We start from the raw sequence: 576,716 nt of genomic DNA, 5'->3' as shown, positions 1-576,716 counted from the left end.
TGCAGAGCACAGACTCATTCCTGTACCACGTGCATCATCATCATCATCATCATCATCATCATCATCATCATCAGCGCTGGTGTTTGCTTCTGCTCTGTCCAACAGAAGCCCACAGAGGCTGGGCTGTGAAAAGATCAAGCCGCACCGATCAAGCAGCCCCTTGTCAAAACAGCTCACAACACCGGACCTTATGCTGTTTCTATGACCGCTGGTTACCACGAAGGGACGTAGAAGCCCTGTGTGTGGATGTAAATGCCTATCAACAGATAATACGTGAACAAGTTCTGGTATATCCACGTACAAAAGAGTATTATTCAACCATAAATAGAAACAAGGATCTGGAACATACTACAATATGACAGAGTCTTGAATATGTTAAATGAGAAAAAGTTGCAAGGCTTTATATAGTATGCTTCTATTTATGGGAAATATAGACATAAACACATCCATAGGTGCAGAGAACAGAATTGTGGGTACAGGACACAGGACAGGAGTGTAGGGAGGAGGGATGGAAGGGTATCTCCTCACAAAGTGGATCTTCCGTTTGGAGGGATGAGGAACTCTGGAGTTGGACGGCAAAGGTGGTGCGGTATTTTAGATGTACTCAATGCCGCCGTAAAGCGGTAAATGGGTGATGAATGTGTTTACTCTGTTTATTTAGTCAAACTAACCCCAAAAAAGCTCTGAAAATCACAGAGATGCTTAAAAGACGTAGTAAGTAGGGGTGGTGAGATGGCTCCGCAGATAAAGGCACTTGCCTGCAAGCCTGCATACCTGAGCTCTCTTCCTGGGACCCACAAAGTCAAAACAGACAATCAGCTTCCACAAGTTGCCCTCTGACCTTCCTATGCAAGTCATGGCAAGTACACTCACATACAGATAAGCACATAATTACGTGTACGATTTATCTAAATTTTAAAAAAAGAAGAATGAGTTGGTTTATTGCCGCAGCCAGCCCAATATTATTCTTTATTTTCTTCTGTTCCTCATCTCCGAATCTCCAGGGGATAAATGAGCCCCCACATCTCTACAGGGAGACCCAAGGTGGAGCACCCAAGCTGAAGTTTGCCAGGAGTTATTGTCTTGTTTAGACATGGTTGGGACAGGCTGCAGCAACATGCCGTGTTGTGTCTTAGAAGACCAACGCCTTGCTGTGTCGTATGCGACGTCCTGGGAACCTGGGTCTTCAGGATGCACAGAGCCTACGCAACACCAGATAAGGGATGGGGTGGTGTCACCCCTTCCATTCTCATCTTACAACTGAGGTGGCTGTCAATTTTGTCTCCTAGAAATGATGCGTGGACGATAAGAGTCATTAACAAGCTTTCTGAAGTCCCAACTATAAGTTTGCATTAGTGACAAAGCCACCAGCAGAGGCCAGTATGAGATTTGGGGCCCAAAATGTTCTGGATTCCTGTGTTATCAAGAAGGCTTCTTTTTGCCTTCCATGGGGCGGGGAGGGGGGTGAGGGGGCATTGTGAGGCTGCGAAACAACCTTTAATCCTTGCAAAGCCCAATAATATTATGTATATTGACTGAAACCCGTGGAGTGGGCCTGACGGGTTTTTTCATTACCAGGGTACATTGTAACCTAGCTACCTTTGAAAAGTAACCAACCTCGAGAGGCACTTGACATTTGCAAAGAATTATGGGTGTCCTCTCTGTGCCTTCTCGAGTTCCCAAATTTACAATGGTCTTAATTTAAAAGTTAAGCCGGGGGGATCAATTGCTTAGTGTAGGGCCAGGCTGCCCTTTTTAAAACAAAACAAAACAAAACAAAAAATACCAAGCCCCCGTGGGCCAGTGTGACCTGACTTCCTCCCTGGGCTCAGGTTTTGGTGAGTCGCACACACTGTCCTGTGTTTAATTTTGAAGGAAGATGTTTGTACTCCAATCCAACCGGCACGTTCCACTCCTCCAGGTGTGGCTGAGATGCACGGAGGCCGCAGCAGCTGGTAATGAGCTGGTGAAAATGAAAAAGGGACCTAAGGCGCTCCTTTAGCAAATCCCCTGGAAATGACACGGAGCCCTGAGGATCGATGCCATCGATCCATCCGAGGCCTCCAGCCCAGCTTGGCTCCCAGCAACAGTCACAGCCCAGGAAAAACAGCAAAATCAGACTGGGCCTAACTTTGCCCAGATCAACTAGGCATTGGGGGGGAGGGGCTATTCAAGTCCAGCCTGCAAAAGCCTGCTCTGTTTGGGCAATGGCTGAAGGTCAACATTAGAGAAAGGATCAGGGTAAAATCCCAAGGGGACTTCAAGTGGGCCTTGGCCTTGCTCTCCCACTTAGCTTTCCGACCTTCGTTGATACTGACACCTCTGCGTCTCCTGCTGAAACCGTTTGTGAATCACACGTGTGAGTCAAGGCTTGGGTATGGAAGAGGAAGGGAAGGTGGGTGACTCACTTGAACACCAGAAGGTGGGTGAGGTACAGCGCTTGGAAGGCAGAGGCAGGGAGATCTCTGTGAGTTTGAGGTCAGCCTGAGGGGAGGGAGAGAGAGAATACTCACATAATATCAGAACCTGTGGTGGTCACATGGTCTATCTTTGTTTCCTGTCAAAATCAGGCTGCATTAATCATTCCTAAGTGAATTCAGACTGTTTTACCACAGACTCCAATGATGACTGGGAGACACTCATCAGTAGAGTTTCCTGTCTGGGGCTGGATAGAGTACTAACTGTTTCCACTATAACTAGTGCTGTAAAATCCCAAAAGAGGGGAATTGATACAGAGAGAGAAGGTTGTGTGTAGATGATGACCCTCGGTAAGCTACACCCATATTCATGGGAGCCTTGAAAGACACAGTAGAGATTGCATTTTCTGTGGGCGCAGCACAAAACACAAAATAAAGGACTGGTATAATTATGTGACAGTTTAAGAAAGATAATCTAAGGAAGAAGTGTATCAGTCAGCAGCTGCCACAGTGATGCTGTGTAACAAATCGTCCTCAACAGTCTTAAAACAGCAGACACTTCATTTCTTCTTGACTAGCTATAGGTGTTCTTTAGTTCTGTTGAGTAAGATCAGCTGGGCTTTACTTTAGATTGCAAGATGAGTTCAAGCCAACTTCATTACCCAGGCTCCTCAAACCGGTCACTATCCAAGGCATATTTATCTGTAACAGATCAATAAGAGCATAAGTGTATGAACAAAGGAGGCAGTGCCTCCTGAGGCTCATTCTAGAACCAACACACACACACACACACATACACACACACACACACACACACATACACACACACACACACAAGCACACAGGCATGCACATGCACATATAGGCACATGCACAGAGGCACAAGCACATACAAGAACAATCATATATCACACTGCACACACCCAGAAACACGTGTGCACATGCACACACATGCATGAGCGTACACACTGAGAGACAAATGAAGTCATACAGTTAAGCCACACATCGCCAAATGAGGGAGCACTCCCTACATCTCGAGTGGGAAGACCCATAAAAATCACAAGACAAAGGCTGTTGACGTATGATCCTCAGATGCAGGAGGCACGAGGATCTGTGAACAGCGATCCATCCTCCCGTGTCAGGCAGAGGAACAAGCTGGGGGTGGAGAAACCGCAGGCATCTCATGATATGTTGAGTACAGTCCCATGTAAAACAGGAGGAAACAATCCATTGAGGAACACACAGAACTCTTCTGAAACCGAGGGATCCAACCGAGCTGGCCTTGCTCATCTGTTTAGAACAGGGAGAGAACTCTAGCTGGAGCGTTATTAAATGGCTGGTTGGAACAGTTAGGAATTCCTCATTGAGTTATAGCTTTGGCAGCGGCTGTCTTGCGGGCCCATCTGGTTTGAATTGGCAAAAGTGCAGCTGGACTCGTTGGGTGGGTGCAGCCTCCCTCTTGAGTAATGGGTCGGCGTGGAAGGGGTGGAGAAAGGATGAGACTGTTGTCATGAAAAATGGGCAGAGAGAACACAGAGCTACCAGTGGTTCTGCTCCGCCACGAGGAAGTGGGCCTGGGGTTCTGGGCTGGAAGATGGATTCCTGAAAGATGACTGGGTCCCCTCTGTCTCCTGAGCTGACATACGTACTGGGCTCATACTGCCACATCTCAGACTTGGGTTATGAATTGATTGTTCTGCTTTTATGGGGACTTGGATAATTAGTTTCACGTTTTTTAATTTATAGCGTCAGCTAAGCTTCTTAATCCGTTATTTACGGCAAAGAATGGAGAACTAAATTGCCTCCCGCCCCCTCCACTGAAAGCATTTCGGAGCCCATGATTGGCAATGGGTTGTTCGGTCGAGCCCGTGGCCCTGTTAAAGGAAAACTCTTTTCTCAAAGATGAGTTGGGACAGGACCCTTCAGTCTCTCCTCCCTGGATCTTGGGAACATAACATGTGACTGGAGTTGTGTTTCTCTGAACCTGTTTTAGGGGGACGGTGAAGCTGCTGGGCTGGGAAAAGGTGAGAAAGACCTTCAAGTGTGGTTCTTTTTCCTTTCTTGGCCCGTCCTCTCAGTATTGACTAGGTGTTCTTATTTGCTTCAGAAAATCACAGGATCCTTAGGGATGTCTGGGAGGAAGGTTCATGTCATAAGCCAAAGGCCAAGCCCCATGGATGAGTTACAGAGAAAGAGAGAGAGAGAGAGAGAGAGAGAGAGAGAGAGAGAGAGAGAGGGATTTTGATTTTATGCTGGTCCTCATTCATTCATTCATGGCTGTCTTCTGCCGTACTGCCACAGGCAGCCCAGACTCCACAGTCTGGACACACCTATATGTGACTGAACACATTCAAGCCCAAGACTATAAGTGATAGATTCTAAGTGTCTTCCTTTACATCTTGGTTAGTTAAAGGGACTCTCGGGCATCCTGTCTAGTCCGAGAGAATGGCTGGCAGATTCCCAGGGCCCTCCTCCTTTGCACTGATTCGTGTTCATAGCCTCATCTTAAGCCACAACGACAAACCCCTGTCCCAGTGGTAGGGTCTGGGAAGCCAGGCCTCAGGCCTTCCCCTTATCCCTACTGCTGAGGTGGCAGGAGACGAGGGTGGATTGCATCCAGACTGGTAGCTCCAGCCGTGAGCTACAGTTGCGGCTTCCGCCCCAGCTTTGATCCTTTGCCCGAGCCCTCTAAGCTGGAGTGTTGAAGGGTTAAATACAAAACACCAGACTTCACTGGAGCAATAACTGAGGACAAAGAGGATACTGATGGGGAGCTGGGGTCCTGCCCCTCCCTCCCCACATCTAGGCCAAGGGGTCTCAGTGTTTACTGAATATTAAATAAATACCAATTGAATCGTCTGTTTAATGGGGTGTATCAAACATGTAATAAGATACATATCTATTAAACAGTTGTGAAATCTCAGTAAATATGTTCTTAATAATCAAGGGTGCAGATGGCTTACAGATTGGACCAAAGAACAAAAGACGAAGGAGCCCGTGGAAGGACCAGAAGAGCCGTCTCCTGAAAGCCGAGAAGACAGATGATTCGTAGCCAGAATTTGATACATGTATCTGGGCTGAGCTAGAGGGAAAATGGGAGCCAGGCCCATAAAGGGGAGTCTGTAAACTTCAAAACTTCAAGACGAAGGGAGGCAGCCCCTGAAATGAAAGACAGAGGAATGGGTGCTCACAAAAATGCTCCCCCTCCGTGTTTTAAACACACCTTCAAGTTCCAGGAATACACAGGAATCTCCCTCTCTGCAATCACTCCTTGAGCATCCCCAGACTGCTGAGACGGGCCAAGAATGAGAAAACAAAAGAGTCACATGATATGTAGGGAAGGATTATTAACTTGTTTTTCTGTCTCTTAAAAAGTGGTAATTATCATATTATATTGCAATGTGCTATTGAAGTTACCTCAGAAAACTACTGAAAACTGATCTCTTTCTCCTCCTTGTGCATCTAGGCCAAACCCAGAATCTGGTTAGGTGTGATTGTTTGCCAAATAAGTGGTGCTTAGAACTGAGGAAAAGAGAGGGAGCAAAATGTGTGGGGGAGGCAGAGTCTCTTAAAGGGAACTATGGATGAGCACGATGCTCAGATCATGCTACCCAGCATTCCCCGGGTCGGTGGGCACAGTGAGAAAGACTGCCTCGGTCCACCACCCGGGAGTGACCCAAGGCTCGTGCTCTCAACTTAACCCTCATCACAGTCCCACCTGAAGGGAAAAGAAGCCTCCTCTCACACTGTCCCACACAGACAGTCAGAGCTACGAGACTCCAGTGTCTATTCTGTCTTTCGGATGTGAAATCGTCTCAAATAGTCAGAAAGTACTGTGATGGTAATAATTGGCATTGTTATTCCTTCCTGGAGACCTGGCATTGTCCTCAGTGTTTACACAGACGAGTGTGTCTAGACAACACATTCTCTGTGGACAGGTTTTCCCTTTCCCTCCAATCAAGATGTGGGGCAGGGGGGCTAGAGAGAAGACTCAGAGCGCTCGCTGCTGTTGCAGAGGGCAAGACTTTGGTTCCCAGCACCCATCTGGCGGCTCACAGCTGTCTCCAACTCTAGTTCCAAAGGATCCAATGCCTTCTGGCCTCTGACGGCAACAGGCATGCCCGTGGTACACAAACATACAAGAAAACACTCATACAGATCAAAAGTAAATGTTTTTTTTTTTTTAAAAGACGTGAAGAAAAGATGGCTGGAGGGGTAGTTCAGTGGGTCGGAATACCTGCTGTGTGAACATGAAGACCAAGGTTCTGAGTGCAGCTCTCACATATAAAGCCAGGTGTAGCCATGTGTGTGCCTGTGACCACAGCACTGCTGTGGGTAGCAAACACGGGAGGATTTCCGGCGGCTCTGGTTTTCTCGCTCCAGGTTTGGGGCGGGATCCTGTCTCAAAGGAATAATGTAGAGAGTGATTGAGCAGGTCACAAATGTCCTTTGAGAGACAGAGAGAGAGAGAGAGAGAGAGAGACAGACAGACAGACAGACAGACAGACAGACAGACATATGGAAACTGAGGGATGCAGAAACAAAGCCACTCACCCAAGATCTCCCAGCAGGGAGATGACATCACTGAGATCCAAAGTTGCCCAGTCTGGTTGCCAAGGGCACACGTGTAACTCCTATGTCCGAATTTTGCAGGAATCTGAAAATCACGGCTCCCGTGTGCAAGCGTGTTTTTAGAGTGCATGAGATAAACACTGGATTAAGTGCCCTGTTTTGTGTTCACAACTTCTGTTTGATTTCTGCTCATTGCAGTGTTGTCCTGTGTTTCATGTATGTGGATTTTTCTTGGATGATAACTGGGATACTTAAACGCTTAACCATTCTATGGTGTCACTGGGACTTGACCTCAAGAAAAATACAGAAGGAATCCCAATATTCAGAAACCCTGATCACTCGTAGTTTGCCCAAGATTGCTTTCAAGGCAACTTCCTACCCTATAAAGTGGCAAGTTGAGAGCTGAGACAGTGCTTCAGCGGGTAAGTGCTTGCCAGCCAGGCCTGATGTCCTGAGTAGGTTGAATCCCCAGGAATTATATAAGAGCTGATAGGAATGGCAGTACAGGTGTCTGTAATCGCAGCACACGGCTGCTGGGCGAAGGGAGGTGGAGACGTGAGAACAGTCTGAAGCTCATGGGCAAGCTAATCTGGCATATGCAGCAAGTGGAGAGCTGGAGAGCAATTGGGAAGACATGATGGGAACAAGAAGGGAAGCAAGTCCTAAATCCCAAGGTGGTCCTCTGACCTACACACACACACACACACACACACACACACACACACGAAAAGAATTATTCAAAAAAAAAAGTAAAAGAATAAACTTTGGGGTTTTAATTTGTCCTTAAGCCAGATGGTTGTGGCACACACCTTTAATTCCAGCAGTGGGGAAGCAGAGGCAGGAGGATCTCTGATAGTTTGAAGCCAGTCTGGTCTATAGAGTGAATTCCAGGCTAACCAGGTAAGACCCTGTCTCAAAATAGGAGGAGGAAGAGGAGGAGGAGAGGAGAAAAGAAGAAGAAGAAGAAGAAGAAGAAGAAGAAGAAGAAGAAGAAGAAGAAGAGGAGGAGGAGGAGGAGGAGGAGGAGGAGGAGGAGGAGGAGGAGGAGGAGGAGGAGGAAGAAGAAGAGGAGGAGGAGGAGGAGGAGGAGGAGGAGGAAGAGGAAAAAGACAAGAAAGGAAGAACAGTATCCTATGAGTCATCCTCCCTTGTTATCTGTTACTTCCGAGTGCTTAGGAGACTGGGGTGATGTTTTGCAAGATCTTTTAGTGGACACCAAAATGAAGATGTTCTTCCCTTCATCCGTCGTGTTCTTGTGCTACCTCAGTTGTCCCCCCACATAAGAGTGGCCCTGGTGGCTCTGAAAGGGGATTAACTGTGGAGTTGTGGATGTGGCTCTTCTGAGCTGAACTTGCCTTGCTCTGTATGCTGCAGATTCTTGGGGTTAGCAGAGAGAATGCACGTTTATTTACTGAAGGTACTTTATAAATCAATACCTTGTTTGTGAATTCAGGTCAATAGGAATAACTCTGAAACACAACCAACAACTACAGCAACCCTAAAACAGCACTTTCAACTTATTGATTTCTTTGAAAAGTATCTTTTCCTGGCCTCATTCACACACCCTTGATAAGCAACTCAATGCAATCAAAAAATGTAATGGATTTTTTTAACCCCCAAATATGTATTTATATCTTCTTTTTTCCAGCATGTCTTTGAAGGGGAGCCAGGTGGCTTCATTGGACTAAGTACAGTTGTAGGAAAGAAGAGGAAATGAAGGCTGCATTTATCCCCCTGCCCTTTCGCTGTCTGTGTAGAGAACAAGCAACCAGACCAACAGCTATTTCCATTTAATCGCATCCCATCTTTTGGTGATTTTAGATACTTATCTAATTTCGCTGGAATGTGTGTTTCTTTCCATGCAGCATCTACTGAACACCTTAACTGGCCACAGCCTCCACCTATGCACTTCTCCATGCATGCAGTCAGGTGGAACATTCTCAATCTGAGATGTCCATAGACTCTGGTATTAGTGAACACCCAAAGCTATTTACACATGGGTGTGTGCTTATTTCTTGCAGAGAGGAGAGCATGCATGATTTCAGGGGGAAGCCATGACCCTGAAAAGCCATACCTTATTTCTTTAAACTGTACTCGGAGGGACCCCGGGTTTTCCTGTGGCTGGCTTCTGGGTCAAAGAAATTTGCATATTCATATAAAGAGATTTTTTTGCCCCATGTTACTTTAAATTCTCTCTCAGAAGTAGTTTTCTGAAGGTTATGTGATACTGTACACATACACATTATACACGTATGTATGCGCACATATATATACACTTGTCTGTGTATGGTAAAAAGACAGGCTGAATAAGCGACTCTCCTCTGTTAAGTTTGATGTTTAAAGGTTTCTACAACAGTGTTTTCAACTTGTCCCCAGCAAAACTCATGTTGGAATATATTCCCAGTGCAAACGTGCTGCATGGTGAAGCCCAATGGGAATGTTTACCGTGAAGGCCCCAGAAAGGGATTGTCTAAGCAGCAGCCACCGTCCCGCAGGCGCGCGCTTCCCTGGCACTGGGAGGCCCTGTTCAGTCACAAGCCCCACCAAAGTGGAAGTGGGTTCAGGGGAATGGATTAACAGCTCTCTTCTGTGTTTCTCCCTCCCCTGCAGAAGATGCAATATTAGCAAAGGCATTTCCTTAGAGACAGAGACTAGACCCTCTGCCATCTTGATCTCAGACTCACAGTCTTCAGAATAGAGCAAACTTTCTCTTGCCTTTAACTGTGCAGTACATATCCACAGTACAGATGAACTAAGGCCATGCTCCCTCATCCCGCTAAATTACTTTGTGTTGGTAAATATTATTTTCATTGAAATTTGTTACTTTTATTGATGTGATTATTTTTATTTTTATGTTTTATTGACATACATTAATTATAGATAGCAATGGGTTTCATTATGTAATGAAAGCCTTAGGGGTCCAGCCCCAAGACTCTCTTCAGGGTTCAGATTGACTGCTACAGCAAGCAAAAGGCACTTTTTGTGTCCAAGGGCAAATGAATTCTCTCACACTGCGCTGTCCCAAACAAGTCTTTTTATTCTTTTGCTTCTGTTCTAATTCTCCTGTACTACTTCTAATTCCTCCCAGCTTTTTCTTCTCCAGCCTAAAAACTCTTCTCTTTACAGGAGCCTTGAAGCAATAAAAAAAAAAAGCAAGCATTACCTCTCATTGGTCAAAAACACATTCCCAGGCTTAGTGATGGGGAGCTGAGTCATTGACAAGGCCACACAGGTTCCAAGGTTACAGGAGTAAGACTGTGACCAGATCAGGAGTGGGAGAGCGGCAACAATGCCCAATGAGAAACTTTAAGATACAGGTCTATTGTGGGTAGACATGACAAGCGAAGAATTGGCATGCTTTTCTTACGGTGCTTTGTGTTGCAGCCTTGGTTGTACATCTGTGATTCTGACCTTGTGTGTAGCTGTAAAGTTTGAAACTTATGATCTCTTTACAAAAAGCCTTTAGCCTAGTTTGAACTTGCTCTGAGGTAAAAATGGACTAATTGTGTGCAGTAGTCTTATCAAAAGGAATAAAGCAGGCTTGGAAGTATCTATAGTCCACATGGGACAAATAGATCTGGTTATGAAGCATGTTCTAATGCATATTCTAGATGTCAAAATTATGTAGCTAGATGAAAAGCTATCTTCCTAACTATCCACAGATATATGTGTGCATAAGACTGAGATGTAATCATGAGATTGCATATACATATCATATGAGATTACACACTACAATGCAGATATTGGGGAGACACCAAGATGCTTTCACAAAAGTAAGCAGCAGCTTCCAGGGTTGATGGTCCTGCAGGCCTTGTCTGGACAGGGTTAACCTCCATCAGAGCGTCCTCTGGATCTCTCCTCACTGACATCTGAATTATCAATACCCATATGCTGTATATTTCCATGACCTCTGGCAATTATAACTTTTTCATATGGGTGCATAACATATCTCAATCATATTTATCCCCATTCCCCTCTTTTGCCGCCACTCCCCACACACACACCTATTAACCTCCTTCCTCTTCCCAACTCATCCCTCTTGTCTTTGTATGTCTTTTTTTTTTTTCCTATGGACCAATAAATTTTGTTAGGGTCTTTTACAGGAGCAGGTGTGGAACTTTTTTAATAGGACAATGTGCCGATACCAATGAAGAAAATTTCTCTCCTGAACATCTGTGGGAACAGGCCTGAGCCAGCTACCTCAGCTGGAGCAGGCCTGAGGCAGCGGCCTCCATAGGAGCAGGTATGAGGGAGCCACCAATGAGGGAGCAGTTCTGGGCCAGAGACCTCTGCAGGTCTGGGCATGAGTCAGGGACCTCCATAGGAGCAGGCCCAAGTCAGAGACATCTATGGAAACAGACCTGAGTCAGCAACCTCTGCCAGAGCAGGCCTAAGACAGTGAACTCAGCAGGAGCACTCCCAAGCAAGTAACCTCAGTAGGAGCAAGCCCAAGCAACCCCCGGTATTGCAGAGCAACCGCCAGGAGCACCAAGTAATCTCTGGGGTGACTGGAATCATGGCCCTGATTACAACACAGGGAGCAGCCATCTGAGTCTTGGATCCACTGGTACCTAGAAGATTGATCACCAGAGACACAGCCCCAACTACACCAATTAGAGGAAAATATGGGTAGACAAGGTAAGAACATACTCAACACCACAAAGAGCAACAGAGCACCAATAAAAACTAGTGGCCTACAATGGCAAGACTTGACTTGAACAAACAAATACAAAAGATGCAGAAGAAAAGTAACTTAAAAAATAACTTTAGGAGAATGTTTGAGGCCCTTAAAGAGGAAATGAAAATTTTCCTCAAAGAAATGGAGGAAAAGACAAACAAAAAAAAAGGAAGAAATCAACAAATCCCTTAAAGAAAACCAAGAAAAAACAATTAAACAGATGGAAAAAAATGATTCAAGACTTGAAAACCAAAATAGAGACAATAAAGAAAATACAAACTGAGGGAATTATAGAAACAGAAATTATGAGAAAACAATCAGGAACCACAAATGCAAGCATAAACAGCAGAATATAAGAGATAAAAGAGAAAATCTAAAGCACTGAATATACAATAGAGAAAATAAACTCATCAGTCAAAGAAAACATTAAATCTAACAAAAACTTAACACAAAATATCCAGGAAATATGGGACACCATTAAAAGACCAAACCTAGGAATAATAGGGATAGAAGAAGGAAGAGAAGTCGAACTCAAAAGCGCAGAAAATATGTTCAACAAAATCACAGAAGAAAATTTTCTCAACCTAAAGAAAGATATGCATATGAAGATACAAGAAGCTTACACAACACCAAATAGACTGGATTTAAAAAAAAAAAGAAGAAAAGAAAAGAAAGTTCCCTTGTCACATAATAATCAAAACACTAAACATACATAATAAAGAAAGAATATTAAGAGCTACAAAAGAAAAAGGCCAACTAATATATAAAGGCAGACCTATCAAAATTACACCTGACTTCTCAATGGAATCAAGGAAAGCCAGAAGGTCCTGGTCAAGTGTTATACAGACATTAAGAGACAATGGATGCCAGCCCAGACGGCTATACCCAGCAAAACTTTCAATCACCATAGATGGACAAAACAAGATATTCCATTAAAAAAAAAAGCCAGATTTAACCAATACCTAACCACAAATCCAGCCCTACACAAAGTACTAGAAGGAAAACTCCAACCCAAGGAAGTTGGCTACATCTACAAAAACTCAGATAATAAATAATCTCACAGCAGCAAATCCCAAAGAAGGGGAAAATATACACAATCACATCACCAACAACAAAAACTAAAATAGCAGGAGCTAGCAATCACTGGTCATTAATATTCCTAATGCAAGTGAACTCAAATCACCTATTTAAAAAAAAAACCCACAGGCTAACAGACTGGATACGAAAACAGAATCCATCCTTCTGCTGAATACAAGAAACACCCCTCAGCCTTAAACACAGACATTGCCTCAGAGTAAAGGGTTAGAAAAGAATTTCTCAATCAAATGGACCTAAGAAACTAGCTGGTGTAGCTATCCTAATATCTAACAAAATAGATTTCAAACTAGAGTATAAATAGGGACTGATTTGAGAAATCAAATAATTTTATAAATAGGGAAGTGATTTGAGACTTGTTCCTCTTTCAGGGTCTTTCTGAGCAATACTAGCAATAAGAAACAGAAAATAAAAATGGACAGGATGGCAATTCTTTGAAAAGAATGAAATCGCCAGTGTTTGGCTGTCACTTGCCTACAACTGAACTGGTCATTTCATTGTTCGAATCCGACAGAACTACAGCCTTAGTCCTCCATGTGGGTTACTGTTTGGGAATGTCACAGGTGACTGGGTAAAAGAATTTCACCATGTTTCTAACCCGGATTCTTTTTGTAAAATAACATTTTCTTCTTAAATGTTTGTTCATTATTTCTGCTTATAAAAATAATACATCATTTAAAAAAATACAGAAAAGCACTGGTAATCTGACCATATAGAAACAGTCACTTATTTTTCCCACTGAGAATAAATAATAAAATTTATTTTGAGACAAAACTTTTATATATATATAAACTTTATATATATATATAATATATATATAATTTTCCCTTATTAAAGACAAAGCATATTTGCATGCTAATGAGATAGGTATGCTTATATTAACATAGAGAATTATATTGTGACTAAATATTTGACGTTACAGGACATAGAGAATATCATTTTCAGAATTGACTGATACTTGATTTTATGCTTGTCAGTGCTGAGAACACCACTTCAAGTAAATCCATAGTACAAAATAGTGGAAATGTGTTTCGGGCCCTTTCAAAAATTGTTGTAAATTTGTCTTAATTCTAGATAAAAATCTAGCTAATTGTTTCTTTTCTATCATTTGAGAATTTCACACATGCCTGTAATGTGTTTGTATCAAACCCCCCCACTTCCTCCCTCCAGTTTCTTCCCTATCACTGACTTTTGACTGCTTCTCCTTCCCACACCGCATATTCCACTTTTAAAACACCTAGTGAGTCTATTCAGTTCTGCCCCTTGTACAAGATTTTGCATGTGTATTTTAAATGTGTATGTGGGGCACGGGGTACGGGTGTTTTACCTGCGTGGATGCTTGTGTGCCGCTGAAGTGTCTGGTGTCCTCAGAGACCAAAGGCCCTGGGAGTGAAGTCACAATCCATGTGAGCTGCTATGTGGGTGCTCAGTATCAAACCTGGGTCCCCTAGGAGAATGAGAAACGCCCTTAAATGCTCCCTCCACACTGTATATGATTCTTCAGAATATATTCCTTTAGCTCAGCTTTCTGGGTACATTTACCTGGCTAAGGCTTTTATTTTTTTAATCTTGAATCCGACTTCTGTCACTAGGCGCTGTTTTGTAAATGTTTTTTCACTTTATTTAAATCGCCTTGTTAAACTCGTGAAAATATTTATTTAGATTATAAAACCAGCATGTTTGTTTTCTTAAGCCCTTCAATGTAGGTGACAATGGAGAGTTAAATCGCTGTTGACGTCACCCAGCTAAAACAAAGCCCTGGTGATCACAGTGTAAAGTTCTCGTCAACACAGACTGTTTGGCATGCTCGGTAAATGGTTAGAAACATCACTGGGCAAACACATCTCTTTTCTCCTCGGGAGGCTTTTCACTTTATTCCTCAAAAGTAGAATCGCCAGGTTAGCCTTCACAGGCTGCTAGTAGGCATATATAATGGTGATGATGATAAAACCAGGAAATAGTGGAGCGAATGTTCTGGAGAGTTCCATTGTTCTGTAGGATTTGTTCCTCCAGCTTGAATTACTAAGACAAAAGGAGTAGACATACATTTATATCTTTTATTCCCAAATTGGTTTCCAAAATATCCCAATGTGCATCCCCACCTACCTTGTTGGGGCTATTTCACAGTTTCATGTTGGGATTAGGATTCCCCATCCTTACCTCTTTTCTCGGTTTCCAGATGAACTTAATAGACAAAATGTTACCCTGTGCCAATTTGCATGACTTATCTTCCTGATGTAGACATTGTTTTCCCAATTATTTCTTACTACTCTCTAGTTTTGCCCCTCTGGTGAGTCATTTTTGTTTTAAAGATGGCTGACTTCAAGATGGCTGACTCACATTGGCCTCAGACCTCAATTCCTAGTTTGTAACTATGAAACAAGTTAGCCAACTGGCTCACAAGATCCTGAACTAATGTCTTTGGCTTCCTTATTACTTATTGCTGACAAATGAATCAGCAAGCCACTCTGAGAAATTTCTGACCAGAAACACAAAATGTTGAAACCACAAGAAGGGTTCTCATTATAGCCTATGCTAGTAAATACCCTTCTGCAGTCTAATGTTGTGCCCTGTAATTTAAAAGGAACATGAATAACTAATACTTAAAAAAAATAGCAACAGAAGAATAAAGTTAAAATTTGATTTATTTTCTTAGTTAAGGAAGCCTTAAGCCTGTGAATCATGATGGCTGAGCTGTTAGCCTGTGAGTCTTTCTGACTTTTCCCCTGTGTCTGAGTTTCTCTGTACAGAAACCTTCAAATAATTGGGGTGCTAAACTTTGCAACAAAAAAAAAAACCTGTATCTAGTCCTTTTTAAAGTTATATGCAAATAGGTTGTGCTTGATTGTCACTGTACTTCCTAAGTGGTCCAGTAGGCTCTAGGTGTCTGTCCTTAGTATCCATGGGGATCATTTCCTTAGGAACACCAAAACCCAAGACGCTCAAGTCTCTTCCACAAAGTGGTATCACATTTGCATAGAACATACCCACATCCTGGTGCACACTTTAAATCATCTCTATGTTACTCACAGTACCTAATACCATCAAAGGGTATGTGAGAAGCTGGTGTGCTGTGTGTTTTAAGGAACAATGATAAGAACAGAATCTGTGCATGTTTGTCATACAGACACAATGTGGTATGTGTGAGTATGAGTGTGAGTGTGAGTGTGTGTGTGTGTGTGTGTGTGTGTGTGTGTGTGTGCGTGCGTGCTTTCCTGAGGCAACAGATGTGACACTGGTGAACACAGAGGGTTAACTAGCCACATGGAGATAGCAAACATGGTCAGGACAAGGGAGAGCAGAAAGAACAACTATGGTATATTAAGAGAAAGCAATGCTAATGACAAAGGAGAGGTCTACGGTTGTCAATAAGAGAGCCCTCAAGATGTCACAGATGATGTAACCATGCCCTGGCCTAGAAGTGAAAGGAAGAGTGAACTCTGGGCTTCCCTGGGGAAAGAAAGAGATCAAAATTGAAAGGGAAACACCCTGACATAAACGTCTAAAAAACAGCAGACTCCCTGTTTTCCTGTGTTCTGCTGACCAGATCGCTTCATTAACCATCTCCCAAGCTCTCCAATGTCAATAGTGGTTCATAATGATGACCCGGGGGCACAGCAAGATCTTGAAGTGCCCTCTGACTCATCAAAGAAATATTAAATTAAATGTATTTTGCAGAGGTCTAATTCTTTTAAAATTGGTGATCCATGTGTGGTGTATATGATAATTCCCTATTAATTCAATATTTGATTCAACCAGAACAATATTTGAGTAATCCATTTTCCAACAAGAGTGAAGAGTTGATGCGCGCTTTAAAAATGTTGAATGCGCCCCCGTCGCACATCTGTTCTGAGATACATACAGCACTGAAGAATTTGCATACATGCGGCCCAATGCCTGCTATTTTCTTGCTCTGTGATGAAAGTTCATTTTTGAAGCCTTACGTTGCCACTGGGCCGAGTCCATTTGCCAGCTCTTTAAGAACTTCAACCGAATTGTAAATTGCAGAACTGCCGGTGTCATTTGCATACATAATCACGTTAGAGTGATGGAACAATGAGACACATCATTTATGGGAAGGAGGAACAATAGCAGACAGCTTCCAATCCTTGGGACACTCAGAGTCATTTATTACATGGCTGATGTTTTCTTTCTAATCTCTACAAAATGATCTCTTCTCGAATGATACACAGGCAGGGCTGCCCTCCCTTGTGTATTTTCTTTACTGCTTTCAAATCTTGAATTCAGAGCCAATGTGATCACGTGTGTGTGTGTGTGTGTGTGTGTGTGTGTGTGTGTGTGTGTCTTTCTCTCTCTCTCTCTCTCTCACACACACACACACACACACACACCCTCTCTCTCACACACACTCTCATATACACACTCTCTCAAACACACACACATACACACAGTCTCACATACTCTCATTCACATTCACACACTCTCTCACACACACATACTCTCTCACACACACATACACACTCTCACACATACACACTCACAGAATTATACACACACACACACACACACATACACACACACGGTAATTTCAGTCCAAATAACAACCCAAGAGTTCAACGAAACATCCTCTCAGCACAGCGGCCCTGTATCAAATTAATTTAATCTCTGCATCTAGTTATTGAGTATTGTTCTCTGGACATTGACAATTTGCCGATCGCTCGCTTCCTATTTCTAATCAATCTCGCAGATAATTTGCCAGCCAACTAAATCGTTTTACTAGCCTATCACCCTCCTCTACCTGACAGGGAGCAAAGTAAATACAATCAGCCCTGCTTTACACCCTCAGAAATTTATGATGACCCCAGGCAAGGAGCTTTCTGCAAGACTAATTTATGTATAGTGGCATCTGTCACTGTGGCACTTGGACACGTCCTGGGCTGTTTTATTAGTTATTCCTGGTAACAGCCCTGCGAGATCACAAAGTAGGGTCAGCTAGACCCTTCTCCCAAGGCTTCTTAAATTACATTATACGTGTGCATCAGGGGTTCATCCCTCAAGTCAAGAATATGTTCTAGTAGACCATAGATCAAAGTCACCTTGCATATAAGGACTGGAATCTATGCCAGGCACAAATGCATTATTACACGTCTTTATTTCTCCCTCCGTGATAAACAGCAGTTCGGGGAGGAAATCACTCCACTGAGGTCATAAAACAATTAAGTATAGTAACATTGTCACCCTTGGAGTTAATGGTTAAGCCCAACTCACAGAAACCTGGATTCCAGTCTTGACACAGCTGCTTGCTAATCCTTGGGCTTTGCTCAGTTACTTTAGTTGCCTAATTTTGGCCAATACGGTCAATATCTTTCCTCTTTCATTCTTTCTTTTTTTACTGTGTTTCTCAGGCTGGCCTTGAGCTCATGCTGATCCGGGTCTCAGCCCCTAGGGTGCTGGGATTACAAGCACATGGCACCCTACCAGCCTATCAACGCCTTTAAAAGAAGACAGCAAGGGGCTGGGAAGATGACTTAGGCCTGAGGACCTGCGTTTGAACCCCAAGCAAGCACGGGTACGAAAGGCCAGGCATGGTGGCACATACCTGTAATTCCGGCCCTGCTGGGGACTGAGAGGCATGGACCCCTGTGGTCTAAATATCTTTGGCCCTTACCAGCCGGTTGCCCTAGCAGAATCAGTGAACTCCATGATGTTAAGAGACCCTGAAGAGGAATGGGGGGATAAGGGAAAATACCTGGAGTTGATGTCTGACCTCTATATAAACACAAATGTGTGTTTACTTACGTGTCTATGGAGAGAGAGAGAGAGAGAGAGAGAGAGAGAGAGAGAGAGAGAGAGAGAGAGAATGTGCCTTAAACTCCCAGGGTTATTGTGGAGAACGAAAGAGTAATAGTTCCTCGTGGAACTGTTTCACAGCCCAGGCTGTCTGCCTTTCCCTGAGAGTAGCCTGTGCTGGTGGATTAACCGCTGTTAGACTACAGAGAAACCTAGCCCAGCCGTCCATCTTCCCCGTCTAAACACCTGACATTCTTACTAAAGCACCTTCCAGTTCAGACAGGAAGCTTTGTGTTACAAAATCACAGATTAATGGAATTTTAAACCTTATTTTATTTATTTATTTTTTTTACTTCAAATTCTCCAGTGTGGGCAGAGAGCAATTGAAAAAGTTCTCTGCCGATGGTCAGAACAACTTCGTAGAAATTCCGCTTCCGTGCAGCTTTCTCTCCTGAGTTATAGGTGCATGATTGTCCCCACCGGAGAAACCACCTCAGGCTTCCCGCACATTAGGAAATGGCATTTTGATATACATAAGTGGCCTTTTTAGAACAGCCTGCCCCCTGTGGTAGGTGTTCCGAGCGTGTCAACAGTGTTACTGTTATGAGCATCCCCTGTGGTCATCGCTCCTGGCTAAGTTAGGGTTCTGTTGCTGTGAAGAGACATCGTGACCACAGCAGCTCATAAAGGAAAGCATTTCATCTTTAGGCTTATAATTCTGAGGTTTAGTCCATTATTGTCATCGCAGGAAGCATGGTGGCTTGCAGGCAGACATGGTGCTGGTGAGGTAGCCAATAGTACTGCTTCTGGATCCACAGGCAGCAGGAGACTGGGATGCGTAGGCCTGGTGAGCTCCTGAGACCTCAAAGCCCGCCCCCAGCGACCCACTTCCGCCAACAATGCCACACCTACTGCATTCAGGCCACACCCCCCAATAGCGCCACTCCCTATGAGCTGATGGAGTCATTTTCATTCAAACCACCACGGCACCCCAAACAGTTAGTCTTGATGACTCAGATGAGTTTTTGCTTCGTTTTAAATTTTGTGTTATATTTGTTTATTATGGGATTTCTGCCCACACTCTACGGTATGCCTGTGAAGGGCAGAGGAAGTTGCTTCTCACCTACCATGCAGGGCCCAGGTAGTGAAGTCAGATTATCAAACCTGGCAGCAAGTGCCTCTCTCTACCCACTGAGCCATCTTGCCAGGCCAGATCAGTTGGGTTTTAGCCAAAACTAACAAAGTTCTCTTATAAGTTCGAGATGATTTAACTGCTGTGGTCGTTTGAAAGAAAATGGCCCTCAAAGGAAGTGGCATTATTAAGAGGTGTGACCTTGTTGAAGGAGATGTGACCTTGTTGGAGAGAGTGTGTCACTGTGAGGGTGGGCTTTGAGGTCTCTTTTGTTCAAGCGTTGCTTGATGCGAGTCTCAGTCCACTTCTTGCTGCGCCCATATCAACATGTAGCATCTCCCTCTCCAGCACCGTGTTTGCCTGCCTACAACCATGTCTCACCACGATGGTAATGGACTAAACCTCTGAACTCTGAACAAGCTGCCACGATTAAATGGTGTCTTTGTAAGAGTTGCCATGGTCATGGTGTCTCCTCGCAGCCATAGAAACTCTAAAACCAACTGGCTTTCCCATTTTTCTGGTTTCATAGCACCATATAAATTCCATCAGTGTTTATGACACAGAAACCAGCAGACCGTGTGCACAAGACAGATTTAAAGCCTGAAGATTTAAAAACATAAAACTTGAATCTTGACCTCATGGAGCTTACATCCTGCTGAAAGGGAGAGGGAGGCTATGCTATCGTGCAAATCTAGCGGTGAGATTTTATTTAGATCATGTTTATATGCAGAATTCCAAAGGACTGACTGAATGGGTCGCGGAACATCCTAGAGGACTCAACATGAACACAGAGTCGCCCTTCCTCATAGCAATCTGTATCTCCACCTGCCCAGTGAGCCCCAGGTACCATGCAGTAAGAATGCAAAGCTAGCTTTTGCTCGGTCTCAGTCTGCAAGGGCGGGTGTCCCAGGCACGTGGAAGGGCAATCTGTGGAGATCTGCGGTGCTGGACAGTGTGTTGGGAGTCGAGGACTCCAAGAGGATCTTCTCACAGTGGAAGCAGAGGCCAGGGGAAGCTTGCAGAAGGAGACAATGGGGAAAATAGGAAAGACTGAGAGCTATGTATGTCATGGCGGCAAAACTGAAGTGGGTAACTTGAACTTGGTGGCACCCCAGATTCTTCAGAGCGTGCTGGAGGGCTGGCGATGAAAGCACAGGAGGGGTGGTTGGGGTGCACAGGACTTTGATGAGGCTAACACAGGTGGTCGTTCCAGACGGAAGAAACAGCGTCATCAAAGACACAGAGAGGTACAAAGCGCACAGCACGAAAGTGGACCAACAGCCTGATGTGACGCGGGTAGAGGGGAGCCAAGTGAGACCTGCAAAGGTAGAGGGGGGCAAAGTCCACCTTCCTGCTGTGGAATTCCTGTCTGGGTCCCTCCGTGCCATCTGGCTGGCCCAGTTCTCGGAGTGACAATGCAGTCATTCTAACTCCAGCTGCCCACACATCTTCCCCAACATAGTGATGGTTTTACAACTTTGATTTTGACTCTGGGCCAAACTGGCCATATGGCTGGGCTGTCTCAGGAAGAAAACGTCTTGGAGCCTTTTGCACTGGGCCATGTACAAATTCTCCTCTGTGTCAGATCTCTCTGCCATGCGGCTTTTGGCTTCATGATTTGAGCAGCAGCTAACATCAGGAAAAGATGGTTGAGAAATAAACACCTAAGAGATAGTTGCTTCTAAAAGGAATGCCTTCTTTTAGTAGTTCTTATTCTAGAAGATTCTAAAGGCTAAGAACTCCCAGGTCCAGCCCAGGTTTGGAATGCATCAATGAATCTTAACAAGGTACATATTCTTCTTACTCAACTTCTAAGGGGAGAAATGTTGTTTGGCTTCAGGAGCTGTAGAGTGATTAAAATCAGCTTAGATCTTTGCACTTAAATGCCTTTTTTTTTTTTTTGGTAGAGGGTGCTTCTGTGAGTCATTGAAAATAAAGATCTTCCTGTTGATTTATGTTCTTGGTGTTTTCTGGGAATTTTGTCAGTCTTCAGAAAGAACAGTCATCATTTTCAGATTGTATTAAGCGCCTTAGAAATATTAGCATGCCGTAAATGCCATTCATTTTTTAATATATAGTAGCCATTAATAATAGATGACCATAGTTCATTCTTGTAAGTTTAATCAAATAAGTTCATACTGGCCACCCAGCTGTCTGTTTGGTCCTGTAGATGCCTGTCCTTAAGCAGATTTTTGTATCTTTCAATGTTACCTGAAATAAAGCAAAGATGGGAGATTTTTTTGCTTTTATTTATTTTTCAAGAATCTTATACTATATATTGGTCATATTTTTTACTTTACTCCTCCCTTACCTCCCTACCCACTTAATTTCTTATTCTTTCTTTCTCTCTTGGAAAACAAAAATAAAGCAAAACCAAAATAAGGCAGACACACACACACACACACACACACACACACACACACACCAATTCATATTGGTCAGCTACTTCTGAGCATAAGGCCTACCACAGAGTGTGGTGATATAGCCACTCCATTGAAGAAAACTGATTTTCCCTCTCCCTAAAGCTATTATTTTCGAATAACTTCTTAGCCAGGAGTGGTAGGGGTGGAACTTTGTTTCCCCTCCCCTTCCCATGCTGGGATTCCACCTGGCTTGGCCTTGTACAGGTCTCGTATGGGTTGCCCCAGTTTCTGTGAGTTCATGTGTGTATCAGCCCTGATATATCTGGAAAATGTTTTTTTCCTTGAAATCATCCTCCGACAGTTACAATCTTTCCACCCACTCTTCCACACAGAAAGATCCCTGAGCCCTGACGGGAGGGATATGATAAAGACATCCCATTCAAAACTGTGCAGTGGTGGTGCACGCCTTTAATCCCAGCCCTCGGGAGGCAGAGGCAGGTGGATCTCTGTGAGGTCCAGGTCAGCCTCATCTGCAAAGCAAGATTCGAGACAGCCAGAGCTACACAGGGAAACCCTGTGATAATGAAAAAAAAAATGCTGAGTGCTCCAAAGTCTCTCGCTATCTGCCCTTTAGCTACTTTTGAGTCTCTATGTTGATTACCATAGATTCTCCCTCCAGCAAACAAAATAGGCTATTGTCAGTGCTGTTTGGTTACCTTTCACAACCTTGTACAACAAGATCTTATTGCTGAAGATATTAGATACTTACATCACAGAACATGGAAAAAATTGGACTGTATTCAAATGGAAGCTAGCTATGACTAGCATTCACAGGGCTAGAAGATGCTGTGCACATTACCAAAGGAGAAAGGTTATCATCAATCTCACCCAGCTATACATCTGAGATCTACAATAGAGACCTGCTTGCAAGTTATACTGGCATAATAGTGGCACAAATGTTATGGGAGTAACCAACCACTTTTTAAAAAAAATGTATTTAGGGCTCACTCTATGAGATGGAACCCATACTTGACACTGTTAATAAGGCCAAGAACCTGAGACGAGATAGGACATGGGTCTAGGAGAAAACCTACTACAATTATTCCACTAAATGAGCATAGCAATAAAGCAACTCCTAAAGACATATTGCTATACCCATAGATCAGTACCTCAGTCCGCCCTCATCGGAGAAAGGTCTTTCAGCAGATATTGAGGATTTTTTAAAGTATCTCTTCCTTGCTTTTGCAGAATTTGTTCCCATGCCATGAAATCTGCAAGGTCAAGTCTAAGATGTTTTAGTTGCATTTTCTCCTCCATAACAAAATCATTAATTTCCTCTTAATTTCATGAACCTGCCTAAATGTTCTGGACTTATCTCAGAGCAAAAGGAAATTAATTTGAAGCATGCAGATTGCTCCTGAACACAGTTCTCCTCATTTCTCAGTGCCCTTTGATTGAGACTAACTAGAAGAGAAACCATATCAGCTTGAGTAAAATTGAGATTGTATTCAGTCATAGGCTAAAATACCTGTGGCAGGAAGAGTCAACAGCTCTAACAGTATCACCTGACTCGTCATATTCTCCCACACCCTCTTTATATGTTTTCCTCATATATTTGCCTCACTCTAGGTGGTGATTTGCGTGAAATGGCCCCCTGTCAAATATAAGATCACATTAAATCAACACACCCTCCCCAAACAAGAAAGCTCCTTCATTGCCAAGAGTCCCAGTGAGATCCGTGGTGTGAGGTTCTTCATCTCTTAGTTTGGGATCATCATGGTGGAAAGATTGGGGTTGTGCCCCTGTGATCGAGCTTGAGTCAACCTAGCACCCTGGGCATGGTCTGTCCCCTGGCAAACAAGTGATGCAAGAGGTGCCTCCCCAGCTAAGACACTTGGAGGATGTACCCCCAAATTGAGAAGAGGCTACCCAAGCAGCAAGCCCTGACCATTCTCGTTTCCCCATAAATACTCTGATGGGAAAAGTCAAGGAGTGGGCGCTAGGGAGCCGACTCAACGAGGGAAGTGCCTGTAGCATCAACAGGAAGACCTAAGTCTGGAACCCAGCACCCATGTAAAAGCTGAGCACAGTGGCTGCTCTGTAATCCCAGTGCTGGAGTGGGAGAGGTGGGAGGGCCCTGGAGCTATCGGTCAGTCAGCACAGCTGATCACTGAGCTTTGAGCTTAGGGAGAGCTCCTGCCTCAAAATTAATGGTGGAGAGCAACACAGGAAGGTAGCTAATTTCAATCTCTAGCCTCTGTGTTCATGTGTGTGTGTGCATGCATGAAGAAAGAGAAAAGAAGGGAGGTAAGGATGGAGGGAGGGAGAGAGAGAAAGTACATATACTGAACACTCAAATTTTTTTATTAGAAAGAAAAGAAAATCAGGTGGTAGAAGTCAGTTGGGGACATATTACAAGTAATAGCCGTAAATAGAGCAGATAACAGAAAATAAGTGCTTATTAATTTTAATCTTTAGTTGCTGAATGGCTCCTTTGATTGAGTCATTGGCGCTGATTTCAGAAAGTGAAACAAAAAACATCTTTTCACCTGAAGACACCCTCGGCCATTCTGGGAACGTTCATTGTTTTTGAACTACCTTGAATGGTTTTCAGGTCAAAGAGTTTGGTAAGCGACACGATCCTTTATAAACAACCCAACGTTGAATAGCTTGATTTTTTTTTCAGACTCCAGATTCCCCAGAGGCCACTGTGATAGCGCTCCTTCAGTCCTTCGCTTAAAACTGTTTTGTGGAAGAAGCAAAGGATTCAACCCTATCTTTGGAGGGAAATACGCCTTGCCATTTTTCTCTGGTTATTTCATAATCAAGTTGTTATTTCAGCTTTATCAAACCCGTCCTCACCATGGCTCTACATTAAGTGAGAATTCATGCAATGATTTTTATACATGAAATAAAGAGCATTGCATAGAAATATACAGCAGAATTGGTGAACACCTTTTTAATTTTGAAATTAATTGTCAACTTACATATGTAAAATCGTACATATTGATGGAGAGCCTTGTAAAGTTTCAACATTGTGTCAACAAGCTAAACGTCGCTATCTCTCAAACTGTTGTAGCTTCTTTATGGGGAGAGCATTCAGACTCCTTTCACCAAGCTTTCTGTAACATACAGGATGCATGGCTATCGATAACCTCCTGCTGTATGGTAGCGCAATAGAGCTCCTATCCCCAGCCATGTACGAATACATGAATGAATATGAGTACAAGGTGGGCTTAATGATACATATTTGCAATCTAAATGCTTGGAAGGCTGAGTGAGGCAGGGGGATCATAAGTTCGAGTCCAGTCCTAGTTACAAAGAGAGCCTCTATTTCCACAATATACTTTTAAATCATAAACTTTTCAAATTTTTTAAGTACATTTATTTATTCGCTGGGGACAACACACATGCCACAGTACCTGTGTGGGACTCAGAGGACAACTTTGAGCAGCTGGATCACTTCTCACGCCATGTAAGGCCCAGGAATTGAACGTAGGCCGTCAGGCTTGTCAGGCTGTCCCTTTTTCTGCTGAACCATCTCATCTGACCCCATGAAAGTAAAGCTTTCCCAAGGAAAAGGGACAGAAACTAGAGATGAGACTTTAGGAATCTACCAACTTAAGTTGATTGCTTTTATGATGGATCCAAATGATGCCCTTGTTTGAAAATAGTTACTTTTCAATTTGTTTCCCTCCTTCAAACATTGGCATATTTTTACCTAAATAAGAACTTCCAGAAGATGCGTTCTGTTATTTTATTTTCTCTATCACAATAGCATGCTCATTCCTTTATTTCCATGTGAACCCTTGATTACAACAAAAGCAAACACACAGTTCATACGTTGACAAGGAATGATAATGAATTTTTTCTAGATCATAATAAATCCATCTTTACCAGCATTAAGCTGATCTCATGGGCTACCCCTCCCTTCCCCCTTCCCCCTCCCCTTTCCCTCCACTCTCCATTCCTTCTTCTGTCCTTAGACTGGTACCCTATGAAACACCCTTGACTCTACAGCCAAAATGAAAGTTGCCCTGCATCCTATAACACCAAGAGTGTGGCAACACTGTCCTAGAGTTAGGCCCATTCGTCTCCCTGGCTTAGCGTCTACACTATTTTGATGTTCCCCATCCACCATGGCCTCCCAAGGTACTTGTTGGAGCGATGCGATTCACCAATTTTTCATCATTTGAGAACAGAGAGTAGCTGGCGTTCTCTCTCTAGTGGGCTCGCGATCTAAGCTGGAGGTGTTAAGAATTGCTAAGGGCTGTAGGACCTGTGTAAATTACAGCCATGCAGAGAGGCGTTGGAAAATCAATAAGTAATGAAATAGTACGGGAGTGAAGTAGCCAAGAGAGCAATGGGTGGGAAACTCCCAAGGATGCAGTTTCATTTTGTCAAAAGGTAAAAGAAGATGTTCCAGCATGTTTCTATAAAGCCAGCTTCCTAGGAAATACGAAGCGTTGGGCATACATGGCAGTAGAGTTATCTTTGTGCTGCAAGAGCACCATGGGCTGTGTACTTTTTAGTACTCGGTTTGAGTCTCAACAATCATGTATTTTATTCCAATAAAGCAGTATCATTGGTATACTTCAAGACTATAAAAAGCCCCTGGGGGGGTACTCTCGACCACACCCCATTTCCTCCATCTAGATTGCCTACATGAAGCATTTCCATCCTTTCTGCTCATACAGCAACAATGGTCCCCCGTGGATCTTGGCTCCTGAGGACTTATGATTGACTCCACATATGTGCAGCCTAGTGGCTGAAACTCCCTCACCAAGGCCGCTATCCAAATAAAGGGCTTCATTTTGAATGAAGAGTTCATAAAGCCTAGCATCTCCAAGATGAAACTTCATCTGATGATTTTACGTCTTTGTAGTTATTACTTGAAAGCACAACCAACCCATCCTTCTTAGTAGATGACTTCTACTCCTCTCATGGCCATCTGGAGCATTAAGGAAGCTCTTCTAGGGAAGGCGAGCTATCAACTGAACCTGCAGGTCTCAACCAAATAAAGAAAGCTACAAGAGATCAGCTCAGAACTCACAAAAAATGATGGGACTGCACCTGCTTTCTGCATATCTTTATATATACAACCTTCAATCATCATTATCTACATAGACATATATTTTATGCACATTTGTTATATACCTATGTCATATCCAGATGTAGCTTCTGGTCTTTATTTCTTAATAGAGAAATGAAGCTGGGAACGTGTTCTCAAGTTCTGTTTGGGGTCAGTTGATATCTATCTACTGAGATTGAAACTTTAGGGAAAAAAAGATACTATCGTGGAATGAAGAAAATAATCACTTGTTTGTGCAATTAAATGGTTCGTAGTCTTTGTGATATTATGACTTGAGTCTTGAGGCACCACTATAATAGCCTGACTTATCTCCTTCCCCTGTCTTGGCCCCCAAGCACATGTACAACAGAGACAATAAGAGTCCTTTATACCTGATAAAACAGGGCAATAACCACAACCAGAAAAACAGTGAGATTGAAACCAACTGGCTGCCCATTCATGCTGTGTCACATATGTTTCCCAATCACTAATGAGCCAGCTTTCGTTATGGTTCCAACTCAAGTCCATGTCTGCTGTCTTGCGCAACACTGGGAATGGAGGCGTGTTACACTAAATGGAAAGATATGTGACTCAACTCCCCAGTCCCCCACCTCCCCCCCCAAAAAAAGCAATACTTTTCCTTGAACTTTGTGAACAGAATGGCCCCAGTCAGATGGTTCGTCTCCCTCCATATACATGTGTAATCCAGTTACTTTCATCCTGTATCGAGATGAAAGATCCAGCAAATGACAGACAGGGAGCTTGCGCTACTCCACATGCCTATATGGCTCCCTTGTCCTCTGCCTGATAGTCCCTAGACAGAGCAATACCCACCTCCTCCAGTGACGCATCCATAGATGCCATTAAGCATCGTTCATGACATTGCAGCCACAATGATGAATTGGTATGTCTTGATCTTTGAAGTACTGAGGCAGGAGGCCACACGTTATGGGAAAAAACAATGAGAAGACTCGGTTGTGCTCAGCATGGGCTGGGAATGAACACTGGGCAGGAAACTGATTGAAGTTGTAGATAATTTTGTTGAACACAATGGTTTAAAAGATGTAAACAGTTATGATGGGCAGTAACTCCTTCAGTCAGAGGACCGCGAGGCCCTACTTAGACCAGTGTGCTGGTGTGATTCCAAGTCACACTACCACCACAAAACACTAGGGGGCACCATATTAATACCAGTGTCCCAGCTCAATTGCCCTCCAGAAAGTCCTCCACCATCCAGACCTTGGCTCTCGGCTTATTCAAAGAATGTTGCTTAAGGTTCATGACGTGTGACCATTTGAGGAATGTAAGCTGAATTACCGGGATGGCTTCCTCTCCAGAACTCATTCTAGACAGTGACATCTTAAGGACTACCTACATGTGTTCATTCCTCATGTTAGGCTAAATGTAATTTCTTCATGCCTGGTCCAGCATGGACTGTATTCATTCCAAAGCTCCTTGGCATTCCAGACCCACCGTGATCTACTGGTACCTGCTTCTCTCAGAGCAAAATAACCCTTGTTTTCCCGGGCTGATGTTCCTATGGGGCATTGATTGCAAAATGGGTGCTTCATTCTTTCTTTCTTATCTCCGTACCTTCCATCCCCAATTCAAGACTTATTCTCCAGAGAAGAAATGTTAGCATCTCCTAATAAGCGATCATCAGGCTTAGTCCCAATCCCCAGTGTCATGCTGGAAGACTGTGGCTCTGGTTCCACTCACTCACGGTGCAAATCCATCCAGTCCACCACCACAAGCTGGAAGCTCTGGTTGCCTCATTTGGGGTAGGGCTTCTGCAGCTTAAAGTCATTTAAAATACAAAATTTTACTGTATGTGGAGGTGGGAAGGGAATCCCAGGGAAGAGAAATGATCGTGGATGATGGCAAGATCATGGCCAATATGGAATCTCTGTGTCGTACAGTAATTTCAAAGCCTGTGGTATCGTATGTATTCTCCTTGTTGATGTTCCATTAATTTATTGAGTACCTAGTATATATGAAACAATAAGAGAGATCTAAAGACATATAAGTACAAAGAATAAATAGGAAATGCACATTCTCTTCTCTCTCCTTGCCATTTGTATAACTGCCTTACCCAGAATGCTCCTTTGTCAACGATCACTTTCCTCCCTGTGATGTCATGGTCTTCATCCTCATCTTCTTCCTCCTCTAACCCTTTTAACTGAGCACAAGTGTAAAGGAACCAAACCAGGGTAAGTTATGGCTCCAATGATAGAGTGCTTCCCACCCAAGCATGAAGACCTGAGCTCAATACCCAGAATCCACATCTACAAGGATCTGGCATGGTGGTGCATGCTTAGAATCCCAACACTGGAAAGAGGTAGAGAAAGGCACATCCCTGGAGCTCTCCGGCAAGCTAGCCTAGCATAACAGGCCAAAGAAAAGCCCTGTCTCCCTGTCTCAGTAAACGAAAAAAATGGCCTCGGAGGAATGGCAGTGGAGATTGTCCTTTAGCCTTCATACACACAAGCACCTATGGAGAAATTAGACTAGACTGTGTAGCATTTATAGTCTCAGTACTTAGTTTCTGGGGGGGGAAAGACTTGATGGTTGTCTGCTGGGTTCACCAGGTTGTGTTTGTTTCTTCCTGAGAGTCATCAGTCTCTGAAAGAAAACTCAGGAGCCAGGCACCCTTCTTCATCTTTACAAGGTTTTTGTAGAAAGGTGATGGAAGGGATTTCTACGGAGCAGATGAAATGGTCAAAGCCAGTGGTGCAGAAGTTGAGAAATAAGTCAGGAACTTGCAAAAGGTGGTATTTGCCAAGGAGGTCTACCAGGAAGCTGAAATGCCTGAGACTCCCACTCCTCCAGCTCAGTCGTTAACTCTTGTCAAGCTGATTTGAAGCCATCGGGCGGCTAGTCACACAGAAGAGTCTCTGGATTCATTGTTTTTATTTAGGATCTCACAGAACCTGCCTGACCTGTAGATACCATACCCAAGAGAAGTCTTCATGGCAGGAAATAAGAAAGTATCTGCTCGCTGCTAACTGGGATTCGTGACTCTGACTTTCAGAATTGGGAATTCTTCACCAAGTCATGCTTGACAGTTGGTAGTTGCCGTAGAATTAAAGGAAATTTCTTCCAGGAGGAGCAGTGAGGGCTGGGGACTGGTGAGAGGGATCTGCTGTAGAGGTGCTTCCTCTCACCCCCGACAGCCTGGGATTCAAGCACCAGGACCTACACAGAGGAAGGAGACAGCCAACTCCCAAAAGTTGTCCTCTACTCAAGAATTGTTGCATACACACACAAATCAGTAAGTGAAAACGTGATGGGTTTTTCATTAGCTACGATGGCATACATCATGGTGCATTGCTTTAGAAGCAGAGGATAGAATGGTCTAGCTCAGGGTTGGTGAGACGGCTCAGCAAGCGAAGGCACTTACCGTCAAGCCTGAAGGCTTGAGTTCCGTCCCTAGGAGCCATACTGGCATAAGAGAACCAACTCCTGGAAGTTGTGGAGCATACATGAACATGCACAGCATGACACATGATGTGTGCACATATACACATGACATACCCAGGATTAAAAGTCAACGTTTAGCCTAGCTTATCTTCAGCTACATGACTGTCTTTCCTTCGGGAACCTCCAGTGGGTAGGAGCTACTAATACGATTTTCTGATCAATTACTTATCTTTACGGTCTCCAGAACCATATGTGGCTGGTCCTGATGATCTCATAAATAAGAAAACAAAGTAGAGGCTCCTTATTAATGACAATTCCATGACGAAGTGGAAAGCATATGTGCAACTTGGGAGTCTGTGTTAACCTTTCTAAAGAAAGTCTATAACGTTTTACCATTTCTTCCAACAAATCCCTAGAAACGAAGGGGCTCACTGGGCAAGGGGATCTTGACATAGTTCAGAAAGAACTGAACTAAAATCATGTGTCTCTTCACCAGACTTTCTTGTTGCATGGGCCAGGAAAAGATTATTTAATACTATTTATACTCAATATATATTGAATATTTGTCATGTACCATGGCACTATTCTTTATTTTATTTTTAATATATATGTGTGTGTGTGTGTGTGTATGTGTGTATGTATGTATTTGCATGTATCTGGGGGTATATGTGCCATAATATATATCTAGAAATCAGAGAACAACTTGCAGAAATCTGTTCTCCCTTTCTACCACCAAGTGGGTCCTTGGGACTGAACACAGGCTTGAACTCAATCTCTCATTTATTTAAAGAACCAAGTGAAGGTTATAGAACTGACTTCCAGCAGCCATGTCTAGCACCCAGGTCTCTCTGGGCTCCTAGGGTAGCCTATTTCCACTGCTCTTTGAATACATATATATCACCTGGCACTAATGGGTGACTGGTCTGAGAATGAGCTCAGTTGATAGAGTACTCACCTAGCATGTACAACCCCCCTGGTTAGGTCCCCACATAACCTAAGCATAGTGGTGTGTGGCTATAATCCTACCTCTTAGGAGGTGGAGGCAGAAGGACCAGAAGTTCAAGGTCATCCTCAGCTAAATCATAAGTTCAAGGCCTATCTTGGCTACCTGAGACCCAAAGAAGGAGAGAGAGAGAGAGAGAGAGAGAGAGAGAGAGAGAGAGAGAGAGAGAGAAACTGATCCACATTCATTGAGCTCCTTTACAGAGAGGGTGTCTTTTGATTTCTAGGTCACAGAAGCAGAGAAACACAAACTTAATACTATAGTTGGTAAATTGTAGACTCCAGCCCTGGAGATGTCTGGATCCCCTTTGGTCACTGGGCCCCACTATAAGCCCAGCAGACAGAGAAAAGAGGAGGAAGGAGAGAATGAGGATGAATAGCCTGGTTGGTGAGCAAAGCCTTTTACCTTCTCTGAGGAGGGCGTGAACGGAAATCTGCCGTTGAAAGCCCCGGTGCATGAGGATAAAATTAAAGAGGACAATTACAAGTGATTAGTCACTGGAGTGGGGCTCCATGGGTGTCTTCAGAAACAGGATTGGCTCTCACTCTTTGGACTGGATACAGAGAAGGTAGCCATCAAAGACATCTTTTCTACGCCTGCAGTTCTGTGATTAACTCCTTTCAAGGAGCCAGACCGCTTGTGCTCATTAGGAACAATGACCCCATTTCTCAAGAGGTACCAAGTCGAGTGGTCCCAAGGGCCTGTCTCTGGCACCCAGTGATGGTGAAACTAACACCCAAGAGGCTGCTAGTAGGTCAGTCTCCTCTACGGGGTCCTTGAGAATAGAGCTGTCACTCAATCTCTTGGTCCTGAAGTCCCAGGAAGTCCAGGTCCGCTGCTGGTTTAGATTTCAGCCCCTCTGAATACCTTGTTACGCAGTCACTTTTGCTCATTTTAATTCATTCCAAGGTCCAACGACAAGCAGCCCGGGTGGATGAAGAGGTGTTGCAGTGGAAGCGGAAGGGAGGTGGATATGGTGTTTGGGAACTGATCAAGGAGCTCTGGGAGGGAGAGGCCTGGAGCTGCGGAGAGAGGAGTGGGCCGGTGCCAGCAAGGAAGCCCCTGCCCCAACTCTAACTCCATTGAGGATAAGAAAGAAAGCAGCCGGGGCTGGAGAGATGGCTCAGTGGTTAAGAGCATTGCCTGCTCTTCCAAAGGTCCCGAGTTCAATTCCCAGCAACCACATGGTGGCTCACAACCATCTGTAATGAGGTCTGGTACCCTCTTCTGGTCTGTAGGCATACACACAGACAGAATATTGTATACTAAATAAATAAATATTAAAAAAAAAAGAAAGAAAGAAAGAAAGCAGCCTGAATGGTGGCCTCTAGGGGGTTTGCTTGGACCACTTGTCACTGACAGCTGGACAGTGAGACTGAGCCCTTTCCAGGAATAGTTCCAGAGAAGGGAGACATGGTCCTAGAATACCGCAGTTTTGATGTGATGGGTGGGTAAGAAGTCTCTTTCCCAAACCTTTCCCTTGCTTCCAGAGTTATCTGGCCACACTGCAGATGAAAGCCAGACCAGTCAGCTGCCTGCTCCCTTTCCTGCCTTTTGAACCTTCTGAGGTCCTCAGGGTAGCCCCACGCTGTTACCTGACCCTAGATTTCAGAGAATACGGGGGGGGGGGGGGGGGCGGAGATTGCGAACAGTCCTGCAGCAAAAATATATAGCTCCAGGCTTCTCTCTGAAAGCCATGGGCAGGAGGGAGTCCAAGAAAGATCAGACTAATGATCACTGAGAGGAAAAAAAGAAGCGAAGCCAGAGGAAAAAATATCAAGTAGGATGGGAAAGACTAAAAGGAGACAGTTTTCTTAATTTTTTTTTTCTACAGTGGTTTCTCTTTTGGAGATCTAAGGCCCGCAAGTGTTACGTCAAAGCTTTCTCCAAACCACTAGATGAGGGGGTTTTGTTGTGGTGCTGGTACACTCCCGGGACTCATTGGGATGGCAGGATAAAAATTAATTAGACGCTGTTTGGAGGGGGCTTTGCGAGACAGCCCGAGGCTATGCTTCAGTCAGGTTGTTAGAAGCAATATCATCACCGCCGCCCCTGCCCAGTGAACAGACCTACACAGGGGCGGCCGAGGGGGAGCCACGGAGCATTCAACACAGACATCAGAGCCGAGAGCTCCTCCCAGAGAGAGTACTTACCACAAGCCAGTGGATCTACCTGCTGACAACCTAAGAAATATGTCTTGTTTCATTTTCAGATTTTTAAGAGGAGTTACATAGGAAGCTTGTGAAATCCTGATGAAACTGCTTTAGCAGGAGAGGGGGGAGGAGGTGGCCCTGCCTCACTCACACCTCCGACTATGACATGCAGGCTGGGAAGAGGCATCTGCCAGCCGGGAGGAAGGCGAGATCTTTCCCAGTCATGAGCGTGGCTCTCGTTTTAGAGGATGGCGGACTAGAAGCCGAGCTCCAAGAAGCTGGCCCGCTTCTGCTGGCCAGTGATTCTTCCAGATTAGACAAGGCACAACAAAAGCCTATGGCCATTGGCCTAGGGTGCTTCCTATCACTGTCACAAACATCGTGATCAAATGCTACTTGGGGAGGAAAGGGTTTATATCATCTTACAGCTTATAGTCCACCATAAAGGTCGTCAGGGCAGGGCAGAAACTCAAAGAAGAACCTGGAGTTAGGAACTGAAGCAGAGGCCATGGAGGAGTGCTGCCTCCTGGCTTGCTCCCCGTGGCTTGCTCAGCTTGCATTTTTATACAATGCAGGACCACTTTCCCACGAGTGTCACTGCCCAGAGTGAATTGGGCGCTCCCACATCAACCGTTAATCAAGTAAACTGCCCACAGGCCTATCTGACTGAGACATTTTCTCAGTTGAGTTCCCCCCCCTTTCCAGATGACCCCAGCTTATGTCACGTTAACTAAACAAGCAAACTATTACACAGAGCCTTCCTCGGTACTTTCTGTGTCCATGTCTTCCTCGGCTCTCTGTTCTGCTCTTCATGAAGAACCCTGCTCTACCTGAAGTCATAGTGCTGTGAATGTCCTTGAGATTTGAGTCTCAAGGGGGAACAAACTCCTTCCATATAGGTAAAGTGGCTGAAAAGGTGATGTCAGGCCTGGGGAGCTGGCTCATTGATAAAGTGCCTGCCTTGCAAGCATCAGGACCTGAGTTTGGATCCAGCAGCCCCTGCATAACAGTAAAGTGCTATAACCCCCATGCCAGGGAGGAAGGGTGGACAAACGCTCCCAGGAGTTCATTAGGTAGCCAGCCTAGGCAAATGGATGAGCTCCAGATTCAGTGAGTGACTCGGTCCCAAAGAACAAACTGGAAAGTGACTGGAGAAGATGCCTGGTGAAGATCTCTGACCTCCACATGCATGCACCTACCCACATGAACAGTCCACACACCACAGACATGCATGCACACACATGCACTCTCTCTCTGTCTCTCTCTCTCTGTCTCTCTCTCTCTCTCTCTCTCTCTCACACACACACACACTCCATTGTATCGGTCTTTGAATGTCATGGCTCACAATATCTTTTCTGGCTGTATCAGATGCTCGAGTCACCTTCTTGGGTACCTGTTACTATCCTGAGAGATTCTTCACAGTTACAACATAGAGTTCATCTCCAGATTGCTATAAAAAAAAAAAACCTCAGCTAATTCATATTCTAGCATTTTCTGTGAAACAAACAGTAATTAAGATCCCTGTTTTACGGATGGAAAAAGTAGAGTTGTTCACGTTTCCCACACCCAGGGTCGGGGGAAAACATTCTATGTATGAGTGTAAAGAAAACTTAGAAACCCCCAGGACCCTTCCCCTCTCCCCAAACTTAGTGTTGTCTCTTTCTATTGTCAGTAATTGTTTCCTCGTGTCTTGGTGGGAGCGGGGCATGAGGGAAACCAACGGGAACAATTACCACCAGAAAACCAGCCAGCTTTCCCTCAAAGCAGTCATTTCTCGAATGAACTTGCCAGCTGTGGCATATGAAATCACACCATCACAAGCATGTCAGCTGCTTCCTCTGGAGTTCCAGGAAGCATTACGTAGGGTGAGTCTGATTCCCTTGACCTTAGATTCTTGTCTGGCCATGACCTTGACACTCATCTTATCCTCTGAGGAGACAAGGGACTCTTCCAAGGGAAATGTATTTCAAAGTAGACATAAGACAGTGTGAGCCACTCAACATCCTTCCGCCCCTCCTTTGCTAGTCCTTATACATTACTAGGTAGGCAGTAAGCGTCCCAGGACATGGAGCCCACAGTACTTGGTTGCTGCACTCTAAAAGACAGGCCGAGGCAGCCCTTTATGGCTCCTCCGCTCTCTGCCATAGGAGGTAAAAGGCAATATGGAACGGTCACTCCCAGAAACCAGGTAGTTTCTCAAGTGTGGGTCAAGGAGCTATGGCTACAGAAAGCCAGATCCCTTCATTGAAGACGCTCAAACCCAGCAAATCTGCCTGAAAAATTAACCTTTTGTTCTATACATAGTCGGCATATTTAGAGCCATAGAATTTAAAAATGGAAAGGACTGATTACGTCTTGTAGACAGTCTCCAGGACCCAGTGCAAACTGGCTCCCTGCAGTCCTCAGTGTCAACTGTCCCAGTCAGTGAACAATGATCACATGACTCCAGTTCCCCAGGCTGCTCACTAGCCTTTGGTATGATGAGAAAAGTTTGAACTTCCCAAGGCCTAGACCAGAAGGAAACAGAACTTTCTAGAAGGCAGAGACAGCTGAGAACACGTTCACCCCTTTCTGTTACACACTGTAGCATACTGCCTTCCGGAAGTGTCCAGGCAGTGAACTCTCTGTAAGTAAATAGCCGTAAGGGAGAAAGAGAGAATACAGGTGATTCAGAATTCATTTTGAAGCTAAGTAAATCTTACCTCCCAGGTCAAGTATTCCCTCCCCCCGCCCCGCGCCTTGTGTTTCCTTATAGCTCAGTTAGCAGCTAACTAGACAAGGATTCTAAGCAGCATTGAAATGAAGGAAACATACTCAGAGATGTCAGGGTTTATTTCAGAACACACAGCACCAAGTGATATGAAGTAAAACACGGGTCTCTTTCCAACAGCATGATTCAGGTTTTCCTTAGGAACCTCTGTCCTTTCTCTCTGGGCCAGCTAGAGGGGAATCAAGTTACTTCCTGGTGTCAGGTAGGAGGGTCTACCTGAGGCTAAACAGAAGTGAGAGCTAACTGCAACCCAGGGCAAGGAGGGACCATGACTGACAGTTATCTTTTTCATTTTCCATTTTTACGTGATGGGAAGAGTTGCTTTAGATAGTCCAGTTTAAGATCTCCGAATCTGGATAGCTAATTTAGTAAAGTGCTTTCAACACAAGTATGAGGATCTGAGTTTGGTCCGCAGATCCCATGAGTTTTGTTGTTTTGCTTTGTTTTATTTTAAGCCATGAATGGTGATGCATGCTTGTCGTCTCAGAGCTGGGCAGGCAGAGATCCATGGGTCTCTGGGACTCAGTGGCCAGCCAGCGTAGTCTACTTGGAGAGTTCCAGGTCAGTGAGAACCCTGTATTACAAAAGAAAGAGAGACGGGGAGAGAGAGAGAGAGAGAGAGAGAGAGAGAGAGAGAGAGAGAGAGAGAGATGGACAGCCCCTGAAAACTGAACGGTTAATCACTAGCCTCCAACTGCATGGTAGGTGTGCATGCACACACACACACACACACACACACACACACACCTCTGTCACATCACATAGACAAGGTGACACCCTGCATCATAAAAACATCACAACTTGACATTCACAATCAAAAAGGACAAAACAGCTGTCCTCTAAATAGGTCCACCTACCCATTTCTGGCCTAAAAGATGAGATCTGTTTCGATGCCGTTGTTGTCATTGTTTTGAGACAGAGTCTCACTAAGCATCCCAGGCCGGCCTCAAAATCAAGATCCTCCTGCCTCAGCTTTCTGAGCGCTGGAATGACAGGCATAAGCCGCCACACCCAGCTGAGACCTTTTGTCTTTGCTAGATCATATAAGCAAAGCTGAACTTTTAACAGTCTGAAATTGGACACTTGGGCCAGCATCACTGGCTGCCTTGAAGCCTCCCAGCCCCCACGCTCCGACCTCAGCCCTTCCCAGCCCCCACGCTCCCTTCCTCCGTCCTTTTCTCTTGCCTTCTAAAATATTATCTTATCCTAGCATGGCAAGCCTTTTTTAAGTTCAATGTCAATAGCTAGTTAGGAGAGGGCAGAGGGTCAGGGATTAGGACTCCAAACTGTCCCTGACGCTTCTCTGTAGGCTGACCGGCTATTTGTATCAAGCCACTGGGGGAAAAAATCCCTCTTTACTATCTGAGGAAAGATCAGAACAGGAAAATGTCAGTTTGAGAGCTGACAGGAGTCAGATAAGAATAAAGTAGAAATGAAGGCAAGAAAGGAAGAAATGCTGTCACTCGGAGAAGTTTCTAATCTAATGTTTTGAGACAAATATGCTTCCTGCTGAGTGTGTAATTTTCACACACAATTGTCCATCCCTCTACATCTTTCCCAAACGTGCTGCTTGAGGCCCGATTTGATTTGATTTGTTTCTCGGATCTTTCCAAACCATGAAAAGATCTGGAGGGGGTCAGCCTTGCAGGCCTGAAAGCTGAGAGCGCGTTCACCCCTACGGAACTTCTGAAACCCGAAATAGTGTCTGCTTTCCAGTGTGTGTATCCGTGTCTATTAGAGAGATGGCTGGGAATGGAGGGCGGAGAGCTGCAGAGAGAGACTATGTGGCCGTCTCTGCGTTTCCATCTCACACCTACTTAGTAACGGCCTGAAAACAAAATAGTGGGCATTGCGTCTCTGGCTTTTAAATGTGGGCAGAAATGGTGGGGGTGTGTGTATGCACGTGCACGTGTGTGCATGTGTGTGTTCACACACCCAGAAACTAGAAGATGCCCGGTGTCCTGCTCTATTGTTCTACCCCTTATTCCCTTGAGACCAGGTCTCTCACTGAGCCTAGAGCTTGGCTGACAGCCAGGCAGTTCTGGTAATCCCCCTGCCTCGACCACAACAACTGAGTTACGGCACATATGGCCCAGCTTCGCATGTCAGTGTTGGGGATTTGAACTCAGGTCTTGATGCTTGTGCAAAATGCACTCTTACCTACAGAGCCGCCTTCCCAGCCCCTACGTTTTTTGTTTTTTTTAAATGCAGCGGCTTATCAGGAGAGGAAATGGCCAGTGTTCTAAAATACAGTCTGCGAGAAACATCAAAGAGAGGCCTGCGTTAAGAGCTTTCTCCTTGGCGAGGACAAGGGCAAGTCCTCTGATGAGTAAAATGTCCAATAGTTGAGTGATTTTTCTAAACTGAAAAAGGAAAGCAAATTTAATCTGGAGCCTAGAGAATTGCTTGTTTGCCCACAAAGTATGTATTGAGCACCTGTTGTATGCCTAGTACTCTGCTGAGCATTTATATTATTCCAGAAAATCCTACCGTAAGTCTCTAAGCAGATAGTGCTGTCCGCATTCTGTAGTCTCGGAGGTTGTCCCAATGAAGGATGAGGAAAGAGCAAGAGGAAGAAGAAAAGGAAGAGGGGAGGAGATCACTTATCATTGATGTTCTCAACATTGCTCATTGATGTCCCTTCTGAAGCCCAACTCGGCTTCTTATTCATGGTGAGGGCCAGCACCAGCGCCTTAGTAGTATTGTCTACAATGCTTTGTGTAAATTCTCCAAGCTTGCCACCTCTGTTCCCTGCTACCACAGGTAGGAGATGATCAATCACTGCTTGTCAACATAACTTGTTGAATAGTGCTCTGAATTTGATTAAGGAATGAGATACGGTACTTTATTTTTTTAGATTTAAGTTTAAAGTCCTCTTCTCCCAAGAATGATTTCACAGATATTAAATCCTCCTGCTTCTTCATGCTCACAAGTGGATTTCACATTTTAATTAAAGATACTAGATAGTTTAGGGTGTTCCAGAAGGACAAGAAGAAATCCCACCCTCGAACGCTAGAGAAAGTGTCTGTAGGAAGACTTTTCTTAGAAAATCCATCCCTACTGTAGGTTTAGCCCCAAGCCACCCCCACTCCACCTCACCCCATAGGCTTAGCTCCTGCTCTACCCTCTGACCAAGCCCATCTGATGAAAGTCCCACCTTGGGGAGTAGCAGGGTACCCCTTGGTTGCAAAGAAAGCAGGCCATCAACAAAACGGAATTTTGCTGGCTCATCCTCAGCTCTTTATTTTTACTGTTGGTGTTTCTATTTCTACGGCTTGTAGTTGATGACAGGAGGCAGGGGGCATCTTCTGTTAAAGCTGCACTAGGCCTTCCAAGCCCTCTCATCTGTGGTACCCTCACCTTCTTGGTACCTACACGACTGATGCTTCTCACTGCCAAGGTGTTGAGCCTTGGTCACTCTGAAAGTGGACATTTGGACCTCGACTTCAATGCCTGGCCTTACGAGGACTATGAGAAACATCACTCGGTGCACGGAAAACGTTCCAACCTCAGATGGAGCAAGGCACAGTTCAAGGCTGCAGGAAGACTTGGCCACATCTTAAAGAACCTACATTCCACTGTGGAAGACAAGAAGCAAAGGCCTGAGGACTGGCGTGGTCAAAACCGAGGACACAAACCAGACCCCTTTCCAGACATATGGCCTCATCCCCAAGGCCCAGCTCCCCACGGGCTCGTGCACAGGCAAAAGTTCGAAACTGCTGCCAATTCTGCAACTGCTTTCTATTTAAAGGGCTCCGGGTCACGGTATTGCAGAACAACAGTGTAAGGCTGAAGTGCGAACTCAGCCTCCTGGGCTGGAGAAAGCTAACCAATGCCACCCAGGCACTCCTCTGTGCTTCCCGGGGAAGAGGAGCATGCCCTGGAAGCCAGTCAGAAGAAGTTCTGAGGGACAGAGGAGCCAAGCTCAGCAACTCTGAACACAACTTCCTTTTAAAAAAAAAAAAAGTCAAAGGACAGATCAAAATTTTTCAGAACTGAAAACATGTGATGTCTGTCTTCTCAGCTCCAGCACCTCCAGACAAACGGAAAGAGATGGAAGGGGCTCCGGGACACTCTCACACAGGGAACTCAACCAGAAACACGAAAGAACAATACTTCGTAGTAACTCAATGTCAAGATCTCTAACAATGGAGAAGCAAGCCAGAATGAGGAGACCAGCACCAAGCAGCCACCACCACCTCTTCAAAGGCAGAGTCAGAGCATTGTAACAGTGGTTCTCAATCTTCCAAAGGCCACAGCCCTGTACCACAGTTCCCCATGTCGTGGTGAGCCCCAGCCATCAAATTCTTTTCATTGCTACTTCATGACTGTAATTGTGCTGCTGTTACGAGTCATGATGTAAATGCCGGTGTTTTCTGATGGTCTTAGGTGAGCCCTGTGAAAGGGTCGTTTGACCCCCCAGAGGTTGAGAACCCCTGGTCTACATGCTCTCATTGATGCCTCTTGTGCCCCTTCTTTTTCCCAGTTCCAAGGTCAAGGTCACCATTGCTTGAAACCTTTCCAGATCACATCATATCTCAGTGCCACCGATAAATAGGCATCCGGCTCCAGAGGGCCAGGAAATGTGTCCTCATTCTAGCTTGGCAAACCCACATGGCCTGTATGTGAAACTATACCCTATGTGCCTCGGGTGGGCCCTAGGCTGTGTCTGCACACATGTAGCATTTGGATGTTGGTGGCTTTCAGCCCGTAGTTACCCTCTAAGCAGTTTTAGACAGCCTACAAAATGCCCCCATCACACATGGCAGCCTCACAGGAACCACATCCCCAACATCCACCTCTTAGGACAGACATCCCATAAATGATCCTCCCGGCCCCTATTTGTCATAAAACTCATTTGTCACGCAGCGTTTTTGCCTGGTGCTCTCTAGGTGGGTGCTTCATATCCACAGTCGACGGCATGAAAGGAAAGGAAGGCACCTAGGTTGGAAGGGCAAAACTTGACCCCAAGACCATTCTGAGTTAATGGAGCCAGAGACGATGTTTCCCAGCCCCTGCTGGGCTTCCACTGTCCATCACACAGAATCTCATGCTGCCCCTTAACAAAGCAGAGCAATTTGAGGTGATGGTCCTACTTGCTCAGCCAATGATGGCAAAAGGAAATTCATGGGACCTTGCAAAATGGGACACCCTTGCTTCCCCAGCCCCAATGGGACCTTCTTCCCAGACGCTGCAAACGCCATTTGTGTTTCATCTGTTTTCTTGTTCGTGTATATTAATTATACGAATTAATAACTTTCATTCTGACGCTCTCATGCAGATAAATATATATTGTGCTCTAGTTATATACACCTACTAAAATGTGAAATGTCCCTTACACACTCTTGGTTTTGAACTCTTAGTCCCCAGCTAATGGCACTATTTTGGCAGATTGTAAAACCAACCTCTAAGACCATGAACTAGCTAACAGAGGAAGGTCACTAGTAATGAATCTTGAAGATATCTGCTTTCTGGTGCTGCCTGGAACACTGTTTCCTGACCCTCTGAGATGTGAGCAAGCCGCGCCACAGGCTCCTGCAGCCTCCACCGACAGACCTCCCCTGCCATAGTGGACTGCACCTTCTGAACTGGGAGCCCAAATAAATTCTCCCCACCTCGAGTGGCTTCCTTCCATCGGATCACAGAAGATCCCAGCAATGAGAAAAGTCACTGATATGATCACCCATTTCTTTTAATCAAGAATGCTACAAAGAAGTAAAAGGAGACCTGCCGGGTGGCGCAGCGGGTAAAGGTACTCACTCCCAAGCCCAGCAACTGCATTCAACTGCCGGGATGCACATGGTGGAAGGAGAGACCTGACTGCTGCAAGCTGCCCTCTAACGTCTCATTCCAGCTGTGGCCTGTGGACACACGCACAAATAAACATGAAACACTGAAGAAACAAAATGATAGTAACCATGCAGTGAACTTGGAGAAGCAGGGGTAGAAGAGCAAAGCTAGGGAGCGCCAACGTGAGCATGCCAGACTGGCAATCATTACAAGTAGCCAGCCTCGTATGGGGTGAACCTGACAGCCACTGATGATTCATTCACTGCTCTTCAGAATCTACAAGCCCAGGACCTCTGCTGGCAGATACCATCACAGAGCGGGTAGTCTAGCCCCGCCTGGTGACTCTAGGCCAGACTTGAGAGTAAAACGGGGGATGAGTTAAAAAAATAAGTCACTCGTAATGGAGCTGAGTCCCGAGTCTCTTCCCAATTCTTTAACTGCTTCAAGAACTTGGAACCTCATGTAGTAGCAAGTCTGAACTTTCTGGAACAAGTCGCTCCTTGGTGACCCCTGAATCCAAGAGTTGGCTGGAAACAGAAATAACTGGTCAAAGTCGGGACGGATTTGCCTAGACTCAGTCCCTGTGGGCTTTGTTCTTCAATCTGTTTATACAATTTCCCGTAGGAGTCTGTAATTTTAATCAGTAAATATCTCCCTTGATTTATCGCCTTCTATTGACATAGTGGTAATTTAAACTTCAGTCCTAATGCTGGGCCTGCCGTGCATGTCCACCCCCCCACCCCGTCTCGAGTCCCACCTCTGTTTGACTTTTTTCCAGTCCTCTTAGGTAATTGGGCTACCTCTAACACCCTTTGCATGGCAAGGCTCTGGTCAGAGGTCAGTGGGTTTCCCCTTCCAAAGCCCAGAATGCTCTAGACAATCACAGCGCAATCCCATCTGAAGTTTGCGGAGCTGGAGCAGAAAACCAAGATTGATGGGACCCAGTGGCTTTTAAAGCCTAGACAGCCATGGAGTTTTTAAAGGACACTGCTATCCTCCCTAGCCCCAAAGACGACTTGAAGACTCCACCCACAGTTTTAGCTTATCTGAATTGAGCAGAGAGACCTCCCTCTTCAAACCACCTGGAAGTGCCAATTGCCACGTTCACAGGTTGAAACCTCTGTAAGCGTGGGTTTGCACAAGGCCTGTCACTCAGGTCTACTTTGTTTGTTTGTTTGTTTGTTTGAGACAGGGTCTCCCTCTGTGGCCCTAACTGGCTCAGAACTTTCTATGTAGACCAAACTGGTCTCAGACTCACAGAGATCCTCCTACCTCTGCCTCCAGAGTGCTGGGATTAAAGGGATATACCACCATGCCTGGCTTAGTTCTGCTTTCATTAACGTACATACTTAGCTTTCTCCCTATTGATACTAGTAAACTGTTACCATACTTTGGGCTTTCGAAGTCTCATGATTATAATATCTCATTTGACCATAAATGTTCATGATCTATTTGATGGTCAAGATAAAGGAATGAAGACTTCTTAGGCGGTGTCAAGATAAAGGAATGAAGAGCTAGGCGGTGTCAAGATTGGCTTGGTCTTTCCCAAAGTGGTCCACTAAGCAACAGTGTCACTTGTTGTTGATCCACTACAAAAAGGAATGGCTAGATACTGGAGGAGAGTTTTCAGGTTCTTAAAAAGTACATCAAAAATGCTACTGTGAGTTGAAATGATAGACTGAACCCCCAGTGGATAAAATTAATATAAAGCAAATGACCTTTGGTTTCAGAACTCAAATACCAAGCCACCAGTAAGGGAAATGTCTCCAAACTTAAGTTTCATGAGAATATGTCACAAGTTCAGATATTTACAAGCTCTAGACAGATGGCTAGAAAATATTAAGGAAATTTTAGGTTGTGTTCACAAGTATGGTTCTCTATAGCATTATCTCATAAAACTTGTCTTTTGTTGATGTTTTTCATGGTTGTATCCCTGAAGTCATTACAAAAGGACTTGAGATCACAGAAGCTCAATTAAGTACAGAAAGGGAGGGGCAGAGGGGAAACGTGTGGCTGAATGGGCAATAATAGAGTGTGGTGGTTTGAATGCAATTGGCCCCCAGAATCTCGTAGGGGGTGGCACTGTTAGAAGGTGTGGCTTTGCTGGAGTGAGCATAGCTTGGTTGGAAGAAGAGTGTCATTGTGGAGTTGGACTTGGAGATTTCTTTTGCTCAGGATACTGCCCAATGTCAACTTCCTGTTGCCTACAAGATGTAGGATTCTCAGCTACTACATCAGTTCCATGCCTGCCTGCCACCATGCTCCTCATCATGATGATAATGCACCGAACCTCTGAAACTGTTAGCAAGCTACCACAATTAAATGTTTTCCTTGTAACAGTTGCTGTGGTCATGGTGTCTCTTCGCAGCAACAGAAACCCTAAGACAGGGGAAATCAACTCAGTGGTCAACATACATAGACAATATTATATTAAACTTTCAATATTACATTTGAGGATGAACATGACAAGTTTGGAAACATATCAAGAGGCCAGTGCTTCAGAAGAGAAGGATTTGGGGATCATGCCATGGGCAAATAAATTTTTAAAATTGGTTGTCACACTTGATCTGAAATAGAAACTGGCCAATGAGTGTTTGAGAAGAGGGCACTGGGAAGGAGAAGATAAATTCTATTCAGACTAGGAATGGTAGAGTTTCATGCCAGAAGCATTTGGCAGAAGCTACCAGTCCGCAGATTCCACTTGACATTCTATTCATTTGGAAGAGTATTCCGGTGCATATGAGGAAGTAAGCTGATGAGGCTCTCTCTTACGGCTACTCCAGGCATCCCTTATCCAGAGTCAGACTTCTTCATTTGTGCCTCCGCCACTTCCAGTCAACATGGCCTCCGTGTTGTTCTCGTTAGCACTGCTTTGCTGTGGGAGTTCCTTCCGCTCCTTCAGCCAATCGCCGCTGAGAGACCACGCTGGTAACTCAGCGGCGATTGGCTGAAGGAGCGGAAGGAACTCCCACAGCATTGCTGGCCCCTTCATGCTACACTGCTTCACGTGGAAGCTGCCGTCTATGTCTCCTCCATCCAGTCGGAGATTCCATGAAAACAACTTGGGGAGGTGGCTCTGTGGTTACGTGCTTGTCAGTCAAACGAGGGGACCCGAGTCTGGATCTCAGAACTCGTGTGGCGTGGTGCCTGTAATTCCAGCCTGAGAAGGCAGAGATAGGGGATCCCCTAAGCAAGCTGACTAGCCAGAGTAGTCATATCAGCGAGCTCTGGGTTTGCTTGAAAGATCAAGCAATCCTGCCTCAATGTAGGTAAGGTGGAAGGGCAGTGGACAATAATTGCTGACATCATCCATAGGTCTTCATGTGCATGGGCACATATGTAAAAGCACATCGACACACATACATTCCCCCCCCCATACACACACACACACGTACTTCATACAGACAAAGAATAGTGGTAAGAGGAGCAAAATCCTTGCAAACAAGGCCCATGCCTTTCTCACTTTCTGTGCCTGGTAGCCATTCAGCATTCTCTTTACTTCCTGAGTTAACTGGAGCTTGGCAACCTCACTGATTAAAGGCTAACACCAGAAGCTTGGTTGGTCTGGATTGAAGGGCACTGCTGATGAAAACATCTCCTGAAGGAAACACCAGCATCATCTTTGCTTCCCTCAAGACCCCACCGTGAAGTTCTAGAAAGTTCACTTCGGTAAAACCCATTGAGATAGTACCCACTCAGACAAGCATCTACAAACGAGTGAAAATGTCTTTTCTGGGTAATGTCAGAGGTCTTGATTGTCTCCTTCACAGAGAAAGTAATCAACATGTGGGCCACTCCTAATAACTCAAATCATTGAACATTTTCATCTTCTGATCATGAAATGGGATCTGAGAGCCTTGAATGTGCAAATGAGAGAGACCGAGTCACTTGACAGTATTAGTCCTAGTAAGGCCCAAAATGAATGACAAAGACGCTTGCCTATATGCTGTGTCTTTGAGAGGAAAGTGTTGCTCAGATGGGGGACCAGTGCCATTTCTCATTATTGCATCATTGCCTTCATGGTGCATTAGATGAATGGGTAGGGTGGGACCATCCCTTCGGCGAGAAGACATTTCTTGATGCCTAGCTGATGTCTAGCCTACAGTCCATCGCACGACCCTGTTCCTTCCCATGCTGCGGCGTGGGAAGTGAGATGGCTTCCAGAGAAGTAATTAGCAAAGTGCGCGGAGGCTTGAGAAGAGAGAAAGAAAGAACTACAGGCTAAATCAATAAATAATAAAAAATTCAGTTGAAGGCATTTTCCATCTTGGTGTTCTTGGCTATGAGCAAGAAAGAAAGAAAGGAAGAAAGCAGGCATGAAGGAGGAATCCACGGGCTAGGGTCATGCAGATTCAGGGGGATGCTCTGTGCCCACAAGATGGGCACGATGAAGGCCAAGTCTAGGAAGTAGAATTTTTCTTACCCCTGACTCCCTCCATCATTTGAGTCTTCCAGGGAGGTGTGTGAGATACCTGTGCTTAGCTATTCCTGGACTAATTGCCCAGGCATTGATCTCTTAATGGTAGAGGATGAGTTAATTTATTCCCAAACTCTTCTAACTTGGCAGAAGAGGAGTTATTAGTCCTTGGACTCGCTCAGTATATTGCATATTCTATTATTTATCATTTACATATAAAGGAAAGTGTGAGGCTCTCAAAGGAGAGGCTGGCCCAGGAGCAAGAGAGAAGAAGCCCAGAAGTGAGAGAGTGGTGGAGCAGGAGTGGGTGATTTAGAGATTTTTCATTTCCCAGCTCGCTGCCGTTAGCAGGTCAGTCATGGCAAAGGATGGGAAAATACCGGACTTGGAGAGAAGAATGTGATGCGGGAGATAAGGAAGGGGGCTTTGATGTTTCAAGATGAAAGGTATAAAGCTCTCTCATTCATGCGTTCATTCCACAAATATTCCTGTCCTGGATACGGATATTAAACGTAGGCCTGCTCCCAGGTAAACAAACAACATGTAGTCACAAGTTAGAAAAAGTGCTAGGATGGAAATAAATCGGGTGCTATGGGAGGAAAGACTAGGAATGGGAATTAAATACGTGTGAGTAGACGAGTCGGGGAAGACTTCGGAAAGGTTAACATTTAAACTTGAACTTAAAAGATAAGGAAAAGTCAGCTGCACAAAGAGAAAAAGAGACTTGACAGAGGACTTTATGAAGGCCTTGAATCAGGCAAGTCCTTGGCAAATTCAGATTGACAAATGTTAATGGCGCGTGTACTTATGCAGCAACTGCTGGCACGCGGACGTCGTGTGTGAGAGTGTGTGTGTGTGTGTGTGTGTGTGTGTGTGTGTGTGCATGTATGTGTTTATCCCTCCTAGCCTTGTGGAAGGCAACATTATTCTCCCACTTTGCTAGTGAGAGAAATGAAGCTAGAATGGCGTCAAGATCAAACAGAAGCAGACGGGTCCAGCACGAGTTTCATCAGGGAGCATCAGGGAGCTAGGCTTAACCTAATGTGGACTTTGTAAGGATCCCTATGGCTGTCATTGATGATTGGCTTGCAGAGGTGCCCCAGGGAAAGTGGAGGGGCATTGAGAAGGAAGGCATGATGCGTTTCCAGCAAGGACCTTGTGGCTGTGCCGAGAAGCTTCCAGTAGAGGTGGTGGAGGGAACAAAAGGTTTGTAGGCCTATTTTGGCTGTGTTGAGAGACAAGAGGTAGCCAAACAGTGGGGACACAGAAAGAAAACACATAGATTCTAACCTAATCCCGAGTAATTGCTACCCTTCAAGAAAGGGAAGTGGGGTTGAGGAACAAAGTCCCTGGAATGAGAGAGTTTGAAGCTATGCCACCAGCATCCTGCCTCATCCAGTCTAACTTAGGTACCTGCTGCGTATGGCTAGATTTGATTTCCCTGTACTCCTCCATATTTTTAAGCAGTGACACATGCACACATACACACACACACACACACACACACACACACACACACACACTACCTGATCCAGCAGCCAATGAGATCACCAAGCCATCTTCCCCCTATGACCAAGGAAGAGAGAACTACCATCAAGAAACTGCAAGTAGGGAAAAGAAATTCAGGGTTGAGTGTGTTGTCTACCAGCACCGAGGAAGCAGAGGCAGGAAGGTCAGAAGTATAAGGTGAGACCAACGTGGGCTACATAGCAAGTTCTAGAGCAGCTTGGGCTACATAGCAAGTTCTAGAACAGCTTGGGCTATGTGGCAAGTTCTAGAACAGCTCATGCTACATAGCAAATTCTAGAACAGCTTGGGCTGCGTGGCAAGTTCTAGAACAGCTCAGGCTACATGGCAAGTTCTAGAACAAACAGCTCAGGCTACATAGCAAGCTCTAGAATAGCTCAGGCTACATAGCAAGTTCTGGAGCAGCTTTGGCTACATAGGAAGATCCTGTGTTGAAATAAAGAAAAATACCTTCATACACATGAACATAACAAATATGTAAGCCCAGCTCCCCTGGGGGAGCAAGATCCCCTCGCCTGAAGCCTTTCTCAACTCTCCAACTCCGTCGAAAGCCTGGAAGACGCTCACCCGCTTGAGAAGTTTGTATCCCAGACACTCAGGGCATTAGTTTGTTTTCAGAACAAGACCCAATGAAGGAAGCAAAATAAATAAGCAAGGGATGGGTGTTTCAAGATTCCCAAATCTTACAGAAATGAGGGACATGCAGAACTGACAGACAGGCCTTTCCGTTTCCCTCTCCTTGCAGATGTACCGCAGCCATGTGCCGCCACTCCCCAGACAGCACCTTTCTGGGCACAGGTGGATACATATGCAGCCACAGTGTGGCTTTGGCCAAATCTGAGTATATGTGCCTGGTGAGCCGTCTGGGCCTCGGTGGTTGGCTTCAGAACAGTAGCCACAGCGTGTTCCCCGGGGACCGTCTCTGCGTTTCATGTGATATAGTTGTTCGTCTGGGTTTTATAGAGAACCAGAGGTCTTGACCCTAGAATACACTAGAGCACAGCCTTGTTAACAAAGTGTCCAGAGGGGGGAAAACCATTAAGGGAAGCTGGGAAGGGCCTGTGGAATACAGCCCCTTCATCCCAAGGAGGCCCCAAACACACACCCTGGGTGTGGCCTTTCAAACCAGCAAAATCAACTCCAGATATCTGAGGGAGAGCGAACAGAGAGTACAGATGTGTCAAGGGGAAGGAAAAAAAAACAACAGCTAATATGATCAAATGCGACGAGAATACGGCGAGCTGTGGCTCGTCGAAGATCTCTGGAGACACAGCGCAGAAAGCACACAAGTCCTTCAGTGGAGGTAATGAGGCGCATCTAATTATATTTAAGAAAGAAACACCGAGGACGACCCTAAAAGCCTCCCCCCCCCCCGCCTTTTCCCCAAAAAGAATCAATCGAGTCTAAATGCTAAGCAGACAGGGACAGGACGATTTCAGAGCAAGTGAGGAACTCGAGACGACATCACGGGAAACGAGACTGTCACTTTCCCAGAACGGAGAAAAATATCACACACATCCTTCTCTGTCTATTGTCTTTTAACCACCACCACCACCACCACCCAAAAAAAGTGCCAGGAAGAAGCAGCAGGAAAAGGAAAGGGGGGAGGAAGAAAAGAAAAAGAAGAAAGGGAAGAAGCACACGGCAGCCCCCCCTCCCCGCCATGAGAAATCAAGGCAGGCCAAATGACATCTGACACCACCAGGCCACAGCTGAAGAACAAGGAAAAAGTTTTAGGGCGACTGTCATTGACCCATAGTCCTTCACTCCTAACCTTTCCCTCCAACATATGTTTCTCATTTCCTTGCTTATAGCTGGCCCAAGCTAATGATATGTGTTTTGGCCAGGGTCCCGAGCTCGGCATACAGCCGGTCTTGTTCTCATTGTCCGGGCTACTTACAGAAACCTCTTTCTCTGTGTCTTTCTCTCTCTTGCTCGCTCGCTCTCTTGCTCTCGCTCACTTGAAAAAAAAAAATACAGCTTTAAAGAACAGTAAATATGCAAAGCAGCCCCCAAGCTCTATACAGCTACCATCTTGAACATGGCCCTCGCCACCCTAACACACCCCATCAATAAAGGCCTGAAGAGACTGCCCACGGGTGAGGGGTAAGTTCAACACAAAAGCAGTGGAAATTCAAACAAATTGGCCCATTAGAGTCTCACACAGCTATAAATACAGCTCGCACGGGCTATTTTGAGGGACGGTGGCATGGGAAAGTTCGGTCTGGAATCTTGAGTCTGTCAAAGGAGACAGATCTCTTCCAAGACATGGGAAGAGGACAGACCGAGCACTCACTCAAGGAGGACGGGGAGGAGGAGGAGGAGGACAGGGAACCGGTCCTCACAGACTTGGGCAAAAAGCAAGGAGGTAAGGCTGTTTGATCAGGCCTTACCCTGCACGCTAAGATGCAAGACTCCAATGTTTAAAAGTCGTTCCCTGCCAGCGTCACTCAGAGAGTCCCCAACCTCTGAGAAAGCTAGACCTGCCCTTTTGCTCCTCCGGGGTCAATGGACCAGTTCGCTCTTCCTGAAGGACCCAGCAGGCCAGAGGAGGAGGGGTGGGAACCAGTGTGTCCTGGAGACAGCCCAGTCTGAAGGAGAAATTTCTGACTGACCCTGAAGGGAATTTTGAGGAGTCTGCTTATTCTGCCCAGCAGACCCTACGGAGTGGCATCCGTTGTGGATATACTGTGAAATGTGGGGTGCTATAACGCGGATTCGAGGAAACTGGAGCCCATAAAGGAGAGTTCGTAAAATGTACAGGCAAACAATTCGTATGCAAATGTCAAGAGCTGTTTAACACGCCCCTTGGGGTCTGTCAACAGATGGCAATGAACTGCTAGCCGTTAGAAATGAGTAAACACAGACTACACATCTCCTTAGGCATCAGGTACCTGCCTATCCCGTCAGTGTGGCTTCCCCTTCCTAGTCCTCCCGCAGCCTGGGATGCTTCCCGATGACCTGACTTCGGATATAGACTCAAGAGCAAGCACGGGTTTACGCAATCACTTTGAACACTGATTGTATACCAAGCCCTGAGACATAAGGGTGGTCCAGACGCTGTCCAGGTATTTTCGAACTGGAAGCCCAACTGGTCTGTCCCCGACCCTACAACAGCCTGGTTTGTATCTGTTGTCTCTGTGTACTTGTCCATAGCCCTACTTTTCACCCTCTGAAGTGTCCCAGTTTGGATGCTAAGTTATATGGACCCTGTAGCTGGAGACCTTTCTTTAAAAGTCCCATCTGGACATATGCGTATATGCCGATACCCAGAAATAAAAGTGCAAGAATATAGCATCCTCTATTTTAGAGGCTCTTTGCAGAAGCCAAAAGAGGGTTCCCAAATTATCAAGAAAATGGCTTCAGCAGATTAAATTTTAATTAGTTCGGGAAAAGGCTTCGCTATATTCTGGGCTGGAGTCCTTGCTGTGTGCTGTAATGGAGCCCATGGTTGCAGATGGTTTTGGCTCTGGATTTTCCAGGTTGTGTCTGAAACTTCAAACTGGCTACTGTCCTCCCCTACCAGCGGGGGCACACGAGGGCACTTGTCCCAGTACGGCCTGGAAGGGAAGAGTCTGCACAGATTACCATGACAACACCCTTTCCTGAAAGTCTCTGACTGACACTTCCTGGGGAGACAGGAAGTGAGGACAGGAAGACACCGAGGTCATTCTCTTCCCGTGTCCGGCTTTTCCCACTTGCCAGACTCCTCTGAGAGCTGACGTCTCCTAGCTGTGTTCTGTGCTTTCGACGTTCCCGTTCCCATCTGTAACGCTGTTCCGGAGTTGGGGCAGCAATCAGCGACTTTTGTCCCCTTCTTCCCAGCAGGCCACAGGGAGCTCAATCATACCCCAGTAGTAAACTACATGCAAGTGACTAGTGAGAAGAAGCGACGTCAAGAAGTTGTGTAATTGATTCCAAAGTGAAAAAAAAAAATCAATGACTAATAGACTGACTTCCCCTTCGTCATCAATATTCTGACGTTCACAGTTAGCAATCACTGTAGAGTGCTGACCGCAGCCAGGCACGCTGCTAGGAATGTGCATAGAGTATTAAACAAAACAGACATAGTCCCTGTTTTCTAAAACTGACAGTTTCAAGAAGTGACGTCAAGGGGGAGACTGACCTTAAGGGAGTCACCTCCCAGTAAATACGTTACATATCAGTTGTCATAAGGGCGACCAAGGAAAGACACAAAGGCTAAGAGATGGCATCAGAAGGGGCCTAACTTAAATTTTGCTGTTATTGTACTAAATACTCAGAATTGAACATTGAACAAACAAATAAATCTCTGGACCTTGTTTTGTGCAGGGTTCACTCACGGGCATCTTGCCATTAAGACACCATGGTTTTACCACACCTTTCTTAAGGCTAGGAGGACCCAGTGTGCAGAACCGAGCAACAGCTCTGAAAATAATTACAAAATATAAGCTAATGAAGATGGGAGCAGCAGTGAGGGAGAACGGGGCTTTTTCGGGAACATTTCAAAATAGCAAGAGGGGATGGGGTGCCAATGAGCACAACGCGGGTTTACAAACACCCTGGACGTGAGCTAAGGAGGAAGTCGTAGAGGAAGAAGTCCAGATGTGGTGGTGCACAGCTGTAATCCCAACACTGGGGAGGCAGAGGCAGGAGGATCACAAATTCAGGGATAGCCTGGGCTATGTGGAAAGATCCTATATAAAAAACATTTGTTTAGGGACTAGAAAGATGGCTTAGTGGTTAAGAGCACTGGCTGCTTTCTCAGAGGCCCCGGATTTAATTCCCAGTGCCCACATAACCCTCACGCCTTTCCGTAATTCTAGTTCTAGAGGATCTGATGCCTTCACCTGGCCTCCACAGGCAATATGTGTGCACGGCGTACACACATATGTACAGGCTAAGCACCCATATACATACAATAAATAAATAATTTCTAAACCACATCTTAAAAAAGAAAATGAAGACCAAGGTGAATGGGGTGAGATGGGTGGAAAGGTTGCGACAGCATCCTGGACGTCCTGCAGAAGGAAGGATCCATGTGACTGCATCCAGCCATTCCCAGCACCAGCGCCGGAGACACCCCCAAAGTCTAGGGGATTGAGGCCGAAGAAAACGGACAGACAGGGGCTCAGTTAGACATTAGAGTGCAGTTATGTTTCCAAAAGGGTGACGTGAAATCCTTACAGGGCCAACGGGAGTGCAGAGCTTTCTGAAGTAAAAATAATAAACCCGTGGGAGCTCCGTCCCCCTGCCGCCACCTGGCCGAAACTCAGATGGGAAGATGCTTGTCTGGCAGCATGAAGCCCTGGTGAAGCCCTGGTTTCAACCTGCAGTACCGCACAGACCGGGTGTGGTGGCATAACCTTCAATCCCAGGCTAGGGAGATTGATGGATCTGTCTATTCTACATAGTGAGTTCCAGGCCAGTCAAGGTCACCTAGTGAGACCCAATCGCCAAGATTTTTTTTCATGGTGTGTCTGAGTATGTTGTGTGAGCATGTGAGCACGTATGATCCCAGAGACCAGAGGCAAAGGACTCCCCGGTTACAGATGGCTACATGACACCTCACCCAAGTGTCAACCCAAGTCAAGTCTTCAGCAAGTGCGATGCATGCTCTTGATCACTGAGCCATCTCTCAAGTCCCAGAAGCAAATCTTCATAACAGCAGTTTAGAGGGGATGGGGATGTTTAAACAGACGCTTCTTTTATTAAAGACGATGGTGGGAAGTGAGGTGTCTTGTTAGAGCGGGGAATCGCCCAGTTTAAAGACTTTCCATTGGACTGGAGATGAATGGGAAGCAGAAATGTCTGGAAAGGTTGTGGGGGTGGCAAAGCAAGAGTTATGGTCCTTGGTAGAGAACGCTGGAAGAATTTTCCTCAGAACAGACGTAGTTTGAAGTCACTGCAGCTTGGTCAGATCCCTGTGGTTCCTTGAGACAGTGACAAGTTCTGTAATTGTTCTGACTTTGTTGGTTTTTTTTTCCTCCACAAACCTATTTGTGAAAGTCCTATAGAATGGCCTTAACCAGCCAGCCCTTTCTGTCACCAGAAATATGATACACGGTGGATCGAGAAAAATTATTTTTTTCCCTGACTTCACAGCCTCTTGGCACAAGTTCAGTCCTGAAATGGTTAAAATATCGGCGCATTTCACTGGTCTTGAGTTACTCATAAACATTGGGCCAAGCAATTTCACTCAATCGCACATATTAACTTCTTAAGTTCTTCTCTCTGAGGATGTGGACTGTTATTTTATGCCAAAAGTCCTGTAATTAAGTTTGACATAAGCGCATGGATTAAATATGTGGTTGGGGGGAGGGGTGCAGAATGGAAGGGTTTCCTTTTTCCCAGACTCTTTTTTGGCCATATGGAAACTGTAACCGAATAACGTGCAAAAATTTTTAAGACAATTTCCCGTCTTATTACTCAGAGTTGTTTATCAGGTGAGCCTCTGCGTGAATGTAGTTAACAAAGCCCATTTTTGTTGTTGTTGCTTTGTTTTGTTTTCTCTAATTTAATCCTTAAAAAGCAGCAACAAGGTCTGAGAGCCCTGTGCTCCTTTAATCCCAGCACTGGAGGCTGAGGCAGGTGGATCTCTGTGAGCTCATGGCCAGCCTGGGCTACAGAGCAAGACTTTGACTGCCAAGGAGAACAAGAATTAGCCATGTCATAGTCTAGGGCACTGGTAATTTAATCTGTACAAAGCAGAGGAGATTAGCATTTGAGGGTCTCCTGAAGATAAGGGACTACGGGTCCTGGCTAGAGCCAATATAGTCAAATGATCTAATTCAGGAATAAGCATAGTGGTGGGGAGCTGGACATTGTAGTGTCTTTGTCCTGTGTGTCGAGACATGTGCAGCATCGTGGCTTCCTGTGTTCTGAGGCCACCGAGATGCCACTAAAATCCGCTCCGTCTGAAGGTCCCTCTGAAAGGGTGGCTCTGAAAGCCCCTGCTCTCGCTTAAGCAGTGTGACCATAATTTTACTTGCAATTTCTAGCCACATTCATGAAGGTTTCTTGTGGTTTGAGAGAGGAATGTTGGTGCTCCTCCCTCCCCGAAGCCAGCTGAAAATAGCTTTTCCTTACTCTCACTGAGAGAAAGCACCCTCCTTGACTTTCCCCTATCTGAGGAACATTCCGGAAATTAACCCTGAAAGGAAAGTCAGGCAGTGTGGCACCCGTAGCCCGCCTCCTGCAATCGGCTCAGTCCGGTGCCCTTTCCAGTTCAGGCCCCGGCTGCTCTTCCCCTCTCTGCTTTGGTGGGCTTTTGTTCTGACACAACTCACTTAACCCACCCAAAGGGGTTCTCCGTTGCCGACAGCCTCAGAGTCAACATAGTCCAGCATCGTTCTCCAAATCCTCCGAATAGGACTGAGGAGTCAGGGCTTGCTGGGTGGACTGAGTTCCATCCCAGCCAAAGGAAGAGTCAGGCCTAGCACTGAGGAGAAGGGGACAAGTGGCTCCCTGGGGCACGCTGGCCTGGGTCAACCTTGCCTACTTGTTGAGTTCCAGGTCCCAGAGAGAAACTCTATCTAGAAAAAAACAAAACAAAAACAACAACAACAATAAACCCAAGGCAGATGATCCCTAAGGAGTGGCACCTGAGGCTGGCCACTAGCCCTCACAATCACACTCACATTCATGCACACGTAATTCCCATACACTGGCACTTGCACACATATGAACACACACACACAGAGTCTAGACCTAACCCCCACTCTAGCCTTCTCATCTGTCCTTTCAGACACTACACTCTGTGCCTTTTCCTCTTCAAGAGACTGGACCAGGAGCCTCCTACCACTGGCCTAGGAAGCCCTGTCTATCACCGTGTACCAGCAGCTCCTGGCCCCCACTCCTCTAACACATTGGTTTTCATTTCCACAATAGGAGGCCCAGACAGAGTGCATCACCACGAAGGCGTGAGAATAATTTGTTTAGGCTCAGTGTAACCCACAACACTCTCTCCTTGGTGTGGGGGGTGGTTCTCTGCCACACCATTTAAATGCCCATCCCAAGCCCTCCAAGAACATTCTTGTTTCTTCATCTTCCTGATTTCAAGACTCATTAGGTTACATTAGCTTGTTATTAGGTGCACGTTTATTAGGTCCATAGTCCCAGGAATGCTGAGCTGTATTACACTTCTTCTGTATTGTTCCCTCTCTTAGCCACAAGCTAGGTACCAGGCACAGTGTGACCCAATGGCCTATCACCAACCTAAACGGGACACAGTGCAGTATGTTAAGAATCCAGGTACTGAAGCAAGGTTATACAGACGTTCTTGGGGGGTGGGGGGACTGTTGAAACCTTTCTGCACTTACGGCCCTGTTAAGTCCCCAAATGATAACGTGGACCCCCTTTTTTTTTTTCTTCTCAGATCTTGTCAGGTTTTTGTCTCTCCGCTGGGACTAATTCCAGCTTTCATCTTGCACGCTTCCTGTCTCTCTGGCTTCCCTCTGAGATACCTGCAGGGCTGAGACCCTGTTGGGATCTTTAGAGTTTGGACTCAACATCTTTTAAACCTAATGGTAGCGGTGCTGTGTGACGGAAACACGGCCTTTCTTCCCTGGTTTCGGCATGCCGTTCTTCTTCGACTTCTCAACTGTGATTCAAAGCTCTGCAGCCCCATGCTTGTGAGCAAGTGGTGGTATGCAGCAGACAGGGAGGAAGAACGCAAGCTCAGAAGCCCTGCCACTGGCATTCCCTTCCAAACTCAGGCAGCTTTCATCTTTTTCCTCCAGCATCTTAACTGCTTGCGACTTACTGGTCTCGTCTGTCTAACAGAGATATAATGGTACCTACCTCTTGAGGGTCATTGAAGGGATTAACCACATACTGGTTAATGGCGGTGTTTGGTCCGTGGCTCGGTAAATATTGTTAGAGCTAGGAACATAGCTCAAGCAGATGGAGTACTTGCCTGGCATGCACAGGGCTAGGGAGTTTGACATCTACCACCATAAAAACTAGTTGTGATTCCGTGTGCCTTTAATCCTACTACAGGTGGAGGCGGGAGGGTGAGAAGTTCCAAGTTACCCTTGATTCCATAGAGAATTAAAGACCGCATGAAATATATAAGACTAAGACCCATCTCCAAAACAAATAAGGCCAGTGTGGTGGCACATGCCTTTAATCCTAGCATTTAAGAGGCAGAGGCAGGTGTATCTAAATAAATAAAATAAATAAATATTAGTTGTAACAAAAAAAAAACATGATTTAGACACCCAATTTTCTAAGGAGTAACAGTCTCATTGTTTTGGGGTTCAGATGAACTGGTACCTCAAAGACAAGATGCTCAGGCTAGGGAGATGGCTTCGTGAGTAAAGTGCTCGCTGTCAAGCATGAGGTCATGAGTTCAGTTCTCTAGCACCTGTGAAAAGCCAGGTGTAATCATTCGCACTTAGACCCCCAGCTCTGGGAGGTGGAGACAGATGTATCCTTGGGGTGGCAATCTAGCCAGTGGCAATCAAGGAGAAGCTTGATCTCAATGGAAGACACCTGATATCAACCTGGTATTTTTACACACACACACACACACACACACACACACACACACACACACACACAAAGATCTAAGGTCCTCAGGTTCTTCAGCAGATAAGTGATAAACCCATCAGTGTGTTCAAGTTCTACTTGGCAGGATTTCGACAGACCCTTACATCAAAAACTAGCCTGTACGTCTCAACGTTTCACAGCCCTGGATTATAGAAGGACACAGAGATCAAGAAACACATACATTGGTTTAAAAATTAGTCAAAAGATTTAGATTTAGAATGTCCCTTGCCTCTGCTGCACCCAGACTTTCTGGAGAAGCCAAACTTTTCTGGGTTCACAGGATGGGTTCAGTAGCTCTGCCATCTTCAGTAAGACTTTCAGCCATCTTCTCGGACCTTCATCTGCTAGCCTGAGAACACACACCACCTCACAAGGATGTAGTCGGCAAAAATCAGCATCCTTATTATGTCACCTCTGCCACACACCCCACCTCGAAATAGCAGTGTTTTATATTTTATATTTTATATTTACTGAGGACCCTACTGAACACCCCCAGAGGACTCTATCCCCACCTTCTTGCCCACATTCTACCCTTCTCTGGGGTACACACTAAAATCATGCCCAATGATGTAACCATATAACACTGTCCTATAATCACAGCATTTGGGCTGAAGCAGGATAGCAACTTTGAGACCAGACTGAGCTATACTGTGGTATCTCATCTCAAAACAAAACAAAGTAAAACAAAATCAAAAACAAACCTAAAGAGATCGCTTTGAGATTAGAGCACATATTGCTCTTTCAGAGAACCTAACTTTGGTTCCTGGAACCCAACAGCCTGTAACTCCGGCTCCAGGGAACCTGATGCCTTTAGCTTCTGCAGGACCTTGCATGCAGGTACACACACACACACACACACACACACACACACACACTACCGCCACCACCACCACCACCACCATCACCACCACCAATTGTGACTCTCTTTCCTTTTTTTGTTTTTGTTTTTGTTTTTTGAGACAGGGTTTCTCTGTGTAAGTCCTGGCTGTCCTGGAACTTACTTTTAGACCAGGCTGGCCTCGAACTCACAGAGTTTCGCCTGCCTCTGCTCTCCGAGTGCTGGGATTAAAGGCGTACACCACCACTGCCGGGCAGGCCTCTCTTTGCTTAAGGAACCACTCCCGTATACACAAGTACAAACACTAACAAACATTTGCTCCTCTGAACAGCTGGTCCACTTGACCCTACTGTATCCTTTGGTTTCTGTGTTGAATCATCTTTTTTCAGGAGCCAGGATGCCATGTCTCTAAAGGCCCAGAGATAAAACAGCTTAGGTTTTGCAAGTCATACTATTTCTGTCACAAATCCTCAACTCAGCTATGGTAGCACAGAAACAGCGAAAGCAGTTGTGTCAGTGAGTGGGCGTGGCCCTGTCACAATAAAACCTTGCTTATTAAAATAGGTGGCAGGCCAGTTTGAGCCTTCAAACCATAGTTTGCAACACCTACTCTATCTCCTGGTTTAATATTAAGACACTTTTTTGTTATATAGTTTTTTACTAAGCAATTAGTTTGTCAGGACCCCAAGAACATGAACAATCGTTAGGTACTTAGGATGTCCTGGCCCACGTTCTTTTAAAGCCAGCACCTATCTCTACGCATGCTTGCTGGAATAAAATGCCCCACAGGAAGAGAGCAAATTTGGGGTGGCTAGATGAACTTGGGTGTCAGCTGTGCCCGGTGAAAGGACGACGGCCGTCTGTTGTCAAACACGTGCATCCAGAAGCACTCTTTCTGCCCGTCACCGCTGGTCCTGAGGGAGATGCTGAAGAGCACGTGTTCCCGGACTCTGAACTCTGTCCATGAATTGTATCATCCAAGACCAGGAACTTGGGTGCCCCCATGCTTTTTTCAGGACCCAGTTCTGACTGGGAACTCACAGAGGACTATGGTCCTTTACCGTCAACACATCCATCATTATCCATCAACTCAAAATCACTTATTCTTTTTCACATTTAGATTCATATGAAAACAAATAGTTTTCTTTGTGAAAATATACTTCTAACTCAAATAGAGCACTGGCGGCTGGGGCGGGGGGAGCATCAGGGCCTGGAGTCAGACCTGAGTTCCAATTAGTGAGTCTTCTGCTAAGTTTTTTGTGTGACTTCACCTCAGCCTTCCTTCCTGTGAAGTGGGATATTTTTGTGAAGGTTAAATGAGACTGTATATATGAAGAACTTACTATAGGGCTCAGAGCAGAGTAAACATTCCATAGTGCCTATCTGTAGGAGAAGAGAGCCGCTTGTTGATTCCCGAGCGCTTAGTCCTGAAATGATCACACAGAAACTGTGTTAATTAAATCACTGCTTGGCCCATTAGCTCTAGCTTCTTATTGGCTAACTCTTACATGTTAATTGAACCCATTTCTATTAATCTGTGTATGGCCACGTGGCTGTGGTTTACCAGCTTAAGTTCTAGCGTCTGTCTCCAGTGGGGTTACATGGCATCTCTCTGACTCCACCCTTCTTTCTCCCAGCATTCAGTTTAGTTTCCCCTAACTAGCTAAGTTCTGCCCTGTTATAGGTCCAAAGCAGTTTCTTTATTCATTAATGGTAATCACAGCATACAGAGGGAAACCCACATTACCTAGCTTCTAGTCACAACAGGAGTAGTGAGGAACAGAGACAGATGAAAGGTAGTTCCTTAACCATGGATCTACCATCTCATCCAAAATTAAACTCCTAAGAATATACTCAAGAGAAATACTGTTATTCATAATGGCCAGAGTAACACAAACCACATATACAACAAATGACAAAGGGCTAATATGTGGCATGGTGGTAAAATAGAGTGTTAGTCAACTATAAAGGGTAATGAAGTACTGACATCTATTGCAGTGTGGATGAACCTTGAAAACACTGTGCTAAGTGAAAGAAGCCAGGCACACCGAAGACAGTCTGGCGTGTATCCATTGTTACAGACTTCCTTTTCAACAAACACAGCGTCAGAAAGCTGATTCGTGGTTGCCAGAAGCTAAAAGAATGAACAAGGAGTGACTGCTAATAAGTGTAGGGTTTTTTTAGGGGATTATGAAAATGCTCTAAGAGTCAGTAATGGCAGCATAGTCTATAAAATATTAAAACCCTCTGAGTTCTATACTTTAAAGGGGTTAATTTTAGGGCCATAAAACTGTTACTCTTAAAAACGTTGTCTTTAAGAAAACAAATTAACACAGCCATCCCCATGGATACCGTATCTGTAATGTGTGAGTTTGGAGGCCAGAGAGATAGTGCAGTGGTAAAGAGCACTTGCTGCTCTTGCGGAGGACTGAGTTTGGTTCACAGCACCCAAGTCACTGTGTATATAACTCCAGCTTCAAAGGATCCAGTACTTCTTTGGACTTCTATGTGTACACACATACAGACACTCACACACACTCAGAGAAACACACAGTCGAGGAGATAGAACATGTGAAACTATTTCTTTTACTACAGACCTTCAAGTGGATGGAACCAGTTCTCTTCTGGTCAGGTGAAGTTCCACCATCTTTCTGTAGGTTCTCACTCACCATGGTGTGCCTGTGGAGGCCAGAGTCCTGTCCCCATTGTTGGTCTTCACTCCACCTTGTTTGAGACACAATTCCTGCTGTCCACCAGGGTGTAGGGAGAGGCTATGAGTTTTCGGGGATCCTCCTTATCCCCATCATTTATCTCACCGCAGGAGTGCTGAGATTACACACAGAAGTCATGGCATCTGGCTTTACATGAACATGGAGGCCTGGGACAAGGTCTTCATGCTTGGTAAGACGAGTCCTTTACCCACTGAGCCCTGTCACCAGCCCTGATTCCCAAATTTCTATGACCTTAAGAGTTACATTAAAGGGCTGGAGAGATGGCTCAGCGGTTAAGAGCACTGGCTGCTCTTCCAGAGGTCCTGAGTTCAATTCCGAGCAACCACATGGTGGCTCACAACCATCTATAATCAGATCTGATAACTTCTTCTGGCCTGCAGTGATATATGCAGGCAGAACACTGTGTACAGTAAAAAAAAAAAAAAGAGTTACCTTAAAAATCTGTCTATGGTGTAGATTCCTGCCCTTTCCAAAAGAAAAGCAAGTCTAGTTATTGGAATAGCCCGAGAGACAGCGTTTACTGACCAGCCCGAGTCATGCTGGCACTGGAATGCCCACATCACACTTGAAAAAATAGTGCTCAAGGCTAGAGAGCAACATGGTGCCCGGCATTTGCAGAGCACTTTTCCTTACACCCAGCATTCTGCTAGGTGCTTTAGGTGCTGGGGAAACTTAGTCCCTCTGATAAAAAGCACCAGGTTAGGTTCAATCTGGAAGACTTAAAAACCATGAGACTAATAACTGATCATACACACAGAATATTATCAGTAAGAGTGAACAACTGGGACCCTGAAGACCACGGAAAATTCAGAAGAACGAAGAGCCCCTCGGGAGATGCCTGCTGGAGAGACATCCTTTCAGCCAAACTCTTGTGAAGAGGAAAATGCAAAGGCCCGGAGCAGAAAGTGGCCGAGACTATATCAGAGCCTTCGGCTGGGGTTGTGTTTACGCGGGAATTAAGATGACAACCGTTGGTAAGTCAGAGTCAGACCAAATTGGCCTGTGAGACCCTCAGAGGCTGGCAAAGAGATTAGGGCTTTGTAGTTTGTGAAGGCCTCTGGGAACTTCTGAACAGGGATGCAGCAGGCTGGAGCCAGGGATGCCAAAGAATCCAGTAGGAAGGCATGGGAATGAGGTCCTACGGAGCAGGGTAAGAGCCTGGAGAAGTAGAATGCTTTGGAAGATAAAGATAAGGAAACCAATTGGTGGATCTAGGATCACTCCACCCTCCCATGACAACCTTTGCCCCCAAAGAATAAGAATACCATGACAAAATTCCTATTTTACTTAAAAGGCCAAAGCACTCCTGGTGTTCTTTCTTCCTTACATTCGTGATAAGAGAGATACTGACTTGAAAGGAGCCATTAAGAGGTGAGATTATGATAGCAGCCATAAGGGACGTGGAGCTAGAAGACTGGGATCAGCCAGGCTCAGAGATGGAGAACAGTGACTGTGGGCTAGGGGAGGGAGGACAATGGAGAAGTCACATTGGCCCTGCTGTTTGGATTCCTACCTTTGGGGCTTTGTTCCTGATTGCTCAAAGGAGGAATGCCGCTCCTGCAAAACTGCAAAAGGCAGACACTCATTGGGAGGGCCTTTTTTTTTTTTTAATTCCCAAATACCTGGTTAGAGCCCCAACCAGACAGGGACATTGTCATTCTGTAACACTGACAATCAGAATTCCAAACGGGGTTTTCTATCTAAGGAAGATGGCCCTAATCAAGGAGTGAAGGCAGTACATGCAACGTTTGCCGTCTAACGAGCCACCCCAAAGTGTAGTCACCTCAAACAATAAATCATTTCTCACTGAGAGGAGAATTGGATGGTTCTCCTATTGAGTCAATTTGACTGAGATGGGTGGACAAGAACAGTCCGGACCTCATGGCTGGCAGAGACGTGATGCCATCCCATAAGGTTCTCTAGTCTCTCCACGGGGAAACGCCAAGCTTCATCCTATGGTGAGTCCAAACGCAGGACAAAAGAATAAGCCATACACACTGCCTAGGCCTTCCAACTGGGGCTGGTAGCCCATCTGCTATGATCCCAAAGGCTAAGGAAACCCCATAGCTGGATCAGAATCAACGGAAGACTGTACCCAAGCAAAGAGGGGAAAATGTGTGTGACCATTTCTCTTCCCACAATGTGGTCCCTGTAACACAGTGTGTCCCTCCAAAGAGGTGGCGGTTATCTTTGGCTCTGCTTCAGGAGGATGACCGAGAACTCGCAACTGCCACGCTCTGCTTGCGTTCCTGTCCTCTAGGAGAGGGGAGCCCGTGTTGAAATGTTGCTACACCTCTCCAAATGTGAATTTTCCAAGTTTTGTGAAATAATTGCATGAATGTATATTACTTATAACATTCTTATTGATTTATTTTGCGTGTGTACGTGTGTGTGGCGTGCATACATTCGGTTTACGAGGGTTCACATGTTATGGGCACACATGCACGTGGGTGTGGAGGCCAGAGGTTGATATCAGGTGACCTCCTATATTGCGCTCCCCTTTTTCTTTAAGGCAGAGTCCCTCCCTGATTCAGGGAGTCTAGGTAGCCAGCTTACTGGGGGACACACAGTCTCTGCCTTCCAAGCACTGCGGTTACAGACAGGCTGCCACACCTGTCCTGCCATTTACATCACTTTTGGGGACCTAAAGTCCTCACACTTGCACAAGAAGCAACTTATCACTGAGCCATCCTCTAATTTATCCTGCAATTTACTCATCCTTGATAAATTCTTTTTTTAAGGCACAAGAGACAAGAGGAAGTGGGGGGGAGATGTTTTTCTTGGCATATTTCGTTTCATTACTCGGCAGGGGCTGAACCCTTCCTGTCTTGTAAGGGGTCCCAAACAATTAGGTCGCGTCTCATAAAATGTCGACCTACCTCCTGCTTCGGGCGGATTTCAACACTGTGGGAATGTTCACAACATACGCCTAGGCGCTCAAGTCTCCAGCCCACTGGGTAGAAAACGCTTCAACGACAGACCCAGCCTAGGAAATGCAGACTAGCAATGTTCCATTCTCAGGACATAATTAATGTGCTGGTCATTTTTTTTTTCATCAACAAAGGATTTACCAAAATACTGCATGGTTTCCTTCAAAACTGTGGCCCTCCCTTTCCTGTCTCACTTTTTTTTTTTCCTGGATCAGGACAGCGTTTCCATTGGCTTCATAGCTGGTTATTTCGACTACTCTGCTCAACTCTGTCTCCCGGATCTGAAGAGTTCAGAGAGGCCAATGCTGTGAATGGCGGGGCTGGGGTGAAGGCGCTGCTGCTTCTGATCTTCTCTGGAACTCTCCTCATCCCTCTGAGCCCCAGCGACTTCCTTCACAGCTCACAGCAAACCTCACAGTGTTATAAAAAGCCAGCTAACTAAATAATGCCATAGGAATCTTAATCACTAGGGTCATTTGGCCAACAACATGACATAGCTTTTTCCTCTCAGAATTCAAACATTCAAAATTACAAATATCCCATCCAATTCAGACTTAATTATCACTGTTCAAACTTCAAGAACTTTCTCTGTTTCAGTTGTGTAAGATGAGAAACAGTGAGGTATGGCTAAGGACTAGTGAATTAGCTTGTTTTTGTTTTTTGGTTTTTTTTTTTTTTTTTTTTTTAAGGGCCAGCAGGAAAAGTTCTACAACTGTAGTGTCTCCTTGAAGCCTTGTTATCTCTGGGGCAGGCTGGCTCTTTGTCAAAGATACCTAGGTCACCTGCAACAGATTCTGTCCAAAAAAGAATGGAACTAACCCTGATGTCTGTCTCAGCAGGCCAGAGAACACAGTCCCACAGAGGAGGTCCTTGGCTGTGTAGACAACTGTCCCAACTCCAGGACATACCAGTCACCATCCACCCAAACCACTGTGGGCTAATCTGCACTGGCAGCCACATGGGGAAAGGGCCCAGGAGGGACAGCACCCTTGGAATGTGACTTTGCCCATGGCATTTTCTTCTTATGAGTGACCCAACTGCAGAACTGGTTGCATTTCAGTCCTTGAAAATCTATTTCAGATGGCCTTTACCACCCAGATCATTGTCTTTTGGTTTTGTTTGTTACTTTGTCTTTTAATGTCTCCAAGTCTTGCTCTCCCAATTCTCCTCCTACATCTCAAGTCCTGGGGTGGTGGCTGTGCCACCATGCTTGGCTTACGCAGTGCTGGGGCTCAAACTTGGGATCTCGTGCATATAAGGCAAACTGTCTCTCCACTGAGCTACATCCTCGATTCTACATGTTTTTTATACAGGGTTTTTTAATTATACAATTTTCCTTCTGTACCAAAAATCATTCAGATAAATAGAAATTACCATCTAACTACCAGCTCTTCTAATGAGCCTGACTTTTGTATTACCAGGAAAAAGTTTTTTAACACATTCTCTCTCTCTCTCTCTCTCTCTCTCTCTCTCTCTCTCTCTCTCTCACACACACACACACACACACACATACAGACACACACACACACACACACACACTTAATATTCCTTATCCAAAATATGTAGTGCCAGTATTTGATAATCCAGATCCCCTCCCATTTTGGAATATCTGCTCATACATAAGTTATACACGAGTTATCATGGGAATGTGATCCATTTATTTACCGTTCACATTGCACGTCATACACATAACCTGAAGGTATCTTACACGGCATTTTTAGTATATCTGTACTGTGGTGACAGTCTGTCTTCTGAGGTCAGGGGAGGAGTTTTTCACACAGAGTGTCAAACTGGCTCTCAAAAAGTTTGAGATTCAGGAGCATTTCAGATTTCAATTTTTTTTTTAAAAGCCAGGGGAGAGCACGAACTCAGTCAAGGCGCTCAAACCTCCCAACCCTACTCCCGTGTGTGTTTGCATGTGTGCGTGTGTATGTACATGCGTGCATGCATGTGTGTGTTTGTGTATGTGTGTGTGTATATATATACATGTATATCAACAGTCATCCTCAGGGGACTGACTCTAAAGCCCTCTTCAGATACCAAACTCTGTGAATGCTGAAGCCCTTCATATAAAGTAGCAAAGCATTTGCATGTAACCTACGTTCACCCTCCTACACTCTAAGTCACTTCTAGATCACTTGTCTCTAATGCCATATAGGTTCTGTGAAAATCATGCTACTGTACTTGTTCAGGGAACACAGACGAAAAGGGAGTCCGGGCCTGTTCTATTAAATAAAACTTTCCCATATATTTTAAATCTGTATTTGGCAGAATCAGCAAGTGAAGATTGGCATTTAGAGAAGGCTGACTGCATGTTTCTGTGTGTATATCTATGTATAAAATGGCATATGTGTAGGGAGTGGGGGGAGTGGGAGGGTGTTGGGAAGAGGGGCGGAAATGGAAACTTTTATAATTTAATAAAATTTACTTAAAAAAATAAAAAAAATAAAATGGCATATGTGCTCTGAAATGCATGTGTAGATAATTTTGTCTTATGGTATCAGCACCTTCCGCTTGCCTTGTTACATGAGTGGGTTTAGGTGCAGGCCTTAGCAACAGGTCTGGGGTCAGTGACTCAGCTTCTTCTTCGCAACAAAATCCCTGGTGTCTGGGAGATGCTTGTTATCTGTAAAACAATGTCCTTTATGCTGAACTCTGAGGCCTGAAACCCTAAAGATCACTTACCCTTAATGGTGCATTGTTTTGCTTTGGCTAGTGCTTGAGATTGTAAGGGTATATGTTCCAACTGGGAAAAAAAAAAAAAGAACATTTATTTTTAGGTTGGAATGGAGCTCATGCTACCACATGGCCATGATTTTAGCATTCTCCCTCATTTTTCACCCATCATTAGTATAATGAGGTTTTCTGAAGGTTAAACCTCTGACTTATTCTTATTCCCCAGAATATATTTTTATTTATCAAAATCTCAAATTACCATGGTAACTGTCAAGAGTCCTTTAAAATGCATGCTGTTGTTTTGGTACCAATCTACTGCACAGTTACAGCAAGCCACAATGGCCACAGACATTGCAAAACAAAAAAGTCACCCAGCCCCCCCCTCACTCCCCCCACCCGATCTCTCATTTCTTTCCATTCTGGTGCATTGCTGCAACACGGGGACAACAAACCTACAAAGATAATAGACCTCTGTGCAGACAGGGAGAGGGAGTGGATGCCCCGTGATGGGCACGCCCCTCTCTGTGCTGCAGGAGAGAAAAAGAAGACCCGCTGAAAAGCGGAACAGGAAACAGATGGGGGACATGATCTCTCAAAACCTCAGACCAGCCTGGTTGCTAGAAGGTTAGGCCAAATCAGAAGTCTGTGCATTCACCAAAGAGAAGCCGTCTGAGGCAGGCATCAGGGCGGGTCGTGTGGCTGCCGGTTCAACAGTTCCATGTGGGAAGGAGAAAGCCACACCATGTCTGGATCAGCTGAGGCCAACGTGGTGGAGAAGGCAAGCACGCTGGCAGAGCTTGCCTCCGGCCCTGGCTCCACATTAGCAGCTTTGCGCTCTCTACAGCCCTGTGATTGCATCTGGAGAAGGCTACTCCCTTTGGCTAAATTTAGGGGCTTCCACAGAAGCCTTTATTTACTGAAAGTTAAGTTTGAAAAGGTGACCGAAAGAAAGTGTGCTCAGTCTGCCTCATCTTCTGTCTTAAGGGCTCCTGTGAAGGGGAGAGACAGTCTGATTCCACGTGCTGGGGCCGCTTCCAATGACTTAAACTCAAAGACATGGAAGAATCTAAACAACTTCGTCAAAATTCGCTCCATCATGCAATTATTTATCCACAGAAAGAAAAGTATGCTTAACTCCTGAGATCGGTGCTCCGGGAGGAACTTTCCAGGAGGGAACAAACATGCTGGTGTGGAACTTTGTCATCTCTTCACAGGCTGTGCAAGTTGGGGACGGAATTCTTCCCTCCCAAACTAGAGAGTTGGACCAGTTTCCTGAGATGCTGCATGCTGACCGTCTAGCAGGCTTGCCCTCACTAAGTGAGAAGACAGGGCTCTCTACCCAAATCCCAGGCACCCCTCCCCCTCCCCAGCAACTGCATTTCACTTGTGACCTCGCCCAGCCAGTGGCCAGGAAGGAGCCTTTGAACTCGGCTCCAAAGCAGCTGTGATTGGGAGGACTTTGATTACCCTGCTCGGCTGGTCCTTCCATCTTGCTGTTTCTCTTCTCCTCCACAACCCCATCTTACCATGACTCCTTTCCCCATCCCATAGTCCAGGCAATTCGGGTTTGGGGTTTTGGTTTGGATTTTCGCAACCTTCTTTTTTGTTTTTGTTTTGTTTTTATGATTTTTTTTCCTCTCTCCCTTTTCATTTTCCTATTGCATCCTAAACCTCAAGACATAGTTAGCACTAATCCCGATTTGTTTAGGGTTTATCTCCATTATTAATTCCAGTCATGCGAAGAAGAAGAAGCGTGCTAGAAGAAAGAGAGTGCTAGGGTCTGGTCTGTATACAAAGTTCGGGTGTCTGTGAAGGGAGCCAGCAATCCCTGGGAAACATATTTTCTTTAGATATCTTTTTAATCCAAACAACTTTCTTTCCTAGTCTGAAAATATTCCTTGTGATGGGACCCGTCCTGAACCATTTCATTTATTATTATTATTCTCTCCTCCCACCCCCGTTGATATCCTTTGAAGCTGCTGCCTGCATTAATCTGGACTTAATATGGATTTAAACATTTACAATGGAAAATAATTTTGGTTATAAAATAATCTCTCTTGATAATGCTAGAGGACACCCCCCACCCCCAGCGCAACTGTCACCATCTCTGACAGCTAGGGATGGGATGAGATTCTTGAATATGCATGTTGAGGGGAATGCAAACCAAGACTCACGGGATACATGTAATATTTTATATTTGGCAGCTGTTATGACTGGCTGGAGCTGAGTGATACCCAGGGCCCTGACTTGTTGTTTGAATGAATTCATCATCTTTCAGGACATAGGAGTATCTGGTACCCAGGATATACTAAAAATACTTTCTGTTGGGGTTGAGGGGAGCTGTCTTTCAAGGAGAGCAGGCTGCATCCAGCTGTCACAGAGGGTATTTTCAGTAACTCAGGGCTGGAGGAGGCCTCTCAGCTCTCCATCCCACCCCTCTTCCCTGTTAGCATTGTTCATTCTCTCGACTGGCACAATAGAAATTTCCCATGTCATTGGGTTACCTCAGGCAAGGCCAGCGTTATCAAGTGGAGTGGAGTTTGTGTGAGTTGGAGTATGTTCATGGGGATTTGGAAAAATTAGATGAGATTTCAAAGTCTACTTTGTCAGCTCAGTTTATAGAAATCAGCACGTGATTTCTCAAAGACTGTAGAAGAAAACTGTGTCTACATGATGCCCTTTAGTGATAGAAAGTCTGTGGTTTGATTGTCATTATCCCTCCATTCTGATGCCCATGCAGACATCACTAATCAATTGCAAACACTGTCACAGAGTAGGCAGCAGCTTCTATTTCCTAATATCAGATTCCGAGGCACTCAGAATTCCTCAAAGCATTGTTCTGACTTGACTCTGTTTCTTCTTGGACATCCTTCCTTGGGCCACTGGACAATCTTTGTATCTGGCACTTCCATTCAAGAAGATTCTTCTAGGGCTGGAGAGGTGGCTCAGCAGTTTAGAGCATTGCCTGCTCTTCCAAAGGTCCTGAGTTCAACTCCCAGCACCCACATGGTGGCTCACAACCATCTGTAATGAGGCGTGGTACCCTCTTCAGGCATGCATGTAGACAGACCATTGTATACATAATAAATAAATAAAATATTTTTAAAAAAGAAGATTCTTCTAGTGTTAACCCCCTTCATTTCCCCTTTAAAATACCTGCCCTGCTTAGCGTGGCTTGTCAATCACTTCTTGTTGCCACTGTATATTTTTTCTAATTTTTTAAGGTTTATTTGTTTTTATGTGTTAAGAGTGTTCTGCCTGTATGTGCGACGTCCACAGATGCCAGCACAAGGCATTGGATGCCTGGAACTGGAGTTATAAGCCGTTATGAACTGCCTTGTGGGTGCTGGGAAGTGAACCCAGGTTCTTTAGAAAAGTACCCTTTTAACTGCTGGATCATCTCTCTAGCCCATGATGTAATAGATTTATCTTTATACTACTTAACTCTTTCCACAGTAACATAATTCATTGTAGAAATTTTACGGACTATAGTATGCAGGGAAGTATGAAATTAAATCATTAATAATACATATTGATATGTAGGCATCTAAACAAAATATATAAATATATTTCTTGGTTTTATTGTAAAAGTTTTAAATACAGGCACTTGGGATATAGCTCAGAAATAGAGCACTTTAGCTGGCTATATCAAACTCTAGATTCAAAAAAATGTGAATAAAGTCACTTGTGATTAAAATATATGGATGAGTGAGTGAGTGGCTTTTGTAATATATGCTATGCAAGATACACATTAGTACAATGGTTGCTAGTCACCAGCATGCTGACACATACCTTTAATCCCAGCACTAAAAGGACGGAGCCAGGCAGATCTCTGCGACTTCAAGGTCAGCCTGACAGACCTGAAGAGTACAGGTACAGGGAAACACTACCTCAAAAGGAAAACAAATCAGTCTACAGATTACACTCGGGAGAGTATACAGAATATGCAATCCCGTTTCATATGTATTGGTCAACAAAAGTGCTGGTTTCATATTTTCTTCCCTATAAAGTAAGAACTGAGCAGTCCTGAAGCAAAGTTATATTTCCAATTGTGTGAGAGTATTTATGTGTGTGTCTTTATGTGTGTGTGAACTTACAAGCAGTTGTGAGACACCCGGTACAGTTGCTGGGAATCGAACTCGGTCCTCTTCAAGAGCTGCAAACACATTTAGTCACAGAACCATCTTTCCAGTATTCCGAGGATACCTCAGAATGCCCCCCCCGCGCCGAATTATTAATCATAACTGGAATATAATTCCTGTACTAAGCAATTTGTCCCATTAAAGGACACTTCTCAATGAGTGTAAGCGTGTTCCCAGGACTGTACGATCATCCTAAAGGGAGCTCTCATCCTTGTTTCCATCCAAATTCCTCAGACCTAGGCAGCTACTTTCTGTCTCTATAAACTTTCATGTGGCAAGCACAGCCTATAAAGAGAGACATTTAGTATGGCCGTCTTTGACTGGCTGCTTTCACTTAGCCTGGCGTTGTCAAAGGTCATCAGTGTCACAGGATTCTGTCATTCATTTTTATTGCAAGGTAGTATGCCAGTGTAGTCGCCCATTCCATTAAGAATTTCTGTTCCCTTTTTGCACTCCCGATGTTGACTTCAAGACATCCCCAACTGGAATGGTGTTCATGGTCCACATCTGTGCATATATCAGCTGTACCCGTGATTACTTTTGCTAGAATCATCCTGAATTTAGGAAGAAATCCAGCTGCGTTCATTAGGTGTATATTGAATGTTGAAATAAGGTTTTTGCTAGAAAATGTTGAGGTTAGGAAGGCCAATGGGTCCAGACTTCTTTACTGTCTATGAACAACAAAACCACTCAGACCCATGAGTCAACCTTATACCCTGTAGTGAGGAGCTCGGAGCTGCGGGCAGGCCTGCTTTTCATCCTGCCTGGCTCCTGCATGGCTAGCTTAGCCCCGGAAATAACAACCCACAAATTGTATTCATTTAAGCACTGCCTGGCCCATTATCTCTAGAGAGTTAGTTACTGACTAACTTTCATATCTTGATATTAACCCATTTCTAATAATCTGTGTAGCACCACGAGGTGGTGGCTTACCGGAAAAGGTTCAGCATGTCTGACCTGGTGGCTGGCTCCATGGCGTCTGCCTCACAGCCCTCTTCCCAGCATTCTGTTCTGTTTACTCCGCCTACCTAATTTTCTGTCCTATCAAAGGGCCAAGGCAGTTTCTTTACTGACCAATGAAAATAACACAATAGACCGATAACCCTCCTCCATCAATACCCTCAACCTTTGACTGACTTACATTATCCAAGAGAAAATGAGCTGATGTCTTTTGTCTTTACCTTATGAATTTCTGATTATACCACGTTGCTTAAGTCCCCCAAAACAGGAACTGTGCATTCTATTTCTGTTCTAGTGTAGCAATAGAAGGAAAATGAGAGCCGTGACCATTTACTGTGCCTTTTTCAGATGAATATTCAAGACAGTGTATGAGGTAGGCATGGCTTTTCACTGATGATAAAGAAACCAAGGGTCAGAGTGATCCAAGGCAAGTTTCTGGTAAGGAACATGGGCAAGACTTGAACCCAGGGCTGATTTACTCAAAGCTTACATAGTTGACCACTGGGTGAAAATAGTCCCCCCACCCCCACGTAGAAGGCATTCTTCAGTGTCTGGAGATCTTCAGAATCAGGAGGAGCCGATTCTCCGGGGCAGCGACTCTGGATCTTGGTCTGGGTGACCTGAGCAAATCTTTGAACATGGAAAGGTATAGACAAAAGGGCCTAAAGTCTTCACTCGGGGACATTTGTAGTTGTGTGAATTCTGTTATTCTGTTCATGGTTTTGGAAAACATGGCTTCTTAAAGGGTTTCCTCTGCTTGGGACAAGGAGTTATGGGTAACATCTTTGGAAATGACCATTTAGTAATCCCGATATAGAAAATGCACTTAGGAAGAAGTTGTTAGGAACCATTTGACATAAGAGGGCCAGGGCTAGAGCAGTCTGCCATATCACCATGTCTGAGAACTTGGGCTCCCATGAGTGTCCAAGTGCTTTTCTAAGCTGTGCTTGACTGAAGTATTCTGTCACCTCAGCAGTGAGGTAGGTTATGCCTGTGCTTATAGTGCTTTTCAATATATATTATTAAATAATAACTGTTGTTTCTTTTCTATTTGCTGACCGGATAAAATCCTGGCAAAGAGCATTGAACATCTAATTAATTCATTGGCACTGAAACCAAATTGCCAACTCAAGAGTTAATTGTGAAACAGGCAGAGATGGAGAGGTCGGGAATTGTTTGGAGCAGTGCTGTCATTCCGAACGCCAGGGGAGACAGAGCAGTAAACACCAGGCGGGCTGCATGGCATGCACCTGAAATCCCTGCACTGGGGAGGTAGATGTGAAAGGATCAGAATCTTAGGGTCATCCTCAGCTACACATCGAATTTGAGGTAGCTTGGCCTGCATAAGACCGTCTAAAAGCAAAGCAAGACAAAAAGCAAATGAATTCCTTGAATACACGGTTATATGAGCTGCCTAAAATGGTGGAGCAAGCAAGAGGAGGCTGGTTGTGCAGCTGGCGCTGAGCGGACTTCACTCAATCTTGGGTTACTTCATCACATAACGCTTGTCCAGTGTGACCGCCTATATTAATTAGCCAGTAAGTGGTGTGTTACTAGGGATAATTATTTTGTTTTTGGTTTTTTTCAGTACTTGGTACTAAGCCGAGGGTATTGGACAGGTTAAGTAAGCACTCTTCCACTAAGCTACATCCCCAACCCTTGTTTGGTGGATGTTTAGGACAATATGCAAATACAGGCACAGCATGAACAAAGTCCCAAGTACTAGTAATAATTACAGGATAATTGATATACCTAGTCATATTATTATGTTAACCTATTCAAATGAAATAAAAGGAGTACTGTCAATATAACTGGCAAATGTTATAATAATTGATGGTATTAACATCTGTGCTGATTATAATATATTAACATAATGTAGTTAAAATAACTGCGAGGCAAGCCTTATATTAAGTCAATATGTATATAGATGCAAAACACACAAACACGTGCATATAAAAATCTCCTTTAATCCTTAGATTATGAGATGAGAAAACATACCCTTATTGTTTTCAAGAAGTATTTATTTTTATTTCCTATGAATGAGTGTTTTGCCTACGTGTTTGTATGTGCGCTTAGTGTGTGCCTGGTGCCCCAGGAGGCCAGAAGAGGGCATTGGCTGCCTGGAACTAGAGTTTCAGACAGCTGTGAGCTTCCATGCGGGGGGGGGGGGGCGGGGGGGGCTGAAAACCAAATCCAGGTACTCTTCTCTTAACTGCCGGACCATCTCTCTAACTCCACTATACCCATTTTTTTCAGTACTGAGTTAACATGCCAAATACTCAGTTCCATCTCAGCCTCTTCATAAGTATCATTTTACTTTGTCCTCAGTTATTCCCTTCCCTTCTGCCCTCTCCCATCCCCTTCTAGTAATCCCCTCTTTCCCTAATCAGAGTATCAAAAAGTCCAGGCTTCCTGGCACAAACAGACTCACATCATCTCTTAGTAGACCACCGAGCATTTAGGAGCACAAGAAGCATCCAGCGCTGACCCAACCAGTGAAGAACACTCAGACTGTTCCATGGAACCGGGGACATTTTACCAATAATGTACCTGTTGTGCCAAACAGGGAAGAGTTCGACTCCCTGGGGAAATGTCTGATACTTGTCCCTGTTTTGCATATTAAAAATTCTCATACGGTTGTAAACAAGTACCTGGGAGATGACTCAGTGGATAAAGGTGTTTGCCACCAAGCCTCAAGACCTGAGTTCGATCTCCAGGTCCCATATGGTGGCGGGACCAAACAGACTCCCTCAAGTTGTTCTCAGTCCTCCACATGTGGGATGTGGTCCTCACACCTCGAGCCTCAGATATAAATGAATATAATTTTTTAATTATTACATTTTTAAACAAAAATAAAAACAAAAAATATCCGCCAGTATAGATCAAAGCCTGAAAAACATTTTCTATGAAGGTATTTTTAGTAACGGGGGATGATGGTACATGCCTTTAATCCCAGCACTTGGAAGGCAGAGGCAGATGGATCTCTGTGAGTTCGAGGCCATTCTGGTCTAGCTAGAGCTGTTACACAGTCTTGAAGAAAAACAAAACCGAAAAGGTTTCTAATAAAGCGATTAGGCCTTATGGACTGTATACTATCTTTGTTGCAGCAACTCTATTATTTTTTACGTGTTGTGTACAAAGTTAGTATGAAAATAAATGAACATGGCAATGTTTCAATAAAATTTTATTTACAAAATTAAGAAGTGGGCCAGATTTATCCTCTAGGGTATAGTTTACTGATGTCTAGACTAAAATCATCTCTTGGTCAAGTTGGATGTATCTATATTTCTTTTTTGTTTGTACCTATATTTATAAATGTAGTAATAGGTTTGTGCACAAAGAGAAGATTTATAATCTAAAACCCAGTATTTACTAATTCCCATTGTTGGAATAAAATCTCATGTCCCAGCTTAAGGGAGAAAGGAAACAAGGACTGGAGAAGTAATTCAGTGGTAAAGTGCTGTGCCTTTCAGGCCCTGAGTTCTGTCCTCAGGGAGGAAGGAGAGAGAGGAGAAATGGAAGGAAACAACCAAATGTGTGGATATGTGGTTTTAAGATGAACTTTAAGCCAGGTTGTCAACCGGCTTCTATCTGAATCCATCTTTGTTGGACTGTGTTCAGTGGTCAGCGTGATACTCTATCAAAGAACACCTGGGATTAAAGAAGCAAAAATGGTATCCACGGACAAACCAAAATCTCACCATACTGCCATGACCGCAGCCATGCTTCCTGACCCATCATGTGATATCCTAGAAGGTCGTTCTTCAGAATCTAGGGTGGCTCCCCTGTTTGCTTCCTTATTAAGTTATGGAATAAGAGCTAGCACCACTTCCTGAGACATAATACAAAGGCAGAGCAAGCACTCTCCCATCTGTGCCTTCTGGTCCTTCACTGTCCGTCTTAGCAGGCTGTGTGTTTGCTGGCAATCCTCTGCCATTTGCATGACTTTCACGAATGTCACTTTTTACATCTGTGCTTTGCTTGACCTCTCCCGCTTTCACCTTTCTTAAATGTGCTGTGTGCCAGGAAACTAGGGAATTTAAGTCTTCAGTAACCTCTTCTCCTTGAACTGTCTAACCAAATCACCAGCCTGGTTAGATTTCCCCAACCAGGAGATTTAAAAAAATAATAAAATAAAATAGGTTAAGGAAAAAAGAATATACAGGAAGAAAGAATAATAAAGATAAATCCATCTCTTCATCCTGCATGAGATGGATTGAAAGTCTGAGGTTAGGATATTGATAGACTACTGTGTCTCTTCCAGAATATTTTTGTTTCCTTTTTTGTGTTTACGCAAATGCCCTGGTCTTTAAGTCTATTTTATACCCAATTTCTGTTCATGATGGGTTGATTTTTTTTTTTTTAGCCCCACTGAACTGACATCAGAGGGTTGATGTCATCCTAAACCATGCCAAGACTCAGTGACAATATCGCCTCTAGTGGTTCTCAGTTCCTGAAAAATCTATGACCAACCATCACAGTGGTCTACCTCCACAGCAGAGTGGTGTCCCAGCTGCATGGGCGAGGGAAGAGAAATCCATCATATGTGGAAAACTCAGACATCAATAAGCAACTGTGTAGACCTTTCAGTTGGGGACCAACCACAGAACTGCCTCTCCATCAACAATCAAACAGTCTTTAGCTGTGATCAGCCAATTCCATCACCTCTGAGACTGGCAGGTTTCCAATAAAGCCAGTCACTCCTTCCCCCAGGGTAAAATCATCGGCAGGAGGCAGCCATTGTCTTGGAGCCCAGCAATTTGACGACAGGTTAGCTTGCACTCTATTAGCCAACAGCTACACCCTGACCCCTGACCCTGACATTGACCTCTCATGGCCCTCTCAGAAGTACACTCTGATCTTTTGAGGTGGCCTGCCCTGCTGGTTAGCATAAGAGAGGGCTTGTCAGGGGTCTCCGGTCACTTTTGCTCCCAACAGGATGCTTAAGACTCCAAGTACAGAAACAAGCCAGAGTTGAACCCAAGATGCCAAAGGGGAAAGTTCACGAGCGTATCCATCAGCAGCCTGTCACCGAAGGACAACGTAAGAGCTATGGAAGCTTTCAGCACAGGGATGGCCACTGTCTCCAGACAGTCCTGTAACTTAATGGAAAAGACATATCAAAATATGGCTTACAAAATACAAAATAATGGACTGAGATGCACATTATAGGAGGGTGTGAGATTGCTGTGTACTTACAGTAGGGGAATTAGATTGAAGTGTTCTGCCAGGGTAGTTAGGTTGAAATATGGATTATCCCAGGAACGTTAGCTTCGGATGTGCTTTATAACAATTGTTAAATTAAGATGTGCCCGGCAGAGCGGACATTAGCCAGCCAGAGATGTGCATTAGACAAAGTTCCTAGTGGAAGATGTGGATTCCATGTTGACAGGGGTAGGACAAAGGGCTGGATATTTTTCAGGTTACGAGACACTCCCTGCATCAGATGGATTTCAGGGGGTTGAGTACATGGACGAGGAAAGACCAGGCAGAATAAAGTCCTTTCCCGGCTTTCTCCCCAGTCAAACAATCTGCCATTTTCCCCACTTTTCCTGTTAGGGCCTTAAAGGCCTCCCCGTCAATAAAAACATTAACTCACTAAACAGCCTGATGGCTTTTCCTTCCCTAGCTTAACCCTTCGGGAGCTGGGGTTTCCTTTGGATTTGTAAAGATATTGATTCCAGATAATGTTTGCCTTTCTAACTCTCTCTTCCGTAGACTTGATGGATAGGTTCAGGGCTATATCTCGGCAGCCAACTCACCACAGCTATCCAGGGAAAGGGGAGTAGAGAGTCAGGCAAGCGTTCAGAGTTAACACCATTCGGATCTCTTCCCTGGGATGGGAAGGCAGAAATGTCGGGGCTGGGGAGAGAAAGAGGCAGGCAGGCTGTCCAGTTGCTTCTGATCAGTGTGGGGCTCATTTGCAGCTTTCTGTATTCCTTTGACGTCTCTGCCGGAATTCCTTTTAGTTCCCCTTAGACTGGTTGATGGTTTCTAGTTAATATCCATCGCCATCTGGAGACTGGCTGTTGTGAGTCGCATTTTTTTGTTGGTTTGTTTGATTGTTTGTTTGTTTTGTACCATAGCCCAGGTTAGTCTCATACTGGACACAATTTTCCTGCTTCAGCTTCCAAGTGCCGAGATCCAAATGTGCACCACCATGCCCAGCTTGAATTATCTTCCTTTATAACTTTTTATAAGACAATGTCTCATGTCACCCAAGCTAACTTCAAACTTGCTGTGTGGAGCCAAGGGGAGCTTTGAACTTTCGATCACCCTCCCTCTACCTCTCAAATCAGATACAACCATGTCGAGTTTCTGCAGGGGCAGGGCTTTGTGTATGTTACACAAGCGCTCTACCAGATAAACCACATCCTCATTCCCCTGAGTTGTATTTTTTTTAACTTTAAGAAATACTTTAAGTTTAATATTTTCTGTGTATGAATGTTTTGATTGCGTGTATGTGCACCATGTGTGTGCCTTGTGCTCTGATGGTCAGAAGAAAGAGTCAGATCCCTTGGAACTACAGTTATGGATATTGTAAGCCACCATGTTGGTTCTGGGTACCGAACCCAAGTCCTCTGCAAGAGCAACAAATGCTCTCAACCACTGAGCATGTCTCCAGCCCTGTGTTGACATCTTGGAAACCTTTTTTCCAGGCAGACAAAATGCTTTTCTCCAACATTATGAACATGAGCAAGTATGGGTAACTATGTCTGCTTGTGACATGGGCCAACTTCAGGAAAACCTCGTGGTAGATGCAACCCTTATCCAAGAAAAACAAAGGAAGAAATGGGGAGGTCATCTCCCTCATTAGCCATTCAGCCTAAAAGGTTCGCTAAAAGTCTCCCCAACAATGCTGCCGTCTTCTCTTTCTTCGCCCGGAAGATACAATTCCTGACCTGCAGAGGTGTAGCACCATGCAATTGGATGGTGTCCAGCCTTGCTGAATGAGAGAGCCGAGCCCCACCTCTCGTGTGTCTCCATGAAAGAAAACGTTATGCCAAGTGAGTTAACACAGTCCAAAAGACTAACCCTCCAGACAAGCACACCGAACAAAGCCGTACCGGTCAAAGGAAATTACGGTGTCACCAGACACCTCCACGTTGTGCCTGACATTCTCAGGAAGAGGCCAGCGGGCATTCCTGCCTATTTGTTGGGCTGTGTTTCTTCAGAGAGAAAAGTGGCTTTGCTGGAGGCTGATGGTATTTGCCTTCTGTAGCCGGAGTTCTCTTTGAGCCGACCACAATGAATGGGGCGGGAATACGCTGTCCAGGTTCTAAAGTGTCCCCGCCTCCTCTCACCCATCTTTGCCCACGTTATCACATCATCTTTTAGTATGTATTTATTTACTTATGTATATATGTAGACAGGCTCTCTCTAGGAAGACCTGGCTACCCTGGGACTGAGTTGACCAGGCCCGCTTCTCACCTGTGGTGATCCCCCTAGTCTCCCAAATGTTGGAATCTCAGGTGTGGGCCACCATGCCCAAATTTCCCAAGCTCCGTCTGTTTCCCTCCTCAGCACATCACCTCCCTTCCTGGTCTGCAGGCTCTTCCCTTCTGGGTGCCCATTCCTGCCTCGTTTTCTGACATCATATTTTCCTTAAAAATAGCCCATGAGAGCTATTTCTAATCTCCATCAGGGATCTGTCCAACCAGACTCCCAGGGGATACAGGAATGAACTTGAACTTAAAGTTTGTCCTGGAGAAGACGGGGGAAGCGTGTGGGGGGGGGGGGCAAACTTATTCCCAGACTTAATTTTTAAACAAATCTCCTGTTGTGTTGATAAAGTTACTTGGGGAGACAAGCTACAATCTGGTTCTCCTTAAACAGCACATAAAAGACCATCCCTCAAAAGAGAGCAAGTAGTACCACTTCAGAATCGTAGCGGTGTAAGGATCAGAAACAACCAGGCGAATTCCAACCCCTACATAATTATTACTCTGGTAGCTAGAGGCAGTCACTGAACCTTTCTGAATCTCCATGTCTCTGTTCACCAACTGGGGGGTAACAATGGCATCTACCCTAGAGGGATATTGTGAATATCTAACAGAGTAATGTATATGAGAAGCTTTATCTGTCCCTACCACAGAAGTGGTAACTTTGCCATTTTATCAGCATCCTAGCAGGAAGAGCGTACCAAGTCACCACGGGCTCTGGCTGCACTGACTTCTGATATACAAAACCGGCCATCGTTCCTATGTCTGGACTCAGAGATGTACTATACCACTTAACCTCACTGATTTACTCAATGACTGTATATAAAGATTTGCTCTGGACAGGGAGAATAGGAGGTCCTGACAGTGAGGGAAGACACAGATTGCAACAGCTTCCCCGATAGAGCATGGATGACCCCACTCGGAGCTCCTAAGGTTTTATTTCAAAAGTACCAGTTCATCTCTATTGTGGACATTGGTGTGCAGTGCATAACTAGGCCCTAAAATGAACCAACAGACTTGATTTCTCTAGCTGTCTATTAAAAAACAACAACAACATGCCTGCTACTGGTGACTCTAAGGTCCTGACCTTTAATGAGGATTTGTAAAGCAGCTTGCCCACGAGAACAAGTAGGCAGAAGGCCAGAGGGACAAGGTCATTGGCTAATGAAGTGGTCAGCATTGAGTTCCTGTCCCTCAGCTAGTTAAGAGGAAGCTGAAAGGGAAGTTTTTTAAAAAACGGAACATTTAAGAAGCAAAGCAAAGGACTACACACACACACACACACACACACACACACACACACTGGTACTTGTGCTCCAAAGATGCATTAATGCTGTCAGAAAGAAGGCATGGTAACAACATATAGCCCATGGACACCTTCACTGTGGCCCTAATCAAGCTGGCTTGCTGAGCACCAGCCGGTACAAAGAGCATCTTCAAGAGGCGAGCTGAAAACAATCCTCCAGCTCAAACAAAATAAGCGGGCACTGAGCAGTCCTGCCTTTTGGTTCCAAACTGTTCCAGAGAGACAGCTAGAACAGCCAAGAGTGTACCGGAGAAGGAGATCAGGACCCATTCCCTGTGCTCGAGCTGACTTCCTCCCGAGCCACAGTTGCATAAGAACAGTACCCAACTCTGGGGGAGGCAGGGGCACAAAAAGAGAAGCCTTACGTGAAGGGACAAGAACAGACTTTGGCATGGACGATGGCTCTGATGTCAGCAATGGCATTGCTTTTTCTGCACACTCTTAAGGATCTTAGAAAGTGTGCACTGTTTTTAAAAAATGGCTACTTAAGTGTAGAGTACTAACACAGGTTCACTTTACGTGTAGATTCACAGTGGCGTGGTTTACTATTGCTGAAGCATTTTAAGCTTTTGAACCAGTCACCCAGTCCGCAAATGTGTATGTGCGTGCGTGCGTGCGTGCGTGCGTAAGGGGGAGCACATATACAACACATGAATGGGTTCATGTAAGATGACTTACAGGAGTCTTTTCTTCCCTTCCACGGTGTGGGTTCTGAGGATTGACCTCGGATCATCAGACTTGGCCATCTCACTGACACAAAGGGTATGCTGTTGAAAACTGCTTTGTTCTGTCTATACACGGCACTGCGTTGAATCGGAAATCTTTTTTTTTTTTTTTTAAGGCAGCGTCTTGCTATAGAGCCCAGGCTGGCCTTCAACTTAAACACCACCTGCTTGCATCTCCCAAGTGTTGAGATTATGGATGTGCACCACCAAACCTGGCTCTAGAGTTGTTCTTGACACATCATGTGGAATACAAATGACAGAATATTACAAGAATGGCTGTGGGTAGATCAACCACGTCTTCTTGAGAAAGTGGGGAGAAGACGAGAAAGAGAGGACTTTTCTATCTATCCCATCATTTGGTTCCCCAAATAATGCCTTTAGTTAGAGAAGACTGAGGATTCTCTCACTGAGCATCCTACCTTAGAGAGACCAAAGCTCAGACAGATTAGCCCCTGCCTTTGCAGTAGCTAGAAATAAGACTAACATGGTGATTGGGGTCTCTAGACTTCTCCTGGGCACCATCCCAGCAGTAACCACTGACAGCCAAGAAATCTCCAAAATATCCCTCTTACTGAGCTCTTTCGAACATCCCAAGATACAAGACACCAAAGGTTTCATGTCCATTTGGGGAGGGAGTCATCAAAGATTATTTTAGCCCCTGCCCACCTCACTTCTAAAAGTAAAGCACTATGGGTGAATGGGTGGAGCAGTGAGCAGAGGTGGTACACACTTGGTGTCAGGGGCACCCTGGTCTCTGTCAAGCCCCACAGCCTCTGATGTCCCAGGTCTCCAGAGACTAGGAAGCTGATTTGTCTGCCTGCCCTCCTCTGCGTTACAGACATGACAGGAGGGTGAATTGAGAGCATTGAATCAAGAAATCCCTTCTGGTGTTCCAATGGAAACTGCTATCAGAGTAGAGCGCCGTAGCCTGGAAACCATGCTGGGACATCACCAAGGGGACATTTTGCCCTCATGATCCAACCAAGCCTCTTGCCAGGATCCAGTGCTCTGAGACATTTGGGGGTTTGGAAACTACAGGAAAGCACAGAGACTCCTATATTATTACCAAAGGCTTTCTTTTCTCAACTACGGACCTAACTTTAAAAGTTTTTCCTAGTTATAAAAATATTATATAAACCTTAGAAATTATGAGCATTTATAAAAACAAAGAAAATTGAAATCAGCCCAAATATCAGTACCTAGAAGTAAATCCCCCACATACACACACTTTTGGAAACAGGGTCTCACTATGTAACCCTGACTGGCCTAGAGCTAACTATGTAGACCAAGCTGGCCTTGAACTCAGAGATCTGCCTGACTCTGTCTCCATAGTTCTGGGATTAAAGCCATAAGCTACCATACCCAGTAGACACCTTAACATGTATTTTATTTGATCAGATGTCTTTTAGGCATACATATGTACGTAAGTATCCTATTTTATGGCCAAATTCTGTTTTACATGCTACCCACAACAACATGCAGTATCAGTTCGTTATGAACATACATATTATTCCCTTCCAGTGGCCATCTTGCAATCTGGTACTGGATGTAACCTCATTTTGTTCATTCCCTCTCTGGGGTCAGTATTATAAATAATGTCCCAGTGACCATCTTTGTGTTTGGTGAATCTTACCAGTTGTCTCATTAGGGTAGACCCCTGCTGTGGGACAATGCTCTTGTACCCTGTAAAGATTTGTCACTTGTATTGATTTAATAAAACACTGATTGGTCAGTAGCCAGGCAGGAAGTATAGGTGGGGTGACCAGACTAGAAGAATTCTGGGAAGAGGAAAGACTCGGTCTGCAGTAGCCACCCAGACCATAAGAATAAGAATAAGAATGCCTCACTGATAAAAGGTACCAAGCCGCGTGGCTAACACGGACAAGAATTATGGATTAATTTAAGATGTGAGAATTAGTTAATAAAAAGTCTAAGCTAACAGGTCAACCAGTTAATGTAGGCCTCTGTGTGTTTCTTTGGGACTTGAACAACTGTGGGACCAGGCAGGATAGAAACCCCTGTCAACAGATTCCTATAAGACAAAATTGTTGAAAGCGCTGTCTCTTTCAAGCAGTGGTACAGGGAAGAAACAACAGAGGAGTGAGCAACAAAGGTGGAGTCCCACAAACCCCAGTGGCTCCTGACAATTGCAGGAGCCTTATCCATTTTTCTATGGGGAGCGGAAAGTGACTGAGAAAAAGCCCCTGCTCTGGCTGACATCAGGTGGCTCCCATCCTCTCTTCTGTGAATTTTCTTCCTGGTTGCTTTCTTCCACAAACGTTGATGAACTCCCTTCGGCACTAACAGGCACCCAGGGGCGAGCAGAGGAGGGAGTTGAGATGGGTGATTACTTTGCAATGTTTTAATTTGTCTTTGGATGAATTCTCCTAAGCTTTCATGAGAAAATCTCTCATCATTACGTGTAGTCATTTAATTTAAGAACGGTTGGAAGAGGGAGATGAGCTAGGATGACAGATGGAGGGATGCAGATCTATGTCTTGGACCCGAAAGCACTGTGAGGATTGGTATCAGGGAGAAAGCATAGTCGGCTCCCACTGCTTTGTGACCGTGAATATGGGAAGTTGTCAAGAAATTATTAAAATATAGGGAAATACACAGGTGACAAACAGATTTCATTATTTTCTTCTGCCTATAAAGCCATGTTAAAGTCAACTGATGGGTCCCAAGACCAAAAAACACAGACTGAATGAAACAGAAGACAAAGCAAAGCAAAAAAAGAAAAGAAAAGAAAAATAAGACTATGGTTATAGGGCTTCATCCTTTTCCACTGGCACAAAGATCACTTTTTAAACTTTAGGCTTCCTCTGGCTTCCTTCAGACAGATTTTCGGGACATCCTAATTTGGCGTTTCTGTAATTCAACATCTATTATTATTTTAGGACCACAGTTATTATTTTAATTATAATTTAAAGCTGCCTAATACACCCGGAGGTCACTGGGCACCTAAAAGGAATAAATAAAAACAACGTTCCGTTTTTAAAAGCACCGTGTTTATTTGGAAGTCCCAAGAGCCATTCAACCAAGACATCATAAAACCTTCAAATAAACTGAAACGGAAACAAAATAAAATGTCCGTTCTTAATCTCCTTAGAAGGCAAGCAGAGGGGAGGCCAGCAAACCGAATGCTGGCATGGGAACTCCAGCATGGGCTCCTTAGTGAGTCAGGAGCAGGAACAGGAGCATACAGCTGCATGTCCACACTCTGCACTGTGACCTACACAGACCTTTCCTAAATTTAAAATCCCTGAGCCCTGGTAGGAAGTTTTAGTCACCAAAAGGTGAGTATAGTAACAAATTGGATGCCGGAGAAAGGAGAAGGTGAGCTGGGCATGGCAACATGTGCTTGCAAAAGCTAGCATTCAGGAGGCTAAGGCGAAGGGTTACCAGCTCAAGCCTAACCTGGTGGGCTACCTGGTAAGCTCAAGGCCAGCTTATGCTACATACAAAATCTTATCTCACCAAGAGAAATGGAAAAAGAAGAGTACATGGTTAGGGAGACAGCTCAGCTGGTAAACGTTTGCCTTGCAAGTGACCTGAGTTAAATCCCAGAACCCATATAAGAAAAGCTAGGGGGCTGGAAAGATGGCTCAGTGGTTAAGAGCATTGACTGCTCTACCAGAGGTCCTGAGTTCAATTCCCAGCAACCACATGGTGGCTCACAACCATCTATAATGAGATCGGGCATACATGCAGCAGAATACTATATACATAATAAATAAACAAATAAATCTCTTTTAAAAAAAAAAGAAAGAAAAGAAAAGCTAGGCATGGCAGAGGGAGGACTGAGGAGGTGGAGGCAGGTTACTTCCAACAGTTCACTGGCCAGTCAGCCTACCCTACTTGGGAAGTTCCAGAGCAGTGAGAGACACTGTCTTAGAAAATAAATAAATAAAAAGGAGAAAGAGAGGGATGGAGAGGAGGAGGGGGAGAAGGGAAAAGAAAGAATCAGACAGACAGAGAATGAAAGAAGAGAAGGAGTTGGAAGGGGAAGGGAAGAGATAATGGATCCCCAAGCTGACAAATTAATTGGCTACACAGGATAAACAAAGAATCTAAACAAGTGTTGTGGACCTAATGTAAAGTGATCAAGAGAACTAGACGCTGTGGGGAATTTCTAGCCCAATCAGCAACAGTTGCTCAACTTCAGCTGATGCATTCTAACCCAGAATTCCAGAGGGTTTTCTTGAAGAAAATATAGAAATACTGGTATTTTCTCTGTGTGCACTTCCTTACGTGTGGAGTGTTAGCAATCAATACAGTACAAATGCCTGTGCTTAGACCGGTGTTTTACTGGGAATGGACCGAGTAAAAGCCTACACTCCACATTGAGTTGGCAGGCCGGACGTCTGCGGTCTGAGACAGAGTAAGAAACTGGGACTAAAAGTAGCAAGTCAAGGCAGGGACTGGACACTGACTTGGACAAGTTCTGTCATCTTCATTCCAATCGATAAAGGAAGACCTAGCCTTCTTCTCTCCCGTTCTTTCCATGTCCAGAATATAAAGTAACATCGAGTCAGCTTCAGCATATCCATCTGAATAGCTGGGTAAGGATTCTATGAAGCCATGGTATACTGAGCCAGACGGATGGTTATGGTCTCTGAGCCTTGGGAGTTAGGATCAGACAGATGCGTCGAAAATATTCAGAGAAGGTAGGCTGAAATGTCTTAGCAGATTACTTCAATAAACTGTAATAGCATTTATTGATTACTCTAAGATGTTATCTCTACATAATGCCTGGCATTTCACATTAACTGTATTGCTATTTGGAGAATGTATCAGTCAGTTTTTACTGTGTGGCGATGCAATAACAAACAGCCCTTAAGTCTCAGTGGCTGTCCACAGAGATGCAGTTTTCATGGCCGGGTTGCTTGCCTCGCTATTCCATTTTATCTTTATACTACAACCCGAGCTGAGGGAACAGTCTAGCCCTGGCTGAACTCCTGCTACAAGAGAGTAGCACTTCGTAGCTTTTAAAAGGACTTGCTCATGTTATCACTTTGTCTTACATTGTATTGGAAAGGAAAGCAAGCCATGTGCCACAGCTGATGTTGATGAGGCTGAAGTATCCCCTCGTGTAGAGAGGTGACACAGCCAGGCTGTATATCCTAGGCTTCCACATTCACAGGTTTAATTAAGCACAGCTCGAAATATTCAGGGGGGGAAAAAAAACAAAATTGTTTCTGTACTAAATATGCGCAGACATTTTTCTTGGCATTGCTCCTTAAACAATATACCCTGACAACCAACTACTTAGAGACATTCGTAGTGCATTAGGTATAAATAATATACAAGTGATTTAAGGTGCACAAGGCACCATGTGTATCTAAGAGACGTAAGCATAGCAGGGGCTGACTATTGATGAGCAGTTTGATTTCCCACCGAGAGCGGTACCTAGAGGGCTCTGGAAGGGTAACTTTACAAGAGGATCCCCATTCTCTATCCCTTGGAAAGCAAAGCTGACTCCCTAGCTCTCCTTTGAACTCGATACCTTCCACTGGGATGATGTGAGTGTTCGGCAGTTAAAAGCGTGGTGTCTAGAACCAGACTTCATAGGTTCAAATCCTGCGCTTACCGTTTCTGTCTGTAAGAGCTTAGATATGGTGGTCAATCCCTTTGTTCCCTTTCATAAATACATACAAATGGCAGTGACAGAAGGGTCCCATGAATGAAAGTGGAGAAATAGCAGACAACAACACTGTCAGAGGGAGACAGACAGACCGACTCTGGGTACAGTAGCTGTTACCTGCTACTCACTGTTACTGTGGTAATAATAACTGGAGAGTAACTGGTCCAAACGGAGCTCAGCTCCCAACTTAGTGAGATCAAATAACTCTGCCGTTGCCTAGAGAAATTTGCCCTTAAGAATCCCACATTAACTGGGTATACACCTTTAATCCCAGCACTTGGGAGACAGAGGCAGGAAAAGCTCTTGTGATTAAAAGGCCAGCCTGGTCTTCAAAGTGAGTTCAAGGACAGCCAGAGCTGTTCCACAGAGAAACTCTGTCTCAAAAAACAAAATGAAGCAAAAACAAGCCCCACATTAAGGACATATTTGGTGGTACTCACCTGCAACCCAGTTCTAGGACAGTGGAGGCAGGAGAATGGCAAATGCAAGGCCAGCCTAGACAACTTAGAAAGATCACGTCTAAAAAAAACAAACAAAAAACAGCAACAACAAATACCCCACATCAGAGACGGCTCAACACGGAAAACGTTTGCTGCCTAAATCTAAGTCATGAGTTCTGACTCCAAGTGTTTTTTGACCTCTCTACCCCTATGTATGTATTGTATGTATATACACCCCTTTTGTATGTATGTGGTACATACACACAATAATAATACATTCTTTAAATTCCACATTAAGGTCTGGAGATATCATGTATTCAAGGCCCTGGGTTCTATCTGTAGTAAAAAAAAAAAAAAAAAGAGTAGAGTCCCACATTAAAAGGCAGGTGCTTCCTATAAGGCTAAATACAACCTGAAACCCCTACCATGTAATGGGCATTTGTGAGGGTTCCAGGAGGATCAAGAAGACAGAGAAAATGGGCTGAGGGAAATGAGCCGCCTCTCCTGCCCCTGCCTCCAGATTTCTCACACCAAAAGCTGTTGCCCGCAGCACCTCCCATAAAGCCAGTGACTCCCATCATTAGTGTTGTCATTTGCTCAGGCTGCCAGAGTCACATATAAGAGACTGGGAAGGTTTCACAACGGAATTTACTTCCTCACAGTTCTGAGGTTACACGTCCAAGGTCCTGTTGTTGGTGAGGCTGGCTTCTTCTAAGGCCTCTCCCCCTAGTTTGTAGATGGCTGACTTTCTCCATTGACTTCACAGGATCTAATGTGGGAAAAGTTCCTCCTCTTACAAGGAAACCAGTCATCTTGGACTAGGACCCACCCAGGTGACCTCAGTTCATGTGAATTAACTCTTGAGGCATATATCCGCCTGCAGTCTAGGGATTCTGGGGATTAAGATATCAACACACAAATGTGGAGTAGAGATGATACATCCCAAGACACTTGACTCCACATTAGAATCTTCAAGGGATGCCTAGACCTTGCCTTAGACCACAACATCAACATCCCCGTGGGGTGCAGAACTGCTCGGATCTCCTGGCCTTCCCATATAGACATTGAGCACCAATGTGGCCGCTTGCCACTTAGAGAAGCCCCCTCTGTGGGTCAAAAGTGTGTTCCACTCTAACCTGTCATTAGACCTGGTCTCTCTGACATGCAGGCTGAACAAACCAGAAGCGCAAGAGAAGGAGGGGAAATGCAGCCAACGTGGGGCTGTGGTCTTCCCGCTCCTGCTGGCTGAACACTTTCTACAATGATAAAACTTTTAAAAGGTTGACCCTGAACCGAGGCAGCCACTGTGACATAATGAATCAAACTCTTGAAGAATCACAGTAGATTGTGTGATTCGGGCATTGACCCATTGCACTACAACTTAGCCTGAAATACCACCTAGACACAGGATATTGAATCTATAAGAAATGACTGAGATGCTATCGATTACTTGGTGTCCCTGTGTGATAGGTGATCCCCAAAGCAGAGTAGACCATAAAACAAGACAGATACCAGCCCACCAGAGAAGATGTCATCACAGCCCCCAACTTGCCCCAAATTGCTAGGGGTGAAGGTACAGAGACCAGAGGGCTTATTATACTGTCTTTGTCAACCCTGCTATCATGCAACTAGATAGTAATAATACTGTCCACCCGTGAGGCCCCTGGGCCCCTTACCTGCTCCTTGAATTGGTCACAGACAATACCAGGATCTGTAGCATCATAGTCTGTTTCCCAGGGAAGTACATGTTCCGGGTTATCTCTAAATGGAAACTCTACAGGGTCCTGTGCAACCCTCCTCTTAACTCATAGTTCTCCTCAGGCCAAGCACAGTATCTCAAAGCCCTGTGCTATGCTTTCCAATCACCAACCAAGCCCTTAAGCAGCTCCAGACTGACCCCTTTGAGCCAGCATGTACAATCCCCACTTTACAGAAGTGGGAACTTGCCCGGGAAGTAATGCGAGTTGCCAGGGCCTTAGAATTCACAGCAGAACTGGAATACCAGGTTTCGGGGTTGCAGCCTGTGGCTTCTAGCAACTCCCTGCCCCAGGCAACTAGCAACCCACAAAGGAAATCCGATCTTGTGCTGGCCCTAGGCAAGATCACAGTATGGGCAGAGTGTCTTTGATGCCTTCCCTCCTCCCCCTCAGCCAGCCCTCCCCTCCCCTGCAGGCGTCCCTCCCAGCCTGTGCCCTCCCATTGTGCCCGCCCACACTCCAACTGAAGTTCTGGTGCCCGAAGTCTCCATGCTCTGCTCTCAAAGCTGCCCTGTCTTAGACAGCCTCGAAAGAAATCAAGAGTCAGGCAGATGTGCTCTTTAGACCTGGTCGGCCCGTGGGACTTAGTCATGTGACCTTGAGCAATTTACATTTTGCTTTTGAGTCTTCTCTTCTAAAGAGTGAGTTTGGGCTGTTCCTTAGGACTGTATGGCAGACGGCGTGCGTCACATAAAGTACATGGACTGTACTTGGCATGTGTTAGACTCTCGGAACAGTTGTTTCCGAATTGTTGATGTTCAGACATTAACCATATATCTGAGTCTACTCTCCCGCCACCCCCAAGTGAGGACCAAACCCCAGGCCTTGTGCTTGCTGGGCAAGCCATCCACCACTTGAGCTAAATCCCCAAGCCCTGTATCTGTGTCTACTGTGTACCTGGTGTGTGACTTCATCCTCCTTCCACTCAAGGTGTTCTTTCACTGACGTCTCTTGGCAACCCTAGGAAGCAGGGGCTGCCCTTGTTCCACTTTTAGGGCAGAGAGAGACGGAGATGGAAAAGTATTAGAGACAACACAATTGAGAACCTGGACAGGAGGTGAACTGCTGTGCTTTCACCCGGAACATGGATACTCATTCCTTATCATCGTTTATTTTTAAAATTTACCTTACATAATGAACGAAATTTTTTAAAATGATACTGTAGTCCGGAAACTGTTGACACATGCCTATAGTCCCAGCCCTGGGGAGGCTGAAGCAGGAAAATAGCAAGTTCAAGACCTATTATAAAGGGGGACCCTGTCTTTAAAATGAAACAAGACAAAACGCTATGAAAACCAACCAGTGGCTTCCACTTCAGCATCATGATCCCCAGCCTCTGGTTGTTCATCTGGCAGTGGCCATCACTGTGAAGTTGGAAGCTTACTCGGTGACTCAGCGCCAAGTGCTGGAGATGACAGAGCCCAGGAGTTTGGCTTTGTTCCCAAACAAAAAGGCTTTCTCTGTAGCTTAGGAGCCTGCCCTGGAACTCGTTCTTGTAGACCAGGCTGGCCTCAAACTCACAGAGAACCGCCTGCCTCTGCCTCCCAAGTGCTGGGGTTAAAAGCCTGCACCACCATCGCCCGGCTGGAATTTTCTGCTTTAATTTTGATGGTTAGCTTGGAGCTCACCTTTGGCTCTTTAAACGCACTGACGACGACGGCTAATCCCTTCCATAAGACACATTTCTGGGAAAGCCTGGAGATAAATGTTTACAGGCTGAGCTGGGATAAGAGAAGCCAGTAGTATTTAGCATGATTTAAGCGCTACGTGTCCAAGTCTAAGAAACTAGTATGGGAGAGTCACAACATCCATGTGCTGGGATGCTGGCCCTCATCCTCAGAATCACTGTCAACACTTGTAAATTGGCTGCTTTCTCCTTTTTCCTGGATTCTCTTAGACAAGAAGAGGATAGTAATTAAAACCATCCATAGCATATTAAACCAACTATCTAAAGGAATGAAGTTGTTCGACACTGTCAAATATTAAATACAGAAACTCAAAATAATCTGAGCATGATTCTCTCGGTACACACATACAGAATAAAGCCTGAGTATAGAAATAGGCAGTGTGAATAAATATGTGCCTGTATACACATGCGCACACACGCACACGCACACATGCTCACACATCATTATTTTTCAATCAATGGAATAAATACATTTCTTCAGCATGTAAAATAGATGAGCAGAAACCATGGGTGGCATCCTTAGTAAAACAGTGGCGCAGGCCTTTAATCCCAGCACTCCAGAGGCAGAAGCAGATAGATCTCTTTGAGGTCAGCCTGGTCTACAGAGCGAGTTCCAGGACAGCCAGGGCTATACAGATAAACTCTGTTTTTAAAAAGAAAAATAAATAAATAATGAGGCGTTACCAAAGAATAAGGGCATTGTTGTGATAAACCTAATCATGTGGTTCTCTGGCCTTGGGAACTAGTTTGTGGGGAGAAGTTGGGAGAATTTGAAGCTACAGGCTAGGAAATTCCTCCAGTGCTATGCACAGAGTGCAAGGGGTCTTGCTGGTGGGAGCCGGAAGACCAGACTGCTGAGAGAAATGCGGAGCACAGAGATCTGGCTCCCAGTGCTTCAGAGGAGACGAGGAGTCTGTGGGGAACCGAACTAGAGACAATTCACGATACATTCTGGCAAGACGCCACTTGCCTTCTACCCACGTCCTGAGATTTTGGGTGAGGCTGGATCCAAAAGCAACAGGCTAGTTTGCTTGGCGGAGGAAACGTCAAGCCAGGGTGGCATTTGGACTGCCATGCTTTGGATGCACTTATCTACGGGCCAACAGTAGGAGAGAAGAGAACAGCTCGGAGCAGAGAGAGAGGGCAAGCGCCCGGTTCAGTGGGGAAGGGTACATGGGTGGATTTAACATTCCAGATGAGCTGGTTGTGAAAGCAGTTGGGGTCATGGCAGAGCTTGGTACCAGCCCTGGTCCTGGGCACAGTGTCTTCCTCTGGGCCCTAGTCCTTCTCTGACTTTCTAGTCTGAGGTAGACCCTCACCAAGTTGCCTAGGCTGGGCTTGAACTTGCCATCTTCCTGCCTCCTGGGTAGCTGGGAGGAGTAAGTAACCTGTGCCGCCAAATCCAGCAGGAAAAGCGTTTTGTTGTTGTTGTTGTTTTGTTTTGTTTTGTTTTTCAATGTTACTATTAAAAAAGAAGACAGTTAGGTGGACGATGTCAGCCCACTTGGTGTCTCAGGGGCCCCTCAGATAGTTGCTAACCATCTCTCTCGCTGGATAAGAAATTCCCCCGTTTCTATCACAAATGAATCGGCAGTCGCCGTGGAACTAGAGAGACAGTTCACAATGGAGGACCAAATGCAGAAGAATGTTCCAGACAGGCTCACTCCCCACAGAGGTTTGTGCAGGAAGAAGGGCTATGAAATAGTAAGAGTTCAAAATGAATCCTAGCTGTGTTTTTCTTTGCTTCCCACAGAGAGTGCGTGGATGTGGTTCAGACAGAAAATTTGTTCTCAAGCCTATACTTAGAGGTCTGTTGTTTGTGAAGGATCTGAGCTGGAAGCCAGTGTAAGACAATGATCGAGAAAGCTCGCTCTGGGCCTGGTCTACCTGAGTTTTAATCCCTGTGTGTCCTTTATAAACTGTGTGACCATAGGAATTCTCTCAACCTCTCTGAGCTTCAAAGTCTGCACTTATACAATGAGCACAATAGAGTCTTCACAGGGACACGTAGAGGATTAACATGGGAAGAGATTTTGCATCGCTCATAACTATTAGGCATTCCTCATTCCAGCTCACCTCATGATAGGAGGGGGGGGGGGACAGAAAAGAGAAAGCAAGCACTTCTAATGTTTTCTTTTTTAAAAAACATTCTTCTTTTATTGAAAATCAATTTTTTTCTATTTTTATTGCTGTTGCTGCTTTTATGTCCATTATATAAATTACCCTTGCATGACCTGGGTGGGTTAAGCAATGGTCCAAGCCACAAACGACAAGCAACTAGTGGACCTGAGATTTTTAAAACTCACTCAGCCAAGATTCAGTTATGCTGAGTAACAAGCAAGCCCCCAAATGTAGAAGTGTAACACAATAAAACCCAGTGCCATTCTGGGCATCTACCTTTGTATTTTTTTTTTCCTATCTTTGTATTTTAATCCAAGTTGATTTCCTCATTCTCCTCAGCATGAGGGACTGGATCCGAGTGCTAAGCCCAGCTCAGGACCCTGCTTCTGCCCAGAAGAGACACACGTCGTCGCTTCTCAAGTTTCATTGCCTACCACATGGCTCATAGTCCCAGCTAATCCAAGAAAAAGGACGGTCAGTTCTGCCAAACAGACAGAACTTCAGGAAGATAAGTTGTCAGTCAATGTCAGGCCTTGCAAAGTCCCCCTCTAATGACCCCTAGGGCACTGGTCAGCTTCTCCCTGTTACAGAACCCACTGGAGGAGTCTTCTGAGCGTGACTGTAACGAATACGGAGAGAAAGCCACTTTAAAAAGGGAGGGAGATTTTGGGTTGAGTTTCTCAGTTTGCTGTTGCCACTGCTCCTCCTCCCTCCCCCACCCTTCCTCCTCCTCCTCCTCTCCCTCCTACTCCCCATCCTCCCTCTTCTCCTTCTCCCCTTTTCTTCCTCCTCCTCCTCCATAAGTTTGGAGTACTCAGATCATAGTTGGTGATCTAAGTGCATTTGTGCAGGTAGCAAAGTAGATCCTAACAGGAACACAGGAGGGAGAAAGCAGCTCACCTCATGATAGCAGGGGGAGGGAGAACTCACCTCGTGGTGGTGGTGGGGTAACTCCCTTCAGGGTAGTGGGGTCGGGGGCAAGAACGGCAAGAGGAAAAGCAAGCATTTCTAATATTCTCTTTAAAAAAAACCATTTTTTTCTTTTATTGGAAACAAATTTATTTTTCATACAGTATATCCTGATTATGGTTTCCCCTCCCTCTCCTCCTCCCAGCTCCTCCCTACCTCCCCTCCCATCTGGCCCATGCTCTGTCTGTCTCCCACTAGAAAACAAACAGACTTCTAAGGGCTAATACTATAATTAGATAAACACATCAGAATAGCACAAACAAACAGAAGGAGAGGAGCCCAAGAAAAGGAGCAAGAAACAGATAGAGACATTTGCACGCTCAGGAATTCCATAAAAACAGGAAAAAAAAACAGAAGCCATAATATATGTATACAAGGACCTATAGGGTGTGTGTGTGAGAGAGAGAGAGATGAAATAAAAAAATTAAAAGATAAACAAAAAAGCCACAACAAGACATTATGAGATGAGGAATCTCCAAAGGTGACGCTGAGTTCATCCAGTGCAGGGCATGCAGCCTACCCTTAAGAGTTGGGGCAGGCGGTGGTGGCGCACACCTTGAATCCCAGCACTCGGGAGGCAGAGGCAGGCGGATCTCTGTGAGTTCGAGGCCAGCCTGGTCTACAAGAACTAGTTCCAGGACAGGCTCCAAAGCTACAGAGAAACCCCGGTCTCGAAAAATAAACAAAACAAGACAAACAAACAAAAAAGAGTAGTTTGTCCAGGTTGGAGAGATGGCTCGGCAGTCAAGAGGTCCAACTCCCAGCACCCATATGACAGCTCACAACTATCTGTAAATCTAGTTCTGGGGGTTATCTGACACCTTCACGCCAATGCACATAAAATAAATAAAAATAAATAAAAAGACTAGTTTGTTTCCCTGGTGAGACTCTCTTGCAGAAAACTAATTTTTCATTTGCAGGTGGTTATCAGCTGGAGATGGATTCTGGGTTATATGGGGGTCGTGTCCACTTCTCCTTTCAGCTCTAGGACCCCATCTGGTGCAGACCCGTGCAGACCCCCATCTGGTGCAGACCCGTGCAGGCCCAGAGGATGCTGCATGGAGCATCTGTGGGTTCCTATCCGTATCAGTCCTGTTGGGTTTAGAAAGTCTTGTTTCTTTGGTGTCCTCCCTCCATTCTGGCTCTTACACTCTTTCTGCCTCCTCTTCCCCAGTGTTCTCTGAACCCTGAGGGGCGGGATTTAATGGAGATTGCCGTTCTCTTGAAGAGCACACTCCTAGTGACCCCTTTCCACCAGAACCCGCTCATTACAAGTTCTACCACTTCCCCATAGCAACCACAAGCTGGGAACCAAGCTTCCAACACACGAATGGTCTCCATTCACGATCCAAACTACAGCACTGGCCTCCCTTGCTCAACTTCCTGAGAAGCAGGTCATCCTCTCTCAGTGCCCTGGACCAGCCATCCGAGCCGAGGCCAGAACCTCTCGGGCCTCCGTCTAAGGCTCTCTCTTCTTCCCCTTATCGATCCCGAGAGCCAAGACCTCACCTGTCGACTCCCTGAGCTTGCTTGATGTCTCAGTTTGGAAGCCGAGCTCCTCCAGCAGCTCCCCAGGAAGGCTCTGGCCCCCCAAATATTTAGTTAGCAGTGATTCCACTAAGTGGAATTGACTTTTTATCGGCTCCGCTCTGCACAGCTGCCACCGGCGGAGGCTGTTTCCTTCTTCCCCTTCGCCTGTCAGTTTGCTTTGCTCCACATTCCTATGGGCAGCCTTTGGCTCTGATCAATACTAACTGCTGTGTAACAGCTCACGCACGGCTGCTCCGGTTGGCATCGATCAGACCTTTCTACCAACAGGTAGTTGACTGTTTGAGGCAATGACTTGAGATAAACACCCTACTTTTTACTTCAGGGCTAATTCACGTTGGGTGGATTCCGAGAAGGCTCTGAAACCCGAGCGACAAGATCGACTCCTCTTGGTGCTTGAGATCCTATGTGACCTTTCTTACGCTCCTACTTCTAGTTCACTCTTGTATTTTGTTGGTGCCACTTGTAAAAAGATAGCGAGACTTGAGGCATTGAAAATGCCGCTTGGGAAAATGTGCCAGCCAGCCATCGCTCTCTTTTTAATGACAGGCATCCTGCAGAATACACAGGGATGCTAGACAGGTAGCAGCCCCTCGGGGCAACAAAGCCTACTTCCAAATATCCCAGGACGAACCTCCAGAATACTAAAACCCTGATCTTCCATATCAGTGTAGGGGTGAGGGGGTCTTTGAATCCATGCCTATGCACTGCAGGCTCCTAAGTGAGTTTGCCAGGAGCAAATACAGTGAAATGGGCCACCATTTTGCAGCCACTGAGGTCTGTGTCGGGGAAATTCCACAGTGTTTTGTAACTGGAAAACACGCACCTCCTCCCCCACACCAATGCACACAGTAAATGTGGCTGAATGTCACAGCCGATACCTTCACCGACTTGTCACATAGGTCCTAAGCCACCTGCTCTTTTTCTCTTTCTTCAGCCACCCAGGACACACCTTCCTCTTCAGTTCCAAGTCCGCTGCCGCTTTTGCACTGAAATCCCAATGCCCTGCCCCTCCATCTCATTCAAGTCCTTATGGCCCCCGCGTTGTGTGGGCCACCGCAGCGTCCTCCGGCTACTTGCCGGGCTCGCAGACTCTCTCTGCTTTCTTGTCTTCACTCTGCACACAGATTCATTTCCTAGAACTCTGCTGGGCGTGCTTTTCCTCTGAACTTCCCAGTGACTCTCCTCAGCTTGTCAGCAAGGAGGCCAAATTTCTCAGCCTCTCATCTGGCCTCCAGGTCCCTCTGTGTGGCCTCCCACCACCCCCCAGCATGAACCCTGTGCTTTAGCCCATCCCCCTGATTAGCTGTGCCCCTTACTTTCGTTCCAGCTCTTTATCTGAAAACAAGGAGGGGGAAAAACGATGCCATGTCACCTCAGAGCCTGGCTAGGTGACCTATCGGCTGTGCAACTTCTGTCAAGTTAGCCCACTTCTCTCTGCCTCCTTTCTTCACCTCTACTAAACAGAGATAAGAATAGTACCCAGCTGGGAGCGGTGGCTCACGTATCTAATTCCAGCACACAGGAGGTAGAGCGGTGGAACTCTGTGAGTTCAAGGCCAGCCTGGTCTATACATTAAGTACCAGGCCAGTTGGCGCTGCATGGTAAGACCCTGTCTCCAAAGAAGAAAAGTAAGAGAAGGAATAAGAGGAGGAGGAGGAAGAGTACCTACCTCACGAAGTGGACTTGAGAAGTAAAGAACCAAATGTGCACCCGCACAGTACGCTCCGTGTGTTTGGGCTTCCACCTGTTGCATTATTGTCCTCCCTCCAAGTCACAACTGAAAACATAACTTCTCTAAGGATGTTCAGTAGCTTTCCCCTTTGATATCCATAACCATAGATTGTTTTACTACTGTTAATAGCATAATTTTAGCAAGTGAGTATTGAGTACATGCATAGTGCTTTGATATGCACTATAGTTTCTGTTTGTAGTTGGTGTGTGTGTGTGCGTGTCTGTGTGCGTGTGCGTGTGCGTGTGTGTGTGTGTGTGTGTGTGCGCATGTGCATGTGTATATGTACGTCTGGGTGTGTGCACATGCACAACCACAGAGGCCAGAGGAGGATGTCAGGTGTCCTTCTCTATCGCTCTTTAAGCTCAACCTTCTTCCCTTGGGCCAGGGTCTCTTACTGAGCCTGGAGCTTGGCAGTCAATAAGCCCTGGTGATCTTTCTGTCTCCATTCCCAGTGCTGGGCTGCAGGTGTGCACACAGCCATGCCCAGTTTTTCAATGGGCATTGGGGATCCAAGGTCAGATCATTAGGCTCACTCATGCAGCAAGCACTCTTACCCACTGAGCCAACCCCTCCCCCACCCAGCACCCTCCCTCCGCATTATTGGATTTGAATGCTGGGACTGAATACCTTCCATTGTCCCAGGTCTACTCTCCCTCACCCTCTGCCTTGCCTTTTGTCACAAGAGGCTGACCTCTCTGTCCAGTGGTCTCCACTTTGATTTGACCAGTGAGGCACAAATAGGAGGAATAAATTAGATCAGAAGTCGATCTCAGTAGAAGGTCAGGGCTCCTGCCAAACAGGCTCTTGGCCGTCCTACTCGGTCGACAGCTTCTGGCCATAGTGTGGCCTCGGCTTACTTTTGCGTCCTTGGGTAGGAACATGGCCCAAAGCATTGCACTTGTTCCGTGGTTCCCTGCACCCTGACAACACCTTCGTAGGGTCCTTTGTCCCTAGATGATCTCTGCTCAAAGCACTAAAATCCGGTACGCTACATGGACTGACACAGTTCTTATTAGAGCCCTACAAACTAGGCACCGTGTTACCAAAGATGCCCCACGCCTTCCCATCCTAGTGCTGGGGCCATGTCTACCAGGTTCCAACAGCCACGTTTGGGGTCACTGCATGCCACTCTCTGAATGCTGAGCTAAATTCTCCTTGTGGTGATGCTAGGAGATGAAGACTTTGTGGCAAATTAGGTGACAAGGGTGGGGCCCTCATGAGTGCAATTAGTGCCCTTGTTAAAGAAGCACCAGAGGCCAGTTTGGTCCTTCTGCCACACGAGAACGCAGTAAGTAGACCCTGTCTTCGGGTGTGGTGGCACTTAACCTTTAATCCCAGTACTCGGGAGGCAGAAGCAGGTAGATCTCGGTGAGTTCAAGGCCAGCCTGGGCTACATACTGAGTTCCAGACTGGCCAGGGATATAGAGTGGGTGTATGTCTTGAAGAAGAAGAGGACGAGGAACGCAGTGCCCACGAAATAGGCAGCAGGCCCTCACCAGATGCCAAATCTGCCAACGCTCAAACAGAATAAACACTTAATTAAAGAATTCCAAGTCAACAAGATGACCCAGCTGGTACGGTGGTTTGACTAAAGATGGGCTCGGAGGTTCCAAGAGCCCAAGCCAGGCCCACTGTCTGTCTCTTCCTGCTGCCTGAGGATCCAGATGTAGAACTCTCAGCGACTTCTGCCTGTGTGCCACCAGGCTCCCTGCTGTGACAATAATCAAACTGTAAGCAAGCCCCAATTAAATGTTTTCCTGTATAAGAACTGTATGGTCACAGTGTCTCCTCACAGCCGTAGAACTAAGACAGTTGGTAAAGGTATTTGTCCCCGAAGTCTAAATTTACTCCCTGAACCCACATGATAGAAGAGAACCATCTCCCAAAAGTTTTTCCCTAACCCTCATACATGTACTATGGTACACACTCATGTACGCATCCAAATTAAATTAATTTTTTAAAAAAAGTTAGAAATTATTTGTGTGTGCACATATATACATACACACTACACACACAAAGACAGAGAGAGAGAGAGAATTCTTCTATGGAAGGTTTTCAGGTTCTCTGTGAACACCCGCACCTGTTAGTTAGAATGTAACTTTTGAGGGGTTGTTGCTGTTTCACTGAGCCAATCCATCCCAGTCAACAGTAACAAAAATACTATAAACTGCACTTGCCAAGGAAAAGTAACAAAATTAGCATGAACTGCCCATGTGACCCTGGATTCAATCCCAAGCCCGCAAATAACAATCAAGCATAGACAAGGTAACTAATAAGCCAGGAATTTATTTCTCAAAATTCTGGAATCAGGACTTTCAAGACCAAAGAACTCGCAGGTCTGGTGTCTGCTGAGGGTCATCCCTCACACTTACAGCTGTCTTCTGCCCCCTCCCATGGAGGCCGCAATGAACAAGCTGGCCGGGTCTTTTTCCATAAGAGCAACTCCTCCTGTACCTCCCAATGCCTCTCATGCCTCCCACGCAAGGAGTTCAGAGCCCTCGTGATCTCCCTACCTCCCCAAGGCCCCAGACTGCAGATGGATGAATTTGGGGAGAAAATAAACATTCCATTGGACATAGTACTACAATCAAAATTAGAACCATGCCTACATTTTGGGCCTTAAAACAATGATCACTTATTAGCCTATCATTGTGTGGCCTGGTGATTGGGGCTGGGCTCCGCCAGTGTGCTTTGGCAGCCAATGTGCGTACAGGAACCTACTGCGGCCGCTCAGACATCTAGCAGCTGATAGGGCCTGACGGGGTGACCCAGCCACGTGTCTCTGGTTATCTAGCAAGCTAGCATAGACTTCTTCATGGTGGCTAGACTCCAGAGTCGGTGGAAGAGAACCAGCCCCAGGCTCCAGTGCTTTTCTAGCCTTAGCTTGTGTGAGGTTTCTCCACAGTGATGGAATCCAGAATCAAGCACTACCGAAACTGGCCCACCTCTTGACGGAAGGAGCTGCAGAAGACTGGCTTTTGTCTGTTTGTTTCTTAATTCTACTACATAGCTCACACTTTTCTGGGAGGATCTATGGCCTCACAACTTCACATTCTCTATCTTCATAATTTAGAGGAGCAATCAAGGCAAACTTTCTTTTTGAGGCGGGGGTGGGGTAGGGAGTGTCTTTTTGGTAGTTCGGTGAACATCTGACTGAAAATGATTCTTAAAATGTAGCATGAAGGAAGTGGAATTTTTTTTTAATTAGGCTTCAGCAGAATTTTTAAAAGGATCTTTCTTTTCTTGAGCTGCCTCTCCCTTGTTATAAATTATAACTCCACCCAGTGGCACACCACAGCCAGCCCGCCTCTCCCTCCCGCCCTTCCACTGCGCTGCTGGCTTGGCAGCCCATACTCAGCTCACATTGCTGAGGAGAAAAGAAGTCCCCCTTCCTGCTCTCCTCACCCCCTCCCTCCTTTCTCCACCCCTGGAGCTCACCCTTTGCTCACCCCTGCTCCTCATGGCTCTGGCGGCCCTCCAAGGGGCAGGAGTTAGAAAAACCCATTTGCTGTAGGGTTGTCTGTTCAACCCCGCAGGTTGCACACTGCACACGATGACTCCGAGGCCTAGCCAGAACATTTTAAAATGGGCGACAGGAAATTTATCTTAAAGACAGTGTGTACGAAATCACATTTAAAGACACCTATGAACTTGACATGGCTAGCTCAGTGCATGAACCCACTTCACGTTTATGGAATATTCCCTAGGCTCCAGGTCCCTTATAACCTTGTGGGAGAGACAGGCACTTGAAAAGAATTTCAATTAATGAATGTCAGCTCGTTGTGCAAGTGGGTTTCTCAAGAAGCTAGCTGGTGCCCAGCCTAGGAGACTGAGACTTTTCATGGCAATGTCCTCCCATGTGGGCTAGGCCAGTGCTACGCAGTAGGAATAGAGTAGGAACATAGCGTCAGCTTTCTCAGCCTATTACAAAGATAAAAATCAAACAGGTAAAAACCATCCTATAGTTCATTTCATTCAATTCGACATGTCCAAGAGATTGCCGTTTCACTGTGCAATTAATATAACGTTATTAACGAGATGACTTACATTCTTTTTATTGTGCCATCTTTGAAATCCGGCTTTTATTTTACACTCATAGCCCATCTCCATTTTAACACCAGGTTCTCCACAGTTAAAGTAAAATGTAGTCCCTACCGAAGCAATTAGGTTGTGTTTAGCGGAAACATATTCGACGTTGGTTTGGTTTAAAATTTGTAATTGAAATGAAATAAGGTAGAAAGATTCAATTCCTTACCAGTGTGACTCGCCGATCAAGTGCCTCAGCATCTGTGTGTGGCCACTGGGTACCAAACTGGAGAGCAGTTCTTTGGAGTCCCAAAGAATAAGCAGATACAAGCCAAAGGGAGGAGACTAGAAGAGAAGACAAGAATCGGTGTGGATAAAAGCCCGTGGCACCATGTTGATTTAGAAACACTAGTGTGTCTTGAGAATGAGATACCAGGGCCCTGGAAACCCAATGGCTCCAAAGCCATCCTGAACTGGTGGCTTTCTGATTCTTGTCTTAGGGATTCAAATAATCTAGTTCACTCAACACAGAGGGTAAATTTTAGCAAGAAGATTATTATAAATCCGCAGGCGGGAGCAAGAGAGAGGAATACAGAGTTGGGGTGGGGGGTGGCTGACGGAGTTTCCATATAGCAGTAAGGGTCCCAGGAAATAGGGCATCACTGGGGCTCTGCAGAGTTTTAAAGAATTTATGGCAGAAGCTGAGGTGAAGCGCCGAGAGGGGAAAAGCTGGTCAGTCCAGTTGGCCCAACCACAAGGTGCCCAGTCATGTACTTGTGTGTAACCTCTTGGCAAGGGTCCTGCCTGGAGATAACAAGCAGGAACAGGACTCTCTTCTGGCCTCCAGGACATTCTGGGAGCTATTGCTTTGAGGTCCCTGCCCTACTATTTCCTGTCATCATCGGCATGGAGTTTGGAATTCTGAGCAGTTTAATATCTTGACGACACAGCAGAGAAGAAACCAGGGATGGCAGATTAATAGCATTCTCATTGTTATGACCAAACGCCTGACAAGGGACAATGTTGGGATGGAAGGGTCTGTTCTGGCGCATGGTTTAAGAGGATGCAATTCACCATGGTAGGAAGGCATGGGAGGATTCGTGGCAGTGAGAGGCCTGTGACTGCCTGCTCACCTGTGCATAGACTGGGAAGCAGATACTGTTTGGGACCAGCAGTAGGAGTGGACTAGGACTCTCAAAATTCACCCTTCATTGACTCATCTTCCCCAGCCAGGCCCCAGGTTCCAGATGACTCCCCAATCTCCCAAAATAGCTATAAGCTAGGGACCAAGTGTTCAAAGACATGAACCTGGAAGGGATATTTTATATCTGAACTATATCAGGCAGGACAAACAAACAAACAAAAAAAAACCACAAAAGTCTTTGAGTCTCCAAAAGAACTAAAAGCCACATATTTTGTAAGCATATATATACTCAATATGGGGCCAATGAGACACAAAAAAGAATTTTCTAGACTAGTCCCTACTACAGCTCCTGAAACCCATAGCAGCACATCCACCCTCTTGATAGTCTAGGATGAAGGTTCTGTAAGCCAACATCTGAGATAAGGAAGCTTTCTTTAAGCTAAACAAAGTCTAAAGCAGACGAATATGAGTTTTCAACGTATTACTGTCAGAAACAAACTCCACGAACTTCAGAAGGATGTTGAGTAGCTCACAGGGAACATCTCATCCTTAAAACAGACTGGAGAGATGGCCCAGTGGTTAAAAGCACCGACTGCTCTTCCAGAAGAGCAGGGTTCAGTGTCCAACATCCACATGACAGGTTACAACTGTCTGTAACTCCCGTTCCAGGGTTTCTCACACCCTCACACAGACATACATGCAGGTAAAACACCAATGAACATAAAGTAAAGATACAGAAGAAAAAATCAGGCAAAACAGTCCAAATTGTTACTCATGGCAAGTGCTCAAGTATGATGAGTGCCCATCTTTCTTCCTCCCACCAACCCCGTCATCTGTCATGTGTCTCATCCTAAGCCTTGATACCCTGGGAATCGCTGAGCATCTCAAGCTGATGTCTGAGCCCTGTGCTTCCACGTTTATGTTAAATGTTTAAGACTGCGTCTGTACTGTCCCTCTAGGCCAGATTCCTGAAAATTAGACAACACGACCATCCCAAGACACAACACCCATCCCTGAGGGAATGAGTGGAACTGATGATTACACAGAATATGCTGCCCAGCTCAAATCATCTGGGGCTCACAGTTGGAATAAACCACAGAGCGCATGGGCCGGAAAGGGGTTGTCATCCCTTGAAAAACCTGGATCTGCTAAAGATGGGGTTAGGGGACCTGTGTGCTGGGCAGCAATCAACACATCACCTACAGCCCACCCCTTTGGCACCTCGGCATCCATTCATACTTACCTGCAATAGGAACTTTCACAAATGCCTGTGACCACATAAAAATTCATGCCACCTGAACAAAAAGAGCCAAGAAGCTTCAGGATGCTGCAGCCTCCTGTGAGCCCTCTTCTTGGAGTTCAGACATAATTCCTTATGGTCCGGCGACCTGCAGTTAAATTGGGCTGTCTAGCACTGATATAGCCAGGATAAGAAAGAAAAACAGACTGCAGATAGTAACAACAATGATAAACTATGGGGGTTGGGATAGGAAATAGCATGTACCACATCCTAAACAACAGGAGTCATTGAAACTCCTTGCAGTAGATAGAATTCTTGGCACACAATAAAGACCAGGAAATGCCATCTCTGTTGATTTGTCCTCCCTGAACATATCTGAGAGAGCTGTAGTGCCAGGGAATAATGCCCCCTGGAGCTGCTCCATACGCTCTGGTGCACGTTTGAGGATGCCTCCATCAGTTTAAGAACGTCAGGTGGTTTATGAGAGACTGGGTGTTCTGACAACTAGGAGCTTATTTCATGGTCCCGGAAGCTGGAAAGCGCAAGACCAAAATGATAAGAAATTCTGTACCTGCCAAGGGCCTGCTTCCTGATTCATAAATGGCCATCATTTTGCTCTGTTCTCACTTAGTAGTGGGGACAAACTACCGTTTTGGTGATAGAGTTTGTGAAAATCTCTCAGGCCCCTGATATGAGGGTTTGTATTCCAATCAAGAAGGTCCTTCCTCACCTGGGCGCCCCAAAGCCCTACTCCCCAGTGCCACTATCAGCCTAGTGGTGAGGATTTTAACCTATGAATTGCACACACCCAATCTAGAAAGAGGAACCAGACACGTCCTAATGGTGGCCCCGAGAGGTCAGGAACTTCAGAATCTTCAGGGCCTTTCTTGGAGTTTCTCTGGCAATGCACTTTTCGCAAAAACTTAATAGGGTTTTGGATTGGTTTCGTTGATGTTGTTGTTGATCTTTTTGCTCCTAGACAACACTATCGAGCTGTAATCAAAACCAGAGATTTGGTTTGGCCATACGCTTTAAAGCTAAGAACGTCTGTTTTCTAGGAAAAACTCTTATGCTTTGTCCATTTTCCAAGACTATTAGTTTTCAGGCTTTAAGGACTCAACTAATAATGTGAAATGAATTTTACTTCATGATCCAATGTACAATTAAGCATGCATTGTGTATACTGTAACCAAATCACAAGTTTCATGCTACAGAATTTATCATCATTGTTTGTGGCCCATGCTGTTTTGTTCATTTTGTTTTTAAGTAGTTATCTAATTTATTTTTTCATAATTTTGAGATATAATGTAATCACAGCATTCACCCTTCCTTTCCTTCCCTCCAGTCCCTTCTTTGTGCACCTCCTCACCAAACTCATGGCTGCTTTTTCTTTAATTGCTGTTCCATATACATTCCTTTACTAAACCAGTGTAATCCCTAGCTACATTCTAAATACTTATCCATATGCCCACAGCTCCATTTGTAAAATAAGGAGAGAAAGTGAAGGCGAAGCTGGTCAGTGGTCATGGCCCAGCAGATTGAGCTGCAGCCCTCTAATGGGCCACACCCAGGGTGTGAAAGAGCTATTTAGCTTAGGTCCCTCCCTGCATTTTAGCATCTGCTTCAAAGGAAATGAAAACAATGGTCTTGGGAAGAGAGTTTTGCTTTTTATTTTTTTAATAGAAAGGTTTTTGTCATTCACCTTTACACTACTTCTAGTCAGAACTTTGTGAAACTTATGGATGGATTTTTTTCTTTCTCTGCCAGCGAGTATTCACAGAGCAGATGACCGAGGAGAAGGCCGGTCAATCCTTTGCTGCATTCTGATCTCATGAAGAGCATTGTTGCCATGTAATCCCCATACAAGGGAGACACAGCATGGTTTGTTCAAGGCCGTCTTGAAATACACAGTGAGATGAGATGAAGAGACGGGGAGAGAGAGAGAGAGAGAGAGAGAAAGAGAGAGAGAGAGAGAGAGAGAGAGAGATTAGCAATTTGTGGATATTAACCTGTATTTAAGATAAAAATGCAGCTTTCAAGCCCTGAATGACCCCTGAGTGAGAACTGTCAGCCATCCTGTGTGGTAGACACTGGCCGAAAGGCCCTCTCTTGGCAAAACCCTGATCCCCTCCCTTTCTGCTGGGAAAACAGGTCATGCTCAGACCATCACAGTACTTTATTGAAACCTATCAGCAATATTCCAACATTCTGGGTGCTTCCCTCCAAATTAAGATGTGATAGGTACCCAGGCTGCTTTCCTAAATACAAAAAAAAAAAAGACAAAAACAAAAAGCAACAAAAACAAAACAAAAAAAAAAAAAACCCCACACTTTCCCTCTCTTTGTAACTAATGACAGAACCTTTCTGCCTGAGTCAAACACCTTCACTGGCCATGGCTGGCCTCCTCTGCTTGCTGTTCCTCACAATACTTCCTGATTGACACTTCCTTCCTCATTCTGAGGATGAGCCTCACTGCTGCAAGCCACCTTCATTCTCAGGAGAATACCTTGAGGAGAGTAACTTCCAGACAACCCCTGCTAATGAGCTCGTGGGAATTCTCAAGGAACCCCTTTTCTCTGGATTGTCTGGGTTTCACAAGGTACAAGCAATCCCCAAGACCCTAAAGGTATAGGGACTGAAGCTAATGAGGAAGGGATGGGGTGGGGACAAACCTTTAAGAGGGAGATGACCCTGGGTTTCAGTTCTGGCTCCATCACACATGACGGGAACTTAAATTAGCCCTTCGCCTTTCTTCTTACCGAGGCAGAGGCAGCCTAAGGGAGAAAGGTTTGGTAGTGACTCACAGCTAGAGGTGAGAGAGATCGTGGTGGAGAGTCGGGAGCTTGAGGCAGGTGCTCACTTGGAATCCACAGTCAGGGAGAGCAGGAAATCCACGCTGCTGCTCACTTTCAGTTCTCCCATTTATACCGACCAGGATGCTGTCCCCGTGAATGGCGCCACTCCCAATGGAAACTGGACCCTGGCCCTGGTTGCCGGCCATCTTTCGACCTTAATTACCATAATCATGACATTGCCTCACTGGTGTGCCTGGAGATTTGTCTCATGGGTAATTCTAGACCCTATCCAGCTGACGTTAACACCGACCTGAACATGCTCAAACCTTATTTCCCCTTCTATAATGGTGGAACAATGCTTTCTGAGATTGTAAGTGGAAGATGCGAAGTATCCAGCACTGGGCATTCCCCAGAACAGGTACCCCAAAGTGTTTGTATCATCATACCAGATGCTAAGAGAAGGTAGGAAGTGTGGAACACTGAATGAAGCTTTTTATGGTTTGAATATGAGAGGTTCCCCCACAAACTCGTGTTTTTAATACTTGGGGCACAGGTGGGATTACCAGTTGGGGAACTTATGAAGAGTTTGGGAGGCAAGGAGTTGGAGAACATAAATCACTGGTGTGTCCTTGGAGGTTACATATAAGGACCCCCCCCCCAGGTCTGCTCCTCTCTCTCTACTTCCTGTGTACCTCAGAGTAAAGACTTCTTCTGTAACCCACTCTGCTTTGGGATAATGCTCTTATACACTGTAAAGATTTTATGCTCGTATTGGTTTTAATAAAACACTAATTGGCCAGTAACCGGCAGGAAGTATAGGTGGGGTGACCAGACTAAGAGAATTCTGAAAAGAGGAAAGGCAGAGATGCAGTCACAAGCAAACAAGATGAGAATGCCTCACTGAGAAAAGGTACCAAGCCACGTGGCAAAACATGAACAAGAATTATGGGTGAATTTAAGTTGTAAGAGCTAGTTAGTAATGAGCCTGAGCAATAGACCAAACAGTTAATAATTAATATAAGCCTCTGTGTGTTTATTTGGGACTGGATGGCTGCAGGACTGGGCAGGACAGAAACCTCTGTCTTCACCACTCCCACACTCATGATGCTCTGCCTGATCACAGGGGCCAAGTAACTGGACCAAATCCTCTGAAACCACAAACCAAAATAACTCTTCCCAGAAGTTGTCTCTCAAGTATTCAGTCTAAGCTATAGAAAGTTACAGAACACAGAGATCAAGCATGGATAACAGCCTTACCATGTAACCTTGAGGAAGAGTGGACCTTGGGCCGGTGGGTCAGACTCAGTCAGCTCTGTTCAAGGCACAGATTCAGCAAGGTCTGCTAATGAAGATGATGGGTAGCCCGTATCAAGTTTCTACGGCAATTGGTGCTGGTGGTTCTGTTGGCTTCTGAATTGATGCGCAACAGAGATGGCCTGGAGAGAGAGGCTGAACACAGATCCTCTGTGCATCTGGACTCTTCTGGAACAGTCACAGTAGGTGCCAGAATGTCAGAGTGGAGACAGTGGTCACCTTTGGTCTATGAACTGCTCCATAACCAAAATAGGCCAGTTATCTACTGTGGGAGGTGGGGCTGGCTCCTTCCAGAAAAGCCCCAAAATGAGACTACCCATTTTTTTATAACTTAAGGGATGATTAATGAAGAATATTAAAAATTCAACTTTCAGTTAATAAAATTCCAACTTTTCATCAACGGCAGGGTGAAACCATTACCAAACGTACTCAGAAAATGAGTCACATGAAAAGAAGAAAAGACAGGGTCAGTAAGATGGCTCAGTGGGAAAAGGTGCTTGCCACCAAGCCTGAAGACCTAAGTTCAAACTCTGGAACCCTGAAGTAGAAGAACAAACTCCTGCAAACTCCTGCATGCTATACTTTGGCCCTTACTTGCATGCTATGGCTTGACCATCCACACCCATGCATACATACATACATACATACATACATATGTGTGTGTACATATATATATATATATATATATATATATATAGAGAGAGAGAGAGAGAGAGAGAGAGAGAGAGAGAGAGAGAGAGGGAGAGGGAGAGAGAGAGAAAATAAATAAATTTAAAAATGCTTTTAAATAAATAAATGGGATACCTATAACCTAGCCCTGGAGAGGAGGAGGCAGGAATCAGGAGCTTAAGGTCTTCCTTGACTACGTAGTAGGTTCAGAGCTATCCTATGCTATTTGAGGCACTATTTCTCCCTCCCCCAAAACACACAAAAAGTAACCTGTATACAGAATCTATTTCCCTGAATGTATTTTCAAAAGCAACTCAATCATAGAGAAAACCACTTGATTTATGCCTGGTACTTTTGAAATATCAAAATGGATGTATGTTTTATTGCAGCAATGGAAACTAAGCTTTCCATGTTTGGTTTTTCATCCTGTTATCTCTTCTAGAACATTCCTTCCTGTGCATTTGCGGCAGTGCTTGCCTCTTCCCAGTGGTTCACAGAGTGGGTGTATGTGATTATAGCCTATGATGTTCTTGCTTAATTATAATTACTCACATTAAAGCAATGCTTTAGAAGATACCTCATTCCCCAGGCTCTAACATGGACATGGGTGTGGAGAGATGAGGCTCATATATCTTACGGGTTGGGATTTTTAATTTCTGGGAGGTAGCTAGATGGAAGCTAGCAGAAGCTTTTGCACTTCCTCAGGCTTTTTGCTAACCCTCAATTAGAACTCATTCTTAATTTCCCAGCCCAATTTACTAACCTTCAGGATATGGTGAAAGAGCTCATCCAGTTCCTCCCTAGGAATGAAAGACGCCTTTCTTCTGCCCTTCCCATCTCCCTGCCAGCCTCCCTGCCTTCTGGCCTCCCTTCTCCTGCCGTTTTACTGTGACCACTCCTGTCTCTCTTGCTATCTTTCTCCTGTCACTCTTCTCTCTTTATTCCTTCCTTCTTCTCGCTCCTTCTTTCCTTTCTCTTTCCTTCTACCGCCCCTGCTTCCCTGCCTTACCTGCTTTGCTGCTGTTGTACAGGTTTCTCTATCATATGTAACCCGTGTGCAGGGCAAAGGGCAAAGTTTGAAGACCTGTAAGACAGTGACAGACAAGGTTGCAGCTTCTGCACCCCATGAAAGACATGCATGAAGCCCGTTGCAGAACCACAAAGGTGACTTGCGATATGAAAAATGAGGCTTTGACAATTTTTTAAAATAACTCAGTTACATCATTCTGGACCATGTGCTTTGTAGATGACATCATGTCGTGATTTCAAAAGAATGGACAAACTTGGGTCTTGGTTCTGCTGTTTGTAGCATGACTCCAGGGTGTTCCTAGCTCAAGACTTGCAACAAACCACCTGCTCAGTCAGGCCCTTGCGGCACTAGCTGGGGATCCATCACTGGCATTGCCAGAGTAGGGCAAAGATGGTGGTGGCTGAGCTCACATTTCCTCTACACTCTTCTCCAACTTCCCCATTCTTTTCCACCAGCAGGTAAAAAACATGTTGCTATTATTTTTTCCCTTTTTAATTCAGAAACCAAGCTTGGTGGCGCTCACTTATAAGCCCTACTCCCAGTAGGTGAAAGTGGTAGGATCAGATGCCCAAGGTTACCCTCAGCTCCATAGTGACTTTCAACCCGGGGCATGAGACCTGCCTTTAAAAAAATACATTCTGGTGAGTGGTCCTGGTACAACCCAACACTCAGAAGGCAGAGGCAGACTGATCTCACGAGTTCGAAACCAGCCTGGTCTATAGAGCAAATTCCAGGACAGCCAGGACCACACACAGAGAAACCCTATCTTGAAAAAAAAAAAAACAGATAAAATTAATACATTCTGAGTCAAGTGTGGTAGGTCACATTTTTAACCCAGTACTCAGGAGACAGAGGCAGGTGGTCTCTATGAATGCAAGGTCAGCCTGATCTACATAGACCCTGTCTCAAAAAAAAAAAAAAAAAAAAAAAAAAGAGAATTCAAGGCAGGAGACTGCTCAGTGGTAGAGCGTTAAGTATGCATGAAGACCCAGCTTCCAGGGCCACAAACCTAATAACAATAAGAACAATCACAGCTGGGCAGAGGGTGATACATGCTTTTAATTCCAGCACTTGGGAGGCAGAGGCAGGTGGATCTAATGAGTTTAAGGCCAGCCTGGTTTACAGAGCAAGTTCCAGGACAGCCAGGATTGTGACACAGGGAAACCCTGTCCCAAAAAACTAAACCAAACAAACAAAAACAAAAACCAACAACAATCACTAAGCCATCTGCTGTAGCCGCTTGTCACCTTTTTAGTTAATGAAACCGGGAACCCACAGCCCCCTCCTGCCCAGACCCCTTCTTTCCCTACTGCCTAGTTTCCTTTCTTATTTGATTGACTTCTCTGTGCCCACTTTTGTTTCCTCCCAGCCTGCCCCACCCTTCCCCTCCCACTGACTTCCTGGCTTTCCTCCCTCTGCTCTTCCTTGAGGTGGGCTGCTGCGGATGCCAGAAGCGGAGAAAGGCTGCACATTCTGAGGAAGTTTGTGTGTGTGCGTGTATGTGTGTGTGCGTGCGTGCGTGTGCATATGGAGAGTGCATTCTCCTGTCGTGGCATGTGTTAGAAACCAGAGGACAGCCTGTCAGGGTTCAGTCGGTCACTGTGTGGGTTCTGGGAAGAGAACTGAAGGCATCAGCCCCATTGTCCAGAGCAATCTTCCCAAATCAGTTTCCCTGGATTCTAAACAAGGTACCCCTAAAACTAATACACAGGGCTGGAGAGATGGTTGGGCAGTGAAGAGCACTTGCTGCTCTTCCAGAGGACCCGAGTTCGGTTCCCACCACCCACACTGGGTAGCTCCCAACCACCTGTGACTCCACCTCCAGGAGATCTGACACACCCTCCTGTGGGTACCTCTGCACACGTGTCACGCAAGCATGTATGCACTCTCTCTCTCTCTCTCACACACACACACACACACACACACACACGCACGCACACAGAATGAATAAATAAAATTTACTTTTTAAAATCTGCTAGGCCTCAGTTTTCCTACCCTCAGAATGGAGGCTGGTAAGTGCTATAATTCAGGTCTGCTTTGAGCTTCTTTCTATGACCGAGTCCCCAGAGCTTAGGAAGAGGGAAGTTTTTGTTTTAGATTTGTTTTGTTTGTCGAGATCGGGTCTCCTGTAGCCCAGGCTGGCTTCAAACTTCTTCTGTAGTGGAGGATGGCCTTGGCCATCCTGTCTCTGCCTCCCAAGTCCAGGGACTGCAGATGTGGGCTACCTTGCCTAGTCAAGGTTGGGTGGAAGATAGGGTGTTTATAGCTCAGTGTCTCAACAGTTGCAGCTAGATCCATTACTTTGAGCCTCGGATGAGGCTGAAGGCCACGACAGTAAGAATGTGAGCAGGAGGGACAAGGACCAGGTATGACATTCAGAGCACATCCCCAGTGTGGTTCCTTCAGCTGGGACCTGTTGTTTAAAGTTTCTATGACCGCCTAGCTTCCAAGAATTCAACACTTGAGCCTGTGGGGCACATTTCTTAGGAAAGCCATAGCATGTCCCACCTGAAGTTCCACGCGCTAAGGGGTTGGTATCCATTGTAGCTGCCCCACCTGAAGTTTCATGTGTTAAAGGACTGGTAGCCACTGTAGCTGTGTTGAGGTGATGGCATCTAAAAGAGGCGGGGCCTAGTGGGAGGCAGTTAGACCACAAGAACGCCATCCTTGGAAGGGGTTAATACTGGACTGGTTCTCTTGAGAACTGGTTCTTATAAAACAAACCTTCCTCCTCATCCCAACACCTCTGTCATAAATGTCCCTGCCATAATGATGTCACCCTTGAGAAGACCTTCACCAGAGCCGAGCAAATGCCAGCACCTTGCCCTTAAACCTTCAAGATTCCAAACTAAGCCTTTTATTCTATGTAAGTTCCCCCGCCTCTGATACATTGGCCCAGCAATACCAACAGACTCAAACACTAATGCTTCTTGGAGATTCTATCACTGAATGAAATCGCAAACGCAACAAATGCTTTGGATATATTAGCCTTATGGCAAATATTAGTTTCCTTTTTCTGCCACCCATGCAATTTGTGAAGTCTTAGGAAGATAAATAAACAAGCTTGGCAGGTGACGCCTATGAGAACACAGTATTTTGTGTATTGGATTATATATAGGTTGGCGTCGCGGATGGTAAGAGCCTCCAGGTCAGTTTTCATTCTGAGAGTGCTGCAGCCACTGCCTTTGGTTCTTTAATGTTTAAATAGTGCCTGCTTTCTTGTAGCTGGCACGCTTGTTAGCCCTCCCATTACTGTGCTTATTTATTTATTTTTAATTCCACTGCCCATGCATAGAGCATTCTCATGGGGGGAGGGGGAGGCTGGGAGAAACAAAATGGGATAAAATGAAAGTGCCCCTGAGCATGTGCGGAAACGCTGGCCTTGTCCCCAAGGGGACAACAGTTTGGTACACGTCCCTCGCATCTGAGTTCACGTGCATATGATTGTAGATGAAGTCTGTGATGATAAGCATCGCGCTCCCTGCTGTGTTGTGTTGTCCTGTTGCTGGCTTTCTTGGTGGCTCAAAGTGCTCGGAAGGGTTCCTCTTTGCCGGGATCTACAGCTCCAGCCTGTCTTTTCCAGATGCCTTGGGCTATTCTGTAACCCTCCCTTTATGACTTAAACCTCTAGTATTCCGGATCGTGTGGCGGGTGCTTCCTTCCTAAGTTAATGACTAGAGTGGGGCCAGTGACACAGACCTGTCATCCCGGATACCCGGAAAGCTGAGGCAGGAGGACCGAAGGAACCTCCGGCTTACAGAATAAGTTCATGCCCAGCCCGAAAGACTTAATGAGATGAGACCCTGTCTTGAAATAAGAAATAACAAAGGAATGAAAGTATAGCTCAGTTAGAGAGGTCTTACCTAGCAGGCTCAAGCCCGGGTGCAGTCCCTGGTCCTGAAAACCTATGGCAAACAGTAAAGGTTGAGCATGTGGGTGTTCCATATGTGTCTCTAACCATTCCCCTACGGACACACATGTGTCCCTACCCCCGCTGCACACTGCAGCCAGTATCCTTGCCAGCATCCTTCCACCTGCCTGTCGTGTGTGCACTCTTCTCCAGGGGAAATCCTATGAGGCAGAATTGCTGGGACAAGGAAGGCTGCCTTTTCTAAATAATCAACATTGCCAAAAAGTCTTCCAAAGGCTGTGGCGCCAGTCTGCAATCCTATTAATAATACCTTTTCCTGAGTAGCTTTCGACAACATGTTTCCAAAATAATTGTATGTGGCTTCTTTCTGTTTTGCCTTTGGAGAAAGAAGGGGAAAGGTAATAATTAAAAAGGGGTAAAAGGGGCGACAGAAATTCATTCATTCATCCGTCCATTCATCCATTTGTTCAGTCAGTTACTTTTCTAGGCATGGATTTCCTTCTAAGCCTGGTTCTAAATATTAAACACACAAGACAAACGATTCGCCCTGGAGGGGTTCATAGACTAGATACACATCTCAAATTCTTAATTCTTAAGGTACAGCAGCAAAAAAGGCAATGAAAGATACAATCCTAACTTAATCAGGACAGGAAAAATGAGCTATAAAGATTTTTTTTTAAAGTTTTTAATGAAAAAAATGATTTTAATTCACTCACTCATTCCATACACACACGTGGAGGTTGAAGGTCAGCTTGTCGACTCAGCCTTCTCTTTCATCTTGTGAGACCTGGGGTGGGACTCAGGGGTTTGTGTACGCTAGGTAAGCTCTCTGCCAACTGAGCTATAGCCCCAGCCTCCACTTTAGGGTGCTTGATGAGATCCAAAGGTGGTGAGCATCCTAGCTAATATACTGGCATTACCCATTCTGACTTACAGTGGCATAATGTTCTTGTTCTTAGGAAGTACATATTGAAGTGTGTAGGGTCAAATACACACACTTTCTCCACCTACATCTTAAAAGGTTCAAAGAGTATGGATTTCTCTAACTTGGAGCTGGTCAGTGGCTCTTTCTGTCCTGAGAATGGTCTGATGTTGGAGCTAGTTACCATGTTTGACCCCCAATCACCTGGACTACATCATGACAGAGGTGACCACAGGATCGAATTCATTTTTTTTTTCTATTTCAGTGTAACCCAGCTAGCAGCTGCAATGTTGGACAGCATAGACGGAAACATGAAGAAAAAAAGGAAAAAATAATAAACAAATAGCACAAAATATAACTGGTAAATTTATTTGAAGGGTGTGCAAAAAATCTGGATTACTCTTGTATTTTCTCTCAGTCTTTGCATATTATTTTTAAATTACATAATAAATGTGATGGCAAAAGAAGAAAATTGAAGTTAAAGTATTATTGAACGATCTTTTATTACAATTAAATTATCCCAACTGAGAGGTGCTCAGTTAAAGGCGCAGCACAGTGACCGAGTGCCTGCCATGCACTAGGCCTTGGGTTTCATCACCAGCATCGTAGTTAATTAACTAGCTAAAAATGTACACTAGGGAACTCGAGAGATGGCTCGGCGATAAAGAGCACTTACTGCTCTTACAGTGGACCCGAGTTTGGTTTCCACCACCCTCATCATGGCTTACAACTGCCTGTAACTCCAGTTCCCAGAAATCCAACACCTTCTCTTGGCTCCGATGGGACCCGCACACATATGATGCATGTGAACTCATGCAGGCTCACACAGTACATTTTTTTTTAATTTATACTATCCATGGACCAAGGAGAGGGAATACTCAGGTGCTACTCCAGGTTGCAAAAGTCATAGCCTTTTAAAATGTAACTTAACTACAACGCTACTTGTACAAGCACACAGAAGGAAAAACACACACACACGCGGATATTCTCTGCAGCTTTTATTTGCAGTAGCAAGAAATTGGCAGTGTTCAAGACGTTCAACAAGAAGACAATGGTTCAATGTATTTTGCTTTGTTCTTATTCTGGATTACTCTAAATCTCCCCAACAGATTGAGGCAAACACATAAGGGCATGGAAAGATGCCTAAGATAGATTGGCAGGGAACGAAAAAGAGCAGTTTGCCTAACAAAATGTTTGCCCATGTTCCCAGACTTCAGTATGATTGAGCATGAGGCATTTTTTTTTTTCTTCTTTTCAGTCACTGGTGGTATAAACATGTACCCATATGGCCATTCCAGGCTTCCTTCTTACGTCCAGTACAGTATGTGGCACTTTGTCTGAGAGAGGCAACACTGTACTAGCAAGTAGGCATTGTGCTAGAAGTTCTGAACATATTTAGGTAGGCAAAGAAGCCAGGCATAGTAGTGCACGTATGTGATCCTAGCCCCCAGGAAGCCAAGGCAAGAGGCTCATGAGTGTGAGTCCAGATTCGGGTTTGGAATGAGAGGAGGGAAAGAAGGAAGCCAGGGAGGGAGGAAACCAGGGAAGCCAGCATCCACGAACAGATACTGTTTGTAGATTCCGTTCATTCTTGACCGACAGAATTTTCAGCTTACAACGGATTTATTAGGATGTGGCCCTATTGTAATTGAGGAATGGCAAAGCCCTGACTTTTCAGTAGAAACACTGAAACCACACCCCCACCCACCCACACACACATTCACACGTACACTCACGTGTCCCTTCACACATTCATCCACGCACATTTATATATAAAGAAGGAACCTCCTGGAAAAACACACATGAAGCAGTTACCAGGCCATTCTCTGAAATTTCTAGATGCCTGTGGAAAGACCACACAGCTCTGTCTCTTGAGTCACCCAGTTGGCTGTGGAGGGTCCTCCCTAAGGTGCCGCATGCTGTAGGCACAGGAAAATGGCTGGGCAGCCAAAAATATCTCCAGACCAGCACTTGCCAGCTAGTTAGCTGCTCCTCTGAGCCAACACTAGCGCTAAGAACCATTCCTTTCCATGGCCTGCAGTTCTAGTCTGCGTAATAGCCAGACCCCCTCCCCATGGCCACCAGGCCTGCAGGGCAGGCAGGGTCATTACTAAATTCCAATGAAGGGAGTGTTTATTATTGTTGTCGGGTTTGATGCTGATCCCAAAAGGACCTAATCAACAGGTAGCAAGACCTCCTGGGAGCAATTAGAAACCTCAGCTTTAACCCCCTTCTAACCGCAGCAAAGACGGCAGTCATTGCTGTACCGTGGCCACACTCTGCAGAATTGCTGTGACCAGAACAGTAGGGAGGCCCTAAAGGATGTGCTCACGGGTAGTCTGAGAAGGGAGGCTAGAGGAAGGAGGGTTTTGTGTGTGTGTGTGTGTGTGTGTGTGTGTGTGTGTGTGTGTGTCTAAACCTTGGTTTCTCCAGTAATATACACCTCCTCCTCCCCCTCCTCCTGTCCCTTCCTTATCCTCATGTTTAAGTGTACCCTGTACCAGGCACACGAGATTCAAACATAAAGAAAGCATAGTCCAAGCCAGGCAAGGTAGTACATTCCTATAATTCCAGTAGCAAGAGGCTGAGGCAGGAGAGTAGCAAATTCAAAACCAGCCTGGGCTACATAATTAGTTCCACGCCAGCCTGGGTTACACTGTTAAGTGTTAGCTATTTTCAGCTATCTAAGGAGACCTTGTCTCAAATAAACAAATAAGTACACAGGGCATGATCCTGCCTTCAGGATGTTCTCTGAATGGAAATAAAGACATCAATACTACAGGAGGTAAAGACAAACAGATTTGACAGGCACACACCTCTGTACAGAGATGCGGACAAGCAACATTTCAGGATGAATTAGGAAGGTGTGCTTCTGATGTGTATCTGTGACAGCCTCCGCTGTCTGGGGTTATGGCTTACATTTCAATGTCTACTTCTGCTATGGGTCACCTCTGAAGCTCCTCTCCCCTTGTCAATCAAGTTGGGTGTAAATGTATAAAAGTAATGAGTCATTTTTTTAAATATTTCAGTATCTGGTTTTTTTTGCTATTATCAGCAACTCACTCACCTGCCAACAGTTAGTTGGAAAGTTAGGCCCACCATTAACAAAACTTAGTAATGACTGAGAACCTAAGAGTGTCACGGGCCACTTCTCAGCACCCTTGTAGTGACATTGCTATTTAATTGTCAATTGACAATGGCCTTGGACCCAGACCCAGCTCATGTGCAGAAGCATACTGGCATTCTTGTCAAAGAACAGTTGATTAGGGTTTTGATCGCTGAAACTTTCCAAGGAAGAGCCCCTGTGTCAAGTGACAAGCGCCAGAAGACACTGTCGCTACTACAGAGGCCAAGTGGCCCCACGGTTTCCAAGCTGTACCGAATTGCAACAGGCACTCTTCTTACTGTTGTGCAAGATTTCACATTTTGCGAAAACTAACTGCAAATGTCATTTTAGCTGGGTCAACTGATTCAACCAGACCCAAGAGTACAATAAAGGGAGTGACATTGGATGGGGACATGGCAGCCGTCTCACGCCTCAACCTTTTAAGTCCTTTGAAGATCATTCGCCCAAAGAGGAGGAGAATTTGTATGATGCCAACTTGCTTAACCCTAGTATCATATCCTTCTGGAGCAAAAGTCCTGGAGACCAAAACTTGAGGCCCTACAAGAGCCAGTGCACATCTGAAGTCTTCTGAGAGTTGGTGAAGACTTTAAATGTCATTAGATTTGTTTTTCTGTTTTGTTTTTTTTTTTTTTAAAGGAACGTTCGATTCTACAGGTCGTCATTTCACAATTTAACTAGCCCTGTAACCCTTGGTACCAAGGTGGAAAAACAGAACCAGACAAGATCCTTGCCCCTACTGAGTTTGGGCTATGACGGAAAAGAGGCAGAGACCACAGGAACATCGTCGAGAGAGTCAGGTGGTTGCTGAGGTTTGGAGAGCTAAGCGTGGAGAAGGTCTTAACATGCCATGGAGACAAGGATTCTGGGAAGGCTTCAGAGCACTGTGAAAAGGGATTGTCTGAGATGGGAAAACTATGGCTCAGACTACTATTCCAAGAAGAGGAGAAAAGCACAGGGGTGGGGGATGGTAAATCAGTAAACAGAAGGGCAAGGGGAGGGAGGAGGAAGCAGAGAAAAGTCTAGATCCAGGGAAGTCAGCTCCATAAAGATCTTAGCGTGGCAGTGGTGGTGCACGCCTTTAATCCCAGCACTTGGGGGGCAGAGGCAGGTAGATCTCTGGGTTTGAGGCCAGCCTTGTCTACATAGTGAGTTTCAAGATAGCCAGGAATGCACAGAGAAATTCTATCTTTAAAATAAAAAAGAGGAGGGGGGACAATAAAGAATGTATAGGTATAAGCAATGAGGTATAAGCCATGAAAAAGGTGGCTTATGCTAATGTTTATGTGTTTGGATGGTTTTCCTACATACATGTGTTTATGTGTACTATGTGGGTGCCTGGTGCCCTCAGAGGCCAGGAGACAGTGTAGGATCCCCTGGAACTGGATTTACAGACCAGTTGTAAGCTGCCATTTGGGGACCAGAATTTTAACCTGGGTCCTCTAGAAGAACAGCCGAAGCTCTTAACTACTGAGCCATCTCTCCAGCTCCAATGTGTAATATTTTTAGTTAACAAAAAATAAAAAAGGAAAGAGAGAAAGAAAGAAAGAAAGAAAGAAAGGAAGGAAGGAAGGAAGGAAGGAAGGAAGGAAGGAAGGAAGGAAGGAAGAAAGAAAGAAAGAAAGAAAGAAAGAAAGAAAGGAAGGAAGGAAGAAAGAAATTTATGTATTGGAGTAAGAGTTCATGTCCCAGAGTACAGCGAATGGTTGGGAATGGTTGGACAGTTCTTAGCTCTCTTCACTCTGAGGACCCCTGCACTCTAGCGAAGCTCCTTCAGTGACACTCTGGTAGCGCCTGCCTTCAGGGAGTTCACTGTCAAGTAAAGAAACATTTGTACTTGATCACTCAACCCAGACCGTGGTGGAACAAAACAGAGCTCCAGCAGGCTGTGTGTAAGTCCAGAAGCGGGGTGAAGGAAAAGTGGCCAAGGAAAGCTTCCTAAAGCAAGCGACGTTTGAGGTGTAGGTTAGCAGCTCATGAAGAGAAGGCAGAGTCGAGTCTATCCCTAACGTCAACAGAAGCCCACAAGTATTGTCTCTAAAGATCCTTTCTGTCTTTATGCTTTTGCTTATTTTCAATGTTTTAGATTTATTTAGACAGAGATAGAGATAGATAGATAGACAGACAGACAGACAGATAGATAGATGATATAGACATAGATTTAGATACAGTGGTTTTCCTGTATATATGTATGTACAGTACCTACATAGGTCAGAAATAGGCATCAGTCGCCCAGAACTGGAGTTACAGACTGTCATGAATTGCTATATGGTGCTGAGAACTGAACCCAGATCCTTTGCGAGAACAGTAAGCACTCCTAACCACTGAGCCATCTCTCTAGCCCCTGTCTCCATGCTATTACATCACTGAGTCTATAAGCCATGAGCTAGCCTGCCTTCATCAGCAAATATTCCTATAGATAGCTTAAAAAAAACCTCAACATATTCTTTTCCTGACTGATTGGGTCAAATGACCATATTTTAAACTATAGGTGGCATCTAATTGTAAGTGTGGAGACTTCCAGTGCCCTTCCTTCTGAAGACCCCTTAACTCTCCAGGTGGAGACAGGTTCACTTAACAACCTGACATAAAAATTTACTTTGTCTCGGTGGGGGTGCCATTTCTTCTTCCATGGCTTCCAACACCCATAGTCCCTGAGAAGCAGTAAGTCATGAGACAAGGAGATGGAGGAGGCAGGACTTTCTGCTAACTTGATATTTGGATTAAATCATTAAACTCCTAGCCTTGCCGTTTACATATTTCTCTCAGTAACTTTCAGAGCAACCCTAGGTGAAGCTCCAAAAAGACCATCGCTGTAAAAGGCTTTGTAGAGTGGGGCACACATAGAAGGTACTGCTACTTTTAAAAAAAAAAATAAAAACTGAAAACAATCATTGAGCCCTTGGAATTTTGTAGACCTTGTGAGTGGAACAGAAAAAGGCCTGAGACACAGTCTCCACCCTGAGAGTTCATGGACTCACAGAGGAGTTCAGATACAAAAATAAGCGGGCTGTAATACAATATGAAAAGTACATAACAGAGGAAGGCTCAAAGAGCTGTGGAAACATGAATGAGGAGGCATTTAATTCTCCACAAGTATCATAGTGTGGGCTGCCAATGGGAGGAGAGACTTCAGGGTAGGGGGGGTTAGGACGGTCCTGGACGCTGAGGTCACAGGTCTTGCTGATGGAGAGAAGTGAGGCAAGTCTAGTTTGGAATGCTCAGCTGTGGACAGTGATGGGAGACACAGAAGGGTCCTGGGGTATTCTTGATTTAGGACTAGGACCCTCCACCCAATACAACAGGGATCCAGTGAGGACCTCTACAAAGATATAGATGTAGGAACACCAGGACCAAGGGGCTACTATTTCTGGATCGTATACCATGTGCTATGAAGTACCTCAAGTACTTTATAGGCATTTAAGTACTTCTGGGTTATTTTTCCCTTGACCTTGACAGCAGTCTCTGAGGAAGGGGCTTTTCATGCTCCCCTTACAGAAGATGGAAGTAAGGCTTAGTTACACACTTCCCAATAACTAATAAGGCTAGGTTGTTACCTCAGGCTAGCCTAGGGTGTTTTTTCATTGTTTTGTTTTGTGGATTTCAGCCTTGGCAAATGAGATAAATTAAAAGACATAAATGCCAAGGAGAGAATTCATAACTGAGCCTGGGAATGTAAAAAAGCGTGTCAAAGGTGGAAAAGTGTACACAAACGTCATTCCTTGTCTGCAGCTAGGCCCGGAGTCAAGAAACTCACCTGTTCCAGTCAGCGGACGTTTTCTTAAAGCACCGATGTTGGGCCAGGCCTGCGAATGGAAAGCAAACGTGACTTGAAGCAAAGAAGCTCCTTCTAATTCCAAGTCCAAGAGACGAAACAGGTAGCTGTGCAAAGGTATGACCCGAAGACTAGACAGAAAGGACACGTCAGGAAGGAGCTAGAAAAAGCCTGAGGTGACTCAAGCCCTTAATCTAGAGATACGGAAGTAACGATGGAAGATACACCATGCAGGATGGGGGTAAGGACAACTTGAGATTTGATGATTAAAATCCAGAGGATACCAGGAAGCCGTGTCACTCACTAAAATAAAGAAATTCTGAAATTGAAATTGGAAGAAATGCTGATCATCTACACGACACAGACATAGATTTTTTTTTTTTTTCTCACGCAGGAGTGGTTCTCAGCTAGGGAAGATTTCTATCTAGCCCCCAGAGGCTGCGGGGAAATGTCTAAAGATGTTATGTTGTTGTCAAAATTGGTTCAGGGGTTCTAGAGGCCTCTGGCATTTAGTGGGTAATGGCCATCAATGTTATGGCGTGGGAGCCCTCCAGAACAAAGAAACGTTTGGTTAGCATGTCACTAACGGTGCCTCCACTTAAGAGACCCTGTTAAAATTCCTTTCCAAGCCCTACGGTGGTGGCGCACACCTTTAATCCCAAGCAGGGAGGCAGAGGCAGGTGACTCACTGAGTTGAAGGCCAGCCTGGTATACACAGAGAAACCCTGTCTCCAAAAAACAAAATCAGAAACAAAAACAAAATAGAAACAAAAAACCACTACTCTCTAAGTGTGACCTAAACGTCACATAGGAAAAATAGAGTGGGCTGGCTCAATGGCTCAACAGGTAAATGTACCTACAGGAGTCTGACAGCCTGAGTTCACTTCCCAAAGCCCAAAGAAAAGCCCGATGTGGTAACATGTACTTGTCATTGTCATCTTAGGGGTGATGAGATAAGGGGCAGAGACAGGTGGCTTGCTAGAGCTCTCTGGCCACCTCGCATGGTCTACTTGTTGACGTTCCAGGCCAATGAGAGACACTGGCTCAAACAAAAGGTGGTCTGAAGACCAACATTCCAAGCTGTCTTTGCCCTCTATATATGAGATATTCATGCATGCATGTACACACGTTCACACACATACACGTGTGTGCACACACAAATATGCACCCATACACTAGCATATTCACATACACACACAGGAATGTGAACTCACATTCACACACACACACATTGCATACACATGCATGTAAATATGCACACATACATACACACAAAAAGAAAGGGGAGAAATGAGAGCCTTCAGACTATTAGCAAATGCATTACTTTCCAGTATACACAGTTCTGGTGATGTTAAAAAAAATCCTTAGAAAAGGTATTAGAGCTTGGTTAGAATATTCTAGAGTGCCCACCTACCGTGCTTATATTCTAGACTTCCAAAGCATTAATCCATTTTTCCTGGATTTTTTCTTCCTCCTGTCAACACATGGTGGAAAGAATTCCCTCTTTGCCATATTATCCATTCTTTGTTCCAGGTACCCACAGGAAAGAAAAAGCTCATAGAAGGCTGCTTATCAGAGTCATATAAGGTCTTATTAGCAAGACCATCATTGCCCATGATAGAGGGCAATGCTGTCAGTTTGGAGTGGGGAGGAGATTCTACGAGTCCGAAGCCCCCTGAGAAGTTCTGATATAGTGAATTTTTGAATGATCCCATTCACTTATGGTATATTTAGATAATATCATGAGAATGTCTGGTGAGAGACTTGCTTGGACTGTATGCATGGATAGAAGGAGAGGAAAGAAAGCGCTGAGGGTATGCCACATTGGCCAAGGTTGGGGGAAGCAGTGCACAAAGTTGATAGGATCCAGCATAGATGGCCGTGGTGGGCGGGACGTGAACACGGAAATGAGAACCGTTACAAGTACCAAAAAATGACATAATGCTTTCAGAGAATGGATGCAGAGCAATAGGCAAGTGCCAAGGGCCAGCTGTTTCCAGATGCTTTCTGTGCAGAATTCTTTGTTCTTTTGGATTCTGGGCATTGAGTTCCAATCTGTAATTGGGGAAAGTGAGAGATACCCTGATTTCTGTGGATTAATAGTATTATTTTGCACTCTGCCACTTCCTGCTGTTTTTGCGAGCCAAATACTGTAAGTCTCCTACACAGTTAATAGAGACCAAAGTGTGTGGGGGGGTGTCGCAACCATTGGTCAATTCATGTCAACTCTGGAATACTTTTCCAGTAGCTACCTTGGGTTATAGATTGTTCTAAAATGTGATACTATGTTGGGGTCATCTATCTGCTGTCCCCCTGTCTCTACTTCATCCATCCATTCTCTTCCCAATTCTCAGAAATGAGGAAAAACGACAGACAAAAGTCCGATCCATCTGGCTGCATGGCCTTAGCAGGCAGTTGGATAGTGGCACCCTAGAAATTGTCCACAGTGAATCCTTTGGCTTCTGTGTGGGCATCCTTCAACTGAGCTCTTCTCGCCCCATCCTCATGTGTAGTGGATTGATAGCTGGGGTGACATGGTGAATGTATCATGCATCTCCAGTCACCAAGGCAGGGTTCCCGGAGAAGGGAATTCTACCAAGAGGGGGCCGTGGTCATGAGAAGTTCCTCCGGGAAAATACCAAGGCCTGCCAGAGGTTAGTGGCAGGCTGTGCAGTCCAAGATAAGTTGAACATGTAATTTGCCCTTATTCCCTTCCTACCCTGCTGCACGTCCAAGTTCAACTCATTTCAAAGACTGCAATGTTGAGAACCCAGCAGGCCAGTGTGTGTCAAGCATAAAATAAAATAAAACTCTGACAACAAAAATTACTATTCAAAGAAAAGTGTTATTTTAGGGTGACATTATTTTTTGAGATTCACAGTTTTCATTTGTTATTACATGTAGGAGTTCTGTGAACACACAGATAAGAGGGCACAATAGATATTTGACAGTGTAGTTCTCGGAACATTTGCATATCCAAGAGATTATTTCAACAAGTATACTTAGACTGACCCCATTAACCACTCACAATATTTTGTCTTGAATCCAATTCACACTCTATAGACATGTCCAATTCATATTTCATCTCTTACACTGTTTTCCCTTTCAGACTTCGTATTAGGAAATAAATCCATAACATCAAATTTCATGACAACATCTGCGCTGGCTGACATGATCTGAAAGGGAATTTCACTCATCCCAGGTTGTGCTGTCTCTTAATTTGCTCTCTGGCTTTACCTGAGAAGCAGCCTGTTTTATCAAGCCTTGTGTTGAAAGAGCCAGTGCCTGATGCAGAATTCACAACCAGCACTGGCCTCAGCAATGCTCGGGGGTGGCTGTAAAGGGGTCCCCTGAAGCCACTGTACAACAGGACAGCTGGAGAGGAATCCCAGGCAAGCATGACCTTGTAACTTATGTCCAGGCCAGATCTGCCAAGCAAGCTGACAAAGCATTCGAGATCAAGGGGACTCAGAGTCCATAATATACAGCGAGTGGCCTTTAAACGGGAAAAAAAAAAAAAAGTGATGGTCAAAATGTATTAAGAGACTAGGTTTTATAGTGCATGCCTTCCATCCTAGTATTCAGGAGGCAGAGGCTGGAGTATCTCTATGAGTTTGAAGCCAGCCTGGTCTGCCAAAAAGTTCCAAGCCAGGACTATGTAGTGAGGCCGTGTTTATCATATCTATCTATCTATCTATCTATCTATCTATCTATCTATCTATCTATCTCCTATCTACCTATCTCCAAATATGTGGCTGAGGAAATGGTTCAGTTCAACTGGAGTTCAGATACTAAGAACCCATGCAGAAGTCAGGAGGTCACAGCAGCCTGACTGTAATCTCTGTATACAGGAGCTGGAGACCCTCAGAGCGCCAGGCTCAGCAGGTGACCCTGACACCATATGTAAAGTGAAGAGCCATCAAGAAAGGCATCCAAGGCCAGGCAGTAGTGATGCTCACCTTTTATCCCAGCACTTGGGAGGCAGAAGCAGACGGATCTCTGTGAATCTGCGGCCAGCTTGGTCTACGGAGCCAGTTCCAGGACAGTTCCAAAGCTACACAGAGAAACCCTATCTGGAGAAACAAAAACAAAACAAAACAAGCAAAAAAACCGAAAAAACAAAAAACAAACAAACAAAAAAACCTCCAACAGCAAACAGACATCCAGCATCAAGTGCAGGCCTCCACACATGTGTACATTGACTCCTCATTCAAGCACCAGCACACACGAACTCACATATACACACATGCATACCACAGACATATGCATAGATAAATAGCAACTGAGATACTTGCACATCTATGTTCATAGCAGCACCATTGCATTAGCCCAAAGGTAGAAACAGCCCAAGCGCCTATCAATTAATGAGTGAATGAACAAAATGTATCTATACAATGGAATATTAGCGGGCATAAAAAAGAATTAGGTTCACTTACATGCTCTAACAAGAATAAACCCTTGAAAACATTACACTCAATGGAATATGCCAGGCACAATAGAAAAGCATATTGTACAGTATTGTTTATATGAGCTGTTGAGAAGGAAAAAAATCTGTAGCAAGAGAAAGTGGACTAGAGGTTGCCAGAGCCAGGGGCTGAGATGGACAAGGAAGCGGGAAGGACATACTGCTCAGTGAAGACAGTGTTTCTGTTTACGGTGCTGGAAAAGAAATTGAGAAATTAATAGAATATAGTGATAGTTGCCTAACATCATGAATGTGATTAATAGAATATAGTGATAATTGCCTAACATCATGAATGTGATTAGTAGAATATAGTGATAGTTGCCTAACATCATGAATGTGGTTAACGACCTTGAAGTACACACTTCAAAGTCATTAAAATGAGAGGCCAAGGAGATGACTCCGCAGGTAAAAGTTCTAGAACCAGCCTGGTGACCTGAGTTTGATCCCTGGAGCCCAGGTGAAAAGCCCAGATGCAGTGGTGCGCACCTATAGTCCTGGCACGCCTGTGACAAGGTGCAGCTGGGCAGAGACAGGCCAGCTAGCCTGTGGCGTAGAGGAAGAACCAAGAGAGACCCTACTTCCCACAAAGTCAAAGGAGAAAGCCAGTTCCCGAAAGCTGTCTAGACACAGCCGAAAGCCAGAATACAGTTGCAAAGGTTCGTGAAAGCTGTAAAGGGGGGGGTGGGGGGTGTGTTAAGATAAACAGAAGTTAGAAGAAAACAAAACAACAACAACAACAACAAAAAAAAAACAACAACAAAGTAGCTAGAGTCCATCTGTCAATGGACTTCTCTTTCCCAAGCATTCCAGAAAGCACTATAATCCATTCTCTTCCTGCTCCGGCTTCTCTATGGAAGGAAGGAGTTTGCTTCTAACATGCTGGTGGCTGTGTTTCAAGATCTCACCATCTGTGTTCGGGGCAAAGGTTTCAGCCTTGTTTGGCTGAGGCCCCTCGGGGCCAACATGCCTGACAGGGCATGAGCTCCTAGAAGCAAGTTCACTTGCAGATAGCACCCCAGCCTAGAGGAAGAGATTTAACATGAGGTCACCTTTTCTGCCTCTTCCAGGCTGACTCCTCCCACCAGGTTACCTTTGGCTTCTGCTACTTACTGCCTAGGAGCTCTGGAGGGACGCGAGTCTTCTAAGACCCAACCCCACCACCGGCAGCCCCCAGCTCCTGCTTACTGTCATGGGGAGGGGGCGGGGAGTCTACTTTTCTGGAACCGTTTTGGGGAGCCCAAAGCTGACAGAGGCAGCAGAAGCAGGCAGGAGGGCAATAAAGAAGTTTCCAGATCCGCAGGGGACTGTAATCACATTCCCCAACCAGGTGCTGGGAGTAGGGCTAGAGTCAAGCCAACCTTCTTGGCTGAAGGCCAACACTTCCAGGCCTCCTTCCACTCTGCCGCTGCTGCTTGCCGGCGTCTTCCCAACCAGAAGCTTGTTAACTGTTTGCCTGGGCTCTTTTTCCAATTTCAAGGCCCCCTCCGTGTGTTAAACTTCAAAGAAACTTTGTCGCCCCAAGTGCAGTGTTATATAACAAGTTGGACACTCCGCACGCCTCTGTTGAAAGTGGTTTGTTCAAATGAAGGGGCCTGGACACTTAGTTATTCCCCGCCCCCCTTCAGTCCAATAAAATTGCCTTGGTGTCTGGATTAAGTTGCTGGATATCCATCCTGAAAGTTTTAAAGATGAAAAGTAGAACCGCCTCACTAATAGTTAAAATGTAAAATGATTACAGACTGGCACCTGGCCAATATTTATGAATCGTTGAATATGATCATAAAATCATAAAAAATAATCACCAAAAGGTAAATAAATTACCCGGCTTACTGCTTATTTTCACGTAGGGCCTGACACAGAAGCTGTAGCCATGAATGATTTATACCTGTTTTAACAATAATACTCATTTTACTGAAAGATGGTCAGCACTTGGGCTGCCATGGGCACCATGCCAGTTGTCAAAAGGCTGATGTTTCAGCAACAATACATTAAATTATGAATAATACTGGTCCCAAAATGGAAGGTTATTAGCTCAGTATGCTTAATTAGCCCAGCTAGAACTTGGCTATCAAGTAGCCATGCCCATTTCCAGGGCTGGAGCTATGATGGGGGATGGGGGTGATGCTAATGGCTCCGAGAGAGGGAGGCGGCGTGTGGGCGTGTCTTTTACTTTCGCTTCATCCCTGAACACTAGAAGAGGCAACTCAGAAGGCTGCCTTTTGGAATTTTGAACCTTCCTGTCGGGTCTCTTGCAAACACTTCTTAGAGGGAAAGAGAAAACGTGGTTGGGGAGGAGCTTGGTGCTCAGTCTGGTGGCCCCAGCTGTGGTCTCATTCCCCAGTTCTTGGTCGCCACTTAGCCCGGGTCCTGCCAAAGTCACGTGCAGGTGGGGCCATGGGGCGATCACCAACCCTCCTTTCAGAGAGGTATTTACTGAACAGTCACAATGGTAAAAATGAGGTAGCAGACTGAGCAGCCACCAAGCTAACCAATTATGCAGTTTTGCATTAGTTACAGTCTCATGGCTCCAAGGAAGAATGAGTTTAGAATGTTCGTACCTGGCCTGGAGTTGGGATTTGAATTCCTAGAGCAGGCTGCTATCTGTTCTGTCTTCCGTTTTTTGAGACGGAGCCTTATGTATCCCAAGCTAGCGCCAACCTTGCTATCGCTATGTAAGCCAAAGAGCACCTGGAACTTCTGATCCTCCTGTCTCTGCCTCCCTAGTGCTGGGATCACAGGCACCTGTCACTGCACCTGTTTATGCCATGCTTGGGATTGAACCTGGGGCTTTGTGTATCCTAGGCGAGGACTCTAACACACGAGGTACATCCCAAACCCCTTGTTTTGCCTTAAATAGAGGAGGTGATGTAGAAATCATTCCATGTAGCCAGAAAGAACGGTCCAAGAGAAAGGTTAGATTTCGTAAGAGGAGTCGACAGGCACTTACCTGTAAGGGTCACAAGGAAGGTACTGAGTGCCTCGCATGTGTCATGGGTACCCGTGTTTGTGTGTCCTCACATGTGTCTACATTGAACCCCACACCTAGCTCTGTCCTCCACCCTGCTTTGGCGTTCTTCTGCCATGTGCTCCGGTAACCCTCCTCCACGTCTGCAGCCAGGATGTGCCCATGCAGTGCCTGCTCGATCTGCCAGGGCAACACTGTCTGCACCACTGGCCGGCTATACTTAGTACTGTTAGTAGCTTGTTTGTCCAAGCTCTGAAATTCATTTTCTTTTCCCGCCTTGCTTCCAGAAAAATAAATAAAAGTGAACACATCACTCATTTAAGACGAGGAATGGAATTTAGGTTGCGTTTTTCTTTCTATTTTTATGATTAGTTAGAATTTTCCCGGGAACGCCGCCAGGAGGGCATTACTATGAGACAATGTCCCGTATTTAATCAGAACTGCAATGGCGAACAGTGTTCGATGGAGAGAGGCTGAACTAACGCATCCTTTTTGTCTTGTCTGCTTTCAAGAGATCACCAACTACTTGGCCCAAGATGAAGATGAAGATGAGGCTGAGTGATGAGAGAAACGACCGGGCTCCAGGCTGGCGCGGTGGCCTGCAGGTTGACAGGGCACAACTGTGACTCTGTCTGCCCACCCAGGACCTGTCAACCCCACGAGCCCCAAGAATCCCCGGAAGAAACTGAGTGCAAAGGGCCCCCAAACTGACCACGGAGATCAGCTGTAGCTCTGCAGCCACTGGGCACTTCCAGCATCTTCTGCTGCAACTTTCTGACATCTGCGGGCCTGGGTACACTTCTGGTTTCCAAGTGCACATCTGGCCCTCCTGGTAAACCAGTCACAATGGGCAAGGCGAAGCACAAGGTCGCTAAGGGAACTTGGAAGTGAGTACCAGGTAGGCCAGATCATCTCTTCCACTCTCTGTGCTTGTGTGCCATCATCTGAGAGCCCCTGGGGTAGGAGCGGCTGGCTGGCTGCGAGCTGCCCTGGTCGTGCTGTCAGAGTTTTTTGTTCCACTGCTGCCTCCTGAAAGGAGATGCCTGGAAGTGGTAAAATAGTAAGGGATATCTTAGAGAGATGTCCTAGAGAGATGTCTGAAAAGAAGGAAGACGACAAGGGCCCAAGAACAAAGGAGAAGGGCTTTAACCTGCAGGAAGGTAGCCGGAGACTAAGTGGATGGCTGTGGTTCAGCCTTTCCCTGCAAAGAGCAGGGTGGTCAGGGAAGCAAGAGCGAGAGGGTCCACAAAGCCTCACAGATTTACTGTTGTCCCCATTAAACTCCCAGTCTGCAGGAGCCGTCTGTTCAGGTAAAGGCAGTGGAGAGAACAGGATGCCCCAAGCAACCCATAAATAGCAGGGTGAAGACAAAGTGTTTATTACTTAGCCTTATGAAGCCCATATAAGTGCTCTCCCAGGGTGCGCGAGTGCAGGAGCGTGTGCACGCCATTGGCCCACATGTGTGTCCCTGGAGCGGGAGACCCAGACACAGTGTTCGCGCTTGGCTTGACTCTATGAAGGCATCCATTTGATGGAATGTACCGGAACAGTTCACAGTCAGCCCAGCAAAACCTTGTCGGGAGACAGCTTGCTTTTTTCTCTTTCCTTTTCCTGTTTGCTGTGAGAACAGGGCCTTTCTCTTCTGGGCTCTTTGGGCTCCCCAAAGTTGTCTCACGAGGTCATTGCCAGATGAGAAGCTTCCTTTCAGTGCAAGATTGGATGGAAACAATACTCTGCTTTCGGGGCGGGTGGGGTGGGGGAGGGGGGCTGGGACGATTCTGGGCCAGACTAACCTGCTCTAAATTTAAATGGGCTATTGTTTTAATAAGACTGATGGTTTCTTTAGACAGTTGGGGCTATGTGATACAAGACTTCATCCTCTGTGTGTGTGTGTGTGTGTGTGTGTGTGTGTGCGCGCGCGTGCATACATGTGTGATGCTTTTTCAATACAGAATATCAGAAAGATGGGTCTAAAAAATTGTTTGGTTTTTTTTGCTTGGTTGTGTGTGTGTGTGTGTGTGTGTGTGTGTGTGTGTGTGTGTGTGTGTTGTTTTTCAAGACAGGGTTTTTTGGTATAACATCCCTGGATGTCCTGGAACTCATTCTGTAGACCAGGCTGGCCGTGAACTAACAGAGATCTGCCTGCCTCTGCTTCCTGAGTGCTAGGATTAAAGGCATGCGACACTGACTGGCTCATTGTTGGGTTTTAAGCTAGGTTGCATCATTCACTTAGCCTGTGTTTTCTGACACATTGCTAAGTGACTTACCCCTCTCATCTGGACATTAATATCCTTAATTCAGACTTACCTATCTGTATGATACTTTCTTGGTCATGAGGATATAGCTCAGCTGGTATAGTGCCTACCTAGCATGCCAGAAAGGCTGGGTTCAATCCTCACCACCACCACCTAAACCAGACATGGTAAACCAAGCCTGTAACCTTGTACCCAGGAAGTGCAAGCAGGAATCAGATGATCAAAGTCGTCCTTAGCTAAACAATGAGCTTAAGACAAGTCTAGATCACATGAAATGTATACAAAAGATACTTTCTGAGGTCACATTTAAAAAAATAACCTCCTGGGACTGGAGAAATGGCTCAGCGGTTAAAGCACTGGGTGCTCTTCCAGAGGATCCAGGTTCAATTCCCAGCACCCACATGGCAGCTCATTGCTGCCTGTGACTCCAGTTTCAGGGGATCTGATATCTTCATATAGACATACATGCAGGCAATACATGCATGCACATGAAATTAAAATAAATTAATTTTAAAAATATACCTTCTTCATCATATAGTCCTTTGAATCTGATTAAAATACACTGCATGCACATGTTCACGAACAAACTTCAACACGCTTGGCTTGAATAGCTTTCATATGGACGAGATCAGTTCTGTGAGAGAGTAAGGGTTAAGGATGTGTTCTGAGCATCCTACTGAATGTCTTGAAAGACTGGATTTATTGGTTTGCTATAGAGAGTAGAAAGTAGAAAAGACCCACGCAGTAGAAAGAGAAAAGAACAATGTCGTTCTAGCACCTTTGAGAAGTCCTCATAGACATGCATAGACAGCCATGATCATCTCTGTGGTCATTGGACAACATTTTTAAAACTAAACCACTCTAGGGCTGGAGAGATGGCTCAGTGGTTAAGAGCATTGCCTGCTCTTCAACAGGTCCTGAGTTCAATTCCCAGCAACCACATGGTAGCTCACAACCATCTGTAACGAGGTCTGGTGCTCTTTTCTGGCCTGCAGGCATACATGCAGACAGAATTATGTATACATGATAAATAAATAAATATTTTTTTAAAAAAATTAAACCACTCTATCCAAAGCTACTCACCATCATTTCGGAATGAGAACCCAGGTCTGCAAACTCCTGAGAGCAATGAGGATCACCAAACAGATGGAAGCAAGTTACCAAACTGAGGCTCACTATTCTGGATCCTAATTTTCAAAAACTGTAAGGTCATGTTTCAGGCCTCCAGTTGGGGTGACTAGTAAGATGATGGCGCTCAGCAAGGCCCAGCGTCTGGAATTCCGAGAGCCCTCTGGAATAGCTGGCTGGCCCTGCAAAACCGTGGCCCATGTGGCACTGTGTGCTGGCCTGCCAGGAAGGTATGCCTCTAACTGATCCAAGAAAGAGGGATTCCCTGGAGTTCTGTCAATAAGAGCATCAGGAGTCAGCCTCGGGCCACTGAAGACCTTCGCCAGCTCCTTTGTAGTTCTCCATGAGGTGGGCTGTCCGCAAAGACGGAATGGCCAGGATCTTTGTCTTTTTCTTGAAGCAGAATTTTAATGGTCCCGGCTGCCTCCAACTTGTGATCCTCCCCCATGAGTCTTGGGGTGGCAGGCATGTGCCAACAAAACCCTACTCCCAGAGTCCTTTTCAAAGGGCTTGGCACTGCTCTCCGCCTGGTGGGTGGTCTTCACTGCTTCTTTATCCTCCCCTGTACCCTTCCTCCCTTCTTCCCTGAATTCATTTCTCCTATACACACTTATTGAATGCAGTGCTTCATGAGAGCACTGTGCCAGACACACAGCACAGTACATGCATGTGTGTTCATATGTGCATATGTATAAACACATGCATAAACACACATCCATGCACCTGTGTATATGTGTTTTCATATATACAGGTGCATACACCTAAAAAAATTTCCTGAGTCCATAGTACTTTCTGCTTCATAAGAAAAATGATCAAATAGGCAAAGAGCCATAAATACTATTATTTTATTTTAATTTTTTACTGTATATGTATGTGTGTACCCATGAAGGGATAGACACTTAAGAGGGCAGAGGAGGACATTAGGTGTCTCCATCATTAGGTGAACTCCATCAACCCTACTATCCCGGCCTGTCCTCCACTGTGAGGACAGGCACACATGGCCACATTTAGCTTTTAGCATGGGTTGTGGGGGATCCCAACCCAGGTTCTCACACTTGCACGAAAAGTGCACTTACTCTCTGAGCCACCCCCCCTTGACCAGATGCAAATGTCACTTAGCCTTATCACAAAGCACTCGGAGGGGGCAGAGGAGGAAGAAAGAAAGCAGCCTGAGAAGGTGGGTTTTGGAGACGGTCCAGGGTCCTGAAGGATTCCTGGCAGAAAGGGTACAGCACCTCTTTGTGCACTGCGTGTCAGCTGTGGGAAGGAATGAAGGATGGCGATGAGGTTAGGATCTCCAGGCTCAAAGCGAGTAGAGCTACCTGTGTATCCTGGAGACACTTCCCTAGACTTGGACACTGATGAGGCTCTCCACATCTTGCAGCCATTAAGAAAATACTCAGTATTGCTGCGTGTCCATCTCCCAGGGCGACATGGTGCTTTCGGCTCTGAAAATGAGAGCCCCTCTGGTGTGCTCACCCTATCTAGAGATGAATCTTGGATATGGGACTTCTGTTGTCAAATGTCAGCTGATTCATGGCGAGGCGCTGGATGTTCAGGGCTTAGTGCAGCTCCTGAACCCACAATTTGACTAGAAGGTGGTCCCTGATGTGGTTTTCAGTAGATGGCTTTTATTTGATTTCTCCTTGGCAAAATAGAAGCGTGGGGGGCTTGGGATGTAGAGTAGAGTACTTACCTGGCCTACACAAAGCCCTGGGTTTGAACCCTGGCACCATATAAGCTAGGTGTGGTAGTGTATGCCTTGAATTCTAGCACTCAGGAGGTGGAGGTAGGAAGGTCAGGGATTTAAAGTTGCCCTTGAAGCCAGGCTTGTTGGTGCGTGCCTTTAATCCCTGCACTCAGAAGGCAGAGGCAGAACCATCTCTGTGAATTCTAGGCCAGCTTGATTTGCAGAGTGAGTTCCAGGACAGTCAGGGCTATGTAGAGAGACCCTTTCTCAAAAAACAAACAAACAAACAAACAAAACAAAACAAAAAAACCAAAAAAAACCCACAAAAAAACAAAAACCAAACAAACAAACAAAATTGTTCTTGGCTATATAGCAAGTATGAGGTCAGCCCGGAATACATGAGACCTTGTCTCAAAAAACAAACAAGCAAACAAGCAAAAACAGACAAAAAGTCCTGCAAGGATTAGGAGGTGAAGTCCGTCATCTAAGGCATGACACAATTCCTGACTTTGACACCCAATGTATGTCTGTGCAGCCTGTTTAAAGTCTATGCCCAGGGCTATGGTGTCCAAATACAGAGGGCCTGTCCAACCTTCAGCCCTTTTAAAGGGTGATGTTTTTCTGCTTCTGGCTCTTTCTGGCTGGACTCTAATCCTGCACCCTGATCATGGATTCAGAGGACTGGAACCTCCCTTTCAGTAGCTTAGTTGGGTCAAGGCTCTCCAGTGACTGTTTGCCTGTATATTACCATAGAAGGAAGGAGGCTAGCCTTCATTTGCGACAAGGAACTCCTATTAATAATTCTGCCCCATCTCAACCTCCCTGAACTTCTGGGTTTATGCATTTGATTGCCTTGAACTTCTGAGACCTACCTGATAATGGTTTGAACCTCATTGGTTATATGAGTTCATGCCCCAATAATATTTTAACCTGCCATGCCTACCTACCTGGTCCCAAAGTTTTGTTTGAGTTTGGCTCCCTAACCCTCATTTTGTCCGAGTAACTCTTCAATTGTTCTCCTCCATATCTTGATTTGACATATAGTTAATCTTTCTTCTATTCCAGGCTATAATGGTGAAGATGGGAATATAGGTTACGAAATGAAGTGGAACTCTGACTTGGTTTTCAAAGGCTGTTAATCCCTTATAATTTATTATATTTGCTTAGGCTATGGAGATGAAGCAGAGGGTAAGAACATTTCCTGCACAAGCATGAGGACCTGAGTTCAAATCCCAGGCACCTGTGTAAAACGTGGGGCATGGCTATATGCACACCGGTGACCCCAGTGCTCTGGGGAGTAGGGACAAGAGGATCACTGGGCTCCAGGTCCTGTTTGAGACCTTGTCCCAAGACAATGAAACAGAAAGTGACCGAGCAGGACACTCAACTTTCTAGTCTCCACACACATGCACGGACATATCACCCCCGCCACACACAAGTATTTCCTGATCTTTGAACCATATGAAAACTCAGACTGAAGCTGGGCGGTAGTGGCGCACACCTTTAATCCCAGCACTCAGGAGGCAGAGGCAGGCGGATCTTTGTGAGTTCGAGGCCAGTCTGGTCTATAAGAGCTAGTTCCAGGACAGGCTACAAAGCTACAGAGAAACCCTGTCTCGAAAAAAACAAAACAAAACAAAACAAAAAAACAAACAAAAAAACAACTCAGACTGTGTTAAAATTTGGAGATCCCATTCTTTATTACTGAAAAGAGCTCAAAGTGGCATGAACAAAGTCATCTCCATGAAAGAGGACGTAGGAATGCCACTTCTTCATAGAGTCCTATGACAATCTCGTCCGTTGCCCTCCATGGACCCCTGGGAGGTCTTCATCTTATAGGAAGCCCCTGGACTGCACACACATAGTTCCCTTCCAACAGTTATCATTTTGATGTGGTCAGGATTTTAAACAACACAAGTTTTAAATGTTACGTGGAAGCTGGAGTCCTTTCTTAAAATAGGCCAAACTGAAGCTTCCTAGGTCACTGTGAGAGAGAAGCTCCCTGCCTAACACCTTACAAGCAGCTCCCAGACAGGGTTAGGTTAGTAAATGCAGGGTGGGGAGCACAGCTGCATTGAGCAGGGTATAAAGAAGCAGCAGAAGATGTGAGGATTCTACTCTCCCAAGATAGTCATGGAGAACCTCAAGATTCATACTTATTCTTTGCTTGATTGTTTGTTTGTTTTTAAATATTTATTTATTTATTATGTATACAATATTCTGCAGGTCAGAAGAAGGCACCTCATTACAGATGGTTGTGAGCCACCATGTGGTTGCCGGGAATTGAACTCGGGACCTTTGGAAGAGCAGGCAATGCTCTTAACCACTGAGCCATCTCTCCAGCCTGTTTGTTTGTTTTTTGAGACAGATTTTTCTCCGTGTAGCTGTGGCTGTCCTGGAACTCACTCTGTAGACCAGGCTGGCCTCGAACTCAGGCATCTGCCTGTCTCTGCCACCTGAGTGCTGGGATTAAAGGCGTGCGCCATCACACCCTGCTCAGGACTTAGACTTTCTCTTGAACAGCAACTCTCTGAGAGTCAAAGAGGAAACAAGAAGGCAAAGGACCCCAGAACCCAGTCATGTGACCACCAGTTGAAGGAAGTAACAGTTACTCAGAAATATCAGAGAAACGAAGGCAAGATAGGAGAAAAGTCATCCGAGTCAGGAAATTAAACTTGTTCTGGGTGGCCTCAAAAGATGACTGAGAGAATCCATTTAGGCTCAAAATAGTCACCATCATTCTTGATGGCCAGAGCCGTCACCCACGCCGGAGGGGTTCAAGATGGCTGGAGAACATGTTCAAATGAGTCATCAGACTGGAGATGTGGCTGAGCTGGAGAACATATAACTCAACATGCACAAGAGTCTGACAGCACCAAAAATTAAACAATAATTTAAAAATGTCTTTCAGAGTTTGGGTAATGAGAGAAAGGATAGCACACTGAGTGGGTAGTAGAATCAAGGCAAGTGTCGTTTATGCTGTTGAGGGTCAAACTTGGAGCTTAGTGCAAGCAAGGCAGGTGCGGTGCTCTACCACTGAACAACACCCTGGATCTTTCGTTCAGTAAGAAAGAATAGAGCACATGTTCTGTGCTGGCTTAGCTTTATGTCACCTTCACGCAAGCTATGGTCATCTGAGAGGAGGGTACCTCAATAGAGAAAATACTTCTAGAGATCAGGCTGTAGGCAAGCCTGTAGAGCATTTTCTTAATTACTGATGAACTTAGGAATGTCCAGCCTATTGTGGGTGGTACTACCTGGGGCTAGTGGTCCTGGGTTCTATAAGAAAGCAGGCCGAGTAAACCATGTAAGTCAGTAAGCGTTGCTCCTCCCCAACCCATGCATCATCTCCTGGCTCCAGGTTCCTGCCTTGTTGGCGTCCCTGTCCTGACTGCTTTTAGTGATGAACTGTGAGGGAAACAAACCCTTTCCTCCCCAAGTTCCTTTCGGTCGTGGGTTTCATCACAACCAAAGTAACCTTAACTAAGACACACTCCAAAGCAGAAATAGAGAGAAGACAGACAGGAGGGGGTCAGGTGTGTAGCTCAGTTGGTAGAATGTTTACCTGGTACTGTGTAAACCAAGCCTTGGTAACATGCTTGGTGAAATCCCAGCATGAGAGAGGTGCAAGCAGGAGCATCAGAAGTTCAAAGAGGAGTGTGACAGTCTCCCACTGCCCTGGAGCCTGCCAAGTAGACAAGGCTAGCTGACATCCCCAGGGATCCACCTACCTGAAGCCCCGTGCTGGGATTTCAAATCATGCTACCAAGCACACACTATATAGACTAATATCTCCCACCTCTTTATTTTTTCTCCCTTTCCTTCTATTTTTTTTTTTTTTAGTGCATTGATGGGTTGGGTATCATATTTTATTTTATTTTATTTCTTTTTTATTAATATTTATTGAGCTCTACATTTTTCTCTTCTACCCTCCCTGCCTCTCCCCTCTCCCCTTCAACCTTCCCCCTAGGTACCCATGCTCCCAATTTACTCAGGAGATCTTGTCTTTTTCTACTTTCTACTTCCCATGTAGATTAGATCTATGTAAGTCTCTCTTAGGGTCCTTGTTGTTGTCTAAATTCTCTGGGATTGTGGTTTGTAGGCTGGCTTTCTTTGCTTTATGTTTAAAAACCACCTATGAGTGAGTACATGTGATAATTGTCTTTCTGGGTCTGGGTTACCTCACTTAAAATAATGTTTTCTAGCTCCATTCATTTTTCCTGCAAAATTCAAGCTGTTGTTTTTTGTTTTGTTTTGTTTTGTTTTTCCTCTGCTGTGAAGTACTCCATTGTGTAAATGTACCACATTTTTCTTATCTATTCTTTGGTCGAGGGGCATTTAGGTTGTTTCCAGGTTCTGGCTATGACAAACAATGCTGCTATGAACATAGTTAAGCACATGTCCTTGTGGCATGATTGAGCATCCTTTGGGTATATACCTAAAAAGTGGTATTACTGGGTTTTGAGGAAGGTTGTTTCCTAATTTTCTGAGAAATTGCCACACTGACATCCAAAGGGGTTGTATCAGCTTGCATTCCCAGCAGCAATGCAGAAGTGTTCCCTTTTCCCCACCCTTTTATTTTTAAATACAGGGGTTCACCACATAGGCCAGTCTAGCTTGAAACTTAACTATGTAGCCCAGGCTGGCCTCAAACTCTTGCTCATCCCATTTGAGTCTCTGAAGCAGAAAGGAGATAACAGGCATATAATACCATGCTTAGCTTAGTCCAGAACTCTTAAATAAGTGTCTGGCTTCTTTAAAGTCAAAGTCCCCAAACCCTAATGATAGCCAGAAAAACCCAAGACACTAGAAAATTAATTTTGATGGTACCACCTTTGGGCTCCCATTGCAATCTTCACAGAGTTTTGGCTTTTATGATTTTGAAACTGTGTCCATGCGGTATGTATCCTGGAAATGTTGAATTTTTATGAAGCCCAGAGACTTCAGGAAGTTCATCACCCCTGGGGGTTTTATGGCAAGAGCTGGAAACACTGAGGTCGTTCATGTCTTTTTCTCATTTGCTTCCTAGTAGGTTTGCAATGTTTCTGGAAAATCATGGTTTTGGCCATGACATTTACAAAAATGCCACAGTCTGAAAATTCACCACACCTGTCTCTGGCCTTGAACCCACTTATTTCCGAAAGCTCTTCAAAGATGGACAATATCTGGAAATGGGCTTGTCAAGGTGAAGGCCATGTGCTTCAGCCATTTGCTTCCTCAGAGTTCTTGCAGGATCAACTCAACACTAAAAGCACCTTTTTTTAAAAATTGTTTGTTTTTGTTTGTTTGTTTGTTTTTAAATATAATTAATGGGCAACATTTATTTTATTTTATTTTATTTTTTGGTTTTTCAAGACAGGGTTTCTCTGTGTAACTTTAGAGCCTGTCCTGGAACTAGCTCTTGTAGACCAGGCTGGCCTCGAACTCACAGAGATCCGCCTGCTCTGCCTCCCAAGTGCTGGGATTAAAGGCATGCGCCACCACTGCCCGACTAATGGGCAACATTTTTTAAGATTTATTTTATTTTTTAAATTTATTTGTTTTTATTTTATGTGCATGTACGTCTGTGTTAGATCTTGGAGTTATAGACAGTTGCTAGCTGCCATGTGGTTGCTAGGAATTGAACCCAGATCCTCTGGAAGCGCAGTCAGTGTTGTTGTTAACCACTGAACTATCTCTCCAGCCCCTGTTTGTTTTAAAGTAGGTGTTTTTTGTTTTTTGTTTTTTTGTTTGTTTGTTTTGCAGGGCAACATTGATTATGAGAGGATCTGTTGAAGTCACAGGAAAGGCACTTTATTGTTTAAAAATTTGGAAAGACAAAGAGCAGGATTCATGCCTCTATTTTTAAAAGAAAAGGGAGGGTTGTAATGTTCTAAACCTGCAATGCTATGTGGGGAAAAAAGATATTGCTAAATCATCATTTCTAGAATAATCTGCAGTGAATACAGTGTTGGGAACTTAGATTGCTTGACAGACAGAGCAAGTCCTGTCAAACTGATTCATTTCCTTCCATGAAAGAGTAACAAGATTTTAGTAGATTGAGGGGGAATGATAAATGTATTCTGTAGTTTATTTAGCAAGGTGCTCTTACCCGTTCCATCCATCCAACATCCTTTCAGTGAATTCTGAAAACTTGGAGATGGGCATTAGATGTCCAGGGGGTGTTTGCTCTCCCATGCGGGGATCCGGACTCAATAACATACTATTGTTTTTTTCTTTTGTTGAGAGTCCTAGCAGCCGAGAGAAGACACTGGTCTTGTGTTTCAAGGGAAAGACAGATTGGATGTTCCCCTAAAAGGAGCCTCTGGGTCCCGACAAATGATCTGACACGTTTGTTCACTCGTAGGTTTGATCATTATTACTCAGATGTGCTCAGAAATAATGATTATGGGTGTATGTTTTCTTTTTTTTATAAAAGTTTATTAATTTATAAAAGTTTCCATTTCCGCCCCTCCTCCCAACACCCTCCCACTCCCCCCACTCCCTCTCCTCCTCCCTCTCCATCCCTAAGAGCAGTCAAGGTTTCCTGCCCTGTGAAGTTCAAGTTCCTCCCCCCTCCCTCCAGGTCCAGAAAGGTGAGCATCCAAACAGACTGGATCCCAAAAATCCAGTATATGCAGAGGAAACAAGTCCCAGTGTCATTGTCAATGGCTTTTCAGAAAGACCCCAAGCCAGCCACATTCAGAGAATCCGGCCACATTCCGAGAATCTGGTTGGATCACGTGCTCGTTCAGTCCCAGTCCAATTGGCCTTGGTGAACTCTCATTAGATCAGTCCCCTTGTATCAGTGGGTGGGGTGTATGTTTCAATATGAAATCAGGTGACTATTGACGGTCATTCATGCTTCTGCATCCTGTTGAAAATGCCCCACTAGAACTTCCCAAAGGATTGGTTTCCAGGTTTCTCTATCACCCAAAAACAGAAAAAGAAAAAGAGCAAAGAACACAAGCAAGCTGTGTTTAAAATAAAAAAAAAAAATCTGTCATCCTGTGTCATTCCAAAAAGGAAAGGCATTGCTAGAAATTCTATCATGGCTTAGGATGGAAGAGAGGGGGATTTGGTGCAATGAATAAACCTCTTGCCTAGCATGCAGGAAGCCCTGGGTACCATCCCCAGGAATAAACCAGGTGTGATGGTGCACATCTACATATCTGTAATCTCAGTGTTTCAGAGGCAGACAGGAGATTCGGAGTTCAAGGCCATTACTGGTTGTGTAACAAATTCAAGTCCAGTCTGGGCTACATGAAAGCCTTTATTAAACTTAAATTTTAAAACTAAGATAAAATAAAATGTTCTATGTCGGGAAGGTGTCTGTTGCTAGCGACAATAGCAATACAATTTTTATGTTTATCCCTTGGATTTTCATGTCCTTTCGTTTTGCAAATGCAAATATTTTACGTACGATCACATCGTTTTCAGCTATTTAATCTTTTCACTGTCTTTCTTGAGCATGTCTGCTAGACAGATACTGGTTGTGCATCTCATGTTTCAGAAACTCTGCAGCAACAATGAGCCCTACCAGGTGAGAAGGTTTGTCCTTGATAATATATCTTTATCTCATTGCCACATTTCCCAAAAAGTATCAGATTTAGCCCAAAGCCAAATAATACCTCACAAAGCATCTTATATTGCTTTGGTCCCTCTGTGTAATCAGCCCCATCACCGTCATTTGACCTTCACGCTCCAACCCTGTGGTGTCAACAGGTTAGGATGACCAGGGTATTATTAATCACGATCAGACACCCGCCATGTGCCTGCCATTGTGTTAGACACTTTATATTTATCTTCCCGTTTAATCCTAAAACAACCCAGTGGGGTATGGTGCATGGTTATCTCCATTTTACAAGGAGAAAACACTCCAAAGATTAAGGCACTGAGCGCTGGTGGGCACCCATGTCTCAGCCAAGCATGGGGACTAAATGCCAAGTTTGGATGATTTTCCCATTCTCAGTATTGTTTCATTTTATTTTTCATTTTTATATTGCTTTAAAAAAATAATGGTAATGAGGACTTCGAAATGTCTCAGTGGGTAAAGATGCTTGTTACCAATCCTGATGATCTGAGATAGAGCTAGGATCTGTGTACAAGCCCCCCCCCCCCCCACACACACACACAAGGAAGGAAGGAAGAAGGAACAAAGGATTCAGGATGTTCTTTGGGTAGTTCTTATTGCAATGATCTCCTACTTTCCTGCATGTTTTCCGCCATGTAGGTGGCGTATTTGATTGCATTTTGTGTACCAGTGATGACACACCCATCTCTGGCTTGCAGACCTTTTAAGGGCTTTTAACTGGAACCTGTACTTGGCCTGAGTTGCCAAGATTGCCTCTCTATCCTGGCCACTTACCTTGAGAGAGAGAGATTAAAAAAAAAAATAGAGGCGAAAGGAAAGACGGGAGGAAGAGAAAGGAGGTCATGCGGTAGGGAAAGGGATCATAGTCGTAACTTTATACTGAGGAAGGAAAGGAATTACCAGTCGGCTTGGTCACTATCAAGCTGTTCCCATTCAGGCCATATTCCTAAAAATTGAGATTATGTTTTTGTTTTTATTTTAACACGAGAGTTGTTTCTCTTTCATTTTTAAGTGTGTCTGTGTGTCTGTGTGTGGTGTATGCATGCATGCGCTCAGGTATGTGCAGGTATGCTTGCCCATGCATGTACATGTGAGGCCAGGGGACTACCTCTATAGAGTTCCACCTTATTTATCGAGACAGGTACTCTCTCTGACGCTGGAGAACACCATTGTGCTTAGATGGACCGACTTGATCTCTCGTCTCTCCCCAGGGACGGCATATCCACCGTGTACGGCTTTTAACGTAGGTATTGGGGATCTAACTCATGTCCTCCTACCTACACAGCAAGCCCTTTGCCCACTGAGCCCTCTGTTCACCTCCAAGAGCATGTGTTCTTATTTTCATTTATCTTTTTAAGTAAATCACACTCGTGAAGTCGTAAAGAAGCAGATCTGAGTGAAGCAGCCCAAGGAATTCCCAACTATATTCATCCACCCATTCTTCCCGCCTGTGCTGAGCGTCTCTTTATGCTCAGAGCTGGAATCATTATTTGTAATCAGTGTGGTCATCATCATTGTCATCATTGTCATTATCATTATCATTATCCTCCTCCCTCACCATGGCCACATCCCTGAGCCCCAATTAGCAGCGTGGGCATTTGCAGAGACGTGTACAATGTATACTCCATATGGCGCCTGTCTTTGAGGAAGCAGGTGGAGCAGCGCGGCGCATGAATGACAGTCTACTCACGAATGCAATTGCATTTCCACAGTCTCATAGTGCAGAGTAGTGAAATCGAGGGTTGCGTCTGGCTGTATAAATGAATCCATCCCCTACCTCATGAGCTGAATATGAGAAGCAGGGTGAGCCTGAGATCATTCCAGAGTTGAGAGGTGCCATAGTAAAAAAAAAAATCTACCCCCACTCTCCTGCTCCTGCTCTTCATCCTTTCCCTCCCCATCCTCACCACCACCATGGGTAGCTATGGCTGTTTCCCACCGTTAGCTTGAGAAGATGAGTGTGGATTAGGTATTGTGGGGTCCACACATGTCTTAGCCCCACGACTGAGGGTCCACAGAGCAGGAAATTGAAAAAATGAGGATGACAGGGAGGTCTTCAAACACCATTTTTATTTGTGCTCAGAACCTCTCCAATCATTCCTTCAGCCAACAACCCAGCTGTCTAGTAGACAATGCACAAAGACAAGTATGTGGCCTATAACATTCACAAGTTTAAGATTAAACCTTGTACACATATGTAACACCTGTAGGAAGTTCTCGATTCCTGGCAGAGAAGGTTTGGGTCCTTATGAGCCTGTAGGAGGTATATCTATGATATTACTCACCCTCTTCCACCAAACCTCACTCACTGCTCTGTGCCTGAGGAAACGGGTTTCTCAAAGGTGACCTCCCAGTGTCTAAACTCTCTCCTGATTGGCTCCCAGGACCTTTAACATGGCATAGGACTGCAAATCTCTCCTAGGACTTAGAGATGCAGCTAAATATTGAGGTCCACTATTCCACCACTCAGGGGCTCATCTGGGATCATCCTACAGGATGCTGGATGGGAGATTTTCTATAAAACCCAGTGGTAAAATACCCATCCACGCACTAGGGTTCTCCCAGTAGAGTCTCACCTTTCCAAGTGTTAGGGATGATGATTTCACACCTAACTAACAATCTCTAATAGTCCCTCTCTTGGGTGACCTTTCCCTGCCTCTTTCAACCTCTCTCCCCTGCCTGCCCCACAGTAAAAGGTAGACAAGCCCAGAGGACCATCTGGGGAAGGGGGTGCTGTCTCCTTTCAAAAACAGCAAGGGACACCCTATGTCCACCTTTTTGTGAGAACAAATAAACAGACCCAGGTTCCCACGTCTTTATTAAACATTTCCTTCACACTGCATGCTTTGGCACTGCCCCCACGTGCACCAAGAAGGCTCCGCAGAACAGCCGGACCCCACAGCCCTGCCACACAGTCCCTCTTCTAAATAGCCCTTGGAACAGGCAAGAGGCACCTGCACTGACCACTACAGGCCTCTCTTCTATGCCACCAAGGTCTTCCAGCTCCTGGCGTTCCTGGCTGGAAAGCTGCTAAGAAGCCTCTTTGCACCCCCACTGATCAAGGACTGGCAAAAGGATTCTTCGGGGGGGTCCAGCCGCCTGTGCTGCTTCCATGCAAGGCCAGGAACCCCTGGGGTGCACAGCCTGGCCGTGGGGAAGGAAGGGCACCGGTGGCCAGCAGCTATGATGAAAACGTAGGACTGCAGCCAGGAAGAGAAAGGCCAATCATAAATAAACAAAAAGGGCATGTTTGACCAAACCCCCAACCCCTAAATCTTGAAGGTCACTGGAGCAGGAAATAGAGTGGCTGCTCGGAGCAGCTTTGCTCTCCCCATTCCACCTCCACACCCTGCTCTGGCCTCAAAAGCTTTTCTGGGCTATCCACGGGGGTTTGTTTGCCTCCCCCCACCTCTTTAATTTAGAAATTTCAAAGACACAGAAAAAGCAGAAGTGCATGTTTAAAGCACACTGAACGGTCAATGACCAGAGATCTGCGTGATATCGAAAGAGGAAGAAAGGTTGGATGGAGAAGGAAAAGGAAAAAGCGTGTGTGTGTGTGTGTGTGTGTGTGTGTGTGTGCATGCGTGCAGGATATTCTCTGAGACGGCCTAGGAAAAGGGAAAACAAAGGCAAGCGTGGCATGAGAAAGGCAGAAATAAGTGGGAGAGATATATGAGCGTTGGGGGAGGGGCGATCAGGCTGGGAGGATGGAGACGGGAACGCTGGCTGAGAGGCAGGCCGCACACGCACACGTGTGAGGGAGAGAGACAATGATGTCAGCATTTCCTTCTGGGGTGGTCACGTGGTCCTTGCCAGGTAAACAGACTGGAAATAGACTCCATAAAGGCAGCCTGCTGAGGGAGGCAGAGGCAGCGGCTTCACCCTTTCCTCTCTGCTCCGTCCTCAACAAGCAGGTTCTCCTCTCTGAGCAGAGATCGTAGAATTGTGTTCTTAGAGCCCAAGGAATGTGACCGAAGCACTGAAAGTGATTTGCTTCTTTGTGATCAGCCCAAGGAGTTCAGAGACATTTCGATGCTTGGCGGGGAGCGGGGGAGAAAGAAAATAAGAAAGAAAAGAGAAACAATAGAGGTGGGATGAACAGCAAGCTGAGCTTGATGCCGTGTCTTGTGCCAGGGATTGCTTAGACAGGTCGGAGAGGTCTAGATTAAGGCTGGCTTGGGAGGGGCCGTTCAGAAGGAAAGTCATTACAGACACAGGACTCAAAATGTTCAGGAATCTAATGCAGCTCAGTGTGTGACTTCACTGTCACAGGGAAGGATGGAAACCATGCAAATAGATGGGGTAAAATGGCAAGTTCCAGCTGGGTGTGGCGGCACACACCTGTAATTCCAGCACACAGGAGACCGAGACAGGAAGACTGGGCGTTCTAAACCAACCTGAGCTGCTCAGTTAAAAGGGCTTTCTTAAGACAAGACGTGGCTTGCCAAGTCCAGCTCTTTAATACATATAAAAAAGACTCCCCAGCAAAGCACGATAAGAATTTAGGGCCGGGCAGTGGTGGTGTACACCTTTAATCCCAACACTCGGGAGGCAGGGGCAGGTGGATCTCTGTGAGTTCGAGGCCAGCCTGGTCTGCAAGAGCTAATTCCAGGACAGGACCCAAAGCTACAGAGAAAGACAAACATTGTCTAAAAAAAAAAAAAAAAAAAAAAAAAAAAAAAAAAAAAAAACCCAAGCAAACAAACTTAGGACACGTTCAGATTCTAAGGACACATCTGAAAACTTGACCAGAGTGGTAGTGTATGTCTTTGATCCCAGCACCTGGGAGGCAGAGGCAGGTGAATCTCTGTGAGTTCGGGGCGCCTGGTCTATATATGAAGTTCCAGGACAGCCAGGGCTATGTAGAGAGACCTTGTCTCAAAAAAAGGAAATAAAAAAAGCAAGGAAGGAAGGAAGGAAGGAAAGAAGGAAGAGCAAGCCAAGGGAGGAGAGCAGGTAGTTTTTCTCTCTAGAAAGCTTTAGGACTCAACATGGTGGCTGTGGGTTCAAGTTCCTGAAAGTCAGGCCTCTGCATGCTTGGTAAAATTATCTCCTTTAGGTCACCCCAATTTGCATAGTTTTGGATCAGACCCAGTTACACCTTGTTTTCTCTCCCTGTGGAACTTTGGCCCAGGCCTGTTCGAAGTAAGCCCATCACGTCTGTCTTGTGGGACAGAGAAGGCTCCGGGGACGCACCTGTAGGCCTTGTGAGCGCTAGACAAATGGGGATGACCAGCAGGGCCTCTCCAGATAGAAACAAGAAGAGAATATGCCCCTCCCTCCTCCCAAGGCCGCTCCTCCACCATCTCTGGTTTAAAGCAGGAAACACCGGATTTCAGGATGAACTGGGACATCCAGTGTGTCTGTTGCTAGACTTAGGAAGTGAATCAAAAGTGGACTTTAGCTGCACCGGGGGAGCGGGGTATAAGATGTCTGTGGATACTGCTTTTCTACCCCCCACCCCATTAGCCCCTCTTATGAGTGAGGGGCGGTGAACTAATGTACACACATGTACTTTTAGCCCTGGGGTTAAAAGATAGATATTTGATCCCTTCCTCTGGTAACAACATATGTCAGTCTGACACAACTAGCCCTGAGTTATTTTTGCAGCATTATGTAATTGGATTGCCTAGTCAGAAGCGCTCCCTTAACAAGCCTTTCGGCAGCTCTCCATGTGGGCCAGGCCAGTCCTGCCCAGTGGCATACACCCACACTTGTGCAGTCCTAGTCAGAGTCAACCAGCTAATCCCAGTGAAGGGAGACTAGCCTGTGGTCAAACACTATAGAACCATCCAGAAGGGTGGGGAAGACCTGGATGGTATCTAGGAGGCAAGAGCTGGCAGCTACCACACACTGTGCCCTTGGGGTGTAAAACTCAAGCCCCCAGTGCCTAAGAAGCCCGCCTGCCCTGTGAGCGCTGCTGTCATCCTAATTCCCAGCTTACTGGATTTCCTAATATTTTTTTCATGAGTGATTGGTCATCTGATTATCCCTTCCTGTTAGCCCTGATGACTCACAGAAGTAAGGAACTTATCCCAGCTCCAGACAGACTAAGACAGTTTGCAAAGGAAAACAAAAAGGCCCCCGTAGGAACTTTCCCCTCCCCTTCCCCTGCTCCTGGCAGAAGCAGCTCAAGCTGGCCAGTCTGGAGCACACTGGGGCATCACTTCAGGGGGCCTACACCCTTGCTGACACCCCAGGTTGCTTCTTGCCTCTGTTGCGGGGAGCATCCTTCTTACTGCCCAGCGACTGTCTCCTATTCTTGAGTGTCAGCCCTGAGACCAGACAAAATGAAGACTGGCTTGTGTTTCCTCCGTTCACCCCATCCACACCACACCTCTTCCTATACTCTGCTTCTCTTCCTTTGACAAGAGGCAGATGGTACAAAGCCCTGGCAGAACCTGGTCTGCAGTTCAAGCCAAGCAACCATAAAGCTGTGTGGCCTTGAAGTGAGCCTCTCTGGGTGTGATGATGCTCATGTATAAAAATGAAATCCAGAGCATTTTTCCCAGGACCTCTAGGAGAGAGGAATGCAACTACACGCATACAGTAGATGAAAGGGAACCTCACATAGTAGGTGCCCAGCTTACCCAGTAGGTGCCCAGCAAATGTAGGGGACTTGGGGAGTGAGGGAAAAAGACACTTGCTTGGCTCCTGAGAACAAGCTGCCATCCCTATTAATCGCCACTCATAATGTCATTTTGAATTTCAGCATCATTGGGTGGGGACGGAAAAAGAGATCCCTGATCTCTGGGATAACCCTCCATGACTAATAAGTTTCCCACCTAAAAACTGCCCCACCCGGCGCCCTCTTACAGGCCCCATCTTCCCGTAGACCCCTGTAAGGCTAAGCAATAAATCTAATTTAGCTTACGTTTCTTTCACCTGTGCCAAGCTGTAGGGTTCACCAACTACCCAGAGGGGGGGAAAAAGGACTAGAGCTGAGCAAGTGAGCAAGGTCTCTCCCAAAGGTGAGCCCTGGTGTGAATCTAGGCCTTCTGGTTGGAACCCACAGGGCAGGGGATACCGAGAGCAAAAGGAGGCAGGCACAAACAGCTACACGCAAATAACTGCGGAGGCCGGGTGGTGGTGGGGTGGTGGAGGGTGGTGGAAGCCGCTCTCCGGAGCTGGGGGCAGGGAAGAGCCAGCACCTCCCGGGCTGGTCGCTGAAGTAAACAAACACCCGGAGCCTATCACATTGACCGCACCTGGAGGGGGCCGGGATGAGGGGGCCGACGGCCTGTGGCAGCAGCGAGCACCGCTATCTTAGTTGGCAGAAAGCCCTTCCCTGAAGACTGTAAGTCTAACCTTTAGCATTCAAGTGTCGGGGGCTAAAGTGTCGTTATGAGCAGTTCTTCCTGCTGCTGCGTTCCCAGACTTCGGGAGGAGGGTCGGCGCAAATCTTCCCGCTTTCCTTTTTTTTTTTTTTCTCCCAGACAAAACGCGCGAGGGAGGGAGATGCTCAGAACCAGGCATGCAAGACACAGGCACCCCTGAAGTTGGCCTTCTGCTAAACCAAACGCCCACTCCCACCTCCTTGGCTCTGCGGTCGGCCCCAGTGGGTCCTCCACTCTCCGCTCGGCCCTGAGGCCGAAGGCTACAGAAACAAGCTTCTTTTCCCCCCAACACCTAGGCTGGGAGGGGCAGCCTGGAACGACTCTCCCGCCCAGTGTCTTGCAGCCGCGTTCAGGGACCTCTTCCTGAGCAGCCCCACCTCTGCTCCCAGCGTGGCGGGGGTGGGACGTCTGGTGGCCCAGCAGAGTCTGGGAAGCTCGACAGGTTGCGAAGGAGGCGAAAATCTACAGGACAGGCAGCCCCAGCTAGGGAGTCGCAGCGATAGGGAGGAAGGGCTGGGCTTGGTCGGTGCGGATCCAGGCCAGGGTGTGCACCCAAGCCCTGGCCCGGGCTGTGCGTAATGGTTTTCCTAGGTTCTCGCAGGAGAACGGTGACAGGGTTGCTCCGCCTGGGCTAACCCATTCCCTCTCCCAGCCAAGGGGCCCCAGGGACTTGCCAGGCACGCACCTGCAAGTGGCGCCTGGGTTCCAGGGCTGCGGCTCTTCCCTGGCCTAAGCGCTCCAATTGGTGTCTTCGGGGGCCAGAGCTTCCTGGCACCCCGAGCCAGAGAGAAGGAATGGGTCCGGAAATACCGGGCTAGGCGTGCCAAGAAGTTAGGGATGCGCGCGCTGGCTCGGAGAACCAGGATCTGCAGCTTGGGGAAAATGTCGGGATTCTAGCCGTTATGGTTTGGGGGACCAGGTGGAGAGATCTGGGGTGGTGACTGGTCCTTACAATGTCCACTCCCGGTAGGGGATGGAGACGCAGATATAAAAAGGGTGCCTCCTATCCGGGCCACGGGAAACTGGCGTCGAATGTTCTAGCTACCCACTGAGCTCTGGAATGGAATTGACAGCCTGCTGTGGTTGCAAGGGCACGCCTGAAACACATAGGGGCCAGTGCCCTGCCCTATGCCCCGGGGAAAATGTGGCTAGCTGGAGCCATCCCCCAGGTGCCCCAAGCCTGTTGCGTCTTGAACCTCTCAACGCGACCTCGCAACGCGACTTGCCGCTACCCATTATCTCCATCCAAACGCGGGTCCCAGATTTCGTGCCTTACGCACACTCCAAGATCAGATTCACCTTTTTCTTTATTCTTAAGAACGGGAAATAAACGAATCGAATTTTTTTTTCCTTTGGAAAAAATATCTGTTCAATATCCTTTGTTGCTTGAATTGTTCTTAGAATTTTTTTTCAACTTCATTTAAAAAAAAAAAAGTTGATGTGTTCCCTAAACCTTGTTTCTCTTTAAACCATCCCCTAAGCCGTGCAGCCGGTTACTCAGAGGTTTTCTGGGGGCGAAAACAGCGAAATGGGATGGGAGGGAGAACGCAGACTGGGAATCTCTCATTTTAAATCCCATTATGGCTTTGAGGAGAAGCACGCGCACACACGCACACACACACACACACACACACACACACACACACAAAAAGCAGGAAAATCTAGTTCGTCCCCCACTGATTTCCCTCACTTCAAAGATTTCTCTCGCCCCTTAAATCAGAAACATTATGGCACTAGGTATTTCTCAAGGAAAAAAATGCACATTTTTTTCCTGAACATGTATACGATATAGGTTCCTTTTTACGTTTCTCAGCAAAAGAAAAAAAGGGGTGTGTTTGAGGTACTCAATTCCCTCGCCATTAAACAAGCCATGCCTGCAAGAAATGCAAGCATGCGGGGTGGGGGGGGGACGGGGACTGCTCAGCCACGCATCCCTCCATTAGCGCATGCCTGCCTGTCAACAATGCACGTGCCACCATGGGCATCCTCTCCCCAGGCCAACCCTGGTAGAGCACACTCCCAGCGCTGCTCTTCAGACCCCCCTCCCCCCTCCAGCTCTTCTCAGGACTTCCTTTTCTTCTGCCTGTGGCAGGCAAACAAGAAGCGTCCATCATCCCCCAAGTTATATGCTCTTGGGAATCCCTAAAGCGAGTGTTGCCCGATCAAGGGTCTCTGCCCTGCGGTTGTTCACTTTGTTGAGTTGTGATGAGTTAGTTCTGTCTCCTTCTCACCCGCCTCCGGGTTTAGATGTGGTGAAGACTTCTGGTACCAGGGCACCAAAAGGGAAGCCAGTGGGTGGTGGTGGTGCAGAACCCAGGAGAGCCACACAACCCGTTCCTCCTGCCCCCCTACCACCAAGATTGGACTTCGGATTTCCATTGCAAAGGGATGGAGGAAACTAGAGAATCCAACTCTATCCCTGCAAGCCGACCAATTGCCCTGCATTTTCACAAGCCCGAGGTACTGAAAATGAACTCAGGATTTATCTCTAGGAACCCTTTCAAGGATCCGGCGCTCTAAGTTTGGAGCTAATTCTTTAAAGGTTTTACTTGTGAGAAATAGGGAGAAAGAAAAGAATTAATGGAATATATGAAACCAAAACAAGAACAACCAAAAATACCAGGGCTGGTCCCCTCCTCCTTGCCTCAGGGATGAAGCCTTTTTAGATTCCAGCGGCCAATTTGGCTTGATTTCTGAGGTTTGGAGGTTCTGGCGGGATTAGGGGTTGGCAGGTTGGAAAAGACAGACCTCAGCTGCCTTTGAACCAGCTGGGCTGCCCTTGGCCCTGGAAGCACAGGTTGGATCAGGGTGATTTGCCTTCACCTCCGAGGCAGACCCAGAGGAGGGCAAGGCATGGTTGAGCACCCCATCCTGGGCTTGCATTCATCTCCTTATCGGCTCTATCTCCCACCTGTCTCCTCTTTTCCAGGGACCCGGGTCTTTCTGTGAGTCTGAGCCAGAGCTTTTCTTACCCATAGCTGTCTTTCTTATTGTAACTTTTCAAGCAAGCAAACAAACTATCCACTTGTTCTCCCGAATGCCCAGCCTCCTTGGGGGGGGGGGGCGTGCTTTGGGAAGCACATTTTTAGCTAAAGCCCCCCCATGTACACACTTGCTGCACACCCCATTACTCCCAGGACCTGGGTGCTAAGACTCCACAGCACAGTGCTACCATTATGCCAGGACTGAAGACTTTCACAATTTGTTCTTTTCTAGTGAAATACCTTAGGAACAAATAAGAATTAGGCTTTTGGCCATTTTTCAGGTGTGAAAAAATATTTTTGATGAAAAGTGTTCTGGGGGCTGTGTGAGATGGGAGAAAGAAAATATTTGACTAAAAATGTAGACAAAGCAAGATGCTGCATGTAACAAACCCCACTGTGTACACCCACTCAGGACTGTAGGAATACATGACTTGAGTCCGAGGCAGGGAGGGCCACATTCAAACTTCTTCCTGCTAGGAGCATCCCAGCCTTTTGCAAGGGAGAAGGAAGTTTTGACCTACGTTGGCTTCGTATTCCCTGGCACACTGAGGACAAACTTTCAGATCTGGTGTTTAAGACTCCAGAACACGGGGTTCACAATAGGGGCAGGGCTATTGAGGGAGTAACTAGGGGTAGTCAGAACTACACCCGGCAACCCTAGGAGTCAAAGAGATCTGTCCAGTTTGACTGGGGGTCAAGGGGTGGACTGGGACCAGGGGAGGGAATGGATGGAGCGCCACACCACGTGCAGTGCATGCTGTTCTCTCCTGTGTTTCCAGCCCCCCCTCCTCATCTTCTGCCATTTCCAGAGGCAGGAGAAAGGTGATCTCGGACTTGACCCCTAAATCACAGCTGCCGGTGGCTGCACCTCGCTCAGGGATGAGCACAGCCCCTTCCCTGGGCTCTGGCAACTTAACTCTTTCCTCCCCGCTAGCTCAGAGGCCCGAGACGAGTGGCTGCGACTCTGGCTGCTGCTTTGCTAGCAATCTGCCTCCACAGCTTTACACCTTGAATCCGGTGCAGAGACCACAAAAGGAAGTCCCACAAAAGGGTGAGGGTAAAAGGGACGCTGGGATCTTGGGCACAAGCGCTGCCAGGGAGCCTAAGGAAGATCGGAGTTAGCGGAATGAAGAGGGATGTTTGGATCGTGTTAACTACTCAGACAGATGCACTTCGGCATGTCTGTATTTATGGAATCCATATGTTGTCGTGGCAAATGAAAAGACGGCAACATGTACATACAATAGACGTAGAATAACAATACACATTTAAAAAGAGACCAAACATTCTTCACTCTTCAACCCTTCACTTACATCTTGAGCTGGAGATGTTCAGAGATGCATCCTTTCAACCTCCCCTGACTCCACACTGGGTTTCAATACCCTCTCCTTTTTTGTTTCTGTGTCTCCAGTCACCCTGATGGGGGGGATTCTTGGGACCCAAAGCTAGGTTCTTTTTAAAGGAAATATTCTAGCAAGCCCCCCCCACACACACACATTCTCTTTCCTCCTGACATTGGCCCATTGCATATTTAGCCCTTAGACCAAATAATCGCTACTACAACCTCCTACTCTGAAAACTGTAGGGGAACAGATTCAGACTCAAAGTCAGCATCTACATCCTCTTCATTAAAGCAACATTGCTATGTTATATTTGCAAAGAAATGGCTTCAAACAGACCTGGAAACATAAATCTCCCAGCAAGGGAAAGCCCTTGAATAGCTCTGTATAACACCTGCATTTGTGCACACCTTGTATATTTGTGTGCACACATACATTCACACACAGATGAAAAGGCATCTGAAGTCATTCAAATGTATATTTATGTACCCTTTTATGCATATACCTTTGTTATAGCCATTCATTTGAGAGAGAGAGAGAGAGAGAGAGAGAGAGAGAGAGAGAGAGAGAGAGAGGAAAAAAAAACTGTAGCTAGCAATGCAGTGTTTAGACTACATTCCATTTTCCCTCCCCACTGTAAAATGCCTTAAAAAACCATGTTGGTCTGAAATTTTCTGCCTTCTTGCCAGTAAATAAAGGATTTAGATTCTGGATTTTCTGCTCCCTCTCCCCATTTTGTATGTAAAACAATCCATATAGATGCTGGATTATCATCTAAAGCATTATTGAACCACACAAGGTTGTTACTTTTCTTTAGAACGAATTCTCCCAGTAAAATTAGCATAAGTATTTACAAGATTAAGCTGACATTTCCCTATAACAGCAACATGAAATAGATTAATATCCAAAATTTTTCCCCAAGTAGGGACTTTCGTCACACGTTTTTTTTAAAATATAAGAAACAACAACAGGCTACAAGTTCACTTCTTCTATTTACATTTTCAAAGAAAATAAACATATGATATTTAAGTGGTTTTTCAACATCTAGAAGGAGAAATTTAATTCTGCTGCATCTCTAAAAAACAAACCAACAGATTTATGAAGATTCATGAAGACAGAGAAATAGGAGGCAAACATATTCCTCAAGGCTGATCAGTTTTCCTTACCTGACGTATTATGGAAAAATTCAGAATTTACCAGTCTTCCCTCAGTCAGCTACATTTTACTCTGACCTGTATTTTGAACTGAAAGAAAAAAAAAAGATTAACTGTTGCCAATGAAAATTTTAAAATAATAATCAGAAACCAGACAAACTGAAGGTAAAAATATACAATGGCTACAATAAAGATAAATATTTATTTAATCAAAGCAGAGGTTGTATTTGGACTGCAGGAATGTTTCATCCTTCCCCTAAAAAAAAGGGGGGGGGGAGGCCAGAAAGAAAAAAGCCAGGGTCTTCACACGCTCCTGGAGAGTCCCCATTGTCCGGGGCTATCGAGAGCCCAGAATGGTATTAACCTCACAAAAGACACATTGTGCAGGGGACAAAAAAAAGCCCCTTCTTCTACAATAACTTTTAGCTTTTTTATTTTTAGAAAATGACAAAGGTTTTGCAAGCACTGACTGGTGAAACCTGTAGCAAGCCAGGCTGGACTTGGCTTTATTGATCAGCTGTCCCGCATGGAAAGGCAGCCAGGAAAACTTTGAATGGCAACCCAGATTTGGCTCAGAGAGAGGAAACCCCTGATTTTTCTAAATGTATTTTCTTTTTCTCTCCCCCCCCTCCCGTGCCCCGCCTAAATAAAACAGCATTATTCCCAGAGTGAATTCAGAAGGATTAGATGAGGTAACTGCAAAATCCTAAACCGGTTTTCTCCCTCTCGTCTTGGCTAAGAAGCTGCATGGTCTTAAGAGCATTGGAAAATCTCTCAAAATGAAGAATTACTTTCTAATCAAACAGATTTCCCGATTAATTCCCAAATTCCTTCTTAGATGAATAATCTTGGTAGACTAGGGCAAAAAAAAATTACCCCCAAGAAAAATAAGTTTTAGCGAGCTCTCTCCCTACCTGGCTTGTTTGCAAGTCAGTTAAAGTGTAGATTGCATTTTATTTTATCACAGACAGTGTAATTTCAATGGCACTAGTTCTCCTGTGGAACTTACATAAATACATGCTTGTCATTAAAAAATATATGCAGTATTCAGTAGCAGTGGTGTGCTGAAACGATGAGAGACAGAGAGAGAGAGAGAGAGAGAGAGAGAGAGAGAGAGAGAGAGAGAGAGAGAGAGAGAGTCTTGTTCTTCCTGCATTTATTTGCTTGCTTTTTGGAGGTACCATACCCCAGCCTAAGTGGTGGCTTTGATGTACTGGGAATCTGTAGAGTAGCAGGGTCCCTGGCTGCTGTCTTTGATTCCAGGGATCTCCTTTGGGCTCTGGTGGGATGCGCTGTGCCTAGTCTTTATCTGAAATCCATCCTCTCATTTCAAGCCCTTTGGCTTCAAGACTGCTCCAAACTCTTGGAGGTGGCTGTAAGATTTTTTTTCCCCATTAGGGATGGGGTGTGTAATTTCCCCTCTTTCTACACTCTAGACCTTTCCTCACTACTTAAACATATAGGCTTTCTTTCTTTTTTATGAATTTCGTCTGAAATTATTTTTCGCTGCCTTTATTACATCCCTGCTTTTGATGGCAAAACAGCTTCCTGTGTTTTAAAAACATCTGCTTCCCAGGCTTTACACGGGAAAATTGACTTTACTTTTTCTCCATAAACCCAGAAAGGTGGAAGTTGGACTTCTTTTCGAAGGCAACTTTTCCTTTCCTTAAACTCGACCCTCTTCCAGTTCTGACTCACTTTTCTTCTTTCATTTCTTCTAATCCTACCCACCCCCATCCTCTGTCCTGAGGATGCAGGCGATGCTGACTGCATCTATGGCGGGATATAAATTGAACGTACAGATTTTTGTCTAACCTAGGGTACATGTTAAAGTTTTTCCCTTGTTTTCTTCCTTCATCCTCTGATTTAAGGAGAGTTAATTTTTCTCCGTGTTTTTTTTTTTTTTTTTAAATCTCTGATTTGCAGTTTAAAGCGGCCTCCATTCCAAGCCCCTGGTCTTTCTCTTAAACCTCTGATTTATGTTGTCCCATGTCACTACTGCCCTCCCCCACTTGAAGATGATCTTTTCCTACTTAATTTAAGCATTGTTGCATTTTCTAGAAAAAGAAAAGAAAAAAAAGAGAAAAAGAAATTAAAAGAAAGAAAAAAAATCTTTAAAAAAATCTTAGCCAGGTCTCTATTGTTGCTTCGCATTTCACTTCACGGTAGTGTGTGTGTGTGTGTGTGTGTGTGTGTGGTGTGTGCCGGTGTGTGTGTCGGTGTGTGTGTATGTGTTTTTAATACATGCATAAACTTTTGGTGCCTCTCTCCTCTGCCTAGGCTTTTCTCCTATCCTCTCTTCCTGCTCTCCTTGCCCTGCTCATCACTTTCCCCTGGTTTTTTTTTCCTCCCTTCCTCCCCTCTGCCTCCCTCCACCTCCCCCTTTTCTTTTTTGCTGAATCTTATTGATCCAGAAGGTGGCTAATTAGCCCTTCCCGTCGTGCCTGGGTAATGAAGCACATGCGCACTGAATTAATCACAGCCATTTTTTGCAGGAAACTAATTAGCAGAATAAAGATCCAAAGACTTTTTTTTCTTTTCACTCATCAGCTCCCACTTCCAGCGCGTCCCCTCCGACCGCTGCAGCCGCCGCCGCCGCCGCCTCCTCCTCCTCCTCCTCCCGGCCGCAGCCGCCGCCGCCGCCTGCTTTGCATCCCAATTACAGCCTAGAGCCGCTGCCGCCGCCGCCGCCGCTTCTCCTCCGTGGCCCCTGCCCGCTCCGGGGGCTGTAAACTCCCCGCCAACCATGCTGCTCGGCGGCAGCGGCGGCGGCGGCTCCGGCTCCCCGGCTGCGGCCGCCTCCCGCCCCGGGCTCCGCCGAGCGCGCTCCAGCTCCGCCGCCGCCGCCGCCAGCAGCGCGTCCTCCGCCGCCGCCCCCCCGCCAGCCGCCGCTGCTGCCTTGATGGGCTCCGCGGCCCGAGCGCCTCTTTTCGGGATTAAAAGCGCCGCCAGCTCCCGCCGCCGCCGCCGCCGCCAGCAGCACCGCTGCAGCCGCCGCCGCCGGAGGAGCAACCGCGTAAGTGGCAACTTTTCCCTCTTTTTTTTTCCTCCTCTTCCCGCCGCCGCCGCCGCCGCCTGCTCCTCCTCCTCCCGCCGCCGCCCGGACGCGGGGCTCCTCGGGGCGCCCGGGCTGCTTTGCATGGGGCTCGTCCTGCCCCCTCCCGGCTCCCGCGCCCGGCCGCCGCCGCCCGCGCTCCCCGCGCCCGTGCCCTGCTCGCTCGCCGCGTCCCGCTCGCCTGCCCCCTGCGCCAAACTTTCTCTTTCTCTTTTCTTCCTCCTCCTCCTCCCGCTGCCGCCAAACCCGGGCCGCCCCCTCCTCCGCGGCCCCCGCGCAGCCGCCGGCGACCCCCGGGAGGGTGGAGGCGCCCGGGGCGAGGCCCGCGCGGGGACTTTGGAGGCGCCGCCGGGCAGGGCAGGGCCGGCCGGGGTGCGGGGCCCGGGTGGAGGAGGCGCGCGGCCCCGGGTCCCCGCGGCCAGACAAAGGCGGCGACTAGCGGGGGTGGGGGTCCCGGTGCAGCGTGCCCCCCCCCTCCTATTGCGCCCCACCCCGATCGGTGTCGGGGCCCTGGGCGGAGCGCGCGCCCGGCACGGAGCTGCCCCGCCGGCCGGGCGCCTGCCTTCCTCGCGGGGCCGCTCCGGGGGCCGCGGAGCTCGGTAGTAGTCCGGGGTTCGGGAGGGGGCGAGGCGGCCGAGCCGAGCTCTACCTTGGCGCTCTCTGCCCGGCCGGGTGAGCAGCGCCAGGAACGCGCAAAGGGGCTGCGCTCTGGACACTAGGGGCTCCCGGGGGTCGGGGCCGCGCTGCCGGCCAGGGCCGGAGACAGCCTTGCCGGCCTCCTCGGCCAGCTGAGTTGGGAGGCAAACATCGGATCGGAGGACTTTTTTTTTTTCTTCCTCTCCTCTCTCTCTCTCTCTCTCTCTCTCTCTCTCTCTCTCTCTCTCTCTCTTCCTCTCTCTCTCTCTCTCTCTCTCTCCTCTCTCTCTCTCATGCGAAACTGGGATTGTTTACGTTCGGTTCCCCATGCTCACCCCCTCACCCCTTGCCCCACTCCACTAGATGCAAAAAAGCACGTTCCTAATTTTACGATATACATTTTAATGTATAGAATCTTTTGCATGTCAGTTGGAGGGTAGGTCTAAGAGTGTTCTATGCAGTGCACTTGAATTGTGTTTGGGGCTATTAAAATACTGTTTTGTTTTTTTGCTTTTTTTTTCTTTTTTACTTTGTGAGTCAATCTGTTGCTCAGAACCTGACTTTTGTGAAATGTACAATTCCTTCAACGGTGGCAAATTCGACTGTGGTTATGAGTGCTTCAAAAATCACCCATTCTTAACTTTTCCTCCTCATTCCTTTGTAGTAGGGGAAATATGCCAATTTTTATTGGTTTCAATTACTAAAAATTGTTCTAAGGACTATATGGAAGGAGGATACTGATTGCCATTTTCTGGCCTTCTGTTGGTGACTTTTGAAAGGGGGGCTTGTTAAATACCTTTAAGAATATGTCATTGTGGCTCTAATGCAAATTACAGAACATAAATTCACTTTGGAGTTTTAAGAAAGGCTCAAGCCCTTTGGGGTCATTGAGTATTTATTATGTCTTTCTATTTTTAATATATATATCTTTTCTACCTGTTTTGGGTGTGTGGCTAGTTCCTGGCCAACTTTTTCAGAGGTCCTGGGAAAGAAGCTTGGGAAATGGTAGAGGAGAGACTGATCAATGTGAATAATCAATAGTGCAATGTGCTGCAATGTTGTACCTACATTTACTGTAAATTTTTACAATACCTGCAGTGTGGGTGCTCCAGTGTCTTGGGTGGTTTCTTCCAACAGATTTAGGGCAGAATAACCAGAATTTACTGCTCAGGTTTCCGGAACAATATAAGGGAAATTCACTCCATAGTGGCTCATGTTATAACCCCTTTATTTTACTGAATGTGTGTAGGTGTGTGCGTGTGTGTATTTGTTTACATGTGAGGATTTCAAATGCTGAATCCCCAAAGTGTATCCTCCTGAGTTGGAGGGAGGTAGGCACCAGCCCAGGACTTCCCGGGTGGGTATTGGGTTATTGAATCACTGCTTTCAGCCTTCCTCTTCTTGTGATGTTCTCTTCGATTTTTTAAACTAGTACAAGTAGAGGTAGGAATATAAAAGAGTAACGCATTGGAGATTGAAGCAATATCAAAAGCCAGAGTGGCACGCTCACGCGTGTGTGTGGCGTGTGTGTGTGTGTGTGTGTGTATGAGAGAGAGAGAGAGAGAGAGAGAGAGAGAGAGAGAGAGAGAGAGAGAGAACAGAAGACAGCTATCTTACAGTCAGTCCTGAATGGTGGTAGGTGAATCCATATTTGGAGATTATTTTGAAATAGTCTTGAAAATGGTTCGGAACAGAATTTCGCAAAGAGTGTGCATGAAGTCATTTTTGAAAGGATTGTGGTTTGGGGAGATGAGGTGTGGGCAGGAAAGCAGTGGAGGCCAGCAGCCTTCCTCTTGTCTGTGTGTCTCCTCCCTTCCCCCCTCCCTGGGTTTTAGTTTTTAATTACTTAATGCTGAAACACACTGGGCTTATATAAATATTTGCAAATGCTCTTTCCTATTGATTTCTCTGAATAAACGGCCCTGCTCTGGTCCAGAGAGGAGGCGATTCAGATCTGTGGACTTTTTAAACATAAAGTCTCCAAAGGAGTGTTTGTGTATGTGTATGTTGGTGGTTAGAGCTGTAGGCATGAAGATGTGGTGGTGGGACACAGGGAGAGTTTAGGGTCTTAGTGGTATGGATCGAGAAAGCTGGGCAGGAACTGGTCTTATGGCCTGGTCGTCCTGACAGATTTTGTGTGTGTGTGTGTGTGTGTGTGTGTGTGTGTGTTTCTGAACGTATTTGTACTCTCCCCCCCCCCCCCCCCCATTAAATATGGAACAGTTTTTCAGGACTTGGTGACTGCCTTCCTCCTCAGGGTCACATTGAGTGCTAATCTGACCCAAGGTGCAGGAATCCTGCAATGGGGAAATAAAAGAATATACAGAATGGGGTCAGGTCAGCTGCTCAGAGGCCAAAACCCCTACAGCTGCTTTGATTTTAGTGTGTGCTTGCGTGCTGTGTGTGTGTGTGTGTGTGTGTGTGTGTGTGTGTGTGTCGTAGGCTCCTCCTGCCACGTTACAAATTGTGCTTCCCTCTCAGGTGTTAGCTCAGTAGCTTAAAGGCATCAGGGCCTTCAACTGCATAGATGGGCTCCCTGTGACACCAGAAAACCTACAATACCGAATCCAAAACAAAACCCAAGGAGGAGGGGGAGGGAAAAAAAAAAACCAACCCATTGAGTGCAGGCAAATAAGGTGGGGTCTCCAGATGCTGTTACAAAAGAGGCTTTGAATATGCAAGACAGTGCAGAAGACCAGTCATTCCAGTTACAGCAAACCATTAAAACAGAGAAGGAGGAGAGAAAGGAAAAGGCATGTTTAGGTTGTAATTTGTTAGTACAAGAGAAAGAATCCCACATAAAGCTAGCCCTCCTCCCGCCCCCCCCCCCCTTTTACCCTCTCTTTTCTGGCTTCATACAGAATCCCTCACTTGTCTACTGTATGGGTCCTTTCATTGAAATCTTCTGAGTTTAGGAAGATCCCTGCAAGCAACGCATTTTCTGTATTTCCCCCCCTTTATCTTGGAGGAGAGTTGGCAAGGGTTCTGTGGTCTGCAGTTACACAATATGTTATCATGTTTTTAATCTCTAAATCATTGCAGTGGTTATAGATTTACAGTCTTGGGGTATTACAGGGAGAAGCAGCGCGGCTGTATGTATGCTTTTAAATTACACCAGTGTAAGCCGAGAACAGCAGCTATGAATATGGGCGGCCAGCTCCACCTTCCCACCCCCGCTAGTTCTTTCTTCTTCTGCGATTTTATTTTTATTTTTATTTTTTTAAATGCCCTGATTTGCTTAAACATAAGCCGTCCTCTTCTCTCTCTTCTTTGTCTCTTCAGCTTCTGCCCCCACCTTCAAGAAGAAATCATTTTCATTTTAGACCTCTCACCCCAGATAAACTAGAATTCAAACTCTTGACATAGAACTTGGGATATGAGACTACAAAATAACGCAAAGTGTGAATTTCCCCAGAAAACCTCTTGGTTTCCATACCGACCTCCTGTGTGAGGCTGGAGAGTTGATTTCAAATCAGAAAGTGGTAGTGGGCGGAGGCGAGGGGAGCCAGGCTAGTGGCACTAGGGAGGTCCTGTCACTGTGACCCCACTCTCAGCTTCTGTTTTTCATATTATTATGTAACAGAATCCTTGGCAACATTAAAAATCCAGCATTACAAGCTGATTGTAATGCTGCCTCATTAGACAACGCTGTCTGGCCTTGTATTAAGTGAAACATAGAGCATGGCTTTCAGATTATAAACACCAATAAATATTAAGGCTCGGCAGAGGGGGTAACTAGCAACTGGCTTGGCCCTAGCTGAGGTTGCTCTACCCCCCCCCCCCCCCCCCGCTTCTTTCCCTCCCCCTCCCCACCCCGTAACAGTCATGTGTTTTCTTATTGGGATGCCGATGTGTAGACCCTAGTGACATTTAGCAAGGCTTTTTATAGAGTTCTCTTGTGTACACAAAAGGTTTGGAAGTTTGTTTTGTTTTGATCTGCAGTAAACAGGTCCTTCACTTGGCTGATGTCATTTCCGTTCATATTTGAGTGTTTATTGTGCGTCTTTGCAAGGCCTTCTCATCCCTCCCTCTGACCTTGCTGTTTGGTCAGAGCCCTGGGCCTGCTTTGGGAAGGGGGGCGGGTGGTGTTCTCTGAGCAGTCAGGTCTGGCTTGGGGGTCGAATGTCTTTGCTTTGGCGTAGGTTTTTTGCCTGCCTGGGAAGACACTTTCAGCGTGTTAATCTGGTTAAACACTCCTCCATCTACTTGCCCCAGTATTTCCACGGCCTGCAGTGATTCATCCCAGCTTCCTTTCCTGGTGGCACCACCTCCCCTGGCCCCTGCCACACCTTGTCTGGGTTAATACATCCTTACTGTCCAGTTCTCTAGGACAGCCCCTAAAAAAAGAACAAAATAAAACAATATACACACACACTTACACACACACACACACACACACTCACTCATACAAAAACCTAAACCCCTAAACCCCCAAGTAAACAAACAAAAAAACCACTAGCAACGTTCAGTGATGATTTTGAGATTTAGATTCAGTTGTGAATGTGAAATTGGCATTATTAACTGACTTCATGCTGTGCGAAAAGAAATTGTTTTCAGGCCTGGCCCCCAGCACCTCCTATCCCTGTTCCTTGCTGCCCTCACCCCATAATGCCCCTATCTTTTTGGAATGATAAAGGCCAGCCTGATGTTACTAAACATGTCACTGTCTCTCTTTTCCTCTGATCTACAACTGGATCCCCCTTCCAAAAAGAAAAGAAAGTAAGACGGGGAGAGGGAAGGTGAGAAGTAGGCTCATGTAGGCCCCAGAGGCCTTTCTTTACTGGGATGGTGGGTTTTAGTTTAGTTTTTTTTTTTTTTTAAAGTACGTATGTGTGTATGCACACACACACACACACACACACATATATGTATATGTTATTGTTTTATCCTCTTAGATTTAGCAATAATAGAGAAGGGAAAGGAGTCATCACCAGGAAGTTCCCTGAGCTGCTTCCTAACTAAGAAGGGTGAAAAATGAACCAGCTTTGACACTTGGCTCCCTGTGAAAGCCCAGTAACCTCTCCCCCCCTTCCATGGCCCCGGCCTTTTGTTCCTGGAGAACGGAGCTAAGGTACTTTTTCTCCCAGACCAAAGGGAGCAGGCAAGGAGTCCCCTTGTGAGCGCACCGCCTTTAGATGGCCTGCTCATGGTGATTGTCAATGCAGGCTTCCCCAAACAATTGCTGCAGGGAGACACAAAAGCAAAAACATTTGTCCTATTTTTTTAACCTCTTTGTTTTAGATTTTTTTTTTAATCCATTCTTTAAATTTCACAGTTTCTATTTGTCCGCAGAGAGACAAACGGAACAGCATGAAGCACATTTCACCGTAGGCCTCACTGATGATTGGAGCAGCCTCAATAGAAACTCACATTCTAAAACACTGGCTGACTCGGAGAATATGTGAGATTTCAGCTGGGGATTGGGGTGGGGGGGGGACGACTGTGAAGTCAGATTAGCACAGACTTCCAACAAAATGAACTGCCCTGAAAAGATGAAAAACATGGGATTCTAGCATTCCTCGGGGTAAAGCGTGAAAAGGGTCATCTTTTGTTTATCTTCTGGTATCCTGTCCACTACTTAAAAGTGACCATTGACTAAGGGAGAATAGAAATGACGTGAAATTACTCATTAAAAAGAAACACCATCTGAGACGGACGGTGGAGAGTCTCACAGGACGCAGTGTTTAAACTCGGGTGGAAGCTGCTTGCTGTGTATGGTGGAATTACTACTGGGTTGAGGTTTGTCTTTTTTTTTTTTTTTTGTAGGATTTATATAAACAGACAATATCCCCTGTCCTTTTCTTTTCCTCTCCTGTTTCCTGTTTCCTTTCTTCTACCCCGACCTCCGTCCCCTCCAAGAATTCAGGGGTTTGCTGGCCTCTGTGAAGGGATGTGTCAGACGGCTGGGGGATGGCTCAGAGACAAAATGGGAAGTCCACCTCTTCCCCCCCCCTTGGCCCAAACAAAGCGCCCCTCTCTTCTTAGCATGTAGACCCTGGACTGGGATGTTGCCTGTAAGCATCTGTCTGCCTCGTCATTAAAATTCTCATTTTCAAGGTTTAGAAAAGCAAATGTAAAAATTCCCCTGGGTATAAAAGTCTTGCATGGCAAATTCTCTTTGCCCTTTCAGAAAAAAAATATTTTTGTTTCCAAAAAAGAAAGAAAGAAAGAGACCGTGGTGACCTATTTGCCTAACATTTAGGACGGTTTTAAGGCAACTTCTGTAATTTTGCTTCCTTGAGACTTGGGCTTTTCCACTTAAAATTATTTTGGGAAAACTCTTTTTGAATCACAGATTTAAAGGCAGATGACTCATTTGTATCTTTCTTGCGTATATGATTGAAAGGTTTAGGAGGTGGGTTGGGAAGGGTAGGTAAATAAACCAGATAACATTACATCTATGATGGGGTAAAAATTAATCTATGGAATTAGCACTGCAGTGATACTTGAAGGCCTTGAGGTTCCTGTCAGAGAAATGTGAAACAAAACATCTGAGCAGGCCCTCCTGGCATGCCACCCTTTCTGAGCTGTGCTGTCTGGAGGTTGGTCTGTATTCTGTATCATCCCCAGTAGGCGTGGGGACCCCAGCAGGTACCTGGCCCCTAAATAAAACTACCTCCTCTTATTGGTGGGGTGAGCTCAGACCATGGAGCAAAATTCAGTTCCAATTGCATTTGTATGTAATTGGGGGAACATGTCTGTGTGTGTCTCTGTCCTCCATCCCAGGTTAAAGCCTCAAGATCATTTAAGCACAAGTTTTAAAATCAATGTGGGTATATCATTTATTAAACATAGAATGATCTGGAAGAATTACACACATCTACGTAAACCCAGCTGTGCTCTGAAAGGGGGCTGGAATGCTGACCTCTCCTGCATCTTCAGTCAGGGATCATATTTAGCTTTGCCGAAGTGAAAGGATAGAGCATTAGCATTAGTGAGTCTGGGGGTGGCAGGGAGCAGGTTTGGCTGGGTTGGAGAATTGCAATTTATCAGCCAGCTAAGCAGTAGTGGGCAGACCCCTGGCTTGGAGATTGGGTAAGGGGAGGAGAAGAGAAGCGTTAGCGGTTCCCTGGTTTATTTTGAAATATTTATCCTTTGACTGTGGCCAACTGGGGTCTCTAGATGGGACAGGCCTGGGGACAGAGAGCTGTGAGGACAGGTGGAGGACGACAGCCTTGTCTGAGGGTGGCTCCACTTGGGATTGTGTTCAGGATGCAGCCCGAGAGCATCAGGCTGTCAGTGCAGGGCATCAGGCAGCTGCCCTGTCCTGAGCTTGGGTACAGAATCTGCAACATGGATTTCTGAGAAACCGGTGGTTCCATATGCCAGGGTGTGCTTGGCAAATTCCCCCTGAAGAGGTCTTATTTTGCTTAGGGATGACAATGAGTTGTCCCCGCGGTAGCACCCCAGCTTTTCTGCCGCCCACCTTCTGCAGCCCACCGTATTTACCATGGTCTACAGGCTGAAGGCTACCTGCCCATGGCTTTACCTGCAAAGTGTTTGTTTGGAACAAAGACAGGCTTGAGTAGGCCTCACGTGCGTGTAGCTACTGCAGGATTAAGATAAAGGAAAGGGACCAGGGCCACTCCTTGTTGCTTCTCAGGCTCCTTCGGTGTAGAAGGCCTGTCACCAGGGTCTGGGACCCTGGCAGAATCAAGGCAGAGCCCTTCTGCCCGCCCCTCTTCAGCGGCTCAGATGGCTTTAGAGCTTGTCTTGTGGTTTCTCTAGATTCATTTATGTGTCTCCTACGCGCCCCCCCCCCCATACTCACCAAATTAGGAGATCCTGAGGTGGTCCCATGAATAAAAGTCAAGAGAAAGCTGCCGAATTCCCTTTTCCAGGAGTAGCACCATTTTTCTGTTTGTCTGTACTTCATCAGCTAGGCCCATGGGGTTGCTTCCAGGTGAGGAGGGTCTGGAACCTCTTGTTTTCCCAAAGAGATTTCCGGGGGGGCATCTCCGAGTGGAGGGGCCACCTTGCTTGCCTTGCTGCTAGCATCGTCATCTTCATGTATTATTCATACTCACTTTTTCAATTAAATTATTAATTGGTTTTCTTTAAGGTGTTCCTGACTCATGTGGCTAATATAAATAACCGTGTGTTTTGAAAACACCACCTGTTCTTGAGCCCGAGGTCAGGCAGTCTGGAACAGCCCCACAATGGCCATACTCTAGTTCACAGAACCATCTATCTTCCACCCTCTTTTCCTTTCTGTTCTCTGCAGGCACCCCCCTATCCCCCACTCCAAGTTTGACTAAATTTGGCCTCTGCCCTTCTTTGTCCCTAATCGACTTGATTCCCTAGAGGCAGTTCCTTTCTTCCAAGGCCCTAGCTTAGGGGGGAAAATTGCAATCTTTTTTTTTTTTGTACTAAAATATAGACGGGGTGGGGGGGGGAGGGGGAGGGCGTTAGTCTGCACCCAACAGGTTAGGTATTACATCGATTTGAACCCGAATTCTATTGTACCAAAAAATGCTCTCTACACAGAGACACGGTAGTTTTCACCAACCAAGCATCCCCCTTTCCTCCCTGTTAACGCGTGCTTAATGCAAATACGATTCCATACATTCTGCTCTTCGCCTGGTGAGCTTATTATATTTCTAACACTTGCATGGTTCATTATTGTGCAGTAGGAAAAGACTCGCGGCTGCAGGGGCAGCCTGGGTGGCTGGTTTTCAGAAAGAGAAAAAGCAGGTGTCTTTCTTTCTGTGTTGAGAATGAAGACTAGATTTAGGAGGAGGGTGGAATGCTGTCTGAGAGGACTGGAGACTTCCGGTGAGATTTCAAGGGGCCCGCCTTTACATAATAGAATGTAAAAGGTGAACCTAGGGGAAACCTCGAAGAGCCCAGCAGTTGCTTTGACCAGCTGAGGTGGCCCTGTTCGGTTTGATCCTGGTGGTAGAACCTCCCTGAGACGGGCACCGGGCACTTTCTTGCCCTCTCTGAAAAGCCGTGAGGCTTTTTAAGGGAGGTCTCCTTCCTTAAATCGGGTGGCTGCAAACTGCTTGTCCTTTTCTAGACATTTCTTCTTCTCTTCTCCCTTTCTCCCCTCTCCTCAAAAACTGTCCTTAAACTCTCAATGGAGAGTGGGGGATGTTTTCGCAAGTTTCTGCAGCTGAAAAACAGAAGTTCTCTGTGAAGCAGTTAATAGGATGGGTGTGTGTTTCAAATAAATTCCTGTCCACATTGGCTAATGTCCCCTGTTAGAGTGGCCTGGCTCTGACGTGGACAGGGCCCAGAGACTGATGGATCAGGGTTCGGAGGCCCCAACTGCTTCTCTTCTCCTTTTTTTTTTTTTTTTTTTTTTTTTTTTTTTTTTTTTTGGTGGCTGAGGCGCATCGGTTCCTTCCAGGCCGGCCTTTGACTTTTGATGAGCGGTGCGGTCAGTGCCTCGCGGGGACGCGGCTTTGTTCCTGCCGGGCCGGTTCCCGGGTTGGTGTAGGCCAGGGCAGCCAAGACTCCTGTCCCCAGGCGAGTGCGGCCCAGCCTGCCTCCAAGGCCGGTGTTGGGAGCCAAGGCCCAGTAGACCCGGCCCTGCTCCGTGTTATGTCCCTAGGTCCCCGCAGGCGCGCGGGCGCGGCCACTGTGAGCAGTCCGGCCTGCGCCCAGCGCGACTGTAGATGTCAGGCTTTGCCCGGGGAGCCGAGAGGCTGCGGGGCTGTGAGTTTCAAATTAACCTTCCGCTTTGTTGCTGTGTAATGTGGATCCCCGAAGGCCCCCCGCCCCGCCCGCCCCCCTTCCTCGGGCGGTGCGCGCTGCAAACTGCGAGTTGAGCTTCATTTACATAAAGCGATTCCGGGCGGGCGGGCGGCGCAGGAGGAGGAGAGAGGCGGGCAGGCCGGGACGGGGACCGGGACGCAGCGCCGCGCCCCGTGGGTGAATCCCCGCCGCGCCTGGGGGACCTCCCTCCCCGGGCAGCCCGAAGATCGCCAGCCCGGGCCGCCACCATGCGCGCCCCGCCCCTGCCGCCAGGCCCCTCGCTCCTAGCCTGCGCCACCGCCGAGCCCGGGGGGCAGCGGGAGGTGGGGAGAATGCCGCCTGGGGTGGGTAAGTTCGGGGCTCCGCTGCCGCTGGAATCTCCCGTTGTTGTCGCGCAGGCCGGAGTGGTGGCCCCCGGACCTCCGAGTGCCTCCTTCCTCCCGAGGTGTACGGAGGCTTTGTGTGCCAGGTGAGTGCAGCTTCCCTCCCCCGCCGCGCGGCTCGCAGCCGGCCTAGCGCTGGAGGCAGGTGCTGCGAGTCTTGGCTGAACTTCCCATTCTCTTGGGGCATGTGGGGGAAGGGCAGGCTGGATGCACTTGAACTCCTAGACTCCAGTGAGAACCTACCTGGGGAGAGAGTGACTAGAGTCCGCTGGGCACGGGAGTATATTCCTTCTTGTATCCTCTCTCGCTTTCCTTTCTGACCTCCTCCTCCTGCTGCTTTTGGGTTTGTTCATGCCTTCCTAATACTTGGGGTACTGGTGCTACTGAGAACTTTGGGTTCTTTCGTCTAAAACACACCCCTTCAGCCAGAGAGAGGGAGAGAGAGGGAGAGGGAGAGAGTTAGAAATCGCTGGTCAGTTTGCAGCAATGTGAAGAATGCGCCTGTTTGGGGAGTAATTAAAGAGAGAATCAGTATAGAGCTGGAGGGGTCCTATGGAGATCATCTTGGCCGCCCTCTAATTTCGGTTTGTTCTTCTGCCAGAGTCCATGCAGCATTTTTTTGGGGGGGGGTAACGAAGGAAGAGGTAAGATTTTTTTTACCCAGTTAAAGAGGAGAGATGTCCAAGTTAGGCTAGCAATAAGAAAAAAAAATGCCTACCCAAAAATCATTTTGTAGGTTTAGAGAGTAACATGCCCCCCTGGAAAACCGCTCTTTCTGTCTGGTACATATCTATGTAATGATGGTGGGACTCCTGCCCTCAGGGGAAAGCCCACGGCCCATACGTGGCACACTCAGAGGAAGTTTGAACAGCCTGATACAGGGGTACGCAGAATGCTGAACTGCTTTAAAGGCAACCCATAACCAGGTGGATCCAGGAGGGCACCTCCACCCTCTGCATTTATGTCATGTAGCAGCCTTTGACAACTCCCTTGAAGCCATTGACATTTAACCACAGAGAGTATAGACTTCCCATCTGGAACCCAGGGAAGGCCTCTTCTTCAGGCTGTGGCCAAGTAGGGCCTGCCTGGCGGAAGGCATCAAGGCACAGCAAGGCAAACAGACTTAAGCCTCCGAAGAGAGATAGTGAGAAAGTTACACGTCATCTTCATCTTACTTCATTTAATGCCTTGAGATCCTCGGAGACGAGTCACTAAATAAATAGAGTCTAATTTGAAGCTCACCCTAGCTGGGGGTAACTGTTTCTTTGCCATCAAGCAGCAGGTGCAAGTTTGTAGAGTTGGCCCCTGGAGTCCCCTCATTCCTAAATTCAGGAGGTGTCAAACCTTCATGTTCTTTTAATGACTGTGGTTTCTGGATAGGTTTCAAGGGAAACCCTAAAAATCACGAGTTCCACTGGGCTGGGCTGGAGCGCCGTGGCCCAGACTGCATTACATAGGAAAGCAGAGACCCTCCGAGGTAACAGGCTGCAGCAGGGAACTGGGAGCCTGTTTCTTGTTATCACAGCGTCCACTGGCAGCCTGAGATTCTAAATTGCAGACATAGGAAACGGGGAACAGAGGTGGGCTCCGAGGGGTCTAGAGACCAAGAATCTTCATCATTTAAGGATTTCAAGAATGAGGTCTTTGGAGAGAGGCGAATGCCTGGGTGTTTGCACACCTGTAATTATCTTCATCTAGTTTTGAGGGGTTTTGGAAGGCCCCCCCTTATAGAGAGTGTGCAGCCATGAAGGCCAGGAGCACACAGTCCCGCCCCCCCCCCCCCCCCCCCGCTTTCTTTCCTAAGTCACAGGACAAAAGAGATTGTCTGCATTTGATTTCCAGTATGGCTTTCAGAAGACATGTAAAGTGGCTCTCAGAATGGGCTGGGGGTCACACTCGGCCTTTTATTTAATTACATGAGTGTTATTTAACAACACGGGGTCGGTGGCAGAAGCAAGCACTTGTACACGTTGAAAGCAGTCCTTTTGGAATGGCCAGGAAATCAAGTGCCTTGCAGACCTTCTGTCTCTATGGCATGGGTCAGTCGTCTCCCTCCTCACCCCCACTCAGTAGTGTACTTTCTCTGGGATGGAATCCTGTTCTCTGCATCTGAAAGCTGTTTTGATTGACAAGGAGTCTGAAAACAGCCAAAACAATGAGCTGCACCCGCCAACCACCTGAAACATTAATTTTGGTTTCTTTGCACGAGAGAATGCTGAGGAAGGATGGAAAGGCAGGGCCCAAGTCAACCGGCGCTGCCAGGCGGCCTCCTGTTTGGCTCGTCCTGGCTGGACAGCAAAGTGCTTTCTTGCTGTTTTGGGACTGGATTTAACTGCCATGTACACTTAGTGCCAGTCGGGACTTCCTAGTGTCAAGGAGCTAAAATAAGCGAGATTTCAGCCTTCACCGTTAGGACTTAAAGTGATGACTCTTCCTCTTATCCAGGACGGGCTTGGCCCACTTTGGGCAACCAGAAGGGGGCGGGTTCATTAGAGTAAGTCTGTGAATGCAGAGTGACGGAAATGAGCAATCTGCTCCTGCTGATGGAGGTCTGACTGGTTCTTAAAGGAACTAAAGGTAAAGGTTTGGTTACTTGTGTCCAGGGACTGTGTCCTTACTGCTGGTGTGTGTGTGTACATACACGTGTACGTGTACGTGTATGTAGGAACTGTTTCTTTTAGTGTCTCTTGAGGCTTTGGGAGTGATAGTGTGAGGACTTGGGAAAAGCTTGAGCCCACAGCAGACTCTTTCCTAGGAAACTTAGTTTTCCTGGGGACTTGCAAAAGTTTCATCTTTAAAAGTAAATATTTAAGTGACTAAGCAGTGTTTTCTCAAAATGTGTGGAATTCCTGTTCCTGCTTGCTGTCTGTCTTGGTGCCTGGCAGAGCTCCTAGCCTGCTTCCCAACCTAAGGCCATGAGTCTTTCCTGCAAGGAGGCCATAGGGAGTCTGGTCTCAGGAAGCTTGTCTAAGCCCCGCCTCCCGGCTGGCCAGCCCTGCAAGAATAATGCACCTGATGCTCGCTGTAGCAACCTCAAGCAGTGCAGTATGTGCTGTGGTTTATGCTTTCATTTGTGATTAAAATGGTTGCTTGCTGTTAGGCTGGCCTATTTCTGTACTGTTTGGGCCTGTTGGCCTACTCGGGTTCCCAAGGCTGTTGTAATTAACCAGTATGGGGGCGGTGCCATCCAAACACAACAGGAAGGCAGATTCCATTATCTCGAACTTGGTCGGGTTGTCCACATGCTCTGGTCTGAGAATTTGGTTGTAATGGTTATTGTTAGAAATCACAGCATAGCTGTGACTCCCCAGTACTCTCTCCCTGAGTTAAAGGACTGTGGTCAGGAAACGAAGCAGCCTGATTTAATGGAATCCAAGTCAGGGAATTCCTCTGCAAGAGCGAGGCACGGTAAGGTCCTAAAGGTACTGGTTCTGTCCTGAGCACAGTGGCCTGCTTTATGAAGCTACTGAAACTGAGAAACAGACACACGGAAGCTAAGATTTCCTCAAACTGCCTGGAGGGAGAAGCACAGGCAGAAATCTTGGGTCCTTGGCAAGCTGCTTTCAAATCCAGATTAAGGAGCAAAACTATCAAGTCAACAACTGTCAGGTTTATTTTCTGTATGATTTAAAGTTGATTGCCAGACAGTTCTCAGGAATTGACAATCAGATGTTAGAGGACTGTTTTGGTTTTTATTTTTATGTTTTTGTGTGTGGCAAATGACTGTTACAGACACTGGAACCAGGGACTCTGGGAAGGCAAGGCCTAGCTTCAGTTGACGTACAGCAACATTGTGTTACTGCTTCAGAAGCAGTGACGTAGAGGTCCCCTCCTTCTTTCTATCCTGTTTTTCATCCTTCAGGTCAGGGAGCGGGGTAGTGAGGACTGAGGACAAAGCCACCAAGGTAGTGGTGTCAGGAGTGTTTCTAAAAAGTTCTGTGCCTTCTAAAGTTGCCCTGGCTGCCGAGTTGTTAAAGTCCTTGTTTTTATAAATTTCCTCCCTTAGGTGTTTTCTGCCTTTCTTTCACTCCTGATTCCTAGAGCTTCTTGCTTTCGCAAGGATAAAGATGCAAATCAAAAGGGAAGCAGACAGAGTGCATGAACTGGCAGATTGGCTCTGCCGCCCATCAAGAATTGTATTGTGTTGTTTTAACCCAACGCAGGACCCTTAGTGAAATACCTGAAGCTTTATCTGCCTTTTGGGTGAGCCATTCTCCCTTCCCACCATATAGGCCTGTCAACAAGTCAACAAGAGGATTAATGTGGTGTGTGTGTGTGTGTGTGTGTGTGTATTTTACATGCTTCTCCAGAGGAATCCTACCTTGCCTGCCTCCCGAGAAGAGCTACTGTGGTTTTTAACTGCACTCCATCTCTCCCCCACCCCCCAGTCAGTTCTGAGGCTTCCAGAGGAAGGAGGCTTGAGACAGGCCAGACAGTTGACTACCTTCCTACCGCCCACCCCTTCTGATTCCCACTGGTTTGGGACTGAGGCCTGTGCAAGGCCGCTCCACTTGGAGATGGGAAAGGCTAGGGCTCCTTTTCTGGGAGGAAGGGAATCCCATCAGGGTTTTAAAAGCCGTCTGCCCTCTGAAGTGAATTTCTTGAATCTGATCTTAGATGGGTCTTTTGGGGCAAGAGTTAGGAATTTCTGGGGTATGTGAAGTTAGTGCTGGGAAATCTTCAAGTGAAAGTGAGAAAATTGGCTCAGTTGAGCTAAATGCAAAGGAGCTGGGTTTTTGTTGTTGTTGTTGTTATTTGTGTTTTTGTGTGTGTGTTTTCTGTCCATGACAGAGTTTCTTTCAGTAACAGCCCTGGCTGTCCTGAACCAGGCTGGTCTCAAACTCAAAGATGCTCCTGCCTCTGCCTCACAAACCAGGTGCTGAGGTTAGAGGCCTGTACCGCCTCTCCCAGCTAGGAGGTGGGTTTTCCCATCTGCAGCTGATGTTATGCATTGTCCTGCAAGTGACTTGAGCCACAGACCTCTGTCTGGGTGCTTCTGCAGGCAGGGGCTGGTATGAATTGGGAGGGGGTGGAATGTGTGGGGTGACCTTGAGGTTGATCATGGTCGGTTTGGACAGATTGGGAGTGGGCCTTGTCAGTGATTCTTATTATCTGAGGAGCTTTACTGTTCGTGAGCAGTAGGGGTAACTTGGCTGATTTCTTGGTTGCACTTGACTCCAGCCAGCGGGATTGGAGACTCATTCTTCTGAGAGCATTGACCAAGCTGTATTTTTGGATAAACTGGTGTCTGCCTACACTTCAGTCACCGGCTTGCTGTGCGTTTCACTGTTGAAATTCCAGTTCAAAGGCAACTGCCTGACTCTCATTGGACCCTCCTGATCAGGGGGGCTGAAGTCAGGTTAGCCCAGCACAGAGAAGATCCAGGTCTTAATTTGATAGCTGGTGTCAGCCCCAGGCCCCTTCCTGAGTCCTATAAGTGCCCGTTCAGATGCAAGTCTCCCTTTTGGTGTCTAAAAAAACGCCCTTTCAGGAGTTCACGCTGCCCATGTGGACACGAGCTCACTTGTTCCCCTTACTTCTAGTCTCTATCTAAGTGGCCTACTTTAGATGACTTCTCCTACGCCTTGTCCAGAGGAAATAGGGTAAAGGACACCTAGACTTTCTTTTTTTTAAATTAATTTTTTTTAAAATGCCCCTCAGCAACTTTTTTTTTTGTTCTTGTTTTTAAACAGTTTTTCTTAACTGCTCAAGAGACAATGTAAGAAGCTGCTTGCGCTGTTTCGAGACCTGCTTCCTAAAATGCTCTTTGGCTCAGGGCCTCGGTTCTTAATGCACATTTGGCTGGTTTGGGGAAGTGGATTTGGCTTTCCTTGTAACAGCCCTACCATCTCTGTGGAATATTTGCATCCTCGTGATAGTGTCAGCTTCTGGACACGTAAGGAAGAGAGCCTTGCGTGGTGGTGGTGGTGGGGGGGTGGGCATCACTCCCAGAGCACTGACTTTTCCAGGCCGCCTCTGCTCTTTCAGGCTCCCGTGTGCTGCCCATTTAATCTGATCACAGTGATTGCTGGGGGCTCGAGGTACGTGATCGGAACCCGGCTTGCTTACTTTTTTTGTAAGATAGTGTTTTGCCCACGCTGAGGGTATATACAGTTACAGATAAGCTGGATGTGCTGTAATCCCAGCGTTTCGGGAGGGCTGAGGTAGGAGGATCAGGAGTTCAAGACTGGTAGTTAGACCTTGACTCCAGAATTAAAATGAGGTAAATAAACAGGATGACCCCACCTCCCTACCGTTGCCTTTTTCAAAGAGAAAGTGGAGACTGGCTTTCCTTCGAGAGTTAGTAAACCTACAAATATCTTTGGGGGGGGGTATAGAGAACTTGTAGGCCTTTAAAGAAAGATCTGTATGGATCAGGTTCTCCAAAGGAACAGAGTGCATAGAATGAGTATCTATATTCAAAGGGGATTTATTAGACTGGCTTATTGGATGTGGACTGGATAGTCCAACAATGGCTGTCTCCTGCCGGGGAGGCCAAGAACCTGGTTGTTCAATTGTTCAGTCCACAGGCTGGATGTCTCAGCACTTCTAATGTGGCACCTAAGGCCTGGAGAATTCCTGGAGAGGTGCATGGCTTTGTATTGGAACCCCAAAGAAGTTTCTTCTAATACTGGTGGAGTCCAGATCCATGGGATCCATAATTTGGCCTGTGGGAGTTGAGTGCAAGCAGACAGAAAACAAGCTGCTTTCTCCCAGAAGGTGCCATCCAGGCGTAGGGTGGGTCTTCCCGTTTCGAATAATCAAGAAAACCCCTTATCGGAGTGACCAGCGCTCCTGCAAGTTGATTCCAGGTATAGTAGTCAAATTGACAACCAGGATCAGGAAGGAGGCGTGTCCTTTTTTCATTTTATTTATGATTTACAAAATAATGACTCAGGAAAACGGAGACATCTATGATCTGAGCCCCTCCCATATGGACCCGGTTCCTCAGCTTGGTTCCGTGGGTCAGAGGGCCTAGATTTCTGGAAGCCTGTTCACTTCACGCCACCGCTGGTCTTCCTGATTCCACTGTGGAGGCCATTGATGCTAGGCCCAGCGCTGGGGCCTTTTCCGGTGTAATTTCTGAACCGACCCCTCAGCGTCTTTGAGCCTCCCTTATTTAATGTGTCAGAGGGTGTGAGCTCACACCTGCACCTCGAATTCAGTCACATCGAAGACGAACGCTTGAGATGCTTAGCAAATGGAGGCAACCCCGTCCAGATGTTAGCCTCCGTCCATCTGTTTCATCCCTGCGGATGGCCCCAGCCACTTTCCCGTTCCCCAGCCCCTGTTAGAGGGGTAACCAAGGTCCCCAATTTCTTTCACTCTCGGCTTATTGGCCGTGAATAAGCCACCTCTTTTTGACATCCTGAAAGTGTTCTGGGGCCCCTGAAGGTCTCTGCCTTAGAACCAGTACCCTCCCCCTCCCATCTTCCCCACGTGCCTTCCACCCCCCCACAGCAAGCCTGGCAGGAGGCCCCCTAAGTGAGCAGCCCACTCCATGACCCACCTAGAGAGGCCCTTCCTGTGCTGGCTTATATATGCTAATAGGCCTGACTTGTCCTGGCTTGTTTGTAGTGATTTGTAGAGACATTTATATGCAAATACTATCAACTTGCTGAGTTAATTATCATGTGCCCTCCCCCCCCCCCAGCCCCTCTCTTGCTAGGCCTCCCAGCCTGACTGGCCTGATCTCTTTCAGCCTTGAGCTCTTCCTGTCTTCTAGTCTTCCTGTCTTCCCCTTCTCATACCAGCTGACCCGATCACAGCATCTTCACTGCAGGGCTGTCTGTCATGGGGACCATGTGGTCCAGTGTAGCAAACTGGGCGTTTCAGTGGTGGCCCAATCCCAGCCTGCTGTGGGAGGCAGCCTGTTGCCTGAAGAAGGGTCCCACTCCCAGAGTGCTGAGCTCTCGGCCACTTTACCAGCTACCTTGAAATACAGGTGCTTGGTTGTGTCAGGCGTTGCTACTCGGTCTTGAGTGATGGTTAAAGCTTTTATGATTATTTCCATTTTGCCATATTTAAACCACGGCAACTTACTAATTCAGAGTCCTGGTTAGTCCCCTCTTGTTCCCATCCCTGGGACATAGGACTGTACCTCAGGCCACGTTTCCTACTGATATTTGTGGGAGGGTAATTCCTGGTAGGGGGCACTTACGGTGAACATTTTTGTCTTGGCTCTATTTACATATAAATACCTAAGCATGTGTAGCATCCTTAACTCAAGTGGCTTCTTTGTGGCCACTTGATGTCAGTAGCTCTCTCTCCTGCTGACATGACCGACCACCAGATTTGTCTCTAGGAATGGCCTGGGGAGGTAAACCTTCCCCTAGTTGAGGGCTACAAGGTAGAGTTTGTTTCTCCAGGATGAAGAGGTGGCAGTCTTTGGCCTCTCGCCGCTGCCATGTCTGCAAGCTGAGCGGGCCCCAGAGCTTGTGATTTGACCCATCTGATAATCAGATGGTTCTGTGGGCTTAATTTCATGGTAGTCTTTTTAGCATCCGAAGCTCTGTAGCTTTTCCTTTTAGGGCATGCTGGTGAGCTAGAGATTGAGGGGGTATCATTCTGGCCTGTGGCAGGCTACTCAGTGGATGCAGACAACATCAGTCTCCGGATGGAAGCTTCCACAGGTGAGACTTGGTTAAAATACACGTTTGCTACAACCTGTGATGACAGCAGGACATTCCCCTCTCCACACTTCCTGGGACTGGCTGCATTTCCAGCCTTGGCCCGTAGCATGTTGGACATTTCTGTTGACTCCAGTCCTTCCAGAGTCGGCAAGTCATTTTCTACAGTTAGAGTCAGAGTCTCCTCCTCCCCTCCTCTCTCCCTCTCCCTCTCCCCTCTCTTCCTCCTGCCTTCTTGTCTTTACCTCCCTCCACCTTCTCCCACATGGTGGGGCCTTGGCTGCCCTAATGCATGCTCCTCCCAGGGAGCACTGTGGCCAGGCCCTGCAGGAGGGAAAACCCACTAAGGGTTCTTCTGACACCGCACAGACTAATGGTTTGGGCTCATTTTGTTAGTCAGGGGGGCGAAAGTCCACAGCTGTGCCTGGAAATTGGGGAAGGGCCTACTGGGATGGTCTTGTTTTGGAAAGTTTAAATGCAGTGCTAATGGCTGAGATCTAAGCGGGTGATGTATGTGCCTTTGACTGGGCCTCCAGATAAGGTGAAGAGTATTCTAAAAGTTACTTTAGTGCAACCTCCCAGATAACTGTGTGCCTGGGGCCAGGCACGATTTATGGCCAGCTGGTAGTTCTGGCTGTGTGCTGGCTACCCTTTATCTTTTGAGTTCAGGCTCTGTAGCTTAACTGGTAATGCTGTTTATCTTTTTGGGGGGAGGGGGTACAGATGGGGGTTTTGATGAGGTTTTGTTGCTGGAGGCCTTCATGCTTCTGCTGATGGGGGTCCCTGATGATGATCTGCACTAGGGTGCTGCATTTTAGGATATCCAGGGATCTGGAGTGCAGGCCCCTCATCTCACGGAGTGTCAGGTCCTACTAAAGTTGTGAGCCTGCGGGAGGGGGCGGGAGGCCTTCATACAGCTCCAGCCCAGGTTCCTTTCATCTTTGTCTTTCTACATCACTGCTGCAGGCCTGGCCAGCACACCCAGCCTGCTTTCCCAGTAAACAGCTCAGCTGTGGGTCATGGACTCCTAAGCTTTTTGGACAACAGTTGAGCCAGAGAGTCTGATGATACCCAGGGAGGTCATTCTAGGAAGAAAGTTATTTTTCTGATACAGCTAGGGGAGATTCAGCATTGACTAGCTGAAGGAGTTCCCTTCTACCATTCCCCAGCATCTTCAGGAGGAACCCTGTGCTGAGAACTGCCCCTAGACTTTGGTTTTTGGGAAAAGTAGAGTTTTACTCAGTTTATGTGGATTTTTGTCTTTATTATTATGTTGTTGTTTGTTTTTGAGGCAGGGTAACTCCTGCTGACCTGGAACTCACCATGTAGATAGACCTGACTGGTCTTGAACTCACATAGATGAGGTTTTGCTCACTCTTGAGCTTGCTGAGTTCTGAGATTAAAGCTGTATGGTACCATGCCTGGCCTGTTTTGCCTTTAACAATCAGGTTGTGATATGTGTCACTTAACTTTTTTTTTTTTAAAGATTTATTTTAAATTCTGTGCAGGTCTCACCTCTCTCCACGTGTGTGAGAGTGCAGGTGTGCCCTCAGAGGCCAGAAGAAGTGTGGGATCTCCCTGGAGCTGGAGCAGTTGTCAGCCAGCCACATGTGGGTGCTGGGGACTGAACTTGGGTCCCCTGCTAGAGCACTGTGCACTCTTAACGCCTGAGCCCCCTCTCCGGCCTCCTTGCATTTTTTTATTTGTATTTAAGAACTTATAATGTTAGGTCTTTTAGTTGGGGCCTTAAGGATAAATGGAAATTTTCTCTGACCTTTGGAATTAATCTACAGAAATAATGTCATTATAGAAAGAACAAACTTCAGCAGGAAGTTTGTGGGTGTCTTTCTGAGGACAGAAGATGAAGCAGATTCCTTCCTCAGACCCCTCACTCTACCTATTGAGTAAACTGCTGCCATCTGCTTTACAATTCTTCTTCTTTAATTTTTTTTTTTCATTTTTAAATCCTCAAAGACAAAGGGACCTGGAAGCTCAGACCTGTCCTGCCACATTCCTGAGTAATTTGGTTTTGATTAACCCAAGGAGAGAAGTTGGTTTCTCCTAGCGACCGACTCTGGGACGGAGGGGATCAAAGCGCCAGGAGGGCCAGTGCCCCTAATGCAAGCTTTCCCTCCGCTCTCCCGCCCGTTGCTGGCCCCTGTTCTCCCCCCACTCCTCCTCCCACCCCTTTAGAGTCCTGAGCCGTAGCAACTTGGAATTTCTGACTCTCCTAGCCGTGGAAGAGTCTCAGGGCTTTGGGTGGACCAACCGGGGAGAACCCCATCTTCCTAGCCCCCCTCCAAAGTTGCAGAGCGCATTCCTGTGTTAATCCTGCTGCCGGATTGCAAATGGCTGTAATTGTGTGTGCTACAGGATGGGCCCAACGTGCTGCTTTTCTTCTTGGAGGAGGTGACTAAAACGTTCATTTACATAAAGAAATGAGACTGGCCTTGTGATCCCTTGTGGTAGAATAGGCTCGGCCTAATAAGAAAGGGGCCTCTTCTGTGCGGTCCCCGGGAGGGAGGGAGGGTGTGTGTGTGTGTGTGTGTGTGTGTGAGAGAGAGAGAGAGAGAGAGAGAGAGAGAGAGAGAGAGAGAGAGAGAGAGCGCAAGTGCTCACATTTCTCAGTTTTCTGTGTCCTACAGGGCATTTTAGGGGGAGGGCAGTTCAGGCAGAACATTCTGCTCTTGATAGTAAGAAATCAGGGTAGAGTCCAAGACTGACTTTATTGTGGGTAATCGTCTCTTTAAGCCCACATCAACAACTTTCCAGTATGTTTTAGAACCTGGCCATATGGCTTAAACCCAATGGATAGCATCTTGGAGAAAGGACATGCCACCTTCCTGAGCTGGTTTGATCCCCCCCCCCCATTTTTTTTTTTTTATTTTGGTGAGGGTGTTTTGGGATATTGACATGACCTAGGCCAGTTAAAAGTGGATGCTTGGGAGTCGGTGATGCTTTAGACAAACAAGGAGAATACTCTCTGCTGCTCCCATCTGAAGGGTTCTAGAACAAGGTTGTTCAATAGATACATACAATTTTATAAAGTTTTAAATGAAGTTTGATAAAGTTTTCTACTGACCATGTTCAAAAGTACAACAGAATTAGCCTTACTATGACCTTTTATTTAGTACAGCTTATTAAAGATGTGGCCATTTAAGCATGGAATCAGCATTTAAAAATTATGAATGAAGCCTCAAAACCCTGTAGTTTTTATTTAGGGCACCTCTGAGTTCTCATCAGCCGAATTCTGTGGCCTCAGTGGCTGCCTGCTGTGGACAGGCAGATCTTGCAGTAAAAGTCCTGGCTCCGGAGGTTTTAGTCGGTGGAGCTGAGTTACCCTTGGACCCTTCCTGAGATTCAAAAGGTTGGGCTTAATCTGCACTCAGCTCCTCAACTCCCTTGGGGATTGCCAGGAGGGTCAAATACGACACTGGGGTTAGTTTCATAAGTAACCCTGTGGTGTGGGATTTGGGGGTGTTCACAAAGCGTCACCATCCTGTCCCAAGGTAGAGCACCATGATGTCTTCCAGGAGAGCTTTCTGCATGCGTTCTGGAGGAAGGAGACACCGCAGAATCCAACAGGGTCTTTTACTCCTGGATCCTACAACTTTGAAGGTTGAGCCAGGGGGATCACCATAAACTTAAGGTCAATTTGTGTAGCTACATGAGTGAGTTCCTGGCCGATGGGGCTACAGAGGGAGACCTTATTTTAAAAAGCAAGTGGCGCATGTTTGCGTAGGGAGTCCTCAGTGTGTGTGTGTGTGTGTGTGTGTGTGTGTGTGTGTGTGTGTGTGTGTGTGTGTGTCGTCTGAGCCCTCAGGCATGCCAAACAATTTAAGTCCTTTGAATAGTAGAATCTTTTAAAAGACAGGATCTCACTATACAGCCTTGGTCTGGAACTCTGGAACTCACTATAGACAAGGCTGACCCAGAACTTCCCAGAGAATCATCTGGCTCCATCTCCTGAGTGCTGGGATTAGCTGCAAGCACCATCCCAGTGCTGACTTCTCCCTCCTTTTAATACATTTTAATTTTATGTGTCTGGGTATTTTGCCTGCGTGCCTGTCTGTCTGCACTGTTTGTGCGCCTGCTGCTTGCAGAAGCTAGAAAAGGGTGTAGCCAGTTCCCCGGAGCGGAGCTGATGTAACAGTCTGCTGTGAGCTGCCCTGTTGGTACTAGGAATTGAACCCAGGTCCTCTGCAAGAGCAGCAAGTGCTCTTAACCACTGAGCCCCACGTTACAGCTCTTTTTAAGGTAAGGTAGCGAGAAGTGTCTGTCCGAAAGAGCTGCTGTGAGGACCGTGTGTCTGAGGAGCATACTTCCTGCCGAGTGGAGTTAGGCGCTTCTGTGTTCACACTATTGACACCCCCGCCCCATCCCTTAGTGCCGGCGATAAGAACAATTGTATTTGGTATTACCAGTCTCGGGTCGCTCAGCCAGTTTCACCTCCTAGCCCATCCAAGGGCCCCCTTTCAGAGGCTAGGGGAATCTGTGCCCTTGGTAAACCAAGAAGTGGGTGTGGATTGGGGTTTTGAAGCAGGGAGGTATCTAATTCCTTTAACAGACTGGCCTCCTGGACAGGCAGAAAACAAAACAAACCCAGAAGTGTGAGGTAGAAGGGGCCTGGCGCTGGCCTCTGCTGGGGACAGCACCGCAGCTGTCTGACCCTGGGGTGAAAAGTTCAAATCTGCATTTAAAAAGAGTGTCGTGACCCCCCACTCCTTCCCCCAGTCAAGTTGAAACTGTTCAAGTTTTCTAGGATATAACTTGGCTTTGTATTAGGACTTCAGATAGCTTTGGTTCCCTTGGCCAAGACCTGATCGTGCTTTGGGGAGGGTCTTTTGGGAAGGAGGGTGTCTCTGAGATGGAATTCTTGAACAGCTGTGGCCTTTGAGGACCAGCTCTTAGAGGTGCCTGAAAGGAGGGGAAATTTCTTTCTAGGTCAGACCCTAAAGTCCTTAGCAAGGTTTTGCAGGGCCCTTATGGGCCTTGTGGGACACTGGGAGGTGGGGAGAGGGTGGCATCTGATGCCCAAAGCACCCTCTCCGTGGAGGTGATGACATTCATAGTGGGAGGGTTTGCTCCAGGTAGCCTCTGATGACGTAGACTGCGCAGTTGAAGAAGTTGCATTTGGGCTTTCTTAGGAAGCATCTATGACCCTGTTGGACAGGATTCAGATGGGCCCAGTGAGAAGCTGGGATGGGGTAGGAAGAGAGCCATGCTACACTGGGGGTCTGAAAAATTGACTGGCCACTCCGCATAGAGGGGGCCTATACAGCTCAGATTTGTTTACTTGGCCATTAGGTGAATGTAAACAGTTCAGCCTCTCCGATTTTACATCCCTAAAGGGTCTGAGTGTGAATACAAATGGGTATTAGGCCCCTGTGGTTTCAATGACTTCCCTCCACTCCCTTCCTGGTGCTAACTAGTGGGTCTTTGACCTGCTTTTGGGGGAGGAAGGGAAAGCCATTTGCTAGCATGGAGATTCTGGCCAGTCTTTCTCTTTGCTTTGCTGAGGTCTCACTCACCGCTGAGGACTTTGCCTGTTTTGATTTCTTGGAGGAAGAAGAGTTTGCTAGAGTTCAGGACTTTGTCAGGCACCCTGGGAAAGCTGGGAACTGGGTTAAGGCGACCCTTAATGGTAGCAGGCACCGTTTCCTCCTTTCCCAGTCTGTCTTTGTAGGAAAGGGATTTGAACTTCGGAGCCTTCAGAGCAGATTATGGTGTCCGCAAGACTTTCCAGAAAGGGCAGCTATTTGGCTTGTTTAACACATTTGTCTCTTTAGAAAATGCACAAAATCCTGAGGACCCTGTCGGACCATCCACTGGCCCAGAAGCTTCTGGAATGTGCCATCTGTTAGCATGCTTGCAACCTTCTGAAGCCTGCACCCCTTGCGTCCTGCTGAACCCCACACCCTAGCCACAGTTCCTGGAAGGGGTTTCCTTCCTCAGCAATCACACCACAGGGCCGTTCTGACCCACAGAGGAAGGAGCAGGTCATTTCCTTCCCCGTACGGTCGGGTTCTGGTTCACGTGTTCGAGGCCTGTGCAGTTCTGTTTGTGGCGGTGGCTCTGAGTCCAGTCACGCCATCACAGGGGCATTTTAATTAGCAGTGCCTTAGTCATTAGTGAGTTATTGTTTTTGTCTGGAAACACTTAAGTACTGTTTACTCGATGTCTCAACGAGATGCAAAACAGCAATTAAGTAGAAATTTGTTGTATGAGGCAGGGACCAAAATGGACCGTCACAAGCCGGTTGTGGTTCCTTCAAACCAAGGAAAATCGCTTTCCCCTTTGACCTCCTGATCATTGGAATGCTCCAGATTCCGTTTCTTCCTGACCTGCCCCCTAGAGTTACTGGGCAGAAATAACTTGGGAGTCTTCAGGTTTCTCTGGTGTGGACCTTTGGGTTTGAAGTGTTAATGTTTACATTTCTTCCCTTGACATTTTTTTTTTCTTAGTGACCTGGGATATTTCGAAACCTTTCCCAGTGACGATTAACTGTTTGTGATAACTTTTCCATAACTTTTCCATGCCCCGCGTGAGGATTTTTGGGACCCGAGTCTGCTTCGTCATGCCTCTTGAGACCACATGTCCTTGTTAGAGTCGCAGAGCCTTTGCGACCCTTTGTCGGTGTGAGAGGGTAGGATAAATGCCTCCTCTACATTTAGATTTATTTTTTTTTTGGGAAAAAGTAGACTAGAGAAGAAGAAGTTAAGAGGATTTCTGGCTGAGGTAGAGCTTGAGAGGCAGTTGAAAGCAAGACAAACAAAATAAAACAAACCCCAAGTTGAGCAGGAGGGGCATTCCCATGACTGCCTGCTCCTTAGGCAAGCGGTACTGAACCCAGAGGAAACAGTCTGCTGCTAAACCAACTAGAAAAGAAACACACAAGGACCCCCCCCCCCCTCCACACACACCCAGGCCTCCAGAGGTTTATGGGAAATGGAATCCTATGATCAAGCTCGGTTATCCTTCAAGGAAGGCTCGCTAGTTAACTCTGAGGTCGCGCTTCTGCGTCTCTGGGCAGGAGTAAAATTCTTAGATACTTTTGCATTGGAGCCTGGTTTCCAGCTGCTCTGCACCTCTTCCTGCCTCCTCTTCTTTTTTCCCCACCCTCTTTTTCTTTTCCTTTCAAACAATATCTTCTGACTTCCAGATTTCTGATAAATTGATAAGAGGCATCGCGTGAGTCAATAGAGCTGTAGACACTTTGCCAATATAACCCCGGCTCTATTGATCTGCCAGTAAATTAAAGTCTTACTTAGAGGCTGCCAATATTTCTAATCTCCTGCCTCACCAATTACATCCTCCCAGCTACCTGGAAGGAGGACTTGGGCCTTTGAACATTTATGGCGGTGTTTTAAGGGGGCTGTTCCGTTTCTGTGGGGTCCTGGGAGGTGCTTGCTCTGCCTGCCTGCAGGAGTGGGGGCATAGAGGAAAGGGAATGTTTATCCCCTATGGGATCTGTTTTCATGCTATGAGGTTCGTTGGTCAAAACTGTTGGAAAGCAGATTTCTTTATGGTGGGTATTTACATATTATGGTCCAACTCTGGGTGCTCTGACTCCTCCCATGGGCTCTTGATTTGGAGGTAGGGGCTAGTATTAAGGGATACCCTGCGTATATTTTGTGGCTGCCTTCCACTTAAAAAATTGAATAAAAATTGTATTATAGTGGTTTTTTATTTTAATTTTTAAATTTTTATTTATTTATTTTTGGTTTTTATTTTTCAAGCAGGTTTCTCTGTAGCGTTGAAGCCTGTCCTGGAACTAGCTCTTGAAGACCAGGCTGGCCTCTAATTCACAGAGATCCGCCTGCCTCTGCCTCTTGAGTGCTGGGATTAAAGGTGCGTGCTGCTACCACCTGGCCTCAATTTTAATCTTGACACTGGGAGAGCGAAGAAGTTTGTATTAAAAGCCGGGTGGTTAGTGTTTGTCATTAAAAAATCCCTGACAAGCCCAAGAGTACGCGGAAGAGGGCAGGACAGACAGGAAGAGTGAGGGTGGACTAGATGTGAGCTTGTGTGGGCACTGAGCACCTCCCCCCCCCCCCCAGTGGTTTGCATGGGTACTTTGCCTTTGCATCGTTGGAGCGGAAGAATGAAGGAAAGAGATTTTCTTTTTCTTGGTGCCCATTTTGCTGTGGTCCTGTCTGGCTTCCCTCTCCCTTGTCTGAAATGAAGGAACAAGAGCTGCCTGAGATTGTCCACTCAGGGGCAATGGGGCTCATACACTTCCCTGCTGGGATTCCCACTTCCGGCAATGGCTGTGTGAGCAAATCGTTCGTCCGATAAGCTCTTTTCAAGTCCTTTTTATGTGGTTGGCTTTGGGAAGAAATCTCCAGATAAATACTGTGTTCTCTTTAGTACACCAGAGCAAAAGGAAAAAGAAAAAGAGAGAGAGAGAGAAATCAATGGGATGGATAGTCCCTTCTCTTGCCCAACACATAGGCCTCGGTTTCTATTCTGGTGTCACACACAAAATATATATTTTTTTTTAATGGACAATTGAATCTTCGGAGGCCTGTCTTTCCTTAGGTATCCTGAGGAAGGAAGTGTATCTGTGGACCTTTAGAATAAAGACCAGCTTGGACTCTGACATGTTTTCCAAGAGGAAGATTCTAGTCTTTCCCTTTCTCTCTTGGCTTTCTTTCCTCCCCTCCCTGCCCTCAAGAGCAAGACGTTGCAGATGACTACGGGTCAGGTAGGAAAGCTTGCTCTTGAGGTTCCTCAGCTGGTGGAAATAGGGATCCCTAAGGTGGTAGAAGAGCCGGCAGAAGGTGAGGAGGGGCCTCCCCTTCCTACCTAGTGCTTTGCAGCACAGTGAAGATGGAGGGGGTCACAGTGGGAAGCTGAAGCATCCAAGATGGCACCATGCTGAGGTCAGGAAGGAAGCATGCTCCTTGCATTGGGGAGTTCTCACCAGTGCGGACCTGAAGAGCCTCGCTACCTTTCCTTTGGCTCCCTCAGGTTGAGTGAGTGAAGAAGATGTTGGACAAGGAGAAACCCCAGGAGGTTAGGATTGACTTTCCCCTTTGTTTGGACTGCATTGTCTTGGAGGAGGGGTTTAAATCTTGTTCACACCTGTTGGGGCTGAAGGCTGACTTTGAGAGCAGTTTGTAACAAGACTTCTGTTGTTGTTGCCCAAAAAGTTTCCAGCTCACAACAGAGGAACTTTATTGTAGCAACTTGTTAATGTTCAATTAGGCAAATTCTGAGTGCCCCAGGGGCCGTGGAAGGGCGTGCTAGCTTTCTCTGGGAGGCCTACTGCCCTTATTCCCAGGGATGGGATGAGACAGGCAAAGCCTTCTCCCCTGGCTTCTGGTGTAGGGTTTGAGGGGGCAATAGCTGGGATCTTGGCTCAGCCTGAGAGGCCAGTTGAGGTTGGTAAAGATGAAGGTAGCCATCTTTCGAGGCCGGAAGTGGGTCTTGTGTTTGTTGGCACTCGGTGCTCCTCACCTTGGGTGTGGCATAGGTTGTGCCTGATGCACTGTTTGCCTGTGGGTTGGGAGCCTGTGGGGACACCTAACCTGGTGTGTGGCAGCCACACAGCCCCAGGCTATGGAACCCAGTTGTCTTAAGGAATCCGGACTTGCCTGGCCACCTCTAAGCTTGTTCTCTGCCTTCTTCCCAGTTGCTTCTTGAGTGACTGACTGTCCTGCACTTTGACGGGTGGGCAGTGTTCTCCACCCGCCCTGGCCTGAGGTCTTGAGCCCACTGACAGGCAAAGCCAGGAAGCTCTTTGCTCTGAATGGCAGTTCTGACTGGGAGGTGCTTATGAATGCCAGCATGAATGTGGTTGCCTGACAGTTGCCTTTTCATGCTAGGAGGGAATAAAAAATAAGGCGGTGGGGGAGGCTGGGGACTTGCAACTGTCTTAGGGAGTCTCAGGGTCCTTGTCCCTTCTTGTCCCTTCTTGTCAGGCCCCCTGTCAACCTACCTTTGCAGAAGGCAGTGGTGAGAGGTGTTTCCTTCTCCTGTCTCTGGGAAGCCTCGGTGCTGGCAAGCCCTGGCAATAAAATATTGCCCCCCACGGCAGCCATGCTCCACAGTGTTGAGCGATGCGGAGGGCGAGGCACTAGCAGTGTATTAAACACTAGTTGAGCGCAGGAGGGCCACTATATCACAGGAGAGAGATAAGCAAAGTTCCCTGATAGTGGATCAATAAAGGTTAGTGACATCATATCTCAAAGTGAGGGGACCTGCTTTCCGCACAGCCATTTATCAGATCCCAGCCTGGAAGGGCATTAACCCCTTCCTAGCCAGACTTCTGCTTGCTGAACACAGACTTAAGTTCCTTGTTTGGGGGTGGGGAAGGTATCGTTTCCCTCCCACTAACCCTGTGTCTAAGGGGTCTTCACTTGCTGGTTATGCAAATGCCTTCTGCAGTTAACATATTAAACCAGATGCCACTGGCTGGGGCATGCATGGAGTGTTTATGGAAGATTTCCTTACTTTGAAATTCGTGTCGAAATTCTCATAAGAAGAGTTTTCTACTGGAGCCTTAGCGCTGTGCTTGCCTGCTAACCAGGTGTGCCGCCGTGTTGCTGTCAGGGATGGGAGGGAGGCCTGCGTTTTTATGTTTGAAAATCAAATGGCTTTAATTCCCCCACTCAAAAAGTTTAGTTGAAAAAGTTGATACAGGTTAACATTGAGCCCCATCCCCCCATTTTCCTGCAATCAAGTAGTTTTGATTGGAACAGAAAGTTACAATTGTGTAAGCCTGAGAGTGATCATTGTTTACTGTTACAGGCTGGTAGTTTCAGTATTTCAAAGTCTCCCAGTGGCCTAGAGTTGGCAAACTATTGCTGTTAGGACAGATCTACTCCCCAGTTCCTGTTTTTTTTTTTTTTTAATTGCCTTTGGACTAAGAATGATTTTTTTTTTACATTTTTAGATGATGATGATGATGATGTGTGTGTGTGTTCATAAAAGAGTACTGTCTCATGATACATGAAAATCTGTAGCGAGCCTATTTGTACCTCTCAGTATTTCTTGGCTGTGCTTGGCCATTTCTGTGTCTAGGGCTGCTTTCATGTGCATCGTGGCAAAGCTAAGACTCAAGAGAGTATACGGCCCACAAGGCCTAAAATAGGTCCCGGGCTCTTTACGGAAATAACCTGCTGACCCGTAGTCTGACTCTAATATCAGATCTACTGCCAGTTTGCTTTGTGACCTTGAGCAAATCATTTCTTGTTTATCCGTTTGTTCATTAATGTGTTTATTTATTTATGTCTTTTTGTGTGTATTTATTTGAGGCCGAGTCTCTCTATAGTAGTCCTGGCTAGCCTGGAACTTGCTCTGTAGGCTACACTGGCCTCAGACTCACAGAATGCAGAGATCCATCTACCTGCCTCTTTCTCCCGTGTGTGTGTGTGTGTGTGTGTGTGTGTGTCTCTGTGTGTGTGTGTGTGTGCGTGCGTGTGTTTGTGTGTATTTGTTTGAAGTAGCGTCTCCCTTTGTAGCCTTGGGTAGCATGGAACTAGCTATGTAGACTGGGCTAGCCTCAAAGAGATGCACCTGCCTCTGCCTCCCTAGTGTATTGTATGTACACATGTATGTATGATGTATATACATATGTAGGTGTTTATTTGGAATAGTCTCTATGTATTCCGGGCTGATTTCAAATGGTTGACCTTCCTGCTTCAGCCTCCTAAGTGCTGGGGTTTCTGGCCTCTGCTATCACACCCAGCCTTAATTTTTCATTCACCTTCAGTTTCCTTGATCTCCTTAATAAAATTTTGCCTCCTGCCTATATGAGGGGGTTTTGAAAGTCATGAAAAATAGCTTTGAAAAACAGCTTACATTTGCCAAGTCCCTCATGCTGAATTAGTCTGCTCGCTTTGCTTTGCTCCCCGAGTGCGAGGACCCAAAAGGACGTGAAGACGATCCTTTTGGAAACGGTGTGTTCCCGCACAAGAGTATGCATCTTACAGAGGTCTCAGAACTGACCTATGTTGGGTAAAGTTTGAGTTCCTCTGTCTGCCTGAAAACTTGGAGGCGTGCATCTCCCCAGAGCGGACATCCCTTGCTTTGCAGGGGGACATCAATTTTCCTCTGTGACTGCTGAGATTTTTATCCTTAAGGAGTTGAATCACTTTTCTTTCCTTCCCACTGGTGATTTATGGATGGGAGAACAGGCCTTTTCCTGTGGGTCTCCGACTGTTTATCCTTTTGGTTGGACCCTGACAATCCGTTGGCTGGGATGCTCCCTTTGGCTGGGGCATTTGGGGGCCAGCTGCCAGTTTCACAGGCTGGGGCAGTTGGGGGAAGGGCGAGGCCAGAGATTTCCAGCCCAAAGCTAATGGGAGGATGTCCAAGTGGGAAGTGTATTTTCATTGAGGAAGTGTAGGTATTAGAGGAGGCTGGATTACTGTGTGATTGTGCTGTCAATACTGCCGTATTGAGTCCGTGAGAGCCTGCACAATACAGGGAAACACTTAACTCACTACTGCTGCTTATTGAGAAGCCAATAGCAATTTACTTGCTGACACTTGACATCAAATCCATTCCCAGAGGTGGAGCTCCTGCAAACCACCATGGTGTTCCCTCTCTTGCCCAAGCCCCTCACCTTGGGGTCCACCTGTGTGTGCATGTGTGTGTGCAATTCCTCTATGTGTGTGTGTCCTGTGTCCTCCCATCCTAGGGCGGTGGCTGCTGCTGGCCGGGGAAAATTCAGGGTGGGGTGTGGCCATGGGCAAGACGCCTCTGTTTCATGTTCACAGCTGACATCCTCTACTGATCGTTCTGTGCTTGTGTTCTTCCAACAAGTGCTGAGTGACCCTCTGTTGGATCCTCCCCGGGGAGTGTCTTTTCTGCATGTGGGAACTTTCTCCTCTCCATAAAAACAGTTGGTTCCTTAAAATGGATGGTGTGTGTGTGTGTGTGTGTGTGTGTGTGTGTGTGTGTGTGTGTCCGCACGCGCGCGCACACAGTGAGCCTCCCATAGGCTCTGCGTTCAAGGCATGGGGCATGTGTGACCCTAGCAAGTGGGGATTGGACAGAGTTGCACTCTCTGGTCCTCCTGTGACCGCTCATTGGACAGCTCTGCAAAGTGGCTGTTTGAGGACTACATGACCAAAGGTTTAGGTGCTTTCAGACTCTGGATCCTTGGAATCGTCAGCTCAGAAGTCAGCAGACCCCATTTCTGGAAGAGAAATTGGCTAAAGCACCATGGTTGAGGGGTGACCAGTTGGAAGCTGTCACAACCTCCTCTGGTATTGGTTTTGGCTTTGTGTTCTTGTATGCTTTGGGGCTATTCTTCCAGCTCTTCCAGTGTATGTATGTGCCTGGGTGGGTTTGTGAGCAGTAGTCGGAGAAGGGCGAAGGAACAGGTAGGCCTCAGTCGTCGGGACCGGACGGCCTCTAACCCAGCCACCATGGTTGGTAGGAGTAATGAAGACTCGGCCTGTGAGGTGAGGGGAGCTCTAGAGAGACCCCCATTCATTCAGTAGACTGCGCTCCCATCTGGAAGCTTCACCCCGCTTGAGAGATTGGTGTCCACTGTCCTTCATGGGCTCTGCCCTTTGCCAGCTGCATTCGCCTGCATCACTTCCTCTGCCAAAAAACCCTGCACTTATCTTCCTTCTAGCAAGGCCGGCAAAGCCGTGTGAAAGCTTAGGAAGCAGCGTACATCTTCCGTTTTCTCCGTGACCCAGGGTATAGACCAGACCTGTTTATTTCGTGTCATCCTCAGGCCAGGTGCACCAGGGCTGTGTGTCACCTAATTATGCCACTGTATACACTTTGCTCATGGGACATCCTTCTTGGAGGAAATGAGAGCACCTGGGGACGTGTTTGACATGGTTCACAGATGGGCCAGCAGAAGCGTGGACGTGTGACCCAGTGCACTCTTGCTTTTTGCCGTGGTGTCTTGTAGATGGGACCAGCAAAGCCCAGCATCGTGGTATGTGGTGTCATAGTATCCTCTCTCTCGATCACTTGGTGTGACTCAATAATTGATATGTGTGGTAGCATGTAGACATTAGCATGTAGACGTGAAGTCTGCCTGGTTGGTCGTTATCTGAATTCTGACTTCAGCAAGTTTCCCAGTGCTCACATTAATCCTTTCCTAAGATCCAATTTTTCTGTAAAACAGAGGGGCCAACTTAAAGGATGCCTCAAGGGTCCTCCCGGTTCTCATTACTTCCTTTCTCCTTTCTTTTCTTTTTCAAAGATTTAGGTATGTATGTACTTGATGTGTACGTGTGTTTTGCGAGCATGTGCGTCCATGTACTACATGAGTGCTTGGTGACTGAACAGCAAGACTAGGGTGTCAGAACCACTGGAACTAGAGATGAGGGTGGTTGTGAACCTCTGAGTGGCTGCTAGGAACTGAATCCTAGATCCTCTGCAAGATCAGCCAGGGCTCTTAAACTCTGAGCACCTCTCCAGCCCTGACTTCTGTTTCTGGGATCTGTGCAGCCGCTGCCCTCCAGGCCACTGGGAGGAAGTTCAGGATCCTGTTAGAACTGTCTGTCAGGGGCAGCAGGGATTCCTGCACACAGAGCAGGGAGGCAGCCTCAGATCCTGAGAGAGGTTGGTAATGACCACAGTCATTCTAGGCTGGTGGTGTGGGTGGCGTGGATGGCGGGGAAGGCTGTTGTGTCCAGGCTGGTTTCTGAAAAGGTGAAGATGTGGTGGCCTTGATGTTGTCTGGGACCAGCTTATTGTTCTCAGACCACATAGACAGAACCTCAAGCATGGTCCAGAATCGAATATGGGCTGCCCCTCATTTGTTCTGACTAAAAGACCCTCTCTAGGGCTTGGAGTCGCTCCTTTGTCACTGCAGCTAACAGCCTTCTGTGTTAGCAAAATTTGAGGAGGCATGCTTATATTACCTTCCCTTCACCAGAGTGTCTGGGCCCAGTCTTTTACACCTGCCCCCCATCATTGTTCTTGTAGGCGTCCTGCATGCTCAGGTGCCTTGTGTCTAAAAGTCAGTAAAACCCTGAACCTGTTGTGTCTGTCTGCCAGCATCCTTCTCTATCCTCCAGACAGACAGACATTGCGAACTGTGGCTTGTAGGCAGAATCGGCCTGTGCATATGTTTTGTTCAGCGTGTACTAAGTTTTATTCTTAATATAAAATCTACTTATTTTATTTCATGTGCATTGATGTCTGCATGAGGGTGTCAGGTTGTGAGCTACCATGTGGGTGCTGGGAATTGAACCCCGGTCTTTGGGAAGAACAGTCAGTGCTCTTAACCACTGAGCCATCTCTCCAGCCCCCTCATGTACCAAGTTTTTAAGATTATCTTAATGTCAAAGTCTAGATTGAATCCTTTTTTTTGAACAAAACAAAACAGATTTGTCCTTTTTTTTTTATGTTCAGGGCAAAGGTTGACTAGATCAGAGCAGTGATTGCCTCTCTTGTCAGGAGCATTTGTGGCAATAATAATAATAATAGTAATAACAGCAACAACAATAATCTGGGAAAGGAAGGTTCTTGCTGTATGATTCAGCTGGCATGAACATGTGTCTTCCACCCGCCTCAGTTTTCTGAGTACCAGGAGTACAGGTGTGTACCAGCGTACCTTGCTGGCACATTTAAAGTCTTCAGGGCGCACTGCCTTCTTTGTAGCTTACCTGCCTTGCTCTCTGTTGTCAGTTCCAGGGACTGCAGGGGGGTCAAACGCAGAAACCCTTTTTATCCCACTCATACATGTCATCCTCCTCCATACACCGCTCGTTAAGTAAAACGTGCGATTCTGATGGGGCTGAAAGGTTGCAAAGGAATAGAATTATGAGGACAGCAACTTGCAGATCTATGGGCGGTAAGTGTTGAGAGGCCTTCTGGGAAGAGTGGCATTTGAGAGACTGGTAGGTGGAAGTGAAATAGAGCATTCTAGACAGCTGGGAGATTCCTTCTGGAGAGGCCTGAGGCAGAGCCACCTGGTGGGGTGGGGGGAAGCATGCCTGGTGAGGGGTGTGACTGGTATGCAGAGGAGCAGCAGAGAGGCCCAGGGCCAGTGGCCAGGGGTGGTGGTGCACATGTTTAATCCCAGCGGTGGGAGGCAGAGGCAGGTGGATCTCTGAGTTCCAGGCCAGCCTGGTCTACAGAGCAAGATCCAGGAGAGGCTCCAAAGCTACACAGAGGAGCCTTGTCTTGAAAAACAGAAAACAAAACAAAAGAATACTCAAAAGTATTCTTTGAGGGTTGATCTGCTTCCTCCCTTCTCTTCTTCCTCTTCCTCCTCCTTTAAGACAGGATCTAACTCTGGAGTTCATGATGCTTTTTTTGTTGTTTTTAAAAGACTCTTAGTTTTATGTGTATGGATGTTTGCCTGAATACATGTGTGTGCACTGCTTGTGTACTTGATGCCCACAGAGGCCAAAAGAGAGCTTCAGATCCTATTGGACTGGAGGTACAGATGGCTGTGAACCTTCGTGTAGGTGCAGGGAACCAAACCTGACTCCTCTGCAAGAACTATTAATGCTTTTAATGGCAGAGCCATCTCTTCAATCCCTATAAGCTGGTTTTGAACTTGAGAGTCTCCTACCTCAGCCTCCTGAATAGCTTGGATTACAGGTGTGTGCCAGCCACCGCTTGTGACTGGCTTCTTCCCTCATAGGGTACCAGTCATTGATTTAAGGCTCCCCCTAATCCTGTATGAGCATGGTTAATTAATACCCTCAAAAACTAGCTCCCAATATAGCCTCATTCTGAGACTGAGGCGGACAAATTTGGGAGAGTGTGTTCAACCTGCCACACTTCTCACCTTCCTGACATCTTTTGAAAGAGACGTGGGATGAAAGTAAGAAAAATCAAGGCTGACTTTCGGCTTGAGTGCCTGGAAGAACTAGGTCCCTGGGCTGGCCCTGGCTCTTGACCCTCAGGCCCCATTTTTCTGTCCTCACTGTACCAGCCCCAGCTCTGTTTTCCCTTACTGAGAAGCTACATGTTCCTCATCATGGCTGCCTAGACATCTGAGTTAGCTACTCAAATATTTAACTGTTTAGTTACGAGTAGCAGGGAGAGATGCCAGTGTGTCTGAGGAAAACGGGAAAGTAATCACAGAGGCTTCATTTTTCAAAGCTCTCAAGCCTGTTTCCTTTCTGTTAATTCTTGCAGTTGTTCCGTGGGGTGTGCAGGCCTGGGAACCTGGTGCTGTAAGATGCTCCAGGAGCTAAGTGTCTCGGGATCACCTGCCTTTAGTTCACATCTAAGTGGACTGAGCGGGCACCGATGTACAAAGGGACTTGGGGGTGGGATGGAGGTGCATTGGATGGAGACATTCTGCCCTGTTACATTCCGTCTTAGTTAAGAGTTAAATAGACAGAAAAGGGCCAACAGCCATACCTGGAGCTCCCTGACATCACCCTTGAACAAGCAGAGCCTTGAATGGGAATTGTGAGGAAGACTTAGGACATTGAGGAATTGTTGGAGAAGACTTCCCATTGGAGGACTGACCTTGTCAGTCCTACTTGAGTCCAGTTCTGGTCATTTACTTGCTGAGTTAAGGTCGACAAGCTCTACCCATATCGATGCTGTGGTTCTGAAGGGACAGCCAGGTGGCACAGTGATTTGTCCCATGGGTCCTGCATTTCATATTTCCGGGTATTTCAGAAGCTGGGCTGAGCCATTCTTGATTCTCGACTCTTATAATTCTCTGCTCCATAGGGGGACAGCTTTCCTTCCAATTCAAGGTGGAACTCTTCTCTTTTGAAATTTCTTGTAAGGACTCAGGATTATCTCTTTACTCTTGGATGGAACGAAAGCCACGTTGGCCTGTTCATGGTGTCCTTGGGCAGTTCTCCTTGATGTGGTTTGAAATTTGGTTGTGGTTGCTCAGGGAAGTGCTCTTCCAGTGAAACATTTCTGTATGTGGCTCAGTACATGGCTGAAACAAGGCATTTCAGTCTAGCATCATGTTATAGGGAACACTTCGTACCTGTAGTTCTAGTGACGGTGGCCTTCCCACATCCTTTTCCTCTTCCTCTAAGAATGTGAAAGATTCATGTGAGAATTCAACGGGTGGAGTGGATTTTGTCTTTCAGCAGTGATAAGGAATGATGATAGCTCCCATGGAATGCCTCTTTATTCCCTTTGAGAGGTTAAAGGACTCAGTACTAGGCTCAAGTGGAGTTGGACATACATTTTTTTTTAAAGTTTTAATGCTAGGAATGTCCTATAATTCTCTTATTATGAGGAAGCTATCTTCTCAAAGCTGTAGAAAACAGGGATGGGTGCTTTAATAGAAGGACTAGGGAGAGAGACCAGCGGAATCTCTCTAGGAACTGTTCAAGATTTGGATGAAGAAGTTGCTTCCTGTGTGCAGGGATGACTCACTGTATTCAGGAGTCATCACGTTCATGCCCTTTAGAACAGGAAGGCCTGTGCAAGCCAGAGGCTCATTTGCGGGTGCACATGCCGTTGGTGTGAAGCCGGGGCCTCCAGCAGTCTGGACAGTTTTGCCAGGCACAGTGCTGTTCTCTGGAGGTAGCAGGGTAGGGGGAGTCCATCTCCAGTGCCTGTCATCTTATTGGTGATGGGGAAGAGTTTGTTTGTTCAAAGCAGGGTGTGTGTGTGTGTGTGTGTGTGTGTGTGTGTGCACGTGCATGTGTGTGTGCGCGCGTGCGTGATAGTCTGTAAACTTTAGTCACAGAGGCACTGATATATATGCACATGTGTATAGACATACAGACATGGTGATGCCATTTGGAAGGCTTCCAGGCCCCTTTGGGGCTTAATGGCCTCAGGACCATTTTTTCTGAGTATGTGACATGGGGGCAAAACACATGTCACTGACTGTTAGCAGCTTCAGCAGCACGAGGCCACTGTTTCCTTTTGTTTTTTGAGACTGAGTCTCACTCAGTAGCCCCTACTGTCTTAGAACTTGCTGTGTAGACCAGGATGACCCCATACAGAGATTCACCTGCCTCTGCCTCCTGAGTCCTGGCATTGATGGTGTGTGCTGTTGACCTGTTCTTGCCTTACCATGATAGTCCTTTCTCTTTTCTGTCTAATGTTTTGCATGCATGTATCCAAGTGCAAACTTGTATGTACTTGGTGCCCTCTGAGGTCAGAAGACAATGACAGTTCTCTGGGGATTGGAGTTGTAGGTGGCTATTGAGACCTTTGAGGCACGTGTTCCCAGAGCTAGGTCAAGATCTCAGTGGATCTGACCAGTTTTACACCATTGCTAGGGTACAAGCAAAGCTAGAGAGTGGGTTCTTTTTGGCCCTGACAGGAAGGACGCTAGCCTTTGAAAGAGAACTGTAGGATTCAGCCATAGCAGGTGAACACTAAGGACATTGTTCACCAGCCCATTCTAATAATTAGACGCGATGGAGGCCGGCTTTAGGCTTTAGAGGAGAGAGCTGAGTTTCCTAAGGAAGAGACTCCCGCTCCAGCGTGGGGGGCGGGGCATTGAGCGCTGAATCCTTCCCAAAGGTCAGCTGAAGCTCGGTTGCTGGAGTGATTACCTAGCATGAGTGAAGCTCTGGGTTCGTTCCCATCACTTAAATAAGCAGGGTGTGCTGGAGCCCTCCTTTAGCCCCAGCATTTAGGAGGTGGAGGCAAAAGGATCAAAAATTCAAGGTCATCCTCGGCTAATAAAGAGTTTTCGACCAGCCTGCACGAGGTGAGAATCTGTCTCGAGAAACAGAAAAATAATCAAAAAAATCAAACTAAATCTCAAATGGTCAACTCTGAGGAGAGAGGAGAGGGCGCAGGAGGGTAAGGGCTGGCAGTCGGCATGGCTTTAAAGGCAAACCAGACTCTTGTAGCCTTTGATTTTCTGCTCATCTCTCCCATGTCCCAAAGGCAGAGTGTGGCGCTCTGTTGTCCTTTTTTATTAGAATGTGAAGGTTTGGAAGAGAGTGTTGTCGGAATAGTGACTAGCTGGCCAGAGTTGGAGCAGTCTGTGTAGGTCGGACTTGGACCCATGAAGGCACGTTCGGGGATAAGAGAGGTGTCATTTAGCCACATAGCCAGCCAAGGTGTCGATGGGAAAAACCCAGGAAAGTATAGTAGAGAACCGTGTTGGCAAGGCCTCGCTGGCTTGGCTGGGGCCACCACTGGGATGGGGGACAGGAATGAACTTGGAGAATTATCAGATAGTCCTTTAAGCATTTTTTTTTCCTCCTTTGGCCAGGAGAGGATATTCTCTGGGGCATCTTCCAACACCTGTTTCTCTGAGCATCAACAAAAACAAGACACTTCCCTGCCCCACTCCCATGCGCCTGTTGCCCAAGTGTCCAGGAAACCCCAAATCTGGCTTGGGACACCTTACTAACTGCTTTCCTGCCTGCTAGTGTTCATATGTCTTAGCGGAGTTGTATTTAAGCATGAAGAGTGGATTTAAGCAACACGGTGGATGCACGCCTGGACATGGGTGCAGAGTGCCAGGTACATTGTTAACACGCTGGGAGAGGATGGTTTTAGCTCCTGCAGAAGTTAAAGATGGGTTGTCAGTGGTTGTGCTTTGGGGGAGTTGGCTCAGGTGTAAGGACTTTCAAAGAAGGCCATGAGTTAGTTTGGCATCTAAAGAAGGTGAGGGGGCTGGGGCTGGTTTATGGGGAGCTATCGGAAGAAAGAAGGGGTGACAGGAAACTGGTGAGGTAGCATAGTCTTTGTACCTGGACCAACTAGCAGCCCCGTTTGCTAAGCGTGCCTTCTCTTTCCGGGATGTATAGACATTCTCTCTCACAAACAGGAGGCTAAGCAAGAACCTTCTGTGGGAAGTGGTTAATTTTTGAAAACTATGTCACCTTGCCTAAGGTAGTGCCGACTACAGGTCACTGAGCTTGAATGCTTAAATCCTATTGAGTAATCACACTGATCCCAACCCTGAAGGCCATACGGTGATAGATCTTGTTATTTGTTAATGTAATGGTTTTTGCCCATTGTTAACATGGAGCCTGGGAAAATGTCAACTGGGAGAATTAGGAGCATGGGTTTGGGGTGTTTCCAGTGGGTGGATGGTCTGGCCTGTGATGGAAAGAACTGAGCAGGTTAGGAAGAAGGTCCTGGAGAGGATTCTCTGTGGAGTGTGAGGCTAGTCTCTGCATGGGAGCCGTTAGGCAGTGGCTGTCCAACAGTCTATTTTCTGGCTGTCTGGCATTTGGTGGGCTGTTCTGCACAGTGTTGTACCTCCATTTGACCCTCAGTGGCATGTACCTGTGTGGTGTATAAAATCCAGTCCTGGAAAGCTGGTTCCTCTGGAGGTGTTGGGCAATTGGGGCCGGCGGGCAGCCAGCTTCTGATGTGGTTGGCTGCCTGGCTCACACCTCTCAGGTGCTGGAGAATTGGTGAGATCCAATGGCCCCAGGCTACCACTGAGGCGGGCAGGATGCCACTACCTCCCTGAGCCGCCTCCTCTCTTTGTCTCCAGGAGCCCAGTGGGCACGGGCCTGGCTTTCCAGTTCTTCAGACAGGCTGCCTGGCATCATGGCCAGGCTATAGGCCAGCCCACCTGTGGGATGCATTTATTGGGCAAGGATGGTTGGCCTAGCATCTGCCTGCTTGGAAAGAGAAATTATCCTGATACATTTTTTTTTTTTTTTCAGCTCAGGGTCTTCTATTGGATTAAGTGAAGGCGTTCAGTAATTGTTTCTTTGGCTTGCTTGGGATATTTGTACATTTCAAATGCAGCAGACTGTTGTGGGGGTTTTTCCTATCTCATGTCCTTGATCTTTTCTTAGGCCTGTGGGTATAGGTTTTGGTGATGGGGAAAGAGAAGATTCATTTGACCTTTAGACACCAGAGACAGGAGGTGTGGTCTCCTGAGGTTGTCAGGGACATCATTGGTTATTGTCACAGGTCTCTTATATCAGCAAGGATTGTGTTAGATATTTTTAATTGATGGTGTAATGAACTACTACAAATTTGGTATTCTAAAACAACACACATTGTCTTACTGCTGATCTCCAGAAATCCATGCAATCGGTTTGAGTAGGTTAGAGTCGCGATATTGATGATGCTGAATCCTTCTGGGGTTGTGTGAAGCATGTTCTTACCTTTCTAAGTTCTGGGGTAACATACATCCCTTGGCTGGTGATCTTTCCCCCACCTCTCTCTCTGCTTCATTCTGTTTTCGTGTCTCCTGGGGACTCCGCCTTCTCCTTTGTCCCCGATTTTAGGACGCCTGTGATTACAGCAGGCTCGTCTTGATAATCCAAGATAATGTGTCCTATCTCAAGATCCTTAACTCTATCCCATCTTCAAAGTCTCTTCTGCCTTGTGTGGCAGAACACCCAGAGATTCCAGATAGTTCAGATGCGGGCATGCTGGAAGGCTGGTTCTCAGTCCACAGTAGGGGTTCTGTGGAGGAGCCGATGGCAAGGGAAAGCTCTGGATCTGGAGTTGGATTGTCGGCAAGGGAAAGCCACGGCCAGTGCCACGCTGAGATCTCATGTGTCTCTCTACCTGTTCTACTAAAGAATAGGTCTTAGAAATAGGGAAGGAGGCTTGGGTATGGCATTGTCTGGCTGTAGTGCGGTAAGACCCTAAGGGTGGATATAGAGAGAGAAAGGGGAGGAAGTGTTTATATACCAAGGGTCTTCACGCGAGTCTCTGTCGGGGGTGAGTCTAGGCGGTGCAGGAAGAGGAAAGGATCAGGTGAGATGGGCGCGCAGACTGGCAGGTTTGTGTGGTGGCGGCTTTCTCTCTACCTTCCTTGTACTGGAGACCAGCTGGGATTTGTGAATGGCCGGTCTGTGGCATATTGTCAAAAAACGGAGTCAGATGACAGGTCTCTCATTGCTTCACTGTGACTTTTTTGGCACTTTCTAGGGGATGCGTTTTCTGTTAAACAGGATCATGCAGATGGCTGCTCATTTCCAGGCCAGACTCTAATGGTGTCCTTATGAACTTAGCGGAATTGAAATTTCTTTGGATTAGAGTTACTAATAATATCATGGAGCAGTGTATTAAGTTCTAGGTGGCGCTCCCTCCACCACCGGGTGCTGGGAATTGAACCCGGGGCCTTACACACGGCAGCAGGAATACTCTCGCTGACCTAAACACCCACCCTCTGGGTAAGACTCTCAAAGGCAGAAGTTTGGGTAATAAGTTCCTGAATTAGAACATCCTTTCAAAACTGGATTTAGCTGGGTGGTGGTGGTGTATGCCTTTAATCCCAGCACTCGGGAGGCAGCGGCAGGCGGATCTCTTTGAGTTCGAGGCCAGCCTGGTCTACGAGAGCTAGTTCCAGGACAGGCTCCAAAGCTACAGAGAAACCCTGGCTCAAACAAACACAACAACAACAACAAAAAAAAACTGGACATAAAATTTATTCCTAACATTTTCTTTTTAGACTCAGTTACCAAAATTAAGACGTGGCTTCCGGTGGAGCTGCAGCAATGGGCCCTCTTCCAGAGCTTTGATTCCCAGCACCTACACAGTTGTTCGCATCCATCCGCAACTCCATTTCTGATGCTGTTTTCTGAACTTGGTACACAAAAGGCTCTCACATAGTACACCATAGACAAACAAACAGTCTCTCTCTCTCTCTCTCTGTCTCTCTCTCTGTCTCTCTCTCTCAACAAAAATCTTAAAAAAAAAAAAGTAGTGGTTTCAGCCACATTCCAAGAAGAACTTAGCAGAAGTTTAGTTGTAGCCATAGGGCCCCTGGTAGTAGCTTGGGACAGAGGTTGAGCTGAGATGCAAGGCAGACACATTCTGGAGATGAATGGGGTGAGGGGTTCTGTCGCTGTTGGATGTACCCAGTCACACTTTGGTGTTGGAGAACTGAGACAAAGTCCCCTGTCAAGCAGGGCTGGCGATGCCCAGGAGGACTGGCCTCCAAACATGGCAGAGACAACCCGGTTCAGCTGCCTGTGCTTTTCTGTGTTTCTGACATTTGACTGCAACATTTAGCCTGAATGTATCTTTTTGTTTGGTGAGCTAATAGTGTCCTTCCTGTAAAGATACTGTTTTGGTAGCTGTGGAAGGCGCTTCCTCTTTGGGCTTAGGAAGCAGCCGCATCAGTTTCTAGGCCTAGCTAGGAACTTATCTGGCAGCCCCAGAATGTCTATGAAGACCTCACTTAACACCAAAAACAGGGTGTTCCCACCAAATTGCATTTAGGAAAGACATCTTAATTCAGCATGCACCACTCCCTCCCCCAGTCACAGCATTACCTTTTGGAAAAGATTTATTTTAAATCTTAAAAAAAAAAAATCCACCCATAGATTCACACTATGAACACATGCAGTGCTAGCTAGAGTAGGGCCTGATTCAGGGGCTTCTCGGGTGAGCTGGTCCAGTGGGTCAGACTGTCTGGGCACTGCTACACTGAGGGTGTAGCTTCCAAAGACAGACCCAGCATATCGGGCAGGTTGGAGATTTCCGACTGCCAGCTCTGTTCTTTTATGAGGTGTCTAGAGTCAGCTCTCCAGAGAGGAGGAGGCTAAGATGAGGTCACCTGGTCCTGCCGGTCAGCAAGGGAGGTTCTGCCCTGGGGCTGTGTGCCTGCCCGGTGCTCCGATAATGCTGTGGCGTTTTCTGCGGCGTTTTCGCTTTAATGCATCTGAAATGTGGGTTATACTATTAATTACGGCAGGACAAAACAGGATTAGTGCAGCTGCTCTACCCCCCCCCCCCCCCCCCCCGCATTGCCACACTTCCCCTTTGCTAGGGACCAGCCAAAAGGGCAGTTGGTTTTCCTGTGGTCTGTCTTTTGTTTTAGCCACAGGGGGCGCAGAACCTCTGGGGCTCCTAGGACTGAGAATGAGGCACTGGGTTTGTGTGTGTGTGTGTGTGTGTGTGTGTGTGTGTGTAGGGTTTCCTTCCCTGTGGTTGGCTTCTTTGCTAGGGTCTGAGGGCGTCTGCACTGTGGCCTGGCCTCAGTGGGAGAGTCTCTGAGCTGTCAGAGTGCTTTGCTGTGTTGGGAACTGCCGGTGTCCTCAGCAGTGGTCACGGTGCCATGGAATGTTCTGCTGTGCAGGGAAGCCCACAGGCATCGGGTGGGTTTGAGGCTTTCTTATATAGTCAAAAAAAAAAAAAAACCTGCCAAAGGGAATGTTGAAATGGCTGGGGGGAGGCGTAAAAGGCATTTGCTGTACAAGTCTGGTGATCCGAATTCCATTCCCAGAAGCCAAGTAAAGATGGAAGAAGAGTATCACCCCACAGAATTGTTCTCTGAGCTCCGCATGCATGCCCCAGTGCAGGAGTCCTCCCCATCTTACTCTGCACACACAGGCCTCTTGGGTAAAAAAATGCAAAAGGAGGGCCTTGACTTTGGCTGCCTGTCTCTAGCCCCTGTGAGGGTGGAGACCGGTAGCCTGCAATGAGGTGATGCCCTTGTGCTTTGAGAAGTTCTAAATGCCCAAGCTTGGCTACTGCTTCCTTATCGTTGCATAAAATGTTATAGATTTTAAGTAATATATGATTACATTTTCTATTTTTCCCATATTCAAGCTAGTGTGCTCATTTTTCATCCATATGGAATGAATTTTTTTTAGTGGATGAGGCATTGAATAACCACATCTCACTAACAATGCTCCCAAGAGCACACAACTTGGTAGCATTTGCAGTTCCGTACAATGTAATAATCTGTCGCGTGCAGGCGTGTGGATTTCTGTTTACTGGCATCCTTCATTATAAGGTAACATAAGATACAGAATTTCCCAGTGGCAGAAATTAGAAAGTAGGAAGCAGATTTCTTCAACTTAAACTGAAAAGCTGATTTATGGAGTTCATTTTTCTTTGTTCTCTCTCTCAACTTGAAATGACGAAGTCCGTGGGAAGAAAAGGAGTTGACGAGGCAGAATACTTTTTATCACAGGTTAATTCAATTAATTTGGGATTGCCGTTCACGTGACGCAGTCATGGGACATGTGCCGCCCCAGAGATGTGCAGCAACATTAGGGGCGGTGGCAAGGCTAAGGGAGGAAGTGCGGGGAAGCCTGGGACTTTTGTCCTCTCGGCTTCACCCTGTGAATTGGGAGCTTTCAAAATGGCAGCCTGGCTGACACCCAGTGAACGCATAAGGTTTGTTTTCCCCCCAATTCCTCCCAAGATCTTAATTCTTCCAGAGTTGGAAATTAGAGAATTTACAGAATCAGAGGTCATTTTTTTGAATCTGTTTTTTTCCCCCTCTCTCCCTTAAGCCATGGCTGTGATATCGTAGGGCTAAGCCTTGCTCAGTGAAACTGATCTCTAAGTTTCATCCCAGAAAGTGTGGGCACTGACTGGATAATATATTGAGGATATCTGTGGCTTTATTTCCATCTACTGGGAGACAGCTTATTAATTAACTGAAAGGGGCTGGGGTGAGTTGGGTGGGTAAGGGTGCTTGCTTAGCGTGCATGGAGCCCTGAGTTTGATCCGTAGCATTCCATAGCTGGGAATGGTAGCACACACACACCTGTGATCTCAGCACTTGGATTGCGGCCAGAGAATCAGGGGTTCAAGGTCATCCTCAGCTAAAAAAGCTTTCAGGGTCAGCCTGGCCTGTATGAGACCCTGTCTTAAAAAAAAAAAAAAATTGGATTAGCAAGCTCTCCTGGTCACACTTGGGTGGAAGTATGGAAGGGAAAACTGTTGCTGTAGAATCCTGAGCAAAACCCCAAAGGTCAAAGGTCACAGATCCAAGGTGGAGGGGCCCTGGCTAAGCTCGTCTCTAGGGGCACACTTGTCGCTTTCAGTCCTTTCGTTATTAAACAGGGAAAACTAGAATAAATTAGAATAAATGAACTTAGTGTTCAATTTAGCATTGAGAAGGATAAGTAAAAAAGTTATGCTGAGAAAGAGTTATAAGAAACAAGTGAAATTAGTGAGTTGGAAAAAAATAGAAGCCTTTGAACTGGTAAGTCTGTGAGCTACTTGTTTGGGAGAAAAAGAAAAAAATAGGCTAAATCATCATGGTGTCTAAATAAGAGACGAGAAAACCCAAATATGCAAAACTGAAAACAAGTTGGAATCATGGAGAAAGAGTAACATTCTAAGTTGCATTTGAAATGGAATAATTGTTTTGTAAGGTAAAATACAGTAATTTAAAATACAAATGTGAAAATCCCAGTGAGGAAGCTATTTTAGTGAAATGACTCAGACATCTAATAATTTAAACCAGGAAGAGAGAGAGAGAGAGAGAGAATGAATGAGAATAACAAAACAACCAAACGCCTTCCTAAAAAGGGTCTGGACTACAGTACTTTTAATGGGTGAGTTAAGTCCTTTAAACTTGAGGAGACAAAATAATTGCCTACTCAGTCCGTTTTCCCAGAGTCAGGAGAGCAGACGCAGCATCGCAGTTAACTTTACAACTTATCACAGCTCTGGGGACCAGCGTCGTGGTCACAAAGGCTGCCCAGAGTTGACAAGAATGCAGGGTGTAGTAGCGGCCTGGAGAGAATAAGACAGGAAGCTGATACTCAGATCCTGACTCCAGGGAAAGGCAGGAGTGAGTGTAGGCGCAGAAATGTCAGATAACAGTCACACAGAGATTTTTTTGCAGTCTTTAGGAGGAGTCGTTACCAGCGGGTTCATCCCAGGAAAGTAAGACTCGTGTTTGAATGTCTTCCCTTGACGTGACTGTAGCAGAGGAGCAGAGAGAACCATTAAAAAGACGTTTGTGATTTTTTGTTCTTATCTCCAGTTTGCTGCAGAGGGATTGCTCCCACTCAGCAACTTCAGACTTACTAGTGAAGCGGCAGTGGTAGCGTGTTGCAATGGGGGAAGGAAACAAAGACAGCTCATTTCTTTTTCCTGCTTTATTGAATTGGCCAGCAAGCCAGAGTCGAATAACGGTTAAAAAAGAAGCAATGGAAATCATTTGTAGATGTTATTGTCTTCCTAGGACACTCAGATATGTTGAAATTCGATTAAGGAGTTGAGTTACAAAGTGAAATTAAAAAACAATAAATAAGCTTCCTGTCAGCTAGGAAAACTGGTTAGAAAATGCTGAGACCACACAATGGAGTGGAATCAAATGGAACTGTACCTGACAAAAGGCTGCGTTTTGAGTAAGCAGAAGGAATTAGATTGATAGCCTATGCTCTTCAGTACGTTTAAGTACTGAGTGCTGTATTAACGTTTTCCATGGATTTAGCTCATTCGTTCCTCTTAAGAAGGAGGTGCTTCTCTCTTTAGAGATGAGGAGACTAAAGTTCAGAGAGCTAGAAGCTCGCCCAGGCCAGGAGACTTGCATGCTGATCTAGAGGATGTTTCAAGCACGGCCTCTGGCATGCTGTGTGCATCAACCTCTGGCCGATCGCACTGTAGCGTGTTCTGTGATTCTCTGACTGTGATCTTAGAAGCTGCAGCTATTCCTCCTTGCACACAGTGCCTGCTCCGCTTGAGTTGGTGGGGTTAATCATGAAGGTACAGAAGGTGTACATCCATGTTCATCTAACTATGCACCAGAGCGGGACTCTCAGGCCTAGCAGCTCTAGAGTTTGAACAGGTGATAATTGATTTGCTAGACCTCAAAAAAAAAAAATACCAAGAGGCTGAGGATTGTGAGTTTAAGGCCAGATTGAGATATGTAGGTAGTTTGAACCTAGCCTGGGCTGTATGGTAAAACGAAACAGGACCTAGGAGGCTATCTTGCAAGGCAAGCATCTGCCTTCGTTCCCCGGAACCTGTGTGAGGTCGGCATCCATAGGTGGTATATGCTCATAATGGAAGTACTGGGTCAATGGAGGCAGGAGGATCCCCAGTGCTCACTGGTCTCCCAGTCTAACAAAATAGATGAGCTCCAGGTCCAATGAGAGACTGTCTCAGAGGAGGTGTGTGTGTGGGGGGGGCAGATTTTAAAATACATAGTAAGGTATAGCATGGTAGAGCATACCTTTAATCCCAGTACCCAGGAGACAGCACCCAAGCTGTGAGTTAGAGGTGTGTGGTGCTCTTCAGGATGGAACCCAGAGCCATCCTTAAGAGTGTTTGCGTGCCTGTGTGCACACTACTCCACCTCCCCCAACCAAAAAGTCTACGTGGCGGGCATTAATAGCAGAATTTAAAGGTATCTACCAAACTGGGTGAAGACGTTGACGGCTCATGTAATTGACAAGCTGTCATCAGTGCAGGGAGCGTTCTAAACATCGGGGATGGCTCCAGCGAAAGGGTGACCCAGAATTAGCTCAGGGCGTTCACAAAGCCCACCACCATTACTTTAAGGTGCTGGATTTCCGGTGAGGTGGGACCTTTTTGTGGTTTTCAACCAAGATTTCTGTAGTTGGTTTTATCTGGCATGTGTTCTTCTGTGCTGGTGAATAGGTAGGCAATCAGTATATGATTCATAGGAGGTAGCTTGGCCGTGAAGTTTGAACCCTTGACTGTAGCGTTTACTAAAGTGTGTAGTTGGTCTTACTCCAGACTCCTGTTTCTTCTTGCTCTGCTTTTTCTCCTTTGACCCCACTTCCATATGTCATTTAGGAAGTGTGTGTGTGTGTGTGTGTGTGTGTGTATTTGATATGTTGAGACAGGGTCTTACTGTGTAACTGTGGCTGGCCTTGAGCTCATGTAGACCTCGCTGACCTCTAACCCAGAGCTTGGGTATTGTCTCCTGGGTACTGGGATTAAAGGTATGCTCTACCATGCTATACCTTACTATGTATTTTAAAATCCACCCTCCAACCACCCTCACTCCCGTCTTTTGAGACCAGGTTCCTCTGTATTGCTCTGGCTGCCCTGCAGCTCACTTTGTAGACCAGGCTGGCTTCTATTTCAGAGATCCACCTGTCTCCACCTCCCAAGTGCTGGGATTAAAGGTTCTAAAATTTATTTTTCTAAATCATTTTCTTGGTAGAGTGTCAACTTCGTAAGGGTGGCATCAGGACGTCCATTCATGTGTGTTTTTGTGTTGGCCTCAGTTAAGCAGGAGGCTGCGTGCTATAGAGCTTCAGTCTAATTAAAACTACATGTAAAGGAGAAGCTAAGGATTACAGTGTACATAAAAATAATTAATGAGAGGTGGTTTTCAGGTACTGGAATGTTAGCTACTTATTTATTTATTTATTTTTTTGTATGGGTGTTTTGCCTACATGTCTGTCTGTGGACCACATGTGCACCCTTAGAGTCTGAAAGAAGGCGTCAGATTCCCTGGGACCGTAGTTACAGGTGGCTGTAAACTGCTGTGTGGGTGCTGCAAATCGAACCCCAATCTTCTGGAAGAGCAGCCAGTTCCATAACCGCTGAGCTGTCTCTCCAGCTCCCCATTAGGTACTTTTAATGTTCTTTTAGAACTCCAAATAAGTTTTAATACCTATTGCTTTTCATTTTATTTTAATTGTGTGCGCGCAAGTGCGGACCCGCCACTGCACACGTGAGGGGGTCAGAGGGCAGCGTTGTGGGGTCTATTGTCTTTCCACCTGTGCGTCCCAGGGATCCAACTCAGGCTGGCAGGCCTTCGCAGCAAGTGTTTTCAGCCTAGGCGCCATCTTGCCTGCCCTACTTTTGGTGTCTTGAGAGATGACCTCTTAATCTATAGCCCAGGAGGACCTAGAACTCACAAATCAGACTGGCTGTATTCAGCCGCCCTCCCAGTACTGGGTGACAGGCATGAGCCACGTTGCCCAACTTCTGTTGCTTTTAAAACGTAGAAATAAAAATGCTTGCAAGTGTGTGCGAATGTCGAATCATTTAAGAAGCCCCGGTCTGTGGTTGTGTCTGCTGGAGGTGGCTCAGTTTTGTGAATTAGCGAAAACCTGAACAGCAAGAACACTGCACAGAGCGCCCATAGGCTACTTAACTTTAATTATTTATGATATTTACTGTAAGCATCTATGGTATGTATGTGTTTGTAAAAACAACGGAAGTCTTAGTGGTACACAGGTCTGGAGAGCCCTCCTAGAGATCTCTGCTGAGGGTAGTTCTCTAAATAGAAGTGGTGGCATTGTTCTCCTGGATTTTAAGGTAAAGATGAGCAGGCAGTCGGGGTGGGGGGCTGTGCCTTTGTGCATACGGGACCTTGCCCACTCATACAGTGACCAGCCTGTGTGCGAACAGTGGGGGATCGGGTATTGGGGGCACCAGAGGGTGGAGGAAGGTCGCGAGTGACATCTTCATGGTTGTGGTCGGCATGCTTTGCCTGGAGACTCCTAGGTTTCTGAGTGGCCTCGGGACATCAGGGGGTCAAATTCTGTGTCTGACTTCGGGTGTCAGTTTCTGGACCAGTGAATGGGCGCGACTCTAGCCCGTCTCTCCTTTTCCCAGCCTTCACATTTTGAAGCAATCTGGCATTTTTTTCATTCGCAGGCGTGAGGGCGAGATGTTCTGGTGTCTCCTGTGAGGACGGGAGGCCCGGCAAATTCTGTAATCTCCTAACTGCTTGAAGTAAAACAGGAGCAGAAAGCAGCCATCAGGTGTGGCCCGTGTGACAGTCCCCTGCTGCTACTACTTGTCGTCACAAAGTTTACCCTTGCTTTGTAAAACGGGGTCACGGTCTGGGCACCACGTCTAATCCCAGCAGGTGGGTGGCTGAAGCAGGAGGATTGCAGTGAGGTGGGCCACAGAACAAGACCACGTGCCCGTAAAAACGAAGGTGTATCAGTTATTCGTGGGCCCTGCCAGTCAGCCTCGTTCTCCGCTTTAGACAGTCACCGCTTTTCTGAACGACCTCTGGCTCAGGAATCGGTTTAGGACTTGCTGGATGCTTCAGATTAGACTTTCCCTGAGCGTTGTCTAGGGCTGTGGTCCCATCTGGAGGCTTGACTGGGGAAGGACCCACTTCTGAGCTCACTCAAGGTGTTGATGGGCCACGGTTTCTCGGGCTTTCAGGCAAAGGCCTCTGGTGACTGTTCACGGAGGACACACTGCCTTGTCCGCAGTGGCTTATGACCTGGCCCTTGGCTTCTGGAATCTGATTTCAGAAGGGACAGCCTGTAGCATCTGCCCTAGTCTGTTGGCACTGTTTTGGTGGGGAGAAGGTGGTCACCATACCTATGGCTCGCTCATGCCCAGGGGACGTCAATGCCAGGAGGTGGGATGTTGGGTTGGTTTCCTGTAGCAAGCGGTATTTGCCTGGGAGTTAAGGGAGGTCATGGTTTGTTAAATTGTCAGGAGCATCTTAGATGGCCATTGTTGATTCTTCCTCCTATCCCCACCCTGAATTTAAAAAAAAAATGGCTTCCTTTGGAGGAGTCTACTATTTATTAGAGACTCTGAGAATAGAGCAGAATGTAGAAGGCTCACCTCAGGGTCGGACATCTGTCTGCACTCCTTTCACCAGTTAGGCCTGCCTTCAGTGTCTGTTGGTTGGACAGTTAGACCCAGGATTCCACGCCCCGTGTCTGCTGGGTGTGGTAAATGCAGTGTAATTTGAGAAGGACATGGGTGTTGGGCCTCTGCAGATGCCCAGTGCGGTTCTATGGATGAGGCAGCTGCGGAGGGAAACACCCAGGAGCCTTGGAAGGCATGGGCTGGGGTGGACAAGCTTCCTGCAGTTGTCCCTGCTGGTGTCTGCATGTGGCCATTAGACAGTCAAGGAGGAGGCTGGTCTGGCACGTCTTCTGGTTAAAGGATACTCCAGTGGGTTGAGCTGGGTGCCAGACATTGCCACAACCCTAGGAAATGAGTAAGGAAAAAAAAAAAGAAAGCAGAGGAGAGTCCTCCCTTAGAACAAGCTGAGCTTTGTGCAGAGCGGCCTCCAAGTATGAAAAGCCCATTGTTCCCAGATGGCTTTTAATTAATACTCAGTACTCACACCCATCTCTCGCCAGCAAGAGCCACCTCCTCCCTCCCATCTCCACATGCTCTTTGTCCCTCACTTTGGTGCCCTGGGGACAGGTTTAGGGACCCTTGTGGACGGGAGAGTTGAGGAGGCCATTGAGTGTTGAGGAGAGAGGGTGGGCGCGCAGTGGTCCGCTCTCTTTGTTCCCGTTCAGGATTCTAAGCTGGCCGAGTCCCTCCACCTGTTCCAAAGCAGCCCTTTGAATCTGTAGGTTGGGAGCCAGCTCTGTCCCCTGTGGGGTTCTGGGAAGAAAGCCCAGCCTTGGCCCGCTCCAGAGCTCTGCGCACACCTTTTCTTGCCTACAGCCAGGACAGGGAGCCAGAGTGAACGGTGTTCTGCATTTCCGTTTCTCCCCGATTGCCCTGCTCTTAGAGCCCAGTTTGGACCGAGGAGGCTTCAGCTTGCCAGTGATGCTTTCTAGATCAAATCATGAACTCTGGGGGTTGGGGTCAGTCCAGATTCAGGAAAGAGATGCCTGACTTGTTGATGGCGTAAAAAAAACAGGCCCTCTCCAGAGTTGCAGGGACTGCGTGCATGAAGGCTCATGAGGAACCTCTCCAGCCTAGCCCTTGAAGTCTGGTCCACGTCTGCTCTGTGTGGTTCTCAGTAGCACGAATCCATTCTGTTCAGGATTAGATGGAGTAGTCAGACCTGAGCCAGTCTTACCCAGCCCTGGATTGAGTTTACAAAGCCCGTGGAGTTCTCCTGTGCCCCTCTGTACCCAAAGATCACTTGGGAACCCCCTCGGTCAGTCTTTGAGTAGGTTTCCTCATTTTGTATGTGCCGTGTCAAAGTTGCATGACTGGGGCAGAAGCGATTTGGTGTGACCATGGATTAGGTTGTGTGGCCAGCCTAGGGTTAGTTCCATGTGCTTCAGGACATTCAAGGTTATGGGGTTTTAAATCATGCAACCCTGGCTAGGGCCTCGAGAGAAGAACTGCTGGACCATCTGCTCCCAGAGGTAATCAGTAAGTTAGACAGGAGTCCTTAAAAATATGGACACTCGAGTACCAGCAAGCTAAACTTGGCATGCCATACAAACACAGCTACAAATGCTGCGGCGAAGAATCTCGGGTAGTGGGGTCCTGCAGCGTCAGTGGGTTAGTGTGGACTGTTCCAGAGAGACCAGATGGAGTCGGGGGTCTCTGATCTCTCATCTGCAGAGGGATCGAGCCACCAGTCCCATGGTGTTGCAGCCACTGGTCAGATGTGGCCCCTGAGTACGAAGAAGGTTGTTCTGGGATCATAAAACACTTTTCATATTTTACCCCCAAAGAAGGGCACACCTTAATAAAGCCTGGCCTGAATATATTTGAGATCAGATGCTTGGTAACGGGGTATTGGCATCCACCTTACGTGCCCCTCTCCCTCCTTTAAAAAGAATGTGGCTATTGGGAAATTTACAGTCTTATAGATAGCTCCCATGTTTGTTTATTTTTTGAGACAGGATCTGGATAGGTAGCCCAGGCTGGCATGTGAACTCATGGCAATCCTCCTGCCTCTGCCTCCATGGCTATTGGAATTACAGGCATCAGTCCTCATGCCTGCCGCTGCGGCTTCTATTTTAGGTGAAGGATTTATGTCGGTGATTCTCAACTTTCCTTATGTTGCGACCCTTTAACACAGGTCCTCATGTCATGGTGACCCCCCTCACCATGAAATGATTTTTATTACTACTCATAACTGTAATTTTGCTGTGTTATGACTTGTAATGTAAATATCTGTGTTTTCTGACGGGCTTAGGCAACCCCTATGAAAGGGTTCTTTGACCTCCAAGGGGGTCGTGAAGCACAGGTTGAGAACTGCTGATTGGTTAGTGCACTTGGTGGGAAGACAGGTTTTTCTGTAGTGGGGAGTCCTGTCAATAATCTCATGGTGAACGGCCTGTATTTGCTTCTTAGATTAAGGTACTGTAGACAGACTTTCCTCAGATTGCATCCTTTCCAGCTGCGGCCACACTGTGACCAGGAGGCTAGCTTTCCCCATTCTTGTGAGGTGTGTGTCATTTGGTGGGCAGGGACTGTGTGGGGTTGGACTGCGGAAAGTCCTGGAGGGGAATATTGCTCAAGAATTTCAGCAGCCCTCCAGGGTAAAGGACAACTGTTGCTCAACCTGCAAGACCTTCAAGAGAAGACAACAATTGCTCAAACATGCCCCTGGACCCTTTGAATGCAATCATGCAGGTTATACAGGCCCCAAACGAGATAGCACCTTGAATTCTTCCGTGGTCTTAAGAATACCATGATACGGTGCTTAGCATACATGAGGCCCTGCCTCTAATCCCCAGCATCAAAAACCAAAAGCCAAACCAAAACAAACGCAAAAGGAAAACAGATCACCCCCACCCCACCCCACCCCAAATATCACCTCTGTCAGCAATACAAACATCAAACTACAACTGCCCTGGTGTGGAACACAGAGGTTGAACGCCTGCCGAAACAGCTGGGGCGATAGAGTGACTTCACCGGGAGTCTGTCTGTGAAGGTCAGGAGTGTCCTGCAGGGTCCTGGCTTCAGCTACCAGTAGCAGGAAGAAGAAAACAGTTAGACAAGACCCGCCATGCCAGCCAGGGCCTTTCAAGAAAGCAAAGCCCGGTTTCTGTTGGTGATTTCCTTTCTCAAAGGGGCTTGGTCGGGTCTCTCTTTCAGCAAGAACCATGGTTCTCTTTCAAGAGTACCAGCATCTTGCCTCTCTGCACAGACTGTGGCAACTGTTTTGTCCATGAAGAAAGTCCTGCCTCGTTCTTGGCCTTTCCTGCAGAGGAGTTAAGGCTTCACAGACTGACTGTGACAATAGCTGCAGGACCAGAGGAACAAAGGGATCTTAAGCTTCTTTTAAGTTGTCTTTGTAGCGCTCCTGTGTCCACAGTACTGGTCAGACTAGTTCATACCTGGTTGATTGTTATCAGTAAAGCAAACGTAACTCTATGGCCAGAAACAGCCCCTAGCATCTGGCAGCTCAGATTCACCAGGTGGAACTGCCATGGCCACAGCAGTGTGTGCCTTTCAAGGGATGCAGGTGGGAAATCGGGGCTGTTGGTGCGGAGAGAGGTCCTGAGCCCCCAGTCTAGCCCCCTCCCTGTAGATTCACAGCGGGTTACGGGTCCCAGCCGTGTTAAGAGATTGGTTTTGTGGACAGTCGAAGGCTTGTTGGTAGCATGTTGGTATTTGGCGAATGTCTGGGTCGCCACACGGATGGTGGGGTCCAGCCCTTTATCTCGGATCTGCTTGGTGCTCTGGTCACACTGGTTTCTAGAAGATAAAAGGCCACTCTCTGCCTGTAGAAAAACAATGTCCAGTAGGACTCACCACTATCCGGGCAAATAACTACCTGCATTTAAGGGCTCAGAAGAAACTGAGAATAAACATTCTTGCTAAGGAGGAAAGCCACACTAGGATGGGGATTCTTGAGCAGAAGGTTGAGAAATTCCGGGGCCTGAGGGCCCTGGGTGGTTCAAACGCTACCAGTATTTATTTGCCTTTCAGTTTGCTCTGTTCTCCTCTGACCCTCTTACAATTTTAGAGGTCCTTCGGCCAGATCCAGGTCCTTCTCTGGGTCCTGCTGCTGTGTGGCGGCCCCTTGCATCATTGAGATTTGCCGGCAGTCCTACAGTGGGGAGTACCAGACTTCCCCGTGTGGGGTTCACGGGCTGATTCCTGTGTGCTTGCTGCCTGCTACGCCACATCCCTGGCTCAGGGTCTCTGCAGAGGCTGGGAGAGCTCCGAGGACTGACAGCCATTGTGTGTTTCATAGGAGAGGAATTTGGGGGCTGGCCTTGGGAAGAGGCCTATGACAGCTGTGACTGTGGATGTGATCCGAGGGACAAAGAAGTTGTCCATCAGACAGGTTTGTGCCAGCGGTTTAATTTCCTTTATTTCAGGACTGGAAGTTATTTAAATTACTTTATAGACTTCCTGCTTCCTTACAAGAGCTCATTAAGTGCAGGCTGAACTGCTTCATTGCCATAATGGGTCGCCTGGACTTGCAGTTCCCATGCTGACCTCTAGGGCGTCAGGAGCAGAGAGGAGCATGGTGAAAACAGAATTTGGGCAGTTCCCTTTAGATGACTCTTTGTAAAATAGCTTATGCTTCATCTGTCTGTCTGTCTATCTATCTAATTTATTTAATATGTGCGAGCGTACGTGTGGCATGTCAAATGTATGGAGGTCAGAGGACAGCTTAGGAGAGTTGGTGCTCTCCTTTCCCCAGGTGCCGTATGATGGATTGACATAGATGCTCTAACTCAGGTATAAACAACGACCGATTCCTCTGGAGGTCATAGACGATTTCCTGGAACTTGTTAATTTCACTGTCATTCATGTTCTGGACAAGTGGCAGGCATCTCTCATCTGGCCTTATAATTCGGGACCCTAGTTACAGTTTCAGTGATTGAAGCAAGGCTAAGTATAGTTCTAGAAGCAGAGACATGGATCAAGAAGGCTCTGCAGTCCCCCTGGTGATGGGGACACCGTGCTAGGCTGAGTCTGAGTGATTTAAGCTTTCAAATGAGTTCCAAAACAGCTCTTGAGCCCAGGTCTTAACAAGTTGTGTACTTAACTCAATGTTTTACCTTTAGACAGTCTAAGAAAGTAAGTTTTAGATGATCAAGAAACACCCTGGCCCCCTGTGCATCTTTAATTGTCCCATCAGGGGAAACTTGCCCCACAGTGTAGAACTGAGCTGGTTGCAAAATGCTGAGTAGAAACTGTAGCCATGCTGAGTAGAAACTTGTCTGCATGTTTAAGAGGGACAGAGATTGTGCCAGTGTCAAGCTATGAACGGCCCCCTGCAGATGTGCTGGCCAGATGTTTACTTATCACCGTCCTGGCAAAAGCTAGAAAAGGGTGAAGTCAGACAGGCTGCTGCATCTCGGCCTTCCTGAACCCAGTGACTTTTGACCTATTTATTACAGTTTAAAAGTCACCGGAATGTGTATGTGCCACTGGTGTTTAGTATGTGCTAAGTTTGTTTTTTTTGTTTTGTTTTGTTTTGTTTTGTTTTTTCTTAAACTGACCCAGAAGGTTCTGGGCACTCACAATATGGAGGAATTGCCATATTTTAGGGTCCGGTGGTGGTGGGGGGAGAGTCTCTGTTTCCTTGTAGACAGACAAGAATATTTCTAAAGATGGAGATAATACAGCGACTTAAATATAACCCGACTCAGACCTGCATGTCTAAGCGAATGCCGAGTTTTAAATATTCATTTACAACATTAAGCTCTGTAATTTCTTCATAAAGAATTCTAAAATAATAAAGATGACCTGGTAGGCAAAATTCCCTTGTATTTTCTAAAAGCTTTTCATAAGGTCCCTCATAAAAGATTAAGAGAGAACAAAACCACAGTGTGGCGCAAAGTCCTTGTTGTGGATTAAAAACTGATTAAGTGATAGGGAGCAGAAGAATGCTGGTGGGGACCCACTGCTCATAGCGGGGAGAGGTTAATCGAGGGGCGTCTGAGGACTCCGTCGCAGGGGCCAGCGTTATTAAGTATATTAATTGTTTGGAGAAGTAAATGGAGGATGAATTTGTGCCATCTACTGCTGCTACCCTGGATTTTGTAAGTGGATTCAACCCAGAGGTGTCCTGCATGCATTTGGAAACCGGACAGTCCTGTGGCGGGGAAAGGAAGTTTGACGTCTGTGGAGTGCTGAGATGAGAAATCTTGTCTGCATGGGAAGCTGCTGTGACTTCTGAGCCTGTTGCCTCTTCCAACAGGGAAAGACTTCCAGGAGTTCTCCTTGGCCCCAGCAGGTCTGGGAAATGTAAAACAAGAAGCAGGTCGAGGCCGTTGGGGTGGAGATGTGCACTTCGCAAGGCTGGCGCTGGTGCTGGCGGACAGGGAGGTGCTGCTCACTGTCCTCCTAGAGTGAGACGATGTTTAGGTTTGAATCCCAAGGACTTGCACATGTGTGTGGAGGTTTGCCCCTTTGATTTACAGAGAGGACTTCGTGTGTGACCCTGAACCATGTTACGTAAGGGTAGAACAGGTGGCCTGTTGGAGTCTGGCAGAATACCCAAGGCATAAACAGTACTCAGGTCCTCGAAGGCTGGTTCTGAAGCATCTTCTAAGGTGAACAGCGCTGCATGGTTGCATAGAAACGGTGGTGGATGCTAGACATGAGTGAAGGGTTAAGGTGGGCCCAGCAATACTATGCTGGGTGTCCTGCCTCTCATCTCCTCCTGATGCTTCCTTCCCTAAGCTAATTCCCACATTCCTTCTGAGGCTGAGATGAAACTTCACTGTGCATGTCTGTCTAGTTTGAGGGCTTGTGTGAGGAGGCTTCTCCAGGCGAGCCCTAGACGTCTTTCTTGGCCACTTGCCTTTGTTTACCAGTTTTCTTTTGTAGCTCCCTAAGTCCTTACCCAAGTCCCACTTTAATTAATCCCTGAAAAGCGCTGGCCTCCTTCAGCAGTGTTGCTGATCCCTTCATTTTTGCTGGGAGCAGATAGTTGCATCTGTGTACGTTGGGGTCTTTGAGAGGGCTCCTCCAGGGGATTTTTGCATCCTTGGTCCAGTACTGTTAGAAGCTGCAATTACTACGTGGTGGCTAATTACTGCCTGACATTAGATCAGTGGACAGAGGGGGCTCTGAGCCTGTCAGCAGAGGTCAACCAGAGGTCCTCTTGCCCAACAGCCCTCCTGTGATAGCCGGACACAGAGAAAAGCATTAATGGGGCGAGTTGAGGGCTGGCTCTGCTGCGGGTGTTTGAGGGGGATGGGGAAGGCAGAAGGCTATTGATGACTGAGGTCACAGAGGCTGATAACCCTTCACACGACCCCTTCTCAAGAAGCCTGAAGGAAGCAGAGAGAGAAGGCTTTGCATTAGAGATGATGCTCAGAGCAGAGCCAGAGAGATACAGAGCGGAAACCGGGGCAAGATGCTTGGATGGTTGATGGCTGCGACTGACCATTAGGAAAGGCGGTTTTGCCCAGCCTGAGAGAATGAGACAACTTGGAGCTTTGTTTTTGCTAAATCTTGGAGTCTGTCTGTTCTTTGCCATTTGTCTTACATTTCCATTTGAGTGGGCTCTCTTGGTGAAACTGTACATACTATTTTTACCTTACTCCAAGCAGTAATCTCTAAGGAAGTACAGTGGATGCTAGTTACATTGTTCAAGCACAGGGCACGTTATATTCACCCGAGTGTCACTAAGAACGTGCTCGACCCTGGCCATGGGTGTGTGGATGATAATCTAGAGACTAAATATGAAAGAGACACTGGACCAAAATCTGAGAACACCTTTATCTGCCACTTCACCCTCCACAATTTCTCTTACCCCATCTCACCCACGACCTGAAAAATACTAAATGGAAAATTCCAGAAAGGAAGAGTTCATAAGTTTTAAGTAATGTTTATTATAGCATAGTATGCAGTTATTTCCTTGGCTGTTATTGTTGTTAGCCCGCTGTGCCTGAACTGAGTGTCGTCATAGGGATGCATATGTGAAGTGAGGAATAGCATATTTAGAATTTAGTCCTACCTAGAGTTTCAGATATCCAAGGAATATCTAAAGGTGTGTCCATTGTGGAGGGTGGGGGGCTCATATAAATATTTGTTTTCAAACCGAGAACTTCTGTCACCTGAAATGTGTGACTATAGGCAGGACTCCATTTCTCTGAGCTTTGAAAATGAGGATAGGGTCTTTGTCGGGTTATCCACGGGATGAAACAAGGCCGCTTCTTTCTCTGTGCGTTGGTATGTGTGAATATTAACAACGAATAGCCACTAACCGTCTACTGTGCTAAATACCACCAGCCTCAGAAAGCTTCACAACCAGGTGTGGCAGCTAGGAGCCCCTACTCATATCTGATGAAGTTGAGGCCAAAAGCAGGCTAGGAATTCATAGCATTTATTTATTTATCTACTTATTGTTTACTTACTTACAGTGCAAGGGATGGAAGCCAGGGGTTCATGCATGACGTTTGGCAAGCAGTCTCTCACTGAGCTGCATCCCCCAGCCACTTGTAGCTTTCAGATGCTCTGTCTGCTAGGATGTCAGCCAAGTGCAGATGTGACTTTAACACTTGTACCATTACTGTGTGTGTACTAGAGTAATACCACCTACTATGCCTTCCTATTGCTATCTTATACTAATACTGCACCGCACTAGAGGCCATTGTGTACTACGTACTGTGTTACACTAGATACTGTACCAATACTCCAAAGTATATACTAAACTAATACTATGCAAACTTTGCCGCATGCAGGATTTTTTTGATATTGTTCCACATCAAGGTGTTCAGTGTCCTTCTTACATCTGCCTACCGCGTGCATTACTAGGGCAGAAAAAGGTTTAAAAAAGAGAAAGGCCGGAGGCAAAAAGGGTGTAGTTTCTCCTGGTGGGTTGCTTCTGAGACCCCTGCATAGCTGTATCAAGGCTCTGTGTTCTATGTCTCTACTCTGGCTGGGACAGGCCTGGACTTTTCCCATTCACATCAGGACAAGAGCAGGCCCTGGGAGGCACAGCGTTCTACTGCAAATGGTCTTGCATTTTCTGAACTCTCTTGTTGTTTCTCTACATAGGTCTGATGGATTTGGTTTCTCTGGCTTTTGAAGGCAGGACACAGTAGGATATGGTGCGATCCTGAACCCTAGGCATTGCCAGACCTGGGAGGGGTAACCAGTCCCCTTGATCACTTCAGGGGAAGCTGTTCCTTTCCTCGCTTGGGACTGGCTGAGCCTAAGCAGGCTTGGGGTGTAGCACTGTTTACCCTGTGTGCCAAACGCACAGACAGGAAGAGGACCTGGGTCCTAGGTTGGGGAAGTTCAGCTACAGCGGCACAGAGGCCTGGCTGTGGAGCCCCAAGAGGTGGGGAGATAGCTTGGGGTCTGCTGTTCTGAGTTCCTTGTCTGGAGCCAGGAACGCCCCAGGCCTGTGCCTCACAAAACTCAAGTTTTCCTGAACTTCCGCCCTTGGGTGCTGACTAATACCTCTTCCCCTCATATAACTTCACATTGGTGTAATTAACATATAATTTGATACCTGGAAATTTGTGTTGGGCGGAGCTGGCAAGGATTACTCAGCTTGTAGCAATTCCAGACTCGGGTTATAGAACTTCGTGTGCTACGCCCTGGTTCTCCGGTTACTAACTTGTTTTCCCTTCACTCTGGCTACTTAGTCCTTCTGTCCTGAAGTGGTTGCACAGTGTGTTTTTGTCATTTATGCACACGTAGGGTTGTGGGCTTAGTGCACAACCGCCTGCTTGTCCAGTGTGGTCGGCCTTCCCTTTCTTCTCTCATCTGCCCATGGAAATTGATGGCCCCGTGGTTCGCTTTCACTTCCTGTGTCTTTATCCAGGAAGTCCCTTTGGCATTAAAAAAAATGTAGTAAGGAATTATCAGAGACCAAAGATGAAGAGCGACGATGATTTTACACTGTTAATTTATAGAGTATGCTGATGTTATGTTATGTTGGAGAAATTATTTATTGTGTTGATTCATGCACTCGCTTAATTTCCCGACCACCTCTGCATGCAGGGATACAAAGGCTCACTGAATGAGCTAGCACCCATTGCTGAGAATGAGTTAACACCATTGGAAGCCAACAGGATATCTTGAAAAATAGATCCCGATATTCATATGTTTGAAAAGTAGGTATTCAGAGGTGTCGGGGTGACAGATATATGTGGGGTCAGTGCCGAAAGGAGCAGAGTGAATTCTGTAACTGCCTGTGGCCAGTGGCTTCTACCAGGGCGCTTTGTCTTCCAGAGCGTGTGCCCACTTGTGTTGACTACGGGAAAGGTGAGGGCAGAGGAAGCTCCAGATCTCTTTGTCCCTGCCCTGCAATGTGCTTGTAAGCCGTTCAGGGTTTCAGAACTTGACTTCGGAAAGCTTCTAAATTTGTTCCTAGCAGGTTGATTTATTTTGTTGAGGTCAGATTAGAGCTAATGGCCCTAATGGTTTACAATGCTCCTAAATGGTTCTTAGCACTTAGGCAGGCTAGGATGGCCGTTGTGGGCGGGTTTCCAAGTGTGGACCATATGATTCTTAGGGTGGATATGTGTGTGTGTGTGGTGTGTGTGTGTGCGTGTGTTGTGTATAACACACACACATATTTGTTGTTAAAGTTATTATTAAGATTTCAACTAATACATGTAAATGAGGTTAAAAGGTAATAATAAAATTAGTTACTCTTAATATTAATCTCGTTTTGCTATCAAATCTAGGGAGGCATTTGTCAGTATAGATCTCATATGTGAATGAGTGAGAATCCTGTTTGGAGTTTGGTGGCTGGGAGCTGCACTTTGCCCTTTCCCTGGTAGTGTGCTGTGTGTGAAATGTAGTCCTAGAGAAGCCTCCCATTTCCCACAGCCATTCTTGGGTGCCAAACCGTTCCTGTAAGAGCAGGTATCTGGGTTAGGATGATCCTGGTGCATCCCTTCCAGCCATGCTGTGGTACCTGTGAGTTCATGACCAGGTCTTTGGCAAAGAGATTACACTCTGCATAAAACTGGCTCCGTGTTTCTGATTTCTCTATGATTGGGAGTAGGTGAGGCAGGGCCAGGTGTCTACAAAGGAGTGCGTGTCTCTGCTTGTCTCCAAAATTAAACGGTGCATGTGTATGCACAGGCTCAGTTTGTGGGCTGTGGCCTTCCGGGGCTGCTGGGAGCAGCTCGGAGGCAGCGGCTGCTCTGACTGAGCAGAGGCAGTTGGAGCCCAGGCAGGAGTCTTAATGCGACTCTTTCTACACTTTAACCAGGGAGAGGATGCTGCCTTCCTATCCGCCTGCTTAGGCCAAGAGTCATTTTCCTCAATTGTAAAAGTGGTGTTGCAGGCCACACCCAAGCAGATTGTCTTGTGGGCTAAGCCTTTGACTGCTGGAGACCAAGCCAAGAGCTATTGAGTGCTGAGTGAGAGCAGACCCGTGCCTTCCAAATGCCACTGGGCTCTTCCAAAACATGCAGACTCCCTTTTCTTTTCTTTTGTGCTTTGAAAACACTTTGTTTTTGCCTAGGTTTGTGGGGCTGAGGCTATCATACTTCATCATTCATGGTTCTGTAAAACACCCGTAACACCTGCTATTAAGAAACATGTTCACATTGCAGTTCATCATGACAGTGTGGGTCCTGCTTTTTATCTCAAAGCAGAGGGGTGTGTCTGTGGCTAGGAAGGAATCTGTTCCCATCCCACTCTGTGGATGCCCTGGGTGTGGTAGAACTCCAGATCTGGGCCTTGCTCAGCAGCCCGGGCCACTCCTGGCGTGTGTTCTTAGCGATGCATCCTGGAGTCTCAGCTGGAGGGTATTCAGTGAGTTCCACAGCCACCAAGTTCTCCAGAGAAGTTTTAATTACCAACCAATGTGATGTGGTTTCTTCAATGTGTTCGAACAAATGGATGTCAGGCCGAGGAGCCTAGACAAGCCTCTTTCCATCAAAGACAGCAGTTATCACACGGTGGGCTCTGAGGAGGGATTGTGCACACCCTGCTGTCTGATGGCTGCACTTCTCTTCCGTAGGGCAAGGGATTAGGGTAGTTCCTTAGGCTTCTGAGTAGGGTCCTTCACCCCGGACCTACTGCATAGCCTCAGGAGTGAGACCTGAATTTGGGCAGGGAGCAGGAATTTGAGGGATTGGCTCAAATGAGAGACCTTGAAATGGCAAATCTTTATTAGTTTTGTAAACAGCTTTAGGAAGCGCTAGGAGCATCTTGCAGGGACCCTGCAATTATCATAATAAACAGTTCTATCATCTTCTTGGCAATCAATATTGTGGCTTATGCTGCTTTAGTATCTCAGTGGTATTGATTACCTTAACAACTGTGCTGCGGTCAGCTTCCATTAACCCTTGCTCTGCTGGCACTGCCAGTGCCTTCCACTGTGGGAAAGACTGCTTTAGTTGTAGCCCAGGCAAGTGCTGGAATTTGACAGCTGGCCATATAGCTTTTATCTCAAAGTCCCTGGGAGAAGGCAGGGCCTTAAACAGCAGATCTGGAAGCTAATACAACTTCGTAAAGGGCATTGTGTGTGTGTGTGTGTGTGTGTGTGTGTACCCCAGAAATAGTTTGTAAGTCACAGCTTCGGGGTTCTAATTTGTGAGTCAGGAGTGTGAATGTTGAGAGAGGAAATCCTGGCCGTCCCTACCGTTCATTCCAGCACGGCTTTCACCTTTCCTGGGGGACAGATTACTGCGTGTGGAATTCAGTCGAGGCCTGAGGCAGTGTTGCAACAGGCATCCCCGCCTCGTTTTCTGATCCACCTTTTACTTTTAGAGGAAAAAAAGCACTTAGCTGAGAACGTTGCTTGTAGCGCTCAGGTTCCCCTGGACCAGTGAGCATCTGAGGTGACACAGTCCGTCATCAGATGACAGAACGCTGGAGGTGGATGCTGGTGCCACTGGAGATTGTATCACCTTCCCTGGCTGTCCTGTCTCTGGTCGGGTTAATGTTTACAGTCTCTTTCCCTCCAGCTGGAAGGAAGGTGACCAGGGCCGTTTTCCCTAGCAGAGCAGCTAGAGTTCCCTCCCTCTACTAAGCCAGGGGCAGGGCGTCCCATGTAGAGCTCAAGACTATTAAATGACAGTTGTATGGACCAAGATCTTGCTAGTGGGGTCGTGCTGTTAGTGCTGTGCTTGTGTGTGTTTGTGTGTGTGTATGTGTGTATGTGTCTGTATAGAACTGGGACTTAGCTCTACTATAACAGCAGAAGGTCCCCTGAGAAAACCACCCATAATATGTTTGTATGGGTATATATCATGTATATTTATGTTCATAGATACTAATGTACATATTAGCACATATACATTCACTGATATACATATATATATATATATGCTAAAATAGTGTATATAAATATTAAAAGATCGTTCCATTGAGCCCTGGGGATGAGCCTCCATACCATAGCAAGCCTTAATCCCTTTGGCCCACTTGAGGCTCTGACAGGGGTCCTCAACATTGTGTACCCCATAACGCAGGTGTTTAACTTGAATGACACTGATCTACCATATCTTGGAAGTGAGTTTTTAAAATTTTGGGTGCTCAAGCTGCATGGAGGATCCAGGGCAGCAAGGCAGGATTGGATTAGGGGAAAGGTGAAGTGAGTGACCTGTCCAACTTATTACTGCTGTCTCTGGCTTTCTTTTCCTCGTGGCTTCCCAGGCAGGAGCCCAGAGAGGGGGCCAGCTGGTGTTTGATTAAGGCGAGGGTCAAGGATTGAGCTTGGAGAGGCACAAGCAAGTGTAGGTCAAGGTGTTGCCATGGGAAGGGATTTCTGGCTCATGCCCCAGCCAGTCAGGAAGTCAAGCCTCAGTCTGAACAGCAGGACAGAAAACTGTAGGCTTTGACTGACATGGGTGGGGTCCTAGCCATAGGAATCCGCTGTGACATCAGGGCATTGGCTTGCTGGGACCAGGCCTGTATGGCAGCAGGGCTGCAGTCCGGAGACAGGTCTGTGCAGGCGAAAGGTCTCCAGGAACGAGGAAAGGAATGACCTTCTGTCCGGGGATGGAGACTTTGCCTGAGCCACGGAATAAGCAGGCCTTCTCTTTGGATCTCCCCTTAGGGGGGTCATCCTCCTGTAAGTGGGGCTATCTCGGGGTCTTGGTCACTATTTTGGACCCACTTACTGTTGCCTTTCCTTCTTCTGCCCAGAATGCCTTGGTCCCACAAATGAGAAAGTTTTGTTTTGACGATCAGCGCTCTTCCTGCAACTGTCACACAGGCTCAGATGGGGATCGTTGGTTATTGGGTTACCGGTCGGTGCGACCCAGGGCTCACTGGGCTCCACCCCAGCAGTAGACAAGTCAGTTGGAGAAGCCACACACGCACTTAAAATGGGTCATATTCCTGAAGGGAACGAGCCAGGTTTTGTTTGGGTTCATGTAGATACGCTGTACTTTTGGATTGTGGTACAGTTAGTCACACCATGATCCTTTATAGTTACCCCTTGGCTCTCACCTTAGCCCTTCATCCGAAGCAGATCCTGTAGGATCCGTCTCGTTCATGAGGAGCTTTGAGCTGCCGGTAGCTTATTACTTTACTCTGCAGACTGAGCGAGCAGAGTGGCCTGATTGCTCCTGGCATTGGAGCTGCCTATTGAGGGTGCCCAGAAATGGTGTTTTCCTGAACTGACCTTCAGGTTCTGTTCCTGCCTGCCTGCCTTTCTTTGGAGACATGGTCTCACTAAGTACCTCTAACTGGCCTTGAACTCAAAGAGATTCACTTACCTCTACCTCAGCAGTACAGTACTGGGATTCAAGTTGTGCAGCAGTATGGAAATGCATGAGTGTAACATGAAGGGGCCTGCTTGTTGAGGTTTCTGTCCCGTCCCGTACCCCACAGCCAGCAAGCCCCCCAAAAAATTACACAGAGGACTCCATAAGATTATAAAACTGATTGGCCCATTAGCTCAGGCTTCTTGTTAACTCTTATAGTTTATATTAACCCATTATTCTGATCTGTGTTAGCCATATGACTTGGTACCTTTTTCAGCTGTCAGCTCACATGTTGCTTCTTTGGTGGTCTGGGCAGGAATGCAGAGGGAGCTTGCTGCTTCCTAGAATACTCCCGTTCTCTTTGCTCCACCTCTATTTCCTGTCTGGTTTTCCCACCTATACTTCCTGCCTGGTCAATCAGCGTTTATTAAAATATAATTGACAGAATACAGACAATTCTCCCGCACCACATGAGAATTTTGCAGGCACGTGTTCATGTTTATATAGCCTGCATTACTTGGGCCTCCAAGATTCTCTCCAAGAGGGCATCAGGTTCTCTGGAACTGGAGTTACAGACAGTTGTGGGCTGCCATGTGTGTGCTGGAACTGAACCGGGCTCTCTGCAAAGCCAACAAGTGCTCTTAACCACCGAGCCATCTTTCTAGTTCTGACCCTCTTCTCTTCTTCTCTTCTCTTCTCTTCTCTTCTCTTCTCTTCTCTTCTCTTCTCTTCTCTTCTCTTCTCTTCTCTTCTCTTCTCTTCCTTTCTCTTTCTCTTTCTCTTTCTCTTTCTCTTTCTCTTTCTCTTTCTCTTTCTCTTCTTCTTCCTCTTCCTCCTCCTCCTCCTCCTCTTCCTCCTTCTCTTTCTCTTTCTCTCTTTTTTTCTTTTTGTTTGTTTTTTTGAGACAGGTTTTTTTCAGTTTAGCTCTGGCTGTCCTGTAATTCACTTTGTAGACCAGGCTGACCTCAAACTCAAAGATCCATCCGCCTCTGTCTCCCAGGTGCTGGGGTTAAAGTCGTCACTACCATGTCTGACTTTCCTTTTCTTTTTTGGAATAGAATCTCATGTGTTTCTGACTGGCCTCGAACTCACTGTAACACTGAGAATGGCCTAGAACAGCTGATCCTTTTGCCTCTACTTCACAGTCCTGAGATTGTAGGCAGGTACCATCATACCTGGCTTATGTGGTGCTGGGGATCAAATCCAGTCAGGACCCCTGAGCTACAGTCTCAGTCTGTCTTTCAGAGCCCTTAGTATCCTCATCTATGTATAAATCTACAACTTAGTGTCTTCCTGTCAGAGTTTTTGTATTCATGTTTGGTGTTAGAGGTTAAGTTTCCTCTATCCAAAATGCCAGAGACTGGAATTGTTTTGGATTTTGAGACATTTATATAAACATCATGATATTGCCTTGAAAATGGAACCCAAACAAAAAAATCAAAAAAAATTTTGTTTTCCATGTACCCCTTATATATCTTAAAGGTAATTTTATATAGTTTAATACTTTTGAATCATGGTGTAGAATTTTCCATGCCACAGTTATGCTCAAGGAGTTTCCGGTTTTGGAGTTTTGATTAGGCTTACTCTGTTTACAGCTGTGCCTGTTGTAACTTGTGGAATATGCTTTGAGTCTCGGATGCACTCATGCTTTTGTAAGCTGCGAATGTGACGGTGCAGCATCCTTTGTTCTTGGGGAGGCTGGTGCTACCCGTGGCTGTGCAGTTGTTCAGCGTGTTGTCAAAGCCCATTGCAAAGGTATTTCCTGGAGCCCCATGGCATGATGGGAGCTACACTGAAGTTGCTGCTGGTGTGTGTGTGCGCACGCACATGTGTGTGTTAAAAAAGCACACCATTGCGCCATTTAACTGCAGACCAGTATGACAGAAACTGCCCAATGGGAAGCAGCTCAGTACAGTGTGCAGAGCAATCAGGTGACTGAGGAAATATTAGTGCAGAAATGAAAAGAGCACTGAACCAGTGGTGATGACCGTCACCTTTTTTCATGTACCGGGGAGTTGTATGCATACACACACACACACTAACATTATACATGCATACACACATGCACATACTCTATCTCTGTGTTCCCCCAGCCCCTCCCATACTCATAGTTTTGAGCATTGAACCCGGGGCCCTGTGAGTGCTAGACAGGCACTCTGATAGCGAACTACTGTCCTGGTTTGCTTTCCATTGCGGTTATAAACACCATGACCAGAAGCAGCTTGGGGAGGAAAGGGCTTGCTTGGCTTACAAGTTACAGTCCGTCAGGGGAGTATTGCTGACTGGATGCCCTCTATAGCATTCTCAGTTCGCTTTGTTATAGAGCTCAGCACCACCTGCCCAGGGGTGGTACCACTGACAGGAGACTGAGCCCTCCTACAGCTGTTATCAGTCATGGACATGCCCCTCAGACTTGCTGGCAGGGCAGGTCAGTACAATGGAGGCAATTCCATAGCGGACAGTTCCTTCCCAGGTGATGATGCTAGCTGGTGACACGCTGGCAGAAACTAGCTAGTGTAATCACATTCTCAGTCAGATGCATACTTAATTTTAAAATTAGATTTACTTACATTATTGTATGTGTGAATATTTTTCCTGTGTCTCTGTGTGTGTGTGTGTGTGTGTGTGTGTGTACCACAAGTGTGCTTGGTAGAAGCTGGTAAAGGGCTTCTGATGGTTATGACCATCAGGTGGGTGCTGGGAATCAAACCTGGGTCCTAAGCAAGAGCAATAAGTGCTGAATCACCACTCTAGCCCCTCCCTCTATTTTTAGCCCTTTAAACCAAGAATAGATACCTCTTTCTACCTTAGCCATAAATACTTTCCCTCCATCCCTCCCTTTCTCCCCCTTTTCTTCTTCTTCTTCTTCTTCTTCTTCTTCTTCTTCTTCTTCTTCTTCTTCTTCTTCTCTTCCTCTCCTCTTCCTCCTCCTCCTCCTCCTCCTCCTCCTCCTCCTCCTCCTCCTCCTCCTCCTCCTCCTCCTCCTTCTTTTTGGTCTTTTCAGCCTTGAACTTTAAACTAAATCAAACTTGTGTGGCTAACATTTTGTGCAAGGCTCATTTTTGCTCACTAGGATAGTGACAGGTACAGAGCCTGGGTGTGAGGACAGTCATCCTTTTCCTTCTTCTGATGTCAGCGGTATGAATGGTGTTCAGGTAACTTCTAAAGGGAGCAGTCGGGCGATGCAGTTTTTGGAAATAAGCATCAGAGGTAGCTGGGGCTGGCGGGAGTTTCTTAGACAAAGCTTTTGAAGGAAGGAGAACCTTCATTGCTTTGGAAAAGACTTTGGCTTGTCTTGAACCTGCCAACTCAAGACTGTAGCTTGGTTCTGGTGGTGTTGCTATTTCAGGAATGTGTGTGATAGTATATAGTGTATCTAAGGGAAAATATATTATATAAATATAGAATAAAAGAGTCAACCTTTCTGTAACTCTGTTACCTGGACTCAGCAATGAACTTTTCTCTGGGTTCATCTACTCTTCTTTTTTTTTCCCCTTGGAATGGTTTGAAACCAATCCAATAGTGTCATAGTGCTTTATCGTTTTTAATATAAACGTTATTAATCATGAATACACATGACCCACCTTCCTGCCTGCCTCTCTGTTCTAGGGACTGAATCTGAGGCCTTTTTGCCTTCTAGGCTTTTACACCCCTGCCCTGAGACATTCTTAACCCCTACCTCTTCTCCCTCTCAGTTCTGAGGATTGAACATAGGGCCTCAAACATGCTAGGTAAATGCTTACCCCTTAGTTACAGCCCAGCTCCCTTAACCTCATCTAATACCAAATTGTAACATAGACTTGTCTGATCGTCTTTAACATGGCTTTTTATAAAGAGTCTGCATTTAGTTTTTTCTTAGGTCTCTCCTGGTCTGGACCAGCTTTCTCTACCTTTTATGCCCATTCTCCATTTAAGTACCCTCCTACCCCTCCAGCTGTGGATTTTGAAGAGTAATGAATAGGAGTAGGTAGGTGTGTGTGTGTGTGTGTGTGTGTGTGTGTGTGTGTGTGTGTGAGAGAGAGAGAGAGAGAGAGAGAGAGAGAGAGAGAGAGAGAGCGTACTCTTAGCCTGGTATAAGTAACCCAGTCCCTCATCCTCTCTTTCTGCCATTGACCAGCTGTCTGACCTCTGGCAAACCACCAACACCCTTTGGGGTCATTATTCTTGTCTGTCAGAGGCAGTTGTGAGAGTGGATAGCCTCACACTCAAGCACTCTCATTATTACCTCCCTAAAGAGATCTGAGAGGCATTTCTGACACTTCTTGCTCACACGTCCATCCTACTTTTGGCAATTGAGAGCTCACTCATCCAGACCTTGTTCCTTCTCTCATAGATACAGTGAGTGGTTCACTTCCCGCATGCGCATTTCTTTCTGCGTTGACTTATAGATACGCTAGGCAGCCAGATTCGTGGCTTGATGTGTAGATCACTAATGAATGCATTTTAACCTTCAGTTTTACCTAAATTTCTCTACTTACTTTTGCTTTTTCTTCTTTTTCTTTGGCTTTGATTTATGTTATGCTGACCTGTTGCTTATTCTTGTAAGAAATACCATTAAATATCTGTGTACTGAATATTCTGTAAGCTCATTGAGGTCTGGTCTATAACTTACAGCTTCTCAGCTCTCTTGAGTCATTGATGGGCTGAGGATATATACTCAGTCTTAGGGTGCTTGTCTAGTAGATACAGGGCCCTGGGTTTGAAACCCAGTGAAGCAAGGAAAACCAACAAAACCTTAAGCTGTGGACTGGAGTCAGCTCATCAGATCACCTTCAGTTAGCCACCTAAAATTTTCCATTTGATAGGGGTTTAGATGCAGTATTCCTTTTGCAACTGTGGCCCAGCTCTTTTCTGGTTCATCTTTTATGAGACACAGTGGCCCCTGATGGTGAGTGGAGTCACTTGGGGAGGGGGGGGCGTGTCTTTTGTGGAACTTGGCTTTTCTGATAACTCTCACTGTCTTGTCTCTTGGCCTTTGGTGAGTGAAATAATATTTGCTGGACAAACAGTTGGAGGGGATTTTAACTGCTAAAACAGTAGCCATTCCATACATTCCGTAGAGAAGGCTGCCTGTGGTTCCGGTCGGGGCACGGGAGTGCCGGTGTTGAGGATGGTGAAGGTGGAGGAATCAGAATCTATTACCTTTCACCTCTGGACAAAAAGAGGGCGGTCCGTCAGATGTGCCCCATCCTCCGGGTCTCCACTGTGAGCTCTTGTGCACACTCAGCCCTCAGTTGCTGCTTGGGAGAGCGGGCTTGGTGCTCTGGAAGGCCCTGGCATCAGCTGACCTTCTTCCATCCCTTCCTGGACCTCTGCTGTCTCCGTTCTCCGGAGACAGAGACAACATCGACCCCGGAGAGCTGGGGGAGGACCTGGAGCTCGTGCGTGTGGAGGATCTAGAACAGTGCCTGGCACTCAGTAGGCACTCAATAAATGGTAGGTGCCCAGGGGATCATCTCTGAGTGGTTGAGGCTGTATTACAGCTCTTCTTGTGATGGCTTCCCTTCTTGTCTGTTGACATCTGGGAAGGGATCCCTAAATCTTGAGGTTTGTGAAGCTGTGGGATTGGCGTGAAGGATCCCATTCTGAGTCACCGGAAGTGCTCTGTGTAACCCGTAGAAGTTGTCAGAGCCTGTGAATTCAGGAAGTGCTGTTGCTGTGGCCCCGCCCCCTCTACCCCAACTGGCATCAGCTGTCATTTGTCCTTTCAGGATCAATCTGAGGAGAGTGTTTCCGATCTTCTACTCTGGGTAGACTTGGCCCAGTGGTAGGCAAGACAGGAGGGGGGTGAGGAGGTGGGTGTGGGGCACAGGGTAGGGTGGGGGGGGGGTGTCCTGGGTGTGGCTAGAAACTCAAGGCTCATGGCTTGTGAGTTTTCTTCTAATGGAATTTCCCATCACTTACTGCCCTGCTGATTTCTGATCAATGAAAATGAAATTGCATCACCTCCTCAGAGGCTCCACGTATGCCTGCCGCTTCCAGCTGTGTCAGTTCCGGTAAAATAATCTCATCAGGCGTGCAAGAGGGTAATAGGAAATAAAAATAAAAACCCACAATTAGCAAGAGGCCTTGCAGCTGAGTAACAGTTACCATCCCAGAGGCAGAGAAGATGGGAAGTGGACGGCTTAGGAAAGGGTCCCGGGGGTGTGTGTGTCGGGGAGGGGGGGGAGAAAATTCCTGGTGTTTTTCTCTCCCCCATATCCCCCAACACGTGGATAGTTTGGTGTTCAGAGCTTCCTTCGGCTGCTCTGCCTCTGGGGTCTATAAAGTTCCCGTGTGGTGAGTCTTTCTCTTCTCTTGAGTCTCCTTCAAACAGACACCAAGTCAATTCCAGGACCCCAGAACCCTATAGCTTCTCCTGTTTACCAGTGTGGGGGACCCCAGCCTTCCAGATTGTGACAGGGAACCCAGTGGACCAGGGTGGGACAACTTGAAACTATGGCTGGTGGAGAATCCTGTGTGGATCATGCCTGTTCTTTCTCTGTTACCCCTGTAACTCTCAGTGCATATGTGTTACAAGCATGAGGGGCTGTGAACGATCACTTGGTTACATGAAAGCTGGGCCAGTGACCGTGTGTACAGTCATTCTAGGTGATCAGACTTGGAGAGGTTGTCCATTACATCTAGCATATTCCACCGCTTATGTCTGTGGAGGCTGTAAAGTCATAAGGCCCAGCCTGAGGAGGCGCCAAGGCCAGAGGAACCAGGATGGGAATACAAAGGGCGAATGAGGATGTAGAAAACCTGTTGGATCACCTTGGGGATCCAGCAGAAATGCAACCGCGTCCTTCTGTCAACGTGGCTGGAAGAAATGCTTGTCTGTGGCAGTGCCCCTGGTTCTGGCAGTTCCTTGTAGGTGATTGTAGGACAGCACGTTCTTTCTCTGGGTGCGGGGCATCCGTCTGTGAATGGTCTCAAGCATTTTTATGGTTCCTTTCTTGGGTGGCCCACATGCAGATCGAGGGTCAGAACTTCTTAAGATCTGACTGGGGGAGACGAGCTCAATTCGTAAGCCTTGGAATTTCCAGTGTCGCTGGGCCGAGGGCAGCTGCCCGACCTGCTGTATCATATTAAATAACTCGGGTTTTTAGGCCCAGTATACCTCAGGTCACGGGTAAGCCCATCTGGGTTCATATGTGGGACAGTTCTGACATCAGGAGCGGGAGGCTCTGGAGGGATGAGTGGTAAGTGTGCTGCAGCGAATCCCCGCAGCTGCAGCTGGTGATGACCACACCCACTCCTACCAGCACATGTTCACACTCTAGTGAGAGCCAGCCGGCAGGAGCCGGCATCAATAGGAAGGGTGCTGCGGACGTTGTAGGCACTCAATAAATATTTCTTACACGAATGGATGAAGATCGTTAGGGCGGCCAGGGTTGCTTGGGATCAGCGCTATGAAGGGTAGCGGCAAACCAAAGGCCTATAGGGCCAGAACCCTGGTATTCTCTGTGTGCTTGAAGCTCAAGAAATGAGACCTGTTAAACAGCCAGGTTTAATTTCATCCAGCCTTATGATGGTTCAGTGTGGAAATCTCTCTTGGAACTATAGGGTTTCTGAAATTTTTACTTCCTGGCTCCATCCAAGAGTGGAGCAGCCGGTAGTAGCACATTCTGCAGTGTTAGCGCTCCCCGGGTAAAAGGACTATGTACGGTACATACGGCCAGAGCTGGTGTCTCTATCACCCAGCACATGGTTGTCATGTGTGCGTGGTTGCAGAACTGTTTCTCCTCCGCCATCACTTAGCATGGCGTCTTGAGCTACATTGATCACACTTGATGGTTTGAACTGGCAATTTCCCCCATGGGACCAGACCTCACCAGGGTGTTCAGGAAGCCATTAAGGGAAAATATGTAACCACACACATTCCCAAACTCAATTGTCCCTTCTTAGCCGTGCTCAGATAAGAGACTTTCAAGCGTAATTAATCCAAGTACTATTTAACGTGGCCTTGGCTATTCTTCATCGCAGCTTGTTGGCCCTGAGGTAGTGCTGGGAGCAGAAGGAGAGGAGAGACCCCCTAGGCCGTCTCTGCTGGCTTTCTTAGGGTGCTAATGTTACTAGTAGCTGCTCACTTCCTGTGGGGTTCCCAGTGGGGTAAGGAGAGATTTTCCTCTGTTGTTTTCTTAGTTACTCAGTCGCCTCTCTGAAGTAGCCTACCGGAAAGAGATCTCCGTAGTTTTTCTTAACCGAAAGGACCAGCGTAAGCAATGGGTTTGGGAATTGACCTGTGGGATGGGGAAGAGGCAGAGAGCAGCAGTCTGGATTGCAGGCCACTGCCCGTCCACCATATACCCTGTTTTCTTACTGCTGCGAGTTCCTCTTTAGAATCTGGAAATCTCCCATTCACACCGAGGAAAAGCAGCCCTGGGACCACATGCACCTGGCTCACAGTCCTCAGTGCCTGGCAGTGGATACTTGCAGCTTCTCCACTAGGTGGTAAGGAAGAAAATTGAAACTAGAAACAACTCTGTAGCCCAGTATGGATTTGGGGTGTCTCTAATCATCCATCCGGTAAAATGGGTCATTTAGTAGAGGATTCCACGGTGTGATCTGTGTCACCATTGTGGTCTTCGAACAAGAGAGTAAGTGAGTTTTCATCCAGGGTCTGTGAAGCTGTCCAGTGGAGCCATTTGAAGAGCTGGGGTGGCTGTGTGGTGAGAGGCTGCGTTTCCATGCGCCTTCATGTGTGTTGCCCTGCTAACGAGTCTTCAAAGGGTAGCTCTTGTTTGTGTTGTCATGGTGCCAATTTCTGAGCCTCATGCCCAAGCTACTGGTGGTGAGCACTCTGTGTGGCCTGCCCTCATCGAGAGGGGAATGGGCTTCTATTTTCAGAGTCATTTGGAGGTGGCTGTCAGGCGGGGGAGACTTTCCTTTCCCCTGGCCCACCTTGCCTGTCACCCATTATCTGTGACAACTGGTTGGCTGAGCTATTGGTGGGGACATACTTCCCCGCCAGGAGAGTTGGATGGGGTTCTTAGGTACTGGACAGAGCTGCCACAGAACCAGCCCCCAGTAGTGTGTTGTCTGCACTTCATACGTCAGACGTACATCCAAGACAACTGAAGGACTGGCCTCTAACTGCATCCCCGAGCTGTAGATGGAAACAGGCCCAAGTTCGGTTCTCTGGCGTTCGCACAGCCTTACACTTTGGCAGGTACTTCTGCTGTTCAGAGAAAAATACCCAGTCGTTCAGGGACTCTTGTGAGCTCCTCTTTGTGTTTTGCTAGTGAACTTGGCGTTGATAACCCGTTCTACCAGACAGAAACCACAGTTCACTCTCATACCAGCTGTACGTGATAGGCCGTTCCCCCTCAACCATTGTGTTTATGGATTTGCTTGGCTTCGTATATTTCTGTTCACATCAAGCCTTGAGCAATTTTAGAATGAGAAATAATGTCATACCAAAGATCTACAAAATACCGAGATAATCAGAGGAGTCTTTCATGAATTATTATATATTATTGGATCTTCTGTGAATATATGTATATATAATATATATATATATATGTATATATGGCATTCACATATTCCCACTATGTTACTTAAGATCACTCTAGAACAGTGATTCTTAACCTTAATTCTGTGATCCTTTAATACAGTTTCTCATGTTGTGGTGACGCCCCCAGTTGTAAAATTATTTCATTGCTACTTCATAACTGTAATTTTGTTACTGTTATGAATTATAATGTAAATACCTGATATGCAGGATATCTGATATGTGACCCCCATGGGGGGGTCACGACCCACAGGTCGAGAACCACTGCTCTCCATAAAGTATACTATTTATTTGTTGTGGACTACGTGTTTGGTGCACTAGGAGATGAGCAATGATACAGGTGATCTTTGCAGCTTACAGTTCAGTTGTGGAGCTAAAGACAGCCAAGACATCAGAGATAATTGTAGTGAGGAATCAGGACGGGGGAGGGCTTTCTGTGAGCTAGCACAGGGTTCAATCACCCAAGGAAAACTTGAGGGTGTGTCTCTTAAAGGTTGTCTTGGATCTGCATAGATTTTGGGGAAAGCGTGGAGCTGCAGGCACAGTGATGAGAAGGCCTAAGTCTGGGGAGTTGAGACTGGCAGGAAATTTAATAACGTATCATTCCCTCCTTAGCTACGGTTTCTTTTTGTGATTTCAGCTCCCTAAGGTCAGGGTTAGTAACATGGAACCGTTAAATAGAAAATTCCAGAAATAAGCCGTTTATATATTTATTTATATTTATGTTTTTAAGTTTTATTTTGTGTGCTGCTCCAGCCAGTGTGGTAAACGCTCCTGCCATCTTGGTCCACTCGTTGTGAGTCATAAGCCATCGCTTTTGTCTAGTGGGTCTGTGCTCTGTGCTACCCACTTGTTCATCATTTGCTAGTTTTCTAAGCCCCTTGATTATCATGATGTTGAGGTGCCCTTGTTCAAGCAATCTATTTCATTTAACAATGACCATTCAGTATAAGACTAGTAATGCTGGCAACTCAGGTGTGCCAGAGAAGCCCCAAAGTGCTTCCCTTAATTGAAAAGGCCCAAGTTCTTAGGGGAAGGAAAGGAAATCTGTGTGCTGAGGTTGCCCAGGGCTATGGTGAAAGCAAACTCCTCTCAGGAAATTCAGGAAAAAGGGAAAAGAAGCTCACACAGCTGTGTGCTCTTACACCTCTAACTGCAAGAGTTATCACCACCTTGGATGGTGTCGCATTACGATGGAAAACTCATTAAATGAAATTTGGTATTTTTCTCAGTTTGAGATGTCCTGTTGGGGGAGCTTGGAACCGAAGTAGCTTTCCCTGTAATGAGAGGGCGGACCCGAGACTGTGTGTGGAGAGTTTAAGATCGAATAGTTTGGCGGTTGGTTCTTGGGGAGGGAAAATAAACTGGTTTTTCTGTTTTCTACAATCAAAGATGGTACCAGAAGTTCCTTCTAAAGAGACTGGGGCAGACAGCAAGGGGCAGCTCCCCTTGAACATGCGATGCCAGGCCAAGTCGTGAGCGATGGAAAGCTAGCCACTTAGAGACATCTTGTGGTCTGCTGAAAGTAGTAGATGCACATCCAAGCGATAAGTCCGGAATGGAAATTTTTGTTTTGGGAGTCAACTCATAATTTCAGTAATTGAAACCACAGCAGTAGTTAAGGTGGTTGATGTACAGAGATAAGAGCCAAGGGGAAAAAGTACCCTGATGCTTAAATGCCATAGGAGAGCCTCAAGGAGGGGTTTCTGCGGGTTGCAATCTTAGTGAGTTTTATTGGAAAGTATATCCCAGAGAGCGCAGGAATGGGAAGAGGGCAGGTGATGTGAAGATTAGAGAGGGTGGGGAGCCGGGAAAGTTTGTCAGAGAAGTGAAGTGGGGTGATTTAAGGAGCAGTTCTCAGTGCAGGGGAGATGGCAGAAGGTGGGTGTAAAAGAGTAAGAACCAGAGGCCAGGGTGACCTTGGAATCCTAGAGACACACTCTCCTTGGCCTTCTCCAGCAAAACACCTGATTCTGACCCCCCACCCCCCACTCCCCATCCTCAGTTTGGGTGTGGGGCCTGACATCTTTGCAGTTTCATTGAGTCCCATCGTGGGTTCTGCTCCACAATGGTCTAGTGCGGCAACCCTCTGTAATCACTGAAAGAAGAACTCACCATAGACCAGACAGACAGCTTTTGAGGAAGTGAAGCAGTGGGCAGCCTCCACTGTGGGAAACTGTTGTGATCCAGAGGGACAGGAGCGTTGCCTGAACTGCCCTGTGAGTAGGTGGGACATGGACTCTGGCTCAGTCCAGTAGGAAGGATCGCCAGTAAAGTCCCACGAAGCCCTTGGATTAATGACCAGGGCAACGCCCAACAGCCCCTGTCGTAGGACTAGCTTGTGTTCCCCAGACATCCCCGTTGTAGAACTAACTTGTGCTTCTCCAACACCCCGTCATAGGACTAGCTTGTGCTCCCAAACGGCAGACGTAGTCACTGTTGAGATGCGGAGGAAGGCTGAAACGCTGCTCCTCACCTGCCATACCAGCATCTTTCTTTTTCTCTCAAGAAAAATTTACGCCCATGGGCCATTGCTAGCGGGACCTGGAAGAATTTCCTTGAAAGGCAGATTGGCACATGCCCGAGTCTTGAATGTTCTTCTTAGAAATGTATGCTGAGGAAGTAGAGCTCTACAGAGTGGTTAAGAGTGAGGTCTCAGAGAGGCTCCTGTGGCCCCGGAGGCTGACATACACTGGCCTACAGTTTGTATTCAGCCTCGCTAACCCCTCTGTCCTCATCTGTAAAAAGGGTTCTTGGAAGAATCTAGTGAAATGATGTCTTCAACAGAGTTGCTTGGAGCCACACCTCGCCCTACTGAGTGGACTCCGCCAACACGGCAGCCACTCATATTTATTGTTTTGTTTTTCTCCTGCATACAAAGATTCATGGGCACTTATTGCAGACTTAACCACGAAATATTGGAGACTATTTCCATGTCTAGTAATAACATTTGGTAAAATTCTGTTGCATGTGTAGGTGCAGCATCTCTGGGGCTGCTGCTGCTCACTTAGGAGGCACATTTGATGTCATGGGAAAACTGCATGCTAAATTAAGTTAAGAAGAATCCTTCCCCTTATAAGGAGCAGGACATCTGAGGCTGATAAAGAAAACCTGTAACTATAGCTACAAAGAGGGGAAGCCTGAGAAACTGCCTGTGTTCCAGTCCTCTGGCTGGTGGAATTACAAGCGATTTTTACTCTAGATTGGGAGTCTCGTTGTGGATATCTGCTTCTTTGCTTTTTTTTTTTCTTTCAATAATGAGCTCACACGACTTTAATCAGGAAAAGTTATTTAAAATAAATTTAACATCATGAGATGCCAGATTGAAACGATAATGGACCAGATGGCCTGTTTACACATCGTCTCCTGGCTTGCTCTCCGCGGCCCCAGCAAAAGAGGGAAGAGGCCAGAAATGAGGCTTTTGAGGAGGACCTGGAAGAGCTAGGAAAGTTTTGGATGCTATCAAAGGAAGCATTTAAGCATTGATTTCAGTTTGCCTGGGGGGACTTAACTGTGGAGATTCCCAGGGATGGGTGGAGATGGGTTGTGCACCTGCTGGTGGGAGGGTGGCTGACGGAGCCCGGAAATGAATCTCCTCTGGTTGGTGAAGAGGAGGATGGCTTCAGATCTTGGAGATGGAGTGAGTGAGTGAGTGTGTGTGTATGTGTGTGTGTGTGTGTGTGCATGCGCACACTCACTGATGATTGGCAATTAAATCCAGGTCAGGAGCATGCGCAGGCCAGTGGTGGCCAGAGGATACGATGGGAAGGTCTCCACAAGATGCATTCAGATGGTTAAGAACTTTCCCACATGATTAGAGACGAATATGGAATTGGTGACTAAATACCAAATCTATATTTAAAATACTGTAGAATAGAATAGTAGCTGGCTTGTCTTTTTTTTTAAATAAGTAGTTACAAATATAGTAAACTTTTTTTTTTTTTTTTGTGGTTGTTTTGCCATACATGCCCCTTCCCCCGTCCTTTCCTACGGATGAAGTTCTCTGGAATATCAGTAAGGCTGGTTTGTGAGACCTCGCTCTGTCTGTCTCCGATCTCATGACTGCCACCCTCCCATGCCCGCCCCAGACCCACACTAACCAGAATATCTTGGTGGCTGAGTGTTTCCTGCAGAAGGGACTGAGCCAGCACTTTTCACTTCCCAGCAGATTTATGTCCATGCTGCAGAGAGTGTGGGTGCGTTTATTAGCAGACGTGAAGCCCAGGGCCTTCTGGACAGTAGGCATCCTGCTTCATGAAGACTCTGCAAGTATGTGTCACCTGGCCGCAGTGGCAGACTCCTTCTTGAGGCTGTTGGGAAAGCACTGCCGAGCCCATGGAATCTCACCTGTTAGTAAGTCACGTTTACTAACTTGTGTGCATCAGTAGACAGATGCTGGAATTGTGTGAAACCTTTACCGGGTTTTAAGCTAAACAGATCTGGGCATCATCTCTTTGCCCCTTGGATGAGGTTCCTAGTGTTTTATTTTATATTTATTTTTATTTTCTTTCCTTTTTTTTTTTTTTGTTTGTTTTTTGGTTTTCTTGAGACAGGGTTTTGCTGTACTTTTTGAGCCTGTCCTGGAACTAGCTCTTGTAGACCAGGCTGGCCTCAAACTCACAGAGATCCGCCTGCCTCTGCTTCCCCAGTGCTGGGATTAAAGGCGTGTGCCACCACTACCCGGTTTATTTTTATTTTCAGTTGTGTGTTTGTGTCTGTGCGTGAGCACATGCCACGAGTACAGGTGCCTGTGAGGACTGGAGGTACCACGTCACCTTGGAGCAGGACTTAGAGGCAGTTGTGAGCTGCTCCGTGTGGGGGCTGGGAGCCAAACTTAGGTTCTCTGTAAGAGAAGCAAGTGCTCTTACCAACTGAGCCAATCCTGAACCTCCTTTCCATGGTGTCTCTCTATCTCTCGTTAGTGAGTGTTTATTCATTGTGTGTGTGTGTGTGTGTGTGTGTGTGTGTGTGTGTGTTAACTCTAGTTGACTTGACACTGCTTATTCTGTGGGCTACTAGAATTCCTTGATGGGGCTCATATTAATCTTTTTTTATTTTTTAAATTGCTTTTCACTAAGGTAGGAAATGTAGCCAAAAGTTGTGATCTGTCATGGTTTTCTGAGTGTTACATTATGTGAAATTCTACCCAAGTTAAAATGGCATATTGATTTGCCTTCTCCAATCAGAGGATTCTACCCAGAAGCCTTAGCTGCAGAAAGGAAGACTGGTATTTTAGTCTGTTCGTCCCATGCTTCCTTGCCCAGCTTTGAAACCTCTGCCCTTTCACAAGGCTGTGCCAAGAAGGAATTTCTCATAAATATAAGAACCTCCACATCCATGTGGGTTGACGGTGCATGTATATTTTTGGAGTGTTTTGTTCTGGACTATTCTGTTTTCTTTTGGCATGATTGCAGGTGTACAAAAAGTAAAATAAATAAAAACAAAAAAACAGAACAAAAAAATTCCCTTACTTGGGCTGGAGAGATGGCTCACAGGTTACAGTGCTGGCTGCTCTTCTGGAGGCCCTGGATTCAATTCCCAGCACCCGCATGGCAACTTTCAACTGTCTGAAACTCGGGTTCCAGAACCAACACCCTCACGCAGACAAACATGCAGTCAAAACACCAGTGTGCATAAAATAAAAAATAAATGAATCATTAAAAAAAGCCTTTTTCCCATCTTCATCTGTAATCATTTTGCCCACATATGTGTGTGCATACATGTACATATATGTACCACATGTTTCTCATTAAGACTTTTTAAAAAAAATTAGTAAGATCCATTACTATGTAGCCCACCCACGGTGGCCCCAAGCTTACCTTGTAGAGCTCTCTCCTGCCCCTGTCTCCTGTAGTGGTGTGTGTCTTGCCATCCTAGCTCCTTAAGCTGTTTGGGGATCGAGGCACCAAGCCTCCTTACCTCTCATGTGTCCAAGCGTACCTCCTAACAGACTTCGTCTGTGTAGCATAACCAGCACAGGCTCCTCCTAGCCCACCCACAGACCACGTTCAGACTCCACCAATTGTCTCTCTTACGTCTTTCCTAGGGAAGGAAAACCACAGAGATGATACATTTGTCACATCTCCCTACCCACCCTTAATCTGAAACAGTGTTCTGCTGGATGCTCCTCTGTGACAACAATGTTTCTGAGGAGTGGAGAAGGACTTGGTAGACTTTGCTCGGTCCGGGTTCATCTGATGGTCCTTGTTGATTAGATTCAGGCTTGATGTTTCTGGCAGGGAGGGGGAATGTAGTGTACCTCTCAGTGTATCCTACCAGGATTCCCACGGATGTCTGTCTGTCCTACTGCTGGTCACTGGTCGCTTGATAAAGCTGTTATCTGCCAGGCCTCTCTAAGGTAACTGTTTTCTTTCTGTGGCAAGAAGCGTGTGTACGGGAAGCGCAGATTGTAAGAACTCCCCTGTTCCAGTTAGTGCGCACATCCACTGATTCTCTCCTGGATGGATTCTTATTAGGGTGGTGGTTATGAGAGGATGATTTCTGAACTTGATAGGTCTCTCTCTCTCTCTCTCTCTCTCTCTCTCTCTCTCTCTCTCTCTCTCTCTCTCTCTGTGTGTGTGTGTGTGTGTGTGTGTGTGTATGTGTGTGTATTCTTAAGTTTCTACCCTAAGGAAGAACTTCGCTTTCACGTTTGTTTGAGTTTTTCTTCATAAAAACTCTGAGTTGTGAATTCTTATTTTATGTATCAAGTATCAGTCCTTTGCTGTTATTTAATTTTCCTGTCCCGGCTGTCCCAGGTATGGTCGGCAGGAGCCCCTTCAGCTCACTCCTGTGTCCATCTGAGTCATCAGCTTAAGGTGCCCTTCAGTGGAAGACAGACGCTCTGTGCTCACTGTACACTCTTTATGTTTCTGGCTAGGAACTGACCACCTCTCCAGAGCCCCCAGATCTGTTGCCTGAAACAGTCTAGAACTGACCACTTTTCCAGAGCCCCCAGATCTGTTGCCTGGAACAGTCTAGAACTGACCACTTCTCCAGAGCCCCCAGATCTGTTGCCTGGAACAGTCTAGAACTGACCGCTTCTCCAGAGCCCCCAGATCTGTTGCCTGGAACAGTCTAGAACTGACCGCTTCTTCAGAGCCCCCAGATCTGTTGCCTGGAACAGTCTAGAAGTGACCGCTTCTCCAGAGCCCCCCAGATCTGTTGCCTGGGCATCTCTTAAACTGGAGAGGGTGGTGAGGGGAGATGTGTCCATAGGTTAGCTCTCATTCTCTTGAAGTGTTATAATTTCTCGCAGTACCTTAGGTTTTTCATCCACAATTTTATTAATCATCTATCTCATCTTGGTTGTGAGGTACAGAGGTGAGTTGTGTGGACAGAGAGCCACTCAGAGTGTTGGGGTGACCTGAATTGCTGCCTTTAACCATGTGTGTAGACTAACCTTCTAACTCACCGTGTTACAGTTATGTCTTGGTAGTTTGGAGCTCATTCCAACTAGTCAAAGTCTCCCCCGCCACACACACCCCTCATTTCTGCTATTGTAGTACTTTTAGTTTTCCCTGTTAACTTTCCGTGCCCCGCAGGGTGATGTGTGCCTTCTTGGTGTCATCCCCCACGTTGTTGATTTAAGTGAGCTTAGTGGAGACAGGACAGCATCCGGTGGCAGCCCAGTGTAGGCCTCGGCTGCCATGTTGCCTTGAAGTGGTGGCATCCACCGGCTCTGGAGTCACGCAGACTCTGTCGTCCGAGAGATCTTGTTCTTGAGATGGAAAACTTGAGGATACCTTGGTAATGGATGAGGACACCCTTTGCTGCTTTTCTCAGGTCACCGAGTCCGTGCTTGGTTTACTCTGTGTTTGTGTTCTCAGCAGCTGATTGCCGAGGACGGCCCCCTCTGCCGAGCGCTTTTCCTCAGCACCTGCTGATTCTGCATGTGCGGCATGTGCTCATGGGACATTCTTCTCACTCTGACGTCATCACCTTACCCACAAAATTGCTGTGCACACACATCATGCCCGCGCCTTGTCTGACTTTATGTGACTTTGGAGGACGCTGTTCTGCACACGCCATACGTGTTTGTCCTCAGGAGAACATAAGCGTTCCCTGTCATCTGTTGGTGAACTTTGTAGTAGGTTCGTAGTAAATAATGAATGAGTACGTTTTCAGGCCCATAGCTCCTAGGCTATGCCTTCTTTTTCAAGTTTCTAATTTACCCTTATTGCATATTTATGATGTGTGTGCATATGTGAGAACAGGGATGTGTGTGACCGATGATTGGTATGATACAGTATACATGTAGAGGTCAAAGGCTAACTTCTAGGACTTGGTGTTGTCCTCTGCCTTTGGTCCTGGGGAGTGAAGAACAATTGCTTTTACCCACTGAGCCATCTCTCTGGCCCCTGCACACCTCTATTTTATTTTATTCTATTCTATTCTATTCTATTCTATTCTATTCTATTCTATTCTATCTTACTTGATTTTATGTGTACCTGCGTGCAGGTGCTCCAGGGACCCAGAGGTGCCAGATTCCTTGTAGCTGAACTTTCCAGGCAGTTGTGAGCTGCCTGATGTGGGTTCTGTGAACCCGATGTGGGTCCTGCACAAGAGCAGTAAGCTCTCTAAGCCGCAGAGCCGTCATTCCAGTCCTGTTATGCCGTTGCTTTCTTTTAAAAAAAAGGAAAGAAAGAGGAGGGGGAGTAATGAGGATATCGGACTTGCCTTCCATGACTTAGTAGTGGCGTCCCTGCTCACCTTGCCCTCCTGTGCTGATCTCATGGTGTCCAAAGGAAGAGGGCTGCTTTGAGCTCTCCTGTCTGGATTGATAGGTGTGAGCAGTCCCTGATCTTGGAATAGCCTCTGTGCACATGAAGGTCTAATGCCAATATTGGCTCTCAGGATGCTTCTCAGACACCAAAAGGAAAACACTGATTGAGTGTCTAAGAACACAGACCCTACAGCAGCCACCTGGCTCTGTCATTCAGACTACCCGAGCATGCGCCGCCTCAGTTTTATATCTCGGAAATGGGGCTAAGATAGCACCATAATCATAGCACCCCTTCCAAGTGGTTATGATTCTGCCCATAGGTATTGTTTCAGTGCCTAACTCAGTAAGTGATGGTTTCCATTATGAGGGCTTTAAAAAGCTCGGGGAAATATAGGCACCAGGGAGGAAGTGAAGTCACCCATAACTTCACCTCCTCAAATTTACCGTCATAAAAATTTTGATAGAAATATGACAATGGCTGTATCCATACCAACTCGTCTTTCACTCGGTTTGCAGCTGATCAGCTTCCATTGCTTGTAAATGATTTCTTTAGAGTTATCAGCCTTATAACATGTTGAATTCCATGAACTGTAATTTATTTAGTCTCTGTTTTTGCCCGATTATTTCCATCTCTCTCTTCTTTTTCTGTTATAAATCTTATTATGGACAATTTCGTATGCCCACACATCTCCCGGGTTGTTTCCTTGAAATACATTCCTAGAATGGAGAAATTGCTGAGTCAAAACATGTTGGCAGTGTGTGCGGTGCACTGCCTGGTTCCCGGGAGAAGGGCGGTCCTTACATTTCTCCCCGGGGCAGGGGGAAGAGTCCCTGGAGGACCAGGCATCCTTGCGCTGGCTGACGTCTCTGGTGATGCCCCACGTTATTCACAGAGGCAACAGTTTCTCTTGCTGTCTCTATTCGCTTTGTTTTTCTTTCTCTCCCCCTTTGTTTCCCTTCTTGGTTTTCTGCCAAACAGCCCCTTGTGAAAGGACCGCCTAATTAACCCTGTGCTAATTAACAATTTAAAATTACACAGTGTGACTGTTCATGTTTAATTCTCTGGGAGCTGAAGCATCAGCAGGAGCCCCCCTCCCCTTCCTTAGAACCGCACACCCCTACCCAGCCTACTAGAAAACTGTCGCATTTTATCCAGCCATGTCTCCTTCATGGAATAAAACAGAGCCTTCCTTACACACCCTTTAGTTTAAAGAGGGAGATAATTGCCCGGATGAGTGGTGTGTCACATTGTACCTGGTAGCATTTCATCCTTGAAAAGCAATCTTTCCAAGAGGTTGGTGTTTACAAAGCTGCAGTGGGCTTTAAAACAGGAAAGCACAATGTGGGGGTGCATACAGCTCCCCGTTTTGTTGGGGTTACTTATTCTTAAGGTGTTAGAGCTCTTGTGCATGGGGTACTTTGCAAATGGCAGACTTAAATGCTAAGTAGAATGAGACAGTGGACAAGACTGTATGTGTGCAAATGCTTGCCGGTCACTCCTGTGTCTCCCCTCGAACTTAGTCATTGGGAAGATGTGCTTTATAAAACCTTACTGAATTCTCAAGCAAATAAGTGTTAATACAGTATTGAGGTGATTTAAAGGGAACCTGAGGGAGTGGCCAGGAAAGATGCATTGGCCCGCAGGAAGAGTTCAGAGTTCTGGTGAGCCAGACTGGAGTGCGTGTGGGCTGGGTCGCAGCCTGAGGGCTGGGCTAGAGGGCTGAGAAGAGGCTTGTGAATTTTGACTGGCAGGGCTTCCCGTGAATGTGTGGGGACCCACTCGGTTCCCAGGCCGCCCTCTGTAACTGAAGAACATTGATTTTACGGGAAACCATGTTTACAGACAGAGCGCTGATCGACCTGCCGAGTTGACTTCTGCCTCCTTAAGTAAGAACTACCTTTTTCTTATTGACTGGCTGATAAACAGAGCAAGCACGCTGGGTGGGAGAGTAGTGGATGCCCCGAGGCCCATGAGCTGCCAGCCTGGGCCAGATGAAGAGACCGCTTCATGTCAATGCACCCCCACCCCCACCCCATCCATTCCTTATCTGCCAGGCATGGGGGCAGAGGATGTATGTGGCCATCCTTCTCCGATCACCTGGCAACATGGGAACCAGGCACAGGCAAGCTGGTCGTCCGGTGAGGGTGCTGTGAAGCAGTGTCCCAAGCTTTAGTTCAAGTTCCTCGGGGTGATGTGGACATTTGCACGTTTTGTGTGGGGTGGGGTGTGAACCTGGAGTCTGCATGTCTCAGGACAGTGTGATTAGCCCATGAACCAACCCCCTTGTTTTTCACAGGGCTGTCCAACCTTCTGCTTGGTCAGTGTGCATGAAAGAGAAGCTCCAGAACGGGCAGCCCAGGTCTAGAAATGGGGTTCTCTTTCCCACCTGTGTCTTTATGGGCTGTCAGCTTCCTGTGAATGAATCCTCCAGCTCAACCCACTGGCCCAGGGTCACCAGCTAGTTTATCTGCCTTTCAGAAGTGGCCACAAGGTCATTGCCTGCTTGGGACTAGAAAACAAATTAAGGTTTTGTTTTTTGTTTTATTTTTGTCTTTAAAGTCCCAACCCTTAGCTGGCCCATTCGTGGAGGAGGAAGAAGAGAGTCGAGCAAGCAAAGCCCACCAATTAATTGGTAAATGCTAGCAGGTTTCTCTGGCCCAGCCCAGGCTGGAGAGGAGATTGGCTTTGCTGTCGATAAACAAGTCCCTGGTGCAGCATCAAAGCTGTTCTCCTTTATCAATCGTGGCCTCCCCTTCCCGCATGTTCCTGTAACTTACCAAGCATTTATGACATTGATTTTACAATCGGGCTGTTAACCCTCCCGCCCCTTCAGACCTGCCAACCTTTTTGGCTTGAACTGCCAATCAGGTGTCATCCATCCAATCAGGAACATCCTTAAAGAAGAGCCTCCCCAGATTCTCACCTGTATCCCAGCTAACCCAATGAAGCCCTGGTTCATTTGCCACCGGGGTTTATTTAGCGCAGTGATCGGTTTCAAAAGAGCCCGTCGTTTCTAAGGCGTGCAGAGCTTTGCTGTCTCCGAGACTGTGGTTATCAGTTGACAGCCATATGCATGTGAGTTTCAAACCAGTCGTGGCACGTTCTTCGAAAAAGTGATTTCTTCCAAGGCTTCTGCCAGCCTGCCTTCTCCCTCTTTTCCCGAGGGGGAGCTGTTGGCTCACTCTGTAGTCAAACCTGGAGAAATACGAAGAGAGTAAGACAGGGTTGCCAGGAGATGGAGGGGGATGAAACCCGGCCAAAAGCTTTGTCTGCTGCTTGTGCAAGAGGTGGTGGAGCAGGGGACGGATGGCTTGGGGTCTGTGGGGAAAAGACCAAGCTCTGAAAGAAGTGCTGAGCCACCTGTAGGAGGGCAGCAGCAAGGCAATCACCACCCCTGCCGTGTCGGTGATGTGGTGATGTCGGTGATGTCTGATGTCGCAGGAGCCAGGCAGCCTGTGATCCGTTTCTACCTTCCCCAGGGACGGGAGCTCTCAGAGGGCAGGTTCAGCTCAGTAGCTCTCTGGAGTCGGAAACGGAAAAGCCCCAGGGCTGAAGGACAGCTGCTTGGGTAGCAGCTAATAACTAAGAGGCAGGTGTAGAAGTAGGGCTTGCTAAGCCCAGCTGCTGGCTCTGCTTGTGCTAAGACCTTTGCTAGGGAAAACCCACCGCGTGCCTGGTGGATGGGCTTCCTGCAGATGGGGCTAGGCTTTGCCCCCCGCCACACACACACACACACACACACACACACACACACACACACACACAAGGGTACCAGCAGATTGAAAGTCCGGCCGGTTCTTATTCTTCTTGGTGCCTTCCTATTTTCATTGTGAGCTCGGCTGAATCCCAGACAAGGAACCTTTCCTGGTTTGGGTGGAGGAGATGGGAATTTGGGGGTGTCTTCGAGTTTGATAATGAGAGCGTTGGTCTCTGGTGGGAGTTACCCTGTAAGGTTTACTGCTCAGGAAATGGGACTTCTGTTGCTTCCGAGACCTGAAAGGGAGGGATGTGGCCGCTGGCCCCCTTGGGCCCTTTGCGTTCACCTTCGCCCTCTGAACCTTGTAGACCTTTGTTTGAACTTACCAAACTTGACACACGGGCACCGAAAAGCACCTGATCTCTCTCCGTCACTGGACCCTTCTCAGTTTACCGCTCTCCAGCTCCCTCCTCTCCTCCTCCCTGATGCCCCCCCCCCCTCCAAGTGTCATGCACTTGGGATGACTTCATGTAAGCTCTCTGTATGCAGGAGGGCCCTTCCAGTGAGCTCGCTGGGTCCTGGAAAGATAACGGGCCTCTTCCACTAGGGCTCCCTGCCCAGCCTGACTCAAAGTCCCGATGGCATAGAGTGAAAAATTTCAACCAGTCTGTCTCTAGGGCTAGAGTGACAGACAGTGTGAAGTCAAAGAGGTGTGTTCCTGACCGCTTTCCCCACTTCCCGTTCATGACATGGACCTGGCTCTGTTGTCCATGGCGCTGCTTGCCTTCTCTGTACTGCACTGTGCAGGGCCATGTCCCCCAGCCTGCCTTCTGCCCTGCAAGCTTTGTGTTGTGGGTATGGACAGAAGCTGCTTAGAGCACTCGGTGCGGGACCTTAGCCTTGGCCCTCCTAACCTCTTTCCTTTCTCTCTCTCTTTCCCCTCTCTCCCTCCTCCCCCCCCTTGCCTCCACCCTTCAGGTCCGATCCGTACTGGGTGCAATGAAAGCTCCACGCAGGCCTTACCATGGAAGGCTGTGACTCGCCCGTCGTCTCGGGGAAGGACAATGGGTGCGGGATCCCTCAGCACCGGCAATGGACTGAACTCAACAGCACCCACCTCCCCGACAAACCCAGTAGCATGGAGCAGCCCACAGGCGAGAGCCATGGGCCCTTGGACAGCCTAAGGGCCCCCTTCAATGAGCGCCTGGCGGACAGCAGCACCTCGGCCGGGCCGCCAGCCGAGCCCGCCAGCAAGGAGGTCAGCTGCAACGAGTGCTCAGCCTCCTTTGCCAGCCTCCAGACCTACATGGAGCACCACTGCCCTGGCACGCGCCCCCCACCGCCCCTGCGAGAGGAGAGCGCCAGCGATACCAGCGAGGAGGGCGAGGAGGAGAGTGACGTGGAGAACCTGGCCGGGGAGATCGTCTACCAGCCAGATGGCTCCGCGTACATTGTCGAGAGCCTGAGCCAGCTGGCCCAAAGCGGGGCCGCGTGTGGCAGCAGCAGTGGCAGTGGGCCTGTCCCCTCGCTCTTCCTGAACTCTCTCCCCGGGGCGGGGGGCAAACAAGGGGACCCTTCGTGTGCTGCACCCGTGTACCCGCAGATCATCAACACTTTCCACATAGCCTCATCCTTCGGGAAATGGTTTGAGGGCTCAGACCAGGCCTTCCCGAATACCTCAGCCCTGGCGGGGCTCAGCCCTGTCCTGCACAGCTTCCGCGTTTTTGACGTGCGACACAAAAGCAACAAGGATTACCTGAACAGCGACGGTTCTGCCAAAAGCTCCTGCGTATCCAAAGATGTTCCCAACAATGTGGACCTGTCCAAGTTCGATGGCTTTGTGCTCTACGGCAAGAGGAAGCCCATTCTGATGTGCTTCTTGTGCAAACTCTCCTTTGGGTATGTCCGTTCATTTGTGACCCACGCGGTGCACGACCATCGAATGACCCTGAGTGAAGAGGAGCGGAAAATTCTTAGCAATAAGAACATCTCCGCTATCATCCAAGGGATTGGCAAAGACAAGGAACCCCTTGTAAGTTTTCTGGAACCAAAAAACAAAAACCTTCAACACCCTTTAGTTTCCACAGCTAACCTCATAGGCCCCGGACACAGTTTTTATGGTAAATTTAGTGGCATTCGCATGGAAGGGGAGGAGACCCTCCCAGCCGTCGCTGCTGCTGGCCCTGAGCAGCCCCAGGCTGGTCTCTTGACCCCCAGCACCCTCTTGAACCTTGGCGGGCTCACCAGCTCGGTCCTGAAGACCCCCATTACCTCAGTCCCCCTGGGGCCTCTGGCTGCCAGTCCTACCAAATCCTCGGAGGGCAAGGACTCTGGGGCAGCTGAAGGAGATAAGCAAGAAGTGGGGGATCCAGATTGCTTCTCCGAGAAAGCAGAGCCAGCCGAGGAGGAGGAGGCGGAAGAAGAGGAAGAGGAGGAAGAAGAGGCGGAGGAGGAAGAAGAGGAGGAGGAGGAAGAGGAGGAGGAAGAGGAGGGCTGCAAAGGACTCTTTCCCACTGAGTTGGAGGAAGAGCTGGAGGACAGGGCCCCCGAGGAGTCTGGAGCCACAGCAGGTGGTAACAGCAAAAAGGACCTTGCTCTCTCAAACCAAAGCATTTCTAACTCCCCCTTAATGCCTAATGTGCTCCAGAGCCTGTCGAGGGGCACAGCTTCTACTCCTTCTAATTCTGCTTCTTCCTTTGTTGTCTTCGATGGTGCGAACAGGAGGAACCGTTTAAGCTTTAACAGTGAGGGCGTCAGGGCCAATGTGGCAGAGGGCAGGAGGCTGGACTTCGCTGACGAAAGTGCCAATAAAGACAATGCCACAGCACCAGAACCAAATGAAAGCCCAGAGGGCGACGATGGGGGCTTTGTCCCTCATCACCAGCACGCCGGCTCCCTCTGCGAGCTTGGGGTTGGGGAGTGCCCCTCGGGTAGCGGTGTGGAGTGCCCCAAATGTGACACGGTCCTGGGCTCCTCCCGCTCCCTGGGCGGCCACATGACCATGATGCATTCTCGTAACTCGTGTAAGACGCTCAAGTGTCCCAAGTGCAACTGGCACTATAAGTACCAGCAGACGCTGGAGGCGCACATGAAGGAGAAGCACCCGGAGCCCGGGGGCTCCTGCGTCTACTGCAAAAGCGGGCAGCCCCACCCGCGGTTGGCACGAGGCGAGAGCTACACGTGCGGTTACAAGCCTTTCCGCTGTGAGGTGTGTAACTACTCCACAACTACCAAAGGCAACCTCAGTATTCATATGCAGTCCGACAAACATCTCAACAACATGCAGAACCTGCAGAACGGAGGGGGCGAGCAAGTCTTCAGCCACAGCGCTGGGGCGGCCGCGGCTGCGGCAGCTGCAGCCGCCGCCGCTGCCAATATCGGTAGCTCCTGTGGCGCCCCCTCCCCCACCAAACCAAAAACCAAACCCACGTGGCGGTGTGAGGTGTGTGATTATGAGACCAACGTGGCCAGGAACCTCCGCATCCACATGACCAGTGAGAAGCACATGCACAACATGATGCTGCTGCAGCAGAACATGACCCAGATCCAGCACAATCGCCACCTGGGCCTCGGTAGCCTGCCCTCCCCAGCCGAGGCCGAGCTCTACCAGTACTACCTGGCCCAGAACATGAACCTGCCCAACCTGAAGATGGACAGTACCGCCTCGGACACCCAGTTCATGATGAGCGGATTCCAGCTGGATCCTACAGGGCCCATGGCCGCCATGACGCCTGCTCTAGGTGAGGCTGACCCCCTCGGGCTTGTGTGCTTTCACCTTTATAGGAGGTTTGTTGCGTTGGGGCGGGAAGCACGTGGAAGAGGTCGAGGTGTGTAAATTGGTTTTGATTTTTATCACCTTGAATTTTTTTTTTAAATGGGAATGTCTCACAATCCAGTGTTTTCCTTCAAGAATTCCTTGCACTCGCTGTGTGCGTATGAACAGTTTTATGCATTCGACAGAGCTGTGCTTATACTCTGGCTACATAGGGCCAGGATTAAAACTCAAGTGTTGTCTCTAGTTTTTGGCTTATGGTCAGCTTTCCTTTACCGTTCCCATCCTTTCTCTCTTCTCTTTCTCAATTTGAAAAATTGCCATAATCACTCAAAACTTTTGGGTTCCATTAAATATTTATTAAAACTTACAAGAAACCGTATCTGGGACCATCACCTCAATAATTTAAACGGGGACAGTCATCATTCTAATAGGAGCTATTGAAAGCGGTAACATATCACATTGAAAACCCAAAAGCTGGCTCTGTGCCGAACTGGGAGCCACGGGGTGATTTCTGGAGTTCTCTCTGTAGCTCTGTGGATCTTGATGAAAGAGGCACGTTCTTATCCTTCCTTAGTTTGGATGAGTTGTTGATTAGTGGAGTAGGGAATGAATTAGGAATTCAATTGCCCTGGGGACACGGTCATGAGTGGTGTGATATAGCTGAAGGACGGAAGAAATTGTAAAAATTGTCCTTCAAAGAAAGCTGACGTTTTGATAGTAGTTAGATGCTGGCCAGTGGGGCCTCTGTTGGCCAGGAGAAGCAGTGCTGCCTTAGAGACGCTGAGTGAGCTACACCCAGACCCCAGCTGTGTTGTCAGCGTTAGTAGTCAGCTTTCTGTTAATGCGGCAGGTGCTTCAGATGTAGAAAGAAAACCAGTTTGTCTCCCAGTCTGGGAGGTTTCAGTCGGTGGTCAGTGGCGCTATTGCTCTGGGGCCTGGGGTGAAGCATTGGATCATGGTAGAGAAAGCAAGGGGCTGAAGAGGAGAGGAAGGGGTCAGGGGTTCCACATGACTGACTGGCAGAGTTCCAGCTGGGTCCCACCTCTTGAAGGTCGTTTACTACCTTCCCGTTGGGCCACAGGCTGGGGACCAAGTCTTTAACACATAGCCCTTGCCGGGGGACATTTTTTCAAACCATAGTACCAGGTCTCACTGCTCAGCTTGGCACATCTAAAATAGAACCAGAAATGAGAGATTTGGATGCTGAGAGCTATGAGTCATGATCAGTTTTTTTTGAGCAGCAAAGTGTACAGATTGACTTTATGAAGGCTAATATGATGATCGGGTCCCCTTTGACCCCACTTGGTGTTCTGTTGGTGGAGCCTAACCTGGTCTTTATTCCCTGCCTCTACTGTCAAGCCCTTTGGGGATCTGTGGAGAGACCCTAGTTAAGTAGAATTCTGTGATCAGCCTGGGGAATAAGTAGTTTTCTTAACAACACAGTGAGCGCATACCTTTATTTGGACTGGGTAAGTGCCCGGAGGCCAGATCTCACCGATGTGCGGGTCTTCACTTTGTGTGGGGCGTCAGGACTTGCTAATGCGCTGTGTTTCCCAGTATTCAGCTTGTTCTACCTGCTCTCTGTTTTCACTGTGAATTCATGATATTTGAGCCTTGTTTTCTATCTTGAAGCATGAGCCTGTTGATCTCTTATGACCAAATGATCTGAAGACGTTTTGCTGACTGGTCTGGTTAGCCCATGAAGGCACAAGAATCCATTGTCTTACTTGTCCCAGAGTGAACCATGCACCCCAGGAAGGCTGGGTGTTGGTCACTAGTGTTTTGAAGTCTGTTTCTCCTCCTCTCCCCATCTCTTTCTCTGTCCGCCTCACCAATAGGAATTAGGGACAATAAAATTCTGGCAGTCAGGTCTTCAGAATAAACTGGGGATTCCCTCCATACCACAAAAGCACAGAGATGGGGTGACTTCCCATTGACAAATCAAGGTCTTGCTAGCTACTTTGAAAATCAGCAGCTGCTATTTGCATTGAGCGATGGAGACATATACTGTGGGCTTTTTTTTCTACTTAGTGTCTTTGAGTTCCAGGGCACCACAGTTCTTAGTGTCATCAGGCACAGAGGGACAGATCCTTGTGTCCAAACACACCAAGGCGATTCCCACGATCTGTCTTGGAGTAGAGCTGCCCCAGGGTCTTGCCCAGTTCAGTCAGGAAGCGCTCTTGAGTTACCGGCGCTGCAGTTGGATGACGTGGGTCTCCAGAGATGTCCCGCCCTTTTGGCGGCCATGAGGTCTGTTGGGGTGACAAGAGTCGCAGTTGTTGCATGTTGCACGGTTGACCAGGTATACGGACAGGAGGATGTGTCCATATGATTTGCGGAGGAGGTTGTGTGGCCTGAGCAGGAGAAAACAGGCAAGTGGAGAAGCTGCACATTGCAGTGCCTGCTGCAGTTAGGCTACTGGTGAGGTGCTAGAGGGTATCGGACATGATTGGGTTCCACAGTGAGGCGAAAGGGGCTTTTATGAACTGTCGTCTTTTGGACCAGGGTACCATTCGTGCCTTCTTTGACAGGACCTTCTCTTTAGGTACTCTCCTGGAGATGCTGTCATTCTGGTGGTCATGAGGAAGGTTACGCTCATTGGTCTGGTCCGGCTGAAGTGGACCTGCCACCATTTATAGACAGGATATTAAGACTTGCAGTCATGTGACCATCCTCCCAAGTCTAACATAGCATCAAGAAATGGGTTTTCCTTGCAAGGCATTTTCCTTTTTCCAACCAAGCAGCCTGGTGGCCATAGAGCACTCGCTTGTCATTTAGGAGCCCCCCCCCCCCCCCCGCTTTCTGCCTTTGCTTTTGTGTTTTCTGATTCCTGCCTCTTGAGGCTGAGCTGCTGAGTGGGCTCACGTGCCAGGGTGTGAAGCCTGAGCTAGTTGGATCTCTGTCACAGGCGCATGGTCCTTCTCAAGGCCCATAGAGGGCTCAAAAGAAGCGGCCTGCTGCAGCCTTACTTAGGCAGCTCCCAGATGCCTGTGGATCAAGTGAGGGTCATCTAATTCACTGGAGTTGAATTGACTGTGTGGACTGGAAGGATTCTAATGCCTTGGCTTTTCTCCAAGGCGGAGTCTTGGCGGGAGTCCTGGCAAGCTCCCCCCCCCCCCCCCCCCCCCGTTTCCCGCTGCTCCTCTGCTGGGCCTGCAAACTGGGGATCGGAGCGGTAGCTTGTTCTCTCTGCTTCTTCCGAGGGCTCCTAAGGTTCCCCCAGACCCGCAGCAAGTGTCAGTGGATTTTCCCGGTAGAGTGGCGGTATTGATGTGCCGAACTTGTGTTTGAATTGCGGGGAAGAGGTGATGCTTCAGGTGGTTGACATCAGAAACAAATATGCGTTTGCTCCTGTCTCACCCTCTGGGCGGTTTTTGCTTTGAGTGAACACCGAGTGTGTTTTGTGGATGTTGCCTATCTTTATCCTCATTAAGGATAGAACTTTTTTTCCCCCTCTTTTTCTCTTCTTTCTTTCCCCTTTCTTATTTTTTCTCTTGCTCTAAAAAAATGTCATAGTTAGGGTTCCTCTCACCGGGGAACGAGGGGGAGGGGATGGTAAGAAAGACCACACACAGAAAGCTTCCTGAACCTTCTGGAATGCACGCGTGGAAGGTCTCTGTGGCTTCTTACACTGTCTGCAGACTTCGAATGTAGCTGGTCTGGCTCAGTGGAGGCCGTCCTGAGCTTTCGTAGTCGAAACAAAATCTCTCTCGTCTTCATCATCATTGTCATCTTCATCACCTTCACCACCACTGTCGCCATCATCATTTTGTTTCCTTCGATGAGCCACTGACTTGAATTCTAATCAGTCACTTAAAAAATAACCTCAGTCAGGCCACTCGCAAAAGGTCAAGTTTAAGTATCAGTTGGAGGGTGGGGGCAGACCTCGTAGTTCAAGTGTGCATGTGTTCAGAGGAGAGGTAGGAATCAGAAGCTGCCAGTCAGCTCCTGAGTTACTGTGCCCGTCTAGGGGATGGAGGGAAGCCCGCAGTTCCCAAGGCTTTCTCATGGTGTAAGTAAGAACTGGTGTGTTAATTTTCCACCAGTGAAAGTGAGCCTTCCCCTGGTTTATGCAGGGCAGTGATGGACTGAAAATGGTCGGGGTACAGAGACCTTTTTTAGGGAGTGTGAGCTGGCAACCCCGCCCCCGTCTATAGCTGCCTGTCTGGATTTACTTCCTGAGTGTGTATCATTTGGTACTTTTGACCCTCGTCTGATATAATAAACATTTGTTCATGTGTGTAGTGGGGTGGGTTATTCAGCATGAGGCTGGACCTCTGCTCTAGTGTGTCCCCACCCTGGTAGGGATGCAGCTGTGATGGGGTCCTGTGTGTGGCTAGCTCGGGCACAGAGGCTTGGGAAAGGAAGATCGTCCTAGAAACAGTTAGAGGTGGGGGCGGGCAGCTCTGATGGACAGGTAGGATGCTGACGAGAGGGTGCTGGGAGGAGTGGAGGGCTCGGCATCAGTGTGGCCATCTCCACTAATATTTTTTTAATTATTTATTTATTATGTATACAGCATTCTGCCTCCATTTATGCCCGCATGCCAGAAGAGGGTACCAGATCTCATTACAGATGGTTGTGAGCCACCATGTGGTTGCTGGAAATTGAACTCAGGACCTCTGGAAGAGCAGTGAGTGCTCTTAACCACTGAGCCATCTCTCCAGCCCCATCTCCACTGATATTAATGGCAATAAAAAATTCTGTTTTAGCCAGGCAATGGTGGCACATGCCCTTAATCCCAGCACTTGGGAGGCAGAGGCAGGCTGATCTCTGTGAGTTCGAGGCCAGCCCGGTCTTCAAGAGCTAGTTCCAGGACAGGCACCAAAGCTACACAGAAAAACCCTGTCTTGTAAAACCAAAAAAAAAAAAAAGTAAAATTTTGTGCAAGCTCCCCCCACCCCCACCCCCTTCCTATGGTGGTGGGAAGTTTTGCTCATCAGCAATGCTATAGGTGATTTCTGGGTACAATTTAGAATCTTCCTAAAGGCCTAGTGTTATAGACTGCTCTGCTTCTTCTTGATTCTGGAGGTAGACTGGAGTCTGGAGTTTCAGATTCTGTTGTATTCGGAGGGTCATACAGACTTACCATTTTTCCTAGAACATGAGAGAGAAGGGAAATTGAAATCATTCAGGAGACTGAGCTCCCCAAATTTGTCTAGATGTTCTTTTTGAGACGGTGGAAAGCCCAGAGCCTTCTGCAAACCACGGAGTGTCCGAACACAGCAAGAGGCTGTTGCCCTCCAGCCGGTAGCCCCTTGCAGTGTGTGTGCTTTGTACCGCGGCTGTGAGCCTGGCTTCTGACCCTCTCCCTCTGTCCTTCCCTACAGTGGGCGGTGAGATACCCCTAGACATGCGGCTCGGGGGCGGGCAGCTGGTGTCGGAGGAGCTGATGAACCTGGGCGAGAGCTTCATCCAGACCAACGACCCGTCCTTGAAGCTCTTCCAGTGTGCGGTCTGCAACAAGTTCACGACGGATAACCTGGACATGCTGGGACTGCACATGAACGTGGAGCGCAGCCTCTCGGAGGACGAGTGGAAGGCCGTGATGGGGGACTCGTACCAGTGCAAGCTCTGCCGCTACAACACGCAACTCAAGGCCAACTTCCAGCTGCACTGCAAGACGGACAAGCACGTGCAGAAGTACCAGCTGGTGGCCCACATCAAGGAGGGCGGCAAGGCCAACGAGTGGAGGCTCAAGTGTGTGGCCATCGGCAACCCGGTGCACCTGAAGTGCAACGCATGCGACTACTACACCAATAGCCTGGAGAAGCTACGGCTGCACACGGTCAACTCCAGGCACGAGGCCAGCCTGAAGTTGTACAAGGTGAGGTCGGCTCCTTGAGACCCAGGAATGGGCTCTCTGCAGCGTGGATCGGGGAAGATTGAGAAGGGGGACTAGTAATTTGTATTATAATCCTGTTAGGTGCTAGTCGCCACCTGGCAAACTAAACTCTAAAGGTGTTGCATCCACTGCCCAAAGAGGCTGAGATGTGTCGATGGCTTCATCTGGTGGCTGAAGGTTCGGGGTGTCTCATCGCAGGGGCAGCTTAATTCAACAGACCAATACTGTGTTATTCCTTTCTTGGTTGCTGGTCTCTGCTGTTGTCTGTTGAGTCACCGTCAGCCGCTATGGCCCACTTGTCCTTCTGTCCTTTAGTCCGTCTTTTATTTATTCTCTCCTAGATCCTCCCAGAATGCTTCATTCATGTGTTCCCTCTGTTTACCCATCCTGCCAGTGGCTACATACCAAACATGTTCTGCATACCAGCCGCTGTTCTGGAAGTATGTCTGTATCAGTGCATAAAATAGATCACCACACACACACATACATATGTACATACATATGAACACACACATTCATATATACATGTGCATATATGTGCACATATAAATAGACACATTTATATAGATATACATGCATGCATATACTCACACCCACATCCCTGTCTTCACAAGGGTTTTCGTTCCTTTGGGACAAGTTGAGTTACAGTCATAATGGGTAAATGACATGGTAGAAGGTGGTAAGTGCTGTGGACGAATATAGGTCAAGTGAGAGGGCCCGTTGTTGGTTTTTCCCCCATGTTCCTGTATTTTACATCCCTGTTCTCTGCATCCTCTCCTTTTAGCCCCCTTTGTTTCTCTTTTCTCTCCCCTTCCCTTCCGTTTCCTCCCACACCTCCAGTCTCTCGCTGGACAGCGTAGGCCAGGCCTCCAAGAAGGAGGAGGGCCGCAGACACTGTAAACAGCCCTTTTACTTGCACGGCAGGATTGCTCCAGACGTCCCTATTGATTTTCGCTGGACTTAAGGCCTCACCTTTTCCTCTAATCATCCCGTAATGGCTTTAGTATGAACAGTCAGGTACGAATCGCCATAAATCTCCCCAGCCTCATTCCACACGCCCTCCGCTCCCTCACTCCCCTCCATCCTCGTCACTTCCACCCCTAGTCTCTCCCTTTTCCTTCCACACTGTTTCTCACTCCTGGGCTTGCAAGCCTTCAGTTTCCGCTGACTGTGGAGTGGGTGGAGCCTCCTGAGTCCCCCTCACGATTATAGATGGAGACCCCGTCTGAGGAAGGCTCAGGATCCTTTGCCCTCACTGGTCTCTGCTCAGTTGACGGTTGCGATTCATTTTACTGTTGCTCTCATTCTCAAGGAGTACTATGGGTAAGGAACAATCTTAGAGCAAAGGGATAGAATGTCCTAGAAGGGACTGCAGACACCAGCTATAGTGGTCTAGGATTGGTTTAGGTACCAAGTAAGTCATAATCCCCTGTCCTGTGCAAACAAATTCCCCATATACTGGCTTGATTTGTACCACCCTGGAAAGACAGTTTTCTGCAGTCAAGTTGAGTTGGAGGTCTGACTGGCCACGGGGCAGTGCTGACGTGGTCAAAACAACCAAGTGGGAAAACCAGAGGAAACGAGCGTTTCTGAAGGACCCGGCCACGGGAGGTTGTAGGCCACTCTGATGAAGGGTCACAGAAGCATGGAGTGAGGCTGACCTCTTCCATCTCTTGAAATGGATTGCCCTTTAGATTATAACGTGTACACAGTAGCCACTAAATCTGCATGCCACATCTTCCATGTGGTCAGGTCTCGACTAAAGCCAAGCACTCGGGTTTGCTTCTGAAGGCCCCCGAAACACAGGGTCTGCTGAGAGTTTCCTCCAGCCCCCAAATCATGGCCACAACTCACACCCTGGCCATCAGGATAAGGCGTTTTCTGGATACTACTCGTTCTGGTCATTTACCTGACTGGGCCTTATTTATGTTACTTATTTTGTTGTTGGTTTGTTTGTTTGCTGAAGACAGAGGGACCAAACGTACTCTTGTTCAAAGCTTCTGCCACGAGTAGAAGAGCCCTAAGTCCTGAGACAGTGGCTATTTGACTCGTGTGTCCCTGGAGTGAGCCCTAGTGTTTTGGTATAGCTGCCCCCTGTGTCAGGAGGCAAAGGTCTTTAGTCTGGTCCTGTTAGTCCTTGGATAATGAATGTCCCTGTGCTTGCTGAGGCTCTTTTGAGGGGCAGGGAAATCCTCTCCTCCCGCCCCCCTTTAACCTTTGGATGATGAGTCCAGAGCTTGCTCCAAGCCCCTTTGTTCCCTCCACGTGACTAAGATAAACTTCTTGCCACAGACGGGGCTCCTTCTCCCCGGGTTTCTTCAGTGCCTGGACTCGGGTGGGGTTCGGAGGTGGTTTGGGCCCTGGTGTGGCCCATCGTAATGGAGATTGATTGCATGTTATTTTTCCTCTTGCTAATGTAATCCATTAGCCCGGCACATGCATAATCAGTTTAGAGCACAGTTAACTGGATGTAATCGAGTTCTTTACTGTCTGCTAGAGAAACCGCTCCAGAAAGCGGCTGACTGAGGGGGGCACTCAGCCTGCCTGGCTCACCCCATCCTGCCTGCCACCCCTTCTCACTCTGTCCCACTTCCTGGCAAATTGTTCGTGACTAGCCAGTGAAAATTTGAAGTTTTTTTTTTTTTTTTTTTTTTCTCTCTGTTCTGCTTTGTGCTTTGGTTTTTGCCTTTGGAGACAGGGTATCATAGGTCTCAGCATGACCCAAAAGTCACCCTGTATTCAAGGATGACCTTAAACTTCTGATCCTCTATGCACCCAGTTTTATGAGGTTCTGGGGGACTGAACACAGAACTTCATGCTAGGCTAATACTCTACCAACTCAGCTGCATCCCTAGCCACTCAAGTTAGTGGTTCTCCAGGGTACCCACTGAATGACTGTGACATGGCTTCTTGGTGGAACTCCCACACTCCTCCTCTAAGCCAAGCCTTTTATTCTCCCCTTCTTTCCTTTGTGTTGGAGGAGGCCGACTCACAGGGTCCAGAGATGCAAACAGTGCTAGACTTGTGATCTTGTCCCAGCCTTGTCACTTCCTTGACGTCGTGGGGATTGATGTAGGTGGAGCAACCTAATCGGAGTATCCCCGGTCCCAAAGTGGATCACTGCCATGATGACCCCGGGATGGACGATAGTCAAAACCTCTGGGCACTGTAAATGTGGCATGAAGTCACCTCTGGCTGTGTGTATAAGGGGATGAGTTTTGTGCTTAGATCCCAGACCCAATCTAAAGATGAGTCTTAAGGTATGGGCAGACATTCCAGAATCAGGAAGACAATTTCCCCAAGTACAAATCACCTAGGTCCCCGGGTTTCAGATAGTGGACAGATAGCCTGTAGCTATGCTGTATTAGGACTGGACTTTCCAAAACTTGGAATGACCTAAAATTCAGGCACAGAGGTCAAGCCAGTCTGAACCCCCCCCCCCCACACACACACCCAGAATCATCTATTCTGGATGCTATGCGATTTTTAAGACACACACACACAGTTTGAAGGAATTCATTCTTTTTTCCCCACCATGTGGGTCCCAGTGCTTGGTGGCAGGGACTTCTACCCACTGAGACATCTCAGCTCCAGTGACGAATTCTAAAATGAATTTTGTGTGTGGTGGGCAGGGGGTCTGGAGAACACAAGGTATCAGATGGGAGGCGCCGTTTTCTTACCTCTGGACTCCTGCAGAGTGCCCATAGTGTCATCCTTGGCTTTTGTTTGAACCAGTGGCTGCCTCTGGTCATGCCTCTAACTGACCAGAACAGTGTTCTCCGTGACTGCAGTGGTGCCCTGATCACCTGGCCCCTGCCTTCTGTGTTGGCTCAGGTTCCTAAGCCATCGTGGAAGTGCAATGAGGAGCAGAACCCTTCCTCTCTCTGCAGGGTCAAGCTCAAAAGCCTCAGTTACACCTTCTCATGCTTTTCTGTGTAAATGCATTCTGCCCCCTCCCACCTTCCCATCCCTCCCACTCACAGACGCTCTTGCTTGTCTTGATGAAGAGAGCAGCTCATGCTAACAGGATATGTTCCCTGTACTTTCTTCCTGGGACAGTGTAGATTCTGAGTCCATGGGCTAGCCTCGGTTCTCCTGGGTTCATCTTGCCTTTATGATCCTAGAGTGCCAGTGATGAGCTATGGGAAATATGTGGTCTTTTCTGCCCTGGGAAGAAGGAGGGGTACAGGAAGCTGAATGGAATCCAAGCACACCTGCCCACTCTTAGAACCTGCTTTGCCGAGAAAATACAGCAGCTCTAATAGATGGATCAAGATTCCACCCGAACCCGTTACTCAAGCAGTTCCCAGCTGAAGTGCCTTTGATTGGGCCAAGACCCCAGGTTTGATGGGAATCTTAAATCACAGCAAGGACCATTGCCTCCCTAGCTCAGTCAGGGTTGAGTGTGAGCCACCCGGGGCTGGAGCGATGAGAAGCCAGCACCCTGAGCCACCAAAGGGAAGGAGAGGTGCTGGTTTGTGACAAGCAGGCATGCACAGCTAAGTTGTGCATGTGGTGGACAGTGCTCCTGCCTCTTCTGGTAGGGACACAGTCCCGAAGGACAGACCGAAGGACAGGAGAACATTGCTTCACAGTCCTCCTCCTTCTCTCTTTATGAGTAAGGTGCTCCTTGGATCTCATTTCCAGAGCAGGGTCATAAAACCATTGCGTGGAGGATGGACAAATCGGAAGATGTAAAAACGCTCAGGAGTTCATATGATGCCACACTGTGTGCAGTGTGTCTGTCCTGTGACAGCCAGGCAGGGAGGGATCTTCAGAAGACAGCTGCATCCTTAACACCCATGGGGGCTGATTGGTGGCCTTCGTCTTGCTCTGACAGCAGGGAGCACAAGTTCTCGGGGGCAGTGTCCCTGTACCCCAGCTAGCATCGTGCATGATTTGATTTTGGAACCAGTCTCTTCTAAGCATGTTTTCCTCTTAGGTAGACTTGTAAGGGTCTGCTGGTGCCTCTGCCTACCAGGGCTGCTTCAGCCAGGAAGTGGGGGGAATTAAATGCTTTCCTGAGAGGTTTGGGAGGTGAGAAAGGCCAGATGCTTTGGTGAATTTGGCCACATTTGCCCTTTCTGGCCTTCTCCTCTGGAGCAGCTGGGTCTCGGAAGTTCCTTTCCCTCAGTGGACAGCAGAGCTGACAGGACACGGGCTGCTGACCTGGCTGAGAGACAGCCCCCTGAGTCCATGCTGGAGGGATCCCAGGCTGGCTATGGTAGCGCTTCCAGCCACTTGTCCGCCTCAGGGAACTCTAGGGAGATGAACAGTCAGCCCTCCTTGGGGACAGGGTTCAGACAGGACTAGGTTAAGTCATCACTGCTGTGGGAACATGTGACCATGTGTCACCAATGTCGTATAGTATGGACGATTCTTACCCCTTTGAAGGCCCTTTGACTTTCAGAAGCATCTCGGGCTCCTTCATCTATATACCCTAGGAGGTCCCGGTGTGTTCACTGGATGGCCTCACGCACACCTCTTGCTCAGGTCCTCCTGGTTAAGGACTTGTGCAAACCCTCAGGTCAGGAAGTTCAGGGCAGTGTTGTCTTTTGGCTGTACACTTCAGACTTCACATAATGGAGCTCAAATTGTGTTAGATGCGCGTCTCTCTCTCTTTTTAAATCCCGTGCTTAATATGCCATTTGTGGAGAAAACCGGTACTATAACCATTAGCCAAAGCACTTCCCTTTTCGTTCTCCATGTTTGTGCCCACGCTCCCCTGCCATCCCCACCCCCTCTGGTGAGTGCTCATACAGTCTCCAGCCCCTCCCACCCAGTCTTTTCTTCTTGTGGGTAGAAATGAACAGTGCAGACTCTTATGGAATGTTACTATATTCTGTTGCAGTCTGCATTATTTCTTACATGGTTAGTATCGCATTTACAAGCCAGTAATAATGTGGATTACTTTTTTTTTTTCTGTAAATGTAATATAAATAGGTGTAGCCGTTGTGAAAATACTGTTTTTAAAGACAGGAAGAAAAGAGAAAATTACTGTCAGTTTAGTGATCTCTCACAGTTACATATTTGTGTTTCCTTTTTGTGGGGAACAGGGTCTCGCTCTGAAGCCCAAGATGGCCTTGAATTAGTGGTTTTCTTGCATCCATTTCTGCAATGAGAGGATTACAGGTCTGTGCCATCGCACCCAGCTTTTGTCTAGCTTCTCTTTCTCTTGTGCGCATGACAGAGGTGTTTTTAAAAGTGTTGGGATGACTTGGGATCCCTTGGGGGCTGGCGAGGTGGCTGGGTCAGTAGGGTGCTTGCTGCCAAGTTTTGCAACCCAAGTTTGAGCGGAAGGAGATCATAGACTCATGAAATCTGTTCTCTGACTTCCACACGTGTGCTGTGGTGAGTGTGTGCTTGCTAGACACGCTAAAAGTGTTTACAGCTAAGCACAGCAAGGAGAAATATACTTATGTACGTTTCCAGCCATTTTTAAGTTGTAATTTTCCAACTCTACCCCTCTGCTCTTGTAGATTTTCATTTGCTTTCATAGACAGACATATGTAAGCGTTTGAAGAGATGTGTTCACATCTGAACTGCTCACCTAAACACTGTTTAGATGAGCTGCAGAGAGGCTGTGGGTCACGACACACCAACTGTGTTGGTGGAGCTAATGGACCAGCTCAGGACATTGGCCACAGGTCCAGGTGTTTCTTAAATCCTTTGCTCCCGTTTACACCTGTTAAGTCTGAGGGGTGTGTTTTGTTTATGTTTTCTTTCAGATAGTTTCTGTTTTCATTCAAATTTCAAATAGAATGGTTACTCCAAATAGGATGTTTACTATGGTGGGGGGGTGTGGAGAGAGAGAGACAGAGACAGAGAGAGAGAGAGAGACAGAGAGAGCACGCATCAAGAGGTTGGCACTGGATACTCTTTTTAATCTTTTCTTTAGCTTTTGAGACAAAGTCTTTTATTGAAGCCAGAGCACAGTTCAGCTAGACCCCCCAGTCCCCAGGACTGGAATTACAGGCTAGCTTTTAAGTGGGTGCTAGGGAATTCAAATCCAGGCTGTCCTGCTTGTACAAGCTTTACTGAGTGAGCCATCGCTGCAGGTCCCCAACAGGTTTTGTTTGTTTGTTTGTTTGTTTTGTTTTGTAACCTCCCTCTTATGAGCGATGTAAAAAGGTGCATTTCACATTCCTCATTCTCCAAACCTTGCAGAGTGCATTTCAAGAACCACACAGTCCTAGAAGGCTTAGAATGTGTCTAGGGAGGCAGGGAGGCAAGAAGGCTTCCAAAGTCCTGTGCATGCAACATTGCCCTCACTCCTTTTCCTGGTCTCTCTGGCACGCTCAAGGAGAAATGTGTTGGGTTTGTTGTTTTCATCAAACTCTCCATCTTGAGCTATTATCTGAGATATTCAGGGGCTCAGTGGGGAGCAGTTTCATAGTACGTTAATGGGGCCTGCGTAGATCTCTTATCATTTATCTTTAAGAATAAATGTTCTGAGAACTGTCCCTGGATGCTATAGACGCTCCCTTTGCACTGTGTGTGTGTGTGTCTGTGTGTGTGTGTGTGTGTGTGTGTCTGTGTGTGTGTGTGTATGATATACGTACGTATGTTTGTTTATAGAACAGGGTCTCTCTAAGCAGTCCAGGCCAGTTCCTTGTAGAGACGGGTCCTCCTGCTTCTGCCTGGGTCGCAGGTGCTCACTGTCACCCAGTCAGGAGTATCATTGCTTCTCTGGGAAGTTGGCGCCCAGGTGGTATGGATGCCATTTCTGAGAAAACTGTTTCCCAGCGCAGGCTGCAAGTCTCCTGTGTGCTTCCGTCAGTGTGCCACAGTCCCTGACTTGAGCCGAGGAGAAGAGGAGCCGTCATTTTGTCAGAGCACTGGAAAAGCCGTGGATCTTCTTACCTCTCCGCCTACCCCTCCCGTTCCCTTCTAGAGCTCTTCCTGCCAGTGGCTCTGCCCTCTCAGGGGTGGGCTCCAACAATTAGGAGAATGTTTGTACAGCTATTACCTTTCTTTAACTTCTAGAACAGCCCTGCGTGCTGCAGTTATGTGGATAAGTCAGGGAGATGGAACAGCCCACATTGCAGTTGCCCAGAATGGGGCAAAAGTGTGAACTCCATTTTGAATCTTTTCATGTCTCTGGGGCCTTGGACTCAAAGGGCACATTTGAATACATACAGATCCAACAGGTGTTTCTGGTTTTTTTGTTTTGAAAGGGAAATTGTAAGGGAACAATTAAGGCATTGTCAGCAACACTGTCAGGAAAAGGCAAGAGTTTTTAAATAATTACATAATATGCCCGAACCATATTCTTGGTTCGGTTTTAAACAGAACTGAGAACTATAAATACTATATACGTGTGGGCTGGGAAAGGCTGTTCTTATGAAAACCATGTTGGTAGTACTAAGTAATTTTATACTTTAATAAAATTAGATTTCCAGTCCTTCCACCCCTGCATTTTTGAGAAGCAACTGCGATATTAGATGGGACTTTGAAGGCTTTAAATAAAAATGAGGACGATGGCTGAGAACCGTGGCTCTGTGGTTAGAGCACTGGCCCAAAGTGTTAGAGATTCTGGGTTCAGTCTCCAGCACCCCAGAAGCCAGTATCGTGGTCTGTGCTTGGAAGCCCAGCACTCAGGAGGTGTAGGCAGGAAGATCGGTAGTTCAAGGTCATCCTCGGCTACACAGGGTGTTTGAGGCCAGCGAGGACTACAAGAGGTGACAAATGGTGACAGGAGGCTGCAGAGGGCTCTAGGTCTGGCTGTCAGGCACAGCCAGTGACACAGTGACGTGCTCAGAGACTTGCAGGTTTCAGATGGACCACATGAAAGATCCATACCATGGCTGGCTCATCACTGCCTGTAACGCTGCTTCTAGAGGATCCAGCAGCCACTTGTAGCCTTCATGGGCCCCAGGCACATACGTGGTGAAGACATATGTGTGGGCAAAACACACACACACACACACACACACACACACACACACACACCTCTACCTACCTACCTACCTACCACTCACATTTCAAGTGACCATCTTGTTTAGTTTGGCAGCATCTGTCTGTGGGTGGTGACCTGCCAGCAGGCCCCACAGGAGGCTGAGAACAGATAAGTTGCTTCCTTGTTTTACCACTTCCCCCTTCTTTCCTTTTCCTAGTGTTTCTCAAAAAGACAAATGCTTCTCATGATAGTTTCCAGTTTTTCCCCCCATAGCAAACTCATATCAGATGGTCATATATTTTTGGTGTTAAATAAATAAAATGCCTTTCCCTATCACAAAGGTGGAAAAAATATCCCCATTCCTTTTTGTTAGCTTCCCCTTTTTAATGCCCTTCCCCCTTATTTCCTTTTATTCATACGATTTCATTGCATTTGCTGCGGTGGGGTCAGGATGCCTGGTTGGGTCTGCGGTATCCGTGGCAGCTGTGTGCACTGCCCTTGCTTACCCCAGGCCCCGGGGCCGCCTCCCACGGTTGTTTTTAAGATGCAGAAAGGCAATCGGGTCCGCATGGGAGCCTGGATTATTGCATGAGGCGGACCCCGTGTCCATGGCGTATGATTTGTTAAGCAGGAAGGCAGAGCAGGTTTGAGTTCAGCCTCATCAGAAGTGATGAGGGAGCCTCCTCTAGGGTCCTTTTCTGGTCCGTAGAAGGTTAGGACTATTTACCTATTGCTAATATTTGATCTGTAATTGTTAATGAGCAGGGCAGGTTCAGGTTCGCAGGCTCAGGACAGCCTCCGAAGCATGCTCGGTCTCTTAGGTCAATAAGTATAGCAATGTTTTCTTTGCCGATGTGGCCTGCACATTGGAATTACTATAGGGAATGCCCACCCCTGGCTGTCTGCCTCCCCCCCCCCCTTGCTCTCTCTGGTGATGACCTCGCAGACACTTCTGAGCTGACTTCTGTGGCCTGCTGTGGGTGACATGCGTCATACCATGGAGCCACCACCTTCTTGTACCTTGGAGGAGGGTTGAGCCCAAGGACTCATAGCTTGTGATGGAGATGTCCTGATGTCATGGGATCTGTTCTGTTCCTCCAGCTGTTTCTGAACCCAGCTGTAGCAACCTGAGGGAATCAAACCCCAGGCTTTCCCTGACTGAGCTTCTCACCCAGGGAGACAAATAGGAAAGGGGAATTCCTACCTGGATCAGCTTCCCTTACTGAATGTCTGTCAGCCCTGTGCCACAGTGTATAGACTGGGGCTCAAGGATTTCTAACCTGGTCCTGAAGTCTCGGTTCTCCAAGGGGCTTTGACACCAGTATCCATCCTCCGGGTGGTGGTTCCCAGACCCTGAGAGCACTCTGTTTCCTGTTTGGGTAGTCAAAACTCTCATTTCTTCTGCAGAGCTCCCTTTGGCCGAGCTGGGGAGACGAGCATATATTGACGTGTCTGTATTCAGGTGGGGTGACTTGTCTTGAAGTTTCATGGGAGTCGTCTTTCCGACTGACAGAACCCCCAACCTCTTCGACACCTCTGACCAGCTGAAGGGGCTGGAAGGGTCATGCAGACAACCTGGACAAGATGGTGAAACTTCTGGGCCTCGGGCAAGGGAAGAGAGTGAAATCCCGACTGTCCCAGTGCTTCTCGCACAGGGTCACCCACCCTCGTTGTCCTAGGAGTGTAGGTTTCACCTGGCAGAAGTTAGGTGTTGGGCGTTGGCACTTGTGTGTGACTGTCAGAGAGGGCACTGACATAGCAGAGAGGAAATGTCGTCAGCTCGTGATGACTTGAAAACCTTCTGCCTCCAAGCAAACCTGCAGGCTGAGAGGTGAGGGATGGGAGCAAGGCAACACTACAAATACACACACACACACACACACACACACACACAGAAACACATAGACACACACGTAGACACACACAGACACAGACACAGATACAGACAGACAGACAGACAGACACACACACATACACACACACACACAGAGGGGGGGGGGGGGCATTGTAGAATCTAGATTCAAAGTAGGACACAGTGAGACTGCCCAGGAGGAGGTCAGAACTCCACTCTCTGAGGAGACTTTGGTTTTTCCTACCTGGACCAGTTGGCAGCTGTCACTAATAGAAACAAATCTGGCAAAATAGAATCATGAAAAAGAAGCCTAATCTGAGAATCAGAAACTGAGCACAAATGTGAAAAAAGGGGACCTCCAGCCAAGTGACTCCCACATCTCTCCCTAAAACAGAGCTGGCTTAGGGGCCGGGTTAGGGGCTGTCTCACACTCACTGAGCCGTGTCTAGAAGAGCGTAAGGGAAATCACAAGCCTGGGCCCAGTGCCACTTGGCTTGGCTAGAGGATGCTCCTTTAGCCCCTTCTATTTTGAATCCTTCTAGAAAGCTGGGGAGATAGTAGTTATGAAATACGGCCTATCACAGCAAAGCAGATGTGAGAAGATTCCATGGGCCACCATCTTGGATGAGGGGACCGTGTTCTGTCTTCCTCCAAACCACCCTCTTGTAAGGAAGCCATTGGATGCAGTGTGCAGAGAACCTACCTGGGCCCAGGTACTTTACAGTGTCTGGAACTTAAGCATTCCATTCAAACACTGCCTGGTAAAATCAGTGGGCGGGGGGGGGGCATGTTCTAAAGCTAGGCAGGGTCTTCCTGCTATGGCAGGCCTCAGTACCAGTGAAGCCAGATCACTCTGGAGGAGTCTTCTTCTCCTCCTCTTTCTCCTCCTCTTTCTCCTTCTCTTCCCCCCTTCCCCTCTCCTCCCTCCTCCTTTTCTTCTTCAAGATTTAGTTATTTTTATGTGCATTGGTGTTTGCCTGTATGTGTGTCTCTGTGAGGGTGTCAGGTTCCCTGGAACTGGACTTACAGAAGGTTGTGTGCTGCCATGTGGGCGGTGGGAATTGAATCTGGGTCCTCTGCAATAGCAGCCACCACTCTGGAATCACAGCTCCCTCCCAAGGCCCTCGCAGCGCGGGTCCAGGGAATAAGAATTAACACCCACTCTGATAGTGTCATCCGTACTGTCCCAAAGAGGTGACTCCCCAGGGAAAGCCAAGAGGGACGTGAGTGACAGCCCCAGAAGATGCCCACCTCCTCGGTCCTCTAGGAACTCCCCTCTCGCCATGCCCTTCCTGCTCTCAGAAGCCTTGCCTGCATGGCTCTTTGGTCCTCTCTGAGTGAGAGGCATTTGGAATCAGATCTCATCCGGGGATATTTCAGACAGCAGCCCCAAAGCCCAAGTCTACCATGAGGGGGTGAGTTGGGGCAGGGGGCTAATTACACAGTTAATTAACCCCACAGATGTCATTTTAAGAGCTCATTTCTTAGCGACTTGACTATGCGTGTCCCACCTTGCTTGAGATAGGCTTGCAGCCCCGTCAGAAAGTGTCTTTTTGATGAGCCCTCAAGGAGGAACCAGCTTCCTGTCCCTTCTTGAGGGTCTGGTGACGCATTTGGACCTTCCAGCAAGCTCTTGGTGTGGCTCCCACAGCCGGTTGCTGTGTGTTTAATGGCCACCACGCCATTTAACATGGCTGGTTTCTGCCTCATATGCCGACTTGCACCACTACTCGGTTCGTGTGTTGAATCTCTGACATCTTTGGTTGGCTCACCTTCAGGGGTACATTTGAAGGATGCAGAGTATGTGGGGGTGCAAGTGAGTGATTCTATAGCCGCCTCCCCTCCTCTTCGAGATAAGGTTGATGGCCCAGCCTAACTTAGAGCTCACTGTGTAGCTCAAGATGAGACCCATGGTGGTTTTCCTAGCCGAGCCTCCCCGTGCTCGAATTGCAAGTGTGAGCCATTCCTCTCAGGTCCACAGTACGTTGTGAGCCTTTTCTTCTGGGCCAGGATGTTGCTCTGTAACCCAGGCTTAGTCTGAAATTCTTTATGGAGCCCAGGCTGTCCTCAGATTCTGGGCAGCCAACCGTCTTGCCTCAGCCTGAGATCACACTAACGACTCACCAGGCTGGTCTTGGGTGTTGATTGTTTTGACTTGATCCATGTCTGTGGGGAATGCCGCTGAGCAGGTAGTTACTGGAGGTGTCTTCTGATAACATACGGCAAGACTCGAGCTGTTCCGAGTGATGTGTTCCTCATGTTGGGGACAGAGATTCTCCAAGGGAGAAGAGACGAGTCAGGAAGCATGAAGGTGCTTCTCCCTCTGTGGTGTTGAGAACGGAACAGAAAGGATGGAGGCTCTGTCTCCTGCAGGCTTCCTGGGGCTGACTGGGATGCACATGTGACCAAGGACCTGACTTGGGTGGCCTGTACTGCCTGAAGGCATCTGGTCCTCAGCCAGACTGGTGGCACCTGACCATCGCTGCATAACGCTGAGTTATCTTGGGGTCACAACCCCTTGCCCATGAATTTTCTCATCCAAACATGGGTTGATGGTGTCCCTCTGGTCACTAATCTAGGAGTGAGGTCCTCGGTGGGTTTGCAGTGCCAAGTTCCTAATTGTCCATGTCACCTTCAGCAGCCCTGTCCTGGGACTCCTTTTCCGTCTGTCTGCCCCAGTCCTCCACGGCTTCCATAGTAGGGCTCCCCCAGGGTGTGATCCAGCTCCCTTTCTTCCTAGGTCTCTCCCTAAGGCTCTTCGTGAAGCCCAAGGGTGGCTTGGAGATTTGGCTGCTGTTGTCCAAAGAAGTACATTTTCCCTTGCTCACTCAGGATACCCCTAAACAAATATATTTTTATGTATGTATGTATGTATATATGTTTGTGTGTCTATATTATGTATATATAGTATATATGTTTAGAACAAACATTGTATATATTTTCATTGTTTGTGTGCCACAGTTGGATATATTCTCTCTTGTTCTCTCGTGTTTTACAAGTTGATTTCATACAGGGAGCTTTGCAAAAATGTCCAGACCTGCACAATCCTTCCCAGCCCTCAGAGGTTCTGGTTTCATTTTCTATGGGACTCTTAATTGAGAACCCTCTTCTTAATGGGTCATGATCCCATTCTGAAAAACCCAAGAGGGATTCCCTAAGAGCTGTCCACATCTGCGGGGAAACAGACTCCCGGTTGGTGAGATCTGAAGACAGACAGGAGAGCTGTAGTTGCTATAGTTGCCACAAGTTTTGAAAGGGTGATTACAGAGGTGAGGTGGGCAGGGGTCGGAGACAGCCACCTTTCTGAGTCCTGAACCCGAGACCATTTCGTGAACTGATTGGAATACCTAAGGTTTCCCTTCATATTTGTGGTTCTGGAGCTTCTGAAAGAAATCGAGCTGTGAGGCAAGTGTTGGTGCAGGGGAGTTCCTTTTTTAGTGTTTTGCTGGTAAGGAAGGCCGCTCAGGTGATCTGTCAAACTCAACAAATAGTTAAGTATATCAGGTGCTACCTACCGATGGTGAAGTGTTTGCAGAGGACACACAATGTGCTGGTGTCTACAGGGTACCCAGGAGTATGTCAGCAGAGTAAAGGGCATCCAGTGTTAGTCTTAGCATCTGGGTGGTGGTGGACATAGAAGATAGCTAACCTGTGATTATTTTCAACCCTATCTCTACAATTGAAAGTTTGTATAATGCAAGGCGGAGGAGAAATACCAGCACAGGGTATTCTTCCTACCTCAGAGGCCACCATGTAGAAAACCTGTGTGTACTTCAAGGCTCCCCCCGCCCCCCATATTGCATGGACAGAACAGTGTAGACCATGCTGTTGCCTCTGCCGACAGAGTTCAGATGAGTTATTCCTGTCCTTACAGTAAGGGCCTGGTCTCCCGGGAGGCAGAAACTTGCCAAGGGCTCTCAGACTGCTATGGGAGAAGCAGAGGGAGGCGAGCAGATTCTTGGCTACTCAGAGAGCATTGGGATGCCCACCAGATGCCAGCTGCCAACCCAGACTTCTCCTTTGCGTCCAGTGTTGTTCCCATGGGAACGAGGAGCCTGTTGATACTTTGTACAGAGCTCTGTCTCCGTTTTAGTTCTTCTTGCTAAATAACTGGCAACAAAAGTGTCTTTGCCATTCCGAGGATGCCCAGTAGGTGTTAGGCATGTGAGGGGTTGGGTGCAGAATGGAAAGCTTCACCCATGGGTGCCCTAGTTCCTTCGAGTAAACCCAGGTAGCTCTCAGAGTTTTCAAGAGAAGGGTAATTCTCTATCTGGGACCTCTGTAAATTCCTCTGTGTTGCCCCTCTGTGAAATGGGCTCATAGAACTCCCTGCTCAACAGGGTGGTTGAGCAAGTGGAATGAGATAATACATTTAATGCACCGACAGTGGAATCCATATGTCCACATATAGCACAAAACAGTGTGGAGAGAGAGAGAGAGAGAGAGAGAGAGAGAGAGAGAGGGGGGTATGTACATGAGTGTGTGAATGCAGAGGCCACTCACATGATTGTGTATGCAGAGGCCAGAGAAGAATGTCAAGTGCCTTTCTCTGTTACTTCCCATCTTATTGCCTGGGACAGGGTCTCTCACTGCACTAGAAGCCCAACACCTCTGTTAAGCAAACTGGCCAGCAAGCTCCTAGGGGCCTCCTGTCTCTGTGCCCCAGTGCTGGGGTACAGACATGCCCACTGCTACTGTGGGTGCTGGGATGTGAGCTCTTCCTCTTGGTCGTATAGGAAGGAAGCACTCTTACTCACTGAGCCATCTTCCCAGCCTCAATCCATGGTTGTATGATAACACCACTCTTCTGCCTTCAATCTTTCGTGTGTGTTATGTAGATCTATAACTGAATAATTTTATATAGTCATTTAAATTTTTTAATTTTAATGAAATAAATTTAAAATTTTCAAGTGCCTCACATTTATATTTTTTAATTTTTTCCCTTATTGAAAATTTTATTCTTTCATAAACTATATTCTGTGTATAGTTTCCCTTCCCCCAGCTCCTACAAGCTCCTCCCTCCCTACCTCCTCTCTCATCCAAATCCATGCCCTTTCTGTCTCTCCCTAGAAAACAAGCAGGCATCTAAAGAATAATAATAAGACAAATCAAAACCAAGCAAATCAGAATAAAGCAAAAGAAGCAGAAGACAGAGGCAAAGGAAAAGGGATGGAGGCTTCTGTCCACTTCCTCTCAGTGCTGGGCCCCCCTCTGGCTTAGACCTGAGCTTGCTGCTGTGGTCCCTGTGAGCTCAAGCGTTTGTCAGTCCTGTTGTATCTAGATGACCTTGTTTCCTTACCATCCTCCAGCCTCCCTGGCGCTCACACTCTTTCTGCCTTCTCTTCCACAGGGTTCCCTGAGCGCTGGGGGGAGGGATTTGATGGAGACCTCCCATTTAGGGCTGAGTGTTGTAACTTCTCTGACTCTGTGCATATAGTCCATCTGCTGCAGGAGGGAGCTTCTCTGATGATGGCTGAGCAAGGCATTGGTCTGAGTATAACAGGATGTTCTTAGGAGTTTATTTTATGGCTATGTTCCTGTAGCAAAACAGTAATAGCTGGTTTTCTCTGCCGTCCCTGGCCTATCAGTTCTCAGGGTTTTGACCACTCAGGCAGTGTCGGGGTTGACTACAGTGTCGTGGAGTGGCCCTGACTCTTTCAGGCTGGTCATCATTGTAGATCGAAGAGTTTGTGGTTGGGTTGGTATTTGTCTTTCCCCTTTGATAGTGTGCAGAGCGTCTTCTAGTACTGTGAACACTAGGCCATGGGGGAGGCTCTGGGTGTAGTAGGCACCAACTGTACTTTTCCATGTTCAGTGAGTCATATAGGTGTTGTCTTCAGCTAGGGCTTTACTGATAACTGACGTTTTATAATTTGGCTCTCCTTGGGCTCTGGACTTGACACCCTGTTGACTTGGAAGACAGAGTGCCCAATGTTTTGTGTGTGTGTGTGTGTGTGTGTGAGAGAGAGAGAGAGAGAGAGCATGTGAGTCACGGGGGGAAGAAAAATTTCTTCTTAGAGACGTGCCACCATTACTAGTGTTTAGTGAGACTGAGTGTTACTTGGTCTTGGTTGCTCTGTGGTGGCCCTGTGCAAAGGAGTAGCTTGGACACATCACTGAGGTTCCTTCCAGCCCTAAAAGTATATGGTTGTTGAAGTTTTTGAAAAGTGGCTACATCTGCCTCTTCTAAGAAAGTAGGGACCTAGTGAAGTGCTTACGGACACCGTCCAGGGCCAGCTTCTCTTTGGCTAGCACTCACTCCAGCCTTCTCTGTGGAGTGCCTGCTGCATATCACGTGGGAGAAGTGGGCTACAAGGTCCCTGTTATTGCTAGTCTCATAATGGTGGCCTGCATAACCTGAGGCGCTGCCACCTACATGTCTGTCTGTCCGTCCGTCCGTCAGTCCGTCCATCTGTCCATCCATCCATCTATCTTTATTTGGTTTTAGTCAATGTCCAACATCAAGGTAGCCACATTTCTCTTATGTGATTAGAATTAGCTGCAAGTACATGGCTGGAGGCTTGGAATTGCTGTCGAGCATGCAATGCATTCTCTGAGAACAACATTTTTTTTTCCTTCTTTTTCTCTTACGGTTTGGGACAAAGGCTAATACGTACTTAAAAAAAAAACAAAACAAAAAACAGAAGAAGAAAAGAGAAGACAAAGCAGGCAAACAGCAGCAGCACAACTTTAGCAAAACCCCAGCCCAGACGTGTGTAACAGAGAGGGCAGAGATGAACACAAAGAAAGCTGAACTCTAATTAAACTGGAATATGTCTGACACCGGCGTCCTTTCATGTTTTGTGTCTGCTTCCGAGAGCATCTTGTAACCTTGGAAATACCACAGACCATCCTGGAGTGGGGGCAGCCCCCCAGACACAAGCCCGGGGTTGGCTGGCGCCTCAAAGCCGCCCTTCCCCGCCTTGCATAAGTGAGTTCATTTACATCGAAAGCCACAGTGTCTGTGACATGGCTGACTTAACATTGCCTTAGGAGTCTCCCTTTAATGTTTACATTTGTGTCCCTGCTTGTGGCCTTCAAGTCCCCACTCTCCCTGCCTTACAACCAGCACCTGCAGTCAAGTATGCAAAACTGTTTCCATGGCAACCTTTGGTGAGCTATTAATTTTAGATATTCCAGAAGTTTTTTCCCCCCCGCTGGAACTTTTTTTTTCTTTTTTTTAAAGGATGCATCCCTCCTCGTCCCCATTTGAACGCTGGAAGTTAATCTCCTTGGCTGTCCTAGCTGTAACTGTCTCCTCGTTTATCCCCTCCTCTTTTAAAGGCAGATTTGCTCGCAGTCTATCAAGTACTCGCTCCAGCCCTTCTCTGTGGCGCACACAGCTAGCCCTGGGTTTCCGGTTACAGATCTAAGTCAGCAAGTAGTAGGAGAAGCCTCCTGTCTTGATTCCCCAAGTGCTAACTTAAGGCCGACTTTTAACGCCCACAGCCGAGTGCCCAGGACACACAGCTGGAAAGTCTCCCCAGGTTCATTGCCTGCCTGGTAGTTAGAGCAGTGTGAGCAGACTCCAGGGAAGTAGACTTAAAGGCAAAGCAAAAAAGCCAGCCGTGCAGCTCTTCTCAGTGGAGCCGATAGGTCGAACCAGGTAAGTCTTTGTGATGGCTTACCTGGGCCTCAAGGGCTCTGTGATGCCCAAGTCTCCAGGGTTGGGAACACCTACAAAACAGGATGCAAACGAGGGACAGCAACTCGCCAGGGTTACAAATAAAGAAATGCAAAAGAAAGTTTTGCATAGCAACACTCATTTCCCAGGTGGTGATCACCTACCACACACGGTATTGTAATGTCCAGGATGTGGGATTGGCCCGGGTATTACGCCGTTTTTACATGTTTTTAAGGATGGCATGCAAGTCTTTTGCATTCCCTGTTCACGTGTCGGCAACGGCTCTGTCATTTGTTCCTAGTACTGCGAGAGTCATCCTTACTTTGGGAATGCAGAAGCCTTAGCTCCGTCTTCTTACCCAGTAGGTCCCGTCAGTGTTTGGTTTTCCTCAATGTGTCAGCTCCCACCTGTTACCCACTGTGGGCAGTAGCTTGACCAAGGGCAGCGTGGGTTTTGTACCATGGCAGCTGAGCGTTGAGCTAGCATTGCCCTCTCTTCAGCCCTTCAGCGTAGAAGCAGCCCTCCTTCCTCCTCTTATTTGGGCGGGCACTAGAGATGAAGCCGCAGGGCCTTGTGTATGCTCGACCAGCACTCCCGAGCCAGCAAGCAAGTGGAGCTGAGCCCACAGCCCCTTTTTAGCCCTTCACTTTTTGAGCATTCCCACCACACTGGACCTGTAGACCTCAGGCTGCTCTGCACAGCAAACCCTCGTGGAGTACTGGAGCCCACCCAGCTTGTTGCTAGCTTCTTTCGACTCTGGTTTTGTTGTTTTTTTTTTTAATAAGCCTCTTTATGTTTTTTTCCTCTTTTCCTTCTATTTCTGAATAGTTTGACAAAAAATGTTTTCTGTGGGGAAGAATCTCACAGTAGTGTTTTCATCGGTTGCTAGCTAATCTTCTCTCTTGGGGAGATTAAAAATAAAATGAGTGGGAAGTCCTGCTTATTAAGTGTGTGAGGTTGTGTTTTTTTCTCCCTCCCCCTCCCCTTGTTTTCATTCCATCCCTCCATTCCCCCTTCTTTCTTTCTCTGCTGCCTTCATTCATTCCCTCTCTCCTCTCCTTCCTCTCTTCCTTTCTTTTCCTGCCCTTCCCTTCATTCCCATCCTTCCTTACCCACCTTCCTTTTCCTCTGTTGTAGTTTGGTTTCTCTTGTTGTAATAAAACACCATGACCAAAAACAACCTGGGGAGGAAAGGGTTTAAATATCTCACAATTCCATAGCACAGTCCACGAGGGCAGGAACTGAAGCAGGGCAGGAACCTGGAGGCAGGAGCTGATGCAGAGGCCATGGAGAGTGCTGCTTACTGGCTGTCTCTACACGATTCTCTCAGCCTGCTTTCTTGTCGCACCCAGGGCCACCTGCCCAGAGGTGGGTGGCACTGCCCACAGTGAGCTGGGCCCTCTCACATCAATCATCAGTCAAGAAAATCCCCCAGACTTGCCTTTTGGACATTGGTGGGAGCATTCTCTTAATTGAGGTTCCTGCCTCCCGAGTGACTTCAGCTTGTGCCAACTTGAAAACCTGCCAGCGCACCTCCCTTTCCCATTTACTACCCACCCCCACCCACTTCCTCCCTCCTGCCTTCATTCCTTACTCTTTTCCCTGACTCCCTCATTGTGGGCGCCCTTCCTCCTGGGGTGCTGAGAGCTAGGTTCTCTGTGAGTATGGTTGCTCCAGGCCCGGCGCCCGGGTCTCATTTCCCACAGCTGATGAGGAATCTATCAGCTTGGCTTAGCAGGCTCATTTTCCGTTCCCAGTGCACGCTTGTTTTAATGTGTTTCAGTTAATGAGGTAGAAGAGAGAATGAAGTAAGTGGCACTGTTTACACACAGACAGCCTGTGCTGAGGGCCCTGCTGCAGCCCATTTGGCCCTGGGCATCCTCAGGGAACAAGTCCCACAGAGCAAGGCGGCCTTTTCCAAACGGGGTTTGTGGCGCTGGTGCAGGTGATTGTGACTATGTGAGCCTCCCTGAATCATCTACTTTGGTGTTTTGTTTGTTTTTCTAGGTGAGGCTTTTCTTCTGGGGTGATGAAAGGTAACCAGACTAGAGCTTTAGGGGGCAATCAGGTGAATTGACCCAACCCCTCCCCAGGCCATTTCAAATTCTTTTGCTTTCACCAGCCCCACACTCTTTAAGGGACGCCCCCTGGGCTAATGGTCAGTTCCTTTGAAGTAACTCAAAACCAGTTTCAGGACTCCAAGAAGAATCACACCTTGTGTATGGAGTAGAGTCTGGTGCCAGCATGGCTCTGCGTGCCTGTAATCCTAGCACTCAGGAGGAGGTAGAGGCAGGAGGATTGTGAGTTCAAGGCCAGCTTAGGTTACATAGTAGTTAGACTGTCTCGGAAAACAAAAGGAACAAAACCCCCAAACCTCAAACAGCCCAGGCGGGCACTTAGAATTGGTATCTTTTGTGGGCAGAGGCAGTACTGCTGATGTGATAGAGTCTGAGGGGTAGCCTTGTATGAGCAGGTGTCTAGTTTGGGCCGTGACCTTGATGTTCATTTTGGGCCCCTTCACCACCCAGGTGCAAACACCAGTGTCCTGTCCCGTCTCAGATCTCGGTGTCAGGAAACCGAGATTGGGTTGGTCTTTTCTGTCATTCAAATCTGTAGCTTCTGAATACATGGACGATAAAGGGGTTGGGGGCAACAACGCGGGGGCTGTCCCTCTGTGGGACCCCCTCTCAGCCACGGTCTCACTGGCACCCGCATTGTGGAAGGACATATTCCCATGCTGCCCACTCCTGCCATCTTTCCTTTAGCCTTTCCTCCCTGGCTGCATGTAGCCCCTAAATGGTTAACCCTGTTGCCTGGTCTTGGCATGGCGCCAGCCCCAAGGGGCGATGCACAGGCTGGAGGCCCCCAGTGCATCCTGGCTTCCCGAAGGCACAGCAGCCGTGGGTTCCAGCAGGAATTAAACAATTACCAAGGCTTAGTCCTCCCCACCTTCCGTGGATCGAGTCTATAAATTGTCAGCCTGTTGACATTTTAATGCGAATTATGTCATGTGGTATCCCCTTTGATTTCGACATGCCTCAGTTTGTAAATACATGAGCCACTCAAAGGCTTGTGGTTAGTGTACACTCCGGAGGCCTCGGGGTTTTTGGTGGGGAAGAGAGCGCTGGAAGAGAGAGCACAATGCTGGGAGTGTGCCTGGCATGGAAAGCTGTTCTCGGGCGCCCAGGGCGGCTCTGGAGGGATGCTCGACTGTGCTGTGCGTGGGGGCACCCGCTGTGAGCCCTACTGCCAGTCCCTACCTCCCAGCCCCTCCCGGGACCCTGGGAAGGCTCCTGCCGCGGGGGTGTTTTTACTGGGTGTGTGGGTGGGCGCACATTTCCCGTGTGACTGGGTAGCTGTGTTCTGTAACATGATGGCCACTTTCTCTGTCTCTGTGCCTGAAGAAGAACCAACTTACTCTAGATTTCAGGGTAAGCCAGCAGGTCAAGGGAACCTCACCCAGGGTAGGGATTTTTCTAGAAAAAAGCTTGGTTGAGCCAAGGGGAGAATGGATGGAGGATTCTCCAGCTGAAGATAAGTATAGATGGAGAAGTTGAGGTGAAAGGAAGGAGTAGGCTAAACTATAGGTTAAACTATATGGTGGACACGGCACCTTGTACCTATGATCCCCCAGGACTTAGGAGGCTGAAACAGGAGGATTGCTGTGAGGGCAACACCAGCTTGCACTGCAGAGCGAGACCCTGTTCTGAACAAATGATTCGTGGGGGGGGGGGGTTCACTGTGTGTGTGGGAGAAGGAAGCTGGACATGTTAAATGTTCAGATTCTGAAGTGAAATTCCATGGGGGGGGACACAAGGTTAGATTTGTATAGAGAGTAGATATTTTTTGGTGTGTGAATGTGTGTGTGCATGCGTGTGTATGCACACGTGTGTGTGTGTGTGTGTGTGCGCGTGTGTGTGCGCGCGCGCTCGCTTTGAGTTGAACACTGCGTATCTTCCTCAGTTATTCATCCTCACAGTGTTCTCCGTTTTGCTTTTTGAGATAGGGTCTCTCACTGGCCTCGAACAATTCAGCAGCCTCAAGTCCCAGCAGCCTCTTGTGCCCACCTTGCCAGCACTGTGGTTACAGGTTCTTGCTCCAGGACCTGACTTGTGTACATGGATGCTGGGAATCCTAACTTGGTTCCTCTTGCTGGTGCAGCGGGCACTTTACCTGCCCTCCCCAGTCTCTTAGGATAGACTTTAATGATGATTTTTCTCCTGAGAGCAGCCGAGAAGCCCCCGTCCCAGGACTTTTCTACCTGTTTTCTGCCTACAGGTCCCCATATCTGAGGTTTCCCTTTAAGTCTTAGGGCCCTGGAGGTGTTGGTTTCTTGGATTTTTCCCCGCATATAGATGTCATTGTTCAAAAATGGGAAACTGAGACCTTGTGAGGGTTGATAGATCGTGCCCGGATAAGAGTGGTTGGGACAGATTCCAAGAATGAGCCCTAAATCTGGAAGCTGGTGTCTTCACTATTTTGCACAGAGGGCCTGGGAACATGTAATCTTTCCTGGTCTGAACATGGCAACTGTTGAGCCTGCTGTCTGGGATGGAATTTGGCTGATTTACAAAAATGTCAGGGGATTTTTACTGGCCCTGGGTGGTCAGGACCTGTTTCCCACATGCTGCGTAATTCCAGTTTCATGTGTGGGTATTGCCCGTGTTAAAAGCAGTTAGAGCCACGCAGAAGCTGAGGAGAAAGAAGGGATCCATGTTCAATGACACATTTCCCATTCATCCGAGACAGAGGCTGGTAACTTCCCCAGGAGGTTGGGAAATGGTTCTGCAATGGCTTCTGTCTTTTTACTTATTTTAAAAGTGTTCTCATACAAGAAAGGGTTTGAAAATTAGAGTTCAGGCTGAGTCTTCCTTCTCTTGTCTCTTCGATGATTCCTCTGTCTTTATTACTTGGGGAAGATAGGATGTAGCGAGTGTAGGATAGACAGACAAGTGTGGGAAACACATACATTCCTTCTGAGAATGGTCATGGAAATTATATTCCGGCTCCCTCCAGTATCTACTTAGAGTTTAACTGTAAGGATATAATTTGAAATAAAATGCCAAGACATTAGAGTTTGAATCATTATAGCCCACAAGAACACTGATCCTTGCTAATTAAAATATAGTTGATAGATTACAAATTCAAACAGTGGCACCCAAGCTATAAGAGGGCTCTCTGCCTTAAAAAAAAAATGAAGTATTCTTTGCAACTTGAAAGTAAGGCTCATTCATCTGCTTTCTCCTCACTGTGGGGAACAGGAGCTAGTGCTTGGGAACACTTTGATTCTTAAAGCAAGGCCTTCTGTGAAGACACCCTGGGGCGAGAGTCATGATATATGGTTAAGAACACTGACTGCTCTTGCAAAGAATCCAGATTTGGCTTTCAGCACCCATACAGTGGCTCACAACCACCTGTAGCATTAGTTCCAGGGGCTCCAGTGCCCTCTTCTGGCCCCTGACAGTACTCTGTGTATGTGGTGAGCATACACACATGCGGGCAAACACACACACACACACACACACACACACACACACACACACACACATTTTAAAATAAACTTGCACATGTAAGCTGGGATGTGCCTCAGCGGAAGAACTCTTGTCTAGCATGTGTGAGGTCCTAGGTTTGAGCCCTGTGAGGGAATTCAATGTGTAGTGTAACTTGCTGGCAGCAAGCCAAGTGTGGTTATTTTACTCATGCCTTCCAATGATTGTGGCACGGTCACTGCACTCTGACCTAAACACCATTCTCGCCCTCCTGGGCTGCTGGTGAGCCACGTCAGCTGAGTATGGAGCCTGGTTCTCCAGTTTTGCAGAAGAGACTATTCTGATGATTTTGATGGTGTTAGTAACGTGCGTTCATTCTCTCCCACTCTGGATTACTTCTGTCTGCCTGCCTGCCTGCCTGCCTTCAGAATTTGGGTAACGGACACAATGGTGAGCTCAGTAGAGACACATGTGAGCTGCAACTTAGTTAAGCCAGGGAGCGTCATCACAAGGGGCCACTCTGTCCTCATTAAAAAAAAAATGTGTCTGTGGGGTGAGAGAACACCCAAGGAGGCCAGAAAAGGGTGTTGAATGCCTTGGTGCTGGAGTTAGAGGCAGTGTGAGCCTCCTGACGTGGGCGCAGGGAACAGAACTCGGGTCCTAGAAGAACAGTAAGTGCTTTTAACTCCTGAGCCTTCTTGCCATCCCCCGTGAGTGACCTTGTCCTGACTAGATAGCACCTACTCTTGGCTTTGCTGCCTCCCTTGAGAGCTGTTGAGTCTGACCTGGATGACCCTGGACCCTTTGAGCTTTTCTGGCACCTGGGAACTCGGTAATTTCTTTGCCTTTCATAGATTCAGAGGCTCTAGGCATTCTTTCCGTTTGAGCATCTGCTTCTTTTTCCGTCTCTGCATCTGTTTCAAGTGGAGTTAGCTAGCCAGGTGGTAGGCTAATTGACAGGGTGAATGTGTGCTTAAAGGGTTGGGCTTGGAGCTCATTTGGTAGGGTGCTTGCTCAGTGAATCCAGAGCCCTGGGTTTGATAGCCAGCACCAATGAGGCAGGTGTGGTGGCGTGTACCTGTAATAAGGGCAGTGGAGTCAGACATTCTGCGGCCTTCTTAGCTATGTAGTGAGTTTTAGGCTACTGTGAGCTGAGACATCGTTCTCAGTATGAAGGAGGAAGAAGAAGGTGACAATGAGCATGTGCCTCTTGCCTCAGCTGCGGCCAAGCGGAGCATCAAGGTGTACCTGATGGTGTGAGAAGAGTCGTAGTTAAAGGGACTCTAGCCAGGCTCTGGGAAGCAAGGGAGAGTGGGCAGGCCCATCATCTCTTTCTGCCATACAGCGATGGCTTTGTATTAACTCCACATTCCAGCCATTCTCGCCCTACGGGTTATTTGCATCACGTACAAAGCACAGGCCGTATGGTGTGTGCAGGTTTCGCGGACCCTGGCACCTGACCGTGGATATGAAGGAGACCTATGTGTCCCCGTCGTGAGGCCTTCCCCAGGTACCCCTGTGACTGCCTGGGCAGAGTTCAGAATCTTCAGAGGGGGCACCTGAGTAAAACCCAAAGGTTGGGCGTTCCCACATCTCAGGACTAAAAATGCATCAAGGAGGGGTAGGATGAGATGGAATTAAAATCCCCAAGGGAATAAATGCCCCAAGGAAGAAAACTCAGGGTTTTGTTTAATAAGGGAGAAATGGGAGCGAGTTAGAGGGAGGTGGAGGGTGTGCTAGAGAGTTAGTGGGGGTGAAGGGGGGGTCTGACAATTAACTAATTCTCCTTGCTCTAACCCATGACAGAATTAATCACACATTAACATAGTGACAACAAAATTAATGTCATATGCAAATTAATCGTGCAGGCTTGGCATTCAACAGCCTGTTGGTTTTCTAAGGCTTGTGTTGTATTTAGCACCCTCCAGGGTAGCTGTAGACCATCAGCTGGCATGGCCCCACCCAACCCTTATTCTGCCTGATAACACATCTAGGGCCGCTTTAAAGCAGAGGTGACTGCCTTCCTGCTGCCGGCTGCCTTGAAATGGCTTAGGTTAAAACTTAGTAAAGTCAAAATAACACCAGCCTTGACTGGAAACCCCTCGGGCTCTGATGTGGTTCGCTCCCCTCCTTAAACTGTCTGTCTCTTGTAGGAAAGCCAAATCTGATTTCCTGAAGTCTTTCTAGGAAGCTATTAGAGCGCCCCAGAGATGCCCTGTTGAAGGGGAGCATTGGGTTGGCACAGTCAAATCTCAGCTCATTCTAACATGAGTTCGAAACTATGAAGGGCATTGCTTTGTGTGGCTTCAAAGAGTTAGCCCAAGCCCATTAACTCAGCTCTGAAGCAGAAAACCTGCGCCTCTCCTTGACGGCAACAAATGAATAAGTAAAGAGGAAGCAAGAACTGTGTTGTATCTCATTCTGCCTGTTTAAACTTCTGGGCCCCAGGCAAGTGTGGGCTCGTTCGGTCCAGCCAGCTACTAACCCGCTTGCACATTCACCATCTGTGATAATTACTATTTTGACACTTAATGAGTAATAGCCTTGCTAACCAGGCATTGTATGGAATGTAGAGACAGAGATGCGGTCCTGCCCGGGAGCCACATGGTGTAAGTGCCAGGACGAAGCGATTCAAAGTAGGATAAAAACGGTCCACTGCTGATGTTGATGGCGAATGAGTATTGGCGTTTCCTTAGTGGTACTGATTTCCTTAGCTTTTTCATTAGCTCCCACTTCATCTGCTACCAAGGAGAGAGACTTGAGATTGATGAGGTCATGGCAGAGATCTGGGAAGTGCCGCATGGGCTGCGAAGAGTCTTCATTCCTGGGGGTATGCTTCCTGTATGTTACATGCATTGGACAGGGAGTCCGGGCAGGAACAAGTCAGGGCCATAGAACCTGGGGCACTAGGATACCAGTAGCCAAGCATCAAGAGTAGATGGTGTTCATACTTGTTTCTTCTCTGCTTATTATAGACTACCTAAGAGACAGGTTATGCATGTATGCAGTGTATGTGTACATTACAAGTATACATGTGCATGTAAACATATTTGTAGTTTTAGGTGTGTTATGTGTTTTATACTAACTTTACTAGTCTTTATAACAGCTTTAAAATGCCTACATTTATGTTGTGTGTGTGTGTGTACATGTGTGCACACATGTGTGCACATGCACTCAGGCATTGGTGTCTTTCTGTCTGTCTACATATATGTGCCGTGGCATATAGGAGGAGTCAGAGGACAGCTTTTGGGGTCTCGGGCGTTGGTTCTGTCCTTCTACCATGTGGATCCTGGGAATCAAACCCAAGTCTTCAGATGTGGCAGCTAGTGCCTTTCCTACATGAACCATCTTGTTGGCCTGTAACAGCTTTACTATGTATTGACTGAATGATTCATCCAAGAACTTAGTGTGGACAGAGTAGGGAAGCAGAGTGAGGGTGGGCGGGGCTTCCGCTTCTGTCCCCAGCTCTGACAGGTGCCAGTCCCACCTCCTCATGCATGGATCATAATATCATCTGCAGAAGAGAGCGGTTTGCCTTGCCTGGGGTCTAGGATTGGATATCCTGATGCTTAGGAAGGGATTCTAGAAGCAATGCAGCATGTAACAAGCTGAGAAAAGTACCCGGTGATGCCTGATATGACCACTGTGTTCAAACAAAACAAAACAAAAGACGCCAGGTGTTAGAGTTGCTTAGAGTCACATAGTGCGTTCCACAGGGCTGGGGACACATGTGGCCATATGCAGGCGTATCTGGCCCTAGTGTTACCTTGTCTCTGTGTTTAATATGGTGCCTTTGAGGCCACCTTGGATGGTAGCCCTTTGGTACAGGTGCTGGTGCCAGTAGCCACAGCTCCCCGCTGGTACTTACTGGCACAACAGGTGGGACAGGATAAGATGGGCTGAGGCTGGTAGGGAAGGCACACACAAGTGACCGTGGCCAGAGAAGTGTCACTTGTGTTGGCATATGGGCCTCACTGTCCCCATGGGTATTAGGGGATGATCAGGCCCAAGCAAGAATGGTCCAGGAGAAGTTACTTTAGGGAGGAGAAATGGGGTTCACAGAGCAGTCCAAACATGGTGTTTAGGTGTCCCTGCTTGTGACCAAAGCCTTCAGGAAGACAGTTGGGAGGGCACTTCTGGCCCCGAGATGTTACCTGCGTGGCCGTGTCCTGAGTGGCCATGTCCTGATGCTTCAGGACAAGGAGGCTGTCTCCGTAGCTTCCCCCACTTCCCCCATCCCAGGTTCTTTGCCATGGAGCTTGGTTTAGGGACCAGCTGGTAGGGGTCCCCGCATGCCTCCCACCGTGCCCAGCTGGGAGGCGGGCCTGCTTTCCTTCTGCATCTGTGTGTGTGGCCATTTTAATTTTTCCCTGGACAGCCTTGCCTGGGATACTGCTTGCCGCCTGCCATGGTTGCTAAGAAACCAGCAGAGGCCCGGCTCCTCCTTGCTCAGGACAAGGCCCCAGCCAGCATCCCAGAGCCCGAGCCTGCATGTATCCTGCTGAGAGCTGGCCACATGTGCCAACCCCTTTGCTCTCTGTCAAGAGTTCTTCTTTCCAGACCCCAGGACTCCATTCTACACGTTCAGCGGCCGTGTCTGGTAGCTGTCTCTCCATGTCTCTCCTGTTGGTATTGAGATTCCCTCAGTTGGGATTGAGGATGGCCTGACATCCACATGAAAATGATAGTCCCTAAAGTTTGTCCCATCACCCTGCTCACACCACACTCGAGCAGACCAGATCCCTCCTGGGGTCTCAGCCCTTCTGCGTTACCCACAGTCCCTCTTCCTGTAGCTTCATGCCATTCTTGCTTCTGAGCAACCCTTTATATCCGCTGAAGGAAGGAAGAGGGGAAAAAATGGGTGTGTATTTTGGCCCTGAGGTCAGGGAAGGAAGTAATCCTGGCTGCCTTATTTCCCATGCGGACTCTGCCCAGTTTCCAGAAGCTGCAGTTTCTGGAAGCAGTGTTGCTGATGTTGCGACGTCACCTTCAGCCCTTTCAGAGTTTTGCAGGTGGAGCAGGAGAAATGAGAGGGCAGGAGTGGGGACGGTCAGTTAGAAGTAGACCTTGTATCAGAACACTGTTATTTCAGGGACTCGGTTATTTTTTTAAAGTTAGCCAACTGTTCGGTTGGATTGGTTAGAACAATACAGTTCACCATGGAAAGTAATAATACATATGTATTTCGTAGTGGGAAAAACAGCCCCCGTGTATAGGAAAATAGTGCCTGTATTGGTTTTTGCATCTATGTAAAACCGAGGCGAAGTATATGTTGGACATACCAAGATAAATATCAGTAGGAACTGTTCATCTCAGTGGTATAGAATTTGGTGGTCGCTTTTTAATTTTTTCATTTCTTTTATATTGCCTTTAAGGAATAACAAGCCTGCACTGTGGAGATGGCTCAGTGGGTAAAGTGTTTGCCTTCCAAGCATGAGGACCTGAGTTCAACCCTGAGAACCCACATAAAAAAGGTGGTTGTGGTAGTGCAAGCTGTAATCTCAGCACAGAGAGACGGGAGGGTCCCTCATCCTCACTCGTAGGCACTCTGACCAGTGAGAGACTGCATCTCAAATGAGGTTGGTGCTATTTCAAAGAATGGTACCAGCTGTGTCCTCTGACTTCACACACACACGCACACACACACACACACACACACACACACGCCTGCACCTGCATGCACACACACACACACAACTAAGTAAACAAATAGTTTACTTTTGGCATCAGAATCAACTGGGGAACAGTTTTAAAGGATAGGCTGAGAACATGTTTCAATAGGCTTTCCCAACATCTACCCCTTGAAGGTCATTTAGGAACTTTTGAACCCCATGAAAGAATATCCCACTGAAATATCTCTGAGCAGCAGCCATCGAATTCCTGGGCACGGTCCCACTTCTGAGCAGTCGACTCCAGGCACTGTTAATTGTAGGAAAGTCTTTCCTGTATGAGAGAGACTGTGTCTCACTACCACCATGGGGAGACACAGCTCTGTCTTGCTCCTCGTCCACAAAATCTTTCTCTTCATATGATTATTTTACAGACTGTGATGCTGAGTGTATTTTTGTCACCAACTTAGAAAAAAACTTTGAGAGGAGTGATTTTTTTTTTTTTTTGTAAATCGCTTTTTATATTTTTCTCTGGCGTGACTTTAGCAGCTACAGTGCACTGTAGTCCGAAGGTGCTGTCATGGCGGCGGTCACTCACTGCTCCCTCCTTTTTGTCATTTATCTGTGCCTCGGGCATGTCCTTCATTCAGCCTTTTTCCATCTTCTGCATTTGTCACGACCTATGTCCTCCTCCTATGCTGTGGATGATGATGCTCCTCACGAGGAGCCTTGGTAAAGCCTCCCGGCATCAGTGTCCGTAATACACACATCTATAGCATCACCTTTTTCTGCCTTCATTCTGTGGCTGTAAACAGACCCTCAGTCCCTACGGAACTCCCAGTGCCTTGAAATGATCAAGACTCAAGGAGGGAATTCCTTGCTTCCCTTTGTCCTGCTGACTGCATTGTTTCATTGAGTCTTCTGCCCCCTTTTCTAGCAGAAATATCATAAATTTAACAGCTTTATATATATACACATGGCTTCCTGTTTTTACTTATGTCTAGCTTGAAAATGTTTCATTTAGAAGGTCTGAAGTGCAGAGAACACACCAAAAGAAAGCTATTCCTAACCTCATTGCCCAGAGCTGATTTTAATTTGAAATACGTCGGTACATGCAAATTTAGCCTTTTCTGTGCAGATATGATACTGTTATTTTGTAGAATTAAAATGATCATGCATATAATTTGTAACTAGCGTTTGTGAAGTTTTACAGAGTATGACCTTTTCTTCAGTGGGGAGGGACGGGGTGGACACGGGTTCTCCTGTTACCCAGACTGGCCTTAAACTGCTGGTCCTCCTCCTTCCAACCCTTGGAGTTAGAAGTGTGTGCCCCCATGCCTGGTGCGTGACCTTGCTTTGATGCCACTAAGTATCTTCCTGCAACAGTAATATCTTTTCAGTCATTGCATCTGCTTATTTGTGTGTGCATGAGTGTGGATGTCAGAGAACAACCTGCAGGATTATCCTTCCATCCCGTGGGTTCTGAGGATTGAACTCAGGTCCTTAGACTTCCCATCTGCCTCTGTTGCCGACCCCACGGCAGGACTTTCAATAGCTGTGAACTCTGCTGCTATACAAAGGTTCTGTGGTTTATTTAGCTGCCCCTTCATTTGACATCCAGTGGTTTGCAACTTTTTACTATTGTAGGAAACATTAACAAAGACGCTAAAGAGGACTCACTCTGGTTGAAGAGGACTCACTAATCGGGGAGGATTTCCACTGTATTTTAGCCCCCCCCCCCCTGGTCATCATGGCCTCTTACTGGTGACTATCCATTTTGAGACCCACGTCTCACATTATTACAATGGTGAAATTGTAACATGAGGGCCGGCTTGTTGGGGTTTCTGTCCTGCCCAGTACCCCAAAGCCGGGCAAGCCCAAAGAAAATCACACACAAGACTCCATAAGGTTATAAACTGATTGGCCCATTAGGTCAGGCTACTTATTAGCTCTTATAACTTATGTTACCCCATTATCCTTATCTATGTTAGCACATGGCTCCGTACCTTTCTCAGCTGGGCAGGTTACATGCTGCCTCTTCAGTGGTCTGCACAGGAATGGCTGAGGAGCTTCCTGCTTCCCAGAAAACTCCCAGTCTCTTTGCTCCACCCCTACTTCCTGTCTGGCTTTCCCGCCTATACTGCCTGCCTGGCCAATCAGCGTTTTATTAAAATATGGTTGACAGAATACAGACAATTCTCCCGCATCAGTGAAATCTTTACTTTTCTCTTTTCGTCCCCTTGGTGAAATATGGAAATGCCTCTCCCATGCCAGGTTCATGTGTCGGGTAGTTCCTCTTCCTTTTATTTCTGGCTCTGTGCTTTCACACATGAACCCATCTGAAGTTTGTTTATCTGTGTGCTATGAGGCAATGATCTCTCTATATTTATTTTCCGTGTTTAGTCATCAACCTCAACTTCCTGTGCCAAACAGTCCACCTTCCATTCCATGGTGCCCGGCAATGATGACATGCTACTTACTAAATTTTTACTTAGGTCTGTTAGCTCATTTCTGTAATCCTGGAACTTGAGAGACTGAGTCAGGAAGATTGCTGCAAGTTGGGGGCCAGCCTGGGATCTGCTCACTGTGTTGGGCCAGTCTGGGATCTGGGGGAAGACCCTGTCTTAGAAATACCAAACAAAAGAAACAAATGGAAAACTTCCTTTTCCTTATCACTTGTTTATTTTTTTTATTAATTATCACCCGTGACTTTTATAGACTGTTGAGTTAATGGGCAATGCCTTCTGTGTCTCTTTCAATCTATTAGAGATGTTGGACAAAGGAGGACTAATTAGACAGCAGGTCTTTTCTGCAGTGGTTTCCCTGCAGGTTCACTTTGATTCGTGAGCCACATGCTTTGGGCCATCACTCTTGAGTGCAGAGATACTTTCGGGCGCCCCGATCAGCCCCTCCTGTTTCCAGATTGCTCGCAAAGGATGTCCTGAGAGACAGAAGCCAATGCCACTCGTGTTTAGTAGCCCCTGACCTCATAGCAGTCACCACCACAGTTGTCACCGCATTTGGGTGGCAATGGAGAGATGAAGAGTCGGGGCGAAGGTGGCCGGCCCCGCCTTCGGCGCTCAGTGAGCACAGCTCTCTTCTCATCATTCCTGGCTACTTGCCGGCATCTGCCTGGGGACTGGGTTTTTGCCTCGTTGTCCTGGCCACCGTGAACGGGTTCCAGTGGCCTTGAAAGATCAGACACCATGCTGCTTCTCACTGCTGCTCTTCTTCCTCAGGATTTGGTCAGACATTGAAAGTGCTGGCTGAGGGAAACAAGGAGAACGCATTATTGGTCCTTGGTGATTGCTAACTGTCAGCTCCAGGGTACCGAATCGTCAGAACTGTGGTTGGCACACGATGTGCCCTGCAGACTCACTGCCGTTGCAGCCCTTCCTGACAGCTTAGAAAATGGGTGCCCCGAGAAGTATCCTGTATCCAAAATGCTTGGGACCCAGACACGTTGGCAGTTTGGGAGTTCTCGGAATGTTTGCATATACATATCAAAATAGCTTGCAATGGGACCCAGGTCTAAGCATGAAATTGATTTGTCTCACACATGTCTCAGTAACATCACATGGTATTGGTAGTGCATCCGTGAAGTGACTGTGATCCCGCATGTGGAATTTTCCAGTTGTGTTGTTACATCAATGCCCTCAATGCTTTTGATTTTAGAGTATATCGGAGCCGGGATGCACAGCCCATGTGTTCTTTAAAGTTCCATCTGAGGTTCTGTCTTGAGAAGAGGTTTCCCTGTTACTGGCTAGCTTACTGGCTAGTTTGGGGCTAGACTCCAATGGCTGCCGATTTGGAATGATGACACCTACTGTGATGACAGCTGAGAGCCACCCCTGTTTCTTGTGCTTAGTGGTACTGTGTGTTCACAGGAGCTCTCCTGCCCAGGTCCAGAACCGTGTCAACATGGGGTTCGAGGAATGCATGTGATCTGGTTCCGGACGAGTGCTGTCCTCTTGGTCACCTCTTCTCCATGGCAAAGAATGGGGGGGGAGGGTCAGTACTGGCATGGAGTAGCCTGGACTGTGTAGGTGGACATGGCCGTTCCCACCCTCACATCTGTTTCCCTTCTCGTTTTTCTGGAAGCCGTTTATTTTCTGTTTGTTTTTGGATGACCAAACATTGACCCGCTGGAATTAAATAAGGTAGCGTATCAGTGTCTGCAGGTTACAGATCTCAGGGTCCCTGCCAGGTTCTGCCCTCTTGCTGGCTGTTGGTCACTTTTGCAGACCTGTGTGCCTTCCTGCTGTGACCGCTCCAGTGGCCACGCAGACTGGTAGCTGTCAATATGATTGGTGAGGCTTGTCCCCGTGACACACGGTCAGAGGCAGTAGCAGTGAACGCTGTGACCTTTGAGCATCTCTCGCTCCTGTGGCTGGAAAGTTCTCGGCTCAGGGCTCTTAACTACCAGAGGGTTGCCCTCTGTGGTAGCTCACCAGAGTGTCTCGGCTTTGTGAGCTCGCCTTAGCCTTTGCTGCTCCATTCTGATGGCCTTGAGCTCTTTCTATGTTTGTTTGTTTGGTTGGTTGGTTGTGTTTTGTCTTGTTTTGAGACAGGGCATCACTTCGGAGCCCAGGTTAGACTGGCGCTCCCTGTGCAGCCCAGAATGGCCTTGGCTTGGCAGTTCTCCTGCCTCAGCCTCCCGCATGCTGCTGTTACAGGTGTTAAGTCTCCTTGAAATTTTGGAGTTGAATATGGAGGTGCAGGGTAGCAGACAACTCTTGGGGCAGCAAGCATCATCTCTAGAGCAGTGTTTCTCAACCTGTAGGCCAGGACTTCCTTGGCAGGTAGAATGACCCTTTCGCACCAGATATTCTGCATATCAGATACTTACAATTCATAACAGTAGCAAAGTTAAAGCGGCAACAAATAACTGTATGGTCGGGGGTCATGAGGAACTATGTTAAAGGGTTGCAGCATCAGGAAGGTTGAGAACCCCTGCAGGAGAGCAGAGCAACCTGAGTTCGAGTCTGCCTCTGTCCCTTCACACCAGTGCCAACACGAACCAACGACTCATGCTTGCTGCCACGTTTTCCCACTTGTAGTCTGGGGTGCATCATCCTAAAGCTGGAGCTCCACATTCAGTAGGCTGCTATGGGTCCAGTGACATAGTGTTTGTGTACTCACAGGACCCTTGCTGCTGGGGCGAAAACTCGACAACCCAAGTGTTCATAACGGAGACAGCAAACTCCGGTCTTTTAGGTCGACTTTGCTGTGAGATGTTAGCGCAGAGAGAAGCTTACTTCTGTTACAAGACGTTTTTGTTTCCTACTTTAATGCCATCAGTGTGGAGTTTCATTCCTCTCACCCCCAGAAGCCTGGGAAGGACTTAGCGATTTGTTTCCTAATGAAATATGTGGGAAAGGCCTTCAGAGGAGTGACTGGCCCGGGTTTAGAGAGGCTGGGCTGATGTCATCTCCACCAGGTGATGAAGGTTGTCTTGCCATCTTCCTTCTGATGGGATGTTGTATTGGATACTCTCCTCATCACCAAATGTGTGACAGCAGCACACTGAGAGAGGAACTACATAGTTTGCCCTGTGGTTCCTGAGGGGTCGGATGAGGTCACTCGGCTCCATATTTCTGGTTCTGGTGTGAGGCAGAACATCGTGACAGATGTGGAGGGAGAGCGTCTTCCTGGGGAGAAAGGAAGCAGAGAAGAGAGTCACAGGGGGAAAGAATCCAGAGTAACATATAGCCCGGATCACAAGCTCACAGGAACCTACTTCCTGTAAAGGCCCCTGTTCTCCTACACAGCACCGCTTCCTGGAAGTGCTACCCTATCGTATGTCTGCCGGAGGATGAATCCACCCGTTAAGTCAGAGCCCTCGGGATCTAATGGCCTTCAGAGACACACGCAGATGCTTTATTGACCTTCTCGGCATGTCTTAACCCAAGCAAGTTGACTAGGGAGAGTAAGCACCCGAGAGGCCATGAGCAGGGCACGTGACCAGCGCTCTTCTGAAGTATCCAGGGTGTGGAATTCAGGGGCACAGAGGAACTGTCGTCCATAGCCCAGTGCCATGCAGAGTCCTGATTCAGATCCTAGATCGCAGGTGAGAGTGGAGAGTCTGAGCAGTTTGAGGCTGGGTAACATCAGGTACCAGTCTCCCTCTTCCTGACAGATGACCTAGGTGTTGGGATGGGTGGTGTTGCCCCCAGAGGAAGCTGTGTGAAGGGTGTTTGGGGACCCGGAACTACCCCGTGACCCTTTTGCCGTGAATACGAACTGATTACAAACTGAAAAGTTAAAAGCAAAGAAACGAAACCTCATGGTACATGCTGGTTCTCAAAACGCTTAAAATGGGTTTAAAGCTGGAACTTAAAGTGGATGCCACCGTAACTACCTCCCAGGGACAGTGAGCTGTTAAATGTTGGTGGCCCCCTGGACTTCCTTCCAAGGGCAGGCACATTAATGTTTTTATTAAATGTTTATAAAGGCCCTTTTCCTCCCATTCTGATTGCTTGCCTTAGAAGTTTCAATGATTGTGCAGCCCTCCCCAGGCCCCCCTCCACCCCCGCCAAAGTGTCGTTTTAGACCTGCTTGGCTCTTCCATAAGATTTCTTTAAAGTGGAATTTGTTTAGCTGTGCTTAATTTTATTTTCCACTCATATTCCTAACCCATCCAGGTCCCTTTTATATTGCCTCTGCCCTTGCCAGTCTTTTGAAAGCCTCCCAAATTAGCATCATCTGAGAATTTAATTAACTTGCTGTTTACTAACCCTCTCCTTTCAAGATAATTAATGAGGATGTTAAGTGACACTGGGCCTGACACTGCTCCCAGTGGCACCTGAGCGGGCAGCTACCGGAGTGAAGCCTTGGCAGGGTGGAGCTCTCCCCTTGGCTGTCCTGCAGCCCGTGTCCAGCGCCGTGGCCACCCGAGGGGCAGGCACGGGGGGGGGCAATGTTTGCTTAAAGTCGGGCTTTCCCACCTTGCGCTTTCCCGCTTTTTTTTTTTTTTTTTGCTTTGTTAATTAAAAAGCCCATTTCACTTAGAGCGGAATGCTTATTTTTCGTGTCATTCCCCAGACAGCGCCTCCATTACCAGACTCGAAATTAAACTGGCTGAGAACGTCCAGTGTCACAATTCCCTTTTGTTTCTGTCTGTCGGAGTGGTGGTGGAGCAGCGTCTGTGGCTTTGCCCCGCCCCCTCCCAGCCTTTCAGCTCCATCCAGGTAACCAGAGATTATTGTTGATCCAGACCTGAGCGCTGCTTGCTGGAACTCCTGGGGCCGTGGAAGCCCGCTGCATCCAATGTGGTAGCCCCTAGCCACTTGGAGCCCTTGACCACTGTAGCTGAGGACCGAAACTTTAAATGGTCTTCAGCATGCTGGAAGTTAAAATAGTCCCACGTGGTTAGGCGGTGACTCTTGGCCGCCGAGGCTGGTGGTCCCTCATCTGCTTGGGCCCTGTCTTGTGTGGGTCTGAGGCAGTTTGCCTACCCGCTCCAGGGACTTTCTCCTCAGGTGGAGAGGGTAAACCGATTGCAACATGGTATCGAAAGGACCGTAATTAGGAAGGTAAGTTTTCCGAAGGAAAAAGATGTTACTTTCTAAATCCAAATGTAAATGACTTGGATTATCCGTGTCACTGAGCTCCTCATTCATGCAGATAATTGAGAATTGACAGTGCCCTTTTCCCTCAATTACTTCCTGAGAGTTCCGTGTGGCACAATGGGGGAAACATGAAGCTATTTTTAAATAGCTATGTTAATGTCCTCATTAATTTTACCATTTTTCTACCAATTAACAAATATTAACTCTTGAGGCAGAATTAAGTTGGCTTCCCCTAGGCAGCCACATTGGCTGGTAACTCCCTTGCCACGAGAGCCTAGTGAAGCATTAGCTTTTCAGGCCCTCTGCTTGGCAGTGCGCAGGTAAAGCGGAAACGTGGTGGTTTTCAGGGTGATCCTGTGCTGACCACACCCAGCGTAACACAGTGTCATGTGACAGATGCTGAACCAGGACCAGAACCACCGGCTTGCGTTCCAAATGTGAGGTCCCAATTGTCAGCCTCACATATGATGCAATGCAGGGCTACATACATACTCAGTACCTACAGGGACTCCAGGGTTTGAAACGGGTAACCGAGGGGACGTGGAGTCTTCCTTCTGCCCCCTTTCCTTCATTCCTGCCTTCTTCCCCTCTTTTCTGTTCATGTGTCTTTTTTTGAGGCAGACAAATTGATCGCATAGGAAACTGACAGGTTTTAAAACATACACGAGTAATTAAAATTCCTTCGTGTGCAGGGTCACATCGCTGGCACTTGGGGTTCTCATCTACCACCAGTTTGCTCTCACTGTTCTAACTCGGGGTCATCATCGGGCTTCTCTCTGCTCCCCAAGAATCAGCCACAGTGTGGAATAAGAGACAAACCCTTTGAAATCCATATAGGGCTGGAGACAAGTGTGGCGGTGTTATTGAGATGTTTATGTGATTTCTTTTCCAAGCCCAGACTTTGAGACCGCTCCCTCCTGGCTTTCAAGATCCGTAGCTTTCTACTTTCAGTGGATGCTTAGGGGACACCCTCATGGGGTGTAGTGAGAGACACAGGCATGGCAGTCACCTGGGTGTCACCATCCACCTGTGTTCCCTCCACCCTGTGAAACTCGAGCTGCTCTCAGCTCCTGGAAAACACCAGCCGTGTCTACCCTGCTGTTATTAGCTCATAGTTTGGGAAACATGGAGTCCGTTTTCAGTTGTTGCTCAGCTCAGAGTAAACATCCAGTCTTCTTCACCTTTTCTTTTCTTTTTTTTTTACAAGGTGTTGCCTACTCTTGATTATAGAAGAATATGCAAAACTTGAGGATCACATGGCCCACATTTACACAGAAGTCCTTACAGCAGAAACAAGGGATGGTGTTTAATTATTCTTAATTCATTTCGTCATTCAGAGTTAAATGACCCTTGGCTAGGTGTCGGCCTGCAGTTTCAAACAGCTTATTTTTATAGAAAGGTTTCCAGCCTGTACGTATGTTTGTGCGTGATTGTGTGTGTGCACGCATGTGTAGCAAACAAAGGTACGTAGATGAGGGTATTCCATCTTCTTTGAGACCAGGCTTGTGGGTTTTCATGTGACTGAGCCAAATTTTCAGTTTCAGATCAGGATCAATATATTACCAAGAGAGGAGGGAAAGCCAGCTAGCCAGTTGTCTTTTATACATAAAGTTTTATTGGTACAGCGCCACCCTTCATCTTCTCATTACAGTGCCAGAAACTGAGTGACTGTGACAGAGATGTGATAGCCTCAGCTTCTAAGGTGTTTGTCCTCTAGGTGTTCACAAAGTCGCCTGAGCTCTGGTCTGAAAGATGGAAATGAGCCGTCTTAGAGCAGTGGTTCTCAACCTGTGGGTCACAATCCTTGGGGTCACAATCCTTGGGGTGAGGGGTCAGCTGACCTTTCGCAGGGGTCGTGCGTCAGATATCCTGCATACAAGATATTTACATTACAGTTCATAACAGTAGCAAAATTACAGTTAGGAAGTAGCAACGAAAAAATTTTAGTTTAGAGGCTTGTTTTAATGGCATTCTGGGGAACATGTGGAGTTAGACATTATTCCACTCCCTGCGTCCTTAGAATGCATCTGCTGTCAGCATGGCTGGCTCTGGCTCATTCTCGTGATCTGAAGACTTGGCTTAGGAGCTGTTGAATGCAGTGACCCTGGCTGCCTTGGCCTTACGCTGGTGCGCCGCTGGTCGCTTTATTCCCGAGACCGAGGAGTTTCCAGCCTTGCCGTGGGGAGGACTCTGCTCATTAGTGGGTGCGTCTGGCCTTTGGTTCCGCTAAAATCGGAATGCTTTCTCAACCCGAAACCGCGGCTATTATTCTAAATGGTAAGTGATAGAGCTCTCTCTGAAGACAAAGTGTTCCCTGGTCATCACTAGACAAGGTCCATCGTCGTGGTAACACCGTGAGGTGGGCTCTGAAGTAGTGCCATCTGGCTTCATTGCTGAAACGGGATGGGACAGTGACTCACTGAAGGTCATTTGATAGCAAAGCCCACTGGCCACTCCTGTCATCTCATGAGTCACATTGGCCCTGGGGAATGCAGCTGGCACCTGCAGTGCTCACACCCAGAGGCAAGCTGGTCCGCCTAACAGGTTCTTCCCTGACAACCCAATGATTTAATCGCCAAGGTAAGTGAATGGGTGATCAAGCAATTAATTCGTCGCCATGTGGGCCCTGGGTCCCTGTGAAATCATTTGGCGGGGGTAGACTTTCCGAGCCTCCAGCTTCCTGTTCACACCGGTCACCACCTGACCATGGATTTCAGTTTGCTTTTAGCATTCACGAAAGTACCTCCACACTGATTTCCTTCCTCCCGCCTCCTGGCATGTGGTGCCGCTGTCCCTCTGCTTACAGAGGAAGATACCACTTGGTCTTCTCTCCCCCGTGTTCTCGCTGTTAGAGGATCGGGGTTCCGGATGCTGAGTTCAGAGTAGAAGGATGCTTAGCTCCTGCCTTCAGAGGCCGTCCAGTCTCCATGGGGACTACAGGCACAAAACAGACGTCACAGATCTTGAATGACAGGGAGAGGAAGTGGGTGGAGCCTTCAAGGCTGAGAATCCAGAAGGGAAGGGCTCTCTGTAGATAGAAAGGAGATGCACACAAGGGACAGTTGTGTTAGGGTGTGCCGGAAGTAGACACACGCACAGGAGGAACTGCACAGGCTAGCACACACCATATACAGAAAAAAAAAAAAAACAATGAAAATAACTTTTCTCTCTCAAGTGGTCAAAAGTGTGAGGTAATTGAAAAAAAAAATAGAAATAAGAGGGGGATGAATGAGTTAAAGCTGGAAGAATGACCACTTAAAAAACAGTGACTGATACTTGGGAAGCTGAGACAGGAGGATTGTTGTGAGTTCTGAGGCCAGCCTGGGATACAGAGTAAGATGCTGTCCCAAAACAAACAAAATATCATGGTGGTCAAAAGCTGAGACTGGATGTTGGGTCACCTGGTCTTCGGTCATTGTAACTGCAGAGGCTCTACGATTGGAAGGTTTTAAGACTGAAATCTTTAAAATGCCACTAACCTGAGAGATTTCAGAAAGATGGCAGTTTTAGATTGGCAGCATCTTACTGACGTGGTCCAGGGAAGGAGCACAGCCAGGCAGAGTCCAAATGTCTCCATGTCCCTTTCACGTAGGATGTCTAACATGGCCGATGTACTGTAGCTTTCTGGTGCGTTGCCGCTGCTGGGGTCTTAGGTGTCTGTTTCCGGGCCCCATCTTCCTTCCCTTCCTTTTCTCCCCCGCAGACTTTATTACTGTCTTGCTCCAATGAGTTTGCATTTCAGGGAAGGGAACTGCTTGTGCTACATTTCAGCAAGGTTTGTGGACTATGCCCGAAGTGGAGTAGATGAGCTGCCCCTTCCCCCAGCAGGTTCCCATGGCCTTTTCTGGCCTATTCGTATTTCTTTGCCTGTTAGAACACCGAGGGCATGTCTCTGAGGAGAAGAGGTTTGGATTAGTGTTGGACTAGTTGCTGCAAAGCCTTCCTGTGTTATCACACTTTAAAAGTAAGTTTCCTGGGGCCGGAGAAATGGCTCAGCGGTTAAGCAGCTCTTGCTGCTGTCTCAGAGGACACAGGTTCAGTCCCAAGCACCCACATCAGGTGGCTCCCAAGCATCTGTAACTCCAGTTCCACTGTATCCCCTTCCAGCCTCCATGGGCATATATTCTCATACACAGAAATAAATACATTAAAAACAAGTTTAAGAATGTTTTGCTGGCAACTTTGTCTTTGGCCTTATTCCTCTGATGACTTGAACAGAATCCTGTGTCAGGAGCTTAGGTCCAAGTTGTGTGGGCATCTCCCAGAAGGGGACAGTTTGGGCTGACCAGCCAGGCAGAAGGGTGAAGATATAGCTGAGATGGGAAATACACACACAGCAGCTGTGGATTGCTGAGCCCCTGTGGGGAGTATCCTCCCTGCCCCCTCACAGGCCCTGGAATTTGGAAATCAAGGAAGGCAAAGCACCCAGTCGTTTCAGGGGGGTTGAGAGACTTGACGGGGAGGGTCAGACCGGGCCCCAGCCGCAGTCAGATATGAGGATGGCAAAGTTATGTTGTTTGGAAATGGTACCTCTGTGAAGGAGAAGGGCTCTTCCCATGAGAACTGGGGAGCTGAGGCGCTCACCGCGTGCACGGTGTCCGCTGTGTCCCTGAGCAGCATCACGGTGCTCCTTTGCCCTTGGCGGCTCTTTGAGGTTTGCTGCTGATAGATGGAAGGATTCTTTGCTGTAGAGGTGCGGTGGGCTCTGCCCACGGCTGCTCAGGGCTCCCCAGCTTGGGACGGCCTGCACCGAGGCTGTTTTCTCTCTCTCTCCTGCCTTCTGTGCTCTTTTCCACATTCAGTACCCAGGCCTTGCACCTGCTCTCCCATTAACAAGGGAGCATGGCGACCAGCCTCTGCCTCAAAAAACAGGGCAGTCCAAAGAACAGACACAGCTAGGTATACGTAGAAGAGATGGAAGAGTGGGACATCTGTGACCGCTCAGATGTCCTCTAGCTGGGACATTCTGTGATTTGTATACTAAGAAGGGGGAGGGGGACACTCTCGTGTGATTTGTCGACTAAGAAAATTGGGTCACTAGGTGCAGCCATTGAAAGTCTTTATCTCCTGTGTTAAAATAGTATTTAAACACGTAGTAAATATTAGCACACACTTATTTCCTTCCATCCCCAACCTTCAGCTCAGTGAGGAGGATGCAGAAGAGGAGGGGGCGGTGAGGTTCAAAGGAGACGAGGTGTGGTGGGTACTGACAGAGGGATTGCCTTTAGCCCTGCGACCCAGAGGGAAAGAGACAAAAATTGCTCAGCTGGGATGGGGGAAGGAACTCCGGAGGATGAGGGTAGGTAGTGTCACCTGCCTTTTGATTCCTGTGGCATTTTAGCATGTGAAGGAAGTACCTGGGAGGGCATCCAGCCAGGAAAAGGCACCCAAACCAGAAAGATCAGATTGGTGAGTGCAGGGGGAGCTGCCATAGGTCTGCTTTTGTGGGATGGAGGACAGAAACTTCAGCCAAAGGGAGCAGGGCACTCAGACTCCATTAGATAGGCCTTGACAGGCACGCCAAAGACCAAGAGTCAGATGGTGCAGGAGAGGATTTTCCTCCTTCATTCAGATCATCAGCCACAGGGTTTAAGGACCCGCCACAGATATGGAGCTGTGCTGATGGGACAGAACAGAAAGATAGGACCTGGACCCAGCTGTTTGGGGGAGGGGAGGGGGGGGCGCAGAGAAGAATACTGGGGAGCAGGCCACATGGCTTGCCCAGTGTGCATAAGTAGAATGTAAAAGCTGCTTCTGGACCTCTGTAAAGAGCACAGGACTGGCCATTCCAGACCCCCAGACTCCCTGCAAAAGACCCTGTGCATTGCTTTCAAACAGACGATGAGCCTGTTAACCCTTGAAATTCAGTAGTATGACCACTTTCATGATCTTCGTTTAATGAATGGAACTTTGATATAGGATAATGCATCTTCTTTTGGTTTTAATTTTTTCCTGGGGACTTTGCATTTTGTAGCAAGCTGTGGGCTAGCCTGCATAGTTTTTACCCTGAGCCAAATCTCCGTGCACGTATTCCCTTTCAGATGGATCTCGGGCACTGAACTGTTTCTAATGGGCAATCAGTTGGCCACCACACAAGCACACAGAAGGTTCTCTGTATTGGAAGCCCGCCTTTCCTGACCTACTGTCTTAAGACAGTGAGCACCAGACAAACTTGCATAAGAGTCACCTGGAAGGCTTAGCTGAAACCCATGCTTCCACGTCCCACCTTTAGAATTTCTGTTGACTTGGACAGAGCCTAAGAATCTCCAAGTCCAAGGTTTCCCAGAAGTGTTGATGCTGGCAGTCCATGGCCGCTCTTGGATAATGTTTGCCAAAAGCTAAGCATCCCTGGGCAAAGAAATGGCTGGGTTCCTTGTGGGACCTCCCTTTAATGGCTCCTCAGGGACTGGAGCAGGACTAAAGAGGGGCAGGGGCCTCTCCAGACCCTGTGTCACCTTCCTCCTCATCGTTGTGAAAGTTCAGGCTCCTCCAGTGTCCGTGCACGTTGTGTGGTGCCGGGCCCCAAGCCCAGCTTCTCACCTCTCCATCCCTGAGGAGCCAACAGCCCTTATGAACACCAAAGCTGGGTCTCAGCCTCAAGGACCGGTGGTCGGGTCTCTGTGTGGCGGCCACACTGCAGGGTTCAGTCTTGCCTTGCGTTCCTACTGGATGATACTGAGGTCCTTCTGTGAGAGGTCCCCTGTGACCTGTAACCGCTGCTGAGGAAGTGAAGGTGGCAGTCTTCAGGGACAGCACAGGCAAGGGAAGATTCCCAGAGATTCCCCTTGCCCAGGAGATAGTCCTGTCTTTGAGCCCATGCCCAGTGAAGTGATTAATCAATGCCCTCCACTCTGCTGGACAATTAAGGGAAGCGGGAGAAGGAGGGAAAAGTCTTCAGTTAGACCTAATTTGGCACCATATTGTTTTCTGTTAATCTATTTTGCTCTCTGTCCGTCTGTCCCAAGGGACGGGTGCCTTGCTGCTTGCTGAAGCATGCATAACTAATGTCCTCATTAAGGGCTGATCTGTTTATCAGGACCATGCGAGGAAGCTGGGCTGCCAAACCTAGGCACAAACTGGGGGCTGTTACCTCCCTCTGGGCCTTAGCCCCACCTCATTAAGCTGGTCCCGGCTATTGATTGGGAGCCTGTGTTTGGAAGAGTCTTACTTACTCCATGCATTATCTTGACAGATTGATCAGACCTGATTGAGAACCTCTTAAAGGAACGAACAGCTGTAATGGGAAAGTTGGACTCTGTCATCCGTTAGGATGATTCTGGAAGCAACAAGAACAAGGCTGACATCTTGGAGCAATTGTATTTACAATTAACATGGCTGAAAACGATTGCCTCTATTGATCCCCCCTTCCTGCAATTACAGCCCCATTGTTTACATTCCAGCACTTCAGTTATAAAAAGGAAATTCAATAATTATTGCATTATTTAAAGTTAAAGTGCCACAGAGTTTGCTGGCTGCGCTCGCTGGTTGATTTAACGTTCAGTAAAATCCATGCCGAGCTCTCCATCTTGAGGCCAGCGGTATCGGCTTTTAATGAGACTTAAGGTGGGGGGTGCTCGGTGTGCATGGTGTTTGTCTGGGTTATTTATGGGGGTGGGGTGCAGAAAGCAGGACAGAGAAACCAGCCATGTCATAGTTCATGAGACGGTCCTTCTCGCGTGGGCATCCAGCCTGCAGATGGCCATGTCTTGGTCTCTTGGCGGCCATTCGGCTCTATTTCTGCCAAACAAGTTTCTTTACCTTGTTGCTTCCTTGTCCCCCTTCCGGTTCCCTTCAGCCTTCAGCAAAACCTGTAGTCTTTGAGGAGAAAAGATGGGCTGTCAACAGCGGACAGGAGGATCCCTACCAAATCTGTTAGTTTGTTTCTGTCTCGTTCCCGTTTTTCCCTTTCAAGGAAGAAATTAAATAATAATAATAATAATATAATAATAATAATAGTAATAATAGTAATAATAATAATAATAAATCGCACACCTCTCATGAAGAAGTCAGGGGTTCTATATCCATATACCTGGCAGCAAGAACCTAGGTGCTTGGAAAGTGACGCTGAATTTGGAGTACCAAATTCATGCTCTCTGCAACAGCAACTAGAAAGTTCAGGAGTATGGGAGGAATCTTATAGGCTGTTTTCCTGTTTTCCCTATTTGGTTGAGAGTTACTGTGGACTCAGTTCCAGAGAGCATCTGGGCAGGTGGACCTAGCAGGATGCAGAGCAGAGGAGGAAAGAAAAGCAACCCCTTTCGCTTAGCCGCCACCAGCCACGCTCCCTTCCACAGCCCCAGGACGTTTCCGACTACAGGTACGGAAAGCAAGAGGAAGGTGAGCAGAGCCGGTTGTGACTTTTATGAAGCATCCGAAGCAGACCAGTAGCGGTGAAGTTTTCCAGTGAGGTTTCCCATCTCACACAACAGGCAAACTGTTGTGTGCAGGTCTTGGGTGATTTCTCGGATACACCTTGTGGGACTCTAAAATGCTCCCTAGGAAAAGGGCAAGTGCAGAGGTTGGAAGGAAGCCTTGGATGTTTTCCTGTCTCCTGTGGGATGTCTCTATGTTTTCTAGCCTGGGTTTCTTTTCTCTGTGACTGCTGTCTAGGCCTCAGCTACAGCCCCAGCCCACCGATAACCACCACCACCACCACCACCACCACCACCACCACCACCACCACCACCGAGATTATAAATTCCTGCTGAATTAGAAGGCGCTGTAAGGAACCCAGTAAAAATGACAGACAGCTGCGCCTGCCCTGCAGGTGCTCCCAATGGAGGCCGGGCTGGAGAACCACTGAGTGACAACACCCTTTGCATCACAAACATCTGGGCCTGTGGTGTGGTGTCCGCCTGCCGGATGTGATGAGGCAGGATCTGGATTCACAGTCTGATGATCATGGCAGTACCAGTTAGACAGTCCTTTCCGGTTTCCAAAGGGTTCCGCTCGTGGTTTCTCCACATGGTTCGGTAAATGGCTTCTGCGGAGGCACGGCAAGTGTGAATGTCTCCATTTTACAGATGAAGTGGTGACACCTATTTGGACCACCCAACAGCCCCCTCCCCCCACCACCGCCTGCTGCCCTGTGGATTTTCATGGCGTTGGAGATGCAGATAAGCAATCTCCTCAGCGTGTACTTGGGGACAAGGGAAGTGTCTCCCAGCCACATTCTCCATCACTTTCCTCCCTGTCCTCACCTGGGGCGTTGACAGACTTGATTAAGAATGTGGCCCCTGATTTTCATTCTGCCAGCATCCCAGTAGACCAAAGGGTGGGTAAGCATATCGTTCTGTGGCAAGGGCGTGGACTGCCTACCCAAGCTCAGGGCATCTGGGTAATTTACTCCCTGTAGACACGGAGCATCTTTTTATGAGGAGGAAGGTGGATATGCACACGTGTTCAGGATCTCCCAGCATAAATTCTGTCTATTACAGTTTCTGTACTGTTGACACTGGCCTCCCCTTTAGGAGCTGGGAAGGTGTGGGGTTGGTTATACTGAAGGAAATGTTAAATGAGCTGTTTCCATTCTTAACCCCAGAGATCAACTAATTTGAAAAACCTGGCAAGTGATAGTAGCCTTAATTATTAGGAAAACTGACTGCGTATCAGGTATAGTGAATAAACATACACTATCAATTCCTCCCAGCCGAGGGATAAGGGAATTCTGGTACTGAGGAGATGGAGGCCTGGTAGTAGGTGTGACTTGACCCTTTGTGTAGCCAGCGGACTCACAGCGAGGGTCTCGTGTTGGGCCGGTGGTCAGCCATAGTGCATCCTGGGCCAGCATTGTTGGCAGTGGATTGATGAGGAGTGGAACGTATCATAATCCTTATTTTTGTGTGACAACTTCTATCTGTGAGGGCTGGAGAGTAATACCAAGGCAGGCAACCATCTCAGCGAATGGAGAAGGGCACAGCTGTCAGATTTGGAGTTCCCGGGCCTAGTGGTGAGAATTTTCCTCACAGGGTGCTAAGACACCGACCTTGCCCAGACATCCATGTTTGTACTCTTTCCCCAGAAAGATTCCAAACACAGGCCGACAGTCCGCAGAGGGTTTCAGATCTCGGTAGTTCTTTTCCTCTTAGGCTTTGGGTCTGGCCCAAGGCTGCTAATACTGAGATTTAGGGACCAAGTAGTGCTCACGTAGGAGAAAGTCGGGAACCTCAGCCCAGATCCTGGAGTTTGGAGGCAGAGAGGGAGCAAGCACCCTGGTGACTTGTTCTGGGACATGAGGAGCCTGGCCTAGAAACCAGAAAATAGGCCAGAGCCACCCAAATGATTGATCTCGGAACCGCTTTTACTTCCTTTTGTTTTTTTCTTTTCTTTTCTTATAAATCATATCTTACGGTGTCTGCAGGGCTCCTACAGTGAAACAGGGCTAAATTAGCATGTGCCAAGGACGAGGGCACTAGTGGATGAAAAGCCAAGATTAAACAGAAAATATGTATATATTTAGGTTGACCTTTCACGCATCATGCCGAAAATGTGACATTCAGTCTGAAACCAACTCAACCTCGCTGATTAAAAAAAATTAACTGCCCTCACCCCTGGATGCATTGCATCTGAAAGGGATTCTTTTTATAGGCGCTCAAGGTGAATGCCTGGGCTTTGGGGAGCCTCTTGTAGAAAGGTCTTTCAGATCAGCTCCGAGTTGCCCACAGCAGGCACTTGGAATCCTGTCCTGTGCCAGCTGATGCGAGGACGGTCACTTGACCCTCTAGAGCTGGGCAGGAGTTGGGTTCTCTGAGCCTCACGGGGCGCCAGTGCACCCATCTTTGCTTCCTCTTTCCATGTTGGGGAATTTGCAGGCTAACTCAGAATCCTCCTCATCTTCCCAGCCCCTTCCCATCTGATTTGCTGGTGAGGTTTCACTATACTGTACCCCGGCCCCCAAGAACCTGAAGCCGTTGGTATGTAACCCCAGGGGGCTGTTCCATCAGAGCCCTCTCTTCCAGCTTTGTGGATGGAGAGAAGTCTAGCACATACATCTTTACTGAAGCTGCCCTCTAGGACCCAGCAGGTGACTGGAGTCAGCCAGGGCGTCCCCATGGGGATTGTTCTTCACTGAGCAAGAGGTGTGTGGTGGTTCCTCGCTTAGTTGGTTCTCTGGGATGGATGTCTCCCTCACTAGAGAGCTTTGCCATTTTTCTCTTACTCCCAAAACACAGTTCCACACCATGTACTCTGAAGTGTGGCGAGAGGGTCTGTGTGGGTGTGTTGATAATAACAGGTGCTTGTCCCCACGGCCTGCCTGCTGTGAATCGCGTGTACTCTGCGTGTGTGTTTGTGCGCGCCTGCACGCACACACGCACACGCAAAGGCATGTGAATGTGTGAATGTGTTCTGCCCATTTTTTCTTTAAAGTGGCAGCCGTGACTGGACCTGATCAATATTTCACATCCCATGCATGAAGAACCAGATGTTAGAAGTTTCCTTTTGCTGAGGAGGAGGTGGTAGCTGGGGCCTCTCCAGATTTATAGAAATCAATGTTCTCTGACAGAAGTTGGTTAATTTTCCTGGGAAAGGAGTAACAGGAGCACATTTTTTTTCCCATGATGAATTATTTCCTAACGAGCCCTCTTTGGCTTTCCATATTTGGCCGGGGTGAACTCACACAACATATTAATGGATAGACTCCCACAGCCACACAGCCTGGTCTCTAGTTCTCCCTTCCTTCTTAAAATACTAACTTGAGTTCTGCACTCACATTCCATTGCCAGGCTCCTTGTCAAAAGCATCTCACTCTTGGGAGGACTCTCCTCCTTGACCCAAGTCAGAAAGGGAAGCCATGGAAAGAGGTGTGGGATCTCAGATATCCCCAAATGAGGCATGCCATGTTCCACACAGCTGTGATGAGCATTTTAGAGCAGAGAGAGAGAAAGAGAGAGCCAGAAACCATGATCTGGTGGAGACACAGGGATGCCATTCCAACCAGTGAGTGAGCTATCCCCTTTATGCTCGGCAAAGGATGCCAACTGCCTGACATGTACCACTCCCATTCCCGGTGGCTCGCCATGATGGCCACCTGGTCTTCCATTGCTGCTCGGTGGTCATTTAGAGACCTCAGGGATAGAGATCGACCTTTTCTGCTTCTGAGTATGGGTCAAGCTGGGTAACCTCTGCCCTCGTAGAAGTCTTTTGCTGTAAGCCGCTCTGCCTTTGCAGTGCATCTAAGCTAGTCTTTTGCAGCGTCCTCCCCCCCCCCCCCCCCCGTGCAGTTTGCCATCCGTCCTCCCGCCTACCCATCCGTCATTCATTCCTCCTGGTTAACATCCATTCGTCTACCCACCCACCCACTCACCCATTGATAGGACAGGGGTTTGGTCTCATGGTAGGAAAGCATTCTCCTGCCGAGCTACATTCGTAGGTCCTGTAGACAATTTCCTAACAAACAGGCTTGGAGGGCAAAAGGACCACCTTCCTGGCATTCAAAGCTGCAGACAGAGGACAACTAGGCCTAGAAAGTTTGGATAGACCTGGGTTCCACTGTTTGCCATTTAGCTGGGTGACTATTATTATAATGATTATTTTTATTGTTGTTGTTGTTGTGATTTTTTATTTTCTCGTTGGTCACCCTTTTTTAGTAGTCCTTTGCTGTCTGTGCTGTTTCTCTGCGATGTGCTGGATTTCCGAGTCTGGGTGGCATAGTCATACAGCGACATTAGAATTGACGGGGTCCTGGCCCCTGGCACCTGGCATAGCCTCTGCATCATTGCTGTCAGCGCCTGAATTCTTGGTTGTGAAGGCCCCGGTGTTGTGCGCTGTGTTTCTGTGTTTCTGCGTGTGTAGGCACATGTGTTGCAGATACTTAGACTCAAACCCCAAACAAACCCCAACAACTGGGCTTCCACAGCCGTCTTTCTGTGAGTCCCAGGGGGCCAGGCACCACACTCGCCACAGCCGAGGCTGAGGCTTAGTTTTGTGCAAACCATACTTGTGCCCTGACAACAAAGGGCATGGAGGCAGGGGAATGGAAGGAAGTAAAACGGAACTTGGGTTCCTCCTCCCCATTGGGAGAACTCCGTGATAGAGACGAAACGTCCTTCGGGGAATTCAGGATTGGCGTGGGAGAGAAATTTCCTGCCTGGCTAGGAGAGCAAGGAGGCAGAAAGAGGTAGCTCTGTTACTGAGCGCACCAGTGGGACTTGTGCCTTGGTGGATTCCTCATATATTACAGTGAATTTAATTAAATACATTGTGATCCCAATTGAGGGTATTCTAATTAGCTGGGTCAGGAACAAATTATTCTCCCTCCTTCTCCAAATGAAAACATCTCTGCTCTTCTGCTGGGAAGGCATGTCCTTGCGGCCTGACTTGCCCCATGGAGTCCGCTTCTGTCTCCGCCCGCCCCACCCGCTTCTGCTGTCTGGCATTAGGCAGGTTCCCAGGGTGGGACTCTGGCGAGAGGCAGTGCCCCCTGTGAGGAAGACAGAATCTGGACAGCTGGGCCAAGGGGGTTGACACACTCACTGTCAACCTGGGGAAGTTACTGGAGGTGTTCAGGGCTCAGGCAGAAATCAAGAGTCTGCTGCAGGCCTTGGGTCCTTGTTGACACCAATAACAAGGAATAAGGACAGGGTTGTCACATGCAGGTAAGCACCAGGAATCCCATGTTGTAAATGGGAAAGTGGACCTTTGGAAATAGAGAGAGAGACAGAGAGAGAGAATGAGAATGTGAGTGTGTGTGTGTGTGTGTGTGTGTGTGTGTGTGTGTATGTGTGTATGTACACGCATGCACGTGCGGGCAGCCCGCCCTCATGCTCGCTTGCGCCCTGTACTATTATTAGTAGAGGGGACTGTGGCTCAGGTCTTCTTGTTTCCTTTTATTCTTTCCTCTATGATTTGTGATGGGTGGCCATTTCCTTTCCAGACTGGCTCTCCAATGGCAGACAAAAGAAGGGGTGGCCGTTCTGCGGGTTGCGACTTACCATGGCAATCTTGTGAGCAGAATGGTTTTGAAATTTATTCTTGCTCCCCTCCCCTTTTTAAAAGCAAGAACTCCCAGGGTATGTTTATCTCAGTTCAGAATTTATGTGGCCTGGACATCCAAGAGTCCCCTGATTTGAGAACAAAAGACAATTCGACCTCTCATTTCCTGTCCAACTCTTTCTAGGTCTTAGTTTTCTCTTCTGACTCAGAGACTAGAAGTCCCAGCCGTCTAGAATAGCACCCTCACCTCTATGTTTAGGTGCTTTGCTTCAAGCTCAATGCATTACTGGAAGGAAGTCCTCTTCCATGGGGAAACCATGGGGGTTTAGGAGTTGGGACTTTTACAAATCTTGCTAGTTGGCGATGCCATCAAGACCTCTTGTGGAATGGGGCACTCTGGACCCTGGCTGTTTTCTCTCTTAGCTTTTAGTCCCTCAGTTTTCAGGGTCTCTTTAACAAGTGTTATTTGGTTAGTCTCTGACCCAGGAGAGCAGTTTCTGTGTTCCCTGCTCCCACTCCCAAGCCACACCCTCATTCCCGGGAAGATCCATCCCCCTGGGAGATTTAGCTTTTGCAAGGCCCAGAGAAGAAGCTGGGGAGAATGACCTCTCCAGATCTTCCTCCTCCTCAGGGTGTGGACCCCACTAAACATTGTCTTGTTGTATACCCTGAAGATAAACAATGGGGAAAAAACCCACACAACAGTTTATCTGCAGAAGATTTTTATGGTCAGCTGTACTTCTGCGCTTCTCATGCAGGTTCTTCTGGCTCCTGGCTGTGGAGTTGCTCTGGGCAGCTGTTACTTGCAGGGGCTTCACTTTATTCCAAGTGCTGCATTGGAAAGAGTTGACTTTCCCATTTTTTTTTGAGAATGGGCCGGGGGTCGAACCGTGGACCTGTTCTCAACTTGGTTGGTGCCTGTGAAACCCTCTGCATTTGCTCCAGCAGGTTGGCACAGGTTCTTTGCAGAGCCTCAGTTAGTTCTTGTGGTGGAGGGCCACCAACCTCTCTAGTGAATTTGCCATAGTACCTCGCTGGTCTATTCCTATTTCTCCTTCTGGTTGTGTGCAAACCTTTTTGATTTCCCTCATCCTCTTGGTGGACGTAAGATGCGAGCGTGTGAGTGTCAGGACGGTGTCATGGGATAGGATGTGCTGGTGCTTGTAGGGCCATTCTATCATTTGCAGTCTCGGGAAGCATATGGTGTTCTGAGGGCTCTGGCTTTGCTGTGCCTTGCCTTACTAGCTGGACAGGAAGGCGTCCCTACAAGGTCAGAAACTGCTGTCAAGGCATGGACATTGCACAAGCCCTCTGGAGTCAGAAGGGAGACTTCTGCCACAGAGCCATCCCAAGACATTTGCTGGATGCTTGTTCAAGCTCCTCCGGCCAGGCTCTGGTGACTAGAGTTGAATGTGGGAAGGTGGAGCAAGAGGAAGGGCCCCCAATCACATGAGCATGTGAGGCCTTTAAATCATCTGTACTTCTTCATCCACGGTGATCCTAACTGTACAGTGTAGAGGGGACAAGATGGGCTCTAGCTGTTTCTTTGCCTGTAGCTGAGTTACTTGGGTCAGCCATTTGACCTCTCTGGACTGTTTGTCCTGCTTCATGTACAGTGAATGGGGACTTTGGACGATGAGAGATGTCTTTTTTATGCAAAGAGCAAATCAAATCCCTGTTAATAGCCACCCCTTTCTCACAAGGTGTCGAAGAACTTGGTGACTTTTGCTCTTGGATGACCGTTAAGTCTCACAGGTGCAGAAGTCTGGCCTCTGGAATGTTTCCATGGTACCTGCTGTTCTTGTACCCACGCTTTAAGCTGCCTGTGTTCTGCTTCCTGTTGGCTCTTGGGCTTCCATGTTCTGGAACTGATGTGGTGTCTGCCAAACAAAGCATCACTGGGACCAGTGAAACTGACCAGTGCTGAACTAGATGACCTTATCATACCGCTCCTCTGGTTTTATTTTAGTTTTGAGGCCTGAGCTTACTGTTTGCACTAGGCTGGCCTTGAACGAATGATCTTTCTGTTTTTCAACCACCAGGCACTAGGATTATAGGTATGTACCACCATGCCCAGCTAGAAAAATTTTAATTAAATTTTTTTTTCAGATAACCTTATGTAACCTACTTTAACCCCATACCCACTGTGTAGCCAAGGTTGACCTTGAACTTCTGGCCCTCCTACCCCTACCTCCCGCGCTGAAATTATAGCTGTGTACTCTTAAATTCTGATCTCACAGCTTCATACATGCTGGGCAAGCACCCACCTACCAACTGGGGTGCATCCTCAGCTCCGTCATTTTAAACACCCCCCCCCCCACACACAAAACCTCAACACCACCACCACCAACAACAAAAAACTCATGAGTGTTTTTATTAGGGAACTTCCCAGACCTGTGTTTTGTTTCTGTGTGAGTGATAGAGGGGACTTTGCTGGCAGATTGACCATGAGCTGTCACTAAAACAAGGAGGTTGGGCGGGGCGGGGAGGAGGCTTTATCTGTAAAGGTCCAGATCATAATATTTTAGTCTTTGCAGGTCATTCATCTGTGTCACTACTGTTCAACTCTGAGGCTTCAAAAAGGTCTATAGACTGTCGTCTGTCAGTGGCCCTAGCTGTGCACTAATAAAACTTTATTGATGAGAACAGACAGTGGGTCGGGTTTGCTCTCAGGCCACAGTTTGCCCACCTCTGCTCTAAACGGAGCAGTGCATGCTGCAGTGTGACAGGGCGAACCTTTTATAATTGCGTGGAGCTGAGAAAAGTGGGTGAGCACCATTACCAGGGCTCGTGGACAGTTGCCCAGGAGGGGATGGCCACGTGGGAGAGACAGGTGTATATATACCTCCGCATGCCATTTACCCCTCGGAGCGCTTCCAGAGAAGAGGGCGCTGGGGAAAATGAAAACAGTCAGTGCAAGGAGCCTAACAACAGCCATCACGCGCCCTACCACGGTCCCTAGCTGACACACTTCTCACTGTGGCCACTACAGGAGTGGCTTGTGCCACCGTGTGCCTTGAGTACCTGACCAAGGGAGTGTCCCTCTCCTCTGTCCCCGCAGCACCTGCAGCAGCACGAGAGTGGCGTGGAGGGGGAGAGCTGCTATTACCACTGCGTCCTGTGCAACTACTCCACCAAGGCCAAGCTCAACCTCATCCAGCACGTGCGCTCCATGAAGCATCAGCGCAGCGAGAGTCTGCGCAAGCTGCAGCGGCTGCAGAAGGGCCTTCCGGAGGAGGACGAAGACCTGGGCCAGATCTTCACCATCCGCAGGTGCCCCTCCACTGACCCAGGTGAGACACGGCAGTGTACGGGGCGTGGGGGGCGGGGGAGGCGCCTTGGTGGGCTTCTGAGAGAGCCTCCCCAGCGTGGCTGCTCCCTGTGTCTGGTGTCGGTACCTCAGCCTACCGTTGTGTTCTGGGTGGGAGGAGGATGGATTGGTGCCTTTTTCTCAAGGACTGCCTGTCGCTAGGCCTGTGTTCAACCACAGGGAAGTTGCAGACGTCTTGTCCAGCAGCAGGCCCGTGGCAAGCCTTCCACACCAACCCCTGAGCTCCTCTCGCATGTACTCCGGATTCTGTTGCTGCTGCACACTGGCCTGGCAAGCGCTACCCGTGTGTCTTGCCAACTACTAGGACCAGTGTTGTGGCCCCTAAGTCAGGGCTTCAGAACTGAGCTGCGGAGAACATGAAAACTAACACCCGTTATGGCTGTATCTGAGCGTGACTCATGCTGGCCTGCTGGTCCAGGCCTCTGGGCTTCCTGCTTCTTGTAGATTGTGGCCCTGTGCGGTTTGCGGTGTTTCTCGGCTTCCCGCATCTCACCTCTGGAGACTCTGTCTCTCTCTCCCCCCTGTGTAGCTCTCATTCCTAACAGGACCTCATTTGGTAGAACGAACTCCTTTTTAAAAAGCAGACTTAGCCTTTCAGTCCCGTCTCTTAACGTGGTAGTACAAGATAGTCACGTGCTTCTTTCCAAACAGTCAAACAAGACAAGCCTGGTGGTACAGGCTTGTAACCCCGGCACCTGGAAGGCTGAGGCAGCAACTTCACAAGTTCTAGGCCATCCTTGGCTACACGGTGAGACCCTGCCTCAAAAGCAAAGGAAGAAACCGATCAAATGAAGCCTTTCTCAGTCTTACTCTCTAATGAAATCCTAATGATTTTTGAAAGAAAAAAAAAATCTTTGTAGCTCATCTCTAGTGTGTTCCCAACATGTTATCACCTGTTCACTCTTGTTACTAAACCAGACTGTGTGGGGAGCCCAGGGCCTTCTGGGGTCCTCCTGCTTGTCAGTGTTCTTTTCTGTGGAGTTTGAAGTATTGCCCACTCCCTCGGGAAGCTCCCTTTCTTTGACTTCCAGGTTGTTTTTCTCTAGGCGAGAGGAGGAAGATGCTTCTCTTGACCCTTGTCAATGGTTCTTGGTGCTTTGCTCCTCAGGGTGCCCCTGCTCCTCACTCGGCCCGCTGGTATGGGCATATATATTCCAGCAGTTTCTTGGATGTCTCAGTGGTACCACCTCTTGGACTCAGTGTTTCGTGGAACTCACTTGTTTGGTTTTTTTGTTGATGTTTTGTCTGTCTTTGTTCTCCACTTTCTATGATGAAGTGACCACATGTGAGCTTTGAGGCCGCTCATCCTTCATCTCCTGCAGCAGCTTCTCAGCCGTTCAGCTTTGTGGAGTGTTGATTTTGATGCTGTAAATCAAGTAGGCATTTGAATAGTTTTCAGAAGTGGAAAGTTACATAAACCTTAGGGGGGGAAAAAAAGGCACACCCCTCCCCCATTCCATTCACCAGGCTGGATGAGTGGTTCAACGTTTAGATGTTGATCTTTTTTACGTATCTCTATTTCTCAGCATGCGTCTACTATTTCTTGATGAATTTTGAATTTTGAACACTGTCTGGCGTTCTGAGCTGCAAGACTCCCCAGTGCGTTGCTCTGTAGCTCCCACCCCATTCCTGCCTGCTCATCTGTGCATCCGCACACAAGCTTACCCAGACCTCACGCAGACAAGCATGTGTTGCATGTTCTAACTGCTCTAACACATGCTCTAACATACAACATATGCACTCAAACACAGTCATAACACACATGCTGTATTCGCACATACCCCCATCCACATGCCCCAGAAACAACAACAGATTCTCCCCGTATGTATCTCCCCACCCCGATATACCACAGATAGATAGCGCCCCTCATATTCCCCCGTGTGTGCTTACACTGCCGCAGGTGGATGACACTTTGTACACACAGATCAATGGACACCACCCCTCACCCCAGCTCCTTCTCATTGTGCTCCCATCCCCCTACAGGCCCCCTCCTTTCCTCCCTCGCCCTTCTATTAGGATGAAATAATAATTGGGGGTGATATTAATATTCAGTATTTTCATTATTATAACTCTATAAATATTAATCACAGCTGAGCCTTGTAGAGTTTTATAATTTCATTTACCTTCTTGTACAACTTTTTGTTTTCCCTGCTTTTCTAGGTAGTCATGATTAATTCATGGCTTACCTAGCGCTGCCAGAGCAGACATTTCCTAATCTCCAAGTGCTCCGCGCTCAGTTTTCTCCGTCAGCTTCATTTCCTCTTGGAGCCATCCCACTAAGCTCCCCCAAAGCCCCAGGCTCGTCGTCAGCTCCGTTGGGATCGTCCGATGGCTCCTTGGCTGTCTTCTCTTTGAAAACAGAACTGCCATTCCCGAATGACAGGACACACTCACAGACCTCCGTTTAGGGGGTTTTCTCATGCTGGGATAGTTGAGGTTTCCCATCTCTATGAAAAAGCATCTCCTGCCACAGTGGGCAGTTCAGGGATGTGCTATTAGCAGGGGCTGGGATAATGTCTGTCCCTTGCAGGCCTGGGAAGGCTGTCTCTTCCCAGGTGTTTCCAGGTAGCTGCTCTCAAGGTTGAAGTTTTAACTGTTTGATCTTGTCTGACCCCATCACGCTGTGGGTGTGTACTCTGGGGAGCAACAGCGAGAACAGGCACTTGTAGACACTCCCTTGTCCTGAAGGCCTGAGATCATTATGTGTCCTGGCTGTGGGATCCCGGTCACACCATTTTGTCCTAGCCTCTGTGCGGTCCTTCTCTGTCACCCTTCCCATGATGCACTGTGCTGTCATTTCACAGGACTTCCTTCGGTGTACCAACCTTCGCTTCAAGGTCTCTTTCACCCTGCAGTTCTCTCTTTCCACTCAGAATTCCCTTTTTATTAGTGATAAATCACATCCAGCCGCCATCTTACTCAGGTCTGTGGAATGGGGCAGACTGCCCCCTGCTTGCTAGTGTAGTACTCTCCTCTCAGCTGTCCACGCTGGAATGACTTTCTTCCACGCCACCTTCGGCACTTCCTTTCATATGTGTGCTAGCCTCCCCAACCCCAAGTCTGTGAGCAGCTTGTGTCTGGGCGATGGACTTCCTTTCTGAGTTTCAAAATCCTTTGGTGTTGTCTTTGGCCTCCAGTCATGCTGCTGCTCCAGCACACACACGCACACGCGCACGCCCACGCCCCACCCGCTTCCTCCCACACACGGGCTCCCGTGAAGTTCATCCTCCGCTGACGACAAAGGGACAAATTATTAGGTAATGCACTGACATTGACAGGAACACGGTTCTGTTTTAGAAATCCTCGTAGGAGAGAGAACACATCTTGAAACATAGCCTGCCTCTTCCCCCACCCCCACCCCCAGGGACGCGCTCTTAAAAACTCGAAAGAATGTCTTCAAGAAAGGGCCGTCCCGAGGCCTGATGGCACTGAGGTATTTCAGATTGTCAGCTTCAGTTCTGTAAACACGGACTTTGTCAGCACTTCCCGTCCTGTCCTCATTAAGAGAAAGACCAGGACGTGACCCTCCAGCAAGAAGTGTCCTTCACCTGCCACACGAAGCACTAGGAAGCCTGTGAGCCCCTTTCAGGTCCCTGCCTACCCCAGCCGCGAGCCAGGTGGTCATTAGCTGGTCCAGCTGCCTGGAGGTTGTGACGCTGGTATCCCGGGATCTGGTTCGACTCTGTCGTTCTTACGCCTGTCTTCTCTCCTGTGGTCCATGTCCTGCAGAGCAGTCGTCTCCTGTCCTTTGTCAGGCCCTCACGTTCTCATCTCAGGCTCCTGCTACAGTGGTTGGGAGTCTTCCTCACTGACAGCGTCTGCAGGGCCGACTTCCTCCCCAGAGATGATACGCCTTCCAAGTCTTCCTGTCTGGCTCACCCGGCAGCTGGTCAGAACCTGTTGGTTCAAGAAGGAGTAGACATGCTAGAAAGGATGAAGAGATGAAGATTTTTCTTCATCCTTTGCAGCCCTTCTGGTCATAGTTGAGATCGACACTATCTATTGTGATGGCTGCATAGCCCGCAAGAGGTCTCAGAGCCAGAGTTGCATCACGCTGATCCTGCACAGGGCACAGGTTGACAGGCGACCGCTTCTCAGGCGGTTCTGCTTCTCTTTGGTGCCTTAACCTTAGGTCCACAAGCAGGCCCAGTCCTGTTGGGTTTTTAGTCAGTTTTCTGATCTGGTCTCTCCCTGTGAAACCCTGATTGGCCTAGAATTCAGTGTATAGACAAGGCTGACCTTGAACTTACATCAGTCCTACTGCCTCTGCCTCCTGAGTACTGGGATTATATGTTACACCATCATGCAGAGACAAGTCTAGCATAGCCCAGGCTGGCCTTAGCCTTGCTAGGTTGCCACGGCTAGTCATGGACACTTAGCCTTCCTCCCATTCACTTCTGAGTTCTGGGGCTACAGGTGAGTAGCCCACCTGGCTCCAGGTCCTGTGTGTGCTACATTCTTCTTTCTAACCTCACTCCGAAATGAAAACTCACACTCTCTCACTTTCTTTCTCTTCCTCTCCCCTCCCTCTCCCTCCAGATCACAGGGCACATGCTCACCCATGTCACCCATGCATACATGTTGAAATATAACTCAGTGTTACATGCACAAGGTCCTGAATTTGATCTCTGACCCTGCAACCCCTACTAGGCACAGCCATGTCCTGTTCCCTTAGAAATTGTAGTTCTTAATTTCTACCTGGAGTAGCCAGTGTCAGTTTGAGTGTTTTTGTTTTAGTTTTTTGTTTGTTTGTTTTTTTCTCCCTCAAAGGCCAAGTAGTCAGTCTCTTGACTTGGCCGGGCTTTGGTCTTGTCCTTTCCCCCCCTGTCTGGAGGCAGGAGCTGTTATCATGAGCTCTCAGTGGCTGGCACCAGCTATCTGCCTTGCCTTGGCTGACCAAAAGCCCTAGAAAAGCTCATGTGGGTGTGTCATTCGAAGGATTCCATGCCTGCTTTGCTTATTAAAAAGGTACCTCTGGCTCCTAGGTAAAGCTGTGGTTGATTTTATTTTGTCAGTGACCTAACTCCTGAGACTATGAAGCCCTTTATGTTTCTGCTGTTGCCTTTTCTTTTTTGTCTCCCCTCCTCCTCCTACTGGCTCCTCTCTCATCGCTCTTGCCTCAGCTACCTTTTCTTTCATATACACAGAGATCTCCAAGCTTTATGCACTTATAATTTAATCAGATTATCAAAGGGTGACTTATGTGTTTTTTGTTGAGTTGGGGAGCGCAGCTGAAGTCTTTCAGGGTAGTGACTTTCTGGGGTCGGGGAGGTGAATGCAGCTTGTTAGGTGATGCAGTGTTTTTGTGGCGGTCTTTACTGAAGCTCTCTTTGGCTTCTTAGTGACTCTTGTCTTTAAGCCAAGTCCCAGTGAGTGTGTTTGGAGTCTCTTGTGACTTCAGAGAACAAGACACTGAGTCCAGCGTTCTCATTTGGCTCTGTTTTCCAAATCAGCAGGAGGCCGCCCTCTAAACATGAAGTGCGTCTTTTTTTGCTTTTGCAAAAATAACTAAATTGCATGCAATTTCAGTATAATTTTTCTCACAGTGCTAAAAGGCATTGTAGCCAGCTCTTCATATCTGAAGCTCTGTTTTTATGAAGCCTCTGCTTTCTCGTTTCCTTTTTGCTGGGTCTTTGTTGACAGGGCTCGGGAAAGCCTAGGGCCAAAGTGTACCGAAGTCAAGATGTCAAATGTAAAGGGGCAAACAGATTTGGGTGGCTGCAGGTCCTAGTATCTGGAGGAATGGCACCCACAGGACTTCTATTTTGAGTGCGGTTTTCGAACAAAGATTGTAAATTTTGAGGTGTGTTTAGAAAGGGGTTTTGCAAGGGGACCGTCGGCACTGCGCATCAACAGAAACAGAGTCTGCAGAGCAGATCTGGGCTCCCAGGATCAAGTATAAATATAGCTCACTGTTTTCAAAGAAACCTTTTCCTTGTGCCTTTCCAAATGGCCCATGTTTAAGTAGAGTTTATTACTTGGTGTCGCTGACAGTTTCCTGGGAAGGATCTGTTTATGTGGCACCAAACAGCATTATGCCCATGGCAGGAGCTCAGGCTGGTGATGTCCATTGAGATTCCCAGCCAAATCACTTCACAGCATGGCAAGAGCATCTCCACTGGCTTTTGTTCCTGGACTTAGCTTTCTGTCGCGGGCACAAAGCATTCCGTGGTTTGGTTCCCATCTGATTCTGGTGTATTCTGCATCCACCTCTTGGGGCCATGAGTAGTTCTCAGGGTGTATGTGGCCTTGTTTTTCTGTTGGAACCGAGTTCTTGATTTGCCTTAATTAGTCCTCTAACAATCTACAAAGGTCAGTGCCAATTGCCTGCTCATTTACATCTGTAATTGTGATGGCTTCTGATTACATATTCCTTGTGTCAGTCCTTCCTCCGAGTATATGCTGGCGTCCCCAGCCCCCACCGTCGCCCCACACACATGCAGGCACATGCACACTCAACGCACAACCCCAGCTCCGTGACAGCTGAAGCACGGACTCTTTACACAAGAGCCTTGTGTAGTGGTGGCCCCGGGTGCCGGTGTCTGCTGGAAAGGCACCTTGGAGAGGCTCTTGTCTGTAAGGTGGGGCTATAATGAAGCGGGAGTCAGGGAAATTACGTCAAGACCAGGCCAGAACTCTGAGAGCCATTTATCCAGGAACCTTCTTGAACTAGGTAATTAGGGGCAATTAAACTTTTCTGCAGGCTCTCTGCAAAATATGCTAATGTCCTGATCTGTTGGAAGGTGGACATGGGCAGGGGGCTGCCTGAGTGCTGTCACCGATTCCCGGCCTGGAAGGGTCCCTCTGGAGAGAGCATGACATCAGCAGGAAGGTCACCTGGGTGGTGGGTCCAGAGTCCACAGCTTCCTGCCTCACCTGACCCGTGCCCTGTCTGTGCTCCGGCACCAGGGCCCCTCTCTCTGCAGAACTTGGCTTGGCTTCAGGAGTCTTGGTTGCAAAAGTTCTAATCCGTTCAGCCCTTCTCAGCCATTCATCCTTTCCTACTATCGAACATATTCACTCCTCTCTTTATATTTCATGGGCTCATCGGGCTTTTGTGTTAGCGCCTCATTTCACCCCGGATCACCGCTTAGCCTGTCCCTGGCTGGGTCTTCATCACACCGTCTGTGCCATCCTCTTGAAGGGCATACTCTTGTGTGTCCTGATGCCCACCCGTGGGCCCACTCTGAGAGGCACAGCACTGTGTCTTTGTTGAAGACTGCTGTTAATTAGCCAAACATTCTGGTGACCCAGGTGAGTGTTCGTAGCTTAGACATAGGCACCCGTAACAGAACCCATAGGATGTTGTTTTGTGCTAAGCATTACTTTAATGAAACTTTATCTTGAGATCTCTCGTGGCTTTGGAAAAGGGCTATCTAGGGAACTTGAAAATTTGAAACTTGTCCCTGAGGTGAAGATGAAGAGGTTTTTGGTTTTGTTTTGTTGGTTTTTGTTTGTTTGTTTGTTTGTTTTACTTTACTAGATTGAGAGCTGGGAGTTCTGACCTTGGATTTCAATGGAAGGGACCTTCAGTGATGTTGGCTTCTGCTGCCAAGGGAAGCGGTGGCCTTCCTCAACTGCTCCGGCGTGCATCCAGGTCACCCCTGTACTGACCCTCCTTCCAGCCTCTGCAGTTCACACCTTTGTTACTCTGATGTCTTTTTAAAGAGAAATAGAAGTTTGCATCCTAGGGGAGAGGTCCAGAGTGTCCGTTTTGGGGGCTACTTACATCCCATCCGAAACTCGTTCCCAGCCTTGGCGGGGCCAGTGGAGAAACGGAGTGCAGGTCTTTCTCTGCTCAGGGAAATAGCACAGAGGCCTTTCCTTCATGTGCAGATGTTAAGGAACCCTTCAAACCATGACCTGATCATAAGAATTAGAGTCCAAATCCAAATGATCTCCCCCTCCCCTAGCACACATAGATGAGTATTGCAAAGTTTCGTGACGTTGAAATCAGTGTAAGCACTGCCTCTACTTCCCTGTCTGCTGGTGTCCTGGTCCTGGAGAGCAAAGCGCCTCTTTGTGTCCTGAAGTATCACTCAATTGTAAATAACAAAATCTAAATGTATCTTTTACCTGTGTGGCGTTGCCAGTGTTCCACGGTGGGGTGTGGATCGCTGCTGTTTCGGCACAGGCTCAGGACAGAAGCCCTCCGGAGTGCTGTGCCCATGGCACTGGCTTCCTCACTGCAAACTCTCGGGCTCCCAGCAGAGCCAGGGGATGTGCGCATTGTGTTCTCCGTCACTCCGTTTGGCTGGTGTTTTCAGTTGATGGGACCTACTAGCCACCTGCTGTCCACCAGGCTGATTGGATTCTGTCTTTCTTGCCTCCCCGACTCTCTGCTTTCTTTCTCAGAATGGAGGGAACCACATACCTGGAAGAGACTTAATTTTGGTTTTTCCTCCTTTACATCTTACATCTTTTCCCATTTGCACACAATTTGGAGGGATTTTGAAAGGGACTCTATAAGGATAAGGGTTTTTTTTTTTTTTTTTGGAAGGGATGTTTGAGGGCTTTTTATAGTTTTCTATCTCATGGCCATCTTGAGACCTTTTGTGTATATTTTACTAAAAAAAGAGCTATTTATTCCTTTTAAAAAAAGACTGTTGACCTCAGTTCTAATTAGAATATTAGAAGCTGGGCAGCATACAGTTTTCTCAGAAAGGCTTGTCTGATGTTGTACTCCCAAGCTTTCTCCAAAATTCTCATACAGTTTGGTCCCTCCTAGGGTCGTTTCCTTGGCTTGGACATGGTGGCAGCTGTCTCTCATTCTCCCTTACCTTATTCTCCTCGTGTGGGCATCTCTCAGGTGTACCAGAGTTTGGTCCCTCTTTCTTCCTTCCTTCCTTCCTTCCTTCCTTCCTTCCTTCCTTCCTTCCTTCCTTCCTTCCTTCCTTCCTTTCTTTCTTTCTTTCTTTCTTTTTTGAAGATGTGTTTGTGTTTATTTTATGTATATGTGTGAGTGCCCCTGCCTGTATATGTATACCTCATGGATGTGTATGTGTGAGTGCCCTCACGTGTATCTGTATACCTCATGGATGCCTGTTGCCTATAGACACCTGAAAAAGACACCAGGTCCCCTAGAGCTAGAGATAAGCGGTTGTGAGCTGCCTGGTTCGAGCAGTGGGAACTGAACTGAGGTCCTCTGCCAGAGCGTTGCGGGCTCTTCCCTCATGAGCTCTCTCCCCAGTCCTCTAACCCTCTTCTCATAAGAACATCAGGCAGATCAGGTTAGCCCATCCTGGAGACCTCATGTAACTCGGACACTTTGGGGGAAGATTCCTTTTAGGACCTGAGCCTAGGCGTATGGGAAGAACACAGTTCAGTTTGCACCATGGGACTCTTATTCTCATGCTTTTGTGTTGCCACTGTGGGCGTGGCGGCAGCGTGGAGTGCAAAGGTGGCTACAGAAGCCAAGGGAGCACCCCCCCCCAATGGCGCTGGGGGCCCTGCCAACCCTTGCCCAGCTTTCCATTATCAGCACACCATCCTCAGTATGGACCCTGGCATCCCCCTTTCCACTGTTGGCATCAGAGCAGCAGAGAGACTGATTTGGAGGGGATGAAACCAAACTGAAAGCGCTAAGCAGCAGGTCAGGTCTCAGTTCTCCAAGCCCGTCTTACCGTGAATCTGCTTCCAGCTGTCCTGATGGTGCCCTCTCAAGCCTGTTTCCTGGTCCCCCAAGGGGACAGCCGGCCACCCCTGGGGGTATTCTGGTCCCTATGAGATAACAGTTTTAGCATCATTGCATTTTGCACTGGCTGGGTGCTCTCTGTCAGTCCTGGAGGCTCTGGAGTCCTGGGGGCTGTGGACCTGGCCTTAATTGCGTTAACCCTTTACTCCCTGGGCATGCTTTGGAAGACTGAACAGCACATTCTGGATTCATGCTAGAGTTTGGCAGCCCTGGCTTTCTTGCTCCAGTTATGGTCAGTGTCTCCACCAGTCCTCGCCAGCGAGCCACATTCTGCTCCTGTTCATGGCCTGGAATTCTCCCTGTTGTCAACAGGCTAGGCTCCCACCCAAAGAATTTCAGTGGCCGAGAGTGCCCCGGGGAATGTAACTTTTCCTGTTTTTTTTTTAAAAAATATTAAATAAATCAGTTATTGAATGCCTGATTGGTGGGGTATGTGGAGATTATAGGACAGCCCGTGAGAGTTGGTTTTCTCTTTCTGTCAGGTCGTCAAGTTTGGCAGCAAGTGTCATCCACCCAGAAAACCATTTTTCTGGATTTTACCTTGTTGTGTCGTGTTCTCCAGAAGGAACAAAATTAAAATCTGGGGCTGAGATTTTTTTTTTTTTTAAAAGAGAGGGAGCATCTAACTCTGAACTGAAGAGTTAGAGAACCAGATGAAAAGCACACATTAGATACAAGAAGGAAGGTTTAAAAAGAAGAAAAGAAACACAGAATAGTGTTTCTAATTGAGATGTAATTGTTCACATTTATGGAGCATGGCATGCTAACCTGGTCCCTGAGTGTAGCATGTAAGGATGGAATGCAGGCTGTAAGCATTTCTGTATACTTCAGGCATGAGTAGTTTCTCTGTGCTGGGAACTTTTAAACTCTCCTAATTTATTGTGAAATATATCACAAATTGTTGCAGACAGTTGTCACCCGCCTGTGCTGTATAACGAGCCAGTGCCAGCTCCTCCGTCCTCTCCGTGTTAGACTGCCTGGCATCTAGCCTCTTTGCCCACTCGCCCGCCACTCTTCCATCCTGCTCCTCTTGTGACGCTGAGGTAGGGCATAGTCTCTGCATCTTCTTGTTCCCCTCATAGAAACCCATGGTTGGGGAAGATGTGAGCCAAGCCCAGAGGTCTTGATTCGTTCATCCTGCAATTGCTGGCACTGTCTTCTAGATGGCTATATTGCTTTGGAGTCTGGAGAATCCGCCAGGACGCAGAGAAACAGCTTGGGTCTGTCCTTCCTCATTGGGAAAGAGGCAGACCTGAACAAATACACGATGTTAGGTGACCAGTGGGAAGGAGCCTGGGATGCTGTCTAGATAAGGGACCCAGGAAGGGCCTCTGTTGCCTTAGCACGAAGCTGGGTAAGACTTCTGTCTTTGGCCTTGAAGCTGCTTCGGTCTGCCACTGTGCAAATACAGATCCTGACTAATCTGGACAGCACTTGCTGAGACCTCCTCCACCAGCTGCCCTCTGATGGGCAGCCTTGTCTTAGGTCTTGGGATCTGAAACTTCCTGTGTGTTTCCAGGCCAGGGTCTCATTTCATGCTAATGCAACCCTAAAGAAGCCCCAGGGCTTTAACACCTTACCCGTTTAGCATCCCCAGGGCTGTGTGACCAGAGGTCGCTATCACATCTGGACGCCTGATAAACCCACCTCTGACTTCCATGCCAAGGCCGCCTGCAGCAGGCAGGGCTGATCTTGTTCTGCAGCCATTTCGTTCCTGGTGGCTATGTGCCCAGACCCAGGCAGATCTGAAGACGCCCCCAGAACACATAAGACCAGGGAAGTTTGTGCTGTACCCTGCTGTTTTCTCTGGTCTCTTCCTTAATCAAGAATGTAGACTGGGGGTTTGGGGGATCTGGCATTTTGGGTTTTCTTGGAGGTTCCTTTTAGAAGACTCTGGGAGAGAAGGATGCTGGCGTCCGTCCTGGGTATCTGGAAAGAATGCTTCAACCACACCTGTCTGCTGTGTGTGAGGACAAATTTAATTTACTTCAAAAAATCTAGCCCCAGGCAGCCTTTTCTGTTTGTTTCTTTAGGGGGAGGGGAAAAAATTGAAAAAACAGCAGCAAGCTGTGGTTTGACCAGCTAGCAGAAGAGAGATTATCTCTAAAGGATATGAAAGGTTTAATCATTTTAATTTTGTTTTTATTAAAGTTCATCATAACTCCTGCCCCTCCTCCACCATGCCCTGGTAGAACAAAAGGAGGTAATATAAATATACAGAAACCCCCAAGTATTTGGCTAATAAAAAACTCCTCCGGGTGGTGCCCTGAGGAAAGGAAGTGGCTTCACTGCTGCGGACAGTAGGCTGAGCAGGGCAGGCCATGCCAACCCCAGCCTCTGTCCGGCGTCTCTGTGGGTTTCCAGCCCCCTTTCAGCAGGCAGCGATCCTGGGAGGATCAGAACTTCTGCTAAACGGAAGCAGGAAACTTCAGGTGTTGGTGCATCCTGTCTTGATTTTCAAGCCAGCCCAACCCCTCAAAACACTTGTTGCTGCTGAAGAAGTTGAAATTTACCAAGAGCAAGGAAATCGGCTCCCAGTTGGCTTCTCCCACCTCTGTGTTCTGGTAAAATATTTAAATCCCGATCCTTTGGGGAGAGGCTTTAGACAGCAAAGCTGGGGTAAAGAGGTTTTGGATAGAAAAACTGGCTTGTTTTCCCATGCAACAGAAAAACAAGCTGATTTTTTTCAAAGTTAATTCAAGTGTCAGCAATCACTAAATGCAGATGAACTGGCCACGCTGGTTTCTAAGTAGTGGCTGTGCATACACACACACACAGAGGGCATTTCTTCACCTGAGAACAGTAGAACTGTCTTGAACAGTCTGTTCCTGCCACTTGAGGAAACACGGGCATCTTAGAGAACATTGAAAGCAGCAGATTGACACACGCTCACCTAGTTTAGTCTGACCTGAGCTGGCCGTGCAACTACAGGACCACATAGCACCTTATATGTTGCTCTTCCTGGCAGCCGCCTGCTCATTAGAAGGGTGGCGGCTTTTCTAATGGCAGCTCCCACTCAAGTCCTGCAAGCCATATCAGGCTCCCGCCTAGCATCCGTGAGAATGAGTAACCTGGGCCCCGGCAAGCCTGTGGACATAGCGTTCGTTGTCAAGGTTCTCGTGGGGTCTGAGGACCCCCTGGGCACTTGAGCTGTGCCACTAGCATTGAATCCAGTGCCTCCTTGCAGGGCTCAAAACGGAACCAGTTCCTCTCTGCTGAGCAAGGGACTGGAGCCTTGAGGGTGCTCCTGACCAGCTGCCCTGCACCTGGCCGGCCATGCATGCAGCACCTGGCTCGCCGTGCTCCGAGGGTGTGCCTGAGCCCAACAGCCCCACCAGCGTGGACGCTTATGACATTGAATTGGGCCAGCCACGGGCAGTTTTCTTTGGAGTTGGAAGAACACCACAAATCAACAAACGGGCCCAGCTGGTTCTCTGTGGGATTCTTGATGGGAGCCTGTGAGCTGTGGGTCAGTTAGTCCTCACTGAGAAGGGAGGCCCCACAGCTCCCTTGTTGAGGACTCCCGCTCTGCAGAATCAGACTAAACATCCGTCCGTTGGAATTCTGGGCTGTGGCTTGAAATCTTGGGGCCTTAGTTTTGTTGCTGTGTAGAGTGAGCAGGACCCTCATTTGTACTGTTTCCTGCATTCAGCTGTGGACTACAGAGATACCTGGTGTGGTTTGTGTAAGGCGGGGGTTTGATTTCTCCTTAACCAACTTTGGGAGGAAGGCCACCAGGCACAGAAGGGGAGACTCCACTGAGTCACCAGGCACCAGGCTTCTCGCAGCCTTTTTATGGAGCCCTTCCTGCCAGGCCTGTTGCTGCCGCCCTGATCTCAAGCTTACTGTGCATTTGAGTTCCAGGGAAAGAGGGCTACACTACCAGAGCCCTGCCCTCTTCCCCCTCTTATCTTACTGGCTGAGACTTGGTGATATGCTGATCATTGGGCCGTCCATCTAGATACAATTCTTAACTGCAGGAAGTGCACCCTGATTAAGGCAAGTGTTCAGATGGCAAACAGCAGTTATTAGGGACGCAATTATAGTCTCAGCCATGCGTCTTTTGGACGATAAGGAGAGGATTAAGTAAACTGAGTTCTGATTATGTGATGGGGAATATAGGTAGCCATTAGAAGCCATGTTGTAGGTGGATATTTAAGGTTATGGACGACAGCTCCGTAGACAGAGGAAGACATGGAACCGTATGTAATTGTCTTCATTTCCTTTAAGACGTATATAAATAGACTGCAATATTATAAGTGATTGTGGTTGTATTTTATTTCCTTTAACACCCCCACCACACACACACACACACACACACACATTTTTGAGATCATTCAACAATAGACACTTATTCATTTTATGATCAGGAAAAAAAACTTTCAAGTGTAAGAAGTAGAGAATCTGATAATTACTACCTCATATATGAAATATACTTGATGGAAAAAATAAAATGAGTAATAAAAGGGAAAATCCATAAACATGTAGTGATAATGGAATGGCGGTGAGTAGATAGAGAGCCGCGGATCCATCGAGAGCAAATCCCATCACACTAATAAGATGAGATGAGTTAATGTACATGGATTCCCATCAAAGGGAGCAGTCACACCAACGCAGACTCTGTGTGCTGGGGGTGCCACAGGTACACGGGCAGAACCCCTGCTCTGGGCGTCATTGAGGTAATTGAGTGGCGGTTCCCCCACGTTCTGGTATTGGAAACTGGACATGTTGAACTTTGCGACTGTGTATTAAGCCCATGTTGGTTGAATACCAGTTGCTATGAGGCAGGGTAAACGAATAGAAGAAATGGACCTGTCTACGCTCCCTTTCTGGGATGTGAACATGCATGCAGACATGCATGCACGTGTACACACACACACTTATACACACATGTGGAACAGGACAAGTGCCTTTCCTTTTCCTTTATGAGTGTGAGAAGATTTGGTTTGGGTGGTGAGGAATCTCCGAGAAGGTCAGCCTGTGTCTGGATTGATGAGCAGAGGCAGGCAAAAGAGGACCTGGGGTGGTATGAGACCCCGGGAGCTTGATCAGATGCCAGTGAGCATGGCATTTTAGCTAAAGAAAGAATCTTAGACAAAGACCCAAAATTGTCCCCTCTCTGTTTTGATCCTTTGAACTAAGTTTCCCTCCATTTTCCCTTTCTCCATTTGAAAGAGACTACTAACGCCGACATCACAAATTTATTCAAAATAAGTTCTTAAAACACTCGACTTTCCTTGATCTCCTGAGCACATCCAGAACCCAGAAGGAGTGTTTCCATGTGTCAGTCCTGACTGAAAGGAGAACTGAGCTATAGACACCGAGTTCAGATTTCCGGGCTGTTCTGGCGGCTCCTGCAGGTGCTGACTCTATCTTCATTAGTAACGTGGAGACAACAGTACATGAGACTCGTATGAAATCTAAGTTGTGTAATGCGTATAATGCAAATTCTTACGACTAGAAACTAATCTATAATTGATCTAGACATGCCAGGAGTCTTGTTTTCTGTTTGTGACTTCTTTGATGGAATTTCACTCACAGAATAGTGACGCAGCGTGCAGAACTCTTATGTGGAAGGTCCGCAGCTATTTGTGGGCCTTTCCCCACTCCCATTGTCTTGCGCTTCCTCCCTTTTATCACCTTTGATGTCCTGCATACATGTAGAGGATATTCATGTGTACAGATACATTCATGTATCCATACAGATATATGCCTTAATTTTTTTCAGTTGTCTTACTTAAAAAGAAAAAAAAACTATTTCAGAGTAAAATTTCGGCGTGGTACACTTAGCTAGTGTGTATTTCCTAAAAGCAGAAGTGTCGTTTCATCCGCCTAGACATTAACTAGGCAAGTCAGAAAGCATTGATACAAAATCGTTAGTTATCGACAGATCTCAGACCACTGGTTGTATTTACCTGGAGTGGTTCCTCGGCCCTTCCCCTATCCTGTAGGGTCTCGACATATTTGAAGCATACAGTCAGCTATCTGGATGCCTTTCTTTCGAGTCGTGTTTATCCAATGTTTCCTTCTGGTTGGAAACAGGCCGCACATTTTGGTAGATATTTGCTAGAAATGGTGATGTGTAGCTATCTTCCCAGGGCATGCTAAATGGGGACTCATGGTACCTACCGACTTGTGTCTTTATTGACAACCTCAGCCCGTGTCACCTGGCTTTCCTGGTTCCTTCTAGGACACTCCGTTGGTGTTCCTACTTTGCTTTTCCTGAGAATCTAGTGAAGAAATACTTTGAGACTGTTTAGTAAGGAATCAGGATTTTTAAATGGGGCTATTTGGAGAAAATAGAAGTTAATAAAAATGGATAGATACTTGACAAATGAAGGGAGGGTCACTAAATTTGCTTTTAGCTGGTGCTCCGCTTCTTACTTTTTCTAGAAGCCTAGGAAAGGAAATAATGTTCTAAAGTGACGTGGATCCCGGATAGTGCAGGTGAGGAATGGTGAATTTGGGGATGGCTGAAGAAAGCAGTATAGTGTAAGAAGAAAGACTGGGGAGACGGCTCACACGTAGTGTGCTTTGCACAATAGCCTGAAGTCCGGAGTTTGGACCCCCTGCACCCACATACATTCTGGGCATGGTGGCATGAGTCTGCAATTCCAGGGCCAGGGGGACAGTCGAGAGTGCCCTGGTCAGCCAGTCTGGCGGGGATGGTAAGTTCCACAGCCACTGAGAGACCCTGTCTCAACAAGGAAAAAAAAAAGGTGGCGGACTGGAGAGATGGCTCAGCAGTTACAAGGAATCGCTGCTGCTGTGGTGGCGGCAGCAGTTGGGTGATAGCGGCCCACGCCTTTGATACCAGCACCAGCACTCTGAGTTCGAGGCCAGCCTGATCTACGGAGATAGTTCCAGGACAGCCAGGCTGCACAGAGAAGCCCCGTCTTGGGGTGAGCCTGAGAGCTTACTGCTCTTTCAGAGGACCCCAGTTCAGTTGCCAGCACCCGTACCAGTCAGCTCACAACCACCTGGAACTCTAGCGCCAAGGATCCAGCACCCTCCTCTGGGCTTCGCTGAGTACGTGGGGCGCACACTCACACACACACACACACACACACACACACACACACATAAATAGCAAGACTAAAAGAAAATGTTGATGAGGCTGAGTTGGGCTGGAGGGAAGGATCGGCAGTTCCTAGTGTATATCACTCCTCCAAGGACCTGCCATTTGCCATTTGATTCCCAGCACTTCCATCGGGGGCTTCACAATTCCAGGTCCAGGGGATCCGATGCCTCCAGTATCTGATTAAACATAAAAGTGAAAAAGAAAAAGGTGGAACGCAATAGAAGACACCCAACATCGGGTGCTGTTTTCATAGACACGTGTAAGAGAGAGCACGCACGCACGTGCACACGCGAGCACACACACAGACACACGCTCATGCATGCATACCCCTCTACCTCTCTCACAATTGAGTAGCAGGATTTTAGGGATGTGAATGTTGACCCTGTGACAAAGGTAACCTCTGATCCATTTAAGGAAGTGAAGAACACTGGTTGTCCTTGGGGTGCCCTCTTTTCAGTAAGCCAGTGGCTCTGGCAGGACGCTGCAGAGTGCAGGGCTGGCCCCCAGGGGGAGCAGGACAGGTTGGCAGCTGTGTTGAGACACATAAAGGAAAGTGGGGTTCTGGAGCCAGGCTTGTTATTGAACATTTCTAGTCTCCCCGCCCCCCCACCCCCCGAATCTCCTAGGTTTTTTAATGAATATGATGATCTCTCATTTTCTCCGTTAAGCCAAAGTTCTGTCTTAAGCGTTTTCTGTAAGGACAGACGGGAGCCAGAGCTTTGTCCTGGGATGGCTCTGGTAGTGAGGTCTCACATCTATTCTTCTTTTCCATAGTTTGTTTGTTTGTTGCTGATTTTAAACGCCACCCTCTGACTTTTCTCCTGGATCGATCGTTGTCACCTCTTGCTCTCTGGAGGTGGTTACTCAGTCCGCCATAAACAAGGCAGAGCCTTCAACTCCTTACATGACCAGTGGTCTGCTGCCCCTGAGCCTGGTGAAGTGGTCTAAAGGTAGAGGGGCCAGAGGTGAAGGCAGAGCAACATGGTGTAAGCCTGAAGACACTCGCTATCCTGTCGGAACGGATTCCCAAAGGATTCGTTGGAGTGGATTATTCTAAAAGCTGCCCATACTCCATAGGTGAGCCGACAGAGGGGGCAGAAGAGCCAAGGGACACCCATAAAGGATCATGTTCTCTTTGAGGAGACCTTGGGCTCACCTTTTGAGGGAGTCAGGAGTCATATGATAGTCATACAAAAATCTCATGATCTGCCCTTTAGGGAGATGCTCCTGGCTCCCCAAAAGAAGATGGGAGGGCTTAACGGTAGAACTTGCCTGTGCTCTCTGAGAAGGAAGCATTTGGAGCAGCAGAACGGACTAGGTGGTGTCTAGACTGGTTCTTGGGGAAGAACGGGGACAGAGCAGATGAGGGTGTCTGTGAGGGTCTGAGCTGCAGGGCTTAGGAAGGTGCTGGTGCTGAAAGTGGGGACAGAACGCACAGGGACCCTGTATGGTACAGGGCAGGGGCAAAGACTGTTACTGAAAGCGCACTCACTTCCCATGTTCCTCACTTTTCCAAATGAGTATAGCACTTCATCTGTAGTGCGCGGTCGCACGCGTGATTATAATTACGTACTGTTTGTTTATCTCATTCCAAAAGGGGTTGACAGCCTTGTTTGGCTGATTATTTAATATCTGCTTACCGTTCATCCCTAAAAGTGTAACCCTCTGTGGGTCAGGGGAGCGCAGGCTCTGCCACTCAGCAGTTCCTCAGCCAGAATCCCTGCTTATGTGGGCACTATCTTGGTGTGGGCGCTGAGCAAGCCCCATCCCACACGTGTGTGTGGCTCTCCATTGCTCTTTGTGTGATTTTTTTTCCCCCTTCCTTCCCAAATACTCTTTTTCATTGATCAATGATAATCAGCCAAACAAACCAACTAAGCAGGTTTATCGTAGTATGCCAAGTGTATAATCTGAGGCTGCCACCTTCAGAAAGGGCTTGATTGATATATCACTCTCTCTCACACATGTACACGCACGTGCACATGCACACACACTACAGGCTTTCTTTATGCTAAGACTGGACTGTCCCTGGGTCCACTATATGAGATTTGACAAGAGATGAGCAAAACCAGACAAGCCAAACGAAGTAGGGGTGTGCATTGCTTGTTTAAAGCAGGGTCAGCAGTAGATGGGAGACGTTTAGCTCCTGGTTGTCTCCAAAGGGTGCCAGCTCATCCGGATCACAGTGTCACCAGTGTCAATCGTTGCAACCTCCGAGGGGGGTGTTACTTCTCCTCAAGTGTGCTGTGTCTGTCTTCCCATTCTCTGGGTAGAAGGAGAGCCCACTTGGTTCTTGCCTGCTGCCGCTGGCTCATGCTGAGAGCTCACGCACCGCCAACGTCCTCTTACCTGGGTGATACTGTTCTAGACTCTCTCCTAGCTTGACTGAAAAGTGATAGTTTTCCTAAGTTCTGTGTAACTGCTCTCAGTAATCCCGCCGTGTGCTGTGATGCCACGATCAGCCCTTGGTGGAGCAGAACCAAAGCTGAGCCTGTCCGAACGGGTGGCTCACGGTTGGCAAGGGTTTTGATGCTCTGGGCCCAAAGCTAAGAACTCCAACCACAGAGTCTGAAGCTCCGTTAGCGAGACTTGAAGATGAAGTTTCCTGGTTAGTTTTGCTCTGCCCGCGAGGGGATATTGATGTCAGTGAGATGTGGTCTAAGTTGCTATAGTAGCCAACAATCCAAAATAAGGTGTAGTGAACTCTTAGTATTTTACCTCCAAAACTGTGTACACACACACACACACACACACACACACGGGAGAGACTGGTCATAAGAATGAGCATCCCCTCCCCCAAGAATTAGCTATTCATACTTTCTACAACTCTTTCCCGTTTTGGAACACTGACTCAATGAGTCTTAGCATTGAGTTCTTACGATTTATCCTGTAGTTGGCTAGCTGGAGCTGCAGGCTGAGTTTATGCCTGTGTGGATGAGAGACCTGGGGTGGTGGGGTCAGTCCCACTGCTGAGCAGCGAGTATGTTCAAAGGCATGAGATTGCTTTGAAAGCCCTCTAGGAGGGAGCGAAAGGGCCCTGTGAATGCCCTCTGACATTTTTTTGTGACCCGGCACCCATCTCATGTTTATTCGGGTCCCCTCCTCTCTGAGGAAAGCCTTTTGCGGTCCTTTCCCTCTCTGGCAAGCAGTGAACACTGTGGGCTTTCAGGTCAGACCCAGCCGTGGAGTCAGTCACACAGGAGCTGTGGTTCGTGCCTCTGCGAGCCCGGCAGCCTCAGTCTCATGACATAACCTGGAGCCTTTCAGACGATCTGATGACCGATACGACCCCTTACCTTAGAACACAACACGCACAGGCACACGGAATCCTGCCCACCCCCTTCCGTGCTTCCAGTGCTTCCTTTCAGAGCCTCAGTCATTTCGTCTGTAGAAGCGGGCCCACGTGTACATTTGAGGTCTGCCTCATTAATGCTCCTGTGACAGGTGGACGAGAGAGTTTGGGCTGAAGAACTACACACTCAGCATGAAGCCATGGTGTGTGCTTTCTGACCCATAATTCCCTGTTCCCACTCTCCATCTTCTTTGTCACTTTTATTCTCTCACCTTTCCTTTTGGGGCCATTTGTTCAGATGGAGCCTGGTGGGATCTCTCTCTCTCTCTCTCTCTCTCTCTCTCTCTCTCTCTCTCTCTCTCTCTCTCTCCCCCACCTCTCTCTCCCCTCCTCTCCCTCCCTCCCTCCCTTCCTTGACGGCCATGTTGTTATCTTTCTGTTCTCCAGCCAGGCATTTTCTCTTTCTGTGAAGCAAGTGAAACCTTCCTCCAGATTCCGTGTTTCAGAGTCATGTGAGTGACCCAGCCATGTCCTTTGCCTGCAGGGCACATAGCCCTAGAAGAGCCTTGGTCAGTGGAATGGGGAAGGGTCACCTCCAGATAGTGTTGGGGTGGAACGGAGAAGAGCCACCCCCAGATAGCATTGGCTCTGATCTCTTATGGTTTGGAAGGTTCCCTGACACCCCCGTCACCTGTCTCCTTGGCCACCAGTGGTGACAAGCGGTCCTCTTAATCTCAGAAGCAGGGTTTTTTCCGCTTCCTGTTTGCTGTACTGGCTCTATCTCTTAGCTGCTGCCTTTGTACTGGCCCTGTGAGCAGTTTTGAGGTGTCTCTTCCTGGAGACTCCCTTGTGAGCAAGCGGAGCACAGATGCTAACTGAGAGTGGTCAGGCCGTGTGCCCGAGAGCCTAGCACAGGAGACACCTGACAGCAGCGCTCACGGTCAGACGGGGGAAGCCGGTCTTGTTTGTACTAGAGGGGCACACCTAGGGCGGGTTAGTTTATTGTCACTGTTGCGGGATACCCTGGAGAAAGTTTCTAAGATAGGTTATTTTGGCTCGTGGTTTTGGAGGTTTTAGGTCACAGCTCGCTGACTCCTTTCTCTTTGGGCATGAGGTAAAGCAGAGTGTTGTGGGGGTCATAGCCCTAGAGAGGAGTGTGGTGGAGAAGACCCTTCAGTTAGAGGTAGGGAAAGCAGGGTAGGGAGAGAGCGCACAGGCACCTGGGGACAAGATAACACCCTCACAAGAATATACCTTACTCCCACCAGGCTCTGCCTCCCAATAGCCCATTCAGCTATGAATTTATCAGTAGATCCAGTCCCTTGTTGAGCATAGAATCCTCATGATCTTCAGACCCACTGACCACCGCAGAGGGACCAAGTTTGAACACATGGATCTTCAGGGACCTTTCCTCTCCAGTCCACAGGACCGCGTTCCCGTGATGAGGACTCGGGTATCTGGGCTCTGAGCACCTCCCACTGACCTCCTTTCCTTGTGGTTTACCTGGTTCTCAGCAGGGTGCCTGCTCTGTCTGGGCACATGGCAACCATCCACAGATGCTTGTTGGTAGCATTCCTTAAGTTACAAGTTCATGAATGTGAATGTTTTCTGTCAGGTTCTTAGGTGAACGTGTCATCTTCTAGTTAACATAATTCATTAAAGCAGTTTCCCCTGGTTCTATAGAATGCCAAAGTTAACTTTTTAATAGTGTTTCCAAAGGGCTGGAGGATTTGGTGATTGAGAGCTTGTATAGCATGTGTGATACCCTGGGTTCAGTCCCTAGAAACACATAGACAGAAACTCATGGGTCAACACATGCTCACCTTGCCTGTGGTCTGCCTAGGCTCCGTGATACCAGCCCTTATCTCCCGGCATCCTGCAGGATTCTGGGAGTGCCTGTCATTTCCCAGTTGACGTTCTCACGACTTGTAAGCTGTACACCACTCCATGTCACTGCCCTAGGCTCCATCTTCAAAACTGTGACATCTGGTTGTTTCCAGACAGCCTGTCATGTGGATGATTGATGGGTTTTAGCTTTCTAGTTATAGTTTTAATTTTTGAGATAGGGTATTTCTGTTTAACCTAGACCAGTCTTAAACTCTGAATCCTCCTGCCTCAGCCTCCCAAGTGATTACAGTCATCTACCACCATGCCCCACATGGCTTCTATTCTTGGGTCAAATCTGAGAACTGTTGGTACTGAGCTATTGGTTCCGGAATCACTCACATGGTCGAACGATGCTTGCAACCATAAACAGAGTGAGGACCACGAAATGTGCGCAGCCTGTGCCAGGCTCTCTCTAAGCTTCATTCAGAAATTTCTAGAAAAGGTCCCATGCTGTATCTATGTCTTAATATGTTTTTTAAAGTATTTATTTAACATGCTGTGGCTGGATGTTGAGGGACACACCACACTGTAAAAGTGAGGGTCAGAGGAGGTTAACTTGTGGACATTAACTCTGTCTCCACCATGTGGGCTCTGGGGATCTAACTCAGGTCATCAGGCTTGACAGCAAGTGCATTTACCTACGGTGCCACCTCTCCAGCCCATTGGTGTATCTTCTGATAATACGATGGCCTGTTGTGAGGATGGAGCACTTGACCCCGGCTAGTGGCGTGGGAGTCCTTACATCTTCCTAAGATGCGGGATGAGCAGTCCCTCCAAACGACGTGCAAATGCAAGCCAGGGCAGTGCCTCAAGCCGCTGTTAAATGACTAATGCGGTCTTGTTTGTGCATGTACCTCTCAGTTTTCTAGTGTGTATTTAAGGAAGCTTCCTCGTGTGCCAGGAAGTATCAAAGCCCGAGGGCCACGGTGGTAAATGTGGGTGGCCTGGCCCCACCTCTCGCGGAGTTTTCCTTCCAGAAAAGCTTGTGGGTAGAAAAACAAAAAGTATAACTATGAGGCGAAGGGTTAAAATCAAATGACAAAAAGAAAAAGGAAAAAAAAAAACACGTGTTAGGCTAGGAATTAACATTATGCATAAGATGGGCGCTCAAGATAGGAAGTAGCTTTGGTTTTTGTCCAGAGGCTTCTCCTGCTAGACAGTGCCAAGTACACAGGTAAGTGGAAAGCGAGGTATGGCAGCCGGGTGTAATGGTGCAGACCTGAACTCCCAGCATTCCGCAGGCAGAAGCTGAGGTCAGCCAGCCTGGGCCTATGTAGTGAGACTGACTCAGAATCCGCCAAACAGCACCAGCACCAGCACCAGCACCAGCACCAGCACCTCCACCACTACCACCAGCAGCAGCAACACCAGCAGCACCAGCACAAGTCCTACAGCAGGCCTTGTGAACGCCCCTCCCTCCCTAACAGGTATCAGCTCAGGGCCAGTCATGTTTTAGCCATGTGCTCCACACATTCCCACCATTCAGTTCTTTTGCAAGAACAAAAGTTCCCTTTATTTAAAGGTATTTCAGTTGGTGTATGTTTTTAACATAACTATAATACCATTATCGAACTCTTAGAAATCGATTATACAAATCATCAAATAAATTCCTTAATCCAGGGACCTCCCCCCGACCCTCGAGAGCTGATTTGTTTAAATCCAGGTGCAGAGCTGGGAAAGCGGCTCAGTGGGTGAAATACCTGCAGTATAATGCGTGAGGATCCAAGCTTGAACCCCCAGAACCCTGTAAAGCCAGGTGTGGTAGCATGCGCTTGTCATCCAGTGTTCTCGTGGTGAGATAGGGGGCGGACACAGTAGAATACCCCAAGCTTGTGGGGCCGGCTAATCTGGTGCTGACAACCAGGAACAGCAAGAGACCCTGTCTCAAACAAGGTAGATGGCGAGGGCCCCCACCCACATCAGACATGCACAGGTTAGCGTAGCCCACTGCGCTTGTAGTCCTCTCATCTATCTGTAGGCCCCTCTTCTACCCCCCGCCCCGAAGTTAGATCAACGTTTTCAGGATTTCTTCTAGCTTGACTTTTGATGAGCGCTCCTGTCGATGTTGTCTAACACATTATTCCGTCCCCTGCACGTCCTGTGGCCTGATGATTATATCTCGACTTGACCTGAATTATGGCCAGTTGGACTTTTCCTCCTGGGCTGCTGCACATGTGCCCTCTCTCCCCAGGGACGTCCAGCTGCCTTCCCGATAGTCAAGGCCACTGGCGACCTTTGCCCATGCCTTCTGTCTCTTTCGAACTTGGCCAATGGGCGGTGCTCAAATTCTGTCATTCTTCATTTGGTAGCCGGCTCCTCCTCCCCAGGACCGTCTTGCTCATTGGTTACCCCGGGTGCAGGCGCGTGTTGTTTCTGTCGCCTCTCAGGTGGTGACATTTAGGCTGAGATGTGGTTTGGCCACGTGAAGAAGGAAAAGAACACTGCAGGCTCAGGTTCCTGCTGGTGCTGAAGCCCTAGGGCAGAAGGATGGGCCATGCAGCCGGCATGTGCCTGGGAGGGTGCCACGGGTTGCACAAGCCATGGTTTCTACCTTCAAAACCGAGTCCTGAGTTGGGGGGTGTGAATGCCTGGCGTGGCCCGGCTTGCCTTTGGGTCACTCGTTTTGTTCCCAGCTCTTCTCCTCATGGAGTTCATAGTCGTAGGAAACAGAAGACCCAGAGCATCCTGCAGGAAAGAGGGCCTGCCGCTCTTCTGTGGGGCATCTTAAAGCTCTGTGCATTTTCCTCCTATGCTTAGTTGCACCTCTCATGGTGAGTCTATCGTTCCCACTCAAATTTCCCCCTATTTTCTCTCTGTAGATAGGGCTTCCTGGGGAAGCATCTGGACCTTACTTGACAGGTGCTAGCGTGCTCTCACGAGGCTAGAGTTGCCAAGGTTGTGAGGCTTGGCCAACTATGTGAACTGTAACGTGAATGTGAGTACCCTTCTTTTTGCAGAACTTTGGTTTACTTGAGGCAGAGTACCCTGTAACCAGGCTGGCGTTGAACTTGGTCTGTAGCTGAAACTTCCCTTGAATTATACTAAGTCTCCTGGTCCTCTTACCTCTGCCTCCTTTATGCTGGTATTGCAGGCAGGTACAACCATGTCTGGCTCCTCTCTTTATCGTTTTTGGGAGCTAACGAGCTCCAATATAGGGCTTCTCTCAAAGTACGGGCCTGTGGGGTTAGGGGCCGGCTGCCTGAGTTGTGCTTTTGCCTGGGTTTAGTTACTTTTCCTTTGTGACAGTATGAGTCACCACCCGATGCTCAGGGGGACAAATGGACATTCCTTTATCTTTGCAAGCAAGCGTCGTCCTTTACACACAGCCTAGGAAGCACAGAAAAAGGGCTGGGGTGATGGCTCAGTGGTGCGGACCTGCGTTCCGGTCCCCGATTCCGATAAGGTCTGATGAGGAAGTGAGCACCCGCAACCCCAGGGCTTCTGCAGTTGGGAGAGAGGCGGAGGCTGGAGAGTCCTTGGAAACCTGCTGGCTAGCCTGCTGTGGGCAGCAATGGACAGCAAGAAGGTAGAAAATAGCGACTGACTGTCAAGGCTGTCTTCTGTGCTCCGCCTGCACGCTCCCCACCCCCAACGAACACACCCGTGGGCACATACGACGGGAACGGAGAGACGGGAACGATGCTGTGTCACAGCGTGATTCAAGATATCCCTGTCCCTGTAAGGAGAAGTGTGGTTATGGAGCCTTTCAGAGTTAGTGTGGGCATGCACACAGGGATTCGGGAGTCTGCCAGCTGGGTGGTGAGTTGGCCAGTCATCCGAAGGGGAGAAGGATAAGAAAAAAAAAAAAACATGAGTTAACTAGTGGCTACTGGCCATCTAGAGAGGACAACATGCAAGGGTGGTAGCCGGTGGCATTTATAACCTAGGAGAACCCCAGAGGCTGCAGGATTGTCATTGTGGGCCCCCTCACCCCTGGTCAATTCAGTTTGTAGTTCTTGGATGGGAGTGAATTTTTGAGTGACTTCAAGGAAACTACCAGGTGTCTGAGAGGTTCAGAAAGAAAGACTGAACTAAGCTCAGGTCTGCTCTGAGCAGCCACACTCAGTGAGGGGGTCTCACAGTGTAACAGCTGCAGAGGTGACCCAAATGTTTGTGACTTGGAGGCTGAGGTAGAATTGCCCCAAGTTCAAGCCTGGATTACACACCAACACTGTGTTTCAGAACACACGTGCGTGTGCGAACACACACACAGTTATTAAGAAAGCAAAAGAAGTTATTTTAAAAAAAAAATAATGAAAGGTTAGTAGGTTGGGGGTGGGGGAATAGACCCGCTTAATAGTCTGCAGATTGTCAGTTCTCCAGAGAATAGAAAGATACTCAGTTCCGTACCTGACAGACCAGGAAGGGGTTGTGTGTCACTATCCCATGGCGTGCAGCTAGCACGGACCTTGTTCCTTCAGTTCAAAATAGAAAATACCTTTACTAGGTAGGACTCTGACTGCATTTAAAAAAAAAATTGACAAGATTGGTATTACTTAAGTGTGGGACACCTGACAGGAAAGACCCAGGCTAGAAAAGAAAGCAAAGCACTGTTGTCGGGAGCATGTTCCGCCGCGTTCTTAGCAGTCGTGTGAGGAATGACAAACATCCTTCACACTGGGGCCCATGAAGATGTTTCAGCTCTTCAGAGACTCCCACGAGAGTTTGTCTTCTGGTTCAGTACTGCAACTCTGGGTCTCTCTTGTGGCCCTGGGCCCAGTGCCTGAAGGTAGTACCATTGGAGGAGGCTTCCTGCCCTGAGGAATGTAACTAGGCACCCAGAACCTTTTCTTACCTCTAGGCCCAGAAACCGCTGCAACTAACAGTTTCGTCTTCTCTAAGCCATGTCCTGTTTACTCCCACCTGACTGGCAGAGCCTGTAGTCGGAGGAGTGCTCTCAGTCACTCTTCCCCTTGAGTCTCCCCTGTATTTGGTGGAGGACAGCACCCCTTTTCCTGGGGCTTCTTCTGTGCCGATTTTGCAGGAAGTCAAAGCAATATTTAAAATTCTCCAGAGTTTTTGTTTCTCACTCTGGGTGACAGGAAACAGAGGGGCCTTGTGAGTAGCCCACCAGGCTTTTGCAGACATTGTTGCCACAGTTAAGGAGAGAAGAGAGTGGAGGTGGAGATGGGGAGTGGCTGGGACTTTGTCCTGTCCCGTTTGGCCTCACTGAGACCATAATGGTTGTCATAGAAATCCAAACCCCGGACCGCCCCTTGCTCCATTTCCACCCACTAAGAGTGGAATCTAGAGAGTTTTTCTGCCTTCCAGGCCTGAACAGAACGGCTGAGTTAGTAAGGGGAAAGGAGAGTTGGCCCAAGTTTGTTCCTCCAGGTTGGGTGTTTCTGGAGAACATAAGCAAGGCAATGTCTTCTTCCTGGAGACGCCCTCTGTGGGTCCCTGCAAGGAAGAGAAAACAACTCAGGAAGGTGAAAGTTAAGCTCCCTTATGGGAGGAACCCAGGGAGCATGGGGAGGGCTCTTGAGGGGATGTCCTTGGGTCTAGGGAGAGGCCTGGGAATGCCCACAGTGGCCAGTGCAGCTGTCCACCAGCATGGAGGACTCAGGGGCTGACGGGAGGTGAGCTAGGCATAGCTTTCCAGCCGAGCCGCCCTGTTTAGATTGGCCTGCAGCTGCCCGGGAAGCCTGGCAGGCTCTTCTTCCCAGAGGGAGGCCAGGCGTGATCTCTCCATGTCACCCAGGCTGCAGCCACTCATGCATAAACTGGGTGGCCAGGTCCCAGCCTCTCCTTCCCTCTGCGCAAATTGGACGCGACTAACCTTGCCATATTTAGCACAGTGCTAAGGGCTGCTCGCCTCCACGGGGCGGTCATGCAGGCACAAATTCGGGAAGTCGCTAAGCCACGAGCAGCCTTCTGAGCTTTAAAAGTGTCCTCTTGGCCAGAAAGGTCATTCATAACTTGGCTACCCTGCTGATGTACAGTCAGCGATATTGATTGATTAATGTATAAAAGCCCCAGATCCATTTGCCTCTATGAAAAAGACTGAAGTGCCGCCGGCTCTCTTTATTTTCACCTCTTCCCTTTGTTTGAAGGACACTTCCCCCTTCTTTTTGTTTTGCCGGCCGTGTGTAAGGGGGTTTCAGAAAGCCAGTTTCTGCCAAGTAATGCTTTCACAAAGGGAGCATTGATTCACATCAGTGTCGCTTCGGCTACCCTTAAAGGTTTGCCAAGGAGTTGCTCTTATTATTAACCTTCTGTCCGCGGAGGGGAAAAAAAAAAGAATAAATAAGCCATAAAGTCAGCCTCGTTGATTTGAATCTGGGTTCTGGACTTGATCTAAAATAGTTTCTTCCATGTCCAGGATCCTGGTGCAAGGTGTTGACGAGAAGCACCGTAGTAAGTTTAGGGATGGGGAGCAGTAAGTGAGGAGCCACCCCCACCCACCCTTCTTGGACACCACACCCCAGAGAAGAACTCTGGATGTCCTCTCCATGCTAAGATTAATGCTGATTGGCTGCCTGCCTTTCAGGCTGAGGGGCAGTGTCCCTGTGCTCTGTGTGGCCTGATTCACAGAATCAGGTGTTGTAAAGCCTTTAGGAGCATTGTGGTGTGGCGGCCACTCTGTTCTTCAGCACTGACAGAGTTAGCAGGGCGGGTGCAGGGCCATTCTGCATTGCAAAGCATGAGACAGGCAATGGTTGCCTGGGGGTTGGGGGCAGAAGGTAGCTCTGCTTTTGGTAACTTCTAAAGAAGTTTGTTTTACTGTTAACTCCCCACCCCCACCAATTAAAAAAAATTCTACTATCCAGGTAACCTAAGGAAGGGCCTGTTGTCAAAAAATCAAAATGGGGTTGGTGGTCTCTAAAGGCCTGAAATGTCGTTGGGTTAGCCTTGCGTTTCAGGTAGGGCAAGGACATCTTGGCAGCTTATGAGCTGTATTTAAGGTTTTCTTTCTGTGGCCTTGTCAGAAATGCCTAAGGAAATAGCCCAGTGCTGGGCATGCATATAAGGTCATTTAGTCAATATTGGCTGGCCATCTTCCTCCTTGGGCTTTTGACAGAGGTGTTTACAGCAGGCTGGGGAAGTATGGGTTGAGGGGAGTACTGTCCGCGCCTGAGGAGGTGCAGTCTGCATCTTCGCCTGCAGGTGTCAGTGTGGAGTTCTCCCTTCTGGCAGGCCCAGTGGGAAAAACAGGTGACCAGATTATTTTTAATAGGTCACAGGGAATGAAAGCTAGGCAGTCTGCTTGTCTGTTTCCGTGAGCCAAGCCTCACCAGCAACAAATACATTGCAAGGGATGAAGATGGCCCCAACTGTTCATTTATTGCAGCCCAACAGAAAGTGACCACCTCCCTGTCTCTGCTGTGCAGCCGGGAGTAGGAACTTGAACAATGTGAGCGTTGGTGGCGCCTCCCCTGTGCTTGGAAAGCATAGATATTTGTGCCTTCCTCGGAATTTGAACCCGAGCGCCTCCTTGATGCCTAAGCAGCTCCCATTCCAAGTGGCATAAAAGCATCAGGGTGGGGCCTGCACCACCCCCACCCTGCCCTTGCTGGTGATTTAGAAGTATGTAGGGATGTACGCTCTGTGAGTCCCTCCTTGTTAAAAGATGAAGTGGGATGAGCTGGCTGCATTTGGCCTGGGCATTTATGGGGTTGCTCACCACCACGCCTGGACCCCCTAAAGCCTCCTGTGTTTCGCAGAACCCTTTGAATAATCTCTCCTGTTCAGTTACTAGTAACACAGAGTTGCTGATTTGCTATGGGCTGACTGCAGTGCTGGTGCTGTGCCAGGCTGGCCAGCTTGCCCTTTTGTTCAGGAACACAGCAGAGGCACCAGAGACGCGCATAGTATCTGGTGTGAACTACCCACGTACTGTGTCGTCTCTTTCTTTGCTAGCACTCTTACACTGGTGAAGCACTGGCCCGTACGGGGGCCAAAGTCACTTTATGTAATTGTTTAATTAAAACCTTGCTTTTCTAGCTGCCGTCCAAACACAGCACCTTTTGTTAATAGCTGGAGACCCGCGCTTAGAGTTTCCGATGTGTGTTTCTTTTCCCTGGGCTTTCCCCTGTTTTGGTTTTCCACTTTTAGCATGGAAAAGCAATGTTTTAAGCCACACAGAGTGGCACAAACCTGTAATCCCAGCAGCTGGGAGGTAGAAGCAGTAGAATCTGGAGTCCATATGTAGCCTCATCTGGGTTCTAGGCTAGCCTGGGCTACGTAAGACTACCCCAGCAACAACAGATGAAGAGCTTAGTTCCTTCTGTGGGGAAGGTGGCAAGTGACATTTCTGACCACTGGGAAGATTCTCCATCATTTCCTTAACTCAAGGTCTTCTTTCTCTGGGCTGCGGTTGCCCGCCTGGTTTCCCTTTGCAATGAACAAAATCTGCAAGCCTTTCTTTACCTGCCAGAGTAATCAGAAAGCTAGGGAGCCCCCCCCCCCATTTCTCTGGCTCGAGCCCTATTTTCCATATTCCTCTTGCAAGAATTGAAATAGATCTTAACACTTGCTTTTTCCGAGGGAAACCCTCCCTCGGTTTCCAGATGAGCCTCGGAGCCCGCCATTCCTTCCTCCCTCTGCTGGGGTGATAAGAGCCAGCTCAGAGGATAGACCAAGAATGAGTCCATTTTCTTTCCCCCTCTCTCTGCAGAATAAATTAGAATTTGCCTGATTTAATAAAATGGCTTCATCTCCCTGCCGTCTTCCCCATCTCCAGAGTATTTCTTCCTCAGTGGCCTGCTCTCCTCTAATGGATCTCAGCTCCATGCCTGCTTATTACAGGCCGGCGGCCGCACACGTAATGCGTTTACCGGAGCTCTCACGCACACACACCATTTCGCACGCATGCATGCACTCCGGCGTTGGGGGATCCTGATGGCTGAAGGTGTGGGAATCTGTCACCCGATCTCATTTTCTCCGTTGTCAGATGTGATGGTTATAATTGATGCTGAGGCCGGTGCATTTTGCCATCCATCTGCCATTAACCCAGCCTCCTGGAGTGGAGCTGACCACAGCACAGAATATATTTTGGGGGAAGGGGAGAGGTTGAAGATGGAGAATTGCAGCATAAATCTCTCCCTGTGGCCCAGCCCTTTCTCTGTATAATTGGAACCCATTTATCTGGGCAGACCGGAGAGAATTTTGCAGTCTCCCCATTCCCCTCATTGAGACCAGTGGGTATTTGTTGCTTGAATTTGGAATGGTTTTTCCATTTGAACTTCCCCCTCCCTCCTAAATTTGTGTTTTAATTTCTATTTCCTAGGCTGATTTTTTTTCTTCTTCTTTCCATTCTGACACTAATTATGCCAGCCGCATTGGGAGCTCTCACTGCTGGGAGGTACCCAGCTAAGTGTTAAGAAAGGGTTTTAAAAACAGGCTGAACTCTTTCTTAATGAGGCTCAATCGGCTTCTCCTCCGGGTGGTTTTGTTTTGCTGATCTGTCAGTTTTTCAGGGATTTAATTGCACTTTTTTTTGTATTAGTCTTAGAGATTGGCCTATACAATCTAGCTATAAAATACTTTTTTAAAAAGGCAAAAGTTAATAGTTTTTCTCCCTCACCTCCTTTTATTTTATCCTTCGCCTGGATCACTCCAAGGCCCTCTCTGGCGAGTCCCTTTAGAGAACCCGCTGCAATGAGAGGGCCGGGTTGGGTTGGGAGGCCTACGAGCCATCTGCAAAGACCCTGAGCGTTCCTTCCTTCTGTGGGCGATGACAATGTGGCAGGAGCCTCCTCTTGAGGGTGTGTTGTCAAACAGAGGCAGGGTGAGCCTGGGGCACGAGAGCTGCCTCTTGGGGTACGGAAGTGATTGTTTCGCATCAGGAAGTGCCAGTCCAGCTAGCTAACACCTTGAGTCCTCAAACATGGCAGCCAAGAACGAACCCCGAAGACAGACGGCAGAGGTTGTCGAAGAGAGGCAGGGAGACATGCAGCAAGACCATATCCTTCATGCTGTTATCTTTATGGCATAGAAAAACATGCTTGAAGCAATCAGCATGAAATGCTTAATTGCTTCGCTTACTTCTGCTCTCCTCATGGGACAGATTGTGCAGATGCAGGCGCTGCCAGGCCCTCATGTTCGCACACTGTCCCTGCTGCACACACTATTTTTAACCGGCGCTTTGTTTTGCAAAGATACACAAAGCTTTTTCTTTATTTCTTTGTGTTTTTTCCCCTCGCTCTCCCCGAGGGTGCTGAGAGGCGGCAGAAGCAGTGAAAAGTAGCTCCTAAACTTCCCGACGTCTGGGCACCCAGCCTGGTCCACAGCACCACCTTCTACCTCTCTACTTTGGATTTTATCCCCTGCCCTCCAGCCTGAGTTTTTGTTTTGTTTCCAGCCTCTGAAGCCTTCTTCCAGACCAGCCCATTTCCCTCTCTCCCTCTCCTCATCCTCCCAGATGCTTCGCATCCCTCAGGCCCGCCCTCTCTTCAGATGTGGGTCTTCCTCTTGAAGGTCTTCAGTCCCCTCTCACGAGGTTGTAAAAAATCCGAGGACCAGATCTCTGAGATTTCAAAATAAAATAAAAGTAAACTCTGCTTAAAAAACACTTTAGCAGGAAAGCCAGGCTAATTGTAAATCAATGGGTCTTAAAATGCAGCATCGATCTCCAGTTAGAAGTTTGAAGGGGAAAAGCAGTAATTACTGCAGCAGAAGGTAGTTTTCCTTCTTAGTAAGTTCTGGGCAGAGAGGGGGCTCATTAGGGCAGCACTTCGGAATCTGAGTAATTAGTTTAAAAAGTACTTCTGTGGTGTTATTCCCTCAGCTGGAAATTATTGGAGGCTTCACAGATTTATGGCTCAATTCTGATAAGATTTGATTTATGATTGTGTTTGGTATGGAAGGGCCTTGATACAAAACCAGCCAGGTGTAGATTTAGGAAAGCAGGGATTGGTCTCAGGAATGAAGTGGCCTTTTGGAATAGGCGAATCTTGATTCTGTAATGATTTCTTCTGTTGATTGATAGTGACAAAATGGAACTAACTCAGAGCCCTAGCAGAAGCAGCCCCCAGGCCAGTAGCGAGCTGAGAGTCATGGAAAGCATGTCTGTTTTTGTTGTTTTTTTTAAAAACTTTTCTTGTCCTCACACCTCCCAGCAGAGTGGTTGAATTTCATCCAGCCACGTGATGTCGCCCACGGTGCATCTGCAGGAGGGTAGGTTCTGTGAGGATGGGAGTTTTATCATTCTTGCCCAGTTGGGTCCACAAGAGCCAGAATCTAGTAGGCATGAGCCGAGACACATCAGCTGTGATCAGGAGTGAACCGACAGGCAGACACACAGTCCCTGCTTTGTTTTCTTAGATACTTTTGAGAAACTCACCACGGAACCTTTCTGGTTAGGTTACCACAGCCGGGAAAGCACCTACTCCAAGCATCCCCCATTGCAGAGACCAACACAATGTACAGCACCAAACAGTAGTTGGAAGCCAGCGCCAACCTTGGCCACTATGTAGCTTTAGGTTGACCCATCTTTTACTTACTTACTTACTTACTTACTTACTTACTTACTTACTTACTTACTTATTTATTTATTTATTTATCCATCCATCCGTTTGTTTGTTTGTTTATTTCTTTATTTTGCCTGCTCCATGTAAGAGCCATAGCCAGGTACATGCATTCAAGAGTGTTTGGTTGGCTTAGAACTAGGAAGGTTATTGTTAATACTTTAAATTCGTTTTGAGAATGCCACGCACGAGTACTGTTTGCATCGTTTTCACCCCTTTTAACTCCTCCCTGGTCCTGCCTCCAACACCCTCTCCAAGCCGTGACCTCTTGTTTATTATTTTATTTATATATGCACACATGCAAGTATGTATACACATAGACAAGTCAATGAGTTCATTTACTGTTGCGTGCATGTCTGTGTTTAAGACTGACTGTTTGGGATTGGCTAACCTATTGCGTTTCCTCACTGGAGAAGACTGATTCCCCCCTCTCAGCTGCTGTTTTATTTTTGCCTCTAGCTCTTCATTCCAGGGGTGGGAGCATCGTCCCCATCCATGTTGTGATGTCATCGTATAAGTCTTGTTCATACAAGAATACTGAAATTTCGTGGGTACTGCTTCCTAGGTCTACCTCGCCAACAGCAGGCATTCTGCTCTTCTGGGTCCTGAAATCCCCCTGCCTCCTCTTTCTCCGTGTTCCCTGAGCCGTGGGTGTGAGGGTTGTGAATGTGTTGGTTGAGGTTGTGCACCTCACAGTCAACTCTCTGCGTTTTGGTCAGCTGTGGATCTCTTCCTGCCACACACACACACATACACTTTTTTTTAGAATTATTTTATGTGTATGAATGGTTTGCCTGTATACGTGTATCTGCAAGCCCGTTGTCTACACAGGTAAGAAGAGGATGTCAGATCCCCTGGAGCTGGAGCTATGGATGGTTTGTGGCCATGTGGGTGCGGAGAACCAAACCCAGGTCCTCTTCGAGAGCGACAAGGACTTTTAACTGCTGAGCCATCTCTCCAGCCCCACAAGTTGTGGATTTCTGTAATGGTCTCTGGGAGAATTTTATTTTATTTTAAATTATCTTTTCTTCTAAATTATATTCTTACTATTTAAAACAATTTTTAAATTTAAATATATTTTGATCATATTCTTTCCCTCCCCCAGGTCCTTCCAGTTCCTCTCCCCCCACCTACCCAACTTTAAGTTATTTCTCAAAAATAAAACAAAAACAGGGGCTGGAGAGATGGCTCAGCAGTTAAGAGCACTGACTGCTCTTTCAGAGGACCCGGGTTCAATTCCCAGCACCCACATAGCAGCTCACAACTGTCTGAAAATGCAGTTCCACAAGATCTGACACCTTCACACCAGTGCACATAAAATAAAGTTAAATAAATCATTAAAAAATTAAAAAAAAACCAAAAAAAATCAAAAACCCAAAAACCTAGAAAACAAAATAAAACAACATCCCCCCCGGGGGGGGACAAACTGTAACCAAATAAAAGCACACTGAATAAATAAATGAATGAATAGCTGTGTGCATTGGTCAGCTACCGCTGCTTATGCGTTTCCCTCTCCCAGCAGGTACGAGCAACAGTTCAGTTGTTAACTTTTACACTGGTGGCTAAGTTTCCATTCATTCACTCCTTTCTTAAAATATAACAAGATGAAACAAGACTATCACATCGACTCCGGGAGGATTTTAAATTCCCGGCAGACACTTTTCCCTGTGCGTGTGCCTCTTCAGGGTGACCCTCGGGAGTCTGCGCCAGCCTGCCAGCCTGCTGCGTGCAGCAGGTGCAGTGGTGGTGTATGGGCTGTGGTGGTTTGGAGTCCGTATTTCCGTTTTCATGTGGTGTATTTGTGTTTGCTTGAGTGCGTGCCACGTGAGTGATGGGTAGTGCCTGCAGGGCCGGGAAGAGGGAGTCAGGCCTGTTGGAGCTGGAATGACATACGGGCAGTTAGGAGACGCTCTGTGTGTGGGGGGGGGGACTGGAAGAGCGGACGCTCTGTGTGTGTGTGGGGGGGGACTGGAAGAGCGGAAACCTTTCTTAATTCTGAGCCCCAGAGGGTAGAGTTAATTAAAAACAAAAATGGGAATTGGAGAGATGACTAAGAAATTAGAGAATCCTCTTGCTGCTCTTGCAGAGGACCTGGGTTGGATTCCCAGCACCCATACAGAAGCTTACAACCGTCTGTAAACTCCAGGCATGTGTACATGGTTCACAGACATGCATTTAGTCAGGACACCCATATGCGTAAGGTAATTTTTAATCATTTTAAAAGGCCCGTATGTAAACAGTGCTTTTGAAGATCTCTCTGTAACTATAGGAATTCATAATTGTCACATCTGCTCCTGACGTCAGAGAGTGAGCGCAACCTAGAGGCACCCCACAGTGGTCTAGACGAAGGCTTAGAGAAGTAGCTAAATTGCATGGAGAACACTTCTGTTTTCCTTTGCTCCCTTGTTCCCTTGTGTTCCTGTATGAATCCGGTTCACACAGAAGTACTTCCAAGCAGTAGTGGTTTTAAGTAACCTGATTCGCAGTCTCCGGAGAATTTTCAGCTAGGCCCAAGGGTCAGGTGTTTTAAGCAAAGCTCCTAACGAGAAACTTGTTGCCTTGGTGCTTGGGCTAGTTAAATAACCTTCAGCGAGGTGACGTTTGGCACACCCCCGCAGGCTTTATTGTCTCAGCATCTAAGATGACATCAATAAAAAAAAATGCAGAATCCTGTAGTATTTTGGGGTTCCCGGAGAGCAGTTCAGACGTCATTTATTCTTTGAAGTACATTGGGATTTTTGCCATTAGGACTCATGACCGCTTTTTTTTTTTTTCTGGGAAAAAGACCATAGGGTAAGTGGCTGATGAAGGGCCTCTGTCTGGGTGGCCCCCAGTCACCCCCAGACCTCTGCGTGGAATGCAGCCTTCTCTTGTGTAGAGAGGCACACTTGGTCTTTGCCTCCCCGTGTGGTCTCTTGCTTGCTTTTCTCTGGTGTCTGGGAGGATGACTCTTGCCTGGGGCATTGCCCTGGCTCAGGGCTGGACTCTCCTGTGTCCCAAGACGCTGGAAGTGCTGATGGTCCACTTGAGGGGCGGGGGGGGGGGGGGGAGAATGTCACTTTCTATTTTTAAACGAGAGGAAACATTTCCACTGTTTATCCAAGGAGCCCTGAGCTATGCTTTCAAACGCTAAAAATGATGTCCCCCGTCATGGCCCCGGTGGGCTCCTGTGTTCTATCACTGCTCAGGAATAGGCCTCTCTCTTCCTCCATGACACCGCCTTGTCACTGGCTTTTGTCGCTCGTACAGACTCTTCCCCCAGCCTAATGCTCGTGTTCGCAAAGTTTACAAACAGCATTAGCACCATGGAGTGAAGTAGTCATCTCTTCCTTTTTTAATTTAGATTGTTTTCTAAAGCATGTTTAAATTTTAGAAACAGGCCTGGGCTAATATTTCAAGCACCCATTCTGGGAGTGAGTTCCAGTTAGTTCTTTGAGTATTGGAGTCTTAAGAGCTAAGCAGTCTCCATGGTTTCTCTTAAAGCTGAAGGCTTGGGTACCCCCTCTGTTGTCATTGTAATTCCATGGCATTCTTAGTTACCGGAAGTCAATCAGATCCAAATCTAACCCCTCACACCCCACATCCGTAGTTCCCCATTCCCCAACCGTTTTCTAAAGCAGTGCACCTAAACACACACTGTCGCCTGAGCCTTTCCCCAGACTGTGGCTGTGTGGTAGTACCGGTGTGGTTGATATGATTTGGTGTATGTGTTTTGAAATATATGTATGTTACTGGTCATGTGACACCCATGGGCAGTGGGTGCTCCTAGCCTGGTAAGTCCTCTATACCAGAGCTCAGCTTGTAAGGTGTGTGTGTGTGTGTGTGTGTGTGTGTGTGTGTGTGTGTGTGTGTGATAATATTTTCATCCAGGTCTCTTGTCACCAGAGATTAGTGTGTGGGACCAACAGGGATGACTGGCCTGCAGAGGCCAGCACCTTGGGACAGAACCCTAGAGTGGCCAAGTACTTAGATGCTGGTTTCATGGCTGCCAGGTTCCAGCCTGGGGACCAGCCATTCTGTTGGCCCCGAGACACATCTGACCTTTCTAGTCCTTCTGTTTGCTGTCGCTGTCCCTTTGCACTTTCCTTCCGGCTTATGTCCCTTGACGGGACAAGGCACATCTGTCATCCCTAGAATGTAGAAAGATGGTTTTCAAATCCTAGAGCAGGTTTGTTAGGCAAACCCTGAATAGCACCCAGACCAGCTGGGTTTTGGTAGACAGCTGGGAACCTCAAGGACAGGCATGCTGGACATGGTTCTGTCTCCTATCCCTGGACAAGTAGGAAACCGAATGGCAGCCGCTGGCCAGGAATTGATTGCATTAATTGATATGCCAATAATAGAGCTTGTTACATCCACCATTGGTTAGGAGGCCAGCTAAACAAGTCTGCTGATCAATGGCACCAATAAAGATTTCATCCATTAATGAGCAACATGGTAATTAATGTTACCCATAAACCAATTAGCCTGGCTAGCCAACACGCACAGATTAGCCCAATGAGTGGCATCACGGAAAGCGGGCAGATGACTACCTGTGTGGCATGGTTTGTTTTGGGTGTTCAGGAGCTTCGTGGAAGAGATCCTGGCACTCTGGAGCGTGTTCTAGATGGAGATAGTACGCACGGTATTCCGAGCCCTGGCCGAGGTGACGACGCTGGCAGCTTGCTGAGCGCTGGAGCGCAGCAGAGCCCACACCTGTGGCGAGGGGACTGGGTCTGAGTTTCACTTCCAGCCCTTCGGCTGAGCAGCCTTCCCACAAGAGTCTCCAAGGGGCTGTTAGGGGTGTAATGGAATGGCTGAGTCCCCAGGTCACTCTAGTCCCAGCTGGGCATGCTTTCCCTGGGGACACCCTGATCTGAAGCTCACAGGCATTATCCTGCGCTTCTGGAGGGCAGGCCATGGCCTCTTCTGGGAACCATGAGCAAGGTTGGTAAAGTAATTAACCTCCCCCAAGCCCCATGTTTCATTAGGAAGAACAGTTTTTGCTAGAAGAAAGGAGAAACCGTCGATTTGAAGCCGGGCCCTTTCCCTTCCCTTGGCTTTCTGAGGTGACATCAGTGGGATGTCTGCCAAGCATAACCTGGCAGCCTGGCGGCTCAGCCTGACTGCCTGACATTTCTGGGGACTGTGCAGTTCGCCAGCTCCAGCCGTGGCAGCATGCCAAGGTGACGTTCCGTGACTAAGCAGAAACAAGGGAGAGGGAGAGAGGGAGGAAGAAGGTATGTGTGGTTGGGGAGCTGGGGGAGAGAGTGGTCTGGGCAGGGTGTGGCATGGGGAGCTGGGGATCAGAGGAGGCATGTCGGGGGCATCAACTCAGGAGGGCTGATGTCAGGGGAGCGCACTGGCAGGCCAGGAAGGCTCCCTTTGTCTCTGGCTGGGGGGTTGTAGTGGCACAGGGCAGCAGCCACGGATTCAGCCTGAGAGATGGCAGAATGAAGGGGGTCTGACTTAGGAGGCAACCGAATGAGCCAAGCAACAGCGATGGTTCAGAGGGGCCTGGCACTAGGAAGAAGTGGCTCAGGGAAGCTTCTAGCAGCATCAGGACCGATTCTCTGCAGCAGAGTTTCCTTTGCATTGTTAGGTATTGACCCTCAGAGACCCCTCGTGGATTCCCTAATTGAAAATTAATACTAGATCAATGCCATGAGCAATTTGCATATTGATCATAAACAACTTTGAAGGCACCGAGTGTGCAGCGGATCAATAGGGCTCCTGAATCGGCTGCGGAGGGAGCACCTCCCAGTACAATGCACTCCGAGAAAGGTTAATGATTTGGGAAGTTCCTAACTGCTCAGTGTGGGGATCAGCCCCCACACCGCATAGCATCAGCAAGAGCCATTAGGGCCAGACCTAAGCAGTCGCCCCTTGGCCTCCTCTGCTCCCCAGCCCCGAAGCCCAAAGGGGAGGGTGACTGTGCCCGTGTGGCACAAGGGCTGGGATATCAGGGATTTTCGCAGTTGCCTTTTTTGGAGATGGATGAAGTCTTGGGGTAGTTTATTCTGGGAAATGTACTGTAAAAGGAAGCAGCCAAGTTAAGGCTCCAATAATTGTCCTGGCCCCTTCCCCAAGCACAGCTCTGATGAAATGAAATGGAGGGGTGGAGCCCGACTCTGGCTTTTGCTCAAGGAGGAAACCCACGTTACCCACGTTAGCCCTTCCCTTATGCCGGGTTGGATTTGACCCCATTTTGCTTCCTGTTCCTTTAGCTTCCCCTCTCTGGCCACCCCCCCACACTTGCCCCATTACTTATTATCTCCCCCCCCCCCCCCCCGTCCTGCTCTGGCTTGCGGTCTTGTCTTTGTGCCCTAACTACAGCCCTGGCAGGCCTGGAAGGGGCTCCCAAAGGTGGTCACTTTTACCTGCTTCCCACTTGGCTCCGATCCAGTTTTGCTCCTGTCTTGGCTGGAGAAACAGTGAGTCGGCCAGCCCTGATCAGGGCCACACACAGCTTGAAGGTAGGGAGGGTGGAGGAGTCTTCTACCAAGCCTGGTAGTCCAGCCACAGCCCTAAGACATGGAAGGAAGGAGGGAGGCCTGTGGAACTAGCCACAGAGAGGAGTTGTGGGCCACCAGGGGAGGCACTGCTGCTGTGTGGTCCCCTGAGCAGACATACAGCCAATCTGAAGAAACACAGCCCACCCCCCACCCCAACAACAAACTTAGGTTGTGTGTCCCAGAGTTCACTAAGGGCTAAGAGTCAGTGGAAGCTTGTATTAAGTCACAGGCTGTTTGGCTTTAGAAAAGGGATACACAAAGAATCCGTCACCGTAGCTGGCTTGTCTTTGTGTCATCACGGTCCTGGCTCCCCTGCTGCCGTCCTGAGCCCTTCCGTTCCTAGTGTTTGTTACCTATGGGCTACTCTGGTGCTTGCTTTGGAGCCTGGTGTCCACGTGACCACTTCTGGCTCTCTGGGTGTCAAGCTGCTGTCCGGTGCTCCAGCACAGCGTCTGGCAAAGGGTGTGTGGTAGTCTCCCCTCCCCATGCGTTTCTTCACCTCGGAGCCAGCTTTGTCGTACACACATGTGTTCGTAGGCAGACAGTAGCCTTTCTGTGGGAACCCACCTCGGGACCCCCATGTGAAACATGCAGAACGCCCCCACCACCACCACCACCACCCACCATACAACAGTTCTCTGCTCTTCAGGCAAGAGAAGACTACCACCAAGGCGATCTGGCGCTGCTGTGGTAGTTAGGTCCGTAGGTCCTATGCGCTCCTAGGAAGAGGTAATGGGGAGGAGGAGCGTGCTGTGCCAAGCTTCTCTGAAGTGCCTGGTGTGTCCAGAGGCTCTGGCCAGGCAGTGGCCCACAGAACCTCATAGGACCTGGCCTCCAGGACCTCTGTGTCCCCAATCTTCAGTCACTGTCCGTGTCTGGCTAGCCCTTCTAGGAACTCCATGCTTTTGGCATTATGGGCTAGCCTCTGCAGCTTACACCATCCCTCCACAGGTCTGGACACACCTGGGTTCCCTTTGCCCCTCACCCCTGCGGTGTCCTTTTCCCTCATCTTTCCCACTCTGGTTTGCTCAGCCGCTTACTCTCCCACCCTCCTCCCAGCCTATGACCTTCGCCAGTCATTTATCTTCTCTCAGCCTCAGTTTCCTCATCTGTGGAATGGGACTGCTGATTGTGTTACTTCAGCCCAGTGGGTATTGTGATGCTTCCACTGGGCAGGTACTTAGTAAAGTGTATGTCACCTTGCTGGGCATGGGACTGTTCTTTGTCTGTTTGGGTTTTTATTGTTGTTGTTTGTCTTTTGAGACAAAGTTTCCCGGTAGCTTTGGAACCTGTTCTGGAACTCTCTCTGTAGACCAGGCTGGCCTCGAACTCACAGAGACAGGTTTCCATGGCAGTGGCAAAGGACTGCACAGGCAGGAGAAAAGGAGAGAGAGCACCCACAGTCATCCCATCACCCACGCTTGGCCAGTCGTCCGTGCTCTCCCTTCGCAATTAAAGCATTTGTGATCAAGTCAGAGAAAATGGCCGCAGGAGCCCGAGGCTCCACGGACGGGTAGTGGGGGCGCATGCGGGGGTGGGGGGTGGCCTGCAAAGGGCAAGGTGGAGAACCCAGGTGGCTTGGCTTGGCAGGGCGTGGCTGCAGCCCTGCCAGCCCAGCGGACATCCGCACGCATGTGATTACTTCATTGTGGAGCCTTTCATTGACTTGGCTGCACCATGCTGATGAACTGAGACTGGGGACAAGAGCTCGTAATTGAGGGAAATGCATTCCCATCACAGGCCTGTCTGCAGCTGGGAGGGAGGGCGCGCTGCAGGAGTTTGCGCATGGGTGGGGATGCAGGTGTTTTGTGGGTACAAAGACAGATCCTCTTTTCCCCTTCCCAGCCTGCACAGACACTGGGTACAGCGGTCAGAAGAAGGGTGCAGAGGTCCGGGCTCCTGCCTGTGTTGTGTCTCCCGCTTCAGGTTTTCCCAAGGAAGCCTTAGGTGTTTGCACACTGCCCTCCTCCCATACCCTTGCAGGGCCGGCGTCTGCCATGGCCTCCCTCTTGGCTCTCCACACCTGTGTTCTCTGTGTGCTCACCGCTTCCCTGCTTAATGGAAGTTGTGGTTTGAAACGAGACAAGGAACCAGCAAGGATCGTACAAGGCGTTCATCCACTCGCAGCTGATTCAGTGAGGAGCTTAGCTTGGAAACAGTGACCACAAGAATACTTAAGGCGATCCCAAGAAAGGGAATTTAGAAACAGGACTGGAGTGATGGCTCAGGGAGTAAACTGCTTTGCCGTGCAAGCCCGAGTTCCAGTCTCAATGTAGAATGAGTCCCATGTCTACAGTCCCATGTAGAATGTGTGAAAGCAAGGCGCTGAGGCATGGACCTCTATTCCTGGTGCTGGGGAGGCAGAGGCAGGAGGATCTCTGGAGCTGGCTAGCCAGTCAGTCTAGCCTGAGCGCTAACTTCAGCGAGAGGCTATGTCTTGAAAAATATGAAGGAAAAGCAATGGAGGAAGATAGCAAACAACAACTTTGGCCTCCACACGTACACACGAAGATACATAAGCACCCCTCCCCAACACACACACACCACCGCCACCACTACCACCCTGTCCCACAAAATCAGACAGATTTTAGAAGCAGAACTCATTTTCATAGACCTAACCCAGAAGTCCCACAAGCAGCCACCCACCTGAACACACACGACTGTCTTGCTGTCGTGCGTTTTCTAAAACCTGCGGCCTAGGTCACCAGTTGGTACCTGTGGTTGGTCGTCACCAATCAGTTGCTGAGTTTACTGCTAAGCCATCTCCCTTCAATGCAGCCTGGGCCGTAAGAGACATCTCCGAGAGCGGGTAGCCAGCGTGCTGCCCACATAATGGCTGGGCCAGGGAGGAAGGTTGCCTCAGTTACAAAGAAGCATGGGTGGCGTGCAGGCAGAGGAGGAGAGAAAAGGAGAGCCCTCACTTGACACCCTCTGACCCCAGCCGGTGGAGCTGAATGCTGGAGAGGCAGGGCTGAAATTGCAGTCACTTTAGATTATTTGGAGTGAGGAGAGGCAGGGAAAAAAGGGTCCGTTGACTACAGGAAGCTGAATTCTTCCCCTGCTGAAAGCTTATTAGTGGAAGGGGAAAAGCAATTACGTGGCTTTTGCTAGCTCTCTGTGGCTGGAACTCGGGCCTGTGACAGCAGCCCTGTCACCAATGCCTTGGACTTAACCCGGATCTAGAATGTTCCTAGGCTCCACCCTTCTAGAAAAGAGCAAGAAGGAGACATGAAAAAGAAAGGCGGGCAGGAAGAGAAAGGGCGAGCACTACCCTCTGTCCTGGCTTTAAGCCCGGTGGTTATACCTGGGGTGTCATTTTACCGCTGGGCAGGGAGTAAACAGCATGCCATTTGCTAGAAACATGGCTATGTGGGATGTAGGGGCCAGTTCAGCCTTTCGGTTCTGTTTCTGGTAAGCTTGATTCTTCTTCTTGCTTGTCTTTTATGCCAAAATATTGAGAAGAGCTGGCTATTGCCTAGAAAAGCTGCAGCACCAACTTGAGCCTTTGAGGAGGGAGCGAGGTGGCTAGCCCCCTTCCTTGGTCACATGACCTTTGCTTGACTTGAGCACTTTTCCCTTCCTCCTATTCAGTCCCTCGTCCTCCTGTGAGCTCCCTCATTGGCCCATCCATCTCTTAAGTCTGTAAAACCAAGGCTCTCGCTGTCACTTCCTGAATTCCTTTGACCAAATGCAGAGCCCTCGGGTGACTACAAACAGCCCTTTCACCTTACAGAGTCTTATGCTTGAACAACACGTGTTATCTCCTCGTTTGGGCTACCCTGCTTATTTACCCATTTTGAATTTCCTAAAATGTGAAAGAAACCTCTGGTTACGCCCCACGTTAAATACCTAAATTTTACTTAGCTCTGTGGCTGAGCAACATTCTTCGTCTTCTCCTGTCCACACCCTTCCCAAGCCTTTTTCCGAGGCCCACTTTCTTCTCCTCTCTCAGAATATTTGCTGTTTCCGGCTCTTCACCATCGTTCTTTGGTGAACTTTGTGGCTGAGTCAGTTCATAGATGGGCACCTTTTGGAGAGAAGAGGGTGTTTTCGCTCTCATAGCATATGCGTAATTGGAAAAAGAAAGATTTGTTTTTACTTTACATGTATGATTGTTTGTCTGCAATCTATATGTGTGTACCTTGTGCACAGAATGCCCGTGGAGGCCAGAAGAAGGCATTGGGTCCCTGGAACTGGAGTTACAGGCAGTTGTGAGCTACCATGTGGGTGCCGGGAACCAAACCGGAAGGAGCAGCAACTCGTCTCAACCACCAAGCCATCTCTCCAGCCCCATATTCTTAATTTTAACATAGTCTGCTCTATCTCCCCCTTACTGATTATTATCCAAATTCCCCCCTCTTTCCATAGAGAGGTGGTGCTTGGTAAGGGGCGGGGCCTCACTTCTTTTGTCCCCCACACTGGGCGCTGTCGTCACTGACATCACATTGAACATTTGGCTATTTTTATTTCCCCATTTCCTACAAGTCCATGCCAGACAGTGGAACAAAACCTTCAATGGTCCCTTACTCTCTTTGTGCTAAGGATCTGTCTTTCACTTGGAAAAAGCGGGGCAGATCCTGCATGAAGGATTTCCCTGTCGGTAGAGTTCTAGGATGTTTACCCATTTCGTTGCTTACAGAGAAGGATCTCCCCACCCCAATTAACTGGAAATTTGTGCTACAACCCTACATAGGTCAGTAATGCCTGAGTTAAGCACCAGTTCTTTGTCATAAAACTGTACCTTTCTACCCAAATCATGTGCATCTCATGGCTGTTTTGTCTTCGGTGTCCAGGGTTCAGTCTTCCAGTGTCCCCCAACATTGTAGCATATAGGTGTAAGCCTCGATTTGGGCTAACATTTATTGTAGTGTTTCCTGTGATTGGTGATTGCTTTTAGAACTGTGCTTGGAGATGCAGTGCTCTGTGGACTGGAGGCAAGGAACGGAATCTGTGCTTCCCAAGGATGCCTACCCTGCCGTTGGAGCTCATAAACCATTTATAAGAGGAAAAGCTAAGTAGATGAACCAGAGTCTTAGGGCTTGGTTTAAAACACAGTACCTCGGGGAGACGAGAGGAGGAACCGCCGCGGGTAGCATTCTCTGAGAAAGGAATATGGGTTAACATTTTGTTAAACCCCAGAAAATTACTGTTTTGTTGCGTAGGATCCAAATTAACAAAGCAGAAACAATGACAGGCTTTTGGGTGGAACTGTTGGCATGCCTTTCGGAGTTCCTCCGTGGAGGAGCCAAGAATTTTCCTTTTCCCATTGACACAGAAGAACTGCAGAAGGTGCCATCTGCTTGTCCCAACCGTTAGCGCAGGAGCACTTGGCTTCACCGCCCCCCCTCACACACACACACACACACACACACACTTCAGTTTCCTGTGTTTCTCCTTCAGTTTTCTTAGGAACGGTCAACCGAAACCTGCTGCTCCCACCGCCTGCCTGTGTCAGACTAGACTCTTGATGGTTTGGGAAAACGCCATGACTGTCTACATGGCGGTGTGTCTTCAAATGTCATGACCATGAGATCTCCTCCCAGACTTGGCCTCTTTGCTTTGCAGCCAGGCAGTGTGTTATGGTTATTTGAAGGTTCTCCAGGTGCTTGGAGATGAGGGATCTGTTGTGGGTTACTGCCAGGGTCTGTGCGTGTGTGTGTGTATGTGTGTGTGTATGTGTGTGTGTGTGTGCCTGGCATCGCACTGTGATGTGTGGTACCTTTCAAATGCATCAGCCTCCTTCTCACACACTCGGGTTTGCCCAAGTACTGGCAGTGGGTTTAGCCAGTGTTTTCTGAGTGAAATCCCACTTAAGTTGGCCCGATTTCTGTTCGGTCAGATTTGGTTTGGCAAGTGTAAGCCTTTGTTTGTGCTTTGTTTTTATGAATCAGCCTGTTTTACCAGCTGTGCATGTAAGTGGCTTATGATCCGGGCAGAAGCAGCCCATTGACAGCCAGTCCCTCGCTGCTCTGCCATCCGCTGGTAGAAGTCAACAAATGTTTCTGTCTGAGTTGTGCACTTCATGGGCAGAAAGCTGCTTTCTGAATGGCTCTACTCCTCAGGCACGGTGGCCTTAACAATAAGGAGGCAACCAAGCTGGGAGTCAAATCCAGGTCTGTCATCTCTATGCCCTGTGACTCAGACCTCTGCCGTCAGGGTTCTATTTTTCTCCATTTTGTACTATTTGTCTCAATGGTCAGAAACAACATGTTCACCTGTTACTTTCTCCCTTAATTCGCTTTTTTTTTTTTTTTTTAAAATGCCTTTTTAGAAGTCCATAATTCCCTTTGGCCTTGTCAAATCATGCCTTCCCTGAGTCTGCAGGGCAGCCCCACCTCCTTCCCTTCCCATGCTCTGCTTCCTGTATGTCTTCCATCCGTCATTGCTGCTGTTCCCGTCATGAGAGCCATCCCTCAAGGTTTTTGCGTATGCCCATTAGGGTCTAATCACCTGCCTGTAATATCATTTCTGGTACATCCTGTTCATTTCCCATACCCCTTCATTTGCTCGTAGATGCCTAAGTATGCTTACAGCCTTCCCGACCCCCGCACCTCTCTGCATTAAGCACAAGATCTCTCTCCAGTGAGTCAGTTTTAACTCTGAAGGCCATACCAGTCTTCAGTAATGGAAAATGTTAGGTGTGTGCGTGTGTGTGTGTGTGTGTGTGTGTGTGTGTGTGCGTGTGTGTGTGCGCGCGCACGCCTTAATTTACTCTATCACTCATGTGTGTTTATCTATCTTGTCTTCTCCCCTTCAACCATGGAGGCTTGGCAGTGTTTATTTGAAGCAGGGTGTTATTGAAAGACAGATGCTGTGGGGACTGCTCGGGCCTCACACCTGGAATGTTAAAACGCTTTCAGGCAGATCTTTTCTGTTGATTGAAAAATGTCCCTTTCTGCAGAGGGGGCAGGCAGGAAGGAACTGGTACCCTTCCCAGAGGCTCCCCATCTGCACCCATAATTCTGACCCTACTCTTCCCCCCAATGCTTTAGTTAATGTGTTCAAGTCTGTGAAGTGATTCGGTCTGATGAATGAGTGTGCAAAGTCCTTTCCATTCCCTCTTCCATCTAGACCCTCATCTCTTCCTGGGCTCCAGGGACCTTTCTTTCTCAAATGCTGTGTCCTGCAGACTTGTAACCCCTGCCTCTGTCCTCTCTTCCCAAGCAGCATGCTGAGCTGGAAACAGTGTTTTCTCCCAGCGACTTTGTTTTCAGCTGCCTGGAGAGGGGCACCTCTGTTGGTATCAAGGACCTTCTGTTTTGCCTCTACTTTCCAGAATATTCCAGTTTGGTGTGAGGTTAAACTGCAAAATGGCATTTAAAAGAAAGGAGAGCAAGAGAAAGATATGTGTCGAAATGCATTTGTTAGGTCATGTTTTAAACGAAGTACGATTGAAGGTAGGTAGGTAGGTTGGTAGGTAGGTTGGTCGGTCGGTCGGTCGAGCTCCCCCCCCCCAAAGAAAGAAGAAAAGAAAAACAAAAAACAAACCCCTGCAAATCCACTAAGCCTCCTTCGTCGCGGCGCTGACATTGAAGTGTAATTTTTCATGGTTATTTGGACTGGAAAATGGGGGGGAAAGGGAGAGATGGGTCTGCGATTATTTCCCATAAATGACAGCACAATCCCATCACGCTCCACCACAAACATTCTCAGGGAATTTGCCTTTTTTTACACTTCATGTGTGAAAGGAACAGCCGCAGCCAGAGCTCCGTAGAAACCCAGGGACCGCGTCTCTGCTGAACTCAGTTTCCTCCAGAGTTCTGGGCCCGAGTTGGGCTTCATGTTTACCGTGCCTGCATGCTGAGGCCCTTTGAGAGCTGGGTTTGTATTTTACAAACTGGAGCTCACACCTCTCCGTTATTTTCTTTGCTTGCTTTCTTTCTTTCTTTCTTTCTTTTTTTTTTTTTTTGAAACCTTCCCTGTGAATCGCCACCAGGCGAGTCCGAGGCCCATTCGTTCCTGTGCTTTGTCGCTGCTCACTCCCTTTGATCCTTTCTGGGATTCTGCAGGGGGCTGCCCAGGTGCTTTCACTGAAGCATACAGATAAATGGGACCCGGTGCAGTGCAGGCTCTAGGCATTTCCTCCCTTTTTCTCCTCTCTTGACCCCCACCCACCCCCTTAATTCTAGTGTGGTTTTGACAAACGGTTCAAATGACCAAGTGGCCTTGCCTGGGAGAGGAAAAATGGCAGGGCCCGCCCTGGCCACACAATGGCGGCATCCTTAACTCCTGTTCAGTGTCGCTCCCGCAGGAGGGACGGCTCAGAGACGGGGAATTTTCTCTGCAAGGCCACGGGCTCTGGACCCACAAGGACTCTGCCCCGTGGCTGCACCAGTCTGAAGTGAAGCCAGTGCAGAAGCAAGGCGAGGAGGAGCCTTCCCAGGCTGCTGCGCGCTGCACAGTCTCCATTTCTCTTGCTTCTGTAAACAGTGGCAGGATCTTCAGATATACAAAGGCATAATGGTCTCTCGCCCCCAATTAGTCATGTTTAATAACACCCGGAGTTGCCTTCTGAGTGGTGATTCTTCCAGCCCAGTGCCAAAAGGCAGGTGGGTAGGGTAGGGGTGAGAAAGGAGGTCAGAGCTGTGGTGAGGAGGCTGGATTCCTCCGTCGTCCACCTTCCACGGAGCTTTTCCCAGAGGCCTCTGGGAGGGTGGTAGCCCCATACCTAGACCTTTCGAGCAGCCTCCAGAATCTCCAGGTGCGGCCCCCAGGTGTCTTGGCTGAATGAGCAGCGCGCAGAACAGAGAATTCCTAAGTCAAACAATCACTTCAAAGACCCAGAGGAGAAGAAGCCTCTCACTGTAGAACGGCACAGGGCTGATCCCCTCCTCGTCCTCCCAGGCCCTTTCCTGTCCACGTCCTCCCGGCTTCTGGTGGGCTGGAATGTGCTTATAAACATCGTCTCCGAGAAGGTGGTTTTATATAAACATCGTGTCACGACTTTGACTAGTTTCTTTCTTCTTTGCTTTTTTCACCCACCAAGGTGAGAAAAAGACACGTAGGAACACTGGCCTTGGCCCTCGATGCTCTCCGGGCTGCTGGAGGGCCGTCCTTGGCAGATGTGCAGAGCTTACCTGGGTAAACCGGTCAAGGCAATGGTGGCCTGGAGAGGGAGCCCCCTTCTGCCTCTTTTTGGCTCTGCTGTGAAGCTTTCCTGCCTGGACTATGGCAGATGCTCCCCCACCCCCACCCCCGTTGCTATTTTCCTTGATGAATCTGTAGGAAGTATGAAATGAAATGAAATGGACAAAGTAGTTCAGCTGTTTAAAAATTAGAACCATCAGGTAACTACTGCCAGGGAGATGTGCAGATGCCCTGTCCTCCGGTGCCGGTGAGGATGTGCACCCTTCACAGAGACGCTGAGGAGCAGAGATGCAAAGACAAGGATTTGTGTTTGTGGCGGGCAGGCACCCTGTTACCCTGTTTTCAGGGAGCGTTGTTGGAGCTGAGGAGTTGTTACCCAGAAAACTACAGTGCTCTGAGTTGCCTCTCAGGCAGCTTACAGACAGATTGTCGGGGATGGGAGGAAGTCTGTGAGTAACCGGGTAAGAGGCCGTGTTTGGGGATGCTGCTGTAGCTTCAGGATAGAGCATGACTGCCGTACAGACACAGCCCAGGGGCTCAGAGAGTCGCCTACTGGTAATGCCTTGGGTCACCTTTCAGGGAAGGTGCTAGAATGTCCAGGAGGTGAGACTTATGTCGTTTTCTGCTCCACCCTTGTGGTTGTAGCTCACTGAGTCCTCACCATTAGACTGGAGGGAGAAAACAAGGATGAGAGTTAACAAACTGACAACGGAACAACCATCTGCCCGTCAGCATTGAGCATCACACCTGTTACAAGTTTCTGTTGCATATCAGAATTTTAACATGGGAGGGGTAACGTGGGAGTGCATTTTTCTTTTTTTGAAGCAAATGGTCCGGGTCTTAGCAGTTACCTTTTATGCTGCGGGGTTTGGCCTCTTTCGTGAAATAAAGCATGCACACATTACATTATATCTGTACCCAGTAGAGGTTTCCCATTGATAAGAAAAGGCCAAGAGGACTGGACTGGATACACAAGGCTGTTCCTCGCCTTGCCCTTGTGCCAACCAAGGCTGAAAGAGCGAAAGCGATTGGCTGGGGCAGATAGCATGTGAGCCCAGAGCTCCCACCCAAGGAAGAGGGACAAGAGGACAAACATAGCTCAAGTCCCTCCTGCTGCCCACCGCCAACCAACCATCCCTGTGACCGCCACCCAGGTCACTTCCGCTGGTCAGAGTGCGTGGTGCTTCCCACCTGCCTAGGTGGCTGTTCCTTCGGTTAATTTAGGTTGCAGACGGGAGAGAGGCAGCAAGGCAAAAGCCTTAACCCTGTCTCCAAAGTAAGCGGATTGGTTATTTTGTTTTTCAAAGAAGAGGTCCCATATACAATTAAAACTTGTTTCTGGTAAACCTCATTCCAGGAAGGACGGGCTTTTAACAAAAGGCTTTTGACAGCTGCAGGCTATTCCATTTTTTTTAATGCCGAATGAAAAATCAATACATTTTTCTGGGTTATACATATTCAGAACGGGCCTGGTATTTCCATTATAATGGAGAGCGGGCGTCTGCACACCTCGCCTGTCAGCGCCGCACCAGCGCATTTTCCGAGCCACTGCTAAATATTTCAAACCTGATTTGATTGTGGCTCATGACAGCTAATGTTTCTCAGCTCTTGAGCCTGCCGACAGGCGAACTCACTTTATCCCCCTCCACCCCCCAAGCATCCCCCCCCTCCCCGTAAAATGGAATGAACAATTTCATTCTTCGGGGATCACAGATTGGTGTGTTATTTAAGTAACATGTTCGTGTGAGAGCCTTGGGTACAGACACCCTGATTCTTAAGAGAATTTCCAAATTTCTATCATATCAAGGCACTGTGGGGGCTTTGTCAGGTTTGAATTAATCTACATTATCCTGTTAAGAGGTAGGAACAGAGGGATTAGTTATAATCATTGATTGGCTCCCCTTCCCTTCAAGCCTGTAAGCGATGTGTAAAATACCCCCAGTGGACACGTCTGTAGACCCATTCTTTGGGGGAAAATGGTATTTTTTTTTTTTTAACCCAGATGCTCTCGTGGGTGAACTATCTGGGAAGCGTGTGCCGTGGTGGAATGCTGACCTCATAATGACGCTGTTTTCTGGGTTTGGCTTGTAGCTCCCACTCCTTGCACGCACCAGCTTCCGGGTTGCTCCCCAAACTCTTCCAGATCCCCAGGGGTTGGCAGCTGACACAGGTGAGCTGGAGAGCTCACAGGAGGAGACTCTGGGGACTCCTTGGCCAGGGGCTAGAGAGAGCATTTGTGGGAGATTTTTCTAGGTCCGTGCCTCTTTCAGGGTCAGTCTGTTTGCTGGGACTCTTGTGCCAGGAGGGCTCTGCTGCTCACGGGGAGCTGAGAGTGATTGGAGCAGGCTGGCCCAGCTCTGCCCTGGGCAGGGCGTCCTGGGAGTTGTCAGAAGAAAAGAGGCGGTCAAGGCATAGGTTTCTCCTGGGTAATGGCGCACACCCTTAATCTCAGCACAAGAGGCAGAGACAGGCGGATCTCTTGAGTTCGAGGCCAGCCTGGCCTACAGAGCTAGTTCCAGGACCGCAGGGGCTACACAGAGAAACCCTGTCTAGGAAACAAAAACAAAACCCCACAAAGCAAATAGGTTTCTAGATTGCTCCGAGGCCTTAGGCCATGTTTTATGTGGCAATGAAAGAAAGGCAGAGGGTACCACTGGAAGGCCGTGTTAGTTTTCTAGATTTCCTTCACTTTGGGCCACAGTGGAGCTCCCGCTGGTCGAGTGCTTGAGGCATGAAGCCCGTGGCTCCATCTTGTTCTCAATCGCAGCCCTTGGGAAGTGGAGGCAGGAGACTGTATGATCAGCATTAACCTCCACTACACAGCAAGTCTGAGAACAACCTGAGACTCAAGTCAATGACAAAGTTTCCCCTTCCCAGTTTCACGTTGACCATGGAGGCAGACAGGCAGGAGCACCCTAACTTGAGGGCCCAGGTGGGCACGACCATGAAGCTGGGCTCCTGCAGGATTGTAGCGGCCCCACCTCTGCTATCTGTTTAAACCAGAGTTGCCCGGATGCCTTGGACCCACTGCCTCCTTCTGAGAACTGGGGCTGAGGTGTGGGGAGTGACCTCCTTGCCCAGGTCTTGCTACGCCCTTGAGAAAGCATTTCTGCTGTACCGCAGTTAGGATGTGACAATCATTTCCTTAGTGCTCCGAGGGAAAGCCGGTGGTGTGGTCTGCTTGAGCTTCGTGGTGGCTGTTGTGAGTGTTGGTTGGAGGAGAGCAACTTATTTCTCGGAGCAAAGGACAGAATTTTCCAGATAAAACCCATCGCCAGCCCACACCTCCAGTTGTTCCTGCCATCTCTCTGTGGCTGATACTGCAGAAGGAAAGCCAGAAACATGGCCTCTGCCATGACCCCGGCCAGTTGCTACGACACAGGGTCAGGATGATCTGTGGGAAAACTGCCCCTCCATTCCACACTCCGTCAGCACACGAGGAGCTAGCAGGCAGCCCCAGCTCAGTGGGCAGGCTCTGGTCCAGACCCAGAGGCTCCTGCATTCTTGCCCAACACTCGTGTCCAGGGGCCAGGAGACCGACCAGCCCTTCCCTGTGGGTGCCCAAGCCAGGCCTTTGATGGAGAAAACTTACATTAAAAAAAAAATACTCCTGGGACCACTAAAGACACACCCTGTCTGCAGAGCATCAGGAGCCTGGGCTGTCCAGACAGATTTGCAGTTCGTATCCCTGTTTTTTAATCATTTCTCTACCTTTATTGGTATTCAGCTCTCACGGGTTTCCGGTCAGTGTCAGCCTGGGCTTTCATCTATGTTAAAGAGCCTTTACCCTCTCTCTGTTGATGAGATGGTATAAAGACAGATGGTGTGGCTGCTTATGAATGTTCTATTCTACTTCCCCAGGACTAGGCCATTCGCTTAGAGGCGTGTATTACTTCCACATGCTCAGGTTAGGCAGCTCAGACTTGTCTGCCTCCTAGCCAGCTGCCCTCCTGGGCCTCGCCATGCAGAGGGCGACACCTGTAGGTCACAGGTGGAACTGCAGAGACTCCTGTGACTAAAGGAGACCTGTTTCTTATTTTGTTGTTACTTTTTAAACTGGGGTGAGGACACTAGTCCCTGGTAAAAGGATCTGGCTTGTTTATAAGTTCCTTAATCATTCTTCCTAGAGCACACATACAGCATTCTCTTAGTATATAAGTCCAGATGATAAACCGAAGCCTAGAAATTCAAGTGGATTTACATCTTCCACAAAAAAATCAATAATAATAATAATAATAATAATAATAATCACCTCCTGAAGTAAAGGTACATGGTTTCTTACTGAATGGGGAGCTGTTCATTGTGACAGCCGGCCTATTTCCATCTGAGGTGATCATGGATGTGTGTGCCAGAGAGACGACATGCCCATTGAGCCAGCTCTGCCCAATCCCATGCCGCTACTTCTTCAATCCTGCAAATGATTTATGCCACGGAACATATTTAAAAGGCCCAGCTAGTGTGCATATGCCCAGTTTAGTACTGGTTAACTTACTGCTGGTATTGCCATTAAAGATGAATTCTATAACCATCTTATCAAAAGCATCAATGTGCAGAGAACATTTTACCTGGACACAAGATGGCATGTGTATCTTTTGGTACAACTTTCTTGTTTTGCCCTCTCATATTTAAGCTTTTTTTGTTTTTCTCTACAAGACTGTATGGTGTTGATATTGAGTGGTATGTCTACTGAATGTCAAGTCGTGAATGCCCGATTTTTGTCTATTTGAACTAAAGGTGAGGTCAGGAGACTCCGTTAACTTTTCTGCGCAATGAGCCAACAAAGACCACAGGAAAAACAGAGAGAGCCCCAGGTCATGTTGGGTAAGCAGCTCACGTGGTGTTGCCTCTGGGGCTCTCTGCTCTTGGTAAGGAAGAAAGGCTGTGTTCTTCGTCGGAGTTCGTTTTTCTAGCTGTCGATACGCTGTCATCTTTCTAGAAGACTTAGGAAAACACAGTTCTAGAATACTCCTGGCCTTGAGTATTTTGGAAACCCATAAAGACCAGTTTGCGGTGACTGTTCCCTCCTCCTGTGGGATACAACTTAGAGGCTAGTTCTGGGGGGATCAGGAGCTATAATACCTGAAATATTTAAAGGTGGGTCTGAGGCCAGCCTAGGCCACAGTATGAGACCTTATCTCCAAAACAAAGCAACCGACAAAGCAGGCTTGTGGTTGGAGAATCTGATAGTGGCACTGACTAGAACCCCAGTCCCGGATTCTTGATTGTATCCTGGTCTTGGCTCCAGCTGAGGCTGGTCCGAGCTTCTTGTGATGGGGTCGGAGTGTGTGTCTCATACTTGTGAACCCAGAGAGGTGCATGGCAGATTCTCCATCACTTCAAGAGATTTTCACCTTGACTATTTGTTTTAGTCTTTAAAAAATGGGGGGGGGGTGTGCGTGCGTGCGTGCGTGTGTGTGTGTGTGTGTGTGTGTGTGTGTGTGTATGTAATGTACCTATGTGGACACCTGCGCTAAGCACACATGTATGGAGGTTAGGGACCAGTTCTATGGGGTTGGTTCTCTGCTCCTATCATTATGGAGAATCTGGGGCTCACACTCAGTCCACCAGGTTTGCAGAGTGCTGAGCCATCCTCCAGCCCTGAATCTTCCTCTCAACTCCCATGAAGTGCCTGCTTTGGTTGGTGATCCAGTGGTCAGGAGCCCAGGGACCAAATCCTGTCGCTACAGCATCTTCCCTTCTCGCCGTGGGCAGAAATGGTCAGCTCCATAGCCAGTTGACCTTGGGCAGTGGCTGTTCCACTGTGCGTTCTTTCCGCCGTGCCTTCCCCATCAGGCTTCTAGAATTTCCTATGCCAATAAAACATATCACTGATGTTCTGTGACTCTTCAGAACATAAGTGACTGCAGGAGCTCCTGTCACCGTCTGGCACATGTAGAGACACTGCCGGGCCAGGGAGGACTCAGCCACCGGGTCTGATCTAGTCTCCAGCCAGAGTTCAGTAAGCGACCGCTTCGCTTGGAGAGAGCTCAGGCTTGGCACTCAGAGCCTATCTGGAAGTCACTGGCACACATGTAGCACCATTCAGGCCTCACTGCTGCTCCATCCCTGGGCACACCCTCAGCCCCACTGGGCCACAGGGGAGACAGGAAGGGCCGAGTCACCGACATCTGTGCTTTGTGGGGCTAGGAGTGGGGCCTCCATCACCTTCCCAGCTTTTATCCTTGACATCTCTGCTTTCCCATATTTCAGAAGAAGCCGTCGAAGATGCCGAAGGACCCAGTGAAGCACCCGCTGACCCAGAGGAGCTGGCCAAAGACCAGGGGAGCGGCGGCGAGGAGGGCCAGAACAAGCGGGCAGGTAGTATGCATGGTAGAAGTCCTTGGCCCCGGGCCTTCCCCCTGGGAGAAGCGAAGCTGCACTGGGGAAACAGACCCACCCCTCAGCTCATCTTCCGAAGTATGTGCTCCAAGCATGCCAGAGAGGGAGTTTTGTTAGGTCCCCCCTTTTGTTCTTTCTTCTTTGAGTCAGGATCTCACTCGCTATAAAGACCAGACTAGCCTTGAACTTGCAGAGATGCCCCTGCCTTTGCCAGGGTTGAAGGCAAACATCATCATTCCCTGTTTCTCTTTCTCTTTTCCATATTCTTTTCTAAGCACCCTTTTTATTGAGCACCGGGCATCTGCCATTTCTTGGGCAGCTGCTCAGTGTTGTCGCCTTGTGCTTCTTGTCCTTCTCCTTCTGTTGAAGGCCCATCAAAGACATTTGCCACACGGATCTTGGTTGAGGTCACCCCTTATTCTCAGCCTTAAGCTTACCAGAGGCAGCGGAGGGTGGGCACCGTTCTGCGTCTGGGGACCTGAGAAGGGCCTGCGCACCCTTCCCAGCATTCCCCTCCACAGAGGGACAGCAGTGTAGTCTGGCGGAGGAACATTTTAGCAAAAGCAGAACAAATTGAAGAAGCCAGGGCAGGAAGTGCTATTTCTGGAAAAGCCAGTGCCAAGAGAGGAGAACGGCCATTTCTCAAGATGACAGGATCTCTATCCTGAGGAGAGAAGAGTTGAGACAGAAGAAAAGCTCAGGGGTTTGGAGGAGGTGCTGAGTCATTTCTGAGAGGATTTACTGGGCAGATAAGTCTCGCAGACACCGTCACAATGCTAGCAGGAAATGCTGTGACAAGCAGCAGAAATTATTCTGTTTGGTCAACCTAATTCTTACCACCATGCGCAGTATTATAATTCTTTGATTTTTTTTTTTAAAGAAAATATTTACCTTCTCGAGTCTGTATTGGTTAGGCCTTTGTTACTTTTCTAGCCAAGACTGTTCTTAAATCATATTGAGGGTTGGGGGTTGGCCTTCATTATTTAAACAAGATACAGAATCTTGGAGAGAGGCCAGAGGAGAGCAATGAAAATGACTGACGGTCAGAAGTCCTGCCTCTGTGACGAGCCTGCGGAAGTCAGGGCTGTGTGGCCTAGAAAACTAAAGTTTGGGAGGCTTCCAGAGAGCAGGGACAGGCGCAGGGAGGGGAAGCTCCCTGAGGGAGCAGAGGATAGGACACAGGCTGAGCAGAGGGCTGCGCCAGGTGGATTTCACTGTCCCTGTGGCCCAGAGTCCTCTTTTTGAAGTAGGCTCTGTGGAGTTTCAAGCCCGATCTTGCCATATCACTGAGTGTCAGGGTCAGATTCCCTGGGAGGGTTTGAGGGAGAGCCAGGGAGGAAGGGGCGGTCATCAGTGAGCAAGGTCCCCTTAGATGCAGGAAGAGGTGTTTCTACCTGTGTTAAGTTTACCATAGCGAGTCCCTGGTTTTTCCTAAACTGTTGAGGTGAGACATATAAATAGGCAGCGTATACAGTCACCAAGCATCGTGTGCCCCAAGGGGAGCACGTTTTGCCAACACACTCTAAAGGCTCCAGTGACCTTCAAGGTCACCTGGGTGTTCGCGTGATCTGGGTACTTGGTTTCTGGTCGCAACCCTGCCATTTGCAGGGTGACAGTGCTGAGTCTCTTAACCTTTTCGTGCCTTCGTATTTAAATGAGAGAGATTAAGAGGAGTGCCCAGTGTCGTGTTGTCCTAATAGAAGAAGCTCAGGAAGGAAGCCAGGAACATGGTCAGCTTTATGTCTGGAGTTTGTTTACCAGTCAGTCAAACCTCAGGCAAACCAGTAGCCATCTCTGTTGGCTCTCTCCATTTGAACATGAAACCAACGACCCACAGTGGTGGCTTCTAAGACGTTTTGAAAAGTTAACAGAAGCAGTAGACAGGGGTTTAACCAGGTCTGGTCACTGATACTTGGTGTGTGTTTCTTGCATCCCATGTGGGCACTAGACACATTATAAAAGGATGCTTTGTTGTAAAGCTCCTACTATGTGCAGCACCCTACACTGCCAGCTTCACGTGTGCTTTTCACACCCGTGCAGTCTGTATAGGGCAGGCTTTGTTGAGGTCGGTCAGTTCAATTAAACTAGCCTGGTGTGTATGATTGAGAATGAATACCATCTTCCATCTTAGTGCCAGCGGGCATGTTCAGCAACCAGGAGGCCCCTAAAAGGTGTAAACCGAGAACCATAGAGTTCATGTCCCTAACAAGGCTCTCCTGTCCGCATTCATCCATGCAACGGGCCCAACTCTTGCTCTATGCCTTAGAAGACACAGAGGAACAGTGACTCAGGGCACCCCTTGACAGATGAACAGAAGTAAAGGAAGAAGGCAGGCTTCCTTGCTGACCCCTCAAATGACCCTCCTCTGACCTGAAGCATAGTTCTGTCTATGGCATCTGAGTTTGTAATGGCAGGCTTTCTTGAAGCACTTGGAGCTAATTTGATCTTGGAATAGATACAGGTGTCAGCCACTAAAACCATCATTTTGGATGCTTAGTATTTTGTTTAAAAAAAATTGTAATTAAAAAATAAGTCTGCATGTTTTTCGTTTGTTTTCTAAATTGAGCTGTTGCGCGATCTGATTGAGCATGCTGGGGGCTGCCTCTTCCCCGCAAACACGTAAACAGTGATTTTCCAGAGTGCTGTGGTGACCAGTGACTGCTGCTGGTGCAGATTAGTGTTTCAGAGGGGTCTGGATAATTGGCATCTTTCCCTATCCATTGATGTAGCATGAGGGCCGGCTTGTTGGGGTTTCCGTCCCGCCGGGTACCCCAACAAGCCGGCAAGTCCCAAAGAGAAAAATCATACATAGGACTCCATAAGGTTATAAACTGATTGGCTCATTAGGTCAGGCTTCTTGTTAACTCTTATAACTTATATTAACCCATTATTCTCATCTATGTTAGCCATAATGGCTCCGTACCTTTCTCAGCTGGGGAAGTTACATGCTGCCTCTTCAGTGGTCTGCGCAGGAGTGGAGAGAGAGCTTCCTGTGTCCCAGAATACTCCCAGTCTCTTTGCTCCACCCCTACTTCCTGTCTGGCTTTCCCGCCTATACTGCCTGCCTGGCCAATCAGCGTTTTATTAAAATATGATTGACAGAATACAGACAATTCTCCCACACCATATTGATTTTGGAGTTTGGGGTTTTGGGTAGGAATGGATAATCTTGAAGATGTTTGTTGTCTTCTGTTGCTTTTTATGGGATCAAGACTGGCGATTTCCTTTGTGGATAACCCTGAGACTAAATCCACGTGTGATCGGTCAGACAGGGACCAGTAGTTCCCTCCCTGAGCTCCTACAAGGCACTGGGCCGAGTTCCAAGGACCACAAGTTTAGGGGAGGCTTTTGTTATCAGGGCACATGACACTGTCCTTGGGCTTTCAGGATGCCTGTTGTCAAAATAACAGTACAGGACCTTGTATGAGTACCAGAATGTCCAATGTCTGTATTGAGCTTATACCCAGAGGCAGTAAAATTTAAGTTTTGTTTCATTTTAATGAATATAAAGTAGCCACATGTGGCTCAGAAGGAACAAGATTAGCCCCGAAAGAATTCATCACGGGTGCTCTGACTCTGAAACTGGCTAAATCTGGAGGCTTCCCCTCTGACCTTCCTGGCACAGATGGGTGCCCAGGTACTTCTTTCTTCCCAGATAGGTGGGCAGGGCTTCTGTGGCCAGCGCCAGTCACAGCTGCTGATGCTCCATCCCAGGTTTCCCTGTGTGCCAGGACCGCTTTCCGACAGAAGTGTGCCCGATTCTCACTCTCACACTGGAAGCGAGAACACGGCTACCCTCCCACTTGTGCCGTTCTGCAGGCTCGGACACTTAGGCTGAATAAGCTCAGGCAGGGTACAGAAAGTACACAGGCAGATTGAGAACCGTATCCTGCTTTCCTAAACCTAGGACAGGAATGGGTTTCTCTGTGTGGGTCCTGGCTCTCCTGGAACTCACTCTGTAGACCAGGTTGGTCTCGAGCTCACTGAGATCCGCCTGATCCTCTACTTCCCAAGGGCTGGGATTAATGGTGTGCACCACCACTGCCCAGCCAGGAATGGGCTTCTTAGTTAAGCACTTGATCTGGTTTGCCTCACTGACCGAATCATAAGGAGTAGATCCCAAAGCTGTACAGTGAAAATGGCAACCCAGCTCAAACCAGCATGTTCAGAATGACCTGGATCGTCTGCTGGGAGTGTAAACACTTGCCCAGCGAGCCTGCTGACCTGAGTTCCATCCCTGAACCCCCCCCCCCAACGGAAGGAGAAAACCAGCTCTGACCTCCACATGCGCATCTTGACATATTTGTGTGCTTAGTACGCACACATCCGATAAAACAAACTTCAGCGAAAGCAGGTTGTGAGCCTGGAACGGGAGGGCTCTGGGTGTGAAGCTAGGAAGGCCATTAGCTACTGAGTAACGATTGGTCGTGGGACTTAGTTATGGAATCCTGGGGTCCTGTCTGTGAAACATGGTCAAGTACCACCAGCCCAACCACCCGTGGACTCTACATGTATGTATGTATGTATGTATGTATGTATGGCGTTGAAAAGCAGGGTCAGGTTTAGTCAATGCGCAGTCCGGTGGGGGTGGGGCAGGGCAGCATGGGAAGGCTCTTCGAAGCCAAGCGTCTGCTAATGGACTGCCATTTCCACTGTCCGACTCTGTGGTTTTCTCCTTTGAAACTTGAACATGACCTCTTGTTGTCGTCTGCTGGAGTTGATTTGAGTGTGCGCGTTTGAGATTGAAGAGCCCCCAGTGTCCCCCACTAAACAGTGATTAACGCTGTGATTAGCCAAGTCAATCATTAATTGCTATAAATTAATTATACAATTAATGTGGTGCTTCATCACCTATAATTAGGGGACAAGATTGAGCTGTTGGCAGAGAACCACAGTGAGATGGTTATTGAAAGGCTATAGCCACCATGGTCTCTAGCCACAGAGCTCCAGACTCTGGCTAAGGGGACTTGAGACAGGATGACCAGGGGACGGGATGCTAGGGTGTTGTAAAGGGGCAGGGCGTGGGGGTAGAGCACCAGCTGAGCCTAAAGCAGAGGCATGGTGCTGCTCTAAAAAGTCTCTTAACTGGTGCTTCTGTGTATATTTTTGTTAAATTTTCTGTTAGAACTGCACAGGAGTGCTTTCTCTTTTCTGGAGAAAGGGCCCAAAGGGACTTTACTCTTATTTTTTTTTTTTAACTCCACGATGCTCACCTAACTCGGAGCAATTAGTGCAGCGGAGCATCCATGATTTGAATCTATGGGAGATGGCTATTAGAGGAGGTATTAATGGGCGACCGTGAGGGGAGAGCGTGTTTATGGGCGATGGCGCTGGCAGGCATGATTTCAATCGGGTTTGACATGTTTAACATAAATGTATAGTGCACGGCTCTTGCCGCGTATGAATAATTCCTACGGAGCCACTGCCCTTCTAATTACTCAGTCTGAAAAAAAAAATCAGGGCAGGCGCATCCTGGTGGAAATCTATTATCAGCCCTCCCTGTTCTCTGTTGTTTACAGCACTGTAGAGAGATGCCACAGTATAGGGGACTCAATGCCCAAAACGGAATCCGTCACAGCCTAGAAGGGGCTGCTGCCTTCTCCCCGTCTACCTCCCCCCCATCACCTTCCTCTCTCCCTCCCCCTCCTCCTTTTTAAATTCAGTCAGCTACATGGAGGTAAAACAAGGTACATGCTAAGAGGAAACACGGGTTGAAGAAAGGTCTGGGCTTGCAGGTGTCAGCAGCCATAGGTTCCTTTCCATGCGTGACCTTAGGTCTTCGACCTTCCGTTGCCCAACCCATAAAATAGCGGGTTGAACCAAATTCCAGAACTTAAAATTCTGGGACCATAGATGTTTAACCAGAAGAAGCATTGTTGAGGGGTAATATAACCTCCAAGAATATTAGTTACTCAAGTCAGAGCACCAGTTACGTTTCCCAAAGGTCTTGCTAATGTGTGGGCCTGTAACACGGCACGGTCCTGGATAAAGGGTTCAAACAGGCTTTCTCCAGGGGATCAGACAGCAGCAGCCCACGCTTCTCGGTGAACATGGTCATCACAGCCCAGTGTGGTGTGGGTAACAGTGGCAGTGTCACGTGAGCAAATGGCCAGCCAGCCCTGTGTTCCTGGAAACCATCTCATTCCCCAGCACCATACACCCCTCTACAGAAGTAGCCTGGTTCCATATCATTCTGGCTCTTGCTTCCTTCTCCACCTCACCCCAAAGTCGACTTGCCTCTGCAGTCTAGTAGGAGTGAGGGAATGCCAGGAGCCATGTTGGCGTGGCCTCTTTGGCGCATGTCCTTACGGGCGACACGGGTTTTTGTTTTCACACGGCTAGAAATTGTGTAATTGTCAGCCTTTCCAGGGTCCCCTTGTACCCCTATCCTCTTTCCCATTTTTGGACCGCTTTTAGCAGAACTTGGCTGCTTGCAGTCACTGCAGGCAGAATCCTGTCTCACGACTGACAACAAACCAGCAACTATTTTTATGGTGGTAAGCAAAAATAGATATAGGGTGTGGTATGTAGCTAGACTTGCCTGAATTCCAGCAATTCAAAGCTTGGCTCTGAGAATTATATTGTTAAGTCATCAGTAATAGGACCTATCAGTTGAGTGTGTGTGTGTGTGTGTGTGTGTGTGTGTGTGTGTGTGTGTGTGTAGACATGCGAAAACTCTAAGCAACTTTGTAGCAGAAGTGTCGTGTGTAATCAGATAATCATGCACAGTGTAATGAGAATCACCCTTAAGGTATAGATTAGGGGCATGGCATGTAAATGAAGGTGTAAACCATTGTTCGTTGCTATGGAAAACACTTTATAGCGGATCAGGAAGGTAGCTCTGCCAGCAGGGGCTTGGCTTTGTGAGTACAAGGGGCTGAGTTGGAACCTCAGAGCCCATGTTTTAAAACAACTGGATGTGGGGCATGGAGCTATAGTTCAGCTCCAAAGAGCTGGAGGCAGGTGGATCCCTGGGACTTGCTGACCAGCTCCCTAGCCCATTCGGTGCCTTGAGGGCCACAGAAAGACGGCACCTGAGAAATGACAGCTCCAGTTATCTTCTGGCCTCTGTCCATGTACACACACAAGGAAATGACAAGCCTGTGATTCTCACTCTGGGACCCTGTCGATCTTCCCTGCCTTGTTTGAGCTTCAGATTTCATGAAGGGCTTCTGTGAGAGTCATAGCAGGTTTTTTTTTTTTTAAACATGCCCCAGTGCCTCATGGGACATCACTTTTCTTTGGCATAGCCATTCTTCTTGGGTCCCCTGTTATCTTGATTTTTTGTAGCTAGAGAGCTGCGTGCCGTAGATTAGGACCTCCTGGGTGTCAGAGCTCTGCTTAGCTTTCTCCGTGACGCACCAGCGGGCCCTTTAACCTTCTAGGTCAGACATCCATTCCCCACCTTGCAAACTGAAGACTGTATAACACAGCTACTTTCATTATATGAAAAATGGAGAAGCCTTACAAATTCTGTGCTTTTTAAGATACCATGTAATTGTCAGCTGTGTATGTGATGGGTGGCGAGTTACATGACTTCTACTGAGCTTGGTGTGTGTTGCTTAACACTGCTCAGAAATGACCCCAGTGTCTGTTAATTAAATTGCATGGCATGAGAACTTTGAAATACAAACGACTCTACTTTCTGCTTAGGGCATCCAGCCCTTGGGGTAGCAGAAGTGTTTCGATTACTGTTGATAAAAAATAAAGTTAGGATGCTTTCACTTGTCCTAAAACCAGGGACTCTCTTTCATATGGTTTCACCGGCCCGCACGGGCTCCTACTCCCAGACACTTCTAAAAACGAAACCTGTGCAACAAGTGTCTGAGACTTTCCAGCGCCCTAGGCCCTGTGGTCGACCTCCGCTTTGGTCGATTCCTCGAAGCCCTGTGCGTGGAGGTGACTGCAGGTTCAGTGCCCTCGATAAAGTGATTGTAGTCTCCCAGCCGGGATCTGATCCGATTGTAAGCGCCTGCGGGGACCACCATGCCTTATTCCCTGGCAATGAGGACTGATAACTTCCTGTCAAGGGAACTTGGCCCAAGAAAAAAAGAAAAGCACATGGAAAAGCAGCAGGTTCGAACCCTCCCGAAAGGGACATGGGAACCACCTCCCCTGTGCACACATCCCGTAGCTTTGGGAGTGCCGTGAGCAAGCCAAACAGGGAGACTGTGAAATCTCAGGCAGCCATACATGCCTCATTTTCCATGCTGACAGAGATGACTGACAGGGGTCTCCCCAGTCTCCCCCGAATGCTAGAAAAGGGGACAGTGATTTCCGTTTGCTGACAAGGCTACAGCAAGGTCGAGGAGAAAGCTGCTTTGTCAGGGGGAGGTTTCATTTGGTGGTCCTGTCGTCACGGGCACATTCCCAAGCTGCTGTGGTTTCGTGAATGAACTTAGTCAAAACCCGAGGACGTTAGGTTTGAACTAGGAAAGCACTGGGAGAGTGTGATTATATTTGCATCTTTGGGATCTACACTTGGGACCTACAGAGATTGACCCTCGCTGACCTAAAGGATGCTTGAGCCTGTGAAGACTGAAGGACTTCCGTTAATTACCTATGGCCTGGTCCCATGAATTGTGTCTCCATTGAGTTTTTGCTGTTTTGTTGTAGGTTTTGGAATCAGTGTATTATGTAGCCCAGAATAACTATGACCTTGAGATTCCCCTGCCTCGGCCTACCTAGTCTTGAGGGGACTAGCACATCCCACTGATGTATCCCCTGCGTGATTCCACCTCTGGTTGCTCCATGGTCATTATAGTCACGTCAGGAAGCCCAAGGGGAGCACGGTGAATACAGACCCGACTGTATCCTCTGCCTGTGGCCACTGAAGCAAGCAGCTTGCCCAAAGCCAGGGGCTGACAGGATGCTTTGTAGGAACTGACATGAGGCCAGAGGCAGGCAGAGTTGGCTGGCTGCTTCCAGGTTAGGAATCAGGAACACTTCTCAGGTCCCTGACACCTGGCACGAGCCAGGCTCACGGTGGTAACCAGTACCTTCAATAGTCAAGACAGCCGGGCTGGCCTAAATGAGGTGGTGGCTGTTTTGACTGGTGCTTCATTCACAAGCCTGACACAGAGGGAGCAAGGTGTCTCCCAAGCGGAAATACAAGATGTCCTTTTGGGAGCTCAGATCAGCGTAGTTAAGCAGCCTTATGCATCTTTCAACAAGGAATTAGGGCAGCGGATTGATGCCTCTGATATAGAACGTAGTACCGTTTCCTCCCCAAAGATACAAAGCAGCAGCTGCCGTGGCACCCACCCGTTAACACGGGCCACGCTCCACCACGAGGCTTCCAGTGTGCTCCAGGGAGACCGCTTACTGGGAAGACTGTGACCCCACAGCTCAGGATAGTTGCCAGACCACCGCTCCCAGAGACAAACTTGTGCAAACAGCAGTGAATGTAGATTTGTACATCCTCCCGGGGTTGAAGTTTAGGGGACTTTGGCCAGGACGGCTTGCCGATGCATAGGCAGGGAGACTGGCCCTGCCCCTTTGGGCAAACTGAGCAGAACTTAACAGGCTTTTGCCTGGTTTCCCGGGACCTGTGGGAAGAGATTTCTCACAACAAGGCACCCTGACATTCTGGGTCACAGAGCAAACAGAACAAATGCGTGGAGGTGCTGCTGTCTAGATTTCTGACTTTGAAAATGTGTCTGTATTTGCTTTTAGAGTGAGTGGACGTCCTTTAGGGATAACTGCATGTAATCCTTCACCCTTGGCCAGAGACACTTGACACTGAGACCAGGCCTGCCTCTTCTCCCCAAACTAAGCCACAAGTCTCAAATCGCCAGAGTCGTGGAGAGGGGACTGGCAGGTGTGCCATGCTTGTCAGACTCTTGAACTTAATTCAAGCTGGAGCAGAATTTGTTATGACTCCTACCAGCGGCAACAAGCGCTGATCCCCGGGTAGCTGTTTTCCAAGTGTGGTCCCCGGAACACCTGCCTCACCAGGGAACTTTCTGGAAAGGCATTCTCTGGCTCAGAGAGCCCTACAGAATCAGAGCCTCTGCAGGTAGGGCCTGGAGTCAGTATTCATTGAGCCTTGCAAGGAATTTGGACCCTCTCTGGAGTTCCTGGAGCCGAGTGCTGCAATCCCAGAGACAAAAGCTAGGGTCGTTTATTTATCCACCAAGTCCTGAGTTCCTTCTAGACTAGAGAAGATGGGGGTGTCTAGAAGAGGTCGGTGCAGGTGCTGAGACTGGGCAGCTGGCACCATCAATGGCAGCATTAGAGGGGACAGAAGGGTGCTGTCACAGTGACAGGGGATTCAAGCCTGGGGAATCTTCAAGGAGCGCAGCTCATAAGTGGCACTGGGTCCACGGCCTATGCTTGCTCTGTCCTTGAAACTTCTTGTGGGCCAGTGCTTGTTTCGGAGGGAAAGGGGAAGCAATGGTGTCTGAGATGGTTTTCAGGCGCTGCCCCGTCTTGTTTGTACTGAGTTGATGGAGAGAAATTGATCTCCTTAAGTTACAGTTGTACCCATCCGTGCTGAACTCAAAGGTTTCTTAGAAAAGGTCTTTCTAGAAATACAAAGTCTTCACTGGTGAGACCTGTATGGCATGCTGAACCAGTGTGGGCACCGTCTTTCACTCTGGGGCTGATGACCCTTGAACCTGCTTCCTAGAGACCTGCTTTCTATAGAGGAACACAACTTGGGCTGCCATTCCCGAGGAGACGCCTCAGTAGGCAGTTGTCAGGCATGGAGGAGAAGCTCCAGTTCTTAGCGGGAGCGCATCGCCCCTCCCCTGCTGTGTCTTCAGAGGCCTGCTTCTGTTCACTGGAGATCTCTCCCAACCCTCTCCAAAGCATCTTGAAGTGTCTGGCTAGAGGCAGGAGACCGCGCACGCCTAAAGACAGCTGGCAGCAAGGCAGACTCTTCAGAGGAATGTTGCTCTCTGAATTAGCGGAGGAAGAGAGTTAAGCCAGATCTCTGGCCACTTAGCAAGCGCAGTAGCTCTCTCCAGCACAGAATCAGGAAGCCCAGCTTCTCCCCCGGGGAACAAGGAACGGCAGCAAGCGCCAAGATCAGCTCCCCTCACATTGACAGCCTGAAGATCACAAAGTCCTTCTGGAGGCACGGCACTTGTGCTGCTGAGAGGGAGTGGGGGTCTGTGAGAACCCGAGGGAGAAGGAATGAGGGGAAGAATGTGCACCTCGCCTTCCCTTTAACAAGAGTCTTGAGCTGCATGGCCGCTTTCAGATCTAGTGAACATCCGTGTGTAGTGTGCCCGGGTAGCTGTCCCAACTCTAACTCTTTAATAAGAAGTTGTGTGAGGAAAAAGAGTTGCCACTTAGTCAATGGAGATAGATAAAAGATTGCTGTAAATTTCTGGGGCAGGTGGCAAGCTGGTTTACGGAATGCAAGGCGATGAGAACCTCTGGCTTACGGAAAGTAACATGAATTAATAATCATTTAATTGGCTCCTCCATTACGCTGCTGGTTTGGGAGATGGAAGTTTAGATGGAGGGGCTGTCAGCTTTGCTTCAGCCGTGAGTCGGAGGCTGCGAAGTGGGGGGTGGTGGCGGCCTCTGGACTCACGACTGCCCGGTGGTATCCCAAGCGCTCAGTGGGCTCACCCCAGGGCCCCACAAATGAAGAAACTCAGCACACTGGTAAATATCACCTTCAAGTGACCAAGAGGGGCAATGGAGAAGGAACTTCCAAGTCATGTGGGCAGCTCAGTCCCTACTCAGGATCTCCCTAAGGTAGTAACTCTGGCCGAAAAGAAGCTGGCCGTGGTGTCCACCATGCCAGCAGCTCCCGTGCCAGTTAAGCTGGTGGGAGGATGCATTTTACATGGGAACACAGAAGGTAACTCTGCCAGTACCTCCGTCTTCTCAGATTTCAAGCAGTTATCCTGCCTAACATTTTGAGGAAACCAGAAACTGGGACCTTACGGTTCCCTTTACTCTCCTCCATGTTTCTCACAAAGCCTTTGCCTTACTTGGTTTCAGCATCACACGGCCCATGACCCTAAATGAGAAAGAAACATGTAATGCATGGAGTTCACAATCCACGGGGGCCATACCTACAACTCTTTGAATTTCAGTGACTCAGGTTCAGAATTTGTGAGAGGAGACTGAGGTTGGGGAAGCGTTTGCTCTAGGAAGACTCTTTCCTCTGGAGTTACAGAGACTGACACTTAGATGCCTTGTTCCCATGCGCGCCACCCATCAGAAGCCTGCCAATGGACGCTGTTCCTAACAACAGATGGGTTCAAACATCATAAAACCTTTCATCAAAAACTACTAGCAAGTGCTGAGCATGGTGGCTCACACCTTTAATCCCAGCACTTGGGGAGCAGAGGCAGGCTGATCTCTGTGAGTTCAAGGCCAGCCTGGTCTACATAGAGAACTCCAAGACAGCCAGGACTACATGGAGAGACCCTATCTCCAAAAAGGAAAGAGAGAGGCAGAGAGAGAGAGAGAGAGAGAGAGAGAGAGAGAGAGAGAGAGAGAGAGAGAGAAAAGAAAAAGAAAACTACAAGCAAACTTTCATGAATTCAAATGAGCTTTCTTCCTTCTCTTCTCATGAATGGAAGAGCAATAACTTACTACTAATTATTAATAATTAATAAAACATACTGATAATTATTTTTAGACGTTAAATAAATACTTGCCAGACAAATGCGATAAGGCCGAATAATATATAGAGGTGGATGTCTCCGTTCACAAATGGTTCCCCCCTCCCCAAGAAGTCATGCGCAAAGCCGTGTTTCCCCCTTGAATGTAGAGGAATCTCATGGCCTCTGACAGAGAAGCAGGAATCAGGCCACCACCTTTCAGTGTTTGTCCTTGTCAGGTTTAGTGGCCCCGCCCACCACGACCTAGGAGCCTGTGACAGGAAGCTGAACTCTAGAAACACTTCTGAAGCTGTGACAGCGACATGCTGGTGTCTGCTGGGTAAGCTGGGCAGGGCAACCCTAACTCCCAGCTCCTGAGTCTGTACGCGTGACCTGTTAGGGTTAGTAGCGGTTCTGCCCAGCTTTCCCCTGTACCTGAATCTCATCTGCCTTGCCTTAGGTAGTGTGCCATGCACCGTGTGCGCCGTCCCTTGACTCCGTACCGCATTCCTTTGCATTGCTGGGAGCCCAGCATGTTTCCTGTGAGGATTCATGGAGATTTCAAGTATTTCATATGACATAAGTGCCAAAAGGGGGAAAAACAAACAATCCTGCCTTAAACAGCAAAGTAAAGAAAAAAAAAACCCTGCTGTTTTACACAGCATGGATCCAAATACCCACTTTACATGGACAGCTGAATTTAAGTGCTAAGTCACTTAATTATAATATTTAAAATGATGTAGCTACACAACAAACTTAGGAAATTAACCGGATGCTGTTACCTAAATATGATAACTTTCTATTTTTTCCCTCCAATTCTTATGGTTTATCTATAACACAGTATAATGTACATTTCATCTTCTCTGACTTGTACTTCTGATTTTTTCATAACAATCATTTTAATATCTGTAATACACACAGGAATGGCAGTGCAATCACTTATTAGATCATGCCCTACTGTATAATACCCAGTTTTTGCTCATTTGTTTCCTCATCCCCAGCCCAGGTATTAGCAATTGAGTGTCTGGCGCATGCTAGGCAAGCCCTCCACCCCGGGCTACATCCCCTGGACTTTATTTTTGACAGAGTCTCGCTAAGTTGCTCAGGCTGGCCTGAAACCTACAAAGTCCTACTGCTTCCGCCCTTTAAGTAGCTATGCCTCCATGCCTGGCCTGATTGTTTCCCCTTCGTTTAATCATTCTTATAAAGACAACATCAGGCGGTTTCTGTTGTTGCTGCCCGTTAGCTGCAAAGATCCCAGGCACTGATAGTGGAAGCCATGTTTCTGAAGTTCATCTGTTTCCTCCTCACTGCCATGACATCAGAGAAGACTGAGAGTGACCAGCCATTGATGTTTTTAAATGGTGTTTTCTATATTGTCACATCCTTTTCTAGAGTTTAAGATAGAATGTAGAGATGTCTTCAGAGCAGAGAACCACAGCCCTTTCTCTCCTGGTGGTCATACCTCCTCCTCTCCTCATGTTGATGGAGAACTGTTGGCTACATGCAGAAATTATACAAAGAGTTCTAACCCAGTCTTGCTAGGAATTGGATTTTATGTCTGAGGTCAAGTGAGGGAGGGGCTAGTGTCAGATCTACTTGGCCTGACTCTGAGGAGCAGTCTCGCCACACCTTGAAGGTACATGCAGGAGACTGAGTATATGCTTGTCTTCTCCCTTCCTCCCTTCCTCCCTCCCTCTCTCCCTCCCTCTCTCCCTCCCTCGTTCTCTCCTCCCTTCTCTCCCTCCCTTCTCTCTCTTTCCCTCCCTCCCTCCTCTCTCTCTTTCTCTCTCTCTCCTCCTCCTCCTCTCTCTTCCTCCCTCCTCCCTCCCTCTTTTCTTTTAAATAAAGGACTTGGTGAGCTGTGGGGGTCTAATGTCCACTTCTGGGCAGATTTTATTTAGTAATAATGTTAAGTCGTCCTGGGTAGAAAGAAGATAAGCCGGAAGTTTGTGTACCTGTAGGTATAATATTTCATACATAGCCAGACTGTTGTGTTTCTGGGAAGAAAAGGGGCTGAGGGAGCCCAAGTGCCAGTTTGATTTAATTGTTTTCAAACCCTTTGTAACAGCTCTGTAGTTCAGGGTGGCAAAAGGAGCTTTCGGATCCCAGAGCGGTTGGGGGTTTGTGGGGGAAGAAGGGCAGCAAAGATCCCCACCACCACCCCCCCAAGGGAAAGAATAGTAGCTTCAGGTACCAGAGTTCTCACCTCTGCCACCTCACCACACTTCCTGTGTTCCGGCTGAAGGAAGAGGACGGACTCTGGTCCTTCAAAGAAGCTGAGGCTGCCCTAGTGTTTGCTATTCAGCTCTGAAAGCCTGAGATGAGCTGGGTGGTCTCAGTCTCGTTGCTCATTCATTTATACTGTTGAGCAGCCAATCAGTTGTCTCTTCTCGTAGCAGGGTGGCAAGTGATGGAGGCCTTTAGTGGGCTGTACCATTGTCCCATAGCAAACACGCCTGGGCAGGGATGGGCACCAGGAGTAGCACCTGGATCCTGGTTGCCTCTGCTGGAAGGAGGCTCTCTTCTTCCCTAGCGTAAGTTCTGAGCCTAATCTAATGCCTCACCACTTAGGGATGGAACTAAGGGCACAAAGAAGATGACTTGGAACAACTAAGCTTTAAAAATATTTTTAGGAATTCTTTGAGAATTTCATACAATGTATTTGGATAATATTCACCCTCAACTCCTTCGCTTAGCTCCTCCAAGATCCAACTCCGTCTCCCACCCCTCCCAACTTCATGTCCTGTGTTATTATTTCATCATCATCATCATCATCATCATCATCATCATCATCATCATCATCATCATTGACTCCAATTTGTGCCGTCTGTGTACTTCTGGGTATAAGGCCAAAACGAAACAGTATCTTCTGGACACGATGGATCCACCGCAGCCATGAACACACACACAGCAGGTGTGGTTGCCACCACGACACCTGCTCAAGATCCAGCCAGTCAACATTCTAGTAGGGAATGGGAAGAAGCTCATGAGCTCCCACCCCCAACTTCACAGTGGGGGCCGGGGGTCAGCCACACTGCAGTGGATGGACAGTAAGCCTGTAAAGAGCATATCATTGGTGGCTTCCGCTCACTGTCTGTAGCGTGTACTTGAAGAATAGTGGGGTGGGAGATGAGGAACCTGCTCATGGCAGAAAGAAATCTTACAGCTGGGGAAGTGTTCTTGCTGGGGCTGTCCCACGCCAGGGCCTGCTGGGGGCCAGGAGCTGGGAAATGGGCCATGGGGGAACTGTGTTACAGCACCCAGTTAATCAGCAGCCAGTCCATCACATTAAATATCCAGCCGTCATGTATCACCTTTCAACTGAAAACGAATAACTCCCATTAAGAGCAGAATGGGTTTGAAGTCGATCCGAGACAGATTAAAATACTGTTATGAATCTGTGCCGGGAGGAGGAAGGGGTCTGTGTGTAATATGCCTGCCCTTGTACTTTTTAAATAATAGATGCCCTGCAAACTTCAGACCAGGTTACCAAGATACCAGGGTTAAAGGTCACAAAATATACATTCTGGGAAGAGCCTCAACTTCCTGGAATATTTCTTGTATTTGGCAATTCAAAAAAAATTTTATGTATGGCCTTATGATTTCGATGAATAAAATTTATTTTTTTAAGAATAATTTATTATTAAAGTATGCAGTTCAGTGGACGAAGGCACTTGTCACCAAGCCTCACAAGCCGAGTTCAAAATCCAGGTCCCCCATGTTGAAAGATGAGAACCAGCTCCTGCCAAGCACCCTCTGGTCTTTATGTACACACGTGCACATGATGCAAGCATGTGCTACACACACACACACACACACACACACACACAGAGAGAGAGAGAGAGAGAGACTAAGTAAAGAAAATTTAATACAATACAAATTTTTAAGAAAACACACCTCTATAATGACAGTACCTTCATGTCCCCAGCAGAAGTGGTTTCAAGGTTGAATATAAAGTAAAAATACATGTCAAATAACAGAGAGTGAGACAGAAATCTGTTTTACCATGGAGTACAACTTGAGCTTCCTAAAACAGTGACTTAATGCTGAGCCATATCGTTTGTAATGGCAGTGATGCACATTTTCAGTTTTTTATATAAAATTATTTCAAAGAGCTTGCAGATGGAAAGCATCGGCAGCCACAAGGAAGCCACTCACACAAGCTCTTGCCCAGACCCAGCACATACGCGTCTGTCAACGTCACAGTTGGAGCAACTGTTCTGAAGCTGTGTGCATGTGCGTGGCGGGGAGTGGGGTGGGATTCACTTCCTACTTTCACTGTCAATTGCATTTTATGCTCTTCGCCGCTGCAGAAGGCTGAAAAATCCGCAACAGAGTTAGAAATAGACACGTAGCTTTATACCCTCCATGGCGATGAATGTGTCCTTTATCTGTCTCCCGCCCTTCATTATTTAATGTCTGCCTTCCTTACTCTCCTTCCCGCCTCTCTCTGTACCTGCACGGACCTCTGTTAACATATATTCACACACACACACATTATAGGCTCGGATCTGCATGTGAGAGAGAATGTGTAGCTTTGGCTTTGAGATTGGGTGACTTTGCTTACTATTATACGATCTAAATCCATCTATTTTCTTGTGGATGTTATGAGTTCATTTTTCTTTGGAGATGAATTACACTCCATTTTATATATGGTACCATATTTCCATTATCCACCCACCTGCTGATGGACAGCAAGGTTGGTTCCATTCCCTTGCTATAGTGAACAGCCAGCCATAAACACCAGGGTGCACACATCCCGGTGGTCAGGTATGGACTTCTCCGGGTGTGTGCCCAGGAACAGTATCTGGGGCAGACGGTAGTTCTACTTTTAATTCTTTGAGGAACCTCATTTCCATAATGCATGTATTAATTTACAGCCCCACCACTGGTAAATATGGATTCCCATTTTCTGTTTTGTTTTTGGTTTGTTTTTGTTTTTGGTTTGTTTTGTTTTTTCCATACTGCTTTAAGTAACATTCTAGAAAAAGTGGAATTTCACATCCTTTGTTGGCAAGGAGTATTGGGATGAGCAAACCCAGCCACCTAGGAATCTCTGTTTCCTCTAGAGGAGCCTTTTTTCTCCCCATTCAACCTTGAGCCCAATTATGTCTTCACCAAGATCTCCTAGGTCCTTCTCTCTGCTTCCTGCAAATCCTTCTGCCAGCCCTTCTGTCCCTACTATGTGATATTCAAGCCTCATGTGCCCCTCCGCATGTATTGTCTGGGGGGGGGTGTCTTCTTTTGACTTTTAGTGGCACAGGCAAGGGCAATATGGCTTGTAATGGTTTGTGAGCGGGAAGGACACTGGCCTCTTTCCAGCCACTCTGAAGGACCCTCATCTTCTGCAGCATCGCCTCAGCCTCACCTCGGGGCCACGCCCTCGCTCACTGCAGTCCTCAGTTACCCCCCCACACACACACCAGCAAACCGCTGAATCTGGATTGAAGTTTTAACACGTTAATACGCAGCTGTCCACTAAGCCTGTGGCACTGTCGTGATCCCAGGAAGTGTGGCCGTATAGTTGGGAGCACATAGTTGTTCAGTTCTGCGGTGTGTCTGGTACTCAGGCTGGTGAAGCATTTGGTGAGGCTTTGCCACCTGTGCCTTTCTCCCCCAACCTCATATAACGCGGCAGTCTGTGTTTAGGTAGTGGGACATTAAGAAGAGACTGAATTTAGACCAGCCTGACACCAGGGCCCTTGACTATAGTTCTTTCCTTCTCTGTCCAACGTTCAGTTGTTGAGGGAGTACCAGGAATTCATGGGTCCGGGTGGGGGTGGCGCCGGGAGAAGCACACAGGGCTTTTCTCAGCGTGCATGGTAAGCCATTCTTCCTGTGCTGTCCCAGAGTGCAGCACAAAGCCCCCTCCAGACAACCTGCTATGACTACGGTATTGCATCTTCTACTTTCTCTTTTAGCGTCATCCAGTCAGGCAGAGAAGGAGTTGACAGAGTCTCCTGCAGCCTCCAAGCGCATCTCCTTCCCAGGTAGCTCCGAGACTCCGCCCTCTTCGAAGAGGCCGAAAACATCAGAAGAGGTTAAACCAGAACAGGTGGGCCAGAGGGGTCTGCTGTCATGGGTCGGGGGTGGGGGTTAGGTGCTGTGTGGGGTGCCGTGGATGTTGATGGGAGTGAATGTTGTTTGGGTGTGGTTATTTTAGATGTTGGTGGGTATGAATTTCAGGGTGCTTGGGGAAGGGCCAGACACCGTTCTGGAAGGGAACAGAGGATTCCGTCTGAGTGGCGGGTGTGTTCCCACAGATGTACCAATGTCCCTACTGCAAGTACAGCAACGCTGACGTGAACCGGCTGCGGGTGCATGCCATGACGCAGCACTCGGTGCAACCCATGCTCCGCTGTCCCCTGTGCCAAGACATGCTCAACAACAAGATCCACCTCCAGCTGCACCTTACCCACCTCCACAGTGTGGCCCCCGACTGCGTGGAGAAGCTCATTATGACGGTAAGGCGGCCTGTGCCTCTTCTTCCTTCAGAAGTCAAAAGTCAGGCAGTCACATGAGCAAGATCTGCCTATTGGCCAAGAAAGCCAGGGTGAAGAAATTGTTCCAGTTCCGTGACTAAGGTTTTGCTGTTCCCATCTTGCACTTGGTGTCAGTGTGGCAGGGTTGTGGCCCCGATTCCAGGAGTCGTTGTTTAGACTCCAGGTCTTTACTGCACAGTCTGGGGTCCGTCTGGCTCCCCATTCATTATGACCCTTTTCACCCTCATAGCCAACTCTGTTTGAAGAATTTTGGCACATCCCCATGAACAGATGGGGAAACTGAGTCTTAACAAAGTCACTCAAGCCCATGTGTCACTTGTCAGCTGAGATTCAAACCCACGTGGGTATAAGGTGGGTATAACTTCCGGGTATAACGCTGGAATGTGAGACCTTCTCTAGTTGTTCTCAGAGGAGGAACGTCATCCATTTGGGTATGACATGACATGCTGGTTCATGAATGCAGGCTTTACATCTGAATATAGTACTGTTGTGCCCGCATGCATTGAAAGGCTGACTTTTAAGTGCCCTCATAGACATGGCCGAAAGATTGGTACTAACCGTAGTGTGAAAACTTCAAAACACTGTGCCTGGTAGCAATGTCATACTTTCGGCGACGCTAGGACAGCTAGGAAAGTCCTTTCTGGTCACTGTGGGAGAAACAGCAGAGCTTATTCCCACCTCGGAACGAGCACTGGTCCAGCAGTGGGATAGCAAGCCAACACAATTGATGGTTCATGTGGAAATTCCCAAAGAAGTGGTCCATTCTGAGTCCCATGTTGAACAGGCAGGTTGCAATGCCCGAAATTCGAGGGCATTTCCAATTCCATTTGGCTATGTAAAATTAATGAGTCGTGTTGTGTAAGGATGTTTAGTTGTGATGATTGACATACCAAGAGAACAGGAAACAGCCAATGGAAAACTCTAAAGTAGCGTAGGCTAAGCTTCCGTCCAGAGAGCTTTCAAGCATGAATTCACTTTCCATGGGCATTTTCAGATAGGCTGGCAAATTCCAGGGAAAGATTCCCTGTAAGTGGATTGGATCTTCCTCCTGGCTAGGGGACGGTTTCTGTGCGGCGGTTTTCCCAGGCCATTCCCACCAGCTGTGGAAATAAGAAGGGTTTTTCCCGGGCCTCATCTCACTTTCTGCGCGCCCAGAACCCTGGAAACTGAAGGAACGAGAAGAGGCGTGGGAAATAATCATCCTCTTTACTTAGCTACATTTTTCTTCTGCTTGGACGGTTATTTTTGTTGTTTAATATGAATCTAGTATAGCAACTGTGGACCTGAATCTCCATGCCTCGTATACATTAGATAGTAAAATATAGTTTTACCTCCCTCTGCTAGCATGTAAGTTGTGTTCCAGATATCCAGTGTTGGTCATGTTTGTGTTTTATTTATTTATTTTGATGTTTAAGGCAGGGTTTCTCTGTGTCAGCCTGGGTGTCCTGGAACTCACTTTGTAAACCAGGCTGGCCTCGAGCTCACAGAGATCCTTCTGCCTCTGCCTCTGGAGTGCTGGGATTAAAGGTGTGCACCACCACCAGCCAGCTTAAGTGGTCCTGTTTTATAACAGAGCCAGAAAGGCAAATTTTAAGTGGTAATTTTCGTGATCGCTATGAATCTTTGCCAGTAGGAATCTTCAAGGGCAGTTATTACTGCAGTGTTGCTTGGGTCCCAATCCCTCAGGTAGTTCAAGAAGGTACCCACTAAATAGATAGATAGATAGATAGATAGATAGATAGATAGATAGATAGATAGATAGATAGATAGATAGATAGATAGAAGATAGATAGATAATAAATAAAAAGAAGGTACCCACTAAATAGCACTTTTGTCAAGAAGTGATTTTCAGCCTTTTAAAGAGCAATGAAAAGAAGCCCAGAGCTACCCCAGCCTGCTCTGTGCACACTAAAACTCAATAAGCCCTGTTACGGGCCCTCCTGGTCGCAGTGAGCGGATCCAGAAGCTTGCATGACAGCGCCAGGGAATGCACACTACACCTGGAGAACTAGATGACTGGCTTGTTCTCGAACCCCCGTTGGTGAGATTGTGTAGCAGAAACCACTGCCCCGAACCCTATGCTTTGCACAGAAACCTCACGTGCCTCATCTTTCCAAAGACAATAGAGATGTTTTCTAGACATTTCTGAGAAGTGTGCAAATTATGGGAAACGTGCTGGTTCCAGGAAATGAGCTTGCTGGTATCGGTGGGTAATAGATTGTGAAGGAAAGGCGAGAGTCGTAGGACGCTTGAGTGTCTAAGTGCCTCCCTCCACTTCAGAGCATGTGTGGGGGCGCTTGAATGCGCCGCTGTCTTCCTGGGAAGCTGGAGTCGTGACGTGGCTGTCCCAGGGACCGGTTCTTCCGATCGTGAGGATGGTTTCACAAGTGATGTGTTTCCTTCTCGATCCCGAGCAGATGAACCACAAGGGCTAGGGGGAGTCTGCAACCACTCTCTAGGGTGAACCCAGAATCCTCGTTCATGACTAGGCTACTAGTCTTGGCCCGGTGCCAGAGCTGCTGTTCTGAAAAGTTTGGTGTTAAAACAGAATTTGCAGTCGTTCCACAACTAAGTGATGCTAATGAACCTGTGGCTGCAAATCCTGTCCCTGAAGGGCATTTCACAGTAATTTTATTAGGAGATTGGCCCTGGGAAAGTATTGGTTAGGCTTCCTGACAGTTTATCTGTTTGTGCGTTTAGCCAAGTGGAGCAGGCACTCAGAAAGCGATGTGACGAGGGTGCCTCGACACCAAGTCTGCGTCCTGGGTGTCCCCGTCAAGGGGTAGCCAGCGTGTCTGCCCGCTCAGCCTCCAAGAGGAGGAAGTCCTGTCGTGTCTCTCGGATCCTGGACGGCAAGGCGAATGGCAGTGAGGAGAGCAGCTCAGTCCAGCAGTGTTGGCTGCTGAATAGGAAACGCTGGCAAAGTCTCCCAGATAACACCACCTCCCAGTGGATGCGGGCTCCATCCAGGGTATCTAAAGCTGGGCGTTCTGAAGAATTTTTATTCAGTGCCTCGGTCTAAAGTCTCAGGAAGTGGCTCGTATTGGGTTTCAGCCCATCTGAAAGTAGATTCTGCCCCGATAAATGGAAATAGATGACTTTTTGCGCAGTGTCTTTTCCGTTCCGTTGTAAATGGAGAGTGTTTTGAGGAGGCTTCATTTAATAATACCTTATCAGACAGCTTTCAGGAACCTGCAGTGTCTAATATGTCTGTTGCTATGGTAACAGCTGCTTGCTTATGCTCTGCATCTCATATCTATGTCTTCCATGGGTCCCCTTCTTTTTACTGATGAGGGGGCTTGGAAAATGCTCTCCGCTGGCAAGGTTTGCGGCCCCGGCCCTCCACTGTGGAAGCCGCACCCACAGCCCTCACTTCTGCGTGGCCTGTTGGAAACGGCTCAGACAGGATCTTTTTAATGAGGAGAGGAGGGGATCTCTCCAGCTGTAGAGCGATGAGATAAGGGCCCCTCTGCATTTGGCTGGGCAATCCCCACCCCCGTATTGATTTCAAGAAACCAGGTCTTATTCCCAGGTCCGCCGAGGCTTCAGATTAGGGGAAACCTTGGCTTTTCTACCCTGTCCCTGTGTTTTTCTTATTTGGAGGTGGAGGAGGACAAGCACCCAGGGACACATGTTTCTTGGTCCTAAATAAGAATGGGAAAGACCACCCACCATGCATTTCAATACTCTTAAATCATTCTAATTGATCAGAGTCTTCTAAGTGACAGGACATAGCACTGGGATCCTAGATCATTAATGTGGCGACATTTTCTTTGTTCCTTAATCACTTAACAAAATGGGACCTCACAGCTGCAGTGAGGCCGAGCCAGGAACACCTTTTCCTGTAGCCCTCCCTCTTCCTCCTCTTTCCTGGTCCACCATTATTCCGTGTTTTAGACACGCCCAGATGTCCCTCCTGTCTTTCTGGCCCTGCCTCGCCTGGGTTTTCTCCCAGCCTCTCTTCTGGGGACAATAGTTTTGTCTCCTGTGATCTTTAGACAGCATCTCTGACTCTCTCTCCACTCCATGCATGTGGGGATCTCGGGGGCAAGCTTCCCCCTCCCCCACAAGGGGGCTCTTGTGCTCCCCCTGGCCCCGGGGCTCTCACACCCACCAGCATGTCAGCTCTTTCACTTTGTCTCCATCTCAGAGGAAGGTAATGAAAATAATCGGGCTTCATTAATTCCAAGCCCTGTGAGATGATAGCCATTTGGAGCCTGTTTGCCAATTAGATGGTCTAAATTAGAAGTGACCTTGGTATATTGCCACTGCCTGCCTCTCGGGGTCTAATGAAGCTATGCTCTCCAATTCTTTCTTCCCCAGCTCTCTCGTCTGTGTGTACACACATGCACGTGTATAACTGTTTGTGTTTCTTGTCTCACCCCCCACCCCCCTCCGTCTTAGCAGTCTTTCTCATTCTCAGTTTTTAAACTCAGGTTCTGGTCTATGTTTTTATTCTGGTCTGCATAAATGTTAGTGTAGCCTACAGTTTTGTTGGTGTGTGTGTGTGTGTGTGTGTGTGTGTGTGTGTGTGTGTAGGTTTTAGGCATTATAAATAACTATATAAACAGCCACGTAGGAGCCATTTTGGAAAGGAAAGTGGTGGGGAGGAGGGAGAGGGGCTCTCCAGTGAATTCAGAGGTACAGGTAGGCAGAAGAGTGGGCCCCAGTGTCCTCTGGCACAGTAGGCCAGCGACCGTCCACGGCAGTAGATTTTTCAAATAGAAGCCTTTCAGTGCTTCCTGAAGAAATGATAAATATTTGAGGAGATGAATATGCCAAGACCCTCATTTGATCAGTACGGAGTATATGTGTTTTGAAACTTCATGTTGAGCCCCATACATTTGTACAGTTGTATATGTCAAACTCTTTTGAAAGTAGGCCAAGTGGCATACATCCTTACCATGCCAGCACTCAGACAGTAGGATTATGAGCTGAAGGCTTGCCTTGGACTATGTATATCATTCTGTATCTTAAAACAATAAAATTTAAAGGTATGCTGTTCATATTATTTTTAAGACGACCCATAGACAGAGACAAGGTCCCGTGGAGACTGTGCTGCCGTGTCTCACCTGCGGTGAGAAGGAAGTAAGGGAGGGGGTGCTTCAGGCTCTGCTGTGAGTGGGGCCCAGGGTTGTTGGATGCAAATGGCTGGTAGGCCAAGTGGGGTCTACACAGGGCAGAAGAGAGCTGGTACCTGCTTCCTCTCACCAGGCAGCAACTTCATTCAGCACTAACGAGTCCAGCGCTGAAAGCAGTGAAGTTTTAAGCTCACGCCTAGAGTTTTGAGACAGAACCTGTACTTCATTGACCAGGACGTAGAGGGTGACTCAGTCCAAACCTCAGGAGATTTATCCTAAGGCTTCCGGTCTTCTGCCCGCTGTCGTGTTGATTTCCACTGAAGAGTGCTGGCTTTGAGGCTTTCCTGGAAATCTAGGTCTTGGCAAATCTGCCTGTCACCTGGGTAGTTAGCCTTTCAGAGGATGCTCTCTGGGTAGTTAGCCTTTCAGAGGATGCTCTCTGGGTAGTTAGCCTTTCAGAGGATGCTCGCTAGGTAGTTAGCCTTTCAGAGGATGCTTGCTCAGTGAAGACTGACACCAGGTTCCTCAGGGTTCCTGAGACGATAGCTCTATGTTCAGCGTATGGAAGGTGTTGATTGTATTGATCTAACCTAGGCTGCCTCATCTCGAGGTAGTCTTTGTTGTAAAGAGGCTGCTTGTTTGTTTCCCGGCTGCCCGGCCGCTCAGACCCAAAACAATCACACAGAAGCTTTATTATTTAAAACATTGCTTGGCCTGTTAGCTCTAGCTTCTTATTGGCTAGCTCTTACTTATTAATCTAACCCATTTCTATTAATCTGTGTATCACCACAAGGCTGTGGCTGACCAGGTAAAGTTCGGGTATCTGTCTCTGGCGGAGCTACATGGCTTCTCTCTGACTCCGCCTCCTTTCTCCCAGGATTCAGTTTAGTTTTCCCTGCCTACCACTATTCTGCCCTGTGAAGGGCCAAGACAGTTTCTTTATTAACCAGTGGTATTCACAGCATACAGAGGGGAATCTCACATCAAGCCTTAACAGATTGAAGGATTTCTTACTACCATGGAGAGCTAGTAAAGTGTAACCTGAGCTAAACATGGTGTTGAATGTAGACTTTCAACACCCATGACCTGCAGGCTGGTGAATCTGTCTGACTGCAGTTTTCCCAAAGAAACGACAAACAGCAGCAATCCCTTCAAACCATGGTGGGGACCAGAACTACTAAGACCCTGGGTATACAGGATGCATCCTTGGTTCTTTGAGGTCCACTCACCACACAGAATCTTGAAAGGGATTTATTTACAATCCAAAATACTGAACTAGGAAGAGATTAGACGTAGGTACATTCATGAACCCATGTCTCCATTTCTAGTTGGCCAAGGGAGATTCACCTGAGTCCATAGATTTTCCCATTAGGGAACCTTCGATTCCTTGAGATTGTGTGAGGTATTCTGTGTTCACAAATGTCTGTCTTGGAGGCTGCCATTTTCACTGGACATCCTGAGAGGTTGAGGTTTCTCTCCCAGGCGACTCTGGGTGGTGTGCTTCTTGGGAGCAGGAACCCTGTCTTGCCACTGCATCTCGCCAGCAGAAGCAGAGATTCTGCCCGGTGGCTGGCGAGATGCCTTGGAATTGCTTCTTGACTTGATGCGACACCCTTTGGGTTCTGTTGTCACGTGTGAGGGAGGATTGGATTTTAGCCTTGGAGTCGGACGCCCCGTTTCTCTTTCCAGCCATAATGCCTGTTCACTTGTTAGGAAGATTTTTAAAGCCTCTGTTTCCATATTTTCAGTACCTCCTTCTCAGCCAGTGGTTTCTCCCAGCATTCCCTTCACCTCAGCATATTCTGGAATATACTTAATTTGTCTCAGAGAAGATGGGAAGAGAGCAGAGGGCCATGGCCCAAGCCAATCTTTTGGGGAGCAATCTTTTTTTTTTTCCTAACCGGAAGAACTCTATCTTAATGTTGAGTCTATCTAAATATTCCTGGCCAAGAGATGTGACTTAATGTGTTTGGTATTTCTACATAAACGGGTATCATAGTTCCTGGTGCTGTGCTACAATACCACAACCAAGAGCAGTTTATGGGAGGGAGAGTTTATTCCAACTATGGCTCCATCCTGGCAGCAAGCACGGGAAGCTGAGGGGTCACATCTCAACCACAAACATGGTGGGGGGGGGAGTAGGGAAGAGAGAACAGGAAGTGGGGTAAAGCAATAAATCCTCTAAGTCCACCCCTAGTGATCTACTTCTCCCAGCAAGGCTGCACCTTCTCGGACTCCAAACAGCACCAATAACTAGAGACCAACTGTTCAAATATGTCTGCCTACAGGAGACTTTTATCATTCAAACTGCCGCAAAATGGTCATCAGAAAAAAAAATATCAGTCCTATGTGCCTAGGTGTCGGAGCTGATTGTTGTACTGGCCGTATTCAGAGGTGTGGGTGGGTCTGGAGGGCAAGCACTTGAGGAGGAGAAGGGGTGGCAGAGAGCAAGACGAGGTGTATTTATGTGTGGCCTGCAGAAAAGTCGGTGGTGGGGTCCAGTTATTGGAGGGTCTCAGAGGTCTGGCCATGTGTAGAATGGCTGCTGCACTTGGGCCATGGCCAGGTTTGGCCCGCTGTGCACACTGTGCTTTGATGCACCCGCTGGGAGAGAAAGTCTTCCCAGGTCTTCACTCAGCATAGTTGAGGGACTGAGGTACTAGGCCCACAGGGACTGTGGCTGTGACCTTCTGAACCTTCCACGCGGTCCAGGAGCCAAATATTGGAAAACATTGGCGGCCATGGTGACCACTGAGGGATGCAAAGCCCCGGAAACTGAGAGGAGGAAGAGGAAGAGACACAGGCCTGGAAATCCTAACGTTTGGGAACTGATGGGGGCCCACGGGTAGTCTACACAGCGCAGCAGCTTCCTCAGCAACCTTGGTTCAGATGCGTGTGCACACACAGACCCTTAGTTCCCTTCAGGGATCTTCCTCTTTGCCTCCTGGGGATTCCTTGCCTATTAAATTTTACATGCTGCCTCCCCGCCTCCCCAGGACAGGTTAGGCATCGAGCAGATGAGACAAGGCATGGAGATAAAAGTCATTCCTTAAACACACATGGGGCAGGAGTTCCAGGTTTGGAGGCCAGATTAAGATGCGAAGGAGCACGTGAGGTTGATGATTATATTTCGGGGAGAGTTAATTGATGGAAGGTGAAGGCAGACAAAGAACCGCTGCTTACTGCCTTCTTGAATCCCAATCAGGAATTATGATTAAAGTCGCAGCGAGACAACAGAGGGCTGATGAATTGGTGTCTTTTTTTTCCCCCTCTTTTTTTTTGCCGTCATTCACACTTGATTGACTTCAACCTTTCAAGTGCAAAAGTCTCTCTTTTCCATTATTATTCATAGCCATCTGAGTTTTTCTAATTAAAGTGTATGAAAACAATTACTGATCCGTCGTACTGAGTCTGTGAGAGGGGTTGTCTGCCTTACTGTAATGCCTATAAAAAGCCCACGGTTTTCTATAATGATGTGCAGCTGAGGTGTTAGATAATTTTATTCTTTTTTACTCTGTAGGACTTTTTTTTTATTTCTCATGATTCATTTTTCATAATTCCTAAAGATCCCCAAAAAGGACTGATCCTGCAGCTACAACTGAGAAAAAAGGTGGTGGTGGTGGCTCTTTTTCCCCTTCCCTCTCTCCCCCTCTGACCCCCCACCTCGTGTTCCCCCTTGGCTGAAGACTATAAATTAATCGGTGACCTTTCACTCCTTGGATTCCCGCTGGACTCCCCGACCACACTGGTCAGAAATGCTTTCTATTAAAAAGAAAATAGACGGAATGAGTTTGGCAGTCTCCACTCCACCCTGAACCGCGCAGCAGCAGCAGCAGCAGCAGCAGCGCGCTCTAAGCAGGTGCCGCAGGCTGTGTGTGCAGCGCAGCTGTCTTGGGGTGGGCCCATGCCCCTCCCATTCACCTGCCGTACACCTGCTCTTCCTAGCACCGGGCTTCTCAGGACCCTTCCTTCTCTGGTTCACCTGTTGCTTAAGGGACCAAAGAAAACTGTCACACACCTAAATGTGACCTCTCTTTGGTTAATGGCCACAGTTGTTTGGGTTCCCTCTACTTGTTGACACTAGAGAACATGCCAGTCGCTATTTGAGAAAGGCTGGGATCTTACAGTCATTAAAACATCTTTTAAATATTAATTTTAATCAAAACTCTTAAGTGAAATTATTCTTGCAGCAAAGCTTTGTCTGATTGGTACAGCAGGGCCTCCAGGTGGGGCCCGTTACCATGTTACTTCTCCACCAGTTGTCAAGTTAAAGACAGTTTCTAATTCATTTGGAATTGTTATTGCTGCTGGATTTTCCTGCCTCGTGACAGGCAAAGAGAGAATGCTGTTATTTTTCCCCCTTTTAGTCTTGAGAATGTCACACATGTATACAATGAGATATGATCATTTCTACTCTCCCTTTTGGTCCTCCAGCACCCCATCCATGTCCTCACTTCACACGTCCCCTCCCCGATGAGGTAGGTGATCTACAGGTCCCACCTCAGACTGAGCTATGGGCATGGGTCGTTACTGGGAAAGGGAGAATCATTTGATTTTTTTTTTTTTTTGAGGATGTGGCCTCTGGTGGGTTGCGTGTGCAACTTAGCGAGATTGTTGCTTTTCAGATGGAGAGCCCTTATTCCTTTCCCTGGGTACCGAAGGCCTGTGATAAGTTGTTGGGACTGGCTTCTGGCCACACAGCAGGGAGGCAGAGAAAAAAAGTCCGAGGATCTGACCTAAAATGTAGCTACTTAGATCAGGGCTAATTATGGAAATGCTCCATTAGGGGCTAACAGCCCAGTCTCAAGGTCAGGGAGGGTGCCCTGTTGTAGAAGGCTGTGCGGAATTAGCTGGATGGCTGGGATCCTGGGTACAGGTTCCCTCTGATGCTGTGGGCCTCAGGCACAAAGGCTCTGGGTGAAATTCTGACTGCAGTGAGTTACAGAGAATGCTTGTTTGCGCGCGCTCTTGGCTTGTAAAGGGTTGCTGTGTTTCCTGGAAGATCTGCCAGTGTGTCTGCATGTCCTCGCTTTCTCCTTTGTTCTCCTCTCTCCTTACCCTTTCCTTTGCTCCGACTCCCCTCCTCTCCTTGCCTGAATACATTTGAAAACAGTGCTACAATGCTCCCTGCTTCAAGATTACCATGTACTTTCCTAGGTATGATTTAATTAGGGCCCTTATTATGTTTTCAGCAGCTTAAGGTGGGCCTTTCAACTTATCTACCTAATTGGTTGCACAAGAAGTTTCACAGCCCATGACAAAACATTGTCAGTGATCAAAGTCAAAATTCTGCATAAAAGAAAAATATTAATAATAAGATTATTCTTCAAGTGTGCACTGCTAATTATGTCCAGAATGTAACCGTAGAAACACTTTTGACTGATGGGAACTCTGTCTAATAAACATGAATCTTCACTGAGCTATGAAAAGTGACACCTCCAGCTTAACACTGGTGAAGGCTAATTTTGCTTATTAAATAATTTTTAAACCTTTCGTATTTTGTGTCCATTCCCTCTGCGATCTGACTCCTCTTGTTTCTCTGCTTCTCCCTCCTCAGGTGACCACTCCCGAGATGGTGATGCCCAGCAGCATGTTCCTCCCTGCAGCTGTTCCAGACCGAGACGGGAATTCCACTTTGGAAGAGGCGGGAAAGCCACCTGGTTAGCGTCGTTCATCTTTACTCCTGCAGGCTGAAGCAAGATGAATTCTGGGGCCAAATTTTTTATGGGGCAAGGGAGTAGGGATTGTTTATAATAGATTCTGGGTGAGCGGGACTGAGGGGCTCCATCACCAAAAACTGTACACTTTAGGTGTTAGCATGTGTCCTGTAGACAATTTGTTCACATGGTTTAAGGATGAAGGACTGCCTGAGATCTGGTGGGATACTGATGTGGGACGTATGTCCCCCTCGAAGTGCTCAGTTAAGGACCAAGTCTCTAGAGACCTTCAAAGATCTTAAAATCCCTTTGTTGTCTTTCTTGCTACCTTTGCGTAGCATTCTTGCAGTCTTCTGGAATTGCCTTTTTGTAAACAGCATTTGGAAGGACCGTAGCCACGACGTGTCTCCTGCAGTTGTCATGGCCACAGAGTGGTTCTTAGGTCTCCACGAAGCTCTCCAAAGTCTTGAACACACTCTCAAGGACATCTAAGGCCGACATTGCAGGGGCCTGGCCTTCGTTCTTGTGATGTGTCCCTGTTAAAAGTGGACAGATGAGCTGGGAAGAGCCAGAGCGCTTATGGATATGATGATCTCATTGTTTAAGGGGGGAAAGATGTAATGTGTTTTAGTCATTGGGAATCCTTACTGCTTACCGAATAGAGCTGCCATTCTAAAGTCACGTTAATACTTACCTGCTCGCAGTAGCAAGGAGCTGGGTTCAAGAAACAGCGATGCAAAGAAAAAAAAGAAGAGTCACGTTAAACATGAAACTCAATGCCCTTAAGAGACCCTAAAATGTGTTAGCTTCCTCACAACTTAGGACAGCACTAGTGTAGGTGACAGCAGATCTAATGTGCTAAATTTTTTTAACAACAACCAGTGACCATAAAGGGTGCCGTTAAGATCACAGTAACCTTCAAACTGCCTTTTGGGAAACTGAGGCTTCTGAGTCAATTAAATACTATTTAGAAGGTCCGTGATATGACTCAGGCATGGTATGAACTCAACCTATTCATATCCTGTTCATCTCTGCTCGTGCATGTGCCTTGTTTATGAGCGCACTCTAGAATCTGGCCCTGTGGAGAGATGCTGGCACCTGGTCAGGTGTTTCCTGTATTCATAAAGCCTGGCTAGATGAATGGCCCTGAGTGCCACCCTGGGAACAAAGCCTTCTTTCTTTTGGGGCTTGACATGTCTGTTTTTTATTTTCCTTCAGAAACCTCAGAGGATCTGGGAAAGACCATCCTGCCGTCTGCAAGCACAGAACACAGTGGAGATCTGAAACCCTCCTCTACCGACGCCGGTGGTGCGAGAGAAGACACGGGCTTCCTCTGCTGGAAGAAGGGGTGCAACCAGGTCTTCAAGACCTCCGCCGCCCTCCAGACCCACTTCAACGAGGTGCACGCCAAGAGGCCCCAGCTGCCTGTATCGGATCGCCACGTGTACAAGTACCGCTGCAACCAGTGCAGCCTGGCTTTCAAGACCATCGAGAAGCTGCAGCTCCACTCTCAGTACCACGTGATCAGGGCTGCCACCATGTGCTGCCTTTGCCAGCGCAGTTTCCGGACTTTCCAGGCCCTGAAGAAACACCTCGAGACAAGTCACCTGGAGCTGAGTGAGGCTGACATCCAGCAGCTGTATGGCGGGCTTCTAGCCAACGGGGACCTCTTGGCAATGGGAGACCCCACCCTGGCTGAAGACCACACCATTATTGTTGAAGAAGACAAGGAGGAAGAGAGCGACCTGGAGGGTAAGCAGAGTCCAACGGGCAGCGATTCCGGGTCAGTGCAGGAAGACTCAGGTTCAGAGCCAAAGAGAGCTTTACCTTTCCGAAAAGGCCCCAACTTTACCATGGAGAAGTTCCTAGACCCTTCCCGCCCTTACAAGTGTACTGTCTGTAAGGAGTCTTTCACTCAGAAGAATATCCTGCTGGTGCACTACAATTCCGTCTCCCACCTGCATAAGCTAAAGAGGGCCCTACAAGAATCGGCAACTGGCCAGCCAGAGCCCACCAGCAGCCCGGACAACAAACCGTTTAAGTGTAACACTTGCAATGTGGCGTATAGCCAGAGTTCCACGCTGGAGATCCACATGAGGTCTGTGCTGCACCAAACCAAGGCCCGAGCAGCCAAGCTGGAAGCGGCGAGTGGCAGCAGCAGCAGCAGCAGCAGCAGCAACGGGACTGGGACCAGTGGCGGCGTGCCCCTTAGCTCCTCCACGCCAAGTCCTGTGGGCACCAGCAGTGCTAACACCTTTACCACAGCCAATCCAAGCAGTGCTGGCATGACGCCAAGCTCCAACCTGCTGAGCCAGGTGCCCACTGAGAGTGTGGGGCTGCCGCCTCTGGGGAATCCCATCAGTGCCAACATCACTTCCCCTGCGGAGCCCAAGGAGGCCAACCGGAAGAAGTTAGCGGATATGATTGCTTCTAGGCAGCAGCAGCAGCAACAGCAGCAGCAGCAACAGCAGCAAGCACAGACACTGGCCCAGGCCCAGGCTCAAGTGCAGGCTCACTTGCAGCAGGAGTTGCAGCAGCAGGCTGCCCTGATTCAGTCTCAGCTGTTTAACCCCACTCTGCTTCCTCACTTTCCCATGACCACGGAGACATTGCTCCAGCTGCAGCAGCAGCAGCATCTGCTCTTCCCTTTCTATATCCCAAGCGCAGAGTTCCAGCTCAATCCGGACGTGAGCTTGCCTGTGACCAGCGGGGCTCTGACACTGACAGGGTCAGGCCCGGGCCTGTTGGAAGATCTGAAGGCTCAGGTCCAGATCCCACAGCAGAGCCACCAACAGATTCTGCAGCAGCAGCAGCAGCAGCAGCAACAGCAGAATCAAGTCTCTCTTTCCCAGAGTCATTCAGCCCTCCTCCAGCCAAGCCAGCACCCCGAAAAGAAACCCAAACTGGCCATCAAAGAAAAGGAAAAAGAAAGCCAGCGAGAGAGGGAGGGGCCGGAGGGGGTGGAGGGTAACACGGGACCAAAGGAATCACTGCCAGATGCCCTGAAGGCCAAAGAGAAGAAAGAGTTGGCACCAGGGGGTGGTTCTGAGGCGTCTATGCTTCCTCCGCGCATCGCTTCGGATGCCAGAGGGAATGCTACTAAGGCCTTGCTGGAGAACTTTGGCTTTGAGCTGGTCATTCAGTACAATGAGAACAAGCAGAAGGTACAGAAGAAGAATGGAAAGACGGAGCAGGGCGAGAACCCGGAGAAGCTTGAGTGTGACTCCTGCGGCAAGCTCTTTTCCAACATCTTGATTCTAAAGAGCCATCAGGAACACGTGCATCAGAACTATTTTCCCTTCAAACAGCTGGAGAGGTTTGCCAAGCAATACCGAGAGCACTATGACAAACTGTACCCGCTGAGGCCGCAGACCCCAGAGCCGCCGCCCCCCTCCCCCGCCCCCTCCTCCGCCCCCGCTTCCTGTGGCGCCCCCCCAGCCAGCTTCTACGCCAGCCATCCCGGCATCTGCTCCACCCATCACCTCACCCACCATCGCCCCGGCCCAGCCCTCTGTGCCTCTTACCCAGCTCTCCATGCCGATGGAGCTGCCCATCTTCTCCCCGCTGATGATGCAGACGGTGCCGCTGCAGACTCTGCCAGCTCAGCTGCCCCCTCAGCTTGGCCCTGTGGAGCCTTTGCCCGCCGATCTGGCCCAGCTGTACCAGCATCAACTCAATCCAACCCTGCTCCCGCAGCAGAGCAAGAGGCCGCGCACCAGGATCACCGACGACCAGCTCCGAGTGCTGAGGCAGTATTTCGATATTAACAACTCCCCCAGTGAGGAGCAGATAAAAGAGATGGCGGACAAGTCCGGCTTGCCCCAGAAAGTGATCAAGCACTGGTTCAGAAACACTCTGTTTAAGGAGCGGCAGCGCAACAAGGACTCCCCGTATAACTTCAGCAACCCACCCATCACCAGTCTGGAGGAACTCAAGATCGACTCCCGGCCCCCGTCGCCGGAACCCCAGAAGCAGGAGTACTGGGGAAGCAAGCGGTCGTCGCGAACCAGGTTTACCGACTACCAGCTCAGAGTCCTTCAGGACTTCTTTGATGCCAACGCTTACCCGAAGGACGATGAGTTTGAGCAGCTCTCGAATTTGTTGAACCTCCCCACCCGTGTCATAGTGGTGTGGTTTCAGAACGCCCGGCAGAAAGCCAGGAAGAATTACGAGAACCAGGGAGAGGGCAAAGATGGGGAGCGGCGCGAGCTTACGAACGATCGATACATTCGAACGAGCAACCTGAATTACCAGTGCAAAAAGTGTAGCCTCGTGTTTCAGCGCATCTTCGATCTCATCAAGCACCAAAAGAAGCTGTGTTACAAGGATGAGGATGAAGAGGGGCAGGATGACAGCCAAAATGAGGACTCCATGGACGCCATGGAGATCCTCACCCCTACCAGCTCCTCTTGCAGCACCCCTATGCCCTCCCAGGCGTACAGCACCCCAGCACCATCGGCGGGCACAGCTCCCTCTGCGTTCTTGCAGCTCACCGCGGAGACGGATGACCTGACCACCTTCAATCCGAAAGCAGAGGCCAGCGACGAGAAGCCAAAGCAGGCCGACCCTCCCAGCGCACAGCCAAACCAAACCCAAGAGAAGCAAGGACAGCCAAAGCCAGAGGTGCAGCAGCAAGAGCAGCCGGAGCAAAAGACTAACGCACCTCAGCCCAAGCTCCCACAGCTGGCTGCCCCCTCCTTACCGCAGCCGCCTCCACAAGCACCCCCTCCGCAGTGCCCCCTCCCCCAGTCCAGCCCCAGCCCCTCTCAGCTCTCCCATCTGCCCCTCAAGCCCCTCCACACATCAACTCCTCAGCAGCTGGCAAACCTACCTCCTCAGCTCATCCCCTACCAGTGTGACCAGTGCAAGCTGGCATTCCCATCCTTCGAGCACTGGCAGGAGCATCAGCAGCTTCACTTTCTGAGCGCCCAGAACCAGTTCATCCACCCGCAGTTTTTGGACAGGTCGCTGGATATGCCTTTCATGCTGTTTGACCCCAGTAACCCCCTCCTGGCCAGCCAGCTGCTCTCGGGGGCCATACCTCAGATCCCCGCCAGCTCAGCCACGTCTCCTTCCACGCCGACCTCCACGATGAACACTCTCAAGAGGAAGCTGGAGGAGAAAGCCAGCGCGAGCCCCGGTGAGAACGACAGCGGGACGGGCGGAGAGGAGCCTCAGAGAGACAAGCGTCTGAGGACAACCATTACGCCGGAACAGCTGGAGATTCTCTACCAGAAGTACCTGCTGGACTCCAACCCCACTCGAAAGATGCTGGATCACATCGCGCACGAGGTGGGCTTGAAGAAGCGCGTGGTCCAGGTGTGGTTTCAGAACACCCGAGCTCGGGAACGGAAAGGTCAGTTCCGGGCTGTGGGCCCAGCACAGGCCCACAGGAGATGCCCATTTTGCCGAGCACTCTTCAAGGCCAAGACTGCCCTCGAGGCCCATATCCGGTCCCGGCACTGGCACGAAGCCAAGAGAGCTGGCTACAACCTGACCCTGTCCGCCATGCTGTTAGACTGTGACGGGGGACTCCAGATGAAGGGAGATATTTTTGATGGAACTAGCTTTTCCCACCTCCCCCCGAGCAGTAGCGATGGTCAGGGTGTGCCCCTCTCGCCCGTGAGCAAAACCATGGAGCTGTCCCCCAGGACTCTTCTCAGTCCTTCCTCCATCAAGGTGGAAGGGATCGAAGACTTTGAAAGCCCCTCCATGGCCTCGGTCAATCTGAACTTCGACCAGACGAAGCTGGACAATGACGACTGCTCTTCTGTCAATACTGCGATCACAGACACCACGACGGGGGACGAGGGCAACGCCGATAACGACAGCGCGTCGGGCATAGCGACCGAAGCCAAATCTTCTGCGCCCAGCGAGGGCTTGACCAAGGCGGCCATGATGGCCATGTCCGAGTACGAAGACCGACTGTCCTCTGGCCTGGTCAGCCCGGCCCCGAGCTTCTATAGCAAGGAGTATGACAATGAAGGTACCGTGGACTATAGCGAAACCTCGAGCCTCGCAGACCCCTGCTCCCCAAGCCCCGGGGCAAGCGGGTCTGCAGGTAAATCTGGCGACGGCGGGGATCGACCCGGGCAGAAACGTTTTCGCACTCAGATGACCAATCTGCAGCTGAAGGTCCTCAAGTCATGCTTCAATGACTACAGGACACCCACCATGCTAGAGTGCGAGGTCCTGGGCAATGACATTGGACTGCCAAAGAGAGTTGTTCAGGTCTGGTTCCAGAATGCCCGGGCGAAAGAGAAGAAGTCCAAGTTAAGCATGGCCAAGCATTTCGGTATCAACCAAACGAGTTACGAGGGACCCAAAACAGAGTGCACTTTGTGTGGCATCAAGTACAGCGCCAGGCTGTCTGTCCGCGACCATATCTTTTCCCAACAGCACATCTCCAAAGTTAAGGACACCATCGGGAGCCAGCTGGACAAGGAGAAAGAATACTTTGACCCAGCCACCGTACGTCAGTTGATGGCTCAGCAAGAGCTGGACCGGATTAAAAAGGCGAATGAAGTCCTTGGACTGGCAGCTCAGCAGCAAGGGATGTTTGACAACGCCCCTCTCCAGGCTCTTAACCTTCCTACCACGTATCCAGCGCTCCAGGGCATTCCTCCCGTGTTGCTCCCCGGCCTCAACAGCCCCTCTTTGCCGGGCTTTACTCCATCCAACACAGGTGGGTCCTGCTGCAGGTGATTGTTTTCAGAGTCCGGGGGGCAGGCGCTCCGTTTCGTAATGAGGTTACCAACACTCTGGGTGGTGGGCAAGGCTTGCCTCTCTAGTCCGCTGAAGGCAACACAGTGGCAGGTCCTGTTGCAGTTGCCATCCAGCCATGTATCCCCCCAGTGCCAGTGGGTACTTGGACTCTTTGGACTCTCCTGTGCTGCAGTGGAAGTGCCCACTTGGGAGGATGTCCTCTGACATCACTCTCGGGGTGTCCGTTGCTAAGAAACATCTAACATGCTAATTTCCAGGGAATTTCCAACCTTGCGGTCGTATGATCCCACGTAGGTAATTGTTATAAATAGGAGACCAGGGAATTGCCTGGCTGAGACTGTATTGGCCCTGGTAGCAGCTGCCTGGAGAGACCTCATGCGTGTAGTCCCACACGCCTTTCGAGGGCAGGAAGCCGCTCTTGGTGCTGGGTGCTTCCTCCACTGATTCTCCTCTGTTGAGAACAGCATTAATCTCTCAGACAGGTGACTACTGGGTGCTCCAGGGCTCCTCGGCCGCTCCCACATTCTCCCGTTCCCTCACACTCGCTCGCCTGGCAGCACACACGTTTGCTGCTTATATGGACTCTTAAGGATGGGGACTTTTGCGGTTCTTTCAACAGACGTTCCTTTCTTGTTCCCCCTCATCTGTCTTCGCCCGCCTTCGCAGCCCTCTGAAACTGGACCTTCTCCTCCAGCGTCCGGCGAGGATTAGGCCCAGGCTAGCGGGTCCCCTCTGCAAAGATCTATGCTAACCAGCCCACACACTAGACCCCCACAAGGCCGCCTTGTCTTCCCGAAGCTCGAGGCTTCAGTCAGCTTCCCTAGAGCTGTCCTAGCTCAGTTAACCAGAGGATAAGCTGCGCATTCCTGCTCTCGGTTTCTTACCAAAGGGAACGAGAAAAGAAAGCATTAAAACAAAGGCATTTGCATAAAGAGTCGCACAGGCTGACGTTGAAGCCAGCAACAACTAAACCAGGAAGCAAACTGCAGCAAGTGGTCAGACATTTGAATGATCCTTGCAGCCTAGGGCACTGGCAGGAAGACCCAGCATATAATGATATAATGGCATGGAAATAAGAGAATCGGGACCAGCAAGATGGCTCATTGGGTAAAAGCACTTGCCGTGCAAACCTGATGGCATGATTTTGATCATAAGAATGTGTGTGTGTGTGTGTGTGTGTGTGTGTGTGTGTGCGCACACACACACACACACACACACACACACACACACACAGTTCGATGCATTGGCACACATCTGGAATCCCAAGGTCCAGATGAGAAGTGGAAACAGGAGATTCACCTAGAAGCATATGGGCTACCTAACCTGGAAAGAACTGGGCAGACATAAAAGAGACCCCACCTCGACAGGGCAGAAGGCGGGAACTCATTCCCAAAAGATGACCTTTGGCCTTCACGTACCCACCATAGCAAACAAACACCTCCCGACAGGCACAAATGATAACAAAAGGTTTAAGGTAGCCTTAGAATGTCTGATGTGTGCCCTTGTCTTACAAATGGGAAATCTGAGGCCCAGAGAGGACAAGCCCATTCAGCAAGCCCCCTCCCCCGGGGAGGGGGCAGAACTCCCACCCACCCAGGCCTCTGGGCTCCCAGTGCTAAGTGCTCTTCCACAGCGCCCAGCATGAGCCAGTCAGTCAGCAGGTGTGCCTGCTGCCTAGGTTCTGACCACGTAGAGGGAACTGGAGAAACAAAGCTGTGTTCCTCCTCAGGGCAGCCAGATGTCCCCCAGCTACCAGCACCTCAGCCACTACAGCTCGCCAAACACTGGACCTGGCATGGGAGGGAAGGATCTTGGGTTCGCCAAGCAGTTACCGCATGCCAGGCCTGATGCTAAGGTCTTTCCGTGTGGCCATTCATGCAGCCCCTGCCCATCTTCTACTATAGAAGGCTGAGGTTCTAAGGAATCTCCTAGGGTACCAAAGGTCACACGTCTGATGTGTGTCAGCTGCCATCCACACAAGGTCAGTCCGACTCCACAGTGACTGAGTTTCAGGGGGATGAAGTACCTGGCCCAGTTCTGATCTTACAGATCAGAAAACCGACGTCAACGGCAGTAGAGTGTGAGTCCAGCCAGTGCAGAGTCTGATAAACAGCGGGGCTTCAGTGAGTGCTCCTTAAAGTGTGGATCTCTTGGTAGTCCATCAGTTGAACACGCATAAGGCCTTCTGACCTGAACCTTTCTTTCTCTTGAAAGCGGGAAGCCGTGGCTGTGGGCCAATCCACAGACATTCCTATTGGCTCTGGTCCCAGACCTCAAACCTGGAACAGGCCCACTGCCTACTGGCACACAGAAATCCATGCCCTAAGCTCAGCGTTTATAACCCCCATTCTGCCTCACTTGTACCAGCTCAGCCAACAAGCCTTGAACTTTTCTCAGTCGACAGTCGCATCTTCTCACCTAGCTTCCGTCCCTGTCCCCAGTGTACATTGAGGAAGTCGGAGTTGCCCTAAGTGGTTGTACTGAGGGAAGCTTTGGCTCCCTTGGGATAAGCAACAAGAAGCAACCTTGTTCTTCACTTCTGTAATATGGAGGTTTTGATACACTGTATCATTCAGGTTGGAAATGAACAGTCTTCGTCCAAGTCTGGGCTTCAGAGTGCCCCCCCCCACCCCCATGAAGACAGTGTTGTGTTTTGCAACTTCTGCCTCAGCTTTCTGGGAGAAGGCAGTCCTGCTCCAATACTGAGCAGCAGTGATGTGTTCTGTGATACACCGTCTAGTTTTTCAGCTGTGGTAAATGTGGAGGTGTTCCAAGGTCTGTTGTCTGTGTTCTCTACCGCCTGCCTCTTCTCAACATTATACATTGTCCAGTGAACTCTGCCCTCTTTTTCCGGCACACCCTCTCTCATCACCTCTGATGGTTGGCGCACCATCCGCGGCCATACTCTGTCCCATCACTCTGGGACGCAGTCTTCATGCAGGGGACAGCTGTGAAGCCCCTAGGCTCCTAGGTCCTGGCGTGGGTAATGTTTCTGTACGTAGTGACAGATTGGGGTTGAGCAAGATCAAAGATAGGAAGGACCATACTTTGGGTGGCCCCAGTGTTACCGTTCCATGATCACGAGTAAGCAAAGACTGAGCACCAGGTAGGATGGGCTGGCGTCCCTTGGGAACTGGGGGTATCACTCCGAGTGTCTGCAACCCTGCTGGCCCTGTTATGTACTGTTTACACAGAGGCAAGAGCAAGTGGTATGTCTTGCTCCACAGACATACTGAACCAAGGCGCTGGAACAATTTTTCCTGAGGAATTGTTTCTCATTCATCTTTTGTCTGCCCTCCTAAGGCATCCACTCAACTGCCATGGCGCAGGATGAGGACATGTGCAGAAAGTGTGGTGTTTGTTCGTGTGGCCCCGGGGCCCTGCTGGAGCCCTGCTTTGGCTTTTTTTCTCTGCGGCACCTTGATGATGGCTTTTGGATTACATGAGTCCCCAGTTGCTAGAAGCTAGTTTGGGGGCCTCCAGGCTAATTTGTACTGGACAAATTGAATGGTATCTGGAAGTACATGGCAAGGAAAAGGTAAGCTAGTAAGTGTTGATATTGAGAGTGGGAAAGTCCAGAAGCTGACCCAGGTCTGTGTCTTGGTTAACATGCTTGGGCAACTAACCCTGAGCATGGCAGGGTACACCTGTTGGCAGCACTGGCTTTGAGAGGACCCTTCAGGTTTGAACATCGGTGACCGTGCCAAAGGCACAAGTACAGCACCTTTGAATGTGTGACTCACCACTCAAAAGTGACTGATCCGTGACTTTTCTTTCTGTCTCCATTCCTTTTAGCTTTAACGTCTCCTAAACCGAACTTGATGGGTCTGCCCAGCACAACAGTTCCTTCCCCTGGCCTCCCCACATCTGGATTACCAAATAAACCGTCCTCAGCTTCGCTGAGCTCCCCGACCCCAGCACAAGCCACCATGGCAATGGCCCCTCAGCAACCCCCACAACCCCAGCAGCCGCAGCCACAGGTGCAGCAACCTCCTCTGCCGCCAGCAGCCCAGCCGATACCCACGCCACAGCTTCCCCTGCAACAGCAACGCAAGGACAAAGACGGTGAGAAAGGAAAAGAGAAGGAAAAGGCACACAAAGGGAAGGGGGAACCCCTGCCTGCCCTCAAGAAGGAGAAAGGAGAGGCCCCTACAGCGGCTACAGCTACCATCTCAGCCCCACTGCCCGCCATGGAGTATGCGGTGGACCCTGCGCAGCTGCAGGCCCTGCAGGCGGCCTTGACTTCAGACCCCACAGCATTGCTCACGAGCCAGTTCCTTCCTTACTTCGTACCAGGCTTTTCTCCTTATTATACCCCCCAGATCCCTGGCGCCCTGCAGAGCGGGTACCTGCAACCTATGTATGGCATGGAAGGCCTGTTCCCCTACAGCCCTGCCCTGTCGCAGGCCCTTATGGGGTTGTCTCCAGGCTCACTACTGCAGCAGTACCAGCAATACCAGCAGAGTCTGCAGGAGGCAATTCAGCAGCAGCAACAGCAGCAGCAGCGACAACTACAGCAGCAGCAGCAGCAGCAGCAGCAACAACAACAACAAAAAGTGCAGCAGCAGCAACAGCAGCAGCAGCAGCAGCCCAAAGCAAGCCAAACCCCAGTCCCCCAGGGGGCTGCTTCCCCAGACAAAGACCCTGCCAAAGAATCCCCCAAACCAGAAGAGCAGAAAAACGTCTCCCATGAGGTGTCCCCCCTCCTACCGAAACCCCCCGAAGAGCCAGAAGCAGAAAGCAAAAGTGCGGACTCCCTCTGTGACCCCTTCATTGTTCCAAAGGTGCAGTACAAGTTGGTCTGCCGCAAGTGCCAGGCGGGCTTCGGCGATGAGGAGGCGGCTAGGAGCCACCTGAAGTCCCTCTGCTTCTTCGGCCAGTCTGTGGTGAACCTGCAAGAGATGGTGCTTCATGTCCCCACCGGCAGTGGTGGCGGTGGCGGTGGCGGCGGCGGCTCATACCACTGCCTGGCGTGCGAGAGCGCGCTCTGCGGGGAGGAAGCGCTGAGTCAGCATCTCGAGTCGGCCTTGCACAAACACAGAACAATCACGAGAGCAGCAAGAAACGCCAAAGAGCACCCTAGTTTATTACCTCACTCTGCCTGCTTCCCCGATCCTAGCACCGCATCTACCTCGCAGTCTGCCGCTCACTCAAACGACAGCCCCCCTCCCCCGTCGGCCGCCCCGTCCTTGTCCGCTTCCCCCCACGCCTCCAGGAAGTCTTGGCCGCCAGTGGGCTCCCGGGCTTCGGCCGCAAAGCCCCCTTCTTTTCCTCCTCTCTCCTCATCTTCAACGGTTACCTCAAGTTCATGCAGCACCTCAGGGGTTCAGCCCTCGATGCCAACAGACGACTATTCGGAGGAGTCTGACACGGATCTCAGCCAAAAGTCCGACGGACCGGCGAGCCCGGTGGAGGGTCCCAAAGACCCCAGCTGCCCCAAGGACAGTGGTCTGACCAGTGTAGGAACGGACACCTTCAGATTGTAAGCTTTGAAGATGAACAATTACAAATGAATTTAAATAAAAAAAATTAATAACAAACCAATTTCAAAAATAGACTAACTGCAATTCCAAAGCTTCTAACCAAAAAAACAAAAAAACAAAAAACAAAAAAAAAGGAAAAAAAAAAAGAAAAAGCGTGGGTTGTTTTCCCATATACCTATCTATGCCGGTGATTTTACATCCTTGTCTCTTTTTTTTCTTTTAATATTAAAAAAAAGAAAACACAAATCCTACCCCTGTTACATTGTGTCCTTTTAAAGGTACTATTGGTCTGGGAAACTGAAGTCCGCAGGGCCTGCCTATTGTCGTTGGAGCTTAAACCCCTTGTATATTTGCCCCTTTTGAGAACTGCCCCACCTTGATAGCACAGAGGAGGCCGGCACGCGCTGTATGGGAAAGCACTCCGCCTTGTTACAGTTTTAAATGTCTTGCTAGCTTAGCACTCAGATACCAATGGCTTGCTAAAAGAAAAAAAAAAAAAGAAAAAGAAATGTAATGTCTTTTTATTCTCAGGTCAATTGCTCACACTTTGTTCTGTTTTCAGAATCATTGTTTTATGTTTTTTTTTCTTTTGTTCCAGAAAAGATTTTTTTTGTTTTGTTTTGTTAATTTAAAAATGGGCAGAAAGTATTCAAGAAAAACAATGTGAACTGCTTTAGCTTTCTGGGGATTTTAAAGAATAGCTTTTCTGCTGAAGCCAATTTCAAGGGGAAAAGCTAAGCACTCCCACCTTCAGAAAAAAAAAACCCACACACAAAGAGTGTTGAGGACTTGTAGCTTAAAAAAATGAGTTTTAAAAACTGACTTTCTGTATTTATGGTAGGTATGACCATTTTTGGTGTTGAGTAGATTGCTGCATTGGAAATGAGCTGAAGCAGTATGGTAGACTTAAACCCTTCGTGCGTTTAGCTTTTGTGTGGTCCAGCGACAGCTCCTCATTTGATGTCTTGTTCATCCCTAGCGGATAGATTGCAATCTGTTGCTTCACCTAAGCTTCTCCTCCTTCCCCAAACCCCCACCCTCTCATCTCCCTCTTAAAGTGGCTGCCTTTGTGTCTCGGAGGGTGGTTGCAGAATTATTTTATAAACCTAGAGAAAGCATTTCGGAGGATTCCAGGGGTCACCAGGGTCCTCACAGATTATTTTTGGTTGAGGAGCTGAGACTTTGGAAAGGCAGTTAATTCTAGTTACCTGTGTCTGATAGCCCTGAGCATTTATCTTTTTTTATTTATCCTTCCTTTGCTTTTTCTTTGTGCCCCTCCTCCTCCTCTTTCTTTCTCTCTCTCTCTCTCTCTCTCTCTCTCTCTCTCTCTCTCTCTCTCTCTCTCTCTCTCTCTCTCTCTCCTTGATCTGTGGACACTTCAAATATTCTTTTCTTGAACTAAAACATTCGTTTCAGTTTGTGTAATTGGGGCTGTGTGCTTTTCTTTCTAAGAAGTTTTTGGCTAGAGATTTGGTTTTGGTTTTTGTGTTTGTGTCTTTTCTTTCCTCTCTCAGAAAAAGAAATTTCATGCTTTAAAAAAAAAAAACAATCCAAAGACACACCCTTTCGCTGCTGATGCAGAAAAGGGGAAAGGGTTCTTGTTACTTGAGAATTTGTTTCTGATTTAAACAAACAGACTTAGTGTAATAAAAGAAAGAGTAACACAAAAGAGTTCCCAGGTCATTGTGCGCTTCTTCTGCAAGCAGAGAAGCGGCTGTTAATGACAATTCCAGATACCAAAAGACACATTTTTTTTTTTTTTTTTACTTCAAAGTTTTGTCCTTGTATTAGGCAGTCTGAGCGGCGAGTGATCCGGAGTGCAGCCAACAAAGAACAGAGCAGTGACAGTGAGCAAAAAAGGAACCATGTGCATCAGGCACTCGTGTTTCTGTTACTATCCATTTCCCTGTAACACAACGCAACGCAACACACACCCATTTTCATCTTAAAACGGTCTGAGCTTTGAAAGGAGAACTTTGTGCTGCTAAAACATAAGTTTTGAAGACAAATAGATGCTTTGCTGTTTCAGTTTCATAGCCAAACACCAACAGACATAATCTCTCTCACCCCCAAAGTGCGAACTCCTCCCTCACTCTCTTCCTTATGTTTCAAAGGGAACTTTGAAGACTGTGAATCCAGGTTCCGTTGGCCACCTTCTGGGCTTCTTCCCCAGTGCTGAAGCCACTCATTGACTTTGCAAAAGACTGGAGCATTCCAAGATCTGAAATCTTTTCATTTTTCTTTTTTCTTTCTTTTCTTTCTTTCTTAGCCGGGACTATTTTTATGAATTTGTTTTTAGTTAAAGAAAGAGTAGATCCTGAACTGTTGTACATATTTCTAACTAGGCTGATGCACAGTGCAAATTCCTTTTTAATTTTTTAAAAGTAGAAATACTAAAAGAAAACCATCGTAACTCTTTTATCAGTATCCAGTTGTAGCATAAGGTGTCAAAAACAAATACGCAAAACACTTACTGTTTTAAATAGCTATTTCCTTTTAACAAGAATTCTTGTATTTCTCCCTGTGTTTTGAGATGAACACTTTTAAATTTTAAAGTTGTACAGTTTTTTGTTTTCCATTATTTTATCTTGTTTGTAACTCTATGAAATATATATATATATTTTTTGCCATTTAACTGTTGTATGTTACTGTGTCTGTATCTATAGAAAAATGTTTGTTTTGGTTCTCTGTGTGATATGAATTAACAATTTAACACTAGCTTTACCTGCCATTCTGCTAGGTCTTCTCGAAAACTGTTTTTTAAAACGATATTGCTTGGTAATAGTGCAATTTCTATCCTCCCCACCCCAACCTCAAGGTTTTTTTGTAACTCTGCCAGCCCTTCCTCAATGGTTTTGTTTGTTCTATTTTGAGCTACTACCATCCTCCCTCTGTGAGGCAGAGTGACTGTCAGTGTTTCACTGTGCCATGCCTTGACCCGTGGGTGTGTTTGGCAACAATAAGGTGGTTGGGTAGAATGGCTACTGCCCACCAGTGCCCCTCAAAGGAGATCTGTGAGGGTTTCCACCTGGAGCGGCTGCATACTGACCGCTTTCCTCTATGGCTGTGCCACCCACACGTATGTTCATCAAAGAAGAAATCCTCAGCACTAAGCCAGAAGTAGCAAAGCAGTCATTGATGGTGAAAATCAGAAGGCAAACAAGAGCTGGTCACGGAGCTGTGGACTAGCGGCCACAGTGGCTGTGATCCTGTAGCATGACAAAGCATGCATTTCCTACAGTGCTCAGCCGTTTAGATGCTCTCCCTCGGGGAGTCTGCTCCTGTCTGCTGCTGGAGCAGGTAGCTGAGGAGACTATCTCAACTCACTTTTAAAATTAGTTCCTAACTTCTATTGGCACTTCGGTTTTTGGGTTTTGGTTTGTTTTAGTTGTTGGCGTGAATATCTCCCCACTCCCACCGCCCAGTTCCTTCATGGTGTGACTTGGTGCTAGACACTATTTGGCATGAGGCACCCGGATACCTGTCAGAATCAGAAGTTATTTCATCCATCCTTCCTCTATCCCTCCCATAAGTTTAAGAAAGGAAACACACACACACACACACACACACACACACACACACACACACACACTGCATCTAGGAAGTTGGGTTTTTCTTAGTTTGGTTTTTTAGTTAAAAGCTATTTAAAAAGATGAATGTGGCCAAAGTTTTACACAATTGAAAAATAAAATAAAAAAGGCGGCACATGATGAAACCTGAGTTATCAGGCATGGCAGGAAGTTGCAGGAGAGTGGCAGTGACCCAAGCCAGTGCACTTGATGTTCATGGACATATATTTTTTTTAGATAATAAATTAAATTAAAACATTTTAAATAGAAGCATAAAATTGAGTTGGTTGTTTGTTGGCGCTGAGATACTGCCCACTGTGAAACAAAGCTTTGACTAGTTTGTTTTGTTTACTTTCTTCAGGGGGGAGGGGGCAAGTTTGGGGAGGAAAGAAAGCATAAATGAACGTGACCCTGAGGTAAAGAGGTATATGAACAGCCTTTGCAATGTACAAAAAAAAAAAAAAAAGACCAACAACAAAAAAAAACACAAAAAAAACAAACAAAAACAACAAAAACAAAAAAAATAGAGCAAGTGAAACCAAAAATGATGTTCTTGGTGTTTTTCTATAATGTAGTCTTGTTAGCTTTTTGTTACTGTAACAATGCTGATCTCGAACTGTACCAAAATACATGGAGACTAACAGAACCACAAGGAACTCTCAAACCGAAAAAGAAATTTGTCACAAAAACTTTGTTGTCATAGTTGAGTTGATTGTAGATGGTAATTGAATATACTCCTTTGAAAATATTTCATCAAGTATGTTTCCTGCTCATTGTGATACATTAAAAAATATGAGCAAAAGTTCTTGTCTGTTACCAGATTTGTGTGCATGGACGGGAGCATACACGGAGAAGATGCCCACAGCTGGGGAAGTGTAAATTTTTATCAATGGCTTAAGGCTGCGTGTGCCAAGTGCACTTACCCCAAGGTGCATGAGAAGGTACACAAACCACAATTACTCTTCGGCGTCTTTGTACTGGTGTGTGTCTGGGCCAGAGTAAGCCTTAGAGAGTCCCTGATCCAGAGAGCCCCGGTAGTTGGCTAACTTTTTTAATGCAAGCGTTCCTATGAAAATTTAAGGTGCCTAGTACAACCTCAAGCAACGGAGTTTTGCTAATGGTCAGGAGAGAGGTAGGTTTAACTTGTCTGAAGTGGGAATTGGACCTAGTGGCCATGGCAGAAGGAAGGAGGTGGTAAGCTGAATTAAGTGACTGGCAGTTTCTTTGCTAAGAGGATCCGAGGCAGCTGTGGCCTCGATGATTCCTCCATGCGAGCGACTAAGACATGGCAGAGGTTCCTGATGGAAGCGTTCATTCTGCAGCATGACACTTAACGTTCATCAGTGAGGAACACATCCACGATTGGGCCCAAAGAGCTTTAATTCACCTCTAATTTATTAGGCACAGCTAATAAATAATTTAGAGAACTCTAGCAGTTGGGCTTGGGTGCCACCACCTGCTACTTATGTCCTTGCAAGGACTTCATTATCAGCCGCTGGCCAACAGGAACCTTGTCTTCTAAGGTGCTAAACTAAGGAACCCCCTTCTGTTGGCCCAGACATCTACCGCCAAGCAAGTCTTCCCCAACCCCTTTGGCTGGTGTAGCAGCCTTCAAGGGGCAGCAGTGATCCTATTAACTTAAAATCTCAGTCTGCAGGTGTCACAAGCATTGCTTGGACTCAGAAGAAAGCTGCCTCTATGGCCGGTGCTCGAAGTTCTGTGCCAAACAAGTACTGTCCCTGTCCCTAATGAAGCCCAGCTATTCCCCCAAGCATGAGACTTTTCTTTCTGATGTTGCTGACAAAGCCTACGGCTGCACAGCTGTTAGCGGCTGCACAGCTGTTAGCCAAAGCCGTCTCTGCCTTCCGTACTACAGCTGGGAGATCACATTGTTTTCAATGGAATCTGTTTTGCATAGGCTCCAAATTCTTTAACAGGTAAAATTTTACCTGGGAAAATTGGGTTAAAGACCAGAAGCACATGCATGTTCTGTCTCTGTCTCTGTCTCTGTCTCTGTCTCTCTCTCTCTCTCTCTCTCTCTCTCTCTCTCTCTCTCTCTCTAGCTCCCCTACCCCCAAAGGCAGTAAGGCTTCAGGATCAATCTCAAGTGGATATTAATTTCCTTGGAACTAATAGCCTCCCCATCCACAGAACATGAGAAATATCTTAAAATGAGCAATGTGCATTGGATAGCTATTTCTAATTTGCTTTAAAGAAAGTCTGGTACCTACTCCCCCCCCCCATGTAGACTAACGACTTTCTCACTTTGAGCAAGTTTAATTTAAGTTACAAGAGTCAAACTGAGGGATGAGAGGTTTTTGCCCGCTGCTCTGCAGCCTTAATTCTAGCAAGACAGACGTCCTCACTCAGCCTCCACATTGGTGCTGGGAGGACCAGACTAAACTAGAGAAAGTGGTCTCCAGGCAGTCAAGGCAGAGGCCAAGTTCGTCGTTCTCTACTTCATGCTAAGGGTGGGTCTTTTCTTTCTCACATACATGCATACATACATATATACATACATACATAGACGGATAGGTAGAGATGGCTAAGTAGATAGATAGATAGATAGATAGATAGATAGATAGATAGATAGATAGATAGATAGATAGATAGATAGATAAGATAGATATAGTGTGTGGATTTGTGTGTAAGTATTTTCTTTCAATTCTTTAAACTAGCAAGCATCATGTTTGGTTGAATTTCTGAGATGGGAGGGGGGAATCTTACTATATAACCTTGGCTGTCCTGGATCTCACTATATAAACCAGGCTAGCCTTGAACTTACAGATCTGCTTGCCTCTGCCTCCCAAATGCTGGGATTAAAGCAGCGTATTTTGCAAATGTTTTAGCCAGTTAGGTTGGTTTCCTCTGTTTCTAGTTACAGACAACAGAAGTAAACAAGGAGTTAGCTAGCCCTGCCTGACTATGGCTATTTAACCCAAGTCTTGACCCTTATATTAATATGAGAATGAAAGCTTCCAGATGAATCATGTTTCTCATGGGTCAAGATCCTTCGGCCTGAGAAGGAACTAAGAAAAGCAGCAAGTGAGAGCCCTGCCTTGGTGGCCATTTTCCAGCTCTCTTGAGCTCATTGCTTTAGAACACTTGTTCTTCCCAGACTCTTGTCTCTCGGTCAACCACTCTCCTTTTATCCTTCACACACACACACACACACACACACACACACACACACACCCTTGCCTTCTTATTTGTATGGCACTGAGAAACACTGTAAGATTACAACTTTTGTTTTCTTGTATTTAGGGATTAAACTCAGGGTCCCGAACATTAACGGGCAAGTACTCTATACCAAACTACATAACCATCCTCAGATTACATACTTCTTTGCTTATTCCTCAAATGACCTGTAAGTGGGTGACGTTTATCCCAAGAATCCTAGGGCTAGGTAAGGAGTGAGGGACAGTTAACTGTGTGCTTAACCGTTGGTGTGCCTCTTTGCTATTGCGTAATTCCCGAAACACTGGATAAGGGAGGGGAGTGAGTTCATGTCAGGTTTTTGGGTCAAATTCTGGCTCCACCAAATTGACCTTATAATAAGTTGAGTTGCTTATCCTTACTGTAAAATGGGGATAAAAGTGCCCAATTCACAGAGCTGTTGTGACAATACTGCCTGGTACATTCTAGATGCTCAACATGAATTTGCTTCAACTATTGATACTATCAACCCTCCATTTCTTTCTGTGGTCCACGTGGGACTGCGGTTTTCTTGCTTTTCTTCCCAGAGGGTCCAGGAATGGCAAGTAGGTCCCATCAAGCCTGCTCCGATGTGTAGTTCTGATTTCTTGCCTGCCTGTACCTATATTAGATGGGGTCCAGAGTGTCTAGCAGGTTTCTGTTCATGAGTTCAACAGCAGCTTTTAGGCTTCACTGTTTTACTCAGCAACCTCTAGGGATGAATTTGGTCATGAAGAAAGGATGGCTTTGGTGTGCCGGATTAGGGGTATATTTGCTTCGTGATGCCTTGATGGGTTGGACGGCCTAGTAAAGGATTAAAGAATAGAGGAAAATGAGTATGTCACTTGCCTGTTGCCTATTTAGAAGTGGGTCTGATATCCAAGTCCAGAGCTCTAGAACCGGAAATGAGGCTTCGAGAATAAGTAGGTTACCGGTGAAACAAAGTTGAAAGGGGGGTTACAGAAAGGGGTATTCAGGATCTCATTTCCTCTAGACATAGGGAGAAAGCGCTATGATTCTAGCAAGCCCCAACATACACATGGGCGATGCATTGAAAAGAGGGCATGGAGGAAAGGTTTGAGTTGAGTTCCTAGGCTAGTCTTTGCCTCTCATTGATGCAGGCTTTGGGAGCAAGTGGTCTTATCAATGACTACAGATAATTGTGTCTAATAGAGACAATGCTGAGCTTGGCAATAAAATTGCTAGTAACTGGCATCAGATGGCTAGTAAAGGGTATGCAGAATGGCTGCCGGGTCGTTTTCATTTTCTCTAATAACAAGCCTCACATGTAGTCAGGAGATAGGATCCTTCATGCCGTGTCTTGTTTCGAGCTCTAAAGCTTGAAAGTGCGTAGCCAGGGAAGCATGATTTGTCTTCAGCCTAGTTTTGTTTTCTTTCAAACATTTAAGACTTCTACTCTTACATGGCCTTTCAACGGCCGACTTGATGTCATCCATATTTGTGTGGTTTTTACTTGTGTAGAACTGCCCCACTTATCGCTAGTTTCATCACATCTTAGTTTCATTATGATGTACCCTCCTACAGTTTGCGTCATGGTTTCTTGACCTCTTAGATCTGTAGAATCTGGTTTTTTTTTAAAAAAAAAAATCAAAATTGGCAAAATTTTATCAATGTTTTTTCTCTCCCTCACCCCATCCCAGGGATTCCCAATTATTTCAGAATCAGTGCACTGGGGTTAACTCATAGGTTAGTTACTGTTAGTCCAGGTCTTCCCATCTGTTTAGCTGGTTTTGTGCTTTTGTTTGTCTGTTCTTTGCTGGGTGCAGTATTTGTGAAGAGTTTATTATGCTATGTCTTTTTACTAATCAGGAAGTAATTCTAACCAGCATATTTTTTTTTCATCTCAGACACTAAACTCTTCATTTCCAGCAGCTCCGTTTATATTTCATTTCACCTTTGAATGTGAGCATACCAAAGCCAATATTAAGGTGTGTTTCCACCAGACATGATTGTTCTTGCATGTGATTTCGCTGAGGCAGGAAGATCAATGTAAGTCTGAGGACAGGCTGGACTACTGTGTGAGACTCTAGCTCAGAAAGACGTTTACAAAAACAAAAAGTATTTGCTTTACTGTTATCCTCTGCTAACATCTATGTAAATTCTGGTTTGATTACTATTATTAAGTAGGAGCTCTGTCTTTCTGAGTCTTTGCATGCTCACTAGTCTTTGGCAGATGCCAGACACCATGTATTTTCCTCTGTTGGAAACTGGGTATTCTGTAGTCTTATGAACTTACTTCAGCTTCTTCTGGGAGGCACTGTGTGCCGTGGATGCCTGGAGGGTTAATCCGGCAAAGTGTGACCAGAAGTCTGTTCCCCACGACTGACAAGTACTTCTTCTGAGAACAGTTCCTGAAACCATCAGCTCCCATAGCCTCTTATCCTCAGCCTTTCAACTGCTCAGTCCCCCAAATAAAGCACACAACAGAGAATAAAACGAAGAAGACACCTAGCTAAACAGATGGGAAAAGCTGGACTATCGGAACCAAGGAGTTTACCTCAGCACACTAATTTCTTTCTGGGCCTCCTGTAGTTTTTTCTGATACTTGTTTGTATCCGGAGACTTTCAGCTGCTTAGGTCTCTAAGACATCTTTATCTCCTTAACGGAGAGGCCTGTCTACTGGGCTTCACTTAGGTCTCTTATGACATGAAGACTCCCAATACAGTAGAGTGTGGTCATCAAAGAGCTCACTGCTTCTCCCTTTCAGAGGCCACGTCCTTTCTCATGTGATACTCGGGGCTCTTGAAGACCAGTTTTTCATATATTTTCCTGTGCAACTTTAGTTTTCTCGGAAGATCTTTATTATTGTATCCCAGCTGGAGGCAGAAGCCAAACATATTGTTGACATATAAGTCAAGAGTCCTGTGGACCTTTCAGAGTGCTTCCACCACTTGCGAAGGTTCGAATTAACGCAGGGGCCAGACCCAGCACTTCTCTGGGTGTGGTGTGCTCTAATTGACTGTGTGAGACTGAAACGAACCCATCTCGGTGCTTATAGAGATCAGAAGAGGAAAAAAGTAGGTAAATGAATTAATCATTGCAGTCTCCTTTCCGCCTTGCCACAATGCCACATAGAATGGGGAGGCCATTTCTTGGGTTTACAAGTTTGAGCCAGCCCGTGGAAGGCTGTGGAACAGTTTGAGGCCATCTCCCTCAACTACAAGAGTTTTCTCTCTTCCTAACGCCATTCTAGCTTTTTCATCAAAGTGATTTCATTCCAATGTCTTTCTTCACAAAGATGATTTTTCAAACTAAGCTGAGCTTAACCTCAATTATAGTTTTTGCTTGTCTTTATTTTCGTAAAACTTAGCTCCTACCTACATTGGATAAGGCCAGATGGATCTGAAAACAGGGGTCCTGTCAAATAGCCCACTAGTACTGATGCGAGCTGAGGCAGCTCTCATGAGATGGCTAAATACAGGCGCAGTCTCACAGGGTCCAGCCGCAGAGCCAGGAAACTGCGAAGCCGGGTCAGGGTTCTTTCTGGAGAAAGCGCTGTGAAGGGAAACACTCGAACTGAAGTTCCCTTTCTAGGATAAAACTCCATAAGAAGAAATTTCAGGCACAATAATCCACAGCTGATCAAGACAGGAATAAATAAGGGGCCAAGGAAGGAGACAGAAAGATGTGTTATCTCAGATAAAACAGAGAGAACAAACCAAGAAATCTCAGTGGAGAAGACTGTATTTTTTTTATTATCATGCAAGCAACATGGAGCCAGTGGAATCTCGAGAGCCATGAAACTTAGAAAATTGCCCTACTCAGCCATTTTTCCTAAAAGTTTAGGGATGCTGTTTTTATAAGAAAGGTATTCACAAGAAAGAACTGTGGTCAGATTCCACTGAAAAATATAGGTTGAAATTAAAATTTCAGGCTCATGAGTTGGCTCAGTGACTAAAGGTACTTGTTGCCAAACTGGACTACTTGAGTTCAATCCCTGAAATACCCTGTGGTAGTAGAGAACCAACTTCTAAAACTTGTCCTCTGGCCTTTATCTGTGCACGTGGTGCACACACACACACACACACACACACACACACACGAATAGATAAACTACTACTACTACAAATGAGTGAAAAACATAAGGAGGATGCATGGTTTATATAGAAAAATCTACAAAATAACTTAAGTCTGCTAAGAGTTGAAATTAGTTGTATTTTTAAAAAGGAACAAGCCTTTCAAAGGAGAAAGAACTTGGAGTGTCTCCCTTTTGGGAGACCACAGGAGAAAGAGCTAGCCCCCATTAAAGCCTGTGAGAGGAGATAAACAGAGGTCGTGGGGAAGGCTCAGCTGTTAGTGCTCGCCTTCCTCCCCAGCTATCATAGTCTGATCTTCAGAGTCCGTGTGGGGAAAGCCAGGCTCGGTGGTATACCCTTATAATCTCAACACGGGGCCACTGGGAACAGGCAGATCCTCAGAGCTCTCTGACCAGCTACCCTAGCCTAATTGGCAAGCTCTGGGCCAGTGAGAGACCCTGTCTTAATGAAATGGAAGGCTCTTTTCTCTCTTAAAAACACACATGCTCCTGGTTCATTTGTGCAAAAGATAATCAATCCTTCAAAAGCATTACCTTAGCATCTTTGGCAAAAATCAACTCAATGTGTGGTATTATATATGTGTGCCTGATGCCTGTAACTGCACAGGCTGACATAGTACTGGCTTATTACCAGAATATTCTAGTAAGTCCTCTCTGTTCATTTTCAAAATTCTCAACTCCCTCCGATTTGATATATAATTGTCAACATCATACCAACTAAAAGCTCAACAAACTAATTCTAAAGGATGTTCTAAAACAAAAAGATGAAGAGGAACCATAGTGTTCTCGAAGAAGAAATGAGGCAGTCGGATTTTCTGCACGATGGGGTGTGGAGTTCTGATAAAAACACGCGAGTAAGCCCTTGCATGAACAGGAGAACAAAGAGATGCCTTCGGCAGCCCCAATCGGTCCCACACATAAATGAACATTTAATTTATGACAGAGGTTACAGTTTCAAAGCAGCAGGGGGAAATGGCCATTTCGTTAAAATGTACTGAAAATTCTGAGTACCCATGTGTTTGAAAAGATGTAAAACAGAACTCTTATGCGTCCTTGGTTACAGGTGGTTCATAAACCAACGTCCTCTTGACTTCACAGGGGCTGCGGCTGCCTGCATAAGACCTGCACAGCGCTGGGCCTATCAACAATCAATCAGGGATGGGGAGGAACTCACTGGGCGCTACCCCTTCCTACTAAAGTGTTGGCTGTTAATGGTTTCTGAGGGATATGATAGTCATTGTCTTTAGATGTGTACCCACTAAGGAGAAGTCAAGCTCTATGGATATTTCCAAACTCATAGTCATGATGATGATCCTGGTTAAAACCCAGCGGATTTCAAACAAACAAAACAAAAGTGCACCTACATGTGGGAAAAAGTGACTTCTAGTGAGGGGGTTGAGGGATGGGGGGGTGTGCCTAGAGGGGGTGGGGGAGTGAAAGTTATCAGAATATACTTTATAAATGAATGAAATGGTCAAAGAACAAATTCATTAGCTATGAAATGCAATTAATCGGAAAGTGCCTGTTCTGTGTAAAACTAGTCGTAGCACTAGTATTGAGGACAAACAACAAGAATACCCTAAGAGTCGTTAAAGAATCTGGAGGTGGATTATAGTGGTGGGCTGTGTGCTGAGCATGTATGGAGATCTGGGATGTATTCGTCCCCTCACATACAGAGGACACGCATAAAAGTGGGCTAAACACCCTGAGCAAATACCTCAGGAAAGACAGGTTTAAAGGGAAAACCAACAGCTCAGTAATGGCATCAGTAAGCCGGTAAATGTAGATTCCAAGCCCGCTGGGACAGTACTACACAGCCAGAGAGGAGCCAAGAAGCCAAGGCCACCAAGACAGCTTGGGAATAATAGGGATGTGCTTTGTATCATTCGGTTAAACACTGTGCTTAAGTTTAAACCCTTTTTCTGGGGCTGGAGAGATGGCTCCACGGTTAAGAGCACTTGTTCCTTGAGAAGACCCAAGATCAGTTCCTAGCTCAGAACTACCTGTGATTTCAGTTCCAGGGAATCCACCCTTTTCCAGCCTCTGGTAGACTTGCAGGTCACAGTGGATGCTTTGGAGGTACTGAGCATCAGGAATGGCAGAAAGACTCAATTTTTCATTGTGCTCATTTTGTTGTTTGAACTTTATTATATATATATATATATATATATATATATATATATATATATATATGGCTTAAATTTTGTTTAAAATACATGCTATATATTAAATGAATCTAATATTGCAGTAGGCCAAGAAAACCACTCCACCTCAGGGAAGAAGAGCTATAGATACAAATGGTGGCCTCCTGAAGCCACAGGTAATTCCTTAGGTTAAGTTTTGCAGCAGGTCACTTCTTAGGTTTTGACTGTTTGCTACAGTGCCACCTCGGTGAACTTGTAGGCACTGATGGTAAAACGTCACGTTGGTTCTAGAAACAGCACATCACTGACCGACTCTGGGATTCCTAGAGATAGACACTTGTCTCCCGCAGACCTGGAGATTCACTTCTGCTCACTCGCGTAAAACTAACTCTGTGGCAAACTCGCTTGAGCACGCGGTGAGAACCACAAGGTGGCTGACTCACTGGGACAGCTTATGGAGCCTTAAGATCTTTCTTTTAAAAGTTTTTCTTGTTAATGCTGTAAGTGAATTGCTCTAGGGGTCTTTAAGCCCTCACGGCATCCTTTTGAATGGCTATTGACGGGAAGAAATGAGAGAGAAAGGGTCCCTGTTTAGTTAGGTCTTTGGTAAAGTTTTAATACTGTTTTGATGCTGGAGGATCCAAGGCGGCAGCTACAACAGACTCATCTGAGTCTGCCCGCCCCCTCTGCCGAAGCTCCGCCGTGTACAGCGTTTGTCCCGCCACTCTCTCGCTGTGTTCTCTTGCTTCACCCTTGGCTGGAGTGACTGCGCATGGCTTCCCTTCTATCTGTCTCCCTTTCTTCCTTATGCATGTGTCGCGAGATTCCGCTACTAGTGATTGATTGTAAATGGTCTTCCTTACAATACACTGAGAATAACGAGATGATTTTTCCATTTCTGGACTTTTCCTGGTCAAAGTTCAAGTAGGCTCACCTTGCAGCTTGAGGGCCTATTTTAGAAGTTTACCTGGCTAAACTGCTCCATGGGTAAAATACACCACAGCATGGTGTGCTAAGTGAAAGAATGTATCTGAAGGAAAGGGAAGTTTCCTGGAGTCTTGCTTGGTTTTTGTTTTTAAAGAATGATGTTAGATTTTTGTCTCAATTTAAAAGTCAAATAGATACAAAGACTGGCAACATTTTAACATGTTAGGCATCTTAGAAAATGCGATTTACTAGCAAGAATTTATAAATTATTTCCTAAAGCTTGTCACCTAACTAAAGTTCGATTCACTACATAGAATATTTATGTAGGTAAGCCTTCCAGATCAAACCATGCCAGTGGGTTCATCTTAGGTTGGGACTCAGTACTTTTTTTCTTCTTTCTTTTTTTTTTTATTTCTTAAAACCAATCTTTTCTCATTTTACATACCAATCCCATTTCCCTCTTCCTTCCCTCTTCCCACTCCCCTCTTCTTCCACCCACCTCAACACCCATCCACTCCAGAGAAGGTAAGGCTCCCCATGGGAAGCCAACAAAATCTGTCACATCACTTGAGGCAGAACCAAGGTCCTTCCCCCTCTATCTAGGCTGAGAAAGGTATACCTCCAAAAAGAATGGGTTCCAAAAAGCCAGTTCAAGCACTAGGGATAAACCCTGGACCCACTACCAGTGACCCCCACAGACTGCCCAAGCCATACAACTGGCACCCACGTTCAGAGGGCCTCGTTTGGGCCGCTGTCAGTTTGAAGTCAGTGAGCTCCCACTGGCTCAGATCAGCTGTTTCTGTGGGTATCCCCATCATGGTCTTGACCCCTTTGCCTCTCAGGATGGCCAAGATGAGGGAATGACAGAGAGGAAGAGCAAGGAGAGAGATATCTTTATAGAGGGAGCCATTATGGGGCTATCGAGAAACCTGGCACTAGGGAAATTCCCAGGAATCCACAAGGATGACCCCCACTAAGACCCCAAGCTATAGTGAAGAGGGTACCTAAACTGTAGTCAGATTGATGACTGCCTTCATTGTCATCATAGAATTTCATCCAGCAACTGATGGAAGCAGATGCAGAGATCCACGGCCAGCACTGGGTTGAGCTCACAGAGTCCAGTCAAAGAGAGTGGGGACTCACTATTTTAAAACCATATTCTTCTTTACTGAGTGCAACAAGGGATGAACCACTGTGCGTTCTTGGCTGATGTCGTTGTGATTTACCTCAGTGGCTTTTTTTCCCTTTAGAAGAACATAGTGTTAAACCTGGCTCTAAAAGGAGATGTGGCTATCTGTAAGGCTGTCTGTAAGTACTTCAGGACTTTGGGACAGACGGTGGATGGCAAAAGGGATATCAAATGTGAGGATGTCTGGGATACCCAGGCCGTCCCTCTGCATTGCTCTGGTCCTCCGATGCACAACAGGAGGAGTGATGTTGCTTTTTAAAGGGCCTTAGGTATACGAAGAGATGTGGGATGTTGTGTTACATGAGACCTTTCCAATAAGATCTCCCTGTCTTCAGATGGAAATCTTGAGTTCTTCCTGCACATTGACCCTGCTGTAGCCTTGTAAGAGCTCGTGGACAACGTTTTCCTTGGTTATTACTTGCAAAGTATTTAAAAAAGATGCCAGATACAAGCAGAAAAGGGCTAGCCTCGACCATGAATGCCCTTGAGCTATTTTCTGTTTCTGCATTCCTGGCCTTTTTTTTTTTTTTTAAGAGAACTGCTCAGCACCTCCCCCTCTGTGCAGCCACGAGGACTAACAAAGTAAGCAGAGGAGATATTTATGACATTCTGGTTTTCAGGGACTGGAGTGATAACTCAGTAAAGTGCTTGTCTTGCCTTGCAAGCATGGGGATCTAAATTCAAGCCCCAGAGTCTATATTTAAAAAAAAAATGTCTGGTACATGGTATGCATTTGTAAGCCCAGTTCTGGGGAGGAAGAGGTCCAAACACTCCTGGGACTCGTTGTCCAGGTAGCCTGCTCTGTAATTAGACCAGTGGCAAGGGGTAAGGTTGACAACACCCGAGGAACACTGTAAGAGGCTGTTCTCTGGCCTGCATGCACACATACCTGTGCACCCGGGCCCAAAACGTGCATATGCATGCATACCCATGCATACATGCCAGCTTTCATGTGTGGGTGGCTCTAGATCTCTCTGTGCTTGTGGTCTTAGGAAATAGGAAATTTTGAAGGAGTAAAGTTTGAAAAGGAGTTTACAGTTCACATCTGAAGCTCCCGAAGGCAACATTTAGCATGGATGACTGTTCTCTAGCTGGCTATCTTTTTCAGAATCTTCACAGACCGGCCCTGGATTTGGGAAACCTCACAACACCTAGATCTTTTGATGCTCTGTCTGGGGACGTTTTGTCAGCTGCACTGGACCCAGGTTGTTCTAGAATGTGATGAAATAAACCCCAAAGCATTTCTCGTTTATCAGGCAGAGCAAAACAGCAGTGCTTTCTACAAATTGACCTTCTTTCCTTTCTTTCTTTCTTTCTTTCTTTCTTTCTTTCTTTCTTTCTTTCTTTCTTTCTTTCTTTCTTTCTTTCTTTCTTTCTTTCTTTCTTTCACCTAACTAACCTGGGGCTGGAACTGATTGGGACTCTAAATGCTTTGTTACCGTCTGTTCCTCTCTCTAACAAGCACAATGGTTTACTCCCTCTTGAGGCAGGGGCTCCATGTAATGAATCAGTGCTTCTGTTAACTCCAAGAGCCTTTAATTATTTCCACCATTTTCCCCCTGCGCTTCATCCGCCGACTGTGTGAATCAGAGGCAGGCTGCTAGCCATCAGAGACGGGAAACGTCACCGGCCTTCCTTGCTGGCAGGGAACCACATTCTGCAGCGTCTGGATTCATGGGTGAAGTATCCCGTCTCAGAGTTTGTTCAGCACCTTCTGTTTTCAGTTTACTGGTGAACAGGGCACATCACAAGAACTCGGAGTGCAGCTGAAGCCAAATCAGACTTGACAGAAAATTATTAGCAGGGTACAGAGGGAAAAAGATCCCCCTTCCTTTCTGTAATCAGGTTAATATGTGCATGGAATGCCTCACTTAAAAAGGTAGTGTGTTTTGGCAAAGCTGGTTTCTTAAGTAGAATTTCAGTTCCCATTATGCGAGGCTATCCATTGCTGCTCTGGCAGGGCCTTTGATCAGTGAACTCAGTGGGGGGGAAGGGCATGGGCATATTAATAACTTCAACATGTGGCCCTTCGGCCCAGCTGTACCCTTGTCTTGGAAATAGGCCAACTGGAAGGAGTTTTCTTAACATGACCTATATGTGCACGTTTGGGGAAAGGGTAAAGGCAAGGCAAGGGTTCAAAGAAGAAAACAGAATGGGGTTTGGGCAGTAGTTCTATTTGCCTGTTACCTATTTGAAGCCTTCTGCTACTACAGAGATGGATATCCTATGGACTCGGGCTCCATCCTCAACTCTTATTGTCTTTATTCTTTCTGATATAATGTTATAAAGATTACAGATGCTGGCAGCTCAGGACAGGACTGAAGAGAAGGCAGGGGGCACTGTAAGAGTCTGTAGAGATGAGAGATTAATGCAAGCCAGGTGCCTGAAATAGGAGCCCAGGGTCCATCTCGCCAGGGCTCTATCTTTCGTTCTCTCCCTTTTCCGCACTGGTATTTTGACTTCCACTTTAACATTTTGGTCCTCGCTACAGTGCAAGGAATACATAATCTAGAGCCAGGACTGCTTCTCCCGTGCGTCACCTTGTGCGGTTCAGTAGTGCCCTTCAACGTTTTCTTCCATGATGTCTGATAGAGTGATTGCATGACTCTACATCCAAGGAGTGGTGGGGATGACCCCAAAGGTAGAATGTGACACGCATGGGCACCCCGCGAGTTAGGTTATAGTCAAACTCACAGTGGTTTAAACAGCCAGCGGTTGATGTTTGCCAAGGTGGTAGTTCAGACAGCCACAAGGAACTGCAAAGATGGCCCTGGTGTTTCAAGTTCCTTGTTTCCCTTCTTCCTAGGCTTGCTTTTCTCCACATGGATTCCTCCTTAGTTGAGGACTGGCTCTTCAGCTCTTATGGCCACATTTTCACAGGAAGTTGAAAGTGAAGGAGGAAATGCTCCTGTTTGAAAGTTGCTGAGATGCACTTATAGCTTCTCATAACCCAGAACCTAATTACGTGAGCCTACTTAGCTGCCAGGGAGCCTGGGCCATGAATTCTTTATCCGATGACTTTGTAGACCACAGAAACACAATGGTGGGGATTTGGACACCGAGAAATAGTCAGAAAACCCAGCTCCTGCAGTTGTTATTGTCTAGATAAATGAGGACGAAAAGACTCAAATTGCCAACAGTGTGAAGGTTGTGCACTCTTTTTTGTTTCTGAACCAGTGCTCTCTGATGAGTTCTCATTCAATAACTAAGCATGCGGGTGCTGTCCAGAGCTCTGGGCCCAGAAAAGCACTTCCAGAATAGCCCTTGCTCTCTTCCCATTGCCAGACGAAGGGATTGGACAGAAAGGCAGGTGTGTATCAGCGTGCACACTGAAGAATGGTGAGACTTCACTAGACTCTGAAAGCAGAGTTTTCAGAGAAGACGAATGAGCTAGGTAGACATGAGGTGATAAGGATGTGTCACATGCTAGGAAGGAGATTCACATCCATCCCATAAAAATCAGTAATAGGATACCAAAGATATATTAGCAGGAAATACATGGATTTGGGTCTTAATGGTATGATTCCCCCATAAAAGAGATACTTGATCAATTTGACTGCATGGACATTAAAGGGGGAAAGCCTGCTGGCACAAACATCATGAACAAAATCAAAATATTAATTAGAAAATGAGAAAAGTATTATCAATACATATGATTGCTATTGGTTTTCTCTGCCACAAAAACTTACTTAGTATCTTGTCTTATACAACTATGGGGATTGTGATAGGCTAATTTTCTTATACATGAAAGAAAAAGTCCAAAGATCAGAAGGTCAATAATTCAAAAGCATCCTTAAAAAATTACTAATGACTCCCAGAAGTAGGAATTAAGCTCAAAAATTTAAAATAATCACTTGATACTGGTGAGGGGGCTACAGAAAATTGGTACTTAGGGCAACAAATGCTTGGTTCAAGTTTTTTTTTTTTAAAGTTGTTCTTAAAGTTAAAAAAAAAAAAGATATACTCCACCATGGTGTGCAGTCTCTAAAACAGTCCCCCGCAACTCATTTCCTGGCTGTGCTGGCTAATTTTATGTCAGCCTGACGCAAGCTAGAGTTGAAGAGGAAGGAGCCTCAACTGAAGAAAACCAATCTCTCCATAAGATCCAGCTGTAGCACACTTTCTTAAGTAGTGACCGATGGGGGAGGGCTCGGCCCATTGAGGGTGGTGCCATCCTGGGCTGGTGGTCCTGGGTTCTGTGAGAAAGCAGGCTGAGCAAGCCATGGGGAGCAAGCCAGTAAGCAGCACCCCTCCATGGCTTCTGCATCAGCTCCTGCCTCCAGGTTCCTGCTGTTTGAGTTCCTGTCCTGACTTCCTTTGATGATGAACAGTGATGCGGAAGGGTAAGCCAGATCAACCCTTTTCTCTCCAGCTCGCTTTGGTCATGTTGGTCCTGGTGTTTCATCAAGTCATAGTAACCCAGAGCAGGACACTAGCATTGACATTTTGGTGTAATCCCTTCTTCTGAGGTGTGGGAGGGACCCAGTGGCACTCTGCTAGTAAAAGAATATATAATCAGGATGAAGTTGTGAGAAGGTTCTGGTTTCTAACCTTCCCATTTCCTTACTCTTTCCCTCTCCCTGGTCATTCTAAAGAGTCTCCAGTACCCCAGTGTAAGCGGTCAGTACAGAGGCTGTGAGAAAAAGCTGGGATCTTCAACCAGCAGCAATCGAGGACCTGGAGCCTGCTCATAGCTAGGCATCCAAGGAAGCTTGAAGCAGTTTGTCTCCTAGTTGAGCCTGAAGGTAACTCAAGGCTTAGCTTACTATCTAACACTTTGACAGCTTTGAAAGACTGATCCTGTGGCTCCAGCCCAGCACAGCCTTGTTACACAGGCATGTGAGACAGCAGATGAGTTATTTTGGTTTGGCTATTTGCTTGTATGACATCGCTAAGCTTTAGAACAATCTGTCACGGAACGGTAGAAAAGTCAGAAAGATTGAATAACTGGAAAAAGGAGCCTGTCTTGGGTAGTAGCCACAGGCTGACGGAGTTTGAATAATAGGTTACAAAAACAGACCCTTAGTAGTAATTTCGACTTGGATGAGGCTGTCAGTGGGGCACCTGCTGCTGGAAAGTAGCAGAAAGGGACCCTTGTTCCACAGTGGTAGGGAGCCTGACCACACTACTCCTTCTAGCGACACGGAGAGAGGAGTTTGCAGAATGACCTGGGTGGTATTCTAAAGGGCTGAAGCCGCTGCTCACCTTGTTTCTAGTCTACAGAGATGTTCACTTCCACAACTGTAAGCTTCAAACGCATGCAGTTTTATAGACACACATACACATAAATACACGAGAAAGGAATGGGAAAATATATAGTATTCAAAGAAAACTTAAATCAACAGACACTGTCCTTAAGAAGGACCAGATGCTGGGATGACAAAAGATTTTTAAAACAATAGCCTTATGGATGCTCAAAAACAACTAAATAGACGTATGAAAAAGAATTCAGGAAGTCTGGCAGTGGTGGTGCACGCCTTTAATCCCAGCACTTGGGAGGCAGAGGCAGGCCAGGAATCTCTGTGAGTTCAAGGTCAGCCTGGTCTAGGAGAGAGTTCCAGAACAGGTTCCAAAGCTACACAGAGAAACCCTGTCTCAAAAAAACCCAAAAATAAATAAATAAATAAAAATAGAATTCTGGCTAAAATATACAATAGCAAAAAAAATTATAAATTCACTGGATTAATTAAAGGATGATTTGAGAAGACAGGAGAAAGAAACAAAATTTGAAGAAAAGATAGATGAAATTTTTGGGTCTGAGAAACAGAAAGGATGGGAGAAAAGTGAGCAAAGTCTAAGGGACACAAGGAGACAAACTTGCATTATGGCCATCCCAAAAGGAGAAGAGAAACTAGAGGGGGCAGGGAACATTTGAATAAATAGCAGCTGGAAACTGCTGGAATTCCATGGGAAACATGGTAGAGTCATCCGGTGAGCTCAATAAACTCTACCAGGATGCTCAAAGAAGCCCGTGCGGAGCACACGATCATCGGAGCCACTTATTCATGCTGGTGTTCTACTGTAAGGATTCCAGTAGTTTCTCATCAGCGGTTTCGGAGGCCAGCCTGCAAGTGGGCTGTTAAACTCAGAGCACTAGGATTTACAACAAAATCTACCCAGCTGAACCGTCCTTCAAATATGAGAAAGGAAAACATTTGCAGATAGATCAGAGCTGAGTGAATCTGTTAGTACATAGACCTGTCCTTCAAAAATGTCCTTCAGTGGCCGACTGTCATGGCCAGGCCTTTAATCTAGGCCCTTGGGAGGCAGAGGAAAACTCATCTCAGGGAGTTCCAGATTAGACTGGTCTACAGCAGTGGTTCTGAACCTTCCTAATGTTGTGACCCTTTAATACAGTTCCTCATGTCATGGTAACCCCCAATCATAAAATTGTTTTTTTTGTTGTTGTTGTTGTTGTTACTTAATAACTGTAATTTTGCTGTTGTTACGAATCATAATGTAACTATCTATGTGTGACCCCTGTGAAAAGGTCATTCAACCCCAAGGAGATTATATAATCCACAGGTTGAGAACTGCTGATCTATAGTGTGAAATTCAAGGCCAGCCAGGGCAACACAGTTAGCGCTTGTCTGTTGTGGAATGTTAGTTAAAGATTTACTTTAATCTTTAGTGATTACTTTAATGATTAGTGTTACATTTATTTATGCTGTGGAATATTGGCTTAATGAATCAAAGAGGTGTTGAATTCTTTTGTGTTGCATTTGTTTAACTCTGTGAAGCTTTATTACTTTGCCTGTCTAAAACACTTGATTGGTCTAATAAAGAACTGAACGTCCAATAGCAAGGCAGAAGAAAGGATAGGTGGGGCTGCCCAGCAGAGAGAATAAATAGGAGGAGAAATCTGTGGGGTGGGGGAGAGGATTGAGGAACAAGAAAAGAAGAAGAGAGGTCACCAGGGGCCCACCACCTAGCTATGCAGCAAGCCACAGAGTAAGAAGTAGCCAAAAATGTACAAAAATAGAGTAAGGTAAAAGCCCAGAGGCGAAAGGTAGACAAGATAATTTAAGAAAAGCTGGCTAGAATCAAGCCAAGCTAAGGCTAGGCACTTCTAAGAAAGAATAAGACTCCATGTGTTTATTTGAGATCTGGGTGTTGGGCCCCCCCAAAGAGTAAAGATCAAAGAATAAAGAGTAAAAAAGAAAATAACCAACTACACTTGTCTCAAGAATAACACTGGTAACAGCAAATAAGCCCCTTAGGTTGGAATGAAAGGACACTGGTGAGAAACTTAACAGCAGAGAAAGAAAAGAAACAGCTCAGCAAATGCGCACACGCACAATTACAAAAATTAGTTTAACTTTGGTTTGAAATTCTATTTTCTACATAACAGACTAATAATTTTTAAGCTATTAGTTCAAAATCTAGTATTACTATAGTTTTCTCTGTAGCTCCACTTTTATTTTCTGTATGTATAAGAAATTAATTCAAAAAACAATTTTTAGTCTATGCCTTTGGATCCACAATATACACTATTGTGATGTCAGAAACAAAATAATGAGGTACAAAGCTATACTGTAGCAATGTCTTTTTTGCTTTTGTTTTTAATACAAATTCAAATTTGAGTCTTATTACTTGGAGATATTAAATGTTAATCGTAAGAAAATAGTCACGGAATAAAAAGAAATGAAAAGCAATTAAAATGGTCTAGTATTAAAACAATCCCCAGTGTGTTAGCTTCTTTTCCTGTTGCTGTGATGAGAGTTGCCCAACCAAGAGGCAAACCTTATGAACTTCGAAACGAAAATCCACAGCAAATTACTACCAAACTGAATTTAGCTATGTGTGGAAGCGTTCCATCCATCGTCTCAACTAGCTGGGACCTACTCCTGCAATATGGAGATGGTTTAACATATGAAAACAAAGTAACATACCATGCTGGTAGAATGAAGAGAAAACATATTGTCTGTATCTTTGAATCATTGTCTGATTTAGAATAATCATTGAGTAGCGCTCAATCTCCTTTTGTATTAAAAGCACTCAACTGGCTGATAGAGCGAAACTATCTGAAGCCCCCATTCCAGTTCAACTGTGAAGTACTCCTTTCAAAGCTCAAGGGTTAAAGGCTTAGTTACAGATGATGGACTCGGAAGAAGTGATTGGATCACGAGATCTGACCTAGCCAATCAATTAATCCAATGATGGATTCAAAACTTGATGGCACTATTGAGAAATGGTGGAAACTTTAGGGTTGACCTAGCTGAAGGAAGTCGGTCACTAGAGGGTGTGTTTTAGATTTCATCTTGTCTCTGGCACCTTTCTCTGCTTCTTTTTTGTTTCTCGGCTACCAGGAGGTAAGCAGCACCCCTACCATACAGTCTGTCTTCCATGAGACTCTGCCTCATCTCAGACCAAAGCACCTGACCTCGGACTGAAATCATCACCATTAAACTGTAAAAGAATAAGAACTTTTTCTCTAAGAATTGGAAGGAGGCCAAAAGAATGTCTGGTTTTGTCCAGACATTCAAAATACTTCTGGAAGTTCAATCTAGAGTAATTATACAAGAGAATGAAATAAAGGCCACTTACGTTGGAGAAGTAAAAGTATCAACTCATAGAAGACATTATTTTATATAGAGAGAACTCTAAAGCTTCTGCCAAAATATCCTGTTAACTATAAAAAATTCTCTATAATTACAGAACACAAAAATTAATACTCCCCCCAAAATTGGTTTTATATACCAGCAATGAACAATCTAATAAAGAAGAAAATTCTATTAACAAAAGTATCAGAAAAATATTAATTAGCCAAGGAAATAGATTATATGTATAATAAAAAATTAATAAATTTTAAAAAGACATAAGCAGAAACATAGTCCATGTTCATAGTTGACATACTTAATATTGTGAAGAATGTTACTATTACCCAAAGTGGTATACAGATTCAGTGGGATTATTACCACAATCTCTAGGATATTTTTGCGTTTATAGAAAATAGCCAGTTCTAAAGTAACTACCTAATCCTAAGGAACACCAAATAGCCAAAAATACATTTTTTAAAAAGAACAGTTTAAAGACTCAAATTTTTTGATTACATTTATCAAAACAGTGTGAGAGGCTGGGAGATGTCTCAGATTGTTGTCCACACATGAAGATCTGGGTTCAAATCAGAGAGCAGGGTGTGGCAACATGTGACTACTTTCTCAGCATTGGGGCTTGACAGTCTATCAGAACTGATGGACTCCAGACTCAATGAGAAACCCTGCTTCAGACAGTAAGGTCGAAATCAATATAGGACTGTATCTAGTGTTGACTTCAGGCTCTAGATGCACATACACACACCCGCATGCATGCATGTATACACACATGTATGTACATATAATATATAAAGTGTGATGTAGGCATATGGACAGATTTGAATCTGTCCATATGAAATGACAAAATGAAAAAGAATAGACAGTCAGTAAATAAACTCTTACGTACAGTTGCTAAGACCTGAATTATGCCCTACTCCCTGAATTCACTTGTGGAAATCCTGACTGATCCTTTGTGACTATTAGTGATAAGAACTCTAAGGAGGTGGTTAATGTTCAATGAGGATGGGGCCTTAATCCAACAGAACTCGTCCCCTTATAAGAAGAGGCAGAAACCAGAGAACTCTCCACCCTGTGAGGATTTACCAAGACAGGTATATGCATGCCAAACTCCCACCACTCTGACTTCAAGAGTGAATCTCTGCTGTTTCGGGCACTCAATCCATGGAATTCTGTCATGTCATACTGCGTTCACAAATTCAGTATCAAGTGTTCTGTTCTCTTTTCCTCAAGGGAGAAAATTCCACTCAAAAGGACAATCTTTTCAATGAAAGGTGATGGGAAACTAGATAGTCAAACGGAAAATGTTGAAGATACACAATAGATATTTCTCCAAAGAATATTTACAAATAGCCAATGGTGTGAATGCGAAGGTTCCCAAATTAGTGCTTATCAAGGGGCTATGAACAGAAACTAAGCCAAGGTACCTGCTCATCCCCAGCAGGAGAGCTTTTTTAAAAAACAAAAACAAAAAGTAGCCAATGTTGATGAGGACAGAGAAATCAGAAACTGTGTATTTCTGGTGGATGTGCAAAATGGTACCTCTGATGTGGTAAACAGTAAGGTGCTTCCTCCAAAAATTAGAAACAGAATTATAATCTGATTCGGAGATTCAGTTTCTGGGCAAGTATGTCATGTAACTGACGGAAGAGTACTGAAGAAAGAGGTTTCCACTCATGCTTCTTACTGAATTATTCACACTCTGTCCAAAGGTAGAAGCAACTTAAGCTTTATCAGCAGATAAATGGACAAGCAAAATGTACCCCTCTCTCTCTCTCTCTCTCTCTCTCTCTCTCACACACACACACACACACACACACACACACAGAGAGAGAGAGAGAGAGAGAGAGAGAGAGAGAGAGGCCATGAAATGTGATTCCCTTTTAAAAGAAATTCTGTCACACGCTACAGCATGCTGAACCAGTCACCAGAAGACAAACGTTGTATTATCCCATTTCTATGACTCCCTAGTCAAATTCATGTGGACAGAAATTAGAAGGGTGGCTGTCGAGGAAATGTGGAGCTCCTGTTCAATGGGCAGAGAGGTTCACTTTTGTAAATGAGACGTTTGCAGAGTACAAAGTGGTGACGGCTGCCCAATACGAATGAACTCAACACCAACGGATGTATTACTTACTTTTTTTTAAAAAAAAAAACATTAATGGTTCAGGATGTATATACTCACTTTAAAAAAAATTAATGGTTCAGGACTTGATAGTTTTAAAAGTTCTCAACCTCAGAACTAGAGAAATGGCCCAGGGGTCAAGAGCGCTTGCTGTTCTTGCAGAGGACCTGGGTTCAGTTCCCAGAACCTACACGGTGACTCACATCTGCCTCCAGCTCCAGTTTCAGAGGATCTGGCACCCTCTTCTGGCCTCTGCAGGCACCAGGTATATACATGTGGTGCACATACATGTAGGCCACCACACAGACTTATAAAATTTAAAAGCTTTCAGTGTCTTCGTATTTAAAAGGTAAGATATTGAGAAATGACATCGAGGAAAATTTTTGCATTGTGGGGATCGCCAGGAGAGCCATGACTTAAAGGCTGTGCCAAGGGTGTGACTATCCGGAGGTTTTAGGGATTAAGAAAGATGAACGGTGGCGTTCAGCAGTCTGTTCAGCCACACAGAGGGAAACTGTGCTCCCCTGGTCTTCTCCATCAAACAGGGTCTCCGGGAAGCTGCAAAGCTCTGTCCCTTAAACTTCTAAACACGAACCTAAGGGGGAAAGGCTTGCCTGGAAGATTTCTGACTTTTGTGGAACTGAAGCAACACTAATGAGACTTACAAGGAGCCCGTGATGTCTTTGTAAGGATTCTGCCAGCTTGCACAGAACAGGACAGGATGAAAAGTACAGTGGAAAATTAAAACAAGCCGTGGGATCCCCAAGTTCTCCTGACAGGAAAAGCAGGCAGGAACAATGTAACTGTAATACACACTCCCTTTCTGCATAGGAAATGCGACTCAAGGTGAGACCAGAAGCCCAGACTGCAAAGCCAAAACCCACAGAGATGCTCCTGGGTCCTGAGAGCTAAGCAAAGACCTTTTAACCTCAGAGCATCTGAATTTCACAGCTACAGAGAGCTTCCTGGTTTCCCTGATTTTTCCTCCTATTTTCCCTGATGGGGAGATCCAGTCCCCATCTCTCTACTGTACAGGGGGTATTATGGGCAGGGAAGACTTCATAGATTGAGAAGAATGAATAGAACCAAAGCACCAGACATTGTGAAGACTTTAATATTCACATAGACAAAGACACGAGTCAGGTGCTGAGAGTATTTTGAAGGATGTGAATCACGGGGGGAGACACAGAAGAAAGACTGTGTTTGGCAGCCTCTAAAATGGTCTCTAATAACCCCTCATTCCCAGGGTAGCACCGTCTTGCAATCTTTCCCTATTTGCATGCTGCAGGACCTAGTGAGAAGAAAAGAATATGTGCACGCATGGGAGCAGAGATAATCGTTGGCTGTTGCTCCTCAGAAGCCAACCTTGTTGCTTTTGCAATCTCTTGCTGAGATCTAGGCCTTGCTGATTTGAATAGACTGCTAGTCAGCAAGCCCTGGGGATCCTCTGCTCCCCACCTCCATAGAGCTGGGGTACAAACACGGACTACCATATCTGCTTTGATGTAGCACTAGGAACCAACATTAGGTCTTCATGCTTGCATAGAGTTCTGATAGTCTTGTGTCTGTTTGCTGCAAGCTAGAGTTGTCTGTAATGAAGCAACCTCAGTTGAGAAACCACCTCCATAAGATCCAGCTGTAGGGCATTTTCTTAATTAGTGATTAATGGAGGAGGACCCAGTCCATGGTGGGTGGTGCCACCCCTGGCTGGTGTTCCTGGGTTCTGCAAGAAAGCAGGCTGAGTAAACCATGGGGAGCAAGTCAGTAAGCAGCACCCCTCCATGGTCTCTGCATCAGCTCCTGCCTCCAGTTCCTGCCCTCTGTGTGGGTTCCTGTCCTGACTTCCTTTGAGGATAGACAGCAATATGGAAGTGTAAACCAAATAAACCCTTTCCTCCCCAAGTTGCTTTGGTCATGGTGTTTCATCGCAGCAATAGAAATCCTAAGACTCATGACAAGCACCTTGTCAGACTGAGCCATCTCCCCAGCCCCTGCTGGTGATTTTTTATAAAGGAAGATGAGATGCCAGTTCCCAAGTTACAAAAAGATTGTGGATTCCATCTTTCTACTCTCTTCCTTTTTGTCCCCACTCCCTCTGGGTGACACCATCTTGTCGCACTAGAAGCTGCTCTCTAGAGAGGACAGTAAGAATTCAAGGCTGGCCAGCAGCCACTGAGCAAGCATAGAGGCATTTCTCTACAGCTGAGCCTCTAGATGACAAAGCCTTAACTACAGCGTGGTGGGAGATTCTAACCCAGGGATGTAACTAACTTGAGTCTGGACTCTTAAACAAACAAACAAAGAATCCTATGAAATAATGAATAATTGTTATTTTATATAACTGAATTGGATTAATTTATTTATGTAGCAATAGAACTAATACAATGAATATTTTTAACCCTTTGTATTTATTTTCAGCGTGTCTGTAACACGTACATATTTGTTAGGTACGTACACAATATATTGCCTTTCATAATATGTCTTCAACCAGTCATAAAAGCTAATTCTACATGATTAGCTTAGGAAAAAATTAATAAATATCAAAGAGAATCGATAAAGATAAAATCTGCTCATATAGGGGAAGTATTGTGTCAATGTTTTTTTTTTCTTCTTTTCTTTTTTCTCTCTTTTTCTCTCTTTTTTTGTATTTTTTGTTTTTTGTTTTTGTTTTGAGACAGGATCTCACTATGCAGCTCTGGCTGTCCTGGAACTCATTACGTAGATCAGGCTGGCCTTGAACTCACAGAGATCTATCTGCCTCTGCCTTCCAAGCGCTGAGATTAAAAGTGTATGCTAAACACATGTTATATAATTTTAAAAACCACTACTATTAAATAAAGATATCCATTGTGGCCTGTGGGATAACCACAGTAGCCAGAGGATAATGTGTGACTATCTGTATTAATTTAGAAGTTACTTGTGTGGAAATTAAGGTTTAATTTACCAATTTGAGAAATTACATGGTTTAAGATATATATATATATATATATGAAGTCTAAAATAGGTAGGAAACATAAATTAATAAATAAAAAGACTAGAATGGGAGAAATAATAAAACTAAGAGGAAACAAATAATAAATGTTAAGGGATTACGCTACCCAGTTCTCTATATTTGAAAGCACTCTTGGGATATGTCTTTTAAAAGCCTTTAGGTTTATTTAATTTTAAGTGTATAAGTGTTATGTTTGCATGTGTACAGGCACACCATGTGTGTCCCTTGGTACACTCAGATGTCAGAAAGAGGTGTTGGATCTCCGGAAACTAGAGGATTGAACTTGGGTTCTCTGCCAGGGCACAGATCCTCTTAATCAAAAACCATCTCTCAAGCGCCCGGAATGTGTGTGTGTGTGTGTGTGCGTGGGGTGTGTGTATTTAAAGACATGCCAAAAAATATCAAGCTGGGTATGATCAAGCTGGATATGATCAAGCTGGGTATGGTACTATATGCCCGTAAACACAGCATCAGTTATGGGGGGACAGGGCTAAAGCTCGGTCGATTCTTGAAGTTCACTGGCTGGCCAGCTAGCTGAGTCAATGAGGTTCAGATGGAGTGAGAAACCCTGTCTCAAAATATAAAGGTGGAGACCAATTAAGGAAAGACTCTGAAGTCTCCCTCTGACCTCTACATGCATTATATATGTACACGTACACTAACAAAGTGCACACACCATCACACACACACACACACACACACACACACACACACACACACACACACACGAAGAAACAGCACATCCAAGTGCAAGTTGCCGCGGAAAACATTTCTTAGCATCAAAGAGCTGCCCTTCCTTCTGAGAACATATCAGGCCAGGACGTTTCTTGTAGTTCACATTCACCACTGTTGAGCAGTGTTATGGAGGGAGTAGCTGACGAAATCGGGGAAGAGGAAGAAAAATGAGGTGGCAAGTCAGAAAGGAAAAGGCAACCCTTTCATTATCTGTGGAGGTCACATGGTCAGGAGGCCTCTTGACGTTCCAGAGGGTACACATTTCACAACTAATATTGATCTGATCCATGCAGCAGGGAGTGGAGGACACTGCCGACTTGGAGCGGGGCCAGGAATAGAAAAGAGCCCTGTCTAGAAGGTTGGGGTGCAAGGCAGCTGGGCGAGTGGCCCGGCCATGTGACCCATAATCTTCTAGCAGCTCCTATGGCATTGCGGGATCAGCTGTGATAACATGGGCAGGGTGTTTGCCACACACGACAGGAAGAAGCACAGTGTGAAACCTGGGGCCCTGGAGTTAGGCCAGAACATCTGAGCATAAGATTACACGGCTTTTAACAACAGTTGCTGACAAGGCTCCGGGGGGACCTGGTGGAGATGGACTATTGCCTGGTGAACACCGATGTCCAGAACTGCTAATTCCGTACATTCGGTCACAAATTTAGTTAGCTCCCAATCTGTTTTAACCATAAGGCAGAGATACCACATACAGAATAAGGATGATCTGGCACACACACGAGCACTGCAGTGCCCCAGGACTAGGCAGCCAACACCCTTGTGAAGCCAACACCCTGTGTGGACAGCCATGAGGGACGTGTGGCTAATGTCTGAGGGCTGAAGTAATGGGTTAAACTTGGGCCCAAGAAGGACGGTAGCAGCATTGCAGCCCCGCTCAGAGATGGTCTTAGGACAGGAAAACCCTTCCTATGAGACGCAGTTTCAGGCAGAAGTCCCCCACGTGGGGTGGAAGGAGAAGTAGTGTGTGATTAGACATGGGTTTGCGGACAGTGACAAGCCACCTGCCACACGGACAGCGAGAAGATCGAGAGATCTGAAAACAAGGAGTTGCGGGTCAGAGGCACAAACACACTATGAGCAGGAGGCGTGGCCGTCTCTGGTCACAGATGTCGCCAGGGTGGTGTCGTGGAAAGGGCATGAAGCAATCAAGTAATCAGATGGTTTTGGGAGTCAACGTTAGCCAGTTTTCACCACTGGTCACCCCACCACCCTAGCCGTGGATGAAGAGACCAGAGGCAGAGAGAGAGCTGCTACCCAGCCTCAGTAGCACGGACTTTCAGTAACCAGAGTTGATTTAGGTCTTGTTGTCCCTACAATCCACCGTGCCAGCAACAGATCCCAGAACAGCCTCCAGTGTAGTAGTTAGCTATTGGACGGGAAGTTACTTGCATTGGACCTGTTTCATCTCAAACAATTCAAAATGATCCAACTGACTATTTTTTTTTTTGAGACAGAATATCATGTACCCTAGGTTGATTTTAAGCTTCTTACATAGCCAAGGATGGCCAAACTTCTGATCTTCAGCTTCTACTTCCAGTGTGCTGGGATTATAGGCATGTGCCACCATGGCCAGATCATGTGGTCCTAGGGGTTTCACTTAGGGTTGCATGTATGTTATGAGCAAACATTCTACCAATGGAGTTATATCCCCAGATCCATTTTTTTGGGTCACTTTTCCCTTTCCTTTCCCTAGGACACCAGCCAGCACCATACCATGATATAGGAACTCAAATTCCTGGCATATAGCCATAGAATTCTGGCCTGCTTTGTAGTAGTATTGCCATGATTAGTTTTGTCTTTCATCAGCCAGGATCTGAGATAGGTGTCTGTCCAGGTGGTTTTGTTTGCCTTTGTCCTAATCCTGAGCCCCTAGTGTAGAATGAGGTGGAACGGCGTCGTGTTTGGACCTCTGTGCTAAGCTGATTTGGGAGATAACCCTGATGCCGTCACAAAGCTCACTGGCAGCTCTGTTCTCTTCTGCTTATAAACACTTATCTTCCTTCAACACGCCCTGAAGTTATCTGAAAGTCACAGTCCAGTGCAATAATAGAAACTTTATCCCCAGCATTCTTTGGTGAAAGAAGCCCCCATCCCTAGGTTCTGAGCCTTGTGTTGTACTGGAGATTTATGCCCGCCATTCAGATGGAACATTTTATTCTTTATCTCGCAGGATCTAAACCTGCACAGATACTGTCCTAGTTTTAGATCTACAGAACAGAAGATCATTGACTTCAGCTCATGGTTTTGTTTTCCTGTCTGTCCAAAGAGCTATTTTTTTTATGAGATTATCACTCTTAGGGTCTTGGTAGTTTACTGAGTAGTTAGAAAGTTTTGTTATTATAAAAAGTCATTGTGACTGAAAAGCCACTAAAAATGTGTATGCATACACACATGTACACACACATACACACACACATGGAGGAGGTGCTAGAGAATGAGCTTTGTATACTACTTTAGCATATGAACTGCAATCCAAGCCTCGAATTTTTGTGTGGTGTGGTGTGTGTGTGTGTGTGTGTGTGAGAGAGAGAGAGAGAGAGAGAGAGAGAGAGAGAGAGCGAGAGAGAGAGATCTTGTGTGTATGACCTTATACATATGGAGGCAAGTGATAAGCCTGTCGTTTCTCTAGAGCCTTATTTTTTTTCTGATTCAGGATTTCTCCCTGGGACTGGAAGCTTGTTGGCCGGCTGGCCTGAGAGCTCCAGGACTCTACCTGCCTCTGCCTTCCCAGGGCTAGGACTACTGTGTGCCATTGTGGCTAACTTTTGTGTGTGTGTATATGCTGGGGCTTGAGTTCTTAACCTCGCTTTACCAGATGAACTGTCGGCCTAGTCCCCTAAAGGTGGCATTTTAAATATTCGTAGCTAATATATTTGAAAAATTGAGTGAGCATCTACAGGGAGAGTGGATCTCTAACTCATATTTCTTGCTACAATAAATTTTCAGGAGGTTATAAATTTTAACATGATGCCACTGGGGTTTTTTAGTGCTGTAGATTGACTACGTGCCTTTCAATACGTGCAGTGTGCTTGCTGTTTTTGAAGTAGAAGAGATTGTCATAGACTAGCTCTTGGTTGATTTGGGGAATTGACTGAAATGTAAAGAAGTCTATAACCCAAGTACTGATTCAGGATCAGTACTAACATTGACTTCTTAGATTATTACTTTTCTGACTTCAATCCCATCAAAATGCTATTCAAAACCACCTAAGAGCTGGGACGATGTCTTAGTGGTTAAAGTGCCTGCCTCACAAGCCTGAGATCAGAGCTCAGATCTCCAGAAACCATGTACATACCAGGTGGCCCTGGTTGCAGTCTGCAATTCCAACCCCAGAAGGCAAGAATGGGGACTCAACATCTAACTGCCTAGCAAGACCAGGCACTTCAGCAAGCACTGGGTTTTAATGAAAGATCCTGCCCTAGTGAATAAAGTGAAAAACTGATCAACCCTGGGCTTCCACATGCCTGTGCACACATGTGTGCCCCCCCCAGAAACACACATACACACATGCACATGAAAAGGGAGGAAGGAAAATACATGCTAACGACTTTTTAAAGCTCTTTTGTTTTGCTAATATTTCTCTTGGTTGAAAGAAATCCTCAGTATTCAAAGTGTGGCTCGCATTTCCCGATTACAATCAGGTTTCTGTCACTTCTTGCTTGCTATTTATTTTGTTTCTGATGTCATCTATCTGTCCTCTTTGGGCCCAGCTGAACCTCCTGTTTGTAAATCTACTAAACCTGCTGCTATGTTGTTACTAAAGAATCTCCACTGCAATGGCTGCCTGGGGTTTACCACAGGTTTTCCCGACAGAAATGCTTTTCATTCCTGTTGCTCACCAGGACTTAGTAAACCTGTATCAGGAGAGAAAATAGGACGATCGCTGTGATTAAAACATCTGAACACCTTTCCAGATCTTCTTTGGGATGATACTAAGTTGGTGCTTATACTGTTAGTCCGTGGGTGTCCAAGCATGCTGAACCATCAAAGCTGGACCTCTATTTAGACTCTTAATACTGCCACACTGATGCATGAGCAGACCTTACAATACCCTGTACGAGACTCTAAGACATCCATAGGATGATCCATTTAAAAGCAGAAGATTAGAAACCACAGGTCAGTTTTTGTTACCTAATACTATACTAATCACCATCCTGGGGCCCCTTCGCTAATTAGGAGTCTCTTTCAAAAACAGTGAAACTTTTTAGTACCTAAGAGGGGCGGGGAGACTCAAGTTTCAATTTAAAGAAGAAAAAGCCTAAATGTTTCAAACAGTTTGCTGGAACAAAGAGAAACAAAGAAATCTCCCCAGATGTCAACCTTTTCCCCAGAGATCAAGAGGCCTGGGCATGGACAGGGTACAGAGTAGTGCATTTCTGAGCTCTGAGTCTGCAGGAGAGCTTTCTCTTGATTGATTAAAGCAGCAAAAAAATACTGAATTAAAGCAATCTGGCCAAATGAGACTACAGGTTGGTAATGGCTTTTCCCTCCTCCTAAAGAAATCGCAGGACGGTTCTATCCATGTGGGAATGCGCGGTCTTCTTCAGCACACATTTCATTTCAGACTCTGGAATGGTGGAAAGTTTTTCCACATGAGCAAACAACCAAGTGAATATCGTGGCCAGATAAGTCACAAATCATGTCAAACATGTAATGATCTGTGTACTGTATGTCTGTCCTGCACATAACAAGTTACCTGTGATCAAGGTGCAGCGCATATTTGTTACATGGCCCACTGCTCACATTTATTAAAAAAAAAAAAAGATCCAATTTCCTTTGTTCCTCTCTTAATTGAAGTTTTCACAGGGCCCAACTTTCCTGCATTCCTGTTTTTCTGACTCTGCTCGGTCTCCTTTAGGGCTCTTCCTTTTTCTCCGGTATGAGGTATAAGAGTTCCCAGTGATAAGATAGTGAGTCAGAGACTGTGGGAGGGAACTGGCCAGGGAAGCCTGAGTGAAGGCAGTGTATCTGAAGTTCCGAGAAAGAACAGCAGCAACCGCTCACCTCGGCCTTCAGTCTCTCTGGAGAACGGATTTCTAAACGGACCATGTTTCTTGTTCGTCCTCACAAACTGGAGAATGAAAATGTGCTCTTCCTCTTCCTCATGGTCAGAATTCATTTGTAGCCTTATGCAACAACAACAAAAATCTCCTAAAATAGCCTTTGCACCGTTCCCCAAAGACAACTTGATCACAACTCCAAATAACACTTTTATTTGATAATATACCACACAAGGCTGTAATTTTTGGCTATAAATCTAGTGAGCACGTGGCCTACCACCTAAACAGGGCATTCTAAACATCGAAACCTGGTTATCAGTAATTCGGAGGTCCACCTGGCACAAAACAAGACAATTCGAGGCAATCAGAACATATGACTGTCCCATGGATCAATGTCCCCTTTCCTACCTACTTCCATTGCTAGAGAGAAAATTTCAGACCATGCATTTTTATGTACCTAAAATGTCCACTTAATTAAATTCAAATGTCCAATTAATTCAGTATTTTGGAATATACAGCCTCACAACCATCTTGCCCACAATTTCAATCACCTGACAATTCCCAGATGAGGCTTATTCTCTTCAGCAGCCCACTCCAGCTCCCCCACGCCTCTCCACCAACTTCCTGTTTAACCACTTACCTATTTTGCCTCTATGGATCTGCCAATTCTTGAAGTTTCTGATAAATATAACCATTGGATAAGTGGTCTTTTATGATGGCTTTCAAAGTTAAATCACGTGGTAGCGTGTGCTGGCACTGCATCCCTGTTATGTCTAAATAGTGTCGCACTGTAAGGCTGTACCACATCACACTTACTCACTCATCAGCAGTTAGACATTTAGATTGTTTGTACTTCTGGTCTATTCCGAGTAATGCTGCTTTGAACATTTGTGTGCAAGTTTTTGTGTAGACATAGGTTTCCTTTCCTTTGGGGGTATTTACCTGTCTGTGCCCCCTCCCTTTTGTTACCTCTGTGCGACCCACTTAACCTTGCAAAATTCTAATAGAGGGTTTTCACACACCAGGCAGAAAAGCAAGAAGTCAGTGAGCAGGATGTGCAAGGAAGAACACTGTGTTACGGAAGGAGGCCACTGGAGTGAGCGTTTTTTACTTAAAGATATGTATTTGTGCCTTCTGGTGTTGACCGGAATACATGTATATTTCGTATGCATTAGATGGCTGAGAAAAAGACGCAGGGAGGGAGGGATCGGAAGAGTTCCTGCTCGGCTGCCAAGGGTCCTTGCTGCACAGTTTAAAATCACTTACCCAAGAGCAGATGGACTAACACAGCCAAGCTAATCTAACACTTACAAAAGCTCCAGGGCCTTTGCTCCTCGAGCAAATGTTTACATTCTGTGTCCAGAATGAAAAGTTTTAATTTCTCCCGTTAATAGCTTACTCACTGATGGCTTCTTTAATTTGGCCTTTTTCGTTAAAACATGACACAGGCGAGCTGCGTTTTCAGGGAATGTGTTTAGCCTTATGAAGGTCTACACGTAGGCGGAATGGTCTGATGTGAGGAGACGCGGTGAATCTAGATGTGTTAAAGTAAAATCAATACCAACAGAAGAGGAAATTAGCAAGGAAGTCACTGGGTTTTTTCTTCCTCTTTTTCTTTCTTTCTTGTCACCAGACTGTGCAAGTTGGGAATTGTTAGGATCTTTATGTATAAAAATCTCCAGATTTCCATTCTAAAGGGTTTCAGGTTTCCCAGTCATGGATATGAGCCTAGCAGACGTAGTAAATCCTTATTTATTCGTCCCAAAGGCCAGACTGTTCTCTCCTCTTTGGTGCTGGTTTCTCTTCACCCACTGCCTCTTCTCGGGGTCTTTTGCTGCCCATCATTAATCTTCCAAGCCACAGCTGGGTGAGTTCAGAACAAAACTATCAGAGGAACTGAGAAATGAAATATTTACCCATACCGATGGGGGAAAAGGTCTATCAACCTTAACCCTTCAAACTCAATCACGTCGATTCGATTCTCTTCTTTGCTTTAGAGATAGAAGCTATGATAAATATACACACACAAATATTACCATATGTATGGATGTATATATTACTATCTACTCCCATTTGTAATGAGGTATAATGTTTAAAGCTCAGTTAGTTACCATGGAGATCCAGGTCCTGTTTCTTATCACAAAGGCACACTATCATTTGGTGTCAGCCAAGAAGGGATGACAAAGGCCTCCCCGAGAGCCTAGTTCTGCAATTACTGAGCAATCAAGCACCTCTTCTAATAATGCACATCCAGGTACACACGCTCCTTGCTCAGTGCTGTCTTCTTTTCTTCCTTCCCTTTGAAAGTCATACGGAGGAGGGGGATGCAGTTGCCAAGAACAGACGTCTTCTGTTGGATGGCCTGCTTATGCAGGATCTCGGTGACATTCCTTAGTTCTTACTACAGAGCTCATTAGTTGCTATCCGCTGAAAATCCCCCCCACTTGAGTTTTAACAAGTATTTTCTTCTGAGGCTCTTACAGCAATCTTCCTTTTATGCATTAGCCGCCTTATCATCTGTCATTAACTAATGACGTGAGGTGGATAAATAAAAATCACGGTCCTCTACATTCCCTCGAGCCTTCCCGGTTTCTCTCACCACACTGCTAAAACTATCAACAGAAAAACCAAAAGGAAGAAAAGAAAAAAGAATGCCCGGCGTTAATTGCACCTGGTGGCGCCCTCTAAAGGACAGCGTGCATGTGACAGCACAGAGGCCTGGGTTTTCTTTACAGACGTTTTAGGGTGACTGGACTGCTCCCAAGGTTTGCCTTGGATGCTCAGACAGACATTTTAAGTTCACATGGAAATTTGGGGTGAATTAAAGGATGAACTGAAGCACTCAAATTAGTCTGATTATAGATAAGCTTCTTACGGTGATCTTTGCCCTGTGCAGTGTCTGTAATTTCATAAATTACACAGTCATCTTTGATTTCGCTCTCAAATCCTAGGATGCTGGAACTCCCTTGTCCCCGAGGAAGCAGGATGTTTAGTTTTTAAAAAGCATGCGTGTTGTTGGGATCAGGAGAGACAACAGTAAAGTACTAAAAATGTCTAGGACACAATCACTTCTTTGAATACACCTCCAAACTAATGAGGGAGACAGCCTTTAAAATCTACATGCCAGTAATGATCAATAATATGAGCCAAACAGCAAAAATTCTGCAACAGACTAAATGTTGTGGGGGGGTCACCAACTCCTGAGTCTGTGCTGTGGTTTGGTGTCCCCAGAGTTCTTCTATTACAAACACAAACCCCAAAGCAACAGTATTGAGAGGTGGAACTTGGTCAAGTTACTGTGTAGGTGAATTGATTAAACTGGGTTTAAGAGAGAGAGAGACAGAGAGAGAGAGGGAGGGAGGGAGGGGGGAGAAAGACACACATACACAGAGGGAGGGAGGGAGGGAGAGAGAGAGAGAGAGAGAGAGAGAGAGAGAGAGAGAGAGAGAGAGAGGAGTTTGACTTTCTCCCATCTCTTTACCTGTTTCTTCATCTCTGGACACGTACTCCTCATCGCTGGAACTTGTCCTTGTACCATAGGACAGTGCAGTATGAAGTCTGTCCTCAGACATAGCCCCTCAACCTCAGACTCTCCAACTTCCAGAAAAGGGAACCAAATGCACTTCCATTTCCTAAAAGTTGACTAGCCTGGTACTGTCACGGCAGCATAACCTGGTCTGAGACTGCTGCTAAGGTCGGATGCAAGAGGAGCAAGAGGTCTCGAGAAACAAAACAAAAGAGAGGGGGGAAAAGCAACTTCACAAAGAAAGACAACGGAGATGGAGATGCGCCGACTGGGGTGATCATTGGCTTCTCGGGACTGTGGCCATGTTAGCATCACCAAAGCAAATCACTCCTGAATAACACAGAAAACTGGAGACTCGGTTCAGGTGAGGTGATAGTCTCCTCCTCTCAGACCACCCCAGAAGTGGTGCAAGAGAATTGTCTGTATTCTGTCAATCATGTATTTTAATAAAACGCTGATTGGCCAGGCAGGAAGTATAGGCGGATCAACCAGACAGGAAGTAGAGGCGGAGCAATGAGAATAGGAAAAGGCTAGGGAGGAGAAAGCTCCCTCTACCACTCCTGCGCAGACCACCGAAGAGGCAGCATTGAGAAAGGTACTGAGCCATGTGGCTAACATAGATAATGATAATGGATTAATATAAGTTACAAGGACTAACAAGAAGCCTGACCTAATGGACCAATCAGTTTATAACCTTATGGAGTCCTGTGTGTGATTTCTCTTTGGGATTTGCCGGTTGTGGGGTACCAGGCGGGACAGAAACCCCAACAAGCCGGCCCCCTCATGTTACACGGAAGTACTTCCCTCCTCATATTATGAGACAAATGAGGAGGAGAACAGGAGAGGAGAAAGAGGAAGAGGAAAAAGTAGAGAGATGATTCAGTATAGGAAAACAGGCCGCGTGTGTACACGTTCTGAGGTAGATGATCCCCACATGCTGGGAATGTCATTAATTAAAGAAGAAATGAATGTATGGAGATTTGCCAAAAGCAGTTCAGGAGACCAAGGGGGCTGTGCACTCATGTTTTTACCTATGTGCTAGAATCTTCAATCGCGCTCTACAGACTTTGGCAAGGGCCTGGTTAATGCTATATTTTTAATGGACAACTGACTCCTGGAATTTTTGTTGCCCAAAGATGGCCTTATACAGTGTCTTGGGGTTGAACCCTGGGGAAACATTTGATCAGTGCCGTGAGCTAGAAGGCAGCTAAGCGAAAACTCATTAAGGATGTTCAAAAAAGTGTGCAGAGAAGGTTCATGACTGGTAAATAGGCAGAATGAGGATTTTCACGGTACCGGACCAGGAAGTGCTCCAAAGAGCCATGTGTGTTCCATGTGCCCAGCAGGATACCCAACACTTCGTGTGCTTGGCCGTCAGATCTCCATACATGAGAAGAGAAACCCGCATTCAAGAGAAGTTGCTACCTCCCTGAGCTCAGAGTAGCACGTCGCCAATGGAACCCAGCAGTTTCCTTCTCATATAGCAAAGAGAGCAAGTGCACTTCAAAATGCAGGCCTGCTAATCGCCTTTCATCAGTGTTTCCTTCCTGTTTCCTCTGATAAGGTTACACTAAGACATGGAAATAATTGGTACCTTCTCTGCAAATGTTGCAAGAAAGGGAGTGAAAAATGGAAGAGTATACTTTTATGGATTGTACTCACTTACATGTGACATTTTATTCAAATAACTATACAATCTTATTCATCATTATATTTCCAAGTCTTAGAGGAGTTGACATGCAGAAAAAAACTTAGTAAATTCTTGCTGAATGATTGTCCACAGTGATATCAACTAATGGACAGGATACATTCTGTAGTACTTCCCAGTCTACAAAGTATCCACCTATATCTGACAGCCAGGATCTCATGGGAGCTGATCTGCTTAGGAATGAATATAGCAAAGCAGAAGTCAGGGACTCTTTCTTGCCATCATGAAGAGCCTTATTTCCTGAAAATCTTTAGATAAATTTCAATTCCTGAGGGCCTGGGAGATGCTCAGCAGGTAGAGCTTGTTGCCAAGCTTGCCAAGCCTAGTCTGAGCGTGATCGCTCCGAAATTGACGTGGTGGAAGAAGAGAACAGACTCCTACATGTTGTCCTCTGACCTCCACAGGTGTTCTCCAGCAAGTGTATCTGTGCATGAATGTATACAGACACACGCCACACATGCGTGCACGCTAAATATATAAATATAAAACATTCTTAGCATAGATGTGTGCCTGATTACCATCCAAACTCCTGCCAAAGCCTTGATAAGGATTTAGTAGAATGAAGGGCAGCAGAAGTGTCTGTTGTTTTCATAAATTTTAAAGTGTTATGTCATTTTCAATAGACAATGAAGCCCCCAGTTTATTGAAGGAACATGGAAAAAATATCCCTGCCTATACTTGGAGGTTTCTTTATATTTTTTTTCTGACTATTCAAGTTACACAGCTTTTAATATCTAGATAAAAACAATATTAGGATTAACTAATCAAAAACAGCTGAGACCTGGTTTATAACTCCAAGTTTTAAGATGTTCTGGGTACTTGAGAAAAGCGTGGCACTTGGGGGTGGAGAATTCAGGAAATGACACGTTCTTCTGTTTTCTTTGCTGATTTGTCCTGGGATTAGGAATATGCCCTCCATGAGAGTTATCCCACACCGGTCGCCCTGGCTGGCTGCCACACCTAAGAATTGGCCCCCGAATGTGTCCTCCTCAATCTCTACTGCGTAGCCTGACAAGGATCAACACTTCTCAGTGTAGTGGAAGACACAGATGGCGAGCTGTTAACTTTGCTCAAAGACCTGAAAACATTTCAAAAGCACTCCATTACTGCTGGCCCCACTTTGTTGTCATTGTCCTTTGCAGAATGGAGCTTGGCTAACAAATGTCATTAAGAAAAATCCATGTCAAACTTGAGAGACGTACTCTCTGATGGCAGTCCTGACCTCCTTTTGGCTGAAGCAATGATTGAAGGCCTTCCCTACCAGCTTTTCTTTCCAGCAAAGGGCAAGAGACTAAACTTCTCACTGACCGCCATCCGGATTTCTGCTCTTTTTTTCAGCAAGGAGTTCTGTTTCATTTTCCTGACGTTACTCATTGCTGCTTCTCTGCTTCCTCTGAGAAGAAGGAACAGATAGCTATACTCCTTGTGCCTACGTGATGGAAAAGCCAGTTCCCTCATCACAATAGGTCTTCCTAGTCAACAGTTACTAGTACAGCTTTGTTCCCATAAACGTGCTTAATTTGGAAACATTTCCACCAATTTCACCTTACAACTTAAAATGTGGTTCACTTGCCTAGAAAGGGTTGTTTTTAAGTAAAACATAATGTTCGATGAGTCATGGGAAGTGGTTTTAGGTGAGGTTCTTTGTAGGTACACAGGTCTTTCCCCCTTTTCTTCCTGGTGATTCGCAGGGCCATTTGACCTCTGGCTCCCTGGAGATTCTGCACTAGCACTGGCTTGAGGGTATAGTTTAGAAAGAACTTCTCTCTTTTGTTATGGTGATTCCACCTGTAAACAAGGTTCCAGCTTCTGGCCCTATACGCCTGCCACGCCTGGCTCCCCCAGCTGATTCTGCCTGAGGTGCCGGGCACCTGTCATCTCTACCACTGCTCCTGATGGGAGGGGGCCGTGCCCTTTTGCCCCCGTTGCCCACTAATATAAATACCCGACTTGAGTTTAATAAAGTGGCCATTTACTCTTTGGTAAGTGAGCAGGTCTCTTTGTGTGTGTCTGTTTAAACCCTTAGGACAATCGTCCATTCTCGTGGACCCGAATTCGGGAAAGCGCGCGCCTGGATCGGGTGTGGGTATCCACAGAAAAGTGCGGAGGCTAACAGCTCTTGTCATCACTATACCAGATCAGGTGGAGAAGGTAAAGGAAAGTTGATCAGGGGCCAGTGAGAAGGCTCCGTGGGTAAAGCCTGCCGTGCAAGCCTGACAACCAGAGTTCAATTCCTAGAACCCATATAAAATTAGAAGGAGAGAGCCAGCCCCACAAGGTTGTCATCTGCCCTACACACACACACACACACACACACACACACACACACACACACACACACTGTGGCGTGTGCACAACATACTCTATCATGATAGTTCACTGCACGTGGGTACTCAGTATGGTACAGAGGTTCTTAGTAAACCCCATCATGGTATCAGGAGGTGGTAACCAACTCCAGAAAGTGTAGTGCAAGCATTTACCCTTGAAATGCTGTGCGAAGCCTGCGGCCAGCCTCTTCTCTGTTTCAGCTGTGCCTAATGTTAACCCCAGGCTTTGCTCTCTTCCCTTATCTTCTTCTTCAAGAAGCAGAGTCCTAAAATATAGGAAAAACAAATATTTGTAGATGTCCATATACAAACAGTAATAGGCACAAAGAAAACCAACGAGATGTGGCAGCATCTAAGAAGTGGAATGAATACGTTCTGGTCCTTAATCTTCAAATACTTTTGATCTCCGCTTTAGAAGTATACATTCCAGGAACTCTGATTGTATACTAATGATTTACTTTTTTACTTCATTAATTTTTTCATTAAAGAGGTAGGGCAATGCTTATGCAACATTACTAGTGATGACCTACATATGATAGCATCTAACCACACAGTAATAACCTGGGGGAATTATACATTTATTTATTCATGACTGTACATTTCACATTTTTAGCAATGTCTTTTTGATTGCCTTTACTATCAGTTTAATAAGCTATAGATAGAATAAAATGTGTTTTATTACTTTAAAAATTCATTTTTCTTGTTTCATTTTTTGTTGTTGCCATTTTTGTTTGTTTGGTTTTGGTTTTTATGAACGCCCCCCAACACACACAGAACCCCCCCCCCCCCAACACACACATACACATTGGTCATTACACTTATTTACAAATATTTTTATTTTTTTAAAAATACCTGCAACCCCAAAACTTAAAAAGATGAGTGTGTTTATGTCTTAGGGCTTCAACATCTCTTGCCTCTGCTTTTCGATTTTATTCTCATAAACAATGGCCCAGTCTAAGCTGTCACTTCCCTTCACAGGGTCTCTCTTTGAAATACCTCTAACCAGTTGTATACAGTGCTGCCATGATTAAAGTGTAGCGCCTATCTTTCCTTTCTCTGGCTTCTAAGCCTTTAGTGGCTTCCAGTATAACAGGAAATAGCAGAAAAGAACCTCCGCGACTGTTCATTCACACCCCCCCCCACTCTCTCTACAATGCATATATTTCCCCTCTCATAGTGGTATGGAGTATGTGGGAGGCACAACAGCATCCTTATTCCACAGAAGAGGAAACCAGGCTGCGGAGTGTAGATCAGTCAATCCCTCGACAATGTTCAGTTTCCAGTCTGAGATCAGCACACAGGAATCCATTCTCCCCATCTCTTTACCCGACACCTCCTCCTCTGCTCACCACTCCCTTACAGAACCAGTTCCCTCTCCGCTCTTTGTTTCCAGTGTGGTCTGCCTGGCATTACCTTTCTCCCTCTTCCGTGAAGCTCGGTGAGGACCTTGTCTATTCCACTGCACTGTTTTTATTACAGCATTGCATCTTGTACTGTATTACTCTGCATATACATCCTAAAACAATAACTTGTGTAAAGTGGGACAGTTTATTATCCCGCTGTCTTTTTTCTTACCAATGAAAGTAAGAGTGGGAGGCAACTGCAAAGAAAGATATCAGCCTACTACGGCTGGCTGAAATTATGTCAGAGATGTACACACAGGCACTCAGTAAATATTAATTAATACTAAGAGATTATTATTCACCTCTGAGATCCCCCCAGAACCATTTAGGCTATCTCCATTGCTTTTGGTTGGCCACCAAAATGTGATAACAGGCCTTTATTGCTAAGAACACCATATTCATTGGCCACAGGGCATACAGAAATCAAATGATTACTGAGCAGACAGCTTCCTCCCTCTGGATAGCTCTCAATGGACTAGCAGGTGCTATGCAGGCTGCTGGGTGAATCCAATCATGTGCAATCTTACCCAGCTGTGACCCCTGTGAATTATAACAGTGACCAGCAAGGCCTGCCTATGGGTACAATAATGGCATGAATTTTATGGGGGTAACCAACTGGTTTCTGATTCAATTTAAAACCTTCCCCACAAGGGTGTCTAAACTGGTCTTCCCCAGTAATCACCATCCTAATTGTCATCATAGAACCTTCATCCAGTAACTAATTGTAAGCAGACGCCGAGATCCACAGCTAAGTGCTGGGCCAAGCTTCCGGAGTCCAGTTGAAGACAGGGAAAAGCAATATTATGAGCAAAGGGGTCAAGATCATGATGGGGGAAACCCACAGAGACAGCTGACCTGAGCTAGTGGACACTCACTGACTCTAGACTGACAGCTGGGGAACCCACCTAGGACGGAACTAAACCCTCTGAATGTGGGTGACAGTTCTGTGACTTGGGCAGTCTGTGGGGCCACTGACAATGGGACCAGAATATATCCCTAGTACATGAACTGGCTTTTTGGAGCCTATTCCCTATGGAGGGATACCTTGCTCAGCCTCGATAAAGGGGAGTGGGACTTAGTACTTCCTCAACTTGATATCCTGGACTTTGTTGACTCCCCATTGGAAGCCTTACCCTTTCTGAGTAGTGGATGGGGTACTGGGTAGGGGAAAGGTGGCGGAAAGCAGGAGGGGGGACAGAGGGGTTGGCATGTAAAGTGAAAAAAAAAACCCACAACTTTTAAATTAAAAAAACCCTTCTCCACAGGAAAAACATACACCATGGTTTGAGACCTCACAGCCATAGCAATGAACCCAGTACGATTACCCTGCTAATTGCACACAGTATCAAGCAGCTTTCTAAATTCATATTTCTATATCCACGGTTCAGTTCTCAGGCCTCACTAGAGAAGGTTCTTTGTGCACTGATACTGCTTAAAGAAAAACAACTGGTCAAAGTCCAGAGACTAAGTGACCAAAGCGGGCTCAGCTGCAAGTAGGACATCAATATTACACTCCCTCCCTAAGAATCGGGGCTATCACTGAAGAGTAGACAGAAAATTTGTAAGAGCCAGGGACTAGAGAGGACCAGTGCAAAGCAGTGTCTTCTGGGCATGACAGAAGGCTGTACTCAAAAACTCATAGCGGCTGTGATTACCGCAAAAAAAAAAAAAAAAAGACCCATTGTAAGATCAAGCCCATCAACATGGAAAGAGAAGGAGACCATGAGCCCCTAATACTAAGGCTTTTGGGGGAGGGGGAGTTAGTTTTCTTTAAGGGTATAGACCCTGGTAGGTCACCCACACTCCAGCAAACAGCCCTACACCCTGAAGGATGGAAGCAGCACATATTGGAACCAATGAGTTACTGAACAATAATTTTTAGTAGATTGCATTGAGTTGGAGGGAAATGGGGGAGGGGACCTGAGAGGAATTAGGGTGAGGAGGTGGTGATGAATATGATCAGAATACATTGTACGGAGCTCTCAAAGAATCAATAAAAAGATTTTAAAGGGGTTATATTCAAAAGATTGTACACAAGTCCTATGGGAAATTCCCAAATGGTTTTGGACAGTATGTAGCATTACAAAATTGCCTTGAAAATATTATTTGAAAATAGAACATTATAGCTGGGCATGGCAGCACATGTGTATAATCTCAATACTCAGAAAGCTGAGACAGGAAGATTGAAAGTCAGTTGTTATCCTGGGTTACATAGAGCCACACAGTAACACCCTTTCTCAAAAAATGAAGAAAAATAAAACACATAACAAACAACAAACTTTTATGGATTTGAATATTCTTTACTAAATACATACTACATACTAAGCATGAATGATGGCAAGTCAAAGAAAAAAATGGAAGTTACAGTGTCTAATTAACAGCGATAACAAAAATCTTGTCCCCTCCTGCATTTCAGGAAAGAAGTCTAAAGAGAGAGTGAAATCGGGAACTTCCCACAGTACAAAGTCTCTGGAAGCCACAGGTGTCCCGTTGAAGGCAGGAATGGCCAGGAAGAATGCAAGGAGGAAGTCGCAAAGTGAAGCGGAAATGATGCAGATCCCCTCAGAAATGTGCAGGAAGAGGGTCTCACGTGTCAGTCGGGGTGGTGCCACATGTCCGCAGTCACAGCACTTAGGAGGTAAGGGCAGGGAGCATCAGGGGTTCACAGTCATCCTGCACAGCGGATTCAAGCTCAGCCTGACACAAGGGAGTCCAACTGTTTTTTGTTTTTTGTTTTTTTTTTTTAAAAAAGCAAAAACAGTTTCATGTTTTATATGTTTCATATGCAGTAAGTGTGTGTGAAATCTGAGAGAATTTGAGGTTCCTGGCTGGAAGACGTCATACTAGTTCAAAGAATGAGCAGAGGTGATACTTTTTTCTTACATCAAAAAATAAAACTTTAATGTTTTTCTGTTAAGGGATATATTTCAAAATGCTTTATTTACTAAACGGCTTTGTGATAATGTCTCTAAAAGAAAGTCTAGGTTTCTTCCTTCCTTCCTTCCTTCCTTCCTTCCTTCCTTCCTTCCTTCCTTCCTTCCTTCCTTCCTTCCTTCCTTCCTCTTCCCTTCCCTTCCCTTCCCTTCCTTCCCTCCTTCCCTTTTTCCTACCTTCCTTATTTTTTACATACCAATCCCAGTTCCCCCTCCCTCCTCTCCTCCCACTCCCCACACCTCCACCCCACCCCCCATTTGCTTAAAAGTAAGGTGAAGTCAACTAAATCTGTCCCATCACCTCTGAGGGAGGACCAAGCCCCATGCCCACCCTCATTCCGTGTCTAGGCTGAGCAAGATCTCTCTCCATAGACTGGGCTCCACAAAGTCAATTCATGCATTAGAGTTAGATGGTGGTCCCACTGCCAGTGACCCCATATACTGCCGAAGCCACACCACTGACACCTGTATTCAGGGAGCCTAATTCGGTTCTACGCAGTTTCCCCAGTTGTTAGTCCGGATTCTGTGGGTCCCTTCATCAGGGTCTCAACCCCTTTGCTCTTATTATCATTCCTCCCTTACTTCAATTGTACGGGAGCTCGGACCAGTGGTTAATTGCGGATCTCTGTATCTGCTTCCATCTGTTTCTGGAAGAGGGTTCTAGCTTCTCTGGAGTTGTGGACTGTAGACTGGTTATCCTTTGTTTTATGTCTGGTATCTACTTATGAGTGAGTACATACTGTATTTGTCTTTCTGGGTCTGGGTTATCTCACTTGGGATATTTTTTTTTCTAGATCTGTTCACTTGCCTGCAAAATCAAACATGTTTTTTACTGTTCAGTAGTACTCCATAGTGTAAATGTACCACATTTTCTTTATCCAGTCTTTAGTTGAGGGGCATCTAGGTTGTTTCCAGGTTCTGGCTATTACGAATAATGTCACTATAAACATTGTTGAGCAAATGTCCTTGTGGTATGAGTGTGCATCCTTTGGTTATATGCCCAAGAGTGGTATTGCTGGGTGTTGAGGTAGACTAATTCCTAATTTTCTGAGAAATCACCAGACTGATTTCCACAGTGGTTGTACAAGTTTGTATTCCCACCAGCAAGGGAGGAGTGTTCCCTTTATTTCACATCCTCTCCAGCATAGCTGTCATCAGTGTTTTTGATCTTAGCTATTCTGACAGGTATGGTATATCTGAGTCACATTGATTTACATTTCCCTAATGATTAAGGATGTTGAGCATTTTCTTAAGTGTCTTTTGGTAATTTGAGATTCTTCAGTTGAGAATTCTCTGTTTAGATCTGTACCCCATTTTTAAATTGGATTATTTGGTAGTTGACATTTAGTTTCTTGAGTTCTTTGTATATTTTGGAGATCAGCCCTCTGTCCAATGTGGGGTTGGTGAAGATCTTTTTCCATTCTATAGGCAGTCTTTTTGTCTTGTTGACTGTCATTTTTACTCTACAGAAGCTTCTCAGTTTCAGGAGGCCCTATTTCTTTACTGTTGCTCTCAGTGTCTGTGCTACTGGGGTTATAGTTAGGAAGTTGTCTCCTGTGCCACGTTCAAGGTAACTTCCTACTTTCTCTTCTACGAAGTTCAGTGTGGATGGATTTATGATCCTTTTGGACTTGAGTTTTGTGAATAGCAATAAATATGGGCCTATTTGCATTCTTCTGCATGTTGACATCCAATTAAACCAGCACCATTTGTTGTAGATGCTTACACACACACACACACACACACACACACACACACACACACACACAGGTGTTCGTAGGTGTGTGGGTTAATATCAGGGTCTTCTATTCTATTTTTTTCTATTGGTACACCTCTATTTTATGCCAATACCAAGCTGTTTTCATTACTGTAGCTCTATAATGGAGCTTGAAGTAAGGGATGGTGATGCTTCTAGAAGTTTCTTTCTTGTACATGACTGTTTTGACTATCCTAGGTTTTTTCTTCCTTATGAAATTTAGTATTGTTCTTTCAAGATCTGTGAAGAATTGTGTTGGGATTTTGATGGACATTGCACTGAATCTGTAGATTGCTCTTGGTAAGATTGCCATTTTTACTATGTTAATCCTACCTATCCATGAGAATGGGAGATTATTTAATTTTCTGATGTCCTCTTCAATTTTGTTCTTCAAAGACTTAAAGCTCTTGTCATACAGGTCTTTAACTTGTTTGGTTAGCATTACCCCAAGAATTTTATATTTGTGGCTACTGTGAAGGGTAATGTCTCTCTGATGTCATTTTCTGCCCATTTATCATTTGTATACAGGAGAGCTCCTGATTTTTTTTAAGTTAATCTTATATTCTGCCACATTACTGAAGATGTGTATCAGTTGTGGGAGTTCCCTGGTAGAATTTTTAGGGTCACTTATGTATACGATCTTATCATCATCAGACAGTGAGAGTTTGACTTCTTCCTTTCCAGTTTGTACATTTTTGATCTCCTTTCATTGTCTTATTTCTCTAGCTAGAAATTTAAGTACTATATTGATATGAAGAGTGGACACCTTTGTCTTGTTCCTGATTTTAGTAGAATGGTTTTGAGTTTCTCTCCATTTAGTTTGATAATGGATGTTGGCTTGCTGTATATTGCATTGTATATTATGCTTAGATATGTTCCTTGTATCCATAATCTTCCCAAGAACTTTATCATGAAGGGATGTTGTATTTTTTCTAATGATTTTCAGCATCTAATGAGATGATCATATGGTTTTTTTTCTTTCAGTTTATTATATGGTGGATTATAGTGATAGATTTTTGTATATTGAACCATCCCTGCATCTCTGGGATGAAGCCGACTTGATCATGGTGGATGATTTTTTTGATGTGTTCTTGGATTCGGTTGGTCAATATTTTATTGAGTATTTTTGCATCCATATTCATGAGTGATATTGGTCTGTAATTCTCTTTCTTGGTTGAGTATTTGTGTGGTTTCAGTATCAGGGTAACTGTAGTCTCATAAAAAGAGTTCGGCAATGTTCCTTCTGCTTCTACTATGTTGAACAATTTGAGGATTATTTGGTGTTAGTTCTTCTTTGACATTCTGGTAGAATTCTGTGCTGAAACCATCTGACCCTGGACTTTTTTTGGTTAGGAGGCTTTTGATGACCATTTCTATTTCCTTATTGATTATAGGTCTATTTAATTTGTTTATCTAGTCTTAATTTAATTTTAGAATGTGGTACTTATTCAGAAAACTGTCCATTTCCTTTATATTTTCCAATTTGTGGAGTACAGGTTTTTGAAGTATGACCTGATGATTCTCTGGATTTCCTGTCTGTTTTTATGTCCCCCCTTTTCATTTCTGATTTTGTTAATTTGGATATTCTCTCTCTGACTTTTAGTTAGTTTGGCTAAAGGTTTGTCAATCTTGTTGATTTTCTGAAAGAACTAACTCTTGGTCTCATTGATTCTTTGCATTTTTTCTTTGTTTCCATTGTATTGATTTTGGTCCTCAATTTTATGATTTCCTGCCATCTACTCCTTCTGAGTGAGTTTGTTTCTTTTTGTTCTAGGGTTCTCAGGTGTTCTGTTAATTTGCTAGTTTGGGATTTCTCCAGCTTCTTTATGTAGGCATTTAGTGTTATAATTTTTCTCTTAGCACTGCTTTCATTGAGTCCCATAAGTTTGAGTATGTTGTGTGGTCATTTTCATTGAATTCTAGGAAGTCTTTAATTTATTTATTTCTTCCTTGACCCACTGGTGATTCAGTGGAACACTGTTCAATTTCCATGTGTTTGTGGGCTTTCTGAATTAGTGTTGCTGTTGAATTCTAACTTTAAGCTGTGGTGAGCCGATTAAGATACATGGGGCTATTCCATTTTTTTTTTATCTGTTGAGATTTGCTTTATTACAGAATATGTTCTCAATTTTTGAGAAGGTTCCATGAGGTGCTGAGCAGAAGATATATTCTTTTATGTTTGGATGGAATGTTCTATTGATGTCTGTTGAGTCCGTTTGAATTATAACATCTGTTAGTTCCCTTATTTCTCTGTTAAGCTTCTGTCTGGCAGATCTGTCCAGTGGTGAAAGCAGGGTGTTGAAGTCTCCCACTATTAGTACGTGGAGTTTAATGTGTGATTTTAGCTTTAGTAGTGTTTTTTTTGTTTTGTTTTTGGTTCTTTTTTTTTTATTTTTTCACAAATGTGGATGCCCTTGTATTTGGGGCGTGGGTGTTCAGAATTGAGATGTCCTCTTGATGAATATTTCCTGTGATGAATATGAAATGTCTTTCCTTATCTCTTTTGATTGATTTTAGTTTGAAGTCTATTTTGTTATATATTAGGATAGCTACACCAGCTTTTTTCTTAGGTTTATTTGATTTGAAAATCTTTTCCAACCCTTTACTTTGAGGTAATGTTGTCTTTGAGGTTGGGGTGTATTTCTTGTATGCAGCAGATGGATTGAGTCTATTTTCGAATCCAATCTGTTAATCCATATCTTTTTATAGGTGAATTGAGTCCATTTATATTAAGGGATATTAATGACCAGTAATTGCTAGTTCCCATTGTTTTTGTTTTTGTTGTTGTTGGTGGCATTGTGTGTGTGTTTCTCTTCTTTGGAATTTGCTGCTGTGAGATCATCTATTGCCTGCTTTTGTGGATGTTCCTGACTTCCTTGGATTGGAGTTTTTCTTCTATGTAGTATGAGGGCTGGCTTGTTGGGGTTTCTGTCCTTCCCAGTACCCCAACAGCCGGCAAGCAACAAAGAAAAATTACACACAGGACTCCATAAGGTTATAAACTGATTGGCCCATTAGGTCAGGCTTCTTGTTAACTCTTATAACATATATTACCCCATTATCCTTATCTATGTTAGCCACATGGGCTCAGTACCTTTCTCAGTGTGACAGCTTACATGTTGCCTCTTCGGTGGTCTGCGCAGGAGTGGTGAGGGAGCTCTGCTTCCAGAATACTCCCAGTCTCTTTGCTCCACCCCTACTTCCTGTCTGGCTTTCCCGCCTATACTGCCTGCCTGGCCAATCAGCGTTTTATTAAAATATGATTGACAGAATACAGATAATTCTCCCGCACCACTTCTAGTACTTTCTATAGGGCTAGATTTGTGGATAGGTATTGTTTAAATCTGGTTTTGTCATGGAATATCTTGTTTTCTCTATCTATGGTGATTGAAAGTTTTCCTGGGTATAGTAGTCTGGACTGGCATCCATGGTCTTTTAGTGTCTGTATAACTCCTGTCCAGAACCTTCTGGCTTTGTTTCCATTGAGAAGTCGGGTATAATTATGATAGGTCTGCTTTTATATGTTACTTGGTCTTTATCCTTTGTAGCTCTTAATATTCTTTCTTTATTCTGTATGTTTAGAGTTTTGATATTATGTGGCGAGGGCTCTATTTGGTGTTTTGTACGGTTCATAGTCATGAACCTTTGTAGTTTTCATAGGCATGTCCTTCTTTAGGTTGGGAAAGTTTTCTTCTATGATTTTGTTGAATATATTTTCTGTACCTTTAAGTTGGACTTCTTCATCTTTCCCCTATTATTCTTAGGTTTGGTTTTTTCATGTTGTCCCCGATTTCCTGGATATTTTGTGTTAAGAGTTTATTAGATTTAACATTTTCTTTGACTGATGAGTCTGTCTCCTATATCGTATCATCAGCTCCTGATGTTCTCTCTCCCATCTTTTGTATTCTTTTGTTTATGCTTGTATTTGTGGTTCTTGACCATTTACCCAAATTTTCCATTTTTAGAATCCCCTTGGTTTGTGTTTTTCTTTTTATTGCCTCTAGTTCAGTTTTCAAGTCTTGAGTCATCTCCTTCACTGGTTTAATTTCTTTTCCTTGGTTTTCTTTGAGGAATTTGCTGTGGTTTTTTTCCAAAATTTTTGTTTGTCTTTTCTTCCTTTTCTTTAAGCGAATTTTTCATTTCCTTATTAAAGGTCTTAATCATCTTCGTAAGTTATTTTCAACGTTGCTCATCTGCGTTGGGATGTTCAGGTCTTACTGTTATGGAACAACTAGTTTCTGGTCATGTCGTATCGCTCTCTATGTCGTTGAGCACATTCTTACCTTGTTGTCCACCCATCTTTTCCTCTGATAGATATGGGTGTAGGCTATGCTTCAGGGGGTTCTTCTTCCTCTAATTGGTGTAGTTGGGGCTGTGGCTCCATTGAACGCTCCTTAAGGTGCAGGCAGAGCAGCACCTCTGCTGGTTGCTCCTCCAGATGCAAGCAGGCCCGAGGCTCAGATGGTGGCTCCTGGAGGTACAGGTGGAGCCACAGCTCTGGTGGTTGCTCCTCCAGGTAGAGGAAAGGCCATGGTTCCGGTAATCACTCCTTTAGGTGTAGGTGAGGTTGAGGTTCCGGTGGTCACTGTACCAGCAGGGTATCTCACATCAAGAGTAGCAGTGTGTGCTGGCTGGGACACAGGTGCTCTTTCCCAGAGGAACTTCCTAAGATAGCTTCTGGAAGCCACTGCTGTGTTTTTTTGTTGTTGTTGTTGTTGTTTTTTGTTTTGTTTTTTTTTTTGGATTTAAGCCACTGCTGTTTTGTCGCTCCAAATGGTTGGTCATCATTCCTGGTGGTCTCTCGGGCCTCTGATGGTTCTGGATGGCAGTTCGCTTGGACCTCTGATGCTCCTGGGTGGCAGGTCACTAGAGCCATGAGTCAATTGGGTCTTTGACACTTCCAGGTGGCTGGTTGCTCGGGCCTCTGATGCTCCCTATTGGTGGAGTTGCTTGGGCCTCTGGGCACCTGCTTTGCTCCCCACCATGATGATCATGGACTCATCCTCTGAAACTGTAAGCCAGCCCCCAATAAAATGCTTTCCTCTATAAGTTGCTTTGGTCATGGTGTCTTTTCACACCAATAGAATACTGACCGAAACAGCGAAGAAGAAAAAAATGAGAAAAATAAAGCATAGCAGATGAGAGAGAAGAAGAAATAGTGGTTAAAGAAGAACGATAATAAGGAACAGATTCATAATCGGCTTTAAAGTAAGATGTGTATGCTTGTAGCATGAGAGGCACTGTGGAAAGTTTCACACCATGACCACTGTCCTACTGATCAATACTCAAATGAATGAGTACATCACACTGGGTACCATTCTAGGTACACTTTTTTCTTAGCTCACAGAATCCTCTGAACAAAATCAGGATTATTCCTCTATCTCAGAAAAAGCTACCAACACTGTTTCATTATATCTTCATGTACTTTGTCTTTCTATGGAGCAGATATCAGTATTTGTATTGTGCAGATGAGGACACTGAGGTAACAGATTAAGTAACGTGTACCTTGCTAGCATAACTGGCTAGGGACAGAACTGGGACTCAAACCCAACTGTTTGATTCCCAGATGCTTTTTTGAAGACATATGAGTGCTTCCTACATGTCAAGCGCTGTTTGAAAGTGTGTATTAACAAACTTGATGCTCCTAACAATCTCAGGAGCATGGAGACTATCACTATGTCTGTCCACAGAAGGAGGAACAGAGACTCAGAGAGACTGGGGCCTCTGGGGCTGTTGGTCTGCTATTGGAGAAATTAGGAGTAGAACCAGGAAGCAGTTCCAGAGCCACACCCTTAGCCTAACACTACACTGACTCTTTTGCTCTATATGGGTGATGGTGCCGTCATTTGAGGCACTGCAAACAGAGATGGGTCTTGCAGCTAAATAAATACACTGGCACCACTCCTGGTAATGTTTACTGAGCCCTTACTAAACATGCCTGCGAGACCCTGACATGCCATGCAGATCCACTTCCGGAACAAAGGCTTGCTGCTCTAACAAATGCGGCGCCGCAAGAAAGCCCACCTCCACTATCGGCTGTTCCCTGAAAGCAACCTGCCTGCCCCTCACCGTCCATGGGGGTTGACTTTCGGGGAAAACCTGACGAACACTTTGGTTGCTAGATGTGGTGACACGCACCCGTGCAGCAGCAACAACAAAAAGAGACAAGCAACCAGAACCCCACTTGGATCTCTCTCTCCACTTCTCCGCCCACTAACTTAGAAAGCCTACCTCTGACAACTCACTATTGTGACTACTGACTACTCTCCTTAACGCGCCCTGGGCTGTGTAGCGGCCGCTGCTATTGTCATGGGATCACGTTTGCACATCAAAGTACAAAGGTTTAACATAGAGTTGGCCATGGGTGGACCCAGAACTGGAATGGGGATAGTCTAACCTAGAACTTTTGATCTTTCTTCCTCGACTTCCCAAGTGCTTAGATTAGGTGTATACCACCACACCTGGTTTATATGGTGGCCAAGAATCCAACCCAGGGCTCTGAGCTGCATCCCCAGTACTACAGAGTACATGTGTGTTCTTAGTATCTGTGTGATTGTATGTAGGGGAGATGGCTTCGGCAACTGAGATTTACTAGTCCAGCATGCCCTTGACACTGAGGGAAAAAGGGAGCACTTGGAAAGATTTCAGTGATGAGCCAAAACAGAGCACGCACAAGAACGAGAGCAGAGACTGGAATGGCCGGAAATGTAAACAGGGCGGCCGGGAATAATTTTCCTCCAGGTTTTCTACAACTCATTTCTTGGGAAGACAGGACTGAAATAGCAGAGGGGGAAACCTTCAATTAGATATATACACGTGCATGTTAAATTAGCTTCAACTTAAAGATAGAAGGTTTCGTCCTCCAAGATGAGATGTTTATCATTTAATACATCTGTCTAGTATCTCTCCTCACATGAGGGAAGTTGGAAACATAAAAGGCCAGCAGATGGCCCTGACTTTAATGAGAAGTTACAAGGGCTGAGATCTGTCGACTGTCCTCAGAGATGTGGAGTAGTGTTAGAAGATGGGACGGAGGGAGAAAGCTGAGGCAGCCCAGGATCATAGCTTCTGAGTTATAGTCCACGATTACAGGCTTTATCCAATACTATAAATTTGCAGGTGCTTTTATCCATCTTAATTCTACCACTCTTTCCAGGACAGCTATGTTCAAGACAAAAACAAATTTCACGAGTCATATGTCAGCTTTAATCATATGGAATCCATTTTTTAATTCCACTTATTTTCTGGTAAGTATAGGCATTTCTAATGGCGGCAACTGAAAACCATCCAAATATTAAATTTATTTCTGATCCTAGGATGTTTTGGGTATACCACTGTTTCACTTACAGTCTAAAGGAAATCTAAACTATAGCAGGACACAAGAAGGCTGAGAAATCAAACTCCGAGAAAATGGGATTCAGTTAGTAAGGATTTCATGCATCAGCAAACTGTACTAAAGTGAACACTTGCAAATGCCAGAGGTCCTCTCTCTGAAACTGGGGCGTTTAAAAGAAAGATCAGTCATGCTGGAGAAGGTAAACCCCTCTTCACCCATCTCTAATTAGTCGAGCACAACCAGGTGGGTTTCTGTCACCGCTGGTCTATCTTCAGGAGGAAGCTTCACTCCGATCAAATCCTTCGCCAGCAACAATGGTCCGGAGGGATGGTTCTGTTGCTTTCTTCCCACCTACACTGTGCTCACGGAGCCTTACGTTGGCCACGCTGCATTCAGTGTGTCCTTTGATGACGACTGCAAGTCTCCCTGGATTTACCCTGTAAGATCTCAGGGTGCAAGAGCAGGCAAAGAACCTTTCAACTGGCTGAGTTCAAGGCTGGCCTGAGCCTTCAAAACATGCCATCTACCTGTAATCCTAGCACTTGGGAAGCAGACGCCAGAGAAGGACTTCTGGGCTACACAATAAGACCTTGTCTCTCAAAGAAAAAAAAGAAAGGGGGGGGAGGGAGGACCCACTATATTATTAAGTGAAAGCAGGCATAAAGAGGCTGTTCTTCAGATCTTTTATTTTTTAATAAATCAAAAAATATTGGCCATATTGTTTTTATTAGGGCAAAACCCCTTCTGTAAAGTCACTGCTCGAGTCTAATAATGGAGTAGGTAAAGGGTTTCTGTATTTTCTGAATAATCAATACCAAGGCTGCTGATGTAAATTTATTTGAACTCTGGGGAACACAACCTTTGAAGTTCTGGGAAAACTTTAAATATAGTGTGCAAATCAATAAATGGACAAAAACATCACTGTCAATGTATTCATTTTTATTTGGAGAGAAAGCACGTCCTTAAATGTACTGGCTCACTCCCTCTCTGAACCTTTTCCTAATTTTTTTTTTCAACACAAGAAACTCATGGCAGTCTCTGAACATGAAACATTCTTTTGGGCTATAATTAGAAATGGTGCCGAGGCCCCTCTCTCAACAGGGTGACTCCTTAAGCCCCAGAGAGTCCTCCTGCTCCTTTCTCCTTTGTACTGCTCATATATATATATATATATATATATATATATATATATATATATTCCTTTACTTGTTAATTCACATTCAAGTCTAGAGCCTGAACGAACCAGAATGGCTTGAGAGTATTTTTTTATGGAGGGATTCTACTGGCCTACTTTGGTGGTATGTCTCATTTTGAACGGGATGCAGCTATGAGATTTAAAAAAATATATATTTTTTCATTACTGACTATTTTCACAGTCCACTAAGCAAAAATACAAACCAATTTTTTTTCTTACCCCCATTTTCCCTTTTTCCCTTCCTTCTCTTTCTTCCCCTGTGGAGTTCAAATTAAAGAAAAGTGAAAATTGAAGCTGTTGTACGCAAGGCGATTGCAACATGCATATTTGATTTTTATGATGGATCTAAATTGCTGAATAAGCCCATGGAACAAAGGGAGACTGCAGCTTCCTGCCCATCACAGGCAGCCACTGAAGGCAGAACAAAAGCTTCGGCCATTAGGGGCTCAGCAGGGAGACACATTATATAAATGACTTTGTCTCCTTTGCCCCCTCCCCCCTACTGGGTGCACTGGACAGGGGTAGGTGTGTGTGTGTGTGTGTGTGTGTGTGTGTGTGTGTGTGTATGTGTGTGAGATGATTTAGTAGGACAAGAGATAAGAAATACTGGGAGCAGCTACGGGAAGAGAAACGAAGAGTTACCTTATAATTCAAAGGGGCCCTGTTTTACTCCCTGGGCCAGGGTGACTCCCAGCGCTGTGGTAGAGCGCCACCTGATACTATACCCCAGAGGACTATGGTATGTTTCCAGAGAAATCTTTAGCTTCTCTTCATACTATTTTGTTTCTTCGTTGACAATGATGAAGCAAAAAGGAAAAATGCCTAGGAAAAATTATGAAATTCTAATAGTCCAAACTAATTGCCAAATACACTCAAAGAACAAATCTACCCATGATTCACTATGGCCCTGGCTTTCTAGAAAAAAAAATGTACCAATAGCACTTTCTAGACTGTAGGAAAGAAAAGGTGTGTTAGTAACACTCCACCCGGTAACATAATGTGGAGTCAGCCTGCTTTAGGCACCTTCCCTCTAACCCCGCCTATGACCTGTAGGCTTCCAACACCAGCAATCAGCACGGGGGTTAACAACCTCTGTGCAGAATTTGTTTTGTAGAAGAATTTGAAAAAACTTCACAAAAGTGAATCATTTACCGCTTCTAAAGTCACCCAAGAAGGGGTTGTGAGGATTTCCAGGGGAGAATCGCCTCAGAGTTAGATTGAAGCACAGAGCTCCTAAATGCTTTGTTGGAGCAGAAGGTGGGGTGAGGGGCAGACTGTGACCGAAGTCCGGGTCTCCTGCCACCCACTTCCATCTTCATTGTGATTATGCATCCCTGTAAGGAAATACCTCATGGCAAGTTTCCATTTCCAAACTTGTCCTTGGGCACCCTGATTCTTCCTTCGCTGACTCACCAAACATGTGGAGGAAGTCTGTCTGTCCCCAGGTCCAGAAGTTCTTTCCCTTCTAGGTTGTGACAGCAGACCTGACATTCTTGGAAAGAAAGGACCCCAGAGGTTAACCCAACACGCCTGCCGACGTCACCTCATGATGACCGCGTGTAGTTTAGCCAGCTCAGGGAAATGCTACAAGGAAACTGTTCTTTTCTCAGACCATCAGCGCCGTCTCAAATCTAAAGCAGAGACAAACCTTATCAGAGGTCATACCGGACAATGGAATCTTATCATCGTCTTAAACAGTTACCAAGGTACCTTTTCTGCCAGCACTTTGGATTCTCCCTTTAAGGTTATTAAATATTAATTAGAATATTACGTATCTTTGGGGGGGGGCAGAAAAAGTTCTTTCCAAAGATTGTTTAATGGGCACGGGATGAATATGTGGTTAAAAGGCAGCCCCAACCCTGGTCACCAGAGCTGACAGTTGATCCAGACAAATCTGTAGAGAAGAGACTATGGTATGGCCATTCATGTCCCTATTCATTTATTTAGTTATCAAATATTCATTTAGGGCCTATTATTAATTTGAGCTATAGGTTCTATGCGAATAAGACACAGTCCCTAAAGAATAAAATACTTTATGTGTAATTGTGGCTTGCCAGGAAAATGCTAAGTCGTCAAATAGTTACCTAATTTAACGCATGGTAAAACTTACCATCAGAGGAGGAGGATGTTTAAGGCGAGCTGGTAGATTCTCTCAGAGACCGCTGATCTTTTGAAGCACTCTTCCGTTACCAACGTGTGAAGAAGAGGGTGTTTTTATAGATTCTTAGACACCTTCTTCCTCATCTTTAGCCTACAGAGAAGGACACTATTTTATTTCCTTAAAAGTAAAACAAAATATCATCTTGGGTAGGGACTTCAGGAATGAAAATGGACTTCCGAGCAAAGCCAGTGCTCTGTCTAATAGGGTGACCCCCAGCCTCCTGTGATGTTCACGTTTATCTTTAAATTTGTAAAAACTAGGGGCTGGGGCGATGGCCGGAGGTGAGGAACACTGGGTGCTCTCGAAGAGGAATGGAGTTCTGCTTTCAGGCCCCACGGCATGTGGTTCACAGTCACCCTCTTCTGGCCTGCAGGCGTGTGCCATACACATACACTTAATAAGCCCATGGGGTTTAAATACAAATTAAGATTCGATTCTTCATCTATACTGGCTCTACTTCAGAGGTACTTGAGTGTAGCCACTGTACTGGCCACTGGCAGCGAGGCCAGCACGGGCGCTAGACACACAGCGCCTTGGGCGCACTAGCCACGGTTAGAGCGCGTGGTTAAAGAGGGCAGTCAACGTCGCAGGAGGCGTGCAGGAAAACTTCCCAAGCCTAGGAGGACCTTTCCCGCTTGCACCCCCTTCTGCTCTTCTCCCTGGCTATGTCACTCAGTCCTTGCCACCCTTGTTGTGAGCTTCACCCAGGGCTTGGCTCCTTTGTCTAGCCCCAGCTTATACAGTGCCGTCCCCTCCCCTAACTCCCATAACTGTCTGCACTTAGCCGCACCACCACGCTCTTCTCCCTCTCCTCAGGGTCTTGCACACACGAAGCACACACTCTAGCAGTGAGCTCCACCTCCAGCCCCCAGGGCTCCCTTGTCCAGGGAATGCCTCCTTCTTCCCAGCTTTGCACTTCAAGCGCCAATTCACTTCACTAGGAAAGCCTGCTTTGCTTAGGTCAAACCCTCCCGTACAAACTCGCATTCCTTTCTCACATACCATTTATTACAGTGGCAGATTTACATTTATTTGTGCCATTTTTTTTCATGCAAGTCAGCCCCTTCAAATCCACTGAGAGCTCCTTGAGGGCAGGGACCACGTCTGCTTTTGATAACTGTTATATTCTCCAAAGGGGACAGAATGAGCGGAATAAACTGGGAGTTTAACAGACGTGTGTGTGTGTGTGTGTGTGTGTGTGTGGCTGAATTAAGGGTGAAGAGAGAAAGTAGCCAACGGTGAGCTAAAGGATGCACTGCTGCCTCCGTGTTCTTTAAGCTCCTAGATGTCACAGTGAGTGCAGAGACATCCCACCATTACAGAAGTGTGACATACTTCTTCTAGAGAGAGAGAGAGAGAGAGAGAGAGAGAGAGAGAGAGAGAGAGAGAGAGAGAGAGAGAGAGATCGAGATCCTAGTCTGGTATCAACTTCCTACATAGCCAAGGATGACCTTGAACTTCTGATTCTCCTTGTGTCTCCTTCCTAAATGCTGATATTATGGGCGTTTGTAGAGCCACGGATCACACATACCAGCCAAGCACACCACCAACTGAGCCACATCCCCAACCTCCCACTGTGGTTTCTGATGCTGGATTTGCTCCCAAGATTACATCTCTTTTCTTTTAAACATGATTAGTCTATGTACCCTAGTAACTGAGGTAGTTCTGAAGATTAAGCCCACTTAACCAATATTTTCTGTTTGTTCAGTACCTCAGGCACTGTATTAGCGATAATGTAGTTAGCAGAACCTGTATTAATACAACTCTTTCAGCCTTACTAACTTGATTGATTCTTGGGCATGCATATGGTTACCATGTTTCATGTATTTTATCAGATTGGTATCATAACATGTTTAAATAAATGATTTTTAGGGTTTACAGATATATAAAAATAAATTTATAAAGATTATCATTAATTATACTATTTAAAATTTAAGTATCTAACAATGATATTATTAGTTATGTAAATTTTAATATATCCACATAATGGAATACTACACAGCAATCACAAACATAGTTGCAGAAGTATATTTAATGGGACAGAAAAATATTCACAATATTTTAGTAAATTCAAAAGATAAAACCTCATGTTCAGTAAGACTCTATCTAGATCTCTATTTACCTCTGTACCCATCTCTTTATATCTCTATATAAATTGTGATGTATGTTTGTATAAGCAAAAAGACTGACAACATCAAAATAATGTAATTTTCTATAATTAGTGAGTGGCTCTGGACTACTCTTCACAATAACCTCAACATGGACATTTTATTTTTTCAGTACTGGGGATCAAGTCCAGGGCCTCGTGCATGCTAGGCAGGTGCTACACCCTCAAGCTACACCCCAGCTGTCATTTTAAAATCATAAGGATGCAGGACTGATTTGGTGACCCTTACTGTCAGGGTCTGGCCTCAACGGGGTTCATATGTTCCAGGGTATGGCCCTGAGCATTAGAAATTTGAGGCAGAAGGAACAGAGATACAGAGACATAGAATAGAACCCAGAGGGCAATCCAGTGAATACTGAATTCACCCAAGTTTATCTTCCAAGTGCTTATACATCCTAACCCAAAAGGGTAGGGGAGAAGGCAAAAGACTGCTTTAACAAGATAAAAGAACAAACAAGGAAATTACCTCTTCAATACCTAAAGCATCAAGCAACTATACCCTGAGTTAAGTATTCTGTTGTTTAGGTGGGACCTTACAGGGGTCAGAGTGTGAATATTTCGGCAGGAAGCAGGATGCACAGCCAGCACCCCCTTGCAGCGTCTCCGACTTTCACGTCTTCTGAGAACAAATACAGACATGCTAAGGACCCGACTTTCAGCCTGCTGACACCCTGTACTGTTTATAGTTTCTCTTCTTCACTGTTTTCTTCCTTCTCTTGTGGTATCTTTCGACATAAGTTTTTTTTTTTTCTTTTTCCTACCTTCATACGGATAGATACTCAGGTAACTTTGCTCTCACCTTTTTTTCATTTCTAACACACACATTTACAACCGAGTTTTTTTGTTTGTTTGTTTGTTTTTGCATGTGTGAGCTGAACCTCCCATGTTTCAATACATGGTATTTTATTTTCTATTGTCTTGTTTTTTCCCCCCTCAAAATGTGGGCTATTTTAAAGTTTACTTTTAATCAGTAGTGCTAAGAGAAAATACTCTGCATGCATTTGTTTATTTAAAATAAACAGACGCTCTCTTCATAGATAGGATATAGTTGCTATGGACTTTGTATCTGTCCCCCCATGCCCCCTCAAACTTCCACATGTTGAGTTTTTAATCTACAGTGTGACTATATTAGGTGAGGCTTTGGCAGTAAAGTTGTGAGAATGGTGTCTTCATAATGGAACTAGTGTTTTAATAATGAGATCCCAGGAGTTCACTAGCTCCTTCTGTTCTGTGGGATCACAAGAAGACAGTATTCTACAATCTGGAGGGACCCTTCACCAACAGTATGGTGAGAAGCAAATTTCAGGTTTTTTATAATCTACCCAGCATGTGATGCTGTTACCAGAGCGTAACCTGCCTCCAACAGTGGTTAACTTTCTAAAAACTTTCTGCATTTACTTAAAATGCCAACATTTAACAATATGTAGCTGTCACTGATTCTGAAGTTTTCACTAAATTCACTAAACTAAGTTAAAGTTCGGCCATTGAGATGACTCAGTGGGTAAAGGTTCTTCCCGCCAAACCTGCTGACCTGATCTGACCCCCAGAGCTCATATGGTGGAAGGAGAGAAACTGACTGTGTCAAGCTGTCTTCTGACGCTCACATGCAGGACAGCATAGCCTCTGTGCTGACTTCCGGGCTAGCCTGGGCAACAGAGTGGACTTTTCTTTCAAAACAAAACAACAACAACTAAATAATGAGTAGTAAAAATAATACGTGAATAGTTTCCAAAGTAGACGATTCTGTGAAAACAGGGCAGAAGGAAGCGCGAGGAATCCAGCTCACCGTCTGGATAGCAACTGTCCCACCAGACCCTGCCTAAGCTAAGTGTTTTGAATTTGAAGGGCTTCAGCTTTCAGTGACAGAGCTAGACAGTGGCTGAGTTCAGTCTGGTTTTGGTCAAATGTTGGCTACTCTTTCTCCAGTCCCCCGGCACAACCTGTCTCTTGTCTGGTAGTTAAACACATGTTCCGGGAAGAACCTGAACACCATTATGGGAGGCAAGCTGGGAAGAAAGGGCCCTGCCCAATAAATACAGGGACCACGCAGGGTATCTCTGCTCTAAGCACTAACTGGAGCTCCTGAGAGTAAAGGGAAAGACACAGAGTCAGGCAGCCATTGCTGGAACTCTTTGCAACAACCAAAGGAACTTCTAAGGAATTTAAATAGCCAAGCATAGCAGCACATGCAGGTAATTCCCACACGTGAGTGGGTGAGGCAGAATTATCACAAATCCTAGGCTAGTCTGGGCTATCCAGTAAGTGACAAGACAGCCTGAGCAGAACAGAAAGGCCAGGGAGGTATCTCAGTGGCAGAATCCTAGCACGTGGAAGGACATTGGTTTACATTTCAGACTGCAACAGTCAACAAGCTTTTTTCTTGCAAATTTGTCTTTGTTTCTTTCTTGAAAAGAGACATTTAAGAGGTAGGATGCTGTTTTAGTCACTTTTCTCTTGCTGTGATAAACACCATAACCAAGGCGACTTAGGGAAGAAAGCGTTTATTTTGGCTTATGGTTCCTGAGGGAGAAGAGTTCATCATGGAAAAGGCGTGGCGGCGAGCAGCAGGCATGAGAGCGGGAGCAGGAAAATGAGACTCACATCTTCAAACACAAGCACAAAGCAGAGAAAGCAAGTGAACTGGAATTGACATGAGGCTTTTAATCTCAAAGTCTGCCCCCAGTGACGTACTTCCTCCAGCAAGGTTGCATCACCTAAACCTTCCCGAAAGACAGCTCCAACTGGGGAGCAAGTATTCAAATGCCTGAGTGTGAGGGACGTTTCTCATTGGAACCGCAGCAAATGTTCAACAGTCACTGCGTACATGTCACATTTTAAGTCAGGTCAGGATCAGAGGAGACCTAAAATCTTGACTTTATACTTCTAGCTAGCCTCCGTAAAAAGATAGCGTACGACATTTTTAAAGCAAAAAATAGGAAATGGTTTTCAGAGTCAGATTCAGTTTTGTAGAAGTACTGACTTAAATAAGTCACAAGATATTAAAAAAAAAAAGTAAAGAAAGGTCCATTCAAAGATTAAATTAGCAGAGCCTAAAGGTCTCAAAAGAGGATCTGGAGAAAGTCAGAACGTTATTATGAACAAAATAAGGAACCGATAGACAAAGGAAGTGACAGATATTTGTGACCTGGAAAGGGTAAGAACTGAAATGAAAAATTCCCCCAAAATAGTCAGAAATAGATTTGAGTGGGCATTACAATTAGCTAATTTCAACACATGTGGAGTTATCCTTTCCGAAAAACAGAAAGAAAAAAACATAAAAATGGAACCAATCTGAAGGATGCAGGCAGATAAAAGTCTATATTCTATGATCCTCAAGAGAAAAACTACTCCAAAGAAGGAGCAGGGATCGTGTTTCAAGGTGATGGTTGAAGCCCCAGATTTCATGAAAAGCACAAATAGAGAAATCTACCAAATTCAGCTGACTCCAAGGAACACTACGGCACTGTGAGAAGACAGTGCAGGGAGGCTCCCCAAGGAAGCAGACACCACCTAGAAAGGGCCACCGAGAGGGTTTTCCAAAAGACTATCGTCAAATCAACAAAACCCTTGCCAGTCAGAAGTAGCGGACTGAAAGAGAAATAAGCAATGAATCCAGAATCCTTTATTCAGCAAAATTGTCTTTGGAAAGTCGGGGAGAGGGAGGGACCGAGGACGGGGTGCAGTTGGAGACCAGCCGTCTAGCTGCACGCGGTGACCTCAGCACTTCAGAGACACAAACAGGAAAACCAGAAATTCAAGAACTCAAGGTCATTTTCAGCTGCATTCGACCTGTCTCAAGGAAAAACAGAAAGAAAGGGAGAAATTAAGGTATTTTTTGATAAAGAAAAGCTGAGAGAATCTGCTGTCATTAGACTTGCCCTTAAATAGATGTTAAATAATAACAAGCCAGCGGCAGACATAATCCTAGCACTTAGGGAATGGAAGTGGGCAGATCAGGAATTCAAGGTCATTTACAGCTACGTGGTGAGCTCAAGGCCAGCCCGGGCTCTGCTGAGACTCCATTTTTATCATGTTAATTTATTTTATTTTTATTGTTGCCGTGTGTCTGCACACGTTAATGCATGTGAGTATGCACACACTTCCCATGGCGTGTGTGTGTGTGTGAAAGGCAGAGGGATACCTTCTGGAAGTTCTCTGGGGTTCTAACGATGCGACTCAGGTCATCAGGCTTGTACAGCTGAGCCATCTGGCCAGCCTTTTGCTTTATTTTGCTATATGACTCAAGACATTAACACATTAGAAAAATCCCAGTTATTTCCCTGTGTTTCTGAGTGTCTAGTATGTGCGGATACAATTTTGTAGCATTTAAAAATCATTTTTAAGGTTAACATACAAAATAATGGGTTTTGGCTTCATTTCTATCTCTCATTTTATTTGGTGTTCATTTGTCTCACTTATACATGGATCTGTTTTCCTGACGCCTCCTGGCCCCCTCTTGCTGGCTCTTCTCCTTACCAGGGAAGGCCCATTTCTTCTTTCTTATCACACTTATTCAATTACATCTTTATTTTCCCTCCCTTAAGATCTCCTCCTCCTCCTCTCTCCAGATCTCCATTCTAGTTTCATGACTGCAACACACACACTTTTAAACCTAAGTTCTGACATCAGAGAAACATTCATATTTGTCTTTCTGAGTCTGACCTACTTGGCTTGAACTGGAAGCCATGTTAAGCAACATCACAGAGGTCTATGGCACTGGTTTCAGTCTACTTTAAGTCAAGTTGGTAGGAATTTAAATTAGAATCTTAAAGTTGAAGGCAGTGGTGCATTTCTGTAACTACCAAGAATGGCAGCAGAATAGACACAGGAACCATGAAAAGAAATTAAAACATTGCTCTATAAAAATTAACTCAAGAGAAAATACGACTGTAATGTGGAAACTGACAGAAACTATGAGTTGTATTCTGAAAAATGCAGACTGAAGGAAGACATTCCTTATCAGTAATTACTTTAAGTGTAAATAGAATAAAATTTCAATCAAAAGATAGAGATTCGCAGAATGGCTTAAAAACATGATCCAATTAGATGTCGTCAAGGTTCACTTTAGATTTAATGCTACAAATAGGGTTTCAACTGATGGAATGACAGAAAACTACTTCACAGACACAGCAACCGGAAGAGAGCATGAGTCGCTGTATCTGTATCAGACCAAAATTGGGACAAAGATTGTTCTTTTGATAAAGGAATTGATCCATTACAAGGATCTACCAATTTTAAACACAGACTCGCCCAACACTGGATCACTTGGTTACACACACAACAAATGAATAGAAGTAAAGGGAAAAGAACAAATCATTACCAGTGGGGATTTCAATACTGTGATTTCAACAATGAGCAAATGATCTAGACAGAAAACCCACAGGGGAACATATGACTTGATATGTTGCACCAAATCAACCTAACAGACATAAAGTCGCATCCCATCCACCAGGACTAAGAGTTATGCCCCGCCCCACCTCACTCCACCCCACCCTGCCTCATTTTACACACAATGAGAAATGAAAGGAACTTGGCTCTTTCAGATGCTAGCTTGGATCTTTAAGATTATTGGCGGTCCCAAAATGTCAAAACACAAGCAGTTCCCTCCGCCTCTCGCTAGATGACGTGATAGTGCTATTTCACCAGTCAGGACAAAGTCAAGACAAAATGGCCACTACGTTTGTCCTGCAGCTTCAGGTCTACACTGTGCATGCACCCAAGATATGTTACAGTTATGCAATTCATCGCATAACTTAGTTATCACAAAAGGTGGAACAAGTCACATGATTCCCTGATAAACATGCCCCTCTCACTACTCTAAGAAGCAACACCCCGACTCTCCATGTGGAGTCTTCACTCACTAGCTCCCTTGAGCTGCTCACCAGTACTTAAGCTTTCCTAAATATTTCATCTTCTAAATAAATCCTTTGCTTGTGGGCCTACTGAATATGTGTCTAAATTCAATCTTAGACTAAAGAGATCTGGTTTCCTGGTTGACCTCCCTATTTTCATCCATTTGCATGCAAAATTCAAGATGTCATTGTTTTTTACCACTGAGTAGAACTCTAATGTATATATGTCCCACACTTTCTTTATCCATTATTCCACTGAGGAGCATCTAGGTTCTTTCCAGGTTCTGGCTATTACAAATAGTGCTGCTATGAACATAGTTGAACAAATGCTTTTGTAGTATGATTGGGCATCTCTTGGGTATATTCCCAAGAGTGGAATTGCTGGATACTGAGGTACATTGACTCCCAATTTCTTGAGTTCTTAATTTCTTTTTCTGATAGTTCCTATTGTTATTATAAAACGCTACTACTGATTGCCTTGGTTTTTAATCTAATTTTTTTACTGAATTGATTTGTCAATTCTAATAATTTTCAGCTAGAGTCTTCAGGGTTTTATATGTATATAACCAGGCATCTGTGAACAATTTTACTTCACCCCTTCCTTTTAGATAACTTTTGTTTTCGTCTTTCCTGTGTAATTTATGTTTGGCTTGAATTTCCTGGGCTCTGTTGACTGAAAGAGGAGAGAGTGGCCGTCTTTATCTTATTCCTGGTCTTTGTGGAAACCCTTTCAACTTTTCAGTATTGTTATGGCTAATCTTGTGTTAACTTGACCATATCTGGAATCAAGGAGAACCTAAGCAACTGAGCATACCTGTGAAGGATTTTCTTGATTGGATCATTTGAGGTGGGAAGACCCACTCTAAATCTGGGCCATACCTTCTGATGAGAGCCTACACAAAAGTGCACTTTGTGTTTGCCTGCTACCCTCACTCTAGCTGGCAAGTTCATCTCTCCTGCGGCTGAGGTATTCCTTCACTGGTTTTAGAAGCTACTTCTTTGGAATTCCAGTGCAGACTGACGACCAGCTAAAACATCCAGCTTCGTGAACTGAATAGCTACCAGATTCTTTGCCTTTTTGGCTGAAAGTCAGCCATCTTTGGACTAGTGGACCATAGCCTATAAACTACTCTAATAAATTCCCTCTTAATATGGATATATTCAGTCTGTCAGTTCTGTGCCTCTAGAGAACACCGACTAACTCAAGTATTGAGTATGATGTTAACTATGGGTGTTTCATTTATGTTTTCCTGTATCTGAAGATAATTATTTTTATTCTTAGTATGTTGAATGTTTTTATCACTAAAGGATGACTTTTGTTGCTGTCTTTTCTGTGTTAGTCCAGAGGATCATACTGGGTTTTTCTTTTCCCCTTACATCTGTTAATATGGTATATCATATTGATTGATTTTTTTGAGCAATTCTTACAGTCCATAAATAAATCTCTCTTGATTATGACGAGCGATCCTTTTAATGTGCTATTGGATTTGATTTACTAGTATTTTGTTTCTGAAGAATTTTGCATGTGTGTTTGCCTGTAATTTTCTTTTATTGCAGTGACATTGTCCTTTAGTATTGAGGTAATTCTGGCTTTATAAAATGAGTAAGAGCTTTACCCCTTCTCTTCAGTTTTCTAGAAGAGTTTGAGAAAGAGTAGTGATTTGAATGATAGATGTCCCCCATAGTCTCAGGCCTTTGGATCCGTGGTCCTCAGTTGATGGCACTGTTTGGATTTGCGTAGGCATGACCTTGGAATAAGTATGTCACTGGAGGCAGGCTTCGCGAGTTTAAGGACCATCTAAGAGGTTAGAGCCATTTCTAGTTCACTTCCTCTCTACTTTGTGCTTTCAGTGTAAGATGTGAGTCTCAGCTTGTTACTCCTGTTACCATGCCTGCTGTGTTCCCTCCCCTGATGGGCTCAGCCCTCCGGAGTCACAACCCCAAATAAACTCTTCTGTAGGTTACCGTGGTCATAGTGTCTTATCACAGCAGCAGAAAAGTTACCAACACAACTGGTATTCTTTAATTGTCCCATAGAAACCCACTGTGAAGCCATGCTGCTCTAGACTTTTATTTGAAGAAAGTTCTATTGATTTTATCTCCTTACTCATTATTGGTACATTCTAGCTCTTCTTTATTCAGTTTTAGTAACATGTTTGCTTCTAGGAATCTATTAATTTCTATGTTGTATTTCCATTTTCATTTATCCACAAATGTTTTTCAGTTTTCCATTTAATTTACCCTTTAATATGTTGATTGTTCAAGGGCGTATTATTTGATTCCCATGTGTGATTGTTAGTGTTGTCAATGTGAAGAATCTGTAATCACTTGAGAGACCAATTTCTTGACATTTTGTCATGGAATATCTTAATTATTTTACTTAACATGGAAAGACCCATCTTAATTGCTGGTGGGACAATTTCCTTGACAGAAGATCTTGGACTATAGAAATCAAGCTGAACATGTATGACCTTACTGCTCTCCTGACTGTGTGTATGATTCAGCCATCTGCTTAAAGCTCCTGCTGTTTTGAAATCTCCACCATGGTTCTAACTTGAACTGTGAGCTGAAATTAGCCCTCCTGCTCTAATGTTGCTTTGCTGGGGAATCTTATCACAGCCACAGGGGAAGGAACGAAAACACCATATATTATTGAACTTTCTAAAATTATTTTGTTACTAATTGGAAGAGATATTTGGTCTGACTTTAATCTTGATTTGTTATGGCATTTTTGTGGCCATAAGCTTTGTCACAGAGCATTTTCAGTGTGTGCTTGAGAAAAATATATAAATGCTCTTATAACAGATGTCAGGGACTTCCCGCTCCTGCACAGAGGAGATCCATCCAGAGGGGTAAGTGTGTGCCCGTCTGGCCGGATGGTCTGGGAACCGAGTATATGAACAAAAAGAGTCAAAACAATCACGTGAAACACTTTGGGCACTTACATTTTTCGCTAGCTGCCTACTTCTTCCTTTGTTCAAATATTTGCAGTGGGAAAGGAAGCTGCGCTGCTGAGCGACAATTCCCATAATGCACTCTGGGCTGTGCTACATCAGAGTCCTCTGCTCATGAAGGATACCCATGCCTTTCCTCTTTGTTTTTTTAAGAGGGCAGAATGCAGTAATAACTCACATGCCCAGGCCTCTCCCCAGACATCATTTTTCTAACAGTCCAAGAGGAGCCGATTCAGGACCAAAGGTCAGAGGCTGTGCTCCATTTGCCAGCTGGCAGTAAGCTCCAAGGACGGAGGGTGCACGGAGCGTGAGGATTCCTCAAGACTCTCATTCATGGAACATGGGCAGTATCCCTACAGACGCCTCGAAAATACCCATTTTATCTCAGCCTGGTAGGTTGGAGAGAGGAGGGTCAGTTTTCCTGCGTGATCTAAAGCTTCACAAGCAATGATCCCAGCTTGGAGGCTGAAGCGGGAGAGCAGATAAGAAGTTACCATCGGAGACAAACATCATCTACCCTGTGGCTCAGAGAGCAGCCAGACACTGAAAAAGAGGCAAACACCTGGAACCAGGACTAGGGGAGAAATAGTGACCCGAAAACTTCCAAATGGGGAAATTTCAATAGGAAGTGTGTATCTGTAGTTATTTTTGGCGAGTTACTTTCCTCTCCGAACTTCTTTAGATTTTGTGTTCTTTCTCCATACCGCATCCAGAATCCGGCTGTTTTCCCCTTCCGAAACAGCTAAAGTGAGATGCTGTATCTAAGAAATGGAAAGTGACAAGATATGACCGAGGCATTGGAAATCAATCCCAACTAAATGTGCTTCTTAACTATAAGTGAACAGTTGAGAACAGTCCTCTTTTATAGCCATGGAGATAAATACTCTGTTTTTATTAGGAAAAAATTGCTTCGGACTGAATGAAGTCATTTGATTAACAAGTCAAAGCAGATGGTTTATTGATGTTTCAGAAAGGAGTTTACAAGGTCTAGTGAAAAAAGAGACTAGGCTCCGAATTAACAAATTACCCTGGTATCGGGGACATTGACAGTTCACTACTAATAGATTTATGGGCTACTGTTGGGTGTTTCATCCCCATTTGGTTTGTTATAATAAAATATTGTGGCATAAGTAACCTATAGCCTTATTGCAAAATACTATACTGACCTCTGACCCTAAGGACCCAACAGCAAAACTGTGTATTAGATTTTTAATTTGTCTTAATCTAACAGGATCAGCACCAGTGTTGTGTGGTTTATTTTGATGAGGACACTTGGTGTAACTAACACATGGCATTCTGACTTGGAATTTGCTAAGATTCAGTACATTTAGATCTCAGACATTCAAGTCACAAGTTAAGACCCAGCAGTCACTGGCAAAATGGCACATAGTTTGACCCCAGGAGCGGATGAAAAGCCTGTTATTATTCAACTTAGAAGGCAGTGGTTCTTGTTTCTTGGGAAATTTCAGAACCTTTGTATTTGAAAACAGATCTTTAAATGTTTTTCTAGATACCTCCTTCTTATCACTTCAAATCTGCTTGGTTATTTGGTGTTGCCCATTCTTTTAAGTGTGTGGGGGGTACATGTATGTATGTATGTATGCCACAGTGTACGTGTGGAGGTCAGAGGATGACTCTGTGCAATGTGTGCTTGCCTTTCGTGTGTACACGGATTCTTTGGGATCAAGGTCACCAGGCTTTACTCACTCAGATACCTCCCTTGTGCTAAGGCTGTATATTACTATACTTTTTTTTTCAAAGATTTAAAAGTATTATGGGTATGTGTATGTGTCTCTGTGTATATTTGCCATTGTGGGGAGCATATCTGTGGAGGACCAGAGGAGGATGCTGGATCTCCCAGAGCTGGTTACAGCAGTTGTGAGCCTCCAGATTTAAGGTGCTGAAAAGTCAGCTTAGGCCCCTGGGAGAGCAGCAAGCGCTCCCCATCCCTGAGTCATTGCTCCAGCTGGACACTACCTATTTTTTTCCCTCATAGTTTCCATTCCTTCTTTTATGCCTTTATTGCTTAAAAATAGTCTATAGCCTCTGATATCACTATCATTGAAAATCCTTGAGCCAGGCAGTGGTGGTACACACCTTTAATCCCAGGACTCCCAGGCAGAGACAGGCGGATCTCTGTGAGTTTGAGGCTGGCCTGATATACAGAGTGAGTTCCAGGACAGCCAGGGCTATCACACAGAGAAACAAAACAAAACAAAACAAACAACAACAACAACAACAAAAGCCTGAAAATCCTTGAGCTGGTATATGCTGCTCCAAAGGATGGCTTGCTTTTCTTCTGCATTTCCTCATTTTTGGATATTAGCTCACTTTTAGTGGCATTCTTTTCATGGGGATCATTGGTTGAGAGTATGCTTCTTTAAAATTTTTGGGTTTTTTTTTTGCATGCTGCATTCTGAAGAGTGACTTTTACTGTTGGACCTCTAATGCTGAGAGAAAGTCACAGTCTGCTCTCCAACTCCGTCACACGCTCCTCTCTTCCTCTCGCTCCTCCTCTGTCCACCTCCCCCCCCACACACAGCCCTACACACCTTATCATGGAGACAGCAGCAGTCTGACGTTCTTCTGAGCTCTGTCTCCTAAGAAGATTCCTGCTCTGTTCTTCACTTGGGATAAATTACAGGAGAACATTTTAACCGGAGGGTTTTTGTTGTTTTCCAGGACAGGAGACTAGGCCCATATACTTGGGCAGGCTGGAGCTAATCTATGTAGCACCAAGTCACGTGTCTGGCCTCAGACTCTTGTTTTATGAGGGAGTCTTAGGCTTATCTATGTCTTTCACTAATCCAAACCCTAAGTGCTACGAATGGCAGCCCCTCCATGAACTCAGTACTGGCTCTTCGTCCTCGTCATTTTCAGATTTGGGCACTTATTTTCTTGTTAATTCAGTTATGCATTCAAAAGCACCGTCTTTGGGGGGTTTTGCTTTTGTTTTGCACTCCACACAGCAATATCTGGCTGTGGTTCAAAAGGTAACAAATCTATAAAACTGTCAGCACTGGGAGCCACAGTCTTTTGTAGATATGTGCCTTTGGGGCTGGGGATGTGGTTCAGGGGATAGGGTGTGGGTCTAGCACGCATGAAGCCCTGGGTCCAATAGTCAGCACTGCACACAATGGGTGTGCTGGTACAGGCCCATGGGCCTAGCACTTGGGAGGCAGAGGAAGGAGATCAGAAGTTCAAGCTCATTCTTAACTACCTATCTATCCAGCTGAAGGCTGGACTACATGAAACCCTGTCTCAAAAAACGAAAAAAAAAAGTAGAAATAGAAACCAAAGGCTCAGAAAATCAGTTCTCCAAACTTAATCCACTTCCCAACACACGCTATGAGTTGCACATCTCGTAGCATGTTTCTTTTGGTTAGTCTATTTTATATAGTCTGGGAATGGTGTTTTTTTTTAGTTGGGGCCAAGGTACAGAATAAAATACCAATATTCCTGTTTCTTTTCTTTTCTTTTTTAATGAAACTGGATCTTGCTGCATAGTTCAGGCTGTACCAATCACCTTGTTTCAGCCCACCATGTGCCAAGACTACAGGCACGCCCTGCAATGGCCGGCTGAACAGCCAGCTTTGGTCACGCCTGCAATCCTAGCACTCAGGAGGCTGTAGTGGGAGGACTGTGGGCTTGAGGCCAGCCTAAGACATAGAATGGAATCCTATCCACAAACAAACAAGCACACAAAAACCCAGAAATACAGTCAGTGTTCTAAGCAGCCAGTTTTATATAAACAGCAATTTCACCAAATTTATAATACAATAAGTATTTTGCTTCATTATGATATTTTCAAAGGTATTTCACATATATTGTTACACATATGGGAAGTGTTACATTCAATGGCCTCAAATATATATATATATATATATATATATATATATATATATATCAGAAATATGCATCCATTTAGACATTTTTGTTTTTCCATAGACTCAACCAACAACCAATAAACACAATTAATATATCACCCTTTTGTGAGTCTCACATTCCCACCTCAGAATCCTAAATCTGCTAGAGCCAGCAACAATTATGGCGTAACCAAAATACAATGGAAACGAAGTAACAAAGTAACGGGAGGTAGATTTAAGCACTGTAGCTTGGGGGGCTAGAGATATAGCATACTCAGATAAGTGCTTGTTAGGTACACATAAGGACCTGACCTTGTTCCCCAAGAGACACGCAAAATGTTCTGCACATCCCAGCACTGAGCTCGCTGGCCAGCCCCACAGCCAGCCTGGCCTAGTCAGTCAGCCTGAGAGACCAGTGAGAAACTGAATTAAAACACACAAGAGAGGACTGGAGAGGTGGCTCAGTAGTTCAAAACACTAGTTGCTCTTCCAGAGGTCTTGAGTTCAATTCCCAGTACCAACATGGTAGGTCACGACCATGTGTAAAAAGCAAGAGAATACTACCCAAGGCTGACCCATGGTCACATGCATATATTAACACATACACAAACAAAAACATGTAAAGTTTTGATAGATACCCACACCTTCTCCAATTAGAGGTAAAAATCGAAAGTGGGGAGAGAAAAAAATATAAAAACATCAACAAAAAACACCTGATACATTTGTATTTTCTTGAAGAGATCTTAGATCTATTTTAGCGAAGTTGTTAATACATGTCTGATATAAAAATTTTAATGGCTTTTCTTACTCTGTGCCTTTGGGAAAGTAGTTATAACAAAGATGAAAAACTAATAATGTAATTCAAGGCCTCTATAATTTGAGAGGCGGAAGCAGCAAGCTGGCCTTGGGGGATGATCAGTCCCTCAGAGTGTGTGGGGGCCTCTGTTGACCTGGCCCTCCCAGGATGATCTGGTGGCATGCAGTGTGGCAGGAAGGTGCCAACGAATAACATTTCCTTGAACTTAATTCACCAATGTCTCTCATACTGGATAGATTAAGAAACAATGCGGGCACATTTTGGTGGTCCCATAGACCAAGATTTGCTGATTTGGCAAGACTATGAATGATACTAGGAGTACCATTCATATTATTGGGAAAAAGCTTTCTTTAGAACCTTGTCGAATACCTAATTGTGAGTTGACCCCACACTTAAACTCTGAGTATTCTGATGACTATGAACCTACGATTTCATCTTTTGCCGATGTTTTGCATGCCGTCCATGATGGAGAAGCCAGTCATCTTAGATTCCCACATAATATATGGAAAGAGGAGGCAGGGAAAGTGATCTTTCCCATCCTCCCAAGAGGACTTGAACTACATCATCACTGCTCTAAGACAGAACAAGCCAGGGAGAAACTGATCTGCGAGTAAAGCCACAGCGAGAAAGGCAGCTGTCCTCGAGGACGAACTAACTTTTCTTAGCTCACACTGCAGGAACCACCCTAGCACGGAAGGAATGCCAATATCAGAGACTTCTGGGCTGAGTGTAGAGCCAGATCACTTTCCAGGTTTGGTACTTCCTCCTCTTCTTCCTCAATCTTTTCTCCAACCTCTGTGTTTTTCTCCCATGCAACCTAAATCTACACACAACATGAATAATGGGGCAGGTAAAATGAAAAGGCAGCCCTCAGGTGTTAGCAAGACGAATGGCAACCATCATTCAAAAAGCCAAAGGGCTAATGATGGTTCTAAAGGACATGAATAAGGTCAAACTTTGCCCTACTGGAAGGTCACCAGGTGGTAGACCCATTCGAAAGAGAAGACAGAGTTTGCCATGGGATCCAGTGTCTTTAACATCTAATGCACACAAGCAGAAGTTTGCATTTCAAGATGATTTCTTTGACAAAGAAAATAGATCGTGGGAGTACGCTCCATTTTCTAGCCCAGAAATGTCAAGGTTTTAATGTCACATTCCCTCAACAGAAAGTCAATGACCTAAGGGAAGAACTGATACTATAAACGCAGCTATCCAAAGGATCAGAGATGAAAGCTGTGCCTACAGTTGGAAGGACAGATCCAGAAATATGCTGTGTATCCTTCACTGCCTTCCAGAGAGGCACAACCTCTGTTAGGGGGATTAATCCATACGTTGGGACCCGTTTGGGACAACCTGAGGAAGGGATTTAAGAATGCTTGTCCCTGGTTTTGGAAGATCTGGCAGTGAACTGGCTACTGAAGAGAGTTGGGCGTGTAGATTTCCCCCTTAATGTGAATGCTACTGAAAACGGAACATAAGCAGCAGTGATTTTCCTACACAGTTCTGGCTTCCTACTCAGGCTCCCTTGAATTTTGTACGTTGGTGTGATATGGTTTATTTAGCCTTCAGCAACTTGTAAATTTTTCAATGAGCAAAAAAAATGATAATTTTTTTTTTCATTAAGATAGTCATAGTTTGGGGCTGGAGAGATGACTCAGTGGTTAAAAACACTAGTTGCTCTTCCGGAGGTCCTGAGTTTAATTCCCAGCAACCACATGGCGGCTCACAAACCATCTGTAATAAGATCTGCTGCCCTCTTCTGGCCTGCAGACAGACACACAGACATAATATTGTATACATAATAAATAAATATTTTTTTAAAAGATAGTCATAGTTTTAGTCATATAGGAGCGAACGTTCTAAAGCTTCCTGAGGTAATAATAAATGATTTTGACTACCAAGTGCTGCAAGCAGAAGACTCTGGATAAGTCTTATCCACACTGACTGCACATGCCTGACATGTTTCCTTTCTTCTCTATTACATCTGCACTTCAAGTTTTGTAAATAAGTTGTACAATAAATGAATCTTTTGGAAAAAAGAATCATTTTTGAAAGAATGGCAATGTTATTGTTGCTTTCTCCATGTGATGAGTGGGTTTTTTTTTTTCTGATCTCTTTTCTCAAATACGAGAAAGTGATCCACTTAGCAAAAATACTGTTACTCCAAATGTTATTTTTCTAAGTGTGTAGGCAAGATTACTGAAGCAGAATTAAAAAGTGGCACAACGATATTTCTACCCTCATTTAAAAAGCTATTTTAAAACATTCACACACAGTGACTACCTTCATTATTTTGGTATAGTTTAGTTTGTTTCTCTCTCTCTCTTTCTCTGTGTGTATGTGTGGAGGGCGCTCTGGTATCAAATGCAGGGCCGTATGCATGGTAAGCAAGTACTGTACCACTGAACTCCAGGCCCAATCCTTAGCATGAGATTTTTATTCAAGTGTGGAAGTGTGACACATCTGATTCAATAAGTTTGATAGTCTGTAAAATCTCTCTCTCTCTCTCTCTCTCTCTCTCTCTCGCTCTCTCTCTCTCTCTCTCACACACACACACACACACACACACACCACACACACACACACACACACACACACATACACACACACTTTTGAATTCTGTCATCTCCTCAACTTGTTTTCTATCCAGGAAAACAAAGGAGCAAACATTAAACCAAATAAACGCCTAAGAAGGGATGAAGGGTAGTTTAAATCCGCATCTGAGACATGGAGGATCCTTCCGAAGGCGAGGAGAGCAATAACACAGGAGAGTAGCTGCTGCCTTTCCAATCTTACCGTAAATTCAGTATTAACTCCAGTGGGAGAACATAAGTCACCTACACTTTGAGACGTCACCTAAGCTAAAATGGGTCAGATGACTCTTTCCTTCAGAAATCAGAGAGGAAAGTCTGCGTTATTTTCAAAACGGCAGTGTGGAAAGATCTGGAATTGGGACTTTATGTTCATGTTTAGGAGTCTGAGCTCCACAGTGGGCTGCACAATGCCTATACCTGGATGCCACCGCTGAGGACCACACGGTGATGAAGGGACAGACAGGACTCTTTCCTTACCTCTCCTTAGGTGATAGTGGACAGCGAGATACAGGCATTCTTCCTCTTTGTTCTGCTCCTGCCCGCCCCCATGATAAGATCTGCAGAAATAATTTTAAATGCCAAAAGAGAATTTACAGTTTTTCCTCTAAGCTTGCTTTCTTCATTTCCTTTCCACTTTCTACAACCATTAGGAATTTTTCTCCTAATCTATCACTAGAACTCTGGTAGAAATTAATGTTCTTGATTTCTGGGGTTTTGCTTTTTTGTTTTGTTTTCTGTGTTTTTTTTTACTCCCTTTTGGTGTTTACTTTTCTAAAAGCTGTTTCTATGTCTTTTCACCCCCTCTCTTGAACCCCCTTCTTTCTTCCTCCCTGTCCTGAGAGGGGTATTATAGCAGACAGAATTATAGACTTTCCCTTTTCACACCATCTCCAAATTTTACTTCAGAATCCCGTGCTGTGGAAAAAAGTCAAGCCTCGGTTAGCACATGATTAGAATATATAAGCAAAGGCTTTTCTCAGAATAGACCTTAGAGTGAATCTTTGGAGTCAGGACAAACAAGAATTGCTAAATGACACAGCCCATCCAGAGTTAATTGCAGGACAAGAGGATGCTCGAGCCAAGTAAGAAGCCAGGCATATCACTAGGTGATTCTGGAGTAGCATCGCTCTGGTTCAAGGACAAAACACAGATAATGGGCTAGCAAGCCTGTGTATGAGCCTTCAACAATAAACGAGATGCAAACCCCAGCAGTTTTGCCTCCATAAAACCACATCAAATGAGATCGTGACATGTTTCAGAACGGTAGTGAAGCATTTTGAATTATGTGTACCTTTCAGATCTGAACCAATGGCCATGACTCCCACTCCTCCACTTCCTCCTCTTCAGCAGTAGGAGAGGAGAGGCGCGCTTATGTAACCAAAGCAACTGTTTGAAGAGCAGGGGCTATAATAAAAGGCACTAATAGCTAGCTTTAAGTACCGGCTTGGGTAAAGAAATGAATACCTGTTTAGTTTTTTACAAAATCATCCAAGCAGCTATAGCAGAAGCACATAAAAATATTTCAATATCTGCCATTCCCAAATTAGCAGCGTTTCAAATTATGAAAGTTGTCTTTCATCTCCTATCTTTAACCTATACAGAAAAATGAAAGTCTATTTTAAAGGCACAAGTGAGTCAAATTTGTATTGTAAGCACAGTCTTCATTAACAACTGGACACAGAAATTATATCCTAAAAAGTAAATGTTAGGACAAAGAGTGGACAAAGAGGTGGGTGAACAACCACCTAGCGGGACATGGAGATGAGGGAAGAAGGGAGCTTGGAAGGGGAGGAGGAGAAGAGAAGGGCAGGACGGAGGAGAACTTGAGGGAATGAGGAGGTAGAGATGGGGGAAGGACAGAGATGGAGAGCAAGTAAAGAGATATCTTGGTTGAGGGAGTCATTATGGGACTAGCAAGAAACCTGGAACCAGAGAAATTCGCAGGAATCCACAAGGATGACCCCAGCAAAAACCATAAGCAATAGTGGAGAGGGTGCCTGAACTGGCTTTGCCCTGTAGTCAGATTGATGACTATCTTAAACATCATCATAAAACCTTCAACCAAGTAATGGAAGCAGAGGCAGAGATCCACAGAGCAGCACTGGGCTGAGCTCCCAAAGTCCAATAGAAGAGTGGGAGGAGTGAGAATATGAGCAAAGAGGTCAAGGCCATGATGGGGACACCCACTGAGACGGCTTACCTAAGCTAATGGGAGCCCACCAACTCTGGCTTGACAGCAAGGGAACCAGCAGAGGACCAAACTATGATGAACTACATTCATCAAACTCTGAATGTAGTTGACAGTATGGGTCACTGGCAGTAAGACCAGGATTTATCCCTACTGTTTGTACTGGCTTTTTGGAACCCATTCTCTTTGGAGGAATACCTTACTCTAGATAAAGTGGGGAGGGCCTTGGTCCTACCTCAAGGCAATGTGCTATACTGTTGACTCCCCATAGAAAGCCTTGCCCTCTCTGTGGAGTGGATAGGGAATGGGATGAAGGGAAGGAAGTAGAAACTGGGACTGATATATAAAATGAGAAAAGATAGTTTTTGTTTTTCCCTCGAGACAAGGTTTCTCTGTAGCTTTGGAGCCTGTCCTGGAACTAGCTCTTGTAGACCAGGTTGGCCTCGAACTCACAGAGATCCACCTGCCTCTGCCTCCTGAGTGCTGGGATTAAAGATGTGCATCACCACCGCCCAGCAAAAAGGTAGTTTTTTTTTTTAAAAAAAATTAATTAAATTTAAAAAGTAAATGTTGGGCTGGTTGATATATATGGGAGACCTGCCATTTTTCTAAAGAGAAAGAAGGAGGGGTAGATGGGGGGAACTTGGTGGGAGGGACAGGGAGGAGAGGAGGGAGGGAAAATGTGATTTGGCTTAGAAAATAATCAATTGATTGATAAAAAATAAAGAAGGAAAGTAAATGTTAGCTCAGCATGGTAGGTTACACCTGTAATCCCAGGTTGAAACAGAAGAATCTCCTCAAGTTTCAGGCCAGCCTAGGACACATAGGTTACAGAGTAAGACCTTGTCTCAAAAAATAATTAAGAAAGGCTAAATAATTAAAATGAATAACACAACAGCTACTGTAAAATGTTTAACAGCTAGAACACAAGACAAACTTGCTGGGAAGACGCTTCAGTGGGCAAAGTACCTGCCACACAAGTGTGAGGACCTGAACTCCATCCTCCTCGCGCAGGTGAAATGCTGGCCCTGAGGGCACACACTGTCATCCCACCGATGGATACAAAAACAATTGCATATAATTATTAGTGTGAACGTCTCAATGTTTTGGTTTCCTGGAAGTCCAAAGCTAAACCCATCATGGAAAGAGAACAAGGAAACAACCCAGATGACCCTCCCTCTAGGCTCCCGAGGTAAAATGGCCGGAGACCTTGGCTTATATAACCCAGCACTGCATCCTGCATCCGTGAGAGCTCTGCACTCCCTGTGGATTTGTGGTCAACTGGCCAAGGAAGCCATGCCCGGCTGATTACTAACAGCCCTAATTTGTACTAAATTCATGTCAAACTCCATCGACTTCTCACAAAATCCAGGGTTTAATTTGGAACGACAACTTAAAAGGACAGCAATATCATCAAATATTTTTGAATCCTTAATTATTTGTTTTATTTTATGAGGCAGGGTTTCTCTGTGCAGCCCTAGTTGTCCTGGAACTAGTTCTTGTAGACTAGGCTGGCCTCAAACTCACAGAGGTCCGTCTGCCTCCTTAATTATTATTTAATAAACTTTTGTGACATTGAGTAGATCCTAAGAAAAAAATGATTATGGCTTGGTTTTGATATGACAGAGTTTGTACCAATGGCATTAAAGCCCCACTACTTCATTTTGGTCATACATTACCTAATGACACCCAGTGTCGATGAATTCAGTACAAAAGGGGGAACTTAAATCTCACCACACCAATTTTAGAATTTAATTAATTGGTCAGGAATAGAGACTAGTGATATATGGTGAAAGGAATAATAATAGAAAAATTATAAGGAATGAAGCTAAATCCATATGACTTTCCTTTTTGCCAATATCTAAATTAGGCAAGGACTCTTTTAAGTTAATGAAACACACATCCTACATCCAAGTTTTTTTGGGCTATGGGCGTTTGAACAAGAATGGCCCCCATAGGTTCATATGCTTGAATGCTTAGTCAACAGGGAGTGGCCATATTTGAAAGGATTAGAATTAGAAGATGTGGCCTTGTAGAGGGAGTGTGTAACTGGGGGTGGGTTTTGAGGTTTCAAAAGCCCATGCCAGCCCCAGGTATTCTCCAGGTCTGCTCTGCCTGTGAATCAGGATGTAGCTCTTAGTTACATGCTCCCCACCATGATGACAATGAATTAAACTTCTGAAACTGTAAGGAAGCCCCCAGTGAAATGCCCTCTATAAGAATTGACTTTGTTGTGATGTCTCTTTGCAGCAATAGAACAGTAACATGAACAAAAGAAAGACTTGACCCTTTGAAAAGTCTTACTCAAATTCTATGGATGATGGAAGAGCAACTGATGAGGATAGAGCAGCCTTGGGGGAGATGAGCGGGAAGCGCAAAGGAAGCATCTAAGACTGGCATTGGGAGGCGTCTGCAGGACTTGGCAGTACTTTGTTTTTTTTTTATTTATTTATTCTTTTATTTATAAAAAATTTCCACTTCCTCCCCTCCTCCCAACACCCTCCCATTCCCCCCACTCCCCTCTGCTCCTCCCTCTCCAGTCCCAAAAGCAGGGCTTCCTGCCCCGTGGGAAGTCCAAGTTCCTCTCCCTCCTCCCAATACCCTCCCACTCCCCCCATTCCCTTCCCTCCTCCCTCTCCAGTCCCAGATGCAGTCAAGGCCTCCTGCCCCCCCCCCCCCCGCCCCGGGAAGTCCAAGTTCCTCCCCCCTCCCTCCAGGTCCAGGCAGGTGAGCATCCAAACAGACCAGGATCCCAGAAAGCCAGCACGTGCAGACGAAACAAGACCCAGTGCCATTGTCAATGGCCTTGGAGGTACTTTGGAAAGCAACCTGGGAAGACTAATTTAAAAGATACTGCAGACTCTACTCTGCGTACCTCTGCAATGTGGACATCACAGACTCTACTCTGCAAACCTCTATGGTGCGGACATCACAGTAAGAAGTGAAAAAGCACCCGGCATGGTGGCTCATCCCACAATGCCAGCACTTTGGATACTGAGGCAGGAGGATTGTCATGAAGCTAGACTAGGCTACATAGTGAGTTCCAGGCCAGCATGGAACTATAGAGTGAGACCTCATTAAAAAAAAAATAATAACAAAAATAAAAAAGCCAAAAACAAAACCAAGGGGGTAAGAATCCAGTGAATGTATATTACCATGAAAAGAGTTATCTCTAGAGGAGGCTGTCCAAATATCTAGATGATCTTACATTTTTAGCATACGTGCTTTCTTCGACACAGTATAGGAAGCAAATTGCAAAACAAGAGAACATAATTCCCTCTTCACAATTAGGGCGTGCGAATGACAGCAATAAAGCATGAACATCTAATGCCGCAGTTAGGATAATTCTGTAATTACCTTAATATTTGGCTAGTTTAATTCAAAGTATGAAAATGGCCAATAAGCTGAGGTTGGGAAAAACTTAAGAAACTCTGAAGAGACAGCATAATTGAGTAGCTGAGAAGGGAGGCAGCAGTAGAGCAGGCAGCATCAGAATAAATTACCCATTTATTAAAATGAAACAGTAATATCCTTAAGATGATAAATTCCTGAAATAAGCAGACAAAGGAGGCAATCAATAATTCTAAACTTAACTTTCACAGGAATAGCAAGAAAATATCCTCAGTTATCTTCCAAGCAGTCCTTAATAATACTTTTCAGAATCCATGGAAAATTCACATGTGAGATTATATAAATTCAGGTAATGGCCAATGGTTCCTGATAAACTGTATAATTCATTACTGCCCCAAAGCAGCGATAAGGGAAGCCGATAAAGAAGCAATTCACACGTACCAGGAACATTGGGTTCGTATTTATAGATCTTAGAAATCTCTAAGGGGGTTTGGGGAAGGGCACTGGGGATTGAACCATGGCTATCACAAGTGCAAAGTGAGACCCCTGCCAGTAAACTATAACCCACTCTCCTAAGTTTCAAATCTCTTGGAATTTTGAGCAGAGCAAACATTTACTTTCTCCAACCAATTTTACTGTTACTTGTGAAAATTAAATACCATGTTTGTTGAGCCCCAAGTATGACAAGTATGGTAGCATTCGTGTGTGTGTGTGTGTGTGTTTTATTTTTATCACAAATAATAATGATTCTTAGATAAGATCATATTTGTTATACTCGGAATGAAATATACCAATGTCAATATCAAAAATCAATACTAAAGTCTAAAAGGTCCAGGTATATTGAAAAACTTCTTGAACTAAACCATACTAACCATTTCTTAGGTTTTGAACTTCTAAATCTCATATGTGTATGTGTGTGTGTGTGTCGTGTGTGTGTGTGTGTGTGTGTGTGTTGTGTGTGTGAGGTGTGTATGAGAAGAGCGAGTGAGTGAAGAGAGAGAGAGGTGGTGGTGGTATATGGTGTGTGTGTGTGCAAGTGCACAAGAAAGAGAAAGAGAGAGAGGTGGTGTATGGGTGTGCATGTGTGCACGTGTGTGTGTGTTTACTATTGTCAGGATCAAAGATTAATGATTTTGCTGGCCATTTTTATTATGACAGTAGCTAAAAAAAATGCTCCTCTTCCTCGGGCTCATCATAAAGAATGCAGAGCTCTTCCCTATGGTAGCAGATGTATTGGAAATACACACACACCACGTTTAATCACAAACTCGCTTGATGATCACGAATATAAAATGTTTTTTTTGAAACAAAGCTTATTTCTAGGTGCTCACGCTATAGGCTATTACTTCACTTCACACCTTTGCAAAAAGCAACACATCACAAGTGATGACAGCAGGAGGTACACCAAAGAGGATGATGAAAAGGGACCTCGAGAGCCACGTGTCAGATGAATGCAACACACAGGGAAACCTGGAAACGTCTTAGAGGACTTCAGCTTACACCAGTGAGAGCGACTGGCCTAAAGCACCGCACCTGGCGAGGAAATCGCAGCCAAGTCTCCGCAGTCTTTAAACTTCAAGACGTCGTTCCCACCTCACTTACCACAATATAAAGATTAAGGTCTACGTCAACAATTTTGCAGGAGGAAATGAATTAACAAAATAGTGATATTATGAAGTCAAAAGTAATGTGATTTCATTAATATATTATCAGTATTGCTTTTGTTTTCCAGTGCTGGGGATCAAACCTAGGCCTCGTGTACACTAGGCAAGTGCTCTCCCACTAAGGAACATCACCAACCCTCAAGCTTGTGTTGTCTGGTGACAAGTATTTGTTGCTCAGGTTATTTATTGTTTTAAGATCTCTTATAAAAATTAAAATCAGTTGGAGGCAATGCAGGCAGGCAGTATAAAGGTCAGAATTTATGGGTCCCATTTTCATAAAGAGTATATAGGAATCAAAGTGAAAGACGATTGTGTACCTCAAATCAGGAGCCTTCCTATGACACAAATGATCAGAATTATTCAAAGTTTTGGATACAACGTGTGGAAATTTTAAATGCTAAGCTTCAGAGATGGAGATGTCTCGGATGGTAGAACATTTATGTAACATACTTGAAGCCTTGACTTTGATCCTGAGGTCAACATGAACCATTCACGGTGGTGCACATTTGTAAGCCCAGAACACTGTAGCTTGAAGCAGGAAGATCAGAAGTTCAAGGTTAGCTTCAGTACACAGTAAGTTCAAGGACATTCTGGCTTACATGAGAAATTGTCTTAAAAAAGAAAAAGAATGTTAGGCTTCAAAGAGTTCAAGGTCAAATGAAAGGTACTGGATCCTAATAATAGATACAGATGTTCAAAACTTTAATTAAAAACCACGAAATGGCAATTAATGATACCATCAATGATGGTGCTAAGGAAGAGATGACTTTCCAAACAAATTAAGTTCTAGGTGATCAAAATTCAGTGTTTAAGGTCAGTTCTAAACTGGATTTTCCCATGAATTTTAGTCAGTGGACAGGAATAGTTTGCTATCTATTACTGAAGTAGCTGTATAAATGGCAGTTATGATTCTGAAATACGGGTGAAGATCAAATTATGACAGGGTTACCTCAGGAATATAAAGAAGGCAGCCTCTTGGGGTTGCTATAAAGATGTCTAAGAATGTGAACATTCTGAGCTATTGCAGACAGAGGAACATCACGCTCCTTTTACTGCCCATCACAAAGTTCTGCAAAGAATTAATGACCAACATGTATCACTCTTTAGTCTTTCTACCCTTCTTACGTGAACAGTTCAGCATTCTATAGAAGCGGATACCAGGCTCTCTAGGAATAAATGATTTGATAACCAAGCACACAATCTAGGGAAATAGAGCATGAAGTGACAGTTTGTTGACTTGTTGCATATTATATGAAATTTGTTACATTTTATAGAAGACAGACATGTCTATTTAAAAAAATGGATGGTTGCTGATCTATTTACTTTTGTGATTCTGATGCAATCAAATTATCTATGGGTTATAGAGGCGTGCAATAACCAAATGATTAACAGCAAATATCTTCAAAGCGTTCAAAGGGCCTCAGAAAAGACCTGGTTAGGGCTGAGTAGACAGGTCAGTAGATAATAGCATTTGCTGTGCAATCATGAGGACCTGGGTCTTAATTCCCTGCATCCAAGTAAATGCTGGATGCTGTGACAGCTGTAAACCCAGCACTGGGGCAGCTTAGAATGGTGAAGAGATGGGTAGGTCTCCAGAGCTTGCTGGCCAGCTTGCCCAGTTTATCAGTGAGCTCTTGGTTCAGAGAGACGCTATCTCAAAACATACGATAGAGAGCAATAGAGGAAGCTATCCACACGGACCTCTGGACGGCCCATAGATATGCATCTGCATAAACACGGGCACACATGTTGTAGGAGAGGGAGCAGGTTAGACTCATGCCGGTAAGCCACAGTCAAGTGGCAATACACATTAATGGAGATGGGTTAAATCAAGATGTGAGAGTTAGCCAATAAGAGGCTAAAACTAATGGGCCAGGCAGTAATTGAATTAATACAATTTCTGTGTGTTATTGCAGGGGTTAAGCTAGCCGGGCAGTCAGGAGCCTGGCGGCCAGGAGCAGGGCGGCTAGCGGAATGCGGCCCACTCCCCCTCGTACTACACACACACACATGTCCTCCCCCTCCCGACACCCTACACAAGAAAGAAATGACTTGATCAAATCCTCCATCTAATGCATGGGCCTCATTTCTTAAATAAAAGATGAATACAGTTTTCATCATCCTTTTCCCAACCTTGTGGAGGTTCCCCTTCGTCAGTGTGCCCCATCACCTTGTGCACACATGGCTGAGACCAAGGCATCGCCAGTGTTCCTGCCGCTTTAACAATGTTCATATATCTTCTAGGTAAAACTGACTGAGCTCAATCATCAGTAAATTTGCCTCAGATTTAGTTTTGGTTTTCTTGTGAAAACATTAAAAAAGAAACATTCTTAAGCCATAAAATAAAGGTTCATATAGGCCCTTTTCATGTTGAGGCCTTTTTCTTGTTGAGATTAAAAAAAAAATCTATTATTTAACATTTAATCAGTATCCTGGTCACCTATACTTGGGATAGTGATTTAGGCTATGGCCACGGGAATATGGCATTATAAATTCCTACCTGTATTTAATGTCTTTCAGTTGTCATTCATTTAAGTCTCAATTCCATCATACTTCTCCAATGTTTTTCTTGTTTACGTTCTTTGTTACATAGCTGCTGGTGAGGGCCCGTGTCCGCAGCACTGGCATATAGATACGAGTGAAGCCATGACAGTTTTAGGAATTAATCAAGCTTGTAAGGAATGTAAATAAAAAATAAAGAACATTAAGAATTAGTTTATAATCGGAGTTGAGAAACAATGGAGAGGGTAAATGCAGTTGGCAAGGTGCTCCGAGGTTCTAAAAGAGTTTGCGTCTGAGGGAGAAAGGGTCACCTACACCAGCAGTTATGAATGAAAAGACGTGTAAAACCGCTCCGTATAATTTGTTGAAGATGAATATACTTGTCTGCAGTGTTCTGGGGCTTAATCATTTTTATTACTACTCCTATTTCGTCGACAGCGCTTAGGTACCAGGCTGACATAAAAGGAGCTCTGTCTTCCAGATGTCCTTTTGCCAGAGGTTTGAGGAACAGAATATTCTTTCAGTGACATGCAGAGAGGATGCGGTCGTAGTCTCCCGAATCACCATCTCATAAATTCCTCTCTACTTTGCTATTCATTTGCACCCTTAGGTCTTTCTGGCCATTTGATGACTTTCGGCTCTCATTCCCTTTGAATTCCCATTTTCTTTTATTGTTTTCGTGCCAGCGCAGCAGCTTCCCCTCCGGAGGGGCAGACCCTCACCCCGCAATTTCCATCCATCTTCCTCCGTGCTCCTGCTACCTCTTCATTGCTTTAATGCCCCTTGCTACTTGCATCACCTCCTAATTTAATAGCACCTGTGAGTTTCATTAACATGCTTTTTACTCCGTTTTCTCCATCATTAATGCAGCAGTCATATAAGACAGGACGTAACACTGATCCTGGCAGCACCTAGACACATTCCCCTCCTTGATACATTGCCATTTATCGTTTATCAATATTTTTTATGGTTCTTTAGCCAGTTTTGAGTCCATGTGCCTCTGCTTATAACCAGGATAATTTGAATTAATTGTGCACAGATGTCAAGAGGCACTGCATCAAATGCTTTGCTGAATGTGAGCAACACTACACCTACCATAGTTTTGGGATTGTGGGTATTAATTGTATCTAAAAATCTTACAATTTCAGATCTTTATAATTCTACCCACTTCTGTATATGTGAGTATACAAGGAACACAGATGTAAAGAATTTCAGAGTTATGGAAACTGAAAATGTCAAAAGAGAATAGAAATCCTATGATTGAAAGGATTTTTTTTCTTAATCAGAAAGAAAATCCTCCAGTGGAACTGACAGAAGACTGGCTAGTGTACAAGAAAGTATCAGTGAATTTGAAGACAATTCAATAGAAATTATGTAAATTGAAGCATGTAGAAAAAAAAGACGGATGGAAATGGACAGATCCTAGAGGGCACATGCACTCAAGATTAAGAATCTAACACACTTACATTTGGTATTTCAAGGGGAAACAGATAATGGGGGACATGAAACAAAATATTTACTGAACCGTTGCCCAAAAATCCAAAGCATTAAAAAAAAAAGCATAACTATAGTACATTAAAAACACAGAGCAAATCCCGAGCAGGATAAATACAAATCCACAGCTGGATGCATCTGAGTAAAACTACAGAAAACAAGAAAACCCTTAACAGGCACCAGATGATCAAAAGTTATCCAGGCAACAATACCAATGACAACCGACTTCTAGCTGGATACAAGGAATAAAAAAATAGCAGTAGGACAGCTTTCAGATGATATTTTAAAAATCCTCATTCTAATAAAATTCTACAGCCTAGAAAAAGGGTGTCTCAAAAATGAAGGTGAAAGAGTCATTTTCAGAAAAATGGAAGCCAAGAAAGTGTGTTTGTTACTGACAAGCTTAACCCACCCCAGCAAAAGAAAGCTGCTAAAGAAATTCACTAAAGAGAATTGTATATGGGAAGTGGGAAGAATGGGAAGACAGAAAAAGCATTGGAATAGTCCAGCCTTACCTTGGGCTATTTACTACCAAAACAGTGGGCCCCAAGACATCAGAATTGTCCCAGGAATCTCACACTGAGAGTAGAACAAACATCATAAAAGGTTGGGCCACCGGGTGGTGAGGGAGAATTATCTGTATTCTGTCAATCATATTTTAATAAAACGCTGATTGGCCAGGCAGGCAGTATAGGCAGGAAAGCCAGACAGGAAGTAGAGGTGGAGCAAAGAGACTGGGAGTATTCTAGGAAGCAGAAGCTCCCTCCCCAGTTCTGCCCAGACCACCAGAGAGGAAAGATGTAAGCTGCCCCGCTGGAAAAGGTACTGAGCCATGTGCTAACGTAGATAAGGATAATGGGGTAACATAAGTTATAAGAGCTAATAAGTAGCCTGACCAAATGGGCCAATCAGTTTATAACCTTATGGAGTCCTGTGTGTGTGATTTTCCTTAGGAGTTCCGGTTGTGGGGTACCGGGAGGGACAGAAACCCCAACAAGCCAGCCTGGCCTCATGCTACAACCGGGTAACTTAGTTCTCCAGACAGTAGACAATGATGAGTCAGTAATGGGTAGGACCACACCCGGGTCAGAACTGCCTAGATAGGGTAACTCTGGTCCACTACTTGAATCCTGATCTCATTGCAAGACCCCGAAGACTGGCTCGGAGGACTGCTGGATCTCTTTCTCTTCTCTGAAATGCTACCACATTGAGTGGAACTCCCTGCTCTGCTTATTGCTTTTTGTTTTGTTTTTTTTTAATTTTTATTTTTGTAGCCCTGGCTATCTTCAAACACAGTTCTGTAGACCAGGCTGGCCTCAAATTCAGAGATCCACCTGCCTCCACCCCCAAATGCTGGGATGAAAGTTGTGTGCCACCACTGTCTGGCTACTATTTATTACTATTGATGTGGCTCTTTTTTTTTCTCCAAAGTTTATTAAATTATAAAAGTTTCCATTTCCGCCCCCCTCCCAACACCCTCCCACTCCCCCCACTCCCTCTTCTCCTCCCTCTCCATCCCTAAGAGCAGTCAGGGTTTCCTGCCCTGTGGGTAGTTCAAGTTCCTCCCCGCTCCCTCCAGGTCCAGGAAAGTGAGTATCCAAACAGACTGGATCCCAAAAAATCCAGTATATGCAGAGGAAACAAGTCCCAGTGTCATTGTCAATGGCTTTTCAGAAAGACTTCGGGCCAGCCACATTCAGAGAATCCGGCCACATTCAGAGAATCTGGTTGGATCACGTGCTCGTTCAGTCCCAGTCCAACTGGCCTTGGTGAACTCTCATTAGATCAGTCCCCTTGTATCAGTGGGTGATTGCACCCCTCGCGGTCCTGATTTCCTTTTTCATGTTATTCCTCCTTCTGCTCCTCATTTGGACCTTGGGGGGCTCAGACCGGTGCTCCAATGTGGGTCTCCGTCTGTATCGCCATCCATCGTCGGATGAAGGTTCCCTCTGGTCTTGCCTTCTTTGCTCACGTTCTCTTTCCTTCTGCTTCTCGTTTGGACCTAGGGAGTTAAGTCCGGTGTTCCAATGTGGGTCTCTGTCTCTATCTCCATCCATCGCCAGATGAAGATTCTATGGTGATAAGCAAAATATTCATCAGTATGGTTATGGGCCAAGGCGGTTCAGGCACCCTCTCCTCTGTCCAGAGAACAATCCGGGGATTTCTCCTTGGACCTGGGATTCCATTTATAATCAAGTCTCTTGGAAACCCTAAAATGTGGCTCTTTTAATGGGCTTATCAAGGACAGGTAGCCAAACCTGGGCTGGTGGGACACAGGCTTTGATTCTAAAGTGTGGTAACGTGATTTACACACACACACACACACACACACACAATGGCACACACATACCCTCTCCACAATGATAATATAATTAAAAAATAATGGGGGGAAACATGAATATCTATAGATAAAACAATAAAGTTGGACTCTTAACTTGTACCATACACAAAAATTAACTAATGGATTAAAGAACTAAATGTAAGTGCAGGGGGGAATAGTAATGAAGTTGTATTTCATGATGATTTCTTAGCTGCAACTCCAGAAACCTAGACAGTAAAAGGAAAAACAGGCACACTGAATGTTAATAACCAGGCACACTTTGGTTCTGGCCCTTGGAAACCTGGCAAGCAGGTCCTACTCTGTGTGCAGGTGCAAAAGGCCCTTTAAAAAGACAAGCTCCACCTACCCACACTCTCCCTCTCTTCTGTTCTGAAGAGGTAAGCAGGCCTTTGCAGCTCTCTCTCTCCTCTCTCTCTCTCTCTCTTTCTCTTTCTCTCTCTCTCTCTCTTTCTCTTTCTCTCTCTCTCTCTCTCTTTCTCTCTCGGACTCTCCTGTTCTCTCCTCCCTTCCCTATTTCCTTTATCTCAATAAACTCCCACTCAAACTCTGTCTGTATGGCATATGTATCTGTCCCTCAAGAGAAAATATCTGCAAATCATATACCCAAATAGAGAGCTGACATCCGTAATATATCAAGAATTTCCAAAGCTCAATACCAAAAATCCATTGATTTGAAAAAGTCCACATTTGAAAGGGCCAGGGAGATGGCCCCATGGCTACTGCTGAGCTAGCATGGGGACCTGAATACATAACAGCAATGCTAGGGCTGAGTAGGGGGTGACGGAGGGGTCGCTGGGGCTTGCTGCAGATTCAGTAAGAGATCCAGACAAAGGGAATAAAGTAGAGAGGCATAGAAGAAAATACTTGACATCCTCCTCTGGCTTCTGCATGTACGCAGGCAGGTCCACAATCCAACCATACATGGTTACAAATGCATATGACATACACAGAAAAAGACACACACACACACACACACACACACACACACAAATAAAAAACAGGGCAAGTTATCTGGATGCTATTTCTCTAAAGAAGATATATAAATGGCCAACGTGAGTACAGAAAACATGAGTAGCATCAATAACAACTACACACATCAAAATCACAAGGAGCACAGCCTCCATATCTTTAAAATGGCTACTATGAAAAACAGAGAATGTAAAACCCTTAAAATGGTACAAATAATTAGAGGAAAGCTGGAGGAGTCAGTTGGGGGCCATTCTGTGACGTTTCATAGTCCCACTTTCTGGTCCTACCTGCCTCCTGTCTGCAGTACAATGTGACCTGCTGAGCTCATGCTGCGGCTGCTATGCCTTCCCCACCATGGAGGACTCTGACTCTTTGAAACTATAAGCAGAAACAAACCCTTCCTCTTTAAGTTGCTTGGGTGAGGAATTTTGTGTGTATAAAGTACCTAAGGCAAGGCTCTCCATTTCATTCCTTCCTGCACTTGGTTCACCTGTTAATACTGCTAATAAAGAAGTCAGCCTATCTGAATTGGAAGCAGAAAGTGTCTTTTTACTGCTTTACGTTTTGAGAGAAATGTTGTGTATTTTAATATCATATATAATCATGCTATAAATTTACTTTTGGCTCCTGGATAAAAATCATCTTCAGAAAGCAGCTATAATTAGCAGGCCACTTGCATTTGTGATCTGCCTTAGATAAAACTGATATTCATAGGTGTTTGCCATTTTTAGCTGTGATGCTTCAAGAACTTTCTGCCAGTAGCAGAAGCAAACTGGCAGAAGCATTTCGCCGTCAAAGTTTCTTAAAAACACGACAAAGAATGAAATTGACGTTAGTTTGTCTAACAAACTGAAGGCAAAGAGTTAGTGGGCAACAGACAGATTAAACAACATCAAAGATAACCTAAATTTTCTTCCCATGAAGATTAAAAAACAATGACAAATTCTCTATGATGCAAAAATAACAGATGTAGGGGTTTGTTAGTAGAGCACCGATTTTATTTTTAGGAGTCCATACTTCGTAAAAGGACACAACCCATACCTTAGGGACAATTTGAGATTCATGTAGGCTTCTGCTTGGAAAATTCACACGCTCATTCTCTTCATCAGCAGTAATTCGGAGGTAGGGATATGATCCTGTGAATAAATTATGAAGAGAAGTATTCTAGAAGACTGCTGAGGAAGATTTCATTAATCTTAGAAAGAAAGAAATAAAAAAGATGTTTTCTATTGATGGATGCTATTTTAAAAACAAACCAAAGAGGTTATCTTGTGAGATCCTAGTCTGAAAACAAGGGCAAATGCTTTTGCTGTGGGATCATGCTTTTGTACACTGTAAAGATTTGTCACTCATAATGGTTTAATAAAACGCTGATTGGCCAGTAGCCAGGCAGGGTGTATAAAGTGCGGCAACCAGACTAGGAGAAATCTGGGAAAGGGAAAGAAGAGTCGGTTGCCACCCAGATACTGAGGAAGCAAGGTGAGAATGTGTAAAGGGAACGGCGGGCTGTGTCCCGCCACCTGGCTCCCAGCTAGCTTTATCCGAAATAATTACATGGAAACTGTATTCATTTAAACACTGCTTGGCCCATTATCTGTAGCCTCTTATTAGCTAACTCTTACATATTGATCTAACCCATTTCTAATAATCTGTGTAGCACCACGAGGTGGTGGCTTACCAGGAGGATTCTAACCTGCGGCTGTCTTGGAGAGGAGAGTCATGGCGTCTGCCTCACTGCCTTCTTCCTCCCAGCATTCTGTTCTGTCTACTCCACCTATCTAAGCTGCTGTCCTATCAAAATCCAAGGTAGTTTCTTTATTAACCCATGAAAGTAACACATAGACAGTTAACCCTCCTCCATCAAGAATGACTCACTGATAAAAGGTACCAAGACACATGGCTGATCATAGATAAGAATTATGGGTTAATTTAAGTTTTAAGAGCTAGTTAATAAGCCTGAGCTAATAGGCCAAACAATTTTCATTAATTTAAGCCTCTGTGTGTTCCTTTGGGACTGAATGGCTGTAGGACCAGTTGGGACAGAAACCTCCATCTACAAAAGGCACCCAAACGTTTGGCAAGAATTTCTACATAAAGCCTGAGAAAACTTTTTGTTTGTTTGTTTGTTTTTTGTTTTTTAATAAAAAGAATTCTAGACAGACAAAAACAGAATCAAGTGCAGCTTCTTGACAACTGTCTTTTTTCTGGGAAGCTCTGTTTGCAAGCAGAGGCATGGCTCCTTTAAGAGAGGCTTCTTAACTTAGTGTTAGTGGCAAAAACCTCACAGCTCTTTTAAGAGGTCCTGCCACCAAACACTTAAATGGTGTTTGTGAGCAACTGGCATCAAGCCTCTTGGTGGTGACATAGACCTAGAAACTCCACAGGGTTGTGGCAATAAATGTGGCTCCACCAGTCCCTCCACCATGAAGCTAGTCTCCCAAAAATTTAAGGAATGGTGTGGAGCCAGTTGCCGAAGTTGCAGTGTCAATCCTAGCCATATTGCTTAGCAGATTAAAAACTCATTTTTTTATCAAAAAAAAGATAAAGATATACAGTAAAGACAGATTCAGATTAAAAAAAAGAAGAAGAAACCATCTAAATGGTTTACAGTATGTTTAAAAATATACGTAGGCTTGGGAAAGTAAAGAAAAAGATTGGAGAAAGTCTTTTAAAAAAGAAATAGAGTAGGTGGGTATGGTAGTGCATGTCTTTAATCCCAGCACTTCAGAAGCAGAGGCAGGCAGCTCTCTTTGAGTTTGAGGTCAGACTGGTCTACAGAATGAGTTCCAGGACAGTCAAATATACACAGAGAAATCCTGTCTCAAAAAAAAAACCAACCAAAAATTAAGAAATAAAATTTAAAAATAAAAGAAGTAGAGTTTAAAAAGTCACATAAAATTACATAGAGAATCGTATAATGTATGTTATTGTGTTGTTTTTAAATTGTTTAACTGCTGAGGAAGGAGCAGTAGCTGCTAAAAGACATTTGATTGTAAGTGCTGCTGGATTAATAAAAAAGGAACATCATTCACTGTGGGTTGGACTGCATATTGGTGCAGCCACTATGGCGATCATAGTAGAATATAGATGGAAGTTTCTGTCCTGCCCAGTCCCACAGCTGTTCATTCCCAATTAAATACACAGAGGCTTATAGCAATTATAAACTGTTTGGCCTATTAGCTCAGGCTTATTATTACTAGCTCTTACAACTTAAATTAACCCATAATTCTTGTCTATGTCTAGCCACGTGGCTTGATACCTTTTATCAGTGAGGTGTTTTCTTGTCTTGCTTCCTCTACATCTGGCTGGTAACTGCAGGCTGAGCCTTTCTTCTTCTCAAAATTCTACTAGTCTGGTCACCCCACCTATATTTCCTGCCTGGATAATACAAGTAACAAATCTTTACAGGGTACAAGAGCATTATTCCACAGCATGAGAATCTTGAAAAGCTAAAAACAAATCTACAATATGACAAAGCTATACCACTCTTTGGAATATGCCCCAGACTCAACATCCCACTCCACAAATACTTGTTCAGCCATGTTCATTGTTGCTCTACTCACACAACCAGAAAATGGAAACAACCTAAATGCTCTTCAATTGGTGAGTGGATAATGAAAATGTGGTATGTAAACCAATATGGAATAATGCTCAGTTTTGAAGAAAAATAAAATCATGAACTTTGCAGTTAATGGATGGGATGAGAAAAGGTAATGAGAAAAGTAAGCCAAAGAAACAAATGCCACCTGTTCTTTCTCATTGGGGGTTCCTAGTTACCAATCTTTAGATGTGAGTGCATACCCTGGAGTAACTTCAGAAACCAGGAAAGTAAAAAGGAACCATTGCTGGGGTTGGTGGTAGGAAAAATTACAGATGGGAATAGTAGGGTATAAGTAATAAAATCCTAGGGAAAAGGAGGGCTCTAGTTAGATGGGGGAGCAAAATTAAAAAAAAGATGGTAAAATGACAGTAAAGAGGCCTGGAAAAGAATTATAAATATTCTTTTATAAGTATTATAAGTATTTATAAGAATTATAGTATTAACTAGCTTCTTAAAAACTATAATACATGTAACTCTGTGCATAAATACATGCATGTAGTATAAATGAAAATTTCTTATCTGTACTGACAATGCTTTCTTCAGAAACCACCTACAGAAACCCCACCACAAGACATGAGAAGCCCTTCTCCAGCTGTTAGTATGGGTTGTCTAAGAAGACTTTCAAAACACACAGCCTATTGCTATTGTACTTGGTCGTCCTGCAATGGGCAGAAGTAAGTTTTTTTGTTGTTGTTGTTTGTTTTGTTTTGTTTTGTTTTTGTCAAAGATATCATGCATTTCAGAGGCAGGGCCCAGAGTTTCCTCAGATGGAACTGACCTGAACGCCTCCTTCCTGAGGACTAACTTTAATGGTACCAGAAGGCACCATGCAAGCTTCCAAAGAAGGAAAGCAACCAACAGTCTGACCCCACTATGATGCCTATGAACACCATAATAACAACTAACATTACACAATAACCCTCAGAGTTGAGTAGTGGCATGCATACCTTGGCAGTAACCAACAGCTTTCTAGTTGGTAGTAAGATCTGCCCAACAAGAAAGAAGCCATGCCTGGAAACAAAAACCCAACAATTACTTAGGATTAGTGATATTGTGGATTTTAGAGAAAAAAACCTACAACTTCTTTACGAAACCAGCATAATCCCTAACTACATTCTAAATATTAGTCTTCATACCTACAGATAAGAGTAGTTCTCACCTCTCATCAACGACACTTCTCTTTGGAATAGACGGAGCTCATTGCAGGAAACTACAACCAATCAAAATGTAGAATTGTAGAGCTCAGTTCTGTTAGATCATAACTCTGGCATCTAAGGCTCAGGAAAAAAATTGAAAGAGGGTCAAAATGATTATAAGAGCCAGGGGATCAGAGAGTTTGCTGTAAGGTTGTATCTCCTAGTAGGGTTAGAGCAGCTACAACCATACAAAGTCTCAACAATGTGACTGCCTACACTGGAACTGAGCAAGGACAATGACAGTGGGCATGCTAATGTAAATGGGAGAAAGATCACAGGGCCTTGACCAGATGAGAAACAAAGAACTACAAGAAAGGATGCACAGAGCAGGAGAAATAGTCTTTCCAGAGAAGCGCACACCCATTGCTTATCCAATATCAATGGCCAGTCCTAAAAACACACATACAAATAACTTTATATAGATTGAGCAGGTTATACATGTGTGTGCATGTAACAACAAGCATTGAGAAAAGAGGCCATGAATTTGAAAGAGAGCCAGGAAGGGTATATGGTAGGTTTTGGATGGAGGAAAGGGAGGGGAATTATTTAATTATATTATAATCTCAAAAATAAAACAACCAATAAAAATAATGTGGAACTAGAATTTTTTAAAATGCTAGGTAAATTTTTTTTTTCTATTTAGTTGTTATGTATATGACATTGTACTGGACACATCACCTCTATTGTTTAGTGCAGTAAATCTCTCAGGCAGATGCCTATCTAGCAAATAAGGACGCTGTTTATATAACATCACCCAGAGTAAATAGTACAGCTGAAAACGAAATACTTTATTACTTCATTGTCAGATCTTATAAGAGCATTTCTTGAACGTCAGGGTCAGTTTTATTTCATTATTAATTTTATTAACTCATTATTATGTTGTATTAGACAGTGTTAATTTCCTGACATTGCCCTCAGATCTGAAAACCAGTTTTAGAAGAAACAGGAGACTATGCCAACTCAACCAAGAGTATTGTTAACAATGTTCTGCCTTTGGTAAGGAAACTCTTTATCTGCACTGCTTACGTCAGTGCAGAGATTTGCACTGCAAGCGATGGAGGTACGCATCACTTTGTCAGGTCTGCATCTGTTGGGATCTGCAGGAAGGTCACCTTTGACTAATGGGAACTCTCAAGTGTACCATCAGTTCTGTTCACAGTGACTGTTAATCCTAATTGCAATTATAATATGCTTAAGGGCTCACTTAGAAATCACCAATTACTAAAAATAAACAAATGTTTACAGAGTGTTTGACTAACTACATTGGAGTAGTGTGCTAGCTGAGAGAGACACAAAAGGAACACAGGCTATGAAGTATTAGCTGAGTCAAGGATATTCTAGACCACCTTAGACCACCACGTCTAAAGATGACAAAAAGCAACAAGAAGAAAATAAAATGATCAAACACAAGATAGATTAGCTAGCCTCAAAAGGTATACACTGTTGGGTGTGGTGAGCAAATGAAGTCCTGCGTGAATGTATATTGACATCAGCACAACCATGTCAAGGCCCATGGCATGGCAAAGCCTTTCCCTGCTCCAAGTAGAAGTGTTCAGCAATGATTGACTGATGTGTGCAGAAACTATCAACCGAAGGACAACTTCCTTATCCTACATGACTGCAACTTGAAACTGCACCCTACAGACTTCTTGTCAGGATTAGCTAGCACCACTTTCTCCTTCAGCTGTCTACAATACATGTCTCCTCATTCAGACATATAAAACAACTGCCAAGTTTGGGGGCTGCCGTGTCACCATCTGAGCCCATGGCTCACCCAACCCCAGCTTTTCTGCATCTGGTCTGTTTGTCTGTCCTTTCTTCATTCCCTCACTGCCCTACTCAGGTCAACCATGAAGCCATGCAGGCTCTCGCATAGGGAGATGAGGAGAACGCCCACAAAACAATCCAACTCAAAGCCACAAGGAAATGCACCAATAAGCAGCTATGATGAAAAAAGAAATTCAGATCAAGGGGAAAGTTATATAATCAGTAAATTTATATATATACAGAATCTATATTATATATACACACATATATTGTATAGACATATATATATATATATTTTATAGACATAAATTTTTTTCAAGACAAGGTTTCTCTGAGTAACAGCCCTGGCTGTTCTGGAACTCACTATGTAGACCAGGCTGGCCTCAAACTCACAAAGATCTGACAGCCTCTGCCTCCCAAGTGCTGGGATTATAGGCATGTGCCACCGCCACTTGGCCAGGGCTGTATATTTTAAGGATGTTTTAAAAGCACAGCTGTTGTTTTATCCTAGCTTCATAAAGTTAGAGAAACAAATAATACTTAGCCACGATTGACGATTCTCAGTAAGGGTAGCCTAGAAGGTGCAAGGCATTTGCTCTCATGTTATCAAGAATCCCCACGTGGTGGCTTCCACTGCCGTCCCCATGCCAGATGCAGAAACTGAGCTACGTGAATGGGAAGTACACAAAAGTAAAAACTTACACGGCTGGTATTTAACATGGAAGTGTGTTTTTTAAAAAAACTTTCTTTTTAATGTATTTGTCATCGTATGCTCTGCATTTCGATGTAGGTGTCTGTGGCGGCCAAAAGAGGGCATTGGATCTTGGTCCAGCGTACACATTGTTCTGGCTCTGGACTTCCAGGCACTTGTGAGCCATCTGATGTAAGTTCTAAGAGCCAAACCCGGGTCCTCTACAGGAGCTCTTAAGGGCTGAGCTGTCTCTCCAGGCCCTGAAGTCTACTTTGCCATTATCAATGCTGACAAATTCATTATTTTTCCCCCACATTGAGAAAGAATTTATAACGCCTATAAATACCTCATCTATATAGAAAATATTCTCCGCATTTTATTTATATCAAGTAGGCAAAAGCAAACTTTGGTATTTTAACTTTCTTGAAACATTAACTAGCTCACTGAAGATATCAGTAACCCACTGTACAGTAGTCCCAAGCAACTTCAACCTCTAGAATGTGATTCACAATACTTAACCCTCTGTGTAGATTTCAATTTGTATATTTTCAAAGTCCATCCATGCTGTATCATATATAGTCATTCTTCCTTGAAATTTTCCTCTCTGGAGTGGATGCGGGGTGGGCTGGGAGGTATGGCAAGGGGGACAGGAAGAGGTCCAGCGTACACATTGCCCTGGCTCTGGGTGGGGAGAACTGTGGTTGGAATATAAAATGAAAACTTAAAAAGATGTGTTAAAAAAAAAAAGGTTTTCCTCTCTGACGTTTCAGCTAGTTTGTCAAACACAGTCCCAAAATCTTCAGTGGGAAATTTCAGAAGTAAACAGTTCATATAAAGAGCACACTTACAAACAAACAAACAAACAAACAAACAACAACTCAACCAACGTTCACAGGATCCTCCACAGGAAAGCTCAGTGTGCACATCCACACAGTCTGTAAACCTGACCTCTTCCTCAGTTCGTAGCCATCTCAGCGATCAGAGTTACTATCCAAGAAGAATGTCTCCCCCAGGCCAATGTACTGAAGAACAGTGTACTCTGTACTTAAGAGTTCTGCAGTTTTAGCCTAAAGGATGGGTCTTCAATCAGCGTTGAGTTAGTTTTTATGTATGCTGTTAGAGTTGAAGCTGTTTGCTCTTCCCTCCCTTCAGAACCATTGGTTGACGAGCTCATCTTCCCCAGCTGAGCGGAGCATACAGTTTGGAGGAAGGGTGATACACACCTGAAGATGGGTTCCTAGGCTCTCGGGTTTATTCCGATGGACTTATCATTTGTTCCCATGCCTGTCTTAAACTGATTGCATAATGGTAGCTTTGTTTAAAATAAGACAGTGTACACCCACTAAGTTTTTTCATTCAGGGTTTTTTTTTTTTTTGTATTCTGGTCTTTTGAAATTTCATATATTCAGAATGGTCTTAAACTTCTATCTTAAAAAACTGACATTGGGATCTTGTAGGTCTTGAAGTAAATCTGTAAATCATTTTGGGGTCATACTATTATCTTAAAAATAATTATTTTCCAATCCATTAAAATAGGATGCCTGTTCTTCTGTCTTCACCCAGGTCTTCTGTGAGAGCATCCATTTCTTAGTATTTCAAACCTATCTTTTTCTCCACTCATCAGGAAGTAGTGCGGAGTGGTGTATTCTTAAACTGAGGCCGAACATCGAAATAAATAGCTCCCATTAAAATTATGAGGAAAGATCATAAAAGACTCAACTTCACAGGCTTCACCCTGGACTAAATGGGGAGGTTTCAACCGTTTATGTAGTTGTGCCCACTCCACCTTCTCAGTACGTCTCATCCATTTCTCTCCCATGGCTTCTAGTATAGGGCTGCTTCTCTTAGTTACATGTCTACGTAGCAGGGTTTCCTTGCCTCCAGGACACTCCCCACTCTCAATTCATCCTAGACACCAAGGTCTTATTAATCTCAACAAATCACAGCCTTCGTCATCTAAAGTGACAAGAATCCCTTAAGTACATACCATATATTAGGTGCTCCGGGGGAGTATGCTCTCATGAAGGCAGTCATCAGAATTATTTAATGAAGGAAATATTTTCTAAACATAGATTATCTACCATTTGTCCAAGTCTACTACATTAGAATATTCAGATCTTGTACTGAGAAAGGCATATTAAAAAAATAAGTCCCTCTGAATTGCTATACTGACTCCTTTTAGCTAATAGCCTGAACTGTATAAAGACTTAGACGCTCCTGAATATTTTAGAATATGTTTGGGTTGTCTTCTATGATCCCTCAAAGGACGTCTTAAATCATATGTGGATACACTAAGCTCTACATATACTATTTTACTATTTATTTTAAAACTGGAATGGTAAAATAACAATAAAAACAACCCAGAAATGTATGTTCTTAATGAAGACTAGATGTCCCACATCACAATGGACACAGGGTTAGTTTCCTTCTGCGCTCTCACCGTGCTGGTAGAGGGCTAGGCAGACGCCAGTAGCTCTGCTCCCAGTTTGAGGATTTTCTAAGGATTACAAGTAACTTACCTCAAACATTTTTGCTCTGTCACTGCAGCTCTCTGGGCTTTGGGGTGTCCCTGCATACCTTCCTATGTTGATGCTTCATCCCTAGAAAGCAATCTACTTCAAGATAAGGCATTCAAAGGAATAATTAAGTAGAAATGAGGTCTTTACTGTGGCTCCAACTCAGTAAAATGGTGCCCTTACATGAAGAGTAAATTTGGGGTAAGATGTATATATAAATAAAGGAAAGACACATGAAGACAGAGATGGCATGCATTTCTGTCTGTTCAGTTACCAAGTCTGTGCCACTTTGTTAAGGGAACCCTAGCATACCTACTCACCACATTAACTCTCGTCTAAACCTGTTTAGCATGTTCTAGCTACTCTGCCAGGAGCAGGGATGAATAGATGTCCATGTAGCTTAGCATTCAGCGTCCAAAGCAAAAAAAATAATCTCCATAAATGAAAATCATTATTAGGTATTGAACAAGAACACCAAATAAAAAGTTCTGTTGTCATTTTACACAGAGAGCCGTCTGTGGGCTAGGGCACGAAAGGTGCAGATTTTGAGCTGGGGTCGAAGAATAAGTAGGATTCACCCAAGCAGAGGGGAGAGAGAAAAGGGTCGAAAGACAAATTTCTACTATTATAGGAAACTGTTTTTCCTTCCAAAGAGATGCAGCTTAGGTTTGGGTCATCTTTCTCCACCTTCTAATCTCTAAAACCGCCATATACTGTTAAATTAATGTCCTGTGTCCCTATAAAATTTAGGCCTCCTTTCCTGTGTCAGATAAAGTTTAACTGACTTTGTTCATTTTAATAATGTCATCCCAGGATACTTTAGTTCATCACTAAGTTCTCTTGAGCGTCTGCTGAGTTGTTTCATCTTCAGATGGCTTATGTAGGCAGTGAGTGGCTTGCGGAACATTCTGCCTTGAATTCTTGGGCATTTCATAATTTCTTGCCTATTTACCGAATCACATCACATTAGACGGCTCTAATAATGCAGGTGTCCTGTGCTTTAAGTGCCTCTTCTGAAGACTGTATTTCTCAGTTCATTAATGTTTCATATCTACGTATTGTAACATACTTAATTTTTTTATTTAATGAAATTTCGGATCTTCAGGTTGAGAGGAGATATTACTCAGAATGGCATCCAAGCTATTCTGAAAGTGCTCGTCAGCAAAGAGTTTGGAAGAATTTTTGGAAAGGCGTTGGGAGAAACATCAAGACATAGATCTAAAGTTTCCATGAACACTTTTTTTCCATTTTAAATATGGAGCTGAAATTCTCCTAAAGAAGCAAATTAAATTCAGCACACGGTTTCTCTCAGATTTTTGATGACAAGAAATTAGCAGTGATTCTCGTGATTTGTTACTATGTATTTTTTTTTGTTGTTGTTTGGTTTGGTTTCTCATGACAGGGTTTCTCTGTGTAGTCCTGGCTGTCCTATAACTCGCTTTGTAGACCAGGCTGGCCTCAAACTCACAGAGATCTGCCTGCCTCTGCCTCCCGAGTGCTGGGATTAAAGGCGTGCGCCACCACCGCCCATCCTCACCCCACTCCCCCACCCCTGCTACAACATACTCTTTCAAAACTAAGAGTTTATTGCATTAGTTCCAAACTGTCTGTCTCTTGAATGCTTCTGGAAAGCTCCATCATTTCGAAAAAGCTTACTTTCTTACACTGAGGAGATAAGCATGTTATATATTAACCACCTTACAATATTTACTGTAACTAAGGAGAAACAGGAAGACTCAACTGAGTTAGTCTGAGTCTTGAAATGGTTTGACTCAAACCGCCAGTTATTTTACCATTAGGTTTAGAGACAATTAAGAAATGAAGCCACAGAACCTTTGAGTGTTACAGGAATAAAAAAAAAAATCCAACTCTTTGTCCCTTTGTCAGACAGAATTCTGGGATCAGGAAAGAGCTGTCATTTAATGGGCATGGTGGTACCTACTCATCACTGAGGAGTGTCAAATAGGAGAAGAAAAATCCATGTAACTGTGGAATTCAAATCGCACCCAGTACTTAATGGCAGGACAATGGACTGCAGCTAACAACAAGCACACGGAAGAAGGAAGCTAAGGAACGTTCACAGCCTCATCCATTTTGTGTGAGTCCAAGTGGTCACTGAGTTCCATCCACAACCTGCATGTGAACAGGTACGGCCACTTGTTCACCTTCGGGCAATCCTTTGCAGAGCCTAACTTGCACAGGTAAACAGCCTGGTGAAAGAGGAGAAAGGAGGCCTGACTACTGGTGTGACCCTAGCTCAACCTCAGGGCTGCTGCTCAGGCCCCTGGGGGACAGAAACTTAGTCCAGCAGCTGCCAGCCAGAAATCAACTCAATGGGCTCGCCCGCCTTAGCCACGCCCACCGCCCGAGGCGCCTGCTCAACGCTGGGCTTCCATTGGCTCAAATGCTCGGGCCTAAACTCTGGGAGTCGAGCTGGGCACTCTTCTTGGAAAGCGTGGAGATTTCCCGCGTGGAGTTGGGTAGTGAACTGCGAGAGACTGAGGACTTCTGAGCAAGTGAGGAAGAGCGTGCAGGAGCGGAGCAGCTACAGGCTTCCTCAGAGGGGTGGCTTCAGCCTCTTGGCTTTTACCTCAGGTCTAGTTCCTCCAGGCTGAGGTGCCATTGAGGCCTTTTTTGTGCCCCTGAAGGGGAACTCTACCTGTAACCTTCCGCAGTGCTGCCCGCGCTCCACACTTCTCTCTTAGTTCTGTTTTCCAGCCCCCGGATCTCTTTCACCCTATCCGCAGCTTCATCACCAGCACCTGTCAGAAACTTTTCTCAGTGCATCTTAAAATGTGGGAAAAGACTCACGAGCAGCCTCCCAACATGCCACAACCCTCACAAACTGAGCCCAGAATATTCCTCCTGAAGAAAGGGTGCTTGCTGCTGGTTGCCTCCCAAGCCCGGAAGCTGTGACCTTCAGCAGTGACCTTCAAATACAAAACCCTAGGTTGAAAGCACTTCGTGAATGTGCTGCCAAATGTAAGTTATTCTTTTGAAAATGTAATTATTTGATTCTTGGCCAGACCCTATTGATACGTGCATTTTCTGTTTGGGCTATGAAGACTGTTAGATTTTGAAAAGGCTCAGTGTCGTTTGAAAAGCGCCTCTGACATTGACCTGAAGCATAAAATACGTGGCTGATTGGAACCTTTCTTCACTAACCTGTCGCTTCTCCGTGTATGCTTACCCCCTCCCCTTACCTAGGCGTATTTAGTTTCCCTTGAAATTGGTGCTGTGTCAGGAGATTTATAATGTACCATCATTAGTTTTCCTTAGATCCTCCATTTTCTTTCAAATTTGCTTATTCAACGAGTGTCTAAAATGGATTCTTAAATTTTGTTTTTGTAAGTAGTGGGAAGAGATCACAGTCCCCTTACAAACCAGCAAAGGAGAGAGTAGAGAGTTTCTCGAGAATCTGACACCCACGAAGACAATGCTCTGTCCCTTTCAGAAAGCCTTAGACTCATCTGTGAACTGTGGATTCCCTGGGGCTCTAGAAACATTATTTCTGTATACTCTTAAGTGGAAATAATTAAGCAGGAAAACCAACTATATATTGGTCTTTTACAAAATGGCTATCGTTTTAGATATGTTGGGAGAAGTGGCTTCAGGCTTGTTTGTGCGTGCATGTTTTTAATTGGCTTTTCAAAAATGACCTGTTGCTGTTTTTATAAAGTCCTGTTGATACCCTGCCGTGATTATTTGATTATTTAGTTACTTATTATCTATGACTGCTTTTGTGGGGTGGTGTCAGAATTGATTCCCTGGACAGACACTGTCTTATCCCTCACAGAAAGTGATCTGACAGCCCTTGGACCAGCGCATCCTTTTGCAGATGAATTGACGGTGTCACTTTTTCCCCTCATGTAGGTTTCATGTATGGGTCTCTGTTTTTAACCTTCCTAGTTTATCTTCTTTGTCGATCTGTGAGCATGCATAATACTGTCATAAGTTACTCTAAACTCTAAAGTAAGAATAGTCAATAGGGTAAAGTGCTTTCCTAGCCCCACACCAAGTTGTGTTAGCCTTTATAGCTTCCCGTGTGACGCTTTGTGATCAACTTGTTCAATGTCTTGAGAACTCTTTCAGAGACTTTAAGTTGCACTCCGCTGATTATTCAGATGAATGTAAGAAGAATGAGCACCTTCTTTGCTCAGCTTTTCTATCCATGAACATTGTACATCCTAACGTCTACAAGTCTAAGTATGATATTTTTTAAAAAATAATGATTCTTTTGAGTTTTAAGGTGATTTGGACTTTGTTGTGCTCTACTGTGATTGTTTGGTTTTAGAATTTGGAGGGCCGTGGCTGTCTTTAAGTGATCTGAGATGTGCGGTGCCCCTCTCTAGTTTTCTCGAAGAGTTTACAGGGGTTCCTGAGATGGCTCAATGTAGAGGCACTTGCTGTTTAAGCTGGACAATCTGAGTTTGACCCCTAGGACCCATGCAAAGGTGGAAGGAGAGAGCTGCCCCCACAGAGCTGTCCTCTGACCTTCACAGTGCACATGGTGTGACCCCTCCATGATAAACACACACAATAATAATGCAGTTTGAAAAAAGAAATAAATAGATTAAATGGGATTGGTGCTTGGTTTTTTGTTAACTAAATGTTTGATTCAACACACGTATTGGCCTCGTATTTTCTTTGTCAGGAGATTTTAGTGGAGTTAAAATGATGAATCTAGAGAGTTGACACGGTGGGTCACAGCACTTGCTACTGAAGCACGAGAATGTGATTAAAGCCAGCACCCACACAGAAAACCAGGGGTGGCTGCACAGGCACCGTAACCCCAGCCCTGTGCGAAGCAAAGACGGTTTGGGAATGCCATGTTAATGGTGGTTTTGTCTGGCTTATTTCACTTAACACGATACTTTTAACATTCTTCCACATCTTCCCGTAGACAGTCTTCCTTTTTACATCCGAGCAGTGGTCTGTTGTCCATTGCATCACCGTTTGTTTATCCATTTATTAGACCACAGGTGTTTGGGTTCTTTACGGTTTGGGGCTGTTAGGAATGAAGCTACTATCAATGTTTTCTACAAATCATTTGTGTGGCCATAATTTCTTGTTGTTGCTGACTTCCCTAGGAGTGAAGCTAGGTCATGTGACAAGTGTGTGCTTAAGTTCACTAATGTCACTAAATAGTTTTCCATTGTTCATTATTCACACGTTCCCTTCGACAGGACACACAGTTCCAGATATTGTAATTCACACCCACTCTTGGTATTGTTAGTAATTTAAATTTTAACTTCTCCCGTAGGTCGGTGTGCCCTGATGCCTCAATCTAACGCTCATTTTCCCTTTTTAGATGATACTTTTATAGAACATCTCTCATGCATTTGTTTGTTCTCCATGCACTTTTGGTTAAACACCTACTAAAAGGTTCTAAGTTTTCACAGCTTTCTTAGGATTCCGTCAATACACACTAAGTTGTGTATGTTTACAGTGTGCTTTTGAAAGTGTTGACATATACAGCCATGAAATCATTATTATCAAATTAATGTACATGCCACGAGATGTGTGAACCTTGAGAACATGTTAGACAAAAGAATCTAATTACAATTTATCACTTGTTTTATTTGTCCATGTTTAGAAGATGCCAGACTATGAAATCCACAGAGACAGAAAGTAGATTCATGATTGTCAGAGACGGGTCAGAGCTTAGGAAATGAGGGCCAGGCAGCACAGAGCTTCTTTTAGAATACTGAAATGTTCTGGAATTATATAGTTGTGATTGTTGCATAGCTGTATGAATACTTTAGAAATGACTGAACTGTACACTTTAAGAGGGCAAATTTTATATTATATAAATTATATTTTAATAAAGCTCCTTTAGTAAAAATGGAAAAATAACATCATAATCTAGTTATGAGTTAGTTGTTCATAAAGCATTATTTGTAGTTGCAAAAACAGATGAATGAGTGTTCATAAGAAGACTGACTATTAATTGGTTTTATATTCTCAACTAAAAAAGTAAAACTGCTAATGACATAGAGAGGTAGTGGTGAGATGACTCAGTCAATAAAGACATTTTCACCAAGCCGGATGCGCTGGGCTCAGACCCTGGGACCCTCGTGCTGGTGAAGGAGAGAGCCGTTTCTTACAAGTTGTCCTCAGGCCTCTACATGAACACAGTGACTGACTCTCTCTCTCTCTCTCTCTCTCTCTCTCTCTCTCTCTCCTCCCTCTCTCTTTCTCCCTCTCTCCCCCCATACTCACTCTCTCACACACAAATAAAATGTAAAAAATAGAGCACTGTAGATCAGGCTGACCACTCTCAACAATCTCACAGTCTGAGCCAAAAATGTTGCCAAGTTATCTATAACATATGCAGAAAGCTTAAAAAATCTGTGAATGTTATATAATTTATTGAAAGTACAAACTAGCAATTTGTGTAGCATGTACCTGTTCGCTAACAGGTGGAGTAGGGCAGACGGGGGCGCATTAAGAGCGATTTCATAGAGTGCTTTAACTTACAGTTGGCAGGGGCTTTTATTCTTCCGCTAAACTAATTAAGATAATGATGTTGAGGGGAGGACTGATTTGCATATATGAAGCCATCATATTATTTCTTTAAAAAAGATTGTATTCTCCACTGGGAATACCACAGCAAGCAAAAATGTAAAGAATGATGGCCTGTAAGCAGTCTTACTAATGCACATTTTGCATTTAGTACTGCTCTCAGAAGTTAAATCAATGCCTTATAGAGGATTTTTGAATGATAACAAATAGTCTCCGAGGGAGGAAACCTGAGGATGCGGAGTGTGAGGAAAAGCCATAAGCATATCTTTCTTACATGGCATAGATGCTCAGCTTGAAGGTAATCACCTAGTCAGGAGGTCCCCTGAGAAGCAGATTACATAGCTGGAACAAGAGGTCATGCAAATGGTTTCTAGTTCATAAAAAGATTTATTGATATCGGGTCGCTTTCCTATAGCAAGGAACTATAAAGACTCAGTCTTTGTCCTCATGAGGGTAGAACTTACTTTAACTATACTATCAATCCCTGATTTCTAAGATAAGAACATTTTGCAAAGCGCGGCCTTTTTAGAAGCTGTGGGTTAGGAGGCAAGCGTCGTTTAAAAAGTGCTGCCCGCAGAGATGCATGAGAGTCTAAGGAGGGCCAAGGGTTTATCAGAAACCCAGACCTTCAGAACAGACAAGGATCAGAAGAGCTTTGTATAGCTTCTTAAATGTAGAGACATTCTCTGTTGTGGTCTGGGTCCCTTGCAAAGATGTTCATTTAGGTCCTGCCTGGAGTGAGTGGAATTAAAAAAAAAATGTTGTAGTCATCCTTCAAATTGAAATGGGACCATAGTGGGTTAAACTTGACCCTATCCCTGTAGCCGGTATCTTTATAAGGGAAAGGAAAGGGAAATTTGAACAGACAGAGACTGTAGGAAGGCGGCTGTCGGGTGATGGACACAGAACCACAGCTGTTGTAGCTCCGGGCCAGGGAACACCAAGGATTGCCTGCAACCAGCAGCTAAGAAGCAGGAAGGACAGTTGGACATTTCAAAGAGAGTAGCTGCTGCAGCCTTGATTTTAGACTTTTAGTCTCTAGAATGCTGAGCAAATAAATTCAGTTGTTTTAAACAGGAAGTTGATGATCATTGGTAACGTGGGAAACTTAGCGTTCCCCACTGGACACTGCCTGGTTCTCTGTAGCAGCAACAGCGTGGGACACTCCCCGTTGCCTCATTTGCTCCTCTTGACTACACTATGTGCCAGTATTTTTGTTTTTTTTTTAAAGATGAGCTGAAGTTGCTGGAAAGTTGACTTACAAAAAAAGAAAAAAATCACCATATTAAAAAAGTATCACCCTGTCTCTAATGAGTAAGGAGAACAGGGGTTCTTTCATTAATTTGTGCTAAACATGATACTTGCTGCATAGTGGAAGGGCAAACGCAGATATTTTGATTAATTCATTTGGAGCTTTAGCCAATAGATATATTTTGTACCCTTTTTACAAACAAAGATATGACTTTTCAATTATCATTGTAAAAATTGATATCTTTTAACAATATTGATTTTCCTTCCCTCTTAGCAAAATGAAGTTGAGGGTTTTGCTTTTGTTTCTCCATATTGGAGAGGCTTCCCCTTTGCTCTCTCCACATGACAGTGCACCACGGGTGTCTTTGGATTTGGGGGGCCCTGGGACTCTTCATCACCACTAACCTCCAAGGCAGGCAATGCCTGCTTGTAATTTTAAAAGTGGTGTTAGTTCCCATAAGAGACACAGATACATGGATCAGGAGAGATCTAGACCCTGAAATATTATTCATATTTCATGATATTCCTTTGATATTCATACGATGCATGAGACAGACTCTAAGGCCTCATGCATTCTACATGACGCTTCCACTGAGCCACAAGCCCCACCCACTTTGTACATCGTCCTTTGTGGTAAGGTGTTGTTCTGATACCTGACCTGTCTTGAACTTACTCTGTAACCTGTGCAGGCCTAGAACTTTGAGATCTTCCTGCCTTACCCCCATGGGTACTTGGGATTATAGGCATGCGCCCCCAAACTCAGCTAAAGGTTTTCCTTTGTCGTGTTTTCTGAAATATTGCGGAAGTTTGTAGTTTGGATGGTTTGGCCTCTAGGTTGGTTCTGTTGAGATGTCATGAAATCTGGAAGCTCAGCCTTGGAGATCCGTAGGTTACTGAAACCACACCTTTCAAGGGGATTTTGAGACCTGGCATTGTGTCCTCTTTGTTTTCTAGCAAGAGATTTAAGCTCTCACTCAAATAGATGGGCCCTCCTGGAGTGCCTTCCTTCCCAGAGGCACAAACCAGTGGTGCTGCCCAGTTTGGAATAGAACCTCCAGAACCATGAGCCAAAATAAACCTTTTATTTTTAAATTTATTTATTAAAAATTTCCACCTCCTCCCATTTCCTTCCCACTCCCTCCACTCCCCCTCTTCCTCTCTCTCCAGTCCTAAGAGCAGTCAGGGTTCAATATAGAGCCTGTGTTAGGTGTTTCATTCTAATGATGTAGATCTAACTAATAAATTGTACACTAGAGATATTAAAGATTGGATAACAGTCAAATTATTATAAATACCTCCAATAGTGTAATAAAAATAACCTTATTTTTACCCAAGAAAACAAGAAACTCTTGTAAATTTAAGTTAAAGTTATATCATGAAAAATAAACTATATTTCCAAATGCCAACATTTATTTTTTTAAAGAAAAGTTAAAAAATTATTGTTCCTACAGTATAGAGGAAAAGATAACTTAAATTGCCATCTTTTATAAATACCTATATATAGAATACAAAACTCATTTTTTAGAAAATAGTAAGGTGGTAGACTGATAAAATTGCTGTACTAGGGGTTGGAGAGATGACTCACGGGTTAAGAGCACTGTCTGCTTTTGCAAAGGACCCAGGTTCAGTTTCCAGAACCCACATGGTGGCTTACAGCAAGCTGTAGCTTCAGTTCAGGGATCTGATGCCCGCTTCTGGTCTCCATGGATACCGTTGTGCACAGACATACATACAGGCAAAACACCCATACAAATAAAGAGTAAAAACAAAAAACAAAACTCTCGTTATATTAGTTGAAGGAGTTATTGGTCTTATCATTCAAAGGGTTCCATTATATAGCTGTAAGAAATGAATTCAGTGGTTAAACAGGAGTCCCTTATGGCCATTCCAAAGTAAAGTTAATTTGTTGGTATTGCGGGACAAAGTTGCTTGTCAACTACATATATTCAGAATATTTTCTAACCATCTAAAACTTGACTTTGTGTTTTAGATATCATTTCTAGAATCATTTTTATTTTGATATTGTGAAATTTATGTTTGTGTATGTGTACATGTGTGTCTGTGTGTTTGCACACATGTGTGTGTGCTGATGCCCACAGAGGCCAGAGAGGCTGTCCGATCTATTGGAGCTGGAGTTAGAGGGATTTTTGAGCTACCTGACATGGATGCTAAGAACCATGTCCATTTATTTTCAACTTCCTTCATTCTGAATCCTGAGAGGTTTTTTGCCTGCCTTATGGTTATGAAGATGTCCCTCTTCTGCTCTGTATTTTAGGATTTTTTTTAAAGGGTTAGACTGACAATAATGCATCTTATGTTGAGTTTTATGCATAGGAAGGGCCAAGATTCATTTTCTTCCATATGGGTATTCAAATATTCACACAGTCTCTCTCTCTCTCTCTCTCTCTCTCTTTCTCTCTCTCTGTGTGTGTGTGTGTGTGTGTGTGTGAGTGCACGTGTGCACAAACTTGGGGGGTGCGCACCTATGTGTGTATAGGTTGATATTGGGTGGCCTCTTCCTCTATTGCTCTCCAGCTTATTTTCCGAGGCAGAGTCTCCCAGTGAACCCGGAGCTTGCTGTTTCAGCTAGACTGGCTAGCCAACAAGGCTCTTGGATCTGCTGCTCTGTACCCCAATAGTGTTGGGGTTACAGCAGGTGTGCATTACACCTGGCTTTTGTGTAGGTGCACTGCAAACACTTGACCCACCGAGTGCCTCCTCAGCCTAGACTACCCAGATTTGCCATTCCCGGTTTTCCCTTTCCCAGTTAACTCTCAGTTGCCTCTGCTAATGAAAGCATAGTCCCTATTTTCACAGCCCTTTCTGTAGTAACATTTGGAGCCTGGCAAGGATATATAATTTTACTACTTGGTCACAATGAGGAGTAACAAAAACAAACATCAAAATCAAGTAGAGGTTGTGGGGTGTGTATGTGGAAAAGACTGGCGCTGGGTGACTTTCCTGCTTTGTATGATTTTTTTTCTTCTGTCACAGTATGGACCATAGTAGAGATCACATCATTCAGCTAAGACTCGAGTGGAATATTAACCGAGTTCTTGTTATGGACAACCGGATTGAGGACTCGGGATGTTCCCAACAGCTCTAAAGAGTGAGCTCAGGGAAATGACAGTTCCCAAATGGAGGGGTGGTGAGTCCGGTGTAAAAACACTCTCCTCTCCTGACCTGACCACTGAACTTCCATTAGACAGCTTTGACGCAGAATTAGCAGAGCTGAAAGATCCGAAGAGAGGGAAGGTAATTGGGTGCTTGACTTCCACCAAGTTAATTGCCTATTAAAATGAAGCTATTAATGTTCTTCTAAGACGACAACCTAATTCATAATTTCTGCAACACCCAAACTATTTGTAATATAGTAAAATATAGACATTCAAAGAAAGAGTAAAATATAGTATATGAACAGAAGAAAAGGCAGTCAATGAAATCTGCTCCCATTAAAAAAAATAAACACCATAAGTATGCTTCCATGAACAGGGAAAATTCTAATAAATTAAGGAATAGAAATCTCATCAGAAAAGCTATTTTTAGGAAGTCTGGAATTGAACAGTATTACACCTTTCGGGTGTTCCACTGTGCTTCACTGCATGGGAAACTGAGGCAAGAGCATCACTTGAGCCAGGAGTTTAAGACCAAACTAGGCACCATAGCAATTGCTTGTCTTGAAAAGGCAGTTTTAAACAGCGACAACAAGGTACATTATTCTCAGACTGGAGAGATGGCACCTGCTGTGCAGGCCTGAAGATCTGGCCTGGATCCCCGGGACCCTGGAGAGGCAGAAGGGGAGAACCAGCTCCCCAGAGTTGTCCTCTGATCTCTATGTACACACTGTGATGTGTGTGCCTGCCCCATCATGCACTCCTACATACACAGTAAGTGTTTAAGAAGAAAAAAAAATCTTAAACATTTTTAAGTAAAATAGTTTTTTGTCAGTAAAGTTCTGAATTCAGAAACATTTGGGATATGCAGAAAAATTAATTAGAAAGCCAGTATAGAGAGGCCAGACATGTTGAAGGCGGTTTCCCCTACTACTAATGTCTTATTTCACTTAATGAAATTTTATTGATTCACTATTAATGGAAAAAAGGTAATGAAGTCCACATTCTATTCTGTCCCAGAGTCCCATCGGATATGCCATGTTGTATTTGGGATTCACGTCTCTCTGGGCACCTCCTTCTTGACCTGCGCCTACCCTGCTTTGCTTGGGATGACCTTGACATTTTGAAGAGTACTGGCGGATTGCCTTGAGGTCTGCCTCAGTACTGGGCTTTGCCTTTTTTTCTGATGTTTTTATTCCAGGTACGCTGGGTTTGGGAGGAAGAGCAGAGGAGTAAAGCGCTGTTGACACTATTCTCTGGCTTCAGTCTTCTGGCTGATGGTGTCATGACTCTCCATTGTAGAGTCTCTCTTCCTGATTTTGTGATATGCCTACTTTGGAAAGTAGACACTGTCTACACAGTTGACATTTCGAGAGCAGAGAGCTATGGCTACCTGTAAGGGCAGAAGAAATAGAGAAATTAATTGGAAGTTTCCTTCATAAGACAAGTCTGTTTTCCCTTGCTTATTTGATTGCCACTTATTGATATCAGTACAGAATAATGGATGTTTGTGTCTTAAGACAGGGACTCATGCAGCTCAGGCTGGACGCAAACTTTGCTCTATAACTGAAGATGGCTTTGAGCTCCTTTACTTCTTGCCCCCACCTCCCTGGTCCTGGGATTCTAGGTGAATATCATCACAATTGGTTTGAGTCATGGAATATGTAATCTAATAAAACTTTGTTTTGCTAAATAGATGTTTCTAGCTTTGGTCATTGATAGCTCTCCTGTTTTTCCTTGGATCTGTTTGAGATAGTCTTTCCTTGGCCTTTCTACTAAAGTACTCCTTTACTTCCCAGCGCTGTATGTTTCCATATACCATTTCAATGATTTCTTACATTTATTTACTTATTTATTTGTGTGTGTCACATGCATTTATCACATCTCTTGTTGGTCAAGCAGAGTGAAATGGCGGTTCCACTTAACTTGAGTTCCCTACTTGTATTTCAATGTTCAACTGCACCTAGACATGTTGAGTGTTTAAGAAGTATTTGCAAAGTCCTTCAAACTGCCTAGCACATGCCAAGTGTCATGTGAGCACACGTGAAGTAAGATGAATGAATTGCAGGGTTTGCTTCTTCAGTTGTTTCTTAGCATGTCTTGCTGTCTTTTCTTGATGGTTGTGAGGAACGAAGACTGGAAAGTGAGATGTGTCAGACCGTGCTGCAGTATCCACTTAGATCTGCATCACCTCTGGGAAATGCAGGACAAAATGAGGAAAAATATGAAAATATCCTTTGTAGTTCTTTTTACCCCCTGTAATATATTCATTTTTAAAAAGTTTTCTCTTTTAAATTTCTCTTTATTACTGGTTCGTGTTATTTTTTGCGAAGTATCATACCTTGGTCATATTCCCTTATGCTTTCTCACTTCCTCCGCCCCTGCCTTGGGTTCTCACTTCCTTTCCAAATATTACCCTTTAAAAGACGTTTTTTTGAAATAGTCTTAGCTTCACTACAAAGGAAAGCCTAGAGTTCCATGTAGCCCTGCGCCCAGGCATGCACAGTCTCCTTCACTATCCCTGTCCTGCAGCAGAGTGATACATTTGTTACCACTGATGAATGTCCTTGACACAGTGTTATCACCCAAAGTCCATAATTTACATTAGAGCTAACTTTTGAGGTTTTATAGCCCATTGGTTTTGATAAATGTATAATGGCATCTATCCATCTCTTTATTAGCACACAGAATAGTTCAATACCCAAGAAACCCTGAACTTGACATATTCATCTCTTCTTCCCCACTAATCCCTGGAATCTCGGATCTCTCCCTGCCTCCTGGGTTTTGTCTGTTCTACAGCGTGGTATGGCTGAATCATACAGCATGTAACCTTTTCAAACTGGTATCTTTCATGTAGTAATATAGCGGAATGTTCTTCCATGTCTTTTCATGGATTAACAGCTAATTTACTAGTGCTGAATAATATTCCACTCTTGATACCATGGCTTATCCACGAGCCTATTGAAAGGCACTCTGCGTGCTTCCAGGTTTGGGACAATTAATAATAAAGCTTCTATACACGTCCCTGTGAAGGTCTTTGTGTGGCTATTTTTTTTTTTTTACTCATTTGGGTAAATGCAAGTAGCAAGATTTTTGTGTTACAGGAATTTGTGGAGTAGCAACTTGTTTTCACCTACAATCCTCTAATATGATGGTTAACGTCTACTGTCAGCTTAGTTAGATCAGTAGACACCAAGGACATTAGTCAACCACACTTTTGGACATGTCCGTGAGGGCATAGCCAGGCAGGGGTTCATGAGGGAGAAGACCCCCTAAATTCAGTAGCAGCACTGTATGGGCTGGAGTCCTTGGTATAAGATAGAAGATTTGAAAGTGCAAGCACCAGGTCTCATCTATCCCTGCTTCCTGGCTGAGGACCTGCGGACGTGCAACCAGTTGCCCCATGCTCCCACTGCAGTGCCTTCCCTGCCATGACGGACTATATACTCCCTTAAGCCACGAGCCAAAACAAACGCTTCCTCCTTGGTCAGGTGTTTTGTCAGTGCTTCAAGAGAAGCAGCCCCTGTGGTAGTGATGCACCAGGCCTTGTATCTTCCCACGTACTTGCTTGCCCCCCTCCCCCATATCATTTTTGATGAGATGTTGGCTCAGATGCTTCGGCCATTTTTAACTTAGATTGCTTGTTTTATTTTTATCTACTTCAGATAGTTATCTGCTTAGAATTTCCCCACTTTCTGATTGCATAAGTCTCTCTATGTTCATCTCTAAGCCCTGCTTCCCTCTCCATTTCCCATACAACCTCAGAGTCTCCCTCCCCTTTTTCTCCCCTCTTTCTACCTCCCTCCCTCCCTTCTGACTACAAAGATGACTGCGTGATTTAGTGTTCTTTTCTCCATTTGTATACATTTAAAGTATGTAGTATTGTCTCTTAATTATGCTGTAGGTATTTATCACAACCATTTTTTTTAAAAAAACTGCTCTATCTAAAATTTTTTTTTAAATTTTTATGTGAATGGGTATTTTGTGTATAGCTGTGCACCATGTGTATGCCCGGTGCCAAAAAAGGCCAGAAGAGAATGTGGGATCCTGCTGGAACTGGAGTTACAGAGAGTTGTGAGACACCGTGGTGTTGGTGCAAGGAAATGAACCTGGGTTTCTGCAAAAGCAGTAAACGCTCTTAACACCGAGCCGTCTCTCTAGCTTTTCCACTTCATTTTAATGCTGGATATTCGGGGGAAGTTATATGGAGACATTTGGATTCACGTGTTTGCCATTATTTTATGGGACACTGAAGTCCTGTTTTCCTAAATATGCTCGTCAGAGGCATTTTGAAGTGTCCATGTGGTCACTGGGATGCCTGGATTTCTGGTGATTCCGTTTCCTTGGTTTTCTCTTGTTTTAGTCTTATTGTCCAGTATGCCTTGTAATTATCAAACGATTATAAGACTTTGGGTGTGATATTTTGAGGCTCTAGATAGCATTCACTTTTTCCAGAGAGGGTTATCTTTCTTGTTGGGTAGGTGGAATAGAAACAGTTGATTTTCTCCAGTCAAGGGTTTTAGCTGGTGTGTAGCTGAGCCTCACTTTTATTGCACCGTCTTGGTTTATTGCTGGTGCTTCCCAAACTTCAGCAGCTGCCCCGCCTACCTCAGCCTGTGGTGCTGTGAGCATCTCTGCTGAGCTGCTTAGCAGATCGCTCGGGGAGAGTAAGTTACTACTGTGTGCTTTCCTGTTTCACAGCCTTGTTCCCTTGAGTCTTGGCTGCTTCTGTGGCTATCTTGTGGCTCATAGGCCCATTTCTGTGTCTCTGTGCTTTGAATGTGTCCACCAGATCTCCACATGTCAGCAACTTAATTTCAAAATCAAATTAATGATCTCTGAAGATGGGGATCTTTTGGAAGCAATTAAAGTAAGATATATTCATTTGTTTTTGTTAAGTTTTTCCTTCTTTCTTTTTTAAAGACTCGTGTCTGTATGTGTATCTGTGTGAGCATATGCTCTATATGTGGGGGACTGCAGAGGCCAGGAGGTGTCATGTCTTCAGGAGCTGAAGTTATAGGGGTGTGAGTGACCTGACATGGGAGCTGGGAACTGAATTTGGATTCTCTGGGAGAGCAGCAAGTGTTCTTAGCCACTGTGCCTTGTCTTGAGCCCCAATATGGTTTCATTTGGATGGTGCCTCCATAGTTGTATTAGTGGCTTTCTATGAGAAGAGCCACCCCAGCTCTCTTCTCTGTGTCGTCATGTAACACCTTCTGCCATGTATTTAGCACCCAGCCTCCAGGATTCTAAGTGGAATAAACCTCTAGTTATTCTTTATCTATCTCCTGATCTTTGTTGTTTGGGGATAGCAACAGAAAACAGACTGAAACGCATTCAGTGACTCACTACGTAAAATCCTTTGGTGAGTAACAGGACTGGATATACGACCATGGTCCCGCGAGTTTGTGTCACCTAGTGATGCAAGAGCAGTCTCAATTTGTGTAGGTGCACGCTGCTGCCCACACCACAGGGAATCATCTAATGAAACAGTTTGCATAATGGAGCCTTGCTAAATGACGCATCATCATATTTTACCTTATTCCCACCCCCCATCTCCCACCTCCTACCTGGTAACCCTGGCTGTCCTGGAACTCTTGGTAGACCAGGCTGGCCTTGAACTCAGAGTGCTGGGATTTAAGGTGTGAGCCACCGCACCTAACTATTTACTTTGCCTTTCTAAGTCTCATTAGAGAGGACAACCTGTTCTTGACTAATCTCCCATAGCCTTAACTTTCACTTTTAGTTACTATATAGTCAGCTTTAAAAAATGACTTTCAAATCTTCTAGGTCACTGGTTTTAAGCTTGTTTTTCGTACCAGAAAATGATGTTTGCTGCAGTCTGCACCCCTTTGAGCTTGTTGATTATTCTTATTTTACTCTTTCAGGTGATGTGAACTTGAGTTGTGTATATTTGATCGGCCAGTTAAGTTAGAATGACTTACATTTTCCTCTGTTCTGCCTGTCGCCAGGCAGTTTTCCTTACCACCCTTTGTTCACAGACTCTCGGGATGTCTTCAGGTTGATGAGTAACCTTCTGAGGTCCCAGGTTCTTGGGAGCAGAGTCTCTACTGGATTTGTAGAAGGTAGTTGTTTTTGTTTTCTATTCTTCATGCTAAACAAGATCTATAGCTTGAACCAAAGTGGTTGCCTATGTGTCTCAAAGCAGAAGCAGATTTAATACGAGTCATCTTTGAGATCCTTTTCCATTTTGATTTTGGGTTGGTAATTCCTTCCTATTCTTACCAACTCGCAGATGCTTTCCAGACCTTTTCTGCATTTTACTTTGTATTTTCACTTGAATCAGAAATAAAATTGGTGTATATACTCTGATCCTACAAGCATCCCAAATGGAACTTGCTGTTTGACTGTAGAACTTGGATATGTGTTCATAGGACTTTTTCTATTTTCTTTCTTTCTTCCTTTTTCCTTTCTCTTTCTCCTTCCTTCCCTTCCTTCTCTTTCTGTCTTTTTGTCTCTCTCTCTCTCTTTTCTTTCTTTCTTTTTTGTTCTTGAGGAAGGGTGTTATTATGTAGACCAGACTGGCCGCTAACTCATAGACATCTGTAATAGGTTTTCTGCGCTGCCCCAAGTGATGTAGTAAACCAGATCAAGTTGAACTGAAAAAGTCTAACAACAGGTATATTGAGCAAATCAACTCCGAGGCGTGTTCTCTGGTCCAGAGATTAAGGCCAGAGAATTCGTGCACCTGAGCCAGGGCAGGAAAGTTTTATAGACTGCAGACAAGGCGTGGTGATGTGTCTGCCACAAGCTGGGTTTGTCCCCACGTATGATCAAAAGCCGGGTGCTTAAGCAAGAACTTGGGTGGCTGTAGGTATCAGGAGAGGAAGCTGTAATAGCCGCCAATAACATGAACGTGGAATTGGACTTTCAGCAGCTTTCCTTTGTTCAGAGACTCTCTGAGTGGGCTGGGTTTGGAGAGAAAAGGAGTGGGACTTCCATGACCGTGTGCGTGCGTGCGTGTGTGTGTTTGTGTGTGTGTGTGTGTGTGTGTGTGTAGCTGGAGGATCCACCCAAACAATCTGCCTGCCTCTGCCTCCCTAGGATTAAAGGTGTGTACTAATACTGTTTTCTTACACACACACACACACACATACACACACACACACCTTTAAATGAAGACACTTAACTTTCCTTGATTACAGGAAAAAGGCTTTGAAATGCATCTAGTGGTCTGTAAAGTTATTATTTGTGACATTTTTGAATTGTCTGAAGCCTTAGATAGTCATCTGAAGGCAGAGATTAAGGCTCAACCACTTTATCTGGGATATTTCTATAATCTCAGGAGTTGACTTGTGTTAAATCATTTCCTTTAATACTTGAGGAACAATTAAGGTGTACGAAGGAATTGAGTCCAGTCCCCTCCTGTGTTCACTCTGCTCCACGGTTTGGCATTTACTGAGCAGTTGGGAATCCAGCAGTTTGATAGCTTTTCACACTCGTCACTAATTTTGTATATTTGTGATTTTCTTTTTCAAAATCATTTCAGAATTTACCTTAAAAATGATTTGTTGACAGAGAAGGATTTGTTTTAAGAAGACATTAAAATAGCTTCATTTTAGGAACAACTCCTTAGCTGGGGTTGAGTGACAGATAGATTTCATGTTAGAACAATGTATAACATTAATGCGCTTCCTTTAGTGTTTGGTTTTGTAAATAAACATGGAAAGTGATCATCTCATAACATTCTTTTAAAATCTGCTTTCTTCTCTTTCCCCAGAAAGTAAATAAAACCCTGCTCGTTTCCTAATCTTATGAATAAATCCTTTCTGCCCTCAGGTAAAAGTCAGTTTCAAGGTCGTCCATGTCCTTTAGACCCGAGAGCACAGGTCTCAGCGCAACTCAATTACAGAAGGACAGAGAGCACACACTGAATTTTTGGATGACTTCAGTTGCCGGCTTCAGAATGCAGCCGGCGTGTGTGTGGGGCGGGGGACCCTTATCAGGAGCGTACCGACTGACGATATCTTGGCCCGCGTTCCCTTTTTTCCAGTAAGCTGTCTGCTCTACAGAGGTGTATAACCCTAATGGCTTGTTGTATGCCATTAAAAGGTATTGTACACTCATAAAAGAATGACATTTTGATCAATGCTGTTAAAAGAATTACTGTCTTGACACAGAAAAGCTTTCCTGCTGCAAGTTTAAAAATATGCCTTTAAAAGCTTTTTATCGGATACCTTTGCATCCCTCAGAAATATGCCCTTTTGGCATGCGGTTACTCTGAAGTATTCTACATTATAACTTAAATGCAAACCTCCTATTTACCTTTCGTAGTTCCAAGGCCAAACAGGCTATTTCCCTACCAAATGGGGCACATGGTAGCATGGTGGCATCTTAAGCCACTGTACATGTCCTAAAAATAGAAGTTTTATGAAAAGAAAACTGAAAACTAAAATTTCCTCTTTTTTTTTAATTTTGCAAGATATTGATTTTTTTCCATGATGTTTTGTTTAAAGTTTGTGATTTAATTTCCCTTGGTACTTAGGAATCATATCTTCCCACCCAGTTTAGAGATAGGTCTTTTCTCATTACACGGAAACTGGTTCTTTTAGTTGGTGATGAGTTAGATATAAACCTTTATGCTTTTCTTCTTTCTCTTTTGGTTAGGAGTTTAGGCAGACCATGCTACAGTAGACAGCATGTCTCCAAAAGTAGATACAGTCTCCAAAAGCTGTGTGTTTCTTCTCTTAACAGCTGGTCCTTCACAAGTAACTTAATTATGACTATATTTTTGGGCTTTGTTTCTTACTTCTGTTAATGCCTAACTTATAATTTGCATTTTTGAAAAATGGTAAACTGAGAATTCTAAAAGTCTAAAAACCCACAATCCTAAAACAGAGTATCAGTACAGGGTGAGTGCAGACATCGTACTTCTGAACTTTCTGTCATTCACTGGTTTCTCTGTGTAGCCCTGTCTGGCCTGGAACTCACTGTGTAGACCAGGCTGGCCTTGAACTCAGAGATCCTCTTGATTCTGACTCCAGAGGGCTTGGATTAATAGTGTGCACCACCCTCATCTGGCTAAGATTTTTGTTTTATAATCGGAAAATTCTTAGGTCCTGTTTTCAGTGTGTTGGACTATCCCCTTTCAAGAAACATAGATACCATCTGTGCTGATAATTTTATGTCAACTTGACACAAGGTCAAGGCATCTGAGAGAAGGGACCCTCAGTTGAGAAAATGCCTCCATAAGATTGGGCTGTAGGGAAGCCCATAGGGCATTTTCTCAATAAGTGATTGTGGTGGTTTGAAAGAAAATGGCCCTCTTAGGCACATAGGGAGGAAGTGTGTCACTGGGGGTGGGCTTTAAGGTTTCAGATGCTCAGGCTAGGCCCGCTGTCACTCTATCTCTTCCTGCTGCTTTCTGATCTGGATGTAGAACTCTCAGCTCCTCTAGCACCACGTCTGCCTGCATGCTGTCATGCTTCCCACTATGATGAAAATGGACTAAACCTCTGAACTGTAAGATAGCCCCTACCAAATGCTTTTCTTTATAAGAGTTGCCATGGTCATGGTGTCTCTTCACAGCAATAGAAACCCTAAGAAAGTGATTAATGATGAAGAGCACAGCCCATGTGGGTGATGCTATTCCTAGGCTGGTGGTCCTGGGTTTAATAAGAAAACAGGTCGAGCAAGCCATGAGGAGCAAGCCCACAAGCAGCACCCCTCTATGGCCTCAGCATCAGCTCCTGCCTCCAGGTTTCTATTCTTTTTGAGTTCCTGTCCCGAATTCCTTTGAAAATGAACAATAATATGGAAATGTAAGCCCAAATAAACCCTCTCCTTCCCAAGTGACTTTGTTCATGGTGTTTCATTATAGCAACAGTAAGACTATTAGCTTAGTCTTAACTAAGACACCATCTACCATATCTCTGACACCCTTGTTTGTAGCTGCTATGACTAGCTAAATCAAAACAACCACCTTTGAAATAAGTTCAACATTATTTCTTCAATGATCCACTCATGATCTGGGGCTTGAGATGCTAAACAAGTATACCTGGCTTCATCCAAACCCTGTTAATTTTTTTTTTCACTAAAGGAAAGAAATTGCAGTTTCCACCAGCAACCCATTCTCATGACTGAGCATACACAGTTCCCACTTTGTTAGAAGAGTCTAGAGTAGTACTTGGAGCTGAGCCTGAATCTTACATTAATGTGATTAAAATTCTTCCCTCGGGTCTCTCACAAAGACTGTGTGATTCTTTAAAGTGATGTTGCCATTTTCTTGAATATCCCCAGATGGGTTATTGAGAATTGTCTCCATTCTTGCAATAGAAATGCTCAAAGAGCTCTGATTTTATACAGCCTGTTGGCCTGAACATCTGGTCCAGCTCTGCTTGTAAAGCTAATGTTTTGTTGTTAGTGATATTTTTGATGCTAATTATGTTTTCGTCTACGCTAAGTGGCAGATGATTTCTTTTCTTACATTGCTGGGGATTGAAGTTAGGTCCTTGTATATGTTAGGCCAGTTATTATTTATGTGATTTACATATAGCAGAAAATAGCTGTTAGATACTAAAGTACTTCCCGTTGTTTGAAGTCATTACATAACTGTAAAACAGAGCTTCAGGTGTGCACAGGACACTGTCGTGCTGGCTATAGATGGTTTATCTCCTATTTGTTCTCCATAGTGCCATCCCCTAGATAGTATTGCAAAGAAGGGGCGTGGCTCTCAGAGGTATATACATAGTATATGGACACACTATGGCGGGGCGGTGGCATGGCTGCTACTTGAAGTAAGCTTCTTGTGCCTTCAAGATGTGTTCCCTTCTGAGTGATCCTGGCTGTTTTCTTCACTCTTCTTATCACACCACTCCTCTCATATTTTGGCATATGAGTGTTTTCAAGCATGGTTATTATTAGAAATTTTGGAATAGAAATTTGTGGCTTGGAGAGAAGCATATTGAAAAGTTAATTGAACTGCATGTTGGAAGAACTGAGCTCTGGTTGCATCTGATTCTGGCCACACATTATTGCCCTTAAAGTTTACTCAAAATCTAAAATTTAAAATTTAACTCTATTTTGTTTGTTCTTTTTCTTCTCTCTCTCTCTCTCTCTCTCTCTCTCTCTCTCTCTCTCTCTCTCTCTCTCTTTATTTTTTTGAGACAGGGGTTTCTCTGTGTAACAGCCCTGACTGTCCTAGAACTCGCTCTGTAGACCAAGCTGGCCTTGAACTCACAGAGATTCGCCTGCCTCTGCCTTCTGAGTGCTGGGATTGATTAAAGGCAAGAACCACCACTGCCCGGCCTCTTAACTCTGTTTTTGATTCAATATTTACACTTCTTCTTTCAAGCACAAATACAATTTTATCTCTAATATTTCAGGCTGTTAAATACTATGTTTTCTAACATAAGGATGAGGTGCTTTGACTTTTATTGTATGATTGTACCTGATTCATTGAAAATTTTCATGTAGAAGTAGTTACTCTCATTAAAAGACAATCTCTCTTTTAAGATATACAGTAATTTGCTAGATTTTATAGTCAGAATAAGTCTGGAAATCTCAATAGTATAGATGTAAATAAACTTTTGTATGTGTGTTTCTGCCAATAAAGTCAGGAATAGGCAGCTACTAGCTTCAAAGTACTTGTGGATTCTTGGGCTTGGCTACAGCGGTGATGCCTATAAGCCCAGTTACTGTATAATACACTTACTGTATTATCTAATATTAAATTTTAAGTATATTAAAATAATAAGTAAAATGTTATTTAGCTTCTTAATATATTATTTAATAATTGTGAAACCATGAGACTGATGACATATGACCTTTTTGCATACTAGAAAATAGACTATTACTATTTAGTGACTTTAGTAAATACTAAATAAAGAATTACTAAACTCTGTCTCAAGCTTAAGTGTTGTTCAATGATGAAACAAATTCTACAAAATTATTCAGAGAGCTTTCTCTCTACAAAGTGGAAAAACTAAGAGATTTCCTACGGGAACACTTAGTGATAAAATTTGATTTCAAGAAGTGTTTTAAATAAGGAGTGAGTCATCTGACCTATGACAAATAGAAACTTTCAAGCTTTCAAATATGCTTAGTGCCATCCAGTTACATTTTTTATCTATTAATATGCTAAAGAATAGCTATCAGATTATTTTTATAACACTACTTATTGTTTGAACAGTTAATAGACTCATAAGACATTTTAAAAAACATTGTTTGAAGTTCAGAATGAATATGGTTGAGAGCACATAGATTTATGTACATGCATGTATGTATGTGCAGGTTCAGGAACTGAAGATTAGGATATCTGTCCTATTAGAACATTCTCTGTGTTGTGTGTGTGTGTGTGTGCACGCGCGTGCGCGCGCACAGGTGTGCGCTTGTATGCGTGCACGCGTGCATGCCTGTGTGTCTGTGTACACGTATGTAGGTCGGTGCATGTGACTCTGTATGTGAGCTAATGGTAGTGGCCGTGCTCCAGGGGTTTGGATTTTGCTGACAGTCGAACAGCTCTGCACAGCTCAATGCCTGGACTGGTATTTGTCTCTTTCATTAGGGGAAGGCTCAGTCTGTTTTCCCCGCTTTAGGTCACCTTTCCTTGCCATCTAAGAAATTAATTTCTTTGTTGGAATCATTGCAAGTAAACGTGACAGCAGGAGCGCTGTTATTGAGGCGGCACACACAGTGATTTGCTAAGTACAGCCTCTTCAGCAGAGGTGAAGTAGAAGTCAATTATTGATTACTAGCCGATTCCAGGAACCTGTTGAACTTCCTCGTCTTTTGTCCATCTTTATACCTTCACATGGAGTTGTTTACTCTGGGAACGTTTTTCACAGGTATCTTCATATCTAAAGTTTTCCTATATTTTCCATTTTTCTCGCACACAGTGGAAACTGTAGGAAGTTAGCCACGTGAATTTGGCAAGGTCCAACTGATCTGGCAGTTTCGCATGACTTAGCTAGTTAATTTAACTTCTGGTTATGCAGAAATGGTAGGCTAGAAGCAAATCTTTGTGACTCTTCCGTGGATTCTCTGGTCAGTGTTAGAGAATAACTAAGATGAACTCCGGGAAGATTTTTCTATGCTGCCCATATTCTAAAAGTATCTTTAAACGAGAAAAATGGGGAGGAGCATGGTGGAGTCATTAATATCAGACAGCATCTAAGCATTCATTTAAATCAAAGTTTAAGATCAAACTTAGTCACTCTTATTTCTCAGAACTTTGATATACGTTTAAACTATTGAACATGGCGTGATGCTCCTTTTTGGGTAAAGTGTGCCCCTTGCATGGAAGTAGATTTCAAACTATCGCTAGATTAGTAGAAACAAATACTGACCAACAAAATGACTCCTTGCCTTTTGATGATTTGGTTTGGATAGCATAGGAATCAAAGAAAGAAATAACTGGGAGCTATGCCTTTTGCTCCCTGCCCCCCAAAATGTGTCAGTTGCTAATTATTTCAGCCTTATATGGTAACAGTCATCACCAGTATGCTATGTGTGTAAAGTTGCATATGGAAATATTTGCTTTGAAAAACTCTGTTTTAGAAATCTTTTCCTTTTCACACTTGACCCATAAGAAAAGGAAGATCAGTTCCTGGTTGTGGACACAGTAAGCTAAGCTAATTCTGAGGATTTCACCCCAAGATAAAACTACCTTGTAGAGGCAAGAAGACATTATGGAAGCCTCAGCAATAAACTAAAGCTTTAAAAGTTTGTTATCTTTCAACCGGGCGGTGGTGCTGCACGCCTTTGATCCCAGTACTCAGGAGGCAGAAGCAGGCAGATCTCCGTAAGTGCCAGGCCAGCCAGAGCTACACAGTGAGACCCTATTTCAAAAGACTAAAACAATTAAACAAAATAGTAGCAATAAAGCCATTTGTATCTTTTCATTTCTAACTGTGACTTCAGTTAGATGAGTCACAAAGTTGAATTTCACGTCTGAATCTCAATTTTTTTCTACCATGATCATTCTTATATACTTGGGTAAGTGTCTTGGTGTATGTTGTTAGCTCTACCTCCGCTACCAATATGAAATATTTCAACTGTTCCTATATTCAATATTCCTGAATATTGTACACAGTCTTAGATTTTTTTTAAACAAGCTGACTTTGTGGCTGTTAAGGAATATGATTTGTGGTTTGGTAGATCCTTTTGGGAACAAAGCATGGCTATTTAAAATACTCTTTAAGTCATCAGGATAGGAGACACATTGTTACCAATTATCTCATGAGGTAGCACACAGAAGTATTATGAAATATATTTCATGGCTTTAATTTATCTAACTTGAGGCTATCTTTGTACCATTTAGCCGGGAAAACAGAAAATCAAGATGAAGCTTGATCAAATAAGAATTTGATTCGCTTGCTTTTCTAAGCAGTTAAATTCATGGGGCAGTTCAATAAAGGAGCTAGTGTTTTCTTAATCCTAAGGCTTCTTTGATGCCAAAGACTCACTCAGATATTGAAAGTATACAGTTTCATGGTCTTCATAACCTCAAGTGCCTGTATAGCTAGAGTCTTGTTAAGAGACTTCACTTTGTAGCCCATGCTGGCTCTGAATTCGGGGTTCTCCTGCTCTGTCTTCTTCAGTACTGGGATCAGAGGTAGATTTCCCAAACTTGACTTTGTTGCTTCTATCTTCTTCAAGTAACAGGATATATTTGGCAACATCAGACTATATCCGAGTGGTTTTTACTTGAATATATCATGTGACACCTTAACTTAAATACTGTTTGAGTATCAGCACTCCTTAATATCTGTGCAAATTATGTAGATCGTTTTTATCTTTGGCATAATGGCTATTGCATGCCGATGCTGATTTTAATTCTCCAGAATTGTAAGGCCCTAGTTTTCTTAGTTACCTTTGTGATGCTGTATAAGGATTAGGACTGATTCTTAGTGTGATCTTGGTAGTTTTGAACAGCTGCATTGCCTGGACAGTGACTGACACTCCAAGCTGATTTGATTGACCCCCCAAAGTTTCTTTGTTTTGAATTGCTGGAATCACAAAAATCAAACATATGCAAAGAGTTTGCCATTCAAATAAATAGACAGTTCTGTCATGTTAAGTGGTGTCATTACCGTGCATGCTGTATAGGCTTTAGTCCTTCCCTCCCTCCCTCCCTCCCTCCCTCCCTCCCTCCCTCCCTCCCTCCCTTCCTCCCTCTCTCTGTCTCTCTTTCCCTTACATCTATGTGGAAACTATGCTCTTGGTCTTGGATTAGTCTGTCTGTTGTGTTTCTATCCACTTGTACATGTTGAGCTGTTCCTGTCATAGCCCCCGAACTAGTATTTTTAACTGACATTTTGCCAGAGAGATGTGGATCCTCTTTGATGAGATTGAAATGAGTAATGATCTTTCGACGGTATTGGAAAATGGCTTTCACAGTCCATGGAAGAGCCAACAAACTACAACTGTCAGCTTAAAGAAAATTACCTTTCTGTTTTCTGGAAAGATAAGCAGAATGTGGGCTTATATCCTCTGGGCATTAAAGCAGTAACAACACAATCTTGACAAATTTATAAATATTTTATAAATTGCTTTGTAAGAATTTTTTATAATGTAATATTAAAGTGTTTCCAGCTTCAACTGTAATTGATGAGATTTTTCCCTCCAGGTTTTTGCAGAATTTTGGGAAAATAAATATTACAAACTGTTTGACATAGTTTTATATCAGGAACTGAATTTATGTTGTTAGTACTGTGAGGTCAAATTTACATTCATACTTAAGAACAAGGAAATTATATTAAACAGTACTTGGTAGTGCAGATTTTTGTTTGTATGTTTGTTCATTTTTTTTTATTTTTGAGAGAGGGTTTCTCTGAGTAGCCCTGGTTGTCTTAGAACTTGCTGTGTAGACCAGACTGAACTCCAATTCACAGATATCTACCTGCCTCTGCCTCCTGAGTGTTGGGATTAAAGGCGTGCGCTACCACCGCCTGGTGGCAGGGTGGGTTCTATGTACATTGATCTTCTTGAACCATCGTGTTCTCTTTACACAGATAATTAGCATGCCATAATAAAAGACTAAATTGTACTGTGTGAGATCATATATGACAATATTGTAGATTTATAGTTCAGTGGAGAATTTGGCTTATTAAATATAATTATGCCCAGGAATTAGGTTTACAGTCTCAGGTGTCAGTTATTCTGAGGATGGAGAGTGATCTTTACATTTTTCATGTAGAGAAATAGCTAGACCATTTTGTCCATGCTTATATGAGAAGAGCTCAATGCCAAGGTTAAAGGAGCCCTGTTTAGTGATCTTAGATCGTGATATTTATTAACTGAACATCTTTAATATATCCACTTAAAGTTCTTTGGAAATAGTTTGTTATTTATAGAGGAAACTTTTTAGGGGCTATGTAGGTTGTTATTTTCTTTTTTAAAAAATTATTTAACTTTATTTTATATGCTTTGGTCTGAAAGTCTCAGGTCCCCTGGAACTGGAGTTACAGACAGCCAATTGTTAGCTGCCATTTGGGTGCTGGGAATTGAACTCAGGACCTCTGAAAGAGCAGTCAGTGCTCTTAACTGCTGAGCCATCTCTCCAGCCCCCTAGGTTGTTATTTTCAAATCAACTATAGGAAAGTCTAGAGGAATATATTGGCTCACTTCCTAATGTCCACAAAAGTATACAATAGCCTCTGCCAGCCAGCTCTCATTTCTTTATGGCATTTGGAAAATGGAGGCCATTGATGGTTTTGAGAACGATGCAGGTAAAGAGTGCAGCCGGAGAGTCTCATAGATCACGTGACTCTATCCTAGACACTGGTCAGCAGTAGGTATAAAACAGAGCCAGTGGGTGTTGTGTACTAAAGTGTGAGCTTTCTACCTTTGCAGGTAGAAACTAGTTCTTTGAAACTGACACAGGAATCTGAGTACAAGGCAACACAATCCAGCACAGCTGTTGAGGTGTGCGGGATAATTTAAGGCCCACTGAGGCCAGGAAGAAGAACGGCAGGGAGGGCCAGCGTGCCTCAATCCCTCACCCCTTATCCATCCTACTTGATAAAGGAGTGTAGCAAGCTAACACAGAATCACACTCTCTGTGATTTTTAATTGATCCAGTTTGTTGTAGATGTTACAGTATGCATATTGATGGATGAACAAACAGAAAAAAGAACAAAGGGAAGGGTAGAAGACTGTTATTTCCCCAAGACAGTACCACCAAGAAGCTGAAGTGGACAGAGGAGTGAAGAGGGAAGTGGTCGAGACAGAAGCAGCCATCTTCCAAAGGCCAGGAATGTGTAAGGCCCCTCGCTCGTCTCCCAGTGTCTCTTGATAGGTAAGCATGTCTACTTGTCATTGTCGTCTTTTTGTGATCCGTGTTTTAAACGGTGGAGATATCACCATGCTCCATTCAATCTGCCGTGTATAAAGTCTGTTCACAGGAGTAACCGTCACCACCCTGTCTTAGTTCCCTGTTCCGTGTTCATGAGCAGTCGTCTTGGAGTCTCCCCCGAATACTCCGGGCCTAGCCAATTACTCATCTCTGTGATCTGAGTCTTAAAACTTGTAGATGTGAAACTCCCTGCTGCTTTCCAAGGACATTCTCCTTCAGACTCCTCAGCTGATTATGCAGGTACAGGGGGGAAAACCCATGACAATTCTCTTTGTTAATGTAAGTCTTAAAAACCTGAGTAAGTGACATATAGCTGTCTTCTTAGATGTATCTAATTATATAGAACTTTTTAAACATGATTTTCAAAGGTTGTTTTTATCATAGCTATATACCTATTAAATACACCTCCTCTCTTACGCTTGACTCTGATCCTTAAATTTAAAGATTCAGAATATTGATCTTGTCGGACTCTTAAGAGTTTTGGTGTAAGAGATTCTGACTCATTCTGACAGCACTCACAGGAAAGTAATGTATAACCCAGAATACAGATTGTTCAATACAGTGAAGAGTGTACTTTCCCTGGGGCCTAGACATAGCTTCCCCCAACAACACACTCGCTTCCTATAAGTGAGCTAGCTATAAGATAAGCTAAAATATTATGAGTTAATTGTCTTGTACACGTAGAACCAGAACAAGACAAATAGTTGGTTCAAACATTGAGTGGCTCTACTGTCTTTTATTCAGACTTGAGGGTAAAGTAAGACCCCCTCCATAAAGTCTGTGTCATAACCCCCAGCATCTATAACCTGCATAGCTCATAAGGAGATATACAGAGGTGGTTAGGTTAGGGACTTTGAGGTGGTGAGCTTAGGTGGATGATCTGAGTGGCTGAGTTTAAGTCAATGGGTTCTTCTAATTAGAAAACTCCCTTTGTTGAAAGGGTGATGAGGCTGTGGGCGAACCCAAGGGAAAGCAGGCAGCATCAGAGACCCAGTTGACCCTTGTTGGCCTTGAAGATATAGAAAGGTACCCTGAACCAAAGGATGCTGGCAGTCTCCAGGAGCTGGGCAAGGGAGCAGTTAGAGTCTGTCCCAGAGCTTCCAGGAAGGAGAACAGATCTTTGGTCAGCAAGACCCATTGCCAGTTTGTAACCTAGACAACTATACCAACACAAATTTGTCTGGTCACTAAAGTTAGTGACCATATGTGTCAGTAGAAAACTCGTATACTTTCCTAGATTTTCCCCAAGTAGATCTAGTTGAGGAACACAGTACAATATTCTCCCCTAGAACAATGTATAAGGGAGTCTGGCTTGTGTTTTCTCCTGTGGCTCTCTTTTCCTTACCTCCCAGCCTTTTGGAAGTCCTTTCTTGAATGAGTGTGTCTGTTAAAAGATATTTAGTAAGAACATATTCTCGAGAGTTAGCTACACTTGAATTTTAGATCTGCCTTTGCTATTTTCCTAGCTAGGAGTGCTAGGCCAGGTGACAATATTCGAAGACCCACCCCCTTCCATGAAAGCAGTGAGATTAATAGTATTTTCTCTTGAGGATTGTTTCTAGGATAAAATGCAAAAATGTATGTATGATACAATGTTTACTACAGAGTGGAAGAGTGAAGAGGTCGGGCCTGCTTGTTTGTGGGTTTTTCTGTCCTCCCACCAGGTCCCCACAATTGTTTAGTCCCAGAGAAAATCACCCACACAGATGACTCCGTAAGTTATAAAGCTGATTGGCCCTTTAGGTCAGGCTTCTTATTAGTTCTTATGACTTATCTTAACCCATTATTCTGATCTATTTTAGCCATGTGGCTCAGTACCTTTTTCAGTGGGGCAGCTCACATCCTGCTGCTTCAGTGATCTGGGTAGGAGTGGGAGGAATCAGCTTCCTCTTTCCCAGAATTCTCCTGCTCTCCTTGCATCATTTCCACTTCCTGTCTGGTTTTCCCACCTACACCTCCTGCCTGGCCAATCAGCGTTTATTTAAAACATGATTGACAGAATACAGACAATTCTCCCGCACCACCTAGTAAACAGTATTATCTTAGCCTTATTATCAAAGGCTAAGAGTAGAATTTGCAGTGGCGTACATTGTAACCCTTGCTCAGATACAAATATATTAAGAACTATCAGTACTACTAGTGTTTAGCAGACTGTTTCATGGAAGTTTCCTTAGAACTGTCTGATTGTCATATTGAGCAGTTTATTATTTGTTTGTTTGTTTGTTTGCTTATTTTGTTCTTTTGGTTTTTTTTGAGACAGCTTTTCTCTGTAGCTTTGGAGTCTGTCCTGGAACTCCCTTTGTAGACCAGGCTGGCCTCCAACTCATTGAGATCCACCTGTCTCTGCCTCCTGAGTGCTGGGATTAAAGGCTGTGCCACCACCACCTGCCTTGTTTTTATTTTTTAAAAGATGTTTTGCTGGGTGTGGTAACACACCTTTAATCCTAGAACTAGGGAAGCAGAAACAGGCATATTGATGTGATTTTGAAGCTAGCCTCATCTGCATAGGGAGTTCTGGGCCAGTCAGGGTTGCATAGTGAGACCCTGTCTCAAAACAAAACCAACAAATAAGCGGGTGTTTTATTTGCTTTGAGACAAGATTTGTGTGTAGACTAAGTTGGCCTCAAACTTGGTGGTAATTCTCCTATCTCTGCCTCCAAGGTGCTAAGATTACAGGCCTACACCACATGCCCAACTGAAAAGGCTTCTTTTGTAAAGTTTTAATGGTAAGTAGAACCATTTTCAGAGCACTGCACAATCTAGCACAGTTTCTAATACTTCCTTTCTTCTAGATGTGGGTGTGATACAGTGTCAATTAAGGAAAACCTAAAATTTTATGTTTATAATTCTTAAAAGTTCCTGATAACTGAAATTACTTTTTAGTATTTTATTTTAATTTAAAAAATTTAGTTCAGTTACATTTTATGTGTGTGGGTGTTGTATCCGCATGCATGTCTGTGCACCACTTGAGCATCTGCCCATGAGGCCAGAAGTGTTCATCGGTGTGGGCGCTAGGAATTCAACCTGGGTCCTCTGAAAAGCATCCAGGGCTCTTCACTGCGAGGCCTCTCTCCAGCCCCTCTTCACTGTTTTAAATCCATAATGCTTGGCAAATGGCTGCCACGATGGGCAGCAGTCAAAGTTCATTGAACTGACATGAACTGAGTTCTAAGGAGCTCTTCTTGCACAGCCAGGTCCGAATCCACCCTTCCGCTACCCCGACTTTGCCCTTGGTGTTCATGCCCAGTCATCCGTAGCACGTTTTAAACAGATGTATCATTTGTCACTTGTCTTTTCCGTGTTCAGCCAGTGTTCCATGGTGTCACCTAGCTGGGGCAAAGACTGCTGTGCTTCGTATTATCTCCCATTTAATTTTTGTCTGACCCACTGCATATTGCATATTAAGGACCATATTATTTAATCGATTGCTCCCTAACATTTTATGGTATTGTGTACTTAGAAAAAGATTATTTTGTTTTATACACACACACACACTATATATATATATATATATATATATATATACATACATATATATATGTATGTATGTATGTATGTATATATTACATCATGGCCCCAGTTCCCCTTTCCTCCTCTCTGCCCAGTCCTTACCCCACCCTCCAATCCTGTTCTCACCCCTTAATCTACTCTTTCTCTGTTTCTGTTTTGGAAAGGCAAGTCTCTTATGGGTCTCAGCAAAACATGGCATATCAACTTGCAATCAGACTAAACACCTCCCATGTACTAAGGCTGGGCAAGGCAACCTAGAATGAGGGGAAGGGTCCCCAAAGCCCCTGCTCCCACTGTCAGAAGTCCCACAAGAGGACCTAGTTACACAACTATAACATATGCAGGGTTCCCAGGTCAGTCTCATATAGGCTCCCTGGTTGTTGGTTCAGTCTTTCAGCCCCTATGGAGCCCAGGTTAGTTGATTCTGTGGATTTTCTTGGAGTGTCCTTTACCCCTCTTATTGTATGTTTTACTCTTTTGACTTTTTGAGGGACCCACTTCCCAGCTCTCAAATAAATCACACACTGAGGCTTATTCCTAGTTATGAATGCCCAGCCTTAGCTTGGCTTGTTCCTAGCCAGCTTTTCTTAACTTACCTTTTGCTTCTGGGCTTTTATTTTTCTCTATTTCTCTTACCTTTCTTGCTTCTTTCTCCGTGGCTGGCTGTGTATCTGGGTGACTGGCCCCTGATGTCCTTTCGTTTTCTCGTTGCTCCTTGTTCTTTCTTCCCAGATTTCTCCTTCTATTTATACTCTCTACCTGCTAGCCATGCCTGTCCTTGCCCCCTCCTCACTATTGGACATTTGTCTCTTTATTAGGACCCTCAGGTGTTTTAGACAGGCACAGTAACACAGTTTGACAGAGTTAAACAAATGCAGCGTAAACTAAAGTCACACACCTGAAAATAATATTCCCCAACATCCTCTGGCTCCTAAAATCCTTTCTCCCACTCTTCTACAGGATTTCCTGAGCTAGCCTAATGTTTGGCTGTGGATCTGCATGTGCTTCCATCCGTTGCTGAATGAAGCCTCTCTGAAGACAATTTGTAAATAGAGACTGCTTGTTCATTCCCAGCTGCCCAGACCTGAATAATAATCACATGGAAACTATATTAATTACAACACTGCTTGTCCTATTAGCTCAGGTTTCTTATTAACTGACTGTTACATCTTAAGTTAACCCATTTCTATTAATCAGTGTATCACCACAAGGCTGTGGCCTACTGGTAAGGTTCCGGCGTCTGTCTCCTTGGGCAGCTACATGGCGTCTCTGTGACCTCCGCCTACTTTCTCTATATGTCTCTGTTCAGATTTCCTGCCTGGCTTTATTCTGCCCTGCCATAGGCGGAAACAGCTTCTTTATTAACCATTGGTAATAAAATATATTTATAGCATACAGAGAGGAATTCCACATCAATAATTGGGCTAGGCAGGATCGGCCAGTTCAGGCTACATCTCCACCATTGCTAGGAGTCTTAGCTGGGGTCATCCTTGTGGATTCCTAGCAGATTCCCTTGCATCGGGTTTTTCCTGACCCCGAAATGCCCCTCCTTTCCAGTAATCTCTTTGGGCATTTTCTCACTCCACCCCGCCTCCCCACCAAACCTGCTCACTCGTGTTCTAATCCCTACCTGCCCTCAGTTCACTCATAAACTCTCTTCTATTTCCCCTTCCCATGGAGATCTGGGCGTCCCCCTCCATGAACCCTCCTTGTTACGTAATCTCTCTGGGTCTGTGGACTGTAGTTTAGTAGTATAGTTATCCTTTATTTTATAGCAAATATCCACTTAGGAGTGAGTACACACCTTGTTTGTCTTTTTCGGTCTGGGTTACCTATATCAGGATGATTTTTATCTAGTTCCATCCATTTGTCTTCAAATTTCTTGGTGTCCTTGTTTTTAACAGCTGAATAATACTCCATTGCATAAATGTGCCATATTTTCTTATTTAGTCCATGGTTGAGGGACATGTAGGTTGTGTCCATGTTCTGACTGTTACAAATAAAGCTGCTATGAACATAACTGAGCAAGTGGTATGACTGAGTATCCTTTGGTCATGTGTCCAAGAGCCATATAGCTGGGTCTAGAGGTAGGTTGATTCCCAGTTTTCTGAAGAACCACCACACCAACTTCCAAGATGGCTGTTAAAATTTGCATTCCCACCAGCAGTGGAGGAGTGTTCCCCTTGTTGAATGTCTCTCTAGTATGAGCTTGTGTTGATCTTAGCCATTCTGACAGGTACAAAATGAAATCTCAGAGTCATTTTGATTTATAGTTCCCTGATGGTTAAGGATGTTGAGCATCTCCTTAAATGTTTGTTTGCCATTTGAGATTCTTCTGTTGAGTATTCTGTTTAGATCTATACCCCCATTTTTAAAATTGAATTATTTAGTTTGTTGATACCTAGTTTCTTGAGTTTTTAAATATATTTTTGAGATCAGCCCACTGTTGGATGTCAGGTTAGTGAAGATCTTTTCCCATTCTGTAGGCTGCTGTTTTGTCCTATTGATGGTGCCCTTTGCCTTACAGAAACTCTTCAGTTTCATGAGGTCCCATTTATTAATTGCTGATCTTAGTGCCAGTGCTATTAGTGTTCTGTTCAGGAAACTGTCTCCCATGCTAATGTGTTTGAGATTATTTTCCACTTTTTCTTCTATCAGGTTCAGTATATTTAGATTTATGTTGAGGTCTTTGTGATCCACTTGGACTTGAATTTTGTGCAGGGTGATAGATTTGGATCTATTTGCATTTTTCTACATGCCAACATCCAGTTAGTCCAGCACCATTTGTTGAAGATGCCTTCTTTATTTCATTGTATAATTTTGGATTGTCAAAAATCAGGTGTCCATAGGTGTGTGGATTTACATCTGCGTCTTTGATTCGATTCCATTGTTGCACCTATATGTTTTTATGCCATTACTATGTGGTTTTTATTACTATAGCTCTGTAGTGGGGCTTGAAATCAGGGATGGTGCTACCTCTGGAAGATGTTTATTGTATACAACTGTTTTAGCTATCCTGGGTCTTTTGTTTTTCTATTTGATGAAGTTGAGTATTGTTCTTTCAAGGTCTATAAGGAAGTGCATTGGGATTTTAATGGGGATTGCATTGAATCTGTAGATTGCTTTTGGTAAGATTGCCATTTTTACTCTGTTAATCCTACCAATCCATAAGCGTGGGAGATCCTTCCATTTTCTGATATTTTCAATTTTTTTTCAAATTGTTGAAGTTGTTGTCATAACAGGTCTTTCACTTGCTTGGTTAGAGTTACCCCAAGATATTTTATGTTATAGGAGTCTATTGTAAAAGGTGTTGATCCTCTGAATTCTTTCTCAACTTGTTTATTATTTGTTTATAGGACAGTTACTGATTTTTTAAAGTTAATCTTGTATCCAGCCACTTCACTAAAGGTGTTAATCAGCTTTAGAGTTCGCTGGTAGAGATTTTGGGGTCGCTTATCTATCACTATCTGTGAATAGTGATACTTTGTTCTTTTCTAATCTGTATCCCCTTGATTTCCTTTAGTTGTCTTATTGCTCTAGCTAGATCTTCAAGTTCTATATTGAATAGGCATAGAGAGAATGGACAGCATTGTTTTGTTTCTGATTTTAGTAGAATTGTTTTGAGTTTCTCCCCATTTATTTTGGTGTTGGCAGTCGACTTGCTGTGTATTGCTTTTATTATGTTTAGGTATGCCCCTTGTATCCTTGATCTTTTCAAGACTTTTATCATGAAGAGGTGTTGGATTTTGTCAAAGACTTTTTTTTTTAGCATTTATTGAGATGATCATGTGGCTTTTTTCCTTTCAGTTTATTTAAATGATGGATTTCATTGACAGATATTTGGATCTTGAACAATCCCTACATCTCTGGAATGAAGCCTTCTTGGTCGTGGTGAAGGATCTTTTTGATGTGTTCTTGGATTCAATTTTGCCAGTATTTTGTTGAGTATTTTTACATCAATGTTCATGAGTGAAATTGGTCTGTAATTCTCTTTCTTTGTTGAGTCTTTGTGTGGTTTGGGTATCAGGGTGACTGTGGCCTCGTAGAAAGAATTTGGCAATGTTCCTTCTATTTCTCTTTTGCGGAATAATTTGAAGAGTATTGGTATTAGCTTTTTTTTTTTTTTTAAAAAAAAAGTCTTGTAGAATTCTTCATTAAGAACATTCGACTCTGGGTTTTTATTTGGTTGAGATACTTTTAAAGACTGACACTATTTCTTAGGCCTTACGGGACTATTTAAATTGTTCATCACCTCTTGATATAACTTTGGTACATGGAATCTATCAAATTTGTCCATTTCTTTTAGATTACCCAATTTTGTAGAGTACAGATTTTTGAAGTGTAACTTAATGATTCTATGACTTTCCTTGGGGTCTGTTATTATGTTCCCTTTTCATTTCTGATTTTGTTAATTTGTATATTCTCTGTAGCATATAATAAAAACACAGAGACAGATATTGGGGTTCAAGCTGAAAGATCAGAGGAACAAAGTAACCAACCACTAGAGAGCTCTTCCCTCTACGAAATCATCAGACTGAAAAGAAAGCAAATTCCTGTCTTACCCTGCTTTATATTCCTTTCCAGTTCTGGTATTAAAAGTCTGCACCACCACCACCCGGCCACTATAGCTAACTAGTGTGTCTGCTGGGATAAAGGTGTGAGCCACACTGCCTGGCCCAGATGGCTGACTAGTGTGGCTAGCTTTGTACTCTGATCTTCAGGCAAGTTTTATTTGTTAGATCATAAACAAAATAGCACCATATCTCTCTGTCTTTTAGTTAATTTGGATAAGGATTTATCTATTTTGTTGATTTTCCAGAAGAACCAACTTTTTGTTTCATTGATTCTTTGTATTGTTTTCTTTGTTTATATTTTATTTAGTTCAGACCTCAGTTTGGCTATTTCCTGTCATCTACTCCTTTTAGGTTTGTCTGTTTCTTTTTGTTCGAGAGCTTTGAGGTATATTGTTAAGTCACTACTAGTATGGGATCTCTACAAATTCCTCATGAAGACACTTAGTGCTATGAACTTTCCTCTTAGCACTGCTTTCATTGTGTCCCATAAGTTTGGGTATGCTGTGCATTCATTTCAATTGAATTATAGGAAGTCATTAACTTCTTTATTTTTACCTGGATCCTGTGGGAACTTGGTAGAGAGTTGTTCAGTTTCCATTAGTTTGTAGGTTTTCTGGTTTTTTTTTTTTAATCTATTGAGATTTGCTTTGTGGTGGAGTCAATTTTGGAGAAGGTTCCATGAGGTGTTGAGAAAAAGGTATATTATTTTGTATTATTTTGTATTTGGTGAATGAAGCGTTCTGTGGATATCTGTTAGGTCCATTTGAGTCATAATGCCTGTTCTCTTATTTCTCTTTTTTGTTTCTGTTTGGATGACCTTCCCATTGGTGAGAGTGGGGTGTTAAAGTCTCCCATTATTATTGTGTGGGGTTCTATGTGTGATTTAAGCTTCAGTAGTGTTTCTTTTACAAACGTTCATGCCCTTACATTTGGGACATAGATGTTCAGAATTGAAACACTGTCTTGATGGATTTTTTCCTTTAATAAATATGAAACTCCCTTCTCACATCTCTTTTGACTAATTTTGATTGGAAGTCTATTTTGTTAGATAATGGGAAAGATACACCAGCTTGCTTCTTAGGTTTATTTGATTGGAAAGTCTTTATCTAACCCCTTTCTCCAAGGTAATGTCTTTCTTTGATGTTGAGGTGTGTTTCTTGTATGCAGCAGAAGGATCGATCCTGTTTCCATATCCTTCTGTTAGCCGATGTCTTTTTATAGGTGAATTGAGTACATTGATATTGAGGGATATTATTGACTATTGATTGGTAATTCCTGTTATTTTGTTGTTTTTGGTAGTAGAATATGTGTGTATTTGTGTGCCTGTGTATGTTTGCGTGTTTCCCTTCTTTGACTTTTGCTGGTTTTAGTTTAACTATTGACTGGGTTTTTGTGGGTGTAAACTTTCTGGGGTTGTAGTTTTCCTTCTTGCACCTTCTGTAGAGTTGGGTTTGTGGATAGGTACTGTTCAAATTTGACTTTGTCATGGATTATCTACGGGATTGACAGTTTTGCTGGGTATAGTAGTCTGTGCTGGCATTTGTGGTCTGTAGTAAAGAGGCAAGCAGACCTGCTTTTCATCCTGCCTGGCTCCCGCACAGCTAGCTTAGCCCCAGAATAATTACATGGAAATTGTATTCATTTAAACACTGCCTGGCCCATTAGTTCCAGCCTCTTATTGGCTAATTCTCACATCTTGCTTTAACCCATATTTAGTAATCTGTGTAGTACCACGAGGTGGTGGCTTACTGGGAAAGATCCTAACCTGCGTCCGTCTCGGGTCGGAGAATCATGGTGTCTGCCTCATTGCCTTCTTCCCAGCATTCTGTTCTGTCTACTCCACCCACCTAATTTTCTGCCCTATTAAAAGGCCAAGGCAGTCTCTTTATTAACCAATGAAAGTAACACATAGACAGATGACCCTCCTACATTAGTGGTCTTTTAGGGTATATGAGACATCAGTCCAGATTCTTCTAGAATTGAGGGTGTGCATTGAGAAATTGGGTGTGATTCTAATATGTCTGCCTTTATATGTTACTTGGCCTTTTTCCCTTGCCACTTTTAATTTTCTTTCTTTGTTCTATATGTTTAGTGTTTTGATTATTATGTAGCAAGGGGATTCCTTTTTCTGATTAAATCTATTTTGTGTTCTATAACCTTCTTGTACCTTTTTAGGTATGTCCTTCTTTAGGTTGGGAAAGTTTTCTTCTGTGGTTTTGTTAAATATATTCTCTGGGGTTTTTTTGAGCTGGGCTTCTTTTTCCTCTAATTCCTATTATTCTTATGTTTGATCTTTTCATATCTCAGATTTCCTGGATATTTTGTGTTAGAAATTTTTTAGACTTAACTTTTTTTTTTGCTGATTAATCTGTTTCCTCTGTCATGTCTTCAATGCCTGAGATTCTCTTTCCCATCTCTTGTATTCTGTTGGTGATGCTTGTATCTGTAGACCTGTTCACTTACCCACATTCAGGATTCCCTCAATTTTTGTTTTGTTATTGCTTCTATTTTCTTTTTTAGGTCTGGAATAGTTTCCTTCATCTGTTTATTTGTTTTTTTTTCTTGGCTTTCTTTTAGGAGTTCAGTGATTTCTTTCATCTTCTGTTTATGTTTTCCTTAATTTTTAAAGGATTTTTTTCATATCCTCTTTAAGGACCTCTATCATTTTCATAAATTCATTTTTAAAGTTTGTTTTCTTGTGCTTCCGCTGTGTTTGATTGTTCAGGTTTTTCTGTTGTAGGATAGCTGGACTCTGGTGATGCCATATTGTCTTTTGTGTTACTGCTTGTGTTCTTACACTGGTGTTTAGGCATCTGGATTTGGGGTGGTTATAGGTCTAGGTGTTAATTCCTGTGCTAGTCTTTGTTGGGTGGTGTTTTGCTCCTTGGTTTCTCTTTCCTCTCTGATCTTCTGGTCTCTGGTAAAGCCGAAATCTTCTTCTGAAGTTGTAGACCAGGACATGGAGCACAGGGAAGGAGGGCAGTCTGTGGTCCCTAGATCTGGTCTGGCCTTTGGGGTCTATAGTACCAGCCTGACCCCCAGTACAGCTACCAGGACTGGGGTCCCTAGATCCAGCCTGTGTTCCCATGAAGCTGAAGTCTGCTTCCAAATTAATAAGCCTGGATATGGGCCCAGGGGCGGGAGTGCAGTTTGGGGTTGTTAGACAGGTTTATAGGGGTTTAGCAGGTGGTGGGTGTTGTCTTCCCTGGGTCCCTAGGACCACTCTGGCTTCCTGTAAAGCTGCCAGGGCTGTGGGCCCTAATGTGGAGCCTGGGGGGAGGGGTTGTAATCTAGGGTTGCTGGCTGGGCTTTTAGCAGTGTTAGCGGGCAATGTCTTATCTGCGGTTCCTGGGTTGCTCTGTCCTCTGGTAAAGCCAAAGACATCTTTCAAAGTAGTTGGCTGAGATATGGAGCCCAGGGGTGGGGTTGTAGTCTGGTTCCCTAGATCCTGACTGACTTCTGGTAAAGCTGAAGTCTTCTTCCAAAGGTGTAGATTAGGATGCTATGGAAGCCCAATCCATTTTGACAACGACATTTGGAGGTGAACTGCCATCGGGATGGTTTCCCTCATACTAATAAGATGGCAGTTCTACATATCGTACTATACACCATTCTTTTAGACCACAAACAGGTCCGGTTCTTATAAAGCCTGGATTCACTCATGTGTTTCTGTTTCTGAACTGATACATAAAAACCATACGCATTGGATTCCGCAGTGACTCCAATTCAGTTCGCTTGATATGCGACAGTTTTCCTTATACATCTTCCTATTGTTGCTCTCATTGTAGCTGTCCATCAAATTATTTTCCCGGCTTTCTCTCCCTAGAAATTATAAACATTCAGGGAAAATATCTGATACTTATACAATAAATATAAAACATTCATTGGGCAGCTATAGTATCAGATAGTATCCAACATGGTCTCATACTTGGAGCAAGCACTATTATATAATAGTATATAATATTTGGATATTCTAATATGTATAAGTAGTGTATATTATTTAATTTAAAGAACAGCCCTGTAAGTAAAAAGTCTTCTATGCTTGTGTCACAAATGTAGGAACTATCCTGTAGATAAGCAACTTTCCAAAATTTGCAATTATTAAACAGCAATAGCACGGTTGAAATGTAATCAGCAACGCTAAACAGTTTTGACATGTGAATTCATGCGGACAGCCATTCTCACGCACTATTATGACAAAAGCACGTTTCCAGCTGCAGGTGTGGCTCAGTGGCAGAGTGCTTGCTTAGCATGTACAAGGCCCTTGGTTGAGTCCCTAGAATTGGAAAAAAACAAAAGCTACATGTAGATGATCAGATCAGCAGATCACAGTACCTAATACTGAATATTTCCTCCTAGGTAAATTAAGCTGCCAAAAGGGGGAGACAGACGTTGTGCTATATGGAAAATAGAACATAGAGAGTATGATAAAGCATAGCCAGAAAGTGTCCAAGGTTTAAGTAAACGAAAAGATAATAAGGACCTAGACATGATAGTTTGTGCCTGTAATCCCAGTGGCCGAGACTGAGACGGAAAATGCTCGTGACAACATTTGGCCCTATTGCAAGAAAAAGAGGTGAATACTGTGTGTGGGACATCTGTGAAGTGAGCTAGGAAACGGACTGGGTGCTTTCTGTATGTTATCTAGTTGAAGCTTACTCTGAGTAGTTACTGCTATCTCTGTGTTACAGCTGAGTAAACCAAATCCCAGATCTATTAAATAACCTGCTCGGGGGATGCTAAACCTGAAAACTGGCAAGCTGGGGTTGAAACTTGATCATCTCTACCCAGGTTTCTTCTTGGTGGGCTGCACTACCTCTGATAATAGGGTACTCTGGAAGAAGGGTATTAAAGCAGAATTAGAGGAACATAGGCCGGATATAAGGAAAGCCAAAGTGGTCTTCCTGAGATGACTGTGTCTTATTCTCAGAAACATCCGGAGAAACAGTGGGGAGGCACAGTGGATGGGAGTCTAGACAGTACCAACAGAGGAAGGGAGACTCAGGGACCTATAAGATGCCCAAGCTAGCATATTTACTAGACCTCTAGCCTTAGGCTCTCCCATGTCCAGTATATTGAGTGCTGTTTTTCCTCTCTGCAGTATCTCTGCTCTTGGCAGGGAAAGAGTTTGTCACTTCCTTAGATAACAGTCGACACCCCCATTACAGCATGGTGCAAGCAAGCAGGTAATTGCAAGACTGTAGTTAGATTTGTGCTTATTTGTGGGAAATAATTTGATAATGCAAATTTGCCCTTCAGATTAGAGTTTGAGGAAAGTGTTTAGATAGCATTCCGGGCTCAACCCAATAACACCAGTATTTGCTGTCACTAAACCATCAGCTTATGATGCTGGCTGCTTCTTTTTGTGGTTCAGTCAGCTCTATCATCTCCAACACGTATGTCATAAATAGGCATCTGTGTATATCCTGAGATGTCTTAGGATATTAGGTGGAGTTTGTTCCCTGGAAGTAAGTCCTACATAGATACTAATTCTAGTTCTTAGTCTGGACACTGACATTCGATATCACTTGTTTTTTCTTTATGGCGTTTTTACTTTGCTTTGTATTTTTCTTCTTGTTCTTTTAACACGGACAAAGACACTTTCTCACAAAGAACTCACTCTGAAGATGACAGCGCCTCGTATCTCCATGGCTTACACTCCGCACGCGGTCTCTCCTGTCTTTAATTAAACTTGTTTTCTTGGTGTTGTAGCTGGGAGCCCTGTGTTGACACAACTCAGTCTTGTAAAAAACAGATGAAAATGTCAGTGTTCTATGTTCTCCTCTGTGGGAAAAGGAAAACATTTGGGTATTTTATTTATAACTTTAAAGACTCCTCTGTGGAGGAGGATTAGTTGGGAATGGAAAACCGTTTGACAGTTAAAGGCACAGAGCTCTATTTAATTCCAGTCTCATGTGAAAGTGTGCTGGCACTCTCCTCAAGGAATCCTCAGCACATCTTTCTCTGTCTTAATTTTTACGTCATGCTATCTTTTAATTTCCAAGAGTTGTGCTTGATCTTTCCAGATGCACTATCTGTAGAACTTCGGTGGTTTCCTCAAAAGGCCGTCAGTCAATGTAAACACATGTGTTATGTGAGCAGAACTATTAGTCAAGGGAAGTGAAGATGATGTATTAATCCTTTCCCGTTCAATTTATGTCTGAATGTATCTGCTCTTACAACTGAATCATTGATATGTGCTAGCTATTTATTAGTGAGTGGACCTACAAATTCAACATGTCACAGTTTGAGACCCTTTTTTGTTCATGAGGTATTGATAGGTGAGATCATACATCTTCGCTAGCAGACACCATTGCAAATTTTAGAAGTTGCAGGGGAAAGGTGGGTTCCTGCAAATTGACACTGTATGACTCAAATATGTCTTTATTGTGTTGGCTGTTCGATCTTCACAGCTCTGTGTAGATAACGTTTCATTTTTACATACAAGGAAACTGAGGCCAAGAAATGGAAATCAGCTTGCCCAAGGACATGCAGAAAGTTGAAAAAAAATAGAGTGTGATCAAGTAGCTTCTTGGATTAAAGTTTTCAGAAAGATTTTTCACTGTTTGTTGCTTTGGTTTATTTAGCTTGAGATGATGGTTTCTGTGTAGCCCAGACTGACTTCAAACTCATGATCCCCTTGAGGTAGCTCCCTAGTGTTGGTATTATAGCACCTAGGTTTACTCATTTTCTTCGTGTATTAGTGGGAGCCTTTAGCCCTTGAGCATTGTTAATCAATATTTAATAATGTATAAATGCAAATGATAAATACTAAAAAAAATATGGGACGTTCTTCCTTATGTTCATGTTGATATGTGTTAGCCAGACAAAATGCCTGGTCTACTTTGGGCATATCTTAATTGGTACACACACACACACACACACACACACACACACACACACACACACACAATCTCAGGTGCTCTACTTCGCTCATATGAAAAGCAAAGGGAGCTTTTAGGAAGGCAGAAGTCTGAGTTCTTCGTGCCCATCATTGGGGAGTTGGCTGCCTTAGCAGAGCTGCTGCCTTGCAGGCCTTATTTAGAGGTTTGCCTAGTTTGAGTTGTCCCTTGGGTTAACAGCTGTGGACTCTGCATTTCTTTGGCATTCTCTCTTCTATGGAAATTGCAGATGTTCTCGAAGGCCCCTTTGGGTGGCTTTTGGGAAAGGGTCTGCCACAGCCTCTGTATAGCGGTTGTTTCCCTCCAGCCTTGGAAAGGACTCCCTGCAGCTCTGCTGCTATGGGATCAATCTGTTGGCAAGGGTTATTCAAACACGAGTAGAATTTGTGTCCTCTTTAGATTAATGTGCTGAAGCCAACAATAACAATTTTCATGTGGGAACTAGTGCTTGATATCCAAATCAGACCATGCTCAGTGCTGTATAATTTACTTGAGATTAAAAATATGCATTTAAGGGGCAAGAGGGTCTTTTTCCCAGGTTTGGTTGGTTTGCTTTTCTTTTCTTTTCAAATTGTGTACTTGAAATGAGACATATCACAAAGTTCCTTTTTTTAAAAAAAGATTAGCATTTGTTTTAGGATATAACTTACCAGTAAGCAAATTTATCAGAAGTGTATAGCTTCAGAGCTCCCTCTCTCCCTCCTCCACCTCCTCCCTCCTTCTCGCTCTCCTTCCTTCCCTCCTCCCCCCTCATTAAAGTGACAACAAATCATGGCCAAAATATATTACACACTGTATGAAAATGTCCTTTGGAGCCCAGTACTATTCACAGTGAATATGTACCAATAACATGAGGATAATAACAAACAATAAAACAAACAGGAAGTGAGGCGAGAAGCAGGGCCAGCATGCTGTGTGACCAGTGTGTATGTGTGTGTATGTCTGCACACATGTGAGCTCTGAGAGACTGACTCCACAGCCATGTACATTGTAGAATTTAATGTATTTTGCACATCTTTACTCCATTCTTTCCCTTCTATTCTTTAATCCATGTGACTATAGAGGAAAATAACATGATTATGGAATTCCTCATTCGTTTATGTGTGCAACAGAGGTTAAATTTCACACTCCTAAACAAGACAGCCACTTAGGAAATTATTTTATATTACAGCAAAATAATTCTATAGAAAAATAGAACAGTAAAGGTATATATCTTATGCATTCATAATGCGAAAGGGGGGGACACTAAATTCAGTTGTTGGGTTAAGAAAATGTTCCTGGAGAAGATAATGCTGCAGTGGATTCGGCCAAGGTCAGAGGTTCCCACAATTCCTCCTTCCCTTTCTCCTCCATTACTGCTGAGTGTCATTAATTGTACATTTTTTCCTTTTTTTATTAGGAATTTTTAGATATGATCTTTTCTCATTTTACATAGCTATCCCCAGCCCCACTCCCTCCCCTCCTCACATTCTACTCTACCCTTCCCTTCATCCTGCCCCCCCCATCCACTCCTCAGAAAGGGCTTCCCATGGGGAGTCAACAAAGACTGGCACTTCACTTTGAGGAAGGCCAAGGCCCTCCCCCTATATCTAGGCTGAACAAGGCTCCCTCCAAAGAGAATGGCTCCAAGAGGCCAATTCAAGCACTAGGGTTAAATTCTGGCCCCGCTGCCAGTGACCCCACAGACTGCCCAAGCCTCACATCTGTCTCCCACATTCAGTGGGCCTAGTTTTGTCCTATGCAGGCTCACCTGCTATCAGTCCAGAGCCAGTGAGCTCTCACTAACTGAGGTCAGCTGTTTCTTGGGTATCACCATCGTGGTCTTGACCCCTTTGCTCCTCCCTCTCTTGGGCTGGTCTCAGGTAGCTCGGCCCAGTGCTTTGCTGTGGATCTCTGTATCTGTTTCCATGAGTGGCTGGTTAAAGTTTCTTTGATGACAATTAAGGTAGTCATCTGATTACAAGGGAAGGCCAGTTTAGGCGTCCTCCCCGCTGTTGCTCAGAGTCGTAGCTGGGGTCATACTTGTGGATTCCTGGAAATTTCCCTAGTGCCATGTTTCTTGCTAGTCATTTAATGGCTCCCTCAATCAAGATGTCTCTTTCTTTTCTCCCCTTCACCGTCTTTTCCCTTTCTTGAGCACCCTGCTCCCCCATGTTCTCCTCCCTCCCCTCCTCCCTTCCTCCTTCCCTTCCCTCTCCTTTCCCACCCTCCCAGTCCTAATTTTCTCGAGAGGTCTTGTCTGTTTCCCCTTTCCAGGAAGAACCATGTATATCTCTCTTAGGGTTCTTCTTGTTGCCTAGTTTCTCTGGGATTGTGGACTATAGGCTGGTTGTCCTTTGCTTTAAGTCTAATGTCTGCTTATAAGTGAGACCATGTTTGTCTGTCTGGGTCTGGGTTACCTCACTCAGGATTGTTTTTTCCTAGTTTCATCCATTCGCATGCAAATTTCAAGATGTCGTTGTTTTTTAACTGCTAAGTAGTGCTCCATTGTGTAAATGTACATTTCCTTTATCCATTCTTCAGTCGAGGGATACAGTCTTAATATGTTAAAAATGTGTTCCACCTTTACCACCCCTACTGATATTCCTGTAGTCAATATGGCTTCAAATTAACACAGTGGCCTTTTAGTGTCATGTTCTCCCTTTTGACTTTCCCCTGATCTGTAATCCGCACTGCTGTTATAATGGTATTTATTTATAGTTTGATCATGCCCTTCACAGGCTTAAATCTGCTCCTTGCATCCGGCTACTTTGGAAATGTAACTCTTTAGCAGGACACACTGGTCACAGGGCATGCTGGCCCTACTTCTTGCTTCACTCCTTGTTTGTTTTATAATTTATTTCATTATTTTATTAACATATATTCACTGTGCCTAGCATTGGGTTTCAGTGGACGTTTCCATGCATATGTGTGATATGTTTTGACCATGATTTGTTGTTACTTCAGTAGCATTATTGAGTATTATTCCTATGCCATATAATTGACCTATTTAGAGTGTGTGATTCAGTAGTGTTTAGTGTGTTCACAGAATTGGTCACCGTAACCAGATGTCAATTTCAGAATGCTTTCATCGCCTTAGAAAGAAGTCCTATATCCTCTAGTAGTCTCTTCATCTTGCCCTACAGGTGATTTCATGCAATCAGAATCATACAACATGGGGTGTTTTGTGACTGAGCTCTTTCACTGAGCATATCATTTTCGAGATTAATCCATGATGTAGCATGTATTGGTACTTATTTTGTATGACTGTGTATTTCATTACGTGTGTAGCTGATGGACATTTAGGTAATTTCTGCTTTTGATCATTATGAATAATGCTGCTTTAAAATTCATGTAAAACTTTTTGTGTGGGTTTATGTTTTCACTTCTCCTGCTTGGGTCTATAGTAGGAGTGGAATTTTGAGGCCATGTGGTTACTTTGGTTTCAGCTTTTTGACGAATTGCCACATTTTTTCTCAAAGTACTTGCAACTGCTTTAAATCCACACCAACCATGAGTAAAGGTTTCATTTACCTCATATTCTTGGTAATACATTCATTTCCTGTTTTTTGGGGGTTTTATTCTATTTTTAAAAATATACTGTCCTTATGTATAAGTAGTTTACCGTGGTGGATTTGATTTGTTTTTCAATTACAGCTTTTTGAGTATTTGTTTTTTTTATTTTCTTTGAAGGAATACTTTTTGCTTTCTTGATAGTACCTCTTGAAGCATTCTAAAATGCTTCTTGAAGTTTCTTTTGTTCTGTGTGTATTTTTGGAGCCATATCTAAGAATTGGTTTTCAACCAAAGGTCACGAATTTGCTCCTAAATTTTTTCCTAAAGAGTTTCATCATTTGGACTTTTATATAGTGGTCTGTGATGTATTTGGAGTTGATTTTGGTATATAGTGTGGGAAGGGGTTCTGTCTTCATTCTTCCACTAGTATGTCAGTGCTACTTGTTGAATTATTTTCCTGTCCTTGAAAAATAAAATATTTTAAGGTGAATTTTAAAATAATTTAAAATCTATGCAGTGAAACTATTTATGTAAATTTGGCACCTGTTTTTAAAAACTCAACAATAAATGTGAAAGTTAACTTATGGATTACTTAGTGTTATTCAGTTATTTTGTATGTATAATTTGCAGCAATACCATGTGTCCTTTTCTGTTTTAAAATTGAAATGTATGACTTTTCTCAGTTAAGGATTGACCAGACTAATTTTGTCTGGCCTGGACCATTTACGTTTTCATAAGATTTTTAGGAAAGCTAGGGATGGGGCGCTAGTATTTTGATGAAAGACTTAGCTGAATCTGTGAATTAATTTGAAGAGTATTTACCTCTCAATACGAAGTCATCTAACCTGCAAACTGAGGTGCTTTTATTTAGATCTTTAATCTTCCAACAGCATTTTGTAGTTTCATTGTATACATTTTAAATTATTTTAATAATAATTTTAATAATATTTTAATAATAATTTTATTAAAATTCACCTTAGTTTTTGATAGTATTCTAAGTGAAATGTTTTTAAATTTTCATCTTTGGACTGTTCATTTCAAGCTTAGACAAAATGAATTGATTTTTGTACATTAATCTTATGTGCTACATCTTTACCAAACTTGTACTTCTGATATAATAAAATGTTGGTAGATTTTTTAAGGATTCTGGTATGTATCACATCATCTAAGTCGGAATGAGTTTGCTATTCTTTTGTTCTTTCTTCCAATCTAGATACCTTTTAATTCACTTTCTTGCCTAACTGTCCTCGCTACAGGGGAATGCATTCTGTCTTTTATTGTTAAGTTTATGTTTATTGAGTGGTTTTTTAAAAAAATGGTCTCTTTTATCCATAGTTTCTTAACATGTTGGATTTTGACAAATTTTTATTTTCACACAATCTTTATGGATTTTAGTTTGTTCCGTTGATATGTTTCATGAATTGATTTTCAAGTGTTAAGCCATTCCTGTACTCCTAGGCTGTATCTCACATGATCACCATGGATAATCTTTCCTATGTCCAATTAGTTACAGTGTGATTTAGTTTAAAGAGAGAGGAGTTGAGCCAGGCACGGTCCCGGTGTGCATGTCCAAGTGTACACGTTCATGTGGTGGATGTCAGGGTGTGCATGTCCATGTGTGCACGTCTGGATGGTGCATGTCTGTATCCCTGGAACTCAGAAGGCAAAGACAGGAGTTCTAGGCCCCTCTGGGTCAGACAGCAGGACTCCACACCCACTCCTGCTTCCCCAAAGAGAGGAGAGATTGCTCTGTAGTGGCTTTGTTTTTCATCTGTGTGATTTTCTTAGAATAAACTGAGATATGCTAGTGGCTTAATTTTCTCTTCTTGATCTAGTGTCAAAAAATAGCTTGTCTTTCTAGGAATGTTTTCATTTTACTCAGGTTATCTAATTTGTTGACGTACAATTGTTTTTAGTATTTTCTGATTTTTTTATCTCCATATGGTTAGGAGTAGTAGTACTTCCTCTTTCACTTCAGCTTTCAATAACTTGAGTTTTTTTCTCTTTTGTTTTCTTGTCTAGCAAATGATTTTCCTGTTTTGTCAATCTTTACTCTGAAGCAACTTTTAATTTTGCTATTTTTCTGACTTTTCTATTTATATTATTTATTACTCTATTTTAATTACTACTTACTGTTTGCTTGCTTTAAATTTAGCGTCCTCTTTTTTTCTCTAGTGAATTATGTGAAAGTTTGCCTTAGTCAACTAAGATTGTTTTTATTTAACATAGGCCTTATACCTATAAAAGCCCATGTGAGCCATGCTAGAGTCATATTCCACAGCTTTTGCTTTGCTTTGTTTTCATTGACCCAAAAGGATTTTCTAATTTCCTTTGTAATTTCATCATTGCTTAATTGGTTTTTAAAGAGTGTATTATTTTTAAATACGCATAGACTTCCTCAACTTTCTCCTGTTACTGGTTTCTAATTGCAGCGCACACGGCTGGATTTAGTAATTTTTAATTAATTGAGACCTTGGCCTCATACAGATCCTGCTTTAGAGAGCACACCATGTATGTAGGCTGGAATGTTGTGTAGTCATATGTGTTGGAGTCCATGCACTACAGTAGCTAGCTAATAGTGGTCTTCTTCCTAGTTCAATCATTTCTGAATATATATGTGTGTGTGTGTGTGTGTGTGTGTATAACTAAGACACAAAGAGAAATATGTGTGTGTGTGTGTGTGTGTGTGTGTATTTTTGTGTCTTAGTTTCCTTTCACTTGTGACAAAACACCGTGACCCAGGCAGCTTAAAAAAGATAGTTTATTGAGGGCTGTGCTGGCTATTAACATGACACACACACTAGAGTTTTCTGAAAGGCAAGATCCTTAACTGAGAAAATGCCTCCACAAGATCCAGCTGTAAGGCATTTTCTTACTTAGTGGATGGTGGAGAGGCACCCAGACATTGTGGGTGTTTTTATCCCTGGGCTGGTGGTCCTGGGTTCTATAAGAAAGCAGGCTGAGCAAGCCATGGAGAACAAGCCAGTAAACAGCTTCCCTTCATGGCCTCTGCATCAGCTCCTGCCTCCATGACCCTGCCCTGTTTGACTTGCTGTCCTAAATTCTTTCAATGATGAATAACATTACAGAAGTGTAAGGCAAATGTGTACACCCTTCCCTCCCCCACTTGCTTTTTGGTCATGATGTTTCATTGCAGCAGTGGAAACCGTAACTATAAGGCAGGGGATTATGATTTCAGAGGGTGAGTCCATGACCATCATGGCAGGATCATGGCAGCAAGCAGGCAGGCATGGTGCTGCAGTAACTGAGAGCTCACTTCTGATCTATAAGTAGGGGTGGAGAGGAGAGAGGGAGGACAGGAGATCAGGGATAGACCTCCTTCAACCAGACCACACCTCCTAAAACTTCCCAAAAGCAGTGCCTCCAGCTGGGGACTGAGTGTACAAATACATGAGCCTCTGTAGGCCTTTCCCACTCAAAGCATCACACTCGCAATCTGTCAGTTCTGTCTTCATATACGTGGTGGCTTTTTGTTAGGAGTTTGTATGTTCATTATTGTTGAACCATTTTGATGGATTTAGATTTTTACTGTTGAATGTTCCTTTTTACCTCTGTAATTTTTTTTTAACTCTAAAATGTTTTGTATGGTATTGTGTGTTGTTCCAGCTTTTCATAGTTGCTATATGGGTAATGCATCCTTTTTCACCCTTTTCCCTCCAGCCTATCATAAGTGATCTTGTGTACACAGCATATAATTGGACAGTTTTGAGTTTTTCCTTTTGCCACTGATGACACTCAAACACAGGGGCCTAAACAAGCACTGTACCACTGACCTGTATCCCCAGCACTGGGTCTGTTTTAGCCAGTTTGGCTGTGTTCCCATGGTTCATGACTGTCCAATTGCGGTAAAATCATTGGTGGTGCTTCATTGCCCTTGTAACCCCTGAAAACACTGGTGCTTGTAGAAACTTCAAGATGAGCAATTTCTTCTTATTGCTGTCCCTATCCTAGCATTTTAAATGATACATTGTTACAGATCAAAGGTAACAGGCTTCACATCAGATAGGTTGATTAGCCAAAAAAGCTACCTAAATAGCTATGAAAAGTAGAGAATTCAGGATCAGAATTATTGGATCATATTCCTTCAAGCCAGTAGAAAATAGCATATACTCGAGAGCTGACCAGGACCATTTTACCATTTTACATATATATTTGTACACACACACACACACACACACACACACACACACACACACGTTTGTTTTTCAAGACAGTGTTTCTCTGTGTAACAACCCTGGCTATCCTGGTACTCACTCTGTAGACCAGGCTGACCTCAAACTCACAGAGACTTGCTTGCCTCTGCCTCTCAAGTCCTGGGATAAAATGCATGTGCCACCACTCCCCAGATTACTCCAACAATATTAAAGTTAGAGTTTAGCTTTGGAGTTACCCCAAAATAACTTTACTCTGTTGGACAAATAACCAGGCCCAGCAACTGACTAGGCGACAGAGGCAGGTGGATCTCTGTGAGTTCAAGGCTACTATGGACTACACAAGACCGATCCAGAATCAGATCCAGGTGATGGTGGTTCGCACCTTTAGTCCCAGTGTTTGGGAGTCACACACCTTTAATCCCAGCACTAGAAAGATGGAGACAGTAGTGATATAGCTGGGTGGAGAGAGGAATATAAAGAGGGAGAGACAGGAACTCCCTGGAGTATGGAATCTGAGGATTCATGGAGACAGGATCTTGCCTTTTTGGTCTGAAGATTTGGTAGAGGTAAAAGTCTCTAGTGGTTGGGTGCTTTGCTTTTCTGATCTTCAAGTTAAACCCCAGTATCTGTTTCTGGGATTTTAATATTCATAAAATACCCTTTGTACTTCTGAATTAAAGAAATAGTCCTTTATGACATATTTTAAGCCTAGATAAAATAGAACATTTTGAATATATTAATGTTTTATGTTCAAATTTTTATATTATTTAAAGTAGTTTTGGTTTTTTTGTTTTATTTTTATTTTTTAATGTTGGTGATGCATTTTCAGTAGAGATCTCGGAGAATTATTCCATTTATGTGATTCCATAAATGATTCAATTTATGTGATTTGTTTTGCTACTTAGTCAGGAATGGTTTTTAGTATTTTTAAAGGAAGACAATTATACTGATACTACTAAATCTTCTGTTCAAGCTTTCTATTTTTTTTAAATCTTTTCTCATTTTACATACCAATTCCAGTTCCCACTCTTCCTCCTCCTGCTCCACCCACTCCAGCCTTCATCTACTCCTCAGAGAGGGTAAGGCTTCCCATGGGGAGTCAACAAAGTCTGGCACATCACTTTGAGACAGGACTAAGGCCCTCTACCCTCTGTCTAGGCTGAACAAGGGTATCTCTCCAAAGAGAATGGACTCCAAAAAGCCAGTTCATGCAATAGGGATAATTCTTGGTCCCACTGCCAATCACCCCACAGACTACCCAAGACTCACAACTGTCCCCCACATTCAAAGGGCCTAGTTTGGTCCATGCAGGTTCCCCCACTGTCAGTCTGGAGTCAGTGAGCTCCTGCTAGCTCAGATCAGCTGTTTCTACGGGTGTCCCCATCGTGGTCTTGACCTCTTTGCTCATATTATTACTCCTCCCTCTCTTCAACTGGACTCTGGGAGCTCGGCCCAGTGCTTGGCTGTGGATCTCTGCATCTGCTCCCATCAGCTCCTGGGTGAAGGGTCTATGATGAAAATTAAGGTAGTCATCAATCTGATTACAGGGGAAGGCCAGTTCAGGCACCTTCTTCTCCACTATTGGCTAGGGCATTAGCTGGGGTCATCTTTGTGGATTCCTGGGAATTTCCCTAGAGCCAGGTTTCTTGCTAGTTCCATAGTGGCTCCCTCAATCAAGATATCTCTTTACTCTCCATCTCTGTCCCTCCCCCATCTCGGCCATTCCATTCCCTCATTTTCTCCTCCCCCATTGTCTTCTTCCCTTTCCCTCCTGCCCTCCTTCCATCTTCCCAGTTTTCTCAGGAGATCTTGTCTTTTTCACCTTCCTAGGGGGATATATGTATGTCTCTCTTAAGGTTCTTCTTCTTACCTAGCTTCTCTGGGGTCCTGGCCTATAGGCTGGTTATCCTTTGCTTTATGTCTGGTATCCACTTATGAGTGGGTACATACTGTGTTTGTTTTTCTGGGTCTGGGTTACTTCACTCAGAATGGTTTCCTCTAGTTCCATCCATTTGTCTGCAAATTCCAAAATGTCATTTTTTTTATTGCTGAGTAGTATTCCATTGTTTAAACGTGCAATATTTTCTTTATCCATTCTTCAGTTGAGGGACATCTAGTTTGTTTCCAGGTTCTGGTTATTATGGGTAATGTTGTTATGAACATAGTTGAGCAAATGTTCTTGTGGTATGAGTGTGCATCCTTTGGGTATATGTCCAAGAGTGGTATTGATGGGTATTGTGGTACATTGATTCCCAATTTTCTGAGAAATCACCATACTAATTTCCACAGAGGCTGTACAAGTTTGCACTCCTTCCAGCAGTGGAGGAGTCTTCCCCTCACTTCACATCCTCTCTAGCATAAACTATATCAATGTTTTTGTTCTTGACCATTCTGACTGGTATAAGACGGTATCTCAGGGTGGTTTTGCTTTGTATTTCTCTGTCTATGGTGATTGAAAGCATTGCTGGATATAGTAGTCTGGACTTGCATCTGTGATCTCTTAGTGTCTGCGTGATGTCTGTTCAGGACCTTTGGCTTTCAGAGTTTCCATTGAGAAGTCAGGTGTAATTCTGATAGGTCTGCCTTCTTTTGTTACTTGGCCTTTTTCTTTTGCAGCTCTTACTATTCTTTCTTTATTCTGTATGTTTAGTGTTTTGATTATCATATGATGATGGAGCTTTTTTTTTTTTGGTCCAGTCTAATTGGTGTTTTGTAAGCCTCTTGTACCTTTCTAGGTATATCCTTCTGTAGGTTGGGAAAGCTTTCTTCTATGACTTTGTTGAATGTATTTTCTGAGCCTTTGAGCTGGAGTTGTTCTTCTTACATCCCTAGTATTTTTTGGTTTGGTCTTTTCATGGTGTCCCAGATTTCCTGGATGTTTTGTGTTAAGATTTTGTTAGATTTAACCTTTTCTTTGACCAATAAATTTATTTTCTCTGTTGTATCTTTCAACTCCTGAGATTCTCTCTTCCAGCTCTTGTCTTCTCTTGTTTATGTGTGCATCCGTAGTTCCTGTTTGTTTACCTAGATTTTCCATTTCCAGAATTCCTTCGGTTTGTGTTTTCTTTAATTGCTTCTATTTCAGTTTTCAAGTTTGAATTGTTTGAATTATTTGCTTCACCTGTTTTTTTCTTCTTCTTGGTTTTCTTGGCTTTCTTTAAGAGATTTATTGATTTCTTCCAATTTTTTTTCTTTTCCTCCATTTCTTTAAGGGAGTCTTTTATTTCCTCTTTAAGACTCTCTATTATTGTCAAAACGTTATGTTTAAGGTTGTTTTCTGCTTCTTCTGGGTTAGGATGTTTGGGTCTTCCTGTTTTGATGTTGCCATATTGCTCTTTAGGTTGTTGAATGTGTTCTTGCATTGGAGCCTACCTTCCTCCAATTAGTGCAGGCAGTGTCTTTGCCTCTTCGTCCAGTCCTTGTAGTTGGCGTCTGTATCTCAGGGATCCTTACTTGGACCGATCATTACAGCTGCTGTCTGTGTCTCAGGGAGTCGCTGAGGTCTCAGGATGGGTGGGATTGCGAGCAAATTGGGGCTTATAGATTACAAGGTCTGATGGGGGAGATGCTGTAGCAGCAGGAGGCTTCAGGTGACTAGCTAGTGCCCCTGAAGGGGATGGAGGAGCGGCTGAGGTTTTACCCCAGGGTCTAGGGTCTAGAGACTGGGTTGTCCAGCTGAGGGACTGTCACTCTCCTCTTGGTCTTGTCTTCTCTGTGTGGCTACAGTCTGTGGTAAGCATTCTAATTTTAAAAACAAGAAACATTGCTTTTGAGGAAGAGGAAAAAATGATTTTTTTGTGTGAAGTGTCTTTACTGGTTGGAAGAATAAGTGATATACTGAACGATGCTCCTAAGTAACATGGACTTTTGTATTTACTCCTACATTAACTGGACACGTGGTTTGTGCAAATAGTTTTATTTACCATTTCCAGATGATGAATATTTTTGTATCTTACCCAGACTGCCCTGCTATTATCCTACTCACGAATGTGTGACTTAGGGGCATCAGAACATCTTAGACCTGAAGTTAGCTTTGGAAAAGGAAAAGAAGTGAGGGTAGTAGTTTTACAGCCATTCAGTGGTACCCCGTAAGAGTGTTGAAGTCGTTTAAGGTCATTGCAGGTTTTAGTTACTAGCTAACAAGTAGATAAGGCCAATACATCTCCTCCGGTGACAGGCTGGCTAGCCCCTTCACTACTTTGCTATGGATGACTGAGTAGCTAGGCAGTTTTGAGAGTTAGGTTGTATTCACCATGTGTCATGTATCAGTTTGTTTTTTCTAGTCTTTTTAAAGAATAAACTTAATCTTGATGTTAACTTTAGACTTACCGAAAATTTGCAAAAGTAATAGAGTTCCCATCTTCTCAAGTACTTGCTTTGTTACCAGTGTCTTCCTCTGATCTCTTCTTGGCTTCCCAGCCCTTCTGACCTCGACTGAGAGAATTCTGTAGAGACTCTCAGCGTAGCATCTGCGAAGACTCCCAGCATAGCATCTGTGAAGACTCCCAGCACAGCATCTGTAGAGACTCTCAGCATAGCATCAGTGGTGGGGTTTGTTTCAGAGTAAAGCAGGGCACCCTGAAGGGTTAAGAACAGACAATGACCAAAGGCACTGTTGTAAAGGGAATGCTGTCATAGAAATGGAGTAGACAATAGTTGCAGGAGCCATTGTGGAGAAAAACGCTTTCATGGGGTAGAAATGGACAAAGGCCCCAGAGAACAATGTGCAGCTTACGTTTTAGGTAGGCTTTATGCTATTACGATTCCTAGGAGACAGATTTCTGGAGGGTTTTCCAGCTCAGGTGCTCTATAGGCCTTCACAGTAACTCTTAAAGAGAAAGTATCCTGGTGATAGGCCTTTATTCTTTACCAGAAGGCCACCTGCTAAATAGTAATTTTGTCATCTTTGACTCACTTCAGAATGTTACATCTTCTTTCAGGGCCAGAGTTATAACTCATACTCCATTCTTCTGACTAAAAATCATATAACAGAGAAGATTTAAAGGAATTTAAAAATACAAACTATAAAATTAATGCTTTATTATGGGCCTCATTAAAGCCTTGCTGTCTCTACCTGTGTCTCGTTCTGTAGTTACCCTTTCATACCGTGCCCTAAATCTTTCTTTGTGCAGAGGAGGCACACATGCTTCTGTGTCTGCATGTGCACAGGTCAGCCTTGGGTGGTCTTCTACAAGACATATTTCTTTGTTTTTTGAGGTTGAGCCTTTCTCTGGGACCTGGGGCTTGCTGATTAGACTAAGCTGGCTGTCAAGGAATTTATTGGGATCTGTCTACCTGCCTGCATACTACTGGGATTCCAAGCACACACTATAATGCTCACCTGTTGTTTTGTTTTGGTTTGGTTTGGTTTTCATGGATTCTGAGTGCTGAGGATCAAACTCAGGTCCTCATGCTCATGCAGCAAGTACCTTACCAACTGAGCTGTCTCTCCAGCTTTAGAGTCTTTGTTTTTTCAAGGTTATAATTTAATTACATTTCTCTCTTTTCTTTCCCATTTCTAATCCCTCCCATATAATATACCCCCTCCTCCTTCCTGCTATCCTTCAAATATATAGGCTCTTTTTTTTTTTTACTAATTGTTATTGTACACACACACACGTACACACATGCACATGTTTGTTCCTAAATACAACCTGTTCATTCCTTATAGTGCTGTGTATATGTGTGTTTTGGTTTGGAGCGGACAACCAATTGGTGTGGTCTTTCATGGGGAAGGCCACTTCTCCTGTTCCCAACTTTCCTCACTTGTCTATAGTTCTTTGCATAGGGTTGAGGTGCCATAGGTTTTTCTCCATCCAGTTTGATATTTTCATTGGTGTTACCCTTATTCAGCTCACGTTTGGGCAGCCGTGTTGGTGAGACTCTATGGGTATAGCTTCTGATATCATTAGGGGATGCAATCTCACAGCAAACTACTCTGATTCACTTTGGCTCTTACACTCTTTCCTCCTCCTTTTCCAAAACGTTTCCTGAGCCTTAAGTGTAGGAGAGTTTTACAAATATATCCACTGGCACTGGACTCCACAGCTCCATTTTGATTGGTTGTGGTTTTCTTTTGTGGTCTTCGACTGTTGCAAAGAGAACTTTCACTGATGAATGCTGAAGACTATACTTATCTGTGGGTACAAGGACAGATGTTTGTAGATTGTTATTAGGTATGATGCTGGTTTAGTAAATTGGTGGCTGTAAATTCTTTTCTAGTAACCATGACTTCGGTAGCACTGAGTAGTTAGCTAGGTTTCTGGTACCAGTTATGGGTTCCTTCTTGTTGAGCCAGGCTTCCGTCCAATTAGAGAGCTGTTGGTTACCAAGGTATGTATGTGACTACTGCACCCTTAGAGTTATCTTGCATTGTTGGTCATTGATGTGGTCCATGGCTGTCATAGCTGGCTAGAACTGTTGGGTGCCTATTTCTTTTGGAAGCTTGTGTGGCACCTTCTGGTACCATAAAAGTTAGTTCTCAGGGGGTCCTTTGAGTCAGCCTTAAGTATTTTAAGTATTTAAGTATTATGGAGGGGAAGTTATGATACCCTTTCCTTCCAGTCATTGTTTTTCATTTGTAATATTAGTGTTAATAGGAACACAGGAAGTGGGGTTCAATCTGGTGAAGGAGGAATCCATTCCCATGACATTCAAGCCTGCTAATAGCTATCAGTTGCCTACACCACAACACTAGTTAATACCTAATAGTTCTACTTTCTGCTCTTATCATTAGCACACATCACTGCATTACTTCTTCTTTTCTTTCTTAGCTTTCCTTTCTTTTCTTTTCTTTTCTTTTCTTTCTTTCTTTTTTTTCTTTTTCTTTTTTTCTTTTCTTTTTTTTTTTTTTTGAGATAGGGTTTCCCTGTAACTTTGGAGCCTGCCCTGGAACTTTCTCTTTAGATCAGCCTCTCCCTTCAGCATGCTACGATTAAAGGTGTGTGCCACCACCATTTAGCTGCTTCTTGGTTTCTTTTATCCAAGGAACAAATCTTTAAAGAATCCACGATGACTTTGTTTTTCATAGGAAGGAACTTGGGCACCGTGGTGGGGGATAATTAACCTGTTCATTCAGCAGATATTTGAGTGCATAACATGACACTTGTTTTACAGTAGCCATGGCGACACATTGGTTAAAGTGGTACGCCGGCTTTTGTGGCGTTGTAGTGGCTACAGACTTTGCCTTGTGTACTACTGCGCCAAATCAGGGTGTGTTGTTGTTATTCCTCTAGAAGTCATTACAGGGCAAACACTAGAATGCTTTCTCTTACACACAAAGTGATTCTGCTCCCTGCCTTCATCCCTAGAGTTATCTTACCAAAATTATAATATCAAGGTAGGGAGATAGTTTTGACAGTACCTGAGTTCAATCCTAAGCACCCATGTAAACAAGTCTGGACATGGAGCATGCTTGTAATCCCAGAGTTAGCAGGCAGCCACAGCCTTTCAGGCAACTGAGAGACTATTTCAGAAAACAAAGTAGGTGGCCCCCCAAGGAACAACTTGAGGTTGTCTCTGGCCTCCACATACATGTGCAACAACCACCTCCCATGCACACATACAAAAATTACGAGATCTGGTTAACTCTAGATCGCTACCCACCCACACAAACTGCTCTCTAATGTTCTTATACACCAGTCAGTATTTCTGATCCTGTGTATACTCTGCTATCTATATTCATTGGTACTTGTTATCACCTTCCAAACATCTTTATTGTCTTATAATATAAACTGAATGGTCTTTGTGAAGTTTATAAATCCTGTGCAATAGGATTTTCATCATTGAAAGCTCTTTAGGTTACATTTTCAGTGTGGGATATAGCGTGTAACTCCTGTCAAGCAGCAGAAGGCTTTAACCAACTCCCTCCCACCCCTTGAGGAAACTGCTAATATTCCTGTTCAGTGCCCCTTGCATCCACTGTGGAGAGGGATAAGTACCCTAAGTAATAGATTAGCCACAGAAACAAAAGAATAACTAGAGCACTTGGAAGCTGATGAAAGAATAGGGAAGTAAGCTTCGTGTACCAGGGATCCCTGCTGTTTCTGTTTTCAGTGTGGCAAAGCAAACCAGGCCCCTATGGACTCTCAATACTAAAGAATGAATTATTGTCCTGAATAGTAATGTGACATTGCTAATGATTTCATCAGTGACCAGGGCCTGTGTGCGCGTGTGTGTGTGTGCGCGCACGAATTAATTTATCAAGTAACTATTTGGTTTAAGTATAAATTGTAGGTTTTAAAAGAATAGTTTATTCATCATGAATTTAACAGTGTGAGAAATGCATTAATATATATTATATATGTATGTATATATGTACTTATGCAAGCATACTGGCCAAATAAATGAGCAAGTTGCATCATTTGTTTTTCAGCTGGTCCCATTTACCTACTGCTATTAGCCTAGTTGTGTTTTTCTCTCAGTCTTTAGAACCATCTTCAAATTAACACATCAAAAAAGTCTTCACTTTTCTTCCTAGACTTGCTTTTATATTTTTCTTCTAGCTTGTTTTTGTCCATTCTTTGTGTAATTGTTTTTCAGCTATCATATAGAAGTAGTTAAACTTTGTGTGTGTGTTTGTGTGTGTGTGTGAGAGAGAGAGAGAGAGAAATAAATCTAGTTCTATTTTTAGTGCTAAGGCTGGAACCCAGGGTTTGTACATGCTAGCTCAGTGCTCTCTCTATCACCAAGCTACAGCCTACTTCCAGCCTTTGATTGTAATCCTGATATGTTTTAGTTCTGTGTTTTATAGCAGTTGCTATGATTTACCATAAACTCACAATTTCGTTTGATAAAGTCCTATCACAATTATCACAATTAAGATTAAAGAATATAATCATAAATGTTTTCCTAGGTGTATACATATTTGACTGCCAGACTAACATAAAAGCTTTGATACAAAAGTAAGTGTGGTTTCAGAAGAAACCGTTTCCATGTTCTCATACTTCTTCATCCTAACTGTCCTGCTGAGTTTGCATGCCTCCCATTCTACTTTCCTACCCGACTTTTAGGGCATGCCCTTAGAGTTGTGTTGGTATTTCACTGGCTTTTCAGACCGTGTTTGATTTCATTCTGCTGGCTGTAGAGTTTTCTGAGGTTGCTTTGTGGGATCCCCGAGACGTCCAGGAGTCCTGGTTCACCTGCGTTCAGTGTGATAGCTTATAATTCCCAAACTAAGAGTCTGAGGGGGAGGGAGGGGGGTCATGAGTTTTAAGACTTGTCCAGTCTACATAGTGAGACTGTCTAATAGTAAAATAAATAAATAATTATTAGGCAATCCATAATAATTATTTGGATTATTATTCAAATATGAGTCAGCATTTCAGTAAAGACAAATGAATCATCTCTGTTCTAATAGAAGAAGTCCCTTCATTTTCTTCCTTGTGTGGTACATACCAGGTTATAAACAGGCACACAGCTTGTAGAGACGGAGCTAGAATACAGTACGGTTGTACACTGTATAGAGTAGAAAGAGCAGTTGGTGTCCTTGGTATTCATGCAAATTGGAAAGAAAATATATGTGAAAGAGATGGACCCCCTCAAAGAATATCTCTTTCTACTGAAGAGTCTATCTTTTCTCATTGACAGTAAGCAGCAACTTTGAATTGGTTATGTGTAGCCCCATATGAAATGGAGAATTGTTAATTACCTGTAAATCAGGATTGCTGTCTGGACCACTTGGGACATCAGTCTATTCTTTATCTCTTACCACAGGGTCATGGCCCTTGTGCAAGTGACAGAATTTGCATCCCTGTTAAACTTGACATACAAGAAATACCCTTTCTTTTCAACAGAGGAAGAAATTAAGGTCTCTCACTGAGATTTCCCATTGTCTTTTATGCTGAGCATCTCGCATTGAGCTTAGCTTGCCAATTTCTGTCTAATGGTTTTGTCTTTAGAGATCCCTAAAGCAAATAATTCTGTTGCTATTTTCCTTAAGTGCATATATGCCTTTCAAATATTTGGTTGGAAGCAGAAGACTGTCCCTGTCTTGCTCATCTGGGTAAAACTCATTTACTGTTTTTCCTTTTAAACTGTTAGCTCAAGTGACCTTACACACAAGTCCCAGCTGTGCATTAGCATTGCTTGGGGATGTGTTTGTGTCTTTTGTCTAAAAATACCCAGCCGGTAGGATTCATGATCCATGAAAGCTAATTGAAACAATTTCTCTTCAAGTTTTGGCAAGCGAAGCATGCATTATAAGCATTAATATCTATAAATTGAATTGTTAATGAATCTAGACACTAATAATGAATGCAATTTTGCAAGCTTAACTAGAAACACTAAAATTATCAGGATCTGGAGCAGAATTTTCAATCATTTTTGCTTATTAAATAGCAAAGCTATGCTTTTAATAAGCTAATCATTTTTATTTGCCCCCATAGGAGTAGCTCAGTTGATTAGAAACAGGTTTCTAAGTGCAAAGCGATGTTGTTTTTCTCTTACTGCCTTAGCCACCAAAGCACTGAAATTGTAAGCTGGGTGTTTATCCCAGAGCCAGTGTCTTCTATGCACATTTGTGCTTGCATGTGTTATCTGAAATGTACCCCTTCCCTGTCTCCTCCATATAGTGCCTGTCTCATTCGTATGTGTGCTCCTTACATTCTTAAAGCAGCCTTAGCACCATCGGTGTAAATAAGTGGTCTCGTGTCACACGCAGACATTTTAGAAGATTGTACGTTCTCAGAGTGGAAAACAAAATGAGTTTCATGATTACCTTTCTGATTTCTATTATTTTTAGACTCAGTAAGTCCTTCGGTGTATAGTTCAATTTGAATACCATCTCCAGGCGAAAACTTTGCGTAGCCCCAGTTAAGAAGCTTTGAACAACATCCAGTAAGCAAGGCTGATCAACACTGTAGTGTGTTGTTTTCAGTGCTAACATGACTGAGATGGCAAGTTGTGAACTTAGGGGACAGTGAGTGCTTTTAAGAGTCTTCCCTTATTGTTCCTGAGCATCCTGAGTGCCTTCCTGTGCCTGTTCACTTATGGCCGATGGGCGTGATCGACCGGTCATTAGAATTAACCAGACCAGCTCAAAAACAACGACTATAGTTTAATAATTGGAAACGGAGAAACTCACACGACAGGGGTCCAGTGAGCACCACGCTGGTGGAGAGCAAGAGAGCGAGAGAGCTAGAGAGAGAGAGAGAGAGAGAGAGAGAGAGAGAGAGAGAGCACTTGCACCTGGATCCCCTCCAGTTCTTTTTTTCCTGGCCCCAGGCGGCCACACCCTAGCCAAATGTGATTGGCTGAGCTTCTCCTTCAGCCTAGGACTGCCAATAAGCACTAAGGAGAGCCTGCAAGTAATAACTAGAGATGCCTGGCTTTTGTTTATATTCTCAGGGATGTGACTGAAATTAGATTCAAAGTGCCTTATCTGATTGATACTGACAATTACTTAGGTTTGCATGATGGAGAACGAAGATGCTGAAGCAGACATGGAATCTGATAGTCAGTATGGACTTTGCATCAGATACTGTGTGCTGGAACTGTTGTGGAAGGATGATGGGGGTTGGATTCCTTGGTATTATCTATTTTTTCAGCATTGTTGAATATTCCTTTAGGCTACCAGGTTTGACAATATATAGTCTTTCTAGGAAAATGAAATTTGTTACCTAGGAGTAATACATGGTGCAGGATGCCTCAGTGATATAGTATATATGCATTGCTTTGTCAATTATAAAGCAGTTTGCAGGCTCATCCAACATGGATGTAATAATCACACACATGCGTTGTTTTCCTGATGACGGTTTACAAGCTTCACACTTCCGCCTTGATGCTCAAATACACAGTTTTACCGAAGTGGCGTCTCGTGACCTCTCAAGCATCATTTACTGCTGTCTTTGAAATGGCTAAATAGTGCAGGGAAAGTTGCCCTAAGTAAAGCAAACAGAAAGAAAAATCTTCCCACAAAGTGTTTTGAAACACTCATTTCTTAGCTAGTAAACTTTTTACTATTTTCTGGGATTTTTGTTTTTTTAAAATCAAGATTCTAAAGTTTTTCTTTTTTCAGGTTATCCTGAACAACAACAACAAAATGAATAGGCACACAATTTGGGTGATTGTACTTTTTCTGAACGATAAAGGTAATTTAGTCCCAGGATATCAGTCCTGCCTAGATTTGATTGCCTATTTTATTAACACATTATTCTGTAAAATATGTACACTGATAAATGTGTTCTGTCATCACAATCTTCTCCAGAAATGTTGTGTCGATTGGCAGCCGTCTGACGTGGCTACCTGAAGCCCTAGAGTAAAATAGGGATGTTGCTTTTGTTTGTTTGTTTTGACATTTATTGGTTTTCATGTGAGTTAATTCTGTAGACAAATCTTTTTTTTTTTTTAAACTTGTTCTTTGACAATTTTGTGTCCTGGGTTTTGGAGCCTGATGAGCCCACCATTGTTGCACAACAAAAGTCTTACTCACAGCTGGTTGTGATTATAATTACTGATGTACTTAGAACAGTTAACTTGTTCTTATCTAAGCATTTGACTAAAAGGTCTGTATTTAAATTTTTTTCAACTACTACGCTATGTGCTAGTTCAGAAAACCAGCTCGCTATCCTTAAGAAAATATTTAGTTAGATGAGTTGCCATTATAACTATACTACTTTTTTAAAACTATAAATCTGTTATGTAAAAATATTTTCTCTATATCTGTAGTTTTGTAAGTGGAAGTACCAAAATATGTCACTACAAAAGACATCTCATTCCAGGCTTGGCCTGCCCCCGTTCCTTCGGTCTCCACCTCCCAAAGGTTGCAATTCCAGACTCACCTGGAATGAGAGCTATCACACCCAGCTTGAAAGAGTATTTTTTATCACAAATATTTTCTAGTTTTTATGACTGTCTTAGGAAGATGACACCTTAAAGAAGAAATTAAAGTGATAAATCAGACACAAGTGTAGGAACAATTTTTATTCCAAGTTTGATTCTTGACCATCATCTTAAAATATTCTTTTCAGTAAAAGTAGTATCGAAGGCTTTGTAATTTAAAAATATTTTCTGTAACTCTTAATATGAAATTATAGTGAGAGAGACAGACAGACACACGGGGGGGGGGTGCAGAGGGAGAGAGAGATAGAGAGAGAGATCTGGCATAAAGATTTTAGCTTAGACATGACCAGGAACCAGGCATCTCTTTAGATTTTCTGCCCTATATTTTTTGTAGAATCTTCCTATGACTTACACAAAACAAGGAATCAGTGGAGTTTCTCACAGCATGAAAAAACTCCCCCAGAACAGACAAGTGATGAGACTTAGCAGTCTGTCCTTCAACGCTCACCCCTTCCCCTCTGGAAGTGGTCAGAAGTATTAGTTCTTTTTTTTTTTAATCCTTCCAGGGTTTTTAAAATCTACGTAGAAACTTAATAAAATATATATTCTCTGCCCCTTTCTGTTTAAGCACAGTTGGTATATTTATCTGGTCTCAGAGTTGCCTCAGTGGAACAAACAGGGTTCTTTGAATATGGAGGCAGAATAGTGGCCTGTTTTGTTTGTGTTGTGGGCTGAGCTGAGACTGGGAGAACCTGGATAGCAGTGACCTTTGATTGTACTTAGCAACTGAGAAAGACTCAAGTGTTCTGCAGAACAGGTCCCTGTGACTTCTGTGGAGAGAAGCAGATCCGTAGGTGTACAGAGTGGAGTTCATGATGTCTCTTCCCCCATAACTGCTCATCTTCAACTCGGTTAATGAAACGATTATTTTGTAAGTTGTGCAGACAGAAAACAAGTAAATGGGCAGCTTCCACTCTCGTCTCTTCAGCCTCTAGACGTCCCTCCACACCCCGCATAACAAGAATGTCTGTTCGATCAAGGAATCTTATTGGCTCTGCTTTCAAAAGGCCTTATGTTACCTCACGTCTCCACCCTCCCTCTTGTCCAGCCTGGCCCTGACGCCTGCATGCCCATGCTCCTGCAGTACCTCCTTCTCTCATTTGCCTTTGTTCCTTGTGATGGTTTGGAAGAAAATGCCCCCCCCCAAAGCACTGACACTATTAGGAGGTGTGGCCTTGTTGGAGAAAGTGTGACATTGTGGGGAGTGGGGAGAGGCGGCTTTGAGGTCTCTTCTCAAGCTTCCTTCAGCGTGACTGTCAGTCTACTTCCTGCTGCCTTCTGGTCAAGATGTAGCCAGCACCACATCTGCCTGCATACCACCATGTTCCCCTTCATGGTGATAACAGACTGAACCTCTGAAACTAACTGAACCTCTGAAACTCCTTATAAGAGTTGCCATGGTCATGGTAATTCACTAATGCTCTTCACAGCATTAGTAAACCCTAACTAAGATACCCTTCCTGTCCTCTATAGTCCATATGACACAGGGACCTTAACTAACCGTTTCCCCACCTGACACTCCAGAAACCCAGCTGAAGTGAAATTAAACCCCAGATGCCATACTGAAGCCCACGACAGTTGAGTTTCCATCTCCCTCTGCTTCACCGTTGGCTGTTTCCACCTTTTCTGCTCCATGAACAGAAGGTTTGTTTGTGTCGCCATCCTTGGATGTCCAGTCCTCATTATCTGGAAGTGGAATGTCCCAGATGTCCTTAAGACTGTATTCAGCCTTCAGTTTATATAACTCTTTCTACTCAAAACACACATATAACTTCTCTCCTGGCAACTTTTTTTTCCATCTCTATATCACAGATAATACTCTTTCTACTCAAAATACACGTAACTATCTAGAAATAATTTTTGTATCTATGTTAGTTTTCTGGCATTCCCTGCTAAAATTTTAATTTTCACCAGTGTTGGACTGTGGCTATCCTATTTGTTTGTTTGTTTGTTTACTTATTTATTTGTCTGTCTATCTACCTATTTATTTATTTAATTTTGGTTTTTTGAGACAGGGTTTCTCTGTATAACAACTCTGGCTGTCCTGGACCTTGCTCTGTAGACCAGGGTGGCCTTGAACTCACAGAGATCCGCCTGTCTCTGCCTTCGAATGCTGGTATTAAAGGCGTGCGCCACCACTGCCCGGCCCTATTTATTTTTCAGTTCAGCAGATGCTAATTGAGCGCTTGCCATGGCATTCACATTGCTGGTGGGACTACAGTGCAGAAGGGAGTTTCTATGGGAGTTTTTACTTTGTGTGTGCATGGGCATGTGTGCGTGGAAGGACCAGGCAATAAAGATGTAAAATATCTTAACATTATGTGCTAGGAAGGAAAACAAATACACAGAAGGGTGCAGCTTGTCTACGTATTAACAGTTTTCATTTTCTTCTGCTGTTATCACAAGAATGTTATTTAACAAGCTACTTAAAACCCAGTAGTTTATTAATATTCTGTAGGTATACTTGGATTTTTAAAATCCAAGTTAGACTTAGCTCCAAGTTCTGTGGTTCAGTGTATCTCCCTCCCTCCCCTTTCCTTTCTGCCCTTCCCTGTTTCTTTTGTTTCTTTTCCTCTGGATCATTTTGCTCAGGTTAGTCTCCAGCTCATAGCTCAAGCGATTCTCCTGCCACATCCTCCCAGGAGGATCAAGCATGGGCTGCTGGCATGCGCTGACACACCAGGCTGCTGCTGCCACTGTGGCTACTTAAGTTCCTACCCCACCATTTTTTTATTGTCAGTGGAGTATCGAACCATGCTGTGATAAAAAGTTAGAATAAAAGAGACAGGGCAGGGCTGTGCAGCGCAGGACATTTTAAGGCTCCGATTGAGTCATTTGTTTTAACTCTCTAGTAACTAAAATAAGTTGCACGATCAAGTTTAAAGTCTAGGGGACGGGAGATGAGTTCTGGCCACTGTGAAAAATGGATACTGATAATGTATTCAATGTGTCAATGAAGTTGCCAGGTCAGTTGAGTAAAGCAGGAGGAAGGAGGCAACTCACTGTAGTCATCTGAGGAAAGAGGATTCCAGAGAGAGAGAGAGAGAGAGAGAGAGAGAGAGAGAGAGAGAGAGAGAGAGAGGGAGAGAGCAGAAAACATGGAGAGACCAGGGGGAAATACGCCTGACCTGCTGCAGAAGCAGCGGACTAAGAGGGATCAGAAAAATCATGGAAGATGCAGGGAAAGGGACTTACGGGGCTTTGTAAAGACTTGTTCTTAGAGTCAGCCTCAAGCCAGCCATATGAGGGTCTTGAGCAGAAACAGGATGAGATGAGAGCCAAGCATATGGCCCCCCTTGTTGTCAGCTGGCTGAATAAACACTCCATAGTACGTGTTCTGACCTGCAGACTTTCCCAAACAAAGAGACAAATACTTAATGTGTAAATAGGGTAAAATAACCAAAGCTTTATAACTGTGGTTAAAATCAATAAAATAAAATTGACAAGGATAGACACTGATATGGATGGTATTGCTTGACAGGGAAGTCCATTCAGTGGAATCTCTTCAACACAAAGGAAGGCCCAGTGTGTTTGAAATTAAGCTAGTTGTTGTATGAGTTTCTGTCCTGCCTGGTTTCTGTCCTCCCACCAGGTCCCACAGCTGTTTACCCTCAAAGAAATCACACAGAAGTCTGTATTAATGATAAACTGATTGGTCCATTAGCTCAGGCTTCTTATTAACTCTTATAACTTATAACCCATTATTCTTATCTATTGTAGCCACATGGCTCAGTACCTTTTTCAGCGGGGCAGGTCACATCTTGCTTTTCAGTGTCTGGGCAGGACTGCAGAGGAAACTTCCCTCTTCACATAATTTTCTTGTTCTCATTACCCCACCTCTACTTCCTATCTTGTTGTCCTGCCTATACTTCCTGCCTGGCTACTGGCCAATCAGCATTTATTTAAAACATAATTGACAGAATGTAGACAGTTGTCCTGCACCAGCTAGTTAAATAGAAAGTACAAGATTGAGCTTGGTCGCCGTTCTTTAGAGATCTGAGCAGTTACTTTTGCAGGCTTATAAAATGATAGGAAGCAGATGATTTTACACAGAAGCAATTCACTGGAATTAGCAAGTCTTGTATTTATTGAATAGAAAAATTAAGACCTATGTCTTAATGTTAAACATTTAAATAATGCAGAAATAAAAACATCATTAAGTTGTAATAACTTGCAATCGTGAGCCAAACAAATCAGGAAAAACTTAGTCATGCTCTGTTGATACTGTTGTCACATGAGATTAAAGGAAATTGTCGATAACCTCATCAACCCCATGCTTCATGTCTCGTCCTGACCAGAGGACTTAATGGTCACGTCCAAATGATTTTCTTCTATCATCTCTTATATAGCCTTTTTGGAAAGGAAGATCTTAAGACAGAAATAATTCTGCAAAGACTCTGTTGTTGTATTCTATTTGCATATCTAAAGTAGGCAGCTATGAAAAACTTTTTGAACAATATGAAGATTAAATTTCTTAATGTCTTTTAAGATGTTTTAATATAATGTTTTATTAATTCTCTGAGAATGTCTTACAATGTGTTTTGATCATATTCACCCCCACTCCCCCCTTCTCTGAAGATTTTTAACAAATGTTCAACTCATGTGAAAAGCACAGTTGTCTTTCTCCAGGCCCTGTATTATTCTTCTCTTATTAAAGTATTAAAATTGACAGTTGATTAGAATGGCAAGAATATGACTCATATTTCTTAGATGTCATTATTGTTCTTAGATCAGGTTATTGACTTTAATTGTAGTTTGAAAGACACTTGTGATTCGTGTTCAAACCCACACAGTCTGGATTCAGAGTCTGAGCTCTTACCCACACACTGAACTGGATTATCACAGAAGTTTCAAGCACAAATTCTTACCATGATTCCTACCTTTACTAATTGCATCATATTATAGTTTTTATGATAATTAATAGTCAGTTAATATTCATATTCACTGCCCTAGCATGTTAATATCTTTGATAATTCCTGCTTTGTTCACTCCTACTCTTAGATTTTATTTTTCTCTTTGTCACTGCCCATCCCCCTTATTGCTCTCAAGGAAGGCGGTGGAATTCTGATTTAATGTCTGGGAATAGCTTTTCCCATCTTATGTAGCA

At 45.8% G+C, this 576,716-nt stretch overlaps 1 protein-coding gene and 1 pseudogene across 1 annotated transcript; both read left to right on the top strand.

Annotated features, from left to right (window-relative positions):
- Positions 1 to 167,725: 167,725 nt before the first annotated feature.
- On the top strand, positions 167,726 to 410,902 carry Zfhx3 (zinc finger homeobox 3). The gene is given in 11 exon segments (XM_048437325.3): positions 167,726 to 168,005; positions 246,219 to 248,980; positions 254,346 to 254,842; positions 308,898 to 309,129; positions 364,381 to 364,488; positions 383,003 to 383,136; positions 383,345 to 383,545; positions 394,223 to 394,325; positions 395,541 to 397,708; positions 397,710 to 401,007; positions 404,844 to 410,902. Coding segments are annotated over 10 exon segments (11,148 nt in total). The 5' UTR covers positions 167,726 to 168,005; positions 246,219 to 246,264; the 3' UTR covers positions 406,535 to 410,902.
- A 70,278-nt stretch (positions 410,903 to 481,180) lies between these two features.
- Positions 481,181 to 484,075, top strand: LOC146890156 (mitochondrial fission regulator 2 pseudogene; annotated as a pseudogene).
- Positions 484,076 to 576,716: the final 92,641 nt, after the last annotated feature.

The sequence above is a fragment of the Myodes glareolus genome, chromosome 22 (assembly GCF_982192425.1).
Source record: "Myodes glareolus chromosome 22, mMyoGla1.1, whole genome shotgun sequence".
NCBI lineage: Eukaryota > Metazoa > Chordata > Mammalia > Rodentia > Cricetidae > Myodes > Myodes glareolus.
This window is presented reverse-complemented; position numbering and strand designations above follow the sequence as displayed.